The 485,211-nt window shown below is 44.5% G+C and overlaps 6 protein-coding genes across 7 annotated transcripts; 4 read left to right on the top strand and 2 right to left on the bottom strand.

Annotated features, from left to right (window-relative positions):
• Nucleotides 1-18,456: 18,456 nt before the first annotated feature.
• On the top strand, nt 18,457-84,868 carry UBN2 (ubinuclein 2; the record flags this gene model as incomplete). Its single annotated transcript, XM_082661856.1, has 17 exons — nt 18,457-18,933; nt 24,796-24,888; nt 44,281-44,382; nt 49,324-49,461; nt 50,368-50,471; nt 52,497-52,986; nt 57,971-58,041; nt 61,442-61,571; nt 64,211-64,329; nt 64,837-64,950; nt 65,533-65,676; nt 66,406-66,456; nt 68,647-68,689; nt 72,779-74,329; nt 80,519-80,750; nt 81,183-81,272; nt 84,424-84,868. The coding sequence occupies 17 exons, from the start codon at nt 18,457-18,459 to the stop codon at nt 84,471-84,473; spliced, it is 3,999 nt and encodes a 1,332-aa protein (XP_082517982.1). The 3' UTR covers nt 84,474-84,868.
• Nucleotides 84,869-112,642: 27,774 nt separating this feature from the next.
• Nucleotides 112,643-116,406, top strand: FMC1 (formation of mitochondrial complex V assembly factor 1 homolog). Its single transcript, XM_082661954.1, has 2 exons — nt 112,643-112,920; nt 116,112-116,406. Exons 1-2 carry the CDS (start codon nt 112,783-112,785, stop codon nt 116,313-116,315), a joined length of 342 nt encoding a protein of 113 aa, XP_082518080.1. The 5' UTR covers nt 112,643-112,782; the 3' UTR covers nt 116,316-116,406.
• Nucleotides 116,407-125,334: 8,928 nt separating this feature from the next.
• Nucleotides 125,335-183,092, top strand: LOC309827345 (putative RNA-binding protein Luc7-like 2). Its single transcript, XM_082661953.1, is given in 14 exon segments — nt 125,335-125,767; nt 128,704-128,787; nt 138,601-138,671; nt 139,674-139,721; nt 139,724-139,747; nt 140,245-140,339; nt 159,093-159,191; nt 162,210-162,320; nt 166,089-166,232; nt 170,355-170,531; nt 171,966-172,057; nt 174,241-174,270; nt 178,020-178,211; nt 181,844-183,092. Coding segments are annotated over 13 exon segments (1,299 nt in total). The 5' UTR covers nt 125,335-125,767; nt 128,704-128,749; the 3' UTR covers nt 182,022-183,092.
• A 16,548-nt stretch (nt 183,093-199,640) lies between these two features.
• Nucleotides 199,641-215,873, bottom strand: KLRG2 (killer cell lectin like receptor G2; the record flags this gene model as incomplete). The annotated part of the gene is made up of 5 exons (XM_082661434.1): nt 199,641-199,775; nt 200,252-200,355; nt 207,862-208,007; nt 208,736-208,837; nt 215,090-215,873. 5 exons carry the CDS (start codon nt 215,871-215,873, stop codon nt 199,655-199,657), a joined length of 1,257 nt encoding a protein of 418 aa, XP_082517560.1. The 3' UTR covers nt 199,641-199,654.
• A 26,576-nt stretch (nt 215,874-242,449) lies between these two features.
• On the top strand, nt 242,450-261,537 carry CLEC2L (C-type lectin domain family 2 member L; the record flags this gene model as incomplete). Of its 2 annotated transcripts, none has more annotated exons than XR_014297228.1 (6): nt 242,450-242,639; nt 252,028-252,102; nt 254,418-254,584; nt 255,447-257,003; nt 257,135-257,247; nt 260,147-261,537. XR_014297228.1 is itself a non-coding variant. In XM_082662312.1 (6 exons), the coding sequence occupies 5 exons, from the start codon at nt 242,450-242,452 to the stop codon at nt 257,244-257,246; spliced, it is 645 nt and encodes a 214-aa protein (XP_082518438.1). In that variant the 3' UTR covers nt 257,247; nt 260,147-261,537. The 2 variants fall into 2 exon arrangements, 1 of the variants encoding a protein (XP_082518438.1); XM_082662312.1 differs by having other exon boundaries at nt 255,447-255,547.
• Nucleotides 261,538-282,043: 20,506 nt separating this feature from the next.
• On the bottom strand, nt 282,044-469,736 carry HIPK2 (homeodomain interacting protein kinase 2). Its single transcript, XM_082661511.1, has 15 exons — nt 469,587-469,736; nt 404,364-405,447; nt 332,218-332,341; nt 331,805-331,924; nt 329,718-329,804; nt 327,360-327,544; nt 322,205-322,367; nt 318,393-318,600; nt 317,180-317,301; nt 309,848-309,990; nt 306,869-307,048; nt 303,680-303,961; nt 289,364-289,608; nt 284,129-284,262; nt 282,044-283,049 (listed from the first exon to the last, which is right to left on the bottom strand). The coding sequence occupies exons 1-15, from the start codon at nt 469,603-469,605 to the stop codon at nt 282,588-282,590; spliced, it is 3,558 nt and encodes a 1,185-aa protein (XP_082517637.1). The 5' UTR covers nt 469,606-469,736; the 3' UTR covers nt 282,044-282,587.
• Nucleotides 469,737-485,211: the final 15,475 nt, after the last annotated feature.

The following is a 485,211-nucleotide window of genomic DNA, read 5'->3' as shown; positions in this document are numbered from 1 at the left end:
GTCATTAATAGATAATAGGCTTATGGGATTACTCTTTCAGTAGTTGAATTCTTGATGATAATAACACAGTTGCAGTGGAGTAACCTGAATATTGCAGTTTTTTTAAAGGTAAGTACTATGAAAAAAATCTGTGTGGTACATTTGAAGATATTCAAGAAACAGTATAAAAATCTCATCAGGCACTTCCCCACTGTAATTTAGGTAACATTACAGGTTAGGTTTTTCTTCATATATCCTGCTGAATAAACATCAAGTTTTGAAAGTAGGGCTACAAAGATTATTTTATTTCTTAATGTAATGTTAGTAGAATATGGATCGTGTAGAGCCCTTTGAGGGATTTCCTAATGGCTGGACTCTGTCCTAAGTCGTATCCTAGCCCAATGTTTCCGAGCTCTCGCAATATAAACCCATTACACAACTGAGCATTTTTAGGCTCACGACCTATTTTCAGAAGATAGACCTACATGTTTTATGTACCAGATTACCTTTGTTTCTATATTACATAATTTTTTTCTGTTAGTTTAAGGTACAAGTATTACAGGTATAGAAAGTGCAGAGCCATCCCTATCCAGCCTGGGAACTGAAACTCATAATTCCTTGAAGCACTAAAGAAGAATAGTGTCAGTTTTCCCACCTATACCCCCAGCATCCACTGTGGATGAAGAATTCATATATAGAATGGAGATGGGAACATGGCAGGAGTCGGAGCAGCTAAGGAAAGGAGGTCTGTGATGGCAGAGAGCCTTTGCCTTCTGGACAGTTGCAAGGGGTTCTTCCAGCTCTGCTCAGGAAGATGACCAGTTTTCCAGTCTTTTATTTAGACCCAGATCTAATCAGTTCAGAGCACAAATCAAAATAAACTGACCTGGGGCTTCCCTGGTGGTGCAGTGGTTGAGAGTCCGCCTGCCGATGCAGAGGATATGGGTTCGTGCCCCGGTCCGGGAAGATCCCACATGCCGCGGAGCGGCTGGGCCCGTGAGCCATGGCCGCTGAGCCTGCGCGTCCAGAGCCTGTGCTCTGCAACGGGAGAGGCCGCAACAGTGAGAGGCCCACGTACCGCAAAAAATAAATAAATAAACTGACCTGAAAAACTGAATTTTATAAAACAAAGTTATATCATTTTTCATATGCCAAAGCTTCTGTTCCTTATTATGTTGTTTCTGTTTTTTCAAGAATTGGTTCTCAGTATCTAAGTTACAAGGTGGGTCAGATCTGGACAGAACCTGCTATAATCTTTAGAATCCTTGTGATCGTTACCTCACTTAAAGTATTAGGAAACATAATATTAGAAAAAGACACATGAAACTTTTCAGTGGTTCTTTGCAATGAAATTTGTCTTCCAGTTAATTGCTATTATTTTCAAATTTCCTATACTTGGAAAACTTTTCCACTGATGGTGATTTACTTTTAAATGAGTTCTTGTTGAGCTTAACACTCTAGCTTCTCCCTGCCATTTTCCTGTCTTTTGGAAAAAAAAAGATATTCCAAAAAGAGCAATTCCCAGAATTTTAGATTAACTTTTTAAAAAGTTTTTAATCTGTAGAATTGAGACAAAAAAACCATAAAGACTAGTGTAAGAGAGATACTATCCAATTCTGTTACTAAGGATAGCTACTTCTGAAACATCTTGGTGGGCCTCAAGATTGCAGAGTAGTGTTGCATGGAGAGGGGGAGGTCCAGGCTTAGGATGTAGTATAATGTGTACAGTTCATAGCATCAGTGTACTCTTCATAATCTGTAGCAGATATTACTTGCAAATGGAAAAAAATTTTTAAATTATTTTTGTACTTTAAAAGAATTATTATATTCCACTGTAACATATTCAAATTAAAGCTTATTATTTGGTTATTTATAGTTTTCTGTTGAGTGTGAGTGCGGGCCCTGGGTGTGTCATGTGCCTTCTCTCCTTTCTTTCCTGACCCCAGAGTAAAGGGGTAGCACAAAGTTTTGGGCTTCACAAGTTATTCTTTTTGAGGGGAAAGTAGATATCCCCTGAGAAGACTTGTCCGCTAAGGCCTGTGATTCCTGCTCAGTCCTATTAGGTTTGGCTCTTTACTGTGTTACAGCCCATTCCAGAAGTTGTTTGACCAGTGCATGATATAACGCCTCATATGTAGAAAGCTCCCAAATACTTGTTGACTGAATAATTAAACATACAGTAACTGCTAGAGCAGGGGACTTGTGAGACCTGACCTCATGTATTCTGGTTCCCATCTAATTGTTGTTTTATGGTGTGCCAAGCATATCCTAGATGCTAGGGATGCAAAGAGAAATAACGCACAGTCCTGATAGATAACCCAGTCTAACAGAAGTATACACAACTAAACACAGTAAAGTGTGACTGTTTTCTCAATAGGAAGAAGCTATTGAGAGATAAAATAAGGCAATGGGAATGTTTGTATCCATACATATGGGACACCCCCTACCTCATTTTGGAGAAGCAACCAGAATGGATCCTGGAACTCAACGGCTAGCAAGATGTCCAGGCTTCTGCCATGTGAGTAGCACATGCAACATATATCCAAGTACACAGAAGCCAAAGGACTGGTTTCCTTCTTTGTGGCTTGATACACTTAAAAAGTTGCAAGCAAGTGGGCATTAAATCACAAGTTATATTTACTTTCTAATGGCAAAATGAATTAGTGATTTACTAGTTCCTGTACTTATGACTTCCTCAATATGACTTAGGTAAATAGTCATCTCTCTTCTTCATCCTATAAAATACTTATCAGGTTTAAATGTATTTTATGGTAACGTTCAAACAGTCTTCTATTCAGAGATGCTCTCAGAGAAGCAGAGCTAGAGACCTGATGGTTGCCCATAACATACCTCAACTCCGGACTGTAGGAATATGTGAAGATATGAGACGCACACAATAAAACGATAGGTGAATACACTCAGCTGATGTGTGCGTATTGAATGTATAGTATATAGACAAGTTTGCACTCTTTTGCATCAAAACCCTCTCTTTAAATAAAGTCTAGATGCCAAGTTCAATAGGGACTGTCCTGGTGGTCAGGGCAAAGGGAAGCAGACGCAGCACGTCCACCACTCAGGCTGCCCCTCAAGGCAACACAGTTTACAAACCTCAGATACAGGAAGAAGTACCCTGCTAGGTGAACATCAGGGAAGAGGACGGTGGGAAGCGCAGACGTGAGCATCCATACCATAACCTATGGGTGCATTTGATCTAATTCAAGTCACCATTTTTTGTATATTGATTCATGTATTCATGTATTTATTTGGTCAGTTACTTATATTTCACTGTGTTCCAGAAACAATTTGAGGTGAGTTACCAAGTATATGTACAAGAAAACTTAACAGATAGAAGGAAGAGTAAAGTTCATACACAAAAGTACATACCAGAATTACCAAAGATGGGCCAGAAATTCACTTTCAAGCTTCCCACCAACCAAAGCAAAGGGGGAAACAAAACCAGATGGAAAGTTCAGTCCATCTGTGTAAATGAACTCCCTTATGGGGAAAAAAAAACACTGGATTTTCAGGGATCTCTGATTGTTGGCAGGGTTCTGAATTAGGTTTCTGCACCATAACTTAGACATAACCAAATGCTTAATAAAAATTTCAAGGGAATCTTACTGCATCTCTAAGTATGTACAGGTCTTTTCTACTATGTACAGTTAATAATTACACATGTCCTTCTATTTTTAATTTCCTCTATATACATAAAATTATACTCTCCTTTGCCAGTTTTTAACTGAGAAGTAGCTATTAATATGATGAAGCTGAGACATGTTATTCAAGTTTTTAAAATTACAGCTCATGTTAGGATGAAAATGTATGTAACAGTGACATAGAGACTAATTGCAAGGTACTGTAAAAGCAATGAAATTATGGGATAGTATAGCTTATACATTTACTGAGAAAATTCAACAGGGAAAAACATTGTAGAATAGGTCACATAGAAAAGGCTACATGGGGGAAGTGAATCTTAAATGAAACTTGGAGTATAGAATTTAACTATATAGAGAATAAGTCAACGATTATGTCAGATGAAGATAACATAAATGAAGCCTTGAGTAATATTTACAGATGTTTAATCTTAATTTTAATTGTTCCTATTTATCTACTTTCATTTGTTCTTTGAGAAACAGTATGGCCTTTTTTGTAAACTTGTAGTTTCATGCCATGACCCAGCAATTCCACTCTTCAGTATATGTTCAAGAGATACTCATGTCCATGTATACCATGAGATATGGACTCTTGTCCATGTACACCAGGAGATACGTACAAGAATGATCCTCACAGCACTGTGCCCAGGGAAAACCTGGAAACAGCCCAAATACCCATTGACAGGAGAGGAAATCGTGAAATATATATTTATGTTTTTTATAGTTCTATGAGTTTTGGCAAACGTATACAGTCATGTAACAACATATATATGCTATATATATAGATCTATTAATACATATGATTTTTTTGGTATAAAAAAAAGCTATTTTTAAAAAAGAATCCCAGGTTTAAGTTCATGCTCACTCTCTATGGTCGCAACCACTATTTGGAAACTGGAATGAGACCTGGGCATCTGTCCAGCGTGTCAGTGGAACTAAAAAAGGTAATTATAGAAACGTTGGTGACAAAGAGAACTAAAGCTTCTGCTGGGGAAGGTCGGCACAGGTTGCACACAAACATTCAAAAATCAGATCGATAAGTAGCCTTGGACTTCTCAATAGCAACTCTGGAAGCTTTAAAACAATGTTGCAATGCCTTAAGAATTCTGAGGAAAAATTATTTCCAACTAGAAACTGTCATTCAAGTATGTAGTAGAACGAATATCTTTTCAGACATGTATTTAATTTCATAAAATTAGCTCCTGAACTTTGTGCTCCACCAAAAATATGGGAACAAACTAAGGAAAAGAGAAAATGTAGCATATAAGAAAGGGGGCTCCACATTAACAGAGAGAGTGGAGGGAATGCCCGCAGTATGAGTGGGGACGTATTTCAGTACAGCTCTGCTACAGTCTCAGAGATTAACCAATACAGACAAGAGCAGCTCAGAAAGCTTCAGGATGGACTCATTCAAGGCTAAATTGAACACCTCATTTGTTAACGTATTGAAAAGAGAGTTTGGGTGAGAGTTTGGAGATAAGCCTCTAGAAAACAAAGCAAATAATAAGGTGTGCAGGAAAGGAAAAGTAATCATAACATATTTCACGGCTCAGCTGTAAAAAGAGTTTATACGGTCAGAAAACTGTAAGCACTGAACACTGATTCAACCAAAAATTGATCCAATAGTATGGGGAGGGGGCGTGCGGGTGAGAAGTGTCCATGTGCAGGGTATGTGTGAGAAAAAGCTAAATCTTCATATTTCATTGCAAAATGATAAATGAAAAAAAGAGAAAAAGTCTACAGTTTAGTTCTGAGAAGCAGAGGAGGCCAAGCAAACCAAAAGACTGGACAAGCCATATTTGCAGGAAGCACTTTGCCTGTAGCAGTTATGACATCATTGTGAACAGCTCCTTATCAAAGGAGGCGGGGAAGGGACTTCCCTGGTGGCACAGTGGCTAAGAATCTGCCTGCCAACGCAGGGGACACGGGTTCGATCTCTGGTCTGGGAAGATCCCATATGCCGTGGAACAACTAAGCCCGTGCGCCGCAACTACTGAGCCTGTGCTCTAGAGCCCGAGAGCCACAACTACTGAGCCCGCGCACCTAGAGCCCATGCTCCGCAACAAAAGAAGCCACTGCAATGAGAAGCCTGCGCTCACGGCAACTAGAGAAAGCCCGTGCACAGCAACGAAGACCCAATGCAGCCCAAAATATGTAAATTTTAAGAAGGAGGTGGGGAAGAGTAAATGCAAAACCTCGAGTCTTAGGTAAATACCTGCCAGTGGGCACATGGTCCTGGGGTCCCCCGACATGCATACCCACCAAGATAGCTAGTCCAGGAAAACTCATTTTCTTCAAAGATGCATAACCCAAACAGACAACACGGTTAAGGGTCTATAGACAATTAATACAAACGAAAAAAAACAAAGGAAGGAGGGGAGGAAGGGAGGGAGGGAGGAAAGAAGAAAGTCAAATGCTGGACAAAAAAATATCACTAGAATATTGGTGATGTGTTTATGAAAGCTGAAACCAAATATTCTACTGACAGAAAAGTAGAAAATAGTAGTAGTTCACTGATATTTCATCTTTAAGGTATCATTAAAGGTGACAAATCAAGTAGTATGTAAGCTGTATTTTATAATACCAGGTTAAACATAAAGTATACAAAAAGAGAAAAATAGATGAATTTCATCATCAATCATAGTATGGAATTATGACAATATCCAAAGAAATTGAGGATTAAGTTCATTATAAAATTATCCCATTAGGGACTTCCCAGGTGGTCCAGTGGCTAAGACTCTGCACTCCCAATGCAGTAGGCCCGGGTTCGATCCCTGGTCAGGGAACTAGATCCCACATGCCACAACTAAGAGTTCGCATGCCTCAACTAAAATATCCCGCGTGCCGCAACTAAGACCCGGCACAGACAAATAAATAAATAAATATTTTTAAAGTAAATAAATGAAAAAAAATAAAATTTTCCCATTAGAACAAAAATATAAACCTTCTAAATTATCAGAAGTAACATACACAAAACCTCATGGAGGATTTTTTAAAAGGTTTAAAGGAGAAAGCGTGATATAAAATAAGGTGAGAGATCTGGGCTCAAACATACCTTTCATATCAAAATGTAAATGGGCTTAACTCACCTATTAAAAGAAAAAAGATTAACAGATTGGATCACAAAGCAAAACATAACTCTGTGGTGTTTACACATAAATGCTGACAATAAAAAGATGGTCAATAATACGATTAGGCAAATGCAAATAAAAAGAGAGCAGGTGGGGTGGCACAGTGGTTAAGAATCCACCTGCCAGGACAGGAATAAAGACCCAGATGTAGAGAATGGACTTGAGGACACGGGGAGGGGGAAGGGTAAGCTGGGACGAAGTGAGAGACTGGCATGGACTTATATATACTACCAAATGTAAAATAGATAGCTAGTGGGAAGCAGCCGCATAGCACAGGGAGATCAGCTCGGTGCTTTGTGTCCACCTAGAGGGGTGGGACAGGGAGGGTGGGAGGGAGACGCAAGAGGGAGGAGATATGGGTATGTATGTGTACGTATAGCTGATTCTCTTTGTTAGAAAGTGGAAACTAACACACCATTGTAAAGCAATTATACTCCAATAAAGATGTTAAAAAAAAAAAAAAGAAGAAGAATCTGCCTGCCAATGCAGGGGACACGGGTTTGAGCCCTGGTCTGTGAAAGATCCCACATGCCGCGGAGCAACAAAGCCCGTGAGCCACAACTACTGAGCCCACGTGCCACAGCGTGCGACAACTACTGAAGCCCGCGTGCCTAGAGCCCGTGCTCCGCGACAAAAGAAGCCACCACAGTGAGGACCCCGTGCACCACAAGGAAGAGTAGCCCCTGCCAGCTGCAACTAGAGAAAGCTGGCAGACGGCAACGAAGACCCAACGCAGCCAAAAATAAACAAACAAACAAACAAATAAAAAGAGAGCAGGTGTCACAATCAAATAGGGTTGAATTCAGGTCAAAATCATTAAGCAAGTGAAAGAAACACATTTTGAACGATAAAGGGTCCATTTCTCAATGAAGATGTAACAGTTATGAAGAGACAACAAAGAAAATGGCATCAATAATCAAACAGCAAATTCACAGGATAGCAGTAAATCAGTGATTTCACCACAAAGCAACATCCGTATTTCTGCTCTGCCATCTCAGATAGTGGACATCTGGTGGATTGCCTGGTGGACCCCATACCCTTTCTTGGAGCAGCATCCTGCCCTCCGCTCCCAACTCCATCCACCTTATCACAAGTTCCTGGTAGCCATACATTCATCACAATTGTTTGATCTGGGGGTGAGCACCTGACCCAAATAGGTCAATCAGAGAAATTTTCTATGATTTTGGAATTGGGTGTAAAAGTTTCTTGTCTTAGTCTGAGCTGGTCTCTCCAACAAAGATGTTAAAAAAAAATTTGGGAAAGTATAACAAGGCCATATTTTTAATCATGTAACTTGGGGAGCAAAGAAAGCTAGTCCACAGAGAGAGGGGAGCAGAATGAAACAGATTTGAGAGAGAAGCAGCAATGAGACAGAATATTGCCGGGAGTCTGTGTAGCTTTTCTAGTCCCTAATTCTGGTTCCATCTTCTTGGGACCCGACTGCATTCCTTTCCCTGGGATAGGAATGCAGTAATTACTCCTGCATCTGCTTTACAAACTTCTCTGAGTATCCAACTAGCTTATGTTGATTTCTTTTAAGATACTTGAAACCAAAAGTTCTAGTATTATTCAGTTCTAATCCCACTGCCCTTCTTTCAGCCCTGCTGGGGAATGGCAGTTCATTCCATCCTGCCAGGCCACCATACTCCATTTCTAACTCTATGGTCATGCCTTCCCTTGTTCCCCTTATCTGTATCCTTAAGAAGTCTGTCCCTCTTTCCTCCATAAAGTTTTCTTAACTATTCCAAACCTCTTTGATTTCGCCCTCCTCTGTCCCAAATGTCCATGTAACATTTGTATATTAGGAGAAGAGTTGAAAAATGTTTGCCCAGCTATGCCAAATAACACTCAAAGCTTTTTCCATCTCAAGCATCTAACTTTCATACAAAATCTTTTAGTCTTCTAGCTTCTGCTGTGTGAAATTCCCATAGTCTTGCCCCATGGTTACAATCTCATGGAACTGTTCAAGACTAAGTGATTAGTATTTCATTACTTATAGCACAATTTGCAACAAAACAGTTTCTGCTCAAGGGAACTATTCAACATGAACTCCATGACATTTCCCTTGAAATTGGAAAACAGAAAATTATAAGGATAAAAGCTGAATAGTATATAGAATGTCCATTAATAAGATCACTGTATGAACAAATTGTGGTATATTTGTAAGTGGAATACTACACAGCAAGGAAAAAGAATAAACTACTGATAATATGCAATCACATGGATGAGTTTCAAAACCATTATATTGATTAAATGTATAGAAATATTGAATCACTATGTTGAGTATCAGGAACTAACATAATGTTGTAGGTCAATTATACTTCAAAAACAAACAAACTCAAAAAAAGAGATCAGATTTTTGTACCAGAGGTGTGGGGGTGTGGGGCAGGGGGAATTGGATGAAGGCAGTCAAACGGTACGAATTTCCAGTTATAAGAAAAATAAGTGCTAGGAATGTAATGTACAACATGAGAAATAATTTAATTAACACTGCTGTTTGTTATATATGAAAGTTAAGAGTGTAAATCCTAAGAATTCTCATCACAAGGAAAAATTTTTTTCTTTCTTTAATTTTGAATCTATATGAGATGATGGATGTTCACTAAACTTATTGTGATAATAATTTCACGATGTACATCAAATCATTATGCTGAACACCTTAAACTTATACAGTGCTGTATGTCAATTACACCTCAATAAAACTGGAAGAAAAAAATAAGACTTCTGGAGATAGACGTTGGTGGTGGTGATTGCAAAACAATGTGAACATACTTAATGCTGCTAATCTGTACACATTAAAATGGTTAAGATGGTAAATTTCATGCTATGTGTATTTCACCATGAGTAAAAATAATGTTTAACTTTTTTTTTTTTTTTTTTTGGCAGTGCCACACGGCTTACAGGATCTTAGTTCCCTGACCAGGGATTGAACCCTGGTCCTTGGCAGGGGAAGCCGAGTTCTAACCACTGGACCGCCAGGGAATTCCCACTAAAAATAATGTTTTAAAAAATAAACACACACATGGGACTTCCCTGGCGGTCCAGTTGTTAAGACTCTGCACTTCAAATTCAGGGGGCATAGGTTCAATCCCTCGTGGGGAACTAAGATCCCACGTGCTGCGCAATGCGGCCAAAAAAGAAAACACACACACACACAAAACAAACAAGAAAACCCCATTGTGTTGATTGAAAGAAGCCAGACATAATAGTACATAATGAGTACATACCATATCAGTCTGTGTATGTAAGTTTCAAGAACAGGCAAAACTAATCTATGGTGAAAGCAGTCAGAATGGGGGTAACTTCTGTGAGAGTTCTGAGTGGAAAGGAACATGAAAGACCTTTCTGGGGTTAAAGAAACCTTATGTATCTTGAAATGGGTAGTGGTTAAAGGGTTGTATACAAGAAGAAAAATTCATTGTCGTATGCATTTTCCTGTATGTTAAGAATTCCTTAATTTGTATAAAAAATAAATAAAATAAAATTCAAAAGAAAAAAATGATGCCCATAAAAAAAAAGAATTCCTTAATTTAAAAATTAAAAAAAGATGCCAATGTTCAGCTACCAGAGTTGGCTTCAGCTCAAAACAAGCACACCTCGACTATCTCCAGCTGATAGTTAAACCATCTCTGTTTCAAGCCACACAGTGTCCCTCCACAGATCACTTTTCAGTTGCATGTGTCTACATCCAGATATTTTATGTATATATAAATAATAGGGGGGAGGCATGGTTAATCGGCCCTGGTGCTATTTTTCTCATTTCTTCAGAACGGTACCTTTCTGCCAGAAGCCAAACGTATTTCAATATATCAGTCTTTCCTTTCTTACGTTCTTGGTAAGATTATACTAACAAAACATATTTCCCCTTGTACAACTATGTTATATTAAAAAAAGTCTACCTATGGATTTTCATAAAAGAAACATATGCTGTGCATTTTTTCACTTCAGAATAAAGTTTTCTAAAGGGAAAAAAAATACATTATTTCCCCCCTTTAGCACAATGTTTTCTCTTTTTGCACAAATAGTAGTGTACTAAATATTGTTCTGCATGTTGTTTTTTTCACTTAAGTATAGATCTTAGTGATGAAACATTTTTTTGAAGATTGCTTTAAATTCCAGTGAATATATCGACTTATCATAAGAGAAATGTACACTAAAATCATTTAAATAAATATATCAGCTTGGCAAAGATCAAAAAAGCTAATAGGGACTTCCCTGGTGGTCCAGTGGTTAAGACTCCACGCTCCCAATGCAAGGGGCCTGGGTTTGCTCCCTGGTCAGGGAACTAGATCCCGCACGCTGCAACTAAGACCTGGCGCAGCCAAATAAATAAATATTTTAAAAAGGCAGATAACATAATATATTTTCAAGGATATTAGCAAATAGAGACCCTCATGCATTGGTGGTAGAATATAAATTGATACATTCTATGGAGGGTAATTTATCAAATTAGAAATGCACATATTCCTTCATTCAGCAACTGAGTCAGGTTAAGCATATTTCATTCACTTGATAGCCGTTTCTATTTCCTTTCCAGTGAACTATCTGTTCACGTCTTTCCCCATTTTTCTATTAGGTTATTACTGTTGTGTCTCCTTGATCTTTATAGATTAGGGAAATTCACTCTTTGTGAAAGGTGTTGCAATTTTATTCCAGTTTGTCATCTGCCTTTTGACTGATGCTGTTTTTCTTTCATGAAAGTTATTTTATTTTATTATTTTTCAAAATTTTATTTATTTATTTATGTATTTATTGGCTGTGTTGGGTCTTTGTTGCTGTGTGTGGGCTTTCTCTAGCTGAGGCGAGTGGGGCCTATTTTTCCTTGCGGTGCGCAGACTTCTCTTGGCAGTGGCTTTTCTTGTTGCAGAGCATGGGCTCTAGGCTCTCGGGCTTCAGTAGTTGTGGCACATGAGCTCAGTAGTTGTGGCTCGCTGGCTCTAGAGCACAGGCTCAGTAGTTGTGGTGCAGGGGCTTAGTTGCTCCACGGCATGTGGGATCTTCCCGGACCAGGGCTCGAACCCGTGTCCCCTGCATTTGCAGGCAGATTCTTAACCACTGCACCACCAGGGAAGCCCCATGAAATTTATTTTAAATAGTTGCAATTATCAATCATACTTGGAAAGGCCTTTCCTAGTGTGAGTTTTAAAAAAAATCTCACCTGATTTCTTCTAAAGTTTTTATGATTTCTTTTTTTTTAAGTGAAGAAACTACAATTATTTTTATTGAAAAATGTGAAAGTGAAATATTATATTTATTGCATTATTTTTCTTAACATCTTTTGGAGTATAATTGCTTTACAATGGTGTGTTAGTTTCTGCTTTTAACAAAGTGAATCAGCTATATGTATACATATATCACCATATCCCCTCCCTCTTGCTTCTCCCTCCCACCCTCCCTATCCCACTCCTCTACGGGGACACAAAGCACTGAGCTGATCTCCCTGTGCTATGCAGCTTCTTCCCACTAGCTATCTATTTCACATTTGGTAGTGTATATATGTCAGTGCTACTCTCTCACTTCGTCCCAGCTTACCCTTCCCCCTCCCCGTGTCCTCAAGTCCATTCTCTATGTCTGTGTCTTTATTCCTGTCCTGCCCCTAGGTTCATGAGAACCTTTTTTTTTTTTTTTAAGATTCCATATATGTGTGTTAGCATATGGTATTTGTTTTTCTCTTTCTGACTTACTTCACTCTGTATGACAGACTCTAGGTCCATCCACCTCACTACAAATAGTTCAATTTCGTTTCTATTTACGGCTGAGGAATATTCCATTGTATATATGTGCCACATCTTCTTTATCCATTCAACTGTCAGTGAACACTTAGGTTGCTTCCGTGTCCTGGCTATTGTAAATAGAGCTGCAATGAACATTGTGGTACATGTCTCTTCTTCAATTATCGTTTTCTCAGGGTATATGCCCAGTAGTGGGATTGCTGGGTTGTATGGTAGTTCTACTTTTAGTTTTTTAAGGAACCTCCATACTGTTCTCCATAGTGGCCATATCACTTTACATTCCCACCAACAGTGCAAGAGGGTTCCCTTTTCTCCACACCCTCTCCAGCATTTACTGCTTGTAGATTTATTGATGATGGCCATTCTGACCGGTGTGAGGTGATACCTCATTGTAGTTTTGATTTGCATTTCTCTAATGATTAATGATGTTGAGCATTCTTTCATGTGTTTGTTGGCAATCTATGTCTTCTTTGGAGAAATGTCTGTTTAGGTCTTCTGCCCGTTTTTGGATTGGGTTGTTTGTCTTCTGGATATTGAGCTTCATGAGCTGCTTGTATATCTTGGAGATTAATCCTTTGTCAGTTGCTTAATTTGCAAATATTTTCTCCCATTCTGAGGGTTGTCTTTTGGTCTTGTTTATGGTTTCCTTTGCTGTGCAAAAGCTTTGAAGTTTCATTAGGTCCCATTTGTTTATTTTTGTTTTTATTTCCATTTCTCTAGGAGGTGGGTCAAAAAGGATCTTGCTGTGATTTATGTCATAGAGTGTTCTGCCTATGTTTTCCTCTAAGAGTTTGATAGTGTCTGGCCTTACATTTAGGTCTTTAATCCACTTTGGGTTTTTTGTTGTATACAGTGTTAGGGAGTGTTCTAATTTCATTCTTTTACATGTAACTGTCCAGTTTTCCCAGCACCACTTATGGAAGAGGCTGTCTTTTCTCCGTTGTATATTTTTGCCTCCTTTATCAAAGATGACCATATGTGTGTGGGTTTATCTCTGGGCTTTTTATCCTGTTCCACTGATTTTTATTTCTGTTTTTGTGCCAGTACCAACCATACTGTCTTGATTGTGTTTTCATTGTCATTTGTTTCTAGATATTTTTGATTTCCTCTTTGATTTCTTCAGTAATCTCTTGGTTATTTAGTAGCGTATCGTTTAGCCTCCATGTGCTTGTATTTTTTACAGTTTTATTTTCCTGTAATTGATATCTAGTCTCATAGTGCTGTGGTCAGAAAAGATACTTGATACAATTTCAATTTTCTTAAATTTACCAAGGCTTGATTTGTGACCCAAGATATGATCTATCCTGGAGAATGTTCCATGAGCACTTGAGAAGAAAGTGTATTCTGTTGTTTTGGGATTAAACGTCTTATAAATATCAATTAAGTCCATCTTGTTTAATGTGTCATTTAAAGCTTGTGCTTCCTTATATATTTTCATTTTGGATGATCATTGGTGAAAGTGAGGTGTTAACGTCCCCTACTGTGATTGTGTTACTGTTGATTTCCCCTTTTATGGCTGTTAGCATTTGCCTTACGTATTGAGGTGCTCCTATGTTGGATGCATAAATATTTACAATTGTTATATCTTCATCTTGCACTGATCCCTTTATCATTATGTAGTGTCCTTCTTCATCTCTTGTAATAATCTTTATTTTAAAGTCTATTTTGTCTGATATGAGAATTGCTACTCCTGCTTTCTTCTGATTTCCATTTGCATGGAACATCTTTTTCCATCCCCTCATTTTCAGTCTGTATGTGTCCCTAGGTCTGAAGTGGGTCTCTTGTAGACAGCATATACATGGTTCTTGTTTCTATACCCATTCAACCAGTCTATGTCTTTTGATTGGAGCATTTAATTCATTTACTTTTAAAGTAATTATTGACATGTATGTTCCTTTTTCTTCTATTGTGTTTGTTGCCTAGAGAAGTTCCTTTAGCATTTGTTGTAAAGCTCGTTTGGTGGTGCTGAATTCTCTTAATTTGTGCTGTCTGTAAAGGTTTTAATTTCTCCATGGAATCTGAGTGAGATCCTTGCTGGGTAGAGTAATCTTGGTTGTAGGTTTTTCCCTCTCATCACTTTAAATATGTCCAGCCACTCCCTTCTGGCTTGCAGAGTTTCTGCTGAAAGATCAGCTGTTAACCTTATGGGGATCCCCTGGTATGTTATTTGTTGCTTTTCCCTTGCTGCTTTTAATATTTTTTCTTTGTATTTAATTTTTGATAGTTTGATTAATATGTGTCGTGGCATGTTTCTCCTTGGATTTATCCTGTATGGGACTCTCTGTGCTTCCTGGACTTGATTGACTATTTCCTTTCCCATGTTAGGGAAGGGAAGTTTTCAACTATAATCTCTTCAAATATTTTCTCAGACCCTTTCTTTTTCTCTTCTTCTCCTGGGACCCCTAAATTCGAATGTTTGTGTGCTTAATGTTGTCCCAGAGGTCTCTGAGACTGTCCTCAATTCTTTCCATGCTTTTTTCCTTATTCTGCTCTGCGATAGTTATTTCCACTATTTTATCTTCCAGGTCACTTATCCATGCTTCTGCCTCAGTTATTCTGCTATTGATTCCTTCTAGAGAATTTTTAATTTCAGTTGTTGTGTTGTTCATCATTGTTTGTTTGCACTTTAATTCTTCTATGTCCTCGTTAAACGTTTCTTGTATTTCCTCCATTCTATTTCCAAGATTTTGGATCATCTTCACTATCATTACTCTGAATTCTTTTTCAGGTAGACTGACTATTTCCTCTTCATTTGTTTGGTCTGGTGGGTTTTTACTTTGCTCCTTCATCTGCTGCATATTTCTCTGTCTTCTCATTTTGTTTAACTTACTGTGTTTGGGGTCTCTTTTTTGCAGGCTGCAGGTTCATAGTTCCCATTGTTTTTGGTGTCTGCCCCCAGTGCATGAGGCTGGTTCACTGGCTTGTGCAGGCTTCCTGGTGGAGGGGACTGGTGCCTGTGTTCTGGTGGATGGGGCTGGATCTTGTCTTTCTGGTGGGCAGGGCTGCATCCGGTGGTGTGTTTTGGGGTGTCTGAGAACTTAGTATGATTTTAGGCATTCTCTCTGCTAATGGGTGGGGTTGTGTTCCTGTCTTGCTAGTTGATTGGCATGGGGCATCTAGCACTGGAGATTGCTGGCCGTTGGGTGGAGCTGGGTCTTAGCATTGAGATGGAGGTCTCTGGGAGAGCTCTCGCTGATTGACATTACATGGGGCCAGGAGGACTCTGGTGATCCAGAGTCCTGAACTTGGCTCTGCCACCTCAGAGGCTGAGGTCTGACACCCAGCCAGAGCACCACGACCCTGTCAGCCACAGAGCAGTGAGTGTGGCAGTCTCCATTATGAAGTCAGATTATGAGGGTCTACAATAGCCATTCAGCTAGAACAGGCTGACTTGGTAGCAATTTGTCTACGAGGTTGTCTCCAGCAGCCGGTGGCTAAAAGAGTAGGTCTCCGCATGTGCTGCCAGAATGTTAAACGTTTGTATAGCAGTGTTCACTGGGTTCAGTCATGGATTTGGTACAGATCGTCTCAAGAACACCTTACCCTTGTAAGGCTGTGTGCTTGAATCAGCTCCTAAGCCTGAGGGTCTACAAGCTGCAGGAAGACGAGACCACCCGGGGCAGCCTGCAAGCCATGATTCTTGCCACGAACCCTGCTGCTGCCATCGTGGAATCCAGCTTCCCCCGCTGTTGCTGGAAGAAGGCAGGAAAGGCTGCCCCAAGATGGCAGACATGTTGGCACCATGCCTGATTTCACTTTTTACATTTAAAACTTTGATTCATTAGATATTTATCCTTCTGTAAGGTGTGAAATACAATTTTATTCTTGTCTCAGATTTGTCTCCTACATCTTTCCCCATCTTGCTCACTGTGCTCCAGCCACTCTGACCTTTTGGCCAATTCACCAAGTTCACTCCCTACACAGTCTTTTTGCAGTTGCTTTTCTTTTTTTGTGATATTCTGCCTTTGGATCTTCCCAAGACATTCTAGTCTTAAACGTGTCTTCCTCAGAGAGGAATAACATAAAAAGTACTACCATGACATTGAACTGTCTTGAAATCTACCTATTTATGTTAATTCTGTTTGTCTCTGCTATTGTCAATTATGTTTTTCCTATTGCTTAATTCCACAAGGCAGCCATTTTAAGCTTATTGGTAAATTCATTTTGGGTAAAATGGGAGACAGGGATTTGGGGACAATCCTGCTGCTCTGCCTCTAGGATAGAACATTAATGGAAAGGCATTAAAGGATCAGATTGATTTGCCCTTTTTCTATAAATACACTTCTCCATAGGTGCAAGATTACCACACCCTGGATTGAACATTAATCTTCAACATGAGATTTGAGAGTTTGTGAAATTATCAGAATTGAAGATGTTTTAGATACTAATTATTCATAAAAAGGTATGAGTAGCTTGATCTCACAGGATATTTTATATATAACAAAAACTGAATGACTGATCTTACAGCATTACAGTTAGATAGCACGAATATCTTACACATTTTAGGTAATCTAATATTTTAGACAAAGATATTCTGACTTTGCATTGAACAAGAATTGACTTTGACCTATTCCCAGCCTCTTCGAAGGCCCTCACTCCTCCAAAAAAGTATTTAGGATTTTTGTATGAGCAATTGAGAACTGGGAGGGAACATCATACCATCGATTCCAACACCATCTTTATACAAATAGGGAAAGTAATAGGAGGGCAAAAAACCGGAACCCATTCAGAATTCATCTATGACATCATACTGACTCAAAGAGTCATCAGTAGGTGTTAACATTGTTAATCCGGTTAATTGAATTAACAGAAGGTGTGGAAGGCGAGCCCTTAGATTTGTTTTCCATTAAATGGATTAAAATGGATGGTAATCCTCATTCTTTTAAAGGTGAATTTCAATTAGTTTATTACAGGTGTGACTATGAGGCCTTCCCAATTAAGGCTCCTCTCCTACCGGAAATGGGTCATTTAGCATTCCACTTTCAAGAGAGTACGTCCCATAAAATACCATCAAACTCTGTTGAGAAGAGTCTTTTTTTAAAAATTAATTTAAACAGTTTAGACTTTATGAACGAGCCCATGTTCATTTGCGTGTTCAATTTCCCAACTGCAAAACGTTACTGAGCATTTTACGACCGTGTCACACAATCCTCCCTGCAGCTGGGCGAGAAAAACAGGAGTCGGTTTAGGAACGGGAGGCCTGTGGGAGTCAACGTCGCGCTTTGCGCAGGGAAGCCGCAGGGCGAGTCCGGCTGGAGTTAGCCATTTCCTTTCTTCCCCCGATACTTCGGGCTGCGGGGGTGCTGGCCGGGCATACACCGAGGCTGGTCCCTGCGTCCCTCTACCCTTTCCCCGCATCCGCCTTGACTAACCAGCTGACAACCCCAACTCTCTGAAAGCGAGAGCGGGAGGCGACCGGCGCCATAGCCAGATCCGTCCCAGGCACATCTCCGACGCTCGCCTTTGGGCGAGCCCCAAACGCGCCTCTGGTTTCCAGGTGCGAATAGGAAGCTTCTCCGGAAACCCCAGACCCCTCCCCTTTAGGAAGGGCGCAGACGGCGTCTCTGTTTCCAAGGAAACCGGTCTTGCCATGACGTCACTTCCGCTGACCTGTCTGGACTCCAGGCTGTTGGGAGGAAAAGAGGAAAACTGAGCCACAGCCACGACGGTGGATGTGAGCGTCTCCTGTCTGCGCATGCGCCCGCTCAGCGGCCTGCTTCTATTTATGTGGGGGATCCAACATGGCGGCCGCAACGATCCTGGCGATGGCGGTGGAGCCCATCAGAACATAGTGGCGGGGAAGGGGGGACAGTCCGCACTCACGGTGGCGTCGGCGGCGACGGCTGAGGGTGGTGGAGGGAAGAAAAGCGACGGAGAGCAAAAGGAAGGGCAGGCAGGCAAACAACTCGGCGTAGAACCGAGCGCCGGCTCGAGCGAAGGCAGAGGGCCAGAACAGTGGGGATGGCGGAGCCACGCAGAGTAGCGTTTATTAGCCTGTCACCGGTGAGGCGGCGCGAGGCCGAGTTCCCGGGGGCCGAACGCGAGCCCGACTACCCTCGCGAGCCCCCCCGACTGGAGCCGCAGCCGTACCGCGAGCCGGCCCGGGCGGAGCAGTCGGCCCCGCGGGAGGTTGCCCCCCGGTCGGACGCGCAGCCCCCGCCGCGGGAGAAGCCGCTCCCCCAGCGCGAGGTCAGCCGCGCCGAGCCGCCCATGTCGCTGCAGCGCGAGCCCCCTAGGCCCGAGCCGCCGCCGCCGCCGCTCCCGCTCCCGCAGTTGCACTTGCAGCCGCCTCCGCCGCGGGAGTCGGCTTCCCGGGCCGAGCCGCAGCAGAGGCCGTCGAAGGAGACAGTGCGCCTGGAGCTGGTGCTCAAGGATCCCACCGACGAGAGCTGCGTGGAGTTCAGCTACCCGGAGCTGTTGCTGTGCGGAGAACAACGGGTACAGAAGATCCCTCCCTCATCCCCTAGACCCCGGGAGCCTCAGGACCCGTCCGCCTCCCCCAGTGGTTTGCCCCTTCCGAAGCCCACCTTGCGTGTCTCGGGTTGCCCCAGAGGGTGGCTGGAGGGGGCAGGGGCCGAGCGGGTGGACGGGCGGTTGGTGCTGCTTTCCTCTGGTCCCCAGTGTTGGCCGAGGCTCCCACCCGGCTCCACTAACCCCCCCCTCGCCACCGCCATCGTACGCCCGCTCCAAACGCTGTTCCAAGCCGGCTTCCCTCTGCACCTTTCGAAACCTGAGGTTTCCTCTCGGCTTCCCACAAAAAATCTGGGGGCCCTGCACGTTGCGTTGTTGGGTTTTGCTTGCGGAGCTCCAGTTGGGGGACACGCCCCCCAGTCTGAAGCAGAGAGATTGTGTAACCTCTCCAGTATCATCCTTACCTTCATCGCTGTTGTGCTGGGTGCTGAGATGTGCTTCTGAGCGTGGGGTATTTATCTTAATTGAAAGGGGATTTAAAAGTAATCTAAACATTTTCAGAGTAAGGATTCCACTTTAGGATTGGAGGTTACGTGGGTTAGTTATCTGGTTCCTTATTTTTCTCTCTCGTGTTGATATTGGTAAACCTTTTTAGCTTTGTTTTCTCTAGTGTTCATACAATAATTGAATGGGAGGGTGTCTCGTATTTGGTGCCTACCATCATATCCTTGTTTGAGTACATATCATTAGTTTATTGGTCCTACTTGGAGGATATTGCACTTGGCCATTGTAATTTTTGAAGAGTGATAAAAAAAACTTAGCTTTGAATTTCTAAAAACTTTATTGAAAATATATAGGTATGCCTTTGGTGGAACTGGTGAACAATGGAGATAGGAGAGAGGTTCGTTGATAACTAATTTTTATTGTTGGTTGGTGATGTTCAGAAGTAAACTAGAAAGGGAAATGGTAGAGTAACAATAATAAGAGAACAGTTTCCTCTGTTGTTTAGAGACTATGCTCTTTATTAGGTTTTGCTTTAGCACAGGTCTAATGGACTCCAGAAGTCACTTGTTTTATTTTCATCTTCAATTATCTTTATAGTTGAAATGAATACCTTAGTTTAAAAATATCATACTAAACAACGTCACTAGATTTTGTTTATTGTAAGGCCAACTAATCTTTTGATCATTATTTACAAATACTGCTGTGTGGTCAAACCAAAATGAATTGTTAAGGATAGAGATCATTTTGGTCATTTCCACATAACATTTTGTGCTTTAGATTCACTTTAGTGCCCCTGTCATTTATAAAGTGATGCCATTTTTTTCCCCCAAAGATTTTTGCAAATACTGGATTGGAGCATTTTTCAAAAAATTGTACTATGTTTGCTCTTCTAATCTATGTAAACTTGCAGTTTTACTTCCTAATCTACATCATAAGTTACAGGTGATTATATTTGGGAAAAATACATAGTAATGGCTAACATTTACTGATTTCTTACAATGTGCTAGACACAGTTCTAAGCGTAGTACATGGCTTGTGGAATTTAGTCCAGTAGAGCTCCATGAGACAGACACATTTATCCACATTTTGCAAAAGGAGGCTGGTGTACAAAGTGCTCATATGTGTCTTATTAATACTTTTTTCCATGCTAGTACCAATTCTTAGTAAAGCAGAATTCTTACAATTAACTCATATAGTTTAAATTTAGAAAGTCCTGCCGAAATGAACTGAAATAAGAGTTATAGTAGATATACAAAGACCTCTGTTATGACCCTCTTTATGCTGTAATATTGATACTATGATAAACTAATAATAGATACGTATCTTTTAATTATAAGTATAAAGTTAATTTTGATACCCTATCGTATTAACTTGATAATATCAGAATTAATATTTTCATGTAATAGGAGAAAGGTGAATAATTCAGTTTAATTTTTCTGTTTACACTATCAATTTGGGGTATTTTAGTCCAGATTTCTTGTACATTCAGCCATATATCATTTGTCATATTCCACTGAACCAAAAAATCCATTGCTTATACAGTGTACCTTTGCAACAAAGATTTGCCAGATTTTCCTATGGTTACTCCCAGTGAACATATTTATTGCATAAGAAAGTGTAGAAAACACCTTTCTAAATGAAGTTGTCACATTTCCATGAAAGGAAATCCTAGGAAGAGAAACCATCAAAAAGCAAAATGTAAGCAATAGAATTGATCTGCAAAGTGGTGATTCCCAAATTTGCCCTCAGGAGGAGTCCAGTTTATTTTTAGTGATGTTGTAATATTTTCAAAATAGTTTTAATTTTAAGTTATTGTAATTGAACGACGTACTATGTAGCAGGGTTAGAGTAGAAAGGGGAGGAAAAGAGATCTTGTAAAATTAAAAGAAGAAAAGTTTCTAAGATTTTGAAATAGCCATCTATCACCCAATAAGATTTTACTTGATAGGTGTTAAGTATAAAAAAATCTGTTACATGTGAATACCGTCTGTACTAGGGTGAATTTAAATCATCCCCCTTTGTAAATACGAAATGAACAGTAAAACCCCAATTAACCTAATGCAGTTAGAAATTTTTCTAAACTTACTTCTTATTAATACGGAAAAACAATTAAATGAGCGTGTGTTGGCAAAATATGGAAAACAAAACCTCGTCTAGGTTGTCAGGACACAGGTTAGCTAAACCCTTAACCTTGTTATGTATAGAGTATTGATCCTTGATTGAGGCTGAGACATTGCAATCATCTCTATCCTGAAAGATTAATTTGTTCACCATTTCTGGCTAAGGGGAATTGATACACAAGAAATTCTTTTTTAACTCTTAGTAAACCAGAAAATCACTTAACCAGAAAACATCTTCCTATAAACATGGTTAATTGAACATTCAGTATAAAAAGAAAATAAATGATTATAGTGTTAATGTGATTATATTGTTACCAGAGAATTCTATGATATTCCATTGCTTGTCACACTGCATGTTTCGGATAACATATACGAAAGCTCTCCTGAAAATGACGTTAATGAGTTAACATCAAGAGACAGAATCATTGGGTCACTTTTGCCTGTGGGTGGTTGGTAATTTTGATATTTACTAATTGTCAGATCTTTTCACCTGAAAAACGTAAAGCTTACTTAGAGCCTTGATTGTGGATAAGCGTTACTTCTTAACTGTGAAAGAAAGGTGACTCAGTTTTCTTAAGTTTATTTTTATAAACTAGCAAGGGTAAATAAGAGATTTACTTTTGCTGCCTATATAAAGTCTACATAAAATAGTTCAGAATGGTGTATAAGGTGATTCTTATTAAAAATATATACTCGTGTATTTATATTTGCACATATAAAATGGGTCAGACCAGTAGTAAGACCTAGTATTTGGATTTCATAGTGACATGAAGGAAACTGTTTATAATGGCAAGCAAGTCATGGTGGTTGTTTACTCTGCTTAACTTTAGTCTCAAGTTAAGGCTATGCCCTGAATATGCCTAGTACTTCTTATTTCATCACCAGTCTATTTCTGCTAGTTCGTTTCCTTTCAGGTCATATTTATATTTTCCATTGGTAACTCCTATTGGAATAAAAGATTCTATAAATATATTACTTATTATAATAGATAATTTAAAAAATTGATTCAAAAATTCCTTTAAGCTTTAAGATGTATCCTTTAATTCTAATGCCCTAGGTATGATGAATTGTTTTGTATTCATTATGTCCATATTTTTCTGTCATATTTTTAGATTAATCATGTCTCAGACTTAATAGCCAGGATCATGTATCTCAGTTTCAAACTGCAAATCTTCATCCCTTCTGCATTTTTTCTTGCCCTTCAGGGCAAATCTGTATCTAATATTTCAGCTGTGATATATTTTCATTTTTAATTACTGCTTGAAGATGCTACATCAGTAATAGCATCTAGCCTTTTTTTTAAATGGACTTCTTAGTTGTTCATAATTAGATGGAAATAGCATTTTTATCCACATGTAGCTCCTTGTTTTGGGTTTTTTGTATATTGAAATATATATATGTGTGTGTGTGTATATGTATATCTATGAAATGTGTCTGTGAAAATAGTGAAGGATGTGATGTATCTTTTTGTTTGTTTTGGTCAATAGATGGCAAATGTGGGATCCTAGCTCTGTGTCTGTGTTTGTTTTTTTTAATTTATTTTTTATAAATGTATTTATTTTATTTATTTATTTTTGACTGCGTTGGGTCTTCGTTGCAGCGCGCGGTCTTTCTCTAGTTGTGGCGAGCAGGGGCTACTCTTCATTGCGGTGCGTGGGCTTCTCATTGCGGTGGCTTCTCTTGTTGTAGAGCATGGGCTCTAGGTGCATGGGCTTCAGTAGTTGTGGCACACAGGCTCAGTAGTTGTGGCTCGCGGGCTCTAGAGCGCAGGCTCAGGAGTTATGGCGCACGGGCTTAGTTGCTCCACGGCATGTGGGATCTCCCCGGACCAGGGCTTGAACCCGTGTCCCCTGCATTGGCAGGTGGATTCTTAACCACTTTGCCACCAGGGGAGCCTTATTTGTGTGTGTTTTAAACCATGCATTATAGTAGATTTTCACTCTCCTTGCTAGAAAGAAGCTATGATAATATAATCTGTTTGTAGCAATTGAACTTTTGTGCTTCGTTTACAAGTCGTATGTATTTTCCGAATGGATTTTCATTGACAGGATGTAGGTGATACAGAGGTGGTCAATGCTAGGCCTCAGCAAAAAGCTGTAGCAGCTACAGATACTCCAGTGCTAACTCAGGGCAGATGATTAAATGTTGATTGTAATAACCTAGATTCCAATAACCTTTTAGAAGCATTGTCTGACCAAAGTGGTTAATCTTTGTTGGGAAGATCTCAAACTAGAGTTATAGGTGGGATTTTCATGTTTACCTAATTTTCTTGGGTTCTTTGGCCTTTTTATTTTTGATGGGGTAACCATAGATCATTTTGTGGGTGAAGACAGTTTGAATTGTTGAGTTCTTAACCACCAAAAAACTTTAGAATGTGTAAGAGTTCATTAAAACTGCAAATATTTTTGCTATAAACCAACATTTCATTCTATTTCCTTTTTTTTTACTGTTGAATTTTTTGTTTTGTAATTTTAAAAAAATTTAATTTTTTAAATGAAGTGTAGTTGATTTACAGTGTTGTATTAGTTTCCTTTTTAGTGACTTTTTTATTAAAAATTTTTTTTTCAATTTATTTATTTATTTTTGGCTGTGTTGGGTCTTCGTTGCTGCGCGCGGGCTTTCTCTAGTTGCGGCGAGTGGGGACTGCTCTTTGTTGCGGTGTGCAGGCTTCTCATTGCAGTGGCTTCTCTTGTTGCAGAGCACGGGATCTAGGCGTGGGGGCTTCAGTAGTTGTGGCACGCAGGCTCAGTAGTTGTGGCTCACGGGCTCTAGAGCACAGGCTCAGTAATTGTGGCGCACGGGCTTAGTTGCTCCGCAGCATGTGGAATCTTCCCGGATCAGGGCTCGAACCCATGTCGCTTGCATTGGCAGGTGGATTCTTAACCACTGTGCCACCAGGGAAGTCCCTTTTTAGTTACTTTTTTTTTTTTTTTTTTTTTGTGGTACGTGCGCCTCTCACTGCCGTGGCCTCTCCCGTTGCGGAGCACAGGCTCCGGATGCGCAGGCCCAGCGGCCATGGCTCACGGGCCCAGCCGCTCCGCAGCACGTGGGGTCCTCCCGGACCGGGGCACGAACCCGTGTCCCCTGCATCGGCAGGCGGACTCTCAACCACTGCGCCACCAGGGAAGCCCTTTAGTTACTTTTTAATGCTTCTAACTTTGTTAATATTTGGAAAAATTGACTCATGTTTTAAATTTAGATATATTCAACTCTGGTTGAAGTAATACTAATATTTCTATTTCTTTTCCCATTCACTTTGAAGCAGAAGAAGCCCATTTACATGGAAGACCCGTTCAATGATGATCATCAAGAGAGGCAAGAAGTGGAAATGTTGGCTAAGAAGTTTGAAATGAAATATGTAAGTATAATAAACTTTTCACATAGGTAATTTTATCCTGTTGGCCTATTTTTTTTTTCTGTGACAGTTTGGGAGGGCTGATAGCATCCATTGCTCACCTTATCTTGTTCTAACAGATTGAACCCCAATAAATGGTTAGCTGGTCCTATAAAGATTCTGATAGGTTTGTGATGGCTGTAATAGTAGCTGTCATTTATTGTACTCCTTCTAGAGTTCAGGCAGTTTGCTTATCATCAATATCTCCAATCCTTATAACAGCACTCCAAGGTAAGTAATATGGACCACATTTTACAGATGAAGGAACAGGCTCTGAGCTTAAGGTTGAATAACTGATCCAAGGTCACACAATGGCAAGAATGAGGCTGCATGTCCAGGTCTGTCTAGCTCTAATCCTTTGCTCTTTCCACTGCCATTGAGAACACTTTTAATTCCTTTGGTGTAGTAGTTCTCAAGCCTTCCTGCCTCTTAAGAGTTTAAGAGAATGCATGTGTGTACTTCTAGGCCACTGGGTTCAGGATCAATCAGAAGCAGCATGAAATTTCTTTATAAGTATCTTGTCTACCTTAAAATTCATGTGCATTTTATATTCTTTGCCACAGTAGGTTGGTGTTTGTTTTAATATAAAAATAAATTTGAATTACCTGATTGTAAAGTTGCTTAATGTTATTCTCAATTTTTCTAGTATAATTGACTTTGTTGGAAGATTCCCCCCTATCCCCTCCCCATTTTTATCTTATGGCTTTAACTACCCTTTGTCTCTGCTAAAACATGACCCAGGAGAAGCAAGACCTTACCCTTTGTGGTTCCCCTGTGAGCATTGAAAAGTATCTCACAGAGATAGGATATCAGCTCACACTAGCTCTGTCATTCATGTTATCTTCAAAATGCAGCTATGGTCTTGGTGGACACTTGTTGGCTCTTTGCGGTAGTGAAGAAACAGTTTGGGGGATGGAGAAAATACATGAGAATATTTTGAAATGTGGGTCAGGTTCTAGGCCATACTTTGCCAGCTACTAGTTGTGTCCATTGGTGAGGTTATTTAACCTCTTTGGGCCATAGTTTTCTTATCTGTAAATTGAGATGTTCAGGTTTTTCACAGCCCCTTGTGGCTCTGTATTCTGTGGCTGTATAATATCTTTAGGGGTGGACTAATGGGTGTTTCCATGGAAGAAATAGCCAAAGTTGTTACATTTGTAGTGTTAATTATAATACAGTGTTCTCAGAACACTGTTCTCTACAGTGTTATAAATCCTGAAATAACTGTCTAAACTTTTTATACAGATTAATACATTGGTTAAATTTAATGTTTTAACCAGGTAGTACATTTACATGGTTCAAATTCAAAAATGAAAAAAAATATAGAGTGAAAAATCTTCCTTTTATTCTACTGTCCACCCACCTTATTTCACTTCCTAGAGGCAAGTAATATTCTTGGGTGTCCTTCCAGAGATATTTTATGTGTATCTCTCTATATACATTATTCCTCCCCCTACCCCGCACCCCTTTTTACACATGTTACAGAATGCATTACATGGTTCTGCTCTTTGCTTTTTTCATTTACTATATCTTGGAGATTTTTTTTCATATCAGGACAAAGAGAGCTTTCTCTCTCTCATTTTTAAGGCTACATGGTATTCCACTGTATGGACATATCACCGTTTATTTAACTAGTCCCGACATAATTTCAGTTGTTTCCAAAAATTTACCCTTCTAATAGTACTGCAGTAAATTACTTAGTAGCATGCCATTTCATACATTTTCAAGTTTATCTTCAGACCAGATTCCTAGAAGGGGAATTTTTAGGTCAAAAGATTTATGCATTTATAGTTTTGGTATATACAGTATTATCAAATTACCAGTTTCTACTCCCTCCAACACTATATTAGAGTGCCTTTTTTCCCCATGGGTTATAACACCAAGGATTAAATTGCCCTTTGCAAGTGGAAAATTCCTAGCATATCCTGTAAGTAATGTACCTCACGGTTAGCATTAAATCTTATTGGGAAGTTTTGGATAGTTCTTGGCATAGAAAAACCAATGTTCTGAAGAAGTTGGTTGATGTGTAAAGTTGTTTCAAATAACTAGGATATATACAAGCACTGTCATTGTGCAGGGATAAAATGTTATTCTTGTTATAATCCAAATTAATGGGCTGTATTTCTTCTCTAGATTTTTATTTTGGCTACTGACTCTCTTATTTCCATTCTAAGTAGAGATTTAAAATGTCCTACCTCATGAAAGCTTTATGTGCATAAACCTAAAAGCATGCCATGAATATTATATCCATGAATGTTAAATATGCATATTATAACAAATTATTTGGAACGTTTTAAGAAAATCATCAGGCTAAAAGTGACCTGGGAGAAGATATCTTGCCAGCTCTAGGCTCTAGGCTTCACAAAAGATCACTCTTAAACAACAAAGATTTTTATTGGTGTTCAGGCATATCATATACAGACATCTATATGTATATTTATACATGTATGTTGTATATTTATTTATACAAATACTATATATATATTTTTTAAGTAAAAGAAAATCTTTTAGATATTTGCAAAATATTAACCCACCAAAGTTAGATTTCTCTTTTTGCAGATGACAAAAAGATGACTTAGTTCTTTGAGGTTTATAAAACACAGATAAAACTTGTATCCCTAGCTACCTTTTCTTCTTACTTTTTTTCCCTTCATAATATAACTTAGATGTCCTTGTCATTATTTCTTTTTTTTAATTTTATTTACATTTTATTTATTTTTTGGCTGCGTTGGGTCTTCATTGCTGCGTGCGGGTGAGCAGGGGCTACTCTTCATTGTGGTGCGCAGGCTTCTCATTGCGGTGGCTTCTCTTGTTGCCGAGCATGGGCTCTAGGCTCACAGGCTTCAGTAGTTGTGGCACGCGGGCTCTAGAGCACAGGCTCCATAGTTGTGGCGCACGGGCTTAGTTGCTCCATGGCATGTGGGATCTTCCTGGAACAGGGCTCGAACCCATGTCCCCTGCATTGGCAGGCAGATTCTTAACCACTGTGCCACCAGGGAAGCCCCCCTTGTCATTATTTCTGAAAATCGCTTAAGATTACTTCTAGCCCTTTGTTTCTTGGAACGAGAGATGGAGTTATTTGTTAAATTTTGTATATAAATAATAAAACATTTGAGCATTTTTGTTGGACATACAAAGAGACATGGTATTTGCCGCCTCCTGGAGAAACTTTCAAAATCATTGGGAAGACAAAACATACATATGACACACAAATTCAGGGCCAAGCAGTGGCCTATGGAAATGAATGACTCTCCTTTGGGGACCTGAAAGTGAGTAGAAGTCCCATTCTTGAAATTGGAAGGAATTTTGGAGACTTGAATGGATACTTTCAACCTCCTTTCTACCCTTTGTAGGCTAGCAATGGATGAGATGCACCAGCAGCAATATATTGTAGTGGAAGGAGCCCAGGATTATGAGTTAATGCAGCTAGATTCTGATCCTCTCTTTGCCATAACTAGCTAGGTGACCTTAGTGAAGGCTCTTGGTTTTTTTATGCTTTAGTATGTGTGAGGGGAAAATAAGGTCTGCTTAGTCAACTTTATAGCACAAGGGTTTTGTCAAAATAAGATGAAAAATAGATTATTAGTGTTTGAAATATTTAAAGTGCTATCTAAATGTGAAATGCTGTTCAGTCACTTAAATATATCATTCTTTTTTTTCTTTTCTGAAAAATAATTTATTTAAAGAGGTAGCAAGTAACTGATTAATTCTGCAAAAGAATAGACATTAAAACACCTAATATTTTTCTCTCCCTTCCAGGCAGCCAGATGTGTGTGTGTGTGTGTGTGTGTGTGTGTGTGTGTGTTTATGTTTTTTTTTTTAATTAATTAATTTATTTTGGACTGTGTTGGGTCTCTGTTGCTGCACGTGGCCTTTCTCTAGTTGTGGTGATTGGGGGCTAGTCTTCATTGCGGTGCAGGGACTTCTCGTTGCCATGGCTTCTCTTGTGGAGCGTGGGCTCTAAGCGTGTGGGCTTCAGTAGTTGTGGCACGTGGGCTCAGTAGTTGTGGCTCATGGGCTCTAGAGTGCAGGCTCAGTAGTTGTGGCTCATGGGCTTTGTTGCTCTGCGGCATGTGGGATCTTCCTGGACCAGGACTTGAACCCATGTTCCCTGCATTGGCAGGTGGCTTCTTAACCACTGAGCCACCAGCGAAGCCCGGGCAGATATATTAACCAGGCCTCTTGATTATCCCAAGGGCTAGACCAATGCAGTGAATTACTTCATTGCATAAAACAGAAATTAAAACATATCATTCTTGTAGAGAATTGCTTTTATTCTGTACCTGTCATAAATTCTTTTTATGTAAACATCTATGTGGTTTTAACCTCTTTTAATTGATGACTCCACTGATTTTGATCTTTTAGTTCAGGCATTCTATTCCAAGTAGCCTTTATTTTTCGTCCTCCAGTCACTTTTTACATATTCTTAACTATTGTGGTCTTCTTAAAGACTACAACAGATTATTTGGAGCCCTTTAAGAAAATCCTCAGCTGGGACTTCCGTGGTGGTGCAGTGGTTAGGAATCCACCTGCCAATGCAGGGGACATGGGTTCGAGCCCTGATCTGGGAAGATCCCACATGCTGTGGAGCAACTAAGCCCGCGTGCCACAACTACTGAAGCCCACGTGCCTAGAGCCCGTGCTCCACAACAAGAGAAACCACTGCAATGAGAAACCCGTGCACCACAATGAAGAGTAGCCCCTGCTCGCCACAACTAGAGAAAGCCTGTGCGCAGCAGTGAAGACCCAACGCAGCCAAAAAAAAAAGAAAATCATCAGCCAGAAGTCGCCTGGGAGAAGAGACCTTGTCCAATCCTAGGCTCTCACAAAAGATCACTGTTAAGCAACAAATGAAGATATTTACTGACCTATTGTTTACTGTCCTTTAGTTACGTTAGTGCCTGAAATTCAGGAGTAGCAAATTCAGATGTCCCCAGTTTCCCCTGATTAATCAGTGAAGCAAGCCAGATGGACAATAAAGGTGGGGGATTGTTCCAAACAGGGGACAGTGCGTGCTCTAAAGGGGACATTGCTACTCAGTTCCAGCCTGTGTTACTTTGTAGGAATTTGGGCTTAGGGTTGCCAGATCTTTCCATTTCTCAAAAGAAGGCTGAAATCTGGATTTTACTCTGTTATCTCTTACTTTTTTTTTTTTAAATAAATTTATTTATTTATTTTTGGCTGCATTGGGTCTTTGTTGCTGCGCGCGGGCTTTCTCTAGTTGCGGCGAGCGGGGGCTACTCTTCGTTGCGGTGCATGGGCTTCTCTTGTTGCGGAGCATGGGCTCTAGGCTCACGGGCTTCAGTAGTTGTGGCTCATGGACTCTGGAGCACAGGCTCAGTAGTTGTGGCACACGGGCTTAGTTGCTCTGTGGCATGTGGGATCTTCCCAGACCAGGGCTCAAACCCGTGTCCCCTGCATTAGCAGGTGGATTCTTAACCACTGCACCACCAGGGAAATCTGATTATATCTTACTTTTAAATGTGGGCTTCTAACTAAAACACCTACTGGGCCAAACAAAATGTCCCTCTGTGGGTCAGATTCGGCTCTCAAGCTTTTGTTTGAGACCTTTGTGTACTTGCTTCACTATTTGTTTCCTCATATATTTAAGTCATCAGTTCATCTACTTTTACATTCTGCCCTTTCTCGTCTGTGAGCAGAGTGGTTGGTGGTACATGTGGGGGCGTGTACCATTTCCATTGTGGAGGAGCGTGCGTTTGTAGGAAGTTTCAGAGAATGGAGCAAGTTAAACTCAATTGGGGGTTTCCAGATATGGAGAAAAATGGGATGCAACTTGATCTCAGAAAATTGACAAATGTAATAACAGGTCCAGTGACCAAGGAGGTGGAAAGTATAAAATAAATCTTACATGTATAGTTTAAAAAAAAATATTGGATGCATTGAGATGTGGCTGCGTCCAAGAGTGATGTTAGTGATAAATTCTGTGTTTTACTGGAAGGCCTGAGAGGCAAGTTTATGGGCTTTTTGTGGTCTTTAGTATATCTAGCTGTTGCTTGTGCTGGAGAGTTGAGTGAGGGGGAGCAAGCGGCCACCTGAGGGAGAAGGGAAGGCTACTTGTGGAGTATAGGATGTGCCTTATCCTGCAGCAGTTGCTTGTGGAAGAGGATTGAGACAGCTTTGGTGATAGCAGAAATTATGGAGAGTATAGAACCCTGTATTGAATGGTTGGTTTGTGTTTTTTCCCCCATTCTGTCCTATCTTTATTGTCTATGTCATATTTCCTGTTATGTTACTCTTCAGGTAATGTGACACTGTATTCAGCACCAATTGCTAAATGTTCTTTTGGGAACAGAGCAGTATAAGTATTCAGCACTTACTTTTACCTAGAGTATATTAAATTGGTTGTTGTACGTAAATCTTAATAAATAGCTAAGTCCGAGTTTTGACATTTGACATTTGTCTTGTTGGTTACTGTAGGAAGGAAGGAGGTTACAGTTTAAAGAGGCCCCCGTGACTTTCCTCATTCCCAGTTTTAAGGCTCCAAATGTGGAGACTAAATATCCTACTGTCCAGTTCCGTTTTTAGGTGGTTTCTAGGTTGTGTATGTTTTTCCGAGGCCATGTATACGGTAGATCAGGGAATGAGGTTTGGTTTGATGGGTGTAGACTTGTTCTCTAAGCCTTCTAGGGCATAGGATAACCTATGGTGGTTGGCAGATTTCTTTTAGTGATTTTTCTCACTGTGTTACCCCAGCCATCTTGAAAGATCATGCTATCCTAGAATTGGATATAAATTCCATAATCTAAATGAAAGTGCTTAACACAATACCTGATACATCGCAGTTAATACTGCTTGAATCTGAATGACTCTCTAAACAGGAAGACATGTACTTCTGCCAGGCATTTATTAGCATGTATAAAATCACATTATGACTTTAAAATCTGCTTAGTACACCACATAGACTTTGAATACCACCTTTGATAGTACCACCTTTGATGCTTAATTCTTTGTGATTTTGGACTCTCAGAGCCCTAAGTAGCTTCGTATTTATTTTAAAAGGGAGGATAGGGACTTCCCTGGTGGCACAGTGGTTAAGAATGCAGGGGACACGGGTTTGATCCCTGGTCTGGGAAGATCCCACATGCTGTGGAGCAGCTAAGCCCGTGCTCCACAACTACTGAGCCTCTGCTCAAGAGCCTGCGAGCCACAACTACTAAGCCCGTGTGCCGCAGTTACTGAAGCCCGTGTGCCTAGAGGCCGTGCTCTGCAACAAGAGAAGCCACCGCAGTAAGTCCACGCACCACAACGATGAGTACCCCCACTCGCCGCAACTAGAGAAAGCCCACACGCAGCATCGAAGACCCAACCCAGCCAAAATAATAATAATAATAAATAAATAAAAGGGAGGATAAGGGTAGATTTGATGAGTTAAAAGTCATTTTGAGCAGTTTTACAAATAAGGCATTTGATGAAATAGAGTTAACTCTGTTTTTAATCAAAAACAAAGTATATTTATAAAAAGTCTTGATTTTCTTTTGGTATGGCTCTTAAAACTGATTTTGTCTAGTTATTTTTTAAAGGATGGCAATATCTTGGAATAACTGTATAATTTCCAATGAAACTGGCTTCTTCATGATATATACTACTCAACTGAGTGGAAAGGAAAAATATTTTTATACTTAAAATAATTATGAATTGTTTGAAAAGTATCCTCAAATATGAGACTGATATAAGTGGATGTTAGAAAGCATTTATGCACCCTATCTGGGAATTTTAAGAATTCTATCTGTTATTCATATTATTAGATGATCATCCACAGTTGCTGAGGCAGTAGAGCGTCCTTGGGAACTTCCTGGGCTGGTTTTCCTCTCTTTGTTTGAGCATTATGTTAGGTCTGGTCTCTAAGGATCAACTTGGTAGGGCTTTGGGTAAAGCAGTTTGGGCCAACTTGTAAATACCACCACAAAATAAATTCTACTTACAAAGCACAAATACCAGTGTATTTAGGTTCTGTTGGCCGGTAATAGTGTAGTCCTACAAATACAATAAAAATGGGAAATAGTAACCTTTCAAAGCAGTCTGAGGGGTGTGATTTTTTAAAGGGCGAGGGAGACTTCTCCACTCAAATAATTGTTTCTTTAGTGCAGTTATCAATTGTAATTGCTTGCCATGACATGCCCTTTTAAGTCCTTGGCTTCTTTGAGCTAAATAAATTCTCTTCATCTTCCTTCAGTCCCTTAGGAACAGTTGAGAATCAGCAGTTTTAGGGTATTTGGGAGGAAGGTTTTGTATCCGTAAGTGGTGATTATAGAAATCTGTGTATAGTATTTCTGTGCTGTTAAGTCAGCTCTTGACTGTCTTTCCACTGACTTAAATCTCTACCCTTTTCTATTGGTAGGTTAAGAAAATTAGTAAAGGTAGAAGATAAGGTTGTGACAGGGCTGGAACAAACAGGAAGCTTTGTGACCAGCAGATATTTTCTTCTCAGTTATCAGACTAGAGTCTTAGCAGTGTCATGATTCTTCTGTCTTCCACAGGTGATCAATGAAAGCTTGTTATTAGTTAGCTTTCTTATTACCTGAAGGCAATAGGGGGTCCCGTACTAAGAACACTTGTTGTTTGTTTTCCATTTTAGTGTTACAGTGTAAGCGGACTTCATTGGCTTGAAACACTGATTATCAGGTTAAAGCAGGTACTAATGACTCAGTAAGCTAGTTTTTTTCTGAGTCATAGTGTGTGAACTAGTGCCCTAGGGGAGTAGATTTAAAGGGGTTTCTTCATTTTAGATGTAGCAAAATTCAAGGGTTTTTTAAATTTGGAAAATAAAATTTGTATTTCTATAAGATGCATTTATTGTGTAAACTGTAACATCAACAACTGGAGGAGGCCAGAGAATTTATCAAGGCAGACTTTGATGCTACTGCAGAGTGTATTTTTGCCACAGATGCTGAAAAAGACAGCAACTCAACATAGGCCCAGTAGGGAAGACGTGATAATATAGTCCTTTGCCAATCTGTCTTGAGTTCCTTTAGGTGAATTTTAATATTTGTGGATTTAAAAAAAAAAAAGGAATTCCCTGGTTGCCTCGTGGTTAGGATTCCTGGCTTTCACTGCTGTGGTCCTGGGTTCAGTCCCTGCTTGGGGAACTGAGATCCTGTAAGCCGCATGGTGCGGCCAAAAAAAAAAAAAAATTTTTTTTTTTTTGTGGATTAACTGGTTTGTGCCTTTTTGGCAACTGTCAAAAATTTGGCTCCACTTTATATCATTTGCGTATCACTGGATTTCAGCATAATTGGGGAACTAGAGAATTGTAAGCTGGAGAATAGAAAAAGGAAGGTAGGGCAGAGGGCAGGCCGGGGACTTGGAGTTTTCCCAGTAAGGCCAGAAGGTGAAGAAAAGTAATCCGAGGCCAGAAAAACTGTGCTCTGTTGGCCTCTGTGATGCAGGAGGGAACTGGGATGTGCCAACAGTAATGCTTTGGCAGCAAGCCAGTATTTGGTAGAGCAAAGACAATGTAACCCTGGCTAGTGGAGAGGGATTTGAGAAAGAACCACCATGGGCATGGGTGTGTCGCATATAGTTTATCCAAAACTCTCCCTGCAGTGGGCCTGGGAAGCAGAACCGTATAACGAGTCAAACAGTAAATGATGTTGAACATTTGATGGTCCAGACCTAAGAAAAAAAAATTCCTTGAATGGGTAGTACATGCACTTAATAAAAATTTGAAAGATACAAAAGATAAAATAATGAAAAGTAAATCTACCTCCTACCCCTAACTCCCAGCTAATCAGCTCCCTTCTCAGAAATAATCACTGAGTTTCTTGCCCAAGAGATCTATGTATATGTAAGCATTTACATATTTCAAAGATTTTTTTCACTATAAAAGAATATATAAATACAGATAAACAGAGAGGAAAATAAAAATCAGCTAATCATCTCTAAGCCCACTTCCAGGCATAACCACTGTTAATAGTTTGATGTGTACCCTTTTAGGGCTTTTAAAAATGCATATGAGCTTATGTACGTCCTCTCTTGCACTTTTTTTAATCACTTGAGTATTACATGAACACATTCCAGTTATTAAAAACAAATTCAAATATACATATTAAGCCAAAGTCTTCCTTCACCACTGCCTCCAGTTTTATCCCTTCCACACTGGTAATGGTCATGGTTATCTACGTGTTACAATTCTTTGAGCATTATATATATAATATATAGCTGTAGATGTATATTGTTGTGTTTTTCTTAAATGAGATCCTACTATTTGTATGATAGTTGAAAAAGCAGTATCTTGTTATGTTAATGTTGTCTCCACGATTACCAGTTAGGTTGAACACTTTCAGATGCTTAGCGAACATCACTGTTACCTTTTCTGTGAATAGCCTGAACTATACGTAACATCTGGTGAACTGCTTTTGTTGCCCTCTGTGCTATTAAATATTCTTCTACCACACTGTTTTAAAATGGCTGTTAATATTGCATAGATTTGTCATAGTATATATAATTTATACCTTTATCATTGTTACGATGCTTTAATTGATACGATTTTTGGGAAAGCTTATACTTCTAAGATCCTATTTTGAGAGCCTATTTTAGTCAGATTAATACTGTTATAGTTAAGTAAAAGCATTAGCCATTTTGGTTACTGTCATTGACAAGAGTCACATTTACTTATTTAACCATTTTATTGCATATATTAGATATGGACTCAGAACTATTAATAACTGCTATCTTTTCCTGTGGTTAACTACTGGTAGCCTTGCCTAGACTTAAATGTTCCTGAATCTGTCTACTTACGCATAAGTTACTTGGACTTCTGCATGTGTCTTGTTGGGCCCATTAAAACAGAACCCATTTGTTTTTCTAGTTTTCCCTACGTAAATCTTTTTTAGGCAGCTAGTTGTGCCTAGACAAAAAATACGTTAGGAGAGCAGAAAAAGATCATTGTGATTTTGAGTAGAAAACATCCAGGAGAAAAGGTTTACAACTTGGGCTGAGGGACTTTCTTGGTGGCGCAGTGGTTAAGAATCTGCCTGCCAATGCAGGGGACACGGGTTCGAGCCCTGGTCTGCGAAGATCCCACAAGCCACAGAGCAACTAAGCCCGTGCGCCACAACTACTGAGCCTGCGCTCTAGAGCCCGTGAACCACAACTACTGAGCCCGTGTGCCACAACTGCTGAAGCCTACCCACCTAGAACCCGTGCTCCCCAACAAGAGAAGCCACTGCAATGAGAAGCCCGCGTACCCCATTGAAGAGTAGCCCCCGTATGCCGCAACTAGAGAAAGGCTGTGTGCAGCAACGAAGACCCAACGTAGCCTTAAACAAACAAACAAACAAATAAATAAATTAAATTTATTTCAGAAAAAAACCCCAAAACTTGGGCTGAGCAGTAAAGGGTGGGAGAATTCAGAGAGGAATAAGAGATTATTCCCAATAAGGGGGAAGCATGAGGAAAGATAAGCAAGTGTGCTTGGGAGGAGAGTGGATCTATAAACTGAATGGATTGAAGTGTTCAAGTCAGAAAATCCTAAGAAAAAAGTTGGAAGGGTGGTTTGAGCCAACATTTAGAAGGTATTTAATTACTGCCTTATTAAGGGTTTTGGATATATTTTGTAATAGGATGCTTCTGCAGCATTTTGAGCAAGGGAATCAGAGAAATATTAGATATTAGGCAGGATGAATTGAGAATCAATATGAGGAAGGAGAAGCTAATTAAGGCATTCATTACATTTAAGTGAAAAACAATGGCCACGATTATAAGCAACAGCAGTTAGAATGGAGAGGAAGCTGTCGATGTGAATAATCATATGAACAAAGGTTTGTGGGGAGAGAGAGTTGAAGTAGAAATAATAAGGGTTTTTAAAAATCATCATTATTGAAGTATAAATAAATACAGTTCATTCAGGTATATAATTTGGTATATTTTGGTAAATATACATAGTCCTGTACCCACTACCACAATTATGATATAGAAAAATTTCATCACCCCAGAAAGTTCCCTTTTATCTCTCTACAGATAATCCTCTCCCCTTCAGCCCTGGCTCCTGGCAACCTCTGATCTACTTCCTGTTTCTGTAGATTTTTGGTTTTTGTTTTTTCTTTTTCTAGAGTTTCCTATAAATGGAATCTTATAGTCTTTTTGTACATGGCTTCTTTCACTTATTATAATGCTTTTGAAGTGCACCCATGTTTTGCATGTTATCAGTGGTTCCTTCCTTTTTATTGCTGCATAGCGTATGGATGTACCGCAGTCTGTGTATCCACTTACTGGGTGATGGGCACTGGATGGTTTCCAGTTTGTGGGTGCTAAGAGTAAAGCTGCTCTAACGTTGGAACACAAGTGTGTGTGTGAACATATGTCTTCATTTCTCTTGAGGAAATATTAAGAGAGGGATTGTTAGGTCACATGATAAGTGTGTGTTTAACTTTATAAGAAACTGCCGAATTGTTTTCCAGAGTGGGTGTATCATTTTGCAGCAGCATGTAGGAGAGTTTGGATTGTTCCACATCCTTGTTAATGCTTGCTGTCATCAACCTTTGTAATTTTAGTTAATAATGAAGTTTTAAGGCAGAAAAATAGACTTAATAAAATGGAAATGTCAAGTGGGGGAAGCTAATTTGGAGATGATTGACAGCAGGAACACTGGTTTGAGTTTTGGTATTGAGTTTTATGTGTCTCCGAGTGGAAAAATGACCTCAGAAGTTCTATCACTTCTCCTACAGGACTTTTAATACAATGATACTTTGGAGTCAGATGGTCATGAGTTTGAAAATTGGCTCTGTTACTTTCTCTATGAGCTTAGACAAGTTATTAGTTTTTTCCAAGGTTTAGTTTTTCCCATTTGTTAAATGGGAAATAATATATGGTTGTACTTAGAATAGGTGCTAATGCAAAGTCAGCGCTCGGTGGATGGTGGCTGTCATCATCATTATCATGATTGGTAATTAAATATATGTTTTATGCCCCCACTAACTTGTGACTTTCTTGCAAATCTCTGCATTTTTTTCTTTCCTAACTCATCTCCCCAACTGTGTTCATTCCCCACCACAATGGCCAGAGTGATTTTGTTAAAGCACTAATCTTACCAGGTTACTTACCAGTTCCAACACTTTCTGTGGCTTCCACAAGTGATTACTTCCACTCATCCTTGTCTGGGCATAAATATCTCAGGAAAGCCTTGATTAGGTCTTCTGTTAAAAAATCCAGTACCACCTATAATTCCCTTTTTACCATTTATTACTACTATAATTATTTAATCTTTCCCTTCTCCACAATACTATGAATATAAAATCCATGAAGGCTGGCACTTGGTAGGTGCTCAGTTAATTTGTTGAGTAGATTATCTTCTTTTAACTTCCTTTAGGGCAGAGACTTCATATTTAAATCTAAGTTCCTTCTGACATCTAACACAGCGTTCCACACCTTTCTGGCACCAGGGACTGCTGTTTTTCCATGGACACATGGGGGTGGGGTTGGTTCAGGTGGTAACGTGAGCAATGGGGAGCAGCAGATGAAATTTCACTTGCTCACCCACTGCTCATCTCCTTCTGTGTGGCCCGGTTCCTAACAGGCCACTGCCTGTTACCGGTCCCTGGCCTGGAGGTTGGGGACCCCTGATTTAACATATTGCTTTCTTTTTTTTCTTTCTTTTTTTTTTTTTGCAGTATGCGGGCCTCTCTGTCGTGGCCTCTCCGGTTGCGGAGCACAGGCTCCGGACGCGCAGGCTCAGCGGCCATGGCTCACGGGCCTAGCCGCTCTGCGGCGTGTGGGATCTTCCCGGACCGGGGCACGAACCCACGTCCCCTGCATTGGCAGGCGGACTCTCAACCACTGCGCCACCAGGGAAGCCCTCCTTTTTTAAAAAATTAATTTTTATTGGAGTATAGTTGATTTACAATGTTATGTTAGTTTCTGCTGTATAGCAAAGTGAATCAGTTATACATATATTCACTCTTTTAATAAATTTATTTATTTATTTATTTTTGGCTGCGTTGGGTCTTTGTTGTCACTCTTTTAGATTCTGTTCCCATATAGGTCATTACAGAGTATTGAGTAGAGTTCCCTGTATTATACAGCAGATTCTTATTAGTTATCTATTTTATACATAATAGTTTGTATATGTCAATCCCAGTCTCCCAATTTATCCCTCCCCTCTACTTTTCCCCCTTGATAACCGTAAGTTTGTTTCTACATCTGTGACTCTATTTCTGTTCTGTAAATAGGTTCATTTGTACCATTTTTTTAGATTCCAAATATAAGTGAGATCATATGATATTTGTCTTTCTCTGTCTAACTTACTTCACTCAGCATGACACTCTCTAGGTACACCCATGTTACTGCAAATGGCGTTATTTTGTTCTTTTTTATGGCTGAGTAATATTCTTGTATATATGTACCACATCTTCTTTATCCATTCCTCTGTCAGTGGACATTTAGGTTGCTTCCATGTCTTGGCTATTGTAAATAGTGCTGCAGTGAACATTGGGGTGCATGTATCTTTTCAGATTATGGTTTTCTCCAGAGATATGCCCAGGAGTGGGATTGCTAGATCATATTATAGCTCTATTTTTAGTTTTTTAAGGAACCTCCATACTGTTCTCCATGGTGGCTCTACCAATTTACATTCCCACCAACAGTGTAGGAGGGTTCCCTTTTCTCCACAGCCTCTCCAACATTTATTGTTTGTAGATTTTTTGATGATGGCCATTCTGACTGGTGTGAAGTGATGCCTCATTGTAGTTTTGATTTGCATTTCTCTGATAATTAGTGATGTTGAGCATCTTTTCATGTGCCTCTTGGCCATCTGTATGTCTTCTTTGGAGAAATATTTAGATCTTCTGCCAATTTTTTGATTGGGTTGTTTGTTTTTTTTGATATTGAGCTGCATGAGCTGTCTGTATATTTTGGAGATGGATCCTTTGTCAGTTGCTTCATTTGCAAATATTTTCTCCCATTCTGAGGGTTGTCGTTTCATCTTGTTTGTGGTTTCCTTTGCTGTGCAAAAGCTTTTAAGTTTAGTTAGGTCCCATTTGTTTATTTTTGTTTTTATTTTCATTACTCTAGGAGGTGGATCAAAAAGTTTTTGCTGAGATTTATGTCAGAGAGTGTTCAGCCTATGTTTTCCTCTGAGAATTTTATAGTATCCAGTCTTACGTTTGGGTCTTTAATCCATTTTGAGGTTTTTTTTGTGTATTGTGTTAGAAAATGTTCTAATTTCATTCTTTTACATGTAGCTGTCCAGTTTTCTCAGTACCACTTATTGAAAAGACTGTCTTTTCTCCATTCTATATTCTTGCCTCCTTTGTCATAGGTGCATGGGTTTATCTCTGGACTTTCTATCCTGTTCCATTGATCTTTATTTCTGTTTTTGTGCCAGTACCATACTGTTTTTACAACTGCAGCTTTGTCGTACAGTCTGCAGTCAGGGAGCCTGATTCCTCCAGCTCCATTTTTCTCAAGATTGCTTTGGCATTTTGGAGCCTTTTGTGCTTCCATACAAATTGTAAAATTTTTGTTCTAATTTGATAAGGATTGTGTTGAATCTGTAGATTACACATATTGCTTTTTACAGCATACATTTTTTTTTAAAATTTATTTGGCTGGGTGTTAGTTGTGGCATGCAGGATCTTTTAGTTGCAGCATGCGGGCTCTTAGTTGTGGCATGAGGGATCTAGTTCCCTGACCAGGTATCAAACCCAGGCCTCCTGCATTGGGAGCATGGAGACTTAACCACCGGACCACCATGGAAGTCCCTATAGCATACTTTTTTTTTTTTTTTTTTTTTTTTTGCGGTACGCGGGCCTCTCACTGTTGTGGCCTCTCCTGTTGTGGAGCACAGGCTCCGGACGCGCAAGCTCAGCGGCCATGGCTCATGGGCCCAGCTGCTCTGCAGCATGTGGGATCTTCCTGGACCAGGGCACGAACCCGTGTCCCCTGCATTTGCAGGCGGACTCTCAACCACTGCGCCACCAGGGAAGCCCTATAGCATACATTTTTAACAGATACTTTTGAATCGAAGTAGTAGTTCAAAATAAGCTATGTAACTTAGTAGAATTATTGAGTCAAATATGATGAAGAGTTTTAAAACTTATTTTAGTATATTTCCATTTTGGCATTAATACTTCATAGAAATTTTAGAAAACATAGTAGAGACAAAAGAAGAAAATGTAAGCGTATGGCAGAATTTCTTGGCAGATGCTTTCAGATCGCTTTCCAAGGGTTTTATTGGTAACTCTTATCAGCAGTGTTTGAGCAGTCCTATTTCTTCTCCATCTTGCCAGAATTTTAAAAGTTTATAATTTGATAGATGAAATTGGTGTCTTACTTTAATTCCATTTATTTATTTATTGCTTTCCATTGAGCTGTAATGTTGCCTTTTTCATATTAAATTCATTCTTGTATTCCTGTCATATCTATTTTAACTCCTATAACTTTAAATATATTTAATATGTGACAGGGCTAGTCCTCCTCATTAGTTTTTGTCTGTGGATTTTTATATTATTAGAACTCTCTCTCTCTTTTTTGGGTGAAACATTCCCTCGTGTGTTTAACTGCTTGTGTGTTACTTTTTCTTGGTAGAATAACTTCTAACACACAAATATCTTTTTCCTTTACTTACTTCTTATTCTCACTGTCATTCTGTAACCTAGTGTAAGAGTTCCAGCTTGCAGACCTAGCATATGGAAAAAATAAGGACACTTTATTTATGTGTTGCATTTAAGCATATACATGCGTTTTGTGTGTGTGCGCATGTGTGTATGTGTGTGTAGGTATCTTTAAGTTGCCAGTTGGTGTCTCTTGAGAAGCATTGTTCTTATTCTGAGTTATGCCTTCAGTGGTCTTATTTAGCAAAATAAAAGGGTTGCCACCCTGTGTTGGTCTCCAAAATTGTTTTTGGAACTTGTAAAATCTAAAAACATGAGAGCCATTACTTTATCTCACACCAAAATGACCCTCTTGGTGGTGATGGTATAATAGAAGTTTTGGTCATTGAAAAACATAAACTGGAGTCATAGTTATGGGGATTAGGTTTTTTAACATCAGTATGCAATACAAACATAGCATTTAGTCAGAATTACCTTTACAAATTAATTAGAAAGTAAATGGTACCATGTTGGAGACTTTTCTCAGTAAGTCCATCATATTTGTTTTTTTTCACGTAAACACTGGAAAAGATCATTTCTTTACATGGAAATAAGATGAAACAATTTGCTTTCATTTAAGAGACATGTTGCACAAAACTCAGCCATCTTTCACCAATTAGAACCAGTGACACTGCATTGAGAGACATGCACAATGGGAATTGAAACCAAAGGAGAGTCATGTCTTGCAGATTTCACCAGTTTTTGCATACATTCATTTTTTATTTTCTTGTATGTCTATGTGTATAAATAAATCTAGGACATTAAAAAATAATTTTAAGATTAGTTTGGATTTACAGAAAATTTGCAAAGAAAATATAAAGAGTTTCCATATAGTTCTCATCCACTTTCCCCTGTAACATCTTATATTTGTAGAGTAGATTTGTTACAACTAACAAACCAACATTGGTTCATTACTATTAATTAACGCTGCATTTTATTCAAATTTTACTATTTTTCCCCTAATGTCCTTTTTTAGTCCCCGGATCCCAACCAGGATACCAGATGACATTTAGTTATTATGTCTCTTTAGGCTTATCTAGACTATGCCAGTTTTTCAGATTTTTGTTTTTGATAATCTTGACAGCTTTGAGGAACACTGGTCAGTTATTTGTAGAATGTCCCTCAGTTTAGTTTGGTGTTTTTCTTGTTGTTTAGTTTGTCATGATGTTTATCTCATGGTTAGCCTACAATTGAGGTTATAGGCTTTTGAGAGGAAGACCACAAAGGTAAAGTGCCATTTGTGTCTCATCATGTCAAGGGTAATGCTATCAACATGACGTTATCACTGTTGATGTTGACCTTGATCACCTGGCTGAGTAATGTTAGGTTTTTCACTGTAAAGTTACTTTGTCTCCTCCTTGTCATACTGTACTCTTTGGGAGCACGTCCCTAGGTACAACTTACATTCAAGGTGTGAGGGGACTTAAATTCAACCTCCTGAGGGGAATTAATCTGCAGAAATCATTTGGAAATTCTTCTAACAGGTTTTTTGTTGTTCTTAGTTTTATTTATTTATTTATTTTTAACATCTTTATTGGAGTATAATTGCTTTACAACGTTGTGTTAGTTTCTGCTGTATAACAAAGTGAATCAGCTATACGTATACATATATCCCCATATCTCCTCCCTCTTGCGTCTGCCTCCCGCCCTTCTTATCCCACCCCTCTAGGTGGTCACAAAGCACCGAGCTGATCTCCCTGTGCTATGCGGCTGCTTCCCACTAGCTATTTTACATTTGGTAGTGTATATATGCCCATGCCGCTCTCTCACTTCATCCCAACTTACCCTTCCCCTTCCCCGTGTCCTCAAGTCTGTTCTCCTCAGGTCTGTGTCTTTATTCCTGTCCTACCCCTAAGTTCTTCAGAACCATTTTTTTTTTAGATTCCATATATATGTGTTAGCATATGGTGTTTTTCTCTTTCTGACTTACTTCACTCTGTATGACAGACTCTAGGTCCATCCACCTCACTACAAATAGTTCAATTTCATTTCTTTTTATGGCTGAGTAATATTCCGTTGTATATATGTGTCACATCTTCTTTATCCATTCATCTGTCGATGGACACTTGGTTGCTTCCATGTCCTGGCTATTGTAAATAGAGCTGCAATGAACATTGTGGTACATGACTCTTCTTCAGTTATGGTTTTCTCAGGGTATATGCCCAGTAGTGGGATTGCTGGGTCATATGGTAGTTCTATTTTTAGTTTTTTAAGGAACCTCCGTACTGTTCTCCATAGTGGCTGTATCACTTTACATTCCCACCAACAGTGCAAGAGTGTTCCCTTTTCTCCACACCCTCTCCAGCATTTATTGTTTGTAGATTTTTTGATGATGGCCATTCTGACTAGTGTTAGGTGATACCTCATTGTAGTTTTGATTTGCATTTCTCTAATTATTAGTGATGTTGAGCATTCTTTCATGTGTCTGTTCGCAATCTGTATATCTTCTTTGGAGAAATGTCTATTTAGGTCTTCTGCCCATTTTTGGATTGAGTTGTTTGTTTTTTTTGATATTGAGCTGCATGAGCTGCTTGAATATTTTGGAGATGGATCCTTTGTCAGTTGCTTCATTTGCAAATATTTTCTCCCATTCTGAGGGTTGTCTTTTCATCTTGTTTACGGTTTCCTTTGCCGTGCAAAAGCTTTTAAGTTTCATTAGGTCCGATTTGTTTATTTTCTAACAGGTGTTTTTTAATTTTATGGAAACAGCATGAGTACTGAATCAGTCTAACATATCTGTTCTTCACAGGGTGGGAAGCCCCGTAAACACCGGAAGGATCGGCTACAAGATTTAATCGATATAGGCTTTGGCTATGATGAGACAGATCCATTTATTGATAATTCAGAGGCTGTGAGTAATGTATCTTTAATATAGCAGCAATTCTTTATTTGGATAGTAGAATTCAAGGAAAAACTAAATGTTTCAGCAAGTGTTTTTACTAACTAATCCCCTTTCAGTATACATCTAAATTGTTTCCAGTTTTATGTGATTACAAATAGTTGAGCATCTGTATACATTTCTCTTTGTGTACTTGAGTATGTACGTAAGATAATTATAGAGTATAAATATATGTGTAGGGTAAATTTCTAGCAGTGGGATTTATTGATCAAAGGGTATTTACATCTTGAATTTTTATTGATATTCCCAAACTTGGGCAGGTATATTTTTGAAATGACTTCCAGATAAGAACCACGTGATCTTGAAGACTGGAGCTATTGGGTTGAAGTTAATCTGGCACATGTCTTTAAAATGTACTTAATATTTTTATTGCTGCCAAACCTTACTACAGTGGCGGTAATTGAATGCCAGGCCTTATCACTGTCTGTTTTGATCAAGCCCTACAGCTTTTGCACTGGAATCCTCTTTCTCTTATAAAAGGAAGAGGAATTCAGGAGAGCATTTCAGGACTACAGCAGTCCATTGATCACACAGCAAATAAATAAAGGCATGTCTTGTTAGGTGGGTCGGTAAGGTATATGTTCTTACATTCTTCTCAGTGTAGTAGAGTAATCTAATCCCTGGATTATATCCTCTGCAGTGTTCAGTGATTACTTAGGATATACAGAAAGTGACCCTAAGGCCGCTGTTATACTACCTACAAATTAGTACCTCTTTTTCCTGTTACTACAGTGCTTGGTTGTGTAGATGATGACAAGGCATATAGTGGTAGGAGAGTGATAGGAAGGACTTCCAGCATAAGGCGTACAGGATACCCTGTCATACTCCTGTGTTATTTTGGTGTCCTGATATAAGCTGGTTTACAAGCCTAGTCTGTAGAAATAAAATGTTGACAGTGCCTTTGGAGTAGAGAGGATTTCCTGTTACCAAAAATGTTGTCAGCCTTTTTGTAGGTTAGGGCATGGAATGTTTTCAACAGTATTGACCTTGATTTGGCATTCAAGTCAAAAGCCCTAGATTCTAGACCTCACTTGGTTTCTAATTCACTGTGGACCAGGAGCAAGTCTTTTATTTTAGCATCACCCAGTTTTCTCTGTTATGAGTGGCTTGCCCAGCAGAATTTGTACTCTGAGACTCAAGATAATGACATGCTGAAAAGCATAATGCAAGTATAAAGCATTGGTACTGGTGTTAACATTATATGTAAAGTAGATTTTTGAATTCTAAGTAACCCAAGAGGGAACTCAACCATATATAAATGGACATTCCATGTACTCAGGTTTACATAAATAGAATTTTTTAAAAATTAATAAACTTGGGACTTCCTGGTGATCCAGTGGTTAAGACTCTGCACTCCCAATGCAGGGTGCCTGTATTCAATCTCTGGTCAAGGAACTAGGGATCCTGCATGCCGAACTAAAAAAAAGAAAAGATCCCACATGCCACAACTAAGACCCTGTGCAACCAAATAAATAAATAAATAAATGCTTTTAAAAAATTAGTAAAGTTAATTTTTTTAGAGCAGTTTTAGGTTCACAGCAAAATTGAATGGAAGGTGCAGAAATTTCCCATATACTACCTGCCCTCACAACACAGCTTCCATTATCAGCGTTCCCCCACCAGAGTGGTATACTAGTTACAGTCCAAGAACCTACATTGACGCATCATCACCCAAAGTCCATAGTTTACCTTAGGATTTACTCTTGGTGTTGTACATTCTATGGGTTTTAACAAATGTGTAATGACATGTACCCACCATTATACTGTCATACAGCATAGTTTCACAGCCCTAAAAAAGTATGTGCTCTGCCTATTCATCCCTCCCTAACACCTGCAGCCACTAATCTTTTTATTGTCTCCATAGTTTTGTCCTTTCCAGAATGTCATGTAGTTGGAATCATATAGTATGTAACCTTTCATAAATAGCATTTTTAATGTTTTCCTTTGTAGCGTTCCAAATATTTGAATAAAGTGTTTTTCAAACAGATTTTTATAACCCATAATTGGACCTGTGTATCAGTTTAGAGACTGTGGCCAGCATTTTTAAAGAGAATAAAATAGAATAGAATAGGAGCTGTTAACAGTAAACCACTGGTACATTATGTGATTTTTATTATGTGTGTGTGTTTGTACCATGCACTGGCTTTTGATGTGTAGTATATTTTCCACTTGGGTTGTGGTGAAGAAAATTTGAAAGCCACTGCTCTAATAAATAAGGATAAATTTTATAGGTATAAGTTGTATAAGTTATACAATTACTGACATTTATAGGACAAGTTAGGTCCCTGTTTTATACGAGGAAATTGAACTAAAGCACAGGTTGTTTATTGACTTGCAAAATAATTTTGTATCATTGTCCTTAATAGATTATTTGGTTCTCATTATAATTCAGTAATTCAGACATAAAACACTTAGGAGCCAACCAAATAATTCTCTGTTTTTTAAAATGATTGTATTGCCAGTTGGCCATTTTTGGGTTTTTTTTGCTGTGCCACGTGCCTTGTGGCCTTGTGGGATCTTAGTTCCCTAACCAGGGATTGAACCTGGGCCCTCAGCAGTGAAAGTGTGGAGTCCTAACCACTGGACCTCCAGGGAGTTCCCACCAGTAGGCTTTCACTGTTCGTATATTATTCGATAGAGAGTGATAATAATCTGGTTCTAATTAACTTTCAGAATTGTATACTACTTACTACTATAATATCTGAAAATAAATGCTTTTGAATATTATTTTTAGTCTAACACTTATGCTGCCAAATTTTTAAAAGACCGAAAGAAAATGTTTTTGTTATTGAGAAATAATAATAATACCAGACATGAGTAATGCTTTTATTTAGGTTATCTCTTTTAAATTTCACTAGAACTTTCTGAAATAAGTAATATTGTTCCTGTTTTACAACCTTGAAGTATTGATGTTAAGTGATTTATTCTGGGTCACAATAGCTAGTTGTTGGCAAAGGATCTAGTAAATCTGATTCTCAAGTTCAGTGATCCATTGCCTCTTAATACATCGTACTTAAAAGGCTAAATTATACAGAAGTAGAAATATAATGTACATGTGAAACTTATGTAAGGTTATAAACCAATATTACCTCAATAAAAACAAACAAACAAAAAAACCCAGAATATTTCCTGTACCTTACAAACAAAAATGCTTGGCACATTTATAATTCACAGTGCAGTGAAGGCTGTGTATTAATCCTTGCTCTGTCACTTATTGGTTGTGTCACTTTAGTGTGGTTGTCAGATTTAGCAAATAAAACTACAGTCTACCCAGTTAAATTTGAAAAAAAAACAAAAACAAAAACAAAGGCTAAATCAAATATGCATAAAGAGTTTGTTCTCCTGAAAAGTGTTCTGATAGGGAAAGCTCAGCAGAATACTGCAGAAGACAGACATTGAACATCCACATTGCCTGGTAACCTAGTGATGAGTGTGTTTTCCACATGAGATGCTGCTTGGTATAGTGGATGGGCTGGGAAACAGTCAGTGACTCTGCCATAAACTAATAAAAGTACTCTGGCAAGATTCTTAACCTCTCTGAATTTGGTTTTCACTTATAAAATGGGAATATTTATTTTCCTTACCTCAAAAGGGTATCAGGAAGATCAAGTGAAATAATTTATATGAAGAAGCATTGAAAATTATAAAGCAGTATACAAGTATATGTAAGCAAAAAGTACAGGTGTATTTATCTTATCATAATGACACATTTTCAAAATAATTACTACAGAGCCTTTTCACTTTTAATCCTTTACTCCTCACATCACTCCTTTACTTGCAGATAGTACTGGGCCCTTTCTGAAGGTCTTGCCTGTGGGTCTTTGTACAGTAGTAGCCCCTCAAGTGGAGCGACAAGAAAGGAGTTCATTCCTTTTTTCTTTTTCTAACTTCATTCCTTTTTGATTCAATATGATTAAATGTACATTCTTTCTTTTTCCATTTTCCATGTAATTTAAAATGATACAGGTTAAAATCATAACTTTTATACTTAGCCTTAATATTTTTAGAATAACTAATATGTTCTGTATATTTTTTGCCCATGGCAAAGAATTTTCCTTACAAATATGACTTTCTTAAAGACTAATTATGTAATATGAAGAAAACCCTTAAATAGAGTTCTGGGGAACCCGGTAGCAGGTATCTTGCTTTTGTTAGATAAGTAGTTCCTTTTTTTCTCTTCTGCCATGAACATCTTCGTTTAGTTAAGACTGGCCTTCCATTTAATGATTGTTTTTTCTTCATCTTCATCAGGTGAGATAATGATAAACCTTAAAATCTAGGCTTAGAGTACATTCAGACTGATGTAGACAATTTGAGTCTCTTTTTCGAAGCCAAGTGCCTCGCTCACTATGGGCCCTCGGTGTATGCTTACCGAACAGGGCAGTTCTTTTTCTACTTCCCTTTAAAACATATATATATGCTATTTTTCTTTTATATGTTTAAAAAATATTCCCTACTTAAAAGCTTAGAGCTAAGGCAGAAGAAATAACCTTTATTTTTTATAATCTCTTTATGAATAAAATTATATACCAATATGGTAAGAAATGAAGTTCATTTGCTGCCTGGACATTCAGTCATTTGTTTTAACTTGTTTCAGTTTCTCATCAGAATCATTTGTCATTAAGAATAGCAGTGATCCTTCAATTTTTCTCGGCAGATGATACATTTAGAATCTGCTTCAGCATTCCAGAAGTTCATTTCTTAAATATTGAATGATCAGAGCTCATTTCTATTCCAGATAGTAACTTTTTCTTTATTTATTCACAAACATCCTCATTGCAGTTAGTTTTGCAGTTAAGATTTAAGGAAGATTCTGACATGGTGATTGAATTTCTTTGACATATTTATAGAATTAAAGATAAGATATATCTGAAGCCTTTTTTTTAAACCTAGTATGACGAATTAGTTCCTGCTTCTCTAACAACAAAATATGGAGGGTTTTATATCAACACTGGCACTCTCCAGTTTCGCCAAGCTTCAGATACTGAAGAAGAAGATATTACAGACAACCAAAAGCACAAGCCACCCAAAGTGAGTTTATCCAACATTGGAACAGTAATGAGAGCATTCAATTAAAAGGATATATTTTTTGATTTTTACTTGTACTTTACAGCTGTGAATATAAGGAAAAGTAAAATGCTAACCATTGTTTAATGAATTTATAGTTAATTACATGCTTTAAAGTAAAATTATGTAGATACGGGGAAATTTATTTTTATATCATAAAATTCTATTATAATTCTAATATAATACTTTCTTTTAAAACTTCTCTCTCCATATCTAGTCTAATAATCTGTTTCTGGATAAGGTTGAGGTTTTAGGATACGTTAAGACTTGATATGGAAATGACTGTTAATAGCTGTTACTTTTCCTAAGATGTAAAGCAAATTTTATAGAATATATATATTGTATTTGGGAAATTAATAGAATGTCCTCAGATAAGCGTTCCTTGAAGTGTGAGCCAAAGACATATTTGTACCAGAATCACCAAAATGTTTGTTAAAAATGCAGATTAGGGCTTCCCTGGTGGTGCAGTGGTTGAGAGTCCGCCTGCCCGATGCAGGGGACACGGGTTTGTGCCCTGGTCCAAGAAGATCCCACATGACAGGGAGCAACTAAGCCCTTGAGCCATGGCCGCTGAGCCTGCGCGTCTGGAGCCTGTGCTCCGCAACGGGAGAGGCCACAACAGTGAGAGGCCCGCGTACCGCAAAAAAAAAAAAACAAAAAAAAAATACCCAAAAAGCCTCTACCAAACCTTTAACTGAACCAAAACCAGGGGTGGGAGTTCTCATGGACCCAAAGAATCTGCATTTTTAACAAGCAATTCTTATGTGCCCTGAAATTTGAGAAAAACCACTTGCCCTGGATGCTGGATTGATAACATCAGCAAGTAAAGCAGTAATACTTAGGTAAGTTATGCATTTAATCATTTTGTAGATTCCCAAAATGAAAGAAGATGATATTGAGATGAAGAAGCGGAAGCGGAAAGAGGAAGGGGAAAAGGAGAAGAAGCCAAGGAAAAAAGTACCGAAACAACTGGGGTATGTGAAATTAGACATAATGAGGGAACTAGTGTTGTAGCATGACAGACTCTCCTTTTAGAAAGATATATTTAGCATTAATTAGTTCAGTTTAGCTGGGTCTAATTTAATACAGTATTTATAAATGTCAGTGACCTATCAACTTATATTTTAATAATATTTATTAATAAGTAGAAGTCATCTTAGAGATTAAGGTGTTTTAGATCAGATTTACAAATTTGTTAAGTATTTTGCTCATTACAACATTTTATCAACAGGAACCAGTTTGAAGAGATGGTACAAACATTGAACATGTTATTTTAATTTTCTTGTACTAAAACTGAGCTTAGATGCCTGGGGATTGACAATTGGCCGTAGTCTTTGTATAAACGGTTTATGGTCGTTTTAATATTTTTTAAAAAGTCATTGATTTTATTTAGCTATTCTTAACGCTTGTGACTAGGTAATGATATGGCCTCTAAAAAACCAAGTAGAATTTCTCAAAAGCCTTATTAAGTCATAAGAGGGAATTCCCTGGCGGTACAGTGGTTAGGACTCAGCACTTTCACTGCTGGGGCCTGGGTGAAATTCCTGATCCCTGGTGGGGAACCAAGATCCCGCAAGCCGCGAGGCACAACCACGAACAAAAAGAAAGAAAGAAAAAGAAAAGAAAAAAAAGTCCTAAGAATAAATGTTTGTACCTTGCAGTCATAAAGCTACCATTTGTCTCTACTTCTCTATGGCTTTTTTTGTAGAGTCAAGGTAGAGTCAAGGGACAAAAACTTGTGAGAGGCTGGGTTTTCCTCCCCTCCTTAGCAGAGGAGGTACATCTGAATTGGGGGCTGTCAGTATCTCCAGAGTTGATATAGGGAGGTATTTATCCCCTCCTAAACATGAGATTATAGTGATCCCTGAGTCATTAAGAAATTATTAAGAAAAAAAAATATTACTACTGGTTGTTTTAAATATTCATTATTTAGAAGTAAACTTCTTTATGAACAAAAACTGTAAGTAATGCCTTTTATTGAATTTATCATTTTCTCAAATTTGTAAACTGATTTCATTCAGCAAATATTTACTAAGTGCTTACTGTGTACCAGACACTGTCTGGGTTTCGGATATATAACAGTAAATGAAACACTGGCCTACCTGTAAGGCACTTATGATCTTTTAGGTTCTGTAGTGCACGTAGAAGCATATAAGCCATAAAATTTAGAAAAGATTTTTTAGAGAAGGTGATAGCTAAACAGAGACCACCCTTTCCTCTTAGTCCCTATAGGGAGAAAGTTGTCATTGAAAATTACACGTATCTGTCCGAAAGCCTCAGAACGCTGTTCCTAGAATGGAAAGTGAAAAATGATCAGAAGGTAGTAGCAGATAGAATAGGGTCTGGATAGAAGACATGGTAATGAATGAAGGCTCACAGATTGACACAGACATTTTGCATTTCTTTGGCAGTTTGTAGCACAAACCACCTGGGGTACCAGTGTGAAGGTGTATTATGTAGGTTTCTCTGGTTGTAATCAACTCTGTTTTCAGCAAAAGTGCATTTCTTTACTTCGTTAATTCTTTAGGTGCCTACCTTATAGATGTGCTAAAGAATGAACATTCCAAACAGAGTAGTAAGTTTAACTTCGTATACTTTCATTTCCTTTTATTTTTTTTATTTTGGCCACGCTGAGGGGCTTGCGGGATCTTAGATGCACGACCAGGGATTGAACCTGCGTCCTTGGCAGTGAAAATAAGGAGTCCTAACCAATGGACCACCAGGGAATTCCCTAACTTCGTATACTTAATAAACCAGAGCTCTATTCAGTTTTGTTTATTTCTGTTGACGTTATTTCGTTTTCTTCACTCTAATGGCCATTCACCTGCCTTTCATAAGTGACAATCCAGATGATGATGAAGATGCCGTTGTAAAAGTGTAATTTAGTAACAAATTTGCTTCCTCACCTATCAAATGATTATTTTAATTCTGTGCCTGCTTATTGGGGTTTTAACCTTTAAAATCATACATAGCCTAACTGATCACTTTTTTCTTCACAGAGTTGTGGCTCTAAATTCACACAAATCTGAAAAAAAGAAGAAACGTTATAAAGATTCTCTTTCTCTAGCTGCCATGATAAGAAAATTTCAAAAAGAGAAGGATGCATTAAGGAAGGAGTCTAACCCTAAAGTCCCAGTGAACTTCTCGACCTCCTCTCTGCATAAAACCCCCTCTGCTGCTGTGGCATTGGGGAATGATGTCTCGGACTTAAATCTGAATAGTGCTGATCCGGACCTCCCCATTTTTGTTAGCACAAATGAACATGAACTATTTCAGGAAGCTGAAAATGCCCTAGAGATGCTAGATGATTTTGACTTTGACAGATTACTGGATGCTGCTTCTAATGGTAGCCCCCTGTCTGAGTCAGGAGGAGAGAATGGAAACACCACCCAGCCAACCTATGCCTCTCAAGTTATGCCCAAGGTGGTACCTACACTCCCAGAGGGTCTGCCTGTCCTTCTTGAAAAACGTATCGAAGACCTCCGTGTAGTAAGTGTGATAATTTTCTTGTGTTTGCTGCACAAACATAACAATAATTACTTTCAGGCAAAAATAATAACCTATAATCCTAACTACTTAGAAGTAACTTTATTTTCTATATTTCCTTTTAAGCATTGGCTCTATGCATAGTCTTTTTCTTTTAAATATAGTTATAACATGGATAAAAGTTGGTTGTTTTATTATCTCACTTCACTTTATATTTTTCTGCATAGGTTTCGTAAATATATACATAGTCATGTAAAGGAAATAGAAGAAGGGTAGGAACAAATAGTAACAATGCAGAAGTGTACTTGAACTTGGTCCCAACTGTTGTTAACAACTAGTTATTCTGCAATCGATTTTACCAGCTAATCCTTACCAGCTAATCAGCAGCTTTAGTAAGCATACATTGTGTTCTCACTAGACAAACTTTTAAGAGTTGAGATTTTAGCATTTCACAGTAGATTCCTCTCCCGATTGACTTGGGTACATAATCTTTATTTAACTAGCTGCAAATCCAGGTATGTCAGTACACTTCTCCCTTTAATCTCAGGGAAATATAATTTTGACTTAAAATGTTTCAAACCTTGCTTAAAATGCCCTTTTTTAATTACTTTAGCATGTTTGTTTGAACCCATGCCATGTTTTAGTCCTCTTTTTTTTTTCTCCTGATTACAGAAGTTGTACACTCAATATAATTTTTTTTTTTTTTTTTTTGGCTGCACTGGGTCTTCCTTGTGGCTCTCGGCCTTCTCTAGTTGCGGTGCGGGCTTAGTGGCCCCAAGGCCTGTGGGATCTTGGTTCCCTGACTAGGGATCGAACCCTCATCCCCTGCATTGGAAGGCAGATTCTTAACCACTGGACCACCAGGGAAGTCCCAATTATATATATATATATATATATATATATATATATATATATATATATATATATTTTTTTTTTTTTTTTTTTTTTTTTTTTTTTTTTGCGGTACGTGGGCCTCTCACCGCTGTGGCCTCTCCCACCACGGAGCAACAGGCTCCAGACGCGCAGGCTCAGCGGCCATGGCTCACGGGCGCAGCCGCTCCGCGGTACGTGGGATCCTCCCGGACCAGGGCACAAACCTGCATCCCTTGCATCGGCAGGCAGACCCCCAACCACTGCGCCACCAGGGAAGCCCCCGATTGTATTTTATACTTAGGGAAAGATGCCCCATAATCAGACATTCCCCACCCCCAACAGGGATAACGACTATTAAACTAATTTTTCTGGATTTTAATTCATGCATTTGCAAATATGTTGTTATTAAAAATAATTGTTAGTCGAAGTATAATGTGTGGATTATTCTACAAGTTGTGTCTTTCTTCTAGGGTTATAGTAACCATTTAAATCACATTTTAAATTTATTAATCTCTATGTTGTATTTATTTCTCTTAACTCTTTCTGAATTAGGGAAGAGAGAGATTTATCTAATTTTTCCAACAACTGACTCATGGATTCTGTTTATCAGTTCTATTCTTTTTTCTGTTTTTGTTCTTTAGCATTTCTTCTGAGGTTGTGGCTTATTAAATTCTCTTACATTTTTACTTATTTTAAGGTACTTTATTTATTAGTTCAGGACTTAGAGAGTTGTGCTCAAGTATCTCATTGCCAGTGTTTTTTAGGTTATAACTTGTATTTACCATAGTTTTTGCTTTGTTTTCTTTACTTTTTTTGGTAAGATTTTCACTGTCATTTATTTCTAAGTATCTTTTATTTTACTCATGAGCTATTTTTATTTTATTTATTTAATTTTTTTTGGCTGCACTGTGTCTTCGTTGCTGCGCGTGGGCTTTCTCTAGTTGCGGCGAGTGTGGTCTACTCTTCATTGCGGTGTATGGGCTTCTTGTTGCAATGGTTTCTGTTTGTTGCAGAGCACAGGCTCTAGGCATGCGGGCTTCAGTAGTTGTGGCACGCAGGTTTCAGTAGTTGTGGTGCATGGGCTTAGTTGCTCTGTGGCATGAGGGATCTTCCCGGACCAGGGCTCGAACCTGTGTCCCCTGCATTGGCAGGTGGATTCTTAACCACTGTGCCACCAGGGAAGTCCTCTGCTTTGTTTATTTCTATGCTGTATTGTTTGTTGGCCCATAAAATTCTTGATGGCTAGATCTCTGTTGTGATATTTATCACTTGAAGGTGACCCTTTCTGTGCTATTAATGCTTTTCACCTTGAATTCAGTTTTGTCTGATTTTACTGTAGACTCCTTTCTCTTTATTTTTGCATGGTATAGCTTTTCCCATCATTTACCTTCATTTTAGCTCTTTTTTTTTTTTAATTCTTTTATTTTTTGACTTATTTTAGCTCTTTCTCTTATAGACAGCATGTAAATGGAAATTTGTTTATCGACCTCATCTGAGTCTTTTTTAAGATTTTCTCTTTAAGATTTTATCTTACCTACCACTGTTATAATGATAATGATATATAATTCATCTTTATTCTGTCATTTTCCTTTATATTCTGTTTTATTGTTCCCTCCCCCTCCTTTGTTTTTCATTCTTTTGCTATTTTCTGTGCTTATTTTTTGAAAAGTATACAATCATTTTATTAATCAAATAGGTTTTTTATTTACTATTCTTAACCACTTTATGTATGAAGTGTAGGTATTATTTCCTTTTTATGGTTAACAAACTTAAGTGGAGGTAGGTTAAATAGCTTGGTCAGTCCACACAACTAGTAAGTGGTGGAGCCTGAATTTAAACACAGGGGTTCACCTGACTCAATAGTACATGCTTTTTGCTATCCCATGTTGCCCCTAAAATCTTTAGTTTCTTTTATGTTTTAAATAAAAAGTGCTAGGGATGTAATCCAGGTTTTTCAATATATAATTAATAATAACAGCTATTATTTGTTTAGCAAAAACCTATACCTTGTATTGAGTGCAGTGCTCCTGGGACCCACAGCTTCACAAGACATCATTTATTGTTCAGGAGACAGTTCCCTGACTAGGCTTAGAATACTGTATATACTGTGGAGTCTAATCCTCCAACAATTATGTGAGGTAGGTAGTATTCTTCCATTTAAAAGATGAGGAAACTAAGGTTCAGAAAGGTTAAAGCAATTTCCCAAGGCCACATAATTTTTAAATGGGTGAGGCTTGATGCAAAGTCAGCATTTAAAGGCAGGACCATCATGCTTCATAACTTGCACTCCGTCCACTGTGTTGTATGCCATTCATATTCACTTAATAAACAGAATTGATTAGTAATGAGTGTGTTTCAATCTTGTAAGGTGCTGTTATATCTCATATACTAAAAACTCTTTCTGTAGTAGCCATGCTAGGATTAGAACAGCTACTTCCTAACCTCTTAGTAGGAAATTATCAATAAGAAGATTCATTTCACTTATTAGTATCTGTGAATTCTCTGTATTTTTTTCTTTGAAATAGGAGGTGGTATTTTTTTCTTCAGGAGATGAGAATTCATTGTTGCCTAAAATGCTCATATCTGTCTGATAAGGACTTTCTTCTTGTTGCTCTTTTCTCACTTTGTAACATATCTTCCACTGTTCAGCCTCTTGAGTTCTTTTGATTCTCTTTCTTGAAGTTTAGTTTCCATTCTGGCTTTCTTCCTATATTTCTTCTCCCTACACATACCCAGTCTTCATCCTTTCTAAGAAGCACTGAGGCACATCTCAGAAATTGTCCTCCTCTATTTACAGAATGTGATGTTGTCAAACAGTGTAAAATTATCAATCTGCCGACTGACAGAGTCAGCATGTGGCTTGCTCAGGTTATTGGATCAGGCCTCTCGATGTCTTACATCTTGGGCATCTCAAGATAAACTATCTTTTGTTATTTCCCCAGTAAATTTTGCTTATGGTACAGTGTCTTGGTTTGCATACTCTTTGTTTCTGGTAAACTGGCTAAGATGACAAACACAGTGATGAAATTATTCTTATCCTCATTGAATTAATTGTTGCTTATCCCTTGATAATGACTGTGGCTAATTTTTTCATTGTTAGTAATTAGGTAGAACCCAGACTGGCTGCAGTAAGCTGAGTATCTTTGTACAGGGTGACACTGTTGTACAGTTGAGGTCAGAAAGCTTCTGGTCTGAGTCCTGGATTCACCACTTACTAGCGGTGTGATTTGGGGGCATTATCATGTAACTTCTGTAAGATTTAGGTTCCTTGTTTGTAAAATGGGAGCTATAATACCAATGCCACTGGCTGTTATGAAGATTAAACATGGTAATGAGTATAATATATAGAATATCAGACACGTTGGACAGTATTGTCTTGTAGAAAATGAGACATCTGCTTTCTCTTATCTTGGAGATCACAGCAAGAATTGATAAACAAACCTTACAGATACTCAAAATACACAAGACACCCATAGCACCCATAAAAAGTCTTATATGTGTAACTTTTAAAAAATATAAATTTATTTATTTTATTTATTTTTGGCTGCGTTGGGTCTTTGTTGCTGCATGCGGGCTTTCTCTAGTTGCTGCAAGCAGGGGCTACTCTTCGTTGCAGTGCGCAGCCTTCTTATTGCAGTGACTTCTCTTGTTGCGGAGCATGGGCTCTAGGCGTGTGGGCTTCAGTAGTTGTGGCACACGGGCTCAGTAGTTGTGGCTCACGGGATCTAGAGTGCAGGCTCGGTAGTTGTTGGCGCATGGGCTTAGTTGCTCCACGGACCAGGGATCTTCCCGGACCAGGGCTCAAACCCATGTCCCCTGCATTGGCAGGCAGATTCTTAATCACTGTGCCATCAGGGAAGCCCCTGTGTAACTTTTTAAATTTAGGAAAATTCAGAAAAATGAAATACAGACATAACAGGGAAGAATGTTATGTATGCTAAATTTTGTTTCAGCACTGTTTCATTGCCTGCTCATGCCAGGTAATAAGCTGGGACAAAGTGAAGTTAATCATAGCCCCACCCTCAAGGAGCTTATTCTAAGTAAATAGATATGGAAGCGTATAATGTGTAATGTGTTTATTGAGAGTTATATTGACAATCTTGTGTTTCTCTAGGCTGCCAAACTTTTTGATGAAGAAGGAAGGAAAAAATTCTTTACACAGGATATGAATAATATTCTTCTGGAGTAAGTAATTTTCTTCTTTGATTAAGAAACCTTGAAAATTATTTAAACCTTAAGAAGTCATTAAAAAATATAGTAGGCCTTTGAGGTACAGATGCTGAGTGGTTGGCTAGTCTCATGCATTAGCTCTTCCCTTTTGGCCTCACAGCATGTGTGATTAACATTTGTTTCTTAGCAAAACGATGCTTCTACATACATTGGTTCTCCGGGACCCCTTATGATAATCAAAGCTTCCAGTGTTATAACTGCCAGAGCAAGTGACTGCTGTATGGGTTGAATATTATCCTAGATTTAAATGCATTCTTTGTCACGTTATGTGAAAATATCTTTCTGGGACAGTTCTGATTGTTTGTATTAAATTTGGTGTACTTTCCTTCTACTTTGATTCAGATGTGGGGAAAATAATGCCATTAGTATCCAGTGAGGTTTATTATAATTCATACAGACATTTATAGCCAAATGGAAAGTGTGGTTTAATGAAGAATCATTTTTGTGGGGTAGGACGGAGGCAGTGTGGAGAAGACAGATGTTAAGTTGGAAAGGAAAGGGTGAAAGCTGGTTTATGATATAAATTGTATTTAAATTAGTGATAATTTTCAACCTTAGCTAGAGTTTAACATTAATGAAGTTGCACGTTCTAAGACTATGGTCACATAAGCTGTACTTAAAAACCTTATAAGGCTTATAAATTTTGACCATGGTTCCAGAAATTGAGTATATAATTGGCTACAAGCAGAAATGGGCAAAAAGGAAGTGGTCCTGGGAAAAGCAGCAAATTCCTCTCTGATGAAAATAATGTATGCCTACTTTTGGTGGTTCAGTAGCATCATATACAAAGAAACAAGGCAGTGTTTCCAATACGACGATTCCTGTCTTTTAAATATATAATGGAGATAGTTTCTCATGAGATATAAAGGTTGGATTAGCTTATTGGTTTTGATAACTATTTTAATTAATGCAATCTCTCATTCTCCTGAAGTACGTAAAAAATCATTTTGGTCTCCATGGACTCGTAAAACACATAACCTAGTATGCTAGTAGCATGGAGACAGGAATTTCTTGTTCCTATTCTTTATTTTAGCCAGGGGTTTTCAGATTGATTCTGTCTGCCTGCAGGTGCTTCCTGTCTGTTCCACCTCCTTTTACCTAGCTCCCTTTTAAACCTTAGATTCAATGAACAGTGTAACCATTACTCATCAGAGCTGTCCCAGATTCCAAAATCTGGGATCTGACTATCTCCTTTTTTTTTTTTTTTTTTTTAACCTAAGAGCCCTAAGTTTTCTAGATCAGGTCTTTTTCCTGTGACTGAGACAGTCCTTTTTTATTTTACTCTTCTGTAAGGGGACAACTCTTTCTCTTCTGAGAGAATCAAAAAATCATCCTTGGGATATAACATCTCAGAGAAGCATCTCTGTTAATTCCTGCCATGTCTGTCTTAAAACGAATCTTCTAGTTTTCTTGGAGCTCATCTGCTTTTTATTTCACTGAGAGTGTGCCTCTAATTCTACAAGCCCTAGTGTTCAGAGTTGAATTTTTTCCCTTTTAGTGACTACTTTCTTATGCCCCCTTGTCGTCTTTTTTTTTTTTTTTTTTTTTTTTTTGCATTATGTGGGCCTCTCACTGTTGTGGCCTCTCCCGTTGCGGAGCACAGGCTCCGGACGCGCAGGCTCAGTGGCCATGGCTCACGGGGCCCAGCCGCTCCGCAGCATGTGGGATCTTCCCAGACTGGGGCACGAACCCGTGTCCCCTGCATCAGCAGGCAGGCTCTCAACCACTGCACCACCAGGGAAGCCCTATTTTCAGCTTTAACTAAGCTTTTATAATGGGGCAAGCCTAGAATGCCTCCTACCCAGAGTCTTGACTTTTAATAAAGAACTAACCACAATATTTAACCAAGTGTTTGTACACAGGACTCATGACCGGAATGATTGTCTTCCATATGAACCTCTGATTTGACCCTCTGGCTCTAATAGGCCTTAAAGTTCTTTTTATTTATCCTTTTGTTGTATTTGGCTTCTCTAATACCAAGAATTTTCAACTGTCAGTTCTAAGGAGTATAGTTTTCCACATTTCATTGTTTCTGAAATTGCAGTGTATGTTATAAGTGTTGGGTACATTTGATCTGGCAGGGTTTCTTTCCTTCCGCAAAAGCTGTTAATTGAATCTTTGCATGCACCTTATATTTGTGAAAATATTTACGTCTGTTTGCACCTTCTTCTATAGTAAAACATGATGATTTGGACATAGTTTGTTGCCAAGGGCCCCAGTTTGGTCTTGACCTTCAAATTAACATCTGTTCTCATCTTTCTACAGTAGCAACTGCCAGATATACTGTCTTCCATCTGGAAGAAACCTCAATTGTTTATCAGTAGGCTTGTCTTGCTGAGAATATGGTGGCTATTACAAACTCTTCCCTTTTTTTTTTTTGAAGTAACTGTTTGGTTAAATACCCTTTTAGCAGGAACTGGAGAACTGGAATAAATTGAACAAACTATTAAATATCTAGTTCAGTGGAGGCACAATAAGGAAAACAAAGAAGGATAAAACAGTCTGTGCGTGTAGCCAGGAGGGCTTTACCTCTTCTGAATCTGTAATTTTTTCAAACACCTTTAAGGAAAAAATACTCTAAGAATTCACTGAAACTGTGACTCTAGTATAGCAGTTGCAGGGTGGTGAGGGGAAGTATGATGTCTCTTTGAGGAAGTGAGTTTTTGGTTAATAATGGAGTTCCTGTGCTTTACCCAAAAATGTAGACTTTGCCCCTGTCATCAAAAACTTATTTGGGCGGGGTGGGGAAAAAATTAGGAGTTTAGGTTTTTTGTGGGTTTTTTTGGCTGCATCGTGTAGCTTGCAGGATCTTAGTTCCCCGACCAAGGATCGAACCCATGCCCCCTGCAGTGGAAGCGTGGAGTCCTAACCACTGGACCACCAGGGAATTCCCAGGAGTTTAGGATACACACTACTATATATAAAATAGATAAACAACAAGGACCTACCATATAGCACAGGGGTCTATATTAAATATCTCATAATAACCTATAATGGAAAAGAATCTGAAAAAGTAATTATATATATATATATATATATAAAACTGAAACACTTTCCTGAATATGTGAAACTAACACAGTATTGTAAATCAAGTATACCTCAATTAAAAAAAAAAGAAGCAAAAAAATTATTTGCCATCTTGTTGGGGTTATAAATTCTACTCTTAAACTAGATTCATTGAAATTTTTTATAGCATTACGATTTATGGTTTTGTTTGTTTTTTTCCTTGAAAAGTACTGTCTAGGAAATCATGGAAAGGTAAAAGGAGAAAAAAATCACTGCCTCTGCCTCCTTGCTTGTTTGTTACTACCTAAAAGAAATTCTGTACTACTTATTTGTTGTTGTTTTTGGTCAGCATTGAGTTACAGCTGCAGGAACTAGGCCCTGTCATTCGTAGCAGTGTCTACTCCCACCTTGAAGCTTTTGTGCCATGCAATAAAGAAACACTGGTAAAACGTCTAAAGAAGTTACATCTCAATGTCCAGGTAAGAGGAGGAACAATAATACCTGCTTCTGGGGTTTTATAACCTGAAAGGAGACTGATTTCTGTTTGCTGCTTTTGCATACTAATTGCTTTATAATTGTATTGTACATATTTAGTAACCATAGGATGTTCTTTAGTAACCATAGCATGTTGGATCCCCTGGGAAAAAATTGCTTTTCATCAATTGAGAGGTTTAGATGAGACATAATGTTTTCTAATGCTTCTTGGACTAGGTAAATTAACCTCAGTTCCACAACTGACACAACTTTGCCCTCAACAAATAATCTGACATACGTATAATTCAATTTTCTTATTCCTGAAATGGACCTATACAGATATGCTCACACTGACATAAAGACCAATGGAAAGAATCACAGGGTTGCACTTAAACTTAAAGATTATCTAGTGTAACCATCCATGTTCTGCTAGATTCTTCTCGACTACAGTGCCTCTAAGTAATTGTGCAAGTTTGCATGCTTCCAGTGATCAGAAACTTATTTCATTACAATATCAGGAAGTTCTTGCATATGTTGAGTCAAATCCAAGTGCTTTCCATCCCATTGGTCCTAATTCTCCTTTTGCGTTTATTCACAAATTATGTCCCTTTCTTTACTTCATATAAAATGGGCTTCAGTACCTTCACTGTCCTGATTACTCTTCCTTTAATGATTTGTTTGACTATGTATTTTAAAAATATTTACAACTTGCAAGTTATAGAAAAAATAACTTGGATGCAGTTTAAGATAAAAAAAAGAACACTTTTTTTCTATGAATAAAGGTATTTCCTGGAATTAAGGGCAAGAATGCAACCAGGAAGGAATGGGAACTGATAATCTGAATTAACTCTGTTTCTCTTTACCTCTCTTGCCCTATCTCACTTTTATCCTTTTATGTGCATCTGCAGATAAGTTTTCTTTATTTCCAAGGTTTTATATTACAGAAAAGCTACACACAGAGATTGACTGTAGATTTCTCATCCCAATCCATATTCTTGGGGTGAAAACTCTGGTGGTATTATTTTGAGTCAGTCTGAACTTTTCTGGTCGGGGGGTTAGAGTCACAAAGCACAGCATGGTACAGATAGGGGACTGAGTGTGGTGCTCTGGGTCACCGCAGTGGGTGTGATCTGACAGGCATAGAATTCTTTGTTAAAGGTGCTATACTTCTACTAATAAAATAGTTCTTTTGAATTGAGAAACTGTAGTTCTTTCTCAATTCAAAGCAGGTTAATGAACAAATGAAATTTATTTGAGGTCTCAGATTTTGTGCCTATGCCTGGACATTGACTATGGAATGTTGACTATGGAAGAAAGACATTTATCTAACCCTTGCTTTTCTTTATATGGTATAATCATGTACCTTTGTATCCCTAAACATTATATTGTTTGGTTTGACATGTTTTTGAGCTTCGTATAAATGGAGCAATAGTGTCTGTTTTCTTACGCAGCTTGCTTTTTTACACTCACCATTATGCATCTCAGATTTATCTGTCTTTACATGCAGGGGAACTCCATTTTTACTGCTGTGTGTACAGTATTCCATTGTATGAGTATATCTCAGTTATTCATTTTACTGTTGATGTATATTTGGATTGTTCCCAAGCAGATAGTCTCAGCTATGTAATTCTTAAGATGAGATCACCCAGAAACCATGATACTGGATCTTCCGTTTTTTTAAATGGGATTTTATAGCAGACACTGTCATATGTGCAATAATATTTATTAATTGGTATGCATGAAATAAGTAAAATGCTTGTTAGTAATATTTGTATTTTGTTTTTATTAATAAAATTAATGTTATTAATAAAATGTTTTAATTTGTAAAACACACCTGCCATAACATGATAATTGCATTCCTAAAAATCTTCTCCTTACCAAAAATCACATTTTAAACACAGTTGTGTCAGTAAGAAAAGCAAAGTCTTAATATTTCTGCACCTATGACAGTAATAAGAGTATGTTCTAAATAGCTACATATATATTTTGTTACTTGCAAGATGAAATAAATAAATTGATTGATTAAAGCTGTCAGATACAAACCTACTTTTCTTTTTGCCCTGAACCGACATGAATAAGAGTCTCCCATTGTCCTCTTTCACTTTGGCCTTGACCTTGCATTTTTGCTTACAACTTAAGTCACAGTTACTAACAAGAAACAAGAAAACAGGATGCCAACATTCTGTTGGTAGTCACCAAACCAAATTGTGCATTCCGGTCCTCCAAAGCAGGATCTCTTCTTGTGGTACTAGTTCCCCATCATAATGGGGATTAACTGGTAGTAGTCTGCACAGTGTAGATTTTGTTCTCTATTTAATCATTTTATTACAGTTAAAGTGTCCATATAATTTACTGGAGTATTTTTAAGAGTGTAATTGAGCACTATTAATAATTATGCTGAGGCAACAGGCAAAAACTGGGACTCTGCTTGGCTTTCTGGGAAGTAGGGTTATCCTAATTTTATTATATACAGTGTGCATTATGAAAAGTCAGCATTTTAGAAGTAATGTCCGTATTTGAATATGCTAACATTTCAAATGTGTGATCAATATCTAAAACCCAAATTTCATCTTCTGAGGATCTGCTTGCAAAATAAGTTTTGTAAATATGTTTGAAAAAACTTTCAGTGTTTTTTTTTCCTCAGGATGATCGTTTAAGAGAACCTCTGCAAAAACTGAAACTGGCTGTTAGCAATGTCATGCCTGAACAGCTATTTAAATACCAGGAGGACTGCCAGGCTCGTAATCAAGCTAAGTGTGCCAAGTATGTACCTCTTCTATTTGGACTGGCTTTTGCATTTGAGAAATACTTGTAGCTGTTAGAGATTGGTCTTAAGTGGACTTCATCACCAAGTAGAAATCCACATAAACCACTGAAGTGGTATAATTGAATATATTTTCTAAATGGCAGGTCACTTCCCACTCAACTGCTTTGGTGTGAAAGGCAAAAGGTCTTTTGATTTAGTGTATGGATGTGATCAAAGCTAGAGCTGACACTGGTCAGACATTTCACATGTTGACCTACTTGACTGGTTGAAGTTGGATACAAAAGATAAGTGTTCATGCCTTTATATTAGAGTTTGAAGACCTTATTTACCAGAGCGCTTTGTAATGCACTTCAACTTCAAAGTATTATGTGGAAAGGTAGCCTCCTCATTTACCCTGTCTTTTGAGTTAACATTCAATTAAGCAATTCAACAAGTATCTAAGGAGCATATTATAGGCAGTGTTGGGTTGAAACTTTGCTTCATAAAATAGTTTTCATTTTTAGGTTTCAAACAGATGAAGAACGAGAAAAAAATGGATCTGAGGAAGATGATGATGAGAAACCAGGGAAACGTGTCATAGGACCAAGGAAGAAATTCCACTGGGATGACACCATTAGGTAAGATTTAACCAAAACCTTCACTTTTAACCAAATAGCTGATGCAGAAGTAAGGTTTCTCATAAAAAGAATCGATAGTAAATGGAAAACTAGATAGAAGCAACCAAAAGTTAGTGTGTAGGAAAAATTTATTCAAGAGAAAATTAATTTGGTTCTAATATCCTTAGAGTTCTATCACTTTTATTTACCTATAGTACTTTTTATAAGTTAATCTTATTATTGAGTAAGTCATACTGGTTTCAGAGGTGAAGTACTAAATATATTTATATAACCAGTCATCTTTCTTACCAGTATTTCTGTACTCCAAGTGGAGGGTTTAGTTGTAGGACTATCCCTTTTAATCTTTGGTGCCTGGATTAAAGGTATCAAAGGAAATTATCTCATATTGGAAATTTGGCTATAGTACACCGAATGATATATGTTAGAAATTATCTATCTTCATGTCATCTTCTGAATTCTTCAGATAATAGTCTTTATTATTGCTGTCAGATTTGTGTGCTTTTAAAAAATCTGTTTCAAGCTTAATTTTCTACAATTTTGCAGTCAGATTTATATATAAATATATATTTTTAATCTGTTTAGAACTTTGTTATGTAACCTTGTTGAGATCAAATTGGGATGCTATGAGTTAGAGCCAAATAAAAGCCAGTCTGCTGAGGATTATCTTAAATCCTTTATGGAGACAGAGGTGAAACCATTGTGGCCTAAGGGCTGGATGCAGGCAAGGTAAGAAATATGACATCCTAGATTTTATTTTACTTTTTTATTGCTGTTATTAAAGACATATACACACACATATGACATTCATTTTCCTAAGAACCTAGTGTGTTTAACATTCTTTACAGTCATCTCAGATGATGTCTGCTTTGAAAGCTTCACTCACTTAAAAGACAAAACAGTTAGTCACATGGACGTAGAGATACACATAAAGGTGATTTTTTTTTTTTTTTTAACCGACCACTTTTTCTTTTTTGCACGTGAATTTCCTAATAAGAGAAAAGGGGAGGGGGGAAGAAAGTTTTGAACTTTGGAAGGGGAACTTTATATGGGTATCATGAAGATAAGTAACTGAGTACAAGATTTAGAGTGTAGAAAAAGAGGCACAGCCTTAGTGCTATTGAAAATAGTCAATGTAGAGTGGTATCTCTAAAACTAAGTGTAGCCCAGTTTAAAGAGTTAAGTAAAGAATGTTAAAATTAATAGACTTGGCTGTCTCAACCTGTCATCCTGAAGTATTCATCTTAAATCAACAGAAATCTGTTAAAAGATTTAAATAAAGAGGTAATATAACACTTCCCATAAAATAGGTTATTGAATTTACTGTACCATTATAAGTCTTTATTTGGTAAAAAAGCAAATAGTAGCCTATTGAATATTAAATGATTAAAATGACAAAGTGATTATCATGTTATTATCTGCTGTGGAAAAATAATTGTGTCCTTTTAATTTTTCCAGAATGCTTTTTAAGGAAAGTCGGAGTGTACATAATCATCTTACTTCTGCTCCGTGAGTAAATGCAGACTCCAGATTGCTTCATTTATATTTATTCACATTATGATATTTAGTAAACAAAAATATCATTTATTAAATGCTAGGTAAAATAGAACTTAAACATACATTTATACAATCTCTGTCTTACCACTGCTTTTTTGTTTTTAAAAATCGTTTAAACTGTTGACTCTGTAGACCTCAGGACACATTTATCTATTAAAGAACTTCTCAGGCTAGCCTCTAAAAACTTGAATCCATAATGTAACATATTGGCCTGAGATCTGGTAGTGAGAAGCCATGTAAACAGGAAGGCTCTGGTGGTTTCCTTTGTTCCTGGAGGATCTGCCCTCCAGTTGTTTTGTATACTTTTTTCTTTCCCTCTTAATGACCATCTACAAAGGTAATCTGTTATCCTCATGCTTTCCAAGACAGTTCTGTATATATCCTACCTAGCCTTGCCTTGCAGTGTTTTATTCTACAAAATTAACATACTCTTCATGTCCTTCCCTCTGTCCAAAACTGAATCTTTCATTAGTGATGTATTGATAATTACTAAAGAATTAATTAGTGAAAAGGCAAGGGTCTCTAGTGAAAAGGCAAGTTTTTTCTGTGGTTACATTTTTGGGTGAATACTGGTTAATTTGACAAGGATTTTATTTTTACCTACAACTTAAGGCTACTTCTCTATTGCCTAGAAGTGTAGTATTAAGGGTTAATAAAATATAAAATTAGCAAGTCACTGAGAATTTACCGAGCACTGTAGTTCAGTATTCCACTAAGAGATCTGGTTAACATCTGGGTAATGTTACAAAATTCCCCCTCTCCTTGTATACAGTTATAGTAGGTGGAGTTTTCTTTTTTTTTGCGATACGTGGGCCTCTCCTGTTGCGGAGCACAGGCTCCGGACGCGCAGGCTCAGCGGCCATGGCTCACGGGCGTAGCTGCTCCGCGGCATGTGGGATCTTCCCGGACCGGGGCATGAACCCGTGTCCCCTGCATCGGCAGGCGGACTCTCAACCACTGCGCCACCAGGGAAGCCCCCTGTAGGTGGAATTTTTTACAGCTTTTAGGAAGGACACTTTGTTAGTATACCATCAGAGATGTATTGAGTTGGTGTGGTTTTCAGATCTTGCTAGTTTTGTTGTTTTGGGTATAAATTTGGAGTAGTTTGGTTTCATACATTATAGGTTTACTTTGTTGCAGGTGGTTTAGATATCGCGGGGGGGGGGTATGTGTATTTTTTATGCCTTTATATGTATTTGTGTCAATAATATTTCAGGCCTTTAATTTCCCTATAGTTCTAAAATCACGTTACAATTCAAGTATAAATAATTCATTCCTTTAATTCTAAAGCAAGTGTTTACATAGATCCTTTACCTCAGTTTTTTTTTCTTTTTTAGTAGCCTCATTATTATGGCTTTATGTTTCATTTTGTATCAGAAAGTTGGAATCTGTGTGATAATATGGGCCTGAAAGTCATGAATATTACTGTTGCCTTAACGAAGTTGTAGATTTTAATCAAGATACTTGTTAATTTAATTGATGGCATTTTAACTTAGTGAAGTCGAAATATTCTGACATGTGAGGTATTTTAGCTTTTCAACCCTTTTTTAATCTTCAAACATTCTCCACACTGGTTCCCAAAGGTTCCAAGGATCCATGGTATTTTTATTGCCTTTTTTCTGTCATTTGGAAATTTTTTATCTAAATTATTATGTTAAAAATAATTTTCTTTAAAAACTTGAGGATTTTTTGTTTTGTTTTTTAAACAGTATCTCATTTACAACTTCTTAGCATGGTTTAATTTGAGTTTAACGTTCCTTGAAGCTCTTATTCTATAAATAATTACAAATTCTTACCAATTCTTTGAAATAAGTCTCCTTAGGCAGCTTTGTTAGCCTGTTCTGAGTTATTTAACATTTCTTTTTTGGAGTATTTACATTTAAATTTTTAAAAAACTATCATCCACATTTCACATTTTACTAATGGTTTGGCCTTTATTCTAGTTAATTGAAATTGGGGAACATGTTGCTGTATATTCACATATAAACTGAGCACTTATATAACTTATATATAGTTCCTTCAGAGAACTTCCCAAATAGAAGAAATTATTTACCCATATAATTACAAGATTATATGTTACCATTTCCTAATGAGTGACTTAACTGCTCCTGAAATGGACTCCTTTTTAATCTTTTCTCTTAGGGCAAAGAAAAAGGTGATTCCTGCACCTAAACCCAAAGTGAAGGTAAGTAATGAACCAAATCTTTAATTAGTGATAATTGGTGACTGTTGAAATACATCCTTATGATGAAAAGGTTATATGGTATTTCACGTGTATTTTAGGTACCATACTCTTAAGATGGGTGTTTTCAAACATTGTAAAAATCCTAAAACCATTGTATTTGGGAGAAGAGATGACTTTGTGGCAGTGGGAAATTTATATACATTAGTTAAATTGTAAGGCTTATTACTACTTAGAAGTGTTGAATAAAATATGACAAATATCTCTCAGAAGCATCGCTGAGGTTGCAAATATAAATATGTAAGAGAAATTCCTAAGGCTCAAAACAAAGAAGAAGCTGCCAGAGTGTTAATCTGTCACTGAAACTTTAGTTGCCTTTAGGTGCCTTTGCTGATTCCTATCACCTTCTCAGAGCACAGCAGATAAGATTTTCTTAGACTTAAATAGGTTGGGAATTGGAATGAAACTCTCCGTAAACCTGGGACTCTCAAAGGATAACATTTTTAGTAAAAGAAAGAACTGGAAAAGAAGTCCATTCACCAGCAGAAAGACTAAGAAATTTGTGTATCTTGGCCTGGGTTCTGGATTAGGAGAAGAAATCCTCCCTGAAATTTTTCTCTGGATTAGGAGTTTAATTTACACAACCTGCATGAACTGGGAAAACCTCAAGCTACGAAAATAACTTAAAGTTGTTAGATTAGTATTAACCCAGGGCACTGGCAAATCACATTCACTCTTTAATAATGTGCCTTCATCCCAGGCCTCAAAGGCTTATCACATATATACTGTGTCAAACATGAGTTTACAATCTGAAAATACAGAATACGTGAGGAAATAAGTTACTGTGAGTGAGTCAGTGGAAACAGCCAACAGAATTAGATCCCTAAGAAGGGCAAGTGATGGATTTATTAGATTTAGAACATAAAGTAACTTAAGTTTTTTAATATTTAAAAAAGTAGAAGGGGGGACAAAAAATATCCGATCAAAGTAGACAAGGCAGAGTTGAACCAAGCATAACCTCTAGAAGTGAAAACTATAATCATTTGAAATTAAAATTATAATGAAAGCCCACAACTTGTAGGTTTTAGACGTTTCCCATAGCCTTCATCTCTTTAAATAGAGTTTCTTTGCTTGTGAGGTTAGGGCCAGAAGGTCAACATTTGCTACTCCATGGTCTTCTTAATTTATTGTATTAGAGGCTCTTTGAACACAGATTAAAGAGTCTTCTTTTTCTTAGTTAACCTGCTTTGTCTTCTAATCCAAATAATATGGAGCCAGTATTTCATTAAATCTATTGACTTCATGCTTTGTTTTGACATTTGACTTTATTTTTAAACTCCTAATACCCACCATAAAGGGTTGGTTAAATTTTGATACATCTATTTAAACATATGATTAATTTACCAGAATTCTAATAATGGGTATGCTGGGATGGTACAGGGGAATTATGTTTTGTTCCTTTCTTTGTGATTAAATTACCCTTTCCTTTTCCCCAAATGGAAAAACTGTATTGCAGATACGGTTTTTTCCTGCCCTGCTGACCTTTAAATACCTATTTCAGTTATAAAGGTAATATAAGGAAATGCTTGCAGGAGAAAATGCAAACAATACAGAAAAGTAAGAAGGAGGAAAGTAAAAGTATCCAGAAATTTCTGCTCACACAGAATAAAAAGCTCCTAACTTTGTGGTACACATCTGCCCTCCCTTCTTCTGGCTCTGTCCCTGCCTCCCTTCCTTCTTTCCTTCCACCCATTCATCCATCCATCTAACCATCTATCCATCTGCCCATTCAGTCATTCATTTATCCAGATTGAATTAAGATTTTATATAAATGGAATAATCTGCTTTTTCGGCTCAAATATATATCCTGAACAATTTACCAATATAAATCTACACAGTACTCTCTTGGCTGGATTTACTGTTATTTTTGTAAAGAAAAAAATATTAAAGAAAAATTAAAAGAAAGTTACTTAAAATGGCAGTTTTATACTGGTAACACTCCCAATGTTATTTTGATACACTCTCAGTTTCTGTACTTTTTATAGTAATGCAGCTTTCACTAATCATGTGATTGGTTGGCATGTCAGTGCAGTCATGTCTCATCTGCATTAGCTGTTCATCTTAGCAGACAATTTTGATCTTAATGTAGTTACGCTACAGACTTCTAAAAGGTATTGAGGTTTTCAATCACGACTTTTTAGAATAGAAGTTTAGAGAAATTGCTAAGAAAGAGTGTAGTGGCATTCTTAACAGAAATAAGAATTTATTATTCTTATTTACTCTAATGCCTTAGAAAGTAGGTGGTAAAGACCCTTTCTCTCCATGCTTTCCCTACTGTAGTTAGAGGAAGTGCTGTCATGGTGTAAATTAATGTATAATATAAGGGTTTGGGTTTATTTGGATTTGTCTGTTTTTAGGAAACTAATTGAAGAAACTTGGAAAAGATTTTTATGTAGTTTTATTTCTTCTTAATCATAAATATAAAATGAGTCATGTACTTTATATTTTTCTTAAGAGAAGGATACTTTTTTTTTTTTTTTTTTTGCGGTATGCGGGCCTCTCACTGTTGTGGCCTCTCCCGTTGCGGAGCACAGGCTCCGGACACGCAGGCTCAGCGGCCATGGCTCACGGGCCCAGCCGCTCTGCGGCATGCGGGATCCTCGCGGACTGGGGCCCGAACCCGCGTCCCCTGCGTCGGCAGGCGGACTCTCAACCACTGTGCCACCAGGGAAGCCCGAGAAAGATACTTTTTAAATTCTTTTGCTCTTTGAATATTTTAAACTGTGCCCTAATTCTCATATCTCTTCCTTGAATTTTAAGAAAGTTAATTTTTTTTGATAAAACAGAAAATATTCTCTCTTAGGTATTCCAAGTTTTAATTCCTAATGCTCTTGCTTTCTTAGCATAGTGCCTTGCTCATAGTGAATATGTGTGGACTAAATTACAAATGACTTCTACCAAAATGAATAGAAAAGGTAATTTAAGTGTGCTTGAATTGAATCTTCTGCCAGTTTGATGTACCAGTTTCTCCATGCGCTGCCTATGGGTAGCTGTAGGACAGGCATACAAAGAGGCCGAAATGCAAGGAAGCAGAGAGTGAGGGCCAGTATCGTAGCAAACCATACTATACGAGATGGGTAGAATCTTTTTTATATATAATTAATTTATTTTTATTATCATTTTTTTAATTTTTGGCTGCGTTGGGTCTTTTTTGCTGTGCACGGGCTTTCTCTAGTTGGCGGCGAGTGGGGGCTACTCTGCGTGGCAATGCACAGGCTTCTCATTGCAGTGGCTTCTCTTGTTGCAGAGCATGGGCTGTAGGCTTGCGGGCTTCAGTAGTCGTGGCACATGGGCTCAGTAGTTGTGGCTCGTGGGCTCTAGAGCGCAGGCTCAGGAGTTGTGGCTCACGGACTTAGTTGCTCCCTGGCATGTGGGATCCTTCCAGACCAGGGCTCAAACGCATGTCCCCTGCATTGGCAAGCGGATTCCTAACCACTGTGCCACCAGGGAAGTCCCTGGGTAGAATCTTAAGATTCTACCTTAAGATTCTATTTCCCTGGCGGTCCAGCGGTTAAGACTCTGCACTTCCACTGCAGGGGGCTCGGGATCAATCCCTGGTCGAGGAACTAAGATCCTGCATGCTGCACGGTGCGGCCAAAAGATTTAAAAAATACAAATAAAAAAGATAAAGGCAGAAGTTCTCCTAGGTATAAGGAGGATAAAAAGAGAATAGTCTCTGAACAAATGGATTCGGAATAGTATCTGAAGATCTGATAGAGGTGGGTGAGGGGAGAGGAGGTTTCATTAGTAGTAGACCTAGTATATGAATGTTCCTTTGGCTTGGTTTTAAGCCTTCTTAGAATGGCTTACTAAGATGTGGCAGCTGTGTGCAATACATCAGTTACTTTGGCTTTTGAGGACAGTTCAGTTAGGAGCTCTACCCTCTGGAAAATTATTTTGGTTTTTATAGTCTCTAAATAAGATTTCTAGTAGAATTTTAATTATGAGAATTCCTTTGTCCTTTAAAATCTAATACTTTGTAATTTTTGATTAATCGTTTTTGTTTTTCCAACATAATGCTGTTTATGCTAGGAGTGTAGTCCAAAAAAGGACCAGAAAACTCCTGCATCCTTGGTGGCTTCAGTTGGTGGCCCTTCAACGAGCTCTAGCACATCTGCTGTGGCCTCCACCAGTTCTAGCTCTACACCGGCCCAGGAGACGATCTGCCTTGATGACTCACTAGATGAAGAACTTTCTTTTCATCCACCTGCACTGGATCTTGTTTCTGAAGCTTTAGCTGTTATCAACAATGGGAACAAGGGCCCTCCATCTGGCTCAAGGATAAGTATGCCAACTGCAAAACCTCGTCCAGGACTGAGAGAGGAAAAATTAGCAAGTATCATGAGTAAACTGCCACTGGCTACTCCCAAAAAACTAGATTCTACTCAGACCGCACATTCATCAAGTCTTATTGCTGGCCACACAGGGCCAGTACCAAAGAAACCCCAGGATTTAGCTCATACTGGCATCTCTTCAGGCCTTATTGCTGGTTCTTCAATTCAGAACCCTAAAGTTTCCTTAGAACCTTTGCCAGCCAGGCTACTTCAACAAGGACTACAGAGGTCAAGCCAGATTCATGCTTCTTCCTCTTCGCAGACCCATGTCTCCTCTTCTTCCCAAGCCCAAGTTGCTGCCTCCTCTCACGCTCTGGGAACATCAGAGGCCCAAGATGCTTCTTCGTTAACACAAGTAACAAAGGTGCACCAGCATTCAGCTGTCCAACAGAACTATGTGTCTCCATTACAAGCAACTATTAGTAAATCACAGACCAATCCAGTGGTGAAATTAAGTAATAATCCCCAACTTTCCTGTTCATCCCCACTTATTAAGTCTTCAGATAAGCCACTTATGTACCGCCTTCCCTTATCTACTCCCACACCTGGAAATGGTTCTCAAGGGTCCCACTCCCTGGTTTCTAGGACAGTACCTAGCACCACTACCTCCAGTAACTATTTAGCCAAGGCAATGGTGTCACAAATCTCCACGCAGGGTTTCAAATCTCCCTTCTCAATGGCTGCATCCCCAAAACTTGCCGCATCTCCGAAACCTGCCACGTCTCCTAAACCCTTGCCCTCACCTAAGCCTTCTGCCTCACCCAAGCCCTCTCAGTCAGCTAAGCCTTCAGTATCAACTAAACTTATTTCTAAATCCAACCCAACTCCCAAACCTACTGTATCCCCAAGTTCTTCCAGTCCAAATGCACTAGTGGCCCAGAGTAGCCACTCTAGCAGTAACAACCCAGTCCATAAACAGCCCAGTGGAATAAACATCAGCAGACAGTCTCCCACCTTGAATTTATTGCCCTCTAATCGCACTTCAGGCCTTCCATCTACAAAAAATCTTCAGGCCCCTCCAAAGCTAACAAACTCATCATCCACTGGAACTGTCGGCAAGAATAGCTTGAGTGGAATTGCAATGAATGTACCGGCCAGCAGAGGTAGCAACCTTAACTCAAGCGGAGCTAATAGGACTAGTCTATCTGGGGGAACAGGAAGTGGAACACAGGGTGCTACTAAACCGTTGTCTACTCCACATAGACCATCCTCTGCCTCAGGGTCGTCAGTGGTAACAGCCAGTGTGCAGGTATGTATGTTAGATACATTCACGTGATAAAGTGTAAGATGGTGTAATTTCTCTTGTGAGTCAATTTAATGACTTTATTATAATATCATCAGTTGTTTATGATGACTTATAACTTATGGATGTTGACATCACAGTGATGGAGACACCTGGGAATGAAATTTTTGTTGGGATGTGGATTTTTTTTTATTACATGCTTACTTTCAAAATTTTTTAAAAACACAACTAAAATGCATATTTAAAACTGTACCTTATTAAAGTCCAGAACAAAATAGTCATTTATGATTTTAACATACCTTCACATGTCTCTTCTTTTCCCCATCCTAGTCCCCTTTCTCCTGCCAACTTTCATATATATATATATTTTTTGGTGGTACGCGGGCCTCTCCCGTTGCGGAGCACAGGCTCCGGACGCGCAGGCTCAGCGGCCATGGCTCACGGGCCCAGCCGCTCCGTGGCATGTGGGATCTTCCCGGACCGGGGCATGAACCCGTGTCCCCTGCATCGGCAGGCGGACTCTCAACCCCTGCGCCACCAGGGAAGCCCCATAATTTTTTATTTAATAAAATTTAGACATTCATATTATTTTTTTCCTCTAACCATTTGTCTTTTCGAATAAAATTTTTATTTTGCACAAATTTTACAGTTATTCATATATAATTCTCTGTCAAGTTAGTATCGGTAATCCATTTATACCACACTTTTCCCATTTGTGAGTTTTTAATTTAAATTTATCTCTCATTTAGCAGGAGTACCTAATTCAAGGAATCTTTTCAAGAAGGCTAATGTGAAAGCTGTTTTACTTTAGCTCTTGCATACCTGATAATTTCTGTGCTGCCACACTTGAGTTGATAAAGACTCTTGGGTCACTAACTCCAAGTTTTGTAAATACTGCTCCGCTGACCCTTACTTACTAATTAAGGTTATAAAAAAGTATGAGGCAATTCTGACTTTTTGTTCCCTTATAAGTAATGTGTTTTCTCTGCCTAAATGCTAATCACATTTTCTCTTGTTTCTTGAAAATCAAGTGTTCCCAGATAATGGCTAGGTTTATCTAGTTTTCATTAATTGTGTACCTAGAAAAATGGTAACATCTTTCAATCTCAGACCTGCCCATTTTTTCAGCTCAAGAATATTTTGTTCTATTATGTTTTCTGATCCATTGGCCTAGGTTTTTTGAGAACTCTTTAGCACTCATATATTCCATCTCTCTGCCTTTCATATCATCTTCTCTGTTATTGTTTCCATCTATCTGCCACTTCTTTGTATTCTGAGGCTTTTCTCAGATTTGTCTTCACTTTACTGATTTGGTTTCTTTAACTTTTTTCCCTTCCCCTGAAACATAATCCATGTTCGCAGTAGGTAAAATTCAGAAAAAAAGAAAAGAAAAGCCACCCATCATCCCACCAGTGTTGATACTTTCCTGATAACTCTTTTAGACTCTTCAAGAAAGTGGATTTTACATAATATTCTGTTTCATAAGAAGCTTTAAAAAAATATAACATTTATGATGTTATTTCTTAGCTTCTCAGTTATTCTTTGAAAATATGACTTTTATTGATGTCTGAAATTCTGTTGTCTAAGAAAGTGCTCTAACTTTGTACTGCCTCTTATTTATGTGGAATAGGAACATCTAATGAAATACGTTTCCCTTGGTGTCTGTAGAGGGTCTCTGCTACTCAGTACAAGCTAAGTGTTGGTATTCAATATACACTTAAAACCCAAATCATCACTCTGCCTTTACTAAAGTAGGCTTAGGAATGAATGAATTCTAGAATTCTAATATAGAACAAAATTCAATTAACTGATACTTCATTAACTGAAATCTAGGATAAATAGATGTTTTATCTATATGATTTTGCTTTTATCAGAAATTAAAAAAAACCGATTAGGGATTGTATGTTAAAATTTGAGTTATAACTAAGGTCTAGGAGTTAGTCCACATTCCTGTTTTATTATCTTTATTAAAATGTTGACTGTTTTTGAAATCAATCTTTAATTTGATTACAGGAATATGTGAGAGGATTATAACCGAAATGGCAGTTCCGTGCCCCAGATCCTCCTTCCTAGTGCCAACTACTTTTAACTCTCTTAGCTTTTTCTCTTGTGTTTTTTAAAAATTGTGTTTTCAAAAAATAAGAATGAATGGAAGACTATTTATTTTAGTATTATCTTTCAGCTTCTCATTGTGATAAATAAGGCTTTTAGCTCACTTTTACCTTTCCCATTTTCTTCAAAGACTAAAATTACAACTTTTGGTTAAATCTGTGACTATGTAAAATATTGTCTCTGTTGAGCTAAGTGTCATTAACTGTGGTTTCAATTATAAATTTTGGACTTTTTTCCTGTAGTTAAAAATTGCTGTTTTTCCACTTGCTTTGTTTTCTTTGAATTTAAAGTTAAATCTCCCTCTGTCTTTTGTCATCTCCAGAATCTATCAGTTCTTTTTTTTTCCTGGAAACCTTCCTATATTTGATCATTTATCCCTGAAGAACAACTTGGTTTGTTGTTTACCAATTGGTTTGTTGGCAAGGAAACTATGTGGCAAAATTTGTGTTTCTAAAATATAACTACTTCCTCCCTGGTTTTCTTCCTCTCCGAATGGCTTTCTGATTTGGAGACCTTAGTGTTTCTGCCTTCATATCGGATCCTTTTTGTCTTTCTTATTGGTTTGACTGAGGAAAAGATCAGTAATTGAATAAGGTTATTTCTAACTTCTGGTCAACCTAAGGTTCTTTTTTTTAACATAGCATCTCACTGAAGTCTTATCAGCTACCTTGTGGCCTCTAGATCCTATCCTTCTAGCTGGCCAACACTAAAAACAGGTTTCCTATCTATGCCTATAAACTATTCCACTCCTTTCTGAAAGACATCTTTAGCTGTTTGCAGATGTGAACATGACAGGTCCTGAGGTTAGCAAAAGTTAAAGTCTTTCTGGGTTCACATTATTATCTCTACCTGCTTTTTATTAACTTGCCACTCAAGGCTTTCCTGTTCTTTCTTGCCCTTCAGCTTATTGATTTTCTGTGAATCCTGTCTTTGCCACTTTATAATTCCCAAAATAATTCACTAAGCAAATGTTTACTAAGTGTTTAATGTGTGCCAGGCACTCTTCTAGGTGCTGGGGAAATGGGGTGAATCAAGATCCCTCCTCTCATGGGGCGTATATTCTAGGCAGGAAGATAAGCAAAACACAAGTACTTAAAAATACTTTAAGCGCTATAAAAATAAAATAAAACAGTAATATGCTAAAGTGTGGTTGCTACTAACGTGGATCAGGGAGATGGAGAAGGCCTCTTTGACGAGGCAGCATTAGAGCTGAGAATTGAATGAGCAGGAGCCAGCCGTTTGGAGAGAAGAGCGAAGAGCCCAGGCAAGAGGGGGATGGTAGATGTGAAGACGCTGAGATAGGAGAGAGCCTGACGACCTGCAGGCCTGCATGGCTAGACAGCAGGGAAGGATGGGGAGGTGAGGAGATCACAGATCAACTCCAAACCATGTGATGGAGGACCTTGTGGGCTACAGTAAGGGCTTGGGCTTTTACTTCTGTTCAGTGGGAAGCTGTTGGAGGGGAGTGGTATGGTCTGATTTATATTTCAAAAGATCACTCTGGGTGTTGTAGAGAATGGGGGACAGATGTACTCACCAAAATGAAACACGTCGTCAAAAGAAAAATGTAATACCCACCACAGGAAGAGCAAGGTGCCCGTTCATATCTTCCCCTAGGAATGAAATGTGGAGGCCATGGAAACTATTTTTGATTATGGGGCATTATCCCGAACTGATTGCCTACTGCATGTTGACAGCTTCTCCTGTGTGCTTCCAAATGATATCAACAGTGGGATATCCCACTTCTGGAAGGTCTCCACCTTCTATGAGAGAAACTTAGATACTTAGGTAATCTGGTGTTTCACTTTAGCTTTATAAACAAAAGTGGTTATGGAAGGTTTTTAAAAGCACAGAATGTTAGATACTTATGGCGTGGTGCCATTTTTTATTGCTAATACACGTTACTTAATTGTGAAAGTTGCCCTAATTTGCATTTTCTGTCAGTTTAATGCTTCCATTAGCCTCCTCCAGAAAAGCATAGAAGAGTTCTCCTTATTAGCAGTGTTTCATGTTCCTCACTAGGGGGGCTCCACTTGGGGCACATGGCCTTGGAGTGTGTTCCCCATATTATCCTGAGACTAAAATAGAATTAGATTAAAAAGAAAGAACCCTTGTTAATTCTTAAATTGATGCTGGATCCTTTTTTTGCTTCAGAAGCACTGTTGTTTCTAACTTAGTAATTCTTTCCTAAATCACCCATTTTGTATATCATGGTGGGCACAGTAGAGGGGAAAGACCGGCAAGTAAGAAAAATAGTCAAGTCCAAGCGTAAAGTGATAACGATTTGTACTTAAGTGTGGGAGGAAGTTGCGATTAAAAAAACAAAAAAAGTTATGTTGACTGCGAGCTCATCTTGTTCTTCATTTCATGATGCTTAAAAACTAAGGTTTCAAGCCAGAGTGGTGGCAAAGAATGAAACTACTGATCCTAGCGTTTACCATACACGAGAAGGAAGTGATTGTAGCAGATGATGAGTTCAATTCTGGACATGCCAAGTTGGCGAGTGTTAGATAGCCAAGTGGAATTCTTCACTAAACGGTTAGCTAAACAGCATTGAAACTGAGATGAGAGTTCAGAACTATAGGTATAAATCTGAGAGATAAATAAAGGAGATAAGGGAAGGCTATTGGAGAACTAGTGGAAAAACCAGAATAGAAAGCTTTGGGAGGATGTTCTTCATTTTTTTTGTTCAGCAGTGCTGTGGACCATTAAGTGTATAAATATATGATGTAATGTGGCATTTTTGCATGGGAAAATCACCTACCTTGTTCTCATACATTAACTAAGAAATAAAATGATTAGCCCTTAATTAATAATTTACTGGTAGAAATAATGAACATACAAAGTAAAACTGACCATAGCTAATGCTTATTATTGATTAACAAATATTCAGAGAATTCAGTTTTCTTGACCAAATTTAGAACTGTAAAGTTTTTTACCACAGAAATTTTGAGTTGATAAAATAAGGCTACAAAATTGCAGAAACTATAGTAGATAATGTCTGATACTGCGAAATTTTGATTATAATCTTTGTTGATAAGTACACATAAAAAAAGTCAAAATGGGAAAAAATTATTTAATTGCTTTATAGAAAAGTGTTCAAAGAATTAAATTAGCTTACTAGAGTATATTTAAGTAATTTGTCCATGAGAGCTCATGAGTGCTAGTGTATTTCTAAGCACAAACATGGCGTCACAGCCCAGGTCCGGGAGTGTCAAAACACTCTCTAATTTACCTTTTGCCTTGGGAGTCTAAGTTCAAAAAAGTAGTGGAATTGGAAACCTCCTTCAGGGGTTAATGAGAGGCTAGATAATGTGGAAAAAGGAGGCTGTCATTCAGCAAGTTTGATAATAAAAGGAAGATCCATAAGTCAGGTTTTTGCCAGGGGTTGGGGAAGAGCCAGGAATAACAGCGTGGTTGTAAAACAATGTAAGAGGACTCTATATTTGCGAAGGCAGAGGAAATACGGAAAAGGTGCAGTGCTTGACATTTGTCACAGAAAGTTCTGCATGGGTGGGATTCGTGGCATAGGTCAGGTGTTCAGCTTCTGAGGAAGAGGCAGGTAAGGCTAATGGTGAGGAGGACACAGGATGGCTGTTATGATGAAAGTACAGGGTATCAAGTTGGGGGATCTGAGAGAGTAATAGTCTAGAACAACAGCTGCAGGTATTGTGTCGGAAAAGATTGTAAGGCAAACAGTAAAATTACAGAGCATTTTCAGAGACCAAGTTGAAATTATATGGAATAAAGTACCAGTGTCAAATCTAGGGGCTGAGAGCAAACATGGAAATCTAAGGTTAGAAATGAGTTGATTAAGAGAGTGAATGGGTGTTAATATAGGCGTTGCAGTAACAGTTAAGAAATCTAAACTGGTGATGAAGAGCTGAGTAGAAGTATTTCCAAAGCCAGTATTGGTCACTCTTTGAAATGTAATTTATGCTTCAGTCTTCATTTCTGTCTCCCAAAGTTTCTGTTAGAGCAGATGTAAGACATAGTCTCGTGTCCATGAGGATATTAAGTAAAATAAATCAATTCAGGTTAAAGACTTGATTTCTTATGTATTTTGACCCCTGGTTTCTGCAGTCCACAGCAGGAGCATCATTATTGGCTAATGCCTCACCTCTGACTCTCATGACATCACCTTTGTCTGTAACAAATCAAAATGTGACTCCTTTTGGGATGCTGGGTGGCCTTGTTCCAGTGACCATGCCCTTCCAGTTTCCCTTGGAGCTACTTGGCTTTGGAACGGACACAGCTGGAGTGACAGCCACCTCGGGATCTACCTCAGCCGCTTTCCACCATAGCCTAACTCAGAGTAAGTGCGGCTCTTTTATTTACTTGGCTACCTAGTTTGATAGAACAGGAAACTTCACAAATTTATACTAATTGAGAGTAGTCCAGTTGGAGTTAGTGAAAATTATAGAATTTTTAAAAAAGAAATGCAGTTTATTTCATCTATATATATAAAATAAGTCAAATTACTGGACTCTGAAATTTTTTTATAGTTTGTAAGTGAACTGTCTCTTCCACGTTTCTATCTTAATGAAATTTGTAAGAGGGAGTCAGATTTGCTGGGTTATTTGCATACACATTTATATTTATACATGTAAATATTTCTTAACGTATGTGCTCTAGTTTAAGAAGTCAAGGTCTGTGCTTGCATTAGATAAACTATTTTCATTTTTTATCTAAGAGGGCTCAAATCTTAGTTTTAAGAAGATTACTGACAAGTCTGTTTTCCTCTCAGATTTACTAAAGGGTTTACAGCCAGGAGCTCAGCATGCAGCAACACTTTCCCACTCACCTCTGCCTGCACATTTACCGCAAACATTTAATGGTAAGAAAGCCACCTGTTTCTTCCTCTCTTTATTATTTATACAAATTTACAAATATATATTTTAAGTCTTTTCTGAAAACCATGTGAGGGAACGACAAAGATTGGAAAAACTAATTTTCATGTGACTGAGTCCTTATTGGCAACAAACACCTTACAGAAAGGAAATAGGTAAAGGAGATCTTTTATTACACGTGCAGAGAGCCTTTTTGAAGATGTTTGTTATATGGAAATGATGACAAAGAATAGAATTCATAGGACAGTGTACAAAAGTCATGTCCGGTAATTAATCATAGTTGACCTTTATTGAAAGCTTACTAAGTGGACAGTCTTGTGACTACTTACATGTATTAGCTAATTTAACCCTTACAACAAACCTGTGAATGAGATAACAGTCCCCATTTTACAGATCAGGAAACTGAATCAGAGGTAAGCAACTTGCCCAAGATGATAGGGTAGTTAAGTGTTTAATCTGAGATACAAACCCAGGAAGTCTGACTCCATGGCCTGTATTCTTAACTATTAAACTTCTCTGCCTCTTAGCTGTGATTAAATTAACGTGATTTTAAACTGTACACGTTATATATTTGCAGCCCAACTAGATCGCTCTGAAATCTGAAATTGGATAGTGGACACTGGACACAACACTGGCCTCCAGATTCTTGCTCTCACCAGCACTTGACCCCCATAGAACGCTGATACTGTTCTGAAGGCCATTTTCAGGATCTGTGAGCCGCTCAGCTGCTCTCTTAACTTAGGAAGGTTGACTGGGGCCTCACTGTTCTTTTTGGCCACTGCATTTAAAATTATTGTTGAACAAGTTTACAGTTGACCACAATGTGGAAATGGGAGCTTTAGAACAATCTTGAGGCAATAGGTTGTAATTAATCCTCTAAAGCACCTAAGTGGCAAGCTGCCCCAGACTCTCCCTTGAGAGAATGAATACAAAACCACAGTTGTGCAAATGGGGGACCACAAAGTAGGCACAAGTGTCAACAGTCCTGATCTTCCTGGGCTTCTTGATTAGGTTTAAGTGCTTAAGGAAAATTGCCCTGTGACTAAGGCAGTTCCACCCTGGGTATTGATGACAGCTTGGTAGGATGAGTCCGGCTTAGAGCTGTATGTTTGAGGGCAGACCGGTAGAAACCTGCAAGGAATTAGACACCTGGGATTCTTGTGGTTCAACATGACCCCAATAGTCCAAGTGTAGGTACATTATCTTGTTTTCTGGCCAGCACCACTGTTCCAGAGGGAGAAAGGAAATAAGACTGTCGGTATTTTCCAAGTAATTGAAATTTAAAAGTTTGTAATTTTTCATTGTAAAAACATTTTGAAGTATGAGACACTAAATTTGAGAATCAGGCTGGGATTTTTGAATTCGAGGACTGCCGCTTTGAGCAAGTCTAACTTGTTTGACCTTCACTTCCCTTGCTTGTAAACTGAGGACAACAAGATGTTTTTAATAGGCTTCTTATGAGAATTTAACAAAAATATTTATTTAGGGCTTCCCTGGTGGCGCAGGGGTTGAGAGTCCGCCTGCCGATGCAGGGGACACGGGTTCGTGCCCCGGTCCGGGAAGATCCCACATGTCGAGGAGCGGCTAGGCCCATGAGCCATGGCCGCTGAGCCTGTGCGTCCGGAGCCTGTGCTCCGCAGCGGGAGAGGCCACAACAGTGAGAGGCCCGCGTACCGAAAAAAAAAAAAAAAATTAAAGCTTCTAGCATGGTACCTGGTGCATAGTAAGAGCTCAGTTAATGTTCATTTTCTGACCTTATCTAAAGACTGGGGTCAGTAAACTTTTTCTATAAAGCTGCAAATAGTAAATAATTTAGGCTTTGTAGTCCACATAGTCTATCACAACTACTCCACGCTGCCATTGCAGTAGGAAAACAGTCATAGACAATATGTAGCATGAGTGTGGCTGGGTTCCAATAAAACTTTATTCATAAAAAGAGGTGGCATACCAAACCCTGGTCTAAAGAATTTCACATTCCAGTTAATATGAGTATTTTATTTTGGTAATTAACCAAAGCTTCTTTGAGCAAAATCCCACTCTGCCATTTTATGAATTTAATTATGCCTCAAGTCAAATCATTTCTGTCTACAAATGCAAGGGTATAATACCACATTATAAATGGAAAAGTCAGTTCCTTAGATGTTGTCACCAAGTTCATTTTAATAATATTCTGTTTATACAGCTTTTGAAATAATTGTCTTGTTTCATTGATACATCTTTTCTTCAGTGGAGGCAGTTTTTTTGTTTCGCTTATGTTTCACCCGAGTGATTTAGGTTTCACGCGAGTGGACTTAGCATTGTGACTTTTGTGGTCTCCTCCAGCCTTAGGATTGTTACTGAATGCAATAATTTGTTCCTTTACACCTGTGTATTTCTGCCCTTTGTGCCTCCCTCTTTTTCTCTCAGGCCTGGTGGGGGCTTAATTTTCCTTGCTAAGGCAATGAATGATCTATTAGAGATTTTCTCTATATTCTGTTGTCTCTAGAGGTCACTGGGCCCTACTCATGTCCAGTTTAACTTGAGTGATCAGCATTTTCCCAGTAAAAGTTACATAGCCATATGTAAAACTAAGAAACCATTGTTCCCAGTAGCAAACTTTCCTGCCTTTTACAACTTTTGCCAGGTTAGGACTAAAACAAAGACTCAGCTGGAGTTTTCACTACCAGTGTGGTCCAGTCATTTACATAAATAATTGAGAGTTATTAAATGCTGTGTCATGGCAGGAAATTTAATCTCACTTGCAAGAAAATGAAATTGACCTTGTCTTCTAAAGGAATCAAAAAATGTGTTAGGTCCCTTGAAGGAGAGGGATTATGTCTTTTATGTTTCTTTATAATCCTCACAGCATTTGACACAATTGACAGTGAGGGAGATAATAAATACTTGTTGAAATAGTATTTGTAGGACACTGAAAACCAATTAAACCAGTCATTTGAGATAAGAGGATCATTCTTGTTGAGTTTTTATCTCCTTTATGTTCTCAACCTCTATACTGCTATATAACACGTAAGGTACTAAAGGTTATCTTTTTAGCAATGTCATCATCCACATGAAAATTAAAAGTTAATTGTTCTTTTTGCTTTGTTTTTATTTTTTATTACATGCCGACCCATACCAATTAAACATCTCTTTTCTCAGATGGAGGCCAAAGTAAAGGGGACACTAAATTACCACGGAAATCTCAGTGACTTCCAGCAAGCAAAGGAGATGACACACTTGGCTGGCTGATGGAATCTACCTGATGGAAAAGTACTCATGTGGTCATAGGGCTGCTGTTCTGTCGATGTTTACATTCTCTCGTCCCAAGCACTGTGGTGAGGAGGAAAAAGAAAAGAAACCATTACTTGAGTAAAGCCAGGTGCAGGAGGAAGAAATGCTTTCGTGCAAAGTTAGTGACCTTTGGTCTCTTCTAAAGAAAGACAAAGTTACCATATTAACTGACTTGAAAGAGACTCAGTTGTCAAACCCACAGAAATACAAATTTGATTTTTCCCGGGGGAGGAAGAAGGAAATTGAGGATTTGGGTAAACTCCATCCATCCTGGGGGTTGGATCTGAACACGTGTAGACATAATTGCATAATAAAAGACAATATATCTGAAATTAGGCCAGTTTGTCAGGAGTAATGATCATGTCTGGGTGGACTGTGCAGCAAATTTGCCACAAAAACAGTTAATGACCCTGTGTCTGATACAGACAGTAGCTGAGTATAAATCACGTACCCTCAACAATCCTGAACAAACTTGAATCTACTCCAGTGTGTAGCAACTCCTATGTAAGTCAGTGGACTAAAGATGCTTCAGGAAAGTCATTTTAGCACAGTGATATATATTACATTTTTAAGTCAAAAAAATTGAGCCCGTTGCTCTTAACAGACAAAACTTAGATGTTCCCTTTTTGTAAAAGGGTCAATTACATCTTCCATTCAGAAGCAGGTACTTAACTCTCTTCTTCAGGTGATTTGTGCATCTGGTATTGACTGGTTAATTCTTATTTCCATTCTTGATGTTAAAACGTGACTGTGTTCACATTTTCCTCTTGAGAAATGGGGATCTTTGATATAGGGCTGTGGCTTTGGTCCACTTAGCCTTTGCAGGCCTGCCAGTATGAACTTTAAATTTCCCCCAACATCACCTCAGGTTCACAACGTCTTCTGTTCTTTTAGCTAGTGGTATTTCAGGTGATTATTAACTATTGATATAAACAGGTATAAGTGTGCATTACAATGCTTCTTCATTGGTCATTCAAATGGCATATATGTATTTTTTTTTGAATTTTGAAGATGGTATTTTAAAGGGAAGAATTAAATTAGGATCATTATGTGTACAGGGGATTATTTTTATAACAATCATAGTGTATTTTTACTCCCTATATCCAGTGTAGTGAAATTGATTTGGAGCATTTGGGATTTTAAAGCTTTACTAATATTTACTCAGAGTATTGATATGTGAGTAAACCTGCATATAATAAGACTCCGTTATTACAGCTTCCTCATGCAAATAGCATATTCAACAAAGGACGTTAAGGGAGATTTTTTTTTTTTTTTTTTTGCGGTATGTGGGCCTCTCACCGTTGTGGCCCCTCCCGTTGCGGAGCACAGGCTCCTGACGCGGAGGCTCAACGGCCATGGCTCACGGGCCCAGCCGCTCCGCGGCATGTGGGACCCTCCCGGACCGGGGCACGAACCCGTGTCCCCTGCATCGGCAGGCAGACTCTCAACCACTGCACCACGAGGGAAGCCCCAAGGGAGAAATTTATGGTTATGTTTGGATACATTTTGTTTGGGTTTTTTTCACCTCATCATTGTTCTAGTCTCTCTGTTTTCTTCCTGTTTAGGCTTCTGAATGTTTTCAGACTGTACTCAAGAATAGTGTAAGCTTGATCCATTAACAATAACAGACTAACCTAAAAAAACCAGCATCAGATTGGTAGTAGCAAGATTCCTTGCATATGTTTTCATTACAAATCATCCTGTTACATTTACTCAGATAAGGGTATTAACCAGGCCCTTTTTTTACTTTCATGAGCAGAAGTTCCAAATAGCTTTAGGACTGTGAATAAATTAGCACAGATCTCTTTAGATCTGTAAGCCTATATTTTGACTTCAGAGTCACATTGGCTTGGTTATAGCAAAAAAAAAAAAGTTAATAACTGAAAACTTTAGTTCTAAGAACTTGTTACAGTAAGAGGAAAGGATTATTTCAAAGGAATCATTGATATAATTACTTGCCTCTAAGAATTTAGTTTACCGGTAAAGCAAATAAGAATGTTGTATCAACCCTGGTGGATATTTTGGAAGGATATTGGGATGGTGCAGATAGGTTTGACTTGAATTGAGTATGTTTGATTAAAGTTTGTTTGGTTTTTTAACTAGGGAAACGTATCCAATTCTTGAGTTGTTCCTCCAGTGTAGCATACCTCTTGCTTTTATTTAATTTAGAAAAAAGAAGTCTTGCTATTCTATTGGAACTTTCCTTTGGGAAGCTGCCTTTGTTTTACTTCCCGTACCAGGAGAGAAGTCAGAATGCACACTAATCTCTCTTCCTGAGGACAGCTGTGCATGTATTCATCTGCATGTGTATATCTGTACACATATATTTATCTATACGTAAGTTCATTGGGACTTTCGGTTAAGGAGTAACTTTAATTTCTTAAATCCATGAACTGAATCACGCCATGTGAAGATCCCTGATGACTCTGTCCTCATTAGAGAAGAACAGGATTATCAGTTCTTCCCCAGTATCGTTTATAACTAACCGGTAAAAATAACTGAAGGCCCTTGGCTCTGTGGAGTTCTCATACGTGGAGATTCTGTTCTTTTCTCTTCGGTCTTGATTCTGCGTCACTGCACCACATTTTCACTACCTTAATCCACTCCAATCAAGACTACCCTTTTCTGTTGTACAAGTGAAACCAACTTCCTTATATTTCTTAAAAAGTATGATCAAAGAGTTACTACATGTAAATACCTCTTTCTTTTCTAGGCCATAACATTGAAAATGGTGTCCATACTGTACAGTCACCTATTTTTACAGTTTGTCTTACTAAAATCATACATACAAATCGGTTATTTTTTAGCACAGAGGCTTGTGACTCATATTCTATTTTTGCACTTGAAAGTCAAATTATGTTATTTTTTAAAATGATGAGTAATTTGGAAAGGATATAGAGCAATGTGTATTTCTGAAGAGCATTAGCAACACCCCGATGTAAAAGTAATCAGCACACAATTATGTCCCATTTCAGCGGGATTTCTTGATTCAGGAAAAGTAAGCTGTTTTCAACTGTCTTGTATTTTAAATTGCCTTCACTGATGTATAAGCTGTTACTGTACATACAAGTTAATCCTCAGTATTCACGAGCAATAATGAATGGTCAGCAGAGTTGTCTCCAGAGATAGCAGTGCTGAGCCTCCGTTGGAGACTGAGAGCAAAGTGTCAAGCTCATTCAGAGCCTCCACAATAGATGTAAGCAATAATTTAGTTATAAGTCGATTATAATTCTTTCTCATATGCTTCTGAGATCAGTGGGTAAAAGAAATCATGATTTTAAAGCAGCCTGAAGAAATTAAGTTTTGGGGAAAGAAGTGAGGTTAATCTGAAGTCACAAAATCTTGATATTGAGGGAATCAGAGGATTGTGTTAGTACATTCTTTTATGCCTACCACCCCTTTGATGGATGCTGTTAGCCCAAATTACATTTTTTAATATCAGAGAAGCTGAATAGAGTTTATCATATCACCCAGGTAGGAGGAAGAACCGGGCACACACATGTTTGAATGCTGTGGGTTTGACACCTGTTTGAAAACAACTTATCTGAAAAGATTTTTAACCCAGGATTTTTTTTTTCCCAAAGCAGATCTAAATTGTTTACTACCCAGGTTTGGAAAGGGCAGACACCTCTAATCTTTCTCCTCTCATTGCCCTCTACCACACCCCTTTCCACCTCTACTTGGTTCAAGACATTTTCTGAAATGGAATTCTACTGTTATTCAAACTGCCATTGATTATGAGAACGCTGTGTCCCTTGGGATCATCTCTTAGCACTCCAGTTATCTATCAGATTTGCTGCTACATTTGTAAAATGAACTTTGCCTGTAATGGTCAACTTTAATCTAATTTACAGTTCTTTACTTTTAGGAGGTTTTGTCATATAATTTGACCCATGTATAGAATTAGGATACTTTATTTTAGGAGTGTACCATAAAAGCACACTGGTCCCTGTATTCTTTTTATCATCATTTAGGTTTTGAATTTTTGTTTGCTTTTTTTGTTCGTTGATGTTTGTTTTGTCTTGTTTTAAATTAGAAGAGTGAGAGAAATCTGTAATCAGGCCAAAATTGAGAACTTGCCCCATGGTTCAGCACTGTAGTTTCTGCTGACCTTATGTTCTCAAAAGGGCACTTTTACTTTCTATTGTGCATGTATGATTGGTTTTTTGTTTGTTTTTGCTTTTAGGGGGCTTTTGTTTTTGTAATAATGATGTGGAAGAAAAATGCAGTAGTAGGTAAATGACTGATTACAAACATGTTAAACAATTTTATTTTATAAAATTTAAGGGGAAGGGTTTAACTCTGTAGATCTTTTCTTAGCTCTGGTAAAATGGCTTATATTACTCCTCTAAAACATACTCAGTTCAGGCCTTTGTCTTTGTTAAGTGCCTTTTTTTTCTTTCTTTTTTCCCTTCTTTTGAAACTGTTCTCAGATATCCTAAAGTACAGGCTAATACGTCAGGGGATTCAGGAGGAAGAATCTCAAAACTTGCCAAGATCATGTCATGCTGTAATATTCTTCCTTTTCCTTATATGAATATGGATATATGTGTAAGATACATACATACATGCATACATATATATATATCTGTATATATATGTATACATATGTAATATATATACAAAACTAGTAGCTGCTGTACCATTGCATCCTTTCTAAGCACTCCCCTATTAATGCTTGCAAAACTGCCTTGTTTATTCCATTGCTTTTAGTCAATTCAAATGGATAGATTGGGAAATTGTCTTTTCACAAGATACTATTTTCCCCCTTTGAATATCTGTTTGTAGAAGTCAACAGCAACAACAACTATAACTATATATATATATATATATATATAGATATATATATAGATATAGATACATAGATATAGATCTAAATAAAATAAGTCAGTTGTTACAAGTAAAATAAATTTAGTGGACTCACTGACTATTCCTGGATGTAATCCACTACTCTGTGCCCTTCAAACTTGGCGTGCATAATACTAGAGAAAGCATTGGAATAACAAGAATCTTAGAGTCTTTCTGGGTCAAGTTGATAAGGTACACAACGGCAGGCAAGACTAAAGACATGGGAGAGCTAGAGTTAGAACCATGGTATTGTTTCTGAGTTTTGAAGGAAATTAGCAACTTTGTCAATATTAAAAATGCATCATGTATTCTTCTGGGAAATAATTTTTGAAGAATTCATATAGCTGCATATCTGTCAAAAGGTTAATAAACTTAGAAGTAGAAAGACTTCAGATTCTGAGGAAAAGCACTCATACGACCCGTGGCATTCTTGAGAGAGCTTCAGTTTTCTTATTTGCCAAATAATTACATTTGGCTTAATACGATTTAATGGTCATTTATGTTTCTCCCTTGAGCAAAATAACATAATATTCGATAGCTAATATTCATCAGTTTCTTGTTGAAAACAGATGTGACATGTTAAGGGAGACTAAATTGAACCAATCCCCAAAGCCCAGTACAGATATATCTAATAAATGCCCCCTTTTAACTACATTTTAACTGAGGAGACTGGTGGCCAAAAAGGAGAAAGCAGAGGCTCCTGGTGGTGTTACCTGATAGCAAGACTGTTATCAGGTGGCCTCAGTTCAGTCATGTTACTCTTGAATTACTGTGTTTAGGGGGAATATCATTTAACCTTTGTGCCTCAGATTACCCATTAGAAAATTGGGTATAATAATATTCACCTACCTCCCAGGGATATCAGAGACTTTTTCAAAAATATTTTGAGTTTTTCTAAAATGTCCTATATAATTAAAAAAGTATTATCATTTTCCTGCAGAGGCTAAAAAATGTTTCCCTATGATGGGTATAAAAAAGTACCATATGATTTTTAAGTTTAAAAAAAATCACTGGAATTCTAATTTAGATACATATTTGTTATTTAAACATATTATATTTGTGGTTGGATAAAATGCTTAGTTTCAGGTTAATAAGTGGGGAGGGGGTAAATAACACTAAGTTTCTTAATTATAAGTAGATTTTTTTTAGCCATTTATGGTATTATTACACGTGTGATCTTTGCCAAGGTTGTGGAGCTGAAGCTAGCTAAAGCTTGGACGATTGGTTATTGGAGTTGATTAATGATCCCAAACATTTTATCTGCCTCACTTTGCCATATTCTCAGTCTGATTTCCTTATATTCCTTGTTTAGTGATGGATAGCTAAACTTTTAACTTTCTAAGAATGAATGGGAGTCTCCTCCTTCTTGTAAATCGAGATTGTGTACTCTTGCTGTAACTGTAGGTTTATCCAGCTTTGCACTGAAGGGGCAAGCACTACATACAGTCAGCTGGGTGTACTTTTAGCCAGTCTACCTTTGTAATTTATGCTTCTTCAACCGTGAAAGAGTTGGAGCCATCAACTGCTCAGGTGGTAGGAAAATGGGAGAGGGGGGAGGCAGGATTCTTTTCCTATAGCTGGGGAGGGGGCGGGGAGGGCGGGGGTAGAAGGAAACATGTTTTGCTCAACTCCAAAGAGGAAAGGAAGGTCATCTTATCCTACCCTCCACTGGGTATATTAAGCAGTAATACATAGAATTTTCCTTTTATCATTGGAAACAACAACAGGAAAAAATGGATGCCGCCTCTCTGAGCTAATTGCTTAGCAACATTTGTTAGGGGGTGTGTGTAGATTTAAATTGTAGCACGTATTCAGGGTCAGGAAAGAGAATGTAGGGGGATGAGGAACAAATTATCCAGTGTAAGTGAGTCAGCAGAAAGCGCTAGGCCCAAGCAGACAAAGCCTCTGGGTTAATTCCCAGAACTGGCCGAGGCCCATTTAATCTCTAGTGATAGGATGTTTTTCCTTAAAAGTCACTTTTTGGTTTTTTTGTTGCTTTTTCCAGATAAAGCCTTAGTTAGTAGCCTCTAAATATCAACTATGCAGATAAACACACAAATTTTCCACACTTTTTCTTTTCTCCATTCTTTAAATAACAGATGTTAATTAAGACTTCTACCCAAAGAAATAAGGCATAAGGGTTTTGTTGAATGTGTGTTTGTTCCTCTAGGGAAAATTAATGGAAACATAAAAATAGAGATATTTTGTGTGTTCATCTATCCTAAAATGTGAACTTTATATTCAAAAACTAAGTACAGATACTGGTGCAAACTGTAGTTAGAATCATGGAATGTCTTTGGGTTAAGATAAAACCATCCCAGTGTTCAATTCTGAGAAAGTTTTAGATTCTGTGGCACAGTGTTCAGGTTTGTGGAGCTAAACAGATGGTCAGACTATAATTAAAAAGCTTTGAATGTTAATGTCAAATTCTTATTCTTTCTTCATTTTCTTTAGTCTTCATTCTTCTTTCCTCTAGTCTGAGCTCTTCAGTTAACCATTCCATCAACCAATTGCTACACTAGAATATAAGTTGCTAAGAGTCAGGGGAGGAAAGGTTAAACTGTCTTTCACCTCCTTTTCTCACTCACGTTGGCCATCTATGCTGTGTTCCCACTGAATTCAAAAGTATAGACTATAGGCATTTCTAGGAGACGGTTTACATCCCAGCACAGACTCAGACAGGGACTGGTAGGATTTTAATCAGACTGCTTTTGAATAACTTAGTATTAAATTACATTTTTCTCAGATACTCCCAAAGTACCGTTTGCTTGAAAGTAACTATTTGTGATCTTTGTTTAATTTCCTCATACTGTAATACTTCTTTTTTCCAGCCTTTCTTACATATGTACATTTTAGATCGGGTTAGTACTTAAATTTTGGACACTTTTCCGAACTGTTACCCAAACAGGTCAAGAATACTTTTAAAAATCTCAGTAGTAAAATCAAAGGGGTCTATATGTCCAGAACTTAGAGTCATCACTGGTGACCTGAATTACTTTTCTCTTCTTTGCGTTAAAAATAGATTTCTCTACTATATAATGTAGTAGCAGCTACATTGCATGGCTTCCTCAATACTTTTCAAGATTATTCAGAAGAGACACAGACCTTTTTTAGGCCTCTTATTTCACATAATACTCTGCCTTGCTTATTTTCATTACTTCCCCAGGAATAAACCTACTTTGCAGAGGTCTGAGTCAGAGAGGCCATATGAATCCTTAGTACCAATTTTACGTTCCTCAGAAAACTCTCTATACGTTATTTACTCCCATTTGCCAATAATAATATAATTCTATTTTAATCTAGTTTTAAAATATTTTGTAATAAAGCACTAATGGAAACCTAATTGAAATACAAACAAGATGATTATTACCTAAGATAACTTGGAGATACTTCTGTTTTTGAAGTTAACAGCTCCATCTACCCTCTAAGCACATTTTAGGAGTCAGCAGTAACCAAGACCAGCCAAGTGGCATGTTTTTCTATGTGACAACCTGCCCTTTATTTGTCACATCTCAGCTATATTATATTTTCTGTCCTTGCGGCCATAAACTTCCCTCCTTTTTTTGCTTCTCTATTCTGTTTGCAGGGGTAGTCTGCCCTGTGCCCGCATATTGGGTTTTCTTTCCTGTACCTGTGAAATTACCAAGAATTACCCCACTTTTGGCCAGAGGCATTAAAAGAGAAGTTATTCTCAGTTGATAAATGTATTACTGTTTTATATAGGTAGTCGGAAAGTTGACCAAGTTTGGCCAACTTTTAAAATCCTGGCTATGTTACATAATTAATTACATATACTTCTGAGACCTTCAGATAAGCAAGGGGCCCTTTCACCAGTAGAGGTAGGTTTCCAACCTATACGTAATTTCCTGGCCAGCCTCCAGAGAAAGGATTCAAGCTTTGTACTGTTCTTTTGTTGGCTGTCATTGAAAAACTATATTATAGAATGTATCAAAAATATCTAATTGTTCTTAAGAAGAGTATGTAAATCTGGAGCTTGCCCTTGTTTGTTGCTCGCTAAAGATTGTAAAGCTTAAAAGAAAAGGAAAGGAAATCTCTGGCTGGTGAAAATTTTGTGCCCCAAATAATGTGTTAATCAAAGTTATCTACCACGGTAACCAAGTGATGAGTGTTTTCTCTTTTATTACAAGCAAGAAAATTTATTTGCGGTTGTAAAACTTATTGTGGGACTGCAGGCCTATTTACTATAAATGATTGGAAATAAGGATTCTGATTTTTAGTCTGGGTTAAGCACATATTTCCAACCCTTGCGGTATGAATTTTCATAAAGGAAAGACTTTTGTTTGGTAACAGAAGGAAAAACAGGACTTATTTATACAGTGAATGTTCACTCTGTAGAGGAGCTTCCCTCCAGTTACACATCATGTTCTTACTTTAGCCGCCTCCACACTTGATATAGATGCCAATATGTTTTACAACGAGTCTTGAAGGAAGGAGCCTACATAATTGTTGCTCCTCCGGGTGAAAGGCCCTGGTTACTGTACTGCATTTGTTTATAGGGAGGTGTGTTTTTGCTAACTTGAAGGGATATACTGTATTTTAAATAAGTGTGTGACTTAATATTTTGGGATTTTTTTTCCTCCTTTAAAACTGGACCTGAACACAGCTTTGAGTTGATATTTGTAATAATCTCAGGACCTGAAAGATTGTAGCATTTAGTGTGTCTTAAAAATTATGTACTGTACCAGCCATGGATTTTTGTAAATATACCTGTCTCCCTTTTTTGTATTATTTTAGTAAAAAAAATAATAATAAATTTAAATACAATGGGGTGGTGACGACATGTGGACGGGTGTGGGTATGTATGTGTGTGTGTTTGTATAAGGCTCTTTTGAGATGAACTGGTGCTTGTTTAATTTCCGGCTCTAATGAGAGCAGGAATATGGACAAACTGCTGCTACTGAACCCTGCACTGAGCCTAGCTGTTTCCATTGCATTTCCTAGTGATTGACCAGGAAATGACTAAGTTAAATTCTTCTTCCCACTGCCATCTTGCCTTTGAATTCTCAGTTCTACACACTTTTTGAACTTCAGTGGTAAATCTTTCCAAACTTTGGGTGGTTTGCTGGTCTGTAGTTTTTAAAGAGCTCTTGTCACTATTTTCTAAGAAGAAAGAAAGACAGGTAAATTTTTTTAACCAAAAAAAAATCACATTTCATAAAATCCTGATGAATTTTGGACATGTGAGAGGACTTGAACATTCCTAAATGTGGATCTGTGAATTTAGTAAATTGACCCCATTGATATACTCTTTCAGTGCAGGGATTTCTTTTTTTTTTTTTTCGTAACAGCCTTGCTCATATTCCAGGTGTAGCTAAGCAAACCCCTGTTTTAAAGCAGGAGCCTTATTTGATTCAGTGTAGATGTTTTCCTGTCTATCCTTTGTGACAGGGCCTTTTACATGAGTGTTTTTTCTTTTTGTATGTGTTATGTGTTTGTTGTATTAAATAAAGAAGAATGTACATATTATTCTTGTGTCTGTTGTATCATTGGACTAACTTGGATTTTAATATCTCATTCTTTCAGTGGTGGTTGAGTATCTCTTGCCTGTTTCACACTGTGCGCGGTGCTGTGGGATACAGAAGTAAGGGCATAGTCCCCACCCTCCATATATTTACAGTTTGCAATCACATGAGAAGTTAAAAGACAACAGATCAAAATTTATCACAAAGGTGTGGTCCATGGCCATCTGACATTTGAGTTCAGAGCAGGGGAGAGATTGGATTGGAAAGATCTGGGGAGAATTGTCAAGTTGATGGCATTTGAACTGGGCCTCCAAGAATAAGTGGGATTTGGCTGGGAAGGAGGAAAAGGGAGCATCCTGAGCGGAGTCAGGAACAAACAGGAAGGAGGCCAGGCTGGTATGAGGTAGACACAGGGGTGAGTAGGAGAAGCCAGACTGTGGGAGTCTGGAATGCAGGCTTACCAGGTTCTTCCTTCAGGTTATATGGTGTGTGTGTGTGTGAGTGTGCCTCCAGGATCAAGGCTTGCAGTTGTAGATACAGGAATTAGTTGCATAGGTGAGCATCTTTTAGTCTCGTGGAGGACTTCTTTAGGAAAAATATTGTTAAGAGAAAAAATTTAAAATTCAACCTTAGAAATCCAGGTAGAGTGTGGGAAAAGGATGAAAAGACAGAAAGCAACTTGTCAGAGAAATTGAACGGTTTTGTCATTTGTAAGTGTATATGTGCATAGAAGATACAGAAAATAACATAAGCCCCCATATACAAGAGTGGTGGTACTTAAGTGTATTTTCAGTGCATTGTCATCAGGATGAAGAATTTAAAAGGCGTGGTCCTTGTGCAGGGAGGAGGGTAGGCTGTAAGTGCTTTTATGAAAAACCAGTAACATACAAGGACAGTTTTGCAAGTGTGTTCTTGAGAGTAACAAGAAATCTGTAGTTAAATAGTAAGACTACACTTAACTATGTTGTCACCATCTTGTAAATGTGTGTTAACATATTAAAGGTGCCATTGTTAAACCAGATTTTTTAAACCCATAATTTCCTGAGGCTTATTTGACCATGAAATACTTTTTTTCATGTAACTTCAATTAACATTAAATTATATAAGGCATGTGAAGCACTTAGCCCAATGACACATAGTAAGTACTAGGTAAATGTTAGCTTTTATTATCATTCATACTAGTTCTGTTTTATTATTTATTATATAGTATATATATTTTTAAAGTTTTTAAGAAGAAAAAACATGGCCCAAGGAGTTAAGGATTTCAGAATAACCAAGTCAGTTTAGAGAGCCGAGAAGTAAGCAGGTAGAGAAATGCAGCCAGTTCTCTAGAGTTGAATGAAGGACAGGTGTCCAGAAGGGGGGCTGGTTCAAAGGAGTATAGAAAACTCCAAAGCAGGAAGTACGTTTTACACTTGTCTGTGTAGTCAAGAAACCGTCTCAGACCTTAGCTTTGGCACAGAAAAGAGTGTGGCTAGTTACGAAAATCGACAACTGTAGATGGAGCTCGAAGGCGGAAGTTAACAAATTGGTGATGGAGCTACTTTGCTTCTGCAAATTTATTCTAAGGGGAAAATGGCCTTGTACAGAGGTTTCTGTACGAGTGTGTTCATCTGTGTTGCTCATAACAGTAAAAGTTTGAACCAATCTAACGTGCTAGAGGGGATTGGTTAAGCAAATAAAAATACTACTACTAAACAAAATTGTTTTAACAGAAGAAATGATTAAGATGTCCATGTATTAAATAAAAGAGCAGTTATAAGTGTTAATACACATAGATAGGCACAGAAAAAAATATATGGAGGGACATACACACCAAAATATAAAGATTGGTGAAATGAATGCTTTTATCTTTATCATTTTACTTAAATGTATTTTCAATGAACATGGATAACATTAGCAAGTTTTTTGGTTTGGGTTTTTTTTTTAAGAAATAGTAGGTGGACTTAGTTGAGGAAAAGGGGAAAGAAATGGGAAGGAGCCTCTTGCTGTCTCATCACTGGGAGAGGGAAAAGGAAATAATTTATTTCTTCCACTCAGACCCTGCTAGATCCCAGAATTGGATCTGGCTTAGAAGGAAGACACCTGAACTGCTTGATTTAAAGTAAAGATTTTTCTGGAAGATTATGCTTGCACTTAGTTAACAAGAAAAAAAGTACCAAATACATGATTATACAGTGAACGCAAAGCATCTTTCCTACCCATGGCCCCATTTTCCTCCCTCAGACCAACCACTGCTACCAATTTCTCCAGTTAAAAGTATAAATATGCATCTGACCTTTTGCCATAAATTTAGCGTACATATCTGCTCTACCATACCTAGCATTTTTTTCTCTATTATCTTGGAGATTATTCCACACAGTACATAGAGGTCTGTCTTGTACTTTTTGACAGCTCGTAGTATTCCATAGTTATAGTACCATAATTTATTGTATCCGTTAATGGGCAGTTAGGTAACTCTCACAGGTCACATTGTGATATCCTGTAGGTATTTGCGGTCTGTGTACGCATGTCAAACCAACAGTCAAAAGTTCGTTTTGTGATGGATGATAGTGACTAACATTCCAGATCTGAAAGTTCGTGTCTGGAGTCTGTGGCATCGCTTCATATCTATGTAAAGCTTTGAGGAATACTTGAGAAAAGAAATCTTTTCTAAAACAGTTTTGAAAATTGGAAGTAAAAGAACTGCTTCTAGGTGCACGAAGGGTTGCGTTAGCTTGCAGGTGGGATCGTGAGCTTTTCAAAGGACAGTGACAGCCCCTATGATGCAGGTGTCATCTAGTAAGATTGCTCTTCCTCATCAGTATGTGCCTTGACATGGCTTGTTTTCTCTGTCTCTGTGTATAGTTACCTCTTCTGTGTCCCTGTGTCGACCTTTCACTATTTCCCACTATCGTTTTTCTAGTAGGGTGACACGGCATGCAGAATAGGCTGACATTAAACAGACTTGGGTTCTCAGGTCCCCATTATGAAGCTGTGGCACTTTAGACAAGATGTGGATCTCCTTTCAGCCTGTTTCCTCATTTCTGCAGGGATAATTTCCAGTGGTGGGGTTTGTTGTTGAATTAGAGACAAGATATAGAAAGCACCTAGCATAGTGCCTAGCACATAAGAAGAGCTAATGAATGGTGGCTACTATTATTCTGTCTCTTTTCTGCCTTTTTCTTCTTAAATTCATGCTTCCTCTTGCTCTCCTAATTTCCCCAAATATAGAAGTGAAACCAGTGTTTTCAAAAAATCTTAAGAAATATACACATATATATATATTTAAAAGTACAGGAGTGGATAAGTATTAGTTAAAATTCTTTCATTGCAGGTGTCAAACCCCTGGCATAAAAAGTAAAGGGAGACTGCTCTAAAAATGAAGTCTGTTAAACAAAACAGTTAAGGGAATCTTTCGATTCATGTAAGTGAGCCGTCTAGAGGTAAACCTAGTTTAGGTAAAGCTTTATCGACTGATTCAGTGTCACCAAGAGCCAGCCATCTGTCTCTGCCCTGGCATTCGAAGTGTCAGGTTTCACAGGTAGCCCTCTGACAACTACTGCCTCTCCCTTCATAGCCAATTGGCTGCTGCATTTCCAAACTGTATGTTAGTATGTGTTGTATATAGTTTATTTCTGCTTTATTGTACCTCAAATGCAAAGCAATGCACTAATCATGTGCCTCAATCCATAGCACATGGTTTTCATCACTTAATACAAGATCTCATTCCCTCATTTTATTATAAATTACGTTTCTCCTTCCTTCCTTAGTCCCCATTCCCTCTGTCCCAAAGGTACCCACCCTTACTCTTTTAATATGTGCCCCTTGTTATGCATGCTTTCTTCTATAACTTGTAGTGTTATTTTGTGTGTATGCAATTTTAATTTATATAAATGGTCCTGTGCTATAAATTGTGCTGTTTTCTACTTTTCTCACTTATATTGGTCCATGTTGCTCTCTGTACATCCTACGTGTTGCATAGTATTTCATATGATGCGTCCACCACTTTCTGCATATCCGTCCTCCTAGAGGTGGATACCTAGGGTGTCTCCAATTCCTTATTACCATGAGAAAAGCTATAGGTAGTCTGCGAATTGCCTGTTCATCTCTTCTCATTCTATTGCATTTTCATCTTTTTATTGTGATAATAATCTCTTAACAGTTTCAGACATGTCAGATATTTTAGTCTATTACCTGTCTTTTTAACTTTGCCTATGCCATCCATTATTGACCAGAAAACCTTTTTTAATAGTCAGTTTTTGTCTAACTTACGTTTTGAGGGGTTTGTTATGAAATATTTCCCTTCCCCTAGATCACAAAGATATCCTCCTACATTCCTTTGAATATTCGGTTTTTCATTTAGAATCCATCTGTTGTCCATTATACCTTGTATAATGTAGGGGTCCAGCTTTATTTTTCTTCATTTAGTGGGCCAGTTTTTTCCCAGCACCATTTAGTAAGTCAGTATTTCTCCCATTAATTTTTGGTGCCATTTTTATCATATGTCAAATACTCATATATGCAATGGTCTATTCTGAGCTCAGTTCCATTCCATTGTTCTTTTTATTTCCATACCAGTATAGACTTATAGTCTCCCTTAATAATTAGTAGGCAGAGTCTCCCTCTTTGTTCCTCCATGTTCACTCAACTAATCATGAATTGTTATTCTTCTATATAAATTTTAGAATAAAATCTTCAAGTTCCATTCAAAAAATCTAGCTGAAATATTTATTAGGATTGAATTTAATTTGTAGTTTACAAAGAATGGAATCTTTAATGTTAAATTACCTCATTCATGGTATATCCATTTATTTAAATCCTCTTTCATGTCTTCTAGTAAAGCTTTTAAATTTTCTCTGTAAAGGTATTGTTTCTGTATGGATTTCTAGGTACTTTATAGTTGTAGATTTTAAGTATGGTATGTTAATCTCTATTATGTTTTCTAGTGACTTTTGCTAGGATCGGGGAATGCTGTTGATTTTCACAAGTTACGTTTGTATCCAGCAACTTTGCTGTACTCTCTTATTCTAATAACTTGTCTGATTATTTTATTAACTTTTCAACTGAGTTAATCATACACTCTACAAATAATGGCAGTTTAATCTCTCCCAGTTTTTTCACTTTTTATGTCTTATTTTAGAGTATTAGACTCTTTAATAAGTACTATGTCAGACAGTAGTTGTGAAAATGCCATCTTTGTTTCCTTCTTTCTTTTTTTTTTTTTTTGGCCACACTGCACGGCTTGTGAGATCTTAGTTCCCCGACCAGGGATTGAACCTGGGCCCATGGCAGTGAAAGCATTGAGTCCTAACCACTGGACTGCCAGGGAGTTCCCATCTTTGTTTCTTATTTTAACAGGAAAATATCTAAATTTTCTCCATTAAGTATAGCGTTTATTCTATATTTCTGGTTTATAGTTTTTATGAAGTTAAGTAAATTCTATTCCCAATTATCTGGAAATCTTGCTCATAAGTATAATTTGAATTATGTCAAGTGCTTTTCCTATAACACCTATGTACAATCAACCCACTTGCAGAAAATTTCTTAGAAACGTATTCATAATATTTTTTATTCTTATAAACTCTGTTGTATCTGTATTTGTTTTCCTGTCCTCATTCTCTGTTTTGTTTATGTGCATCATCTCCCTTTTTCTTATTCAGTCTTGGCAGAGGTTTGTTCTTATTAGCTTTTCAAGGAACCATGAGTTTTATTGAGTTCATTATGGTTATATCTTTTCTTTTTTTTAAATTGAAATATAGTTGATTTACAATGTTACGTTAGTTTTGGTTATATATATATATTTTTTAACATCTTTATTGGAGTATAATTGCTTTACAATGGTGTGTTAGTTTCTGCTTTATAACAAAGTGAATCAGCTATATGTATACATATATCCCCATATCTTCTTCCTCTTGCGTCTCCCTCCCACCCTCCCTATCCCACCCCTCTAGGTGGTCACAAAGCACCGAGCTGATCTCCCTGTGCTATGCAGCGGCTTCCCACTAGCTAGCTATTTCACATTTGGTAGTGTATATATGTCAGTGCTACTCTCTCACTTCGTCCCAGCTTACCCTTCCCCCTCCCCGTGTCCTCAAGTGCATTCTCTACATCTGCATCTTTATTCCTGTCCTGCCCCTAGGTTCTTCAGAACCACTTTTTTTTTTTTTTTTTTTTTTTTAGATTCCATATATATGTGTTAGCATACGGTATTTGTTTTTCTCTTTCTGACTTAACTTCACTCTGTATGACAGACTCTAGGTCCATCCACCTCACTACAAATAACTCAATTTCGTTTCTTTTTATGGCTGAGTAATATTCCATTGTATATATGTGCCACATCTTCTTTATCCATTCATCTGTCAGTGGACACTTAGGTTGCTTCCCCGTCTTGGCTATTGTAAATAGAGCTGTAATGAACATTGTGGTACATGACTCTTTTTGAATTATGGTTTTCTCAGGGTATATGCCCAGTAGTGGGATTGCTGGGTCGTATGGTAGTTCTATTTTTAGTTATATCTTTCTGATCTATTGTTCTTTTCACCAATATATAATGTCGCTCATTTTTCTTTATGACGTGTTTTTGCCCTAATATTAAATTTAATATTCTAGCTATCTATATCCTGAATAATATTCCATTGTATGAATATATTATATTTTTATTTATCCATTCATTAGTATGGACACTTGGGCTGTTTCCACTTTTTGATTATTATGAATAATGCTGCTATGAACATTTGTGTAAAAGTTTTTGTAGGATATATGTCTTCAGTTCTTTTGGGTGTATACCTAGGAGTGGAATTCCTGGGTCATATGGTAACTCTATGTTTAATTTTTTGAGGAACCACCAAGCTGTTTCCCACAGTAGCTGGATCATTTTACATTTCCACCAACAATGTATAAGAGGTTAAATTTCTCTACATCTTCACCAGCACTTGTTATCTTCCTTTTTTTTTTTCTTGGTTATAGCTATCCTGGTTGGTATAAAGTGGTATCTCATCCTTTAGATTTGCATTTCCGTAATGACTAATGGTTTTGGGCATCTTTTCATATGCTTATTAAGTATGTAGTGTATTAAGTATAATTTACTTATATTAGTATATTAAATATATAAAAGTACTTTTTCCAGGAGAGTTTTCTTTCTTTTTTTATATTTTATATTTTTTATTATTTTTCTTATTGAAGTGTAGTTGATGTACAATATTATATGTTACAGTGTACAATATAGTGATTCATAATTTTTAAAGGTTATACCCCATTTATTACTATTATAAAATACTGACTATATTCCCCATGTTGTACAATATATACTTGTAGCTTATTTTATACCTAATAGTTTGTACCTCTTAATCCCCTACCCCTAATGTTACCTCTCCCCCATTTCCCCTCCCCATTTTTAACCACTAGTTTGTTCTCTATATCTGTGATCTTCTTTTCTATTATATTCACCAGTTTGTTGTATTTTATTTATTTATTTTACATCTTTATTGGAGTATAATTGCTTTACAATGGTGTGTTAGTTTCTGCTTTATAACAAAATAAATCAGTTGTACATATACATATGTTCCCATATCTCTTCCCTCTTGCGTCTCCCTTCCTCCCACCCTCCCTATCCCACCCCTCCAGGTGGTCACAAAGCACCGAGCTGATCTCCCTGTGCTATGCGGCTGCTTCCCACTAGCTATCTACCTTACATTTGGTAGTGTATATATGTCCATGCCTCTCTCTCGCTTTGTCACAGCTCACCCTTCCCCGTCCCCATATCCTCAAGTCCATTCTCTAGTAGGTCTGTGTCTTTATTCCTGTCTTACCCCTAGGTTCTTCAAGACATTTTTTTTTCTTAAATTCCATATATATGTGTTAGCATACAGTATTTGTCTTTCTCTTTCTGACTTACTTCATTCTGTATGACAGACTCTAGGTCTATCCAACTCATTACAAATAGTTCAATTTCGTTTCTTTTTATGGCTGAGTAATATTCCATTGTATATATGTGCCACATCTTCTTTATCCATTCATCCAATGATGGGCACTTAGGTGGCTTCCATGTCCTGGCTATTGTAAATAGAGCTGCAATGAACATTTTGGTACATGACTCTTTTTGAATTATGGTTTTCTCAGGGTATATGCCCAGTAGTGGGATTGCTGGGTCATATGGTAGTTAGTTTGTTGTATTTCTTAGATTCCACATATAAGTGATATTATACAGTATATGTCTTTCTCTGTCTGACTTATTTCACTTAGCAGGAGAGGTTTCGAAGAGACCCTTTGTGCTGTAAACTTTCTAAGGCCTTGTATGTCTGAATGTATCATCTTTCCATCCTTACATTTAAGTAACAGTTTAGCTGGGTATAATATTCTAAGTTATTTTCCTTCATCACTTAGAATATATAACTTCATTGTTTTCTTTGTCTCCAGTGTCTTTTAGGAAGACTAATGTCAATCTAATCCTTATTCTTTTGTGAACTATCTGCTTCTTCTCTCCAGAAGCTTTTAGAGTTTTGTTTTTGTCTTTAATGTTCTTAAATTTCACTGTAATGTGTTGAAGTTTTGGTTTTTCCACATTTATTCCATTTGGTACTCCATGAGATCTTTGAAATGGAGTCCTTTTTATCTTTCATTTTTTTAAAGTTCTTACTTATGATTTCTTTAAATATCTCTTCCCTAAATCCATTTTCTCTCTTACTGTGATTCATATTGTACAGATATTGACATTATTATTATCTCTTAAATGTTCTTTCATATTTTCCATCTCTTTCTAGTACCTTCTAGGAAAATTCCTTGAGCTGATCTAGATTATTATTCACTTTTCAGCTAGCTAGCCATTGTTTTTATCCAGTCTGTTGGGTTTGTTCAGCTATTACATGTTTCATATATATTTCCATTTGGTTCTGTGTAACTGCTTGTTCCTCATTATTAGCCTCTTTGTGAGGATCTTTACTATGCTTATTTTAAGTTCTTGATCTGTGTTGTTCCATTCTGGTTTGTCTATTAGGGTATTTTCCATTAATTGTCTCTTTGTTGTGATTATACTCCTCAAGTATCTCATTATTTTCAGGTGTGAGCCTGTTTTTTCTTGGGTTTAGCAGCTTTCTCGGCTAGTGATATATACGAAGGGGAGAGGCCAAGGTCAGGGCTCTAGCATATGCTTAGTGGGTTGGGAGCATCAGACCCACAAGGTCCCAGGCACCAGAGTCAGACCTTGAACCAAACTGTAGGTCCAATCCTACAGTTTATTGTTTTCCACTAACTTGCTTATACTGGCTTATTTCTGCATGTGTGTGGTGATTTTTTATTATATATCCCTGCACTTTGGCTTTGGGCATTCTTTGAGGCCTTGTTTTAAAGTGTGTTCCTCTAAAAGAGTATTTGAGTTTGCTTCTTCCAGGCTTCTAGGAACATTACCAACCCAGGACCACTTCAAACTAAATGCTCAGCTTAAGGATTTCAAGGACACACAGACAGGAGGACTTTCAGCCACAAATGTATTGGAGTGGTTACTGCTGGTGGTTAAGAATTCTTGTAGAAGGTTCCCTACCCTGCCACCCAACCCTGAGCTGAGGTTGAGACAGATAAGTCTCCTCTTGGTGAGGTCAGGGATATTTTTTTCATTCCCAGCAATAAGGTCAATTGTTGGGGGCTCCATCATTTTGCAAGAGTTTATGATCTGACCTCCTACCATGCTGCTCTGAGGCTTTCTTTCCTTTGGACTGCCTGAGGCAAATTAAAATCTAGACTGTAGGCCACCAGGAGTGAGCAGATATCTTCAGGGCAAATGTTGCTTTTATTGCTCACTTACCTCCTTTTCTCTGACCTCGGTTGTTCTGGCTTCCTTTACTATCAGCTCAGTCAAACTTAAAAAAATGTATTTTTATGTTTGTTAAAATTTCACCCAGGACTTTGTGTTTTATATGGAGAGAGATTTCTCTGCACATCTAATCTTCCATAATGTAAAAAACAAAAGTCTTATATATAGGTTCTATAAAAATAGTTATATCTCTATATAAACACATAATATTAAAATTTAATATAATTAATATAAGATTATACTTAATAATTAATATGTAAATATCAAAAAGTTCTATATTAACTGTACATTCACACAGTCCAGTTCACAAGTCAGACTGTCCCATGCTGCCTGCAGTGCATCAGGTGTCCTGCTGAAAGAGCAGGTGTTCCATAAGGAGGGTTTGACAGTGGTAACTTCATTTACTAAAGTGGGAATCTTTCTGTGTCAGTTTCACCAGAAACCCCAAAGGCTGAGAACAAAACAGTAGGTGCCAAGTCCATCCACATTCTAAAGGGAAAAGGAGCTAGATCACCTGTGCACCACATGCTAAGAGATTGTGAACTAGATACTGGGAAGCACTGGCTCAGTGCTGGGAAGGAAGAGCTCGGCACCCACCTTCAGGCTCTGTGAGAGAATGTGAGAAGATTCCTTTGGAAGCAGCTGTCAGTATGCTGGACGTTTCCATTCCGCTCCCCAAGCAGGAGAGGGTGGAGGTGCTTCCTCTTCACCTCATGCCAAATGAGGAGGCTGCTAGAGGACCATTGGGAGAGCGTGACACATCCTGTGGAGTATGAGGGACACAGAAACTGGTGTCTGCCTCACTCCTAAAAGTCTAAAGACAAATGAGGAGTAGGTGGCTAGCTCCTGGAGAAGACAGAAAAGGAGAGAAGGCTGCAATGGGAATGGTTTACACTCCCAAAGTTTCCGAGTTCCTGTGGGCCTGATGTGGTTCTCAAGAAAGGGAGCCAGATTTGGTCATTTTAAGAAGGAACCCAGCCAAAGGGAACACCTGGATGGATGGAATGACCTCAGTGGAGGGGAGGCTCCTGGAAACTAAGGGGCCGGGGCAGGAATTCTAAGTAACTAGAGAAGGCATGGCCTACAAGGGAACTACAGCTGAGAGATCCCCAGAGAAGGAGAAACTATTGAGAACCTATAAAAAAAGAAGCAACACTGGAATCTGCTGCTCCCGGAGGACACGGACACCAGCTTATCTCTACCAACAAAGTAAGACCTTACCTCTTTCTTCTTTCCCTTGCTGTAACCGGCCCACAGGCCTGGAAGAGCAGCCAGCAAGGGGGCAGGAGGTAGTGAGAAACAGAAATGACACTGATCCTGACCCCCGTTCTCCTTCACATTTCCAGACTGGAGGAGGAGAGAAATGTTAAATTAACTGACATTTGAAGTTTTGATCTGATCCTGGATGAGACTTGTTCATACCTAGAAAAAAGAGACTATTCTTAAAATGATCATGATAACTCTTTAACCTGTTTGTCACCTAAAAGAGTAAAGCTGTAAACTTCATCCAACCATAAGAACAAATCATTACAGCAAGTGTGTAGGGGCGCTCATGAGAAAACAAAGTTGCTTTCTGTTTATACAAGTCTAGCTTGTTCCAGGAAGAGGTTGCCTTTGAAGAGCAGAAGAGTAGGTGGGACGTGTCCTACTGCCCTAACTGCCCATTTTTCACCCTGTGGCAGCCTCAGCTGACAATGGGGAGAGGTCTTAAGCAATGACGCTTGGAGTTTTAATGTTAAACAGACTGGACTTTTTTAAAACCAAAGGAAAAAAAAAAAAGCCAACTGTCCTGTTATTTCCTAGGAAAGCTGTGTGAGCCACCCACGATTTCATGCCGGAGAGGAAGAAATCCACAAGCAGCAGTGGAAGGAGGAATAAATTGCTCTCTGCTTGTATCTAGAAAGTCCAGCTTGCTGGGTAATAGTCACCTCTACTTCTGAGTATTATAATGTACTGCAGTCTATATGCTACAGGATGTTATCAGTAAGGTTAATTTGCTTAAGAGTAAGACATTTAAATGGCAGAAACTACTATGTAATGGGAAGTAAACGACATAAAAATCTGTAAACTACACAGATGGAATGATTATCTTGCTGAAAAGTATTTACAAGAGTTGTCAAACTTAAAAATTACCTATTTTTCTTTTGCAAAAGAGGCAAGTGTTTCTCATTTGCTGTCCTCCTCTGTGATGACAAGAGGGTATGAGGAGTATGCTGCTGTGTGGTCTGCAGTCTGGTTTTTGGCAGCCAGCATTCATTCCCATATCCTTATGTATTACAGGGGCTAGATTTATGGAAACATTCCCAAACTCCTTGCCTTCAAGGTTCTGGATGTGATTTCTTTCTGCTAGATGTATTCATGAGGTATTTTGTAGGTGGGAGGAAAAAGTGATATTTTTTCTTCTGGCAGCACCTAGCAAAACGGGCAGGCCATGGGAGACTTAAAGTTCTGCCGTAGCTCCCAAGTAATCTCCTATCAGCCCCTACGTGAGCACTTGGGGACCAGCTCTGATCAGCAGTGGGGGGACCTGTATTTTTCTGACCTAGGTGATAGCAGCAACCTCCCAATACTCTGAACTGCTGAACGTTAGTGGCAGCTTTCCTTAACTCCTGCAGCTCTTCTAATAGTGCCGTCAAGCGTCTACTGAATTGAATGCCCTGCACTCAGTTCCTTTCTGCTTGAAAAGCCTGCAGTGGTTTCTCTTTTTCTGACTGAGCCCTGATGGATACAGGTGCATAGCTGATCTTCTGAAAGAAATGAACATACTTAATGGGTCCTTTTAAGCTAAAAGTGATATTTTAAAGCTAAGTGAGGCACTGACTGCCTTTTTAAAAGAAACTCACGCAATGAAGAAATTTGAGAATGGATGTTTAGAAATGTTTTATCACTATGTGATTTTGTTGTCCCAAATGATGTGTTAAACCAAGATTTTCAAAATAATAAAACATACTGTATTACATTGCATTTTCAATAAAATAAAGAATAATAATCTTTCTTTACTGAGAGAAATTAGTACTTTTTTACTGTTAATAAATAAAATAAAAATATTTTCAAAATATTGTTTTTCTTTTTTAAAATATACGTTTTATTTCTATTTTGTGCACGTTTTAAATGTATCTACTACATTGAATCAATAGTACATGTATATAATTTAAAAATAAATACAAAGGGGGAGGCACAGGATTTTTACCACAGTGGATACACAATCAAAGAAGTTTAGAAATCACTGCCTTGAGACACGCCATCTCTAGAATCACGATTGATGGAAGCGAGTGCCTACAAACGTCTACTCTCAGATACACCCGCTTTCATTAGTCCTGGCTCTTTCCCACCAAAATTTCCCCCAGATTCCCAGGCTCATGGCCAGGTAGCTAGTCACTGCTATAGTTGCAGTGTTAAGACTGGACCTTCAGGGTCTGTTCCTACAGTTTCACTGGGCATAGAAAACTTGTCCCAGAACTCCTCCTGTACCCTCCCAGAGCTTGAAGGACAGAATAATGGTGGCCTCACAGTGGGTGGAGACTGGAGGTAGGGTCTCTCTACTTAAAGTGTGGGCACTTCCCCACGCCAACACACACACACACACACACACACACACACACACACCCTGAAGATGCAGATTCTGCAGGTCATTTGGGTCTGTGCTCAAACGTCACCTTATCAGTAAGGACCTCCCAGAACGCATTAGCAGGTCTCAATCCCTGGCCCCTGGCTTTCTTTTTCTTTATAGCATTTATCACCATTTGATAAATTTTATGTTTTGCTTGTTTATTTGATTATTGTCTGTCTGCCCCTTTCTAGAATGGAAGCTTCATGAGTAGAACTATTCTACTTGTGCTTTCCCTGGCATCTGGAAATGCCTGCCTCACAGCAGATGCTTAATAAAAATTCATCGAATGACAAAATATTCGCTTTCCCAGCCTCCCCCGAACAACATGGGAACATAACCCAGGCCATGCTAATTAGAAGTACTCAGCCCAGAACTCTGACTCTTAGGTAATGACTTAATCTGTTCTGGCACAAGTGGAAGCAGAGGAGCCAGCTACTGCCAGTGTCCTGGAGCGACAGCTTTGATGCCATTGTCCAGCCCCTGTCCAGTGTCACTGTGTTAGCACTGCAACTGCAGCGACTGTGCCTGCTGGTGTTTTCACTGGACCAGATCTGGGACAGACTTTGAGGTGAGGTTTCTTGCCTGTGTAGCTTCTAAGCCTAGTGTCTAGCCTTACCAGGAAGTTCTGAGAATCACCCAGTACCTTTTTAATAAAAATCCCTTTTCTGCTATAAGTTCTTTTTTAAGTTTAAAAAATAGGCTTTGGAGTTAGATTGCCTGAGGTCAAATACCAGGCTTATCAGTGAGCAGTTAGTAAAGTTGGCTAAACCAAGAAACTGCCCTGAGCTTGTTCCCACATTTCTAAGTAGGTAAAATCCGAGTACTACCTCATAGGATTGTGGTGAGGGTCGCCTGTGAAGTGCCCCAGGACATAGTTTGAACCCTGGCAACCCTAGGTTATATAAGGTCAACAGAAGTGTTTTGTTTGACAGACAGTATTGTTTTTAACTGATTGCTAACACTTAAAGGGGCATTGCATAAAAATTCTGGATTTACAACTTCTCTTGAAAAATCAGCAGCTCTGGCAACACTGTAACCACATTCCTACTTGCAACTAGATAGAGCTGAAAAGTCTCGCTCCTGTGCAGGAGGCAGGAACCCACCTGCCTGATTCACTCTTGTTTACCTGCCTACTCTCTTCTGTAGGGCTTTGGGTATGTAGCCCTGCACTAGGAATATAAAGATTTTCCAAAGTTGCAAAATTATGAAGTTTGGCTAAATTGTCTCTAAGAACTTTTCTAGACTGATTTGGTTTTCTGTTGACACACAGTAATTCTAAAATTTAGTGGAATTTATTCCCAGACAGCCATTTTATTATCTTTAATGTTTCTTTGGGTTGACTGGGTTTAGCTGGGCAGTTCTCTGCTCCATATGACATTGGTTGAGACTGTAGTCATTTGGGGGTGCCACTGGATTGGGACACTCAAGATGGCTCACTGAACATGATAATTCATGCTGTCAGCTGAGAGGTCAGCTTGGCGTATTTCAGGACTCTTCATGGGCCGTGGGGTTTTCACAGCATAGTAGTTAGAAGCAGATTGTGAAAGTTGCCAGTTTTAAGGCCTGGGACTCCAGAGAAGTCCCAGAACATTCTATTTTAGTTAAATCTGGTCACAAAGCCAGCCTAAGCTGGCTTTCAAGTGTGGGAGGGGTGAGTAGGATGAGTAATAAGCTTCACCTCTTGATGTAAGAAGCATCATATGTATGAAAGGGGAAGATCTTGGGGGGCCATCTTTGGTGACTAGTGGCTACATAGAGCTAACATTTTATGATTATCTATTTACTCTTGCTTTAGTGTAAAAATGGAAGAAAAGAGTCTCTCTGCAGTTCAGTAAAAAGGAACTCAGAATTATGTCTTATTGCCCCTTATCATAACGTATCAACAGTTATTGAAAACCTACTTCCAATTAATTCTCCCACTTCCTCAGAGCTGGCTTAAATTTGCTACATCTTAGAAAGTTGGATAAACAAATTTCTACTAAGGGGAAAATAGCTGACAGCATTCTTCTTAACTTCCTGCATATTTGCCTTTTAAATATCAGACACTTGTGAATTACAGGGTGATAAAATGAATATTTTATGAGTGTGACAGGGAGAGATCAATTCATTCACATTAAGTCATACTGGTTTACTCTTGAGTTGATTCTGGAAGTATCAGGATTCCAGCCCACGTGAAAAATTGATCAAAGTTGGCACAGCTAGAGCTGGTGAACCCTGAGACGGACCTATGAAGAGAGCCCCATGAGAATGGGGAGTCCGGAGTCTGTGCAGTTGCATCTTGGCTTGTGAGGAAGATGATGAAGCTGAGACACAGGTGATATAACTCGTAAAAGGTAAGATTACATAGAGAATCTAGAGGAGCCCACAGGAGGTGAAGTGAATCATTTTAACTTTGCCATGCTGACCATAAGGGCCTGGAGAAGTGTCTGACCTAGACTTCCCGAGGAAACTTGAAGCCCAAAAGGTAAATAGGAGTATTAATGCGAATGGTTAAGATTCAGGCAAAGGGAATAACACAAAATGTGGAGAGGGGGGCTTGCCTGGTCCTGGAAGATCCCACATGCTGCAGAGCAACTAAGCCTGTGTGCCACAACTACTGAGCCTGTGCTCTAGAGCCCGCGAGCCACAACTACTGAGCCCGTGTGCCACAACTACTGAGCCTGCACTCTAGACCCCATGAACCACAACTACTGAGCCCGTGTGCCATAACTACTGAGCCTGCACTCTAGAGCCTGCGAGCCACAACTACTGAGCCCACGAGCCACAACTACTGAAGCCCACGCGCCTAGAGCCCGTGCTCCACAAGAAAAGCCACCGCAATGAAAGCCCGCGCACCGCAACGAAGAGTAGCCTCCGCTCGCCGCAACTAGAGAAAGACCGCATGCAGCAACAAAGACGCAATGCAGCCAAAAACAAATAAAATTTATTAAATAAATCTATTTAAAAAATGTGGAGAGGAAGACAGAGAAGTTCGGCTACACTGAGCAGAGGGTGAGAGGAGATGAAGGTTAAGACACAGGCAAGGGTCAATTTAGGTAGGGTCCAGTGGTCTGAAATTTACCTTACGGGCAACGGGGAGCCACTGCGAGATTTTAAGCAAGGGGTTAGTCCGCTGAGACTCAGAAGTGACTTGTCCAATTTATTCAAATAGGAAAAGAAACAGAAAATTAACTCCTAATTGTTTATAATTAACTAATTCCTAGTGAATTAACTAATTCTAATTCCCTGCTATCCCATGTTTACCACTAACCTGCCAATTCAGAAGGCAAGATAACCGTTTCTAACTGGCCACTTGCTCTGCGGAAATGGCCTGTGTTTCAACCGGAAATAAAATGACCGCTACGCACGCCCCCTAATGGCAGGATGCAGCCAAGCCAAGTCCGGAAAGCCGCAACACCGGAAGGGGCCGGCTGTTTCCGGTGAAAACCCAACGAAACACAAGCTCAGCGGGCGAATCTGGGAGATTCGGCTAGCGTGCCCAGTGCACTCGGCTCCGCGACGTCGTATGCGCGCTTTTGCGCAGGCGCAGCAGCTACCGCGTAGGAAACGCGTACGCAAAACCGTGCGCGTGCCCGATCTCCGTCCGGCGCATCGGTGCTGCTTCGAGGGTAAAACCTTTGGAGCTGTGAGGCGGATATTTGTTCTCTTAACTACAACTCCCAGCATGCCTCGCACCTCATTAATGGTACTAAGTGTAGTTTCCTAGGATAGGTTAAAAAGAAGCTGAGATGACGATGACGTACCAAGGAGGAAAAAAATTGAATACGCTGTTTGAGCACATTATTCACCGAAGCCCCAGTGGCCTAATGGATAAGGCATTGGCCTCCTAAGCCAGGGATTGTGGGTTCGAGTCCCATCTGGGGTGACTATACTTTTGCCTTTAAAATAATAAAACTTTTTACCTTTCCTCCTTCTTAAACAATTATAGCGAAAAATACTAACTTAATTTTACTCTTTAAAGATGGAAAATGTATGCGTGGTTTTTCTAGGTGTGAGGCTACAGTTTGCGAGAATCAACATACTCCCATTCCCTTCTTCTGAGCCGTAACCCCATTAAGATTTCTGCTAAGTCAGTACGTTGAATTTTGACATCCCCTCTAGACATAAAATCTTCTCAAAGTTTTCTATTTCAAATTGACACCCACTTCCGACATGCCCTCATTTTCTTCAGAGTCAATGGTCTGTCACCGAATGGCGTCTGAAATGACGCAGTCAGGAAAGGAACTAGGACCTTCTTTTCCCTTGCCCGGCCTGTCTTCAGGCTCTTCAGTTACACTCGGCTTTCGTTTGCTTTTGTCTTAAAACCTTAGGACGCCGCTCGGTGTTCGATTAATAACGCTCCGCAAAGAAGGGAAGTGAGACATTCCACTGTCCTGCAGTCGATAGGGGAAGCCGGCAGTCTGGTTCCGACCGTACCATTAAGCGGCTGAGCAAGGGGGTGGTGAGGGAGTAAGAGGGGAGTAGGGCGCCGTCCCGCGCCAAGCTCGGACGACGGGAAAATGGCGGCCTTGGGGTCACCGCTGCGTACTTGGCGAGGCCTTCTCCGAGAGTTGCGCTACTTGAACGCGGCCACAGGCCGACCCTATCGCCACACCCCGGCCTATCGGTACCTCGTGAAGGCTTTCCGTGCACATCGGGTACGGAAGCCCGTGTCCGGGGGCTCCAGCGTCCCTTTCCCGGGAAGGGAGGGAGAGTCGGGTCTGGGCAGGGTGGAGCGCGCCTGGTCTTAGCCCTCATTTCTGAGGCTCTGGTTCCCTCCAAACAGATCGAGGACCGGCGGGAAGGCAAAGTCATCCTGGGGTGGAGCCGTCCCTGAGGATTTCATTGGCTGTCTTTGGCCTGTGTGGAGGGGAAAGTGAGAAGGAAGTGAAATGGCGGAAATAGAGAGGGACAAGAAAAAAGATGTCCTTGGTGGAGAGTGTAGAGTCCCAGGCCACAGCATCTACCCAACACTCTCCTTCCCGGAGGAGAGCTATTCTGGGAACCGGTTTTTGATGCAGAGAGGAAATATTGGGCGCTTCTTGAAAAGCAGGACTACGCCGCTTCGGGGAATGGTGCCTTGCAGAGCTGAACTAGAAACCTCTAGTGAGGTGGTACTGTGAGTTACAACATTAACGCGATATGTGACCAGACAACAGTTTTTCCGCCTGTAGTAGATAAATATGTACATATGGGAGGCCGTCATTCTTGGAAAATCCCTTTGTGAAATCCGCACTCCTTCTACCCCTTAGGCAAGATCGGATGGAAGATAGTTTCTTTCTTCAAAAGGGGCAACTGAGGCTCGGGGACAGTTGACCTGTACAAGCACATGTATAGGAACAGCTAGGCTCTAGGTTACTCGGTTCCCAAATAAGAGTCTTCCATTTAATTGCTGACTCTAGAGTTCCTGATCTGGCTTGGAAAGACGTTGCAGCCTTTCTCAGAAATATAAATTGGAGAGTCAGCTTGGGCTTTAGCAAAGGAAACTTAGCGTCTTTTGAGCAGTGTGGGAAAGGGGAGAACCGTCATCCTAACTCTTGATTTTCTGAACCATGGAAGTTAGAATGCAAAATGTTAGAACTAAACTTCAACTAATTTTATTTTATTTTTTGCGGTATGCGGGCCTCTCACTGCTGTGGCCCTTCCCGCCGCGGAGCACAGGCCCTGGACGCGCAGGCCCAGCGGCCATGGCTCACGGGCCCAGCCGCTCCGCGGCATGTGGGATCTTCCCGGACCGGGGCAAGAACCCGTAGCCCCTCCATCAGCAGGCGGATTCTCAACCACTGCGCCACCAGGGAAGCCCTCAACTAATTTTTAAAAGGTCACAATATTAGGGACTGTTAGGAACTTGGCTAACAACGACGAATAAGAGCCACATGGGTGCTGTCTTTTAAGAAGCTTACAATCCACCCGAGGAGCCATATAACCAAGGACTTAGAATAAACAAGTGCTAAGGGAGTAAATAGACAACAGGGGTCCTGGCATACAGAAGGGGTAGGCTTTCAGGAGGAAATTCATTAACCAGGGACTTGAAGAATAAATTCGAGTTAGCAAGTAAATGGGGGTTGGGGAAGATGAGGTCCAAGTAAAGAAGGTGCATAACTGAAAGCCCAGAGGTGGAGGAACTGACAGGTGAGAGCTGCTAAGGTTTAGGGTGTGGTGGATGACGTGGAGGAAGATGAGGTAGGTGGTAGGCAGCAATTTAAACTTTATTGGAAATGTAATGGGAAGTCACTCTTAAGATTTTTAAGGTGACATGATTATAGTTGTACCTAATGGAGGCAACATTATTGCCCTTGAGAAGGCCTTGGTAATGGCTCTGAAATTCCTTGGAAATACACCTGAAATTCATGCTAAAAATTCCAGAAACACCACTCTGTGAAATGCATATGAGGATATGGGGAAGGGTTCTATTTCCTGCTGGCTCAGAGCTAACTCAATAATCTATGCCCATTTTCTCTCTCCTCTCCCTAGGCTGAAGGGATTCAGTTAGGGAGGGATCTCCCCTTTCTCCATAGAGAAAATACAATTTTCTATTTCATTAGCTCTCTTGGTCTCTTGTGGTTCATTTACTATGTAATATTGCTGATGCTTCTCTCCTGACTCCTCTGACTCAGGCTGAATCAAGATCAGTTACGTTCTGTCCTATACTAACATAGAATTCCTGTTTCAAATTCTATCAATTTAGACTTATATAATAGAAATGAATGTTACCCTTTGTTGATGCTTGACATTAGTGTTGGTCACTCATAAATTTTTAATTATAAAAAGTTAAATTGATTAAAGCAGATGAATTTTATTTTTGAGCAGCTTATAGGTGCCATTTTCATATATGTGATCTGCAAATCTTAAAGCACACATTCTAGTTTTCAGATTCCAAACCTAGATATTCAAGTAAAGAAAGGTCAAAGAGAGACATGTAGGCAGTGGTGCCCAAAGATTAATCCACACTTGAACAGGGCTCCTTAAGTCATTTGAGGCTATGCACACATCTTTGTCTTACCTTTCCTGCCCCTTTCTCACAGCCTCAGAACATAAAACTAGTCAAGTAAAGTCTGTGTACTAATTTAATCTGGAAGTTAATTATGATGAAGAAAAAACAAAGTTTGTAGTCACTTTGGAATGGATATGACATTTCCAGCTTCTAAAGGTCATCAGAATACAGATTTTTCAGATGAATAAATAAATTGTGAGAGCGAGTATAATTAAGTAGTATGAACATATGCATATTACTTTTATTTATAAAACCTTCATTTTGTTAATGGTGAGGACAAAGCTATTTTTCAGAAAAATAAGTTTTTAATTTTCATTGAAATGAAAGGCATATGCCATATTAACCGAAGTCCACAGTCACATAAAATAAAGCAGCCCTTCATTTGTTTGAAGGGGAGAAAGTTCTGTATTTTATTCCTTAGGTGACGTTAATGATCAGTGACCTGACTATATTCCCCATCTCTGCCATTAACCAACCATAGAGCCTCTCTGGGCTTTAGTTCCCTCATTCGTTAAATGAGGGTGTTGAACCAAGAGATAAACTTTTTTCCAGTATTAAAATTTGAGGACATGATGAAATGCTTCAGTGAAACTCTTTGTAAAATTCCTCTTTGATTAACAGGTGCCAGCTTTCCTAATCATCAACAGTTACAGAGTGCCTCTATATATGTACAGAGTGCCTCTATATATGTACAGAGTGCCTTTATATATGTTATTAAGTATACACAAACACATGTTTGTATGTCCTCTGCATTTACTTTCATTCTAGAGAATGCTTGTTTAATAAAACTTTCTCTGTGGACCTGTATCTGCAGCTGGGCTGTTAATAGAATATCTGACCTTGCTACTTCTCCAGGTCACCAGTGAGAAGTTGTGCAGAGCCCAGCATGAGCTTCATTTCCAAGCTGCCACCTATCTCTGCCTTCTGCGCAGCATCCGAGAACATGTGGCCCTTCACCAGGAATTTCATGGCAAGGGTGAGCGCTCAGTGGAGGAGTCGGCTGGCTTAGTGGGTCTCAAGTTGCCCCAACAGCCTGGAGGGAAGGGCTGGGAGCCATGAAAATGGAGAGATTCCTTGGATGCTGCCTTCATACAAGAATTTAATAATTTCTATCAATATGTATTTATCATTAAATTTTTTTTAAAGTTTAGGGGTTTTCTCTGAAATTTTGTTGACTGAATTTCTCTGAAATTTTGTTGACTGAGGTTTTCTTAGGGAGGTTTCATCTTTACTCTCAGTGAATTTTCTGAAGTTCCTACACTAGGCTGCTTGATGTTCTTGATTTACTTTTAAAACTCTTTAGTTTTCTTTTTAATTTAAAAAGTAATACAGCCTATTAAGGAATTCAAATGGTACAGACATAAAATAAAGCCCTCTTACCTTTTCCCTTGTCCCTCCCTCCCCTCTCCCAACCCCATTACCAGGTGGTAACAATTACTAACAGTTTGGTGGGCATGTTTCTAGATGTTTCCTATGCATAAACAAACAATTATACATATATACCTTTTATCTAAGTACACAAATATGATGTTAAGGTCCTGGTAGGAAACAGATGGCACACTCATACAGGGTTACTGAGGAGAGTTAATGAAGGGATATTTATAAAGATGTGGGTTGAATTAAGGTCAACAAGACAGTGGGGGGCTGTTATCTCCCAAGCCTGACAGAGTTGACCCTTAGGTATAAGAACATGGCCACCACTCATCTGCAGGCTGCAGGAAGGCCAGGGAGAGGGCAATGGAATGAGCACACTGACCGCTCCGCTTCTGCCGTCTACCTTCCATGTCAAATTGCTCTTCCTTCTGAATTCTGTCTCAGGGTGAAGGGCTCCATAATGCACTTGGCTGACCAAGTCAAGAACTTGGGCTTCATTCTGTATTTCTCTTTCTCTTCACTCTCCAGATCCAGTCAGTAAGTTCTGCTTTTGCAAGAACTGTTAGCATCACTGTCTCTGTCCTAGTTGAAGCACTGGAAATCTTTTGGCTGAACTATTAAACTAGACTCATAAGTGGTCCCCTTGCCTCTAAAGCCCTAAATTCCACAAATAAAAATTCTCTGTGAACTACCAATAGTTCTTTATCTGTGCCCCCTTTGTGGTATATGTCAGTTTCTTCTGGTATTATAATTGTAGACGTATAATCTCTTTTTCCCTGGACTGTCAGCTCCTTTAGAGTAAGGATGCTGTCTCATTCATTTTTGTAGTCTATAAAGCGTCTTCCACAGTGACTTACATAGACAATTATTCAGTCAGTGTTTTGAATGCAAGGCTCAGTTCTACTCACTAGGAGAAAAATCTGAACAAAAATACTCCAAGCACTTCAAAACATCATCTCTTCTAAGAGATTAACATTAGAATAATAGTATTAAGAGGTCAAAACAAGCATTTGTTCAATTGAACTGATCAAAAAAATAAAAATGTTTAACATACTATTTCCCCCTATGTTATTGCATGGACATGGGTATATTGTTATCTGAAGATGTTTTACTTTGCTAAGATGAAGAAAGCAAAAGGATTAGGATAGATTGATGTTTTGATTCCTTTAGTTAAAATATTGTGTATATAACAAATAACTTTTTTTCTGGCCGAGCCGAGCAGCTTGTGGGATCTTAGTTCCCCGAATAGGGACTGAACCCAGGCCACAGCAGTGAAAGCGCTGAGTCCTAGCCACTGGACTGCCAGGGAATTCCCATAACGTTTTTAAAGAAAGAGATTTGAGGCAGAACTGCCGAAAAGGGTAAGAAATACTTACGGGCTTGCAGTCATATAGACCTAGGCTTTAATCCCATCTTTATCATTTACCAGCTGTGTGATCTTGGGTAGGTTAGTTGTCCTGAGCTTGTTCCCTCTTCTGTAGAATGAGAATGCCAACAAGGTGGTTGTAATAAGTGAGACTAATGTTTACATAAAACATTTGCACAGTACATAAGTGCCTGACAAAAAAGAAAAACTTGTTTTCTTCTTAAACCACCGCACCCTTATTCTTTCATCATGAACCCTTCCTCTAAGCCCTATTGCCACCAGTCTTCTGAAATACAGACAACTTATTTCCCATGGTTTAAATGATTTGCTCAGGCCATTTCTGTCCTTATATAATAACCTGGACCTCCTATCAATGGTCCTACCACCCAGAATTAGGTGAACTCAATGTTAGAAATAGACGGAATTGACTGTATTAGTGATAAACTCTCTATACTGGGAATGTCCTAAAAGTAGGGACTCCTGAGGTTTTGGCACTGTGTTAACTCACTGTAGTTTTTGATGTGGTATATGCTTTACCACATTCCTTTGCTGTCTCTTCTGACTGTCCTTTAACTTCAGCTGCTTCCTCTCACTGAATTCTATTAGTATTTAAACATGCTCAAGCCTCTTCCATCTAAAAACAACTATAGTTGACCCTTGAGCAATTTGGGGGATTAAGGGCACCAATCCTCCACAGAGTCAAAACTCTGAGTTTAATTTATAGTCTGCCCTCCACGGTTCTGCATCTGCAGATTCAACCAACTGCGGGTCGGGTAGTACTTTGGTATTTATTATTGAAAAAATCCACGTATAAGTGGACCAGCACAGTTCAAACACATGTTGTCCAAGGGTCCGTTGTACTCAGCTTTAACTCAAATATCTTTTCAGCTCCTATCTTCTAACTCATTCCTCTTTGCAAACAAATTGAATGTATTCAATGAATTGAATGAATTTATTCAGTGAATTGAGTGAATTTTCATTTTCTACATTTCTTTTTTAAAGTCTTTATTGAATTTGTTACAATATTGCTTCTGTTTTATGTTTTGGTTTTTTGGCCGCGAGGCATGTGGGACCTTAACTCCCCGACCAGGGATAGAACCCGCACCCCCTTCATTGGAAGGCAAAGTCTTTTTTTTTTTAATGTTTATTTATTTATTTATTTTCTTATTAGTCATCTTGGAAGGCAAAGTCTTAACCACTGGACTGCCAGGGAAGTCCCCACATTTTTTAAACTTATATTGAGGTATAATGTACATATAATAAATATACAGGTGAATGAATAATGACAAATGAATGCATCTGTGTAATAACCACACCAATAAAGCTATAGAACATTTTCATTGCACCCCAAAATTTCCCTTGTGCCCATTTGCAGACAACCCCCCTTCCGCACACCTAGTCCTAGGCAACCACTGACCTGCTTGCTGTAATCATAGATTAGTTTGGCCTGTTCAAGTATTTCCTCCAAATGCAGTCATATAGTATTTACTCTTTTGAGTTGGCTTCTTTTGCTCAGCGTACAGATTTTGAGGTTAATAATCCATGTTGTTTCATGTACCCATTTTCTGCATTTTTCATGACCATTTATTGTTTTTTTTTTTTTTTTTTGTACGCGGGCCTCTCACTGCCGCGGCCTCTCCGGGGCCTCTCCAGTTGCGGAGCACAGGCTCCGGACGCGCAGGCTCAGCGGCCATGGCTCACGGACCCAGCCGCTCCGCGGCATGTGGGATCTTCCCGGACTGGGGCATGAACCCGTGTCCCCTGCATCGGCAGGCGGACTCTCAACCACTGCGCCACCAGGGAAGCCCATGACCATTCATTCTTAATCCACTGCAGTCTGGTTTTTCGCCCTCTATTAGAACTGCCTTGCAAATTTACAAATGACCTTCATGCCACTAAACCCAATGGATCATTCCTTCTCTTGCTGACTTGTAGGGAGTATTTGCCACTGTTAACCTTTCCTTCCTTTTCTCTTGGCTTTCATGATACATTCTCTGCTTTCTTCTTTCATTGTAGCCATTTGTCTTCAGTTTCCTCTTCTGTGTATCGCTTATATGTTGGTGTTCCTCATGTTCAGACCTAGGTCCTTATCTCACACTCTACATGCTTTCCCTGGGTGATCACCTACATTCCAAGGCTTTAATTATCATCAACAGGCTAACTCCAGTCCAGCCCCCCCTGCCAAACTATAGACCCGTCCAGCGGCCAGACACCACCACTTAGGTGACTCAAAGGCATCTCAAATTCAGTGCATCGGGCTTCCCTGGTGGCGCAGTGGTTGGGAGTCTGCCTGCCGATGCGGGGGGCGCGGGTTCGTGCCCCGGTCCGGGAGGGTCCCGCGTGCCGCGGAGCGGCTGGGCCTGCGCGTCTGGAGCCTGTGCTCCGCGGCGGGGGGGCCGCAGCGGTGGGAGGCCCGCGTACCATTAAAAAAAAAAAGAAAAAAAAGAAAATTCAGTGCATCTAAAATGGAAACTTCTTCTTCCCCCATAAAATCCCTGGTGTTCCCTGTTAGTTCATTGACATTCTCACTTAGCCACTTAGAAATCTGAGTTATTCGAGACTGCTTCCTTTTCTTCACATCCTCAGCTAACTAATCGCTAAATTAGATTTTACCTCCTAAGAATCTTGACTCGCTATTGCTGCTACCCTAGCGCAGACCTCTTATCTCCTGCATCTCTTCTCTGAACCACTGCCCTCCCTAATTGCTCTCTTTAAATCCAAATTGTGCTCTTCAATCAATCCATATTCCACTATGTACAGATCTGATCTTGTCTCTCTCCAGCTTACAACCCTTCAAGTTAAACTTTAACAAGGGCCTGCAGGATCTGGCCCTTGCCAAATATCTTGAGCCACATCTCTACTCCCCTTACATTTGACAGTCTAGCCATACCGAAATTTGGTTCTAGGAGCCACGGCTTTCTTTCAACATTCTGCTGCGTGTGGCTTGCGGGATGTTAGTTCCCCGACCAGGGCTCAAACCCACGCCCGCTGCAGTGGAAGTGTGGAGTCCTAACCACAGGACCATAAGGGAAGTCCCCCAGAATTTGAATTTTTTAATCTACATTTAAATTAACAGGAACCATGTTTATAAAATTTGATGTTAGGTATGTACTCATGCCCCAACGATAATTGCAGTATTAAATTTTACTATATAGCCTTTATTTATTTACTATATTAGTTTATAAATTACAGTAAAATGCAGAGTTGTCTGCTCTGGATGGCTAGCAAAATGTATGCTACTTGTACCTATTCTAATTTTTAATTACCTAGTTTCTAGCATGTATAGATTAAGAGTATATACTGTTCTTATAAGTTCCTGTTTCCTTATGAGACCTTATTCCTGAAGGAATGGATATCATTGCTAGAATGTACACAAAGACATATTCACAGAGGTTTTTGTTTTTTCAGATAAGAGTTACTAAATTTTAAAAATTAAAAAAAGTTTACAAACAAAGAGAACAAACTTCTGTTAATGATAGTCTAGGTAATTTGGATTAACCCTTCTGTTGAAGACAGCTAAAAAACGTGGATGAAATTTTTTTTTTAATTCTTAAAATCATTAAAGAGCTATTAAGATAAGTAGGGAAATACTAGGCCAAATCTTAGAACACAAGAACCAAGAAAAGTAAGTGCAGCACACAAAGGCACATTTTTGGCTTCAGGGCATTTGCCAGTTTAGTAGCAATAGCTTCAGTATTGAAACTGACCTGTATTTTTGGTGGGATTATAGGGCTAGTGAGGCAAAAGACAAAGTCCAGGGCCCACCAAGGTGGGCTCACACTCACTTTAAACTAGGACCCTGGAGTTCACCCTCAAGTTTGAACTGGAAATTAAAAAAGCCCTTGCCAGGCTTTCAGACCATATTTGTGCCATTTTGGTGCCAAGGGAAATTAAAGCATTGAATTTGTATCACGGTGATCCTTGACAAGTACTTCAAGTTACTATCAGAGAAAAATAAAAATCCTCTCTGGAGAAAGATAGCATTAAGCCCTACTTAGGGCTTATATTATGCCTACACATAGTTTTTCATATACATGTTCAGCACACAAAGATAACTAGACACAGAAGAAAACAAGACCCCATAAGTGAAAACCAGGAAATAGACAACAGAAACAGAAACACAGAAAACATCAGATATTATAATTAGCAAACTCAGATTACAAAACAATTATGATCACTAGGGTCAAAGAACAGCCAACCTTGGGAATTTCATCAAGGAACCAGAAACTATAAAAAATGACTTAGATTTGAAAAACCAAATACAAATTCTAGAACTGAAAAACTAAAGAATTTAATGGATGGGTTTAACAACAGACTAGACACACTGGAAGGGAGATTAGTGTGAACCATAAATTTGTCAGGAAAAAAGCATCAAGAAGGTAGCTTGGCAAGACAAGGTGGAAAATGTGAAGAGAGTAAAGAGACATAGAGGAAACAGTGAAAACTTTATTTGGAGGTCCAGAAGTTGATGAATGACAGTATTTGAGAATAGCTAAAAACTTCCTGGAATTGATAGATGTCAGTTCACAGATTCTAAAAGCCCAGTGAATCTCAAGCAGAATAAATAAAAATAAATCCACACCCAGATACATCATAGTAAGTTGCAGAAAACCACAGGCAAAAAGAACAAAATTTGAAAGCAGCCAGCTGTCTTCAAAGGAGTGACAGACTGAGAACTGACTTCCCAGGAGCAACGAAGGCTGCAGAATGATAGAATCTATGTGCTGAAAGAAAATAACTTCCAACCTAGAATATCCATCTAGAATTGAGAAAGGCAAAATAAAGGTCTTTTCAGATCAACAACAATGGAAGAGTTCCTTACCAGCAGGCCAACACTAAAGCAAACCCTGAGGCAGGGTAGGCAAACTTCCCTAAAAAGCTAGATAGTAAATATTTTAGTCTTGCAGGCCATAGGGTATGGTATCTGTCACAACCACTCAACTTTGCTGTTGTAGCGCAAAAAAACCACAGACAATAACAAATCAGTAAGCCTGGTGGTATTCCAATGAAACTATTCACAAAAATTGGCAATGGGCTGGATTTGATGGGTCAATCGTATATTGCTGACTCCTGTTCTAAAGTTTAAACATCAGACACAAGGGAAATGACCCCAGATGGAAAGGCAGAGATTCCAGAAAGAAAGCAGAGTGGTAAATAAACAAACATCGATTATATGAAACTTGGTTTTAAAAAACATAAAGAACTGGGAATTCCCTGGCGGTCCAATGGTTAGGACTCTGCACTTTCACTGCCGTGGGCCTGAGTTCCATCCATAGTTGGGGAACTAAGATCCCACAAGCTGCGGGGTGCGGCCAAAAAAACAAAACAGTAAAGAACTAAAACACATGCTTAACAAGAGCATGTATCTTGGGAAGAGGTTAAATGGAGTTAGTTTTCTAGGTTCTCTGTATTATCTCTCTGGGGGAAGTGTAAAGACTTTGATACATTAAAAACGCCCCTTATAACTTCTAGGGTAACTGCTAAAAGAATAAAAACAGACTAAAATTTTCAAACTACTAGAAGGGGAAAAAATGAAATGATTAAAAGGCAGACAAGAAAGGAGAGAAAATTAAACATAAAACAGGTGAGACAAATAGATAAAATAAGAGCTTTAAACTCAAGCACATGTGTAATTACATGAATATGAATGATTAAATGCTTCAATTAAAAGACAGTGAATATCAGACTATTGAAAAAAAAAAACGGTTGTTTTAAAATAAGAGATACATCTAAAATGTAAGCAACCAGAAAGGTAGAAAGTAAGAGAGGGACAAGAACTAAAATCTCTTCACTGACACATAACATTTCAACATTTTAGTGTATTTTCCTCCTAAGGGTATTGTATATGTAATAGGGCATTCCTCTCAGACATATTAATTTGTAAATTTTTCTTTTATTGTAAGTAGTTTTCAAAGGATGATATTCCAAGTATTGGAGTTGTTTGAATTTTCAGTTCTCTGAATAACTGGTGGGAAACTATCTGGTCAGTTACTAAACACTAGGATGATTCTAAGATTTTTGTTGGCCCAGTATGCATTTAAAGGGATCTTGGGGGAATTCCCTGGTGGTCCAGTGGTTAGGACTCGGTGCTTTCACTGGCAGGGCACAGGTGCCATCCCTGGCCAGGGAACTAAGATCCCTCAAACAGCGCAGTGCAGCCAAAAAGAAAAAAAGGATCTTGGTACTATGATTGTTATTTTACGTAAATTTTTTACTGATGTTGATATTAAATTATAAGTTCCAAGACAATGTATATAAAATCTTAATGAAACAAAAAAGTTTACCATTATTTCCTTGCAAAGTACCTATGTCTCATCTTAAGGAATTAATATTTTACAAAAAAAAAGTTAAAACCTCAGGGCAAGGCTCTGGGCTAGGATTTTCTGCTAGCTCATTTAGTCCTCACAACAGTGCTATAAGGTATGTATCTTCATTAGACATGAGATTAAGAAATAAATCGCTGCATGTCCCCACAGTTAGTAATCGGTCGACCTACATCTGGAATGCAGGGTGATGGCAAGCTAAGAACCCACAGGCTTGCTTTTCTGTTGTCAGGGCTGCTGATACACTGAAAAGGCCTTATCCTTCAAATTTAGCTCTCAAGCAGGAAAAAAATTCTCTACAAGATGACCTCCTTTCCTTTGTTAGAATACTGCTTAACTTTTATAGCTTCTAATTTAGACTAACAGCTTCCTGCTATATATATAAGTAACGATGACAAATCCGAATGGGGTAGGTGGCCTGTTTCGTAGTGCAGTAATTTCAGGCGTTATTTCCTGAACCTGATTTATTCTAGTTGGGGGTGCTTAAAGCCTCCTTGCATAGATTAAGGAAGATGACCCAGCTGTCAGATATCCAGGGCTCCTTCTGTAGAGGGTCGGGCAGCAGTGAGAAAGGAGTCGAGGCTACACGATTTTCAGGTGGGCCCTTGAAAACGAGTTAATCGGTCAATGAATATTCGTCAGGAATACGCCCGGATTAGCTCCTAAGACTGCTAACCTCCGTCGAAAGGACGGGTATGGTCTCTACTTACTTTAGACTCGGGCTAACCCTCTGGCACACTAGCTAGCTTGGGCTGGTTAGCCAGCCCAGCGTGCAACGCTGCCCTAGCAGACCTGCAGCCTGGAGCGTTTTCGCGCCCGGGGCGGATCCGGCTCTAGGGTCCGTTGAGGCACCAGAGTCTCGCGAGATCTGGAGGGCTGGGGCGGGAGAGGCCCGCGTGCACGCGCCCGAGAGCCGTTAGGGTGGAACCCCTCCCGCACGGGGCGGGCGGAGCAAATACAGTTGGACGCTAGTTGGTGGAGCCCCCGCGGGAAACGACTAAGCGCGAGGAGCGTGCGCGCTCACGTCGCGGCGACGGTGGCGGCGAGCGGCGTCAGAGCTTGAAGGGGGGGTTGACGTCTTCTGGCGGGTGGCAGTGTTGGAGACGAGAGCTTGGTTAGCCGGTATTGCTTCTGTCCCAGGAACCCGACGGACAGTGAGGGAACGAGGGTCGCTTTCGGGGGCTGCTGCCTTCCACGTACGCGTCGTCGTGAGGAGCGCAGCCCGGACTCTCCTGCAACCCCTCCAGCTCTCTTTTCCGCACGCCTCGAGGCAGCGGCGGCAACCGAGACAGCGTCTCACCTTCCCCCACCCCTTCCCCTTGTCCCCCCGCCCGAGAGAGCCCGGTCTGCGCCCCACCCCCGTCCGTCCGCTCGCTACGCCGCCGCCATGTCGGCGCAGGCCCAGATGCGCGCGATGCTGGACCAGTTGATGGGCACCTCCCGGGACGGTAAGTCTCTGCCAGTGCCCTGGGGGTGGGGGAAGGGATGGGGAAGGCGAGGGAAGGGTCTCCGCGGGCGCACCTGGGCTTGTGTGTGTGGCTGAGTAAGGGGCTCCTAGATTGGTAACACGAGGTCCCGGCTCCCGTCCCATCCAATCAGGGCTGGGCAGGCGGGCCTGGGGGGCGGCGACCGAGCGGATTGGCGGGAACTGCTGCCAATGGGGTCAGGCGGGGCCTGGAGGCCGAAAGGAGAGTTTGAGCCTTGAGTGTTGACTTGGCTGGGACGGGAGAGCCCACGTCTCTTTTGCGTAGGCGGGCGGCCTGTTTTGTCGCTGATTAGGTACCTGCGGACCGCTAAAGCCTCCGCCCCCTGAACTAATTCCTTAACCCAGAGCTTTGGGATCAGTCCTCGTCGCCGCCTTCCAGAGTATCCAGGGAGAACTGGCCCCCATCAACCACCCCCTTACCTGGGTCCGGAGAAAACCTTTACTAGGAATCCAGTCCCAGGGATGAAACAACCATTCTTATGGGAAAATCTGACCCAAACCATGGTTTCTTGAAGCGGGTGTGTTTGGCCCATTTTGTGAAAAGAAGGATGTTACGGCCTGTTTTTTTCCGAGAGACCTCCATTTTGTTAGACAATTTAATAGAGGCTTTGTTCAGTAAATATTGACAAACCTTGCTTGTGCCCCGAATAGAACCATTTTGAAAATGTGGTGCCCAGTGAAGTAGAATTGAGGGGAAACAACGATCCTTTTAGGCGCTTAGGTTAGAGCTTGTATAGAAAACCACTAATGGCTGGATAGCTTTTTGTCATAGAGAATTTCTAGATAAGATGAAATGCTGATGCTTTTTTGGTGGTGATAATTAGTAATGTACTCTTTGATATTCGACTCAAATCCATGCTAATATGGAGGAAGGGTCTAGTTCACTACTTTTTCTCTTAAAGACAAAGCCAATACTTGCTCATTTTTGTATGTTGCTTGTTCAGGCAAATAGTTTCTTAGCCATTAAAGAAATGCTTTTTTTTGACAAGTTATTTAAATTGTTTGATGTAAGAGAAAAGGCACACTCAACTTTTTAGCAGTCGCTATTATAATTTCCTTGAATGCTTTGCAGCAAAATATGTGCGTAAAACATTTTATCGAATTCAAATGTTTTAGCAGTGTATACTTTGCATGGTTTTTCAGTGTTCCTAGTTCAGTTGTAATAAATACCCACATTTGGAACGTATCTTCCTAGAACGTATAGAAAAATAGGTGTAGATCGCAAACCTATTTGTGGTTGTGTAGAGAGGAGGCAGGATTGGGAAGGAAATGAATTTCATTTGTGTAGTAAAGCCTTGAAAGTTAACGTTAATTAAAAATGCCACTGGAGAAACTTATCAGTTACCATTTTTCACTTTTAGATAAGAATGGTTTTTTATAACATATGGTATTGAGAAGGGACTTAATCCAGAATCTTACCTAACAGAATAATCTTTGTAGTAAAATTATAGAAATCATTTCATTTAAGACATACTTTACATGATCCTTTTAATCCTAGATGGGTACCGTTTTGGGTACCTTCTGCATGGATTGAATTTCCTAATTTTACTGGGAGGGTAGTTGGATCAGAGTAACTACTATCACCTGATAAATTTCCAAACTAGGCAGCCAATCTAATATTGCAAAGCTGAATTAAAATGTGTGTGTGTGTATATGTATGCGTATACGTGTATATATATATATATACACACACACACATACACACATATACGTACATATATATATTTTTTCTATTTGTGTAATTAGCAGACACTTGGGTTTCTTAAAAATCCACTCTGCTTTGTATACAAATAAATTTATTTTTATGTGTCTGTTACTGGATTTTTTTTTTTTCTTTTTTTTTGCCTCCAGACTAAGAGGATTTACCAATGAACCCATGTTTACAAGTCCACGATATTATTTAGCTGAAATGACTGGATTTTCACTGCTGTGTTGGGCCAGAAGTAAGAAACATACTACTTTCAAGGAAAAGAACTGAATTTTTTTTAGATACCCAAATTAGTTATTTTATGTATATAAGACAAGAATCAGAGTATTCTTTTCCTTCTTACCAGATAATTAATGAGTTTACATACTTCATCTTATGATTCAGGACCTTTAAATAATTAGGACTTTTTTTTTTAGCATACAGTCAACTTGAAGTTATCCAGGGATAGGGGGACGTGGATACCTTCCTGAATAACTCATGTAATTTGAAACCATATAATGGGAAGCTTTGTATTGGACACAGGAACAGCTTACAGGGAATGCTGTTGGGTGTCTTTGGTACTAAGAGGTGGAAATGGGGATCCAAGAGGTGGGAGAGAGATGGAAAAGGTAGGTAGGAGGGTATTCAAAGCAGCTGTGTCCAATTTTTTTTTTTTTTGAATCCCAGAGACTGACTATAAAGCAACCACTCATTTTGTCAGGGTGGCAGTAACCACCCCCTCAACTCTTAGTGTCCTGTCTGTGAGGGAATCTGAAGTGGCACAGGAGGCCGAGAGTACTTTCTCTTTTACCTTCTTTGCCCCCCAATGAAAGATTTATTTCCTCTTCCCCTCCCCCAAATTAGAATTTTTAATTAGTTTCTTTTTAAACTCCTTGGAGATTTAAGTCTGTTAAATGTAACTTACTTTGAATTACTTAAATCGGTTAATCATGTAGATTACCTAAACTTTACTGAAATTCTCAGAAATAGGAGTTTTAGTAGTGAAATGGAGAGGTAATTTTGGATCCCTGGGCACTCCCAGAAAGGACAGTCCTGGGTGAGTGGTGGAAGTGGGAGGCTTTGGACAACCAGAGGGCAGCATGATGGTGCTGGGAGGCTGGGCAGGGGGATGACCAGGAGGTGGGAGAGGAATGCATAAGGGAGGTGGGAGGGCCAAAGACAAACTTTGCCTTCTTTGCAATTTTGCCTAGGGCCCTGGTGGTGGCAACCGCCTGTGTGCCACTGAAAATCGTGCCGATGCCTGGCATACTGCATAAATGGAAGCAGGGTACCGCGTGAGTTGAAACATTGGTCACACTATATAAAGTTTGTATATGTGAATCAGTGTAACTCATACCCATGTAACTGGGGGTCTGACTGTATTTGGATTTTTCTGATAAGGCATCATGGGCTAAGGAAAAGAGCACTGGGCTGAGACTCAGGAGACCTGGTTTCTAGCCCCAGCTGTACCTCTAATTGTAACTTTGGGTAAGTCACTTAACCTTTTTTGCCTCAAGTTAAATCTATAATTTGTTAAATGAGAAGCCAAGTAATTTCCTATGTTATCCTCAAAAATGTTGAAAAATAAGTATATTTTAAGTTTTTTAAAAGGGAGGAACCGTAACTAGGTATAAATTAGTATCTTATTTTGTCTGAAGTTTAAGATACATTAAATTTTATAATTACCTTTGTTTTAGTTGTTAGCATTAATAGAAGGGAGAGGGGCAAGTTGTCTTCCCGGAACATACTCCATTTGAAAGCAGGGAGGAGCAGCGCAGGAGAAGTCAAGCAGCAGTTCAGCTGAATTGTCTGTGTGATGGTTGGAGGAACCTAGTGTCCTCACACAGACTGTAGTTACTTTTGTTGGGTTGGTTTAATTGGAAGGATGTCCCTTAGCTAAAGCCCTTCTGCCAACAAGTGCAGTTTAGTTATGAGAAGTCTCTGGCCCTGACCCCAGAAAGGCCTTGCAAGGTTCCAGGGATAGGAATTAAACAAAAGTGAGGGTGTGAATTTAGATTATATCCTAAGTTTAGCAACTAAAGAAGTTACAGAAGGTAGTTTTGGGGATTAAATACCTCTTAATTGCTTATAACCCTTAAATGGGAATAGAGACCATCTCGTAAAAGGTTACACCAGGCCAGAAATGGCATCTGCCCTCAAAAACAACCAGTAGACTAATGGAATTCAGATTATAGATTAGAATTTTATAGCATAGTTAGTTGTCCGTTATGGTTAGGGAATGGTTAGGGGAAGTTGAAGCTTTCAGATAATTTTAGCTGTTTTTGATGGTAATCCTTCTGACCATATGATGTTCTTGCTCAGTTAATAGAGTACATTAGTCATAATTTAATATTTTTGCTGATCACGTATATATATGGTAGTTGTAGTTTATGGGATGTAAAATTAAAAGGATATGCATCCTAGGAGATACCCAGGAAAATACAGTTCAGAAAATCATTTACTTGTACCTAGTACCTAGTTTAGTGATATGTAACTGTTGAACCTATAGGACAGTATGACCTCGCTGGCTTTCTGCAAAATAAATTATTGAATCAACGATTGAAGTAGCGTTTTCTTCAGTGGATTTTTTTCGTAAAATCATCTTTACTGTAATCTGTGTTCCTTGACTTGTCATCAACACTGAGAGCATTTTCTTTTCTTTTTCTCTCATTAACATAATGAATCATATTTATTTCTTGGTCAGTTGTAAGTCATTCTTCTATTCCACTTGGATTGTTCATTTTAAGTGAAGGAGGCATAGCCTTTAATGTGCAAATATACATTTTTTTAAATAATTATGGGCTATATCTAACTCTAGAGCTTGTAAATTCTTTAACATTATAAGAAATTTTAGCAAACATAAGGTTAAGTAGTTAAACGTAAACTTAAACAGAGTTTTAGTAAATATTTGATTTTATCGGAAGTCCAGGCATACCAAAACACTGAAAACTCTGTTAACACCCACATAGTGAATCCATTTAAAAAAACTTTAACTCACTTTGAACTCTGAAAGCTATTTGTCTACAGAACAGCCCAGGTGATAATAATATCACCTCTGACAACTCTGCATTGTTCTTGGATTCTCTACAGTTGTTTAGCTCTCCTCAAGTAAATCTATGCTTGTAAGACATTTCTTTTGCTTCGGGTAAAAAAATAAAAGCAAAGAAAAATCATTTTGTCTGTCAGTCCATAAGCTTTATAAGCAGCAAGTAAATACTTTGATTTGGTTTGGGTTAGATGTCATATAAGGATAAATGGTAGTGAGCTACATGTTCAAGATGGGTAGCAAGAAGTCAAGGGCAAGTAGGTTCATGGATGGGGGTGAGGTTTAGTGAGGGTTTCAGTACCAGGTGGTTCATATCAACATTAAAGCTTGATGTCCCTAATGGTTCAGGCAAGTTTGGGGTTGCAAAGATAGGCAGAGGGCTTAAAACAGTAAGTGTGGCCAAGACTAGATAAATGAAGCAGGTACTCCTCAAGAATGGAATTCCAGAAAGGTGCTTGAAATGTTAGTATATTCATTGAGGACACATAATTGATTGTAAACCCAACTTAATAGTCAGTCTACTGAGAAGTTGTAAACTGTGAAGATGAGGAAAGTTAGAACATTTTGGGGAGAAAGAATGAGGGAGTGGGAGGGAGGGTAAGTTTATGACAGGAATCTTATGGATTCAGCACCTGCAAAAAAGTCATTCTGTTCCTTTTCAGTTTAAGATCTCATACACTAGCAGCTGCTGGGATAGAAATTAGAAGGCAAGGCCAAAATAGATCAGTTAATCAGTTTTGTAAGATTACTGAGGATAGAGAGAAAAGTAGTTTGTAAAAACTCTGAAATTGGCTACAGCTTAGTGTTTTTGTTTTAACTGAGTAACTTATGACTGAGAAGTCAAAGCCATTAGAAAGTAACATGTAACTCAATCAGCTGAATAAATGTTATATTTTTCTATTTAACATGGCCTAGAGAAAGGGGTCTTCAAAACTTTTTTCTTAAAATACTCTTACTAGATACTGATCCTTATGTTCTAATTTAGTTGTGAACCATGTGCAATGATGTTGACCTCTGTGATTCAACATGAAAAGAATTTAACCAGCTGCCCTTGCTGAATCTTTTGTTATGTCTCCTGAATGCATGGTAAATTGTTTTTATTTTCTTGAGACCTCAGGTTTCTGCCGACATCAGTTTTCTCTTTCAGAGTTAAACTCTCCAAAGCTTTGCTTTTCAGTAGAATAGGTTGGATATTTATTGGATAGTATCTACAGTATATATACACCTTGCTGTTCAGCTGCTTCTATATTCTGTCCTACTACTATGATATACCATATACACTTTTCAGTTACTTGAGGGTGTGTTTTAGATCAGGGTTGGCACTATGGCCCACCTGCTTTTTGTAAATAAAGTTTTGTTGGAACACAATTATGCCCATTTGTGTATATATTGTCTGTAGCTGCTTTGCCTTACAACAGCAGAGTTGGGTAGTTGCAACAGAGATATATAGCTGGTAAGCTTAAAATATTTGCTATCTGGCCCTTTAAGAAAAAGCTTTTTGGCCATTGTTCTAGATCAGTGTTTATCAAAAATGTGGTGCCCAGATCATCAACCTTAGCATCGCCTGGAAACTTGTTAGAAACACATATTCTTGGACGTACCACCCCAGGCCTACCAAATCAGAAGTTCTGGGGATGGGGGCCAGCAATTTGTGTTTTAAGAAGCCTTTCATGTGACTCTGATGCACATTAAAAGTTTGAGAAACTCTGTTGTGGATAAATGTTTCCCAAATGTAAATCACATATATCACCTGTACTATTTTTTACCCTGTTTTCTTTTTGTTTAATTTTTTATGTCAACTCACTTTCTGAAAATTTAAGCTAATTTTAAAATGAAAGTTTATGTCACCAGAAAAATAAATACAATGAAAACAACATGGTGTTATGAGATAACTAGAGTCTGTTGTCACTTACCCTATGCTAAAAATTAGAACTCATTAGCTGTATTAAGTACGTACTAAGCACCAAGTGGAAACTTTTTTCTTGCCTTAATCATGATAAATAATCACTAGTGATTGAGTGGTGTTTAAAATGTCATGTTGGTGAAATCATATAACATCTAAAATTATTTTTTGTCCAAATCCTGTACTTTAGGAAATACTGTATTAGTTGCTCATATGGAAGGAAAGCTGCTTGAACTGTATATACCTAAGCCACTGGGTAGAAATGACTTTTCCTTAGAAATAGACAGAAATACACACCCATGAGATGGAGAGATATAGAAGTCCCCAGAGAGGTCCATCTAGACTTCTGGGATGAAATTACGTATTTAGCTTCATCTTACCTTTCCATTAATGTTTTGGTCCATGGTGGTCAGCAATTCTGCAGGATTTCACCAACTTCTTCCACGGGATTGTGAAAGGTGCTGGCTGTGAGAAAAGCTGATTATCAAAGAAAACCCCTGGACTAGAAACTGGGGGGAAGTGCTGTGATTCTGCATTATGGACCGGAACCAGCAAGGCATGCTTACTAGAAAAACAGTTGATTCACCTCAGATTTTAGAATTTTGAGAAATTCTGGTATGAAAATAAATCAAATGATTTAATTTGCCTCATAGTATTAGAGGGAATACTTCCCCAGACATGGTGTTCTGATACTGGCCGATGTGTTTTAGGGTGTAGTAATTGATAGGACTAGAACCTGAATATCCCTAGGTTGTTGAGTTGCTTCACTTTTTTTCTTGCTTTCTTTTTCTTAGAGATTATGGACGTACTTGCTTCTGTTGTCGTTTGACTCTGCAATAAAGTAGTGACATAGGACTCTAATTCTCGAGGGACTGAAAGTCCAGTAGGGCGTGAAGATTGCACATGAACAGTTACGTTTATTTTTAAGTGATAAATTCTGTGATACTGATTGCATATAGGTGTCTAATTTTGAAAAAAGTTTTAAAAAACATAAAAGACCACCAAACACCTATAGGAGAACAAGTGTTATTTGTTCATTAAGTAAAGTGTTACAAATGAAGTCGCTCATGTTCTCCTTCAAAGTTTCAGTCCTTTCCCCCAAAGGCAATTCTTGTGACTATGTCACGGTTTTCCACAGTTTTCCTGCTCTGTTGTTTCAATAGTTGTAAGGCTCAGTCTCCTTCATGGTAATCTCTGTTTTTCATTTTAACTTCCTTTATCATTGAGTTGTCTGTTGCCTCTGTCCTTTGATATTCTTATTTATTTTTCCTTTTTATTTCTTCATTAGTTTTAGATTTGGGGAGGCTCTGCTTAGCGTTTATAGCTATCACCAACTATGGAGAACTTGTCTCTAATAGACAAATCAGCCAATTACTTTTTCTTTGGTTCTTTTCAGCTATTTCCTCATAGCCAGAGAGAGCTTTCGTTACTTCTAATTTTGTGTATAAAAAGTTCTGGATGATAGAAGGCACCAGATATCCAGAGTAGGAGTATTATTGTATCAGAATTGCAGTTCTGCAAGTAAGTATCAAAATATGAAATTTAGCAGGCTGCAACTTTTTAATGACTGACTTCCCTTTATGACATATACCATAAAACAAATTGTATATAATCCACTTTTAGGACTAAATTTGTGGGTAACTGTTTATTCAGGCTTTTCTAATGTGTGTCTTAAATCTAAGAGGAGGAATATGTTGATCTCCTAAAGCATATATCCCCCTGGAAGAAATGTGATGGCGTTGAGCCCTGCCAGTGACCAAGATTCTGTGCTTGTATAATGAGGGAAGATAGGGTTGTGGCAGGGGTGGAATAGAGCCCTTGGAATGTAGCTACTTCAGTATTTCTTTCTGCACATTTCCTTCACCATTCTGTTAGCTCTTAAAGACCCTGAGCTTTTCGTCCTGTTACCAAGGCTGTTTCCCAGTCTCATTCCTTATAATTTTTTTATATGGATTTTCATAGACAAGTAGGCTGATAGATTTAAAAAATTATTTTAGCATTATTAATCTTTGGTCATATTCAGCAAGAATGAACTTGTTTTGGAAATTTCTTCTGCAGTGGGCATTGCATTTTTAAAATGTCGGGCTTGTCATGGTGATTATGGTGGGGGTGATATTGGTACCTATTTGTAATGATAAACCTGTAGGACCATATGAAAGAATTAAGAGGGATGGCCTTTCAGTACCCTTATTTTTTGCATTTTCTGGGGGAAAGGAAAACCTCTACTAATACTCAGTATGATTTTATAAGTTCTGTTAGAAAGAATGACTTGATATTACATTTGGAAGGGAGAATGCCTTAATTAGTTTTTCCCGCTGCCATCTTTGGCTGAGTATTTTTTCTTTCCTTTTGTAATAAATGTATTCCTGAAAAGTTTGACATGTATCGAGTCCTATTAAATGTTTCCAGAGCATCAGTAATCATATAATGTTAAGACATGGTAGTGAATCTTTTCATAAAATAAACCCTATACTTTGTACTATATAAATATACAATGAATTAAACTGTATTTATTAACAAGGTAACATGGAGTAATAAGAGTTTTTTCTTTTAAGGTTATTATAAAAGGGTTCTTATAGGTGAGCTTTAGGCTAAATTCTAAAGGAACAACAAAGGTAGGTGGGAGATGTTAGTGGATTTGGTGAGACTATTGGAGGAGTGTGTAAAAATGATCGAATTTGTTCTTTGCTATAATAGTTACAGTGAAGCAGTAGCTTTTATCTTGGTTCCACGTGAAGACATAGGGGTTTACTTGTCCATATGAAGACATGTGTTTTCTGTACAGGACAGGTCTCTTCCTGCTCTGTTACTAGACTAGAAATTGGTCTTTATATAGTTCCCACATTATTATGTGGAGTCCTAGCTTATGTTGTAGGTAATAAGAAGGTGGAACATTTGAAGATTTGAGGGCACAGGGAAATGAGAAGCTTTAGGCTTATTCACCTCTCTTTCTAGCTCTGGCTTTCCTTTCACTGAGAGGGCATGGAATTTATTTCAGAGGGAATGTGCCTGCCCTGTCCCAAGCCAACAGTGACACGTGGCCCCTAACAAGTATGCCTGTGGGGAGGGCTTTGGTTGTCACATTGGAGAATGTGGGAGAGCTTTTCCTCTTCTGGCCCCATTTATAAACTAGGATGCTTCCATTTGCTTTGTGTGCTGTTGAGTTTTCTCTTCTCTGTTTTCTCTAAGCTAAGCTCTTAGCTGATTCTGTACAAAAGAAATACTAGTTGTTTTTATAAATTGCTTGCCATTAATGCCTGATAAAATGCGGTAAAATAAGGATTCTGCATACCATTATATATGTCAAATATTACAAAGTTTAAGGTTCTTTTGAAATTACAATACTAAACTCAGTTCACTTTTGCTTAGCCTTCACAGTTGTTGATCACATAGCATGGTCATCCACTCACAGCTTAAAAAAATACAGGGAGCATCGGAGAGAATGGGTAAAGTAAAATTTTGATGTTTTTAAAATAGCACCTAAATCTATGAAAGTTGATTTGATTTATTGTTTGTATGGGTGGGAGAGGGTGGTTGGCGCTGGAAGGGAGGGGGTGGATATTGGGAAAATAGCATGCACCATGTAAAATGATGTCAGATACCATCTAGGCTAAGATTTTTAAGTGTTGCTACTACAGTTTAAGTCTGTTTCAGAAAGGGCAGGACCATAAAATGGCAGTGTTGGGATTTACAGTGGGTTTATCTTTCCCTCCCTACAGATTGAAGGAGATTTTGAGAATAGCAATATTTGAGTAGTTTGGACAGAAGCCTTCTTTTTAGAGTGGGCTGTCCATATTCCCTGAGTAAAACTGCCTCAGTAGCACCTCATACTCTGTTAACGTGACTGAAAGACCTTGAGAGGAATAATATTTATTCTAGTTTTTATTGTATACCTATGACTCAGGTGTTCTCAAATATAGGTTATGATTCATGAAACTCATGAAGAGGTTGAACAACAGAGGTTAAGAGAGTTGTTACTCTGAAGGTAGTTGCTTGGTAGAAAAAACATTAATAGAAATTTTGATGCTTCCATTCAGATGAAGAACACTTTTCCTTTCAAAGTTCTAAATCAAGTTTTTAATCTCAAATCTCATCATTATAGTTATGTACAAAGCCTAATTATTTAGTATTACGGAGGTCACAGAGAAGAGAGCCTGCCATGTTTTTATGGAGAGGGCATTTTGTTGTTGTGAACTCAAATAACTTGGTCTAACCTCCGCCCCATTATTTTTAAACTTTTTTCTTTGTTTACACATTTAAAATCTGGGTGCAGAAAAAATTAAATCAGATTTTACCCTAAAAATATTATTCTTGCCCCAGCTTTGCTATTCCCCTACATGAAGCCATTTGCCAAAGCCAGATACGACTTACTTATTGTTTCCCAAACCTTCCTGCCTCTATAAGCTTTGTCAAAGGTATTACCGCCAGTTTGGAATGCTCTTCTTTCCCCTTTCCTTTGGTCTAAGTCCTGTCTTTCCTTCAAATAATGGCTTCTACTCATTGCATGAAGCCTTCTCTAAACTCTTCAGTCCTTGGTGGTCATTCTAGTCTTAGAATTCCTGAAGTACTACTATTTGGTAGTATTTCATCCATTACCAACATTCATCTGGCACTTGGATCATGCTTCCTTTTGTATTACTTGTTACTGCATTTAAATATCCTGTTTCTCTAGGAAAATGAGGGGCTCCTTGAGGGTAGAGAGCTTGTCTTAAATGCCTCTTTGTAATCCCATTGCCTAGCACAGAGGATATGTTCAGTATTGGGCTTGATTTTATTATTTGGATCCAATATTAGTGTAACAGAGCAATTGTTCTTTTAACTTAGGTTATTTTTATAATGAATATATACCCAGAAAACCCAAAGATAAAGTACATTGAATTAATAAAGTAATTCCTTGTATTATAAGGAGATTTGGTTCATATTTGTTCCTTATTAATTATAGTTTCCCTCTCCCCCCTCCTTTGTTTTTTAGTGGGTGCTGTTTTACCTAGTTTCTTTTGAAAAACATGGTTTGGGCCAGATATATTGACAGTTTATATTACTAGTATTTTTATTTTAAAATTCTTTGTTGGTTTAGCCAGATTATACTTTCATGGCTTAAGCCCAAATAAAATACATTTATTAAATACTGTATGGTAATATAGTCAAATTATTTTAAAATGTTAACCTTAAAGTCTCTCAAGTAAAATTTAAAAAATATCAGTAAACATATTCAGTTGCTAGTACCTCTCAGGGTATTTCTGTATCTCAAATTATTAGGAATTTTATTTCATTGTTACAAAGATTTCTGTCCTGTACAGGCTGATATTTGATAGCTGTATTTATTGTGTTTGCTGCAGTTATCAAATGTTTATAGAGCAACCATTCGTATGTAGTGAGGAGTTATTTAAAAATACTTTTTGGCATTTATAGAAACTGACACTTAAAGGTCCTCAGGGATGATTTTGCTTAATTCATATTTGGAATTGTTCTCATTTTATCTGATAGCAGTGTCTTCAAGGCACATATGTCTTAATATTAGATTTATGTCGTGATTTCAGAGGAAACGTTTGACTAGTAAAACTTCAGAGAATCTTGATTTTAGTCGAAGGCCTGGCTTGTCATATTCTTGAGCCATTAGTTTGACAAAGCACTGAAACAATACTGCTGTTGCATTACTGAAAAACTTAGAAACTTGTAGCAGGGAGACTTCTAGATACGTAAGTTTTTTTTTCTTCAAAAATTTGTATTATCTTTAAATTTCTTAGCATAATTTGGGTACATGCGAGAAAGCAAAAAGCCTCTAATAAAGCATTGCCATTCTGGTGTGAGCTCATCAGAGTACCATTCTGACATGAGCTTAAGGCCCTCACCAAAGTCTTGATGAAATATACTTTATAAAAAAACATTTTTCAAAACCCCAGTTTGCCCAAGGACCACTTTACAGAGCTCCAGCCTTGGACTTCTACCTGTGATCAGTCATATTCTTCTCTAGGGTTACACTTGTTAAGTCAATATTTTAGAACAAAACAAAACAAAAAACCCTGATTTTGTTCACTTTTGTTTTCATATACAAGAATCTTTACAGTCAACATGTACTTCTAGATGCTATATTGAAATTGCTGGCAGAGTCTATTCTATACAGACTGAACAATCTGGCCCCTTGTTTTATTTGTAAAGGTTCAATGTATCTATGCCTGCCTACTTCAGTCTGCAAGGGAGTGTCAGAAAGGCCCCGCATTCGCCGAGCCGTGAGTTATCACTAACTTTTCAGATGTGTTAATGAATGTGGAACAAAAGCAGTTGTGTTTAAAAGGAAAAAAGGACCATCAAAATAACCTTTATTATAGTAGCAGGCGTGAACACTAAATTAATTATTCCAAATTGTGGTGTCAAAAATAACCTACTTTAACTAGAGACTAGCCTCTAGAAAACCTATTGTTGAACTGCTCTGAAGCTATCATTTTAGCTATAAATTACTATTCTTAAAATTTTATAAACCTGGTTGTAAATGAATATGTTCTTTAAGTCTTTTTAACCAAATTAAAACAATTTGAACAAAATCTTACCCCGCCTAAAAATGATAGTATTTAGTTGACTTTGAGTTAAACTCTTCAAAATAAGACCATGTGAAAGGGGTAAAGTTTTAACCTTTTTTGTTATTCACATGTGAAAAACAAATTAATTTAGATAATTGAATCACTTCCTAGATGAAAGTTTTTAGTTCAGTGCTGTTTAAAGTCTATTTTGGTACCAACAGTTCTCGCTTCAGTAATTCACCAGTAGGTTTTCATTCATCAATGATGATATCAGTTTAAGGCTAAAAATAAAACACGTTCATTTCCTAGGGCTTATCATTTTACTTAGAGGAAATGTCCTTAAGAGTCCCCCCACCCCCCAAAGAGATTCTAAGCAAAAAAAATGTAACTAACGTCTATATTTTGTTAATATAGTTACCTTTCTTTTTCTTAGATTCTTTAAAGTTTTGAGTAGATAGGCATATTTGATTAGGTTGGGTGCTTCTGTTGCTTAGGAGGTGTATTATGTTAAATGAAGACAGAATGAATTTAAATGTACCCGGTTTGGCCATATATAGCACAGACTACATAAAACTTGGAGGTGTGGGACCTTTGGAGGCATTAAAGTTAACATTTCATTTAGGCAGTATGCCTTTGTTTGACTGGTGTGTAAGTCCTTCTTCCAGGTTTGTACGCTCTTAAACACGTTATTCTACCCTCTCTAACTCCTCCCAGCAGCAAAAGGGAGACACTTCAGCTGGAACAAAATAGTGGAAGAAATGGCGTCTGGGGTTCAGTGGGGATTCGCAGTGTGTATGCAATGTTTGCAAGATTACTTTTTATGTTTTTCAATTAATGTAAATAATTAAAATATAAATCAGTGCTTAGTGTCAAGTAGGGAACATTGTATACCAGTAGAAATTCTCCTAGTGGGTCTGCTGCAAGTCACTTAACCTCTTGGGGCCGCAGTTTCCTCATCTGCAGTATGAAGGAGTTGGACTCGATAATCTTTAAGGTCCATTCCTGCTCTACATGCTATGCTTTTCTGAAGTACTCTGTTTAACAGAATGCATTGCTTTCCCACTTTGACTATTTGAATTACATGTGCAGTACACATACTGCAACTGCATGTTGTCTAAAATAGTTTTTCTGTAGGATATTATATAAAAACTAACCCCTCTTGAGCTGATTTATAAATGTGTGTGTGTATAGCCACACATACAAAGCTAGTGATGGTAGGGCTCTCAGAAAACAAATATCTTCCAGTTGTCTAACCTTGAATGTTATTAACTTTCCTCTATTACAGGAGATACTACTCGTCAACGAATCAAATTCAGTGATGACAGAGTATGCAAGAGTCACCTTCTGAATTGTTGCCCCCATGATGTCCTGTCTGGAACTGTACGTGTTTATTAAATCTTTTGTTTTGTTATTGGTATACTACGAAAACAAACTATTTGATAAAGTCTTAATTTCGTGTCACATTATTATTCAGTGATTTTTTTTTTTAAACACTTGTTAGCGCAGCAATTTGCATCCCTTATATTCAGGTTGATAATTTAGATCTGCAATAATTGAATTCCTCACAAAAATGATTGCTGAGTTTTACTTTATAATTTTTTCCATTCTTCAGAGCAAGCTTTTTTTTTTTTTTTTTTTTTTTTTTTTGCGGTACGCGGGCCTCTCACCGTTGTGGCCTCTCCTGTTGCGGAGCACAGGCTCCGGACGCGCAGGCTCAGTGGCCATGGCTCACGGGCCCAGCCGCTCCGCGGCATGTGGGATCTTCCCGGACCGGGGCACGAACCCACGTCCCCTGCATTGGCAGGCGGACTCTCAACCACTGCGCCACCAGGGAAGCCCCAGAGCAAGCTTTTAAAAAGCATTTCTTATTTGAAACATAGAGGCAGTTATTATACAGCAGTTGCACTTTTAGTTTAGAAATAATATAAATGATTTTTTTTGTTGTTGTTGGTACGCGGGCCTCTCGCTGTTGTGGCCTCTGCCGTTGCGGAGCACAGACTCCAGACGCGCAGGCTCAGCGGCCATGGGTCACGGGCCCAGCCGCTCCGCGGCATGTAGGATCTTCCCAGACCGGGGCACGAACCCGTGTCCCTTGCATCAGCAGGCGGACTCTCAACCACTGCGCCACCAGGGAAGCCCTGTAAATGATTTTTTAAATTGTTTACTTCACTGTTGAGCAGAGTAGACTTTCATCCAAAACAGTATACATTTTTATTAAGATTTGTGCACATTTGAATATGGAAATCATTGTGGGGAAAATATACTGGTAAATACTTAAATTTACACAATTTGTGAGTATCGTTGTCGGTTAAAATTCACGTATATTGCTTACTCCTAATGATGTAAAGCTCACTTAATTTAAGTTCTATATCTAGTGATGTTGGTTAATCTTAGAGCATCATTTTAATTTGGTAGATAAATCACATGATGATGGACCTATTTAAATGGGACAGAGGATTTGATTCCCTGGCTTTTGGATTTGATTGAAATGATAACTCACTTTCAAGAGCTTCCATTTACAAGGATAGCAGAGGAGGGCTGGTAGGGCCTAAACATTTAGCTGACTTTGTTATTTGTCTGAAATGAAGAAAAGATTTCAAACTTCCATTTGCAGAAGCAATGAGTTCCCTTAATTAAAGTTGTCTAAATTAGTGGTTTCTTCTTCTTTTTTTTTTTTTTGGCCGTGCCACGTGGCATGTGGGATCTTAGTTCCCTAACCAGGCATGGAACCCGTGCACCCTGAAGTGGAAGCTCAGAGTCTTAAAGAGTGGTTTCTTCCTGATAGGAGGAGTTAAATACCCCAAATACATAAGTATCAAGGCATTTTTGATCAAAAACACCACTTTTTCCAATAGTAAAGACCGTCGAAACTATATTATGTTAAAAGGAATAGAAGAGCTAACATTTAAAAAATATGTAATACTTAAATTTTTTTAAGTATAATATTGAAAGGGAAGACATCCAGTTTCTGAGCACTTGAATTAGGACTGTGACAGATAATTAACCCTCATATCTGCTCTTTAGAATTTCCATAATTAAAGTATTTTCTACTCTGCTATAATACAGTTGAAATCTATAATATTAGTAATTATCTGTAGTATTATTTGATTCTTCACATTTATTATTAAATTTAACATTTAATGATATTTAAGGCTAAATTGTCACTTCAAATGAATTTTGAGGATAAGATTAATTGATAAAATGGCAGAATTTAAATTTTTAGTACTTTAAAACCAGCCATAGCAAGACTTTGACATATTATTATATTCTTCAGGTATGGCATTAATAATAATGAAAAAAATCTGACATCACAATTGTGCTTTTACATTTTATAATGTATACAGTGCAGTCACATTCATTTATTTTTCAAAATAATTCTGTTGGGTGTATGTTCCATAGTTAGCCTTAATGACAGTAAAGTGATTTATTCAAAATTATTTAGTTGTATTGATTTAAGGTAAAACTGGAACCAAACCCAAATTTTCTGAGCTGTAGTTTTATTCAACATGTTTTCTACTCTGTAGGTAATACTTAATCCTTCATCAAGTTAAATAAAAAGGATTAGTGTTGGTCTTGGACTTTCTTTCTTATAAAATTCTTGCTGGATTTGTAAGAAGCACATTTTTTCAAATTTTAATATCTCTGAAATATGCATCTTAAAATTGATGATAGAAAAACACTATTTTAATTTGTAACATTTTTCTTATAGTACAGAATTTAATGATGAGGCTTAAAATTGATGGTGTCTTGGATCACATGAAAAACAGTTAAGGAAAGCCCTTGGAAAGGCACTTGCCAGGGAAACACTGTATGAGAAATATCTCCTTTTTGTCATCTTAATAGGCAAGAGATTGTCATATGTAAGGATGGGGTTAAGTGGTTGTGAACCTCTTAAGCAGAGTTTTAAGGGCTGGCTCTAGGACTTTGTAAGAGTCCAAGGTTGTCACAGTGTGATGTCCTTGAGAACTTGAAATCATCCACAGGGTGACTTTCTCATGATTCTTATTACTAAAAAGGGCTATTTATAACAGTTTATCCTATGTACAAATGGTTTGTAATTATAGAGCTCAGACTTCTTTAGCATCCAGTCTCTGTAGAACACATGCTGTTTTGGCACGGAATCTAATAGTTCACACTTCCGTGTGTTGAAGATGCTTGTTTATTTATTTATTTTTGATGTTAGATCAAGGATGAAAAGAACTAAATTGTAACTTTTTATAATGCTTTTTCTTTGTTATGTAACTGAAGGTTGCCCTTTAGTTTTCCAGACCTTGTTCCTCAGATCTGTCACTTCCAGCAGAATATGACTCATCAATATTCTGGATTATTTAGCAGAATAATACACAGAAATATATTCTTTGGCTTATTATTATTATAAAAAGATTGAACTTTATACTGAGCACTTGGAGATGAAGAGTACCGTTTCTAAAAATGTACTCATAACTGACAGTATGGAATATTTTTGGAATTCAGCTTTTTTTAAAATATATTTATCTTTATTTATTTATGTTTGGCTGCGTTGGGTCTTCATTGCTGCTTGCAGGCTTTCTCTAGTTGCGGTGAGTGGGGGCTACTCTTCATTGTGGTGTGCAGGCTTCTCATTGCAGTGGCTTCTCTTGTTGCAGAGCATGGGCTTTAGGTGTGCAGGCTTCAGTAGTTGTGGCTCACAGGCTCAGCAGTTGTGGCGCACGGGCTTAGTTGCTCTGCGTCATGTGGGATCTTCCCGGACCAGAGATAGAACCCTTGTCCCCTGAATTGGCCGGCGGATTCCCAACCACGTGCCACTAGGGAAGTTCCTGGAATTCAGCTTGATGAAAATGCTCCTGTAACATTTTACCATTCTTTAGTCTGGTACTCTGGTATAACTAACTTTTTTTTTAAAATTTTATATTGGAGTATAGTTGATTTACAATGTGTTAGTTTTAGGTATACAGCAAAATGATTCAGTTATATGTATATCCATTCTTTTTCAGATTCTTTTCCCATGTAGGTTATTCTGCTATAACTGACTCTTAAGCTAACAAATTAATTAGAGGAGGTAAAATGTAGAACAGAGAATCAAAATAATTGTGTGTATATGTATCTTTAGATTATGGTTTTTATAAGAAGCATGAATATTTCTATAATTAGGAAGTTTTTATATTTCAAAGGCATGGATTATTTTCCTGTTCATCCAGAATTTTTTGTTTTAGTCTCACTCTTCTCCTCCTTTGGAACAATTAGTTTTCTCCCTCTTCTATTTACCATGCAGAAAGTAGACAGCATCCCCTTTCAGATTTAGGCAAAACAAAAAACCTAAGTACAGTTGTCCCCTTCCCCCCCCAAAAAATGAACCACATTATTTCTGGCACATTTATTCCCTAAGGAAAGATAAGTATATTGAAGAGCTTAAAAAAAAATCTTTCCATTTAGTTCCTAGTGATCTAGGAAAAGGATATATGATAGTAATAATTTACAGAAGGCATTAAATCTAAAGCAGAAACTTGAGATTAAGATCTGCAGAGATGGAAATATATACTCTCATAATGCATCTATCCTAAATTCAGAAGTGGCCACTACTAATTCTTATAGCCTTCATCATAGTATAATTTTAGTGTTGACAGGCCATCATGTTTTCTAGTGTAAGGCCATCATTTTTTTTTAACATCTTTATTGGAGTATAATTGCTTTACAATGGTGTGTTAGTTTCTGCTTTATAACAAAGTGAATCAGCTATACATATACATACATCCCCATATCTCCTCCCTCTTACGTCTCCCTCCCACCCTCCCTGTCCCATCCCTCTAGGTGGCCACAAAGCACTGAGCCGATCTCCCTGTGCTATGCAGCTGCTTCCCGCTAGCTATATGTTTTACATTTGGTAGTATATTTAAGTCCATGCCACTCTCTCACTTCGTCCCAGCTTACCCTTCCCCCTCCCTGTGTCCTCAAGTCCATTCTCTATGTCTGCGTCTTTTTTGTTTTTGTTTTTGTTTTTTGCGGTACGCGGGCCTCTCACTGTTGTGGCCTCTCCCGTTGCGGAGCACAGGCTCTGGACGCACAGGCTCAGCGGCCATGGCTCATGGGACCAGCCGCTTTGCGGCATGTGGGATCTTCCTGGACCCAGGTACGAACCTGTGTCCCCTGCATTGGCAGGCGGACTCTCAACCACTGCGCCACCAGGGAAGCCCTGGCCATCATTTTATATAGATAGAAAAATTAAGGTTCAGAGAAATTGTCTTTGTCAGATGTCTCACAAAGAATCACAGTATATTATACCACACAGGAATCTTAGGGTTATTTTAATCTGAATACTTTTTAAAATGTTTTTTGTTGTGTTGTTAGTTTTTTTAGATAACACAGTTACCTAAGACAGTGACTTTAAGATGTTTCTGAAATGTCCTTAGAGGTACCTCATTCACTGAGGACCTGGGGACAGGCCAGTCCTTCCTATTTTGACGGGAATTTTTACACATTTTAAATACAGGGATTTTTCCATGACATTTTGTTTTTATAAAGAGAGTCTGCAGCTCTGAAATAGAATTTAAGAAAAGCTGATATTGTGAAATACTTAGGGACAGGAATATAGTAAAATTTTATCTGCCTTTTGAAGTGATTGGATGGGAGTATTTATTGGTTGTCAGAAATCCTGAGTTGATTTTACGGTGTCCCCAGTAGGTTCTGGGTTTTATCCAAAATGAAGTTTATTAATTGAAACTCCTTTATTGCTTCTCTAACGCTTTCTTTTAAGGCCTGGTTATAATCAATTCCTTGGATACCTACAAACCTGAACTTTAAAACTGCTGAAGTCTCTTTGATAGTACAAATTTAAAGGAGCCATGAAAGTTTAGAGAAGCAGAATAAGTGATAAGAACTAAACCTACACAGAATTTTCTCAGCCACTCAGTAGAACATAAGTTTCATAGTAAGGGCAAGGACGTTTTGTTCACTCCTATATCCCCAGCATCTAGAACGGTGTCGCTCCATTGTGTTAAATGAATAATCAATCACCCAGAAGTAGAAAGTGAAATAAATGTTCCAAAAGCTAACTTTGAGTTTCAAAAATTAATGACTGTGGAAAAAGTATTACCTTCTAACAGATAAGGAGCTGGAGGGTATTCTTTTTTTTTTTTTTTTTTTTTTTACGGTACGTGGGCCTCTCACTGTTGTGGCCTCTCCCGTTGCGGAGCACAGGCTCCGGACGTACAGGCTCAGCGGCCGTGGCTCACGCGCCCAGCCGCTCCGCGGCATGTGGGATCCTCCGGACCGGGACACGAACCCGCGTCCCCAGCATCGGCAGGCAGACTCTCAACCACTGCGCCACCAGGGAAGCCCTGTAGAGTATCTTGATATTGAGTTGCGTATCAAAACATGACAGCAGTGGTTTCACATGCAGATGTGAGAAAATTAGTCTATAGACAGTTTAAACTCATAACCTCTTCTCCGGAAAGGGTTTGTTTTGGGATACTTAGGCGTTTTTAAACAAATGTTTTTAACATTAGCCCAGGTGGTCTAGTGGTTAGGATTCGGCACGTTGACTGCTGTGGCCCAGGTTTAATTTAATCCCTATTCAGGGAACTGAGATCCCAGAAGCCGCCATGGCATGGCCGAAATTAAAAAAAAAAGAAAGAAAAGAAAACATTGGCCCAGATGACTGGCTTGAATTTTTTTGTTTTTAAATTTCTATGACCGTCAATTTCTAGAGCTTCCAAATTTGCAAAACTGCCAGATAGCCCAGGTTTTTACCAGATCTGGATTTTGAAGTGTCCTTATATTAATCAGATTTTCTGCTTATATTTTATTCTCGGTTTCTTACAAAAATATGCATTCCTTTAACAAGCAGTAAACCAAAAATACATTTGGTGCTTAGGAAATCAGAGGCGTATTAAGGGCTTCCCAGTGAATAATTAGAGCTTTACTGTTAAACTTTAAAAACCCAGTCCAGTATATAATTTGGAGTATTGTTGGCAAATTGGCACATGAATACCCTGAGCTGTTCAACTTGGGGTACTTCTGTCCTTGGGAAATAACCTTTTTCTGTTATTGAGAATAATCTTGCAGTCATTAATTTCATATTCTTAAAATAAGTTAATATACTTCAGGCTTATGGAAGTGATTTTTTTAAGGGGACCCAGAGACCATGTGTTCTAGTTTAGTCTGTCTCTAATTGAGGTTGGTCAGCATGTTTGTCCGTGACTTGGATTAATGGTTAAATACAAATATACATACATGTAAATAAGATGAACTATTGCGCTGATGTCCAGTCTTTGTAGATCAAATACAAGTTAATTTTACTCTAATTTTTATGCTGTAATATTGAATCAGTTTGAGGAATCTTTTTTTTTTTTTTTTTTTTGCGGTACACGGGCCTCTCACTGTTGTGGCCTCTCCTGTTGCGGAGCACAGGCTCCGGACGCGCAGGCTCAGCGGCCATGGCTCACGGGCCCAGCTGCTCCGCGGCATGTGGGATCTTCCCGGACCGGGGCACGAACCCGTGTCCCCTGCATCGGCAGGTGGACTCTCAACCACTGCGCCACTTAGGGAAGCCTGAGGAGTCTTTTTAAACGTCATTAATAGAAAATTTCAACTATAAGTAAAAGTAGAGTTGTTGTATAATGAACTTTATGTACCTGTATGCCAGCTTCAGTAAATATTTTACACACAGCTACCTTATTTCATTTATAATTACGTATGTCCTCTGTCCTGCTGTTTGTTTTGGCTTTGTTTTTGTTTTTTATTTGTTTTGTTTTGGCTGCATTGGGTCTTTGTTGCTGCACACGGGCTTTCTCTAGTTGTGGCGAGCGGGGGCTACTCTTTGTTGCGGTGTGCGGGCTTTTCATTGCAGTGGCTCTTCTGTTGTTGCAGAGCACAGGCTCTAGGCACGCAGGCTTCAGTAGTTGTGGCTTGCGGGCTCTAGAGCACAGGCTTAGTAGTTGTGGCACACGGGCTTAGTTGCACCACGGCATGTGGGATCTTCCCGGACCAGGGCTTGCAGCCGTCTCCCCTGCATTGGCAGGTGGATTCTTTTTTTTTTTTCCGGTATGTGGGCCTCTCACTGCTGTGGCCTCTCCCGTCTCGGAGCACAGCCTCTGGACGCGCAGGCTCAGCGGCCATGGCTCATGGGCCCAGCTGCTCCGCGGCACGTGGGATCCTCCCGGACTGGGGCACAAACCCGCGTCCCCCGCATCGGCAGGCGGACTCTCAACCACTGCGCCACCAGGGAAGCCCGGCAGGTGGATTCTTAACCACTGTGCCACCAGGGAAACCCCCTGTTGTTTTTTGAAGTGGATCTTAAATCTTGGACCTGTCATTTAGGATGACTCTTGAAACATTACAGAGTAGCAAAGACCAATAATTTCCAAGCAAAGCAGAGTGAGGTCTGGAAGTCATTGTTCAAGCAGGTTGTTTTTCATAGCCTGATACTTTGTCAGCATGTTTCACTGTCACATTTATTTCTCTCTCTTTTTTTTGGCCACGCCATGGCAGCTTGTGGGTTCCCCAACCAGGGATTGAACCTGGGCCCTCGACAGTGAGAGTGCAGAGTCCTAATCACTGGACCGACAGGGAATTCCCACACATTTGTTTTTCTGTACAATGATTCTCAATAAATGCTTATTACCTAAGAACCAGGAATCATCACTTAGTAGTCCCTGAACTCTCCAGATCTTTTTTGGAGATAGGCACAGTTTTATAAACTGCATTTTATGGAGATAGGCACAGTTTTATAAACTGCATTTTAACAAATCTGAAGAAACTAGTGTGTTCTCTGAGGCTGTTCATTGAGAAAGGTGGGATAGAGTTATAAATGCATCATTTGGAAGATGTAGACAATGAACACAGAGCAAACATATGGTAAGAACCAAAAACTTGAAACATATTTTTATTATACAGATGATTAACCACAAACATCAAGCAAAGTCATGGACTGTCTTATCACTGGAAGTATTTTTTTAAATGTGATGCATTCTGTCTTGATGTGCAGGTGGCAAGATCAAATGACTTAGTATAATCCTTTCTGTTGGGTTGGCCAAAAAGTTTGTTTGGGTTTTTCTTTAAGATTGATAGGGTTTTCCAGTAAGATCTTACAGAAAAACCTGAACGAACTTTTTGGCCAATCCAATAATTTGATGATAGTTACTCACGAAGGGATCTTTTTAAAGCATTTGATGTTTACCTATATTGAAAACATCTTGAATATATATTACCCCATAGACGTTTTTGGTCTACAGGGTCAAAAAATATAAGCATATATGTTGATGTATTGGATAATGTAATTTGTAAAATATCCAAATTCAGGTAGGTTTTTATGTGTCCCCCCTTTTTGGTATTTATTATAACAGTGTTTGCAGTAATGAAATTTAGGTAATAATGGAATTAAGCAGAGAAAGAAATAGAAAAGGGCAAGCAAGAGGTATCAGATTAATGAGGGCTAAATGGAAAAAATAAAGAGAATTCACAGTAAAAGTTAAAAAAATTCCCCTTCAAGAAGTGATTTATTTTTTTATCTCTCTGAGAGTGTTGCTAATTGCTGAGATCAGCATTCATTCATTTATTCACTTAAATACTTATTGAGGACCTACTATGTGCCATGTGCAATGCTGGGGATACAGAAGTGGACAGGGGTTTCTGTTTTAGTGATGGGGGCTTACATTCTAATGTTCTTTCACAACCAAGTGTGAAAAGAAATAATGTGATTTCAGGCGTGATGTTAAGTGCTGTGACAAAAATGTGTGGTTAAGTCTGAGACAGTGGGCAAGGGGCTACACTGACAGTGAGTGGAGAAAACTTTTTTTGATGAAATGACATTTGAAGAGATCTAAATGTGAAGAAAAGAAGCCAGTCATTCCTGAGTGGAAATGAATTTATCATATGTTGCCTCCACACAGAAACTTTTGGTGGTTCCCTATTATTTATATGGTCAAAACCTAAAATCTTTAGTAGGTCTCTCTCTCCCTTGAATGAATAAATCAGTTTGGTCCTCTGTTTTGACCAGACTGATTTATTTATTTATCTATTTATTTTGCGTTACGCGGGCCTCTCACTGCTGTGGCCTCTCCCGTTGCGGAGCACAGGCTCCGGACACGCAGGCTCAGCGGCCATGGCTCATGGGCCCAGCCGCTCCGTGGCATGTGGGGTCTTCCTGGACGGGGAACGAACCTGCGTCCCCTGCATCGGCAGGCGGACTCTCAACCACTGCGCCACCAGGGAAGCCCCAGACTGATTTATTCACTGTTGTCTCAGTACTCTCCTTGCCCAGCATGCTCATTTTTGCCTATCTCCGTTTCTCTGCCTGGAATAACCTTTCTGTACAAACTTAAATCCTGCCTGGCTTACTACACACAATTCCTCTGAACCCCTGTGTAGTACCTGCCCTCCATACTACCGAGTGTGCACTTGTTTTCTCTTATTTATATAAGTTCTTCCTCTCCTCAATTAGAATAGTCTTTGTGGGGCAAGGCCATTTGTTTTAATTTTAACTAGCTATCTTTGCATATCTAGGATTAGAAATGGATAAGAAGGTATTTCCTACTATATTCTTCAAAAAAACATACATTAAGAAAAGGTAGAAGAAGAGCTTTATTTTTCTTTATGTACTCAGGAAAAAGTGAACTTGGAGGAAGAACATTCAAGTGAGAATGGGCAGTTAAGAAGTTGGGAAGTAGTAGAAAAGCAGGAACTACTTTGTGCATGCGCAGTGTGCCCCATTCCTCTTCACCCACCACTCATGTTTGACTTGTTAGTTTTGAGTGACAGGATTGGAATTAGGAAAGAAAAACCTTAATTTTTGTTTTAAGACAATAGTGGCATAACTGAAACTCATATCCAGGTTTTGTTATTTCAAGGCTTCTTCCATAGTATACTAGGCTGTCTCTTGTTCTTGAGCTGGGTCTTTATATATATTTATATATATATATATACACACACACACATACATACATACATACATATTTATTTATTTATTTATTTATGTTTGGCTGCGTTGGGTCTTTGTTGCTGCGAGCGGGGGCTACTCTTCCTTGCGGTGCACGGGCTTCTCATTGTGGTGGCTTCTCTTGTTGCAGAGCACGGGCTCTAGGTGCGCCGGCTTCAGTAGTTGTGGCTCGCGGGCTGTAGAGCGCAGGCTCAGTAGTTGTGGCGCACGGGCTTAGTTGCTCCGTGGCATGTGGGATCTTCCCGGACCAGGGCTCAAACCTGTGTGCCCTGCACTGGCAGGTGGATTCTTAACCACTGCACCACCAGGCAAGCTTCTTGAGCTGGGTCTTGAAGCAGGGACTGACCATGGATGGAAGAGAGATTTTATAAATGTGAGGAGGAAGAAAGTGAAGATGTAAGAAGGAAGGTCAAAGTGTAGATGATTTGTTTTATTTTGAAAATAGCATTGGCATTGGAACAGTATATGGACTGGTTCAAATGCTGGGCTAGGGGTTTGTATTTCCTGTGCTCTCTGTCCTGCTGTCATGGTTTTGTTTCACTTTTTCTCCAGCTGGTATATGTATATATTCCTTTTAGTGCTTTACCAATATTGCTGTCTATTCTTACATATTCCTTGCTGTCTGACAAGGATGTTAGTCCAACCAGTAGTGTGGTGTTAATGCTTCTGAAACAGATTTTATCATATCATATTTCTTTCCAAGTAGTCGAGCATTCTTGCATTCTTCTCTTCGTCCAGAGTAAGTTCTGCATGTGTTGATTCACATTCAAAATCTTCTAAAATCTAGTCAGTCTGTAATTTGATCCATATAGCAGTCCTGAAGTACTTGAGAAAAGAGAAGTCCTGAGAGATTAAGTGAATTTCTCAGTTAAATGAATAATGAGAGGTAAAGGGATATTTTCTGAGTTGGTCAGTGCCTATTCTGTCTTACTTTATTATTTTGGCAATATAATCTTCGAGTATAAGGGAAGAAAGCATAAAACATGAATATTTCCGATTATTCATCATCCCCCACCTTCCCAGGACTAAACCCTATTAAGAATTCAATGTACATCTTCCACTGTCCTTTCTGTACATATACAAGTGTGTGTGCATGCATGTGTGTCTGCGTTCTAACAAATGGAATCTTTGAATTTTTCTCACCTGTCTTGGAGAAGCTTGCATATTAGTGGTCTACATTTTTTAAAAATTTATTTTAAAGATATATATATATATTTAATAAATTAATTTATTTGTTTATATTATTTTTGGCTGTGTCGGGTCTTTGGTGCTATGCGCAGGCTTTCTCTAGTTGCGACGAGCTGGGGTTACTCCTCGTTGTGGTGCGCGGGCTTCCCATTGTCGTGGCTTCTCTTGTTGCGGAGCACGGGCTCCAGGCGCACAGGCTTCAGTAGTTGTGGCACGTGGGCTCAGTAGTTGTGGTTTGCAGGCTCTAGAGCCCAGGCTCAGTAGTTGTGGCACATGGGCCCAGCTGCTCCGCAGCAAGTGGGATCCTCCCGGACCAGGGCTCGAACCAGTGTCCCCTGCATTGGTAGGCAGATTCCTAACCACTGCGCCACCAGGGAAGCCCGGTCTACATTTTTTAAATGCCAATGTACTATTTCACAACGTGGGCATTCCCTAAATTACTTACCCAGTGACTATTAATATGTTAATTGGTTTTGGTTTTGGTGTGCAGTATGGCAATGAAATCCTTGTATGTAATCTTTATTTACATTTGTTGCTGTTGCTTTAGTTTAATGTCTTGGTTTTTTTCATTGAGAATATAAATTCCTTGATAGCACAAATTTATATTCTCATACCTTTTTGTAATTCCCTTTAGGATCTAGCTCACAGAACTGAGCAAATGTACTAACATATAACAAAGCAAAAATATTTGCAGATACTTGGAGCTGTTACTGTGTCACATTTCTATCACTGATATATTCATTAACATATTAACTGCCATTAGCTAAGTTAACCCTTTGATTTGCACTACCGTAATATTTTGTTGATTTTGATGTTCAATTTCCACATGCTTCTGTTCCTTAAATTTTTTTCTCCAAAATTGAAGTGGCTTCATTGATTTTTCTGCTTATAAGAATAACATATGTTCATTACATTTAATTCAACCACTGTCAAAAAATTCAAACAAAATCTTCAACCTCACAGCAATATCTGTATCGGAAGTTACAAAAATGGCATTTTATTATATGTCTTTCTTTGCTATCTTCTCTTTTCTCCGCTTAGTATCAAGAACATTGTTTCTAATGGCTACGTAATCTATTATATGGCTATTCCATAATTCATTTAATCAAACCCCTTTTGTTAGGCTCTTAAAATGTTTCTAATTTTAAAAATCAAAAACACCATTTGTTAAACTTTATTGTTCATTTATCTTTGTGTACTTACTTGTTTCCTCAAGTTCCTAGAAGTAGAATTCCTTAGTCAAATTGTCAGGTTTATTTAATGGTTAAGTCATGGGTTGTGCAAACCTGATCTTCTGTGTAGGAGGGAAAAATAAGAGAAATAAACCATTTTCCTCATGATGCTTAGGGTCCATTTGAGGAGATAATAGTCACCTTCGGAACTTCAAAAGAACAGTTAAAAAGTACTTAACAGAGTCAACTTTATTAAGTAGTAAAACATAAAATGTTGGGAGGTTATAAGAGAATTCTGTTATCAGAAGTAGGTATAGTTATTTGGTCAAAACTTCGTGGAGGAAAGGATTTAGGATGGAAAGGACAAAATGCAGAACTGAACTTATCCAATTAAAAATAAGCATTTTTCCAATAATCTAAGAATTTAGGTGTCCATTAATTGAAATACCAAGAATAAATTTGCAGAAAGAATTTGAAGTAAATTACTTGTTAAATTTAAAAGTCTTCCTGTGGCTTTCATCATAAATAGTTACTTTAAGTTAAAATAAATAACCAAACATTTTAATTTGTTCAGTTTGAAGCTCACCTATTTCAAAAGAGAAGCACTAGCAGCAGGAAATATCTGTGCACTTAGTGTTCAAAGCACTATTGCACTATCAGTGGTGAAGTCAGGTTTGATTTGGCTTTTGAGAATTGGTCCATGCTTAGTTATGGTGTGGTTCTATCATGGTTCCCTCTGGTGCCTTTTTAATTAGATGACTAGGGTCACGGAGAGCATTAACATCGGCATACTTTCCCTTCACTCACTTTCACAGTGGCAGGTAATTGTTGAGTTTATTTTGGCTTATTTTTTATTTTAAATACTCTTCACGTGCATGACATGATGCCAGAATAAGTGGTTAGTAATGATGTTATGGACAGAGGAAAATAGATGACTAGTATCTAGGATTCTGAAAGTTTGCCTTGCTACACCTACTGTTCTGCTGGGTCCCTGAAGAAATAAGCACTGAGGCTATTGCGGGGGGCGCGGGGCGGGGGTCTTCGTTATAACTAGGCTCTTCCAGCTCCTACAGCTTTGGCCACCAGATCTACTTTGGTGAGCTAGACGAGACCAAAGCTGCAGAGGCTTATAGCCTAGCACAGTGAAAAGCCCAAGTAAGTTTTCCTCCTGGAGGAGAGGAGCACATAGGAAAAAACAGAGAAGAATAGCTCAAAACACCTTAGAAGGAAAGCAGTTCCAACAAAGAAGATAATCCACGGAGAGGCTAAGAAGACCTTCCCCTCCAGACCTCAGACAAGTTTTGTCCTGGGGTGCGTCTTGACCACCCTTGCTCGTTAAGTCCAGGGCCCCCTGTGCCAGTGTTCTTCTCTGCTCTCTTTTCCTAGTTTGGTTCATTCAACAAATATTAAATATTTATTTAAGCATTCTTGTGTACCTGTATACAGGCCCAGGTACATAGTGGATAAAATAGAAAAAAATCCTTATCCCTTTGGAGCTCATATTTTCCCTTCTGTAAATCCCCCCCAAGGCATATATTACCCCCAGCTCTACTCCTGTCACCAAAATTCCACCTCTGCTACAGGGATATAATTGGGTATTTTTTGGTGTTCATTTTGTTCTTGACCCATGTAGTTGCTGCTTCTTTTGGTTGGTTGTGCGATGTAAATTTAAAGATAGACTGAGGAAAGCCTGGAGTTCCTGCCAAAGGATAATATGGGTGGACAACAGAGATGTTTAGGTTAAACACAGGCAATTTATATGTTTTTGAAAACAGATTGGAAATATAGTTATGGAGAGGATAAAAATAAGGGAGATTACTGAAGGAAAGGCAGTAGATGGCTGCTTTGAATATCTGCTGTGTGCAGAGCTTTTTTAGATGTTACGGGGGATGAATGTCAACTAAAAATATTAAAAGATGAGTTAGTACTGAAATAATTGGAACTAGCATAATAAAGTGGAAGGGGTGTTAGACTAGAAATCTGCTAACCAGATTTCCTAATAAGTACCCTGAAGAAGTCAGCCTTTCTGGCCTTCAGTTCCTTTGTCTGTGGAATGGGAATAAAACTGGATCAGTGAGTGGTTCACAACACTGTACATTAAAAACTTCTGGGAGGCTTTTACAATTCAGTTTTTGGAGGGTTGGGCTTGGGCCTGTTTTCAGAAGCTTCCACTGATATTATTTAAAAGCTCCCTGAGTCTAGGTTGAGAACTGCTACACAGGATCAAAGGCATTTCCAATTATGACGTCTTAACATTTTATGAAATAAGCATAGCATGAACAACTATAGCTGTGGAAATATATGCAAATAGGATTGTTGAAATGATTAATGTTAATTAAGATATTATTATTAAGAAATCAACAGGCTGGTGTAACAAAGGGGGTAGCACCATTCTTTTTGCCATTAACTTCTTTCATTCCTGTCTTATTTTCCTGCATGGTTGTTTGTTGTTTTTTTTTGCGGTACGCGGGCCTCTCACTGCCGCGGCCTCTCCTGTTGCGGAGCACAGGCTTCGGGCGCACAGGCTCAGCGGCCATGGCTCATGAGCCCAGCTACTCCGCGTCGCGTGGGATCCTCCCAGACGGGGGCACAAATCCGTGTCCCCTGCATCGGGAGGCGGACTCTCAACCACTGCACCACCAGGGAAGCCCTCCTGCATGTTTCTTATAAAGAGTGTTAAATGTTTTTCTGCAGTTTTTTCTTAATAAATGTTGCCTAATAAGCAGCTTTGAATTTCCACACAGTTTCAGTTGCTGTTTCTTATCACTGGAAAACTCCTTAGTTTGTTAATCCAGGGACTAATGAATGAGAGTAAGCAATGGGGCCTGGAAAATCTCAGCATCCTCAGCAACACTGACACTTTAGACCATTAGTGTGATGAGGACTTTTATAATGGTGGTGAATATTCCTTATTATTTCCGAAAGGATAACTTTGAGGACATTGTCTATTTATATTTTCCCATTCATTCCTTTACATAATTAAGAACTGAGGTAATATAGTTTTATTAAGAAACTTTTTTTTAAAGATAGTCATAAGATCTCAGAGTTGGAGGAAAGAATAAAAGTTATCTGATGGTTGAATTCTTTATTCACTACCCTAGAGAAATGGTTGTCTAAACTGTATTTGAACCTCTCAGTTATCTGGCAACTAGCTCTCAAGAAAGCTTATTCCATCTTTGGAAAGCTCTGATTATTAGAAGGTTATTTTCTTATGTTGAGAGGACTAAAGTCTAACTCTCTGGAGTCCCTTGGGACCATAATACACTGTGTTTCTGCTTCATGTTGAAAAGTTCTTCAGTTGACTTTTCACATCTTAATTCTTCTCCAGCTAATTACATCCGTTCTCTGGCTGTTTTGTATAGCTTTGTTTTGAGACACTTTATCTTGTTTATTCATATCACTTTTTTTTTTTTTTTTTGCGGTACGTGGCCCTCTCACCATTGTGGCTTCTCCCGTTGTGGAGCGCAGGCTCAGCGGCCATGGCTCACGGGCCCAGCTGCTCCTCAACATGTGGGATCTTCCTGGACTGGGGCACGAACCCGTGTCCCCTGCATCGGCAGGCGGACTCTCAACCACTGCGCCACCAGGGAAGCCCTATTCATACCACTTTTGAAATGTGTTAGCACACAACAGTGTGTGTTTTGGAGGAGAGGGGTTTGCTTTTAAAACCAGCCTTCAATAAGAGATTTCTCAACTTTGCTCATACTGTATTCTGTAAGTTAATTTTGTATCACATAAATTGATCTCAGTCATGCCACACTGTAACCCTTACTTTTGACTAGGAAGTTTTTCAGTTTGTCAGATTTTTTGTTCATAACCTAGTTACTTGTAAATTGGACTTCTTAGATGTAACTGTAGGACTTCATATTTATTTCTTCATACTGAATTTTATCTGGTATATCAATATTTTTGAATCTTAATCCAGTGAATTCACCATCCTTTTAAAAAGCTTGGGATATTGTACAGAATTGATAATCATATCCTTTGTTATACACATGTCCACGTGGTTGGCAACCATGTCAAATAGGCAAAGTCATTTTTAGATAGTATATACAAAGCTAAGGCCCAGACCTATGTGCTGTAGATACTTGAGTCCTGTTCCCTGCTACTAGAAAGTTCCCTCTGAGTAACGCTGGCATATATTTACTTAAAGATCTGCTTTCTAAATCTTCTGTAAACCTCGAACACTCTTTTCTTGGCTTTTCCTAAGGTTAGTGTGCTTCCTCTCACTTTTTAGATCCATTTTAAATGTATCCTCTTCGGAAAGGTCTTCTCTGGCTACTTCATCCCAAGTAGCCTCTCACAGTAATGGGAGCATTACTGTTTTATTAGATCACTTAACTTTGTTCAGCGGCACAAGTATGGTTTATTATTTGCTTCCCCTCTTCTAGAATGTCAGCTCCATGAGGTTGGAGACTGTATCTTTTGTCACTTGGTGCTATGTCCCAAGCACCTGGCATAGTGCTTGGCACAAGTTAGGTACTCAGCTGTCAGTTGAAGGATGACTTTACTGCTGCAATGTTTTGTTGTAGTTTTGTGCATAATTTGTGTAACAAAAACAAAAGGAATATTTACTATACCTTTTTGAATTATTGTATTTACTTTCACCAACTTTCCAGAGATTCTGTGACATTCCAGTGATGGGATAGCATACCTCTAGTTGGAAAATCTCTGCTTTGCTCTGATCACCTTTAATCACATCTGTAATTATCTTTACATCTAGCCCATTTTTTTCTGTTCAGTATGCTTCCAAAAGGATTTCATGAAAGATCTTATCAGTTGCCCAGATACATGTAAAAGTGGACAGAATTTTAGAAATTTTTGTCTCAGATATGAGAAAAGCCTCTAATTGGGTAAATAATATCTAATTGGAATTTCAAGTAGAAGGATCCTAGTAGATTCCTTATTGAAATAAATATCTACTTGGTATTTATTTTATTTCCCTGACATATGCTTATCAAAGTGGGGCTAGATACTTATTCTTTGTGAAGTTATATTGGGTTTTAATAAATTATCTCTTTACTAGTTCACCTGGAGTCTTGTCTGGAATCTGTATCAAGATTACCAGTCTATTGTTTGAGGACTCCATCTTTATTTGAAAATTAGAATGTTATTCAAAGAATATTGACTATAATTCAGCAGTTTGATTTGCTCGTTCTTCTGATTTTATTTTATTTATTTATATTTGGCTGTGTTGGGTCTTTGTTGCTGCGCACAGGCTTTCTCTAGTTGCGACGAGCGGGGGCTGCTCTTCATTGTGGTGCGTGGGCTTCTCACTGTGGTGGCTTCTCTAGTTGTGGAGCACGGGCTCTAGGTGCGGAGGCTTCAGTAGTTGTGGCCCGCAGGCTCAGTAGTTGTGGCTCGCGGGTTCTAGAGCCCAGGGTCAGTAGTTGTGGCACATGGGCTTAGTTGCTCCGTGGCATGTGGGATCATCCCGGACCAGGGGTCGAACCCGTGTCCCCTGCATTGGCAGGCAGATTCTTTACCACTGCACCACCAGGGAAGCTCTACTTTGATTTTAAATTAACTTTGTCTTTCTGTGTTAAAGGGCCAAGTGAAATATGTTTTGAGATAAAAGCTAGAAGTTCTTCTCAGATTCTGACAGGCTTTTCCTTGTCCATGTGTTCTTAAGTACACAAGTGATCATGGTTCCCATCTGTTGGTAGACAGAATTCATGCGGGTTATTCCATGCAGGCACCAAGTTTTATACCTGTCTGTGAAATTTTGTAATTTGAAAGTCCATAAATAAACATCTGTATGACTTAATCATTATTCTGAAGAGAATTGTGGTTGTTAATGAATTTTTGAAAAAGTATATTTTCTGTTTTAATAATATATGTCTTTTTTCTCCCCCCACCCAGAGAATGGATCTTGGAGAATGTCTGAAAGTCCATGACCTGGCTTTAAGAGCAGATTATGAAATTGCATCCAAAGAACAAGATTTTTTCTTTGAACTCGATGTATGTCATTTTGCTTCAAGTTAGATTATCTTTTGCAGTAAAATATTTTGAATATGGATTCATATCTCTTAATGGGAAAAGGCTCTTAGCAAATTATCTTTTTTGTGATTATATGAAGGGTAGTACTAAATTAAGGTTATGTACTTTCTTGACTAACAATAGTTTTTAAAAATAGGTGAAACTGGGTATTTTAAGAAAACGTGTGAAAGTTGTGCACGTCATATATTTCTCTGAAAATTAAGCATATTCTTCCCAATTAAGATGGTTGTGATTAAGGAAATACCATCTTAAGCAAATGTAAACAACTAATTTCTAGTGTATATAAAGCCCTTTAATTACTGAATTTTTATTCGTATTTATTTTTGTATTTGTAAATATATATGTAGAGAGAGGGAGGATATTAAGGACAATGTTGTTTTTTATGTAAAACTAATAGAAGAAATATTAGAGGAAATAGAAGGTACAATTTAGGTATCTAAAGGGCTCAAACTCTTGACTTTTTTTTTTTATACAAACCTGAGAATAACTGGGACTTTTTTTTTAATAGAAAACGTACCAATCAGCATTACGTAAAACAATACCGATGACCATAAACCTTTTATGTTTTATCAGTGAGGTAGTAGATGTTTCATTTGGTTTGGGAGATAAAGTAGTAAGTAGGGCCCCCCCGCCCCCCGATCTACTTTTTTGAACTTCCAGGAATTTCTGCTAATGGAAATGAAGTCATCAATGTAAACATAATTTAATATGGGGCTGGAGCAGTCAGGGAAACACCTTAAAGTGACTGTGTTATGATTTAATCTACACTGGGCATAAAATACAGCAGAAATTCACCATGTAGATGTAGGGGTATGGTGTTTTCAATCTTTTTCTCTTATGGTATGGTAATACATTGTTTTTACATATCAAGTATCTACAGATTAAATTTCTAGAAACAGAATAACTGAGTCAAAGGCCAGTTTTGCCTGGTTGCCCTCCATGAGAATTATCAATTTATACTCCCACCAGTATGTATGAAATTATCTATTTCCCATAGGCCACATAGTGTGCTGTCAAGATTTCTATGTAGCTTTGATAGATGAAATGTGAAATATAGTGTAATTTTAATTGGCATTTCTCTTATGAGTGAGTTTGAAAAAATTTTATAGATTTAAGATCTGTTTTTATTTCCCTTTCATTGAACTGTCAGTGTACATTTTGCAGGGGGTGGGTGCTATTTGCTAATCTTGGATGTTAGTATTTTTCTAATTGATTTGCACTGACTCTTTACAGATAACGAAAATTAGTCCCTTTTATCAGATAATACATTGCAATTTTTTCCTATTTCTTTTTTGGTAGTTGTGAGTCTTGCAAAATGTTTGTATAGTTGTCCAACTTATTAATCTTTTAAAAATCTATTCCATTAATTCAAAAGGCCTTCCCTATCCTGATGTGATGAGAATTCTATCTCATGATTTCTTCTGGAATTTTTATGGCTTTGTTTTATATATTTAAATCTGTGATCCAACTTAAATTTACTCTGTTATAAGGAATTGAGGTATAGATCTCCCTCTTTCCAGATAGCTGCTTAGTTGACCCAGCACTATTTATGGATTAGTTCATCTTTTTTTAAAGATAAAATTTAAACTAAAAGAATTAAATAGCTGTTTGTTTCTCATCACAGATAAAAGGTTTTATTTTGCATTTTCATGAAATTCATGGGTTAATCAACCATTTTTAGAATTTGATATGTGTTGAATAAATTTTTATTTTTAAACATTTGTGTTTTGAATTAGTTGTATTTCTCTACAGTAAGATATGAAAGTCTAAATCGGTTGGTTTGGGAATAAATCTTTAAAGTTTACTTTTAAATGAATTATTTAATTATAGATATATTAATATATGCCCAATGAGTGTCTTTTATATAAATATTGACCTGGATTTTTGCAGTGTAGACACTTCTAAAATTCTCAGTGGTTTATTCTTTGAGAAAAGGGCAAGTTTTTCTGATTGTAACATTTTCATTGTGAAAAATTTGAAAAGCACATGAAAACAGATTATTAAAAATTATCCGTATATTCAGAAATAATTACTGTTAACATTTAATGTATGCTCTTCCATTTGTTCTATGCTACTTTATTTTACAAAAATGAGATCTTGTTGCATTTAACGTTTTGTAACTTTTTATTTACAAATAAATCATGACCATTTTCTTATATCCTTAACGTGTTCTACTAACACCTTTTTTAAATGGCTGAGGATTAAATTTTCCAAGTGTTACCTGGATATTTAGGGTATTTACAACTTTTCACCATTAAAAATAACACTGTGAAGAACATCTTTGAATATTAATTCCTCCATATACCTCTGATAACTTTCTTTTTTTTTTAAATTTTATTTATTTATTTATATTTATTTATGGCTGTGTTGGGTCTTCGTTTCTGTGCGAGGGCTTTCTCTAGTTGTGGCAAGCGGGGGCCACTCTTCATTGCAGTGCGCGGGCCTCTCACTATCGCGGCCTCTCCCGTTGCGGAGCACAGGCTCCGGACGCGCAGGCTCAGCGGCCATGGCTCACGGGGCTAGTTGCTCCGTGGCATGTGGGATCCTCCCAGACCAGGGCTCCAACCCGTGTCCCCTGCATTGGCAGGCAGATTCTCAACCACTGCGCCACCAGGGAAGCCCTGATTACTTTCTTTAAAACAGATTTCTAGAAGTAAAATTACTAAGTCAGGGGTCATTTTTAAAGCTTTTGATAACGATTACCATGGTGCCTTTTTATAAAGGCTGTGCTAGTTTGTGCTTCCTTCAGCAGAGCGTGAGAGTGGCAGTTTCCTTACAGCCTTACCTTTCCTGGGAATTATTTATGTCTATTCTTTGTCAATTTGATAGATGATGAATAGGTTTTCAATTTGTAACTGAACCCAGTTTTATTTTTTTATTCCCATGGTGGCATTTTAAATAATAGTGTAATTTGTGAGTAAAGATATTCATGAATAAGATGATTTCTCTTGCAGTAATTGTCTTTTAATTAAACTGTAGGCTATGGATCATCTGCAGTCATTCATTGCAGACTGTGATCGAAGAACAGAAGTGGCTAAGAAACGATTAGCAGAAACTCAGGAAGAGATCAGTGCTGAAGTTGCAGCAAAGGTAAGATTTTCAATCATTTCATTAATACAAAGTATAGTTCTACCTCACTACTTTTGTTTTAACTTTTTATTTTGAAATAATTACATCCATAGGAGATTGCAAAGACATATATAGGGAAATTTTACATACTCTTCCTTTAGCCTCCCCTAGGTTAACATCTTACACAACTACAGTACAGTATCATAAGCCAATAAATTGGTATTGGGCCAATCCTTACATTTAATTCAGATTTCACCAGTTAGGCATATGTGTGTTTAGCTCTGTGCAGATTCATCACGTGTTCCTTGGGTAACTACCACCATAATTAAGTTACTTAACTGTGTAGCATCACCACATACTCCCTTGTGTTACCCCTTTAGAGCCACACCCATTCCCCACTAGGCCCTGGCCACCACTAATGTATTTTCCATCTCTATAATTATGTAATATCATTGAATATTATGTAAGTGGAATCATGGAGTATGTATCCTTTTGAGACTGGCTTTTTTCACTCAACACAACTTCCTTACTATTCATACAGGTTGTTCATCAGTAGTTCATTCCTTTTTATTTTCGAGTATTCCATGGTATGTATATATACCACAGGTTAACCATTCATATATTGAAGGACATTTGGGAAGGACATTGCGGTTATTGGCTAATACCAATAAAGCTGCAGTAAATCTTTACGTACAGATTTTTGTGTGGACATACGTTTTCATTTCTGTGGGATAAATGCCCAAGGATACAGTTATTGGATCATTTAGAAAATATATTTTTAGTTTTGAAAGCAAGTGCCAAACTGTTTTCTAGAGTGCCTGCACCATTTTACATTGCTGCCAGCAGTGTTAGTGACCCAGCTTCTCCACATCATGCCAGCGTTTGATGGTGTCACTATGTTTCTTTCTTCTCTTTTTTTTTTTTTTTGGCCGTGCGGTGTGGCATGTGGGATTTTAGTTCCCCGACCAGGGATCAGACCTGTGCCCCCTGCATTGGGAGTGTGGAGTCTTAACCACTGGACCGCCAGGGAAGTGCCACTGTGTTTCATTTTAATCATTCTGAAAGGTGTGTGGTGATATCTCACTGCAGTTTCAGTTTGCATTTCCCTAATGACTACTGATACTGAACATTTTTTTCACGTGCTTATTTGCCAACTGTATAACCTCTTTTGTATAACCTCTTCAGTGAAATGTTTGTGTATGTCTTATGCCCATTTTCCAAATGGATTGCTCATATTTTTAATGTTGAGTTTTGAGTATTCTTCAGATGTTCTACTCTACTCACTACCTTTTAAAAATGTTTTGTTGACTACTTATATGCAAAAAGTAAAGTACAGTGAACCCCAATGGATTCGAAGCCATCAGTCTTGTGCTATTGTTTCATTATTTTAAAAGCAAATTCTAGACGTCATATCATTTCACCTCTTAAACATAACCACAAAATTACATCCATAAAGGTAACAATTTTTAAAAATTATCCAATATCCAGAATGTGTTCATTTTTCCTGTGTAGAGTTGGTTTGTTGAATCAGAATTCAAAGTCCACATATTGACTTTTGTTGGTTTGACTTACTACTTTATTCAGTATAGTCTGGCACATTTTATGAAAACGCAGAATGGAGACAAAGTTACTCAGTAGAGTTTAGGTGACGTGATTAAATATAGTGCTCATATATGTGTGTACAAAGGGAAATGGATTCCTTTGTTTGAGGAGAGGGTTACCTTTAACCAACTTTTTCTGGAAAGTTCCCTTAAGATGGGGACTGTACAAGATGGGTATCCTAAAGTACAAGGAATCTCATTTCTCATGGTTGAAAGAGATCCACAGGTGTTGGCTAGACCCCAGCTGTATTGATTTATACAGTATTGTATTGGTTATATATCACCACAAAAATGCTGTTTAACAGACTACCTCAAAACTTAAAACATTAAATATTTATGTAGCCCATGAGTCTATAATCAGTGACTTAGGCTGAACTTGACTGGGTAGTCATTCCTGTCTCAGCTGGGCTCACTCACATGTCTTCCAGTCGGCTGGAGGCTGCTGAACTATGGCCTAGAAGGCTAGCCTGGCCATGTTCCCATGGTGGTAGCAGAGGTGCAAAAGTATCAAGCCCAGTCATACAAGCATTTTTTAAGCCTTCCCCTATGTCATATCTGCTACCGTCCTGTTAACCAAAGCCAGGTACATGGCCAGGTTCAGAGTCAGCGTATGATGGTACTTAGTTACGTAGCAAAGGGCACAGATGCAGGAAGGGTGAAGAGTTTTGGTCGTTAATGCAGTCATTCTGTGGCAGGTATTTACAGAAGATAACATTTTGTTAAAAGTGGTAGGATAATGATAACAGAGTTGGGGATTTCTTTGAGGGACAAATATATTGGATTGAGGTAAATTTAAGAAGGAAAGATTACTGGCACACTACTTTGTTGGGACTGGATGTCCATTTCAAATCAAAACCTTCTTTGCAGAACTTGCCTGGTAGTCCAGTGGTTAAGAATCCTTCTTCCAATGCAGGGGGCACGGGTTTGATCCCTGGTGAGGGAACTAAGATCCCACATGCCATGGGGCAACTAAGCCCACGCGCTGCAATGACTGAGCCCGCACTCCACAACTAAGACCCAGTGCAGCCAAAGGCGGAAACAAAAACTTCTTTACTAATATTATTGGCCACACAGGCTGAGTACTTATTTTGTAGCCAAAGTAAAGACTGTGTTTATGTTATCATATGCTGTTAAAACAATAAGAATGAACTAGATTCCCACGATGATGGTGGTGGTGAGGAGGAGGCATATCAAAACGCAAGGCAAAAAAAAAAAAAAAAAAAAAAAAAACGCAAGGCAAGAATTAATCCTAATGGAAAGACATGGACTAAGAGAGAAGGGTGCCATGCTTGTCTACTGAATATCAGTAATGTGCTGCGTGCATGTACAGGCACATTTTCTCGTTTCTCACAACTTTGTGAGATTATCCGTACTTCTCAGATGAGGAAGTAGATTCAGGTTACGTAATATGGCCAAAATTGCATGGCTGTCAATTGGTTTGGCAGTTGGACTCTAAAGCCATATCTTTGCTTTAAAGAACATCCTCCAGTTCATTTCTTTTACTCATGTTTGAGCGTATGCTATTTCTTGGGCATTGGAAATACAAAAATGGTATATAGATGTCTTTAAAGTGGTGTGATATATATAAAAGTAATGGTCATAGAAGATATAAAGATGCACAAAGGAGGGTATTGCCCTCTCTGCTTAAGTGTCTTAAGTGAGGGTAAGGTGTGGTGATTGATTGTTCACCAGTGCTTCACATAATAGACTCTTGAGTTGAATCTTACTGAATAGACAGACATACACTAGGCAGGTAAGGGAGGTAATAATGGACGACATCGCAGGAAGAGGGAGCAGTACGTGCAAAGTCACAGAGGAAGAAAACAACAGAGTAAGTTTGGGAAACCATAAGTGTAGATTTGTTGTGAAGTTGGAGAACAGAAAGAGATAGTTTGGAAAGGTACAGAGAGCCAAATTGTGTACAAAAATGTATTTTATACTTGGAATGCACTGCCGGAGCAGAGGTTGAGAAGTAATAGTTACATTGAGATCAGTTGTACCCCTGAATTCACTGAAGTAAAGGCAGGCAGGCTCAAAACATCTTGATGTCCCACCAGTTCATTTATGATACGCTCAGAAAGCATTAGTTATACTCATATTGCCTTAGATAATTTATGTCTTTTTATGCAATATTTTGAACTTTGGTACATTCTGCTTTTTATTCATGATCTTTTCTGATTCTCTCCAGGCAGAACGTGTTCATGAGTTAAATGAAGAAATCGGTAAATTGTTGGCTAAGGTGGAACAGCTAGGAGCTGAAGGGAATGTGGAGGAATCCCAGAAAGTAATGGATGAAGTAGAGAAAGCACGGGCAAAGAAAAGAGAAGCAGAGGTAACTAAATTCTTTATGGTAGTTTATAGAGCCTTTGTGTCTGTACTTCTAAAGAACATACATTTGACTAGAAATTATTGAAAAATTTCTACTATTTCTACTATTAAAGGAAATTTAAACCAGTTTAAAAATATTTAACTAGTTTGTATCATACTAATGGGTTGTATATCAAAATTAGTGGTTGTTTTGGAATTTAGAGTCATTGATCCTATTGAAATTTATAACTAGTAAATGAAATTAACTAAACTAGCTAGTCATACACAACAGTCTCACACACAATCCACACACGTGCAGTCTTCATATACATGGTCACTATGATACCCTACCCCCTACTCCATGGCCCATGCAACTATAGTATTCTCCCTTCTTACTTAGTACAGTCTGCTAACACATTGGGAGCCTCCTCTCATTCTTCCTCCACAGCACAGATCAAAATCTGATATCCTGCAGACAAAGTTCTATTTTGTTTGGTCCCCCTGATAGTTTTTAGAAAATCGAATGCCTTTGGATGAAAGTGTACTCTCCTCTTTACCATAGTCTCCATTGTTCCTAACTGTATCACACCTGGGTTTAATTTTTTCTTACTATCTAGCCTTTTAAGGCAGAAGCTCAGATAATTGGTTTATTTTTTAATTTTATTGAAGTATAGTTTATTTAGAATGTGTTAATTTCTGCTCTGTAGCAAAGTGACTCAGTTATACATATGTATTGTTTTCTATTCTGTTTTATCACAGGATATTGAATACAGTTCCCTGTGCTCTACAGTAGGACCTTGTTGTTTATGCATCCTATGTATACTAGTTTGCACCTGCTAATCCCAAGCTCCCAATCCTCCCTCCCCACACCCCTTAGATCATTGATTTTAGACCATTTAATGCTGTAAGTTTTCTTCTAAGCACGATGGTAGCTTAGAAGGTATGAAACAGATTTTCATATATTGTGTTTTTATTTTCATTCATTTCTAAATATTTGCTAATATTGCTTTGTGATTTCTTTTTTAACTTGTGGGTTTTGAAGGCATGTGTTTAGTTTTTACATATTTGGATTTGTTTTTTGTTCTTTTCAGATTTTTTCTGTTAATTTTAATTCAATTCTGTTGTGGTCAGAGAACATGTGTGTGATTTCAGTTTTCTTAAATATGTCAATACTTGTTTTGTGGCCCTGCATATGGTCTGTCTTGGTGAACTTTCCATCTGTACTTGAGAAGAATGATATTCTGCTGTGTTAAATGGAGTGTTCTATAAATGTCAATTGAGTCAAGGTAGTTAATAGATTTTTTCAAGTCTTCTGTATCCTATTGAGTTTTCTGCCTATGAGAGGAGCGTTGAAGTCTCTATAGTTGTGGATTTGTTTATTTATGCTTTTCATTTTGTCAGTTTTTGTTTTATTTTGAAGCTCTGTTATTAGGCTAATAGACATTTAGGAGTGTTGTATCTTTTGATTAATTTAACCCTTCATTATTTTGACATGTCCTTCTCTGTCCCTGTTAATGTCCCTTGTTTTGAAATCTCCTTTATCTTACGTTAATAAAAGACTCTCCAGCTTTCTTCATAAGTTAAGTTGTGTACTATAAACTCTAGAGAAACCACTGGAGGGGAGAAAAGAGTTATAACTAATAGTAGCAATAAAATGGAATCCTAAAAAATACTTAATCCAAAAGAAAGGCAGGAGAAAAGGAACAAACAACAGATTGGACATATAGAAAATAAATAGTGGGATGGTAGACTTAAACCCAGTGTACCAATAATTACATTAAATGTAAATGGTCTCAACAATCCAGTTAAAAAGCAGAGATTGTGAGACTAGATTTAAAACAAAACAAAACAACAACAAAAAACCCCCACAAGACTTAGCTATATACTAGCTACAAGAAACCCACTCTAAATACAAAGACACAGAGTAAAGGTTCTAGGCTGGGAAAAGATATACCAAGTAGCCATTCTAGATAGTTTTAATGTCTTAATATTAGGATTTCTTGAAATGTAGTTAATATCAATCCAGAAAATAAATACTATGAATTTTAAAATACACAAAGTATTTTATAGCTAGTTTATTTCCCCAGAAGACTCTTGGGTAATGAAGCCAGCAATCATTATTACTTTCCTTCCATATTATTGGAGTTTTCATAAAACTTCATATTATATATACTTGGTGATTTACTAGTATTACCCAGCAGCTCAATATTGTTAGCCTGTTATGTATTATCAGTTGATTTTTACTTAGGACAGTGCATTAAAATGTTTACTTTCCTATTATAGATTGTGTTCAACTGTACGTAATAGGAAACTTAACTTACAATGACTGAACCAAAGGAGGGTTTTGTTTTTCTCATTTAATAAATACTTGAGGTTAGGAAGCCTGGGGCTGGTACAGTAGCTCCATGATGCCATCTAGCATACAAGCTACTTCTAACTTTAAGTGCAGCCATCCTTACTATGTGGATTCATCTTTATGCTTATCAGTTTGTGGTAGCACTATGGCCACTAAGCCTAAAGCCTTTCCTCTATGTGTAAGTAGAAAGAGGAGGAATAACAAGGCACAAAAGTTGAGTTGACTCGTCTTGTGTGTTGTGTTTTCAGTTTTCCTTTTTAAAATTTTTTTATTTTGAAATATTTTAAGAAAAGTTAACACATCGTGTGAAGAATTCCCCTATGTCCTTCACCCACACTCTTCAACATTTTACCACATTTGCTTTATCATTTTCTTCCTACATGAGTGTGTGTGTATATTTTAACTGTTTGACAATAAGTTATAAATATGCTGCCTCTTTATCCCTAGATACTTCAATGTGTATTTCTTAAAAACAAGGATATTTTATTATATAACCACAGTACAGTTATCTGAATTAAGAAGTAACATTGATACAGTACTATTAATTAATCTGAAGACTTTGTTCAGTTTTTGCCAGTTGTCCCAATAATGTTCGTTTTGAGAAAAGAAAATTTTTTTTGTTTAAGATCCAGTCCAGGATCACGTATTGCATTTAGTTATGTTTCTCTAGAGTCTAATATAATCTGGTACCTCAGTCTTTGTTTTACATGATCTTGACAGTTTTGAAAAGTATAGGCTAGTTATTCTGTAAAATGTCCTTCACTTTGGATTTGTCTAATATTTCTCTCTCATTAGATTTTTGAGAGGAATACCACTGAAATAATGCTACAGCCTTATCAAAAGGCATGTGTTAGTGGTTGGTTCATTTCTGGTGATGTTACCTATTTTTCCACTGTGAAGTACTGTGTTTCCCTTTTGTAATTAATAAGTGTCTTGGTATTGACATTGTAAGTATTCTGTTTTCCATTGCTTCTTGATCCACAGGTTATAGCAGCTGTTGATGATTTTCGTCTGAATCTGTTGACTCCTTTTTAAAGAACTTTCCTGTAGATTCTGTCAAGCAGTGTCCACTTATATCTCCTTAGCAAAAGCTACATGGAAGCTTGGAAATGTAATGTTTTTAGCTGGCCATGCTGCTGCCTCAAACAAAAATCAGAATCCTGTTAATAAGGAAAAAGAGTAGAGTGGATACGCAAATCCACTAATAATTATTATTTCATTAATGAACTTAATATAAATAAAATGATTTGAGTACAAGACATCTTAATCTCCATAAGACACCTTTCATCTTTGTCTTTAGAGCTACTCTGTTTGATGGGAAGTCTTATCATTTGTACGCCCTGTCTGCATTTACATAGGGGGGAAATGATATGTGGGCAGGAAGGCAGTGGAAGGAAGCTGTAATAGTATGGAAGACATGCAGTCCTTTTCCCAAAGCATGAGCGACTGCTGCTTCCTTGATCCTTCACTGATGTATACTTTTGGGGTTGCTACATCTCATTTTTAACGAAAATTATAGAAAACAGAACATTGAGAAAGCCTTTTAAGAAAGTTGTATCATGTTACTGTTATGGTATTTCTTGACAAAAGAGGCTCTGATCTTTCATTTCCAATGGAGAAGTCCCGAGGACAGAGGATTGGGGTAATGGGGAATCTGTAATATTCATGACAAAATAGTCATGCTTTTGTGTGTTCATTAGAAACATTTTTGGTATAAACATAGTGTATTTTGTGTAATTGTATGATTTTAATGCAGTTTATATGAACATTGTTTCTGTCACTTTTGTTTAGGAAGTTTATCGGAATTCTATGCCAGCTTCCAGTTTCCAGCAGCAGAAACTTCGAGTCTGTGAAGTTTGCTCTGCCTATTTAGGTCTTCATGATAATGACAGACGACTGGCTGATCATTTTGGGGGTAAACTGCACCTGGGATTTATTGAAATAAGAGAGAAGCTTGAAGAATTAAAGGTACATTGGTAAATTAATATCCCTCACTTCATCCAGTATAGCCACTCATTCTTTTGATCTGTGTAAGTTGTCTTTTTGTGTAGTATTCTTGATTGTGATTCAAGACTATTCTTTTTTTTTTTTTCAAGACTATTCTTAACTGTGATTCTGTTAACAATTCATACTGAATAGTGTAGGATTGTAAATGGAAATACCAGCTTGTTTAATGGATGATATCTGAGAAACAGACTTTAAAAATCCTCTTACTCTGGGAGGAAGTACTATTTTGTCTTGGATACGATGTTGAATTAGGGAGGAACCTTGCAAACTGGGTTCTAAAATAATGCCTAAAATTTCCAGTGATACTTTCTTTTTTTAATAAAACGAATAGTAATTTAGTATGATGTTTACTTTAAAGGAAGATTGAAAAAATGATCCAATATTTATTTGAAATATTTTGCAGTTCACTAAATAGCAAACTGGTAGGACCTCTAGTTTTATGCTTTTGCCCCCATTTCAGAAAGGACTTAGAAACCAATTTTTTAAAAAGGACAATCACTGTCGATTAAATATATAGGCTGTTGTGAGAAAGGCAACACAGCTCTTACTCGTCTGCTGAGTTCTGAGAAGATAAGCAAACAAAAAAAAGGTTATTTCTAAAGAGGTGAACATAAGCAGAGTCAATGGAAAGGATCAATTTACTTTTCAACAATCTGATGTGGCTAGTTTTTTAAAAGAATGGTGGCACTGTAGCATTTTGTCATGAACTGAGGACTGTCTGAAAGATGGGAAACACTGGGAAGTGACTTTTTGTGCAGTTATCACTGAAATTAACCCAGGATCCATAGTTTGACATTTAAAATAATGTGGAATCAGAATCACCTAGACACGTCTCCATATTTGTAGTTAACTGTGAGCTCGTCTCAGTATTTGGAGTAGCTAGGATGACCTTGGGTAAAGTTTTTGAAATTACAAAGAGAGTTTCACTATAGCAAATGATTGTTTGGATTGAAGTTAAAACTCAAAAATGGTACCTAATTGGGAACCTTTGCAAATATAGACCTAGCAACAGAACTGTTTAGCATTTCACTGGTACTTTTTAAAAGCAGCAGCCTCAGGATTGTAACTAGAAGTCAACAGAAGACATTTCTATATTGGAAATCTTTAAAGAGTTTAGAATTCAGAAGACGTTAAGAGGAGAAAAATCTCGTGAAAGTGACTTTGAAATATTAAGAAGTCATGGAGAAACATGAAATTTTATATGGAAGGGGGGAAAGAGTTTGGAAACCAGACTTGTAAGCTTAATGATTATACCTGACAAATCTTCAAAATGAATTCTTATTAAAAACTTTTTAATGTTAGATATGGTAAAGTTTAGGATAATGCTCACTAAGAATGGGCCCAGTAAATAATGCTTCTCATTTAGTATTATTTGAACTGTCATTGTTTTTTAAGAGAGTTGTAGCTGAGAAGCAGGAGAAAAGAAACCAGGAACGCCTGAAAAGAAGAGAAGAAAGGGAGAGAGAAGAAAGGGAGAAGCTGAGGAGGTATGGAGTAATTGAGTAGTCCAAGTATCTGAAGTTGAACATCCCTGGTTCTAAAAAGAGATGTGATTATACAAGGTTGTAGATGTTAATAAATCTGGACATGAGAAATTTCTGTTTACTCTTAAAAATATTACCATGTGAAACAATGTTTATTCAAGTATGTTAACTTATGGCTGTTTAAGTTAAGGAGATTTCCTTCAAAATGTATGGAAGAGGGAATAATGATTGCTTCACATCTGTATGTTTAGTAAGATATATAACAAGGCCCTTTTCTAGCCCTCTGATTTTCATAATGGGCTAGCTTTGTACCAGGCTGGCATGGAACTATTTTATGATATATACTTGTTGATAGAAGTTTTGGGTATTTTTTTGTCCGCTTCTTTCATTGATTATTTTACATTGTACTTCGATTCTGTATTTCTTCAGTTTAGGAGCTATAAACTGTTAAAATTTTTATTCGTTTATTAATAGCTAAATGTGCACAGTTCTTTTTATGTTGACATTAGTTGATAAAATCATATTCTTCATATTTAGAATGTTTACATGTTCTGGGTCACTTTTGCACATTGGCAGCAAGTTGTGTGGCATCATGTTTATAAATTCAGCAATTTTCAGATGGGAGGGGTATGCCACAAAACATTTACGTGTAGTTCTAACTTAATAGTGTTCCCTTAATTGTATTACGTATCTCTGAAATTTAAATACCTTCTCTTCAGCAGATGTCCCTAAATTAATTAAAATCTTTGATAATACAGGACTAGGTTATGTCAGCTGCTTTCAAGCTTTGATCCTGTTACACTCAGTCTATTTCAGGACATTTAAACTGACTTCATTTGTGTTACATGGCTTGTAACAGGTAATCTTTTTGCACTGTAATGACAAAACAAAACAAAGCTACATATGGACATGTTCCTGTTTAGAGGAACTGCTGTCATTCTTCCGTTGATATATATGTTCTTCATTTCCTGGTAAATTTTACCTCAGAGCTTTATCTCTGTTCTCTTTTGTGTATACTAAGTTTCTGTGGAAATATTGCCCAGTATTGTAATATTTAAGATAATATGAATGGTATTTGAAATCTCAGTTGAAGCTAAAATTCAACAGAATATAGTGCCACTAGTATAAACTATTGAACTGAGGTGATAGTCAAATGAAAAACAAAATTCTTTGCAGGACTACATTTTCACATATGTAAAGTTAATGAGAAAGTACATCACATCTTACTTCTTTAATGACAAATGGCAAATTGCCTTTAACATTAGTCATAAAATGTTAACACTGTTTCAGAAATGGACCTAAGTATGGAAGATGAGGAAATTACTAGTAAGTAGAAAATGACACACAAAATGGGATTCCACCTATGGTATTGAAAAGGATAATGATAAAAATTACTGTCACTTGATGCTTATGATGTGTCAGCCACTGCACTAAGAATTTACCTATATTCATCTAATACTTGAAAGCCCCCTGTGAAATTGTTATTACTATCCCTCTTTTGCAAATGACAGACTAAGCTGAGGGAAGATACATAATCTGCCCAGGTCACACAGATAGTGAGTGACGGAAACAGTTAAGATTTACATCAGGCTGAATCCGAAGTCATGCTGCAACCATGGTATATATTCTCCACCAAAAACCCCCTGTGACTGACTTCCTAGTAACCGTAACGCTAGCTATTACTGTCTGTTGAGCTTTAATTATGTGCTAGGAAATATGAAGAGTACTTTATATGAGTATTGTGTGTCATACTAAGAAACACTGTATGCTTGAATTGAGTGTTCTAGGGATTATAGTGTGAGGTGATAATTACAAAGGATTGTCTCACAGATCAGAAATTTTATTCTGTTCCCAGAGGGAAAGAAGAAATGACAGAGATAAAAATAACGAATTTTTTCCAGGCTAGGAGGTGGTTTTTGGAGATTTAGTGAGTTGTGTTGTGTTTTAGTCTTCTAGGAGCATATTCTTTTTTTTAGAGCCGGTAGCCTAGGTAAGGGGTATGCCAGAGTGGGGAAGTCTGTAAAGTTTGTGGTGCCTTTTGGAAAAATTTGTGTACATACATACAAGCCTTATATTTATAAAACTAATACAAAAATTAGAAATGAGGATGTAATTTTAACAGTACATTGTACCTTTTCTTCCTTTTTTATAGTTACTTTTCTAAAAATAGATTTTTTTTTTTTTAGGTCTCGATCACATAGCAAGAATCCTAAAAGGTAGGTATTATACAAGATAAGTTGTGAAGCTGTGTTTTCCAAAGGTAGTTTTTATAGATTAAATATCTTTCTTAAAATGAGTAATTAGTACTCTTAATTCTTTCGTAGCTCACATTTGAGCAGTGTCATTTGAGAAGTTGGTCAGAAGATACTCATGAGCTACAATTTAGCTTTATCAGAGTAAAATCACAAAGTGCCCTGGAGTATAGAGAAAGCTAAAAATATTTCAGAGCATTTTATTAAAATCTTTAGAAGCTCAGAGTAAACATGTGACGGGATTTATTTTTAAAAATCACTTTGGGTCGTACATCTAAGAAACACATTCTGAGAGGTTGTACCTGTTCAAAATATAAATAGTTGGATACATTTTGAATGAGGGAATCCACGGTGAGTTAATTAAGGGGGAAACGAAAATGTTTGTTTGCACCCAATCTAGACTTTGAGTTTATTACTTCTCCCCTTGTACAGTGATCCCAAAAAGCTTTGAAGGGGCATTTTTAAAATGCCCCTTTAAATAGAAAGAGGACAAGATAACACTTTGTTTTGACCTTTGGCACTAATACTTGTGGGCTTTGAAGCCTTTTTTTTAAATACAGTTTTTACTAGTTTCTGACAATTTTTCTCTTTCTAAGGTGAGGAAACATGGTGCACTTCATCCTTCTTAGTTCTTCACTTGCTGTTCTCTCATTCCTGTCTTGAGCCTTTTTTTTTTTTTTAATAAATTTATTTTTGGCTGGGTTGGGTCTTTGTTGCTGCGCGCGGGCTACTCTTCGTTGTGGTGTGCGGGCTTCTCATTGTGGTGGCTTCTCTTTGTTGCCGAGCACGGGCTCTAGGCGTGTGGGCTTCAGTAGTTGTGGCATGCGGGCTCAGTAGTTGTGGCTCTTGGGCTCTAGAGCACAGGTTCAGTAGTTTGGGCTCTAGAGCACAGGTTCAGTAGTTGTGGCGCACGGGCTTAGTTGCTCGGCAGCATGTGGGAACTTCCCAGACCAGGGCTCGAACCCGTGTCCCCTGCATTGGCAGGTGGATTCTTAACCACTGCGTCACCAGGGAAGTCCCCTGAGCCTTTCTCAAATGAGTCCATGCCTACGCACAGTGCCCTTTCTCAGTTTTTTCAAATCCTACCATTCCTTATTCAAATCACATCTTCTTTTTTGAAACCTTCTGAGTATTCTTGACTCTGAAGAGTAACTGTTTCTCAAGAACTTTTTCCCTGTAAACTAGAGCATTTGTTGTTATGAAAGAAAAACCTTATGTTTCTATTAGATGTCCTACTACTTTTTAGCATCTTTCAGCGGTATTTCTGCTTTAAAACACGAAAAAACTAAGGCATGAAACAGGACCAGTTGTGTCAACTAACTTATATTGTTGTTGAGTTTTTCAATCCAGGATGAGAAGTAGAAATATTAAATGACAATACTGTTCTTTTTTACCGGTTGGTTAATGCAAGCTTCTCCCTTTGTTGAAGAGAGATTTAAATTCTTTGTACATAGAATATCTTTAGATATTCAGGCCAGAAATTTAATTTCTATTACTCTAGTCCAAGCCACTTCTTACCTCACTATTTACAATAGCCTCTGAAGCAATTTCTTTTTTTTTTTTTTTTTTTTTTTTTTTTGCGGTATGCAGGCCTCTCACTGTTGTGGCCCCTCCCGCTGCGGAGCACAGGCTCCGGACGCGCAGGCCCAGCGGCCATGGCTCACGGGCCCAGCCGCTCCGCGGCATGTGGGATCTTCCCGGACCGGGGCACGAACCCGTGTCCCCTGCATCGGCAGGCGGACTCTCAACCACTGCGCCACCAGGGAAGCCCTGAAGCAATTTCTTAATTTCTGTTTCTGTTGTCCACCTTCCTTCGCCTCAGTCTGTTTTTTACACATCGGCCAGAATGAGTTCTTTAAAAAGTGAAATAAATCATATCAGCCCTGTCTTCAAACCCTCTAAAGGTCTTCCATTTCATTCATAGAAGCTGAAATCCTCGCCATGGCTTTATAGAGTGATCAGTGTGCCCCAGGGTAGTTACAGTTTATCTCTTAGCATATTTATTAATAGCTCCCCCTTTCCCTCTGTATAATTTAATGTTGAGAGCATCCTGGTTTGAGTGACAAAGTACTTGGTCATCCTGCTTGTTAGACTCCTGATATTACTCTGCCTTGCTAATTTCATTGCAGCCAAAAGGGTTTCTTCTATTCTTTTGACATGTTGAACTTTCTCTCACCTTAGGGCCTTTGCACCCATGTTCCCTCTACCTGAAGCAGTCTTCTCTGAGCTGGCTGATGAGCTGATTTCCTTACTTCATTTCATCTTTGCTTAAATGTGATTTTATAAGAAAAGCCTTTCCTGCTTATTCGATACAAAAGATGACCACCTCCTTTTGTTCTACATTTTTACCCTTCATTATTCCCTGACCTATCTTTATTTACTGCCTACGTATCTGTGTAGGCCTCGTTCCAGAGTATAAGCTCCCTGAGGTTAAGGACTGTATTTGCTGCTCAGTCTCCCCAGTTCCTAGAGCAGCGCAGTAGGCACCCAGTAAATGGTGTTACTAGACAACTAGTAAAATGAAATTACGCGCTGGGAGAAATAATTTGTTATAATAGCTCAAAGTGAGTGATAAAAGAAAATATCATTTGATAAAAACTTTGTATGGAATGAATTTTATCTTTTCCCTCTGTTTCTTTTCAGAAATATTTAATTGTGAAAGTACTCTATTTAGCTGTGGTTGTTACATCATCTGAATAATGTGCTTTTGAACTCACTCTTCTCATAATTTGATTAAATACCTCATTCTTTAAAGTGACTTAAAATTTTTAAAAGAGCTTTACTGAGGTTTAATTTACACTCCATACCATAAGTTTACCCATTTAAGTGTGCTGGTTAATGACTTTCAGTAAATTTAAAGTTGTACAGCTGTCACAATCCAGTTTAGAATGTTTCCATCACTTTGAAAGTGGCTGTTAACAAAATTCATACCTTTCTTCCCCGTTGTTTTCCCTTAAATGTTTTACGTCCTCTATATATGCCATCCTCATCCTGGCCGCAGACACAATACACAAGTTAGTTTTGTGACCCAGCGGAGTCTACAGAAGTGTTTTTCCTTCTCTGTACACCTACAAAAAGTAAATACTTTTTTTTTTTGCAGTTAAAGTTCTCTAAAATGATTTATGCATATTAATTTTTTCCTCCCAAATAAATTATATACTACTTGAATAGAGAACTGTCTTAACTGTTTTGATTACACTGACAAGGCACATTGTGGGCATTTAAACTTATTTCAATGGTCATATAACCTTTTCAATTCAGCAAGTTAGTAACTTTATCCTAAACAATATTCTTTATCATGTGTCTCCTTTCTGTCCATGTTCATCAGGTACATACTTTGTTTCTAAAGTGTACTAAAAATCTTAGAAGTTTAAATGAAATTGTCCTTAAAGCATCTAGATAATACAATCCCTGGCATGTAGTAGTGTTACAGATTGTTTCCTTCGTAAAAAATATTACTGATGTAAATTTATATAACACTGATTGACCTCTGAGAACTACTGTTTAATTTTTTTTACTGTTTAATTTTTATTTCAAAATTCTAGTATGTAGTTATTAATATACCAGCCATTCATTTTAGCATAGATTTAGCTGATTTGAAATAGTATTGGCGTTAAATAAGGCTACTGAGGGATAGTTTCTCTTTAAAGAGGAGGCTTTAGTAAATGAGAAATGTAGTGCCAACAAAGCTAAAAACTAACTATCTTTTGTAGATCCAGATCCAGAGAGCATCGCAGACATAGGTCTCGCTCCATGTCACGGGAACGGAAAAGGAGAACTCGATCCAAATCCCGGGAGAAACGCCATCGCCACAGGTCCCGCTCCAGCAGCCGTAGTCGCAGCCGCAGCCACCAGAGAAGTGGGCACAGTTCTAGAGACAGGAGCAGAGAGCGATCCAGGAGGAGGTACTGAGGTCCATAGGAGGATATGGAACTACCTTTACAGTTTAGACTTGGAATACTGGTGGTTTGAACTTGGCATCTGCTAATTTGTACACATTTGTGTGTGAGTGTATAACATTTTTTTTCCTGAATATATGGGTAGTTCAGAAAGAATATACTTATGAGCAAGAGTAAGAAATTGGAACCAATCTGTGCAGAGGTTATTGCTTTTCTCTGCTTAGTGTGTCTTGGGAAAAAGTACTTTATGGGCAAATAATTTTAGGTACCAGTACTGTTAGAGCTTTTCCAGTATGTATTGGTGAATTAGGGACTCTGAGAAGTCCTTTCATTAAGAGTTGTCTGACTTACTGTTTTCTGAACTTCTTTGAGCTGGTGTACTTTTTCAGAGCAGACATTCAGTATATTCTTGTTTATTCTGCACTGTAGATATGCATTGTTATATAGTTAGTTGGGCAGGGCAGGGCAGGTTCAGAATTTTAAAAGAAGTTAGACGTCATTGGCATGAAAATTCAAAACGTGCAAGGAGAGCAGACCCAGGGTGAGGTATGTTTTAAGGACTTGAATATCTAATCAGGACAAAGGATTAGAATGTGGTGGAGCCTTAAGCACTCATGGTCTGTATAGACCAAGCTCCCCAAACTTCTCAGGTCCCATTATGGCCCTTAAGCCAGGTCATTTCTATGGAACAGAAACATTTTTTGAGTGCCTAGTATCTACTAATCTTAAGTTTTCTGTGGATTACTCCACATAAAGTTCGTGATAAATTTTTAACAGCTTTCTGCAGATTTTGTTTTTTTTCCCCCTCAGCTAGCCTTTCCCTGAAACTGCTCACAAACTGCGTTGGATATAATAGGCTCTTTTATTTATTCCTTATATTCTTGCCTTGTTCCAAGTAGGTTCCCTCCCCCACCCCCAGCTTTACTGAGGCATAATTGACAAAGTAAGTTGTAAGACATGGAAAGTGCGCATTGTGGTAATTTGCTCTACATAGACATTGTGAAAGGACTCCTTCCATCTAGTTAATTAACACCTCCATCACCTCACATATATTTTTATTGTTTTTGGTGAGAACATTTAAGTTCCACTCTTAGAAAACCAAGTAGTTCTTCAGGAGACTTTAAATCAGTAATAATTGTATACCTTCTACTGTATTAAAAAATAAGTATAATGTAGTTGAGCAGCTTTAGTCGAGTGAGTTAGTTAGGACACAGGACTAATAACATCTTTGATAATAATGAGCACTGACAAAGTGCTAAACTGGATATCAGAGTAAATAATACAGGAGATTAGGTGAGGGAAGTACCAGAGTAACAACAACAACAAAAAAAACGGCTTCAGGGAATAGCCTAAAACCTAGAGTGGGTATAATCCAATTGATAAAACCAGGTAGGAAAAATATTCTGGGTATTATAGGCAAATGCAGAGAATGAGCAGGGAATTGATGAGGGCAGAGCTCCGCATGGTGTGAATTCTAGGCCACTTATCTCATTCTTAAAACTAGGCACACAGTACAGTGTCCAGAAAAATACATTTAAAACAATTCTTCAGGAATCTTACCTGCACTGTAAATTTTAAGAATCATTTTGCTGGTTGATAGGTCTAGATAATTTCTCTTGTCAGCTTGGCTACCTGTCATTTTTTCTGATGTCTCTGAACTCTTAAATGTCATTTTTGGTGGTAGGGATGGAGAGATGGGCATGAAGTCTCCTCTTCTGGGACCTAGTCCCTAAGGTTTCCTCTGTTAATCAAGACATATAGGAAATTTTTCCACCATACCGCCTGACACCCCTCATCTAGTATTTTCAGCATGTTAATAAAGAGGATTATTTTTGTAAAATTATTCTGTTCCCAAGAGCACTTCTAATCTTGATACTGAAATTACTTTTTCAAAGCAGTATTTTGTTTTTTGCCAAAAATTAGCAGACAATTGCTACTACCATCTACAGTTACTGTATAAAAGAGAATATAAAGTTATTCCTACATAGTAGTTGAGTTTAAATTTCAAGGTAAGCCCCAGTTAAAGGTCTTTTATAACTTGCCGTTCTCCTGCTCCAACTGTGAGATACTGGTCTCCAATATAAGTAGATTCTCCTTGTGGCCTTTCCGGGTAACAGTTACCCTTGGTAAATGAGGACCGTTTGCATTTTTCTGCTGCGTTCAGACACATACAGTGCAGACTTCAGAGTCAGACTACTTGGATGAAAGTGGCCTTGGCCAAATTATCTAATTAGCCCTCCTGTCTTTCCTTATCTACTTAGTAGAAGGGTGCCTGCTTTGTCAGGATTATTGATAGTTTGAGTGAAATACTGAGTGAAAACTGCTTCTGTAATAAGGACACTGTAATCTCTGGCAGAATACTAGTTGATACTTAGTTTGTTCTTATTTCTCTGGGACTTACCAGCAATGCGTGTCCTTATTCTTAGGCATCATCTCAGTCGTCTCTCTTCATATTCCATTCCTACAAAGACATGGATAGGAATGTGCACTGTATGATTTAACACATTATTTTTAAATTAAGTTTATTAAAACCTTAATTAAGTAGAATGCCAGAAATTGACATTTAATTTTGGTTTAATCCTTTTTAACTGTATTTCTAAAACTGGGTAGTAGGGTAGTACTTTTTCCCCTGCCTTAGAAGTTGAAAGTATTACTTAATCAGACCTCAGATCCTAATTCTGAATGTGGGTTAAGTGAGAGAATTATGTAAAAGTACCATGTCACCCGTGAAGAACCAAATAAATGTAATATGTTACTGATTTATTCTAGATGTTGAAGGTATAGAAGATTCCATATTAATTCTGATCCCCTAATGTCCTTTGGGTTTCCTTTTGATTGAATCTCTGGTATGAGCTTATTACCTTTCTTCTTGACTTGGGTATGGGAATGGAAAGGTGGTATTAAACAGTTACAGTTAATCAAGGTTTATTACAGTGTGATCATCTTTCTCTGTATCTTTTTCTGTCGGTGGAATGAGCTAACTCCGCAGGAATAAAGCAGAGTTTTAAATAATAAATGGTTGCTCAAAGCCATATCATTGAGTAGTTCTCTTACCTGAGTGTTGGCAAACTTGCCTGCAGGCCACATGTGGCTCCACAGCCTGTTTTTATACAGCCAGGGAGCTATGGATGATGGTTTTTGTATTAAGGGGTTGACAAAAAGAAAAGGCAGAGTATCCCACACTCACATGACCTGCAACACCTAAAATATTTATCCCTCTGGGCAGACAGCAAAGAGGAAAGGGTTCCTGACCCCTGTCCTAAGACTGATTTCCATCTTGAGTGGGAATCTACATTCTATTGTATATTCTTAAAGCATTGGATAACATCTTTAAGGTATTGTCTATATATTATTTTTATATTAAATATGTTTGCTATGAACTGGAGAAGCTTTAGGGTTGCCTCGAAGATAGATAATGAGAATATCCTGTAAATCATTTTGGCTTATGGTTTTTGACCCTTAGCTATTTGTCTTCATCCATTTCCTTGTTTTAGTACCCTTGTCAAATACAGTAGTGCTCTTTTCTTGGATGCATTCTGTATATCTTCAGCTAATCAGTACCTTAATATTTATCCGATTCTTTCATTTGGATTTTGGGTTTCCCAACACATTTTGCTCCTCAAATTAATATTTTTCAGATCCTCAAAAGAGAGATTCAGAGAACAAGACTTAGCATCACGTGACAGAGACAGGAATTCAAGAGACAGATCACCTCGTGACAGAGATCGAAAAGATAAGAAGCGGTCCTATGAGAGCGCTAATGGCAGATCAGAAGACAGGAGGAGCTCTGAAGAGCGCGAAGCAGGGGAGATATAATTAGCTGTGTACATATCCTCAATCCTTAAGCTTCCTCTGGAGTTACATACTATTGTTTAGTTTACAGCTGTTCAGGGTGACACAGTGAGCAGTTCCAGACACCGATCCAGCTAGGCTAGGTGTATAGCATCTAACTTGATCTGAACTTGTTTTCTTTGATGAAGCCTAAAACTACATCCATAGTTTCTGGTGAACTTGTAATACACTTCTGAAAGTACAGTTTTATATAATAAGTTGCTGATGTCTTTATTCTTTCTAGTAGGAGTGATAGTGAATGAATTGTGTTACTTGCCTTGGGATTTTTTGAACATTTGTAAAATGCTGTCTTCCTTTCTTGTCCAAAAAACAGAAACTTTGGGAATTTCTTTTTAATCCTTCTTCCTTTGACTCTGTATCCCCTGATACCTCTACCCTCTAACTGTAAGAGAAAGGGGTGCAGGGAAGCAATATAACTTCTGTTCTAAGGTTCTATTCCCATTATTAATTACTAGCTGATTACAGTTCAGAACATTTATACTGGAATGTGTGCTGGAGAAATTTAAAGTACCGGGAGTTTTGTTTGTCTAACGGTGCCTATTTTAGAGTGGGAGGTTGAACAGCTGTTGCATTACATGCTTTGCTTTTTTATTGAAATTTTGAAATCAAACATGTCTTGATTTTTCTGTTCTATTGAATAGCTATGTTCAGGATGTTTTGAGATGGGGGTGGGGGCAGGGACTCTTTCATAAGCACTTCTTGTTTTATTTTGTGTGTGTGGAGTATAAAGATTACACCCTTATTGTAAAAAATAATAAAATGAAAATCACCACCACCATTAAACTGTAACTTGTCTAGTAAATTGTCACTAGAACTACTTGCTGTGGCCATTTCTATTCTGTTACTAATAGTGCCTTACTGTGCAAGGCACCAAGGGAAATAAATATATACTTACAGATGCAAGATGAATTGTTGCTCCACCTGGGCCCTTGCTGGCTGTATTCCAGCTACTTCAGGACTGTCTGTAACAACCGCTGTAGAGAAGGACCAGACCTGCAGAAGAAATTGAGTTTATTTGTTTTGTTTTTCTTCACATTGAGCAAATTGAAATAAAAACATGGTGTAACCAGTGTAATGAGACTAACGATTTCTGCATTGAAAAGCTATATACCCACTCGTGTTTAAACAGTAGTTAAAACTTGAGATTCTTGAAAAACAAGAATATAATGAAATAAGGGTCTGTGAGTGAGTATAGTTAAGAGCCTTTCAAGGACTATTTCTATCTTTAGTTCCGTAAGTTTTAACAAATTTGATGTGACAGGAACGTAAGCCTCAGAAACTGAAACTAATCATTTTAAGTGACATCAGATTTACATCTAAAGGGGACAAACCTCACGTTCCCAGCTTACCAAGTTGTGCCTCATTAAATGAGGTTTTCCTGCCATATTTGGTTCCACACATTCAGTTCATACAGTTTTATCGGAGACCCAGCTGCATCAGTACCCATTTATTTTTGGTTGCTCAGAAATTGTTATCTACTTTGTTCCTAGTGGTCTGTGCTGTTCTCTTCAATCCTTAAAAGCACTTTAGACTTAGTACCTTAGGGTGTGGAATGAGGTCCAAAAGGTTAAGCTGGTAGGTGCAAGGAAGACTGTCTGGAACCTGACCCACCATAGTGATATATGTGGAGTTAAATACCATATATATCTAAGTGGCCACCAACAAACAGGTCAGCAATAGCCAGTGAAGGACATCATCATCATCCAGGGGCTGGGCCCATGGCGGGTCACCTCACCTGCATGTTCCTGAACTGAATAACCCTATTTTAGTAGTAGTAGTTTTTTTTTGCGGTACGCGGCCCTCTCACTGTTGAGGCCTCTCCCGCTGCGGAGCACAGGCTCCAGACACGCAGGCTCAGCGGCCATGGCTCACGGGCCCAGCCGCTCCGCGGCATGTGGGATCTTCCCAGACCGGGGCACGAACCCGTGTCCCCTGCATCGGCAGGCGGACTCTCAACCACTGTGCCACCAGGGAAGCCCTGAATAACCCCATTTTAAAAGATCCTTTTAGAACAATTCTGTGGCTTAGATACTGCTAGTATTTGTGTTTGTTTTTAACTTATTTATTTGGCTGCATTGCGTCTTCGATGCTGTGCACGGGCTTTCTCTAGTTGTGGCAAGCAGGGCCTATTCTTCGTTGCAGTGCACAGGCTTCTCATTGCAGTGGCTTCTCTTATTGCAGAGCACAGGCTCTAGGCACGCAGGCTTCAGTAGTTGTGGCTTGTGGGCTCTAGAGCTCAGGAGTTGTGGCGCACGGGCTTAGTTGCTCTGCGGCATGTGGGATATTCCTGGAGCAGGGCTCCAACCCGTGTCCCCTGCACTGGCAGGTGGATTCTTAACCACTGCGCCACCAGGGAAGTCCCACCGCTAGTATTTGGACTTCAGAGTAAATGTACATTTTTGATAGTCATCCTTGAGCCAGGGTAACCATTCTGAGTTAGAATAACCCTAAAGTCTCTCTCATACACAATTTGGTATTTTTTTTGTTATCTTTAGAGTAAGTTTAGTCACATTTACAAGAACACTTGATCCTCTGGGGATGTTATGCTAAGTATTTTCCTTCAATAAGACCCTCATTTTAGGGACTTATGGTGACGCAGTGGATAACAATTGGCCTGCCAATGCAGGGGACACAGGTTTGATTCCTGGTCTGGGAAGATCCCACATGCCGAGGAGCAGCTAAGCCCGTGCGCCACAACTACTGAGCCTGCGTGCCACAACTACTGAGCCCGCCTGCCACAACTACTGAGCCCGCCTGCCACAACTACTGAAGCCCACATGCTTAGAGCCTGTGCACCGCAACAAGAGAAGCCACCACAAGGAGAACCCTGTGCACTGCAACAAAGAATAGCCCCCGCTCTCCAAAACTAGAGGAAGGCTGCATGCAGGAACAAAGACCCAACACAGCCAAAAATTAAAAAAAAAAAAAAAAAATTTAATTTTATTTAAGACCCTCATTTTACTGTCAGCAAGCATTTTCTCCAAAGCTGCATTGCTGAGCCGTATCAACAGTATCAACTCAAGAGAAAAAACCCTCCATTTGTAAGGAGACTTGTTTTTTCCCAGTAAGACTTTCTTACCTTTATGATAAAAAGTTAAACCTTAGTTTTAGGGTTGATTTATCAAGTTCTTGGTATTTTTAGCCTCCAAGTTCAAGAGCCTACTTTCATATACAATTTCATAACAGCTTTCAACATTAGCCCTTTGAGCCAGAGCCCAGCATGCATTACAGTTTTGTCATTCAAGGTAGTAATTTGTCATTCATTGTGGCAAATGTAATTTGTCATTCAGTATGGTACCTTTTCAAAAGGGTAGTGTTAGGTAACAGCCCATCACTGTAAGTTTTTATAAACAAATGTTGGTGATAGTTTAAAATCGTAAGTACTTACAGGGTTTAACATTAAAGATCCAAGTAAATATTACATAACTTAATAAAAGTATGCACATTTAAGGTAGATACTCAACTAAGAACAGGTACAGCTATGCAGATTGTTAAGCCATTGAAACATACCCCTCAGTTGGTAATTAGCTGCTGCCCTGAGCTTCCTGCGTGCCTCCCTTGCCCCCAAACCATCCTCGCATCTCTTAGGTTTAGGTCTGGTGCAGCTGAGAATCTTCAGAACCTTGATCCGGCACAATATGCTATACTGATACTTTGGGGGGAAATTTCTTGTCTGTTTTTCCTATCTGGAAAAAAGCTATTTACATCCATTATTCATTATACCTTGACTACTGGTATTCAGATTTTCCCAGGGCATAAATAATGCAATAAATACTAAGTTGTTCTTTCTTTTCATTACCTGTTGCAATTTGAAAAGAAAAAAATCTCACCTTCAGCAGAGTTGGGAAAGGCAGGAGAGGGCTGAGAACAGGGGTTTGATGGCAGAGGCAGACTGGGGGTGGCTAGGCATGGGACTACCAGTAGAGTGGTGCTGGGGCCACAGGTGAGCAGGGCTCTGTGAGGTACTGGGGGCAGCAGATGTTTCAGAACTGTGAGGTGTACCTACATGTTCTCCAAGTACCAGCAGAAGGCAGGATGTCAGAGGTTTGGGGTCTACAAGCACACCTAGGGTCAGACCAAACTACGTGCCAGCATGGCAGGGTTCCGGCTGAAAGTGAGGCATTCAGACGCACAGAACTGGGCTCTCAGTCAAGGATCCAGCAAGGTGAGGCCACATAGGAAGTGCCGGCACCAGAACCTGCAGACGATGCTCTAGGAGAGGCTCCTAGGGTCCCAAACACAATGCACTCCTTTACCTGGATACTGTTGGGTGCTTGTAACACAAGATCCAACTCAAACAGCCTTACACAAGGAAGGGTCTGTTGGCTCACATGATTGAGTTCCATGTGACACCTTCATTCTCAGGTTAGCACAGAGCCAGATATCCAGATGAAGAGAAACTGTTAGCAAACCAGGTTCATCTTGCCTGACATTCAAGGAACTGAAACGCTGAGATTCCAAGATTTGAGACAAAGAGAGGATGTCTTTGCAAGTTAGCCGAGGTAGGAGATGGGAGAACCGATCTCAAGCCTGCCTCCCCGAAGGCAAGGGGCTCTCAGGGTAGTGATGGGATGATGAATAAAGAAGCAGGGTGGCATGCTCTTGGATTGGGAAAATTAATATTGTTAAAATGGCCATACTACCCAAAGCATTCTGCAGACTTAATGCTATCCCTATCAAATTACCCATAACATCTTCCACAGAACTAGAACAAATAATCCTAAAATTCATATGGAACCATTAAAAGACCAAGAATTGCCAAAGCAATCCTGAAGAAAAAAAAGCAGGAGGTAGGGCTTCCCTGGTGGCGCAGTGGTTGAGAGTCCGCCTGCTGATGCAGGGGACACAGGTTCATGCCCCGGTCCGGGAAGATCCCACATGCCGCGGAGTGGCTGGGTCCGTGAGCCATGGCCGCTGAACCTGCGTGTCCGGAGCCTGTGCTCTGCAATGGGAGAGGCCCGTGTACCACCAAAAAAAAAAAGCAGGAGGCATAACCCTCCCAGACTTCAGACACTACTACAAAGCTACAGTAATCAAAACAGTGTGGTATTGGCGCAAAAGCAGACATGGATCAATGGAACAGAATAGAGCCCAGAAATAAACCCAAACACCTACGGTCAATTAATCTTCGACAAAGGAGGCAAGAATATACAATGGGAAGAAGACAGTCTCCTCAGCAAGTGGTGTTAGGAAAACTGGACAGCCACATGTAAATCAATGAGGTTAGAACACACCCTCTCACCATTACACAAAAATAAACTCAAAATGGCTTAATGACTTAAACAAGACATGACACCATAAAACGCCTAGAAGAGAACATAGGCAAAATATTCTCTGACATAAACCCTACCAGTATTTTTTTAGGTCTCCCAAGGCAATAGCAATAAAACCGAGAATAAAGGAATAGGACCTACTCAAACTTACAAGCTTTTGCACAGCAAAGGAAACCATAAACAAAACGAAAAGACAACCTACAGAATGAGAGAAAATACTTGCAAACAATGTGACCGACAAGGGTTTAATTTCCAAAATACACAAACAAGTCATACAACTCAACAGCAAACAACCCAATTGAAAAATGGGCAGAAAACCTAAATAGACATTTATCCAAAAGAGACATACAGATGGCTAACAGGCACGTGAAAAGATTCTCAACATTGCTAATTATTAGAGAAATACAAATCAAAACTATAATGAGGTATCACCTCACACCAGTCAGAATATCCGTCATTAAAAAGTCGACAAATAACAAATGCTGCAGAAAGTGTGGAGAAAAGAAAAGCCTCCTACACTGTTGGTGGGAATGTAAGCTGTTGCAGCCACTGTGCAAAACAGTATGGAGGTTTCTTAGAAAAATAAAAATAAAATTACCATATGATCCAGCAATCCCACTCCTGGGCATATATCCAGACAAAACTATAATTCAAAAACTACATGCACCCCTATGTTCATAGCAGCACTGTTCACAATAGCCAAGACATGGAAACAACCTAAGTGTCCATGAATGGATAAAGAAGATGTGGTACATACACATACAATGGAATATTACTCAGCCATAAAAAAGAATGAAATAATGCCAATTGCAGTAACATGGATGCAACTAGAGATTATCATACTAAGAGAAGTCAGAGAAAGATGAATACCATCTATCACTTATGTGTGGAATCTAAAATATGACACAAATGAACCTATTTATGAAACAGAAGCACGGACGTAGAACACACTTGTGGTTGCCGGGGTGAGGGCGTTGGGGGAGGGATGGAGTGGGAGGTTGGGGTGAGGAGATGTGAGCTTTCTGTTTGGTTTTTCTTTTTGGTTGTGCTGCATGGCTTTTGGGATCTTGGTTCCCCGACCAGGGATCGAACCCAGGCCCCCTGCAGTGGAAGCACCGAGTCCCAACCACTGGACCTCCAGGGAGTTCCCCGTAAGCTTTTATATAGAGAATGAATAAACAACAAGGTCCTACTCTATAGCACAGAGGACTATATTCAATATTGGATGATAAACCATAATGGAAAAGAATATAAAAAATGTACGTGTATAACTTAATCACTGTGCTGTACCGCAGTAATTAACACAACATTGTAAAATCAACTATACTTCAATAAATAAAAGGGGGCGGCTTGAGGTGTGTGGCGTGTGGGGAAAGGTGATTGGGAGAAGGCGCGGGAATCATTCTGCACAGGCGTAACTAAGCTATAAGCCTCTGTAGTTTGGGAAAGTCACCGAGCCGGCACCCACGCATGCTCAGCTGGAGGGTGGGTGGTCCTAACCAGCCTTAACCGGCTCAGCTGCAGTAGATGCAGTTGAGAGTCCAAGTTCCTGGGAAATAACTCACGCACACATCTTACTGTTCAGGCTACGGGCCTTAGAAAATATGCAAGTATTAAAACAACCTTGATCAGTGAAGGCAGGTGAAGTGGATTTGATTAATCCTCATGCACCGTTTCGGTCCCCCAAATCTTTTGATCATTCCTCAATCTTTTTTTATAACTTAAAAAAAAATAAAGCATTAAAAAATTTTTAATTTTAATTTTTATTGGCCGCACTGAGTGTGTGGGATCTTAGTTCCCCAAACAGGGATCGAACCCTCGCCCCCAGCAGTGGAATCGCATTTTCTTAACCACTGGACCACCCGGCAAGTCCCTCATTCCTCAATCTTGAGGGAAGAATGGCAATGCCCGCCCTGGATACTTCCTGCTGATAAGGCGTGTAGACCTAACAAGGACTTGAGTAATGAAACTGTTTAGTGCTCATTTGAAAATATTCTCTTGCTCCTGATCAAGTTAACATTTTGATCCCAATAAGCAAATGGCACCTATGTGGCAGCTGTCACAGCATTCATAGGCCCGAGGTTGGTAATCAAAACCAAAAAGATGTACCTTCGCAGGGGTGGGGAGCACACAGAATGCCAGACATATTGATAAACTTCCCACGTCAAGCCAGGGATCTGTGACCTACCTTTACCTATTAGACTGTCTTGATCGTTACCAGTTGGGCTGAAACACTTCGATATTAAATATGGAAGGGACATGGGCTGGGAAAAGTAAGTACGATTGCTACAATATCCTGACCAAGTGGACTCTTGCAGGGGGAAGACACCCAGGATGGTTTTATCTGAGGACACGAGGAGAGGACCAAATTTCAGCTAAGTCAAAAAACAGAGGACGGGAAATTCTGTTGATTAGCCTAACCTGATGCTACATCTGAGGGCTTTTTATCCTAAGAATCAGTGAAGGTAGGGGGTGGTTGAAAAATTGATGACAGGCATAACCAAGGGGTCAGCAGGGTCAAATACAAAAAAAGGTTTTGGGTGACATAGGCAACAGGTAGAGAGGTTACCTGCTTTTGCCAGTCTGAGAAAGCCTAATCATTGAATTGTCCTTCCAAGCCTGGGAGGTCAAAATACCGAGGAGACAAAAGAAATCATTCTGGTAACCTAACACGTTATTTAAGTAACTTGCCTTCTGAAGAATTTTACTTAACCAAAGCCAACACTGCAGCAGTCCTGTTCACCTTATTTTCTTTCTCACAGCTTAAGCTCTGCTAGGGGTTCACTTGCCCACTCGGAGAAGTCAGTGTCGGGAGTCTGGAACCAGCTGAGGTTTGGATGAGGATCCGGGGTGCGGCTTCCCTTCTGCAGCACAGTCTCTATTTCCCGTCACGTCCCTCAGGAGGTCCCGTCCATTGAGGACTGAGCTGGTCCACCGGATGTTTATCCTCTCAAGATTTCAGTCTAGAGGTTCATCGTCTCCTCCTTTAAGAGCTCCCTAAAGGGGTTTTGCTACGAGTCCAAAGTTGGGGATCCAAATGCAGCAGAACCCAGACACTCCCAGGAGTCCTGTAATTAAATTGTCTCCTGGTAGTAGGAGCTGCAACCCTGGCTGCAGCTTCCCTTCCATCAGGGAGCAAGGCTCTCTGTCCACGTGAGAGTTCAAAACCCAGATGTTTAACAGAGGGCTGAGAAGTCTATGCCTTTTTCTTGGACACCTTATAGCCTCGTTCGACCAACAAGTTCATAGCCAAAACCGTATTTTGGTCTGAGATGTCCTTTGTCTTACTAGCAATCAAAGATCGTCCACATACTGGAGCAGGGCTCCCTCGTTTAGTTGAAGTTCCCTCAACTCTTTTGCCCGGATTTCTCCAAATATTGTGGGCAAATTTTTAAATCACCTTCTGCAGTGTCCCTTTGGGAACGGCTGTAGGCTATCCTTTTGGGGGTTGGAACAATAAAGCCTGCAACGTGCAAGCCTGCTCTGGTGGTACTTTCATGTCCATTTGTCCAGGTGCAAAGATAACCCTGGTATTTAGTAAGTCTCGTATAGAAAGCTGCCTCAGGAAATTCCCTGGTGGTCCAGAGGTTAGGTCCTTGGCGCTTTCACTGCCAAGGGCCAGGGTTCACTCCCTGATTGGGGAACTAAGATCCTGCAAACCATGCGACCAAAACAACAACAACAACATAGAAAGCTGCTTCAGATGAGGCTTCCCCATCTGACAGTCTAGCAGCTGGAGACCAGGCTTTTTCAAGTTTTCTCCAGACACCTCACTTAAAAACACAGTCTCAAAAGAAAGTTTAGAAAGCTGGATATTTAAAACAGAGTAAGTGGGGGACTTCCCTGGTGGCACAGTGGTTAAGAATCCACCTGCCAATACAGGGGACATGGGTTCGATCCCTGGTCCGGGAAGATCCCACGTGTTGCACAGCAACTAAGCCCCTGTGCCACAACTACTGAGCCTGCGCTCTAGGGCCCACGTGCTGCAACTGCTGAGCCCCTGTGCTGCAACTACCGAAGCCCACGCGCCTAGAGCCCGTGCTCCGCAGCAAGAGAAGCCACCGCAATGAGAAGCCCGCGCACCGCAACGAAGAGTAGCCCCGGCTCACCACATCTAGAGAAAGCCCACGCACAGCAATGAAGACCCCATGCAGCCAAATATAATAGTAAAACAGTAAGTGACCCCCGTATTGATCAGAAAGTCCACAAGTTGATTTCTTACTGTCCTAGTCATGGGGGGTTCTCTATGCGAGATACTGATGGACTTGGCAGGATTAAGAGGAGCCCCTGGGTCCCTATTGTTCTCAGCTCAGCCATCTGATGTGCCACTTGTTTACCTTCTTCCAGAATCTTCCTTAGGATGGCACAGTCTCTCTTCCAGGGTCCCTCCTGTTTGCAGTATTCACGGTGGCAGAAATCCCACTACTGATTGCCCAGTTCGAGTAGAAGCTCGGGGCCTCCTACCTTTTGCCAAGTCCCTCGTAGGGTCCTCAGCTTGGTCCGGCTCTTCCCTGTGTAAGGCAGCCGCCAGCAGAGTGGCCTGTTGTTTCATTCTCTTGTTCCCTTTTCTCCTGAGCCTGGTCCCTGCCGTTGGAAACTGAAGGCAATCTCAACAGGTTGAGACTCGGCATTCCAAGAGCACCTTCTGTTTCTTCTGTATATGGCGGGGCGGGGGGAACCTGACCAATAAAAGTCATATTAACCATATTTAAATTCTCTGGGGCCTCAGAGTCTGTATCTGTATAATGCCGCTAAGCTTTAGAGACCCTTACTAGAAACTCTGAAAGAGCCTCATCTGGGTTGCCTTTTACCTCTTGTACTTTATTAAAGCTGCTTTGGGCATCCCTCTTTGAAATCCCGCAAGAATACAATCTCAATCATACTCGAGTTTTGGCCTATGCCCGACATTCACATCCCAATGAGGATCCCCTGTTGATAGAGCCACGCTCCCAGCATCCCCTACCGCCTGCCAGGGGCGTCTACATGAAGCACATCTGCCTCCTCCCGAGCTTTATCCAGCACCATTCTATGTTCTTCTGAAGTGAGAAGGGTATTTAATAAATTTTGAACATCTGCCCAGGTCAGGTTTGGAGTTTAAAAAAAAAAAGGATGAGAAAAGGTACCTCCATTCTCTTCGGGTCATCTCTGTAAGTTAGCATAGTGTTCTTACAATTAAATAAATCTGAAGTTGAAAGTGGGAGTGGACCCAGATCAACCCCATCGGCTGCCCGGTCTCAGCATTCACACCCCCAGTGGGCACTTGCCTTGCTGGATGTTGCCCCACCGGAGTCTGGGCAGCTCCCTGGCCAAATCCAGCAGCAGGTGTGAGAAGGGGGAGCTCACTCCTATTTCTCGACCCTCAGAGACCAGAGGGGCCCAAGCCGGAGGCTGTGGCTCAGACAGTGGAAACGAAAGGGCAACAGCCCCCATGACATAGGGTCAATGGCAAATCATCCTCCTTTGAAATAGCATGAAGCAAAACAGGTTTCCTTCCTTCCCTTCCTGTTGGACCATAACCTTACATCTTCTTTGCGTAGGTTTATTCTGATACAAACATTGTATCTAAAGGTACTTCATCCCATGTTTTTTCTCATTTACAAAATGAATCTAGTTGCAGAATTATATTGTAAATTCAGGATCCACTTACAGGCCATTTTGCTCAGGAGACTAAGGATATTATGGCCATGCAGTGTTACCAAAAAAAATACCATCACTTTCTTTTCCATGGATTCATAACTGAACGTCTCCCAATTTTGGAAAATACAGCCTAGAGGGCTGCAAGGGGGAACTGAATTAACCTTTCCCATTTTGAAGGGGCTTTGCTTCCAGGTGGTCACAATAATGAAGTCTTTCTAAGGGTCCTTGCCACCATCACCAAGCTCAATCCCCAGCAGTCAAAGTTTAACAACGGAAACAATCAGACACAGAGGGACACAAACAAGACCAACGACAAAAACCCCGGGCCTCTAACCCAGGTAGAGTAACTCAGCACCTGTAACCTTTTATATTGTCGGCCAGAATCCCTCCAGGTAGGCAGGCCCCCAGCCCACGATCTGGTCAGGATTATCGGACAATTTAAGCACAGTTGGATTTCTTTAACGTAGTTACTCACCCACAAGATGTCTTCCAAACCCAAAACCGTCTGCTTCAAAATGAAATGTCGGTGGCACCTGGCAGGGGAAATTTGGGGACGGTCGTGGAACAAATGGACCAGGCAGCTGCTTGGACCTTTCCACGTGCTCTCTGTACCAGCAAGGGGCCAAAAAGCCCCAAGCAAAAGGTCCATCTGAACTTCCCCTCCTGCCCGGCTCGCCGAATTTTACCCAACCAGGTTTATCGTGCCCGTCGCACAGCAAACCAAACGCTGAGACGCCGAAGTTTGGGGCAAAGAGTGGGTTTATTCCAGCCGAGAGGGGAGAGAGAGAGAGAGGAGAAAGAGAGAGAGAAGAGAGAGAGAGAGAGAGTGGGGGGGGGGAGAGGGGGAGAGAGAGAGAGAGGGGAGAGAGAGACAGAGAAAGAGTGGGGAGAGAGGGAGCGAGAGAGAGAGAGAAGAGAGAGAGGAGAGAGAGAGAGAGAAGAGGGGAGAGAGAGAGAGAGAAGAGGGGAGAGAGGGAAGGGGAGAGAGAGAGAGAAGAGGGGAGAGAGGGGAGGGGAGAGAGAGAAGAGGGGAGGAGAGAGAAGAGGAGAGAGAGAGAGAAGAGGGGAGCGAGGGGAGCGAGGGGAGAACAAACCTCAGATGCCGAATCCGCCTCTGGGAAAGCGAGCGGCTCAGGTATTTATAGGACGGCAAATAAAGCAGCAGGGCGCGTGAGGGGTGGGGCTTGTGGGGAAAGGTGATTGGAAAAAGGTGCAGGAATCATCCTTCTGCGCAGGCGTAACTACGCTACAGGCTTCTGCACGTGTGAAAGGTCACAGAGCTGACATCCATGTGTGACCCCTGGAGGGTGGGTGATCCTATCCAGCCTTAACCGGCTCATCTGAGACTCCAAGTTCCTGGACAGTAACTCAGGCAAAACATCTTCATGTTCAGGCTACGTGCTGTTTGGGGGACAGGCAAGTGTTAAAACGACCTCAATTACCTCCATTACCGGAGGCAGGTGGAATGGATTTGACCCATCATCACGCACCGTTTCAATACCATCGCATCCTGTGTCTGTAAAGAGCATGGCAAGCTTTTCTCACATCCGGGGCCCGGTTGGGGTGTGTTCCCATTTGGAACAGAGTGAGTGACATCCCTGATTGGCTTAGGCCTGGGCTCCAGAACCAAACAATGGCCAGGGGACTGGGACTGTGCCACCAGCATGTGTGGCTTAGATGTGTCAGGTCTGCCTCCCAAGTTATCCCTGCTCACCTCCACCCCCAAACTGGGGTCACTGTCAGACCACACGGCTGCTCCACAGTCAGCGCAGGAAGTCGGAGCAGACAAGGGAGAACCCCCAATATCCCCAGTGACTCCTTTGCCTGAACACACACCCCCGTGCTGGCAGCCAGGCCAAGTGCTGGGAATGGATCTTGTTCTCTGCATCCTCCCACAAACCCGGCGCAGAAACAACTGATGTTCAACGAACGTGGAGTGAATTCTTGACATACATTGACCCACCTGATCTCACTTGATTTGCGCATCACTGTGGTACTGGTGGGAGCTGTATCCTATCACGCCCACTTTACGGAGGGAACAGAGCAAAGCCAAGGTCACCCAAGGTCACGACAAAGTTGCCCAACATCTCTTTGCTCCTGAGCCTGAGGCTGTTCCTGGCATAACATTGTGAACGGTATGTCCCAGGAGGGAACAACAAAGGTGCAAATGAACTGTATCATTTCTAAAACCTTTTTATGTAGCCTTATTTTACTTTTATACTATCTCTAAAGCTGAGAATAACAGAGGAAACGCCCAAATTTATCCAAATTTGGATATATGAGTTACATGTTTTAGCTCCCTGAATTTTTTCTTTTTGAGAAAATTTGGTGCAAATTACTTGAAATCAATGTTAAGCTCTATCAGGTGATGAAATGTGAATCACAAACTACTCCTGTCAAAGATGTTTATATTGTAAAAAAGAATGTGTGTATATACATGTATAATTGAATCACTTTGCTGTACAGCAGAAATTAACACAACATTTTAAGTCAACTATACTTCAACAACAGCAAAAATAGTTTTTTTCAATGTTTATATTGAGTCGAAGCCTCATTTCAGTTTACAGGAAATGAGACACATTCGAGATATTAGTCACTCTACAAGACTGGCCTGGTCTTTTCAAAAAGTCCATGTTACAGGGAAGAAGTTCCAGGTTGAAAGAGACTCAAGTGATAACCCCTAACAGTGCTTAAACCCTGACTGGACCTTTGCTTAAATTAATGGAGCAACTAGGGAAGTTGGAGCACAGATTGAATATGAACTTAACTTCATTAAGTGTAATGGTAGACCTGCAACTATGTCGAAGAGTATTCTTACTTTTAGGAGACGTGTGCTGAAGTATTTAGGGGTGAGGCGTCTTCATGCTGCAACTCATTTTCAAATGGTTTGACAGTTTTGTACATACAGACAGAGAGTAAATGTGGCAAAATGTTAACAGTTGTTAGATCTAGGTAGAGAGCAGCTGGGTGTTTGTCATGTCATTTTTTTCAACTCTGTATTTTGAAAATTTTCACAAAGTTGGGGGGAGATCTTAGATTTTTCCATTTGTATCATCACTTTTCGAATGCTCTGTCCTGGTGGGCATATGCGTCTTTTAGCCAGGGTTCTCCAAATATGGGCTCTGGACCATCAGTATGAGAATCACAAAAGAAAATATACGAATGGCCACGAGCACCTGAAAAGAAGTTAACATCGGTCGTCAAGAAAGTGCAAATGAGGGCTTCCCTGGTGGCGCAGTGGTTGAGAGTCTGCCTGCTAATGCAGGAGACACGGGTTCGAGCCCTGGTCTGGGAGGATCCCGCATGCCGCGGAGCGGCTGGGCCCGTGAGCCACAGCAACTGAGCCTGCACGTCTGGAGCCTGTGCTCCGCAATAGGAGAGGCCGCGATAGTGAGAGGCCCGCGCACCACGATGAAGAGTGGCCCCCGCTTGCCACAACTAGAGAAAGCCCTCGCACAGAAACGAAGACCCAACACAGCTAAAATAAATAAATAATTAAAAAAAAAAAAAAAGAAAGTGCAAATGCAAACCACACTGAGATACCACTACACATCCACGAGAATGTCTAAACGTGAAAAGGCTGGCAACACTGAATGCTGGTGATGTGGAGCTACCGGAACTCTGGTATGTCACTGGCGGGTCTGTAAAATGGCGCAGCGACTTTGGAAGACACGTTGGCAGTTTCTTACAAATTAAACACATCCTTACCACACACCCCAGTAATCCTACTCCGAGGCGCTCAAGAAAATTGACAGCCTACGTCCACACACAGACTGATAATCCGAATGTCCACAGCATTGTATTCATAAAAGCTCCAAACTGGAGACAACCGCAGTATCACCCACTAGAGAGAAGAGAAACAGGTTGTGATCTGTCCCTACAAAGAAAGGAGCTATTACCGATACCTGGGGCAACCTGAACGAGTCTTTAAAACCTGGTGCTAAGCTAAAGAAGCAGACACAAGAGTACGTTTAATGACTATTCTGTGAAATCCTAGAACAAGCTGAAGTTAATCTGCAGACACAGAATGCAAATTTGCCTGGGGTTGGAGATTAGGGAGAAGAGAACATTGACCACAAAGGGACACGAGGGAACTATCTGGAGTGTTGGAACTACTCCACATCTTGATTGGCGGTGGTTACACGGGTGCCAACAGTTGTCAAAAGGTACTCCTGAGATGGGTGCATTTTCTTACCTCAGTGAAGTTGACAAAATATCTACACACTATTTTTTTTTCCCCCTGGGGGCAATACGGGCTCTTTTAGACAGCGTTTCTCAAAATGTGGTTTGCAGACTGTCTGCATCAGAATTACCAGAAAAGCTGGTAAAAACCTGGCTTGGGGGTCGCTCCCTGTGCCCAATCTCAGGATGAGGTGTGTGCTCCACACAGGTGACTCTGTCCATAGCTGTAACCTCGGAGGCCGCTGTGAGCTGCTGGGCCAGCCTGTGTCAGAGGCAGTTCTCCAAAGCTCCATAAAACAAACCGGTACTGGGGGCAACGTTATGAGTGTGGATTTCAGACAACAGCCGTTGGCAGTGCCTGGTGGGAAAAGAAACTAGAAAAATTACGCAGAGGAATTCCACGCAGCCCAGCCTGCTGTGGAACCCTTCCAGCTTCCATTTAGTAGAAAGGGAAAGACATGCTCGGAAGGTGAGGCGAGGCTGCAACTTGTGAAAATGTACCTCGGTGAAAGAAATAATGACAGGTTATAAGAAAAGGCAGTCACAGGAATGCTCTCTGAAGCTCATCGTTCTCAAACCAGGCTGCACGTCAGAATCTTTTGGACCTTGCAAAAAATATAATTTCTCTTTTTATCAAAGTAGTACATGAATATGGGTATTTAAAAAAAGTGAATATGGTTTTATGTTAATAGTTCTAAAGGTGGTATATTAAGAAAAAGAAGAAAAACCTCACTACTCCTGTAACCTCGCTCCTGTTCCTTGGAGACAGGCATTTAAGTGTTTTAACCTTAGGTATATAGCTTGATGAATTTTTACGTATGTACCCAGCTCCACCCAGATCAAGATCTACAGCATTCCAGCACCCCTGAATATTCCCTGGTCCCCCTGCCCAGTTAATACTCCTGCCCCCAGACCAAGACAACTACTGTCCTGACTTCTATCGGCATCAGATTAGTTTTAAGGCAACCACTTTAAATGATTTTTGCCATCTCTTCTAGTATTTGTCTCCACATTTCTAAATAATAAGTGCACACTGCTATTCCTTCGTTTGCCAACTTTGGACAGTAACTAGGAGCTTCCTACTACGGCAGGTCAAAGGTCACTCTCTTACTCCCCTTCCCCACCAACTGAAGCTGAAAAACTCTCTGATTTCCAGGCCCCAGCATCACACCACCCACGCTGGGCACCTGGATCTTTTAAGCTCCACAGGCGATTCTAAACAGCGCCGAGCCCAGAGGGCCCCAAGCCGGTGGCCCTGAAGCTGACATTAAACCAGCCTGACACCACCAGACACGGACGTTCGCCGAGAAGGGCTTTGAAGCGAGTTCAACCTGAACATGTCATCAAGCTCTGGGGTTAATCTGTAGTTGAAATTAGAAGAAAGCCATGAGAAACACCAGAGTGCGTCTAAGATTTTTATTGCCTGTCAGGTGTGCTCTTAGCACTCTCCATCCCTTTCTCTCGGGCAGCCCCGCACTCTGTACAAGCTCTTAGTTCAAATGGACCAGTAAAGGTTTCTTTGAGGAGCTCGGACACCTGGTCTGCCCTTAAAGAGGAAGGCTGGTTTGCACATGACTGGCACCACGACCAGAGGCCGGTACAGTCAGCCTCCTGTCCTCTGAGGAAGTCTCTCCAGGCTGAAGGCTAAGCAAACCCTCCCCCCACCTTGCTGCCACTCCCTCCAGGCCGGAGGCCCTTCACTGAACCTCAGTGGGAGACACCTTCAGGCTGGGGTCCTCACAGTTGTGGCAGGAAGAGCAGCCTCACGCCTCCCCACATTTCTGATTTCCTTTCTCCCTCGGACCCCAAGCTTTGTGGTGGCTTCGCCGGCCAAGAGGGGGTGTGTCCTCTCTGCGTCCTCCCAGCCTTGTGCATCAGCTGGCCGGACGCCCCGCCAGTCCCACACGCCAGTCACCGCAAAGAACCTTACTCGCTGCCAACCCCGGGGTGGGGACAGGACCCTCCTTCGTCTCTCCTCCGGGGTGGCCACGTCTCGCGCGCTGCCCTCTGGATGCTGTCGGCGTGCGTGGCCGCCTGGAAGTGGCCTTTGTAGCAATAATGTCATCGCTGCCAAATCCCAAGGCCACGAAATGGGAGACTCACTTCCTGGGCTCGATAAGAAGCCAGATTGGGATCACCTGTGACCGTTCATCCTTTTTGTCTCTCTAGGCCTGAAAGGGTGCACACCTGTGACTAGGCAGGTAAGTGGGAGAATGAGAAGTGGCCGTTTTAATGAGGGAGAAACTGAGGCTCAGAAGGAAAAACCCAAAACCAAAAAAACCCACAAGGTCACAGAACAAATCCGTTTCAGCAGCTGGACACTCAAATGGGCGCTCAGCCGCGGGGCCGCAGAACGTCTCCTTCCCCGCGGATGCGACCTCCCTGCGCCAGGAGTCCGGGCCACTGAGCAGAGCGGGGAGACCTGGAGGCCTGGGTCCGGGGAGGAGGCTGCCCCGGCTCTCAGCCTGGCCTCCCCCAGCAGGCTCAGGGCGGGCAGAACCCAAGTCACTTGGTCCCCCTGGCGCAGACCCAGGGTCTGGGGGAGGCACAGTCCGAAGCCACGAACTTGCCTCCCTCCAGGCCCCCGCAGTTGAGATCCGGTTCTTGCTGGTCTTCCTCCGGGAGTCTGGGAAAGGGCGAGAGGAAGGGAAGGTACTCAGGCTGACGGGCCCTCCCAGCCCTTGTGCCCGCTGCCTGGGTACCGCTGGGATCGCTGCATGGAGCCCGGGGGGTCTGGAAAGAGCTCTGAGGCAGGAGTTATGATGATGTGCCCCGCCTCTTGCCCCAGGGAGTCAGCTGTGTGGCCCTGGGCAAACCACCAAACCTCTCTGAGCAGCACTCCCCTTATCCATAGAACATGGTGACAGTCCTTCTTGGGTGAATGCGTGGGACCCAAACAAGGGATGGGGTGATGAGGACTAAATGAAACCAAGGGACATCCTAGGCTGGGGGTGGTGCAGGGGGGTGAACCTGGCGACACGTGGAGGGGAAGGCCTCCAGCCCCTTTGGCGCCTGCTGTGGTATCACGTGGGTCACCCTGGGGGCCCAATGCTAGCGTGTTGGGGACAGAGGGGCCGCCCACCCAGGCCCACGGTCACTCACAGCTGGGGTGGCAGAGGGGTCCCATCGATCCAGTGCCAGCCCTGGGGGCCTCGTCGGGCCCCCACCCAGGAGTACTTGGTGACTGGGTATCTGCTCAGGAAGTCCTGAGAGAGAGAAAAGCAGCTCGTCATTCTTCTCGGGCCACTGATACGGCTCACCTGGGGCTTCCGTCCCCCTACCCCATCCCCCATCCCAGGTTTCTGCAAGTTCCCAGTTCCACAAGCTAGAGAAGCGACTCATCCCTCCCCAAACACCAGGAATTGGGAAGCTGTATTAGGTGCTTGCTGGTTGACAGGCACTGTGCTCAGGACTGAGGACCAGAAATGGGGGCAATCCCATCTCAGCCCTCCCCAAGGGGAGACAGGACGTGATCGCCCATCCCCACGAGCAATGCATGATGGGTACTGAGTGGACAGAGAAACGAGGCAGCTCAGAGAAGAGGGGGTGAAGGGCATGAGCAAAGCTGGGAGCCTACAAAGCAATCCAGGTGACAAACAGCAAGTAGCCTCACTGGGCAGGAGAAGAGCGCTAGGGTTGATTAGGCTGCAGAGACGGCCAGGGAGCAGATGGTCAACAATGCAGTCGCCAGCAAGAGCATAAACTACATTGCATTCATTCTGGAAGTATTATGAAGACCATTCAAAATAAGGGTAAGTATGAAGTCCCTGGGGCAACATGGGGAAAAGTCATAGTACATGAAGGGTTATAGTAAGTGAAAAAGCTGAAGTAAAGTTGTGGCATGGACTTCCCTGGTGGCGCAGTGGTTAAGAATCCGCCTGCCAATGCAGGAGACACGGGTTCGATCCCTGGCCTGGGAAGATCCCACATGCCACGGAGCAACTAAGCCCGTGCGCCACAACTACTGAGCCTGCGCTCTAGAGCCCGTGAGCCACAATTATTGAGCCCGTGTGCCACAGCTACTGAAGCCCACGCACCTAGAGCCTGTGCCCCACAACAAGAGAAGCCACTGCAATGAGAAGCCCGCGCACCACAATGAAGAGGAGTCCCCGCTCGCCGCAACTAGAGAAAGCCCGCGCGCAGCAACGAAGACCCAACGCAGCCAAAAATAAATAAAAATAAAATAAATAAATTTATTTAAAAAAATAAATAAATAAAAATAAAGTTGTGGCATGATTATAAGAATGAAAAAATGTGTACGCACATGGGCGCAGACACACGAGGAACAACAAAAAGCAAAACAAGTATGTTAGAGAGCTAGCGGAGATGCTTTTTTCTTTTAAATAATTGTCCCCAGCGTCATGTTATTTTTAGTAATGAATTAAAGCAAAAAATTGTATTTAAAAAGTTTCAACTTGGAAAAAGATGTTTCAATATTGTAAGTCCTGGTGCAGGGGACTGGTGGATAGAGGTGGGGACAGTGGTCCACACCAGCCCAGTCTTTCCAGAACATAATCTGTGCTACAAAAAAAGAGTGGCAACACAGTTCCTATTGCTTGGACGGGTAATTCCACTTTGGGGAAGAAATCCAAGTACATAAAGGGGAGAAAATGAACTTTCGCAAAATTATCACACTGTTCTTTGTAAAGAAAAAATGGAAACCACCCAAATGCTCTGCAGTCAGGAAATAACTAGGCAGATTCTGGGACATCAACATGATGGAAACTCACAGAGCTGTTAAAGATGGTGAGCACACGGAAGATGCAGTTACGCAAGGAAACGTAGATACAAAACCACGCCGAGTGGAAAAAAGCAGACCATGCCAGCGAGCCCAGGCCGAGCAGCACACATTCGCGTTAGTGACGAGAAGCGACATAAATCTGATGTATGTTCAGTTCTTCCCTAGGAAAGTGTTTATGTTGACAGAGACAAAACCTCTATACTTAACCCTGGGGATGAGAAAGCAAGCACCACGTGATGCCCATCCCCTTGGTGACACTCCTATTTGTCCTTGAGGTCTCAGTTTAAAGGTCACTTCCTGTAGGGACACCATTCTGACCCCCTCCCCTGGGCTGCCACAACCTTCACAGTTTAGAGCATGGTGTGTGGCATTTGGCTGGCTGGCTTCCTTGTCAGTTTTCTGTATCAGACAGTGAACTTGGTGAGCGCCGGGTGCCTGCCCTATTCACCACTGACCACGACAGCCCAGCACATAGTAGACCAGCTCAACAAAACTGGCCCCCCTCCCCTGTGTCACTGCCAATAACCAGCAAGGGCCACAGGTAACAATCGGGCTGTCAGGCCAGCCCTGCTCCCAGAGGTGTTGGTGCAGACGTTCAAGAGAACATCAGCTGGTCAACAGCTGGGAGAAGAGCCAGAAGGAACTTCCAGACTGAAGGGTGCCAACCTTACCCCTTCTGAAATCCCAAAGGCCAGACTGCATCAGGCGCACGTACAGCCTCTCCTGGGCTGGTCGTTTCCTCTCTGGCTGGACTCCACAGGCTGGGGCCCTTGGGCAGGGTTGGGTGGGAGCTTTGGAAGGGATGAGAAGGAACCTGGGCTGGGTTTGAGCTGCGAGTCAGAGGGCACAGCAGCTCCAAGCATCTCACTGCCGTGGCTGCAGCAGACTCGGGGCTCCTGCTGGCCAGCCCCGACCTCCTGGCAGCAATCAGCTGCCTGATCGGGAAGACACACCAGAGCTTGGAGCTCCTCCCAGGGCCGAGAAGGGGGCTATCACTGCAGAGTAGAGCTTTGGGGCTAGGCCACCCCATATTCAAATTCTGGTCCTGTGACTTGCAAGCTAAGTGACCCTAGTTAAGTTACCCGATCTTTCAGAGCTTCAGCGTGGTCCTCTGTAAAACGGGGAGATGTTTTGTGCACACAGCCAAGGGCATGTAGTACACACTCACTAAATGAGGCGCCTCCAGTCCGTTGGATGGTGTACAAAGCTTCGTGTCCGACTCCAACATATGTGACCTCATTTGATGCCTTGGCATTGCCAAGGTGATCCTTCCCTTCTCTCTGTCCTAGCCCCAGGCCATGCGGCTCTCCCTCTGGGCCTCCTGGTGACAGGAGCCATGGCCTGTCCCCACCCAGCTCCACCCACTCCATTCCGTCTTTTTCCTTGCAGCTCAGACACCATTAACCTGTTCCCATTGTTAGCAAAAATTATGGTGTGGGAAAAGCATTGCCTGGAGATATAAGTAAATTCTAGAAACTTCTGTGTAATTTATGGCTCAAAGGACTGCTCCGTAATGGCACAGGTATCTGGGGCCTCCATCTACTCCAGCTGGTGCATCTCCAACTTTGCCACCAACGTGGGGGGAGGGGAATGTGATCCTGAGCAGAATTTACCTGAACTCTCATATTTTACGTATTAAAATTAAGGTAAATTGTTTTCCATCCTTTCATACATTTCTTTTTAAAAAACTGTGGTAGGGCTTCCCTGGTGGCGCAGTGGTTGAGAGTCCACCTGCCGATGCAGGGGACACGGGTTCATGCCCCAGTCTGGGAAGATCCCACATGCCGCGGAGCGGCTGGGCCCGTGAGCCATGGCCGCTGAGCCTGCGCGTCCGGAGCCTGTGCTCCGCAACGGGAGAGGCCACAACAGTGAGAGGCCCGCGTACCGCAAAAAAAAAAAAAAAAAAAAAGTAAAAAACTGTGGTAAAATATATGTATAAAGTTTACCATTTCAACCATTTTTAAGTGTATAATTCAGTGGCGCTAGGTTCATTCGCACTGTTGTGGGACTATCGCCCACCCCCATCTCCAAAACTTTTTCATCTTCCCCAACTGAAACTTTGCACCCACTATACAACTCCCATTTCCCCCTCCCCTTGGCAACCACCATTCTACTTTCTGCCTTCAAACATTTCTGCTTTAATATTTAAATGTTTTAAACTACTTAATTTTCTGAATCCTATGATATTTATTCGTGTTTTCATCTTTCTGCACTCAAAACGTGGCTTACAGTCAATGTGTACATTTCAGGAAGCTTCTTCCTTCCCCGACCCTGCAAAACAAAGCTGACCTTAAAGCAATGGCCAGTGAGTCTAATGACTGACGGCACAGAGGCACTGAAACTCACTCCTTTCCTCTAACCTCTGGGGAGGACGAGACATGTCTATCCTGGGGCTGCGTGTCCTACTGGCGCCTTGGCGTGTCCCTGGGGTCTCGCATCCCAGCTCGTGGAGCCTGGCCTCTGCCAGCGGCCCAGCCCCTCTGCCAGCGGCCAGCCTGTCCTCCGCTGCTCTTCCCCATACCTGCCTTGGTGCCTCCTGCAGCTTCTGGCCCTTGTCCAGAACTCAGCAGGACTCCAGAGCTCCACAGTCATCATATTCTGGATTTCAACTGCCTGAGACCCAAATCTTCACTTTGGTCTTTTTGCAAGGGGCTTTTTGGAAGCTCCTTTTTGGAAAAAGCTTATCCAAACTTTGTGATATATTTTCTGAATATATACTTGTGTTACAAATGATTGATCCTGTTTGCTTAGTTTTAAAAGAATTCAAGCTCCGTTTGCGAGGTGGGTAGTTCGGCTCATCTCCCCTCTTTGAGGACCCCCAGCCACAGGGAGGCCATTTGTTCAGCCGATGTCCGAGGTCATGGTGGACTGAACCTGTCTGATGAGAGGCCCGAGGGCAGGGAACTTTTACTTCACCAGTTTTCTGATGACACTTGCTGTGCTCAGTGGGTCTGACTCAGGAGATGGGCCGCTAAGTCCCTGCCCAGCTCGCCCCCCTCGTCGGGTCCAGGCAGAGACTCTCTAGGGACTCACCAAGTTCCCACTGGCCTTCATTTTGTAGATGCAACCAGGCTGGGTTGGGCAGAAAACATTATATTCTGATCTCTTGCCTCCATGGGCTACCATTACTCTAGTATTTCCCCCTAATCATAGTGCATACTATTTGTAGGACATTTAGACAATTTAAAAAAGCTTTAAAGAAGAAGGAAAATAATCGCTCGTAATCTTGACTCCAGTGATAACCGCTATTAATATACTTCCTTTCAGTATGTTTTCTTTGCATATATATTTACCATATTGGGATCACACGTGACTTTTTTCAATCTACATTGTATCTTTTTCATTTCCCCATGTTTTTTGGAAAAATGTGTTATTCCTGGTAATAAAATAATCCATGTTCATGTAAAACATTTTCTCCAGCAGATTTTTATATCCACTTCATGAGAACTCTCCCAGAGAAAAGAAAACTACAGAAGCTGCCTTCCCTGCAGTGTGGGGTGGAATACCTTTGATTTTAGGACTGGGCAGGAAATGAAATTTCATATGTGAGAAAATATTAAGTAAAATTATCAACTCAAATACAGAAGTATTTTGGGAAGAAAAAAATCCTGGCTAAATAAACCTTATTACAAGAGGCCAAGCATTTAAAAAAAAATAATAATAACCACAAGATTAAAGGAGGAAACATAAAAGATATTACCATCTTAATGTATGCAAAAAAATCCAATGAAATTAGACTCATTCATGCTTAAAACTCTTAGTAAAACAGGAACAGAAGGGAACTTCCTTAAATAATAACATAAGGGGGAAAAAAGGATATAAGAATGGGAGGAGATAACAGCAGATGAGAAATGTCGACAAAATTTTGGAAGCTGGACAACACTGATTGGCTTAGCAGACCCAAGAAAGCCTAGTGATTTTTCAAGGAAAGGGTGGAGTGGGAGGAAGCTGAGAAACATGCTAATTTGTATTGAGAAGCCCCAAAGTGCTCAAATATTAGAGGCAAGGTATAGGAAAATGCCAAGGCACAGAATAAAAAGCACTTGCATAAAAGCAGAGATAATGCAGGGAGCAGAAGAAAACTTCCAAAACACTATAATTAGTATTTACAGTAAGATAAGAGAAGATGCTTCATCCTTGAAACAGGAACAGGACACCATACAAAAGGAACATTTGAAGAACCAAAAAGAGTTCTTAAAATTACAAATAAGGCAGCAGAAATAAAAATGAAGAAAAAGACCCACAAAGGACTATTATTGTTAAATTTCAGAACACTGAATAAGAACAAAGGTGAAGACCCTGAAAATTTCCAGAGTTTGGGGTAGGGGGGCTGGTAAGAGTCACATACAAAGGGTTGGGAATCAGCGTGAATGAGACTTCTTAGTGGTCGGACTAAAACGTGGAAGGCAATGGAGCAAAATCTGCACAATTCTGGAGGTAAACTATTTCCAACTTAGAAATCTGTACCCAGCCAAGCTATCAATCAAATGAGAGGTTAGAATAAAAGTATCTTTAGACATGAAAGATCTCAAATGTCTTCCAGCAAACTTATACAGGGTGTGCTTTACCAAGAAAAGACATGGAATCTAGGAAACGGGATCTCACACAGGGAAGAGGCAAAGGTATATTGAGGATGAAGGTAAAAAGAAATTCCAAGTCAATAGCTGGGTAGCAGGCCTCGTGAGCAGCCAGTCCAGACTGAAGCAGGAGACAGAGGATTCCAGGAGGCTGTCTGTCCATCTCCTGAACTAGTTTTTAGTTTCCGGTTTTTTTTTTTTTTTCTGGTCCATGCTGCCCTGCCCACCTTGACCTTCAATCACATATTCCTGTCATATATAACCAGAGCATCGTGCACCTTCCCTTCATAGCATAGATCAATATAGTAATTAAACATCTATTTCTATGAGTTCCAGATTACTCTCTGCCTCACTCGCTGCTCTTAGTCACGTGAAGGTGGAGGCTGTGCTCTTGTGGCTCTTCATGGGATCCCCAGTGCCAAACGCAGTGTAGGTGCTCAGTAAATGTTTATTAAGGCACTGACTGAAAGAATGGTGCTTTTTCATGCATATTAGAACAGCTAATATAAATTCTTGGCACCTGCCCTAAGTTAGATAAAATTAAGCCAAGGTTTGGATCCAGTTTATAGGTCCTTTTTTGTAGCCACTCTCAGACCCACTGACTGGATTATTATTCAGCAAATATTCACTCCTCCCCCTCCACCCCCAGGGTGGGAGTGGGGCATGGACTATACTACCCTGTCCCTTTGATGTTGGGCTTGGCCATGTTATTTGCTTTGCCCAACGGAATGTTAGCACATATGACATGAGAAGTTCTCAGTTCTTGCCCTCCTGCCATTTTTCTTACAAAGAGTTTCTCTCAAGAAGAAGGACGAGAGATTCATGGAGCAAACACAAGCCCAATCCATGGGCTCAAGCCAAGTGCAGCCAATCCCGAAGCTGAGCTGTCCTGCCAGACTCAGCCCAAATTAGCCCATCCACGGGCCTCCCACAGACCAGCGATCAAGAGAGAGATGCCTATTGTCTTAAGTCACTGACTTTTGGGGTGATTTGTTACCCAGTATTATTATAGCAATACCTGACTGGAATACCCACTAAATGTAATTTATTTTCCAGACTACCTCTCAGAGGGTACACGTGTGTCTCTCCCACAGACCGGCCAGCACAGACTTGTTCCTGAGCTCACTGTTAAGTGCTTGGTCACCAGGTTGGATGGGAGCATCTCCGCTCCAGCCCTCCCCAGCTCCACTTCCACTTCTTAGAATGAAGAGCAAACTGAACATCTTGGAGACCTGATGTCTGGTCCTCCTGCATGTCACTTTATTTCTCCAGGCCTTGGTGACTTTTTCTATAACATAGAGTTGGACTAGATCTTTGAGGTTCCTTCTAGTACTGAGAATCTAATCTGTAATGATAACCACGCCCCTCTCCTGCCCACCTCCCCCCCTCCTCACCTGGGTGTGTCTCAGCAGGGGGAGGGTAGCATGGTGGGCTGAGCAGAAAGCCTGGCTGGCCTCCCAGGCCTCAGCTTTGGCAGAGAGGTAGTAGCAGTGCTCCATGGACCACATCCAGCCCTGGGGGCATGGCTGGCACCTGGCCCCTGCAGCACAGAGACCACCAGTGAGTGCAGGGTAAACTGTACAGAGCTGAATGTGTGGATGTTCAAAAATCGGGGGGGGCGGGGGCGGACTTCCCTGGTGGCGCAGTGGTTAAGAATCCGCCTGCCAATGCAGGGGACACACGTTCGAGCCCTGGGCCGGAAAGATCCCACATGCCGCGGAGCAACTAAGCCCGTGCGCCACAACTACTGAGCCTGTGCTCTAGAGCCTGCGAGCCACAACTACTGAGCCCACGTGCCACAACTACTGAAGCCCGCTCGCCTAGAGCCCATGCTCCGCAACAAGAGAAGCCACCGCGATGAGAAGCCCGTGCACTGCAACAAAGAGTAGCCCCCGTTCGCCGCAACTAGAGAAAGCCCACGTGCAGCAATGAAGACCCAACGCAGCCAAAAATAAATTAAAAAAAAAAAAATCAGGGGGCAAATCTGGAGGCATGGAACTGGCAAGCCTTGGAGGGGTAAGCAAGGAGAGCAGGCCCTGGGAAGGCTGCACAGCTTGTGCACAAGGCCTCTCCAAGTGCAGGCTGTGTCCACAGAAGGAAGGGGCTCTTCTCCCTTACCTCTGCTCACCGAGCCCTGTGTCTTCACGCTGCATCTGCGTGGGGGGCGTGTCTTTTTCTAATTCTCACAAAGGAGCTAGAAGGACTAGACACCCTGCTGGGGGAGCAGGGGAGGAGAGGGGGAGGAGAGGGGACGGGGAGGTCCCATACCTGCTCTCGAGGCCAGGGCCACAATGGCCACCGTAGACACCGCCAGGAGCACGGCCATGACTGCCAGGGCCCAGCGCAGGGACCTCATGTACATGGGCAGCCCTGCGGGAGGGGAGGGGACAACCAGGAGACACAGGTTAGGAGATGGTCCCAACTCAGGACCATGCTGACTCCTATACCATCAACATGCCCACCTCATCGCCCACCCTCAGGCCCAAGACACCAGGATAATCCACTCAATTTGGGTCCAAACCTCATACCTCGGAGAAAACTGCTAGAAGATATTCCACTTCTTAAATAACTAGAAGACGTAAGATTCTCTTCAAGAAAGAAAGTGGCTAAGAACCATGTATTGAGCATCTGATGTGCATTAGACATAGGGCACAAATAGCTCCAAGGATGGGGCAAGGGCCCCGCACTCAGGGAGCTAACGGGACAGGCAAAGGTAGCAGGAGATCAAACTCCACACAAGAGAGGAACGAAGGCTAGGTTCAGAGTTCGACAGACCCCCAAATTCAAGTTCGAGTCCTGACTCTATGGGCCCCTCAAGTGTTCTTGGTGGTTTTCCTTTTAACATTGGAATCACATCTGCCTCTTCTATCTCTCCAGGTCACTGGAGGCCACTAACGAAGCTTCACACAGAGAGCGCCTTTCGGGCTGCAGAGCGCTAGACAGATGTGAGTTGTCAGCTGCCCAAGGACCCAGGGGACCAGATGGCTGGAACGAGGCTGTGGAGGGGAAAGGAAGACAGGAGGACACTCCAGGTGGGAGGAAGGGTGCAAAGGCTCAGATACAGAACATGTTCAGGGACTTCCCTGGCAGTCCCGAGGTTAGGACTCTGTGCTTCCACTGCTGGGGGCCCAGGTTCGATCCTGGTCGGGGAACCAAGATCCTGCAAGCTGTGCTGCGTGGCCAGAAAAAAAAAAAAGAACACATTCCGATGCCACATCCTGCCCTGTAGATGGAGTAACCAGGGAAGTCAGAGGGGAAAACTCGAGGAGTAGAACATAGTAAATGCTTAATCACAGCCGGAATTATAAGCAGCTTTCCACCTGGAAAGACACACCCATCTGAAGTAACTGAGCACTCAGAACTTGACCTCTGCCACGACTCAGGCGTGAAATCAATCAGAGCAAACACCTCGCTGCAAGGGGCCCAGGACCCACCCAAATCTTGGGGATGAGGGTCAGGAATGCCACATAATCAGTGTGAGGGTCCTAAGAACTCAATCATTATATTTCCCGAAGCCTGAAACAGCAGGCGTTAGTCTGTGGCAAATATTTCATTACTTTGAAAAGAGTAATTCCATTTAAAAGACCATGGACATTGTATATACCCACCACCCGATTTCCTGTTTGTATCTGGGATTGACATCTCCAGGGTCACACCCTCTGCTGCTTTTCTTCACTGCTCATCCCATCGTCATTGTCTACATTTCAACTACCTTTCCCACCCCACAACTGAAACACCTTCTGCTTCCTCCTAGTCAAATCCCATGGCTGGGGTGGAGCCAGGTTTTGTGCGACTTAGTTTATCCAATTGGGGCAGGGGGGCATCTTAAAAAATAAAATACAGGGACTTCCCTGGTGGTGCAGTGGTTAAGAATCCGCCTGCCAATGCAGGGAACACAGGTTTGAGCCCTGGTCCGGGAAAATCCCACGTGCCGCAGAGCAACTAAGCCCGTGCGCCACGACTACTGAGCCTGCACTCTAGAGCCCGTGAGGCACAACTACTGAAGCCCACGTGCCACAACTACTGAGCCTGCACTCTAGAGCCCTCGAGCCATAACTACCAAGCCCCCGTGCCACAACTACTGAGCCTGAGCTCTAGAGCCCGTGAGCCACAGCTACTGGAGCCTGCGTGTCACAACAACTGAAGCCCACACGCCTAGAGCCCGTGCTCCACAACAATAGAAGCCACCGCAATGAGAAGCCCACGCACCGCGACGAAGAGTAGCCCCCGCTCGCTGCAACCAGAGAAAGCCCGCGTGCAGCAACGAAGACCCAACGCAGCCAAAGATAAATAAATATATAAAATAAATTTATTAAAAAAAATAAAATACAAACTTCCAAATACAAAGTTCAGCACAGGGGTTCAAAGGGCTCCTGCCAGTGAGAGGCCTGCTTGTGTCACTGCCTCCAGGTCCATCTACTTCGGCCGGTGGCCTCTGCTCTCCCGGCGGAGCCTGACCATGCTGGACATCACCTCTCCCAGCTCCACTTCCTCCAGGCACTGAGAGCATTCTTCCTCTGAATGTACCCCTCCTGGCACCATCCCAGACTGCCAGGCGCTTTTGTTTTCTCCTGCCCAGACTGAGGACTGCTGGAGGGCAGGGTCAGGATGGCCGTTTCCTCACATCTTCCACACCTGATGTGTTGAGTACAATGTGACAGGCGGCAGCAAGGCTGGACAACCACTGAGATCCAACTGCCGCTCCCCTTCCCCAGACGGGGATGGGACTAAGCGCTTCTGACATGTGCTTACACTCTGAGGTTAGTGCTACTCATTGAGTAACGATTTACAGAGCACTTAAGTGCCAGGTGCTGGAGATTCAGTGAAAGGCTAGACTGTCACCTGCCATGCCCCGTGGGGCTCAGAATCCAGGGGAGCACACTTACAAGAGGGACGCTGGAGCTGGGCAGCACAAGGGCCCGTGGAGCATGGAATAGGGAGGGACACCTGATCTTGCCTTGGGGACCAGAAGAGGTGACTCTGAACCAACACCTAAAGGGGAATAGTCTCCATTTGAGGATCCAGCTCTTCCCCAGTTTTATTTCTTTATTTTTTAAATTAATTATTATTTATTTATTTATTTGGTTGCACCGGGTCTTAGTTGTGGCAGGCGGGCTCCTTAGTTGTGGCATGGGAACTCTCAGTGGCGGCACGCATGTGGGATCTAGTTCCCTGACCAGGGATTGAACCCAGGCCCACTGCACTGGGAGCACAGTCTTAACCAACCGTGCTACCAGGGAAGTCCCTCCCCCCCAGTTTTAGGCTCTCTGCAAAAGCCAATTTCTCTTCTGGGCTGAGGGCTCCCATATAGAACATTCCCTGAGTCCTTGATTCTTCAGTTTACACCTGGACAGCGCCTCTGGGACATCTGCCCCAAAAAGCAAGGGAAGAGACAAAGCAGTGACGTCTCCAACCCTCTCCACAGTGGTCTCCTCCCTCTTGGGTTCACAAGGAGGGGACATGAAACAGCTGGGTGGCAGCATTACCGCACTGGCCTGGGCAAGTCCCTGAGCCTGTGCCCTAGTGTGCCCTCTTCTTGTAACCAGCTTGATCTAGGCGGTAAAGGCCACCACAGGCAGAAACCACAATGCAGAGATCCTCATCCAAGCAGCCTCCCTCAGACCAAGCTTCAGCCAGGAACTTGAAAGTTCTTTAATCCCACACTTCCCAGAGAGGAAGCGCAAAGCATCAAGTGTCTGCATGCACCCTGCAGTATTTCCTGCCCGGCATCTCCCTCCCCTGACGTCATTCCTCTCCACACCCCCGGGTTACCTGCCTCATGTCCAGAGTATTGTTTCCATGTGGCAGCTCTCCCTAACCATCCAGTCCCAAAGTCTGCCTCTCCCCTGGACACTGGACACTGCTGACCACATCTTCCAGAAACTCTCTCCTTTTTCTGCTTCTCTGCATCCTGATTTTCTTCCTACCACCTACATTTTCCTTTCCCAGTCTGTGGCTGGCTCCTCTTCCTTTTTTTTTTTTTCCGGCTGTGCTACACAGCATGGAGGTGTGCAGGGGGTGCAGAGTCTTAACCACTGGACCGCCAGGGAAGCCTGGCTCCTCTCCCTTTAAATGACATCGCTACCTGGAACTCCCAAATGTACCTGCTTATTTCTCCCACGCCTCTTCCCCCATTCTACATTCTGCAAGGATAACCCAATCAATCCATCATTCAGCTACCCAGCTCAGCAACTCGGGAATCATCCCCACTCTTCCTGTTAGCGCATCTTCATCAGGGCAGTGGCCCCACTCTCTAATTCAACCTTTGAACACTCCCTCCCACCTCTGCCATAGATCAAACCTTCATCGGCTCTTGCGGAACTGGTGCTATCACCTCTTAAGGTCTCCCTTCCTTCAATTTCATGCCTGTCCTGACCTTCCTCCACAGTGCTGGCAGAGCTCACTTTCTAGAATAAAAATCCAACCATGTTACCTCCCCACGACTCACTTCCTTGAGTCCTCACTTCCTTATCATCCCACCCTTTTAGTCACAGACTCTCCTATTATTAATCTGATTTAAAAAAAGCTACAAACTTGGGCTTCCCTGGTGGTGCAGTGGTTAAGAATCCGCCTGCCAGTGCAGGGGACATGGGTTCGAGCCCTGGTCCAGGAAGATCCCACATGCCGCAGAGCAACTAAGCCCGTACGCCACAACTACTGAGTCTGCACTCTAGAGCCCGCGAGCCACAACTACTGAAGCCCACGTCACACAACTACTGAAGCCCGCGTGCCTAGAGCCCGTGGTCTGCAACAAGAGAAGCCACCGCAATGAGAAGCCTGCGCACCGCAACAAAGAGTAGCCTCCGCTTACCACAACTAGAGAAAGCCCGCACGCAGCAACGAAGACCAAACACAGCCAAAAGTAAATAAATAAAATAAACAAATTTATTTTTTAAAAAAAGCTACAGACTCATTGTGGTGGACAGAATAATGTCCTCCTAAAGAAGTCCACGTCTTAATCCTTGGAACCTGTGGATATGTTAGGTTACAAGGCACAGAGGAATTAAGGCTGCAGATGGAATTGAGGTTGCTATCTGCTGACCTTGAGATGGGTAGACTATACGGAATTTCTGGGTGGGTCCAATGTCATCACAAGCGTCCTCATAAATGGAAGAGGGAGGCAAAAGGACAGGAGAGCCCCAGAGATGGCAGTGGAAAGGTTCAGCCTGACACTGGCTGGTTTTTCTCTTTTTTATTGGCTGCGTTGGGTCTTCGTTGCCGCACACGGGCTTTCTCTAGTTGCAGCGAACGGGGGCTACTCTTCGTCGTGGTGCGTGGGCTTCTCATTGCGGTGGCTTCTCTTGTTGCGGAGCTCGGGCTCTAGGCGCGCGGCCTTCAGTAGTTGTGGCACGTGGGCTCAGTAGTTGCGGCTTGCAGGCTCAGGAGTTCTGGTGCACGGGCTTATTTGCTCTGCAGCATGTGGGATCTTCCCGGACCAGGGCCCGAACCCGTGTCCCCTGCATTGGCAGGCGGATTCTTAACCACTGCGCCATCAGGGAAGTCCTGGTTGGTTTTGAATATACAGAGGACCATGAGCTAAGGAACTCAATCGCCCTCAGAAGCTAGAAAAGGCAAGGAAACAATCATCTCCTAGGGCCCCCAGCAGGGATCACAGCCCTGCCATCTGGCCTTTAGTCTCTTGAGCCCATATCAGACTTCAGACTTACAGAACTGCAAGATAATAAATTAGTGCCATTTTAAGCCTCTAAGTTTGTGCCAATTTGTTACAGCAGCACCAGAAAACGATACACTTCTCGTGCAGAAAATGTGCTCACACCCAACTTTGCAAAAGTCCCCGCGTGATTAGAGCCCCTGAACTCTACCATGTCTAAGAACCCCTGGCATAGAGGCCCTCGGGGTTTGGAGCCTGTCTAGCTGACCGGTCTCCTCTCAACCGGTCAAGCTTTCAGCAGGTTGTCTGCTGGGGAGGCCTCTAGGCCCTCCAGCCAGAAGGCGCGCTACCACCCCCAACTCCTACTCAGCTTTCAGGACTTTAGCTGCAGGAAGCTTTCCCATGCCCTCAAGTTCACCAGCCACTCCCTTCTGGTTCCTTGTCCAGGATTTTTGTATTTTTCAGGCTCTTTCTTCTTCCCTGCAAGTCGCCACCCGCCACGCGGCAACAAAAAAACTCACACACACCCTAGCACAGTCTGGCCCGAAGTCCCCACGCAGTAGCAGCAGTAGCTGCTGAATGGATGAGTGTTAGGGGTCAACTGGTCCTCAATATACGAGAGGGAAAAAAGGAGTCTGGACCTGCGAGAGATCGGCGAGCCGAAGCAAGGAGTCGGGAGACCGCGGTGCTGCCGGGCCGCCACCGCCGTCACGTGATCCTGAAAGACCTCCCCTCGCCTGGAATTCCTTCCACCTCTACTTCTCAAAGACGCTGCGCACACCAAGAGCGAACGGGAAAGTTCTTGGAGGGTCGGGGAGGGAGAATAGCGGTTTTATTCTTTTACTGCCAACAAGTTGGATTATAACTACGTAGACCAAAAGTTACCGACTCTACGCCAGAGAGGCCGGGTGGGGTTCCTCCGCCGCAGTGGCCCAACGCTGGGTGGGTAGCAGGCGGGCCTCACGTTCGTCGACCCCCACCCGAGAGCGCGGCTCCCGGCGCCCGCTTACCTACGAGCTTTATGACGCGGGACAGCTTCTTGTCGCCGTCCATCTCGGCGTGGAGCACGGCGTCCTCCTTGCAGCGGCAGCGGCACGTGGGGGAGCCCGGGGACTCCGCGCGCCCCTCGGCGGGACCGGCCCAACCCTCGGCGTCGAGGTCGCGCTCCGTCCGGGCTGCGGCCAGCGGCGTGCCACGGCCCCAGGTGCCTCCCGGAGACGGGGTCAGCCGCAGGAGCGGGTGCGCTGGGGAGGCGTGATGGGAGAAGGCCGGCGATTCCGGCACCGGGACGGTGAGGAAGCGCGTGGAGGGCGCCGGCGAGGGCGCGCAGCTGCTGCCGGCCGCGCCCACGGACTTCACGCGCACGTCCACCTGCAGTTCCATGGGGGCCCAGGCGCCCCGAGCCGGCTCACCGGGCGCGGCCCTGAGCATCTGCTCTGCCCCCGGCGTCTCGCCGTCCCGGGGCTGCTCAGCCGCGGCTGGGCCCGGCGACGGCAGCTCCGGGCTGGCCGACTCCTGACGGCGGAAGGCGCTGTAGCCCGGGCTGGATGGCAGCAACCGCAGGGGCGCGGGTCGAGGCGAGGGCAGCTTCTTCCCGCCCGACAGGTCCTGGCCCGCGCCCGCCTCCTCCTTCACTGCGGGAGCCAGACTCGGGCTGCTCTCGGGACTCTCAGGGCGTCTTTCCTCCGCGGGGACCTGGGGCTGCTCCAGCTCCGGGACCCGGCTTCCCAAGGGCTCCATTGGGAACTCGGCTCCGTCTTGGTCTTCCCCCGACGCCGCCCGGGCTCCCTCCATTTTATACGCGGAGCAGCCGAGAGGTGCCGAGCGGGATGCACCCGGGCCCAGGTAGGGAGTTACCTTCGCCTCCCGGGTGGGGACTGGTTCCGACGAGTCGCTCTAAACCGTCAAGCCACGCCCCTCTCCGTCGCCACACCCACTTCCTCCTCCGAGCCAAGGACCCGGCTGGGATTGGCTGTGGCTCGGGTTCTGTTGGCCACGCCCCTTCAGGCCCCGAGCCTCGCCTTTACTTGGCGAAGGAGAAGAGAGGGGCAGAAGGGTCTGGCTGAGGGGTTACCCAGAAAGAGCCGGGAGACGGGTAAGGGGGAGCCCAGAGCGCAGACCCTTCTCTCTTCCTTGTCCCTGGCCCCACCCATTTCCCCCTCCAGCCCTCTGCCATCGTGCTGATTTTTGAGAGTTAGGGAAGGAGCGGCACACCTAGAGGACTCCCCCAAGGCAGAAGTCCCAGAGACATGTACTCTGGAGGCCTGACTCCTACTGGGCTAACTCAATAAAGACTGAGAAATGAATAAGCTTGAAAATGTGTATTTTCACGGCGGGAGAAGCCTGGTCCCCTGCCAGCCTGGTGTGGAGGACAGGGTTCCCAGCCCTGACCAGTAATCTGAATACCATGAAAAAAACACAGATTCCTGGCAGACTCCACCCAGACCTACTGAATCTCATAAGGGGATAAGGCCAATTTTTAACAAGTGCCCCAGGATAGGATTGGCAGATAAAATACAGACCATTCGGTTAAATCTGAATTTCAGATAAATAAATAAATAATAGTGTTTTTGTTTTTTGTATAAGAACGTCCCAAGTGCTCCGTGGGATATACTTATATTTAAAAAGTATTCGTTATCTGAAATTAGAATTTAACCTGCCTCCTGTATTTTTATTTGCCAAATCAGGCAACTCTACCCCAGGGACTTCTGCTGGAGTGATCTTGGTAGCAGCATTTGGAAAGACCACAGACTCGCTACTCCTGAGAGACGGGAAGGAAGCAGGATGTGGAGGGGAAGGATCTTAGGAGGGGAGGTAAACTACTGCAAAGGATGCTCCCTGAAGACAAGCAACTGAGAGAAAAAGTCCAGCAGAAAGAAAGCACTATATGAAAACACTTTATGTTTAATCTCTACCAACCCCAGGCTATGTATTTAATGTGGGGATATATATATATGCCTGAAAATGCATTTAAAAAGATGTGGAAAGATAGATACATACCAAAGTGATAATACGAGTGCATTTTGCTGTAGATTGTCTGGACTGGGGCAGGGGGGAACGTCTAGGAGACTTAACCTTATCTGCAATGTTTCCACTTTCTAGAAACAGAAGGTATTTATGTATATTCTTACATAAAAATTCAATTTTTAAAGAGATGGCATATAGTAAGTTATTTTTTTAGGGCTAATAAAGATTACTAAAAATATGAAAATAGTTCAAAAAGTATATAAAATATAAAGGAAAGGTCTCTTCTGTCCCTCTATTTCACCTCTCAGAGTCAGCCGCTGTCCCTGTTGAGATGGGCTGCTTGTTCATTTCCAGTGTGGACAGGAGCTGAGAGGGGAGCATCCTGACTGGCTTTCCTGCTTAAATATCTTCGCCTGGGATGACGATCATCACATATGTAGTTTATAAAATCAAAGACTTCTTATCTTCCACGTGTTTTGGCTCAGAGCGAGTCTGCGAGGAAAACATGATGTGCGTCACTGTGTCACGGTCCCTAAGAGGGAGACGCCAAGGCCTGGCTCCCCCGGCCACAGCCCACCACCCTGGGCTGGGCTCAGACTCAGAGGCACCCAGGGCCATCTAAATTCCATCTTGAATTTGAACTGTAGACCACAGTGCCTGTGGGAAGTTGGTGGCGCGCACTGCGCTGAGGGGTCACGAGCGGGGAGACCGAGGGCAGCAAGAGAAGTGGGCTCCACATGCTTGTGATACAAAGTTTAAATATTACAGAAAGACACACTGTAGAAAGTGAAAGTGCCCAGGATTTCATGCCCCAGAGACCTCTATTATTAACATTTCAATATACAGTCTTCTGGATGTCTTTTCTATGCATACACTGACCTCGATTGCTATTATACGTACATATATTTTGTTTCCAAAACTCCACTCTTATTAAATGCATATCTATACATGATTTATTTAAGCAGTCTCCTCCTGGTGGACATTTGGGTTGTTTCCTTCTGCGTGACATAGTTCCTGCAGTGCTGCAAATGCTACAGTTATAATTCAGTGACCATCCTTCTACATTGTTTTAAAACATCACTTCTTTGATGATATCTTCAGAATAGATTAATTAAAATGGAACCAAAGTGTGGTCACAATTTCAAATTTGATGGACAGGGCCCAAATGACCCAGATTACCCACAAGAGGCTGGGCAAATGAAGGATGAGAGAGGGTCGTCCACACAGCATCACCAGGACTTGATATTTCCATTCTCCTTAGTCTTTACTAATCTGATGGGTGAAATTTCAACTTGAATTTCTTGAGTTATGAATGAGGTTGGACATACCTTTCTTTTTTTTTTTTGGCTGCATTGGGTCTTCCTTGCGGTGCACAGGCTTCTCCTGTCGTGGAGCACGGGCTCTAGGCACGCGGGCTTCACGAGTTGCAGCACGTGGGCTCAGTAGCTGTGGCATGTGGGCCCTAGAGCACGCGGGCTTCAGTAGTTGTGGTGCGCGGGCTCAGTAGTTGTGGCTCGCGGGCTCTAGAGCGCAGGCTCAGTAGTTGTGGCACACGGGCTTAGTTGCTCCGCGGCATGAGGGATCTTCCCAGACCAGAGATCGAAGCGGTGTCCCCTGCACTGGCAAGCAGATTCTTAACCACTGCGCCACCAGGGAAGCCCCCTGAACATACTTTGTTAATTGTGTTACTGAGAAGTCTCTGCCAGTCTCAGGGCCTGTGAAGAGGGCCATGGAGATTCCTTCTAAGGCCCGTTCCAGATCACCGGTTGGTTCCAGGAAGTGGCTCAGCAGGCACCCTTGTCACGCCCTCCCGGAGTTCACTGCTCCAGGAGGCTGATGGTACCGGGGCCACCTGAGCAAACTGAGGAGTTGTAAGAGCATAAACTGAGCCATGGCTGGCTGCTCCTAGAGAGGAAGCAAACACGCCCAGCCCCGGCTCTTGGCCGATGTCACCCCCTGTGGCATCCTGAGCTCTTCTAGGGTCCTTGGATGCACAGGTGGTGGTGGAGGGAGGTCTCTGCACCGCCAGCTCCCTGGCACGGTCCATCCTCAGCTCACATTCCACCTGCTCAGAGGCTCAGGGGCAGCCAAGCCAGTGTGGCACTCCCACCCCCGGGTCCCTGGTCCCTCACCTGTGACTGTTTTCATAGCACTCGGCACTGTCTTCGGCCAACGTGTTCACATATTTGTTTCATTGTTTACTATTTGTCTCCGGCCCTCTGGCAGCCACTGCTGTAACCCCAGGACAGTACCTGGCAGGCCCATCCCCGGCTCTTGGCCGATGTCACCCTGGTGACATATTATGAATATTTATGAAATAAACATTGCCGAATGGGGCGCTGTGCAGGGTACTTGACATACCTTGTCTCATTTCTTCTTTTTCTCCCCCGATTTTTCTCTGACAAATTTTAAACATTAAGAAAAATAGAAAGCACACACAGCGAACTCTTAAAGACCCTCCACCTGGACTCAACAGTCAGCATTTCATCATATTTGCTTTGTCTTTCTCTCCATGCTAATGTACTTTTTGTTGCCGAACCATTTGAATGTGCTTCAGACCTCGCGAAACTTGTGCCTTAAATACTTCAGCATGTATCGCCCACGAATATAGTGTTCTGCAGAAGTCCGTACCATCCTTACACCAAGAAATGAGCAAGTACTCCATGCTAGATGATATTACAGAGACCGTATTTAAATTCCCCCAATTTTTTTCACACTAGGATCCAATCAAGTTTCACACGGTGCATTCGGCTGTTATGAGTAAATACTCTTCACAATAACTTGGTGAGGAAGACACTAAAATTCCTTCTTTACCGGAAACTGAGAGTGAGAGAGGTTGAGGTACTTGCCAGGGTCACAGAACTCCTAAGTGGAAGACTCACGATGCCGTCATGCATCTGCGACTGCCAAACACGTCTTTTCTCCCCGTTTCCTGCATCTTGTTCCCCTCGTCCTCTGGGCTCTTGGAGGTTTCTTTCCCAGTCTCTGGTCCATGCAAGTCGTGGGCTGGGGCCAAGGAGCAGGAGTTGACCTAGTTACTCAGCAGCCGGGGCCTCGCTTTCAAGTTCCTCCAGCCACCTCCTTACCCCGATCTTATCCCTGTTGTTCTCTGGGACATTAGCTTTCTGCTGGGAGGGACAAGGCATCCTGTTTCTGCCTCAGTTATTTAGTGAAGGATCCGCTTGCAGCTAGAGGAGAGACAAACGTGAATCCAGTGGAGGAACAAACGGTGGCCTTCAGTCAGGTGAGCAGGTAAAGGTAAGGCTGCAACGGGGGTGAGAAAATATTCCACCTGGACGCGTGCAAGCTCATCCAAGGAGACTTGGAAGCCGTAACAGGACAGGAAAACAGCTCCCTGAGTCACCGTCTGCTTGCTCCCGGCATGTCAAAACAAAGATCCTCCCTTGCTGGGAGCGCCATCCCGGAATCTGCTACAATGCAGTGCACTGGGGCTTGTGAGTTACTGACCTGTGTGAATAGACAGCCCTGATGAATAGATAGTAACACTGTCTATTGAGGCACACCCAGCTGCTCTCTCTGGGTCTGGGGCTCAACACCCGGAAAGACCTGGATGGGAGCAGTGCAGGGAACAGGAGACAGGGCCAGAAAGAGATGAGGGGGGACAAAGGGACATGAGTGCAGAAGCAGCACCCACCAGCACCCACCAGGGAAGCCTCACGTCGCTGCTACGCAAAAGACATCATCAGGCTGCGTGGGACCCCTAGAGCCACAGTCTGAGAGCAGCAAAAGGAGAAGACAGCAGCGCCCAGAAGCACCTCGGTGAGCGGCATCCAGATGTGGAGGACCCTCCCCCCCTCTGAGCCAAGTCAGCCCGCCGCAGAGGAGACTTCCTAGCGAGTCCTCGGGCACCGGGATCTCCCAAGTCAAAGCAGGCCTCGCGAACTCTAAACAAATAGAGTATATAACTAGGAAGGCTGACTAAATGTGGATGTTAAGTCTAAGCTAAGATGTTAACAGCTGAAGCATGTGTATTTCAAGACAAAGGTGGTAACTATTTATATAATCAGAAAAAAAAAAAGCCGTTTTCAGGGAAAATGAGGGATGGAGAAAAAAGTGGAACATAAGAAAATGTCTCCCAAATGCAAGAATTTGGCAAGTTTTTCCAGCACTGCTTGATACAGAGACACACCAGACATTCTAGTCCCCTGAGACGCGGGGGACCCTTGCCTGCCCCGTGAGACCCGCCGCCAGTGGTGGTGATAACCTATCACTGGCAGTCCCCACTCCCAAACTGTTAGGGAAACACTGACTGAAACCGCCTGCCCTGGCCGGGCCAAGACAGTAACAATTTGCATGAGTTATCTTACAACAGGAGGTCCTGGTAAGGAACACAGAACTAACAAGCCACCACCAACCAGAAGAATACGGGAAAGGTCAAAAGGAGAGAGGAGACGCCCATCCACATGTCCTACCAACGTCCCAGAATCCTCCTCGCTGGAATCCACCGTGGCTGAGCGGTTGCGCGTGCCACCAGAAAGGACCCTGAGTCAGAGTGACTGGCCAGAGACAACCCGGAAGCTAATCCCATCACCATGAAGCCCGAGACCGTGAGCCACGTGGCAGAGCAGTCCTTCCGGGTTCCCTTACCAGCTCCACCCGGGCGCCCCTTCCCGATAAAGTCTCTTGCTGTGTCAGCACGTGTGTCTCCTCGGACAATGCATTTCCGAGTGTTAGAAAAGAGCCCACTCTCGGGCCTTGGAAAGGGTGCTCCTTCCTGCAACAAAACTGAGGCCCGGAACCGAAGGGCGGGGAGGGCCAGCTGGGAAGGATAAGGGGTCCCTCAACACTACTGTGCAGGTAGCTGGTAAGTTTGGGGCACGTCTCTCATCTCTCATCGGCCTCCCTGTCTAACCCCTTAGTACAGGCTCTTCTGCCTCCCTGGCCTCCTGCCCTGTTTCCCACTGAGACCCTCTGGAGGTCTCAGCCTCATGCTCAAGCTCGGCCCAGCTGTCAGTGCCTTGATGGGTCCTGGCCACCCACCCTCCTCTTATGGACTCAGACAGCTGAGCCCTTTAGCCCATGGTGAAAACTCACCATTGAAAACCATCTCGGGACTTCCCTGGTGGTGCAGTGGGTAAGACTCCATGCTCCCAACGCAGGGGGCCCGAGTTCGATCCCTGGTCAGGGAACTGGATCTCGCATGCCGCAACTAAAAATTCTGCATGCTGCAACAAAGATCCCCCCCACGGCAATGAAGATTCCGCGAGCTGCATCTAAGACCCGGCGCAGCCAAATAAAAACACAAATACATAAATAAATAATAAAAAAGGAAAGACCTTATTAAAAAAGAAAAAGGAAAAGAAAACCATCTCACCGCCACTTAAGACTGGATACTGCCTGGTCTAGAGTTTACTATTCTCTTGTGGTCTGAGTGGCACCGTCACTAGGGCTCCATCATCTATCTTGGTGGCTCCAGCTCCTGTTCTGCCTATTCTTGGCTTCCTCCCTTCAAGGAGCTCCCTGCAGCCAGGAGCGGGGAGCCATGTCCACGGCACCTCCCCCACCATGTGTCAATAGTCTTGAATTCTGGTATATGTGTGATTTGGTGACCACCAGCCTGTTCTTTTTGGTTGTTGTTGTTGTTTTCAAGATGTTGGGGGTAGGAGTTTATTAATTTATTTTTGGCTGTGTTGGGTCTTCGTTTCTGTGTGAGGGCTTTCTCTAGTTGCGGCGAGCGGGGGCCACTCTTCATCGCGGCGCGCGGGCCTCTCACTATCGCGGCCTCTCCTGTTGCGGAGCACAGGCTCCAGACGCGCAGGCTCAGTAGCTGTGGCTCACGGGCCTAGTTGCTCCGCGGCATGTGGGATCTTCCCAGACCAGGGCTCGAACCCGTGTCCCCTGCATTAGCAAGCAGATTCCCAACCACTGCGCCACCAGGGAAGCCCCATCAGCCTGGTTTTTCAGACGAGAGCCCAGAGATCTCCAGGTTCAATCACTGTGTCTGGGGAAACACCATCTGCGATATTGCATTTTATAAGAAATATAGGGGCTTCCCTGATGGCTCAGTGGTTGGGAGTCTGCCTGCCCATGCAGGGGACATGGGTTTGAGCCCTGGCCCTGGAGGATCCCACATGCCGTGGAGCAACTAAGCCCGTGAGCCACAGCTGCTGAAGCCTGTGCGCCTGGAGCCTGTGCTCCACAACAGGAGAGGCCACCACAATGAGAGGCTCACACAGCACAGGGAAGAGTAGCCCCCGCTCGCCGCAACCAGAGAAAACCTGCACGCAGCAGCGAAGACCCAACGCAGCCAAAAATAAAATAAAAATTAAAAAATTTATAAAAGAAAAAAAGAAAAAGAAATATATATTTGGTCTGTGTCCCCATTTCTGGCACGTAGTTCCCAAAACCCTTGGAATTTCTTAAGTGATGGGAGCAACAAAGGTGTCTTTCGTTATGTTTGTAAGGTGACTTGGGCCCCACCAAAGGGTGGGTCTGCTTGGCAGGAGACCCAACCATGTGACTAGAGGGCTGAAACTTTCTTTTCTTTGCTCCTTTTTTTTTTTTTTTAAGAGTTTCAACTTTAAAAAAAACATTTGTTTATTTATTTTGGCTGCGCCAAGTCTTAGCTGCAGCATGCAGGATCATCGTTGCGGCATGCGGGCTCTTTAGTTGCGGCATGTGGGATCTTTTAGTTGTGGAATGAGGGCTCTTAGTGCAGCAGGTGGGATCTAGTTCTCCTACCAGGGATCGAACCCGGGCATGCGGGATCTAGTTCCCCTACCAGGGATCGAACCCGGGCCCCCTGCATTGGGAGCGTAGAGTCTTACCCACTGGACCACCAGGGAAGTCCTGAGGGCTGAAATTTTCAGTACCACCCTTGATCTCCAGGGACAGGAAAAGAGCAGAAGGTTGAATCAGTCACCAATGGGCAATGGTTTAATCAATCATGCCTGTGTAATGAAGCCTGCATCAAAACCCAAAAGGATGGCGTCTGGAGAACTTCTGGGTTGGTGAACATGTGGAGATGCAGGGAGAGTGGTGCCCTTGGAGAGAAGGGCATGGAAGCTCTGCCGCCCCTGCCCACATTCCTTGCCCCATGCATCTCTTCCACCTGGCTGTTCCTGAGTTATATCCTTTTATAATAAACTGGTAATCTAGTAAGTAAACTGGTATCTTGAGTCCTGTGAGCCGCTCTAGCAAATTAATCCAACACAAGGAGGGGGTCATGGGAACCTCTGCTGTATAGCCAGTTGGTTATAAGTACAGGTGACAACCTGGACTTTCAGTTGACACCTGAAGTGGTGGCAGTCTGGTGGGACTCAGTCCTTAATCTGTGGGATCTGACTATCTCCAGGTAGACAGTGTCAGAATTGAGCTAAACTGTAGAATAACCAGCTGGTGTCTGAGAATTGATTGGTTGTGTGGGAATACCCTCCCACATGGGAACTGATACCCAGAATCCTTACCATCCTTGACCTCTGCCTCACAGTCTATAAAATTCCACCCCTCAGGGCTTCCCTGGTGGTCCCGTGGGTAAGACTCCGCACTCCCAATGCAGGGGCCCGGGTTCGATCCCTGGTCAGGGAACTAGATCCCGCATGCATGCCACAACTAAGAGTCCGCATCCCACAACTAATTAGTCCGCATGCTGCAACTAAAGATCCTTGTGCCGTAACGAAGACCCCGCGTGCTGCAACTAAGACCTGGCACAGCCAAAAAAAAAAAAAAATAATAATAATAAATAAATTAAAAAAAAATTCAACCCCTCACCTTAGGTAATAGCTGCAGAGATTAACGACGTGTTAGTTGAATCTTATCAACTTCCTTTCTTATTTCTGCATCACTGTTGTGATGGCAGGGCTCCTAAAGATTCAGAATGGGTAGTGATGTGCTTTTCAACATTCAAGGGCAAGAAATGTCACCTTGCTTTATTTTCCTAAGTCATACGATATCCAATTCAAGCTGCCACTTACGAAGATGCATGAGAACTTCACTCTGAGTCAATTTCCAGGGCTCCCTCTCGCAAGCAGATTAAACAAGGACCCCAGGATTTATTGGTGCCTTGAAAGAGGAGGCCCATTCTTGGGTTTTGGGTCCTGATTGTGCTGCTGCTTCTGCCTGAGACAGATTAGCCTCCAGGTGCTGGTCTTTACCAGGCTTAACCCCACCCCTCGCATGTGGGTGCGGGCAGCTGGGACCTGGGTCTCCTCCCGCCTTCAGACTGGAACTACACCATCAGCTCTAGTGAGTCTCCGGCCTGCCAACTGCAGACCATGAGATTGCTCGGCCTCTATAAGGGGGTGAGTCAGCTCCTAATTATACAGATAGGAAATATAAACATATGAAATATACATACAAACATATCCTTGTTGGTTCTGTTTCTCTGAAGAACCCCGACAAATCCAGCCTTTGTGTTACAGACTCCCTCCTCCCTGGCCAGCCAGCCTCCACATGCATCCACTCATGCCCTCCCCCGGCTGAGGTCCTGCCCCCTCCCTGTCCCTCCAGGGCAGGTCTCTGGCACTGTGGGAACACCTGTCCCCACCCAGTCTCCTCCATCCTTGGGCTGTTTTTGGACTCAGTCCTTGGAGTCTTCCTCTATCCTAAACCTTCTGTGTTATGATTATTTTATGAGTCTAGGCTTTTAAAAATGAAAGCACTCGACTCTCTCCTGGGGCTAGGAACACCTCAATTTCCAGGACAGCAAGTCCAACCGCCCTCTGAAGAGGAAGAAGCAGAAAATACCTCTCTGTTTTGGTAATGAGTCTATAGGAGAGTGAGACGGCTAACCTCGCATCAGACTCTTTGTACACATCAGCTTTGTCTCTTTATGTCAGGAGCAGAGGGGATGAGATGCTCAACTCCAGAGACGCCCAACCTGCTCACGTCAGAGTCCAGAGGAGGGGCGCCCGGGGCTAAGCAGCTCACGGCCTGTGCTGTTGAATGCACACCCTGGTCAAGAGACCCTCTGCTAGACCCTGTGCCCAGGCCCCAGTGGGTGACTGATCACAGAGGAAGATGTGGGGTCTCCCTGTAAGACCCCAACTACCGTCTGTAGGCCTGGCAGTGCAGACCTCAGTGAGGACAAAGAGCCTGGTCTTCCCGGGCAGGTGGGAATGCTAGGCTAGATGCTAGGCTAGATGGTGGTACTGGAGCCAGCAGGCAGCCCAAGGTCGCTCGGGACAAAAGGTCAGACGAAAGGTCTCAGCAACCCCACAACCCATTAGGGATCCCCTGACTGTCTTTCGGGCCCTGGACTTGGCTCTGTCAGGATTGAACGGACCTGGCTACCTCTGCTTGTCAGAGGCATGTGGGGTCGCCTGTCGGAGGCATGGGGTCACCTGCCCTCCTAGGCCCTGGTCCATCTCAGTTCTGTGCTCCGTGCTGGCTCCCTCTCACCTGCCTCCCCTGAGCCCCTTCAGCCACCTTCAGCCCCAGGCGGGCCTGCTTCCTGAGACCTGTCTCAGGCATTGGAAGGGTTCCAACTTTCCATGTGAGAAAGAGGAGGGGTCTCACACAAACACCGTGTGAGACGTCGCGGGGACTCCCACCCTCCTCAAGAGGGAGAATCCAGGGATTCTCCGCACGCTGCCTCCAAGTCCCGGCCTCGCGTCTTCCCTGCCAGCCTGATGCCGGCACCTCATGTCACAGAAATGGGATATGTGAGGCTCTTCCTCGGCCCAGGTTAATAACACTGGTAAAGACCCCAGCCTTGAAGGGAGACCAGGAGCACACGACAGTGTGACTCACTGTCACTAACACCCGTGCAGAAGGCTGGGCTGGGGAGGGGGATCTCACTACGCCTCACTCTTGGTGATGTCATGCAGAAGCTTTCCGAACAGCGAGCGTATTTGTGCAGACCCTACCCAGTCCTGCACGGTAATGAGTGTAACAAGATTGCCAGTCTGTCAAGTACAAGGAGAGGGATGGCCGGATTGAGGTGGTCACAGCACGGAGTGAGGCGGAGATATTCCCAGGTGCTGTCCATGTGCATCGAAACACCCCAGCTTGCTAGAAGACGTTAAAGCAAAAATGCAAGCAAGTAGAGAAAAAGAGGCCTCTTTCCCCAAAATAAAAGCCAAATTCATCAGTTGGTGAAGAACCCCGATGTCGGATGAGGAGGCTACTGAAGATCTCTGGCTGTGAAGGAAATCTATTTAAGAAAATAGTTTAAACAGTTTGCTAAAATTTCTTCTTTTATTTCTGTAAAAGTTGATATTGGGCTTCCCTGGTGGCACGGTGGTTAAGAATCCACCTGCCAGTGCAGGGGACACGGGTTCAAGCCCTGGTCTGGGAAGATCCCACATGCTGCAGAGCAACTGAGCCCGTGCACCACAACTACTGAGCCTGAGCTCTGGAGCCCGCGAGCGACAACTACTGAGCCCACGTGCCACAACTACTGAAGCCCTCGCGCCTAAAGCCTGTGCTCTGCAACAAGAGAAGCTCACCGCAACTAGAGAAAGCCAGTGCGCAGCAACAAAGACCCAACAAAGCCAAAAATAAATAAATAAAATAAATTATTAAAAAAAAAGTTGATATCTGGCTGTCCCTGTTATAATAATTCAGACTGAGAACTTTCCCTACCGTGTACCATGGATGTACATGTATCTATCTAATATCGATCTGTCATCTATTTATTTATCATAGGGTAGAGTGGTGGAGACGGGTTGGACAAATAGAGAGAGAGAGACGGAAAGACAGAGAGAGAGAGGGGGCGCTGGACCAGCTTCTGTCTTAAAAACAAACATCGTGAATCCTCTGGTCAAGTAGAAGTTGTCTGCCACTCAGTTCTGGTTGATGTGAACAAAAACCCTCTAGGGAGGATTTTCTGGGGGAAGGGTCTTACATTCCTAACAATCCTGGGACCCAGTTCATGGACTCCATCAAGGTTCACCCTTCTCCATAAAGGAACAGACACTTCTATTACTGGGGACCCATCAGAGAGCCCAGGCCACAGGGAGCCACATTATATGCCGTTCTGGGACCACAGAACCTAGCCTGCACATTCCCAATTACAGATCCACATGCATAACCTTGACAGGAACTTCAGGGTCCAGACTGGGAGATAACCATTGTCGAGGTTAAAGGTCTTGCTCCCACCATTAACAATTCCTAATTTCATGATGAGCTTCTGTGCTTTAGAAGAAAATTGACTTTACTCATTTACCGTAAAGATGTGGGGGGGATGGGAGTTTTTAGGGCAGTATTTCTTAACTGGTTTATCTATAGATTCCTTTGAATCTTCAGTGAATGCTGGGAACCCTCTCCCTAATAAAGTACATGTGTTGGGGGTCACAGATTCCCTGAAGCCCACCCATGAACAGCAATGTAATGACCCCTGGTCTTCTGGCTGAAGCTCTAGCCAGCTGGCTTATCGATTCCACTGCATGTTTGCCCATGAAGCTTTCACAGGCCATTGGAAGGCTGTTTTCCACCTGTCTCATCAGGGCCCCAAAGTGGGATTATGTGACTGTCATATGTGGCAGATTGAAATACCATGACTCAGGCGGCAGGAGAGCCAGTCTGGCCACAGTGCTCAAGATTTAGACACTGTGATTTTGAGCCAGAACTGTGCCATTTCTGCAAGCAAAATGCAACAACCAAAACAGGCAGTTAAGCTATTGTTAATTTTGAGGAGACCTTCACAGTGATGATTAAGACAATGTATAATTTCAAAAGCCTAACGGGCAACCTCCTGCAAGGACCATGACGGCTCTGGCTGAGCAGGCCAGCCTTCCACAGACCTGTGTTTCTCTGGCCGCTGAGACAGCTCAGGGTCTGTTTGGGCTACCAAAACCTCTCTCTCCTTTGTGGTCTGGAGATGCATAAACATGAGACCGTCTGGCTTGTCTGTCTTAGAGATTTTTTCAGTTACGTGGGGATCAGACAGTCTCCTGATCCCAACCTGACACAGAAAGAAAAGCTTTCTTGTAGCTTTTCTGAGCTGAACTTCCCTGTCCCTCCAGCCTCCCCTCCTCCTGTCACCATGGCAATGTGTAGAAGATGAGGGGTTTAGTGCTATCTTTTGGGGGGATCTTAATGTTATCGGTTGAATTGTGTCCTCCCAAATTCGTATGTTGAATTCCTAACCCCCGGTACCTCAGAGTGTGACTACTGGAAGATAAGGTCCTCGCAGATGTAATTAGTTCAGGTGAGGTCACTAGGGTGAGCCCTAACCCACTGTAAAAAGGGGGGATTTGGACACAGACATGCATGCAGAGAGAACACCATGTGAACATGAAGGCAGACTGGGGTCATGCGGCTACAAGCCAGGGAACACCAAGATGGCCAGCAAACCCCCAGAAGCTAGGAGAAAGGCAACATTCTCCCTGACAGCCCTCAGCAGGAATCCTGCAGATGCCTTGATCTCGACTTCTAGACTCTAGAACTGTGAGACAGTACATTTATGTTTAAGGTACGTTGTTACAGCAGCCCTAGGAAACAAACACACTGACCTGGGCCTTTGACAGGCCACAAGGAAACGCCTCACTGTCCCATTTCAAACATCAAAAAGTGCTAAACTACCCAGATTTTATAGACCAGGTGGCAGAAACATAAACCCACCCTTAGGCCCACCTAAATCTCTGTCCACTGGAACTGTAATGACCTTTCTGTCTATAGAGGTGTGTGTGTGTATCTGAGATATTCTGGGACAAGAGAAATGAAGGTGAGCCATTCACAGGCTGGCTTGAGGAACTAGGCTAGAGTCAGCAGAATGGTGCAAAGACATGTCTTCTGTCTGAAAATCTTATAATCAAATACCAACCCTCTGCAAGAGTAGTATTGCCGTTTCTCCCCAGCAGAGCCCCTTGATGGAGACCGCAGCACTGGAATAGGTTTGCCGCTCCAGCTAATACACTGAGCACCTCGGGGGGAATTTCTACTTGTGGGAGAAGAGAGGTGAGTTGGGGCCCACAGAAGCCAAGGAGTCCTGGGCTGGGGCTCCATGCAGGCGCCTCTTCTCCAAGGAGCGTCACCCAACTCCCCAAAAGCTGCAGCTGGCCCCTATCTGTGAGAATTAGGAAAAGGGGGCCCCTGTAGGCAGGATCACCGAGAGCAGGTAAATTTGAAAAGTGTACCCCTTCCTCCGGGTGGCATGGCTTTGTGATCAGGTAAGAGCTGAATTCCAGATCCTAGTGGCCCCCCCCGGCCAGGCGCCCTTGTGCAGTGAGCAACTTGCACAAACGTATATGGCAACCTATCCACAGGGCTCAGTGAGCGGTGACTACTGAGAACTTTCCCTCTTTCCCCTCTCCCCATCCTCCTCAATATAGGACAAGGAGGGGAGGAGGTCAGCCGCCTTTGGGAGCACAGTGCTTGTGGAGAGAAGCTATTCTCTGAAAGAGTGGGGATGTGGGGTACGGTGCTTTCCCTCCATGAAGCCAAGTTGACAGCTACAAGGAAATCCCTAGTAAAGATACGGGGGTCTCTAAAAAAAGAGGAGACTGGAGTCTCTTTCCACCTGAATGTTTGCTGAGTTGCAGAAGGCACCTGCCCCTTGGGTCTGTTCTGGAGCAAGTGGACATGGCGGGGGTGAGGTAGCTCAGGGCCAGACTGTTCCAGGAACCTGGGAGGTCAGCCCTCTCCCTTCGCCCATCTGCAGAGTCTCTAGCTGGAGGTGTGCTCAGGGAGGGCACGAGGCAGGCCCATCTGGGCTCTCCATCTGGCACCCTTGTCTTCCCGAACACCTTTCCCAGTCCCAACAGAGTGGGGTATCCTAAGCCAGAATTCCTCCAGACAGGTCCTATGCCGAGTGTGGCTCTCAGAGCCGAACTCAGGGGGGCCACTGGCCTCCCCTTTTGAAGAACAAATCACTGTCCACCCGAGGTCGGACTCGACCATTGCCCCAGACCCACCGCCCCCTGCGGAGATGGCCCCGGGCCGCGTGTTGCAGGGCAGGGAAGGTCTACCCCTCATCCGCCCCCAGCAAGGCCTGGAACTGGCTCCAGTCCCCACCACAGAGCTTTCCCGCACTCACCAGAACGTTCCACACTTGGAGCACTCCCTGCCGAAGTTAGAACGTGGTAGTACATCCTTGTTGTCACTAGATGGCGACCCTGTGTAAAGGGAAAGCAAAATGCCGCTGGAAGCCGCCCGCCGCCGGGCTGCCTCTTTCTCTCGAGGCGGGGTCCCTGGAGGGAATCAAAGACAGCAGAGGCCGGATACGGAAGGTGCTTACTTTCGGGTCCGCCCGGGGGCTCGGGAGGCATGGCTCCAGAGGGCAATTCCTCCCCCAGTCCCGGGGTCCTTCCCCAGCAGACGACCCAGGGGCCAGCCCAGCGACCCGGGGCTCCCGGAGCTGTGCGCAGACGCGAAGTGACTCCTCGTTACCGGGTTGGGACCTGTTTTGCCCCCCAAATGCTCTTTTCAGGTGAAGCAGTATCTCAGGGCAAGGACGTGAGCCCTGCGAGATGGGGAGAGAACACTCACCTGCTGAGTGGGGGCCTCCGAGGCACAGCCTCCGGGCTCAAGGCCACCGCGAAGGTGGCGCCCGCTCGCGGAAGCGGCAAAACCAGACACAAAACCAGAGTGGCTCTGTGTGCTCACAGCTGTACACTTTAAACAACCACCACCACCACCACAATAATAATAAAAGTCTGCAGTGTGCTTGGAAGCTTGTGGAGTTGCTCCACAGTCACGCATATCACGGCACCAAAATCGACGCGTTTGAGTTATCGATGAGTCCGTTAAGGTAGAAGAAATGGCCCTTGAGAGCGAATTTTCTGTGGCCCGATTAGACCTCACGCTTGGTGTGAATTCACTCGGCTCTGCGAAAATGCCGAAAATGCTGGGCTCAGGCATCCTAGAACATGCCTGTCCAGGGCTTCAGCCTCGAGGCTCCGCGAGGCCATCGGTGTCACCTGTGGGTAATAAACAAACCGAATGAGGGAGGGGGCGGAGCTTCACAGAAACTTTCACCAGTCGTTTTCAAAGCCAAACCAGGGAACATAAAAATGTTTCAGGGACTTCCCTGGTGGCGCAGTGGTTAAGAATCCGCCTGCCAATGCAAGGGACACGGGTTCGAGCCCTGGTCCGGGAAGATCCCACATGCCGCGGGGCAACTAAACCCGTGCGCCACAACTACTGAGCCTGCGCTCTAGAGCCCGTGAGCCACAACTACTGAGCACGTGTGTCACAACTACTGAAGCCTGCATGCCTAGAGCCCGTGCTCCGCAGCAAGAGAAGCCACCGCAATGAGAAGCCTGCACACCTCAACGAAGAGTAGCCCCCACTCGCTGCAACTAGAGAAAGCCCGCGTGCAGCAACGAAGACTCAGTGCAGCCAAAAATAAATAAATATATTAAAAAAAAAGTTTCAAAGGCTGTATTCTTACCCCACTCAAAATGAAAACAGTTTTAGTATTACAGGAAACAGCATTTTTTTTTTTTACCACTTTGAATCCCTACTTAATTGAATCGTAAAATGTCTGTGAGAAAAACAAACTCTAACCTGCTTTTTAGACCCCAAAATGTTCCTTAATGTCTGGGCGTATTTGAAAAGCCACATACGGAGGCCACTTTCTCATCCTCACCTTTTCCATCAATTCACAATACTGTGGGCTCTGTGTACGTTTCACCTCAGCCCTGAAACAACTCCAGCAGGGAGATGGGGAACTGAGGCTTACAGCAGGGAGGTGACTTACCCATGCCCAGTAGTAAATTAACAGCCCAACTAGCGCTGACATTAGTCTGCGCCATACTACAAGAAGCATTTGCCAAGACCGCTTGTGTGCCAGGCACTGTGTAAGATTCAGGGAACTTGGGGCTAAATATGATGCTTGGTCCCTCACTTCTCTCAGGTTGAAAGTTATTCAATCAGAGAGATGTTGGAGACTTCCCTGCTGGTGCAGTGGTTAAGAATCCGCCTGCCAATGCAGGGGACAGAGGTTCGAGTCCTGGTCTGGGAAGATCCCACATGCTGTGGAGCAACTAAGCCCGTGCGCCACAACTACTGAGCCTATGCTCTAGAGCTTGCAAGCCACAACTACTGAGCCCACGTGCCACGACTACTGAGCCCCGCGTGCCACGACTACTGAGCCCGCGAGCCTAGAGCCTGCTCTCCGCAACGAGAAGCCACCGCAGTGAGAACCCCTTGTGCCACAATGAAGAGTAGCCCCCGCTCGCCGCAACTAGAGAAAGCCCCCGCGCAGCAACGAAGACCCAACACAGCCAAAAGAAAAAAAAAGAGGTTTAGACAGCAAGTATATACAGTGTGAGTTTTGAGTAAGTGAGAAACTGACCTGGAGCTTATTACCTAAGCAGGAAGAGGATCAGGTGCTGTGTGAGGACAGGTGCTGACACCCAAATGCCTCTGGGGTACGCTGTTCTCTCTTCAGAACAGCACTTAGGAGTCTGAGGGCTTCTCATGCGCACATGTGATCCATCCTCTTGTGTGATCAACTGATGCGTTCAGTCCGTGAACAATTCTGATGCTGCCATCAAAACCCTTCACACGTTCCTGTCAGTGGGATCAGGGAGACCCCGGCTCAGGAATCCTGCTCTGCTGACTTCCTGTCCTCACGAGGAAACTGGAACATTTCTGACAAGGCAGCCCAAAGGCACAAAGCATACCCTTGGGCACGCTTTAAATATCACTCTGAATAATTCATCTTGTGCATTATTTAATAACTCTCTGCTCTGCAGAATGTTTACTTACACAGTATTTTCACTTCAAACTCAAGCTGAACCATTTCAGAGAACTTTTGACCCAGTAATTCCACTTCTGGAAACTTCTTCCATAGAAATACTTGTACAGGGACTTCCCTGGTGGCACATTGGCCTACCAATGCAGGGGACATGGGTTCGAGCCCTGATCAGGGAAGATCCCACACGCTGCGGAGCAACTAAGCCCGTGAGCCACAACTACTGAGCCCGTGCTCTAGAGCCCACGAGCTGCAACTACTGAGCCTGCATGCCACAACTACTGAAGCCCACACGCCTAGAGCCCGTGCTCCGCAACAAGAGAAGCCACCGCAATGAGAAGCCCACGCACCGCAACAAAGAGTAGCCCCCGCTCGCCGCAACTAGAGAGGGTCCGTGCACAGCAACGAAGACCCAACACAGCCAAAAAAAAAAAAGAAACACTTGTACAACGGCACAAAAGTAAATATGCTAGAATATTCATTGCAGCATTGCCTGTGCTATTAAAAAATTAGAAACAATTTAAATGTCCATCCCTAGGAGAATAATGAAGTAGTAATAATTATGGTATCTCCAAACTGTGGAATTCTATGTAAGTGTTAAAAAAGAATGCAAGAGAGCTATATGATGTGACATAAGAAGCAAGTTGCAGAATGTATTAACTTTTGTAAAAAAAAAAATCATAAATATTTATTTTACCTATATTAAAAAGTACTCAGAAGCATATGTAGTATACCAAATGCAAGCGAAAGTTTAAAATTAAAAAATTTATATATTGTTTGCATGAAAACAGCTTATGTATTAACTTCATAATTTTAAAAATTTATTTTTGTCATTTTAGAAAAAAAGTACAAAGTCAGATTTGGTGAATACAACAAAGACTTGGTGCAAGTTTTTTGGGTCACTTGCAGGTTCCTGTTACCCTCCAGGGAGAGGGCTAATGCCTGAGACATCATTCTCATTGTGAAGTCAATCTTTTGGCCAGGAACAGTTTTTCTTGCCTGCAGAGGTTGCTTCCATCAGGAAATGCTGAGCACAGTTGCCCTCTCACTCTCAGAGCTGGTAGCCAGTGTGCTCACCAGGCGGCTCAGCTTCCATCCGCTGCTCAGGCTCTCATCATGAAGCTCCGAGGGCCGGGGCTGGGTGTGTCCTTGGCCTCTGTATTCCCAGCACCTAGCAATGTGCCCAGTGTGTATTTGATGCTCAATAATTGTTAAAGAATTTGTTGAAGGAAGAGCTTTTGATCTCTCTTGGCTTGATTTTCAGGTTGGGGAAGTGGGGTGTCTGTGAAGGTGGCTGGCAGTTCCTGGGTCACGAGTCTGGGGGTGTCTCCTGGGCTCCTAATTTTGGAAGGTTGTAAGCAGATGGCCCAGCCACCTGCGCAGCACGTGATGAAGTCTTAACACACAGGGGCAGACGCTGTCCCTGCACTTAGAAACGATACCGCAGAGTTGATTTGACGTTTTAGCAATTTGCAGAATGTTTCTGCTACACGATATCTAGATGTAAACGGTAATCACCTTATATAAATAATGGTAAGTGGGTTCACGGCCAAGGTAAAATCAAGCACTTCTGGGGGCACCTTTGGGGCCAGGGTGCCAAAGAGGGGACTTGTAGCTGCTCTGAGATCCTTCCAAAGATGCTTTGGACCCCAAATCCAGGCCCACCCAGATGCTAGTTTTCTCTTTGTTCCTGAAAAAGGAAGACAGTGCCCAGCTGTGAGCTCTCAGAGCTGAGTCCCAAGCTCCCCTTTCCCTCTGAATGGCTCCCCAGCCGCTACCCCTGACATAGAAAACATGACAGGTGGCTCTGCTTTGCCCAGCTCCTGGCCCAGGGCCCTGGGGCCTCGCTATCCCAGACCCATTGCCCCTCAGTCAAAATCTCAGCCAGGCCACAGATTCCACGGACGCAGTGATCTTCCCCAGTTTCTGTGAGGTAACAATTCTAACACAGATGCTCTGAATACGACTTAAAGGTGGGGCCTGGTAAATTGATATTTAATGAAAATGTACACATATTCAGCTAAAAATTCAGAAGGACAGAAAACAAAAGAAGTCCCATGCCCCCCAGTTCTGCTGTACAGAGGTAAATACCCGTGAACTGTTTCTTGTATATTCTCGCAAAAACCTTCATGCCTGTACAAGCACACACGCGTACGTGAACACATACGCATCTTTTGGTGGCCACAGGTGGACACACACTCTGCTGCTTTTCTGCATCTTGCTTCCTTCTAACTCAGCTTGGAGATTGCTCCAAATCAACAAATACTGATTTACTTTATTCTTTTTAAAGGGCTTTACTATTCCACTGTCTCTATGGCAAACGTTTGCTGTTTTTTCCTGCCTAACAGCCTGTCCCCTTTCTTCCTGTGACAGTAGCATTTTCTTTGTCTCTTCCCCACTCTCAGTCGTGTGATTTGGGTGAGGATGACCCTGACCTCAGCTACAGGCTTGGACATATGACCCAGACCTTACCACAGAGATTGGTTCGGGGTGGACACATGACCTGGGTGCGGGCAAGGTCAGTCAGGGCCAGGACTTTAACTGAATTATTTAGGGAAGAGAAGCTCTCTTTTTCCTGCTGACCTTGCATCTGGGGAGGTGTGGTCCTGGAGCACATTCCATAGTGTGGAGGCAGAATGGATAAGAATGGAACCAAAATATAGAGCTGCTGGCCTTGATGACACAGTGTAAGAGTCTGGCTTAGGTCTACCTGGAGCCCTTTTGGGGCTCACGTGTAACTTTCAGTTACATGTGCCAATGGATTCCTTTTTGGCCTAAGCCAATTGGGCAGGGCTTTCTGTAGCTCACCCTAGGAAGAGTCTTGCTATAGAAACTGGCATCAAGAAGGGGGGTTGGGGGCTTCTCTGGTGGTGCAGTGGTTGAGAGTCCGCCTGCCGATGCAGGGCACACGGGTTCATGCCCCGGTCCGGGAGGATCCCACATACCGCGGAGCGGCTGGGCCCGTGAGCCATGGCCGCTGAGCCTGCGCGTCCGGAGCCTGTGCTCCGCAACGGGAGAGGCCACAACAGTGAGGGGCCCGTGTACAGCAAAAAAAAAAAAAAAAAAAAAAAAAAAAAAAAGAAGGGGGGTTGGCAAGTGACCCTGGAATATGGAATTGGCTGAGTCAAGGAAGGTGGAGAGCCTTCTCTTCTCGGCAGCAAGCTGGCCATTCTCATTACCCAGTAATGAAGCAACTAATTACATTGTGGCCGCTCAGACTAGGTGCACTATTTTACTTATATGAGGTAACTAGACTAGTCAAATTCATAGGGAGAGAGAGTAGAGCAGTGGTTGCCAGGGGCTGGGAGGAGATGGAAACAGAGAGTTGTTTGATGGGTAATGAGCTTCGGTTTTGCAGGATGAAAGGAGTTCAGGAGGTGGATGGTGGTGATGTCTGCACAAAATGAATGTACTGAATGCCACTGAAAAATGGTTAAGATGGTAAATTTTATGTTGCGTGTTTTTTTACTAAAGTTAAAATAAAACATACACAGAAAGAAGAAGATACAGCTTTATCATGAGAGGCCCTTTCTGCCTGTGACCTGCAATCCAATATGGCTGAGAGTCCGGTCAAGCGCTATTGGAAAAGCTGAATTTTCTGCAACAAGCCGAGAGCACAGGGACCACAGGCTGAGAGGCAGAAAACAGCAAGAGAGAAAGTTGGGACTTAGGAGGCGAGTACCGCGAACTGACATTTAGGTGTCTCTCGTACGTGTTCGCCTACATGAACTCATTACTCGTAACAACCCACTGGGGTAGATGCTGATTTTCAGATGAGGAAAACAGAGGCAGGAGGAAGTTAGACAAATAAACCTCGACGAAGTAAGGGACAGAGTCAGGACTGTGAGCTGGGCAGTCAGTGGTTCTGTTCCTACTCCATGGCACTGGGACACAAATAGCCTGGAAGCCCCCTGAAATCCCAAGCGGATCGTGTTGTCAGAGAAACCCACACTAGCTCACAAAGCCTCAGTCCCAGGGTGACCTCCAGGCCCTGCTGCACCAGCGCGGTGCCTCTCTCCCTGGATGCAGAAAAGCCCACGCCGCGGGGATTTCGCAGCTGCTGCCTTGCCTACCCTCCCCTTCACTTTCACGTGCTTTAACTTCTGTGGACTCTCCTCCTTCCAGAGAACAACCTTCGGGAAACCACTGGCCATACAAAATTATTCCGGTGCTTCGAAGATTTACTCACCACAATCCTCTTTTGGTGTGCCCACGTCCAGGAGCTGACGCTCATTTCCTGGGCCACAGTATCATTGTTCAGTGGGTCTCACAGTTGGCTCTGGGATAGGAAAATCTCTTGGCCAAAGTCTTTTGACTACCCTCAGTATTTCTGCTTGAACAATCTGTTTGTGTGCGCTACTTGGGGTCGCCAGCATAGAGAGTGTATTAGGGTTAGGTTGAGGATGAGAAAGATTCAGAGTCATCATCTGGCCTGATGGAAACCAGCGAGGACCTAGGAATCCCCTGGAGGTCCAGTGGTTAGGGTTCCACGCTTTCACCGCCCAGGGGAACTAAGGTCCCGCAAGCTGCGCTGTGCAAGCCAAAACCAAAACAAAACGCAACAAAACAAAACCAAAACCCAGCAGAGGACAAACCACATCATCACATCACTGGGGGCCCTGTGACAAAGAAGGACGGGACAGGGGAGTGGAGACTTATTTCAGCAAGACGAGCCGCGCTCTAGAGAGAAATACACATCAACTTGACAGAGGGGAGGCTCTGCCCCAGTGGAGAGGAACTGCTTCACCAGAAGGATGTCTCCTCTGTGCCACAAAAAGGACAGTGTCTTCCTGAACCCAAGGGAGAAGGACCTTGAAGACCCCATGGCTCCAAGCAGCACAGTGAGTTATACAACAATACTCACACGGACTTGGCAATGAGACTTTGATTGTAGACAGCCAAGAACAGACTCTGCAAAGGAAACTATGCCAAAATACAGCCATGTAATAAAATATATTCTACCACCAGCACTTAGTCTTCTCCTTGTGTTGCTTTCACAATTTTTTCACTTTATTAACTTACGGACAGTAAAGTGAATTATTTATGTTTGTTGTTATAAATGATCTGTTCCTACTCCTCTTACTGCCAAGAGCTAAGACCTTCCTGGTGTCCCACAGTAATAGGCAGTCTGGTTGCAGATCTCAGGTGATTTCATTGATGTATGGGGAGTAGGCGGTGTAATTTCTCAAGCCTACTCCAAAGGAATAAGCAGAGAAACTTACAACCCGTATATAGGTTCAGCCCTCATCCATATGGAAATACCTTTCCTAATATCCTCCGAGTTCAGCACCTGCTCGTAACCATGAGGACCCACACCGTATCCTCACATAATAAGCAGTGAGGAAGTTTCCTTCCAGACGGGGAGACAGGCCAGCAAATGAGGCCCTTGCCTAATTAGGAGGTATTTGTCTTCAGGGGTCTTATCCAGTGACAATTTATCTACGGGTTTGTGATGTCTTGTGCTACGTGGGGTCCCTGACATCAAGTGTATCCTTAAATCAGAGACTGTCAACTGGTAGCCCAGAGGCTGAATCAATCATGTAGATGTGTGTGTGTGTGTGCGCGCGCGTGTGTGTGCACGTGCACTGTGGCTATTATTTTTGGGCTTATACAAGTTTTCTATTAAAATATGAATTATTTGCCAGAATTAAAAATTATGAAGTTTCATATGACAACTCACATTTCCAACTCCTTTGGAAAACACCAAAATGCTGGGAAGCGCTGTTAACAGTGGAGCAGCATGGCCACTTGGCAATAACCCACTGACCTGAGTGAGGGGGTCCCCCACAGCCCCCACTGGTAGGATTTACTCCTTCCTTCCGTCCTTCAAATGTCTGCCCCTGCACATTCGGGTTCGCAACTCTGTGCCCTCCTGGTCTAGTAAACACCAACGTTCCAGAACTGCTCAGTGCATGTGGGGAGGCAGGGCCAACCATGACACTCTGGCAGGTAGCAGGATAACCTATTCTCATGAAATTTTTGTTTGGCTCTCTGCATGTTTCCTAATTGTAAGCAATTCGCCAGGCTTTGCATGTCTTTGCCTTAATAATTGTGGTGGGGCAGACAGCAAGGCAGCCTGAAAATGAAGCTGATCTGTACTAAAAACCTAAGGCCGCGGAAGAGGTGATGGGGTGTCCTGGAGAGAGGGGGCCCTTGGAGAAGCGGTGAGGTGAGGAGGGCGGGCCCCTGCCCGGGAAGGGCAGAGAGGTTTGGGGACTCCTCCAGGGCAGCAGGGTCACTACTACTCCATGAGAGCCTTCTGGCGCCACATGGCTCGGTGGCCAGGACAGGCAGCTCTGGCCCCAGAGCCCCAGCCCCAGCAGAGACTCCGTATCCCAGGAAAGCCAGGAAGCAGGGCCTGCCCGGCTCGGAGGACAGGGCCAGCCAGGGTCTCCTTCATAAGCCTCAGGGACTCTGATACCACCTAGGAAGGACAACAGCCTTCAAAACAGACCGAGATGAAAAGGAATGAAGGACTGACATATGCTATAACACAGATGCCTCTCGAAAACGTGCGAAGTGAAAGAAGCCAGGCACGAAAGGCCACAGAGTGTAGGATTCCAGTCATATGAAATACCCAGGCTAGGCAAATTCATAGAGACAGAAAGCAGGCTCGTGGTTGGCAGGGGCTGGAGGAGAGGGAGATGAGGGGTGACCAGCTTTCTCTTTAGGGTGGTGAGGATGTTCTGGAATTAGATAGTGATGATGGTTGCACTATGTTGTGAATATATTATGAATGTACTCAAAGACACTGAATTGTAGACTTTAGAATGGTTAAAATGGTGAATTTTATCTCAATTTAAAAAATGAGCTGGAATTTGCTACCACCTTAGCGGATGGTGACCGGAAGTTACAATTAAGTTAATTTAAAGGAAAAGGAAAATTTTTCCCCCCAACCTCTGAGTTTGTGGGCAGGACTCATTCCTATTATCTAACCCTAAGACAAGGAGCCTGTATCCGGAGACACAGGAGGACCCAGGTTTACCTGGGATGGAACTCCAGAGACAGGAACACGGAGTGTGTTAGAAGGTGGTAAAAACACTGCCCAAGGGAAGAAGACTGGGTCCTGATGACCTCGGAGCTCAGCCCAGTCCTGGGCTGACCAGCTCCAGACTTCTTTTATTGGACTTTCGAGTCTAAGCCTTTGCTCTTGGGGTCTTCTCTTACAGTCTGCCGAATCGAATCCAAACGAATGTGGCATCCTAGAGGATGTGTGATCTGAAGCATTAGCAGACGTTACGTGGGCAAACTGGTGTGTGAGGGGCTACAGGTTGGGATGAGAAGGACCAAGAGGAAACGTATTTCAGGCAGAGGGGAGAGAATGTTTCCTGGCCTGGAGGAAAGACAGAACACAGTTGGGTGTGTCTGGGGCCAGCAGAGAAGGGGAAGAAGGAGATGAAGCCTGAAAGAGGGGCCTTGTAGCCTTGTAAGAAGTTGGACCAGGGCTTCCCTGGTGGCCCAGTGGTTGAGAGTCCGCCTGCCGATGCAGGGCACACGGGTTCGTGCCCTGGTCTGGGAGGATCCCACATGCCGCGGAGCAGCTGGTCCCGCGAGCCATGGCTGCTGAGCCTGCGCGTCCGGAGCCTATGCTCCGCAACGGGAGAGGTCACAACAGTGAGAGGCCCGCGTACCGCAAAAAAAAAAAAAAAAGAAGAAGTTGGACCAAGCCCACAGGTAGAGGGGGCCCTGAAGGACTGGTGAGGTTCACATTTTAGGAAGATGCCTCTGGTGCTGAGACAGGAGGAAGCAAGAGCCGAGGGAGACCGTAAGGAGACTGAGGCTGCGGCCAGACAGATGAAATGGACTTGTACTTGGCGAGGGGCTGTGAGAAGGGAGCCTCTGAAAGGGACGGTTCACAGGAGTCGGTACTGATTGGATCTGGTGGTGGGGGACAGAGCAGGAAGGCTGAGGATGAGGAATCATGGGCTGAGAGACGACGCAGACGTGGGGCTGGGCGTGGAGCCGGAGGTGGCCCGGGTTCAGCCACGGAAAGAGTGCCCGAGTGAAGACCATCGAGGGAGCCCGGGCCTGGGAGTCAGAAAACCAGCCGACCGTGCGCTCGTGCGGTGCCGTCTTCAGCAATGCCCTTGACCTCTCTAATTCCGGTCCTCATCCTAAACTGGGCGTGTTGTCAGTTCATGTTTGTAAAGCCCCCTGGCACTTACTAGATGCTCAATGTTAACTGAATCTGAAAATGCTGCTCCGTCGGCACTTTGCTCTCTCGTGCTCGCCGATTCTGGCCGAAGACACAGCCCTCACCCCTCTGCTCTGGCTCCAGGGTAGCCCAGAGGAAAGCCCCTCATCTTGCTTGAGCCGCATGAACTTGATTCCCGTTTTAACAGAGGACAAGCAGGAGGCTGCCAGGTGGACCTGGATTAGAAGCCAGGGCTCCCGGCTCCAGGGTCCGCGCTCCCGGCTCCGCAGCATCTGGACTCCTGCCGAGGGGGCGGGAGGCCGGGGGGCGGGGCTGCGGGGTCCCCTCGCGCCCCGAGCCTCCTCCCTCCCTGCGCCCGCCCTGCCGCACCTCCCCGCGCTCCTCCTCCCCCGCCCCGGCTCTGCGCGGAGGCTGCGGCTCAGCGGGGCAGGCGCGGCGCGCGGGGACCCAGGCGGTGGCGGCCGCCGGGCGCAGCGGGTCCGGCGCGGGGAGCCGGGCTCAGCCTCGGCCTGCGCCAGCCCCGACCCTCGCCCACCCGAGGCCGGCCTGGGGGGCCCGCAGGGCGCGCGGAGCGCAGAGTGCGCGTCGGGCCGGGCTCCGCACCTCCGCACAGGAGCGCGGGCGCGGCGCGGCGCCGCGACAGGCATGGAGCCGGCCCAGGAGCCCCCCGCGCGGGCCCGGCCGCCGCCGCCCCCCGCCGTCCGCCCCGCGCCCGCCCCCGCCGCGCCCAGGCTGCGCTCGCCAGCCGAAGCGGAGGGCCGCGGTCCCGAGGGGCTGCTGCGGCGATCGGGGTCGGGCTACGAGGGCAGCACCAGCTGGAAGGCGGCCTTGGAGGGTAAGCGCCTAGCGGCCCTCCATCCCCCGGCCCGGGGACCCGGGAGGCGGGACAGAGTCACCTTGGCCGGTCTCCCGGTGGGGAGAGCGGGGAGCGCGACTCTGGAACCCGGAGGATTGCCAGGGCATCAGATGACACATTGTGGGGCGGTGGGGAACAGGTAACTGGGGACCACCTATAGTTCAACCTTGACCCTGTCTCTGCAGCTAACTCCCTCTTTGACCTTGGGAGCAGGTTTCACGCTCTGAGCCTGTTTCCTTATGAGTGAAGGGGGACAGTTACTGTCCGGCACTCACCCGATAGGCATATTGAGAGAGTGGCTTGACCCTATAGCAGTGAAAGTGCTTTGGGCAAAGTGACAAAAGCTATGGACCCCGACGCGTGCTAATGCCCCGTGAGAAGGGGGTTGGGGGATGGGGCGCTGGTGGTGCCTGGAGGGAGAATCGGCCAGAGGGCCTTCCCTGCAAGTCGGGGGTCCCACCTACCTCTTCCAGTCAGAGGGGCTCACGGCCTGACCCCTGACTGGCCAAGGGGGCGGTCACCAAAGTGGAAGACAGATTTCAAGTTCATGAGTTCAGTTAACTTGTGTGGCCACTTGTGCGTTGTGGGAGGTGCTGGAGCTGCCCGGAGGGCTGGTACTCTGGACACCCGGAGTCCAAAGGCCGAGGACCTGCCTGGATGGCATCAACTAGGGAAGCCCAGGACCTGGATCACCCAACCATTAGGGAAGGAGTGTCAGAAAAGGAGGGCTTCCTGGAGTAGGTGACCTCTTAGGAGGTGTGGAAAGAGAAAGATGGGTGCACCAGGCTCGAGGAGTGACACGTTCAGGGATCAAGTGGCGAGGACTCGCCTGTGCCTTGTGGGGAACTGACCTCCAGAATACCAGGATCGGGGTGGGGCGCGGTGAGAAGAGAGGAGTCTGGAGGGCCCAGACCGTGAGTGGCCACCCAGGCCTTGCCAAAGTGTGTGGACTTTGTCTGAAGCGGCTGTTGAGAGATAGAAGCATAGAATGAGACAGTGGGTGGCCCTTGGAGAAGTGGTGGTGGCCCAGAGGGGTCAGACCAAGGCCAGGTCAGTGAGGAAGGCGGGGCCGTGGTCAGGGGAGGGACATAACCAGTGCCAGCCAGGGCAGGTGCCTGGCCAAGCAGGGAGGCGGGGGACAGTTCTGTCAGCATTTGGCCCAAAGGCTGGTAGGCCAAGGGACACAGATGGCCTGAGGAGGGACTGTGCAGACTCTGAGGGGAAAGCTGGACACCTGGATGGTGATTTGGGACAAAGGAGGCAAAGATGTTGGAACTCAGTGTAGGACAGCCATTGCAGAGGACCTTCGGTCTGGGGAGAGCTGAGCTGAATAAAGGGGGACAGACCCCCTCTTTGTCGTGTACCTTCGGGCTCACTGTTAGATTTGCCTGTGACCCCCTGCTTCCCTCCTGCCCAAGTTATTTCTGGAAGTTGCTCACGCCTCTTGCCTGTATTTCTCCACTCGCTCATGCGGAAGCATTTCTCCAGGGGCTGCCCTGACCTCATTCTAACCCCCAGGGCTTAGGGGCCACTTCAGGGGTGGTGCGGCCTCTTTCAGTGCCTCCGGCTGGCTGGCTCCAGTCTTACCTCCCATCCTGACCTTGGCCCCTTCTGCTTCCCACTCCCAGCCATGGCTGGGCCGACCACCTGCAAGTTAGGCTGAAGAAGCAGCCGCACGCCCGGCAGGAAATGGCCCAGGGGGTCTCTCAGGACACTGGGTCTTCCAGGCCCTGTGGAGTCTAGCCCACTCTGTGCTCAGTGCCCACCTGTGGCCCAGCCTCGTCTCGCCTGTCTGGACATGGCTCCCTGCCTGGCCTGGCTCTGTGTCTCGTGGCACCTCCGGCCCCTGCCCTCGTTCCCGTGGTCCACCAGGAGCAGCCCCACCCTGGTGCCTGTGGACCTTGGGGGCTCAGCATCTGGGGCCTGTGGGCCTTTTCCACAGGAGTTTTAGGATGTGGAGTTTGTGTCCCTGCCAGGGGCCTCCCCTCCACTGGTCCCGAGTATCTCCTCGGTGTTCCCTGTTCCCTGGGCGCCGCGTCTCCTGCGGGGAGAGGGGAACTCTCGGACCACGATGGTGCTCTCCAGGGTCCTGCCGTGTGCTTATCCCCCCACATTCACGCACTCTTCCTCACCTCCCACAAACACTCCTGGAGGCCCCACTGTTCCAGCGCAGCTCTAGGCACTGGGAACATCCCTGCCCTTGCAGAAATCACAGGACAGGGGCTGAGGCAGTCTGCTGCAGTGCAAAGAGCACTGATTCTGGAGCTGGGTAAGCCTGAGCCAGATCCTTCCACTGCCAGCGGGCTGGCAGGTTTTCAAACTTGTCTGAGCCTCAGTTTCTTCATCTGCTAAGCAAGATAAGGATTTCTGCCTCTCGGGGCTACACAGACAAAGGTGCTGGGGTGTAGGCTGTGTGCAGGTGATCCCTTTCCCCAGTCCCTAGAGCCCGGCATCCCTGATGAGGGAACCCAGGGAAAGTGTATGACCAACTGCTCAACTGAAATCCTTTGACTGCTCGTCTGCCTACTGTGAGTCCACTTCCGGCCCCAAACTGAAGTCCTTATAATGAGCCCAGTCCACAGACCCTGAGAAACACCCGTGATGGGATGAGGGGTCTGCCAGGCCTGGGGACCAAGGGGTTTTGCAGCCCTTGCTTAGCCAAGCCTCTGTCTTGAGACTTCTTGATTTGACCAAGCTGAACCCTCAGGGGGCCTGTGCTCCTGTATCACCACGTACCGAATATTTATCAAGTACCTACAAAGCGCGAGCCCCGTGCTGGGGCTTTCACAATAGCTGTCGTGTTTAACCCTCACATCTGCCCTTGCAGGGGCTTGGGGAGTGTTGTACCTATCTTACATATGAGGAAACTGAGACTCAGAGCGGCTAAGTGTCTTGCCCAAGGATGCACGTTGCTCTCTCACTCGTGAAATCCCGTCGGGTTTGCCATGAGGCCCTCTGATGTGAAACCTCTTACTCTGTCCTGAGCTGACCAACATGCGGCTTGGGGAGGCTAATTGGAGAGAATCAAATTGTGCTTCTGACGCATGTAGCCCCCCTCCCCGCGCTCCTGAGACAGCCCTGCCACCTCCGGCAGATGCTTTTTCCTCTTCACAGGTTAAGTGACGTGGAAAACGTCTTAAATTTGAAGCTGGGATGACAGCCCAGGTCTTTAAGACTCTCCTTCGATGAACAGTTAGCTTTATAAATAGGAAGCCAAACAGACATTCTCCTGATTGAGTCCTCTCCCTGTGGATATTAACCTTTCCTTCCACCCTCAGCCTTGGGGGACAGGCTGGGAAGGTGATCCAGAGCTCCCGCCTGGGTTCTGGAAAGACTGGAGGTGATGGGAGACGGGAATATTTCTGGCATTGGGGTAGGGAGGGTGAGGAAAAGCAGCCTGGGGGTACAGGAGTGGGGACAGAGTGATTCTGCAAATCTCAGGCTATAGAGTTTCCAGTGCTCACCAATTCTGAATTTTTAATGTTGAAAGTTTCTTGATAAGACATAAACCCACAACTTCCTGCTCAAAACCACACACACGCATTTAGCAAAGCCTCTTAAAAATGTAAAAATTACCAAACTCTGCATTTGATAGTTTGTGACAGTCAAGAGTATGCTTTCCAGGCCGTGGCCCTGGCAACTTAGAGACGTCAGCTATGATTCTCTTTTGCACTGTGGCTATGAGGGTATTGGGAGATCTGTCTGGGCTTGGGTGCCAGGCTTTTTTCAGTTGTTCCTTCTAACACTAGGCTAAGTCATATACATTTATAACATAAATAAACTGCCCCCTCAAACTCCATCTAATAAGGGCCATTGCATAGAAGGAAGGACTGCTGACTTAGACATTTGTTACGGCTTGAATTGTATCCCCCCCCAAAGAGATATGTTGAAGTCCTAACTCCCCAGCACCTCAGAATCTGCCCTTATTTGGAAATATGGTCATTGCAGTTGTAATTAGTTCAGATGGGGGCATACTGGAGCAGGGTGGGCTCCTAACCCAATATGACTGGTGTCCTTATAAGAGGTGGTCACATGAAGACAAAGAGACACACAGGGAGAAGGATGTGACAACGAAGGCCAAGACTGCAGTGACGCAGCTGCCAGCCAACCAGCATGAACGAGGACAAGGCAAGGCAACCAGCACAAACGAGGACAAGGCAAGGAAGGATTTCCCTACAGGTCTCAGAGGGAGCACAGCCCTGCTGACAACTTGATCGTGGACTTCTAGCCTCCAGAACCGCGAGACAACACACTTCCGGTGTTTGAAGCCCCCTGCTTTGTGGTGCTTTGTTACGTCAACCTAGGAAACTAATACAACATTGTTTTGGCGTGTCAGACTCTAGCGCACCCTCTCTCTGTCCACAGCGCAGCAGCCAGAGCAGTTATCCCCATGAGAGGATGAAGAGAGTCCTCAGTTCTGGCAATGCCGGAGACACAGGCACAGACTCCCCTTTCCCTGAAAGCAGGTGTATATCCGCACGGCCAAGGGCATTGTCATTCAGGGTAGCTAGATTCCCTCTGTGTTCTTTAGTATCAGTGGGTGCTCTGTAACATGCAAGGCAATGACCGAGCCCTGTTATAAGGAACCCAAACGTAAGGAAAGCACTGCCCTCACCCTAGAGAAGCCCATGGTCCGATTACCATCATGATGGTAACTGCTAACACTGAGGGAGAGCTTACCGTGCCAGGCACTGCTCTAAGGCCTATACGTTGAATGCTCATAAAATTCTAAGAGGGAGACACTATTATGACTTCATTTGAAAGACGAGGAAAAGGAAATAAAATAGAAGCTAAGTAGCTTTGCCACTAAAAAGTGGCAGAGCTGGGATTTGAACCCCCGTGAAGTGGCTGACGATGCTATGCTCTTATTGCAGTGCCAGGGTTATAGAAGAGGATTGAGAGGCATTTAAAGAAGGGAAAGGAGGGACTTCCCTGGTGGTCCAGTGGTTAAGACTCTGCACTCCCAATGCAGGGGGCCTGGGTTCGATCCCTGGTCGGGGAACTAAGATCCCACATACCGCAACTAAGCCTGCGCGAGCTGCAACAAAGACCCAGTGCAGCCAAAAAGAATTAAAAAATAAAAAAAATAAAGAAGGGAAAGGCAGGATTCATACGCAGCTCAAGGGGATTAGTCTTACAACAAGCTGCCCCTGAGGACAGCACAGCAGATACAGAAGGAGCCCAGCCCTCGAGGGCAGGCGTGAGCCTGTTTTTACTGTGCCGGAAGGCACCCACCTCTGGACTCCTGGTCACTTGCCAGTATAGACCGTGCTCATAGGAAGGACTCCCGGATGTCTGTTGGACTTGCAAGTAAAGATGGCAGACTGCGTTTATTTTCTTCCTCTTCCAAAGCTCATTAATACAACCGTAAAGGGATTTTTAAAAGGTCACAAGGATAACAAGAACAGGAGACAAAACAATAGCAACGAGGGGCTTCCCTGGTGGCGCAGTGGTTAAGAATCCGCCTGCCAAGGCAGGGGACACGGGTTCGAGCCCTGGTCCAGGAGGATCCCACATGCCCCGGAGCAACTAAGCCCGTGCGCCACAACTACTGAGCCTGTGCGCTAGAGCCTGCAAGCCACAACTACTGAAGCCCGTGCGCCTAGAGCCCGTGCTCCGCAACAAGAGAAGCCACCGCAATGAGAAGCCCGCGCACCGCAATGAAGAGTAGCCCCCACTCGCCACAACTAGAGAAAGCCTGGCGGTGCAATGAAGACCCAACGCAGCCAAACATAAATAAATAAATTTAACAAACAAACAAACACATAGGGATCAACGATGGTGTAACTGACACTGAATCCACTGGCCTGAGAAAGTTCAGGAAGCAGAGGAGCAACCTGAGTCACAAACAGGAACCCCACAGCGCAGAGACCGGGGCACCAGTCAGCACGGCCGTGAATGAAGAGGGAGCTGAAATCAGGAGGGCTGGTTGAACACGTGTTAGGAAGACTTCAAATTCCCCAATCCTCTCCCCACCCTGTGAGCCCATCCCCAGCCCTCTGCCTTGGGGAGAGAGGGCCTCCGGACACCAACACACTTGAGAGCAAGCAGTTAAGGCGACATTTATGTATTGAGGGCTCAGGTTGGCCTCCTAGCCTCTTTTCCCAGCCAAGCCTACACCCTCCAGGAGGGAAAACAGAAGAGCAGTCTCCAGGGACACTGACCCAAGAGGAAAAACCCAAGGAGGTCAACAAACAGCCTTGAGGACCAGCCCGTCACTCTGCCACGACCCTCACAGTTAATAAGCCCCCCTTCCTGTCTCAGAGGTGCCAGTGAAGTCCTATTCCTCCTGCCTTAATCATGAACAAATAACCAAGGATCTCCAGACATCTGAGGAAAGTCTCTGACATGGAAGCTAGAGATCAAAACAAATGAACAGGAAAAAAAAAACAGTTTGGAGAAAACAGAGATTATACAGATTAAACTTTCTGCCCACCGCTCCCCCACCCCCTCTGGAGCCCCCCTCCCCCCCAAAAAAACCCTAAAAAACTATCAGTAATATCCTCAGAGAGATAAGAGAAAATTTTGCATCATTAAAATAAGAACAGGGGGCTTCCCTGGTGGCGCAGTGGTTGAGAGTCCGCCTGTCGATGCAGGGGACACGGGTTCGTGCCCCGGTCCGGGAAGATCCCACATGCTGCGGAGCGGCTGGGCCCGTGAGCCATGGCCGCTGAGCCTGTGCTCCGCAGTGGGAGAGGCCACAACAGTGAGAGGCCCGCGTACCGCAAAAGAAAAAAAAAAAATAGAACAGGATGTTTTAAGAGGGAGTATTCAGGGAACAGCATCAACAAACCCAAAAAAACCTTAGCAGTTAAAAATAATTGTAGAAATAAAAGATTCAGTAGAGAGTGGGAAGATAAAGTTGAAAAAAATCTTCAGGAAATAGCAAAGGCAAAGTGGATATGAGTGCTTCCTCTCTCCTCTCTGGTGGCTCTTCCTTTTCTAATAAGGGCACTAATCCCATCCTGGGGGCCCTCACCAAGAATGGAATCTGCTGGTACCTTGATCTTGGACTTCCTTGCCTCCAGAATTGTGAGAGAGGAGTGTCTGTTGTTTCAGCACCCAGTCTGTGGTTTTTGTTAGCGCAGCCTGTGCAGACTGAGTCAAAGGTGAAGTAGAATTCCTGATTTTGCCTCATCAGCTTAAAGGAGTTTTGAAGTTGAAATAATGATGAGCACACAGAAGTGTAAGCAAAGGAAAATGATTAATTACAGGGAAACAAGAAGTTGTGTAGAAATAGAGATCATAATACACTGCATAGCTTTCCTGGGAGTAGCATTTACATTGCCCTACGAAAAGAACAAACTATGATGTTGAGAGAGCAGGTAGTGTGTGAGTGGTCAGGATGGGGACAGTCATGCAGAGAATTAAATCTTCCTCATTACTGTGGGAAGTTAATAAGTAGTGTCTTAAATAGAAAAGTCAAAAAGTATTGACATACGCAAAGCTTTTAGAGATTTGGAGGTAAATACCAAAAGAATTAGCTAAAAGGGTTGGAAGTAGTTGCCTCTGTGGAAGGGGCAATGTTCTTTGGTTGTTAGTTTGTCTAGTGAAGCTGATAGAATTTCTTAACTTCAGATCTGTTGCTTTTCAGATCTTGATAAAGGACCAGGTTTCTTTTCCCAATTTGTTGTGAAGTACAATACAGACAAATTACTAGAAACAGTATCAGGCACTTGGATGTCACAGCAATGCTGAATTGCTGTAAGTTTCTAGATACTTCCTCTTGATTTTGGTACCTAGCTCGTCATGGGTGAGTAATGGTGGACAGCCCAGCACTGGGCTGTGGAGACACTTCTTTCATCTATACACACATATAACTTTTTTTTTTTTTTTTTGCGGTATGCAGGCCTCTCACTGCTGTGGCCTCTCCCATTGGGGAGCACAGGCTCCGGACGCGCAGGCCCAGGGGCCACGGCTCACGGGCCCAGCCGCTCCACGGCATGTGGGATCTTCCCGGACCAGGGCACGAACCCGGGTCCCCTGCATCGGCAGGCGGACTCTCAACCGCTGCGCCACCAGGGAGGCCCCCACATATAACTTTTAAAAAGTTTTAAAAATGGCTAAAAATAGAAAGGGAGTTCTCACCTACTAGGATGGCTATAACAAACAAAAATGGAAACTAACAAGTGTTGGTGAAGAGATGGAGAAATTAGAACACTTGTGCGTTGGCATTGCTGGTAGGATGCAAAATCGTGCAGCAGCAGTGGAAGACAGTTTGGTGGTTCCTCAAAAAGTTAAATGTAGAATTACTATATGATCCAGCAATTCCACTCCTAGGTATATACCCAAAAGAATTGAAAATAGACTCAAACAGATATTTGCCAATGTTCATAGCAGCATTATTCACAATAACCAAAAGATGGAAATAGCCCAAGTGTCTGTCAATGGATGGATGGATGGATGGATGAACAAAATGTATATAATTATACAATGGAATATTATTCAGCCATGAAAAAGGAATGAAATTCTGATGTGCTACGACATGGATGAACCTTGCAAACATTATGTTAAGTGGAAGAAGTCAGACCCAAAAGGACAGATATTGTATGATTTCACTTACATGAGGTTCCTAGAATAGGTGAATTTATAGAGACAGAAAGCAGATTAGAGGTTACCAGGGGCTGGAAGGAGGTGGGAATGAGGTGTTAATGCTTAATTGGTACAGAGTTTCTGTCTGGGGTAATGAAAACATTTTGCAAATAGACAGTGGAATTTTGCAAATTCACAGTGCACAACCTTGTGAATATAATTAATGCCACAAATTGCACACTTAAAAATGGTTAAGATGGCAACTTTTATGTTATGTATATTTTATCACAAAAAACCTTTCAAAGACCCTGTGTCTGAAGTCTAAAAGGGTTCTTTCATTAAACATCAAATTAAAATTTTAGGTGAGAACAATAAATATAAATTTAAAAGGGAGAAGCCAGAGGATCGGGAAAGCTTTCGTGAAGAGAATGGAGGGTGTGGGGCAGGATTTCAAGAGACTGCAGTGGAGGAGAAGAAATTCGGGAGCAAAGACCCAGCTGAAGGGCTGTGAGGACGGACTCGGGTATTTCAAGGAGTCCGTCTGGCTGAAACCAGGGATGAGGTAGAGAAGCAGCAGGAGATGAAAGATTGGAAAATTCCGACAGCCACAGAAGGAGTTCAAGTGCGTAGCCCCGGAGGGAGGGTTCTTAAGCAGGGGGATCGCAGAATCGGACAGACCCGTGCTTTAGAACGGCACCTCAGACTGCGGCATCAGAGTCCCCTGGAGGGCTTGTTCAAACACAGCCCCAGAGCTTCTCACTATCAGGACTTGGGGCTGGAGGCGGGGATGGGTGGTGGGGATGTGCCAGGTAATAACCCCTTTCTCTCTCCTCAGACACCACCACGCGTCTCCTGCTGGGGGCCATCGCAGTGCTTCTGTTCGCCATCCTGGTGGTGATGAGCATATTGGGTGAGCATAGATGTCAGAGCATTTATGCAATTCAGTTCCTACGCACCTCGTCAAAAGCATGTCTAATTAGGTAAAGAAAGGTTCCAGACATACCGCCAATTCTGTGGGGTCAAAGTAAATAGGAAATAGAGTGTTGGTTCTAGATGAGATTTTAGCCTAAAATAGTACATTCACACATCGACTATACCTGTCCTCTTTGCTAAGCCGTGCAGCGAAAGTGGAGATGTTAACTTAGGTACGTTCACAAAAATGCTTCGGGAATGCAGAACAAACTTGGTGTGTGTTAGTCACATAATGCTTCTTGAAGGAGGCGGTTTGGGGTTAAACGGGCCTTAGAGATCTCATTCACTCACTCAACAAACATTTATTGAGCCCGGCTGTATGTCAGGCCCTGGGCTAAGTGTTGGAGATTTTTTTAAATGTATGACATCAACTTCCCTGCCCAGTGGTAGAGGTGTTACTGCCTGGGGGCTTCCCAGAGGTGGAGAACACATGTGCTAACCCCTGAAGAATGAATAGTTTCCTAGAGAGCAGGAGGTAGAGGGACCAGAGCATTCCAAGGGGGAGAGGCCTGAGAAACACGGAGTGGCAGCTAGGACTGAAAGGGGTGAAGGAGGAATGCAAAAGGGGAAACTGCTACTAAGCAAGGGAGGCGAGGCTATATGACCCTGGGATTTGCTGCATTTAATGGATTCAAGTCAAAGTACGTCATGGCTTCTGAAGGGTTTGCAAAGTGACTTCAAGACCTCTGTCTTTCATCTTCGAGAAGCACCCTAAGACCTCAAAATGGGAGGAAAATCCACTGATAACATGAATTCCTACCAAACCCTCACCTGTAGGGCATGCAGGCTACGCAGGGAGCTGTGAGTGCTTAGCAAGGAATGTGGTGAGCGCTGGGGCGAGCCTGGCTTCACCTCGACTAATTGTTACAAATCAAATTGTTCTATTGCTAGGTTGGGAGGACAGGGCAATGTGTAAACACAGCACATTGAGACTGCGGTAAAACACAACAGAGTCCCTGGAGATCCTCGTGGGAATGCATGGCCAGCAGGTCTAAGTGGGCCTGGAGCTCATCGAGCAGGCATGCCAGAGTTCCCGTTAATTAACTGGTGTTGGTGTGGTGGTAGCTCCCCTGGGGGCTCGAGTACCATGCACTTGTTCTTGCCTCTGTCCTGGTCTACATTTTAGTCAATCTCTTGTATGAGAACAAACAAAAAAATATGCTGACGGAATCTGCAGGTGAAACACCTGAAAGAGGGATGCTCAATATGACAGATGAAAAAGAAATCAAGATTAAAATTTATCTTCAGAAACTCAAATGAGCCAATGTGATTGAGGTGACTGTGGAAGAAGTAAACACAAGATCCTGCATTTGGATTTCAATGTGATTTACACATGTTCTGGACAGGGGAGACCTGGCTTAGGAAGAGATCATAGGAAAATAGTTGGAGAGTATGGCTGAATTCCTTTTGGCAAGGAGGCTTAGAGGATCTCATGGAAGTTCTGGGCCTCCTTCCCAGAAAAGTGCACATAGGCACATATAAGCAGATTCTTCTCACTGGAGCATCTGAAGACTGGAAAACCCACAGCAGCTGGAAGAGGTACGGTGATCACTGCTGGGTGGTGGACCACAGCTGACATGTCCCAGCCTGTTCTGGTGGCAGCATTTCACTGGTGATGTGGGCACACCGTACTGAGCCGGGCAGGATGGAGAAGGCTCTGGAGTCCCTGCAAGGGACTGTGGAAGGGATGGTGTCTGTTCAATCCTGGAAGAGGGGAGGCAGGGGTCCTTCATCAAGTAGGAGGTGGAAGACAGACCAGGTCTGTCCGGGTCACTCCAGAGGCAGATCCTGGACCCACAGGTTCCAGGTCATGGGAAGGCAGGTTGGAACTCAAAAATTGCAAAGGATCTTTCCAGCAATTCAGCAGTGTTAGCTGACGAGGGTGTGGCCAGTGAGAGCAGGCCCATCAGGACGGTTCCCACCCTGGCTGGAGAAAGAGGACGCATGGCCCCCAGGTCCCTTCCAAGTCCAAGTTTCTCGGGTTCCACGCCTCGGGGAGTTCGGAGAGAGAGAGGAGAGCTTAACCCAGGGGCCTAACCTGCTGTCACTTCCCCTCGGGGCGGTGTCCCAAATTCCTCTTCCTTACTCATTTAGCCACCAGCCTTTTACCTGCCAGGGACTGTGACAGGCGCTCCCCCGGGGCACGTGGCTGATGGGCACCAAGGTGGAGGCAGGTGGAGGGAGTGGCGGGGAGCTTGGGGGGCCGCACAGAGGCCCGCTGTGCTGGTGGATACTGACCCCTCTTCCCTGCAGCTTCCAAGGGCTGCATCAAGTGCGAGGCACCCTGCCCGGAGGACTGGCTGCTCTACGGAAGGAAATGCTACTTCTTTTCTGAGGAACCGAGAGACTGGAACACGGGCAGGCAGTACTGTCACGGCCACGAGGCCGCGCTGGCTGTGATCCAGAGCCAGAAGGAGCTGGTGCGTGCTGCTGGGGTGGGGACCTTTGGGGACAGCCCTGCCCCAAGGACCTGGTGTCCCCTGTGACCTGTTTCCAGAGCACAGCCTGGGGTGGGGGGTGCAGGTGGGCTCCATGGGGTCTGAGCAGGTCCACGAGGGGCTCTTGTTTCCACTGCTATTGTCAAGGCCAACTATGTCCACCCGAGGCCGGTTTGCTGAGCTCAACTCAGTATTGAAGCGTGAGCATTACACATTATACCTGCACTTGTGAAATGAAAAATCGCGTTGGCTTCTTTTGCTAGTCCAAATCAGGGCCTGATCTCTTATTTAACACAGTTATATCACTAGAAATGTGTAAGAAACACAATTAGTGGGTCCCTTGGCCATTTTGGGTTTTGAGGGCAACAGTTCATGCAATCCAAATTAGCAGAAAATCTAAGTCGTTTCTGTTTTTCTCTGATACACAGTCTGATAGCTCCTTTCGGCAGAGAAAGGCCCAGGAATATGCGGGTAGAAGGACATCCAGCCCGAGCTTTGAGCTGTGTCCCAGATAACCCATCAAGTAGGCAGTTCCAGGCTTCCTGAAAGTGAGGAACGCAGGCATGCTGGCCCACTGAGCTAGGAGACAAACCCTGTTCCAGGCTTCCTGGCCCAGTGGTGCACTCCCAGAGCCCGGGTCCCTTGGAGGCCATTGCAGGCAGCTCCACGTGAGTGCAGCGTGTCTGTAACCCCAGCTCCTCACCCTTGGGATGCAGTGAGGCGTCACCCTCTCCATGTCTATGCATCTTGGGAGCCAGTCTTCCAAGCTGAGGTTAGTCTGGGGACGTCTGAGCAGTCAGGAGACCGCACCTGACTCTGAGGTTTCCCTCTTTCCTTGGTGCAGGAATTCATGTTCAAGTTCACACGGAGGGAGCCCTGGATTGGTCTGCGCAGAGTGGGGGACGAATTCCACTGGGTCAACGGGGACCCGTTTGACCCAGACACGTGAGCTGAGGCTTCATCTTCTGGCCAAGGAGCTTAGACCGGGGAAGCCATAGCCTCCCGGACGCACCTCCTGAAGAACCTGGTTTCATGCCAGCTGGAGCCACTCACCTCTAGGGTCAGGGGTGTGGGACAGAGACGCAGTCATGATAATGGCTTTACTACTCTCTCCCTGGTAAAGTCCAGCCTGGTTTGGTGGCCCTGCTCCACGTAGGCAACAGAGCTTCCTGCTGCTGGAAAGGGCCCGGGCTCTTTCCATCTTGTGGCTCCCCAGTCCATCTGCACGGCTCAGTGTGGCTCAGGGAAAGGGAGGACATGCCCTGGACATCCCTCTGCATTGGCCAGAACTTAGCTTCACGGCCACACCTGACTGCAAGGGAGGGTGGGAGGTGGGGCTTCTGTTCTGGGCAGCCATGTGTCACCTAAACATTGTCACTGTGGGAGAAATGGGATCTGAACCCTGGGCACCAGGAGGGTTCCCTTAGAGAAAACACCTATTGAGGGTGTTGGTGGTGTGTGCAGTGGTGGTATTATTTGTGTGGCCCACGTGGTATGGCGGGGAGCGTGTGATGGGTTGGTGGGTGTGCAAAGCCAGGGACTGTTTGCGGGGCGATGGTGGCAGGAGTCATGGGTGTAGGGGCAGTTTAGGCTTAGGGAGACGCAGAGCAGCACACACAGGGGAGTAAGAACCTCAGCTTCTGACGTAGACTCTAAGGCTGGAGGACTAGGCCCGAGGAGCCGGGCGGGGGCACAGCTGCTGACGTGACGTGAACTGCGGCCCGTGACAGCTCCTTCCCTGTGCCGGCTTCTCCCTGTCTCCTGCACCTGTCTTTGTCCTCACTGCCTCTTCCTTGTTTTCTTTTTTTTTTTTCCTTCTCTTTCCTTGTCCTGCCCTCATCCCAGATCTGTTCTTAGAGCTGCTGAGAACGTCTTGCCCTTGCTGCTCCCACCTCTCCCCTTCTGGAAGCTTCCTGCTCCCGGAACCCAGGGAGCCCTGGAGGCTGGGGTCCCCAGAGCGCTGACTACCTGACAACCAGCGGGCCTTGGGGCCACGCTTCTCTGACATCGAGGTGGTCCTGGCCCCCCTTCTCCCTCTTGGGGTCCTTCTGATGCCCTCTCTTATGAGACCCCAGCTCCAGCCTTGGCAGGGGGCTCAGGTCAGGGTGACCAAATGAGGTGAAGAAGAAGTGTTGAGATTCAAAAGGGATGATGTTAGGCAGGGAGAACCCCCCCTGTGCTAGACACAGGAGGTGCAGGCAGGGCGCTGTGGGGAAGGTGGGTGTGTGGAGCGTGGTCCTAGACGGGGCCCCGGGTTCCTGGGATGAGTGAGCTGAGCCCGACAGGAATGGCGGAGCCGGATGGAGGAGTGCAGGGTGCGTCCCAGAAGCACCCGTGGGCATCACCGGGGGGCTGGAGCCGTGATGCACTGTCTGGAGGCGACGGGAGCCACGCTAGCAAGGTCTGTGGGGGCCGACTGTCCCGGAAGGCTGCTCCAGAGGGAAGGACAAGTCATAGGGCCTCTGGGGCTGCCCAGTGACAGGCCGCGTCTGCCAGGTCATGAGTGCCTGGTCTCTTCTCTCCCCGCCACAGATTCCCCATCTCGGGCCCGGGGGAGTGCGTCTTCGTGGAGCCCACCAGGCTGGTGTCGACGGAGTGTTTGATGACCCGGCCCTGGGTGTGCAGCAAGATGGCCTACACATGAGGTGGGTCAGGCCAGGGGCGGCCCTCCAGCCAGCCTCCGAGGCCTGCCAGCCCCGGGCTCGTCTCCAAGCGAAGCAGTGAGGAGGTTGCCTTCTGCCCCTGGGCGCTCCCCCAGGCCCCGGAGTCTTGGTCCCTGGTCTCCTTGGCCCCAGGCAGGTCCTGTGGCCCGGTAGTCAAATCCCATGAGTCAGTAGCACAGCAGGCATCTGTCCCCAGCCACACATGCACACTGACACGCTCACGCATGCCCACGAGGGCACACAGCCCCCGCTCAAATTCAGAGTCCACCCTTAGTCACCCCAACAAGTCCCTCCCTGGCCCTACCCTGGAACATTCCCTCCTCCGGAGGCCCTGGTGCTCTGAGGAAGGCTGGGGGCTGACAGGCTGCGGTACTGTCCACACAGACGGGCCCCCTCCCCATGCATCTCTCTCCTGGTTGCTGGGGAGGCCAGAAGGGAAGCCCCCTCGCCTGGGCCCAGCATCCACCGTCCTTGCCTCGCCTGGGGTCTCAGGCAGGCCCCTGCTGTGTCCGTGGTGCTGCCGTGTTGGTCACTGATGGACTAAAGAGACGACTGGCGTCCAGAGAAGTCGGCTGCCATTTGTTCCAGGATCATGGCTTGGGGGAGGGGCATGTCTCTGGGTGCCCGTCCTTGGAGGGACATGACCAAGAGGCACCGGTGTGGCAGGCGGCATGTGTAGCAAGCAAGGCCAAAAACACACTCTGTGGCCTCAGGGCACCGTTTAATGTTGCCAGGCCACTGAGTTATTCTCAGATGTCTGAGGGGTGTGCTCCATCTGGTTCCTTCATTACTATTCAACTCAGCGTGACAAACATTGATCCACACCTACTTCGTGCCAGACACCACACTAGGCATGGGGACCCACAGCTTTATCCCCCAAGGAGCGCACAGGGAGCAGAGGAAACAGCTTGGAAAGCACTAGAACGTTCTGGAACCCAGTTGAAGGATGGCTTATTCTGCCTTAGGGGAAGATGGGGTGAAGAAAGCAGGAGGATGAGCCACAGAGAAGAGATGATGTTCATGTTGGGCCGGTTAAGAGTTTGTGCAGGTGCTGGGGCCACTTCCTGTGCCCCCTTGGTCTGCCTGGAGAGGAAGCAGGGACAGGGGTGTGTGGGGAGGCTGGCGGTTCCCCTGGGCCTACAGGGGCTGCAGGTGCCACCCTCTCCAATGCACACACGTGGAGCCCAGAGCAAGCCGTGGCCGGGTGAGACACAGCCAGCCCGCGTGGGAGCCGCGTGTGTGAATCTGGGTCCCGGCCCATCTTCAGAAAATGGCTCACAGGGAAACAGGTCCTGCTCTGCTCGGCTCAGTCCTTTTACTGTCAGTTTTCAGACAAAACTGTCAGCTTGGGTTCGTTGAGCTTTTTGAAAGCTTTCCAGGTATTTAGTAAAATCTGGGGATTTTGTGGTTTCATATTTTATCTTTACGGGAAAGCCAGCGTGGAACCTGAGTGTGCAATAAAGAAGCTAAGGGAATTCAGTGCGGCCTGTGGAGGGGTGGCGGGAGCCCACCGCCTTCCCAGCCCCTGTGGGGAAGTGTGTTGAGGGGCTGGGATTGAGGAAGCGGTCAGCTGCCGCTACTGCTGCTTGGGTTGGTCAGGGGTCCGGGTGGTAAGTGGGAGGGCGTCTCTCCCTCACGCCAGTTCTCACCAGTATCTTCCCCTCAAAGATGGGCTCATTGCTTTCCACGTGGCACCTCATTTAAGTCTCTCAGAAAGACCCTGAGGCACGTAATGCTGCCACGGGTGACAAAACGTCCTGGACGGGGTGGGCTAGAGCTGTGCTCTCATCCTGTCCTGTGGGTTCCGGCGGGAAGAAGGGCGCCACGACGTGGGTGGGGAGGGAGCAGTGTGGGACGGCAGGGACCGAGGAACCCGGGCCACTGGGATCTTAGTTCTCATTCAATATGCACAGCCTGCTGCCTCAAGGCACACCGGCAGATGAGCTCTCTAGCCTTGGGCTTGCCCTGGGACCGCACAACAATTCTAAGTCCGGTAGAGCTAAGAGGAACTCTGACCCAAGGTCATGGGTGTTTTAAGAGCTCTCTTATCTGTTCCGAGGAGGAAGACCAAAACAAAACACTGGCACGCCAAACTTCAGAAACGTTGAGTATTCTTCCAAAGGTTATACACCAACCAGGCACCCGCACCTCCCCCGTGGGCGGAGCCAGGCTGGGTGGGCGGGGCCGCGGAGTCGGGTGCAGTTGGGGCCAGCGGCCACAGGTGGCAGCACGGAGGCCAGACGCTCTGCCGGTTTCGGAGCTCGAGCTGGCCCCCCCCTCGGTGGAGCGTAGGAGGAGGTGTTAGGGTCAGACCCAAGGGGCCACCCTTACTCCAGCCCCACTCCTCAGCCCCTTTGGAGGATTTGCCCCTGGAGTTGAGAAGGTGCTTGGCTGGGAGCCTGGGCGGCTGCGCCCTGGGTGAATTTGACCCCGCACGGCAGCCCTGTCCTCGGCGTAGCCCCTGGAGCCGGCAGGATGCGGGTAAAAGGCTGGAGCACGCACATCAGGTCACCCTCAGACGTCCTTTGTGAAGATGGAGCGACGGGGTTTTTTTTTTGCAGGAGGACTCACTTGGAGGTAGCGTTTGTTGCTGTGCTGGTGGGTTTCACTAGTGTTTGCTTAGTAAACCCTCCTACAACCTTACAGATGAGGACGCAGGCTCAGGGCGGTTAAGGGACTTGCTGTACTGCTGTACATCACAGGCCTAGGAGGTGGTGGAAGGGGAGGCGGGGTGGAAGGGGCCACCTTGGGAGAGGACGTGGGGTGCCCACAGGCGATTTTTTTCCTGTGCACTTTTATCGTCGTCGTATGGTTTTCAGGTGAATTTCCCATAGGGAGGGGGTAATGCAAATACTGAGTTCCGTCCTTCTCTCCCTTCAAGGTCCAGCTCGAGCTCCCTGGGACTCCTTCCAGGACAGCGGCAGCCCTCAGTGACCACTCCCTCACCCCAGCAACTCCAGCACTTAAGACTGAGCCTCCTCTCACACCTCCGGAGTCTCTCGGAAGTTTTCATCTGTGACTCATCTCTAAAGTCATCTGACCGCTCTTGGCATCTGACTATAAGCCCCTGGATAGCAGGGATTATGTGTCACTGGCCTCTTTGTAGCACACACAGCATGTGCTCAAAAAAAACTGTTGTATATGACAATAAGATTGCCCCCAAATGTCATCTCTGAAACTCTTTGCCACGGTGGGAGACAGCAGTGGCCGGCCATCATAAGAGGCTCGTCTTTTTGGCTTTGGTGGGCGTGGCTTTTTGGCTTTGGTGGGCGTGGCATGGTTTTAGAGGCCCGGCAAGATGCACTCTTTAGTTTGTTTTGCTTCAGTTAAGTTAGCTCGCTCACATTCCCTAAGCACGTAGATACTGGGCGGGCTGAGTGGAGGTGACAGGGAGCATCCAGGCCGTGAGGGAGGGAGAGCTGCCTTCGCCTCCAGAACATCCTCTTTATCACACACACAGCCCCGCTGGCGAGGGCAAGGAGCTGGCTGCGAGTGGAAACCAGGCCCGGGGAGGGTTTCCATCAGTGACTGCGGTTGGTGGCTGAAGATTCCTGTGGTCACCAGGATATTATGCTAACATCACTGTGCTGTTTGTGAAAGACGACCTGGTTTTCAGAAATGCCCACTGTCTGCTGTGTATTTACATCAGGAGGGGGTGGAGGTAGAGGAGGTAACTGCTCTTTCCTTAGTCCGTAAAGAACTCCAAACTGGGAGCAAGTATGAGATTCAAACAGGGGTCATCCAGAAAACCTCCTGCCGTGCCCATCAGAGATCCCACGTCTCAGCCTGGAGTGGACACACACTTTGCCTGACTCAGAAGACCTGCCCGAGTCTAGTCTGGGGCCAGCTCTACCAACAAGCAGATGTGTAGCTCAGGCTGCTGTGCTCAACCTCCCTGACCCCAGGCTTCACCTCTAATATAAAGTAGAAATCGTGCCTGCCCTGCCTACCTCACAGGGTTTTGAGAACTGTAGATGTTAGAATTTCAGGGATTAGAAATTATCGACCCCATTCTCACTATCCATGAGACCACGAGAGGTTAAATAACACGTCCAAGGTCACGCATCTAGCCATGCATCTAGTGGCAGAGCTAGATCTCAGGTCTTCTGGCTCCTCTATTCGTTGTTGATACTATTATTGCACGTATCATGCTTTGTTTGTTTACCTGTCCACCATCCACGCAGAAGTGTAAGCCCCTAGAGGGCAGGGATCCACTCTCACGCCCCTTTTTTCTCTAGCGCCTGGTACATACTAAAGGTGCTCAATAAACGTGTGTTGACCTAAACTGATCTTGATTCCTAGTTCAAGGGCTCCTTCTTCTACACCATGCTGTCTCTGATCTCAGAAACCTGTACTGCCAGTCCAGCTGCCCACAAAAAGTATGCAAACTTGCAGATGTTTTAGAGAAAAAGTTAAGATGCTCAACTGCCTTGCAATGTGCTTTAGGGTCCTGTAGTCTAGAGCACAGATTCCATTTGAATAAAGACATACACATCTAAGACAAAATTGTAGTAACAATGAACACTAGTTAAGAGCTTATTAGGGCCAGCCATTCATACAAAGTGCCTGGCCCATAGTAAGTGCTTAAAAATTATCATCTTGGCTTCCCTGGTGGCGCAGTGGCTAAGAATCCGCCTGCCAATGCAGGTGACACGGGTTCAAGCCCTGGTCCGGGAAAATCCCACATGCCACGGAGCAACTAAGCCGGCGCACCACAACTACTGAGCCTGCGCTCTAGGGCACGCGAGCCACGACTACTGAAGCCCTCGTGCCTAGAGCCCATGCTCCACAACAAGAGAAGCCATCGCAATGAGAAGCCTGCGCACTGAAACAAAAGTAGCCCCCGCTTGTCGCAACTAGAGAAAAGCCCGCATACAGCAACGAAGACCCAACACAGCCAAAAATAAATACATTTATTATATTAAAAAAAATTATCATCTTGTTTCACTACGATGTAAATTGAGTAGGGTCTTAGAGCATGCTAGCTTTTGTAATACCCACATTTCAGAGGCCTACCCAAGAGAAGATCCCTTTCTGGCTTGCACCACAGACTAATGCAGGTCAGTGACAGGGAATAGCATTGCGCCATCCAGGGTCTTTGAACATAGAGGCTCACACAGGATGTGTTTTAGGAAATGTGGTAGATGTGGCCGCTATGCATCGAGAACTTTTCCTTTCCTCTCATTCTAGGTACATGGAAGGATTGTATTTCCTGGTCTGTTTGAAGGTAGGTGTCAGGTGACATCAGAGCTTTAACCACGGAAAAGTGACAGATGTCATTTCCAGGTGGAAACATTTAAGAACCAGTGCATACTCCTCCATATTCTCCCTCCCCCAAGTCGTGATTTTTTGATTTGGAGGCTCCAGAAGACTGAAGCATCCTGGGATGCTAAGTCAGTGTGTGGGGGAGAAGCTTCCTGGAAAACCTCTGAGGTTTTGGGTTTGTTGTGATCATAGCCTATCTTACCCTAGACTAGACAGGGGCCAGGCCTGGAGGTGGCACACATTCCATCCACAGTCCATTGGCCAGGACAGTCATGGAAGGCTGAGAAATAACTTCCAGCTGTATGCTTGGATACCTGAGATTCTTGATTCTAAAAGTTGAGGATTTTCATCAATTTTGGAAGATTCATCACCTTTGTCTCTAAATATTTCACCTGCCCGACTCTTTGCTCTCCTTCCAGGACTCCAGTTAAGGCTGTTTGAGATTGTCACACAGGTCTAATGCTCAAGTTTTTTGTCTTTTGATCAATTTTACAAATCAATTTGATGAACTATGACTTTTTAGCAATTTGACTCTTCCAATCAATGACTGAAATAGCTCTCTCCATTTAACTTTTTAAAAATTTCAGCAACATTTTACAAGTTTTAAGGGTAGAGTTTTTGCATATATTTTGTTAAATTATTTAAATATTTTTAATGCTACTGTAGTAGATGACTTTTTTTAAAATTTCATAGTTTGTTAGTTGCTAGTATAAAGAATGAATATTGTTAAAATGACCACACTGCCCAAGGCAATCTATAGATTTGATGCAGTTGCTATCAAAATACCAATGGTATTTTTCACAGAACTAGAACAAATAACTTCAAAATTTATATGGAAACACGAAAGACCCCAATTAGCCAAAACAACTTTGAGAAGGAAGAACAGAGCTAGAGGGATCATGCTCCCTGACTTCAGACTATACTACAAAGCTACAGTAATCAAAACAGTATGGTACCGGCACAAAAACAGACACACAGATCAATGGAACAGGATAGAGAGCCCAGAAATAAACCTATGCACTTATGGTCATACGGTCAGTTAATCTACGACAAAAGAGGCAAGAATATACAATGGAGAAAAGATAGTCTCTTCAATAAGTGGTGCTGGGAAAACTGGACAGCTGCATGTAAAAGTCTGAAATTAGAACATTCTCTAACACCATGTACAAAAACAAACTCCAAATGGATTAAAGACTTAAATGTAAGACGGGATCCTATAAAACTCCTAGAGGAAAAACATAGGCAGAGCACTCTTTGACATAAATAGCAGCAATATGTTTTTGGATCCGCCTCCTAAAGTAAAGGAAATAAAAAATAAACAACTGAGGTCTAATTAAACTTAAAATATTTTGCACAGCAAAGGAAACTATCAACCAAACAAAAAGATGAGCCACCGAATGGGAGAAAATATGCAAATGATATGACCAATAAGAAATTAATATCCAACATATATAAATAGCTCATAAATATTCAACATATATGAACAGCTCATACAAAACAGCAACATCAAAAAAACCAAACAACCTGATTAAAAAAATGGGCAGAATAACTGAATAGACATTTCTCCGAAGAGTAAATGCAGATGGTCAACAGGCATAGGAAAAGGTGCTTAACATCACTAATCATCAGGGAAATGCAAATCAAAACCACAACGGGATATCACCTCACACCGATCAGAATGGCTATCCTCAAAAAGAACACAAATAACAAATGTTGGCGAGTATGTGGTGAAAAGGGAACCTTCATACACTGTTGGTGAGAATGTAAACTGGTGCAGCTGCTTTGGAAGACAGCATGGAGGTTCCTTAAACTAAAAATAGAGCTACTATATGATCCAGCAATCCCACTGTTAGGTATATATCCAACAAAAACAAAAACACTAATTCGAAAAGATAAATGCACCCCAATGTTCATAGCAGCACTATTTACAATAGCCAAGACATGGAAGCAACCTAAATGTCCATCAACAGATGAATGGGTAAAGAAGATGTGGTATATATACGCAATGGAATATTACATGGCCACAAAAAAGAACGAGATTTTGTCATTTGCAGCAACTTGGATGGACTTGGAGCACATTATCCTAAGTGAAATAAGTCAAACAGAGAAATAAATACTGTGTGATATCACTTATACGTGGAATCTAAATACAACAAACTAGTGAATATAACAAAAAAGAAGCAGACTCACAGATATAGAGAACAAACACTGGTAATGGCTACCAGTGGGGAGAGGAGGGGGAGGGGCACCCTAGGGGTAGGGGAGTGGGAGGTAAAAACTATTGGGTGTAAGATAGGCTACAAGGATGTATGTTACGACACGGGGAAGATAGCCAATATTTTGTAATGACTGTAAATGGAATGTAACCTTTATATATATATATATATATATATATATATACACACACACATAAATAAATTTATTTATTTTTGATTGCGTTGGGTCTTCGTTGCTGCATGCAGACTTTCTTTTTTTTAGTTGCAGCGAGCGGGGGCTACTCTTCGTTGCGCTGCACAGGCCTCTCATTAAGGTGGCTTCTCTTGTTGCAGAGCACGGGCTCTAGGTGCGCAGGCTCAGTAGTTGTGGCACATGGGCTTAGTTGCTCTGCAGCATGTGGGATCTCCCCGGACGAGGGCTCAAACCCGTGTCCCCTGCATTGGCAGGCGGATTCTTAACCACTGCGCCACCAGGGAAGCCCCAGAATGCAACCTTTAAAAATTCTATTAAAGGAAATGGAATCAATTTTTGTACACTGATCTTTTATCCTGTAATCTTACAGATTGGCTTGTTAGTTCTAGATTTTTTGGTAGACTGAACAGGGTTTTTAGTTGCACGTGTATCCAATGTTTTTATTAAAGCATAACATGGGCCACCATGATTCCAGCGCCTGAAATCAATTTCCTTATTTCTCTGTCCAGCTGCTAAACCAATGCCATGTATTTTTTTTTTGCGGTACGCGGGCCTCTCACTGTTGTGGCCTCTCCCGTTGCGGAGCACAGGCTCTGGACGCACAGGCTCAGCGGCCATGGATCACAGGCCTAGCTGCTCCACAGCATGTGGGATCTTCCTGGACCGAGGCACAAACCTGTGTCCCCTGCATCGGCAGGCGGACTCTCAACCACTGTGCCACCAGGGAAGCCCGCCATGTATTTTATTTTAGCTGTTTGCTACAGCCGTACCTCACTTTCAGGAACTAATGTCTATATTAGTCAGGGTAGGTTAATTGCTGTATAAAAAATCCTAAAATTTCAGTGGCTTAAATATAATAAAAAGAGTTCTTTCTTACTTTTTGTGGTTTTGTCCAAAGTGGTTTTATTAGGAGGTCATTAAATCATCAGTGATCTGGGCTTCTTCATCAGAGTCCTTCATCAGTTCTTCCACATGTGGACAGAAATTTAGGGGAGAGAGTGTGGATCAAAGTATGTGAGTTTTGTTTTAGGGGTCAGGTCTGGCTATATTTAACTGCAAAGAAAGCTAGGACATATAATCTAGTCCTGTACTCAGCAAGAACAGGAAATGGCTACAGGGAATATCCACCCAGTCCTTGCCACATGTGGCATTACCCCCATTTTACAGATAAGAAAACTGAGGCTTGAGAGGTTAAGTGATCTTCCAGCTTTTACAGTCATAAACAACAGAGCCTCGAACTGAACCCCAATATGGCTGACTCCAAAGTCATGCTCTGAATCGCTCTGCTATGGATAATGCTTTCTCTCCTACTGACTCACTGGCCTGTGCAATCTTAAGACCTGTGGCAATCTTTTCCCCCTTAGAAGGGTTTCCTCCAAGCATCCACTTTTTCCTTCTGGTTCTGGCTTTTATTAATGGGTAATTTGTTCGCTTATAAGCATCCTGGTCCACGGGCTTAGTCTTCAGCAGATAAAGAGTCTGAGAGCCATGGCAATAAGCCATAAGAAGACATCGAAACAGAACACAAAGAGACATAGAAGCAGATATCAAGTGGTTTATTGACAGGGTATCTGCCCTCCAGTGTTGTTTTACAAGTATTGTCAAATGCAAAGTGTCTCAGTAGAAGAGACCACATCTATAGATCAGCGCGTGTAAAGAAAGCACTTAAGAATGGGAATTAGGACTTCCCTGGTGGCGCAGTGTATAAGAATCTGCCTGCCAATGCAGGGGACACCGGTTTGATCCCTGGTCTGGGAAGATCTCACGCGCTGTGGAGCAACTAAGCCCGTGCACCACAACTACAGAGCCTGTGCTCTAGAGCCTGCGAGACACAACTACTAAGCCCACGTGCCACGACTACTGAGCCCACACGCCACAACTACTAAAGCCCGGACGCCTAGAGGCCGTGCTCCGCAACAAGAGAAGCCACCGCAGGGAGAAGCCCACGCACCGCAACAAAGAGTAGCCCCCCACCCCCGCTTGCCACAACTAGAGAAAGCCCACGCGCAGCAACGAAGACCAACGCAGCCACAAAAATAAAAAATAAAGTGTATCCAAGCTGCTTTAAAAACAAAAAAAAGAATGGGCATTAGATGGCCTCCTTACCAAACCAGCCTTGTCCTGCTGTCGCACAGCCAGCCAAAACGCTGAGACGCCGAAGTTCACAGCAAAGAGGGTTCTTCGCAAGGCAGCCGAGCAGAGAATATGGGAGAAAAATCTCAGATCTCAAACCTGCCTCCCCAAAGGCGAGGGGCTTGGGGTATTCACGGGATGACGAATAAACAAGCAGGGCGGTGTGAAGCGCGGGCGCACGGGGAAAGGTTATGGGAAAAAGGTGCGGGAATCATGGTTCTGCGCAGGCGTTAACTAAGCTACGGGTCCCTGCAGGTGCCCAGCTGGAGAATCGCCGGTCCTATCCAGTTTTAACTGGTTAAGCTGAACTAGAGGCAGCTGCAGCTCCAAGTTCCTGGAAAACAACTCGGGCAAAGATCTTGCTGTTCGGGCTACGTGCGGCTTGGAGGCCACGCAAGCGTTAAAGCGATCGTGATTAGTGAAGGCAGGTGGAGTGGATTTGACTCATCACGCACCGTTTCAGTCTCACAGAACTGGAGGACTGTCTCGCTCCTGGCTGTTTCTTCCCTATAGAGTGAGGATTAGGGTTGTTGCTGAACAGTGGGTTTTTTCCCACCCTCAAGCAGTGCCAGGCAGTGTAAGGAACATAGATCTTCTAAGGAATATCTATTGGAGGCCGTTTGCATGGACCAAGTTGGACCTAAAGCGTGCCAGGGGGGAGGGGGGAGGGTCCGAGGGTCCGAGGCTCCTTCGTTAAAGCTGAGTACTGGCAGAAGGGTGGGACTGCGCACAGTGAAGAGGTCATGAGGACACCCACCCCACCAGTGTTACATTTACCCTTTGCTCTTACTGTATTCTCTGCTTTTATACTTATATTCGCTTAAGCTTAGCTATTCCAGGAAAGAGTTAGAAAACATGTAAGTCAGACTCTCACAAAAAAAATGTAGTACACCTGGCTGTTTGGAACCGTCTCTTGGGCACGACATCCACTACACAACAACGTGCCCCCAAAGCAAGGGGAGCTTGGTGACGTGGGAGCACCTCCCCCCAAGGCCAAAGCCCCAGTGGGCAGAGTCCCGAGCTGGCTGCCGGGTGAGAGCACCATCTATCTGTGGCTTGGCCCTCCTCCAGGGGCTCCTCGGCTCTGCTGGGAAATAGCACTTGTTATGGGCGTCTAGAACTCTGCTTCCTGTTCATTATCAGTTCAAGGAAAGAATCTGTTTTTTTAATTTCCCCAGTATTGAATGTGCTTGGAGGAACATACTGAGCGCAATACGTTTGTCTTTTCACTTTAGATTCATATAATTTGCTGGAGACGCTGGTGGGTAGATCCTTAGACACAGCTGCACTGCATTCCCCTGTTGACACGCTCTTATCTCACTTGGAATATAGGGTCTGCTTCTCCCTCCATTTCCATGGACTATGATCCCTGGCAGTGCATTTCTAACTTAAAAAAAAGTATGTTGGAAGCATTCTGAATTCTGTCACAATCTTTGGCATGGGTTTTTATGGAACTTGAATTTTGGTTGAGTTGCATTTAACCTTGGCTGCATTTAGGGTTTATTAGTATTACCTGAATTCTGGGAGACACGGAATTTGGAGGGTGGGAAGGTGGGTGGATTGGACAATAACACGGGCTGAGTAGTTTATTTATCCAAATATTTCTTGACTTCCTACTCTGCCCGGCAGGGTAACAGATGCCCTAGAAATAGAGATGAAAGACAAATCCTTACCTGCAAGGATTTTGTGGTTCCATGGGGAAGGAAAATCAGGAAAGAAAGGGTGACAGTATGGCATAATGAGAATTACGCACAAGGGGTTGGGAACCTGGGCGAGGGACACCCACCTCATCAGGAGCCTGAGGATAAGCTTCCCAGAAAAATGACTCAGGCTGGTTCTTGAAGGGCACAGGTGTGAGAAAAGCAGGAGGATCCCAGGTAGGGGGCGGATGCTTGACAGAAAGAGCTCTGGATACAGGAAGGGATGGGGTGGGCGCAGGGCCTTACTCCTCTGAGGCTGAAGGGAGAAAGAGGTGTGAGGCACAGGTTTGTGGGAAGGGGAGGGGTTGAGAGAGCCCTGCGGTGGCCTGGATTTCTCTGGGTTACTCTGGAGGGTAAGGGTTGGGGGTGGAGAGAGTGGTGGGTTTCCAAGTAGCCACAGATGGAGCGGATGAGCACAGACGCTGGCCCGAGGTTCCCGCAGTTCTGGGAGTCTGGGTGGAGAAGCAGAGCTGTAGATGGTTGAAGTGGGTAGCAGGGAGCTGAGGGTATGGCTGAGAAGATGGGTGGAGTTTAGGCTGGTTGGGGACCTTGTGAAACCAGGAGGCACAGAAAAGGCAGGCCCAGGAGCCTGGCAGTCCTCAGGCCCGAGAACACTGGCCATGGAAGCCAGGATAAGAGGGCTGGGTGAGGATATTGGAGTTGCTGGGAGTGTTAAAATGGTGCAGCCGCTGTGGAAAAGTCTGGCAGTTCCTCAAAAAGTTAAGAATTACCATACAATCCAGCAATTCCACTTGCAGGTGTATGTCTTAAAGAATTGAAAGCTGGGACACAGATGCTTACACACCAGTGTTCAAGCACCATGATTCACAGAAGCCAAAAGGTGGAAACCACTCACTTATCCATCAACAGATGAATGGATAAACAAAATGTGTATACAGACAATGGAATGTTATCAGACTTAAAAAGGAATAAAATTCTGGTATACGCTATAAGATAAATAGATGAACCTTGAAAACACTGTTGAGTAAAATAAGCCATACATAAAAGGGCAAATATTGTACGATTCCACTCAAATGATGTAGCTAGAGAAGGGAAATTCAGAGACAGAAAGTAGAAGGGTGGCTGCCAAACAGAAGGGGAAATGGGGAGTTATGGTTTAATGGGCACAGAGAGTCTGTTTGGGATGATGACATTTCTAGAAAGAGCTAGTGGTGATGTTTGCACAACATTGTTAATTTAATTAATGCCACTAACGGTACACTTTATTTAAAAATTTTTTTAAAAAAATATTTTTTTTATTTTTTATTGAAGTACAGTTTATTTATTTATTTATTTGTCCACGCCCCGTGGCATGCGGGATCTTAGTTCCCTGACCAGGGATGGAACCCGTGTCCCCTGCATTGGGAGCTTGGAGTCTTAACCACTGGATTGCCAGGGAAGTCCCTCTAACAGTACACTTTAAAGTGGGTAAAATGGTAAATTTTATGTTATGTACTGACTTTACCACAATAACAATAATGTTTAAAAAAATGACTGCTGGGGCTTCCCTGGTGGCGCAGTGGTTGAGAGCCCCTCTGCCGATGCAGGGGACGTGAGTTCGTGCCCCGGTCCGGGAGGATCCCACATGCCGTGGGGCGGCTGGGCCTGTGAGCCGTGGCCGCTGAGCCTGCGCGTCCGGAGCCTGTGCTCCGCAACGAGAGAGGCCGCAACAGTGAGAGGCCCGCGTACCGAAAAAAAAACACACACACAAAAACTGTTGGAAGGGTGAGAAGGCCGTCAGAGGGGATGGTGACTCACCGTGGTGGAGCTCCGGTGGGCCGTCCCGGGGAGGACCTGGTGGTGAGGCCGGCGAGCTAGAGGCTGCCTGGCACTGAAGTCTCGCGAGAGGGCAAGGCCCGGGTGCAAAGGATGTCGGCTCCGCACCCAGATCCGGGATGAACTTGGGAAGCTCTTCGGATGGCAGGTGACAGCAACGCCTTAGGCCTCAGGGATGGAGCTGGGGAGCCGTGAGGGTTGGAACGGCTCGGGAGAGTTAGTGGCAGTGAGCATGCTCCCCGCCCTCCGCCCAGCTGCCCGGGAGCAGGTAGTGAAACGACCTCAAAGCCCGCCCTCCACCGCCACACATAGTGGCAAATTTTAAATGCAGTGGTGGGTTGCGAACATGTTCAGAGGTATTGAATACTCTCCGGAGGGCTAAATAACTTACAAAAGATGTGGCTGGTAACGATAACCTCTGTAGCCTCAGAACTGGTCTGGTTCTAGAATAAACAAGCATGCCAGGCTGAGTGTACAGTGATTCCAAACAGTTTAATGTAATTCCAAGACAAAGTGTGATTACATTTCTACACATATACAATATGCATATGTGAGTTTACAAATTTTAATTAATAACTCGCTTCACCTCAGAGACCGAAAAAATGATCAAAAAGAAACTGTAAGTAACAAGCTATAACATAGTTCACCACAACGGGACCCCCCTTTCTCACCCTACAGTTAGTAATATTACAATTAAAATAACTATATTCTTCTATAATTTTTTTCTGTTAAAATCATCTCATAAATTTACAATGCTATTATTAGTTTCCAAGACTAATATAAGTTCACTCCATTTTTCTACAACGAAAATGATCATTAATTTAGAAGCACACGACGTCATGATGAAAAACACAAGCATTTTAGTAGCAAGGACTTGATCAGTTAAGAATTATTTTTCTTGTAAAACATTCTAAAGCCAAGTAAAATATCCATTCTTATACCTATAATATGAGACTAAGGGATAGGTTACATATAGGCCTACAACACATTGGTTTGTCTTTTTAAAAAAGTAGACATTTATAAATAAAAAAAGAAAAGAGGGACAATTCACATAGGAAGAAGAGGTACACGAGAAAATACTGTTGCACGCAATAATTTTCACAAAGATTAACATGGATTAACACTTTTTATTACAGAAACCGTACAGTGAAGGAACACAACAGGCCAGGGCTTCCATAGGGTAATTGAGCTGAGATGACCTGGTAGAGAAAGATCTGGGCGAGATGGCCCTGGGGAGGAACCGCGTTCCTGGGACCGGTGACCAAGCCTCACCGGGCCTCCTCTTCCCTGCTCTCATTCTGGGGAGTGCGGCTTTCTATCCAGGGTGTCCTGAATTTGTGGGCAGTTGAAAGGTAAACATTTCTACAGATCCGTTCTCTTTCCATCCTAATGGATACCATTTTTGGAAACATGATATAATATCAGAGGCTGCAGCTCAATAACATGTGGTCAAAGCAAAACAGGATGGAAAATTCCGGTCATTCTGATGTGCTGCCCCCCTCACTCATCTATGCCCTTGTCGCTAGGGACCCAGAGAGCAGCGGCTCCCCTTTGGGGCCACCTGCCTCCACTGTGGCAGGGTGGTGGCCGGGGCCCGGCGCCCGGCCTCAGGCCACGTGCGAAGGTGCAGCCTGGGCCGCCTCGGGCTCCCCCCATCCACCACCCAACGCTGACTCCGACTTCTAAAAGCTCCTCTCCCCCCTTCATCCGTAAAGCTATACTTTTCCTATCAGAAATTTGGTTTGATATATATATACACAAACATATATATCAGCATCTATATCTATACAGTGATTCTACTAGACTGGAAACTCTGCTGCCCCGAAGTATGACTTCCTGGTCTACTTCATTTGGTTAAAAAAAAACGCACAGAAAGAGGATGAGGAGATGCTTTGGGGGCCAGAAATGATTGTGCCCTGGGAAAGCCACAGAAGAAAGCTTTAAATGAGCAGTAACACAACAGTGAAAGGGTGAAAGGTGACAGGGGGAGTGAGACGGTGGGGAGAAACCATGCGCCGCGGTGGCAGCGAACAGGAATATCTGCAGGAAGGGAGGAGGGTGGGGTGAGGTGGGGACACTTTAGGTTCCATCCATAAGTCACAGAAAGCTACGAAGGATGGGCGTGGTCAAGTCACTTTCCATCTCCCAAGTTCTTCCTGAGCCAAACTATTAAAATAATAATAATAATAATAATAACAATAATAACAATAACAGTAAATCCATTGCCCCTTCAACCAAGCAGGCGAGCATCTAACAGGGAGGCAAGATCACCACTCACAAGTCTAAGTGGGTCCTTCTTCCTGGCTCTTGAGAGCTTCCTGGGAGTCCTGGGTGCCTGGGCACGGGGCTGTGGTGACAGCAGGGCAGAGGCCAAGGTGGCCTCGGGGACAGTGACCCAACACAAGAAGGAGGGAGGGAGTGCCAGGAGGTTCATGTGGAGGCTGGCTGAAAGGCAACCAGAGAGCGAGGGCAGAGTCCTTTTTCAGATACAGCGTATGTACTTAAAAAAAAAAAAAAAAAAAAAAGCCAATTTCTATACCTTTATTTTTAAAAAATATGATTAAGCCCCAAAGACCATGACATAAAATTCATTTGGTTAATTAAATCAAAGGGAAAAAACCAAACGGAGGAAAGCAGAGGATAATTAGGAGGGGCAAGATGAAAAATATTTTACAATGACATTTCTAACCAAAAACCGTGATAAGAGCATACTGTCAACAGAGTTCACAGCGAAAAAGCAAATGCATTAAAAACAACCACCAGTTCGTTCCCTGGTCCCAGGTGTTCAGCAGTTTTCAAGGTGTTATCTGCTAAAGGAATGCCCTTCAGATCACAGCAGGTCCTCTGCACCAAGGTTGTGGCACAAGAGAAAAGAAGAAATGAACCAAAACTCTTAGGGAAACTGGCTCCTGCATCATGGTGATGGGCCCTCTCAATTATGACCTCTACTCGGACGGATCTCACTGCTCCTCCCCCCTACCCCCATTGCCCCTCGGTCCCCAGTCCCCTCCTCCCCCACTCAGCAGCACTTACAATCTCTAGCAAAAAATCTAGATCCCACCTCCTAATGACCTAGGCTTTAAAACGAAGTTTGACAAAGAGTGAAAAGGAAACACAACCTTTTACACTTATTTTGTTTTAAAGGAGAAAAGGAACAAATGACAGCAGATAGATGGAAAACCCAACCAATAAGTATGGGCACAGGGGTGTATGACTCTCCCCTGCAAAACGCCAATCAGAATATTGCTGGGGGCCCAGAAATAGCAGCTGTACCTTCGGGGCCACCTGAATCCCAGTGTCTTCTACTGCCCGGTGACTGGAAGTCAGTGGACCGATGAATAAATTAAACATTCAAATCAAGACAGAATCAACAAACCAGGTATCTGTTCTCTCTGCCTCTTCCAAGATGTCAAAGAGAAGGCCTTGACGACCAGTGTGGATACAACGTGGCACGAGATCTTCGCATCTGGCCCAGGCTGTGGACTCACCCCTTCCCTGCTCGACCTGGAAATCCTTTCACATTCTCTCATGTTCCCATGGAAACCAGTAATATGGAAGGCTACACAACAGTACGGGTAGAACACACCTGCCCTGGGGTGCCTTGGGGGAACGTGGCCTCCAGCTAAAGAGGCGAAATTGCTGGGGTTTGAAGATGTCAGTTATAAACAGAAATTTTCTTTAAAAAGTACCAGTTTACATGTAAACTATAAAACACTTTAACTATAAAACGTAGCCAGAAATATGCTTAAGTATCCAGTCAATTATTTAGTTCACGTGTTTTAAAATGTGACTCTCTTGATATCTTAGAAGCCTAACAGCATTTTACAGTAGCTAAAAACATATATACTTAACATGTGCATTTGAAAATCACATTTGATTACAAAACACAAGGAATAATCTCTTCCTTGGTTCCATTTTTGTTGTAAAGATTACCTATTTTCAGAGTTCACTTAAGCAACAATGACCAGGGTGTGCATTAATCGTTATTTTCAGCCCACACAGAGTTCATAGTCTTTTAAATCCCAAGATCAAGCTGGCTACATGATTTCAAAAAAGGCTATAACCAGGATGAATGCCCACATTTGAGGTAATTATTGCCATCAGGTCACAGTTTGTGTAAGATAATGTATCTAAAACCTTCTTTAAAAAAATCTTTAGGTGTTCTGTCAGAATTCCAGAACACCTATTGAATGAAACCAACCAGGATCTCAAATTCTGATCAGCTGGGTTTGCTTCCAATGGAATTTAAGTTCTAGAAGATTCTAGAACTTGTGTAAACTACCTAAGAATTTAGGCAAACATGCCTGGAGCCAGTCAATAAAGTAGTTTTTAAAGTAAAAAAAGAAACGAAAACCCCACCCCAAACAACTGAGGAGATGTTTCATAACAAATGGTGATAGTTTTCTAAAAAATTAAAAATCTAGTCCTAAAGCATTTCTAAATTCTCGCCACCTTTCAAGCAAAGTAAAAATCTTCTGTGTTACTATTAATCTCATGCCTCGGCAAGAGACTCTCCTTCCTTATCTCCTGAAAGTTGGCTAGCTTTTCTCAGTTTACACAACTGTTGCTTTCCATTTCTTTGAGAAGACTATCTCGAAAGAAAACTTTGTTCCTCTTTCTGAAAGTCATCTTGTCTTTCTCCTTCTTCTTCTTCTTCTTTTTTTTTTTTTTTTTTTTTTTTTTTAAGCACAAAGAAAACAGTTCCTGGACACCAGACCCACATACGGTATTTACAAATTTGGTGTGAATCCCGCATCTGGTTCTACCCAGAGCTGAAGAGTGGATCGATTACAGAGACCAGAGTTGTCATATTTATCAGTGCAGTAAAAAATAGCATTTTGAAAAAAATATATACCTTTAGTATTGCCTTTCTAGAATTAACTATAAGCAAGAAAAAAAATTATTTTCTTTTTTAAAGAAAAGAACACTTTTTTTTTCTTCACTCTTATAAGAGTTTGTTGTAGCAGCACTACTAAAGCTAATTGGTACACTGGAAAGGAATAGAAAATGAACTCTACTATGAATCAAGAAACTCCCCTAAGATTTTCTCTAAAAGTCAAACTAATTCTGCCCCTGCTGTTTGGATCCAATTCAGGACTCTCTCTACACACAGACCTTCTGCTGAGTTCCACGCATGGGGCAGGGGTGGCACGGGGCAACGTTCCTTCGAGACCTTTCTTCGCTCACACACCTAGAAGACAGCCGAGGCTGGTGTCTGCGAGCTCGGTTCTGGAGCTGGGCAGGCCCAGGTTCAGGGCTAGGCTCCCCTACTAGCTGTGTGATCCTAGGCTGGTTACCAGCTCACCAAGCCAGCTACCTCATCTGTAAGGGGACTAGTACTGCAGATTTCATAGGGTCGTTATGAAGACGGAAGGACATGGGATAAACGTGAGCGACTGTCAGAACAGTGTTTGGCACACAATCAATGGGAACATCATTAGATGGTCCATCAGAAACACGAGGCCACTTACTGATGCTAATTCAAGAAGTGAAACAATTCGTATTTTAGTAAAGGTCTGATTAACAAAAAACTTCACTAGGAACTTGGGGATTTGGGGCCACCATGGTATTTTCTTTCCTTTAACGCATGCTGCTTTCTTAGAGGGTCAGCTGTCTCATCAACTCCTTCCTCTGTAAATGGGGGAGGGGGTGTTGTAAATGGCGTGATCTGAGGGCGCCACGAGCTCACACAGGGCTTGGCACGAGCCTGGAGTACTGAAAGCACTCAGCAAATGGTGGCTCTTATTCACTGGAGGAATGTGACAAGTTTTACCAAGAAGAGACAGTCAACATAGCATTCTAATGCAAGGGCCTGTGATTAGGGGCTCTCGAAGGCTTGCAGGAGTCAAGCTGGGGCACCAGGAAGCTCCCTGCTGGTAGAGGTACCCAGAGCAAGCGTGCCCCACAGGAGGGTCGCTTCTCTGTAAATTCTCACTGGGTCTCAAGGGAAGAACTGGCTTGGAGCTGGCTCTCCTGGGCTTCTGGAAGCTGCAGGAAGGATGTGAGCAGCCTTTCCTAGGTTGGGTCACTCTAGTGAGCGAGGGCGCCGAAAGCCTCCAAAAGGTTTCTACTGCGTTTAAATGTCATTTCACCGTCTCCACTTCTCCACTGAGTCCAGTCTGTGGAGATCAGAAGTGAGCGTCCTAAGGCAGCAAAGCACTGACACCCCGAGTCCGGCCCCAGCGTGCACCGGACCCTGATGCGGCCGCACCTCCTGGCAGAAGGTCTGCTCTGGCTGATGCCCGAGGTAACGTGAGGTTAGTTAAGCCCACAGATCCGTGCGGTGCCTCCAGTTTCCCAACAGCAGCAGCATTTAGGGTTACGAACCTCCACTCCTCTTACAAGATGAGCACAGTTTTAAAATAAAAGCAAAAAAAAAAAAAAAAAAAATTCCAAGTCAGGATAGAGACGAAAGAGAGAGACAAATGGGATCGCATCTCTGACAAAGTCATTATTGCCGGGAGAGGAACGCCACTCTGTCCATATCTGGGGTGTCTTTGACAAGGGTTCTTTGGCTAAAGAAAGGAAGACTTTCACTTTCCTTTCCAATTTGGTTAGGACAGCTCGGGCCTGCTCAACTCTGAGGCTTCCCCATCTGAAATCTGTAAGACACACCAGAAGGAAAAGACAGAGGAGAAAAGGGAGGGGAGCATGCATGGCCCTGGCTGGCATATTTCTTGGCAGAATTGCTTGGGCTGGCGTTGAGCGGCACCCGGCGAGGCCCGTGACCTGCGGAAGGAGCCCCGGCCTCTCTGCTGCGCCCTCCCTGCTGCTTGGGGGCACCTCGCTTTCCTCTTCTGTCTGTTCTGTCCCAGCAGCTGCTGAACAGGCCAGCGAGAGCCCCACATCCTACCCCGCCCCAGCGCCAGAGAACCCGGGAGGAAAGCTGGGGCGAGCCCGTCGGCGCACCGCGTTTCATCAACCACAGCCCATCAGCAATAGCTACGTAAGCCTCCTCATATCCTTCCTCCAGTTTCCAAGAAAGTCTGCTCCACTCGCTCACACGCACTCACACAACCCAAATCCTCCACCGCAAGCTTGTTCCAAAATGAGTGTTTGCAACACCAAAGGTCTGGTCAAGGGAAATCCGCCCGTTAGCAGCTGGGCTGATCTCACCTTCCCTTCCTTACATCCCACAATCTGGTGTTTGGGCGGGTTGAGTCTTCCAGGGTGAAGAGGACAAGGCCAGCTGGCTCCCACAGCCCGCCAGCCACCCACCGCCAGTAAGGCCGGAATGCAAATACAGTCCAGGAGACAACCGCTGGTTGACCCCAACCCTTCTCTTCCCTCTGCACTCCATCAACCACATGTTCCACTTCACAGTATTAACCGGCCCCAAGCCTCAGACTCTCGCACCCATCGGCCTGCTCACCCCTCTCCTTGGAAACAGCCAAAACATCACGGAAGAGCCCCTAAGCGCAGAGATACGGGTGCAAATACCCAGAGGGGTCTGCGAGACCCCACCGAGCAGAAGCAAATCGACCTGCGGTTCCTAAGGCTCCAGTTACGAGGTTCTCCTTGCCCGGTCCTTTTCAACCTTCCCTTTTAGCCTTAACCACGTTTCCTCAGTAAAGAGAGATGGAGTCAATTCCACAGCAGATGATGTTCTAAGCTGTCTGTGATCTAAACAAGGACTAGGTCTGCATTCCTCTACATGAGAGCTGGGTCTTAGGGACGGCGGCCTTTTATTCATCCTACTGGCCAGGGCGACTCGGAGCTGGAGGGCAGGATGGGAGCTGGGGCAGATGCTGAGGAAGCCCACGCAGGGGCTGGCCTCTCCCACTGGGGTCTTCTCCTGGGGCTTCGGAACCACAGCTCTGTGCTCGGCTGGAAAAGGAAGGCAGATAGCGACTCGGGGAGGGCGCTAATGTTTGCTGAGCGGCTCTGGGCTGGGCATGGCCTGGTGTCTCCCTTCATTAGCTTCAGTGAAGCCAGCCATTCCAGACCTTCCTTTACCCACCCGGGGCCCGGCAGTTTCTGGGTTTGGTGGGTCGCGTGTAGGCACCTCAAGCTGATTTAAAAAGTCCACGGCACACAGCACCGTGCCCTAAGGGGCACAGTCGGAGCCCCGTGGGCCCGGCTCGAGGCCCCACTGTGCCCCTCCGTCGGCCAACTATTTCAGGGGGGCAGCAGCCTGCAATGTCCAAGGAGCTGCTGGACTTTTGTCAGTGTTCCTCTGGCCTCCTATTAACCCTCCACCTTTTTTTTGGCTCCATAGTTTGTCCCTACAATTGTGTGCTGAGAACATGTACCGGGGTTCGGGGGGCACTGAAGAAGTGGGCAGTGTGGTTAGTGAGAGGAAGGGAGGCTGACGTTTCCCAGGGGAAGGTACCACCTGCCTAGCACTTTCCATCAGCTTGTTTACCTCCAGTGGCTTCTAGGAGGGGTCAGTTATCTCTGCACCGAAGGATGTAAGCCATACTCCTGGTGTGCTGATGGGAAAAGGGGGAGACATTTGGGAAAGGGGCTGAGTCAGCTCTGGGCAGAGTTTTTTTTTTTTTTTTTTTTGCTTGACAGGTCAGTATCAGACACGAGGCATGCCCAGGATCTACTTAGCAGGTTTCAGAAGCACAGGGAACATGGGAGAGGACCACGGCTAAGGGTTCAGCCCATGAGATGCCTCCTCAGATCTCCTCTCAGGCCACTGAGAATCTAGAAGAATACAGCATTGATGGTGACCATGGACCATGTTGTCCAGAGCCCAATCTGACCTGTATAGAGATAAAGGCTTTGATTCTTCCAACTTTTGTTCTGTGGTGGATATTTCTTGACATTTTCCTAATTCCTGGATCTTTCCTTTCCTTCTTTTTGGTCTGACAAAACTAGACATCTGCATGTCCCTCCTGTTTACTCAGATACTCACAGATATAATAAAATAAACTTAAATATTAAAGAGAAAACACAAAGATACGTGGAATAAATGTGCATTTTAAAACCCCAACTAAAGTATCAAAATGATGATTATGATAATAACCAAAATAATTAGTACAATAATATCTTTATGAGCAGCACGAAACTTTCATTCCTGATCTGGAAGAAAAGGAAAGAAAATATCAGGTGAAAGAGCAACTTCCAACTTAAGTAGACAAAATAATTTTCTTTAAAATGGAAGGCTATGTTGTCTTTTCCTATAAAAGATCAGATCTAGAAAGGGCTGGAAGTGAACTGTACAAGGGGGTCCAGGATGCTACCCAATAAGGCAAAAATGCTGGCTCACTGCAGCCAAGACTTCTGTAACTGGGCGCGGGAAGATCGGACGGGGCACTGCTGCCCTCCGGATGCCAAGAGTCCAGAACAGAGATGGTTCCCCAGGCTGGCGCGGCTCTGGGAGCACTCTGGCTCACATGTCCTCCAAAGACTTTCCTCCCCTCACTCTCTCTGGACAGGCCATGTTTCTGTCGTCTCAGAATGACGGCACTTCCCCATGTCCGGATAAAGACGTATTGATCGTGGCACCACGAGGACAGAATCTTGTCCTGTTGCCAATGGCTCCCCGGCGGGCCCGCTGGGTACCTGGGGCTCTGCCCGAGCCTGCCCTGCCTCGAGTGGGACATGGTGTCCTTCCTTCCTTCCTTCCGGCCTAAGGCTGGGACTAGGCTGGTTCCAATCTGGGGACCGATTTCTTTGTAGGATAAGTAGCATTTATGCTTGGAGAGGGGAAATTTCCAGAGTTATTTCACATTTCACAGCTAAGAGCTAAGGTAAGGGCTTGGCTTCGTTACTGAATTAGGTCAGATATCATGATAAAAACACTTTTCACAGTAGATCGATCGTAAAGGGAGACCACAGGATGAGGACAGAAAGTGAGGGAGGGTGAGGACGGACTTCTGTCCGAAACTGAGAGCCATCTCTCTGCACCCTGGAAACTTGGCTTTGGGGTCAGTTAAGCACTCGGCATCAAGAATCAAACAATTAGGACCACGCTTTCAAGTCCCACTGATGACCAGACAGCGTTTCCCAACATTCACGTATTTTAAGAATAATTTGCTATGGACAGAGTGACCCCTCTGCCCTCACCCCCACCAGTGTTCAAAGCCTGAGAAAAATTTCAGAATGTATCAAAGGTGCAAAGAGGGCAAAGGGCAAATTTCCTTGGAAACTGAACTGCCCGTGGGAGTGTTTTCCAAAGTGCAGTACAGGACTACATGGTTACCCTCATAAATGTCCCTCCAGCCTCTGCCCACCAGACTCCTCAAAAACAAAAAACGAAGGCGTTCCTTGGGTAGGCCTGGGTAACTCGAGGAACGATTCAGCAGCAAACGACGGCTGATGGCTGTCTACAGGGGGAAGGACCCGGCAAAATGGTGAGAGCAAAACACAGCTGGTGGAACCAGAGGAGAGGGGGCAGGGCTGCGAGAGTGAAGCGGGGCGGGGTGGGGGGGGGGGCGCGAGTCTGAGAACACGGGGCTGGGCCCGCTACCAGGCCTCCTCTCCATCCCGCGGACAGCAACAGGGAGGCTGTGCCAGGACTGGAGGCTGAAGGCGGCTGCCCGGCAAGGCCAAAATTCCTAAAACAGAGATGGGACCTGCGGTCCCAACGAATGGCAGAGCCCCTGCCCTCCCAACCCTGGGGGCAGAACTGGGTGAGGGTACAGGGTGGGGAGTCTCTCTTGCTCTGTCTCCAAAGTAAAAGTCATCCAAAGCCATCACCATCGTCAGATTCACCCACCACCATCCATCTCGCACCTCTCTCCAGATCCACGGGCTCACCTAGACCCTGCCAGCTGCCTGACACCCCTCTGCTAGCAAACAGTCCAGGAAAGACAACAGATATTAAAATAAAATAGAAATTAAACAAACAAACAAAACAAAACAAAAAGGAAAGACCAGAGTAAAATGTTGCAACAGCACAGAAGAAGGGCTGAGATGATGTGACTCGCCTCAGCCGGCTTCTTGGAGTACCGTGGAAGTAAACCCTCAACCGCGTCCCCGGTCGCTAAGGCACTAGGAGGGAAAGATGTAAAACCAAGTCTGCGAGAGCCGGCGGCGGTGCCGGGGACAGGAGCGCGGCACCGCGGGCACCCGCGCGTGCACCTGGACCACGGCGCGGGTCACGTGCCTAGGTGAGATCGCTCTTCTTGTGCAATTACATTGAGGAAGTCTCTTGGTATCGTTGGGGGTGAACACAAAGTAGCACAGACAGGTGCAGACTGCGACATCTACCAGGGTGTCGGCGACGCCGCGGGCCCTACGCTACGTGACGAGGGATGGACTCAAAAAGAAAAGAAATCTTCAGAAAAGAAAAAAAATCATTAATGACATTTGAGGAATATCATTGCTTAGGGATTTATCCAGAGTGCTCAGAAAGAGAAAACGCGCCCTCCTCTCCCAGGGGTCCTCCTTCAGCCCGGCTGCCCCCATTGCTCCCAGCAAGTGGGCCAGATCGGGGCTTCCCCAGCCCCGGACCCGCCCCCAGATACCAGCCTCCTCCGGCCACGGCCTGACCTTTCTAGACGGTTGCTGACACTTCAGAGTTCTGGAAAAATCCCTAATTCTTACGTTCAATCATTAAAAATCTATTGGATTTTTAATCCAATAGATTAAAACTCGTATCAGGTGTCCCTGACAGCAAATTCTTAAACGCCACTTGCTGCCATATGAAAATAATCTTTGAAAAATTCATAAAGTTCTTCAAACACTGGGCGCCCCCCCCTCCCCCCCCCCAATTTCTGGAATCTTCCGTGGCTCTCTTCTTCTCCTTTCCAGTCTGGTGCAGAATGGGTTCGTGAGCTGTGGTTTTTTGTTACTGACGTTTTCTTTTTTTTTCTTTTTCTTTTTTAAAATAAAAAGCATAGATTCCCCCCCCCTCCTTAAATCCCTTCCTTTTTAAAATGTTCTCTTCTCCGCTCTCAGTCCTCCTACTTCCTAGTTCAAGTTTCATTTGTGTCCCGTCCCTGCCCCCTGCTCCCCTCCCCTGCCCCGTTTGCATTGTTTCTGTGCGGCACCTTCAGTATAAAAAGCCCAGCTCCCCCCTCGTCCCTCCTCCTTTCTCTCCTACCCTCTGGCCATCCTCCCTCCCCTCCCCTCCCCTTCCAGTGTTTATATGTAAGGGTACTGGTTGACCTTGGCGGGGCTCAGTGGGTATCCAGTGTAGACGGTGGAGGCTGGAGAGGCGCTGATGTAGGTCTGGTGGGCGAACTGGGCTGGATACTGACTCGGGTGGATGGTGGGCGAAGGCAGGACCCGGGGGCCCATGCTCACGGGGACCTGGTGGACGATGCTGGCTGGGTAGGCGGCGTGCTGCACGGTGTGACGCGCCGAGCCTTGGGAGGCCACCAGGTGGGCCACGGTGCCAGTGGAGCCCAGGGCGGCGGGCGCCGTGTAGGTGTAGAGGTGGGGCTGGGCGGGGAGGTGGGCGGCGGCGGCCAGGTGCGGGTGCACGGTGCCGTGGCTGGGGCTGTTGTGTGGGAAGGAGTATGGCGCCTGGGCCATCGTGGGGGTGATGTAGGCCTGCTGCCGTCGGTGGCTCCCCGTGCGATCTGCGGTGATGTGCTGCTGAGCCTGGAGGGGGAGAAGCACCAGGAGAGGGCTGCGTCATCAGGGCTGGACACGCGCACGCATGCGCACCCACGGGAGAGGCCGCGAGGGGCGGGGGCGAGGAGGGAGGGGCGGGGAGTGCGGAGGAGAGCAAGGTGGGGAGGAGAGGGCGGGGGGAAGGCGGAGGGAGAGGAGCGGCAGGCGTAACAGAAGACGCCTCCCTCGCGCGCCCGCGAAGTGTCAATTAGCCTGGGCTGAGAAGGAAAGCCGTGCCCAGCCATGCTCCGGGCTGGGTGACACTCAGAGCCAGACGCAAAGGGAACGGGAGCCAGTAGGTCCCCCGAGGGCATCCTGCAGCTGTGAAGTGTCGAAAGGAGCCCCTTTCTCTCTCACCGTGAAGTCCTGCTCCCTAAACTGCAGGCTCTCAGACACTTCGCTGTCTGAGGTCACAGGTACACAGGAAGCAGCCCTCTCTCACCTGGAGAACCTAAGTCATGACACGGACGCGGCCTCGGTTTACAGCCAGGGGCACCGCTTCCGATGAAGGGCTTCTCAACACAAACTCCCCCTTATCTCACCTCTGAGCTGCTAAGGAAGCAGGGCCCGCAGTCCACTTTGCAACTCGGACCTGAGTGACCCTCCACACACAGGCTGAGCGCTGCCCGTGGAGACTCTGTCTTGTTCACATTCCCCCTGAATGTCACCCACCTTCTCCGAATCCTCCGGCTCTTTTCCTGGGTGTGAGGTCCCTGTGGGAGGCCTCCTCCACTGTAATGACTCGCTAGGCCCAGCATGGTCGGACCATGGGACCCAGACGCAGTGTTTTACCCTTTGCTGGGCCGAAATAGCAAGACGTGGGCCAGCCTACTTTTAAGCTCTGGCACCACGTCACTAAGCACTTCGGAGCATCAGACGAGTCATTTTGCTTTGGGCCGGCTCTCTGTGAATCGGGGATCCGCCTCCCCCAAGGGGACCCACAGCAGAACGAGAACACCAGCGGTCACTCGGGGTGCCTCCTGCCGCCACGGGAGGGGCTGAGTCTCCGGGAGGTGGGCAAGGGTCCACCCTGGCGCCCCTGGCGAGCGGCCGTCGGGCGGGCTTACCTGGCTGAGATTGAGAGGTCGCTGCTGCCGGTAGGCAGTGGCTCCAGATGAGCTCCCTGAAGAGAGACCGCTGGTGGAGGTCACGTTGCTGGAGGACTTGGACTTGTAGGAGGACGAGTGGTGACTGGTGGTGACTGTGTTGGGAGGAGGAAAAGGTCACAGGTCCATCACAGGCCCTCAGCTGCCCGGAAGACCCTACTCCTTGGGGGACAACAAGTGGTCTTCCAAGAACCCTTTACCGAGACTGGGTGATCACCATTCAGCAGCACTGCCCCAGACCCAGCGACGATGCCGCCTCTGGGCTGGCACCTGGCCTGCGGCTTGGGAGTAAACCCCGCTGGACTTAAAATTACTATCTGGTGACACCGAAAAGCATAAGGAGAGTCTAAGAGACAGAAGGAGAGCTCTCTGCAGCTCCTCGTGTCCCAGCCAGGGGTGCAGCGGGGGGCCATCTGCCGAGATGCAGAGACACGCTGACAGATGCAGCAGCGTACAGAAAACCGAGTCTCAAAAGAGGGACTACATGTCCCAGGGGGAGAAACAGCCGGAATAAAATGAATAGGGCGAGGAAGTTTATATTAAAGAAACCATTCGCGTCAGTTTCGGTGCTGAGTGGTCTGTGAACACCAGCTCCTGGCAGAGTGGGGCTCGTGTCTCCAGGGGGCACAGGCAGAGGACTGTACGCCCGGGTACAGGATGTGCGGAATCAAGTGCGACTGTTCGCCTGCCTCTCAGTGTCTCTCTTGACGTCAGACGTTTCTGTGCTGAAGCTCTGTCTAGATCAAGAGGAAGTGATCCACAGTGACTGCCAAGAAGCCTTTGGCACAGGGAATCCGGACATCCGCCCAAACCTACGTTGTCCTCCGCAGACTCCCCGACTCTAAAACCACTCACGTGCGAGGGAGCTGCCCAGAGTGGGGAGTTCAAGGGGAGACCCTGGTAGCTGAGGCAGAACCGGCAAGACGTACACAGGACCTCAGAGGCAGGTCTGTTTCTTGTGCTGTTCAGCAGAGAATTCAGATTTCCCGGGGCTGAGCATCGTTGGGAAACACAAAAGCCTAATACGGTATCAGTCAGGCACCCTGGGGTCGCGAGTGTAAAATGGGCAAGTCTGGCAGCTCTTGGGTGTGAAGGATGCTAAGAACGAATGAAGCACACACAGTAAGGATCAGGCCCTTGACGTAACTGGGTTGGGTCAATTCTGCTACGAACCCCAGGGTGATGAGATCAGGGTCAAAGAGGAGCCGCGTGAGGCTGGGGCCGGCAAGAGAGAATGCTGATAATTGTTGATGGAGAGAAAGCTGAAAAGTGAAGGCAAACCAGAAACCGGGGGACAGGAGACCGGGGAGCACGATGAAGTCAAGGGGAGCCTTCTGCTCCCCGAGGCCACAGTCCCCCTCAAGTAAAGGGAGAGCTGCCTCACTGGGAAGGGGGCAGCGCGTCCTAACGGAGACCCCAAATCCAACCGTGGTTTGGGGCCCAGCGGCCCTCCCATCCTACCCACCGAAGCGCACCCCAGTCGGGGGTGCCCAGGAATTCGTATTCTTCACAAGCTTCCCAGGAGAGCAGGAGCCAGCCCGGCCTTGGTGGACACAGCTGACCTGCATTGTGGAATCGGGGGTCTGCTGCTCAGGCCAAGCTTGGTTAGACTCTCAAAGGCCCTCCAAAGCCTGGGGGGGTGGAGGGCGGGGTTCGGAGGACCCACTGTAGGCTGAGGGATGCAAAGCTACAAATGCTGCCTATCAGGAGAACGTTGTGCCCATCGATCAGCCATGGTGCCACCGTGCAGGCATCCAACACTCCCTGCCCTGCAGCGCGTCGCCAGCTGTGTCTGCTGCCTGGGCCCAGCTGTGAGTGGAACCTCTCTGCTCCTACTTCAACTCTCTGGGCATTTTGCGGTAATTACATTTCAGGGAGAAACTCTGAGTGCAAGGGATCCACAGCGTGAGGCTGCAAGTGAAGAGATTAGAGGGCTTCAGATGAAATGGGTGTGACAGAGCCAGGCTACCATCATCACGGGCACAGGAAGTGGGACAGGAACTTGTCAAGTTGCCAGAGCAGGGGACCCCAGAATCAGGGAGGGGGTCCTGAAAGGGACCAAGAGATTAAAATAGTAATTTCCTCCTGCAGAGAAAGTGACCATGGAGCGGAGAAGGCAAGTGCTGAAGGTCAAGTTCCGGAGGCGTATTTCGGAGCTGGGAGGACAGTACAGAGCTCTCTGCTCGAGCCTTGCCTAGCTGCTCTCATAGATCTGCTGCCCGGCAACAGCCCTGGGTTCACGGATGGCCCCTGGTGGCCCTGTCTGTACAAGGCAGGTGGGAGAGTGCTTCAATCCTGGGTGAGCCCTGGAGGGACAGCCGCATGGCCGTGGTGGAGTTAGTTAACCTCTCTGTGCTTCCATTTTCTTATCTGGAGAACTGGGAAAGTAACGGTGACTACATGTAGGGTCCTTGTGGGGATTACGTGAGTTAATGCACGTAGAAGCTTAGTATCTATCTGGCACGTGTTGAGCCCTTAAAGGTGTTAGCTGTGTTAACTACGGTTGATGTCTTTATTAGCGCCCTGTCCCCTGGCCAAAGCGATGCTCAAGGAACAGCTGTCTGCCCCAAGCTGGGACCAGCAAGTTCTGTTTCCTGGGACTGGGAAACTGGAAGCCCGGGGCTCACTGGGTCAGGGTGAAGCAGTGTTCAGAGAGCAGGTGTCGGGCCCCCAGTGGCTCAGACCAAGGAGTTCTGGTTGCTGTCCTGCCTGGGACTTAGTTGTTGAACTTTCTCTCAGCCCTGCACCCTTCCAATAAGTTCCTTATTTGCCTTAAGGCAGTGCAGAGTTCACTCTGTTGCCTCCCAGAAGAACCTTAACTGACCCAAGAGACTCGAGGAGGCTACGTGAGAAATAGGGAATCTTCCTGAGCTGAGACCCCCAGAGGGGATTAGCAATGACAGAAAATGGACCGTCACCTGCACAGCCTCCGTCCTGAACTGGGGGGCTCAGGGAAGCCTGGCAGCCCAGCGGAGGTGGCTGAAACGCTTCTCACCTTGGCCGTAAATGGGCCAGCGGGGCCCAGGAGGCTGAGGAAGGCTGCTTTGCTTGATTTCTCCAAGCCTAGGACGACTGAGCTAATGGAGGATATCAGCGTTGAGGAGGACCACGTTCTGGGGGCGGACAGGCACCAGAATGAAGTTCCTTCCTGCCCCTTGCCTGTCACTAGAAAGACCGTGCAGTGTGTCCTCACAGGGGAACATAAATCTCTCTTTCCATTGGGAAACTATACCATGGGCTTCCCCAGAGACAGTGGCACTAGGTGCCTTACTGAGAATAACCTTCCTTTTTTTTTTTTTGGTTGAAAACATCCCTGAGAGATTCTCAGCCCTTCAGCTGTAGCAGTCCTTGTGGAAATGCAGTGGGGTGAGTGCTCAAAACCGCCACGGGCGGCCCACAGCTCGACGGCTGATGGTGGAAACGGGCAACGGAGCGTGAAAGGCGTGACCTGTGGGCTCCACAGAGCTGCCTCCCCGCCTCTCGCCATCGTGGTTCCCCACAGAAAACTGTTGCGTGATGTGGGACAAAGCTGGCCCTCAGTCCCCTGACCTGTCTTAACTAGGGGGTTGGACTAGTCTTAAAATTTCAGTAGCTCTCAATTTTGTCACCTTCCACATGCTGGCGCCAGCACCCGGGCCGACAAAGTTCCGAGCTGGAAGACGTCTAGCCTGCGATGATCCGGCCGCTGCCTCGTGCGTCCTCCACCGTATTTAAAAGGCCAAGGGAAATTCAGCACCAGCTACCTTTTCCCCCGCCTTTATCAATTCCTAGAGGTCCTGCGTAAGGTCTACCCTGAGCCAATCCTTATAGACCATCGTCCCGAAGTGTAAAGGGACCGTTACTATTACAGAGTTCCCCTGAGATGTCCTGGAACATGGGCATCCTCGACTTACAACACGCATCGTCTCCTCCCGTAGGTCTACAGTCTCTGATCTGAAATCCCTGGTGTCACTTTTTTTTTTTTTTTTTTTGTGCCGCACCGCGTGGCTTGTGGGATTTGAGTTCCCTGACCAGAGATCGAACCCGGGCCCTCGGCAGTGAGAGCGCAGGGTCCGAAGCACTGGACCGCCAGGGAATTCCCTGAAATCCCTGGGGTCGGACACTTTTGAAATCAAGAATTTCCGATTTTAGAAGGTCATGTGGTATATATTCAATATATTAGGTTACCCCCAGTGGAGCCCTGTGCACTACCACGTAATTTAAAAAAAGTGATTATTTCTGCTACAGAATACTGGGACATTTCACCAAGGGGCACAAATATGACTCTGACACAAACAGGAATATGACAAAGGGACTATAAATCGCCTCTAGTTAGTTCAGGTCAGGTTTTACCAACTGACTTTACTGTAAACTTAAAAATCTGGTTTTTGGAGCATTTTGGATTTTAGATTACAGATGAAAAGGAATCTTCCTTCTCCTCCTGTTGGGTAAAAGGGCTGGTCTTGAGGTTTTCAACAACACAGTCTTGAGACCTTCACTGTTATTTAAGCAGGAGAGCCCTTCACACCAAGCTGTGTGCACTTAGGCTGCGATCTTTATACCTGGGGTACGTGTGGGGCTACCTGAGGACCCGAGGGTGCACGGCAAGCAGAGGTTTGAGGGGTCAATGTCCAGAGTCTCACCTTTCAGATGTATCTTTTCCTAAACAGATGCGCCGGCCCTGGGACCCACCAGTTCCCTTACTCGCCTTCTCTCTCATTCACCCTTCTCCCATATTACAAAAGAAAGGCTTCCTTCTCACTCTCTTGAATGTTGAAATGGTGCATTGCCTCCAGGTGTGAGAACCCTAAGGGGCACCCAAATGGGATCATTCCAGAACAAATGGCTCCTGAAGGACAGTCCCGTGAGAGCAAAGACAAGCCCCTCTCAGCAGGAAACACTGAGGGCTGACCAGGCTTGTTTTCTTTCGCTCAGGCGGCCAACTCTTTGCAAACTCCCTACCCCATCCATCCATCCATTCATGAGATACAGCTGAGAAGTGAGGTGGCCATCCCAGGGAGGACTTTTTCTGACAGATGTGAGGTCAGCTCTGGCCTCCTGGGCTGACAACAGGGAGTCTTCTTGAACAGGATCCTTGGGTGAGGACCTACTACCACCCGGGGCTTAGCAGCTCTCCCGTAACAAGATGGCGAACAGCAGGGAACCAGAAAACCAGCCTCCGGAGAGATGCTCCTGGCCGCCCCGGCCCCAAATTACCTGGCCCCAGGCTGTCACACTCCACCAGCGCCTCGCTGGCCTGGGTTTTCAGGGGCGGCACGATGATGGTCCGGGGGTTCCCGGTGCAGTGCGACTCCAGGTTCCCCTTGGTGTCGAAGGTGGCGGCGCTGTGCCCGGAGCGGTGCTGCACGGCGTAGGGGCTGGTGATGCTAGAGGAATCGGAGTAGGGAGAGTCGTGGACCGTGACACAGCTGATGACGTTTTTTCTCTGCTTGGACACAGGGCTGGAGATGGAAGGGGAGAAAGCAGGACTGTGAGAGGCTGGGGAGGGAGACACCAAACTGACGGCGAAGAGCCTCTCTGTGCTCTGGGGCAGGGGCGGGGACAGGCAGAGCCGGAGACGGGGTGGGAATGTGACTTCTGCTCTCCAGAACCCTAGCGGGGAGGCACAAGTGTCACCAGTCTGACCAGTGGGGGTGGGGGAATATGTGAGGACGGGAGAAGGGGCTGGAGGGGGGCTCACAGAAGCTTCTGGAAATGGGGGCAAGAGAAACTTCCGGGCAGGCCTGGGCTGTCCCCTGTGCAGCCGCGCTCAGCTGACCTACCGGGGAGGTGCGTGCAGCACAGAGCTGTGTGGCAGTGCCCTCTGAGCCACCGGAAGGGGACACGAAAGCAAACAGAGAACCCAGCCAGACCCAGGCCACCTGAGGCCCAGGTGTAGGAGAAAAACACCGCCGGGAAGGGAACAACATAAGCTCGGGAGGCTCGGGACCTGGAAGACCCAGCCAATTTAGGCAGGAGGGAACAGGACATCCAGGAGGAACCGGGACGCAGTGAGAGGGACGGGAGAGAGTGAGGCTCTGAGCACGCTGATCCCACACACAGCAGCGACCCAAGACCTCTGAGTCCCCTTCTCAGGAGAGGCCCGGCCCTCCTGCAGCTTCCCCTCTGCCTGGCCGACGACGGGGTGGGGGACCGGCACCGTATCTGGGTGAGGGCAGAGATGCTGAGTCTGTGAGGGCGTGGCTCTGAATCCCTGGTTTTCATCCTATAACTGAGACTTAATACACTGATACCAGGAGGTATCAGGAGGAACTGGCTTTGGATGGCTCTGGGCCAGCACATTTTTTCCGGAGATATTTATGTTTGGTTCCTTTGGGAACCAATTCTGTCTGCCTCCAAGCTAGTGAGAGGCTGGTGCGATGACGAATATGGAATCTGTTGCTTATTGGGAAAGTTTTAAAAATGGATTTTCATCTATTTTTGTATATTGATCGTCTATTTTTAAGAAATATCTATTGCCTAAATAAGACGGTCAGTTTGCAACTACTTTGCTAAGAGAAGAAGCTGGTATTTATAGAGCACCTAATGCAGCCACAACACCCGCTCCAGGTGTCTTGCCCAAGGTCACACAGTCAGCCACAGGCCACATTCCAAGATCAATCCTACCACCACTAAGGGCGGCAGAGAAATGAGGGAACTCGAGCCCCAGGAAGTGGGAGGACAGCAGGGCTGCTAGCCTACAAAAGGCTGAGGGGCTGGGAGTGAGCCCGCAGGGGGCCTGACGCCCTGCTCCCTGGACCCTGCCCTGCTGACATCTGGGCCAGATAATTCTTCTGGGGCTGCATATTCTGTCCTCCCCGGTTCAGGGTAGAAGGGTCCCTCCCTAACTGTGTCTGTGGATAAGGACACACGCCTGGCAGACAGATGTCTAACGTCAGCATGTGCTGGTGGTGTAGCTGTCCAACCTCTGAGCGATTCAGTCTCCTTATCGGTGAGATGTATATTAATAGTACCTATGCCACAGGCTTGTTTTGAGAAGTGAGAAAATACATGCAAAGTGCTTTGGATGGTGCACGACACCATTTATAGTAAGTATACTCTAAAAACTAGCTTCTAGATGAATGGATAAAGAAGATGTGGCACGTATATATAATGGAATATTACTCAGCCATAAAAAGAAATGAAACTGGGTCACTTGTAGAGATGTGGATGGACCTAGAATCTGTCATACAGAGTAAAGTAAGTCAGAAAGAGAAAAACAAATATCGTATATTAACACACATATGTGGAATCTAGAAAAATGGTACAGATGAACCTATTTGCAGGGCAGGAATAGAAAGGCAGACGTAGGGAACAGACGTGTGGACACGGCAGGGAGGGGAGGGTGGGATGAATTGGGAGATTAGGTTTGACATAAATACACTACCATATGTAAAACAGATAGCTAGTGGGAACCTGCCGTATAGCACAGGGAGCTCAGCCTGGTGCTCTGTGATGGCCTAGTTGGGTGGGATGGGGGCGGGGTAGGGGCGGGAGGGAGGTCCAAGAGGGAGGGGATGTATGTATGCGTATGGCTGATTCACTTCGCTGTGTGGCAGAAACTAACACAACATTGTAAAGCAACTATATTCCAATTAAAAAAAAAAGCTAGCTTCTACCATGATTATTATTAGTGTTACTTCATTTAAAAACAGGTGAAAACAGGTTTGCAAAAAACATCTCTAGGCAAAATGAATTCTATGAAGGTACATACTTGCTGGAAAAGTTTCTAGTCTAGGAATAAACCAGAGATTGATACGAAAGAAGTTAAAACTCATCAGTTAGGTATCTTAGAGATCTATGCTAGGTGCTACAGGGAATTTCTGTATAAAGAAATATAATACATGTCTCCGCTCTTGGAGGAGATTAACATCTCAGTGGGGGACTGTATAAAAACATGACAAGTTAAACAGTAAAATCTTTAAAATAATCAGTTAAAGAGAAGGGATGTCATAAAGACTTCCACGATGAACTGTCAAGTGAGCTGTGCAGATGATAATTAAGAACTCAAAAGAAGGTGAGGAATGAACTGATTGCATATATTTATAGTTCTTCATGCTAACTTTGATAAAATGGATATATCTTAATTAATAAAGAACTACACTTCCTACTTATAACAGTTTAAATGCAAAAAGCCCATATGCTTGTTGCTCAAACATAGTTTGAGGTAAACAGTTACCGTATGACCCAGCAATTCTGCTCTAGGTTAAGTACGAAATGGAACTGAAAGCAGAAACTAACAGATACTTGCATGCTAACGTTCACTGCAGCATTATTCACAATAGCCAAAGGTGGAAATAACCTCAGTGCCCATCAGTGGATCAATGGATAAACAAAATGTGATACAGCCACACAATGGAATATTATTCAGCTATAAAAATGAATAAAGTTCTGATATATACTACAATATGGATAAGCCTTGAAAACATTACACTAAGTGAAATAAGCCAGACACAAAAGGACAGACACTGTGTGATTCCACTTATACGATGTTTCTAGAATAGGCACATTCACAGAGACAGATGCAGATCAGAGGTTACAGGGGGCTGAGGGAAGAGGAGTTGGGGAGTTACTGCCTAATGGGTACAGAGTTTCTGTCTGAGGTGAATGAAAAGTTTTGGCAATAGTGGTGATGGCTGCACACACTGTGAATGTATTTAATGTCACTGAATTGTACACTTATAAATGGTTAAAATGGCAAATTTTATTATATATGTAGTACCACAACTTAAAAAATTAATGTAATAGGCCAAAACCCATTTAACTGTACACTTTAAATGGATGAACTGTATGGCACGCAAATTCTATCTCAAGTTTTTAAAAGTCCATATGCTTATTCAGAAACAAGAAAACAGGCTTCCCTGGTGGCGCACTGATTGAGAATCCGCCTGCCAATGCAGGGGACATGGGTTTGAGCCCTGGGCTGGGAAGTTCCCACATGCCGCGGAGCAACTAAGCCCGTGCACCACAACTACTGAGCCTGCGCTCTAGAGCCCGCGAGCCGCAACTACTGAGACTGTGTGCTGCAACTACTGAAGCCCGTGGCTCTAGGGCTCGTGCGCCACAACTACTGAGCCCACGTGCCACAACTACCGAAGTCCGCGTGCCTAGAGCCCGTGCTCCGCAACAAGAGAAGCCACCGCAATGAGGAGCCTGTGCACCGCAACGAAGAGTAGCCCCCACTCTCCACAGTTAGAGAAAGCCCACGCACAGCAATGAAGACCCAACACAGCCAAAAATAGATAAATAAAATAAATTTATATATATATATATATATATATATATATAAAAGGAAGCAAATGGTATCATTGGGGAGGGGACGACTGAGATCTGGCAGAAGAACTAGAAAGTGGGGCGCCAGGGAAAGGCCCCATGCCTGGAAAGTAGGGACAAGGGCCCCAAGGGCAGCAGGAATTGTGGAAAGCTGTGAAACTGGGAGGAACCCTGAGAGGAAGGAGAGCCGCCTTAAAAAGCATAGACACGTCCTGGCTACTGTCAATAGAGCTGCAATGAATGCAGTGAGGTGGATGGACCTAGAGTCTGTCACACAGAGTGAAGTAAGTCAGAAAGAGAAAAACAAATACTGTATGCTAACACATATATATGGAATCTAAGAAAAAAAGAAAAGTCATGAAGAACCTAGGGGTAAGACGGGAATAAAGACACAGACCTACTAGAGCATGGGCTTGAGGACACAGGGAGGGGGAAGAGGTAAGCTGTGACAAAGTGAGAGAGTGGCATGGACATATATACACTACCAAATGTCAAAGAGATAGCTAGTGGGAAGCAGCCGCATAGCACAGGGAGATCAGCTCGGTGCTTTGTGACCACCTAGAGGGGTGGGATAGGGAGGGTGGGAGGGAGACACAAGAGGGAGGGGATATGGGGATATATGTATATGTATAACTGATTCACTTTGTTATAAAGCAGAAACTAACACACCATTGTAAAGCAATTATACCCCAATAAAGATGTTAAAAAAAAAAAGCATAGACAGGTGAAATCTGCAACTGCTTTCTGTGGGCGGGTGACGGAGCTGGTCTGCGAGCCACGCGGTTAAAGGAACGCCCAGCCCTCCACCTCCACCCTCCCAACCCCCCCCCACCGGCACCATCACAAAACGCTCCCCGGACCAGGGTCAGCGCCGGAGGCCATGAGCATGCAGCTCCAAGTGTCCTGCCCTTCACTCTCAGCTTCGGTCACAGCCAGTTCTGCCTGATTAAATGACACACACACACAGTGACTCATCTGGTCATCTCACAGAACGCAGAAATGTTCTGCTGCAGATGCATGGTCTGTGGGTGGCGGACCCCGCGCGAAGAACAGAGGCTGGCTGCTCCCAAATGTGTCCTGGGAGCTCGTGCTCTAGTCCTGGTGCTGCTGTCCATTTATTGGTGTGACCTCGGGCAGTGGCCTGGATATTGGGGTGACCCTGAATGTCCCTCCAGCTCTAACCTGCTATGACATCCGTTAGGGAGGGTGGCCTTAAAGGAGCCATCGTGATGGTCCCTTGAAGATTCATTATTAAAGACACTTAAAATAGGATTCGCTTTACTCCTAATTTGGAGAGAAAATAAATCCTTTTAGTAAGTGTACCTTATATGTTGACCCAGACCCAGACAATTCCTGCTGACTATATATCCTCCTTAGGTTCTGAATAGTTTAGAAAATGAGCAAATTAAACACACACACCCCCCCCCCCACACCACTAAGTTTGGCCAAGCCGCAATAAAATTCAAGTTGGACATATTTGGAATTCTTCAATTGTAGAAATTGTGGAGAAGCTTCAGCTCAATACGAGTACGAATTCTCTGACAACTGGAATTATCTGAACATACAAGGGGCCGCTTAATGAATCAGTGAGCTTCCTGTCACTGAAGGGAAGCTTTCTGGCAAAAGTCTTGTAACAACTGACAGCTTGGTCTAGACGACCCCTCAGAACTGGGGGCCACCTCCCGACAGAAATGTTGAGGAGTTCTGCATGTCAGGATCTTGTCATCTACACCAAGGAGTGTGGGAGAAAACCTCTCCGAACTCCTCATGGGTCCCACGCCTTTTATCTGATCTGGCAGTCCCCGTGCCCAAGGAGCAGAGAGGTACAACACAGTCTAATGCTGATCTACCTATCTCTTTGGATTTACACGTGACAGGTTTGGAAAAGGTGAATTCATTCGATAGCTCTGTTTTTAATCTCTTCTATTGTTAGAAATCTCTGTGCTCTACCTGATGTACTATGCAGATTAGAGAACAAATGAGAAATTGTTAAACGAGTCAGCTTAAAAAATGAGCACACGGGCTTCCCTGGTGGCACAGTAGTTAAGAATCCGCCTGCCAGGGCTTCCCTGGTGGCGCAGTGGTTGAGAGTCCACCTGCTGATGCAGGGGACACGGGTTCGTGCCCCGGTCCGGGAAGGACCCACATGCCACGGAGCGGCTGGGCCCGTGAGCCATGGCTGCTGAGCCTGCGCGTCCGGAGCCTGTGCTCCGCAACGGGAGAGGCCACAACAGTGAGAGGCCCGCGTACCGCAAAAAAAAAAAAAAAGAATTCGCCTGCCAATGCAGGGGATAGGGGTTCGGGCCCGGTTCAGGAAGATCCCACATGCCGCGGACCAACTAAGCCCGTGTGCCACAACTACTGAGCTTGCACTCTAGAGCCACAACTACTGAGCCCACATGCCACAACTACTGAAGTCCCTGCGCCTAGAGCCCGTGCTCCGCAATAAGAGAAGCCACCACAATGAGAAGGCTGTGCACCGCAAGGAAGAGTAGGCCCTGCTCGCCACAACTAGAGAAAGACCGCACGCAGCAATGAAGACCCAACGCAGCCAAAAATAAATTAAAAAAAAAAAAAAGCTAATCACTTAGAAACTATAAAAAAAAATGAGCACATATTTGACATTACTACTATGGGTTCTTTTGGCTCCTACGTGTCTATTCTACTGGGCTTCATCCCACTGTAGTGTCTAATTATTATTGATAGCTTATCAATCCCATTATGAATTGGTTAATGGAAGTGAGAAACAGTGATAGGAGAAGAATGAGAGATACTTGTTTAAGTGGTCTCGACAGAACATCACTTCCGAATAAAAACCAAAGCTGCCAGAGTTCATGACTGCCTTGCGTTGTGATGGCAAGAGATGATTTTCATCATTTTAAAATGATGAAAAGAAATAAGGAGCTAAGTAAAGAAATCAGCCTCAATGGAGAAAACACTGCTGGAAGATCAGACACAAATCTGTGACCCCTTCTCTGTAGGACCCTAACTGGAATGTGCTTCTGATTTCCATTTGCCAATCACCATCAATTCCGTCCTCCAAGACCTGAGTCAAAACTCATCTCCACCAATGAACTTTCCATGACTTATTTCATGCCTCTGATGCCATAATCAATGCTATATGTGAAAAATACTGCTCTTCTGTTACTATGACATTGATTACTAAACACAGGAAACGATTACTGAATGCACAACTACTGTTCAAAGTCCCCTGCATGTTTTATCCCCTCTAATCTTCACAGCAAAACTACGAGGTGAAGAATATTACAACTTTCATTTTAAGAACAACTAACTTCAGATGTGGAGAGCTTAGGTCACTTGGTTGTTCAAGGTCACACAGCTGGTTAGGGGCAAAGTCAGGTTGGAACCAAGAGCTAGAATTCTTCTTCTTTTTCTTTTTGTGACTAAGTGTGGTCTTAGTTTATTTATTTAAAAAATTTTTATTTTATTGTGGTAAGAATATGCAACATGAGATCTACCTTCATAAAATTCTAAGTATACAATACAGTGGTGATGACTATAGCTGTGACGCTGTACAGCAGATCTATAGAGCTTATTCATCTCAACTGAAGTGTATGCCTGTTGGTCAGTGACTCCCCATTTCCCCCTACCCACAGTCCCTGGCAACTGAGATTCCACTCTTTGATTCTGTGAATGTGACTCTTAGAGAGCTCACGTAAGAGGTTTTTTGCATACTGCACATTTTCTTCAAGGCTGAACAGTACTCCACTGTAAGCACATGCTACATTTTCTTTATCCATTCATCTGTCCATTCATCTGATGGACACTTAGGCTGTTTCCACATCTTGGCTATTGTGACTAATGCTGCAATCCACATGGGAGTGGCTACCTCTCTGAGGTCCTGATTTCCATTCTTTTGGATAAATACTCAGAAGTGGTACTGCTAGATCATATGGCAGCTCTATTTTTAATTTTTCTGAGGAACTTCCATACTGTTTTCCATAGCGGCTGCACCAATTTGTATTCCCACCAACGGCGCACAAGAGTTCCAGTGTCTCCACGTCCTCCTCGTCAACACTCGTTATCTTTTCTTTTCGATAATAGCCATCCCGACAGGTGTGAGGTGATATCTCATCGTGGTTTTGGTTTGCATTTCCCTGATCACGAATAACGTGGAGCAGTTTTCATATGGCTGTTGGCCCCGTACGTGTCTTCTGTTAAGAAACGTCGGTCCCAGTCCTTAGCCCACTTTTAAATTAGGTTGTTATTTTTTTCGCTGTTAGGTTGTCCAGAGCCTGCACTCCCTTTTAATCACTAGCTACACAGCCCCCTCCTACCCGCGAGACTGAGAACGTAAGGCAACGGAGACTGTTCCTGCTGCTTCCACCAGGGGCACAGCTGGTGACGGTGGTCTCCTCCAAGCATGGGCCATGGGGTTGTTCGCATGGACAGCTGTCCCAGCCGATGGAGGTGACAGCTCCCAAGCCGGCCACCTGCACAGGCGTGCGCACGGCTCGCTATGCTGTTCCCACTCCCTCTCCGCCCAGCTAGAAATAAATACAAGGCCGACTGCTTTTAACCAGCCCTTCATGTGAAAAGAGGGGCCAGGCGACGATGCCACCAGGCCAGTGTACTTCCGATGTATCATGTGCCTTCCAATTTAAAGTCATTAGTGAGAACCAAAAAACTCTACATTTTAAATTGGGTACATACATTACATTCGCGTTACATTATCCACATGTTTATATCTATGTGTATGTCTCTCGACATACACACACACACATCCGTGTCACCACTACGGTCACTTTTTACATGACTACCTTCTGGAGAAATCTGAAACAGGGCCTAGAAGGAGCGAAGGGTGGCCCCAGTCCTCACACATCATGCACAGCAGCAGGTGTTCACTCTCCCTCCACCTCCTGCGCTCCAGCCTGCGAGTCTCTCCCGATCGCGCTGGGTCCATCCGCTGGGCATGGCTCTGCCCTGTGCTTCCCAGCCGGCTCCTGCCCTCCACCCTCTGCCCGGCAGAAGGCAGGGAGGACACCACGAAGTCGCTACACGTCTGTGAAAGCTTTGTAACGTGCGGCAGTGTTAGGACAGGTGGCTGGGGACAGTCCGGTGCAGTGTCTCCTCTTCAAAACACGGCGTTTTCAGAAAATGCACCCCCTTAACCACTGGGGTGTTTGTTTTTTTTTTTTAATAGATTTATTTATTTATTTATGGCTGCGTTGGGTCTTCGTTGCTGCGCGCAGGCTTTCTCTAGTTGTGGTGAGCGGGGGCTACTCTTCGTTGCGGTGCGCGGGCTTCTCATTGCGGTGGCTTCTCTTGTTGTGGAGCACGGGCTCTAGGCGCGTGGGCTTCAGTAGTTGTGGCTCGTGGGCTCTAGAGAGCAGGCTCAATAGTTGTGGTGCACGGCCTTAGTTGCTCCGCAGCATGTGGGATCATCCCAGACCAGGGCTCGAACCCGTGTCCCCTGCATTGGCAGGCGAATTCTTAACCACTGAGCCACCAGGGAAGCCCCCCACTGGGGTGTTTTGAACGTAACCCTGTAATAAAGATGCAGTAGAGTTCCCTCGACAAAACATCCTCTGTTCATCTGTGGGGTGTAACTCAACACCGCAAAGCAACGGGCCCTCCAGATGGCGCTGCGAGTTGGGTCCTTTGCTTCTTCCCTCGACTTGACTCTGATGCCACTAGCACAGCACAATGTTGGCCTAAGTGGGTGTGTGCGCTTTTCCACTGATAAGTGGATGTTAATTTTTCAGGCTGTCTTTTGAGCAGCAGTACATCAGCTTCCTGACTGTGCCTTTTCTATAGTAATTTCTCTAGATTTTCAATTTAGTGTAAAAAAGAACATTTGGGGTCACATTTTTTTTTGCGTAAACATTTTCAGAGTGATCCCTGTTTAAAATACGTAGCGATCCTGATGAATCAATCTTCTGCCGAAGCTCACATTTTCGTCACATTAACGGTAACACACTCCAAAGTGATGCAGAACATAGCAGTGCCCTGATGACCTACGTCAATGAACCCCGGCTACCAGAAATAGCTAACTGAACGAACAGATGAATGAATGAGTAATGGAGACTGGGCAAAATGATTTCTAACTGATCAGCTGAAATGAGCCACTCCGGTCACACACTTTGGAAGACTGTATGATGCAGCCTCATGGCCTCTAAAAGACAGTTTCAGCACAAGGCAAGGTTGGCAGAAGGGTCTGAATAATAAGACGTGCACCCATAAACTTTCTCCAAGGAAAGTTCAAGGGAGAAAAGATAGCTTATTCAGCACGTGTGGACAGCCAAATGCTCCTCTGATCAAAGTCATTTAAATATATTTAAAATAGGACTGGTCCTACTTCCTAATCCTGGGGGACCCAGAAAAATATCTGTTTGCTATCTTTAGGCAAATTCTCTAGCCATGACCACAGGGCCCCCTCGTCCAACATCGAGAAAGAGGAGGCTGCTGGGTCTTCCTTGGCCTCCTCACTTTTTCAAATCTTCTTAAAGAATGAGAAGAGCTGACTTCTGCCCTGCCTGCTGCTAGAGCCCCAGCACTCTGACCAATCAATGCCTCGCCCCAGTCAGGGCTCAGTGAACGTACCCTGGACTCTCCCACTGCCCTGGCCTGGTGCCCTGCACACGGTGGGTGTGACCATGGGTGTGGGCATGGTGGTGGTCAGAGGAAGCACAGGACACAATTTATAATGTGTTGAATTAATGACTGAAGAGAAATCAATTATTTTTGCCGGTAATAAAGACTGCCATTTCCTCAATGTCACAGAACCTGAATCCTAATTCTGCTACTTAGAACTTTGTCAATCTGGGTGAGTCACCTACCTTTCTTGGGCCTCAGTTTTCTCATCTATCAAATGGGACTACAACTACTGGCCTTGTATATTCCATCGAATGATGCACAGAAAGTGCAGGTGGGAACACCTGGGGAATGTTTGTTACGACTCCCCTCCTCCCTAATTCACTCGCCCCCAGCCTGCCCCTCACGCTCTGGAGTCCTCCTTACAAGAGGAATTGCTGACCGTCCACCTAACCTGGCAACGAACAGTGCCACATACTGGGGGGCAGGAATGATAATTTTGCTTTGGCATTCTTCTGAAAATTCTAGGCAATTATCAGCTGGTCCCAGAGATTTAGTGACAAGCTTCGTCCTAAAAAAGGTGGATTTACCATTATTTGTCTCACGTCGGCTCTAAAAGACGCTGCCATGTGGTCCGTGCTCACCACCCCTGTGAGCATCACCCCCCCCACCCCGCTCTCTGGCTGCTGTGTTGAGGCTGAGTCACGTGATGGGGAGCGATCGGCATTTCAGGCAGAGTTACAGGGCTAGCACTGGGGGTGGGCCGCAAATAGGAAATGCGGTCAGGGACACAGAAGATCAGAATCGAGGTGCTCACAGCTGGGAGAAATCAGGTTTGGGAACAAGAACGGTTAGGGTCTAGGAGGGAAGTCTCCACGGTTCACACTGGAGCACTGACAGGTAGAGAAGCTTCCAGCTGGAGGGCTGCACCTGGGGGCACGTCCTTGTTTTCCCAGGACTGATGCTTTCCCACCAGCTCCTCAGCAGCTCCTCGCAAAGCTGGCCACGCCCACCTAAGGAGAGACCCTCAAATCTCCCTTTCCAATCTGAAGTCCCTTCTTTCCTTGCCTCCCGCTTCTTCTCTCTGATCAGCGGCCCCACGTGCTCTTGATCCCTTCCGCCCACCTCTGAGGCTCCGCCCAACACCTATCTCGCTGGAATTTGCAGTCTCACCTCGTCTACCCACTGTCCACACCCATCAGGACCTTTGACCTTGGAAAGCCTCCTCTCCCCTGCTACTTCCTCAAGCTACTTCCCCCTTGAATCCCCACAGGCCTCTGCTAGTTTCTAGGGGGCTGACATTCTGTTTCATGTTATGATGATTTGCAAGCGTCTTACCGAGCTTATTACCCTGCAAACCTCCTGAGGACAGAGGCTGTCTACCTTATTTATGTAGCACCTGTGGTTCTGACTGTAATATCTTACCAGTGGGGCCAATAGATATTTACTGTGTTAAAGTTTGCCATAATTCTGATATCTAAGAACGAGTAATCGTATTTCCCCGTTTCTTTTCTCATTACAAAATGCAGTCACATTAACGTGGTCACATTACACGGTGGGTTCGCTATGAATAAAATAGCTACTGGTTTCTGTTTGATCCTCCTCAGACTCAAATACACTTTCCTGTCTTCCTGGGTCCTAAAACATTCCTTTAAGGATCATTTGATCCCTCCAGAAAACACTATCATCCCATTCTGTGCGCCTCCCCTCACACCTGTGCGCTGCCGACACCCGTCTCGATTACGCACTGGCCTCAGCCTGCAGCTTCCCCCATTTGGCGGAACCTCTCTGGTGCGTTGCGTTCCCCTGGGCAGGCAGGCCGTCCCCTGCGCTTTCCACTGTATGAAGCTCTGGTACTCAGCAGCCCACTGTCGCTGTCTGTGGTTGTCGCTTACACATGCACCTGGCAGTCAGCTCCTTCCCTGCTCTCCCCTACGTCTTGACTCACTCGTGAAGTCACCAAGGTCCTCACATGCTGTCAAGTACCCCAGTTCTCTTCTTTCTGGGCCCCGGAGCTGCTGCGGAAGCAGCCTGTGCTTTGGCTCGCTTTGCGCTCACGGCCCCGGCAGCGGCCTGACAGGTGGAGAGATGGCTCTCTCATCCTCCTTCTCCTCAGACCCACTATTCAATTCTCTCTGGAGCACAGAGGTCGAGATTCTGTGTCAATTCAAATGTCAAAATGATATTCCAATCTAGTCAGTTGTCGGATTTTAAAATCACCTTTTCCAGTTGTGGCAAAGGGCTGTGGAGGTTTCTGGTCCTTCTCGTGCCTGATGCTACAGATGTGTGCACCAGCTGCTCCAGGCCAGGGGCAGGGCCGGAGCCGGAGCCGGAGCCGGGAGGAGCCTTCCTCTTTGGGAAGGGCCTGCGAGGCACGCGGCACTGGGCAGGATGGGGTATTGACTCAACTTGGGACTGTCCTCCAAAAGGAAACTGAGCCCAGTTCTGGAACAGGCAGCCTGGGAATGGAGCACTGAGCCCCATCCCCCCGGCCCCGTGGCCCCTCTAGCGCCTGGCCCAATGCTAGGACCAGAAATGCTCCGCGATATGCTTCTCTGAGACACACTGAAGCCTAGGCTGGGCCACTAAAGAGGACACTGGAATGAAAGATACACTAGCCCTATCTTGAGAAGATAAGACACTGAGTTCATTATAAAGATGGGAACGGGATGCCCCATGCAGGAAGAAATAGCTGTAGTGAGAATGTCTGAATCAGTCTATCTGCATATCTTGTAATGATTTTAAGTGTAGGAATTTATTATCTAATCAAAAGGATCTGTGATTATAATCAGGGACATTGTATCCAATCAGCAATTAGTAATTCGGGCCTAACTGTGAATGTTAAGCTTCACATCAGGTCATGGGATGTGCGCCGACTGGCAGCGTGGGGCAGGCCTCCCTTCCCAGGTCCTGGGTCCCAAAGGGAGGAGCCAGCAGGTTGGGACTGTGAGACTTTGGATCTACAAGGTCCCGAGGCAAGGGGGTGCTGAAGGCCAGGGGACCGACCGTTCAGAGGGGCAAGTTCCAGGGGACCATCAGACAGCCCAAGCTCACACCGCACTCCGTTGCAGTCTGGCTGGAAAGTGTAGAGAAGAGGCTCTGGCACTAGGGTGAACCGTCTCGCAAATATAATAAATATTTCTTCCCTCTCCCCAGGAAGCATATAGAGAGTGAAATGAGTTCTTACTGCTTTGGAATAAACAGCAATGCTCTCTGGGTGAAGAGCCAACTGGCAGTTCAATAGACGGGGTTAATCAGACACAGGAAACTTTCTGATTAATTGGACAATTACCTCAAATTCTGAGAGAGCCAAGGCAGTGTTAGAGAAACAGCCTGACCAACTAGGAATAAATTCAATAGCCCGAGGCAGAGATTTTTAGCGCACGAGGCTCGAAATACACTGGCACCGTGTGCCTGATTTTTATGGCCTCACGTCCCCCAAGGGTAAAGGGCCTGTGACTATTTTTTAAGACCAAAGTGACTCAAAATCATTTCGGCTTTCAACAATTATGGAAAATCTGTTTGACATTCCCTTGAAATCACCTTAGGGCTCCAGGACACGGCAAAGCCAAAATTCAGGGGCCGGGAGAGAGGGGTCATCACGCTGGACGATGCAAGGTGGTCCAGATCCACCATAACTGTCTCCGTGCGAGACGGAAACGCAACTCCGCTCCCTCCTGGAGTCTGAAGGTGGCACAGCCTCACCTGGCGGGGGCATGCTTCTGCTCCTCCTCTTCATCCGTGTCGCTGCTGATGGTGATGACGCTGACCGTGGGGCTGGGGGTGTCAGGAATGACTATCGTCTGCCGCTGCCGCTCCCTGGTGGTGCTGGAGGCCCCGTCGCCCCAGCCGCACGTGACGGAGGAGCTGCAGGCCGGGCTGCTGTGCACCAGGGCGCAGCGCGGAGGCGTGTTCTCCTTGACACGCTTGGACCGCTGCGGGGAGCTGACGGCCTGAGAGGAGGACACCTCACAGGTGGAGACGTTTCTGGAACGACAAAGCCACACACGCTCACGGAGAGGGTCAGACCCGGCAGCTCCTTCCGAGGGGCTCAACTGTCTAGAAACACCAGCTTTGCCAAGTCTCCATAAAACAGGCAGAGGACCAGGGCACTCAGACCTAATGTGACTGCAGAAGCGGCTGCCTGTGGAGCTCTCTCTTCCAGTTAGCTGCGACACGGACGGGGGCAGCAGCCTGGTCTTCTCTGGGCTCTGGCCTGGCCCCCTGCACCCGCCTCCAGCGGGACAAAGGGAGTAGTCAGGGCTCTCAGGAGAGGGCACAGGGCTGTGACCCACGACTGGGCTGGTCTTGTGGGGGCAGACGTAACGCCCAGGATTTCAGGAGTGTCTGCCCCAATGCGGCCCCCTGTCTTCAGGGTCGAGGCCCAACTCCCTGAGCTCAATCTGGTCATCCTCCCCAATGTATTTAGCTCTTGTTTGAGAGGTGGAAGAAAAGGTATCTGCACAGAAAGCTTTAGTTTCCTTGCTAATGGCTGGTTTACCACTGATTAAACTAAAACACTCACTTCCTAAGAGTTCCTGGATCTAAAGGATCTAATGTTAAAGTTTAGCTTTCCCTTCTTCCTCCTTTTATGGACATGACCATAAAAGTATCTGTGTGGGTATAATTTTTCAAAGAACGATTTTTTTGGATTTTGACACATGGGCATCACAGGAACCTTACCAGTCTGTTTCAATTGCAATGAAAAATCAGGAAAAATGCAAGAGGAAAAGGTATGCTTAAAAAGGGACCTTTTAATCTTGATTTTGATCAACTCAAAATTACTTATCAAATCAGCCAATGTAGTTTCTGGTAACTTTGGAGAAAAAAATACCTTACCTTTTCCCCTCCCCATCAACCCTTGCTGACCTTGGTCATATCTGTACAGTGAGATCAAAGCCAGCCTATGATGAAACTTAAGACTGTGATATGTCCTTAGAGATTCTAGCATCTTCTAGCTAAAGGGATGGCAATAAAGATGAAAATAATTCCATAAAGGCAGATCTATTTAATTTTCTATTTAGCTGATATCAGATATGTTGCTTGTTCCTTCTGGGGGGCTCGTAATAAGAAGTGTTACTGATAAGATTGTTCCATTCTTTGTACTTACCACAGAACTATGTATTTGTTATTACTAATACGTTACAATTTTGAGATTATGTTTTCACTACTCGAGCAGTTAAAATACGGTCCATTTGGTGTTGTTAAAGAAGAGTATGTCTGATGGTACTACCTGACAGGGGAAAGCCTTCTGGTCTTCCCAACTGTTAATGCCTAAGGCACTGGTCTTAAAAATAGGAAAACACCTAATTTTCACTATAGTCATACTGATCTTGAAATGCACTGGCAATGAGCCTTCCTGAAGGCAGCTGGGTGGTGAGGAGGCAAGAAAGAGGGACTTGCCAGCAGGTCAGAGGCCAAGGGTTCTTCCTGCCCCTACCTGGCCAAGGTGAGCTACAAGGAGGCTAAACCCCACCTCCCGGCCAGACCAGGGTTCTGGCGACCACCTACCAGGGCGAGCATGACAGCACGTGAGGATCGAGACAGTGGCTTCTGTTCCCACCCAATCTAACAAAGACACAGGTGTGCTGTCACAGGGCTGCCACGCAAAAGCATTCTGAAAGCCTGCCACTGATCTGACGTGAATTTCCCTAAGTTGTCAGAAACATCCAAATAAGAATCTTGTTCGGGAAGGATGACAACTTAAGGAAGTCAGCTCTTGGATTCGTTTTCAAGTGAAAAAGAATGAAAAAACGTGGGCCTAATTTCTGGCACCTTCCTATACAAGTAGAAAACCAAAATTCACTAGACATTTCCTATACTAGACTTCTCTTGATTAGCCTATTCCAAATAAGCAATTACGTACCTCCCAGCCAGTGCCACTGGAGAGAGATGCAGGAAAAACTCTGCACCCACACAATCTTGATTTTCTTGTTTGTTCGTTTGTTTGGAAATCTCTATTTTTTTTAAAAATTAAAAAAAATTTTTTTTTGGAAATCTCTATTTTTTAAGTCAGGTCTCTTGAGGTATTTACGTACGGTGGAAGACATCTTTTTGAAATGTCTGATGAGTTCTGACAGATATACAGTCAGGTAACCCCCGTCACGATCCAGATATAGAACTCTGTCATCACCTTGAAAAATTCCCTTATGCTCTTTCCTTGTCAATCCTCTCCTCTCCAACCCTAGTCCCTGGCAGCTCCTGATCTGATCTCTGTCCCTATAGTTTAACCTTTTCCAAAATACCTTATCAATGGAATTAAACAGCACATGACCTTTGTCAATCTTGATTTTTAAGAGTTCATGGAGATGAAACTGGATTTAAAGGAAATGGGAAAGATTATTGTTCTGCTGGTTAGTGTCTAGGATTAACCAAAGTTACTGCTTATATTTAAGCAAGCAGCTAAATGAGTTAAATTTCTGACCTTAGATTTCAGAGAAAGCACATTTCTGTACTACCTTTTTTTTTTTTTTTTGGCTGCACCGGAAGCCGGATCTTAGTTCCCGGACCAGGGATTGACAGGGCGGCCATGGCAGTGAAAGCACGAAGTCCTAACCACTGGACTGCCAGGGAATTCCCTCTACTACTTTTAAATAAAGTTATTATGGTTTTGAAAATGCAACTTCAGAGGTCAGCCTGAGCGTTTTCTAGAGAAGTGGAGAACTGCTCAAGGCCCAGACACTGAACACTGTGGTCCCAGGCCCCCAACCTTTGGGTGCTGGCAGGGTCAGCACTCAGACCTCAGAATGAGTGCCTCCTTCAAACCCTAGTGCTCCCCACATGGTCTAGCAAATTCTACCGGCCGCTTCCTGTCCCACTCCAGGGATCCAGGTCTTTAACTTCCAAGCTCCTCGAGGTCTCCTTCCTACAGGGATAGACTCTTTCACCACCTACCTCGCAGAGGACTGGTGCTGCTTACTCTTCCGGGAGGAAGTGGTGCTGGTAGGTTGCTGCCGCATCACGTGGGCCACGCCCACATTTAAGGGTTGAGCTGCTGGAAGGGTCACATGACCAGTCAATAGCGCCGGCTGCTGCATGATGGGATTGTAATGGCTGCCGTGAGCATGCGTGTTCCTAAAAGAAAGATGGGAAAACAGGCTCTTTACTGGTTTTATAGCAACAGAACTCATTTATAAGATAAAGTTCCCTCCCCAATTAAAAGCCAAACTAAAACCGAAAGGTGGGTCTCTCACTACCCGGAGAGTTGTTGAAGGGAGGAGCCACCCCACGTGACTTCAACACGTAAGTTTCCCTGGTGCAGTAACATTTAAGTGGTAGGGACACAACTAGGTGAGTGAGAAAGAGGGCATTTCAAGCGGGGAGAATGCCAAGTAGGCAGACTCAGCTTAAGTTCTGGGGAGAGAAAACAAATATTCCCTCCAGCTTTTCAAGTCCCTGAATAGGTGACCGTGCTGTGTACTTTATTTTAGAATTTACCAAGTGCCTTCAGTGGGTGATTCCACTCTGTGAGGGAGGCAGGATATCTTAGTAATACCACTTTATAAGGGAGGATATTGTAGTTTATGTGAAAAACAAACTTCGAAGACTGGGCGCCGTATGTTTCTGGCGTTCGGAAGTGTTAACACTTTAGAATTTTCTCAGCGGCCAGCACAATGCTCGGGCGTGTAGCAGCTGATTAATGAGTTACACGCTTCCTGAATGAACAATTAGATTAACTGAAGGTTGACTAGACATGCACAGAGTTTGGTACTAAGTGAAAATTACTAACGTCAGGCACATGCTGATAAGAAACACTGCCAGCCATTATCCTGAAAATGGGTTATATGGGATCTGGGTTGTGTGGCACTCAAAGGCTTGTTTTCCCACAGAAATATTAAGAGTAGTGATGAATTAAGAGAATTGCCCATAAAAACCCATTTAATACATAATAAAATGAAAAGGTATAGAATTCATCTGAATTTTTAAAATATTATGAAATTTATCTTTGAAACTTAGGGAGAAAGATGAATAGGAAAAAAAGAAGTAGGGAGACACTTTTGTAGAGATTTTGATAGTCTTTTGGACATTTCCATGAACTTTAGAAACTGATGTTGTAGCTTCTTTACTTTCTTGCTATTTCATCTACAGACATGGCACTCTTTTTCCTCTGATACAGGTCTAGCACTGGTACTTCTCTTTTGTTTATTAGCCATGATCACAGACATTCTTTGGACCACACATGAAATGGAGAAGAGACTGAAAAGAAACTGTGTTGCCTTTAGGTGTCTTCTGTGGTCACCAGATCAGAGATGAGGAGGGATGAGGGATAAGAAAATATGCATGAGTGAGTGAGTATGTGAGTATTGCTGAAATTCAATGAGCTAGAAATGCTGAAAGACAAAGGAAAGAAGGAGTACAGTGTACGTGTGGTCTTTTAGGAGAAGAAGGGGTGAGGAGAAAAACACAACTGGTCAAACAGCTTTCCACTTGATTGCTGTTCCTAATGAGCTGAAGAGGGAAGGTGGTCTTGCTGAGCCTGAACCAGTGGGGATGGGGGAAGGGCAGATAACAGATCTATTTACTGCCTGTCATGTACCAGGCGCTGGTAGGGTAGGTTAAATTCAGTCAAGTGCTTTGTTTCTTTATCTTAAATTTAAACCTCCCAACGATCCGATGAATAGGCGAATATCCCCGCTTTACTGAAGAAGCACCAAGGCCCATACAGGTTAAGTAACTTTTCCCAGGTCCTGCAGGGCCAGACATGACCCCAGTTTTACCTGGTTTGAAAATGCTGCCAATGAGTGGGGGGAGATGTAGGGAGGGTGCTGTCAGTGGGAAGTGAATGGGGCTGTGATAAGCAGCCCGTGTTCCTCTCTTCTTCTTACTAAATTAAATTAGAATTAGTACATTAGTAATTAGAAAATTAACTGGCAGAACAGAGGAAGCTGCAGTTGAGGCTGGACTGGGGGCCTGCCTCTCCACCTCTCGACCTTTTGTCCAGAGCTCTTCGTTCACAGTAGCCTTTCAGGGCAGAAAAGGAGCTGTCAGGAGGCTCCACGGCTGGTATGGAGGCTGGCAAGAGGGTGAGGGGTGCGACCTGCCCTGCTGTTTGGGCTGAAAGAGAGACAGTGCAAGGGGCCACAGGAAGCTGGGGACAACTTGGGGGCTGCCATTTGGTTCTGCACTGGTGCAGCGGGGCATGGTGGTGGTGTTGGCGTGGGGTGGGTGGCAGGTACAAGGAAAAGTGGAAAGCGGCCATAAAAACAACGGGGCGACGTGTCAGTGATGAAGCTGGCGAGCGGGATGGGGTGGGGGGCTCTGGAAACAGATGCAGGGGGTGTGGCATGCTGGTGGCTGTCAGCTGGTTGCCTCTGGGGTCTGTGGAAAGTGCACTTGGATCTCGAAGATATGACTATCAACTGAAGAGACACACTCAGCAAACACACCAGAGTTTACCATCCCAAATAAAGCCCTTTCTGTCAAGCCTCCCCCTGGGAGGTCTGCGATGACTCCAGTGTGCTCGCGTCTCAGAACACCTCGAGAACACTTTCCGGAATTGCATAGGAGCCCCGGGGACTCTCTTCCGCATCCTTTCGCTGGTGACACATCTTTGTTTTCTGGGAGTGGAATTTAATTCTGAGAAACAACCAAAAAATCGCCCCACGCCAAGTCTGGTGAATTACACTGGTGATCAAATAATGGAACTGAATTTTGGGTTGAAAATGACCACTGACCATAATGTAATGAAGCTGATTTTCCGGTGTCCTGGTACACATTTGTTTAAAAATAACCGCTCATTACACTGTAGTCTATTCCACCGAATAATCTTTTTCATTTAAAAAGCAGGGGATTCTGGTACAGGCCAGCCCGGCAGCTCTCTGGGCCAGTGGTAGATGTGCCTCCCATCCCAGACATGCCTGCTGCCTTGCTTACCTCCAGTCCGCCAACTGCTGGGTGCCGGCCATGGTCTCGGGAATCACAGTCGCGTGCTGCACCGACGTGTGCGTGGCCACCCCAGTCAGCTGCTGCCACGCCGGGGGAAGCAGGATCTGCTGGGTCCCACTTGGCCAGGCCTGCTGTAGGACAGAGGACGTTTGCTGTCACCGTGTCTGTTAGTCATAAAATCAATCTGCATGAGTCAAGCACTTACTTTGTGCCCAGAGTTGTGCTCGACCCTGTGATAGGTGTGAAAGTGGAGACCTGCTCTTCGGCCTCAAAATCCAGGGGAGATAAAATCAGCACATGGGATGTCAACAGAAGATAATAAGGATATGGGCAAAGAACTGTATGGAAGCAATTCATTCACATTGAAGAATGATTTATTTATAAATTTGCTCTAATGAACAAAGCTTACAATTTCCAAGAGTTCATTTATTGATTTATTCTGTCACACAATTACGTGCGAGAGATTGAGGTAGTTGAATTGGGCCATACAAGGGTAACTTCTTGCCCTCAAGAAGTTTTCTGTCTAGTATCCTTTATTTAATATTTTGCCTTGTGTTTATCAGCTAGAATCTAGAGGTCCAACTTGTGTTATCTTCTGAATCTAAGTTAACATAATTCTGAGGGATACTTGCCTGCAACTGAGGGCAGGCGAGTGTGACGTACAATCCTTAGCTGGGACCTTAAGCTTACCTGAGAATTACCTTGACTTTTCCTCAAAGCAAAAATGAGACAGTGGGGGAGTTGCAGCTTGATTCTTCGTAAATATTAAGCGTTTTCTAAGAAGTCTAACACGAACTTTCTTGATTCCTCCTTGAACACACTTACACGTGTGCGTGCACGTGCGTGTATTGTGTTTTGAGCTCTCTGCATCTACAGTCACTATTCTGCTTGCCTTTGGTTATTAAATGATTCACAATGAACACAGCTGTCCAAAGCTGGACACTTGAAGGAACACCACTAAGGTAAAATTCCTCTTGGGCAGATCAAGGACTTAAAAGATTTGGGATCTTAGTTATATCTCTCTCTCCATTGGGATGGAGATGACTGACACTGGGTAATTAATATAATGTAGTGCTCCACAAACTGTGCATGTGTTTAATATGTGTGTTTTGGCTCACACGTACAAACAAGCACTTCTGGAAGTGGATTACAAATTTGAGTCAAGGCTTAATAAGCAGTGATGTGTATAAAATGATACAGCCGCAGTTCAGACCTGAGTGGATCGTTCACCAGGTCTATCCTGTCATCTCTGTGGCAGATGAGACCCAGTGAAATCTCTTATACCTTGTCGATATTGCCTGTTTACTTATTGATCTTTTTTGATAGAGGCAGAAAGCTCAGGGACCACAGATAAAACAGTAAATGCTTAATAAATGTCTGTTGATGAAATGAAGGAAGCAGTTCTACCGAGGCAAGTAACTATACTTAACTGTATTTCAGGTTTACTGAATTCAAACACAGCGAGCAGAAAAATAATTTAACTGAAACAGTTATGAGCTCAAAAGCTTAAATGAATAACAGTTTCACTGGCAGTAAGATTTCTACTGATTTTGCCTGGAACTTATTTCAGATCTCATAAAAAGTTTGACTAATGTCATTTTAAAATAATACATCTTGACATCAAGCTAAGGACATTATTTTTTCCCTATTTCCCTAAAATGAATGTTAACATTTTACTTCAAAGGGAGATATTTTTGTACCTCTATCACTGATTGGTGTGTTCAGCTCATTTCAGACAACACTTCATCAGATATTTCTATAATTTATTACTACCTTATAATTTATAAGGTTGGCGCTGATATTTCTGGATGCATACCGTGTGCCAAGCATAGAACTAAGACCATAAATAGATCTTCTGACTTGTTCTTAAGACCAATCCTGTGAGGCAGGGACTGTTTCCCCCTCCCTTTTCTCAAATGAGTAAACTGAAACACAGAGAAGTTAAATAGCTTGCCTGGAAATATGGTAAATTAAACATACATTTACTGCTCTCCCTCTTTAAGCTCAACTAAAATGACAGTGAAGGAATGAAAAAAATATATAGAGCCATAGGACAAAGAGAACAGGAAGTGACAATATCAGTTAACAAAATTTTAGAAGCTGTTAACCAGAAGGGCGATTACTGAGTTCACAGACTGAAGGAATCTAAGGACCAGTCTGTATATTAAACTATGAGATGCCTTCACCCCCAGATCCCTGGTATGTAGAATTATTACCCGGCCTCCCCAGTCTCAAAGCAGGAGCCTGGAGCATTCTCTCTAGGGAAACTGACTATTCCAAGAGAAAAAAGTATAGATACATTTGACGAGAGGGGATCTGCCAATGAAAATGCTGAGCTCACTCCTTACTGGTCTATACAGAAGCCCACATTCAGCTATGGAGAAGTCCACCGCCCTGCCCCTGAAGCTCTCCAGTTATTTCAGTGCTTCAGTCTTAGATATGAATGAACAGCCAGGGATCGCCAGATTTTAAAGGAAGCTTCTAAGATGAAAGACACTAAGACAAAAAAATGAAACTCAGAGGATACAACAACAGTGTAGGAATCAGAAGAAAATTTCAAAAAAATATGTAATTAATGTCCTCATAGAGGTAAAAAAAATCTCTATATATATATCTCCATGAAACAAGATCATGTATAAGAAGATATACCTATATTCAGAGAACGAGAAAGAACTCTTGGAAATGAGACCTATGACAACAGAAATTAACGATTCCATAGAGTTGAGAAAATATTAGGAAGTAGCATCGATCGAATATATAGAGACAAAAAGGTGGGCAGGGTTGGGGGGAGATATGAAAATCATTAGATCACTTCAGAAACACCAGCACCTAATTAATAAGAATTCTGCAAAGAGGGAACAGAGAAAATGGAAGGGAAGAAGTTAACAAAGGCAAAAATAAAAGAAAATTCTCCAGGTAAAAAGGGCAAATAGGTTGTCCAGGACAATGTATTCTAAAAGACTCACAAGGAAACATGCCGTCATGAAATCTCAGACCACTGTAGACAGGGAGAGTCTTAAAAGATTTCAGAAAGAGAGAAACATAACCACCACTGAACTTCTCAATGTGCTCAAACACATCAACACATCAAACACACAAGCCTTTTAGAACTCGGGAAAAGTTTGGGGCTGCATAATAATAGACACAGAGGAAACTAACCCAATGAAAAGATGAGACAATCATTAATTCCAGGAACAACACGCTGTACAGGAAAAGAAATGGAATCATAGTATATTATGAGGCTGAGCTGAAAATAATGATACAATATCGATGATAATAATTAATTAAATTTAAATTCAAAAATAACTTCCCCAAAGTGATACAGCCAGTAAGTGGTGGGGCTGGCACCTGGACACGGGCAGTCAAACTCTAGAGCCCACGCTCTCAGCCAAACTACTACCTCTTTTTATGGAGATGATACATAAAAGTGCTGGCCCTGTTCAGGATCAGGTGTTGGTGGGAACTGCATAAAAGTGGTATGAGAGAGTCTTCCTCATTCATTAACAATATCAGGCACCAAGCAAGACTGACACAGACGGCAAGACAGAATGGCTGGACAGACTGGCTGAAAATAACCAGAGAAGGTTTCAAGAAGCATCGAAGTTTTGTATTTTAACAGTTTAAAGAGTCCAAGCCAGTGGTTTATCCTTAGGGAAACATTTAAGGGGTTCAGGTGATACAAGCTGATTGGCTAGAAGAATGCACAAAAGTTCTTCATGGCAGGGCAGAGTCTACAACGATCTGGCAACCAGAAATCTCCAAATCCTGGGGGCTCTGAAGGGTCAAAGCGGGTCTGGGATCTGCCATTTGAAACGTGAGATAAATTCAATACTGTATCAATCAAGAACTGTACTTCCCATCTCTCTACCTTTACCTACTCATTCATAGTTTCTGATGGTGGTCAAGATGCCAGCTCTAGGCTGGGGCTTGGAAGGACAGAGGTGACAGCTCCTTTTAGGCGGTATCAAAAAAGCGTTACTGGTAAGGCAATCCATGTCACCCTCGTGTCACTGAAATGAGAGGGTGTGATTACACCCTCTTCTTCCATGAACACATCTTTGGGGTGCCCCAGAGAGAGTGTTTCCCTTTGAGGGACATGTGATGCTGCTGGGAGGTGGGGCAGAAAAGGGCAGAGCAAACAAAGCTAACATGAGGGATGGATTTAAAAGACTCTCTAAACTTTCACAGATAAACTCCTGGAAAAAGTGTAACTATTCAGATAAAAAGAAATACGCAGAATTTTGGGATATATTTAAAGTAATAATCTTTGGAGTGCCTTATACCTAGAAATTTATCCCAAGAAAAATGAAGGCGTCAGCTTGTGTGTTTAATTATTGCTTTTTTTCTTTTTTTTTTATAGCTGCCCTACTAGTTTTAGAAGTTAGCTTATTTTCGTCCTTTGAAGGGACCATTAAACAATACCTAGGAGAGGACTTCCCTGGTGGCGCAGTGGTTAAGAATCGCCTGCCAAGGCAGGGGACACGGGTTCGAGCCCTCGTCCGGGAAGATCCCACATGCTGCAGAGCAACTGAGCCCATGCACCACAACTACTGAGCCTGTGCTCTAGAGCCCGCGAGCTACAACTACTGAGCCCGCACGCCTAGAGCCCATGCTCCACAACAAGAGAAGCCACCGCAATGAGAAGCACACGCACTGCAATGAAGAGTAGCCCCCGCTCACTGCAACTAGAGAAAGCCTGTGCGCAGCAAGAGAAAGCTTGTGCGCAGCAACAAAGATCCAACGTAGCCAAAAAAAGAGAAAAAACCCAAAAACCTAGGAAAGCTCGACCTTAATAGGCTCACATATTGGCATGAATTGAGTGACAGAAAAATCAAAAGCAACCAGTAAACAAAAAGACACACAGTGATGCTAGACAGGACAGGACTTTTTTTTTTTTTTTTTAAACTTAATCTCTCTTAGGCGTCTCTGCATGTCAAGGCACTTTGGTCTACCACGTCCTTGACGCGCAGGCTCAGCGACCATGGCTCACGGGCCCAGCCACCCCTACTGCAAACAAAAGGGAGCTATGAGGACCAGAGACAGAGGAAGGAGTAGAAGGTGTGCTTTATACGCTGAAGGTTCTCTGTTTACAAACTTGCAGCAAGACACAGCTTTCTGTGCCATCAGAAGCTGGTGTTAGTGGTCATTTGCAGTCTCAGTTTGGACATAAGAACAAAGAGATGAAGAATGGCTAATATCAATCTCAAACAAGCTGTTCCAGAAAACAGAAGAAGAGGTAATAATATCCAGCATATCTTACGAGATTGGTGTAATCTCAATGCCCAAAGCAGATAAAGATTCTACAAGAAAGAGAAATTCATGCCGCTTCTCACTTATGAACATAGATGCAAAAATACTAGCTATAGTGTTTGCAAACTATCCAGGATTGAAAAGCATACAAACACATCAAGCACATCATGATTAAAGAAAGTTCACCCTGGACATACAGGGATACTTTAACATTACAAAATCTATTAAGTAACTTGGTACATTAACAGATAAAGGAACAAAAACACAGGAGCATTTCAATAGATGAAGAAAGAACATTTGATGCAATTTAATATTAATTCATTAAAAAAATTAGCAAACTTGATGAAGCGTCCCTATCAACTCTTCAGAGTAAACAAAATCCCTAATGGCAAGCAGCTAGAAGAATTTCCTTTAAAGGTAGGTTCAAGTTAAGGATGCTCAATATTAACATTGTTATTAAACGTTGTTTTGGAGGGGCTGTCAGCACAGTGATATAAGAACAATAAATAAAAGTTATAAAGATTGTAAAGGAAGAAACAAAACTGTATCATTTGTAAATGAAAAGATAGTCTACATAGAAAATCCAAGGGAATTCACAGAAACAATCAGAACTAATCAGAGTTTGGAAGGATTGCTAGATAACGAACTCAATAAAGAAAAATCAGTTACATTCCTATGAACCAATGACAAATAATTAGAACATACAGTTAAAAAAGTTATTAATAACAAAACTGTAAAATATTTAGGAATTATTCTAACAAAAGAAAACTTTAGTGAAAGGAATAAAAGGTAATTTATATACAGTTATACCATGTTCAGGGATGACTTAATATTATAAGGATGTCAATTCTCCTAAAAGTAAATATAAATCCAATGCAAGTCCAATAAATACAAACCAGGGTTTTGGGTTTTGTTTTGGCTTGTTTTGGAACCAAAATTCTTATGTAAAGATGATGATAAAATTCACATGGAAAAGCGAAGGGATAAGAAGAGACAGCGAAATTTTGAAGAACAATATAGGAGCAGGGCTTTTCTGACCAGATACCAGACATATATTAAAGTCATAATAGTTAAGACAATAGGATATTGGAGAGGACAATGGAATAGCATAGAGTGAGTCCAAAATAGACCTATGCAATTTGACTATATTAAAATTAAAACCCCAAACCTCTATTCAACAAAAGACACCATAAGTAAGTGTCTTTGGGAACCAACTTTATTTAAAAACAAAAGTGCCTCTAGACCACCGACATTTTGGTCAAGCTGTCCTTGACGCCCAACAGCAGAAACAGTACAGCATGGTGGTAAAAATACAGATGCTGGTGTCTTGGGTTTCTGTTCTGGTTCTGCCACCTAATTGCCGTGTGACTTTGAGCCAGTGCTTGTGCTTCATTTCCCCTATTTGTCAAAAGGAGACAAATACCTTACTATGTTGTGGGGATTAAATCAATAACAACTGTAAAGTGCCTGGCATAATGAGGATATATTTGTTATTAAGGTTCAAGTGACATTAAGGATTGATTACTATTATCATTACACCACTATGGTTACCTAAAATTTCCACAACACTTTACATATTTTCAACCAGTTTCACCTCTGTGATTTCATTCTAAGAATCTGTCAGAGTACCTGTGTGAACAGATAAGGAAGGTTCCATCCCAAAGCTTCTGTGATCCTGGTTTTCAACTATAAAACAAAGAGATAATCTCCAAGGCTCTTTTTGGCTTTAAAAAAATAATTTCAATTTTACAAGGAAGAAATGCTAACTGACTTGCCTTGGGTCACAGAGAGTTAGGATTAAACCCTAGGTCTCCCATATTAATTTGCATTACAAAGATACAATGATAATTTCCCCAGACTCTCCCTGTGTCTAAATTTCTTCTTGTAATTGTAAGCTAGATACTTAGGAAGGTAATTCACCTGGGTATCATTCAGAATATTACTGATATATTCTAATGATTTCAAGCATCTAACTCATTGCCAGGGAGGGAATTAGCGAAGATATAGCTCTTTTGTGAACAACATTAACATGGATCATGGTAATACCAGTAATAATAAAGAAAGAATTACCTGGGCAAGCAGACCTGGTTGGATCTGAAGAGGCTGAGCTCCTGGGGCTTGCGTGACGATGGGAACCGCGTTTTCCATTCTCACAGAGTAGCCAGCATGCTTAGAGGGAGAGGCCTGCAATCCTAGTCCAGACAACGGGCAAGGGGGAAAAGGGCTAAGTGACTGGAAACAGCTGGACGAGGAGAACCTTCCTAGCCCGCTGTGTCAGCTCTCAGCTTCCCTTGGCACTAGGTACCGCCTGGTCCTTTGGAAGTCTCCCCTTTAGTTTCTAACTTAAAAAAAAAAAATTTTTTTTTCTTTTGGCCATGCCACATGGCTTGCGGGATCTTACTTCCCCGACCAGGGACTGAACCCGGGCCCTTGGCAGTGAAAGCGTGGAGTCCTAACCACTGGACCGCCAGGGAATTCCCTCTAACTTAAAATTTAAAAGAACCACGAAAACAGCCTTGAATGTTTTCAAAGACTAGGTCTTTGAAAGATTAAGGAATCTTTAAAGCCAAAAGTGGAACAGTTATGTTGGCAAATTACAGTAGGAAAACAACTGCTTTTGACATGAAGATATATCTGCGTATGTCAAAGCCAGGCCTTGGGGGAGGAGTGAGGCGGCTGGAATTGCACTGATTCAGACTGAACCACGTAGACTTACACCAGGAGGGTTTCAGAGACAAATTCTTGAGCTTTCTGTGTAAACTGTAACCAAGCAGCCAACTCCAGCTTAGAGTCTTCAGGAGAAGAGGCCGGGGTGCATGGCCAAAGGATCACCTGGTGGGCACGTGGTCGGGGAGTGGTGTCCAGGAAATGCTTTCCAGACAGATTTATATTCTTCACAAGAACTGGGACTAGTTGGCTGTTGGAGATCGGCAATTTTTTACAGATAAGCCACACAGGATATTCCATGTGAGGAAACGCAAGAGCTGACATCAGCATAACAATGGGAACACACACAATGCGCTGATTTACAGACAGCAACTGGGCCTGGGCCGAAACCACTGGCAGGTGATGAGAATAACAAGACGCTGACTTGGTGCCGAAACGTAAGTCCCACTGTTTCTAGGCTGGCCGCCGCAGTACGGGGGCCCTCAAGTTCAGTGAAGCCAGGGCTCTCAGCAAAAGAAATGAAGAGGGCTTTAGCAGGACAGAAGAGTTTGGGGGCTGGCGCCCCAGAGGTGGTCCTCTTGGAAGCAGGTGAGAGGCTGTGTCCACTCAGCCTTACCTTGGAAGCCGGGTGGACACACGATGAGCGCTTGCTGGAAGGGGTCGGGCCGGGCACAGATCTGGGCCGCTCCCGTCTGCAGGGGCATGCTCCGCTGGGCCACCGCAGCCATGGATGCCGCTGAGGGCTGGTAGAGTGCAGATTGGTAGTTTAGTATGGAGACTTCAGGATTGGCTAAGGAAAGAGTGGCACTGGTGGAGGTGGGAGCCTAAAGGAATGGTGGGGATTAAACAAAAATAAACACAAATAAAAAATGAGGGAGGTGGCATGTTGGGAGACACGAATCTAAATCAAATAAATGAACTCAAAGAAGAGCAAACAAACAAACGAAAACCAAGAGCAAAAAAGCAAAAACAGAGGGGAGTGGAAATATAGTTGGAAAGTCTCAGGGAAAAGCAGGCACCTGCAGCCCCATGAGACACAGAACCACCTTCGGTGCTTACATCCAGGCCTGTTTCTAACATTTATGGGGCCTGCAAATGCAAGTGGACGCCTGCATATCATGTCTAAATACTGCAAAGTTAAAACTCGGCTAAAGGACTTACGTTCTGCCCTTCCACCTGGACACGTACACGTTCATAACCACCTGGAGGACTGGGTTTGAGTTTGAATCCCTCTTGGATTCCTTGGCTTGGCCACTGGAACGTGGAGCTGAATGCCTGCCTTCCTTCTCTCCCTGTCCCAGCTCTGTCCCACAACTTGAGGGCCTTTGGGTGCATGTATTTGGACTTGGTGGTACAGTCCATACTGGGGAGGATGAAACCAAGCCTGGGGTGCCAGGTACCCAGACCTTGGCATGGAAGCACACATACCTGGGGAGGGCCCAGGCAGGGGGCCCTTTTTCTCAGGTCTAAGGGCAGCACTGTTTACAGATGCCCTGAGATGTTTGCAGAGCACCGTTACTGTAAAGAAATACGCTGCGGAAATAGAGACGGAGAGGGACATGCTGAGACGGGGGTTGCTCGGTGGAATTCGGTGCATTCTCATGCTGGTGTTCAACTACTAAAGCTGGAAGGCAGGGGGAAAAGATGCCAGTGGGTCAAGAGAACTTAAATGGAGATGGGTTAGACAGATACTGAGGTTATGTCCTCTTTCCTTTCTCTTCCAGAAAGAGACAGCATTTGAGATTGAAATTCCCTGTGAAGCAAAGCCACGCACGGAAGGAAAAGAAATTCTAAACTGAGATTTCTCCAGTTTCACCCCATCTTAGTCTTCTTCATGCTGAGCCTTTAGCAAGATAGGTGGAGTTACCTATGGCTTCAGATTCAACCTTTATAAGAGGTTTTGCCACTAGAGGTTACAAGCACTAAAAAAGTAAGGAGGGAAAGAGCCACAAGGATATCGTGGACACATACAAAATCAGGATTTCAAGAAGGGTATGCATGTGTGTCAAATTTGATAAAAAGGATAAAGTCTCATTTTGCATGATTTTTATACTTATATTTGATGCTGAATTTCGGTGCAAAGCAAACGAATTTGAAAGTAATCACTAAATTATTTGGCGCCCATGTTTAGATTTTAAGATATTATTGTAACAATAAGTGTCTGTTTTTGCAGCACCACACAATTGGCCTCCAGCTAGTGTGACTGGGGATGCACGTGTGACACGTGTGGGCCAGCATCTTTTATTGGGTTGGCCAAAAAGTTCGTTTGGGTTTTCCGTAAGATCTTATGAACTTTTTCCATAAGATCTTACGAAGCTGAACGAACTTTTGGGCCAATCTAATTTTTTTATTTTTTATTGAAGTATAGTTCATTTACAATGCTGTGCTAGTTTCTGGTGCACAGCAAAGTGATTCAGTTACATATATATGTGTGTCTCTGTGTGTGTATATTCTTTTTCATATTCTTTTCCATTATAGGTTACTAAAAGGTATTGAATATAGTTCCCTGTGCTATACAGTAGGTCCTTGTTGTTTATCTGTTTTATATACAGTCGTCTGTATTGGGCCAGCATCTGTGTTGCTACTGATGGCACGACTTGTGTTTCCTCTTTGTTCTCTCCATGGCCTCACCTCTCCGGGAGGCTTCCCCACATACACACTTCCCACCACCTGCTTGCACTCTACACACCAGAGACCAGACCCTCCTCACATCTTCCTGCCTCTGAGCTTCCCTCTTCAGGGCACTAGCACCAATCTCCTCCAGTTCCCACGCTGGTGCTCAACTACTCCCCCTTCTGGCCAGTCGCTGGTACTGCTGCTCCTTCCTTCGTTTAATGTCCCCAGAACCCTCTTTTTAATCACTACTTCCTTAGCTGAGGCCTGTCCTGGTGTCTGGGACCTGTAAGGCCCTGACTAGTGATGCTCTGGCCTCTGCTTCCTCTCTTCCAATTCGTTTTGGACACAGACGCTAGAACATTCTTTCCAAAAGACTACTTTGTGCATGTCACCACCCTGCTCAAAAATCTCCAATTGTTGCCTAACGAATACTGTATATGCATCTTGGTCTGGCCCTCCTTCCTCACAGTTAGGCCAACCTTCCCATTGCAACGTATCTTCTACTCTTCCTGCTTACGGCACCAGCAAGACAGTCCACTCACTGTGATGGGGCTCTGGTGATGAAGACCAAAACCACGGTGATATTTTGGCAAGGAGTTCACCCGACTGGCTGTAGCCGCCTTAGCCTGAGGACTGAGCTAGGCACTGGGTGGGAATGTTTATTATTTTGGACTCCAGGCTGTAGAGAACATTAGCTCTTCCCACTAAGGAGAATTGTAAGAACACCAAGGGCCCCCAGGGGGCAGCAGATTCCAGGCAGCCTCTCCTAGAGTTTAGGCAGAAGGAGAGGACAGGCTGGGAAGTAAAGCTGGGCCTTAGCAACACACCATGCCAGGAATGGCCTGGAAAACAGGGTCAATGACTCTTCCGTGGGAGTAGGGGACCTGTCGGAAAAGAGTAGATGGCCCGGCAGAGTATTCACACTTCAGGATTAGAACATATACACTCCTTTCCTATGGGGTGGGGTGTGTGTGTGTACACACACACACACACACACACACACACAGAGGTGTGCTGTTGTCATTAAAGATTGATATTAAGACTGAAAAAAATCTAGGGACATTTATTTGGTGGAACTGGTAAGGCTGGTTGGTGGGAATAAAAGCAAAAGTCTCTTAGATGCCAGAGGCAGCCTGAGTGAGGACTTGGGGATTATTCATTCAGTAACTATTTCCTGGGTGTCATCCATATTTCGAGCAGTGTATTAGGTGTTAGATTCTGCTAATTTTCTGCAAAAGGTTGGAAAGCTGCAGGAAGAAAACCTCAGTTTCCCGGTCCCTTTTTAGTTCTAACTGCTGGAATTCTGGTGACAAGATTGATGAATTGATTCTCCCCAAGAACTGGAAAAGGACAGGTTTTATCTGTCTTGAAAGGAGACCATGTGGACCCAGCAGTGTGGACACCAGGAGCAAGGGCCTGAGCTGGGTGACCGCCAGCATCCCTTCCAGTTCTAGAATTCTTTATCAGGCAGATGTCGGTCATAAAAGGATCACAGCATCTCCTTTACCTTATTCCCACATCAAGACAGGAGAGCAGTAAGAGGTACCATCTCAGAAGTAACTCCCTTAGTGAGTCATTTCTGGGACCTTTCGATGAGCCAGTAGTCAATACAAAGAGTGCCTGGGATTCTCAAAGGAAATAACCTTGGGAACACACACTTTCTTACAGAGTTGAACGTGGCAGCAGAGGGATTTTATCTGTTGTACGTGACATTGGAGGAGTTTTGTCTCCTGACTCGGTTTGGTGGGAAAGTACAATTCCTGTCGCTCACACTCTCAGCCCCGCCTGCCTTCCCCTCCGCTCCCCACTCACCTGGTTGTGGACGGTGTTCAGCTGGTTGTTGAAGGTCATGGTCAGGTTGGTGGATGTGCTGGGGGCCACGTGTGTGATGAAAGGGGTTTTGCTCTGGTTTACCGTGTCGTACATGTTCACCCGACGCTTGCAGATCTCCATGTTCTGGAAACATGATTTGACGCTGTTCACGCAAAAGGCAGAGACAGAGGCATTAGGGAAGGACAAGAAGGTAAGGTGGAATCCAGGGGAGAAAACGGAGAGAGAACAGTTAATCTAATAAACAAAACAACCGGGACACTTCACGGTAGGTCTCAATTTCCTGGATTTCTCATGCAGCGCCTGCATTTGCAAGAGTTGGTGGTACTTAGATGAATCCCCCCATTGTCTCACTACCTCTTCTCCCCATCCTGGTGGGTAAAGGTTCTCCACCAGCACAACAGACCTCTGGGCTCTCACTGCACTTCCTCATGCTGCTGATCTGCCTGCACCTTCACTGCTCATTCTCAGCTTTCAAGGTGGTTTCTGGCGCATAAACAAACGTATAAGTTCTCTGATTGGGAGCGTTGAACAGCAGTTGATGACCTGCCTCCACCTTCCTTGCGCTCACCCTTTCCAGCTAGTCTAGGGCACCAGCGCCATCTAGGGGTCAGCCAAGGAACTAGCCAACCCAGTACCAGGACCTCGTGCCACGCTTGTTCCTCCCTGGATTGTGTATGGAATGAGAACAATGATCTTAATGATTACTGCTAGTGGCTAACTTTACTGACAGTGTGGTAGTTGTTTGCAAGCACTGTCTCATTCAGTCCTACAGCAACCACGAGGGGAAGAGATACGACCGTTGGCCCTATTTTATGAGTAAGGCTGAAGCAGACAGAGGATGGGTAATTTGTCAAGATCAAGAGCTAATCACTGGCAGTCTTCACGTACACATGTACATTCTCTTTACCTTCCTTCATTCTGCCTTTCAGTTTTCTAATTCTTGCCCAGTTACATGAAGTAAACTTTCTCTTCCTCTTTTTCTTCCTCCATTGCATTTGTGAATCAAAACAAAACTCTAATTATGAAAGTCAAGTATAGAAGTGTTGCTGACACCAGCATCAAGGACAAGGAAAGCCACGAGTGGCCCTGACCAAACTTTTGAAAATCCACCATATAGTGTTCTTTAGACTTTATACATTGTTTTTCATTCACTTGTGTCTTCTTCTAATTAAACTTAATTTTCCTCAAATGGTAATATTCAAGACAATGAATATTAAATTTCAATTTAAAATACTTATTTTTAGGTATAAATAGTTTAATAACAATATAAAATTCTACTATTTTAAGATTACAGATGCATACTGTTTCCACATACTATAGGTACGTTATATTCTGGGCCAAGCAGGTGCTTGTGGGCTATCCCAAAACATCCTCTCCATGAAAGATGTTCTGAACTGACTTAGACATTCTTTCTGAGTTAATGACTACTTACATTGGCTACACAATGCACACTAAATAAACATTTACTGACTGACAGCCCTGGAGAGGAAGGAAAACGTATTCTCCAGTAACCAAGAGCTAGAAACACTATTACTAATGCTGGTAAGGCCAACATGTTTTGAGCATCTACGAAGTGTCAAGCCCACTGCTAAGTGCTTTCACATGGAGGCTGAAGGAATCAAACAATAGATTTTGTGTTCTTTTTGGACTGTAGTTAATGCATCAACGGTTTTCTGACAATTCAACACAAAGCTTTTAGACTCAGAACCTTCTAGCTGAAACGGTCTGAGTTTTTAGTTTCAGTTAGAGGAAAGCACTTTCACGTTGGGTTCATTCTGAGAGTGGTTTTTAAGGAAGCTGTGCACTGGAATCCTGGCGTGGAGAAATGAGTGGAGTCTCTTTCACCTGTTAATCTGGATGCTGGGGTAACCCTGGCCGAGCCCCAGAGGTGGGGTCTCTAGCAGGGCGGTGGGGTGGCCTGGAGGTTTCTTCTAGCCCCAGAGTTCTCCACGGTCTGCCCAACAAGTTCTAGGGTTACCTGGGGATCAGGCCTACTCTCGGGTAAGCCTGGGTATGCGCAAAGACCCTTCTTTCCTTCCGAGGCTTATTTTCCGAAATCTAAGTTGTCAGTTCTTCTCTTGGTCTCACACCAAGTTCTGAATTGGAAGCTGATGCCCATGGATTCCACGCTTGGTCTTCATCCCACATAGTGAAGCACCCTATATCTGTTTCCTTACAAAACCCAGGGACAGACAGAACCCTGAGGTCATTCAACCAAGCCCCCAGCTTTATGCAGGGGACTGTCTCACTGACTTGGTGCAGATCGTAACGGGAGCCCCTCCATCTCCTATCTATAGCTGTTTCTCAGTCATCCCACTTCACCCCGAATACGCAAAGACTGATCTTATGGGGCCCCATCCAGTAAATCACCAAGTTTGCCTTTCTTTTGTGGTATAGACTGACACCCCTTGACTTACCCCTACCACACCCAGAAAAAGGACAAATCCCGTAATGAGAGTTTGCAAGGGATGGGTCCAAGTTCCTTCTTTATACAGGAGTTTGGTTGTTTCAAACGTGCTTCTAAATTAGAGGCAATGTCTGGTCGTTGCAATAAAATTTGACTTGCTCAACAACAGCTAGTAAGGAACAGACCTAAAACTGAGGAAGCACCGTCCATGGTAGGTGCCACACCATCCTTCCTCATATGCTGGTTAAGGTCAAATCCAGCCTTAAGCAGCCCGATCTGATTGTGGCCACGGCAGGGCCCACGATGACCTGTAGCTGTCTCTGATCCGCGCCTCTTCCCGTGTATTCCCTCTCCCTCCTGACCCTATCTACAATCTGCTGCTCTCTCGAGCACCCTGCTTCTCCCAGCAGACACCCAGGGAGGTGACTGTTTATTCTTTCACATCCCAAGCACCCCGGGGTCAAGAGGTTGAAGTGCTATCTCTCATTACTCTCTGGTATAGGCTGGACTGTGCTCCCCTAATTCACATTAAGTTAAAGTTCTAATCCCCCCGTACTTAAGAACGTGACTGACTTTGGAGATGGGATCTTTAAAGAGGTAAAACGAGGTCATTAGGGTGGGCCCTAATCCAATTCCTCAGAAGGAGGAGGAAATTAGGACACAGACATGCAAAAAAGGAAGGCCATGTGAAGACACAGGCAGAAGACAGCCATGGGTAAGCCAAGGAGAGAGGCCACGGAAAAAGCCAACTCTGCCAAACACCTAGATCTTGGGCTTCTAAAACGATGAGAAAATAAATGTCTGCTGTTTAAGACACGCAGCCACTCAGCGGTCCTTTGTTATGGTGCCTCCTACTACCCCCTCCCACGCTCAGGCCGCACAACCTCATGTCTTTTCTTTCCTCCTCATTTCGCCGAGGCCTGGGCCACTAGCTCAGTCCTGCCCACCCGGGAGACTTCAGAGGTCACCCTGACTCCTCGTCAGACATCCTGGCTTCTTAGTTCCTTCTCACCTCCAGTGACCTGCGGTCAATTCCAGCCACCCATTCCTTAGACTGTCCAACCGGAAACTGCTTCGCATCCCCCAAATTCAAGCCTAGAAATTCAAGCCTCCCATCCGGTCACATTTTCTACCCATCTGGCTTATTCGACTATTACTATACTAAACGATCTCTGAGCTGATCAGACCACTCAGTCTCTTTGGACCCCTCCCATCTTCCCTTCCTTTCTCTTCTGGCTAAGCCTCCCACAGCCATCACTTTGGATTTCAGTTGCTCCATTGCCAACGCCTATCTCCGTGTCAACCTTTTTCTCTTAGCAGCCCGGCAACACTCCACCTGACGGACCCAGCTACCTCCATCCCTCCACGTCTCTCCATGCCTTCACCTGGGAAGCTCAGTTACAGCCGCGCTATTCATGTCCAACCCCCACGCTCAATGGTTCTGCTCTATTTCTCTGTTCCATTTACTCTGCCACCTCCCACTACCTGAACTTTCGGGAAACATCTTCTGAGCATCCTTTATCTCTAAGCTCTTACTACCAGACACTTCCCATCAGCATCTTAAATTGCTCAAGTCTCTTCCATATGAAAAGAAACCCCACCCTGGGGCCTTCCCTAGTCACCCCTCTATTTTTTCCCTCCCCTTTCCCAGCCTTCCTTCTTGGAAAGGGTACTATCTATTCTTCACCTCTCAATCTTTCAACCTGCTAAACTGGTTTCTGCTTCTACCATCCACTGAAACAGCTCTCACTAGTTACCAACAACTTCCAAGTTGCCAAATCTGATGGGCATTTTTTTCCAAGCTTATTTGACTTGACCAGGCGACAGCAGACAGATCTCTGTTAAACACAACTCTCACCAGCCATTCCTCTGCCATCAAGCCTTTAATGACTTCCCGTTGCTCTTAGAAGAAAGGCTGAAATCTGTAACACGGAAGGCCCGCCCCTGGCTTATCCTGGGGCCTCATCTCTCCCGGTCCTTCAGCTCCAGGGCCGGTCCTGCCCGTGTTGGAGTCTCCATGCGGCAACGCCCCTTCCGCTCTCGCAGGCCCTTCCACCAGGCACCTCCCTCTCCTTTGGCGGTCCTGTCCTCGGGTCTTCCCCGCCATGCCCCAAGCAAGGCCCCCTTGTTACATGCTCTCCCGTCCTATGTGTCCCCTGATAGCATCCTGGATATGTGGGGACCGCTGGTTTAGTACCTTCCTCTCTCCTATAGATTGTAAGCTCCAGCGGGCAGGGGTCCCATCTGCTTTACTCCCCACATACTGCAGCCCCTGGCATAGCACACCGCACAGCGAATGAATGAATGAACGAAAGAACACACCCAGATCCACACTGGACTGAGTCCACTCGTGACCTCTGCCCTCGCACGTGGCTTTGCGTCACAGACGCTGCCATTCTGAGCACCTCGCTTCGTGCACAGACCCCCAGGGTCCGGCCCACCCGGCCTCGTGCCCTCTCACGCCCCACTGTTCCCCCTCTTTGGTGTCAAGAAAACTTCGGCCCAGGGTCCCAATGTGGCCACCACCTGCTTTGATAAATAGTTTTACCGGAACACAGCCTCCCTCATCGGTTTATGTATCGTCTACAACTGCCTTCAGCTCTAATGGCAGCACTGAGCCGCTGTGACAGGGACCGTATGGACGCAAAGCCTCAATTATTTACTATCTGGGGATTTCGGGAAAAAGTCTGCCCAGCCCTGGAATAAAGTGTCGCATGGGACACCTACTGTGTGCTGTGGGGAAAGTCGAGTAAGTGTGTCATGGTGACAAAGGGGTGGTTCAGGGTCTCGATCGGAGTGATTCTCTTATCAGCGTCTATGGTCAGCATCTTCTTCAACAGGTCGATGAACTCCCGCCGGTCCGCCTTTTCCACCAACATGTCACTCCCTTCCAAATCCGTCGTCATGTTCACCTGAAAGCAAGCGGCGACAGGTTACCAAGAGCCCGCGCGGCCTCCCTCCCCCTGACGCCTCTTAGTTTGCGCCCTGCAGCTCCATCCTAATCTCTCGGTCACCCCTTCCCAACCCCCGGAAGGCTGTGTCTGCCCCGTGGGAGGTGCTGCCTCGGGTCATCACTGCCCACCGGACGCGGCTGTTCTCTCTGCAGGAGAGACAGAGGGAGGGCACGCTGGGAAGGGAGAGGCCACTGCCGGCACCTGCAAATGTATAAACGTGCCGGGGGTACCCGGCTCCTGTTCATCACTTAGGCAGAAATACACCTCACATCACGCCTCACTGCAAAGAACCACAGGATGAAGAGAGTCCTGGAGACGGAGTGCGTGACAATGTGAGTGCACGGAATACTACTGAACGGTACACTTACAAATGGTTTAAATGATAAAAGTTATGCTACATGTATTTCCCCACAGTTAAAAAAAACAATAATTACAACCACGCGGTAAAAAATAAGACGCAAAAAGGTTTATTTATTTAACCTTCCGAGGGAGATGCTGGGGCCTCAGCACCCTCTTCCCACCCCTACGGTGTGTCAGTCCTCTTGCAGGTCCTGAACTAGGGCCCGAGTTATTCAAGTCCCTGGGTTCGCTGGGATCACCTCTGGCCAAGGCAGGCAGGACATCTGAACACAGGATTTTTCTTCCAAGAGCAAAAGCTTATACTAGGATGGCCTTTAAAAGCCTTGTTTTGTGGTGCTTTCTATATTTTCCAAGACGTGCGCGGGAAGGCGATTTCGGTTTTCTCGGGCAATCTAAGCTTCTAATCAACTGACAAGTATACTTTACTCAGAATCATGAGTTTTGGTTACACTTCTCTTCCATAAGAGGTGTGCTAAGTCTTTATTGGTCTGTAGCTTTATTTCTCATTGCTTTGAAGAAAAACTCACTTTGGGTTGCCCTGATTTCAGACTAGTTTCTACCCTAAAAATAGCTGACGTTCTAGAATTTTCTCTGGGTACAAAGGTGAGAGGCTGTGGTCCCTCCAGTGAGCTGAGAGAGACTGAGTGCAGTGGGCTGAACTGTGTTCTCGCAGAAGATGTGACTCCTAATCCCCGGTACCTGTGAAATAGGGTCTCTGCAGATGGAACCAAGTTAAAGTCATACTGGAGTAGAGTGGGCCATAAATCCAATGACTGCCGTCTTTATAAGAGAAAGAAGGGAGATTTGGACACAGAGACAAGAGGGAACACAGGGATGAAGACCACATGAAGAAGGAGGCAGAGACTGGCCGGATGCAGATACAAGTCAAGGGAAACGGGGATTGCCAGGGGCCGCCAGAAGCTAGGAGAAAGGCACGGACAGCCTTTTCCTAGAGCCTGCAGAGGGAACATGCGTTGTTGGTACTGTGATTTCAAACTTCCAGCCTCCAGAACTGCGAGAGAATAAATGTTGTTGTCTTAAGTCACCCAGTTTATGGCCCCTTGTTAAGGGAGCCCTAGGGAACTAATCATGGGCATTAAACTCAAATGTACTAATGGGCTTGAATTCTTCTCGTGAAGACATCAGTAAGATTGTCCAGTACTATTTTACAATTGGAAACCAATAAACTGAAGCCATTTTTAAAAAGCTGGTGTAAGGTTTTTTTAATTTTTTTATTTTTGGCTGCGTCGGGTCTTCATTGCTGCACACAGGCTTTGTCTAGTTGTGGTGAGCAGGGGCTACTCTTCATTGCAGTGCGCGGGCTTCTCATGCTTCTCATTGTGGCGGCTTCTCTTGTTGCGGAGCATGGGTTCTAGGCGCGAGGGCTTCAGTAGTTGTGGCACATGGGCTCAGTAGTTGTGGCTCGCGAACTCTAGAGCACAGGCTCAGTAGTTGTGGCGCTGGGCTTAGCTGCTCTGCGGCATGTGGGATCCTCCCAGACCAGGGCTTGAACCCGTGTCCCCTGCATTGGCAGGCGGATTCTCAACCACTGCGCCACCAGGGAAGTCCTGGTGTAAGGTTTTAAAAATGTTCCACAAATCCAATGGTATTCTTCCTAAGGCTGGCATATCATTGTTTAAGGTCAAGGTCAACCACCACAGTTGAGTAATGTGGATTTCTACCCACCATCCTACATTAATTGCTCTCGCAGAAGTCTTGCTGTGCTTGGTTTTTAAAGGGCTAACACTGCATACTCACCCACGGAGCTTACCTGGGCCATATCATCTAAACAGTTGAAAATGTACTTCCTTGCTTCTTTTGACTTAATCCCCGTCTCTGCTTCATGGTCATCTGGTGTCTGGTCAAGAGAGGCAAAAGCCCATTGGTAATATGAATTATTTCCTAGTCACTGTGACTCAAACCTGCCAGCTTCTGCTTCTCCCAGAGGGTCTTTTCCCACCCTTCGGAGAAGGAGACTAGGATTCTTCTTAAAGTGGCCTGCGTACGAATGCCTTCCTCTCTCTAGCCTCCACACTAACTCATCCCTCCTCCTTCCTTCCTTCCTTCCCATGAACACCTGTTGGGGGCCTGCTTTGAGTCAGGTCTGGAGGATCCCCAGACGAGCAAGATATGCCACAACCCTGATAGACCTACATTCTCCCCTAAGTTTAAGGAATAAGGTCAGGTTCCACATGTGGAAAAGCAGAAGCCCTTTTTCCACTTGCTTTAAAATGTTAATTTAATGTATCAAACTCGTATATGTAGAGCTCTCCCTATGTGCCAGGCGCTATTCTAAAGCACGTGAACTCATGTAACGCCCTTCACGACCATCTTAGGGAGGGCGGCTGCCAGCCCATTTTCCAGAGGCAGAAGCAGGAACAGAAAGCTTGAGGGGCCTGCCAAGGTCCCAGGGCCAGTGATGGCAGCTGGCTCCGGAGTCTGTTCTGTGTGTCCCCTCCGCCTGGGCCCGGGGTGCACACACCCAGCTCCCGAACTGGCCTCAGTCTAGGAAGCTGCTGTTTCCAATTACTATGGATTTTGGCACTCATTCATGGATCACAGGTAATTAATCCTTCAGATCTCGCTCAAGGACAGCACACCTGGAGCTGCTACGATCCAGGCTTCGATCTGGGAACAGCTGGCCAAGTGGGCCTGAGGCTCTTAACTAAGACGTAGAAGTGAACCCTGCCCCTGCCCGGCCTCGGCCTCTCCCCACCGGGACTCTTTTTCACCGGACCTGACCTTGAGCTGCTCACACTCACAGGTGCCAAACGCCAGCCTCCCGTCAATAGCCTAGGATCCTTGTTTAGCTTCCAGATCTCTTTTCAAAGTCTTTTGCCACCATTGGCCACACATTATCTTTAAATGTATTAGAATATAGTGTGGTTTCTGTCAAAAAAAAACACCCACCCACTCTTGCAAAAAAAGAAACACCTAAAATGAACACAAAACACATTTAAGACTTGTATTATTTTCTCCTTCCCAGGAAAAAAACATTAATTTTAATTACTAGGCACAGATCAAAGTGAAAGCAAAATACGTTTCTGTTAAAGTCAAAGCACCAGAGTTTACGGTGTGCAATGGTGCGCTCCACCACCTGCCGGCCAGGACCAGCAGACCCCTCCCCGGGGCCTTCGTATGCTGTGTGGCTTAGCCTGCTTCCCTGCCTGGAAGGCCCTCTTCATCCTTCAGGGCCCGGCTCGAATGCTCCTCCCCGACCCTCTGCCACAGCGAGATTAAAGGCTCCCTCCTCCGGCCTCCCACGCTCTGTTCCTGCCGGGAACAGAGCGCTGGTCACGGCGGGGAGGCAGGGCTTGCCACACAGGTTCAGGCTCCCTCTGGACTGGGAGCTCCTTGAGGGCAGGGGGTGGTTCATTTCTCTGTCTAGTAACCAACCAGACAGGTCATTAAGATTCACTGGATTAAATCTCAGGAGTTTAGAGATCAGAGTTTGAGCCGCAAAAGGCAGCAGGTCAAACAAAGTGGTGTTTTTTGGTACACGGGCCTCTCACTGTTGTGGCCTCTCCCGTTGCGGAGCACAGGCTCCGGATGTGCAGGCTCAGCGGCCATGGCTCACGGGCCCAGCCGCTCCGCGGCATGTGGGATCTTCCCGGACCGGGGCACGAACCCGTGTCCCCTGCATCGGCAGGCGGACTCTCAACCACTGCGCCACCAGGGAAGCCCAAGTGGTGCTTTCTGAACATTCAGATTCATCCACACCATGTATCAACCACAGTCGCGCCTCCCCCGTGGCCGAATCACAATCAGGTCCAGGACCAACGCGCCGCTGTCAAAGGCTCCCCACTGATGGGACCTTCTTCCCTGCGTGCTGGGTGTTGGAGGGGACGCTCTTCCTACCTTCAGCCTCCACAGAGGATATGGCGAGTCTGTGTCACGGTTGAAAAACCTAGTTGTCTTTGTTCCTGCGCTTAATAAATATTCTGCTGGCAAACCCTGTGTTTGTGAAATATACCGAATCTGCAAGAAAAGATGAGAACGAGGTCAGGGCTTTTCCCGTCATCGTACATGTGGTACACTGATGGCTCTAGTGTCTTGGAGAAAAACAACAATTTTATAGGGAGAGAGAGAAGTAATCAAAGGAAAAGGGGAAAGAAAGAGGAATAAAGAAAGAAAAGCGAGGCGAAAGGAAGCAAGGTTTGGGAGACAGCGTAACACCGCGTAGCCCCATCTGTACGTCAGGTTATAAATGAGGTGCCAATCCAGAGGAAGAATGAGGGCTTGCTGTGCACACCTGTGCTCTCCGGACCCACCTGGTCGTACTCTGAAGCTCCTGGATACAGCGGCCAGCCCAGGAAGAGCTCTGCAATGACGCAGCCCAGGGACCACATATCAATTGCCTCACAAAATGGTAAACCAAGGATGATCTCAGGGGCCCTGGAAAGGAAGAATGGAAAAAAAATCATCAGCAATTTGGAAATGCAGGCAGGTATTTCTACATGAATTCTACATAAAATCCAGTCTTTCAAACCCAAGGTACCATTATTGACCCCCTGAAGGGCCTGTCATTCTCGAGCTGGACTGAAATGACCCCTCCACCCTTTGACTTGGCCCTGCCCATCAGCAGGGAGCCTGGCTGAATGACTGGCTGGGAAGAAGGGTAGGTCTGTGGCTCTAGACAGACCCCCAGGGAACCACAGCTATTGACTTCATTACCATCACACTCCAGCGAGATGAGCTAAGGATCATTTCAGAGACACTTGGGGAATTATGTTTTGTAGCTGAAAACTCGGGAAACCAACCTTTAGAGTGCCCAGTTTTTACAAAGGAATTCTTAAGTACAGGTATTCTGTTTTCAGTAATATATATAAAACAAGTGGCCTCCACCCAGAATGGGATTACATCCAATATCTGTTTATGCCAACAATCCTTAGGAGTTTGTATCACTTTCCCAAGGAAACACTGTTTTTTTTCATTAGCTTCTAAAAAGTTCTCTACTATGACAATTATAGAACTCTGTTCGCGATACCTAGTTTGGGTATCGATCAGAATTCCATCATAAACCCTTTCCTAACTGTAGAAATTACGTTCCTTCACGTGATAAACCAGGTTACATGCTGGAACTTCTGAAGGAAATCACCTAAACTCAAAGAGAAAATTTCACATGCAGTTGGTAATCAAAACCAAAGACCACAGAGTACCTCTTCTTTTCTAGGAATTGGTCATGATTGCTAAGGGTACATTTTGGAGAAAACCACATTCAGAGTATGAGATACGAACCCAGTTTATGTTTTTTAAAAGAACGTGGCTCGAGGCACTCTGCTGATACATTAGCCCAACTTCTGTTCTCTCTCTCAACTGTCCCTCCCCTTGATTAAGCCATACAGGAAGACGCTACTCTCCACCCTTTCAGCAGCCTGGAGCGGAGTGCAGGGAGCGGGGAGGCCTTTCTCTGCCTGCGTTATCTTCGCCCAGCTAGCACGAGAGGCGGGGGGTGGCAAGGGAGGGGGCGTCAGAGACACCTCCACTTGGAGCTTCAAGCTGAATTTTCCCTGCTTAAAAAGCATCTCCCCACCTGCTCCTTTAAATTTGCTCTCATTGCGAATCTTCTTTTTCTCTACGTCATGGTACTGAAAAAAAAAAACAAAACAAGAACCAAAGTGTCTTGCTACCCAGTCTTTTGACTTTTCAGGTGTAAAAAGGAGTTTCTTCACTTCCTTGGAGCTGGAGAGTCAGCACTGCCGCCAGTGCTTCCAGAGCTCCACAGTCACGATCTGGGAGGCAAGAGTGCCTGTCCTGAAGCCCAAGGCTGGGTCTCCCCAGGCTCGGGAGAAGGGAGTTGCTGCGGAGGGCGGGGGGAGCGAGCTGCTGCTTGACGGGTCTGCCCTGTGCCCATCCCCTCACGGCTGGGCATCTTCAGCTGCCAGGGTTTGCCTGGCACTTGGCCCTGTCTTTGGTCTTTTTCTCCTCCAAGCCTAGTAGCTGACGGTCCGTGTGAATACGGGAGGCTGCTCTCGCCCTCTGGCACTGATGCCCTGGGGACGCTGGGGGTGGTTTTATGACACATCACTGCTGGACTGTCCTGTGTCATGGGGCCTCCGATCCCACAACTGGCCTAGGTCACTGTGTCCAGCGCTGCCGCCCCACACCAGGGCTTCCGGAGCCCCCCGATCATTGTGTGTAACCGACCAAATTATTGCAGGTTGCCTCTGGTAATGCAATCTCTTCAGAGGTGGTTTTGGTTTATTTTAAAAAACACATCTTTTAGGAAAGAAGGGAATATTTGAAAAGAACATTACAGAGAGAACAACGTGCTTTTCCTACATGTGTGTCAGAACCTGCTTTGCTTTCTGCCCCCTCTGTCTAGAGTCAGATGTGTCCACCTGCCTCCTCTCCCTGGGAGAGGCATTCTGGTCTGGTCCTGAGAAGCCCCTCCTGTGGCAGCCGCTGCTGCCTCAGGATCAAGCATCGCGGCACCTCTGGCCCCTCTTCCTGTGACCCGTCCCCTTGCCCTTTGCAGCCTGGACACTCCAGTCTCCAGGTTGGGTCTTAGGAACAGGCAGCTGCTGTTCCATGGGGAATCTCTGGATGTGACCATGGGGCTGCCCTTCTGATCAGGTTAATCAACTGGTCCTCATGCCCCTAAGCAGGTCACTGGGAACCTCTGGAAACCCATCTCCCAGATTCTGTTCCCTGATGCTCTGCCTAGCAGAATCCAACAAGTAAGACTGTCACGCAAAGGGCGCTCCAGCAACGTTCTTTGGAGAGAAACACTAGACGTGGACTCTGTCGGCTGACGTTACACGGACAGGGCCTGTGAAAATTGTTCAGTCCATTCTCCATCGGAAAAGGAAACGGCGGCGATTCGTGGTGCCGTGACGTCTACAGCAGAGGATTTCTCTTGCCGTGACCATAGTGAACAAATGCTTGAGCGTCAGGTAGGGCGGCCGGGAGACAAAAGAAACAGAGGGCGTAGCCCTGTCCATTGGGCCCCAATGCTGGGAAGGCAGCACTAAAGCACACGTCAAATGAGGCCTGCCGATGCAGGGGACGCGGGTTCGTGCCCCGGTCCGGGAGGATCCCACATGCCGCAGAGCGGCTGGGCCCGTGGGCCATGGCCGCTGAGCCTGCACGTCCGGAGCCTGTGCTCCGCAACGGGAGACGCCACAACAGTGAGAGGCCCGCGTACCACAAAAAAAAAAAAAAAAAAAAATCAAGCAGAACGCAAGGACAAAACACACCAAACCCAAAACCAAACCTCTCCTAATCCCTTCAGCTCCCGCAGCTGTTGCCTTAATTCTCTGTTCTCCTTCGAAAGCTGAATCTCTTAAGAGTCATCTCCGGCAGCTTCTACTGCTTTGCCTCACGCATCTTCCCTCCCTCCTCTAACTGAACTTTCCCCTCCGCTCCACTCAATTGCAGAGCTCGCTGAGACCAGCAGGAACCACGTCACGTCCCCTGGTCAGCTTGTAAGCTCTGGAACCCGAGAGCCGCATTTCTTCCACGCAGTTGACCGTTCTGTCTTGTTTTGAAACACGCAGTCTTGGTTTTCACAACACCACGCACTGCCGCATTTGTCCTGCCCCTCTGGCTCATGGCTTGTCTTCCTTTATCCAACTGCTACCTGATGGCAAAGCCGTAGGACCCCTTCTCTTCTCTCTTTTCATTGTTTTTCTAGGTAATTCTTATGGGTTGAATTGTGTCCCCCAAAGACATGTTGAAGTCCTAACCCCTTGCTACCTCAAAATGTGCCCTTCTCTGGGAACGCGGTCGTTACAGATTAGTTAAGATGATGTCATCCCGGGGTAGGGTGGATCCTTAATCCAATGTGACTGGTGTCCTTAGAAGAAGAGGGAAGTTTGGACATAGACGCAGAGGGAAGATGGCCATGTGAAGATGCAGGCAGAGGTTGGAGTGATGATGCTGCAAGCCAAGGAGTGCCAGGAGCCAGCAGAAACTAGAAAAGGCGGGAAGGATCCTCCCCTGGAGGCTTCAGAGGAAGCACAGCCTTGCTGCCACCTCGATTTTGGACTCCTAGCTTCCAGAACTGTGAGAGAATAAATATCTGGTATCCTGAGTCATGCATTTTGTGGTACTTGTTTCTGCAGCGCTAGGAAACTGGGAGAGTCATTGTATCCATTCTTACAGGTTTAAATCCCATTTTGTGTATTTCCAAATGTCTATCTCCATCTTGGACTTTTCTCAGCTCCAGCTTTATATTTCTTTTCTTTCTTTTTTTTTTTTGCAATACGCGGGCCTCTCACTGTCGTGGCCTCTCCCGTTGCGGAGCACAGGCTCCAGACGCGCAGGCTCAGTGGCCATGGCTCACGGGCCCAGCCGCTCCGCGGCATGTAGGGTCTTCCCAGACCGGGGCACGAACCCGCGTGCCCTGCATCAGCAGGCAGACTCCCAAGCGGACTCTCAACCATTGCGCCACCGGGGAAGCCCCAGCTTTATGTTTCTGATGGCCTGGCATCTCCACTGGAATATCTCACAATCATCTGAAACTTACTACGTTTGAAAGGGAACTCTTCTCTTCTGCACTCCGCGCCCCCCGCCCCCGCAAATAATTCCTCCCTCTGTCCTTGTTTCACTAAATGGAATTACCACCCCACCCCGCTGTTACTCATGTTGGAAACCTGGAATTGACCTTTGATTCCTCTCTCTCCCTCTCCATCCTCACCACCCAATCCATCAATATGGCAGCTCCGAAGTACCTCTCAAATTGGCCCCTGATTCTCCATTTCCACTGCCACTGCTCTGGCCCTGGCCACCCATCTCACCTGGAGCTTCCTATCTGGTCTTTCCACTTCGTCACCCCTTCCTCCAGTCCAGTCTCTACTGGCTGAACAGGTCACACGTCCCTCGGCCTGAAGCCCTTCAGAGGCTCCCTGCCACACTTAGAATGAGGTCTCCATGCCCTCCAGGCCCATGGAGACCTCCTGGGCCGGGCCCTGCCCAGCTCGGCACTGCCCAAGTTCAATGAGCTCCAGACTAACGAGCTTCGCCTCTCAGTTTCTGGACCCAGAGCCTTCATGCAGTGTCGTCGCTTCTGCCTCAGATGCTCTCTCTCCGCTGGCTCTCAGGTGGTGGCTTCCTTCTCATCCGTCAAACCTCAGCCTAACCGTCACCGCCACAGACAGGCGTCCCTCGGCACCAGTGAGTCTCTGTCTACAGTGCCATAAATGTCACTTTACAGCACTTGCCCAATAACCTGCTTACTGTCTGTCTCCCCTGCTCAGCCCACAAGGGCAGCACAGTGCCTGGTATTCAGTAGCCACTCAATCAGTAAGGATTTGTTGACCGAATAAAGCTTTATTAAATATAAGGAAGTGCTAAATTACATGATTCAGATGGAAAGTTCTAAGGCAGCACAAAACAAAGGAGGATGGAAGGCGCAAACCTTCACAAAGGATGGAAGCCTGGGCACGAGGCTTTCGCCCGGGAAAGAGCGGGCCTCTGTGCGGGCGGGACCTGCAGGAGTGGAGGCCCAGAGATAGGCGTGGGCATGCGGTCCCGCTCAGCCGAGCACGGCATCCACAGCGGGGCTGGCACCGAGGGACAGAGGACCTGTAGGTGGCTCACGAACGAATTACAGCAAAAAAGCCAGCGAAGGTAGTGGGGGGGCCGGAGGTGGCACCAGGAGAATACAGGGTCAGGACCACAGGGCTGCAGAGGCCCATCCCTTCTCACCTTCCTCTTGAAGCCATAACCCTCTCAGCTCCACCGCTGCGGGCTTGCTGCTGCCCCATGCAATCCAGGCCTCCCTTGTAACTCCCTACTGGTCTCCTGCCTTGGATTTCAACCTCTTCCAATTTACCCCGAAACTCCCCCTCATTCAAAGGCTGTGTCCTTTTCTCTGCATGCACGACACATTGGTCATATTTCTGATACAGCCTGTCCCCTCCCCCCCTCCTTCCTCACTCAAACACACCCTGTTTTCTGTGCTGGTGGACCACGTGATGAACATATCGACACGAACCACCAGATCGGCCCAATAAATATTAACTGACCACCTACTATTGTAGATATATGTCCGTGTGTCTGCCCTCTACTAAACCTTCCCAAGGGCAGAGTCTGTGACTCGTGTGTTTTTTTTTTTTTTTTGCGATACGCGGGCCTCTCACTGCTGTGGCCTCTCCCATTGCGGAGCACAGGCTCCGGACGCGCAGGCTCAGCGGCCATGGCTCACGGGCCCAGCCGCTCCACGGCATGTGGGATCTTCCCGGACCGGGGCACGAACCCGCGTCCCCTGCATCGGCAGGCGGACTCTCAACCACTGCGCCACCAGGGAAGCCCTGTCTCGTGTGTTTCGATCCTCAGTCTGGCACACAGCAGTTGCTCCATAATAATCTGCTCAAAGCCAGGCCACCAGCCCTCGGGTAAGGAAGGCCCTTCTCCAGCCCCTCAGTAATCCGTGGGGGAATGAAGACCCTTCTGCTGTGGCCTGGCAGATGCCTGGCCCCTGTTCTGTTGGTCCATAAGGCTCTGAGCTCCTGGATGTTCACAGTCAAGTCTAAAATCTGTTTCTTTTTGTTTAGCACACCTGAAGCACGTTCGATGGTTGCGAAGGTGCGCTTATCCTTCAGTGAAGAAGAAACCATTCTTACCAAGGGTTATTCCATGCCAGAATTTAGCGTCAATCATTCACTCACTTAGCGGAACAATTCAACTGCCGTTTTCCTGAGCACCTACTATATGCCAGGCACCGTGCTGGGTGCTGAAGATCGGAAGCCAGACCCTGTGGCTCCTCTAGGAGTTCACCATCTAGTCAGAGGCAACAGCGGGCCTACGGCTAACACAAAACGCGCGCCCGGCACACGAAAGAGGGGGTACTGCGGGGAGGAGAGGCAAAGCCCAGGGCGCTTCTCAGGAGAAATGGACAGGTGGGGTGGCCTCCAGGTACAGGGCAGGGTGAGTGCACGTCCCTCCCTGGCTTCTCGGCCACGTCGCTGCTGTACCTCCAGCGCCTAGCACAGTGCCTGGGGCACGTCGGTGCTCACAGTACATCTGTAGAAGGGGTGCGTCTTTCTGTCTCAACCCCACACCCTCAGCAGGTGCCAATTTTCCCTGAAGCTGGCGCCTTCTCCTTGGCAACACCTCCTATGACAAAACACAGACTACTTGGCCTTTCCGCTTCAAAGTTTACATGCTTAAAAAAAAAAAAAAAATCACATTCCAGCTTCTTGCACGGGGGTCATTTCTGTTCTCCGTTCGGCTCCGCAGCAGGTAGGATGGCTGGCTTGGGAAATGGCCTTTCCCTCTGGGCCCAGAATCGCCCAGGTCCTGCTCATCCTTCACTCACCAGCCCGTGGAATCATCTTACAGAGGCTCTTCGGTGCTATTTTGGAACATCAAAAATACTTTAAACATACATGAAGTGTCAGACAAAATTTGCACCTAAGAAAGAGAGAGACTGTTCCTTTCCAACATTCCCATAGTAAGACGTGGAAAATTCTACTTTTCTACAGAAAGAGAATGGACAACTGTCATTTGCGACACACCAATGGTTAAGCTTCGATATTTCACTCCATTGGCTCTCCTGACAGTGTACGTGGCTGATAAGGCATTCCCAGATGTCCAGATCCTGTGACCCTATAGGGGAATGACCCCCAACAGAGGTGTGGACACCACCCGAGTTGAGAGGAAACACGCAAGATCCCATGTTCACAGGTAGAATAATCCAGTGCCATTAGGTGTGGCTGTATACCGATCTCCTGACGTTGGTAGGAGGATGAAACGAAACAGCATCACAGGAAGCACCTAGCACAGGGCCTGGCACGGAGCAGGCAATCAACAGATAGCACATCACTTGTCTATAACGTGTCTAAGTCCACGTGACAGCAGTTAAATAAAGAGCATCCCTTTCCCTCATTTTTAAGGTCCATTTCCTCCTTATAAGTTGAGACGTTAGGAAAACTGTTTAAGTATATTGAAGCATACGCATTAAACATTTTTGCTTCATTTATTTATATGAAAAAGGTACAAAGATTAATATGGCCAACAACTAAGTCACTACCATTTAGCTCTAGAAAGAAAACTGCCCATCCGCAGCCCACCCCCTTCCTCCTACCGGGAAGCACAGCTCTAAGTCTGCATTGCCTTTCACGGTACAGTCTCTTCCTCACCCAACCTCCCCCCGGCCAAGTCCATGTCTCCATCAACCACACAGCACACTAATAAAACAAGTGCAAGGTTCACGGCCACTCCCAACTTGGGCAATAAATCTGCAACACTAATCAGAGAGCACAGGAAGAACTGTGCGTTTCTGGAAAAATGTTACTCAATTTCTCTGAGTTTTTATTTCACCATCTATAAAACGTGATTATTAATCTTGCCTTTTTTTTTTTCCTTGCCTCTACAACAGCTTGTGAAGATAAATTATGGTCGGTAGAATTATAAGGCAGTGTGAACTCCTTGGAAGCAAGACACTTTGTTAGCCCATGGTATTTTATACTCACTGATATTATAAGGTGTACTTGAACTGAACTGCAGTGAAAAAAGCCTGTTCCCACAAATACATGTAGATTGAAAGTAACCTCGGTATGGCTAGGGCAGAAGCAATCAAAATGTAAAACTGTATTTCAGATGGGTTGTTAAATCTTATGTTTCCACCACAAAAATAAGGAGACTTGGAAATGCTGACATGCTCTCAGAGCCACTATTTGAGCTGGTGACCCGGAGTAGAAGGCAAAGGATTACATCAGAGCAACACAGGACCCGAGAAATGGCAGAAATCTGAGGGCTACGAGGAGGCTATTTTAGAGAAATTGGACCCCAGAGCCCAAAGGATCTGCATGGAAGACAGCATGGGTTCATACCATGTCTGGGGGATCCAGAAAGGTCCAAGTGGAGATCAACATAGCAACAGAGGCCTGGCTAATCTAAGGTCAACCTGGGACTTGATTTTGAAAAAGACACAGCTTCCTTGGTGAACAGGAGATGTGAAAGAAACAGCTCTGTCTTTGGGGTGCTAGAAAGATGAGGTGAAAGACAAAGGGACTCAGAGATGGAGCTCCAGGGACAAAACACAGGGTGTGGTTGACCAGGAGCCCCCTTGTTGTGTGAGCCTGCACTGAGCCAAGGTAATACGGAGACTGTCCTTATTACCAACGGCCTAGCCAAACACTGTGCGCCCTAAGAGCTCCAGACACACCCCACAGAAGAGTATTTCAGCCCTGTAATAAGCTGAGGACGGCATGTCATCTGACGGTACCATGGCTCTGACTCTAGAAGGAGAGCCAGGAAAGACACCCTGCTTGTGCCTGTGGTGGTCCCAGCGTGATGTTACATAGGCAACAAAATTGTTGCAGAGAGGTTCTAGAAGTTCTAGCTTGGGGCCACTGTTGATATCCATAAAACTGTGTGTGAGCTGATGAGGATTCAACACCCTCACTGGTGATTCTGCTGTAACTGAATATCTCCAGCTCTCACCAACAGAAATGCTCAAGACATCAGAACGAAGTATCACATCCATACGGAAAAGGTGATTTTATATATATATATAAATATATAATCAACTTCGGATGACTGTGGGTTTGGCTGTGGTGTTGATGCCATTCTCACGCCACACTGGGACAGCCTCCCAAAGGAAGCGAGCTTCCTTGAGTCAACTGACCATTTTCAGTACAATGTTACACTCAGAGTGGAAGTTTTTTGGATTTGGATTGGCAATGAACATCCTGGCTCGGAAGAAGACTTTCCTGGTGTGCCCTAAAGAAACGTATGTATCTCTCCACTCCCATCGCCCACCCCTGTGCCGACCCTTGGTTCCCAGCACTACTTCAACGCTGCAAAGTGCAGGGCCAAAATTTAACCTTCTTGATTATATACCAGAAAAAAAGGTTGGATCTAGAACTCAAGTGACTAAAATCTCCAAAGGCTTCTAAATGATGCTGGTGTGAGCTGGAAACCAGTTCCCAGGAATCTGGAGGATAAGCTGATGTCAGCCTCTAATTCCTTGTAAACCTCAGTAAGAAATGTTCACAGGAAAAACGACTTGGACTCCACAATGGGTCATTTCAAAGACATGCACACTGCCCTGGCCTTCCTTATCCTCTTGACACGTATCACTGTACTGTGTCTACTCGGCCCATCCCAAGCCCTGTATCTCCCAGTCTGGTCTCTGGGGCGTTTACCACGAAGCCAAGGATTGCTGGAGAAACCTGGATCTTGCTTTCCAACACCCCAAAGGACTATAATGTTATCAGAGGTTTTTTTTGTTTTTTTTTTTTTGCGGTACACGGGCCTCTCACTGTCGTGGCTTCTCCCTTTGCGGAGCACAGGCTCCGGACGCGCAGGCTCAGCGGCCATGGCTCATGGGCCCAGCCGCTCTGCGGCATGTGGGATCTTCCCAGACCGGGGCACGAACCCGCGTCCCCTGCATCGGCAGGCGGACTCTCAACCACTGCGCCACCAGGGAAGCCCTATTATCAGGTTTTATACTCATACTTTTGGCCAAAGAACATGCTCAGTAAATGTCTGTGGAACCACCTGTCAGCCAGGGAAATGGAATCTCAGGTTTCAGCACTATCTACACATAATGATTCATGTTACACATGTCCTGCTCCAGGTTCTTATAACGTTAAAAAAAAAAAAACTTTGATTGTGAAAGATAACACACATACCAAGAAGTGCACAGAGCAAAGACATATAGCTCCATGACTTATCAGAAGGCAACGCCCGGTGTCACTCCCAGCCGGGTAGAGAGACGCGGTTGGCATCACAAAGCCCCTCCCGTACACTGTCCCCTGTCCGCACGCAGTGGTGACGTACATCGAGGTGCAGACCGCACGCCTCCACCGGGCTCTGCCTTCTCCTGGCTTTGCAGTAACGGGCTCAGCACAAAGGCCGGGGGCGGCCGGCTGAGGGAGAGGAAGGAGACAAAACCTCAGACGCTCCTGTTAGTTCCTTTGGTTGACTGTTTCTTCGGTTTTGCTGCTAGTCTGCTGACTGAAGCTGAGGGTTAAAACTGTGCGTTTAGGGCTTCCCTGGGAAGCATGCTGATACCGGGAAGGCCTGACCCATGTTGTCACACTGTCACCCTTGTCTTCCCGAGGCCACTCCTCTTTTCTCTGCGCTAGGAGGGAATCTGGAATTTCAATTCCCCTGGACCAGGTGTAGATGCAGCCACTTTATTCAGAGTGGTGACGTGTCACCCCCAGCGGAGTGAAAGTGGGACATCAGGCCGGGAAGGAAGGCAGGCGGGCCTTCTTCACACCTCTGAGTTAGTGAATTCAAAGCTCACTAAGAAGGTACTATTACTTACCTATGTGCAAATTATCCATTTAAATGTAAAACTTTCCATTGGTTAACATTTAGCTTCGACTGGCTCTGTAGTGAGTACTCAGAAACGTTTGTCGGGGGAAGGGTTGAACCAGCACAAGGCTGGAGAATCAGGATGCTGCCCTCCCGGGGGCCCCTGGGCCTGCCCTGCATAGAGGCCCCTGAGCGCCCAGCTCTCAGCAAGTGAACGGTACCGAAGACAAGGCTCATCCTCAGGTTATTTCCTTTCCTACAGCACCAGCTGGTCCTGTGGCTCGTGGGGCTAAATCATGAGGCGTCTTTATGGCTGATGGATGGGGGTAAGGAAGACAAGGCCTGAAGACAGAAACCTGTTCCTTCTCTGAAAGGGAGATGCATTTGGTGTCACTGACTGGAGAACTACCAATGGAGAGAGCGGGCGCCGAAACCTGAGACAGGAAAAGGAATCCACTGAGTGAAGATGCTGAACACGCGCTGGGGGGTGAATTTCCCCTGCAGCCGCAGGGGTATTCCCATTTCCTAAGAGGAGGCTTCCCTCCCGATACTGCGCTGTTCGTATAGAATTACAGAGAAAGAAGGGCCAAAGCCAGCTAATATGCTACCTAAGCAAGTTTTCGACTAAAGTCAGGGGCCATCCTGGCCGGCTGAGTAGGTTCTGGCCCACAAAGCGCGGGATGCGTCCCGTCTCCAAGCGGACAGGCGTGAGCAGGGGAAGGCGAGGCTGGCTTTGCTCCCTTGGGGACGTGCACACCGTTCTGGCTTTGCCAGGAGACCAGGCGGGCAGAAGAGGACTGAGGACACATCCTTCACCCAATTCTACAGCAGGACATGCTGCAGAGTGGACTTAACCACGGTCTGTTAGGACCCGCCACGGTCAGTTCAAGGAGGCCGCGCCCATGGCAGCTGGTTGTCGGTTCCGGCAGGAGTCAGGACGGGAGAGTTTCGCCAAACAAAGTGGGCATACATCCCAGGTCTCCAACCAAGGGCAGCTGATTTAGGGAAAACCTTCCAATATTCACCTCTTCCTAAAGGAACTGGAAAACAAAACAAAACGAAACTCAAGCTTGCTTTCTTGTGCTTGCTTGTGTCACGGGGGAAAAACGAAGCTGATATCAGGGGCTGCCGCAGAGCAGCGGACACACCCTCTGAGAGGCCTCTGGACCTTCAGCTCCTGCGGGACAGAGGGACAGAGCCCACGGGGGACAGCCCGGGACCTCACGGCGACAGGTCCACAGCACACTGCAGACTAGAGCCTGGAAGACGTTTCTGTCGGTGGAAGGGGAGGCGGCTGTCCTCGCAGACGAGGATACCACTGCTCATCTGCCCAGAAACTGTTTTTCTCATCATAACAAGGAGGCTTCTTTGTAATCCAAGGGATGAGACTCTGGGATCTTGCCTCTGGAATGCAGCAGCCTTCAGCAAAAGAGATGAAAATGTTCACTTTGTTCTCTCGAGCACCGAACCCCACTCCAGCCGAGTGAGCTAACCCGCGTGTGGAATCAGGGCGCTGCACACCAATCAGCTGGGGCTCAAGAGGGGGCGTAAAAGGAAGGGAAGGAAGGACTCGAGAGGGAGGGAGGAACTGACCTGCTGGGAGCACGAGAGGAAACAGGGCAGACCGCCCTGGATGCCCTCAGGCATCCCCCGCCTCCTCCACTGCCACCCCCAGTCTGCCTCCTTGGAAAGCACTCCTCTGGACCGCAAGGTTTCCAACTCGAATCCTGCTTCCTCCAGAGCTCTGCCCTGAGGCTCTCTCCTATTCTGTGTCCCACATCTGTCTCCTGCCGATTCCGGCTTTCACTCATCCCTGCCCTGATAATTATTTCTTAAAACGAGAAAACTCTTTTGGCAGCTTCTCAGCTGGACTGGAGGCATCTTGAGGCAGTGGATTGTTCATTATCCATCCGTACACCTGGCACAGGTGCTGTGGGGTGAGCTCTCCACAGATATGGACAGTCACGCTTCACACTCACAGGCCAGGAGGAGCGCCGGGCTCACTCTTTTCCCTACCACAAGCCCCACGCGAGATGCAGTAAACGCTCAACACACAGATGCGCGCTGAACGGAAGTGATGGTCTGAGAAAGAAGTAAACACGGGGACCTCCTGCTATTTGTTGTTTATGTATTTATGGATGTACGTGTTTATGTTTAAGGAAAGAGAAGGGGTAGGGAACAAGCAAGCTCTTTCTGGTACTTCTCTGACAGTGGGGATTTCCATGGAGAAATCCGAAGAGAAACCTATAAAGCTTTATTTATTTTTAGTGGGAGAAGCTTGACATGGGAAGTTTGTATCCTTAAAAGACACGTCAGCAGAGGAATGGTGGCAGAAAAGGAGAAACTATTTATCTGGAATTGAGGAAAGGAATAGCAAATGGAGATGGGAAGAGAAGAGGCAGCCAGGGAGATTTTAAAAAATACAACTAAAAAAACCACAAGCAATTAAATGGATGTTTGAAAGAACGGCAGTCATCCTTGGTATGAAGAGCTCAGTTTTTTGGGGTTTTTTTTTTGGCCAAAGAATAAAAATTTTGAAAAATCATTTAAAGTAACCGAGCGGCTGCTTGTCACACTCGCCTCTGTAGAGTGTCAGCCGTGTAAGTAGGTTTTTGTACGTACACATTTAGGCTTGTCCTGGATTCCCCCATGAGATCAAAAGTTCCTTGAGAAGAGAGAGCCTATATTTGCCTCCTACGGAAGTGCTGAGCTGCCGTGCAGCCCGGTGGTGCTCTGCACACAGCAGGTGTTCTATCAGTATTAACCAACTAAATGGAACTAACCAAATTCCGTCCCCTCCGGTTTGAAAGCCTCTGACACAGAACTGTCTAGTTCCTTTTCATTCAGCCTCAAAAAGGGTCTGTTTTTCAAGAAACAAAACACCACCAAATACCCCAAAGATTCAACTCTAGATTCAACTTTGAGGCTAAGTGGAACAATTCTGCCTGACTCTTTAACGATGCTTACTTGCGTGAAAATCAAACAGATGTCTTCCTTCCTCTCTCTGCTGGGGTCCCCTGACTTTACAGAGGCTGATAGGCTTCAGATGATCATAGAGCCCAAAGTTACGGGCCACTGCCGGGGACTCACAGTTCAGACCAGGAAATCAATACCAGTGGAGGAAGTGTGGAGTGTACAACACCGAGTATTTCGGGTTGCAGAGAGGAAAGGTTGATGAAAGAAATAATGGCACACATTCCCCAGCCTAGTTATGTTTTTTTTTTCCTCTGCGATTGCCTCAGTAGTTTAGATGAGTCTCATTCCTGCATATGCACCTTAACAACTGGTGAAAATGAGTCTATTCTGCAAGCTGGGGCTTCAGGTGCATCATCGGTTCCATCATCCCTCCTACTGAGAGGCCACGTCCCACACATTTCTCACCGGCCCATCTGCATTATCCCCGAGGGCCACTCGCAGGCCTGTCTTGCTTGGCTGGGGGAGCCAGCTTTGGGAGGGAAAGGCAGGGGGCAGAGGTGGGGAAAGGATGCTGCAGGGGTATTTTTTCCCTGTACACAGTGTTCAGTATGGACAAACACATGTGTAGCCTCTGTATTTATCATTAATACCGGGATGAAGTAGTGACTAGATTTTACTATGGGAAGCTGCAAAGCACGGGGCGGGGCGGGGATGGAGTAGGGGGGACCCGAAGCGGGGGAGGGGGGGGCGGGTCAGGAAAGCAAAACCCCAAATAGAAGAACGCAAACGCTAAAAGCTGGCATCTGAAGGTATTATTCAAAAACAATATGGGAAAAGGCAGAACTGCATTTCCTCTGTTCTTCTAAGGGGAAGTTCAGAAAAAGGTCAGAAAGAGAACAATGCAGGCCATCTATCACAGCAGCCTCTAACCTAGAAAGGTTACTTACCCGCCTGCAGCCTCATTTCTCAATTCTGTAACTACCACCCTGCTTTCCACAGATGGCACGCCATCACGGCCTTATGAATTATGCATGTCATTTCCATTTAGCAGCACCCTTCTCGGTGACCACTGCTAAGGCAGAGTGGATGGGACGGGGCGGGGCGGAGTAGGCCCCTCCCCCAGGTGCGCAGGCAAACGCTGCCCCCTCCACGCCCGAGCCCCGCGCATAGTGCGCACGCGTGGACTCGCCTTGTGCTCCCCTTCAGTTCCTAGCGTAAGGTTTTGTTTATTGAACAAATAAGCACTAGCTACCAGCGGGGATTTTCCTAGGGGAAATCACAGTGGGGCACTTCTCCTTCCCCTGAACATTTGTATTCAGGAGAAATATGGTTAAAATGAGTATTTAGGGTGGTCTTAAAGGAGGCAAAGGCAAGGTGCAGCATGTGTGTGTGTCTATGTTTGGAAGTAGCAGCAGCTCCCACAGAGGAAAGGTGCAGAGAGAGAGACTGTGTGTGTGTGTGCGTGCGTGCGTGCGTGCGTGTGTGTGTGTGTGTGTGTGTTTGGAAGCAGTAGCAGCTCCCACTTGGTCCTGCGGTTGGAGTCGGGGTGGGGAGTTGCACAGGGGGTACCTGAAATAGATCCTGTGGCAGGAACTGAGGTCACCCCTCTCTCTGTCTGACCCTCTGATAACCGGCACCCCTCTCCTACCAATGCAGAGGGCCCCAGGGAATCTCAGGGGGCTATTTGTCTTCACAAATGCTATTAATATATCAAAGAGGGTACTATTCTTTGTTCAGGACACTACTTCTTGGGGATTTTCCTTTCAAATCTTAAAAACACCGTTAGGCTCAGTAGAGAAGTGTCACCTCCGGCAACCGAGAGAACACGAGAACAAGGAAACCCCAACGAAGCAGACAGAGGGAGACAATAATTGAAAGGGCTCCCTTGAAAAGCAAATGGTACACCTGAGTCTATCACTCTAAGAGGTGATACAGGTAGAATTTTTAAATCTACTTTTAAAAAGTGATTTTTGACACATTCAGGGATGACAGTTTTAAGATGGGCTATGAAAATAGGATATTTAATTTCTGAGGTTGATCTCAAGAACACAGTAGTAAATGAGATGAATATTAGGGACAAATCACTAGGACACAAATATTATTCCCTTAGGTTTTTTTGGGAGATCAAACACTACTCTCAGTGTTTGATCATTTGTTTAAAAAGGATTTAATGACTATTGTGAGCACGGCTGTGACAGACAGCTTCCAAGATGGCCCCTAGTGATCCTTACCTCCTGGTATTCAACAGTGAATCCCCTCCCACATGAACAGGGCAGATGTGTGTAACCCACAGAATACTGCAGAAATGATAACATGTGACTTCTGAGACTAGGTTGCAGCTGCCACCTTGCTCCCTCTTGGATCACTCACTCCGGGAGAAGCCAGCGGCCATGTTGTGAGGACGCTCAAGCAGTCTTACGGAGAGACCCACACAGCAAGGAACTGAGGCTTCCTGCCAACCACCAGCACCAGCTTGCCAGCCATGACAAAGAGCCACCGTGGAAGATCCTCCAGCCCAGGCAAGTCCTCAGACGACTGCAGCCCCAGCTGAGAACTGGACTGCAACCTTACGAGAGAACGTGAGCAGAACTGTCCAGCCAAGTTGCTCCCAAATTCCAGGCCTACAGACACTGTGAAATAATACATGTTTATTGTTGTTTTAAGCCAATGAATTGTGAGGTCATGTGTTATGCAGCGGTAAATAACTAACACCCACGTGTGACCACACCTCTAAGAGAGGAGGGAGCACGCAAAAGCAGCTTGAGACTTGTTCATTGGACAAGCCTCAGCTGAGCATCTGCCTGGTGCCCAATGCTGTACCTGACGCTCCACCTGGTCCCTTCCCTGCAGGGACAGACACTCTGGATGTCAATCAACGATCACCCTCTTTTTTTTTTTTTTTTTTTTTGCAGTATGCGGGCCTCTCACTGTTGTGGCCTCTCCCGTTGCGGAGCACAGGCTCCGGACGCGCAGGCTCAGCAGCCATGGCTCACGGGCCCAGCCGCTCCGCGGCATGTGGGATCTTCCCGGACCAGGGCACGAACACGTGTCCCCTGCATCGGCAGGCGGACTCTCAACCACTGCGCCACCAGGGAAGCCCCGATCACCCTCTTAAAAAGGTAGGCGGCACGATGAAAGCGATGCCCAAGAAGGACTTTCAAGTGCCCAAAGGCAGGAAGGCCTGAGGGATAGAGCAAAGGTTGCAAACTGCTATCCCCATAGGAAGCATCTGACACAGACACATAAACTGTTTGGCCTGTAAAGAGTTAAAAATGTTTTTTGGAATTAGTTATTAACATTTAGAAATCGAGTGAAATCTCCTAAAAATTTGGATTTCCAGCTTCTCTTGAAAATCCAAAGCTTTGCCAACTCAGGGCTACATGTCTGTGCTTGGCAGCCATCAGCCTGGGCCAAGTAGCGCTGCCCCCTTAAATGGCGCCCAGGTGTGCCCCCTGCTGCGCCCTCCCTGCTCGCTGACTTTCGCTGACTTTCCCCGCCTGGCCCTACAGGCATGTGGGTTTGCAGCCCTTAAGAAAGAGGCGAGAGGCAAGACAAATGGGGTAGCTAAGCAAGATGATTGTTTTTAGCTATATCCTGGGGACTTTTGAGTGGTAGAAAACTAATTTTCTTTGATTAAACAAAGAAGGTTTAGTCAACAGCTACCCCAGAAGCAAGGGACACTTTAGAACTTCGAAGGAATATAAAACAATTATTACACTTTACACTGAACAGCATGAACTTTAAAAGGATCCCACGTGAAGTGTATACAATGTGTGTTTATGAAAGTCTCCATTATATAAGACCTCAGCTGAGAGGAAGTGTGATGCTGGAGTCTCACTCTGCTGACCTGGCTTTCTACTATAACAATAATTTACAATAACAGAAGAAAGGAAGGCTCTGGCGCCATAACTCAGTGACTATCTGCCGGATTCTTCCCTCCTACAAGATACAATAATATACCCTTTGTTGGCCCTTGCCCAACTCTCCATTTGAAATAGGATTATAATCAGTTTTCAGAGTGGCTTACTCAGGAATTAACTAGCCAACCCCTGGATAACTGATTCTTGAACAATTCTATACAGTCCTTCGCTAATTTACCGGACGAGGAATGCAATGTTAACAACATCGTGCTCTTAAGAATGTCCTTCTTAAATACTCAAGTGCTGGGTGGGAGGACAGGGGCCCTTGGACTGGCTTAGAAAGCTGCTCAGGGTGATTTTATATAAGAGCAAGAGAAAGACACTCTGCCTGCTTCCCCACCCCTACCCCGCCCCACGCTCAGGGAACATTACTGAGTGATTACGTCGTAAATGCAATCATCAGTATTTACTGAGCTCCTAGTGTGTTCCAGACCCTGCTACAAGGTGATACAAAGTCATGGATTCCATTCTCAAGAAGCTTAGCATCTGGTGGACATGTAGAGAAGGATGAATACAGACAGAAGGGATATATGTCAGATGGCCACCAAGTACAGAGAGCAATCACTGTCTTTCACTCAACAAAACTTACTGAGCACCTGCTCTGTCCTGGGCGCTTAGTATTTGTCAATAAACAAAAAAGGTGGTCTCGCCCTCACGGGGCTTACACTCTAGTGGACTTCAGTGACTCACTCCAGGCTGGGCAGGACACAAGAAGGTAGGATTTAACTATGACTGCTAGGGATGGGTAGACTTTCAGCTGACTTTAGAGGGTCCAGAGAAGGCACAGGGCCTGCAGATTGGAAAACTATAAGAGAAGGCGCAGAGGCAGGAGAACACAAGGAATGTCGCAAGAGAACAAGCAAGGGACACGATGGGCTAGGCCGGCATGAGTAACGGGCAAAAGACACCAGGGCAGCAAACACGAACTCTGCCTTTCTGGGGCCCCGGCCCTGAGGTAAGACAATAAGCTATTCTTTGATTCCTTTACTCAGGAAGTACAGACACAAGGGTGTTTGTCTCTAAATATGAGTAACTGGAAAAGGTGGTACTGAGACTTATTGAACGCTGTAAGATGGATGGTGGGATTAGAGATCTGACGGGACTCCCAGGCTCCTAGCACATACCGTAAACGCCTGACACACCGACCTTGGAAGGAGGCCAAGGTCTCCTGTTGGAGATGCCACTGAGAGCTGAGAAGTGACAAAGGAAGTGAGACACGTGGCCTCGGGGCGCACAGCCCAGCACCCCCCGCCCCGCGTGATGCACACTGCCAAGTTTTCTGTCGCGTTAGCGAGGCTCTTCCATCTGGGCAGTGTTTCTTCCCTCTCAAAGGTGGGGAGGGAAGAAGCAAACCACGCTCCCCCCGCCCCAAAGTCCGCGTCTGTAACAACCCGAGATGGTTTTACGCACGTGCGGCCCAGCATGTTGGGTGACAAAGAGGCGAAACGGGGTCCCAACGGCGCAGAGACCTGACGGGGCCCGTGTTCATGTGGGCTTAATGGTACGGGACACAGAAAAGCGGCTGCTGCACGAATGCTGCTCTTCAAGGTAAACATCGTTCGCAACATCTTTGGAGCTGCTTCGCGCATTTAGGAAGGGGTGGGTCTGTTCTGGACTAGGGCTTCATTGAGCCTGTCATCTGGACCCCTCCGCCCCCCACCCCATGACAGCACCAGCACTGTCTCCACGGAGGGCATGGCAGCAAGCGAGACTCCGATTCTTACAAATTCAGCAAAGTTCTGTTTTTGCAAAAAGCACGCCCATCTCGATAATCCTGGTAATATCAACTCTCAAACCACTCCTTGGATCACCCACCCAATATTTATTTTGGGAACAGTTTAAATCAAGAGAAAAGCTATTTATTTAATAAGTTAAACAAAAGCTGTTGAAAGGGTTCCTTGTGAGCGGGAGCTGGGATGGGGTGATTTCTCAAGTCCTCGCCAACATCATGGTTCTAGGATTCAATTCTGCTTTCCTTCTGAACACACGCAGTTACACAGGCACAGGCAACACGGAGCAGTGGAAGATCACGCATTTGCATGAAGGGCTGTATGACTGCGGAGGGAACCCACTCCGATCAGAAAGCGTCCCTGGGAATGAGGGTCTAAGGCTGGAGCTGAGGGCTGTGAGCAAGTGACTGAATTCCAGGTGCCCACAAAGTGCAGAGTCAACGGCAACAACCACGCTTAGTTGAGGGAACACCTTCACGATAAATGCAAACCAGGGAAACAGCGGACGGAAGTACTGAGAAGGCAAGAGCAAATGAAGCAATTTATGATCGAGAAGCAAACGTCAATCTTCCCTTTGGAACAAAGGGAAGATGTACCATCAGTTAAGCTGTAAGCCGCAGTGCAGAGGAGGTTAGCAGAGCTTCGTGGGGAGACGAGGTGGGAGAGGCCTTCCGCTGGAGGTGGCGGCCAGTTCCTGGGCTCCCGGAGATGCAGGAAGGAGGGACCTGCAGAGCCGTCTGTCTCCTGCTGTAGCCACTGCACCTCATCCCAGGCTGCAAAGTTTTTGCTTCGGGTTCAGACGTGCTTGCTCCCTCTTTCTTTTCTCCTTTCCCTTCTCTCCTTCTTCTTTTTTTTTTATTTTTTTACTTTTCGCTTTTGGCCGTGCTGCGACGCATGTGGGATCTTAGTTCCCGGACCAGGGATGGAACCTGCGCCCCCTGCGGTGGAAGCTCGGGGTCTTAACCACTGGACCGCCAGGGAAGTCCCTCCTTCTTTCTTTCTTTTTTTTTTTTTTTTTTTGGTTGTTGTTTTGTTTTGGTTTTTTTTGTGATATGCGGGCCTCTCACTGTTGTGGCCTTTCCTGTTGCGAAGCACAGGCTCCGGACGCGCAGGCTCAGCGGCCATGGCTCACGGGCCCAGCCGCTCCGCGGCATGTGGGATCTTCCCGGACCGGGGCATGAACCCTTGTCCCCTGCATCGGCAGGCGGACTCTCAACCACTGCGCCACCAGGGAAGCCCCCTCCTTCTTTCTTGTTAGCAGTGCTGCCTGCGCCGCCGTCCCTTTCTTCAGCACGTCCCTCTTCTCCCCACTGACCTAGAGCCCACACGACCTTCCTCCTCTGCCCAGGTAACTCACCCATCCAATTTAAGACGTATCATTAGATCTGTAGTTTAGAAACATAACTATTAATAGCTTATGATTAAGATTTTAGAGCAAGCGCATTCTCCTGACAGGCCCCCAGAGAACCAGTCAGCTGAGAAGGCTGGGGGCAGGGAGTCTGGAGCCCGGCAGATAATTTCAGGGGAGGCCCACCCTAAGGAAACTAGGGAGACTGCTCTCATACCAGCCCTGACCTCCCTCTGCGCAGACCCGCTGGCCTTCTCCTCAGTTCCCACCCTTAGCCTCCCCTGTCTTTGATAACAGACCCTGATAACCTTCAACTCTTTCCAAGTCCATTTAGATTTAGAATGTGCTTTGCCGGCTCTCCACGGATTTCTCCCATCGCTCTTCTCTTTCCTTTGCTGCCTCCTCTTCCTTCTCTCTCTTCGTCACTCTGGACCCCCATCCCCTCCTGTGGGACTGGTCCACTGTTGTTCACTGTCAGGCACTGGCCGTCAGACAGGTGCATCCCGGCCCCAACCTCGCGGCCTCTAGGTCCATATTCTCAAAGACAGAAGTATCTCTATTCGGATGCCTCAAACTGAACTATCACCTTCCCCCTTCGAAATGGGGTTCCTTTCCAGACCACCCCATTGATCCCAGTAGAACCATTATTTTTTCATTTCCAAAATTAGGACCCTCAGGTCATCTCTGCCCATGGCATCTTCCCTTAAATCGCAAGTTTCTGCTTTCTTTGTTCCTCAGTCACCTTTTCCTCTTCCTTCTCAGTGCCACGACCCCCGTGGCTTTATCCAGATTTCTGACAGAGTCTCCTGGCTGGTTTGCCTCTAATCTTTCTCCCTTCCAATTCCATCTAAGATGCTGCCAGACTTGTTTTCCCAGAACCGCTTTCATCATACCAACTTCCTTCCCCCAGAACCAATTTGCTTATCACATGCAATCCAAATTCGAATTGCCTCCCAGCCCCTGAGCAGCCATTCCCGTCTCTTTATCCCATCCTGTCTCTCTCTGTTCAATTCATAACTTCTTCTTTCAGGCCAGAATCTTCCCTTCTTACTCCACACTTTTGTGTGTGTTGCCTTCTCCACCTGAAATGCCTTCCCCTCTCCGATTCAAATCTGAAACATCCTTGGGGTTCAGCTCCACCCCCTTTATTGGCCGTCCCTCCAGGCCTCACCCAGGCTCTGCCCCATCAGGAGCCCCAGACTGCTCTCTGCCCCCCTTGCCACGGTCTCTTCACAGGAGGCATTACATCAGCCCCAAGCCTTCTGTTAGACAATGTTTGCTTTGCCATCACAGCTCATGATCACGCTGTTTACAGTGGGTCGAGTTGACCCAAATGTCCCTTCAGACCTCATCTACTCAATTTTTCACTTTACTGGTCCAAACTCTCGGGCCTGACCTCTGTGGAGCTTTCAGACCTCACCTTTAGCTCATCTCTAGATATGACAGGACCTGCACGTTCTGCCTGCACCCAGAGGACCCCTGGCCAGAATGCCCTGCTTGCTAGACCCTCGCTCTTGTTGGTGTATGGTTATGCAGTCTTATCTCTGCCCAAGATTCAGTTTCATTTCTTCCCCCAGGAACTTTTTTGGTGCATTCCAGAACTTTCTTCTTCCCCTTCACTCACCTTCCATTAAACCTAATTGTTTCTAGGTGTGGCAGTTTGATCCCTCCAATTAAGCTGTTAGCTTCTTGATGGGAAACCATGGCATCTTCTTTTCCTGGACACCCACATCAGAGGACCCAGTGTTATATACTAGGTGCTCACCAAGACACAACTGGTTGTCCTATTTTGTCTCACACCATGCACCCGGCCATCATTCTTCTAGATTCCCTTTAAAAGTTCTGGATCAGGGATCGGGAGACCTGGGTTCTACACCCAACTTTGCCATGTACGTACTTTGTTTTCCTGGTTGAGTCTCTTAATTGTTATGAGCCTAAGTTTTCTCAAATGTAAGATGCTAAGAATAATTCCTACCTGGTCACCTTATATATTGGGGTAAAGGTCAACAGAGTGTCAATATGCGTGAAAGACTGTTAATCGTAAGCTTAGTTCACTCACTCACTCAATTATTCAATGGACACCATAGAAATGACAAAGCTGTTATGGGATGATGAGACAAGAATTTTCAATCCCACGAAGTTATTTTCATGGAATAATTTCCATGAGAAAATGGGAAGGCAAAAACAAAATTTTCTTCATAGAAACTAACTAATGGCAACACGACTAGAAACCAATACTAAAAGTTTTGACAGGGGTGAGCCTTTGGAAGCATAGATTTGGTTTACTAATAAAAGACTTCATCTTGGGTAAAGAGAGGGGACAGTTGGGGTTCTGATGGGTACAGCAAAGTTGGGAAATGCTTCAAAGGTGGGTAAGACCTTGTTTTGTACATTCCCAATCCCCAGTGCCCATGAGGCCAGCTGCTTTCTGCAGTCCTCTTTAGGCAGAACCCCAGTAGGTTGCTAAAATACCTGATGGTTTTTTGTTTGTTTGTTTTTTGGCGGTACGAGGGCCTCTCACTGTTGTGGCCTCTCCCGTTGCGGAGCACAGGCTCCGGACGCGCAGGCTCAGCGGCCATGGCTCACGGGCCCAGCCGCTCCGCGGCATGTGGGATCCTCCCGGACCGGGGCACGAACCTGTGTCCCCTGCGTCGGCAGGCGGACTCTCAACCACTGCGCCACCAGGGAAGCCCGAGAAACTGACTCTTTACACACAGTGGATGTCTAGGGCGGCAGGGCTTCATTCTGCCCTGAAGCCCTGGCTGGCGAAGGTGAGATGCCGACCAGTGGATGTTTTTCTCAGTGAGGCCAGCAGCATGTGGTCGACCAAAACCAAGAGGGCCCCTGTTTCTTTGCTGCCACCAAGGGCAAGGGGGCAGGAGGGACTTTCTTTACTCAGGAGCACCGCCTTAAGGAACTCAGTCGATTTTCTATACCCCTGTGTCCACATTTCCCTCGCTGCCCTACGTCTCTCCAGGGAGCATCCCTTTTCCTCACCTTCTCCCTGACTTGCATCACAATCAGGCCATTCAAACCAAACTCTCTACTCTGCACTCAGGTACGCATTTCACTCAGCTGAAGATTTTCACGGGCACAACTGCACGGCATTCGGTTCTTTCTGTACTTATTGCAAGTCTTAAACAATCCTTTTCAAGTCCATCCTTTTGCAAGGTTCTCCAGGCCCTGAGCCCAGGGCTCGGCAGAGCTCCGAGCCCAGGCTGTGGCTTCTCTAAGTCTAGAGTGACGCTCTCCCCTGGGCTCCTAGGGTCCCAGGCCCGGCCTGCGGTTACAATGATCATCAAGTCACCACCTCCTGTCATCCTACAGCTTCTGAAGTAGGAACCCGTAGGAACCCATCTTCTCTTTATTCCCTGTCCTTGGCCTACACCTTTCTAAGGGTGGGTCCCTAGCCTGTAACCTTGTGGTGCTACAGCTGCATTCCATCTCTTTCCTGCCCTTCCTGTCTTGCCTTTATTCCTTTATTCAGTTCTCTCTGACCCCTCTTCACACTCCATCTCCATTCGGGGATACAGCTCATCGTCACTGGTTTTGTCACTTCTAAAACAGACCTCTTTACAGCTTCACAACACATTACTGAATGATAAAAGCAACCCCTATACTTCAACTCCCTTATTTATAATTTTTTTTTTTTGAGGTACGCGGGCCTTTCACTGTTGCGGCCTCTCCTGTTGCAGAGCACAGGCTCCGGACGCGCAGGCTCAGCGGCCATGGCTCACGGACCCAGTCGCTCCGCGGCATGTGGGATCTTCCCGGACCGGGGCACGAACCCGCGTCCCCTGCATCGGCAGGCGGACTCTCAACCACTGCGCCACAAGGGAAGCCCCCTTATTTATAATTTGGATATTGAGATTCAGAGTAGCTTGCTCCACAGCTCAAAAATCACCTTTGCATAGTTTTCTTTGGCAAGAAAACTTTTTATCAAATACAAGCCATTCACTGGCTGGCCATATGAACGTTCCTGGAAGGGCCATCCCCCGTGTACAGCCTAACCATTCCTGGGTGCTACTGTCTGTCTCCTGGGGAACCAATAACGGGCGGGAGTGGGGAGAAGGCAGCATTGGGGGAAAAAGAAAAGCATTGGGGGCTTCAAGTGGGACATCGTAGACATATGAGAAAAGTAAACACAATTTTCTGACTTAGAACTTCAGAACACACTCAAGTAAGTATTATTTGCGTGACCACAGCTGAATTTGCTGTCATGTCTACCACAGGACATGTGCTTTTCCCTTACACACGATTCAGACTTTCTTCAAATCCTTTCTGAAAAAAGAAATAAGAGAAACAGAATTAAAATCATTGTTTGCTCTCTGCCCACAGGCCATGGGGACAGAGGCTGATCTGAGGTCTGCTGTTGCCATATGGCCTCCAGGGCTTTTTACACTGGTGAGTTGGACCTTGCACCTGTGATCACTTGTCCTCCACAGCCCAGGTGTTTCCAAATCCTGTTTCGATGGCTGAACTCATTTGGGACTCACAGTTCTGTAGGCCGGTGCTGAGAACGGAGTCAGGCTGCCTCATGCCCAGGGCTAGCCAGTCTAGATACTTAACAAGGAAAGAATTATTCCAAGAAACAGAAGGTATCTGAGTTTCCCTGGCAGATCCGGTGACAGAGAAACTCCCAGCCCTCAGATCTTGGCAGGAGATAGGAAGTGGCTTGAGCACCAACAAGGGGAGCTGTGTACAATGGAAGGAAACAGAATCTGAAAAGTCCAAAGAACATAAACGTGGACGTTCCCTTCTCCGATTTGCTGTCTCACATTCCACAGGCTCATGGCTTCTAACAGACACTCTTTTTTTTTAATTAAAAAATTTATTTATTTATTTATTTATCTTTGGCTGCGTTAGATCTTTGTTGCTGCTCATGGGGGCTACTCTTCGTTGTGGTGCTTGGGCTTCTCATTGTGGTGGCTTCTCTTGTGGAGCACGGGCTCTAGGCACACGGTTTTCAGTAGTTGTGGCTCGTGGGCTCTAGAGCACGTAGGCTCAGTAGTTGTGGCACATGGGCTCAGTAGTTGTGGCTCTCGGGATCTAGAGTGCAGGCTCAGTAATTGTGGCACATGGCTCAGTAGTTGTGGCTCTCGGGCTCTAGAGTGCAGGCTCAGTAGTTGTGGCGCACAGGCTTAGTTGCTCCGCGGCATGTGGAATCTTCCCGGACCAGGGCTTGAACCCGTGTCCCCTGCGTTGGCAGGCAGATTCTTATCCACTGAGCCACCAGGGAAGCCCCTAACACTCTATTTGGGACAATCCCGGGGTGTGCTGGTACGCTGGCACTGGGTGGGGGTGGAGCAGGTCATCTGTAATATTTGTGGACTTCTGTGGTGTAAAGACTGCCCCCATGGCTGACTTCTAGCCACCAACAGTTGAACTCCTGGCTTGCAAAATTCCTGATTATTTAACCACTAGCCCCTGAAAGCTGGTATAAGCCACCAGCACACCACTGGATAACACATTAGAAACCATGGAGTTTAGACATTAGATACTGGATAACACATTAGACACTGGATAACACATTAGAAACCAATAAGAGTCTCTTCTGCAGAATCCCTGACAACTCTTCAGCAAAGCTCCGTCTAATCCTCCACTGATGAGCTGCTCACTGAGTCCCAATCTGCTCACCCTAGAATCCCCTAGGTGTGCCCAGTGGAAGAGTGCAGGGTAAATCTACCTGTCTGGGGTGGTGTCTTCAACATGGCAGCCCTCTACATATTTAGACAGTTACCATAAACCTGGAGGTGTTTCTCCTCCTTACTAAACAGACACCCTCAGATTCTTCAATCACCACCCTTCACATCAAAAGTAAAACTGGCCCCCCACAATAAAATGAAAAGAAAATGTTCTGTATGTAACATGACCCAAATATGATTCAATGAGAATCATACCCCTATCATCTCCCTTGTTCTAAATACTACGTTTTTCTTACTCTGTCCTAAGGTTGCATTAACTCTTTTGACAGCCATCCTATACCGACGACTCATCCTTACACAACTGTCTTTCCCAAAGCCCCCCAACCTGGCCAACCCTGCATCCCAAAGTCTTTTAATATATTCTACAACTAATTCAGGTTTCTTCCATCAATTGATTTTTAAAAACACCATATGCTATGACTATATTATTCTTACTAAATGTTATATGGTGAGCTTGGCTCGTGCTTCTGTCCTACTGAGATCTTTTCCAATTTTCCAGTAATGTAGTTATTCTTCCACAAGTTGTGTTACCCACAAACTTGATAAACAAGCCTTTTATGTCTTCATCCAATTCACTCACTTTGACAGAATTCTGCAGCAGCTGTAAAAGACCTCCTTCTACACTGAACGATTCTTTAACCCATGATCTTTGAGTGTGTTCCTCCCACCAGCTAAAATCCACCAACTCTACCACTGTCCAGCCCATATTTCTTCATCTTGCTCCCAGAGTTTCAAACACCTGTCAAATGCTGAGCTGAAATCTAGGATGTACTTTCAGCAGAAAAGCACTATATAAAGCTAAGGATTTGCCTATGATCCACCCCACTCCCCTGCAGATCTATCCCTCCAGAAGTGTTACGAAGAAAATAACGGGGACCTTATGATGGTTCCATAGCTGCTTATAAACCACTTGCCAGTTAACCCCTTTTAGAATCTTCCTGGGAATTAACAACAGGTTTACCACCCGGGTTCTCACCCAGGTTCCCACAGATCTCTCTAGCTCACTCTCTTGTGTGTTACAGCCAAACCAAGCTTCCTGAAACGCCACTTTCTTTATGTCGCCCTGTGTTCAAGACGCTCCTGGCCCCGCCACCCCACCCGGCCACCGCCCGCCTTCGGCTCTATGTCTGGTGCCTCTCGTCTGTCCACTGCTGGCTACACTAAGTCCTGCTTCCACCACCCTCAGCCCGTAAACTCTCCCTGCCTTCTGCCCTGCTCATTCCTACCTACTCTTCAAGGTGCACCTCAAGCCCCTTCCTCCATGAAGCTTTCCTCTCAATTCTGTTCCTCACTGACCTTTGCCTTCTTTATATACTATTCATTTGAATGTTTACAGCTGTGGAGTCATAGAATAATGGCCTTTACAACCTGGAAGACTGGACTGGAGACCACCAGGCCGAGCTCTCCCTTTAGATTTAGAAGGGAGTTTACACCCAGAGATGCAGCAGCACGTGTAGCTGGAGGGCCCCAGGACCTGGGCCTGAGTGACTGTGCTGCGTAGGAGCTGGGTGACACACCCCATGGGCTCCTCAACTGCCTGAGGCTCAGATTCCAGACTATACAGCAAGTTCTGCAGAAAGAGCCACACGGCTGTTGGCTGCCGGTGGTATTACTAGTACCCTCAGCTAGAGGGTGAAAACCTTAGAGTTAACTGCATGGAGAGGGGCTTTATTTAGCTTTAAATAGTGCTAGTTATAAGCATTAGGGGCCAAACTTTAAATAACAGCTACAGGTAAAACTGGGTTCATGAGACATTAGAAACAAACGAACAGAAAACATGTGAAAGCTAAATTCAGTTAAGACTCTGGGGTACAATTTGACCTTGAGAGACTAGCACTTTCCACCTTCCAACCCTGAAAACTAGCGGCAGAGTAACTGATAAGAAATAACTAGCCCAGAAACCTCCTACACTCTATCTCCAGCTCCCCTCAAGCCCACCTTTGTTTTGAGCGCGCTCCGTCCAGCAACTGTCACCAGCAGAATGAAGTGGTACCTGGGCCTCCCTCCAAGAGGCTGCTCCCATGGGGACTGTCCCTCCTCACACTTGGTCACTGGCTTCACTGCCACCCCCACTTCATGCCTAAACACCCAGGCTTCTCCTAACTGAAAAAACCCTCACGGTAGTAATCACCCTGCTTTCATCTTCCTTTTTCCCCTGTCATCTGCGTTTTTCTTGTCCTCCTTTCTCAACTACTCCAATAAGTTTTTCCCCTGAAAATTCTCTCCCTCATCCCTACAGCATGGCTTCTGTCTGCGCTGCTGTGTTAGAACATTCCTGCGGAGGCCACGGAGCGTCCCCTCTGGTGGTCTCTGCGGCGGCAGTGATGTGGGTCTGAGGCCACACTACGGCCCTATTTCTCTGCTGGCCCTTTTCCCCTCTCCACCACCGACTTAATCCTCCCCTTGACTTTCAACTGCGTTTTCCTTCTGAGTGCGAACTTGTCCAAAGCACACAAGACTGACAAATCTAATCTCTGCTCCTAACTGCTCCTGAATTCTATACCTTAATTGTCCAAATGAACATTCTACTGATACTGGATGGAGACAACACACCAAACAAGCAGCTCGGAATCCCTCTTCTGTCTTATTATAGGTACTCTGTCCCCAGCCTGTCATCAACACCAACACAACAACGGTTTCCAAATGCTTAAAATTCCTTTCCCTTGGTTACCCTTCCTTCTTCTTATCTCACATTCAATACTTTATGAAACCCAGCAGATTCCTTTTCTGTAAAAGATCTAACGTTGCTGTGTCTTCCCCCATTTTCTCAGCAGACACCCAAGCTATGCAGGCACTGACCCAGCTCTTCTGCCTGGACTCCTGTCTTCAGCCCCTGGCCACATTCATCAATCAATTCACGCCCTAGTCACAATTATTATTCCATTACCCACTTTCCAGAAATCTACAACTGCTCTTTATTCTCACTACGTTACCAAACTCATCCCCTGTTAAATTAGTACCTGGTACTTAACTTTCTCTTACATATATAGTCACCCCAGCTGGGACACCCAGGGCTCAGCTAACCTGACCCTGCTGCTCATCTGAGGATCACCCAGGACTGGGGTTTCAGTGCAAATGCTCATGGTGGGACCTGCTCATTTTGAGCTTTGAGAACGTTCCTCAGTTGTTCTGTTTCCAACGAGACTGTAAGCTCTTTAAAATCAGTAAGTCAGGGCTTCCCTGTTAAAAGTCAAAGGTCAGTCCATGTCATTTTATGGACTGGCAAATATTGTGTTCTTCCTTGAAGTTTTAACTAGACAGATAAGACACTCCAGAAGGAACTGTCCCACTGACTCTCTGGGGGTTGGTAATGGACTCCCAGAAAGTGCAGCCATTCTTTGCGGGCGCCACAAACAGACACAGTCATTTGCTAAATGGCACCATGAGACACCTTATTTTTCATGCTATGACCTGCAGTCATTTTGACTGATCCTTTCAATTCCTCCTTAAAGTGGTACGGAACAAAAACATGCTAGAAAGTGTATTCAACAACCTTGTAACAATATTAAAAAACTACATTAAAAAAAAATCTGGGGGCTTCCCTGGTGGCGCAGTGGTTGAGAGTCCACCTGCTGATGCAGGGGACACGGGTTCGTGACCCGGTCCGGGAAGATCCCATGTGCCGCGGAGCGGCTGGGCCCGTGAGCCATGGCCGCTGAGCCTGTGCGTCCGGAGCCTGTGCTCCGCAACGGGAGAGGCCACAGCAGTGAGAGGCCCGCGTACCGCAAAAAAAAAATAATAATAAAAAAATTAAAAATATGTATTGCCACTCTAACACAAAAGTTTTTCACTTACAATTTTTTATATAGTCGTAATCACAGTCCACGTACAATTTTGCTTTCTTTCGTCACTGATAGTTTGTAATTACTCTTGTATACTTTTGATCTTTATACTTATAACCCAGACTCCACCCAACTATTAATATTCCATTTTCAAACTTTTATTCTTCATTGCTCATTTGCCGATTCTGTTGTCTCTAATATTCAATTTTTAGAAAAAATAGTTGGATAATTATATATATGCATACAGCTTTTAAAAATCAATTATTTGTAATTTTAAGGAATGAGATTATCAGGTGAAAGGATATAAATATATTTACGGCTGCTGTTATAATTTGCCAAGTTGATCTTTAGTAGGATTGTACAAACATATAGTTTTAAATTCAATTTTATAATTTTTGATCTACCTCTTGTGTTGGGTCACTGCTGCAGGGTCCTAAAATAGTGACTGCCATTTCAGAAACGGCACTGACTTGCTGGCTTTTGTAATAAGAAAAACAATAACGAAGGGAAAGCTCTCACACAAAAAGCCATATATCCTGGAAAAAGTCTGTACATTTGTACAATGTACAAAACATATTGGTTAATCTCCTTTACACACAGAACAATCTGTGTTTCATATGTAATAAGTTGTGAATACTTTCTATTTTACCTGGGTTATCTTTTAGGTAAGACAGAAGAGAGCATTTATTTACACATAAATTAAAATTAACACTATCTTATGCGACAACAGTTAGGTAACTATGAACCAAGTAAGTCTGATTAATGCTACCTGTTGTGGGAAACAGACATGATTTACCTTTTATTTAACTGGGTGTCTGGTGAGACATCGCTCACGTCAAGCGCTGGTAAGTGTGCTGTATCACATTTATTTCTTCTGATTGACTCGAAGAAATTACTAAATGAAAGCAATTCTATTAGAGTTTAATGCCATTAATTTTGTGATTAAAATTACAAAGGTTAATTCAGATTTTCTAGGACTGTCTGGCTAACGTTAAAATTGCACATTTGATTGGATATTAGCTGTTCTATTTCGTTGAGACAAAATCCAGCTTTGAATCCAAGTGGTTAAAAACGGTGAAGTATAAAAGGACTGCTGACTGTCTTTTATTCCTCTAAATGTAACTATTTACACTGATTGGCTTTTGTCTATATGCCTTTCAACTGTCAAGATATTTTGAAAATAATGGACCATGGAAGAATTCATGAAGTGGCAGGATCAACTTAACCTGTGCTTTCTAATGCGAGGTGTAGAATTTACAGAAGGGCCAATTCAATTTTCTTATCAAAAACAAAACCAAGAACATGGCCTTAAAATCCCTTCCTTTGGGTTAATTAATCCCTTTAGCTAACAACTACTTTAAAAAATGGAGGTTTATCATTCTGACTAGGGAGTGACCTTTCTGGAAGAATCTCAGAGCCCTCCTCCCACTCAGGAGGCCACCGTCTATCCCCTAGGCCAGTGGGTCACTGTGTACTCAGCCTGCTGTTCAGTCATTTAAAAGGATGAAGCATAAACAGAAGCCCTGATCTCTCACTTTGAGGAGCTGGTGATCTGGCAGGGGGGATAGCTACACTGACTTCACATAATTAAAGACAGCGGTACCATTAATAAGCCCATTTTTTTCTTTTGTAACAGGGAAAGATCTTAAAAATTGTCTTCTTAAATCCAGCTTTTCAAGACTCATTTGTGAATGAGAAAACAAGACTATAAAAGGTTCTCCATAAATCATCTGATGAGTATGGTTCTTACACAGATGATATATGGCAAGTGGAGGGATGACCTGAAACCACGTAAACGCAATGGGAAATTCCTAGGTGTCACCGAATTGTTTCACGAGCAACGATACTACCACAGTCACACACACACAAAAACTAAGTGATGAAGTAGAAAAGCACTAAAGCCTAGGATAACCAAATAGATTATATCTCAAAAAAGACTTCAATAATGTGAAACTACATCAACTAGGATGGAAAAAAATAGTCTACAAACATTATAAATGTGCTAGTGTGGCTTTTAGAGGAAACTGATGAAATATAAAGAGCTACTGACGGCAGTCATACGGCAATGAGGTCAGCACAACAGCTAGGCACAGGCGTGCCTGGCTGAATCTTAAACTGGGATCATTAAGCTTTATTTATGTCTTGCAATGCCCATCATTTTCATCTTCTATTTATGGAGATTCCAAGACAGAGCAAGACGTGGCACCATTAACAGGTTAAATGTATTTTTTACTAGCTCTACTGAAAGATTTGGTTTAAATTACCCTCAAATTGCTTTCAGACATTGGGCAAGTGAGAACTGATACGGTAAATGCTAATTTCAACTCTCATGATGGGTTTGAGAGGCCGGCCTGAGAAGGTTCAGAAGTCATGCAAGAAGCTGTTCTTCCTTCAGTGGACACCTCTCCCCGCACAACCAGTGGAGGGGTGCAGAGTCAAAGGGTCCCCCCAGGTCTGCACCCTGATTAAGATTCTGGACTCAGGTGGCAGGAGGGACACAATGTAATTCCTGATCATTCCCGTAGCCGGCAGTGGAGGGGGAGCTGCACCTCTCACTCCTGATATTCAGATCGGATTGTTTTCAGCCAAGTTTAAGTATCTTCCAGCTTTGATGATAACTTGAAAAGCAACATTCTTAAAACCCACAATTTGAAACAGTGAACCAAAGGAGTAATTTGTGACAGAAAGGACATTAAGGTATTTTCATAATACTTGAAAACGAAGTATTACAACTGGAATTTGGTGAAGTGAAATTGGCACGTCAAACACAATAGAAGACTGTAAGAGTGAAAGGTAGAATAACTAAAAGAAACAGTAATTATACCCAAGACAGGTTTATAGAAAACCACACTGGTTAACTTTGTATTTATAGACTTGAAAAGAACTGCGAATGTGACATTTTCTCTAATATTGTGATTACTCTGCACCCATCTTTATGCCAGTCTCTAAAATTGATACAGCCACTATGGAGAACAGTATGGAGGTTCCTTAAAAAACGAAAAAAGAGAACTACCATACGACCCAGCAGTCCCACTACTGGGCATATACCCTGAGAAAACCATAATTCAAAAAGAGTCATGTACCAAAATGTTCATTGTAGCTCTATTTACAATAGCCAGGACGTGGAAGCAACCTAAGTGTCCATCGACAGATGACTGGATAAAGAAGATGTGGCACATATATACAATGGAATATTACTCAGCCATAAAAAGAAACGAAATTGAGTTATTCGTAGTGAGGTGGATGGACCTAGAGTCTGTCATACAGAGTGAAGTAAGTCAGAAAGAGAAAAAAAAATACTGTATGCCAACACATATATATGGAATCTAAAAAAAAAGGTTCTGAAGAACCTAGGGGCAGGACAGGAATAAAGATGCAGACGTAGAAAATGGACTTGAGGACATGGGGAAGGGGAAGTGTAAGCTGGGACGAAGTGAGAGAGTGGCATGGACATATATACACTACCAAATGTAAAACAGATAGCTAGTGGGAAGCAGCCGCATAGCACAGGGAGATCAGCTCAGTGCTTTGTGACCACCTAGAGGGGTGGGATAGGGAGGGTGGGAGGGAGACGCAAGAGGGAGGAGATATGGGGAGATATGTATATGTATAGCTGATTCACTGTTATAAAGCAGAAACTAACACACCATTGTAAAGCAATTATACTCCAATAAAGATGTTAAAAAAAAAAGTGTTGAATGCAGATCAGAAAGTCAAAGCCGATTGAGAACTATTTATACGATCTGTGTGCCCACATGGATTGGACTCCATTACAGTGCTTTCAGTTGTGAGTAAAGTTGTAATGAAGTGACTTCAATGTATTTATTAGAAACGGGCTTTGCCAGACTCTGAGCTTTGAGTGCTATAGTTCAGATGGGCAACGCAGACTATTTTAATTATTCCCATTTGTTCACTGTAGGCAGACCTCAGAGATATTTCAGGTTTGGTTCCAGAACACAGCAATAAAGTGAGTCACACGAATTTTTCATTTCCCAGTGTATATAAAAGTTATTTTTACATGATACTGTGGGCCTATTGTGCTTAAGAAAAGTACTTTATTGCTAAAAAATGCTAACCATTATCTGACAATGCAGGGTTGTCACAAACCTTCAATTTGTAAAAACTGTAATATCTGTGAAGCGCAATAAATCACGGTATGCTTGTATTTATAGATCTAGTTTAAAATGACACATTTGAATTTTAACATTATAATACCTTGTTCTGGATTTTTGTAAAACAATTTTTATTAATTTCTTATAGTTTGTCTACAGCTCATTCGTTTGTTCATTAATTCGTTCATTCAATATTTAATCTAGTGATCACAATGCATGCTGGGCACTGTTTTAGATGCTAGAGATAATACAGTGAATAAAACAGACACACCCACTGCAAACCTCCCTGCCCTCACGGAATTTACATTTTACCTCATATAACACACGGAATGTTAACAGAGTTGATTAGCTGTTGACTTAGTGATTTGAAAATATGTTACATTTATTTAAGCTGGCATGAAATTATACAATATCTTTGATATGGAAGACTAGTCAGGCTTATAAGAATAACTGGGAAAGTTTTAAATATGTCATATCAACTAGTCAATTACTGGAGAAAGGTCAGTTCAAGTCCTGACTTCAGAACATAAGGACTTAAAAGTAACATTTTTATTAATTCTGGGGTCAATTAAGATCATTAAACCAGAATCATGATTTATTTAGTCATTGTGGGTTGTCCTCCACATGACTACCTCATCTTTAACTCCTATCATAGTTATAAAGAATTTACACTTTTACTATCCTCAGACATGGTATGATTTAGTATTTTATAACGTATTCAGTATCCTCCTTGCAAAAACAATAACGCAAGTTGGAACAAAGCCTAGAAGGCAAAATTACCACCTGCAACAATTAAGACAAATATTTTAACAGCCATAAATCTGTCTAGAACAGAAAGTCCTAGTGGTTAGAACAGTGGTGATTAGAAAAGCAGTGGTTAGAACATTTTTATGGAAAAAAAAAGGAGGGAGAGGGGAGGTTGGGGGAGAGGATGGCCAGTAAATGACATTAGAGACCTACAGAGTCACCCCACCTGCTCCGAGGCCTGGGTAGAGGTGAAGATTGGGCAAAGGATGAGCTGACAACGCCGAGACTGAAAAGAGTGTCAGTCGGGAAGAAACAGAAGGAGCATGTTGGCTGGCAGCAAACGAAGGGAGTGGTGGCAGTCTCCTGACCTTGACAGTGATGTACTCTCGCTCTCATTCATATTCTGTCAGTTCTCTCTCTCCCTCACAGAGGAAAAGTCAGTCAGCCACCAGTGCTCTGAGCACACTGCCAAATCCCCCCTCCCCGAGCAGCAGCCCAGCATTGTCTGCTTCTTTTTATAAGATGAAATGCGGGAGCCCCTGGGGACTGAGGTCTGTGGGGCTACCTGTGTGAGGCTCTGGGCGGGCTGGGGTCGGGTGGAGATGCTGGCCAGGCTGTGGCCCCAGGTGTTTGCATTCGAATTCCCTCTCACTGTTTCAAGTGGGTCTTTGCTGTCCTTCTACCTGCAAGGGCAGTAGGTACCCTAAAGAAGTCTATTTTTAAAATGTTTATCTCCGGCACACTGTCTGGCACCGGGTAAATCCCATTCATAGAGGGTGGTGTTCAAACACCTGCTGTCTTTCGGTTTTGGGATCTTCAGTATAAACGTAGTAAAGAAGCTATATATAGCCAAAAATGACAGTGATGCCGATAACCAAAATGTGTGTGGCTCTTCACAGTTTATAAGGCGTCTTCCCCCACACCCTCTCTTCCGTCCCTCAGAGCTGTGCTGAAGGCGGCTTATGGGTTCAGTGAGGTCAGATTTCACACTATGCAAAGTGAGGGGAGATTTTTGTTTTTCATCTTTTAATCCTCTTCCGTTATCCACATAGAAAGCAGCAAGAAAAATTAAACGAGAAACTGCTTGGTGTTGATTAGGTAAAATGGTGACTTAAACAAAGGAGAGATCCGTAAGGACAAGACAGCCCGAATCCATCCAGGGAGCGAGGTGTGAGCGGAGCCTGAGCAAGGAAGGTGTTGCAGGGAACGCGGTAGAGAGAGGGCCTTCGTCTGGGGATAAAGTAGGAACAGGGGCACAGAGAGGGGAGCCAGACCGGCTCGAACAGAGCAGTAAAAGCAGATCTCAGGCAGACTGGCCTAGTCTGGCCCCGAGTAGCAAACCTGGCATGGACCGAATGCTGCTCCTTTCCACGAGAGGAAGAAAAAGGAACACGGTAATCATACTAAACAATTAGTCTTCTGTTTCCAACCTCAATTACCAGAGCAAATTAATTACTTCATTAAGTAGGAGATTCTCCCTTGATTCCAGTCATTAATGAATATTACTAAGTAAAACTGGATTTGTATGTCTAAAACTTTCGCTTTTCATACCCTTGACAGGGCTTAGGGTCAAGACGAGAAAGAGGTGCTGGATATGAACTTGGGACTCCAGCCCTGGCCATCACCTTCCCTCCGTCCAGCCAGGCTCTTCTCTGTAAGAACCATCGAACTGAACTGTCCTTGGAATCCAGATGCCTTAAGCGTCTGCCTCTATCAGTCTTAAAACTAACCCTGGGTTAAGTGCTCTCACCTTTTCTGTATTTGTGCTGTGTCTAATTTTAGTTTTATCGTACCAAAATGACTGACGTGGGTTTAACTGCTTTCTCAGATGGGTGTTGGTTCATCCGATGGACAGATGCTCGCTCCTACACTTATTAGCCTGGTGCGTTCTGACTAATTTATGGAACGAGGTAGGGTACGTTTTCTCCAGCAACACATCCTGCTCAGTGACTGTATCATCACCAAACATTTCAAAGTGACTGTAGCTATGTTAAAAATACTAGCTAACCACTGAGAGAGGTGTGGCGGGCTGAAGTCCCTGGCCCCAGGGTATGGACAGCTTGTGAGGCGGGACACACACCTACCAACAAACAACACGAAAAGTCAGGGCCTGGCCAGCTGGGTGGGGCTGACTTGAGTTTTTTGGAAGGAGCTTTGAGGTGGACCCTCAAACTAGTGCTAAGAGCTAGGAGAGGGCAAGGGTTTCCAGTCCAGGGACAAAGTGTGACAAGCCAACTCTCTGCTGAGACTCAAAACAACCTACTTCCTTCAATGATGCCTCAACAGATGGCTGCGCTACGCTCCTCCTCGGTGGTTTTCCTACACCCAGTTCCTTCCCCAGTATGAATCACTCCCACAGCAACGTTCCCAAACTACACGTCCCATCAGGTCAGTCCCCTGCTCTGGAGGACCAAGTACAGGCTGTCACCCTAAATTAATATGGTCCTAAGGTAACTGTATTCATCCTGGTTCCTTCGTGTGAGTAGAGGCCAGCAATCTCCTTCTGCAAACGGACAGGTGATAAATAATTCTGGCTCTCAGGCCACACTGTTGCAACTATTCACCTTGGCCGGCCTGGCGTAAGAGTAGCCACAGACACCTGGCAATGAGTGGACGGGGCTGCCTTGTGGGCCGTGGTTTGCTGACCCTTCTGTAGACATCCCAAGGCTGGGCCCAGCCATGCTGAGCCCTTGGCCGTCCCCCTTGGGCCTTCCAGCCAAGAGACCAACCTCCTTCCACGGAGTCCCCTCACACTCATTACTGGCTGTCAACATCCCACACGCTCTTCTGCCTGCCTCAAAGGCCCCTCCACCGTTACACCCGTCTGCTCCCCCAACCAGCCCCTTCAGCAGACATTTGTGGGCCGCCCACTGTGTGCTCAGCGCCAGGTATACAGAGTGGAAGGCTGGTCCCGCATGGGAGCGTTAGAGTCTAGTAGGGGTGACAGACAGGTGAGGATGATCTCAACAGCACGGAGGACCCGGATGAAGCTCCCCTGCCTCTGACCTGCCACGGCACCTGCTCTCTACAACGAAACACCTCGCGCTTCCGCATCTACACCCTGGAGTTGAGGCCCCTCCGGAGAAGACACCTCACATGGTTCCGTGCACACAGTGGGTACTCAAAAAACAGTTAATAAAGTGAATTAAAATTTAAATTAATAGTGCCTCATGTCTACCTGACACATGCATACAAATTTTAGAACTTTAAATAAGAAACTACTGTATAGCACAGGGAACTCTACTCAATATTCTGTAATGACGTATATGGGAAAAGAACCTAAAAAAGAGTGGATATGTGTACATGTATAACTGATTCACTTTGCTGTACAGCAGAAACTAACACAACAGTGTAAATCAACTATACTCCAATAAAGCTTAATTAAAAAAAGGTGTATCGAACCCATTGTGCACCTCAGATTTAAGCAATGCTATACGTCAATTATATCTCAGTAAGGCTGAAAAGAATTTTAATAAATTTTTAAAAAATAATAAAAAATTTTAGAACTTTAATATTTTTCAATAAATATAATACAATGTTAAGGTGAGGGGACCGATTTCCAAAGAACAGGACCATAAAAGAAACCGGAAATAAGTAGGAGCTGGAGGCTGACGTACGTATTTTTTTACGTATGTGTCAAACAACAACAACACAACAGCTCTGTGACCATCCTTCTAGCTGGCGAAGTGACTCTTATTCTGTGGACATGCACTTGCGAAGATTACCCTGAGGAGACGTGGCCACTCCGAGTAGATTAGAGAAGTGGAAATGGGGCTATGGAATCGTATTAGGAATGCCATATGCTTGGAGGGACCACCTTTAAACTAAACCTCCTATCAAAACACCTTCACGGGGCACTGCCAGTTATAAATGTGCTATACTCGACTGGGAGAAAATTCCATGAGAGCTTACAAAACCTCACTAGAAGCATTAAACATTCCTAGCCGTTTCAATATTTGTCATTCAGCAAATGTTAATGTTTCTTTTTGTATTCCTACTGAAGCTTGAAATTAACATGGCTTTTTGTTTATTTCTTCATTTCTGCACTCTTGTCAGCTCATCTCAGGAATGTACTTTGTTAGCCGGCTGCTGCAGAGCCAAAAAAAAAAAAAAAGCCTCAAGACATTCATACCCTGACTAGTAAAAGGCTCTGCGTGAAATTACATTTGTTCTTTAACCTCTCAGAAATAGAACCTTCCCCTTAAAGTAAATATTTAACACCTAGGACGCCTTCATCAAGAAACATTTTGAGACAGACATTAGTCTCTCTCGGTCCCCAAAGCCAGAACCCTGGCGGTGCAAAGTTCTCTGCAGATGATGCCGAGGGACCGTGTGTACAGGGTATGTAGGCTGGAAAGCAGGGGTGAACACAGAATTTTCTAAGGCAAACTGATCTCTGAAAGACACCCCTCCCCCTCCCCAAGACTCTTTAAGTCTCGTATTTTCAAACCACTCTGGATGCAGGTCCCAGGGAAGGTCCTCTCTGCCCCAGGGCTGTTTGTGTTGGATCCAGACTGCTTCCCAAGGACCGACTCCGCAAAGCCTCCTCCCAGCTGGGAACCTGATTTACATCCCAGCTTAGCTGCTGCCCTGACAGCGCTGGTGGGCATGGGGCCTTCAGAAGGAGAGCCCTGACCTGGGGCACTTGGGAGGGAGCAGCCTCTGGCTCAGGTACCCAATATTGAGTTTATGTTGCTGACTTAAAATCCTGCCTCACAGGGTGCCGCCGTGGGTGTTTTGGGGACGCTGCTGTATGAAGGCTTTTGTGGCGGCAAGGGACTGTTTTGAAAAGTACAGACCGTGACAGACGTGGGTACTGAACGCCCCCAGTAACAGAATTATCAGAGTCTGTACCCCAAACTGGCTTGAAGAATGCCTCAAATGTGGCAAACCATTTTTAACTGGATGTTAAGATCGGCCATGAGTCTTCAGAAGACAGAATCTTTCTCACATCCGTGGGTATGTGTATGTTTAAATACGCTTGCTGAACTTCCCAGCCAGGACAGAAGGGCACAGCCCCCCCACCCCCCGGTTCAGAACATGGCACCTGATAAAGCTCGGAGGACAGCCACCGATGGTGGCTCTGCGTGTCCTTTTAAGGCCGTTTCCACGGGCTGTGTCTCCCGCCTGTCACGAGGACCCTGCTTAGACCACAAGGCCCCTGGGTTACACAGCACCCCCTGTCCTGGGGTACCTGCTCGTGAATTTCCCATGGAGAATATCATGATGCTATATTCATCCTTGTCCTGGCTGACGTTGACTCACTATATGATAAAGCCACTCTTCAGTCTCTATTTCGGGTAGACTATGCACTTCGGGGGAGCTGGTAACACACCTCTCCTAATATAAACGTACAGGGAGGCCATTAAGTGCGGGCCTCTGAAGTTTTAACAGGGTCAATATCTTCACTGCCACATCCCATAACCAACTTGCAAACTAAACTTGCGATGTTTTCTCGGACTTTGGCTTTTAATCGTTCTCTTTCTTGGCTTGTTTTGATAACGCAAGCCGGCTGCTATCCGACGTGAGGACCGGGGACAGGATGGGGGCGAATGGGGAGGAGGGAGGTAGAAACCCTGCTTTTTGGGCCCTTCTGAGTTGTCCTTATTAAAAGTTGATTTCAAAAGTTTGTGGTGAATTTTCAGAACGCCAGGTACAACCCCTCTATATAAACAGAAGCACAAACCCACTTCCACAGCCCATGTCTGGATGATCTGCCGTTTTACACACTGAGCCCCAGTGCTCCACCCACCCTCCCATCTCCTCCTCCCTTCAGCCTGGACCATCAAGAGGCGACCATGGAAAATTATCTCCAGCGATTGCTAAACGCCACGTAGGAAAAACGTCACATTTTCTGTGAACCCAAATTAAGCTGTTTGCTCTAAATGAAAATGAAGGATGCCGCAGCCCCCGCCAGGCAGCGCATTTAAAGATTCTCACGTGACATGTCCCGGTACCCCAGGGACAAAAGGTTTCCTTTAAGAAAAGTCTCAGAACGCAGCCTGGACTCTCCGCTGGCCAAGCCGTGTCCACTGCAGCACCCACCGCCCCGGGGGGTGGAAGGCCTCAAGTTCTCCGAGCCAGAATCCCCCATAGGTCTCTGCCCAGTGACCCGGGGCCTTGCTTGCAGGACAGCCTCCCTGTGGAGTGGGAGTTGTGCCAGCCTGGGTGGGCTTTGTTCTTTCTAGCTCAGGAATCACAACTGCATTCTTCAAGTCTCGTTCCTTCCCTTAATTTGCCACGTCTGTTGCTGGCCCACAGCTTGTGCCACTTTTGGTACAGACCCAGGGTGATGCTGGGCTCATGGTAACACACCGATGGGCCACTGCCCCAGCTTCCAACTTTCCTTGGTGCTGCTCATTCCACCCTAGAAGGAAAACATGCTTGACTGCCAATTACTAGCTCAATATTCATGGCATCCCAGCCCCTGATAATTCAGTCCAAGTTACCTTGCCAGTCTCATCAATCACCACCACGTCCATTCACTCACTCCCTTTTTCATCTGTTCATTCATTCATAAAGATCCCCTGAGGCCTACAGCAAGTCAAGCACTGTGCCTGGTACCAGAGACACTAAATAACACGCATCTCGAGCCGAGTTTCCTCAAGAAACTCACACTTGGGCTTCCCTGGTGGCGCAGTGGTTGAGAGTCCGCCTGCCGATGCAGGGGACGCGGGTTCTTGCCCCAGTCCGGGAAGATCCTACATGCCGCGGAGCAGCTGGGCCCGTGAGCCATGGCCGCTGAGCCTGCGCGTCCGGAGCCTGTGCTCCGCAACAGGAGAGGCCACAACAGTGAGAGGCCCGCGTACGGCAAAAAAAAAAAAACCCAAAAAACAAAAAAAAGAAGCTCACACTTGAGTAGCGTGCGTGCATGTGCAGCACAGGGTCCGGACGAAGGAACGTCCATCCAGGCGCCGAGGACGGAGGTGACACTTCTTGGTTCCTTAGGGCCCAGCTTGGATGCCACCTCTGACGGGAAGCTTTCCCTCATCACCCACCCTCCTCTGGGTCCTTCTGGGGCGCAGGGCAGTAATGAATGTGCTCAACCTCGGCCCGCACAGGCATGAACAGTCCTCGATAGGCACCCTGGCTTGTACACGGCGAATGCTCCGTGCATGTCTACGGCTGATTCAAATGTACCTAAGAGTAAATCTTAGGCTCAGGGTGAACAGCAACCTTCCCAAAGTACTGCACCGAGAACCCACATTCCTCCTTCTTCTGATGGAAGGGGCAGAAGCGTGCCAGACGACTGAAGTCAGGAGTCTGCCTGCCGGCCCCAGCTCCCCACTCTGAGTTGTGTGCTTTCCAAAGACTCTCCTCAGACCCCTCTGGTCCTTGTCCCCCATCTGCATCTGCAGGACAGTAGAGGCCCCGGATGGGGAGCAGGTGGGAGGAGAGGTCCAGGCCCCCGGGGGGCAACACAGCAGCAGGACGAGACTTTCTGGTGGTGGATGGAGAACGCACCTCCCCCCTTAGAGACGAAGCATGTTCACCACTCACGCACCATCCCTTCAATCAGGTCACTCGCTAATTACTGAACAAAACCTTGCTGTTCGTGTGATATGGAGCATTTCCCAGGGGGGCCCGGCTTTCAAACGCAGGGTCTGGACAACGACCACTATGAGCACATCATGCTCATGTGTTTCCTATACACGCATATGCTACATGTATCGAGATAAAAATACTGTAAGACACTGCACTGGCTACTGTTGCAGGGTGACAAATCACCACAAAACTCAGTGGCTTAAAATAACAGTCATTATCTCATAGTTTCCATAGGTCAGAGATACAGTAGCGGCTTAGCTGTGTGGTTTGGTTCAGGGTGTCTCATGAGGCTGGGATTAAGATGATCTGCTTCTAAGCTCACCTACATGGCCACTGGCAGGAAGCCTCAGTCACTCTGGCTGTTGGCTGGAGGCCTCGGTTTCTTTCTACAAGGGACTCTACTGGGCTGCTCACAACAAACACAGATAGATTTTTTTTTCCCTCCTGTGATTTTGAAGGCTGTAGATGCTTTAGAGAATGGCTGTGAAAAATAGGCTCAGAATCTGAGGACGGATATCCATCTATCTATCCACACACATAAACATGTATGCATGTATATTTTTTAGTGTAAGGCAAGTGACATTAACTACTTTCACACTGCTGTGCAATCACCATCACCATCCATTTCCAGAACTCTTTTCATCTTGTAAACCTGAAACTCTGTGTCCATTAAATAATAACACCCCACCCTCCCCTTTTCCCTGTCCCTGGCAACCACCATTCTTTCTGTCTGTATGAATTTGCCTACTCTTAGTACCTCATATAAGAGGAATCATACAATATTTGTCCTGGCTTATTACACTTAGTGTAATGTCTTCAAGATTCATCCATGTTGTAGCACGTGTCAAAATTTCTTTCCTTTTTAAGGCTGAATAATATTCCGTTGTATACGTTTATCACATTTTGTTTGTCTATTCATCCGTCTATGGACACTTGGGTTGCTTCCCCCTTTTGGCTATTGTGAATTATACTGCTATGAACATGGGTGCACAAAGATTATTATTATTATTATTTTTGGCCGTGAAGCACAGCTTGCAGGATTCTTAGTTCCCAACCAGGACGCCTGCAGTGAAAGTGCCGAGTCCTGTCCACTGGAGTGCCAGGGAATTCCCTACAAAGATTATTATTATTTTTAAAATTTATTTATTTATTTTTGGCTACATTGGGTCTTCACTGCTGCGTGTGGGCTTTCTCTAGTTGTGGCGAGCAGGGGGCTACTCCTTGTTGCGGTGTGCGGGCTTCTCATCACTGTGGCTTCTCTTGTTGCAGAGCACGGGTTGTAGGCGCACGGGTTTCAGCAGTTGTGGAGCGCAGGCTCAGTAAGTTGTGGCCCACGGGCTTAGTTGCTCTGCGGCATGTGGGATCTTCCTGGATCAGGGCTCGAGCCCGTGTCCCCTGCATTGGCAGGTGGATTCTTAACCACTGAACCACCGGGTAAGTCCACGAAGATTATTTTTAAATGTTTTTAAATATGTAAACGTTGTAAACATTTTCAACCATCCATGTCACTGATACAGTATCATTTCAAGACCTCAGCAGAAAGTATTCTTGTTTCTGAATTAATGCCAAGGTTAGTGGTTGGGAAACTTTAAGGAATGAGGGTAGATCTTCTCTGGACCCGCCCTGGGCTGGGCTCCACCTGGTTCTCCACCTGGTGCAGGCTGGGGCATGGCAACCTGGTGAGTATCAAGAATGACCGTAAAGAAACTCAGGTTTACCTCTATTTAAAAATGTGACACTTTGGCTAACACTTAAAAAAAGAATGTTCTATAGTAAAATATATGTGTTCTTTCAAAATCCAAACAAACAGCCCTCTTGAGACAAGTTTACAACAGATCCTGAGTTAGAGCCTCTGCAAAGGAAATATCAATAATTATAACGCAACTTTGGCTCTTACAAAACTCAGATAATACTACTAAACAGCTGGGGTGGGAAGTTTAAAATTTTAAAATCAATAAATATATAAAGAGATAAGTTCTTCCCTCCTCTCCAGTAGGAAAGCAAACTACGGCCATCTGGCCTATGAAACAATTCCTTTACTAGGCCATGGGTACCCGTCACGAGGTGAAACAGGGCTCCGTGTAAAGGAGGGGGGAAAGAGCCGCTGCCTAAGACAGCTGCTGAGGCCGGAACATCCAAAGCCCTGGGGCCATTCCACAGAAGATGGAGCGGGTGTCTAAAGGCATATCCACTCATCTAGGGTTTAATCAAGTGTCAATGATAAGGATTAAAGATAAGTGGTCAGTGATGGAATTTTATGTATTTTTCAAAACTCTAAATGCCTACCACTTAAAAAAATTAATTTGTAACGTTCGACAACATATTTATTGAATTTTTATAACGTGCCAGGCGTTGTTAGGTGCTTGGGATATGAAGCACACTGGTGAAGAAAACAGACAAATGGGCTGAACACAGAACATCTGACGTTATTTAAGAATTTCGGTTTTAATTTTAACAAAGAGTGTGGGCGCTAAGTTATCTCCAAGCTTTGTCTCAATCCCCCCTTCCGTGTGTCAGGTCCGCCACCAGGCACCCTTGCCAGGACCAGGAGGCCAGCACTGGGGAGGAAATACTAGTTCCTTGGATTCCTAAACTTGCAAACATCAAGCAGTACGGAGTGGGTCTCATTATCAATCCCCCCTGCTCCAAACTAAACAAAATTCTGGCCAAAACAGCCCAGCTTTGTGCTCAATAATATTCTGAGGCAGTTTTGGGGCTGGTGGATGGATGGGTGGATGAGAGAACAATCTAGATACGAGATGAAACAAGATTTCCCACAGAGAGGCAAAGATCTCTGAGAAGAACCCAGCTAGGGCCCTTCCTAGCCATGCTCTGAACAGCCGAGTTTGAGCACACCCGCGGGTAAGTCTGGCCTTGTTCTCTAGCAACACGGGTTCCTGTCAGCCCAACCCACTGCCAGGTGCTGCCAAGGCTGGCAGACAGACACAAACGTCCCACTGGGCCTGCAGGGACAAGTCCAGCGCCCACCACGTGTGCGCACCCGCGCACGCCGCGTCCCTCCCGCTCTCCCTGAAGCCTGACCGGACCCGGCCCGGGGAGGTCTTGCTCCTGCTCGGCCGTGTGGGTCTGGCACGGACGACGCTCATCCTCCGGGTGCTCTCCTGGCTCTACAGGTTCCTCAGACTTCTCCACGTTCATCCTCTCTGGCTCCTCTCTGGCCACTGCCGCCAACTGAAAGTGTCGAGTAAGTGATAACCTGACCTCTGAATGTCAGAAGCAGTGGAGGGCAGCCCGAGACTGGAAGACCCAGGAAGGTCTGGGAGAACTGGCTTCTTACTCTCCCACCGCTAGAGTCTGGGTCAGATGTCAAGAACCACAAGGTGGGAGCTGACGGCTGCCGTCGGGGTCTCTTCCGAGGGCTATTGCTGGGGGGTCTGCTCCCAGCTACAGGTACATATCCCAGAGAGCTGGTCTTCTACTTATTTTCTACTACAGCCTACAATTTTGGCATCAGATGTTTCCCTGAATAATGTGGTACGAGATAATATTTGTCTATCACTTGTATGTCTCCGTTGACTACTATTTTTTTTTTAACATCAGAGATGAATTTCCACGTACAATCATTTTCCCTCTTCTTACCTCCTATCCAACCCAGACCTGGAGAATTAACTTAAAAATATTAACGTTCACTACAAGGTGAGTTCTGCTTATGTGTATATTTAATGTTACCAGTATAGAACCTGGAAAAAAAGTTGGTGAAAAGGACCGTTAACACACAAGACTTTGGGGTACTTTCAGTAGCTTTCGTGTATTAAAATATACTTATACAAGGGCTTCCCTGGTGGTGCAGTGGTTGAGAATCTGCCTGCTAATGCAGGGGACACGGGTTCGAGCCCTGGTCTGGGAGGATCCCACATGCCGCGGAGCAACCAGGCCCGTGAGCCACAACTACTGAGTCTGCACATCTGGAGCCTGTGCTCTGCAACAAGAGAGGCCGCGATAGTGAGAGGCCCGTGCACCGCGATGAAGAGTGGCCCCCGCTTGCCACAACTAGAGAAAGCCCTCGCACAGAAACGAAGACCCAACACAGCAAAAATGAAATTAATTAATTAATAAACTCCTACCCTCAACATCTTCTTTAAAATATATATATATATATACTTATACTTTTGCTTCTAGTTTTATTAAGTTCATGTCTTCAGGTATCATTGCAAGTCAAACCCCAGTATTCGCAAGGCATATGAAGAGAAATTCTCAAAATGAAAAAAACATAATTGCCAGTTGGTGACTCAGAGCAATAGCTAAAGATTAATCCTGTCATAGCCAGGAGGTGCCTTTTGAGTGCCAAATTTGCCCAGGGTGTGAATGCAGCCATGGACCCTGTGGTCTCCTCCCCAAGAGCTGGGGAAATAAGGAACTTCTGTCAGGGAGGCCTGCTCTGCTACGGGTGAACACTGACCAAGTCGGGCCCAGGCAATCAGAGAGAAGTGGTTCAATTTGCTAGTGTTAATGGGGCTGCCTAATCCAATCACCACAGTGAAGTTCATGCACAACCCTGAAGTTCTCATGATTAAGGTTTAGCCAGTACAAGTGCATCACCTTGAAGTTATTTATGTCCCATCTTCTCTTATGAGAAGAATCAACTTGCTATCCATTCTGGAATGAAAATAAATATTGCCTGTGAAACGGTCCCAAATCATTTCCATACAACGTCATTTACATGTATTCGCGGAACTGATGAAAGTGCCCAGTACTCTGCCTGCTACAGGGGAGCTGTTCAGAAACGCTCCCACCTAATGAGCCCAGACTGGAGCTACCCCCCTACAAACCTGCCCATCCCTGCCTGGCCTCCACGTCCTGCTGGTCCAAGGGTGGTCTGAGGGTGATGCCTGACTTCCACTGAACCATGTGGCTCAGAACTCCAATGTCATGGCTTGAACTTTGCTAGAGACTAACTGGGGTCTAGAGGTACCTAACTTGAAATCAAAAAAAGAGGAGGAGGAGGAAAGGGTCAGGACAAATGAGTCAATAACCCTGAGAGACACAGAGCTTCCCTGATGGGGTCAGAGACAAAGGCGGCCCGGGACGCAGGGGCACACGGGGGCCCAATGTCAGGGACCCGAGGACAGGAAGCAGCAGAGACGACAGATTTCAAAGGGGCCGCAGGGCAGTGTTCGGAGGAGGCGTGCCCGGCGGGCCTCTGGAGCACCACAGAGCACATGTTGGCCGGTTAAAGGAGCAGGGACCACACCACCGCGGAAACGCCTGCCTGTGTTTAGTGTCATGAGCACAGGACACGGCGTCGGGGAGCCGGGCTGCGGTCCCACCACGCACTCGGGCCCTTGATGGATGCCGAGCCCCCTCCCAACCCGGGGTCTGATCCCGGCCAAACTCGGCCACGCAGGCCTTCCAGCTACTCCTATTCAGCCCCTGGCCGGGGGCCTGAACCCTAAACCTAAACCTAGTATGTGTTAGACGGAAATGTGCTGAGTGGGACCTACACCGAAGGAGGTGGGATTACATAATCGTCAGATGGCTTTTGGCGCCCCGGTGCTGGGACTCTGTGGGAAAGGTTCTCTTCAGACAAAAGCAAATTCCCCTCCTTGCTATCACCGTCCAGTATTGGATATATATGGGGTGAGCTGCAGAGCCCCTACAGTTCTATAGTTTCTATCGTGCAAACATCTGGCACCGCTGCTGATAAAACTGGGCATCCAGCAACACGGCAGTTGTTGGTCATTTAGCACTCGGATGAGCCCTTTACCATCAGCATTAACAAACGTCAGCGTCCAGGTCTGCGGAGGGAGTGCCAACGAACTTAATGTTCTCCTTTTATAAGACAACACACTGGATACCCAATGTAACTGGGCTTGCTCTTTAGAGATTTATTTCGCCCCTCATAGTAATATGTTGCTTGGAATCATGTAACTCTGACCTGGCACCACTGTATGGAACACAATTTATGCATGAGAAACTGGACTAAAATGAAAGCCTGGGTGTCGGGGGAGCAGGCTGGGGCTGGGGACCGCTGGCTTGCCTCCTTTCTGGCTCTGTGTCCTGGCGCAAGGTAGGTTCTCAGCTTCCACGTGTGTAAGTGGGGATGATGAAACGGAGTTGTTCTGATGAGTAAAGGGAATCGTACACAAGGTCGTGCTCTGTAAAGTATACAATTATATTTATATATTAAAAATAAGCAATAAATTAAGAACTGTGTCCTATAAAAGAAATCCAGATATTCTTTGGAATAGAAATATGTATGTGTTACACTTATTTCTCCTTTCAGGGAAGGTACTGAAACTATCACAACCCGGTTGTATAAAAAGAGAAGTTTCCAGAAAATTCTTTATTCAAAAATAAAACTTAAAGGTAAAAGGTATTTACTGTACCGACATGCATAAAATCTACTTTTTTTAAAAAAAAAATAACTAGTGCTCAAAGCAATGCTAGTCTGATGTAATCTCTAACCATAAAGTATCTGAAACAGTATTTTCTTTTTAGTTGAGATACATAAATGTAGTAACATTTGGAGCTCATGTATTTGGCTTCAACGACGACCTAGAATATAATCCAGAAACTGGAAGTGAACTCCAAAAGGCCTCAGAGCGCCACAGACAGGTGTCCTGGAGTCTACACCTGAGGCTCCTGCGTGCCGCATGGCGAGGGGGTCAGGCCCTCCCCAAGAGCCTGCTTCACACAAACGCCACTGGGCAAGGGCAGAGCCATGGGGCTGGCTCGGTGTCCCCTGCAATGTTCCCCATCCTGGACATGCACAGCAGACCTGCTAAGGGGTACAGGGTGGGTACTCTCCCCGTGGTGGGGACTGTGGCCCCAGACATTAAGGAGAACTCTGTCCTTTTCTGCAAAATGGGGGTGGGGGGGCAGTAAGAGCCACGTGATAGTAATTGTACTTTTCTTACTATCTTCCAACTGAGATAATACAAAATGCCAAAAAGCTACGACAGCCAAGTAATGCTCTTCAATATATTCATCACAAGAACGTCTGTATGCCTCAAAAAAAAAAAAAAGTCCTGTGCACCTGTGCCAAACATAACTACTGAACACACACTATGTGGGGGGAGCATAGAGAGTCCTCCTACATTTGTGACCAAGGCCCAGGCAGGGAAGCAGAAACTATGGGCCTCCAGCTCTGAAATCCCAGGAGTTAATGACTTGCTCAAGGTCACAAGTCCAGCTTTGAGGCCAGAATCCAGGTCCTTTGGTTCCTGCGTCAGTATTTTTTCATTACCTTTAACAAGGTGGCTACTTGACTCTGCAGTCATGAACGGATTAGAACATCACACTGGAAGCGGGGAGGGCTCGGCACACTGACAGCAGTGAGCGGAGATGATTGAACCCTGGGAGCTCTATGGCTCAGTGGTTACACAATCACGGGCAATTTTCTTATCCTCTCTGAGCCTGTTTCCTCATCTATAAAACGGCGATAATAACTAGCTGCAAGAGTTGTGCAGAAAAGAGATAATGTACGTAAAGTTTCCAGCACATAATGGGCACTTAATAAATGGCAGCTCTAGGTATTACCTTAAGAACTCAATGAACATAGCTAACAGGAGCCTTTTAACTCTGGAGCAAAGAGGATGAAACACCTACACAGAATACGTAAGTGCATCTCTGCAGTTGAGCACATTTCATCACATCATAATGACAACCCTGAGGGATCCAGAAAAGGCTCGGCTGGGGGGAGAGCACCCTTTGGTGGGAGGAAGCTGTGTTTGGGAGTCTGACACTCGGTCCCAATCCCAGCAGCCCTAGTCACTAGCCTTGTGACACTGGCCATTGGTTTCCTGAAACTCAATTTTCTCATCTACTAAATGGGGATAATAACGGTTGTCAAGAGAATTAAATGTAGGCCCCTGGCCTTTAGCAGGTGCTTATTCAACGTCAGAGCCTTTCCCCCTTTGTCTTCTACTCCATATCAGATGGCAGTGGGTGCTTTGATGTCTTCTTGTTAGATTTCTGTCCAGAAAAATGAAAACATTTTTAAGTATGGTGTTGAAATGGGTAAGTTTCAGTCACCTGGAAAACTTATACACACAGGATATTCTTTAGTCTTCAGTATTGTGTGACTCGTGTGAGTATTTCTGAAAAAAGTCTACATTCATTAGAGCACTAAAACACAGTATGCAGCATGCAGTAAGCATTTAATGAATACTTGCTGCAAACTGAATACATGAAAGGAGTGATAATCCAACCAAAAAACAAGCAACTTTTATGTGCATAAAAAGTGCAATCTTGGGACTTCCCTGGTGGCGCAGTGGTTAAGAATCTGCCTGCCAGTGCAGGAGACACAGGTTCAAACCCTGGTCCGGGAAGATCCCACATGCCGCGGAGCAACTAAGCCCGTGTGCCACGACTACTGAGCCCGTGTGCCACAACTACTGAAGCCCATGAGCCTAGAGCCCGTGCTCCGCAACAAGAGAAGCCACCACAATAAGCATGCGCACTGCAACGAACAGTAAGTAGCCCACACCCTCCACAACTAGAGAAGGCCCGCGCACACCAACGAAGACCCAACGCAGCCTAAAATAAATAAATTATTTTAAAAAAAAAAGTGCAGTCTTTCCTTGCAATAATTCGTTCTAAACTGAGAAAAAAAAATCTGGAATTGAAAAAGCAGGAACATACTTTTTTTCCTATTCAGTAAATAATCAAGAATGGTTAAGTCTAGGTGCTCTGCACAACTCAGTACTTTGGGTTTCTCAAGTTTCTCTTTTGACCTGGCTGACACAGACTATTTAACTTCGAGTTAGCAGAAATTCACTTCATTTTCCTGACTCATGAAAGAGATGTATTCAGTAAAATCCGTGCCCTCACAACTCTCACACAGTTTGTCCTGCCCAGACACACATGCACTCACAGTGCCACCAGACACCAGATGTAGGGCAAGAGTGAGGTTCTGTCACCCAGCCCAGCGAGCAACACCCTCCTCTCCACCACAGAGATAACGTGGACTGACCGTGACATCCCAGCCACACTCGGCTCGGAGCTCTGTGGGGTGTCCCCCCCCACAGGGCAGGACCAAAGGCACATTCTTCCAGCGCAGAACCACCTCCTGTCTCTGGAGACACGTGGGCACACCGTCCTGGTCTACCTGAGTCTCAAAGGGCCACGGACCAGGGTTCAGCGGTCTGGACAAGACTACCGTCACCTGCCAGCCCGATCACTCCTGTACATTCCAGTGCTGTCCAAGGTCACGCGAGAACAGAGAAAGATGGTGAAACGTGAGGGATGGAGGAAGCAGTGTCTGCTTTGAGTTGGTGGAAGGATGCTGATGAGCGGAGGAAGGTGGGGGAGGAGGGCTGGGAGGAGGGCGATGGTCCCATGTCAACCCGGGGCAAGTGCCTGGGAATCACTTATGGGGCGAGATGCTGCCGCGGCCACATTAGAAATTCCCTGCAAAACTGCTGAACGATGGTACTTTTCTGCCTCAGATGACAGTCACAATATAATGGTGGCGCAGTGGCTGAGAGTCCGCCTGCCGATGCAGGGGACACAGGTTCGTGCCCCGGTCAGGGAGGATCCCACATGCCGTGGAGCGGCTGGGCCCATGAGCCATGGCCGCTGAGCCTGCAGGTCCGGAGCCTGTGCTCCGCAACGGGAGAGGGCACAGCAGTGAGAGGCCCGTGTACCACACACACAAAAAAATTCCCAGGGTCACCCCATTTTAGAAGCCAGCTTCTCCTGGCTAGCTCCTCCTCAACATGCCCTCTTCTGGCCACGACTTCGCCATTTTGTCAAGAAAACAAAATGCCCATCTTCAGCTCAGCACATGGGCTTCCCTCACCAACACCATCTCCACGAAAACCCAAGGAAAAAGTAATAAAAGTGACATACAGTTTATGAATATTCACACTGTCTCCCACTGGTGGGCCAGCAGCCACATGTGTTCTAGCATTAGAGGCGGAGGTCCAGGAACAGCGGTCCTTGTCGTCAAAGGGACCATCACAGTGGGCAGCTCCAGAGCCAAGGGTGAGGCCTAAATATAACTGCACAGCCATCGAGAGGTCAGAAGCCACCTTTCATCACCGGCCAGCTGGGTGGCCTTGGGGGGTTCACCACACCACCTCCTGGGGCCACCCCATCCATGAAATGGGACTGATGACGTCAACCCAGTTACCTGACGTCAGTGCTACCAGGAGGAAAACTTCTGTACGCATGACACAGAAATGGATCTAGCTGAGCATGAGGACGTTAGAAAGTTTTCCAAGGGGGCCAGAGGAAAGCAAAGAACCAGAACAAATCAGAGCTGTTCTACTGGACAATTTACAGGACGGAAAGTTTGTTACAACCAGTACAAACTTCCAAGAGGACAAAGAATGTACACTCAAGAGAAAACTGTAGGGAAGGGAGATGTACAAAGAGTCACTAAGTATCCCCCATAAAAGATGGTTTGGACAAATCACCCCAAATCATGGGGAAGCGTGACTGGGGAATAAAATGGCTGTAAAAATAGAGTTTAATGAAATCTTATCCCACTTAAGACAGCTTAACTTTGATCACAGCGATTTCTAATTTTCCTTGCTGGGTTCTCCTTGCGAGAGGGGTCTACTTCTGATTCATCGTGGCACACTGCCTGGCTTGTGACAGGTATCCTATAAACGTTTCCTGAATGAAGGGGGAACGAAAAGCTCTAAGTCAAGACTTGGAGAAGAGCAGACACATTATGAATGTTTACAACAGTTCTGGGAGAACTGGCCCGAAGGGGAAAGTGCCTTGCAGACCAGCAGACACCAAGGCAAGGAGCAGGTACCTGGAAAGCCGTCGATAAGATCATGTTGGTGGCACTTTGGTTGGTTTTATGGAGAGTAGGGGGAAAAAAGCAAATATGTAAATATACATGTGGTAATATGCAAATTCCTTTTCCACCTAAAGGCCTGTGAGAATAAAATCTAATTATCTATGTGGCAATCCAGGGGTGGGGGAGGGTGAAACGCAGAGTCTTTACTGATTAGGGAAGACAGTTAATGTGAAAACAAAACCCAGGTACTTTGTACAGCCTCTAAATGGCAGGGCCAAGAAAGGGTGTGACACACAACGGGCACAGATGTAAGGAAGGGCAGAAAGGGCCAGGGGGAGGCAAGCATGAAAGAAAAGTACTTGCGTCTCCCTGGGGTCCACACTCCCCAGGGGACTCTCGGCATTTTCTTCTTCAGAGAGCTTGACGCCTCCGCGCACTTCCACGGGCCAGGCCTTGCATGCGTGGATTTCATTTAATCCTCACACTTTTCTAAGACAGTGTTGTTGTCCCAAATGTAGGGATTAGGAAGGTTAAATAAGCTGCCCAAGGACATAGTAAGTTGCAGAACTAGAATTTTATTTCAGGTTTGCCTGCTCTAAACCCAGCAATACCATATACTTTAAGAATACTAAAACTGTCATAAACAAAGGTTTTTTTTTTTTTTTTTTAGACCAAGATTAGTCTCCCTTATAAGACAGAGGGAGAGAGCGAGAGCCACCCCCGGCTCACCATCCTCACTGCACCTGCTCTGTAGGTGAGATCGTGTTCCTCAGAACAGCACCAACCTGCACTTTTGCACACTTGGTGCCTGGGGCCCTCAAAGAGGGTGAAGATAAAGCTCTTCCTTTTCTTCCCGAGTCAAGGAAAAAACAAAACAAAACAAAACGTTCTTTAGTGTTTCAGCCTAGTACCAGGAAAGTAGAAATGACCCTAAAAAATCTGCTTTTGTAAGGATTTTAAAGTCAGCTCCACAGTTACTGCACAGATACAGTTCTCGAAGCTACTCATATTCAAGCTGGCGTTTTTAACAATGCTGGGTCCCAGGTACAAATAAACCAAAAAGGGCCTAAATCTCAGGTCCCAGTAAAATCACATCCCACTCCAACTTTTTAGCCTGAAAAAGTTTTTTTTTTCCTTTTAAAAAGTAATTTATTGAGGTGAAATTCACATAACATAAAATTTACCATTCTGCAGTATTTGGTATATTTACAGTACTGTGTGACCACTACCTCTGCCCATTTCCACAACACTTCCATCACTCCAAAGAAAACCCTCTTGCCCTTTCAGCAGTTTCACCCATTCCTCCCCGCTCCCTGCCCTGTCAACCACCAACCTGCATTATGTCTTTACGGGTTTATCTGTCCTGTTCATATAAAAAGAATCACACAACATGAGGCCTCTTGTGCCTGGCTCCTTGCACTGAGCACGGTGTTTTGGATGTACACCCATGTGGCAGGGTTGTCGGAAGTTCCTTCCTCTTCATAGCTGACTAATATTCCGTCGTAGGGATATACCACATTCATCCACTGCTGGACATCTGGGTGGTTTCCACCTTCGGTTTATTGTGAATAATGCTGCTATGGATGTACAAGTATTTGTCTGAGTACCTGTTTTTAATTCCTTTGGAGTGGAACTGTGAGCATCATCTGGTAATTTTACATTTAAAAATTTGAGGAACCGCCGAACTTTTCCATAGTGGCTGCACCATTTTACATACCCACCAGGAATGTATGAAGGTTCCTGAAAAAGTTCTTTTAAACATATCTAATTTATGAAAAAAAATTCCTGAAATGATTTTTTATTAATGCTGACCTTTGCAGCTCACGAAAGGCTTAGGGGATTTATGTTACAGCTTTCCTTTAACAGTCCTTGTGAAATCTCTAATCCTCAGCACCCCCTCACCCCCCCATCAAGCATGGAGAATATGTTAATCACCAGAACGGACACCCAGGACATTTACAATCTAGCTAGTTGCCCAGGACTAACACTCAGGACACAATTACAAAACAAATCTAAGTCCAGAAGTTCCATCGAATGCAAGGAGGCATCAAATACAGATTTTTAAATGCAACAAGAATTTATAGCAGACGAGGGAGAGATGCACGGAGAGCAAAGTGGCCAAAGAAAGATGAATAGAGAAATGAAGCCTGAGTAAGACCCTGAAGGACGGGTATAATAAATAAGAAACACAATACCCCCTGGCTTCCATCCAATGGCCGCCTTATGGACTGAGGGGTGCTCTGCGCTGTTACTTCAGGGTAGCCTGGGCAGCAAGCGTCCTGAGAAGGAAACGAAGAGCTGGGATCCTCAACCTGCCTCGCCAGCACAGAGCCCTACCTCACTTCCCAAGGGCGGCAGGGACCAAATCTCCTGCAGAAGAACGCCCCTCCCACCTGCTAAGAAAGGCGACGTTGTCGTGTTTCGTTAGAAATGTTCAATTTCTGTGGCAAAACAAACCCAGCAATTCTCACGCTGTGCGGGCAAAACTGTAAGTATTTTAAGTGTGGTGAGTCTGGCTTGCGAGATGGAAGGAGGGATCACATGAGGATGTACAAGGTCCCTCCCCGCTTCCCCCGCAGTGCCTGAACACCTCCACCGCTACTAGGCTGCGTGTGCCTTCCTTCCACAGCAAGAAGTTAAATTTCTGTGCGGAGGGACGCTTCATCGAAGCGCAGGTCAGTGTGACACTCGGGCACACCCTGCCGTGCGAGGGCCGGGCAGGGCCTGGAGTGCGGGTCGCTGCGCCCCACGCCCGGGCGCGGTGCTCCGCAGCGCAGAAGCCCGCAGCACTTGAACTTCAGCGAGCTGACAGATCAACTGCTCTCTACCTGGCACTGCCGTTGTCTGCATCCATCCTGTTTACATTTTGGGGGGTAAGCTCTTGGGCTGAGGCTGACTGGTCCCCGAACGCACCGAGGGGCGAGGTGCGGGGCTGTAGCACGCCCCAGAGGACGCGCGTGCGCACTCTGGCCGCGCGCCTGCCCCATGGGCTCTCCCACCCCGACTCGTTCATTTCCGAGCGGGCGTAGATGCCGTCTGTTTCTTCGAGTCAAGGACACCACCTTTCGCTACCACCGGGACAGGGTGGGAGCAACAAACAAAACCAAGCAGTATGCAAATCCCAGTGTCCATGCGGAACCAAGCACGGACTCCCAACGTGACGGGAAAACGAATCACGGCTCCGCGCCCCCCGCCTCCAGAGGACAGGCCGCCAGTCTGTATGAGGGTGGGGAGGGCAGGAGGGCGGACGGGAGCCTGCTCAGACCAAACACATTCCTGGGCCTGCGTGCGGCCCGGGCCTGTGCACGGGAGCTAGAGGCTGTGCCTCTGCATCTGACGTTGTTCTAGGTGTCTTGGCCCGGGGCCCTCCACCAGGGCAGGAATGGCCTGGACAGAGTGGGACACGCAGGCTGCACTCGTGGGGCTGGTCACTAACACGTGGGTTACTCCCGACAAGACAATGACCGCACAGTGAGACGGGGACAACGTCGCTGCCCGAGCTACCCTCGGAGTTATAATAACGGTCACATAAAGTTCCTGGAACACAGAAAATGCGAGTCACCTTCGTAACCAAAGACCCAGGCAAATACAAACGGTTAATTCCCCCCTCCGACAGGGTCTGCCCCACTCGGCACTTCTGCAGATTTCTTTGGTGGCTTCGTGTTCCTGAGACTTTCGTCAAATGGGTGTGTTCCTAAGAGATGCTCTTTCCGCAAGAGCTGCGGCACATTCCCCAAAGCTGGGGGGGGGGGGGGGCGGCGCGGTACCCACAGCATCTGCAGTGTTATGCACACAGGTATCTGACATCATCACCCGCTGAAGAGAGCTTGTAAAGTAAAGCACCGAGATGAGGATATGGGTCCTTCTATACAAACCATGACACAGAATATTAACAGGAAAAGCTAGAAAAAATATTCTAATGGCTCATTTTCAGAGAAAAATCTATCTTCAATCTTACTGTTTCTGTCTGCACCAGCAGAAACCTCATTTGGGTCCACATGGCCCCAAATTGAGAGCCACACATGAATACATTTCTTGCGGGGGCAGCAAAGCAATTAACTGGCAACCTTCTAAGAACCAAGCTCTCGCTTAACTGTGTTCCTGGAGTCTACGTATGGTGGTGCCTTAGTGCCTGGAGACGTCCCACCACTGCTGTGTCCACCTGGATTAGCGTGGGAGAACTCTGGGGACACAGGTAGAGGAAGAGAAGAAAAAGGAAAAGGCAGGATAGAAGGGAAAGGCTGGGCATGGTTAGAAATAGTAACCTATTTACAGTCTCCGCTATGCCCAAGGCTCGGAGGGGCTACGTGAGGCTAAGTACAGCGGGGCGAACTCACATAGACCATCAAGGTGCCCACGGCCCTGGTGTGTTACGTCACTGGCCCAGCTAAGGAGATGGCACGTCAGGGAGGTTAGGAGATTCACCTGAGTCACATGGTTGGTGGGACACTGAGACCCGGGTCTCTGTCTCCGCGTCACCTCCCTCGACGACGCCAGTGGTGGCTGGTCATTTCAGGTCACTGTAAAGTGGGTTCACAACATCAGCCCTGGTTCTTTCACAGGGTCTAAGAGCCAGACTCTGGCCCCAGGAAGTGCATAACATGCCAGATTATACAACGTCCGAATGTCTCCGGAGGAAGAACCCATTTCTGGCTGTGGCACATCTGGCACTTGGGCTCCACCACAGGAGCCGGACGGGGCTGGGTTCTGGGGCCTGGGTGCAGCGGCAGGCAGGGGAGGCATCCTGGGAACACTGTGGGCTCACACGGGTGCTGAGCGTGAGGCTGGGGCCTTGGAACAGGACTCCGAATTCCGGGCTGGGAACTGGGATGTGGGAGCCAGAGCAGGCAACATGGAATCAAGGAGGGAGCTGGAGGGAGAAGGGGCTGTCTTCCGAGAAGGAAACGGGCACGTGGAAGAGCAAGGAAGGAGGCCCCAGTTCTCCTCGGAACTAATGTAGAGAGCAGCCTGGGTGGCATCACGGGGCACGGGAAACAGGGGTGGGGTGGCCACGAGCTCAGATCTGCAAACGCACGGACCTCATTGCCAGGAGGGTCACAGAAAACCCCCGTCTTCAACCGGCCGCTCTGAGCTGCAGAGGACACCATGCAACGACATTTACATGCTGCGGGCTCGTTTCTTCCAAGGAAACAAGTGAAAAGTTCCTGTCAGTGGGGAGGGAACGGAAAGAACGTGGCTCTGTGCCCAGCATGTGGCCTTGGGTCACGGCCCAGTTACTGGGGTGCGTGGCCCAGGCGGTGCTCTTGGGAACTGGCCTCATCACGCCTGGGATCACTGCTGGGGACAGGAGCCCCTCTCCAAGGCCCATCACTCAGAATGCAGACAACAGAACCCATTGCATCCAAGATGGCACGCAGGTGGCCTCTCTTTCGAGGGGATAAAAGACCTTTCCTACAAAACCAGCCACTTCTCTGTAATAAGCATGAATGTCCCCAAAGATGAGAGGCCTGCCGTTGGGAAAAGCTGGTTTTAGGAAAGCTATTTTATCGAAAACGATGCTGTTTCACACCTGGGTTTGCTGGCCATGGCCATGATAATGTAAGAGCCAAGGGCAGGGCGCTGTAGGCACAGTAAGGCTGGATGACCAAGTTCCACAAAGACTTCATTTTCCTCCCGGACTCCGGCATTTCAGGGGTAACAGTCCCTCACTTCTCTGTTTCTAGCAGTCACTGTCCTTCACTTTTAGAGGGCAAGTCCATGACCTATACATGAAACGGCAGATGTAAAGTAAAGAAACTGTGGGAGAGAAATGCTTCCGTCATCAACAGCTGTTTATTCCCCAGAGTTGTTTTCATAGTTCCCTGGCCCAGCAGTTTCCAGAAATGATTGTTTCCCTGCTGGCCATCCTGTTACAGGATGAACAAAGGTATCTCTTTTACCCAAACACAACACAACAAAAACAGGAAGAAAAACTAGGCAAGATAAAGTTGAAGGGTTTAATATTACCGACAGTTTCTTCGAGATCTTTAAGGGTAAATAGATTCTAAATTTTCACTTGGAATTTTTAAATTTTCGGATGTAAGTTCTATGAGTTTTAGCCTGTTACCACCACGACAGTCAGGACACAGAGCAGTACCATCTCCCGAAGACCTCCCGGCCGCTCGTCGGGGTGAATGTTCACCTTTCACAGTGAGAACATCTGACTCTCAGTGCCAGAGCTGTCTCTGTTCTGGGGGTTCACATTTAGTTTATTTTTATTTGCCAATATAAGTTCTAATTTACAAAGAGAAGAGGAATAGAAAGCCTTCACTGGTGGTCAGTGGATGACAAAGAGGCGGCACCAACAGTTGATCCCTCATGTTCTGGCCAAACAACCTTGATTTTTATAGTCAATAATGACATAAATAAGGTTGTGACTGGAGAGTACACTTCCCCAGTCACACGAAGCAGGATCAGAAGGGGCTCCAAGTATGGGGAACCCTAGGGACCAGCCTACCTGCTGCCACTGAACTCGCACACCCACACTCTCCCCACGGAGCAACATACATCACATATACAATACACACTAACATATATGCCACACATACAAGGCACACACCCCACGTGTACAACACACACAGCCAACACAACCCCCCCAGACACCAACACATCTCACATATACAACACAGACTAACACATTCACACACCCAACACACACACCACACGTATAGTACATACCAACACACATTCATACACACGCATGCACATGCACGCACACCTTCAGGGAGTCCGTGAGCAGAGTCCTGCCCATCACTCCAGTCTTGGCTCCTGGATCCTTCTGATGTCGGCGGAGACGGACAGTGGATATGGGAAGCACGGCAGGTGGCAAATGCGATGTAACCTCCTGAGGCTTCCCGTGCCCGCTCCCCACTGCCGTGAAGCTTGTGTGCCCAGCCCAAGCGCAGGATTCCTAGCTTCACTGCAGGTACACGAGCAGCGGCAGGAGAGTGCCGGGCCCATGCCCTCCAGTCAAGAATGCTGCACCCGTGTCTCCCTCCTGACTCAGGGGAAGAGATGTTGTTCCTCCTCTCCTCAAACGCTAACCCCTTCACCATCGCACTGGACACTGTCCCTTCCTGACACCAGAGGAAACCCACCAAACGTACTCCGTTAGCGCCTACTGGATGTGAAGTACGTGCTGCGCCTCCACGCGTCCACGGAGATGAAAAAGAAACGACACGTGATCCCAAGGAGCTCGGGAATACTGGGGATGTCGATAGCCTACAATGATACCAGGCCAAATAAAATAAAAGCTAAGCCAGAGGCACACACACCGGGAAGGGGGCCCAGGGGAGAGCGTGATGGTTACTTACAGCAGAGGCGAGGTGCACACAGGTGAGCACGCACCACAGCCATCTCGTTTAGTCCTTAGAACAACCTCAGGAACTGCTGTCGTACTTCCCTCATAAGAGAAAGAACAATGAGCCTCAGAGAGGTTTGGGAACTTGCCTGAGGTCACACAGCTATAAAGCAGCAGATCCGGAATTCAAATCCAGATCTCTGCCAATAGAGTGATGACGATAAGAATAATGATAATGATGATAACAGTAGTGGCAGTAAAAGTAATATAGCAGCAAACATGGGCTGAGTGCTTGCCTCGTGCCAGGAACACGCTGAGTCATGTGTCAGGAACTTTATCCTCTGCGGGAGATCTTTGCTCATTCAGTTCCTACGTATGAAGACAAAGTTCCGGGGCACACGACTAGCATGTCCGTAACATCTCAGAAACAGAAAAGCAGATAAGGGGTTAGCGGCCCAGAGGACAGGGCTGTCTCCACACGTGCAAGGTTCCCTAGTCAGGTCTTGCTGGGCTCGGCCCTTTCTTCATACTGGGAAGTCATTTCTAATTTTCTGTCAAGGTGTAATGGGACATGACAGATGTTGGCTGATTTCAGGGAACTAATCTGTTAAAAGCTGAGTCAGCTGTCTTCAGGTTTTAAATTGAAATCTCACAGGTTGACGGAACGAACATTTTTGGTGAGATGTCTGCTCCCCAGAAGGCTGATAAAGGGGGCCCGTATGATCCAGGGTTTGGAGATGCTGGATGCCATGGGCCCGAGGTTTAGGGCAACAGTGAAAGGACTGTAGGAAGGACTACAAGAAGCTGGGCACGTGGGTGTTTCTGCTGTGACAGTGTGAGTTGAGCTATAAACATGAGGCCACTGATACCATCCATCCATCCATCCATCCATCCATCCATCCATCCATCCATCCATCCGTCCATCCGTCCATCCGTTCATCCGTTCATCCATTCATTTGGCCAGTTAGTCACTCGCTCATTCAACAAAGGCGCCTTGGGGAACACACAACAGCTACACGCACCAGCAGAGAGAACGCGGCAGACAGTAACCCGCCTCCACATCGCCCCACGGTTCTGACAAACTCAGGCTTCAGGCACCTCCCCCTGCTCAGGTGTCTCCTATCTCAGACACAACCTCCATCTCCTACCTCTAGTGGGCAGGCTGGCCAGATAAAGAAGGAGAGTGCGGTGGAGGCAAGATTTTTTTTTTTTTTTTTGGCGTTTCATTCAGATCTCCCAACTCTCCCCAAAACCAAAATGTGGAGTTCAACTCTGAATTCTTAGACTGCAATACTTAAACTTGCCTACAAAGGCACTTCCCCTCTATTCCCTTTCCATTTAAAAATGGCACACAGGTCATCGGTGGGGAGGACAGAGCGGATCCCCGAGCACAGGGCTGGTGCTCACACTTTGGGTCCTTCTGGGCTCATGTCACGTTCCCACTGATCTTGGCCACAGTCACATGGTCTGTTCTGCTTCGCAGTCTCCCCTGAGTCTCCTCAAACCCACCCAGTCCTCGAACAAGCTCGGCCCAAACAAAGGCACAGGGGAGTCAATACCCTTGAGGGCCCTCGGTCTCAAAGGGCCCAGAGCCCCAGCCTCCCCGCTCCTGGGGCACAGTCCTTGAGGCCTACAGCAGGAGCCACCCCCTAACTCCTCCCGGTATCCCCCCACCCCATTCCCTTCCTCCTGCTTCCTGAGGTTTTCTCCCAAACAGACATGCTGCACCCAAGCCCTGCCTCAGGCTATGCTTTGGGGACACCTCACCTACGACAACCGCTTCTACAATGTCACCATCTCCATCTCTTTCCAGGAACGAGGGCCACAGCCCAGTACTCGTCACCAAGAGCCCTGCTCCTCCACCTGGCTTTAAGACCCGGGGAGCCAGAGGCCGATGGTGCCAATGACGAAAGGGAACGCCGGGCTCGAGCTGCCCTGGCGAGGCTGTGGCTGGGCGCTCCCTCCTCCTCTGGGGAGCTGGTGAGGCGGTGGGGAAAGGCTGGCCCGATCTGTCCCAGCTGTGATGCAGAGACCCGCAGCCAGGGGAGGCCAAGGGCAGGGGGGAGGGGGCCCCTTCACTGGGGAGGGCACTCAGGACTCGGAACATATAATACAAGCGGCCCAGGGAGACTGGGCAGAGCGATTCAAAGGCAACATGCTCTGCCTTCTTGGCTTAAGGAGAGATGTCTACACCGGGGTAGACGAGGACAGCGGAGCCTGGCACGCCCACCGCTGGCTCCCCAGGGACAGCTCATTCCATGACAGATTCGGGGGCAGAGCTGCATAGCTGAGGGCACTCCTACTCGTTTCTTGAAACCCCAGCACAAAGCACAGTGTCTGGCACATCTTCGGAATTCAAAAAATTACTTGTTCGATGCATAAGTGAGGATTATAGCTCCAAACCCAGCTGTGGCTACAGGGAGAGTTCAGTAGCTACTAAGCAGTAAGTGCTCCGTCGACTGCAAATTATGCAAAAAGTCACGTGTGTTCATGTCTCCTCTGTCCATCTGCTTCCCCTCCCAACCACCCACCTGGCAGTTCACCAGTCCACCCAGTAACCCCTCCTGTCGCATGCACCAGTGATTTTTGGATCTTCACTGTCACCACCATTGAGGCGTAAGGGGTTGGACCACAAGGAATCTAACAACTGGGCCCCACGGCGGGGCTCTCAGCCACCCAGGTGAAAGGGCAACAGCCCCGTGCCAGGTTGCCCACGGCACCCCACTTCTCCCATTTTGACAGGTCAGGTGGCAACCCCCTCTGTGGGGCAACCGACTCTGGGATCCAAGCCACCTCTGGCAACAGTTCTTAACGGACAAAACAATAATTTAAAAACTGTAAATAAATAACTAAAGCAGGAAGAAACTCCTGGAGGCGATGGATCTCTTTAAGGCATAAACTGTGGGGATGGCTTTACCTCCAAACTCACCAAGCTGTACACAGTAAATACGTACAGCTTTCTGTATGTCAATCATACCTCAATACAGTGGCTTAAAAAAAGAGTTCACCCTAGAGCTTGCTTAAATCTGTCATCTGGCTCCACCCCGCAGAGAGCCTGTTCCTTAGATTTCTTTTGCAACCCAGGAATCTCCATTTTTAACAAGCACCTGGGTGATACTTCGGCAGGAGGGTCCTTGGATCACCATTTGAAAACAACTGGTTTATACCTTGAGCTCAAGAGTGGTTCCAGCCCTCCTGTCCTTAGGTCTGGGGACATGTAGATGGCAATTCTGCAGCAAGGCAGGAAACTGGGCCAAGTTTCTGGGGCATCAACACTGCTTCTGCACCTGGGCCCTTGCTCTGGGGTCGCTCTGGTTGGTTCATGTGGTCTGTGAATGTACATGGTTTTTCAATGTCTTTGAACTTGTGTGTGTGTCCCTGCATGTATACGCATGTCTGTTGCGTGTGTCTCCCTCCATGTGGCAGGCATCTATGTACATCAGCATCTTTGCTACAGCTGAGCATTAGCTTCTGTCACCAAGGTGCCTGCAAGCACACCTAGCTGTGCGTATGTCATGCATGGGCTTATACTGTGTTATCTGTGTTTATTCGTGTGACTGTGCACGTGCATGTGTGTAGGCGGGACTGGAACACCAGGGCAGAGATACACTCAAATACACAGAGAGGTTCTCCCTTTAATTATTTCATACTTAAAAAAAAAAATTCGATTTCAAATTATTTCACCACACAACTCAAGGTCCTAGAGACAAGTAAGGGAAAACTAAAGATAACCTAATAGCCCAGATAACTTATTGATTACTTCTCCTCAGAAAAGACACTGCAACTCTAAAAGGTTTTACATATTTATAACCACCTCCCTCATCTGGGTGAATGAGACTGTCAGTGGGTTGAATATTTCACTCAATATTCTCAAGGGTAAACTAGAAGCCTTTCCTGTTGTATCTACTAGTAATAAAACACAAATTAACTTAAAAAGCTAATGCCTGCAATGCAGATGCTTTCAGAGCTCTTCTTTTCAATCAAACCTAACTTCTAGTCAGGAATCTGCACAAGCTATGTAATTTTGGAAACTATTTTTATGACTTTATTAAGTCATGCCCCCCCCTTTTTTTTTTTTTGCGGTACGCGGGCCTCTCACTGTTGTGGCCTCTCCCGTTGCGGAGCACAGGCTCCGGAGGCGCAGGCTCAGCAGCCATGGCTCACCGGCCCAGACGCTCTGCGGCATGTGGGATCCTCCCGGACCGGGGCACGAACCCGTGTCCCCTGCATCGACAGGCGGACTCTCAGCCACTGGGCCACCAGGGAAGCCCTATGCCCCTTTTTTGAAGCGACTTAGCGAAAGATATTTTGGAAGATGCCGTGTTCCCTGCTGATGGGGAGATGATGGAGGGTCCCCAGTTTGAGCCAATGAGGCCAAGGTCAGCCCACAGGAGAGAACACTGTCCCCTGGCCATGGACTGAGCACAGGCCCCGGTCATAATGAGATCCAGATGCGGGGCTGTGGATGCCTCACAGTTGACATTCTACCAATATACTGACTCAGTGGAACACAGTCAGCTGGGGATGGACGGGGCCAGGACTGGAGCTAAGGTCTCTTAACTCTCCTTCCAGAGGCTATTACTTGATACCAGTGGTGAGACTTGAAACCCGGTTCTGGAGGCCAGAGCTTCACAACTGTGCCTTAGGGAAAGCAAAGTCCATAAACAAAAGACGGCAAAACAAACAAACGAACAAAACCTATTCCCTCTTAGCCAACTCTGCAATCACAGTACCAGAATTTAAAAGCATTAAAAGTGTTCACATTTATACTGGCTACTGACGGGGGATGGGGAGAGGATCCCCATTATAATCTAGGGCCTCTTCCCTTTATTTATGAATAACTACTATTGTCTCCTAGCCTCTGGGTGCTCCCCAACTTTTTGCCCCCATTTCAATTGATTAACTTCACTAATATCCTTAACTTCACTGAATTACTCCTTTGTTAAGTCCAAGCCCCTCAAGCCTCCATCAAAATTCTCCACGGTCAGGCCTCCCTCACCTAACCCTTACTTGCCAGCCCAAGCCTTCAACTCCTTGCAGGTGTCACTGTCATCCCCCCTCCCCCCATCTTCCCTTATTAATTCCAATCTCCATGCCTCTCAGGCTCCTCCCACCCCCATCTCACATTTCCTTTAAGATGGACCTCAAGAGTACTTCAATACAGCTTGCTCTCTAAAAACCCTCCCTATTGAGGGAGGGAGACACAAGGGGGAAGAGATATGGGAACATATGTATATGTATAACTGATTCACCTTGTTATAAAGCAGAAACTAACACACCATTGTCAAGCAATTATACTCCAATAAAGATGTAAAAAAAATAAAAAATATAATAAAAACCCTCCCTATTAACCCATCTCGCAAAATCTTTCACTGGCTTTGAATCTCTTTAACTGGTTTTTCTCATCACGGGTTCCCTAGAGTCTCAATGAATATCTGCTGAGTGATCAAACATTTGTAATATCAAAGTATCAGAAATACACTCTAGGCAATTTGTGTCTCTTAATCTCCTCAGAGAAACCATAAACTCCTCCAGATTAGACATCTTGCGCCTTATCTCCTACCCGTCAGTACATCGCAGGACACACAGTAGGCACCCAATGAATGTTTGATGAATTGAACTGAATTAAAATTTATCTCCCCCTCACCTAAAACCACCATGGAATCAATTTGAAGACAGTGTCTGAAACCAAAAGAACCAGACAAAAAAGGTTACATTATTCTGAAAGAGTAGATTACTGGCCTTTTCTTCATGTCCTAAATTTTTATGCACGCCCCACCCTTTTTCTTTGGTCCTGGTAATGGTCTTAAGTGTTTCAAATTAAGTCTAGACAAGAGTATTTTGAATAACCGGAGCAGAAACAAAAAAATCCACACATTTTAATCTCTATCTCCTGCCTGAATGGCATGGCTTTCCGTTTGTTTTTCCTGAGTAGAGCTTAATATTTAGTCTTGTTTTCAGTTTGCTGGTCACACTGACAGCGGAAATACCCCAGCATCAATTTATTGCTTGCTCCAAAAAACTAACTGGCATCAATGTAGAATCAAATGCAGTAGTCCCCCCTTAATCACAGTCAGCCGCGATCCAAAAATATTAAGTGAAAAATTCCAGAAACAAACCATTCTTAAGTTTTAAACTGCCTGCTGTTCTGAGGAGCGTGATAAAGTCTCACAAAGTCCCGTTCTATCCCACGCAGGACGGGACTTTTCCCTTTGGCCGACACGCCCTGCCCATTTGTCTCCTAGTAGCCCGCTCGGTGATCAGACTGACTGTGGCATCGTGGTGCTTGTGTTCGAGTAGCCCTCATTTTACTTAATAATGGCCCCAACTGGCAAGAACACTGATGCTGGCAATTCAGATACTCCAAAGAGAAGCCTGGAAAGTGCTTCCTTTAAGTGAAAAGGTGAAAGTTCTCCATTTAATAAGGAAAGAAAAAGAAAGTATGCTGAGGTTGCTAAGATCTACGGTAAGAATGAATCTTCTATCCGTTAAATTGTGAAGAAGGAAAAAATAAATTCATGCTAGTTTTGCTGTCGCACCTCAAACTGCAAGTTACGGCCACAGTGTGTGATAGGGCTTGGTTAAGATGGAAAAGGCACTGAATTTGTACAATAAGATATTCTGAGAGAGACACCACATTCACATAACTTTTATTACAGTATATTGTTGTAACTGTTCTATTGTATTATTAGTTACCAATGTTAATCTCTTACTGTGTCTAATTTGTAAATTTCCTATGCATATGGGAAAAAACACAGTGTACATAGGGTCCGGTACTATCCTCAGTTTCAGGGACATCCACTGGGGGTCTTGGAACGTAACCTGGAGGATAAGGCAGGGCTGCTGTAGGGAAACGGCAGGGACTTCCAAGGTACGTTCACAGAAGTGCACAGGATCTGCTTCAGTTCCATCCCTTAGGGTGTGAACTCTTCAAAGGAGACACCATTAAGGACCCCTTTCTCTCTCAGTGGGCCTCCAACCACCTGCACAAGCTCACCTCTGATTCCCCGTGGCGAGTCTTGGGGTGTGTGCAGGGCGAGGACTTTCTCCAGGGACACCCCTCTGGAGACCGGGGTGCAGTGGGTCTGGGGCAGGGCCGTGGCGGTAGTATGTTCTTAACACGCTCTCCAAGTGATTCTTATGCACAATAAAGCCTGTGACCAGCGTGGTTGGATGGTTTAACTAGGTTACTGACCTTCAAGTTGGAAGGTCAGGTTGGAAGGAGCTACCCACGCATCAGGGTTAAACAATGAAAAAAGCAGCCTTTGTTTCCTGAAAAACACATGGTCAGGCTTGCTTCACAGGATACCTACGGCAATATGCCCGGCCTCGACCAAGCACGCGCCTAATAGCCGGGGGAAACCATTTGCTCCCCGAGACACATCTACTTTTCCAGGTACATCCCCCCACCCCGGCCCCACGAGGACAGGAACATCTCTTTATATCAGACTGTTTCCACATCACTAGGCGGGGACGACGGTGGGCTGAGACATTTAATACTGTCCACTTAAAAACAGGGCAGGACGTTAAATGTCCTCCTCTTTGAAAGTGAGGTCGCCAGGGGATGACGGCCCAGCTCAGATACAGGGGGCCCGGGGGACCCAGGCCCTGTCGAAGGCTGGGTCCACAGGGTGATGACTCCTCTACTCCAGGTGGCTCAAACACAGAGTCTCTCACGACAACGCAGCTGAAAACACCGACCTTCTCAGATAACAACGGACCACTGAGGAGCCTTCTCCACCCACCTCCTCTGCCCCGTAAGAGGCAACACAATCAGGAAACTCGACTGGACCAATGTGGCCGGGAGCTGGCTGTCCCACAGCAAGGACTGGTGCCGACCGGGCTGGAGGCTGTCCTCAAACCCTCAAACTGCTGTGTGTGGTAGCAAACTACTCTGGGGTTCAGACGAGCCCCGGGGGAGGAACAGGACGCTGTGACCAATTTAGAGATGAAGCATCACTTCAGGCAGAAACACTGGGCTGGTTTCATGTTGACGGTGCCCCTAAAAGCAGAGCTGGGCACAGGGGGGCCACCAGGAGGACCCGAAGGACTCTCGCCTTTTTTGGTCAAAGCGACCACAGGAGGAAGAGGTCCTGCTCAGAAATTTATGCAACAGTCACATGAGGTCTAAAGAAAGGGGTCACATCACAACCAGAGGGAGGGCCTTCCAAGGCAAATGGGGGCACTGGGGCTGCAAGTGGAAGACGGAGAGGGGGGCTAAGGAGAGCCCTGGACTCTCGGCACACGAGCCTTCCATACCCGGTGGAGCGGTTTCTCCTGCCGCCCAGAGCTCCTGCGCTGGGGTCCCCGGTCCCCGGGCACCGGGGCCGACACGAAAGCGCAGGAAGCCTAGAGAGTCTGTCTGCTGCGAGAGGGGTGCCACACGTCACGTGGGCACAGGAAGGTGAGAACGCGAGTGAGGCCAACAGTCCCAAAGTCAGCTTACCCAGTGCATCAAGTTTGGCTATAAGTATGCATTGCCTTTTTTTTCTTTTTTTTTTTTGCGGTACGCGGGTCTCTCACTGCTGTGGCCTCTCCCGTTGCGGAGCACAGGCTCCGGACGTGCAGGCTCAGCGGCCATGGCTCACGGGCCCAGCCGCTCCATGGCATGTGGGATCGTCCCGGACCGGGGCACGAACCCGCGTCCCCTGCATCGGCAGGCGGACTCTCAACCACTGCGCCACCAGGGAAGCCCCTGCATTGCCTTTTAAATAGAATTTTTAAAAGCCTTTTTACAAGTTGCTCGGCTCAAGTTTTAGAAAACATGAATAAAGCTGGTATCGTCCATTAAACGGCATCAAGTTAACAAAATAATAAAAGCCCAAGCAGCCTTGACTTTGCTGCAGTTCACCCTAAATTCAGGCCAAGACCTAGGATGGAGCGGCCTGGCCTGTTGAACTGGCACCCCCAAGTGTAGAGTGACAACGGCGGTGGGGAGCTGGCCAAGGCACTGGCTATCCCTCGGATGGGCTGGTGACCCCAGATGGTACCACCCAGAGCTTGCGTTCAGAGAAGGGCACTTTGTAGAGAGCACGCCTGTTGGTCCAGCCCCTGGCCAGCGTCCTCCTTCACCCTCTCCCGGGGGTCCGCAGGGTCTGCTCCCTCCACCTTCAGGCCCAGGCTCCCCTTCCTCGGTGGCCACAGCCCTGGGCTCACAGCCTCCCCCTCTGCCTGGCTCTGGGGCTGCGGGCCTGACAGCAGACCGCAGGTGTCTAAGAAGCTGGTGAGCGGAGAGGAACCGGGTGGGCAGTACAGATCCACCCCTCCCGGAGCCCAGCAGGGACGCAGATGCGAGGCTCCTCCCTGGATGCTCAGGGCAGGCGGGTAGGGGGAGGACAGCACGGGTGGAGGGGCTAGAGACTTGTGTAATTCGGGACTGAGATGAGGGAGGTGAGGGGGCAGTGTGGACGTGTGGCCTGTGGCCACAGACCTCCCAGGGGAAGGGGTACGAGGTCAAGGACAGAGACCCACGGGCTAAGGGCCGGGCGAGGGCAACTGTGACAAAGCCGGCCGGCCGGAGGGGTGAGCAGATCGGCAAACAAGGCGTGGGGGGGACGGGTGTGCCTCAGAACGTGTGACGGGCCAGCTGTGCTGACGCGGCTCAAGCACAATCCCCGCCTTTCTCCGTGGCCGGGAAGGAGGTGTGGGGAAAGCACGTGCTCACTCGGGGGTCGGGCCAGCAGGGCTCGGTCACGGAGGAGCCGTGGGATCCTGGGTCTACTGCCCACGTGTCAACCTCTTAGATGTGTTGTCAGCCCCATCTTCTCACGGGAGTTTTAGCTTCGTATCTCGCCAACTTCCATTTTCACCAGACCGTTCAACATGCCCTCAGACACAGCCCATCGCCATCTCCCCAGAACAGACTCACTCGCTTACCATTTCCATCCAAGCCCTGTGCACTGACCACACGCCAGATACGGAGCCAAGAACCCAGCTGCGTCCCGGCTCCGCCATCCAACAGCCCCAACACGGCTGCTGCCCGGACTCGCCCAGGTTATGGGTCAGGAACGAAGGGGTTAGAGAAACGAGGCAACCAGCCCAGTCGCACAGCTCAGCGAGTGGAAGGTTGAGGCTCTCCTGACCCCAGAGCCAGTGCTCTCATCTGGGTCCCACCAGAGCCGCGATTCCTAACCCTGGCTGCGCACTGGGAGCCCCAGGAGAGCTGTGACAAACACCCATATAGGACGCCACCCCCAGAGATGTCGATGATTCAGTTTGCGGGGACTGGGACCTAAATCAGGTTATTTTTTAAAGCCCGCTCCACCCACCGGTGCTTTTGACATGGAGCCAGGGTGGGAAGCAGTATGCCACAGACTTTTACAAGTTGCTCAGCTCAAGTTTTAGAAAACATGAATAAAGCCGGTATCGTCCATTAAACGGCATCAAGTTAACAAAATAATAAAAGCCCAAGCAGCCTTGACTTTGCTGCAGTTCACCCTAAATTCAGGCCAAGACCTAGGATGGAGCGGCCTGGCCTGCTGAACTGGCACCCCCAAGTGTAGAGTGACAACGGCGGCGGGGAGCTGGCCAAGGCACTGGCTATCCCTCGGATGGGCTGGTGACCCCAGATGGGCCTTGCCTCTGCCCTCCTGGCTGTGTCCCGGTCCCCAGCGCTGTGCCTGGCTCACGTTAGAAGTGAAATAAATCCTTGTTGAACGAGTGAAGGAATGAAAGCGTCACACTTTCCCACCAAGGGTGCTACAATCCTTCATCTTCCTGAGCCCAAAGTTCTCCCACCACCGGAGCACGCTGACTGGTCCCTAGGCTACAGACCCTCCCTCCTCCCATCCCCTTCCCACACGGGCACAGAGTCATCTTCTCAGAGCATCACTTTCATCCTATCACCCACCCTCTGTCGTTCAAATGTTTCGGCACTTGCTCCACATTTATGGACACAGTTGCAACCCCTTCACCTGGTATCTAAGACCCCAACATCCTGGTCCCAACCTATCCCTGCAATCAGATTTTCCACCACCCACGGATCCTCTGCTCTGCCAGGCGGGCGTCCTCCCGGTCTGCAGTGCGAGTCTTGCGCATTCTTGCCAGAGGGATCATAATGCGTGTCTCTCTCGCTCCTTCACCCATGTCTGGATTCCACCCGTCCGTGACAACCTGACTCCCCGACCATGCCTTTGCTCTTTGCCCACAGCCCCCAGGAATCCCTCCCAACTCTGAACCTCTACGCCAAGAATCTTACTCGGCTCCATTCTTACGTGGCTTCTAATCATCATTTCAATGTGCACATGACCTAATTTCCTGACTAAATCGTGATCACTTGAGGGCAGCAATCTTACCTCCCAGGCAGTGACCAACACTGCACGTGCTCTGGGAATGCCGCTGGGCATTCCGCATCTCCTGTCTCGGGGCGAACGGCCTTACCTGTAATACCTGGACTGCAAGTAGGTGGAGCACACAGCCTTGGACACGTGACTGGCTGAACCAAAGTCGATGACCTTGACTCTGTACGGTTGTCTAGATGGATCCACCAGCATGATGTTTTCTGGTTTGAGGTCCGCATGGATGAGACCTAGGCTTTTTAGCTTCATCAGGGCTGTGGCAACCTGCTGGAGGACCGGGCGAATGTATTTGAGGGGCAAGGGGCTGAACTTGTTCTGCTTCAGAAAGTCATAGAGGTTCTGCTCCAGCATCTCAAAGACCAAGCACGTGTGATTCTTGTGCTGGAAGCACTCGTAGGCACGGACGAAGTTGAAGTCGTCGGCGCTCTCTGTGCTCAGGCGGGCCAGGATGCTCACTTCGATCTGACCTTGGCGGGCGTATGACGGGTGGTTCTTCAGGATCTTGATGGCCACAATCTCATTGGTGCCCCGTTTCCAGCACTTGACCACTTGCCCAAACGTCCCTCGGCCCAGGAACTCTAAGACCTCGTAAGTGTTGGTCATGGAGCACAGCACCTCATGCTGGACCAGCTGATAATCCCCCTCGCTGTTGGAGCCACTGTTTTTGGAAGTGGCAGTCGAGGTGGTGGCAGTGGCTACAGTGGCCCCACTCGCGTTATTCGGAATCATGGGTGGATGCTCTTCGATGATCTGCACGCTGCTCGTGTTCTCGATCTCCTCACTCTTCCGCTTGAGTCCGCATTTTTGGTAGGTATCAAGAAGGCTCACAGTGCTGCGACGCATGAGGTTGTGCGGTCCGCCGAGGACTGGCCCGGTGACGGAAGTGCTACCTGCTGATGTCACGACGATGTGCCCGGTGCTTCCTGGGAAGATGATGGTCTGCTCGTACGGTAGGCTGGGGTTTGGGATGGGCAGGGAGGCGCTGACGGTCGTGGCGGCTGGCTGGGATGGTGGCGCGTTCTTGTTCTGGCCATACACTTTGCTGTGGGAGCCGTACCCGGTCATGTCCCAGTTGGAACTCGGCTCTACTTTCAGTTTCTTCACGCTACAGAAGGCACTTGATTGAAGGGTGTGAGGGGAGAAAACTTGCACATGTGAGGCCATACCTGTGAGAAAGAGAAAGGCAAAAAGAAATATCTTAGTCACCCTTACACGAATGAACGCGACAGAGCCACTGCAGTTCGGACCAGCAGCACGGGTCCTAGAGTATACCGTCTTCTCACTTCGAAACAACGTCGGAAAAGTGAATCTATTCCACCCAGAAGCACCGGCTCGTCACTCAGTCTGTGGGCTCCAGGGGTTCCAGTGTTCTGCCCGCCACCATCAGGAGGGTGGGAGACTTGCAGGGTGGGAATACATTCAAGACTCAGAAACACAATCAGAATACCAGAACTTAGTTCATTATGTCGTTTTTTAAAAATAAATATTGTTTGTGATAGAAACAAATTCTTCCTCAGTTCTCACTGGGCTGCAATCCTATTAAAACTGAAGACTGTATCAGGTGGCCCAGCTGTCACATACTTAGTTGTCTCACGTGGCCAGCTCCCCTCTGTCATAGGCCCTAAGACTGTCAGGCTTACTCACGTGAGGAAACAGCTTCCATACAGGTCCGATCACAGAGCCACTCGTGATCTGCTGGCTTCTGGATGAACCATAATGACCCCCTGGCATCTCAGTCACCTTAAATGATTCTGTAGGGTTGAATCGACCAGCAGTTGGTCTGATGTTTTCATTTAGATAGTCTGAAATCATTTTATCAGCTTTGTTTTGGAGGGGAGGAGTGGGAAGCACAATTCATGGGCTCTGTTCACTCAGCGCTCCTGCTAAATTTATCTATCAATAAATTTATCTAGAAAGTAATACTATTTCATATCAAAACCTCACCCACAATTTAGATAACCTCAGAAATCTGTAAGACCATAACTCTGGAATGCCTGTACAATTCATAATTATGGTGATGGTGGAAACAAACAAAAATTCATAAAAATTAATTAAGGAGAAGTAACAAGGTGATGAGGAAGGATAAGTCCTTACAGGTAAAAGCAGAAACACTGTCCATCTTCTAAGCTGCAGTCGAGAAACATTTCCTATAAAAGCATAAGGAAAGTGGGGTTTCGATCAAGCACCGTTGGTGTTTAGCGATCCCAGTGTTCGTGTCTCTCTGACCCCGTAGCATTACCTAGGGTGGTTATTTAACATTTTCCTTTTCTCCTCGTCACCCATCACCCTAGTCCACCCTCTCTCTCAGCAACAACCCATCTTCCACTTTGTCCAGAAGCCTGAGGCCAGCAGCTTTGCTGTCCACCTTTATTCTCTTCATTTCAAAACACTCCTGAATTTGCATCCATCCTCTCTTCCATCTTTCTGGTCTCAGAGGAAGAGGTGTCTCTCTGTTCCAACACTAAAAGTTCCCCATATTCTCACGATTCAGCCTCTCTCATTTTCTCTTGAATGCTATGCTCCCTCCGCTGTCCACTCTGATGGCTTTCAACTTCTCCCTGTTGATTGGATCCAAGTCCTTAGTAGGTACTTAATAAAGTTTTGTCAGAAGAATCAGTGACAATCTTTCTCTTCTGCCTTCACACCTGCACATGGCAACTTCCAACTTGGAAGGTAAGAGGAGTAACAGCCGTATTCTTCCTTTTTGATACTTCCCTTCTTCTCACCTGTAATCAATGGTTTATGCTCCCTTTTCTTCAAGGCCTCACTCCTTAATCCATCTCCCCACACACATACACACACTACAGGACTCTGTTCTTAAAGGTAAACGACTTCCTAATTGCCTAATCCTATGGTCTTTTTTCAGCCTCTAATCCCTTTGACCTCTCGGCAACTGACCAATCTGATACTGCTGACCACGACTTCCTTCTTGATGCTCTTATCTGTGCTGTGTGAATCTGTAACCTCCCTATCCCGGTCTGACTGCACATTGTGTGCTGGCAGGTTCCTCTTCCTCTTCCTCCTTTAAAATGTGGGCGTCTCCAATGTTTGGACTCTGTTCTCTCTGGATCGAAGCTGTCACCTCTATGCAGGTGACCCCTACACGTTCATCACAGGCGAAATGCTCCCTTGTGCCTTCCAGTGACGTATTTCTGCCTCCTGCTACAAAATCAAGGATGATCTTCCAAAGATGAACTCCTTACCTATTCCTAAAAATCTAGCCATTTCACCCTCCATGATAATGTCTGCATGGCTGTTCATAAAATATTCTTCTAGTCACTTGGTTCCAAACCTTTGAGGATTCTTCTTTGCCTCCATAGACAAGAAGATTTGGAGTCTCATTTCTCTGTCCTTCAAAATGTCTCTTGTAACCGTCTCTTTGTTTCTGTTCTTGCTGCCTCTTCCATAGCTAAAGCATTTATCACTCTCCAGTAGACAAAAGCAAGCACAGACAGCTGGTCTACCTGAGCACGCTTTCTTCCTCTAATTTGCCCACATTCAGCCACCAGATTATCTTCCTAGAACATTTCTAAGCATGTCACGTTTCTGTCCAGAAACTTTCAATGATTCCTTAGTGTCTAGAAGGTAAATTTGAGGACTCTTAACACCTTCACATTTGTACTTCAACTGCTTTGTTGGCTTCACCTCCAACTATTAACCTTCCTGAACCCTCAATTTTAATTAAGCTGTTCTACTCACTGTTTCTAGAATGTCTCTTACAGTTCCCACCTCCATGCTCTTACACAATTCCCCCATCCGACATGCCTTCACCTCTTCTCTCAGCTTATCCAAAGACAATTCAGATGCCTCCTCTTCCCAGACAACTCCAACCTACACTGATATTCCCAACTCTCCATTCCTAAGGCACTTACCATGTGCACTGCCCATTTGCCCACAAACTGCATTTCTGCCTTGCAGAATCTCTTGTCTTGAATTGAATTACTTATCTTCTGTGCTATATAACTTTTTATACGTTTAAGTCATGTTTCCATAACCAGGCTATATTCGGAAGGCGCGAGCTACAGGTTATACTTCTTTTTCCCCCTAGCATTAAGCCGGGTTTGTTACATATGGGAGGCACTCAGTTGATGGAATAAAGCACTCTAGCTGATCAGGCTTCAAGGAGAGCTTAGTTTTCTAGCTATACAGCAATTACCAGTCACAAGCACCTATGGAACCTGGCCTCACTCTGGAGAATAAAGAAAAACCTGCCAATACTTTTCCACCCAAACTAAGGCAGAGTCCAGGCAGCTCCTGTCCTGGGGTCAGCGGTCATGTTCTGTCTATACTTCATCCCGGATGTGCTCTCACTTCCCAGCAGCAACCTCAACCTGTCTAACACCCAGCACCTGCTCTGAACCCTACCTTGACCCTGATCCCATAGATCTGACAGAAGCTTCCTTTCTTGTTTGGTTCCTGAACTCCAATATCTACTTGTGTAACATGACTATACTTCTGTAGACAGCCTTCTGCCTGACAAAGACTATTTTGGCTTGCTCATTCAGAATTCACACTTTACCTGTTTCTTCCTATGGTACTTTTTGTTCAAGTCAATCTCCCCTTAATTCTATAATAACACAGAAAATAGCTTTTCTATATTTATCAGTATTAAATAACCACATTGTTCTAGATATTTTATACAACATAGAAATGACCAATCCCTCAGCTTTTAGTAACGTATCCACTGAAGGGGCAAAGCAATAAGCATTTCCTTTATTCTTTGGTATCGAGCTTGCCCCTCACTGCTCCATCCTCAGTGCTTTGTGGCAGGAGGACAGGGAGGGGGGCAGCGAGGGGTCAGAGGTGGCCGAAGAAATATGCTGATGTTACGTAAAGGAGATGTAGCTCTATTCTCTGTTTTCACTGTTCCAGAAAACTCTTGGTGGCAAGGCCAGGGCGTAGCAGTGGAATTTTACAGAGGGGAAGAGAATGGCTTATGACTTGCTTGCTACTGGGATGACAGCCAAGGGCCATAAAATTGTGGAAATTGTCACTGGGTACCTCTGGTGACATTCGCGGGATCAGAGAGGAGACCTGCATGGCTAGAGACACCCTTCGCCGCACCGCCTGCTGCAGACTCTGGCCTGGCCTGGTGTGGCCACTGCTGCTCCTTTATAAGGTCAGCAGCCACTATTCTAAGAACCAGATTAGCAATTCCCGATACAGCCTTATTTCCCCCTCCAGCTTGACTGAGATATAACACACATAAAATCGTGGCAGTTTAACGTGTACAACGTGATGATTTGATACGAATATATGGTGCAAAACGATGATCATAATAAGGTTAGTTACCACCTCCATCACCTAATTACCTTTTGTGTGTGTGTGTGGTGAGAACATTTAAGATCTACTCTCTTAGCAGCTTTCAAGTACACAATACCCAGTTGTTGACTACAGTCACAGGCTGTACGTTAACATCCCAGAACTTATTTATCTTAGAGCTGGAAGTTTGCCATTACAGTCTTATTACCTTTATTCTGTAGCAGGGGTCATTTTGCTCTGTGAAGCAAACTGCTCAAAGAAAATATAGGTAAAGAAAGTCTTCAATAATAATAAGAGCAATTATTATTATTACTACTACTGTTACTTATTTTTAAATCTCTAAACTATCTTATAAGTGATAAACCGTTGCTGATAGTTGCGTAGCTTAGTCTCAAAACAATCCTACAGGAATAACCAAACTTATTGCCAAACATTTCTCCTTGAGATTATTTTTCTGGAACAAGTACTCCTGATTCGTGGAGAATCCCAGCCCACACCCTTTGCATTCTATTTATTCAGATCCCCAAGGCTGGGGCCGAGGAAGGCAAGGGCCTTTATGTTTTCCACTCTAGGAAGAGCTGTTTCCTCTCATTTCTTTCTGTGTTGACCTTTGTGCTCTTCAAGGCCTGCTGCCCTCCTTATCTGTCAATTTTCTTCTCAGAAAAGGCAGGGGGTTTAACGGGCATTTTCAGTTTGATCCTACGTCACCATTTCAATCACGTTTTAAGTCATCTCTGCCCTTCCTATTTGGTTCTTGGAAGAGGAAGTGAATTTTTCTCCACCTTCCTTGGGAGACTGGGAGGCTCTTACCATATGGGCGTGAGGGCAGGTTTTGAGCCCATGGGGAGTGAGGCACCAGGGAAATCACTGTGAGATAAATCTGCAAAACTCATACCTGCTCCCTAGAGGGGGCCACGAGACCCAGACTGTTCCACAAAAGCCCGAGTAGCCTCCCAAAATAACTCCTGACAGGACTACCGCATTGTCACTCATGTGAAAGCAGTGAGTCACCACAATTTAGAACTAAACTTCCTAAAAGGCACATCGCTGTTACCATCTGTCTCATAAGAAGGTCGAAATTATAAGCATTGAATATTAGATATTCATCAGGGCCCTGCATGCTTTTTAATGTTACTGATACAAGTTTATGCAGATGTTATAAAAGTGACCAGTAAAAAGCATTTAAAAACTAATTTATTAAAATTTAAGTCAACTTGTACTACACAACTGTAATATGTCCTTCCTTGCATATGGCAAATGAAATACAGCCCCTATAAAATAGGCACTAAAATACATCCTATAGTTAGCAGAATTAAACTCCATTACTTGTAAGAAGTCATTTCTTATTACCACAAAGATGAAAGACTGCTTCTTTCATGCCCCAAACAAATCCAGGTCCCAGCTACCTAGGGTGCATTTCTGACACTGCTAAAGGCAGTGAAAGCACTGGATCCTCTTTTAGCCATTTTATTCACATGCTCATTTTGCATTTTTAAAAAGATATGCACGGAATTCTGCATTTCAAAATAATATTTTTAAAACATTTGCCTTCTACTCTTTATTAGAGCTGCCATTTACGTCCATCAAATGCTGTCACACTTGAATTCAAACCCTATTACTCAGGAGTCTCATGATTCTCCAGATTCTAAAATCCTGAGCACCCAGTAAGGACCAGGCTCTGGGCAGGATGTTTTACGAACAGGGTAAACGTGCATCCGACTTTGGGACAGTCCAGAATTACCCTTGTTATTCCAAATGAATTAGTAAGAGCATCCTCTCCACTTTCATTCTTACAAGGGTCCTAGTTTGAAAACTAGGAAGTCAAGTGATGGGTTGAGGCTCCCATAAGAAGTGGAAAAACCAGACCTTGACCCCAGAAGTTCAAATCTGGGTAATTCTATGTGCCACTTTGTCTTAATAGTTTAAAGAGAAATTTATTTTTCTAGGGTTAAGAATAATTTTTTCCACCTTAAAAAAAAAAGGATAGTTAAAAATCTTCATGATCTTCCTGAGCTCTTAAGTCACAAGAATTTTTAAAAGGTCATTTGTTAAAGGATTGGCTCATTTAGTTCATTTTTTCCACGTATTTGCCTAGTTTCTTCATAATTTTATATTTCACAATTAGATGAACTGAAAAGTTGCTTCACATCTGAGTACATTTCCTTTCCATTTCACCACCCCAAAATTATCTACTGGAAGATCAGACTCTGCCTATACTACAGGGATGAGTGAGGGTTCAACTATGATTAAAAAAATAATTAAGCTGAATTCAATTTCACTGGACTCTTATCAAAGCTCGAGAGAAGGAACTATAAGCGAAACAGTGGCACCATTTTTATCAGTATGTAAAGTTTAATTTTGGCGTTGCAGATCACCACTCAGAATCCAGTTATATTATTAAAGAGAACAGAATCATGAACACCTTAGTTTGGGAATTCACTTGGCAGTCCAGTGGTTAGGGCTCCAAGCTTCCATTACTGTGGGCATGGGTTCCATCCCTGGCCGGGGAACTAAGACCCTGGCAAGCTGCACAGTACGACCAAAAAAAGAAAAAGAACACCTTAGTTTAGGAGGTGCCAACTTCCCCACTTCCTGTAGTCCTTTGGCCACACACTTCTACCGAATAGTAAGTATCTGAGAGAAGCTACAGATCTTTCTTTTTTTTGTACCCAGCTGACTGCTAGATCTCTCTTGCATATCACATTATGCACATAAGGTACAGTAACATTACAGAATATTTCAAAAAATACACAAATGTTAGAAATACGCATCTGAATGGACATTAAAAACGCCTAAAAAGGGTTAATCTGTATAATCACTGATTACCATAATTGGATGCCTCAGGGGGTTGAACAGTAATAGAAAAGTTTTCTTCACTGATATACGTAACAACATTCATAAATTTTAATGACAGTAATCCTGCTTGTCAAGTTTATATATTTCACAAGTAGTAACAAAGATAATTTCAGGTTAGCCCATTTCTAAATAATACATTTCCAGAACAGTATATACTAAATGTCTGTGGGGCTTGTCTATCATTTTCCATCAACGTCTATTTACCTGCTAGCTGTGTAAGGTTAAATGAGTAGTACATTCCACCAGAGCAGTTTAGGATCAACCACAAGCTCTACGGCATTCTTTATCAATAACGACAATCACGATACTACTGATCCCATTAAGGGCCCTCTATATAAAAAGACTGGAGCTGGGGACAAAAGGAAGCACAAGACATCTAAGACATCGGCACTGCGCTAAAGGAGCTTAAAATCTCATGGGGGCGCCAAGTTCAGTGCAAAGTAAAAAGGACAACTGGCAATTCTGGGCAACGTAAGCAACTTGCCGAAGTAAATGCAACAGGAGTTCAGAGGCAGGAATCACTATGGGCTGTGGTTAGGCAAAGGTTTACAGGGGAGGTAAGTAAGACTTGAGCTGCGACTAGAAAGATGTTAATATCTTTTGAAGGGCACAAGGACAGTGTTCCAGCTCCTGCTAACTGGGTGTTGGGGGCTTGCAGCCAGCACTGTGGTCTCTGCCCTCAGGAAGCTGAAGCTTTGCTTGGAGACAACAACTTAGGAGCATTTAATACATTAACAAATGCTCACCCCCAACGCAATTACCAGTCTACACTGTGGGCACCAACAGCCTACTTACCCAGAATTGTCCTCTCCTGATAATTTCAATCTTCTAGAAGTAATTTTTAAATACTGAAAAGGCTGGTGTGAAGCCCTACCACTAAAGCCACTCACTTTATACTGACTGTCATCTAACACTCGATTAACAAGTCGTAGAGGGGCTATCGTTACTGGGTTTGCTCTCTGTGTCAGACTCCAGGTGCACACACCCCACAACCGTAAGGTCAGGTGCATTTCCCGTTTTACAGATGGGTAAGTGGAGTGCAGGGAGATGACACAGTTTGTCCAAGCTCACTTTGCTACTACCAGCAGAGCTGGGATTTGAATTAAGGTCTGCCTGACTACCAAATCTGTGCTGTTAACCCTTCTTCTTCATGCTTTAGGGTCTCGGAGTTAAAGCACCAGATAAGGAGACAGGTAGCAAAACAGCCAAGGCAAGATGAAAGCTGGCGTGTGAGAGGAGACTGATCTAAGGTATGGGGCACACCGACCGCACGCCACCTGGTAACACAATGGACCCCACGACAGCACTCCCAAGTCACCTGCATTTCTCTATCCTCTGGTTATTATGACATCTGGGAAATACAACCACTCAAAACTGTTCAAATAAAATAAATTTACCTCCTGAAAGAGGTAAACTTCACCGGTCTTGGGTGAGCTGACCTGGGCTGTCCTAGCAGTCCAGGGGGGAGGTAATGGGGACCTGCACTGAGGACCCTGCCTGAGAAAACAGAAAGGAAGGAGCAGAAACATAAGACGGTGCGGAGAAGAGAGGCAAGACGCACTGACAGACGGGACGGAAGGGCAAAGGCGAGGGAGCAATCGAATATGTCTGGGGGCCTGAAAGGAGCGGGGGTTCCACAGATGGTGACACGGAAGATGGGAGGTGGTCTTAAAGTGTTGTTTCTCTTGGGGGATGGGATAATGGAATGGGTTTTGAACACGATGAATTACAAGCACTGACAAGAGATCCAAGTTGAAACCTTCACTGTTCAGCTATTCATACTGAAACTCTGAGGCGGGGAAGTGCTTAATTTACCAAAGTTACAGTGTCAGGAGCCGCTGGTCATTCACAATCAAGCATCTAGTACCCATTTGCTGAGCTGAATCCTGAATGAAGATAAACCATTTTGAAAAGACAATGGAAATCAATAAGATGGGCTAAGCTTGCACAGGATGAATCAGAGCGGGGAGAGGGCAAGGTGACCCTGGACCAATCCATGCATAAGACCAAGGACAAAGGGGTAAGGTCAAAAATATGGCTAAACAAATACCAGTAGGACAGTGACAAAAATATGGAAAGGAAAAAAGACCGAAATCAAAGGGTCACATCCCAAAGAGACTGGGAAAGGAACGGTGTTGCTGAAGATGAGAGCCAAGTGAGCTGGAAGAGCTCGATTTTTAAAAAATTAATTAATTTATTTATTAACTTATTAACATTTATTTTTGGCTGCGTTGGGTCTTCGTTACTGCACGCGAGCTTTCTCTAGTTGCGGCAAGTGGGGGCTACACTTCGTTGTGCTGTGCGGGCTTCTCATTGCGGTAGCTTCTCTTGTTGCAGAGCACAGGCTCTAGGCGTGTGGGCTTCAGTAGTTGTGGTACGCGGGCTCAGTAGTTGTGGTGCATGGGCTTAGCTGCTCTGCAGCATGTGGGATCTTCCTGGACCAGGGCTCGAACCCGTGTCCCCTGCACTGGCAGGCAGATTCTTAACCACTGCGCCACCAGGGAAGTCCCAAGGAAGAGCTCGATTTTGGAGAGGTTTCACTGAAGGCATTAGTAACAACAGAGAGGAGACGACGTTCTATATGTACCAACAGAAAAACCAGGATGGGAGAATGGGCGAGGGGTCGTTGACCTGAGGGCTGCCAACAACACCTAGATGAAAATGGAATCCATGTGGGTAAAGCTGTTTCCCAGGAGAATTGGTGTAGAAAGTAGAGCAGATGGCAAATAAAATCATCCTTGGGGGCACAGACGTTGTCAAACAGTATGAGGAGGACAGTATGAGTCACAGTGAAGAAGTCAAGTATAAAACGATGAAAAAGCAAAAGCAAAAAAAACCCAAAAAACAATTAAGGGATTGATCCAGGAGAATGAAAACAGAGAAAGCGCTACTGGGCCTGGCTAGGAATAAGCCACCAGCCCCCTTTTCCCACAGGGTCAGGAGGAGAGAAAGAAGTGGCACTCCCCTGGGAAGAGAACCAAGTGCACCATGTTATGCCCCTTGCTTTCCCAAGAAATATGATTCTCTTAAGGACTTTCAAAATCTTTTACGTCATCTTCCTTGAATCTGCAAATTCTACCATAAGCTTTGTTTCTCCAGTTGAGAAAACATCCTTTTCCTACCATTTGCAAATTCTCCACATATCTATCTACCTACTGGCTCATTATTTGTCCAAATCAGCCCTTATCCACGTTCAGACTTACTTTCTCTTTCTGAAAGTCGCTAACTTCACCTATAACAGAGTCAAGCCTCTCTCAAATTCCCCTTCCTGTGACTCTGCCTCGTTGCCTGGGACTAAGCCATAAAGCACTATGGATGTGCCGGCCTTTCACTGCAGTGGGTAAGTAACTGTAGGCTCTATAAATTGATTCTCTAGAGGCCATGTTGCCAAGTGTTCATAAGCAATCTAAACATGACCAATCCAAGATAATTCTGGTGAAAAAAAAGAATGATACCGATAAAACAAACATGCTCTTCAGTTTCTTTCTCCAGGAAACTGGAGAATCAATGAAAGGAAAACAAGTGTATAAAAAAACCCTCAAAAACTCTGTTTTCAAGCAATAATTGCATTAATTAAGAACGTTAATTATTAAAAAAAAATACTTCTCAACATAGGTGTATGTATTTGCTAGGATGGCCATAACACAACACCACAGACTGAGGGGCTTAAACAACAGAAATTCGTTGTCTTGCAGTTCTGGAGGCTGGAAGGGTGTTGGCAGGGATTGGTTCCTTCTGAGGACCCTGAGGGAAAGGATCTGCTCCAGGCCTCTCCATGGTTTGCAGGGGGCTGTCTTCCCTTTGTGCATGTCTCTAGGTCCACATTTCCCCTTTTTAAGGACACCAATCATATAGGATTAGGGCCCACCCTAATGATCTGTAACTTGACTACCTCTGTAAAGACCCTTCCTCAAATAAGGTCACATTCTGAGGTAATGGAGTTAAGAGTTAAACATGTGTTTTTACAGGCAAGGCGGTTAGGGAGACAATTCAACCCTTAACGGAAGGTTTAAGGAAACCAAATGCATTTTACTAACGCATAACCTTCTCAGGATATATTGCCATATTTTAAAAGAACTCTCTCTGTTTTTCCCTCCTTGGAGATAAGACATTCCATGTTGTAATTTCCCTATATCTTGCCTCAATGGACCCAGGAGGGGATTTCAGTTAGTCAAATATGATACAAGCAAAAGCAAAGTGATTATTTCAAATTAAATTCTGCATAAGTTTATGTTACTTATGCAGTGCTTCCGGAAAAGGCCATGCAGGAATGTCTCTGCAATGTATATCGAGGAATAATTGTAGTCATTCTGGTATAAAAGCGAATTGAAAGTCACATATTAATAATACCAAAATGGGAAAGTAAACTAAGTTTCTAGCTCAGATTCTGAGTGCTCCAAACATTTCTGAAGGAGACATGAGTACGCTCAAGAGGCAAATCAGGTGAGGGCTGGGCGAGGACGAGGAACTTTCCTTCTTCAGGGCCACTCTCGCCTTAATAGAGCCTCGGTTGGGTCTTCTCTCAGACACACTCTACTTCCCTTCTGCTACCCATGTTGTCCTTTTAGTCCAAAGGTGGTAGAGGCTTACATTTTTCAACTTTGCATCTTCTTTCCAACTGAGGATCTCAAGAAGAGAACATTTAAACACATCTGGTGGGATGAAAAAGGTAACACACCCACAAACCGGAAAAACAAAATCAGCTATACTTCTGGGTTTAACCCAGAATTTCATTTAAATACACATTTTTCAAAGATCTAGCAGGCTGCTCACATTGTCCCTGAAATGTTCTAAATGAGGCAGTCAAAGTCTCAGCAGCATTAATTTTCAGGTGTTTGAGTCACAACAAATCTTTACAAAAGCACTGTGTCCCCGGACTGAATACCTCAAGAAAGCGGTGAGCTGCGGCGGGGGCAGGTACTGAGGGGTTAGCTACGTGTCTGGCGATGCTAGGGTAAGCCTCAGATTGAATTTTTCTACCCTTCAGAAATGGCTGATAAGGTCCAAATCAAGACTAAAAATCTGGCAGGCTTGTTTTCTCTTTTAGGCAAAAAAGAAGTTGTTATTCTTAAATTCCTCTTACCAAATTATGTGTTTTATTTAACCTTACCCATCCTATGCCCAGCCCACAACTAATTTGTCTTGTGAATTTAATTAGCTTCTCCTTCAGCAATGTTTGGCGCGCTCAGAATCGGAATTGAAAACCTACTTTACTCTTTTCCATTTTGGTGTTCTTATTATTGAGCCACTGTCAACTTTCTTTTACACCAACAAATTATATAAATCTATTACTCTGTTACTCTGGGTAAATTCTATTAAGAAGTGACCCCTCAAGAGGTATGTTGGAGTCCTAACCCCTAGCACCTGTGAATGTGACCTTATTTGGAAATAGAATCTTTGCAGGTGTCATCAAGGTAAGATGAGGCCGTAGTGTGAGTTCTAATCCAATATGACTGGCGTCCTTATAAGAAAAGGAGAAAGGACACAGACACACAGAGAGAATGCCTCATCAGGACAGAGACAGAGCCTGGAGTGATGTAGCTGCAAAAGCCAAGGAACGCTGAGGATGGCTGGGGGTCACCAGAAGCTAGGGAACAGGCGAGGAAGGGTTCTGCCCTGAGTCTCAGCCGGAGCACGGCCCTGCTGACACTTTGGTTTCAGACTTACAGGCTCCCAAACTGAGAGAATAAATATCTGTTGTTTTAGGTCACCCAGTTTGTGGTACTTGATTATAGTAGCCCTAGGAAACTATACTCTCTGGGATGTAATTCAGGATATATTTCATTGAGAAAACATGTTTGTACTCAAGCTACGATAAAGTATTTATAACAACTGCAGAGTCACGCTGGCCGAACAGCAGTCTGCCCTGACAGCCTGTCTTCTCAGCCTCTCGCTTGATAGACAGGAGAAGCATCCTAGCCTTACACGCCCCCATCTGAATTCCGAGGCCCGGAAGGGGGTTGCTAAACACCTCTTCTCTTTATGCAAGTATGTTTGTTCTTCGTGATCAACATGTGACTCCTCTGGAAGGCACAGAAAAGTTCAGTCTGTTCTCACCGGCTATGGCAACAGTTAAGGAGTCCCGGCCAGCACTTCCTTGGACCTGCCCTCTCTAAACCTCAGCTTCTTGCTATTGTACAGACAAACCAGGACAAGAGACCACCATCTGCGTCCCGCCTTCAGTGCAACACCTGTCGCTGCCTCTTGCACTCATGTTTATGTATTTCTTTGAACATTTCTCTCGGGGGCTGCTACCTACCTGCAAAGAAAGCTTTGTGAAGATGTCATACAGACCCAGGGATGCCCATGAGGCCAAGTGCACAGACCTCTTTTTCCTGGGTTCTCTTCAAAGACAATATTCTTTCATCCCTCCTCTTAAAAGCACGGTAATATAATCCTTCCTACTTGATTTAAATGGTGACTGCTGTTTACAACAGTAACTCTACGTTACAGCTCCTTTGCTCCTTGGAGAATTTTTTCATTACTCTCAGTTTGCCTTTAACTGACGTCTGATGAAACTCAACTAGCAATCAATTTGGGAAAAGGTAGAGGAAACGCCGCCCGATGGTGTAAAGGGAGGAAGGGGGGCGGAAAGACATAAAGAAAAACTGGAGGGATGGGGGAAAAGCAGGCTGGGATGCTGGAAGGGAGTAAGGTTGGGGAAGAGGAAAAGGAAAAAGAAATACAAGATGGGAAGGGAGAACACAGAATGCAAGTGAAATGGTACTGTGAGCACATGCAGAATAATAAAGGAACACTGCGATGTGTTTTGTAAACTATCTAGCACAAGAAAAATGCTGCATGGTATTATTCACAATATTTAGGCATGTATCTGTGTGTGGATGTTGCAGATATAAAAACCAGCTGGCACAGGGATCCCTTGGCAGGACAACCAACAGCCCGTTCTAAGCCGCGCAAATTAAAGCGAGCTCTTTGGGCCGCTGCGAGGACATTTTTATGCTGTGAGTCACTGTCATCAAACCAGTCCTGGTGTTGCTGTGACCCAGCAACCCCACAGTGCTGGCCACTGGCACACGGCCTGAGGGGCGGTGCCCACTCTGATGATACCGGGTCTTGCTTCCCACCCCCGGAGCACAGTGAAGGCGTCAGAAAGCTCTCACGTGTCCTGCTCTGGGGCACAGAGGATGGCAGCTGGTGACATAGCTGGTCCCAACTTAACAATGGTTTGTGTTCCAAGGGCTCAATTCAGATCGTTTCTGAGTTCCCAGCCACTGTGTCAGATGTGGGCTCTGCCCCTTGCCAGCTGCGAGTCTCAGCAAGTGATGCAGCCTCGGCACCCCAGCTTCCTCCTCTCTGAAATGGAGACAGTATCTCACAGGGTCCTGGTATGAAGGGAATGAGTCAGTGTCTATCATGCACTTAGAGCAGTGCCTGGTCCAGAGTGAGCTCTACGTAAGTGTCCGGTGACAGAGGGGGAGGGGGAGGGGGAGGTCAGCTGGCTCGCCGAGGCCCATCTAACAAGCAGCACGGCCAACACGCCGGCTGCCTGAGATGAACCAAGTTCACAGGGTACCAGGGGTCCCCTCAGCGCCACGCCTGGCCGGACGAGGGCCTCGGTACCCTATTTCTGAATGACCGGACGAGGAAAGACAGAAAAGACAATGAAATGGGACAAGAGCTCATTTGTCACTTATCTCAAATGCTGTTCCTGGAGGGAAGGCAGGTTTGGCCAGGAGGAAGCAGCTTCCAACGATTCTGAAGAGGAGACCGGGGAGGCTTGGAGGGGTTCAGAAGCTTCAGATACAGACTCTGTAGTTTACCTACTTTACCTTAAAAACGTATGTCCTTCTTTTCTGTGTAACATTTTAATCAAAAGCACAACTCCTGCACTCTACTATATACAAAATGGATAAACAAGGACCTACTGTAGAGCACAGGGAACTATATTCAATATCTTGTAATAACCTACAATGGAAAAGAATCTGAAAAATACATAAATATATATACATATTTTTGTATAACTGAATCACTCTGCTGTACACCTGAAACACTGTAAACCAACTATACTTCAATTTTAAAAAACTAAAAAGAAAAGCACTACTCCTGGTCATAAACAGGACCCAGTTTCTATGCACAGTGTACTCATTGCACATTTGTATCTACTGTATAAACTATGACCTAAGCATTTCTGATCGACAATCAGTAAAAAGACTGAAGACCCTAATACATGTGAGAATTATGTTTAATTAATTATATATGTTCTACTTTACTCTTATGTTTATTAAAAACACAAAAATAGAGAATTTAAAAGGATGAGATAAAATACACATATTCTAATATTTTCTTCTACATCCCAATAAATTGTTCTGAGCCCTGCATTTTGAAAATCCCTGTTATAACTCGAGTGGCTAAAGCCAAGTAACTTGGAATTAGTCTTGGCCATATGGTTAAACTTGGCTAATAAAAAGGAAGTGACAAGTGTCGTCTCTGGGCAGAAGCTTTTTACAGCCAGTGTGCAATTTGCCTATTTGGTCCCACTTCTCCTTGCGAACGTAACCAGAGATGATCCCGGGGTGGGTGGAAGGACTGAATGAGGGTTAGAAGGAGCGGAGACCCCAGCTGACTCAAGGGGGACAGGCAGCAAGATGGTGGAGCAAACCTTTGTTATTTGAAGTCCCTGAAATGTGGGGGGTATTTGCTGCCGCAGTATGACTTAGCCCATCCTAGCCAGCCCTGTAACCTTCCTTAATGCTCCTATCCCTAATGAGCCTGAATTAATGAGGTTGATTGTAATTACCTTTTGACGCTCGTGCGGCATCCTCACCCACCAAAATCAGAGCACACATATTTTAGAGACAACTTAAAATATATTAAATAGTTCAGTTCCTAGCTTCCATATTTTAGCATCACTTCTGGGCTTTGTGAAAATGCTTCCTGAGATCAGTGGGTCAAATGGTGGAACAGCTCTGACCCTCACAGCTATTAGTGACTTCAGGTGTACATGCATTAATCCCCACCCAATAACTTTCCTGAACAAGTGGAAGGTATAAGATCACCCATCACAAATGCTTCTTGTTTGGTTTGGAAACTTTGAGGCAAATGACTCTGCAGTGACCAAAATGGGAAGCTGCTCTCCAAACCCAAACCGGAGTTTGGCACTACAGAATCTAGGCTTACGTGCCCTCGTGGGAGAACCAGCTGATGCCCTGCGCTGCTGTGTTCCCTGGGAAAAATGGACTTTTCACACCCTGTCCCCAGTTGCATGATGCAACGGTTATGTTCCTGGTAAAGAACAGTCAAGTTCTGACGTCATAATAACCATGAGTATTACTCATGGGAAGCTCACAAGCCTGGAAAGGCACAGGCTGTACCCTCTTTATCACTGAAGTCACCAATGGGTTTAAAAATAGCATCTCTCACACACCCAGGGTACCACTGATTCATTAATGGCAGAACAAACACTATTCTGGACTCCTTACTTATATGGGATTTTGGATTGAGCCGCCTAGAATTGAGGCACAGCATCTGTCATTCCCCTAGTAGGGGTGTTACGCTGTACTGTCTTATAAATAGAGATCTGCAGATCCTAAAAGAAGGAATTCTCAAAAATTACAAACCAGGATTTAAGATGCCATCTTATTTGTGACTCAGAAATGATGAACCTAAAATATAAATAACCAGAATATATATAAATTTGGGAACTATGCCAAACACGCCGAACATACCAAAATAAAGAGGGCTGATGTTACAATGATAAGTGATAGCTGTCTCAGCGAAGTCTGTAAAAAAAAGAGTCTGACATTTTTCACTGTTTAGCGGGGAAAGAAGGTATTTGAACCTAGATGCCGGATAGGGGTTCTTTAGAGAGAAATATCCCTGAAGCAGAGAATGTTTTCATAATTTATAGGTATCCATAAAAGCATATAATGCGCTCTGCTCAAGTTCTGTGCTTAGTAAAGCAATCTCTATTTCTAACAGAAAGGAGGAAATGCCCTTGTATACGCATGTCTAGGGTTATCTTTCTTTAAATAATTCAGATTAATCATCTTCCGTAACAGCGGTCCCAACTTGGCACCAGGGTCTGGTTTCGTGGAAGACAATTCTTCCACGGATGCGGGGGGGGGGGGCAGGGGGGGAAGGAGGGGCAGGAGATTGTTTTGGGATGATTCAAGCACCTTACATTTATTGCGCACTTTACTTTTATTATTATTACATTGTAATATGTAATGAAATAATTATGCAACTCACCATAATGCTGACAGGAGGTGGAGCTCAGGCGGAAATGCGAGCGATGGGGAGCGGCTGTAAATACAGATGAAGCTTCGCTCGCCCGCTGCTCACCTCCTGCTGTGCGGCCCAGTTCCTAACAGGTCACAGACCGGTAGCGGTCCATGGCCCAGGGGTTGGGGACCCCTGTTCTATAACATCGGTTAGTAAGAATCCGTCCTTCTCAACGTCATAATCCTTGACGAATTTATGAAGTCACATTGCCCAATCTGCCAAGCTGAGGATTCTAGAGGCTGTGGTGGTCACCCAGAAATACCGGCTGAGAGCCTGCTATGCCCAAGCACCACCCAAAGTGCTGGAGGAAGGCTACAGGCATCGTGAAAAACAGTACCACTGCTTTTCAAGAGACCAACAAGACGAGATGGGTGACATGGGAAAGGATAACTGATCATATAAGGCAGGCGTAACGGTTACCGACTGACTGCAGCGGTCAGAGGGAGAGTGGGGCACAGGAGAGCACCCCAAGAGGAAGAACGGGGCAAATGAAGGCACAGAGGCCAGGGGACACACAGTGCGCTTAGGGAATAAGATGAGACCTGTTTTTTAATTAATTAATTTTTATTTATTTTACTTATTTTTTCTTTATTTTTGGCTGCGTTGGGTCTTCGTTGCTGCGCACGGGCTTTCTCTAGTTGCGGCAAGCGGGGGCTACCCTTCACTGTGGTGCGAGGGCTTCTCATCGCAGTGTCTTGTTGCGGAGCACAGGCTCTAGATGCATGGGCTTCAGTAGTTGTGGCACGTGGGCTCAGTAGTTGTGGCTCATGGGCTCTAGAGCGCAGGTTCAGGAGTTGTGGCGCACGGGCTTAGCTGTTCCGCGGCATGTGGGATTTTCCCGGACCAGGGCTCAAACTCATGTTCCCTGCATTGGCAGGCGGATTCTTAACCACTGCACCACCTGGGAAGCCCGAGACCTGGTTTTATGTAAGTTTTATAAGCCATGTACTCCCCACAGGACCTGGGGTGGTTTGCAGGTACAACATAAAAATAAGATAACTTAAAGCGGGACGGAAGCCGTTTAAAGGGAACACAAGGAAACAGAAAGGGTCTGACTGCAGTGAGGGCTCCTGCAGAGAGACTGCAAATGAACTTGGAAAGACTGGAGTCAGATGCAGAGGGCCTTTGGCGCCAGGCTTCGCCTGTATCCGGGAGGTGGTGAGGAGTCGCAGGGGTGTTTGGTGGGGGCGGGGAGAGGATAGGATTAGCAGGGCTTCTGGATGGAAAATGGACTCGTGGCAGAAGCACAGAGGTAACCTGCTCACCTTGGAGGTGCATCTGGGAGAGAAGATCCTGGAGGAAAGATCCTGGCATCAATGGGAACTAAAGCAAGGTCACAGACAGGAGACGAAGGGGCAACTAAAGACCGGCAACTAAAGGGGAAGTGAGGGCAGGAGAGGAGTCTGGGATATCGTGTAGGTCACGGTGACAGATCAAGGGGAAGGCTGGTCCCTTTCTCGGCGTGGCAGAGGGAGGCATGGCGTGGTGTGCACGGCCAGGCCGGCTGGGCGGTGGGCCCTGGGAACAAAGGGGCTCGCGGGGCACGGCGACTCTGCTGCCAGAAAGAGCTCAGTCAGACACACCAGGGACCGGGTGGCTGCAGTGCTCCCCCGGGGAACCCAGACAGCAGAATGCAAGAGGCACTCACTGGCAAAGACTGCCCCCCTAACCCCCAGCCTGCCCGATTCTCGGTGCGTGGATCTCGCAAGCCAGAGGTGGCCTGAAACTAATCAGCGCTTAGGCTGGGCCTACGAGTTACTGACTTGTGACGCTGGCCTCAGCTGAAGCTGGGAACACTCTCAGAGAACACAGAATCGTAGTCCTTAGGCTTGGGCACCTACGGCCCTGAGTGAGAACACACGGAAACTCTTATAGAAGCCCATGGATCGATCAGAACAACTCAGCCAGTTAGGGCACCTCATATTACACAGAAGATGTGAGTGGAGAGCATCCGAATGTGTGCTCTCCTGCTGATGGCCAGAGGCAGCGGAAGTGCTCTGGCTCCTTCACCAGCATCAAATGCGCCCTGTTTACTCCTCCAAAGGGGCTGAGGGGACCTGGTGCTGCAAGTTCGTTCTAAGGCAGCTCTCAAAAGGCGGCGAAGGGCAGAAACTGCACTGCTCACGCTGCACCTCATGGCCCTCAGCTGACGCCGTGTGGTCTTGGCCCTGCCACTCAAGCCCTTTGCATTCTTTTTTAGTTAAGCAGAAAATGAAGCTTTCAGCTCCATTTCCACTCTCTCTGCATGAATCCATTTCTTCTTTCTTTCTCGGCTCAAGCTATATGGCTCATATAAGATTCCCACCGAGTTCTTCAGTGACTCTTACTTTGCTAAATATTCTTCTAAGAAATGCTGAATCAAAATAAAAGGTGGGAGAAGGTATGAGAATACATTCTAAGGGGCAAACGGAAATATAAGGAAGGCAAAGGAATAAGCCTGTGGATTTCTTGTTTCCCAGCTTTCACTCCCCTCCATATGTCAAGAGTCATGGGGGTAGTGCCCTATGGAAGTGCAGTCAGCAGCCCAGGAATCTGCTTTCCATACTTACCCCTGCAGTAAAATTCCAGGAAGTCACCAGGGATTCCTTGGAGGAAAAGCTCCAGCACCAGTTAGCGCAGAACTAGAAACCACTCTGCAATTTCTTTGTCTTCCCTGCATTTCGTCCAAAGTACGGTTGAAAATCACCACAGTCCATTTTCCCCTGGACTGGAGGAAAGTGAGCTGACAATGGGCCAGGGTTGGTAGCACCTGGGAATGTGGGCTGGGCAGCCCGGGCTGTGACCATCTGGCCTCCACTCCACGAGGAGTCCAGGCAGGAAGGTGCCGCGCCCCATTGGTCCTGGGCCCCGCAAAGCGATTCAGAGCCATGGGATCGCCACTCAGCCACAACACAGAAAATGAAGGGCAAGAAGATGAGCCTTTCTTTGGTTGCAGGCTAAAATTTGGGAAAAGTTATCAGAACAAAGCAAAAGACCGTGGTTGCCGGGGAGGCCGCTTTCCTTCTTCTCACAGGAAATCTTTCCTGCCGCTTTAAGAGCAGAGCCGCACCTGCTCAGATACCAAATGTCAGTGCAGAATAGGGGGTTGAGGTGGGGAGCTGCACCTTGAGTTATTCAGCCAGTGACGAAGACACCAAGTCACTCTTGAGCTAAGGGAACACGAGCCGGCCCCAGCACATGACTTAGAGAAAGGGTTCAAGTTTGCGAAAAGAAGGGCCACAGCGAAGGAACCCCCGACTCAAAGCTTAATCATCTATACATAGTCCACATGCTTCCCCCAAGCACAAGTCAAGCGGATGTGGGCCACAAACAAGACTGAAGACCTCATTCCGAAAGGAATGAGAACATCACTGGGTCACCTGACAAAACTGGAGTACGAACCGCGGGCTACGTGGGAGTTCTGAATCAGGGCTAAGTCCTCCTGAGTCAGGAACTGCATGGCGTCCTGTTCTCAGGACACAGAACACACGTGGGGAGGGCGGGGGAGCCAGTGCTGTCCATTCAAACTCTGCGCGATGCTGGAAATGCCCGTAACTCCTTCTGTCCCACACAGTAGCCACTAACCACAGGCGGCTACTGAACACTTGAAAGTGTGGCTGGTATGACCGAGGAACTGACTTTTACATTTTATTTACTTTTAATTTAAATGGTCCTTTGCGGCTAATGGCTACCGTATTGGATGGTGCAGAAATCAGGGGCCATGACATTTATAACTTACGCTCAAATCACTCAGAAAAAGCAGCATTTATGTATATCTAGATATGTACGTACACACACACGTGCGACAACAGAGTAGAAGTGAGAGGGAGGGAGCACACGAGTGAATGCAAATGATAAAGCAAATGGTGCAAAATGATAACCGGTGAACCTGGGTGAAGGTATGGAGCTATTCTTTGTATTATTTTTATTTTTGCAAATTTTCAGTAAGTTTACAATTATTTCCAAATAAAATGTTTTTTCAGTATAGGAGGGTGAACATTTATTCATTAATCACTGAAATCTAACAGGGTCCAACTGGAACTTATTTTCAGGTAGGGGGCTGGAACCAGGAAGTTCAGGGCATCCCAAAATTCTGAAGAGCTGTTGTGGATCCCAGACGACACTCGCAGTGTCCTCACAGCATGGCTCATCCGCACTCACCACCCGGTGCTTCTCCCCAGCGGCAGGATCAGGGCTTCTCCTCTCTTTGCACGGGGTTCCTAGCCTATACATCTATGTCCACAGAAGACTTGACTGCAGTGACAAGTTCAGAGCAGTGTTTTAAACAACAGCTTTAGTGACCTATAATTCACGTACCATAAAGTCATCCTTTTAAAACATACAGTTCAGCGGTCTGGAGTATATTCAGAGTTGGGCGATCATCATCACTATCGAATCCCAAAACGGTTTCGCCCCCTCAACAGAAATCCTACACGCTTAGCAGTCCCTCCAGTGCCCTCTCCCCCAGTCCCCGCTAGCAGCCAATCTACTTTCTGTCTCCCTGGATTTACCTATCTTGGATAATTCATATAAATAGTATCACACAATATGTGGCCTTTTGTGTCTGGTTTCTCTCTCTTAGCCTAATTTTTAAAAGTTCGTCCATGTTGTAGCATGTATCAGCGTTTCACTCCTTTTTGCTGCCAAATGTTCCACTGAACGGATACAGCACATTCATTTATCCATTCATCAGCTGGTGGACATGTGGGTTGTTTCTACTTTCTGGCTATATTTATGAACAATGCTGCTGAGAACTCAGGTGCAAGAGTCTGTGTGGAGACACATCCACAGTTCTCTTGGGTGTAGACCTGGGAGTGGAACTGCTGGGTCGTGTGGTAACTCCAGGTTTAGCCTTTTGAGGAACTGCCACACTGTTTTCCAAAGTGGACTCCCAAGTCCCCGAGCCTCATGGCGGACAGCGGTCCCGGTGAAAGCCCACGGAAGGCAATTCCACAGACACGGCTGCCCTCTGTCATCCCATGAAACAGCACAGTCTCCATTCAAAGCAGGAGTCCGGGTTTGTTTGATTCGAGGTAAATAAATTAGAGAAGCTGTGACTCGCTCGGTGCCAGCAGCACGCTTAGCCTCGTACCGTCCAGAGGCCAAGCCAGCACCTGGCATGGGAGGCGAGGCTGGCACGTCTCGCGCTGGTGCCAGATGAAGAGGCTCTCTGTGCATAGAGCAGCTGCAGCAGGACGCAAGCTGGCACTCTCTCCGCCAGTCCCCTCACCATGGCGAGGCTGTCTTGCTACCGGTCAAAGCCCAGGGAGAGTGATTTACTGTCGCCCGCAGACTGAGCTCCTAAAACCGCCCACTGAGGAACTGGCAGAGAGAAAGACGTGAAGAGAGCGAGGGCCACGAGGGATCCAGAGAGCAATCAGACGGGGCGGGCGGGGCGGGCGATGTCAAAGAGACAGGGCCTTCGGGACCTGTTAGTCCTGATACATTCCAGGGTGAGGGCTAAGACAGAAGCCCAGGAAAGCAGCCAGGCCCCCACCGATGCAACTGGCGGCTCAGTAACAGGCCTGTGGCCCCCCCAGGCTGGTGGCAGACAAATGCCTCAGCCTCACGTTAGGGCACCGGACTAAATTCCTAGGCAGAGTGCAAATTCCGAAGCCACACCAGCAAGTCTTGAGCCACACCAGCTGCTGAGGTGAGGATGATTTCTGTGGCTCCGTCACAGCTCCGGGGAGCCCTGGGTCCCTTCTGCCATCCTGAACTCCGGGCCCTGCCCCGTCTCATTCTTTTGCAACGTGTCACTTGTCCTTTACCTTTCCCACCTTGGACAAACTTTGTTGCCAAATGTTTTAAATAAATGGTATTCCAAAGGAAAACGGCTACCGAATTTATTTTATTAATTGATTAATTAATTTATTTATTTATTTTGGCTGCGTTGGGTCTTTGTTGCTGTGTGGGCTTTCTCTAGTTGCAGCGAGTGGGGGCTACTCTTCGTCGTGGTGTGCAGGCTTCTCATTGCGGTGGCTTCTCTTGTTGCGGAGCACGGGCTCTAGGTGCGTGGGCTTCAGTAGTTGTGGCGTGCGGGCTTAGCTGCTCTGCGGCATGTGGGATCTTCCCGGACCAGGGCTCGAACCCGTGTCCCCTGCATTGGCCGGCGGATTCTTAACCACTGCGCCACCAGGGAAGTCCCTGCTATCTATTTTAAAAGATACCTCAACCACATTTTTGTGTTGTGGGGATGGAAAAAGGGAAGGCAGGTGGCTTGAGATCCTGAATGGCTCCTACTTGGACAGAGTCTGCCCACCAGGCCCCATGCAATCTACATGTTCTAGTCCACCCCTCCATCAGTTTCCCCTCAATTCCATGAATAGTTAGCAGTTCAATACAGCTCTGAATTTCCATAGGTAATTACTCCTATCCCATGTGCCTTCACTCTTTAAGTCAGCATTCAATAAATATCCATTATGATCACCATTATTAATTTCTTGATGGCTATAATATGCCTAGCCTTTTAAAATCATAGATAAATGGGTCCTACACCTGATCTAAGGAGAAAAGTCTGAGGAAACCAATATGAACACAGACTCGAGCTTTACATTACTATCTCACCTCATCCTCACACCAACCCTGTGAGGCCGTTACCGTTACCCTCTCTTTACAGAAGAAGAAAGAGACTCAGACTCACAGGCTTAGCTGACAAAGGTCATAAGCTAGCAAAAGGACAGAGCCAGGGTTCACATGCATGTCTCTATACCCTAAAGCCTGTGTGCTTTTCATTAATAACATAAGTGACAACGTGTTAAACATCATACACCCCCTTTCGAGCATGACATGGTTACTATTCGTAAAAAGAGCAATGGAGTAGGAGCTAGAAAGGTTGGCTTCAAGTCTGGCTTTGTGTTAACTTTGAGCAAGTCACTTAATATTTCTGAATGCAGGTTTCCTCGTATGTGAACAAGGCAACATTTCCCAAAGTGTGCTTCGTGACCTGGGAACTGTTAATATCTGTTATGAAAAAAAAGAACAAAATTTGAGACCAAAACAGTTTAAGAAAGGCTGGGTTAAATCAAATTAAGCTGTTGTCTTTACTGCAGGACTTCTCAGAGACTTTAATGCACCAGTGCACACTGTGAACCTCCAAGAGGGCCACACAATATGCTCCACAGCCCAAAGTTATTTATCGAAGGGAAACTTTTTCTTTTCCACATAAAGCATTTAATGGTTTTTGGTCAAGATGGGAGATTGGAAAATACTGGATTGGATAATCTCCAAGGAATCTTCTAGCTCTAACAGTCAATAATTATCTGATTTATCTTACCCTTCCAAGTAGATGACACACTTTCTGAGGGTAGGATGTGCTTTTCTGTGACATCAAGAAGATGGCAGCCAGGCAGAGGCAGGTCCAAGTGTTCATCAGAGAAGCAAAAGGAGACAGAGATGGCTGCACAATAATGGACACGCATGTCTGGAGGGACCTCCTACCCTTTAAAAATAAGTAGCCATCATCCAAATGCAACTGGACTGGCTTTGGCCTCCAAAGCAAATTTGCTGGGCATTAAAGAGATTTGAAACTGTCCTGACTGACTTAAGAGGAGGAATCGATAATGTCTGTCCACGACACTTCAAATCCACACTGAAGGAAAGGCTAAGCTGTCAGGGCAGACGTGTGGTTCGGCAGTTTCACAAACTGGTGGCGCTGGCTCTCTAGAGGACAGCCCAGGCCAGACCGCCAACGCCTTCACTCCTCTGGAGGCTCCCTTCCCCCGCTGTGCAGGGAGAAGGGGCCCCAACTATAGAGGCCCCGAGAGGCTTCTGGGAGGGGCAGGAAACCCCCCTGGGCCTTGAGGGATGACCTGGATTTGAACTGGCAGAAAAGGGACGGTTATACATGTCAGGTTGGGGGGATGGAGAGAGAGGATGATGGCTGCAAAGGCAAAGGGGCAGCAAGTACAGGACATGTCTCGGGGATGCTGAGTACAGTTCTCAGAACACAGAATAATTTCCAGGTCCTCTTGGTAGCTTCAAGGGTTCCCCATAAAACTCCCTTCTCCTTAAAATAAACCCATGATTTTCCTTGGGACTTTCTTTTTTTTTAATTTTTTGGCTGCGCTGGGTCTTCGTTGCTGTGTGTGGGCTTTCTCTAGTTGTGGTGAGAGGGGGCTACTCTTCAGTGCAGTGCGCAGGCTTCTCATTGCAGTGGCTTCTCTTGTTGCGGAGCACGGGCTCTAGGCATGCAGCCTTCAGTAGTTGCAACGTGTGGGTTCAGTAGCTGTGGCTCGCGGGCTCTAGAGAGCAGGCTCAGTAGTTGTGGCTCACGGGCTTAGTTGCTCCGGGGCATGTGGGATCTTCCCAGACCAGGGATCAAACTGGTGTCCCCTGCATTGGCAGGTGGATTCTTAACCACTGGGCCACCAGGGACGTCCCGGGACATTTTTATATATGACTTAAAATTGTCAGATCACTCTTGGAAAATACGTTACTCATCGTGGCAGCGGCACTGTGGAAGGAAGAGGATGTTCTCAGGTGTACCTCCATGTGGTCTTCAGCCCCGACATCCAGGTGCCCACAGCATGGGGGCAGGATGGAGGATACCCTGGTGCTGCAGCAGCTAAAAAAGCTGTACAATTACCCCCTAAGTTCTCCATCTAGAGAAAAACCAAGACTTAGAAATAGCCACTGCCCTACAGATTCTGCCAGAGTTCCCTTCCAGACCCTCGCTATCCCTGCTGTTCTAGGTTCCAAATGTGGGCTCTACGATGAGAGCTTTGTGCTTAGAAGAGCTCGTGACAAGACATAAGGGCAGGCATTAGGGCTCAGGATACTGGGCATCCAGTATCTGGGCAGTTAGTTCTCGACGTCACCTAAAAGGTTACAGATTTCTGTGAGAAACCTGGTAGGAGCGATTAACGTTGACGGCGTGCCTATTTATTTTCTTTTATTTATTTATTTTTGCGGTACACAGCCCTCTCACTGTTGTGGCCTCTCCCGTTGCGGAGCACAGGCTCCGGACGCGCAGGCTCAGCGGCCATGGCTCACGGGCCCAGCCACTCCGCGGCATGTAGGATCTTCCCAGACCGGGGCACGAACCCGTGTCCCCTGCATCGGCAGGCAGACTCTCCACCACTGCGCCACCAGGGAAGCCCTGCATGACTATTTAAAAGCCAGGCACAGTATCTAAAATATATTGAGAAGTCTTACAACTCCACAATGAAAAGACAAATAACTCAATTATTTTAACGAGCAAAGAATCTGAGTAGACACTTTTCTAAAGGAGACACACAAATGGCCAAGGAGCTCTTGAACAACGCTCATCATAATGAGTTGTTAGAGAAACGCAAATAGAAACCACAGTGAGATACCTAGAGAAGGGAAAACACATGTCCACACAAAAGCTTGTACACCAGTGTTCACGGCATCACTCATAATAGCCAGGAAGTGGAAACAACCCCATGTCCACCAAGTGATCAATGGACAACCAAAATATGGTGCATCGGCACAATGGACTACTGCTTGGCAATAAAAAGGAGTGAAGTGTTGATACTTGCTACAACGTGAACACAATGTGAAAACATTATGCTAAGCAAAAGAAGGCAGACACAAAAGCCCACATGTTCTAGAACTCCATTCATATGAAATGTCCAGGACGGGCAGATCCACAGAGACAGAAGGCAGATGAGCTGTTGCCAAGGACTAGGGGAAAGGGAGGATGGGGAGCGACTGCTAATGCGTCTGGGATTTCTTTCTGGGGGTGAGGAACATGTTCCGGAATCAGAGAGTAGTGATCAATGCACAAGTCTGTGGATATACTAAGAACTGAGTTGTATTTCAAAAGGATAAGCCTTCCGGTATGTGAATTACATCTCAATAAAGCTGAAAACCACGCACAAGGGTAAATGCCTGACACATACTGACACCCAGTGAAGCTGAAATGTGTGTTATCATTCACTTTTCGCAGGTGAGGAGACTTGAGGACTGGCGAGGAAGAGCTAATTGCCAAGAAGGGCCCAGCCGGCCGGGTGACGGGGTGACGGGGTCTAAACTGGGGTCACTGGCTCCAGAGGCCACATTCTGGCCACCTCATCATGCTGCTTCTTGCCAAGATGATAAGCTAACTGGTAACTGCAGAACGGTTCCTATGGAAAAAATAGCACTCCCCGGACAAAGAATCACTGACCGACATAAAATGCTAGTGCTGGAAGTCACATTACGGGGCATCTTGCCAAGTCCCTTCATTTTACAGATGAATAAGTAGAGCTTCAAGGCAGTCAACTGACCTGCCCAACCAAGGCGGCAAGGCCGGTGGGAACGTTCACCCCTCTCCTTTTACAGAAGACGAGCTGGCGTACTGTTCGCTGCAATTAGCCAGGAATGAAAAGGTAGATGGAGTTCACCCAGTTGGGGCACACAGGTCAACAGGTATTCAGCAACCTTCAAACATGCTGGCCTCACACCCGTATCCCAGCCAGAAGATCACTCAAGCCGGTTATAGCTCAACACTATTCTACGGTTACCCTGAAATTTCTCTCCCAACCCCAGGAGTGCTCTGAAAAGTCGCACTAGGGTGCAACTGTTCCAAGGATCCCTCGGAGCTTTTGAACTACTCAGCAGGGACAGGGAGTTCTGGATTCAGCATTTAATGCGAGGATAAAGCACTGGAGACTTAAGAAACGTCCTCCCCCCTAGTCTGAAGTGACACTCAGGGGAACCACTTGAGAAGGGAAGGGGAGGAAAGCTGAAGCCAAAGGAATCGCCGCTGCAATCATGGGGTCTCGAATACTCTAAGTTGGGGGTCTTTTCAATGCCTGCTTAATGGCTCCATGGGGATGTCCTGTCTCAAAGTTAAAATGTCCCAAATCAAGCTCACAGCCCTATTCTCCATCCCACAAACCTGCTCTTCTTCTGTTTTCCCTTTCTCCCATGACTACACTGTCATCACCATTCTCCCTGTGGCCCAAGCTAAATACGCTGCTTGCCTTTCACACACCCCTGGGGCTTGCCTGGGGTCCCCTGGCTCTACGTCCCCCATCCACTGGGCACTAGAGTCCACCTCCGCCCGCGTGTGCTCACCGCAAGCCCTGTCCCAGACTCAGTAAATGTTCACTGAATTGAGAGGCCAACCCCATCCACAACTAGCTGAGTCCTTCACAGCAAGTGGCGGCCAAGACAACTGAAACACAGAAAAAGAGGAGATGGGTGACCTCACATGAATAGGTCACAGAGAGGTTATTAAATAAAAAACAGAGCCGGGAAGAGCAGAGCAGATGCCACTCTTTGCGTGTATTCTGCTGGAACGGAAAGGCACACCAAGACAGCGGGGCCACTGACTGAACCTGTAAATTATTAACTATTTCAGTGTGGTCCCCCTGAACTCTCCATTTGCTGATGGCTACTACAGTCAAATCATTACATTCAAATGGAAAAACCTGTGACCTATAACTTGCGCCGGCTGGACCAAAGTAGACACCCACTGTCCCCAGCCGAGCCTCGTGCACCACTGCCTGGAGCAACCTGGGCTCCCCGCTGCCCGTCCAAATCAAGGCCATCCTTCAAAGACCAGATCGAATCAAGCATCCCTGGTCGTTTGGGACCTCAGGGTTTTTTCTTTGTGTCTCGCTGACGGTGCTCATCACATCTTACCTTGCATCCCTTGATCTCTTTTGTTGCTTTGTTTAATCTCGTCTGCAATGAGCTGATGAGTTCTTGGCGAAGAGCAAGCGTGTGCTTCGGTGGGCACTGTCACACTGTCTGTGTGCGCGTGAGCCACGACGAGCTATCACTACTTACTGCTGCCCCCAAGCCCCGCAGCATAAGGCCGTGCACATGGTACAAGCTGCCGAATGTGCTGTTGACAAACAGGTTTCCCTCAACCCCGTTTCTCTCCCTAACCTCTTCTCAAACGAAAACCCCTGCCCTCTAAGGCCCAGACATTCCGACTGAATGCCCACCCGCTCACTGCTCAATCAGGAGAGTCCGCCCCTTCCTTCCACGACAGCCCCTACACTGTTAAGAGTCCAGTCTGCTGGAGTGAAGGGGGCAGGGCGAGAGGCAGGCACCATCCTGACATAAAGCGTCTCCGCATGACGCCCCTCCTTTGACTCAGGGTTTAGAAAAATCACAAGACTTGATGAACCATTTGCTTCTCTGTGAAATCAAAATGATAGCTAAGCAGAGTTGGAAAAAGGAGCAATTTTTAAATTATACGGGGCCCCGAGCCAAAGCCAGTGGTGAGCAAGGACAACCGTCATTTGTCCAGGGCTGGCCAACACAGGCGTGGGGACCCGTTCCTGTTCGGTGTGAAACTGCATCTGAGAACGCCCGGCTCTGGTTCCATTTTAGGTTCTGAAACCTCCCACCTGCACTCTCTCCAAACCAGCATCCTCTGGCCACACGCTCCACGCGGCGGCTGTCAGTGCAGACGGGTGGTGAGGGGGGGCTGGGCTCCAGGAGCTCCTCCTGGGCATCTGCACACAGCAAATCGAGCACAAAATACTCCAGGCGCAACCTTCTGCCGTCAGACAAGGTGGTCTAACCTTGTCTTGGCTTCCTAATCTGCGACGATGGGTCCCTCAGGACAGGTCGAGGGTCAGCACACACAACCTGAAAGCAACTTCTCGGCCCGTCTGGACCCCTCCTCTCCTGTTCGTTCATCTGCCCCGCCTCTCTACTGAGTACTGAACCGTCTAAGATGATTTGGGCTCCAAAAAGAAGCCCTGTATTAAGCATCTTTTTAGCAAAGCACCTAGAAACGTCAGCTTGCATTACTTCACTTTTATTGCCACCAGTGCTCCGTCAGCTGAGGACAAGGCCACGCTTGGGGGCACCAGCAAACCCACGGTGACCCGTTAACCCAACCGTCCCCTGAACCTCAGTAAAGAGCCCACACCTCAGTCTTCTCCTCTGGGTCCTTTCCCACTGCTGCCCTTATGTTCTGGATCCGCACCGTCCAACTGTTCACTAGCCACGAGTGGAAACTTAAATTAAAATTTTAAAAATTAAAAATTCAGTTCCTTAGCCACGCTGGCCACATTTCAAGCGCCAAGCAGCTACACGTGCAGCACGTGGCTGCCAGGCTGGACGGTGTGGGTCTGTAACACTATCATCGGTACAGAAAGTTCTTTAGACAAAGTAGTTCTACACAGTGAAATTTAAACTTAGAGGTGGATTTTTTTTAAAACCATCACCTTGTGGTCTTGAAGAAAATATATTTCCAACCCTAATGGACAAATTGCTTTCCTTAAAAAAAAAAACAACCCAGCAAGGCAAAAGGTCACCTCAGAGCAATGTCCCTCATACAACAAACACTCACATTCTTCAGAAGGTGGTCTGCTTGTCTGTGCTTCTCTTCTTTCTACCTCCCGACCTCAGAGCCTTACATCCAGCTCCCACTCTCCGATGGAAACATTAACCAAAGCACGTGAGTGATTCTCATTCCTCTGCTGGAGTTTATAACTCACTATTTCTCCATGGGCCCTGTATTAGCTCGCTAGAGCTGCTGGGACACAGTGCCAGAAACTGGGTGGCTTAAGACAACAGAAATTTATCATCTAGACTACATGTTCAAGATCAAGGTGTCAGCAGGGCTGGTTCCTTCTGAGTCTCTGAGAAAGAATCTGTCCCAGGCCCCCCTCCTAGCTTCTGGTGGTTTCTGGAAACCTTTGGTGTTCCTTGGATTGTACATGCGTCACCCCGATCTCTGCCTTTATGTTCACGCGAAGTACCTGCGTGCAAGTCTGTGTCCAAATCTCCCCCTTTTTACAAGGATACCAGTCATATAGGATTAGGGTCCTTCCGTTCCAGTATGAACTTATATTAATTACATCTGCTGTGATCCTATATCCAAATGAAGTTACATTCTGAGGTACTGGAGGCTAAGACTTCAACATATGAACTTGAAGGCGGACACAATTCAACCCATAATGGGCCCTCAAGCCTCCAAGGAGAAGCACTCCTCCTGGCACACTACCTGTTTTCCATTATTCTATTAACATGAGACAATCCATAAGGAGCTACTTGGCCACTGAGCTTTGTGGGAGCAGGTGGCAACCCAGGCAGAAGCTCATACTACATAACACTGTTTCCATTATCCATCAAGGCAATTCAAGCTCATGATACTAGATTTAATAAGGTCCAAAAGCAAAAACCAAAACCTGGACTTTGCCAGAAGTGCTAGAGGAAAACTGTCACAACTGTCACGGTCCTAAAATCAGTGCTGGGAAGTCCCTCCACGTTCATTCAATCAAGCCACCTCACTGTACAGGTATGATCTCCAGGTAGCATGACAAACACAGATGGAGAAAAATCTCTCCTCCCTCAGACTCCTTAACATAGTGCTCCTTTTCACAATCATCATACAAATCACTGTCTGAGCTTATCAAATGTGATCATAAAGGACAGAAAGTCATCCACCAGCACATGGACCCAGAAAGGCGCTTTGGTTCACAGCCCACACATCTGAGTTACAAGATACAAGAGGGTTATCTACAAATCCGGACAGCCTGGAGCAGAGAAAAACAACAGGCTTTAGTGCTAGAAAACCTGGTTTGAATCCCAGCCTCAATACTTATGAGATGAAAGATCTTGGCCAAGGTAATTACCTCCTTAAGCCTCAGTTTAGCCATCTGTAAAAGGGGGAGCATGAGACCCACCTCATATTATGTTGAGAAAGACCTGCTGATGGCCATCATTCTAATAATGACTTTTACTGAACACAGGCGATGTATTCATGATGCCTCCCAACCGGTCTGTGGGGTAAGGTGCCGCCGTTATCCCCATTTTTGAATGAGCAAACTTAGACTTAAGAGCCTAGAGGTAGGTCTCTCTGATGGCAAAGCCATGCCCCTAACCATTTCATGATAGGTCTGGTACACAGTGGGCGCTCTATAAATGCTCGTTCCTTCTGCATCCCACCCCTACTCTCTTCCGTGGTACTGAACACACTGTGTTAACAATCCATGCCGTGCTGCCATCCACCACTCCTCACACCTGCACAAGGGTAAGAGATCATCAAAGTCAGTTAGAATAAATGTCACCTCTCTCAGGACACAATTATTATCTCATTTGCCACTTCCCCAAACCCTCCCTCCTCTGTAACCTCCTACTCACTACAGAACACTCCTGGCACTTAGGGGTGGTGTCTCTGCACACTCTCCCCGCCCCCCCCCCCGCCACGCACAGCCTGCTTCAGTCTCCCTACTCATTCCCACCCTTCATTCACACACTTGAGATAACAGGATGAGACTGCGTGGTATGGCTCTTGACGTCCCCACTCTTTTTAACTACTCAGCCTGTATACAGATGACACTGACCCTGGGTGAATGGTAGTTTCTTGGTTATAACCTCATGGTTTTAACTGCTTGGCTTCTTCCTTGGGAGTGGTTAAATAAAGATAGATATTAGCACAGTTTTCCACCCAATTATCCTATTTACAAAAATAGAACTCTCCTCCGTGAGTGTTTCAAATAGAATCCTTAATTTCTACAAAAGATGTCAACCTTACAAGGTCGATTCCTAAAGCCTCAATCAGTGAGCTAGAAAACAACATGGTAGGCAATGGAATATAACTTCAAACTATCTCTTCATATATATATATATAGTACTTTATATATGTATACACACACACGTATACATACATACCTATTCATACACGCACACACACACGCACGCACGCGCGCACACACACACACACACACACACACACCAGTTAAAAGAAGTAATGGTTGTAAAGACTGTCTGATGGACATCCAGACCAGCATTTCCACTGGTTGTTTTGGGCACTGCATCACACCACACCGGAAGGCTAGAATTCCACTTGCTGAGTCGCATTCTGATGTTATGCCTCGCACTTCCGAAGAGGACTGACGTGAGAAAGAGCCGTAAGAGCTCAGCTGTCTGTCTGCTGTGGGGATGTGGAACATCCCGATGTGATACCACTCAATTCTTCCCGGATAAAAGTTCACGTGCAAAATTGAGTTTAAAAGACAAAAAACTCTTTGCTTCTCTTGAGGACGTGGTATGTCTTCCTTGTCTGGCAGCAAGAATTACTGAAGTGACCACTTCTCTTTGATCCTATGAAGCTCAGAGACAATGGGAGGCTCAGCTAAAGCAATGCAGGGGTCTCATTGTTGGCACATCTGGGATTCTTTTTTCCTCCTGGCTTTGAACTTCTATATTGATTTGCATTTTTCCTGGTCCTGTTCTTAAATTCTTTTTTGTATTGTATGGGTTATTATAGTCTGTGTTTTTATTATACTATAAAACCAATCAGAATTTACAGATCAAGATGAGGTATAAATAATTAATTGGATAGAATTCAATTGAAATAATTACCATAGTAAGTATAGCCAAATTTAGAGAATGCTTTAGTTAAGAAAAACAAGTGACACAATCAGAACAAAACATTAAAAAAAATTAACATGTTGAAGCAGACACTGTAAGTTGCCTTCCTAACAAGGAAGACACTTCCTAACACTTCCACTTTTTCCTCTGGCAAAGCCCGGATCTGGTTCAGACGTCACCACCCCCATGCCCCCAACTGTCACCACTGCCAACCACCTCCCACTTTCCCCCTCGTGACTCAGAATCCAATCCTGATGAGTCTAAGCTGACCATTTCCTGTGCCTGCCAGTCAGGGATCAGGAACACACCTGGTTCTACCTGTAAGAAGGGAGAGGAGGACAGCTGGGGGCCATGGGGAAGGCTCCTTGTTTGATGAGTGGCTTATCAGTGCGGCTAGAATCACAGACAGATGGATGGACCGGTGAATGGATGAACAAACATGCATTTCTCCTGGGCCAACCACACATACTAATTTTTACCACCACCAAGTGCTGGATACTAAAGCACACCCGCTGGGAGATACCGGAATGAGTGAGAAACGACAAAAGGCTCAAGGAGGTGGACGCCCTAAGGATTGCGACACTCCTGAGGACGCTGCTCCAATCGCAGCTCTCCAGATTCTCCCTGGAACCGCGGGAGCCCTAAAGGGTCACCTCTGATCAGCGCTTTCAGGATCTCTACACAAGCACCAAATTCCCCACCACTAACAGAGGAACGGCTCTCGCTCTTCCACAAAAGGAAAACGGAGGAAAGGGATGGCGGAGGCCAGGGGAACTTAGTACCCCGCTGGGAAGTACACTCTGTGCGTTCTCTGGACCAGGTACCACTGCCCCCACGTTTAAATCAACTGCTCTCAGGTCACCAGTAACGCTGCCTTTTCTATCTTTTCCACACCAGACACCCGTGGGCAACACACACACACGCTCGGAAACATTCCAATATTTTAAATGTTCTCCAACCCACCCACGCGCCCGCCCCCTCCTGCACACAGATGCGTCTTCCTTTGCTTGGGCAGGGGCTGTGTCTCCTTCCTCGCCATCGCCCTGCGTCCTCTGCCCCCAGGTGTCAGTCGCTTCCCACCCTGAGTCTTTGCTCCTCTAGCAGTCCCGAGGATGCCATACTGCTGCCCCAGAGACACCTGAGATGTAGTGCATCACACAGCTCTTCCCCACTCCCCAGATGGCCTTGCACACAGCACAACAAAGTAACATTCCTATATATTCCAGTAATCCAGTAATCCCCACTGCCAGACCCTCCCTGCCCTTCCCCTGGTGTGGAGTCTGCATGTGAATTTCTCACTTCCACACTCACCTCTCTCCCTTCTGCACCAAACCACGTCCACACTGCCCTTCTGAACCACCGAAAAGCCAGAAATCTTCCTGAAGGCACTCAAAGCTAACTCCTTGGGGTCAGGATCACTACATCCAATAGCCCCAGTGCTCACACCTTTAGGCTTTTGCTTTGGAGGAAATGATTCTCCAAAGTCATCTTCTGCAAAGCAAATCCTACTTCTCACTAACCTGTATTTCCTTCCGGCAGAGAAAACCAAAACAAAACAGTAAACTCTGCTGAAACACGTGGGGTACTGGCCACACCTGCTCGGCTGAAATGCGAGGGGTTTTACTTCGCCAGACTTGCCAGGCTGAAAATTACTTAACTTACAACATGAGTCCAATGCCACTGCTACAGGCTGAACGTCCGCACAGCTGATTTAATCACAAGGGGACCTAGGCGACGAACAAGGCAGGGGTGAGTACAGGTTTGTCCCCCACGACCAGGAAGTCAACTCCAAGTCCATGTCCCACAAGAGGGTGTCTCCATCTACGTTACTGGGAGAGCACAGGTGGGCGTCTGCCCCAAGGTTCTTCTGTCCCTCTTCAGGTGACCCAGAAGGTAAGGTGGTGTCTTCCGTTCCCAGCTGAACCACTTAACACAGGACTCTACACCCAGTGGGCCTCAAATGGTGCTGAAAAGTTGACTTCTGAGGGTGAAGTGCTGGCAAATAACTGGCTGCCTTCATGGCACAGAGGGTAGCAAAGCAGTCACCGGCACGCCCTGATAGAAGCCTCTGGTTCAAGCCGAGTGGCAGGTAATAGAAACCAGGTTCCAAAAGAGCTCAGCTGAACAGGGGTCGGCTTGTTAGCTGAACTGGGAATCAGAGAGAACCCAGAGCAACCACAGGAGGCTTCTTCACCTCGTGCTGAGAGCAGCCCCAACTCTCTCGGACGGTGAACGGCGAGTGCAGGACGAGAAAGGGGAGAGACCGGAGAAAGATGCCCAATGTCATGAGTGATAGAGCAAATTCCAACTTGGGACCATGCAGAGAGAAGGGTATCTCTCAGCTCAGCAGAAGGTCTTCCCAGCGAGATACAGAAAGACTTGTGCAACACAGTAGCCAGCCTGCTTTAAAAAAACTTTTTTTTAGGTTGAGCACAATAGGGAAAATGCAAATGCAGGGCTTATCTGTGACTCTTAGCACTCCTGAAAATGACCATTTTGAGGGTGGAAGGATGACGTGTTGGTGCACACGGGCATGTACGCACGGGCAGGCAGGAACACACACATACACACACACACACACACACACGGCCCACAGCAACCCACCCAATCTAGCACAGTACAGGCAGTTAAAAAGGTGAAACTGTTGCTTTAATTGTGCCAATCGTGGGATGGGGAAGGCGCCAGCCGAGAAGGCATTTAAAGCAGATTGCCCCATTTAGGGAGATATGATTCTTGGAAAGGAAGACTGGCACTTTTCCTAGACTAAAGGTTGCACTGAATAACCAAGGAGCAGGAGGGCAGCAGCCCGGGCTGCTGGGCTTCAACTGGACTTCAGAGGCGGGCGCCATGCCGGAGCCAGAACCGCTCAGGGCCGTGCTCCCTGCTCCAGTTCAGGGTCGCGTCCTGGTTATCTCTGCGTCTACACCCTTAGAAAGTGGGGAAGAGCTGCAGGCCAGGCCTGAACTGAGGGCTGGAAAGAGGACACGGCACACCAGGCCCTGTCCTTTCATTTCAGAACCATTTAAAGAGAAATAGTTACTTAATCTAAGTCTCTCCTGATAGAAGGAGCGTGAACGGGCGGTGCTCGGTGCTGTCACCTGGCTTTGGGTCAATGAAACGCCCAGCTGAAGCTTCATGTGCGCAGGTGGAGAAGAGAACCGATGTATCAGGTTTGGTGGAGGTCATGAGAAGAGCTGGACCCACACACTTCAGACACATTCCCTCCTATCAGGAGTGTATACCTTCTCTCTACAGTCCTGTATCTCAGGACTATACCTTCTCTCTCGGAAGGAATTTTAAAGGTCCCCTAGCCCAGCTGTCCATCTTACACTGGATCCTATTCCACAGCAGTTCCATCAAAAGGCGCTCACCTTGAACACCTCCAGCACGAAAGGAGGCTCTGATCCCCAGGACTGTCCGTTTGTAGACAGATCTGGGCATTAAAACGTTCTTCCTGACAGTCTGATTAACTCTGCTCCCTGTAGCTCCTCAAACCACTGGTTCCAGGTGGGTCCACAGCTACCTTTTTTGATCCATCTGCCCTTCAGATCCGGCTTCTATCTCGTACATTTCAATTCTCAATTAGTGCCTTTCAGACGAATCTTTTCTTACAGCAAATGCAGATGCTTTAGAACAATATTCTACCATCCCTGTTCCTCAGGTTCAGGTACTTTAGGAAAATCTATCTAAATGAAGGAATCAGTGAATTTATCAATCTCTCTCTTTCTCCTACCCTCAACCCAAACATGCCTGATAATAATATGAGGGTAATAATCTTGTTAAAAGTCACATCTTTTGAACAAAATTGGAGCAATATAAAAATTCAGTATTGTCAGCCTCTAAACCCTTGGACGGTGATCAAAAGTCTCCTGCAAACACACACACACACACACACACACACACACACACAAGATCTCACCTATTTCTGTAATTAAAATATCTTTCTTCATACACTGACATTAAAGAGAAATAATTTCTTATTCAATCTTATTTTTCTGGCATTAAATTATTTCCCTTTTCCTACAAAATATATGTATTTCAGCTATGCTATTTTTTCAAAATTTTTATTATACTTTATTTTTTACAGCAGTTTTAGGTTCACAGAAAAATTGAGCAGAAAGCATGGAGATTTCCCACATACGCCCTGCCCCCACCCGTGCATCAGCCACGTACTTTTTAATGTTCTTCAAGGCTTGCTTGAGACCCTGATCTTAACTAACACCACTTTTTTCTATTGTTAAATGTGATTTGTGTCCACACAACCACCTTATAAAAGAAATTCTGGAACACAGCCCCCCGGTAAACTTAGGACTTCTTAAATATACCCGAGCTGATCTATCTCACTCAAAACTCCCTGTTCCCAGGCTCAGAACACCTTTACCTAATTTCTCATGTTTATCTTATGTATCTTACCTAGGAGTCTCCAACAACAATAGAATCTAGGGCTTAAAATCATCCTCCTGCAAAGATAATGAATCTCCTAGACATGTTCCAGCAACTGTCAGTCATTCATTCTAATGTAAGAGAAGGTAGCATTGGCCGTCACAAACCATGTATCACACAAAATTGTTTTTACAGGGCTGTTGGATATAACACATGACTTTCTCTCCTAGTGGGAAAAAAAAACCCCACTCTCTAATTATATTCTGCCTATGGTAAAATAATTAATTTATGTGTGCTAAACCACACAGTAATTTTAAAAAGTAGAGGTGGTCTAGAAATATAATAGATCCAATCATTCATTCAATAAGCATCTAGTTGCACCAAATATTTACCAGGCATTATTTAGGCATTGGGGCTTTAGAGCTGAAAGCCCACTCCCTGCCCTCAGGAAGTCTCACTAGAGTGGGTGGCGGCAAAAGCAAACTAAATATTAAAGAAATCAGCAAATCAAAGCCACAATGAGATACCACTTCACATCCACAAGGATGGCTATGATAAAAAAAAGATGGACACAGGCTACAACATGGAAGAACTTGAAAACGTTACGCTAAATGAAAGAAGCCAGTTGCAAAAGACCATGTGTTGTATGATTTCATCTATATGAAATTCCATAACAGAAAGTATTAATACATTAGTGGTCTCCAAGGAATGAGGGGAAGATGGGACTGGGGAATAACTACTAATGGGCACAGAGTTTCTTTTTGGGGTGAGGAAAATGTTATAAAATTAGATAGGGGTGATGACTGCACAATGCTGTGTATATCCTAAAAACCACTGAACTGTACCATTTAAATAGTGAATTACAACTCAATAAGGCTGCTAAAAATATATACGAAAATCAACACTCTTCATACATGCAAACAACAACCAATTAGAAGACAATGAAAAACTATAAGCATAAACTTAAGATATATATAAACTATATAGAGTAAACTTTAACCATTAAAGTACACACACAAAAAAGAACACATGGAAAGAAAACATGATCTTAGATAACACTCAACAAGACTCAACACCTTGTAAAGATGTTAATACCCCCTGAGCAATTTATAAATTTAATGTGATCCCAATGGAAATACCAACAGATTTCTTCTGAAAACAAGACATGCTGATTCCAAAGTTCATATGGAAAAACAAACAGGGGGAATAGCCAGGAAAACTCTGAAAAGAAATAGCAATGAGGGAGAACTAGTCCTTTCAGATATTAAAAGACAATATAAACCTCAATAATTAACAACAGATCGACCAGTGGAAAAATACAGAATCTGGAAACAGACCCCTGGGCCTACAGGAATTTAATATATGATAAAGTAGACATCATGATACTGTGGAAAAAATATAAACTTTTTAATAAATAGTGTCTGGACAACTAAATATTGGAAAAATATAAAGTTGGCACCAAAATCTCAGAACATGCCCAAGTATAAACACCAAATGAACCAAGATGTAAGTGGAAAAATAAAATTACAGAAATACCAGAGGGAACTTAAAACCTGACATAGGACATGTCTTTCTAACTCTGACTCAAAAATATAGAAGCCATAAACAAAAAGGTAAAAGTGATTACATAAAATTAAAAAGACTTTTGAAGGGCAAAAGACACCACCATCAGTGAATCAAAACATATATGACCAAGCAAGAAGAACTACAATCCTGCAGCCTGTGGAACAAAAACCACATTCACAGAAAGACAAGATGAAAAGGCAGAGGGCTATGTACCAGATGAAGGAACAAGACAAAACTCCAGAAAAAAAACTAAATGAAGTGGAGATAGGCAACCTTCCAGAAAAAGAATTCAGAATAATGATAGTGAAGATGATCCAGGACCTCGGAAAAAGAATGGAGGCAAAGATCGAGAATGTGCAAGAAATGTTTAACAAAGACCTAGAAGAATTAAAGAACAAACAAACACAGATGAACAATACAATAATTGAAATGAAAAATACACTAGAAGGGATCAATAGCAGAATAACTGAGGCAGAGAAAGGATAAGTGACCTGGAAGACAGAATGATGGAATTCACTGCTGCAGAACAGAATAAAGAAAAAGAATGAAAAGAAATGAAGAGAGCCTAAGAGACCTCTGGGACAACATTAAACACAACAACATTCACATTATAGGGGTCCTAGAAGAAGAAGAGGGAGAGAAAGGACCCGAGAAAATACTTGAAGAGATTATAGTCGAAAACTTCCCTAACATGGGAAAGGAAATAGCCACTCAAATCCAGGAAGTGCAGAGAGTCCCATACAGGATAAACCCAAGGAGAAACATGCCAAGACACATAGTAATCAAACTGGCAAAAATTAAAGACAAAGAAAAATTATTGAAAGCTGCAAGGGAAAAACAACAAATAACATACAAGGGAACTCCCATAAGGTTAACGGCTGATTTCTCAGCAGAAACTCTACAAGCCAGAAGGGAGTGGCATGATATACTTAAAGTGATGAAAGGGAAGAACCTAAAACCAAGATTGCTCTACCCAGCAAGGATCTCATTCAGATTCGATGGAGAAATCAAAAGCTTTACAGACAAGCAAAAGCTAAGAGAATTCAGCACCACCAAACTAGCTCTACAGCAAATGTTAAAGGAACATCTCTAGGTGGCAAACACAAGAAAAGAAAAAGACCTACAAAAACTAACCCAAAACAATTAAGAAAATGGTCATAGGAACATACATATCAATAATTACCTTAAACGTGAATGGATTAAATGCTCCAACCAAAAGACAGAGGCTTGCTGAATGGATACAAAAACAAGACCCATCTATATGCTGTCTACAAGAGACCCACTTCAGACCTAGGGACGCATACAGACTGAAAATGAGGGGATGGAAAAAGATATTCCATGCAAATGGAAATCAAAAGAAAGCTGGAGTACCAATAATCATAACAGATAAAATAGACTTTAAAATAAAGAATATTACAAGAGACAAGGAAGGACACTACATAATGATCAAGGGACTAATCCAAGAAGATTTAACAATTATAAATATATGTGCACCCAACACAGGAGCACCTCAATACATAAGGCAACTGCTAATAGCTATAAAAGAGGAAATCGACAGTAACACAATAATAGTGGGGAACTTTAACACCTCACTTACACCAATGGACAGATCATCCAAACAGAAAATTAATAAGGAACCACAGCTTTAAATGACATAATAGACCAGATAGATTTAATTGATATTTATAGGACATTCCATCCAAAACCAGTAGATTACACTTTCTTCTCAAGTGCACATGAAACATTCTCCAGGATAGATCACATCTTGGGTCACAAATCAAGCCTCAGTAAATTTAAGAAAACTGAAATCATATCAGGCATCTCTTCTGACCACAACGCTATGAGACAGAAATGAATCACAGGGGAAAAAACGTAAAAAACACAGACACGTGGAGGCTAAACAATACGTTACTAAATAACCAAGAGGTCACTGAAGAAATCGAAGAGGAACTCAAAAAATATCTAGAGACAAATGACAATGAAAACACGATGATCCAAAACCTATGGGATGCAGCAAAAGCAGTTCTAAGAGGGAAGTTTATAGCTATACAAGCCTACCTCAAGAAACAAGAAAAATCTCAAATAAACAACCTAACCTTACAGTTAAAGGAACTAGAGAAAGAAGAACAAACAAAACCCAAAGTTAGCAGAAAGAAAGAAATCATAAAGATCAGAGCAGAAATAGATGAAATAGAAACAAAGAAAACAATAGCAAAGATCAATAAAAACTAAAAGCTGGTTCTTTGAGAAGATAAACAAAATTGATAAACCATTAGGCAGACTCATCAAGAAAAAGAGGGAGAGGACTCAAATCAATAAAATTAGAATTGAAAAAGAAGTTACAGCAGACACCGCAGAAATACAAAGCATCCTAAGAGACTACTACAAGCAACTGTATGCCAATAAAATGGACAACCTGGAAGAAATGGACAAATTCTTAGAAAGGTATAACCTTCCAAGACTCAGTCAGGAAGAAACAGAAAGTATGAACAGACCAATCACAAGTAATGAAATTGAAACTGTGATTAAAAATCTTCCAACAAACAAAAGTCCAGGACCAGATGGCTTCACAGGTGAATTCTATCAAACATTTAGAGAAGAGCTAACAGCCAACCCTCTCAAACTCTTCCAAAAGATTGCAGAGGAAAGAACACTCCCAAACTCATTCTATGAGGCCACCATCACCCTGACACCAAAACCAGACAAAAATACTACAAAAAAAGAAAATTACAGACCAATATCACTGATGAATATAGACACAAAAATCCGCAACAAAATACTAGCAAACAGAATCCAACAACACATTAGAAGGATCATACACCATGATCAAGTGGGATTTAGCCCAGGGATGCAAGGATTCTTCAATATACTCAAATCAATCAATGTGATACACCATACTAACAAACTGAAGAATAAAAACCATATGATCATCTCAATAGATGCAGAAAAAGCTTTCAACAAAATTCAACACCCTTTTATGATAAAAACTCTCCAGAAAGTGGGCATAGAGAGAACCTATCTCAACATAATAAAGGCCATATACGACAAACCCACAGCAAACATCATTCTCAATGGTGAAAAACTGAAAGCATTTCCTCTAATACCAGGAACAAGACAAGGATGTCCACTCTCACCACTATTATTCAACATAGTTTTGGAAGTCCTAGCCACAGCAATCAGAGAAGAAAAAGAAATAAAAGGAATACAAATTGGAAAAGAAGAAGTAAAATTGTCATTGTTTGCAGATGACATGATACTATACATAGAGAATCCTACAGATGCCACCAGAAAACTACTAGAGCTAATCAATGAATCTGGTAAAGTTGCAGGATACAAAATTAATGCACAGAAATCTCTTGCATTCCTATACACTAATGATGAAAAATCTGAAAGAGAAATTAAAGAAACACTACCATTTACCATTGCAACAAAAAGAATAAAATACCTAGGAATATACCTACCTAGGGAGACAAAAGACCTGTATGCAGACAACTATAAGACACTGATGAAAGAAATTAAAGATGATACCAACAGATGGAGAGATATACCATGTTCTTGGACTGGAAGAATCAATACTGTGAAAGTGACTATACTACCCAAAGCAATCTACAGATTCAATGCAATCCCTATCAAAGTACCAATGGCATTTTTTTACGGAACTAGAACAAAAAATCTTAAAATCTGTATGGAGACACAAAAGACCCCGAATAGCCAAAGCTGTCTTGAGGGAAAAAAACGGAGCTGGAGGAACCAGACTCCCTGACTTCAGACTATACTACAAAGCTACAGTAATCAAGACAATATAGTACTGGCAAAAAAACAGAAACATAGATCAATGGAACAAGATAGAAAGCCCAGAGATAAACCCATGCACCTATGGTCAACTAATCTATGACAAAGGAGCCAAGGATATAAAATGGATAAAAGACACTCTCTTCAATAAGTGGTGCTGGGAAAACTGGACAGCTACATGTAAAAGAATGAAGTTAGAACACTCCCTAACACCACACACAAAAATAAACTCAAAATGGATTAGAGCCCTAAATGTAAGACCAGACACTATAAAACTCTTATAGGAAAACATAGGAAGAACACTCTTTGACATAAATCACAGCAAGATCTTTTTTGATCTACCTCCTAGAGTAATGGAAATAAAAACAAAAATAAACAAATGGGACCTAATGAAACTTCAAAGCTTTTGCACAGCAAAGGAAACCATAAACAAGACAAAAAGACAACCCTCAGAATGGGAGAAAATATCTGCAAACGAATCAACAAAGGATTAATCTCCAAAATATATAAACAGCTCATGCAGCTCGATATTAAAAAAACAAACAACCCAATCCAAAAACAGGCAGAAGACCTAAATAGACATTTCTCCAAAGAAGACATACAGATGGCCAAGAAGCACATGAAAAGCTACTCAACATCACTAATTATTAGAGAAATGCAAATCAAAACTACAATGAGGTATCACCTCACACCAGTTAGAATGGACATCATCAGAAAATCTACAAACAACAAATGCTGGAGAGGGTGTGGAGAAAAGGGAACCCTCTTGCACTGCTGGTGGGAATGTAAACTGATACAGCCACTATGTAGAATAGTAAGGAGATTCCTTAAAAAACTAAAAATAGAATTACCATATGATCCAGCAATCCCACTACTGGGCATATACCCAGAGAAAACCATAATTCAAAAAGACACATGCACCACAATGTTCATTGCAGCACTATATACAATAGCCAGGTCATGGAAGCAACCTTAATGCCCATTGACAGACGAACGGATAAAGAAGATGTGGTACATATATACAATGGAATATTACTCAACCATAAAAAGGAACAAAATTGGGTCATTTGTTGAGACGTGGATGGATCTAGACACTTTCATACAGAGTGAAGTAAGTCAGAAAAAGAAAAACAAATATCATATATTAACGCATATATGTGGAACCTAGAAAAATGGTACAGAGGAACCGGTTTGCAGGGCAGAAATTGAGACACAAATGTAGAAAACAAACGTATGGACACCACAGGGGGAAAGCTGTGTGTGTGTGTGTGTGTGTGTGTGTGTGTGATGAATTGGGTGATTGGGATTGACATGTATACACTGATGTGTATAAAACTGATGACTAATAAGAACCTGCTGTATAAATAAATAAATAAAATAAAATTCAAAAATTCAAAATAAATAAATAAATACACACATACAAAAAACATATATGACCAACTGGGAAAAAATATTTGCCACTCATATCACAAAGAATATATAAAGAGTCCTTAGAAATGAAGAAGAAAAAGACCAACAACATAGTAGGAAAACATATAAAGTTCAAAACACAGTTTGCATAAAATAAATATCAAATGACATTTGAACAAATGAAAAGATGCTCAACCCCACTTATAATAAAAGAAATATAAATGAAAACTACTTTGAAATACCATTTCTCACCTACCAGCAAAAATACAAAAGTTTCCCAACAGATTCTATGGGTTCTGCTCTAGGGAAACAGGCACATTCGTAGCATGCTTATTCTAGTGAAACATGGTACAAATCCTAACTGGAGGAATTTGTCAATACCTTTTAAAAGTTACAGATGTATTTACCCTTTGACCATACAATCCCACTTACAGGATTTTATCCTACAGATGCACCTGCATGAGTATGAAATTACATGTTTATAAGGTGACACAACACAGACGGTTTACAAATAGCAGAGGATTGGATACAATCCAAGATTATGTTCATGTTCCATAAACCTGGTATGTCAACAAAATAGGTACTCTGTGGCTGTAAAAAAGCCTGAGGATAATCTCTAAGTACTACTATAGAGAGAGCTCCAGAATATATTGTTAAGAGAAAAAGTTAAGATGTAGAACAATATATAAGGTATGCTACCTTTTGTATAAGTAAGAGTGTACACACACACACACACACACACACACAATTTGAACATGCAAAATGAATGACTCAAAGGGTCAAGACACTAATAAAAATGGCTATCTATGAGGGAACAAAGTAAAGACTTCATTGTGTGTATCTTTCTATATGGTTTAAATTTATAAATTTTTTAAAATTAATTAATTAATTTCTTTTTGGCTGCGTTGGGTCTTCATTGCTGCACGTGGGCTTTCTCTAGTTGTGGCCACGGACTTTCTCTAGCTGCGGCCACGGGCTTTCTCTAGTTGCGGTGAGCGGGGACTACTCTTCATTGCGGTGCGCAGGCTTCTCATTGTGGTGGCTTCTCTTGTTGCAGAGCACGGGCTCTAGGCGCGCGGGCTTCAGTAGTTGTGGCACGCGGGCTCACTAGTTGTGGCTCGTGGACTCTAGAGCGCAGGTTCAGTAGTTGTGGCGCATGAGCTTAGTTGCTCCATGGCATGTGGGATCTTCCTGGACCAGGGCTCAAACCCCTGTCCCCTGCATTGGCAGGCAGATTCTTAACCACTGCGCCACCAGGTAAGTCCCTATATGGTTTAAGGTTAATTATTTTAACTTCCAAACAAAAAAGAAATGTAGAAAGAATAACTTAACAAATTCCCATATACCTGTCATCTATGTTTAACATTGGTGTAGTTTTGACGTTGCGGTCATATAAACGCATCACTTCTCTCAAAAAAAGCTAAATTAAAAAATTTCTTAAACTGAAAAGAAGCTGAAAGATATGAACCTAACCATATGTCAAACTGGTGACACAGTCACCCTGAAGAAGAATTTATTTTTAGAGATTTTAGAATGCAGCTTTTAATTATACAGTTGACCCTTGAACAACACAGGTTTGACCTACGTGGGTCCACTTATACACTGATTTTTTTCAGTGAACATACTGGAATTTTTTTTTTTTTTTAGAGATTTGCAATAATTTGAAAAAACCTGCAGATGAACTGTGTAGCCCTAGAAATACCCACACACAAAAAAAAAAAATCAAGAAAAAGGTACGTCATAAATGCATAAAATATATGCAGATATGCATGTAACATACAAAATGTGTGTTAATCAACTGTTTATATTGTTGGTAAGGCTTCCAGTCAACAGCAGGCTATTAGTAGTTAAGCTCTGGGAAGTCAAAAGCTGTATGTGAATTTGTGACTGTGCAGGGGGTGTAGGCTGGTCCCCCTAACCCCTGCACTGTTCAAGGGTCAACCGTACATCCTTAGTTGGATGCATGCTAAAGAGAAGACATAATTACAAAGATGTGTTAAAGTTTCTTCTGTAGTTTCAGCATCTGTAATAATATAAATGTTGGTGTTTTGAAACTTTATTCTTATATTTATAGGTTATAGAAGAAATAAAGATTTTTTTATAGAAAAGAAAGGAGTTACGATGATAAAATTGAGGAAAGTAAGCGAATGCACAAGGTAATTAAAACTAAACTAAACATGTGTCTGAACTCTTAGTTTTTAACAACATGTACTTTCTAGCTCTGTCCACTGAAACTCTCTAGAAAAAAGTCACCTCTGTAGTAATAACCACCCCTAATGCCCAGATCGTGGTCTCTAACACCATTGTCCAATACCAGTACAAAGTCCAAGATGAGCCTGGGGCCTTTGCACCATTTAGCAAGAAAGCTTTTCACAATTGTGAGGTCCTGTCAAGAGGTCACAGGAGCTAGGTGCGGGGGTCTCACTGCCTAAAGTTGTAACAAAAAGATTAACGATCAAAACATACCAAATCAATAAAAATCCACAACTACTTAATGATAAAAAAGAAAAGGCAGAAAAAACTCATTTCTCACTATTTGAAATGGCTACTATGCAACTCCTTAATTTGAAAATTAATCATTAAAGGGTGAGTATTAGCAAAGATCCTGCTTTTCCAGTAAGAACTATTATTTCGGGGGAACCAGTTGGCCCCAGTTGAAGAGGAAAAGCTCTACTTTATATAAGAATTAGGAAAACATCATTTTACAAAACCTAATGAAATGTATGAGTCCAGGCAAGAATTATCATTTGGTGCTAAAACCATTCAGTACATGGTCTGTATGCCAAAGTTATACCTCACAGATCACCTTTTGGTCTCAAGGGGGAAAATGGAACTGGACAGGGAAGGGTTCGGGCTGCCATAACCCTCATCCAGGGGTCAATCTGAGCTTCACTAATAGTTGGTCCCTGGAAGGTGAAGCAAGCGCCCAGAATCAACTCTGGGGTATTCTAGCCCAAAATGATGAACCTGAATTCACTGAGCCCCTAAGACACAGGAAATAAAGGAGATGAAGAAATCGAGCTCGGCACCACCCTAAGGAAGCAGCCCCACACATCTAGAAGGTGACAGCTTCTATGGGCAACTGGCCTATTTCTTTAGAGAGAGACTGCCAGGTTGGGAGATGAAAAGAAAGTTACAACCAGATGCAGTGTGTGGTCCTTGATTAGATATTGATTTCGACAAACTGGCTTCAAAGGACATTTGAAGGCCAATAATGGAAATCTGAATATGGACAAGGAACTAAAGGAAATAAAGTTGACTGAAATAAAGGCTGTAAATTGTTCACTGAAAAAAGCAGATTACAAAACAGTACTACATCATTTTGGGGTTAAAGAAAAAAGTATGCGTACATATACATGCACAGAAAAAGACCTACAAGGATAACAGTGGTAATCTCTGGAGAAAGGAAAGAGAAAGGGTGTGTGTATGTTTTGCTTGCCTTTATCTTCTAATTTTTGTAATGCACAAGTGGTGTTTCTATAATACATCTCTTGAAAAAATAAAAGTAGTTAAATAAGGCTTTTTCATCACTGCTAATCTACGAAAGACCATCTAAGAAATGATGCATGACCTTCCTAAAATATGCTAAGTGGTCTGTCCACCGAGAGCACGCAGGATTCTTGGGATGTTCTTCAATTTGGAGCTTTGTTACTTGGATGATTCTCTGACAAATCAAAGATTTTCTTCCCCAGATGATGGCAATGCTGTAGGAAAAAACTAATACCAGTTAAGGTCTCAGAGGGATGAGGTGATGGTTTGAGATAAGAAACGAAAGTCAGTTTTTAAAAGGGGTACCTAAATGGCTCCTCAAGCACGCTTCACCTCCACTTCCCTGTGTGAAAAAACGTTACCAGCAAAGTTCAAAAAAATCTTTAGGAGAAAAGGGAGACCAGCAGGACTGAACACAGCACTCAAGTCCCAGGGAGAAAGCCCTGGACTAGGTGGACCTGATGGCAGAATCACCCTCTGACAATAAAGACACATTCACACCCATTTACAAACTCACTTATCAGGATTTCTTTTCTCTTTAATCATCACTCTCAAACTGAGAAGATATACTAGAGGCTCTGAAAGGGTGACTTCTGCAGGTTTCTATATTGCAGCATCATACAAAGATCTGTACGAACAAAACTGTGCTGTACAATCATGTGCTGAGTTAACAAGTCTTGGAAAGTGTCTACAATGCACGTGAAGGTGACACGAGCAGAGAAGACAGAAATGACAGACTCGGCCCATCTTCCCGGAGCCTGCAGTCCAATGGGGCAGGCAGGTGGAAAACAAAGACACGCGAACACACAGGCACCCGAACACTCTAAGTGTCACGAGGGAAAAGAGCGGCGTGCCCTGCGACCAGAACAGGGGCATCTAATTTACAGGAGGAAGTGACATTTCAGTTGTGACTGCAGAGTGAGCAGGTGCTGGCCAGGCAGAGGGCAGACAAGCATTCCAAGCAGGGAGACTGTGTGCAAAGGTGCTGAACAGGAAGCAGCAAGCGCCAGTCACGAAGGGGACAAAGGGGAAGACTGACCTAGAGTGAGACTGCAGAAGTCAGCAGGGGCCGTGCTGTCGCTGTGTTCCTCAGGGTTTGGGATCTTACTAGAAGTGTGATGGAAGGCGGTTGGCCATCTGAAGTAGGAGAGTGATCAGATCTGTTACACTCAAAATCCACATGGAAATCGGCTGGAGGCTCAAGAATGGATGGGGGGCGGGGTGGGGACAGGTCAGGCAGGTAGTGCAGACGAGATACAGAGGTGGGTTAGACTAGGCTGCAAGGGTCCAAACTACAGCCTGAAGGCCGAATTCAGCCCAAAGCCTGTTTGTGTAAGTAAAGCTTTACTGGAACACAGCCCCACCTACTCACTTACGTCTGGTCTACAGCTGCCTTCACTACCACAGCAGAACTGAGTGGCTGTGACAGAGACCATTTGGCCTGCAAAGCCTAAAGTATCTACTGTGTGGCCCTGTACAGAATGCCTGCTGACCGATGGACTAGCGGATGGCAGTGGAGAGAGAAACAGGTTCACCATACGAAGCAGATCGTATTTATTTGTGGATTCCGTATCTGCGAATTCACCACCTTGCTAAAATTTATTTGTAACTTCAAAACCAGTCCTCAGCAGGTGCTTTCACAGTCATCCCTGGGCACGCGCACACTGCCAGGAACAACCTGGGCTGCATGAAGCCTGATGCCTGTGTTCCCAGTTGAGGTCAAAAGAGGTCAGGCTCTGCCTTCTTGCTTCAGCTCTTATACTATAAGCAAGCTTACTTTCCGTGGTCTATTTCGTACCACGTTTTTCACATTTTTGGGTACTTTTTGCTGGGGATTTTTAAATGACCCCCAAGCACAGTGATGAAGGACTGTCTAGTGTTCCTAAGTGCAAGGAAGCTGTGATGTGTCTCATAGAAAAATGCATGTTAGGTAGGCTTCATTCGGGCATGAGTTACAGTGCTGTGGTCTGTGATTCAATGCTCATCAATCAACGATATATATTAAATAAGGTGTCTTTAAACAAAAACACACATGAAACAAGGTTATGTACTGATCAGTTGGTGAAAATATGAGCAGAGGCTGGCAGGAAACTAATCCTAGGAGTGGTGGTCCATCATCCCTAATCCAGCCTCTGCGGTGACTTTATAGAACATAACTAATAGCGAACAACAAGAATGGCTATATTTGGGAAGCAAAAATCAATAAAATTCAGTGATGGATTAAATATGAAGTGAAACGAAGTCGAGGATGACACTCAGGTTTCTGATGTGAACGACTGGGTGGAAGGAGATGCCATTTATGGAAATAAAGATTTCTGGGAGAAGCACATATTTCAGGTGGTTGACCAAGATTTTTTTCTTCGTACAAGTTAAGTTTGAGATGCTTGTGAGACATCCAAATAGAGGTGTCGTGTAGATTGTTGGCTTTATGACTTCGGAGCTCAGAAAAGAAGTCTAGGTAAAGGCACAGCTTTGGGAGTCACTGACATACAGAGACGATGGTGTTTGAAAGCCCTTGGCAATGGTGTGTGCCCCCACCCGAGCCCCGGGCAGGAGGGACTCTGTGCCTTCCTGAATCAACAGGCAGGTGAATTTCAGTCTTTATCTAGGTGGTTTGATTTGTTTAATATAAAAACACTTAGGGGAGGAAACTAATCCAGTGGTCTATAACTAGAACCGGATAAATGTTCATACCCCTTGACCTAGCAATGCTTTTTTGAAGAACCGATCCTAAAATTCAGACACCCCTTAATGTTACACTGAACGACACTGAGAAATGATTCATGATAGAAAAACCAGAAACAACCTTACATTTGGGGAATGCTACACTAATAAAACCACCGGTATTCTCCTCTGCGATTTCTTCAACAGATTCTAAGCTTAGAAATTTCAACCCCTCCAGAGGTTTAATAAATATCCACTTCTGTTTCCTTCAAGCTTTCTTAAAAAACGGATTTTTTAAATCCATTGATAAATTTACCTTTATCCATTAAAATGCAGGCTGCTTCCGGGGAGGGGTGTACATCTGTTTTGTTCACTGCTGCACCTCTGGCACCTAGAACAGTCCCTGGCATACTTAATGTGCTCGGCAGACTTTTGTTGAATTTAACATTTTAATCACATAGAATTTATCTTGGTATAATGTTATGAGGTAATAATACCCGTTGCGATTTTTCAAATTGCTATCACGTGGTCCCATTCCCATTTGTTAAATCAGGTTTTCTTGCCCCACCGCTTCGTGGAGCCTTCTTCATCATCTATTAAATGCTCACAGACAACAGGATCTTAACACTGGCACACCTACTCTGCCCACCGATGGGTCTGTCAAGTTCCGTGCCAAATCTGAACCTTTATGGTTTGCTTTAACACATGGCAGAACTGGCCCTTCCGCTGCTCTTATCTTTCAGACCTGACTGTTCTACGCCGGCCACCTTATCTTTCAAGAATACCAACAGAAATCAGTTTCTCAAATTTTAAAACATTTATTCAGATTCTGATTGAAACAAAGAACATTTTACATTGGGAGCAGAACCAGCGTATTTACCAATTTCACTCTCTTATCAAGGAAGGGGTTGGGAAGACTTTCCCCTTTGCAGCTAGAGCCTGGGTGGGCAGGGGTGGGAGCTCTGGATCCAGGCTGCCGGGGGGCAACCTCAGCTCAGCTGCCTGTGAGCGGCGGAACCTTCCAGTGCCTCCGCAGTGTTAACACTGCTGGGCAGAACCTACCCTGCAGCATTACTACAGGATTCAATGAATTAATATAACTGAAACCTTAGAACAGAACTGGCCATACCAAGGGCTTGATAAGTATTAGCTGTTACCACCTTTTCATAACTTTTTTTCTTCGAGGTCTCAGGAAGATTATTCTCATATTTCTGGTTTAGCTGCTCAAATGGGTTCATGGCGTGGCTGCCCCTTACTATATACCCTCTTACATGCCAGCTCCCGGACTAAGTGCTTTACACTCACCATCTCGTTTGTCCCTAATGGATGGAGAGGAGGCGGATGGGACAGCAGAGCGGGGGTGAGCGTGGGGTGGGAGGATGTGTGTCTGCAACATCAACGCTCCAGCACCACCAACCCCCGCCGTGGCTGCCCTGCTCCGCGAAGGATCCCGGATCCTTCCTACTCGAGTTAATCGTGGCTCTCCGTGCCGCATGTTGCACCGACCACTCCAACTGCCCCGTGCGGAGCTGGAGGGCCGGCAGGCCGGTCAAGACAAGAGCACGCTCTGGCATCAGGAGGGCTCAAGGCCTAGCTTATGAGGCTTTGGACAGGTTCTTTAATATCTCTAAGCCTCGATTTCCTCTTCCGTAAATGGAGACAATCACAGAGCTCTTTATGTTGATTAATAATAATATATTATTACTGTGAGAATGATATCTGCCCATTCTACTCTGAGGCCCCAGTGCCAAACTGGATGAACTACAGACTGGCCGGCTCTGGAGAGAGAACAAGAGAAAGTAGCCCCTGCATGGACGGGCCCTGGAGGAGATGGGGCCTCGTCTCTCCCGGAGCTGAGGCAGAAAGGCTGGAGGCTGGAGGCCGTCTCAGCCGCCAAGAGCAGTACAGCAAATAATACCCTGGCCAGGTCTGCGACTCCCACATGCCCAGGGAAAGTTTTCATCAAAGCACCTACCATCTGATTTTAAATATGCACTGATTTCTCATTCTGAATGCATTCCTCTAAAATAGGGGCTCTCGATTAGAAATGCAAATTCTCAAGCCCCACCCCAGACCTACTGAAACAGAAACTCTGAGCGTGGTGCCCAGCGATTTGTTTTAACAAGCCCTCCTGGTGACTGACGGTTTCCAAAGCTGGAGAAGCACTTCTCCAAAACAGCTCCCTACACAAATACTCCAAAAAGTGAGCCCCAGCGTACCTGCACTTGGACCCTGACACCTACACCTATAACAAGGCAGAGACACAGCCAAGATACACAAAGTCAAACGATCAGCAGGCAGGTAAGAAGCCTGGCTCGCTGTGGGTAGGTGAGTGGGGAATAATAAGTAGGTGGAAGCAGAGAGGTGAGATGATGTCAAGGGAGGACAGAAGTAGGAGAGGCAGTGAATGTCAATGGCTGAAACAGACAAAACGGAAGAGCTGCTGGACTGACTAGGCTCTCTGTCAAGTTTCACTGTGGGAACAACATACTGGTTCCCGAGCTTTCCTTAGGCAGCAACGGGAAATGGGCACTTTCATCAACCACGCTTTATGGAGCAACTGTGAGCGCAACATCAAGGCCGAGGAGGGAAAGAAAGGAGCAGAGCACCCAGTGAAGCAATCACCAGCCATGACTTGTATCAACAGGAAACATTTTGAGTTGCCTTTGTTGCCCAAGTTTGTAGAGCAAGAAGTCCCCTTACCAGCACTGCCCTGAGAACAGGGCAACAGGGTCTCCAGCCCTGAACCCCATACTTTCAAGACCCCAGCCACACCCCTCCCCAAGGGGAGAGGTGTCCCCAGGGTCACCAGCTGGGCCCCTGTCCTTTTCTGGACCATGTTCCGGATCCCTGGGACCCTGGTAATCCCTGTCCAAGAGGCCTCGCACCCACTTGTAGGCCTTCCCCAGGCAGGGCCTGTGGGGTGCACACAGGGGCCGAGCAGGTGGCCAGGAGGCACCCCTAGGTCCGCGGGGAGGTGGAGGTGGTCGTAGATTGGACACACAAACCAGGAACCAGTGGGCTGCAGGCTGCCCTGCACCGTCACCCTGGGATTCAGCAATGTCAAGTCAAGCCATCCCTTCGTGTGAAAGTCTGTGTGTTCAAATACTATGAAGGGTTACTCACTGGGATGGAAGAGCTTCCAAGGGAGGTGGGAGGCGCAAGACGGAAGGGACCCCAACAGGATCCTCTGTGGGGTCAGAATGGCATGCCTGACAACAGGGATGGGGTTCAAGTTTTGGTCACATCAAAGAGAAAGAATGACTCGAAGCTCTACCTTGGGAAATTAGCTTTTTTTTAAATTAATTTTTATTTTTGGCCGTGCAGCGCAGCTTGTGGGATCTTAGTTTTCCAAACAGGGATCGAACCTGGTCCCTCTGCAGTGAAAGCGTGGAGTCTTAACCCCAGGACCGCCAGGGAAGTCCCAGCATTTTTTTTTTTTTAAAGCCACTTAATGACTGAAAAGTGCTCTGAGGTTCTGTGAAATTCATCACAATTGTACCGATTTCTCTTCTGTGATTTTTTTGTTGCTGTTGTTAATAAGTAGTTTGTGGTGACAAGCTGCGAACATTCTCAGAGTAACATAAGGAACAACTTCCTAACAGAAGACTCTTTAAAAACCAGAGCTGACGGCATGTGGCCTTGCTTTGCTCGGGACAGTGGGAAATAGCCCCCCAGGGATGGGCTCGGGGAGGTACCGTGGGCGGCAGGGCACCCAGGAGGACCAGGCCCAGGACCTCCCCCAGGTCTGGGAGAAGGTTCGCGGCTGTGACAGCCTCGTGGGAAGCACACCATGGAGCTCCCGCCGGCAGTGCAGCCCAGTGAAGCCTCACTCAGTGGTCACTGTCCTGGAGTTTCTGCACCCACGGCCGGAGCGACTCTCAAGGCAATGTTGAGGCAGCCTCTTCAGTGCTCTGGGCCTCAGTTTCCTCCAGTGTCAAAGGTTGATACGAGTGTGTGAAGACTGACCCAGTAAGATCCTGAGATACTGTGATCCCAGGGTAGAATAAGAGAGCCTACCAGGAGAAGAGAGTCTCTAGAAAAACAGAATCGGTCGTCCTTTGGTATCTGAGGAGTGCTGGTTCCAGGACCGCTGTGGATACCAAGTGCCTAGTATGCTCAAGCCCTTTACATAAGACGGTGCAGTATTTGCACATAACCTACACGTATCTGCTTGTTTACTGTAAATCATCTCTAGATTACTTGTAATACCTAATACAATGTGAACGCTATGTAGATAGTTGACGGGTGCACAGCAAATTCAAAAAGCTTTGCTTTTTGGAACTTTCTGGATTTTTTCCCCAAATATGTTCAATCTATGGTTGGTTGACTCCATGGATGTGCAAGCTGTGGATACAGTGGGCAGACTCTAAGTATCATGGTGCTGCTAACACCAGCAAGCTTCCCTGGTCCTAGATCACGGCCATGAGGGGTGAGGAGGAAACTGGAAAGGAGCAAATATTTACTGAATGCCCGGATTAGGCATGCGGCTAAGTGCTCTGCCACGCTCTCTTGTGTGACCTCAGCAACAGCCCAGCTCCATCACCACGGGGAGCTCGCCTCCCCCCCGCCCCCCCCCCCCCCGCACCACGTGGCTCACCCTCTGCTGCCTCATCCCCTCTATTACATCCAGGCCAGGAAAAAAATTACCTTGTTCAAGTATCATTTTGATTATATTGGTCCCCTTTTCCACACCACAAAATGTCTCTCGAATTAGAACCCGTTTTAAGCCTTTCAACAACTGATCCCAAACGCTTACTGTTCTCGGCTGCTGGTCTATTTTGTGCTTACCACTCCAGCCAAGCAAAAATGACCTTGCAAATGAATTCCATTATGCACTCTGCTTGTTCACCTGGTTACACCAGCACAAGAGCTTTGACTGTTTCTGCTGTCGCTCTGGATAGGAAAACCTCACTTATCCGACATCTTTGGAAATAGGCCGATCCACAGAATTGATCTATATAAATTAATTTTCCCTCTTCCAGTAACTTAACCCTTTAAGAGGCCTTAAATCCTTTTTGGGGAGTAAGTCATGGTATAATTAAATGAAAGAATTTCTTTATTTTAACCATTTTCTTATGGAAACATTTCTGTAATACATTAGAGAAACTCCCAGTCTCAGTTAACAGAACATAATGAATATTGATTAATCTTTTCCTGATGGCGCAGGTCATCCTTAATGAATAACAGTGATCACAGTGTGCTGGAGCTTCAAATGTACCTGCCTCAGGGGTGTGTGCCCCCGATCCCTGCCCCCATGACGAGTTCCCCTGAAATTCACTTTCCTGCAGAAGCTCCTGCTATCAGCCTGGATTCTGGTTGAGTCGGTGCAGTGACACAGAACTCAGGAGGGTGTAACTTGCTGCCTTTCTGCACAATTTTAAGAACTTACACGCTGCTTTTTGTCAGAGCTCTGTAAATTCTTCATTGGGGAAAGAAGATCAAACTTCCATAACAAGCAATGAACCAGAGTTTTCCAAACTGCCTTACCATGTGACTTTTAAAAGGATTCCAGACACACATATCATTAAAATTTGCTTCCTTAATGTCGTGAAACTAGAAGTTCTATACAGAACTGGCACGATGGATCACTTTTCTTATGATGAGCCCTTGGAAAATCATTTTATATTGTGAATAACCATTCTATAGGTTGAATCAAAAGGGTAATACTGATCTAGAGGAAAATGGTAAAAATATACGGGGAAAAAAACCTTATTTCATCAGAATGCAATCTGTAACTCTGTGAATCCAAAGTGTCATAACCCAATGTTATGGCAGGTTCTACAGTGATCTTTCACTGAGGATGGACAGTACAACCTGGGGGAAATGCTCTTGTCCATTCATATATTAAACTGCATTCTTTCTGTGACAATGAAGGTTTTATAAAGTCTACAGCATTAGCACATGCAAGAGTCAATCAATCTTAATTCTACTTAAACACGGTGGCATTTAATTAATCAGAACCTACTAGAGCAAAATAAGTTAGGCAAGAATTGCTAAAACAGGCCACTTTCAAAAACACTACAAATCTCTTAAATGCTGTGTTTAGAAATAAGTGGCTGTAAAACCACAAAACTATTTTGCAGTTTTACAGGTTTGCTGCTAAGGAAACCATAAACAAGACGAAAAGACAACCCTCAGAATGGGAGAAAATATTTGCAAATGAAGCAACTGACAAAGGATTAATCTCCAAAATTTACAAGCAGCTCATGCAGCTCAATATCAAAAAAAACAACCCAACCCAAAAATGGGCAGAAGACCTAAATAGACATTTCTCCAAAGAAGATATACAGAGTGCCAACAGACACATGAAAGGATGCTCAACATCACTAATCATTAGAGAAATGCAAATCAAAACTACAATGAGGTATCACCTCACACCGGTCAGAATGGCCATCATCAAAAAATCTACAAACAACAAATGCTGGAGAGGGTGTGGAGAAAAGGGAACCCTCTTGCACTGTTGGTGGGAATGTAAATTGATACGGCCACTATGGAGAACAGTATGGAGGTTCCTTAAAAAACTAAAAATAGAACTACCATATGATCCAGCAATCCCACTACTGGGCATATACCCTGAGAAAACCATAATTCAAAAAGAGTCGTGTACCAAAATGTTCATTGCAGCTCTATTTACAATAGCCAGGACGTGGAAGCAACCTAAGTGTCCATTGAAAGATGAATGGATAAAGAAGATGTGACACATATGTACAATGGAATATTACTCAGCCATAAAAAGAAACGAAGTTGAACTATTTGTAGTGAGCTGGATGGACCTAGAGTCTGTCATACAGAGTGAAGTCAGAAAGAGAAAAACAAATACCGTATGCTAACACATATATATGGAATCTAAAAAAAAAATGGTCATGAAGAACCTGGGGGCAAGATGGGAATAAAGACACAGACCAACTAGAGAATGGACTTGAGGATACGGGGAGGGGGAAGGGTAAGCTGGGACAAAGTGAGACAGTGGCATGGACATATATACGCTACCAAATGTAAAATAGACAGCTAGTGGGAAGCAGCCGCATAGCACAGGGAGATGAGCTCGGTGCTTTGTGACCACCTAGAGGGTAGGATAGGGAGGATGGGAGGGAGGGAGACGAAAGAGGGAAGAGATATGGGGACATATGTATATGTGTAACTGATTCACTTTGTTACAAAGCAGAAACTAACACACCATTCATTGTAAAGCAATTATACCCCAATAAAGATGTTAAAAAAAAGGTCTGCTGCTTTTTTTTTTATTGGCAACTATTTCACTAGCTTACTTTTTAATGGCAAAGTTACCCATCAGAAAATCACAAGTTGAATGGCTTTGCCCATCGTATCTTTTGCCTTTTCCATTGGCTCTAGACCAAAGATGGAGGAATACGGCTGCAAGTCTGACTTGTAGCCACTCTCATGAACACCTCACTTACTCGTAGAGAACCTGGAAAAACAGGTATGGCTTTCGCTGACTCAGAACCTCTAAAGAATTTGACTAACTGTCCTTTCTAAACCTGGACGAATTACACCGAATATTACACCAAATCGTCAAGATTCTTCTGTGCACTCTCTCCTCTTCTTTTGAGAGTAGTTCAACTTTTTTTTTTTAATGACTTATGTCAGCTGCATTCTGTTTCTCAGACTAAATTCTCCCAAGGTCCTTTCCTGCTCTGGGCTCCACGCTCCCAACAGGTGGAGCTAGGTTTTCTTTTTCTACAACTTCCTTCCCTGAGGGATCTGCTGAGTGACCACCCGATCTATATCCCCACCAATAAGTACCACAAAACTACCTGGAATTAAAGATCTCAGCCAGGCAGCAAAGCCAGGAATTAATTCTCCGACAGCCACGTAAGATGAATGGGTCCACTGGCAACGGAGCCGGTAACGCCAAATGCCAAAACCAGAAAGTCTCTGAGCAGCATGTGCAAATCAGAAGTGTAATGTGTTTACAAAGATATAAGATGTAAGTAATGAAAGAGGAAGATGGACTCTTCTGCAAATGAGAGATGGTAATATCCAGGGATATTTCTAAGGAAATTTGTAATAGCTATTTTCTACATTCAGAAATACTTTTTTGATTCCAAATAAAGAAAATATTTCAAGAGAAAATAGAGAAGTGGGGTCTTCCCTTTATAACTCAAGAAACATGAGCACGTAAGGATTAAGAACCGATGCGAGGGTGCGTGCACGCACACACACACATTAAAGGCATTCCATCTTGAGTCAGACCACGGTCCGGTGAGCTCATGTTTAGTTTTGACTTTCACTTCCCATGCACCCTGAACTCGAGGACAGGGACCCTGCATAAACGTTTGTGAAATGAATGTTTTAAAGACATGCCCTGCCTGTAAAGTGGGTGTGACAGTGCCTATTTTGTGGCTGTTAGGAGGACAAGCGAGTCAATGTGGGTAGAGCGTATGCCACAAATTAAGTGGGGTCTAAGTCGCAATTACTGCCATTAACTTCAGGCACCTTGGTTTCTTTTAGAGGAAAAAAAAGACCTTTCTATATTCCAGGTTTTCCATTTTCTTTCTCTACCTCCAATCCCTCCCCCACCCCCAATAGGGTACTGCCATACAAAATGGAACTATTATGAGTTTGGGCCTTTCAAGTTCACACTCCATCAGAGGTTATATGACATCTGCTGGCATTATTCTGAACCTCGCCTTTGATAGCAACCCGGAGAGCTTGGATTGTCATCGTAAGACCACCAGAAAGCATCGGCAAATGACATGTTCAGAGAACAATAAAAAATGTTCATGTATCATACCCTCCTGATCGTCACTACTTTGTTCCATATACACCTCAAAGGCGGTTCCTTTAAGATTGGTCTCTACGGGAGGAAGGAAGAGAGAAATAAAGAAACATAAAAAATAAAACACAGGGACCTCCCTGGTGGCGCAGTTGTTAAGAATCTGCCTGCCAATGCAGGGGACACGGGTTCGAGCCCTGGTCCGGGAAGATCCCACATGCCGCAGAGCAACTAAGCCTGTGCGCCACAACTACTGAGCCTGCGCTCTAGAGCCTACGAGCCACAACTACTGAACCCGCGGGCCACAACTACCGAACCTGTGCGCCACAACTACTGAGCCTGAGTTCTAGAGCCTGCATGCCACAGCTACTGAAGCCGGCGCACCTAGAGCCCGCGCTCCGCAACAAGAGAAGCCTCTGCAATGAGAAGCCCGCGCGCAGCAACAAAGAGTAGCCCCCACTCACCGCAACTAGAGAAAGCCCGCGCGCAGCAACGAAGACCCAACGCAGCCAATAAATAAATAAAATAAAATAATAATAATAAATAAATAAAAATAAAATACGAAGAATATGAGCATCTGCAACTTGCATAAAGCACCAAATTTTCTTCTATAGGAAAATTATGTTTGGTGCACTGATCCAGAGCCTGGCTCATGGTGGGGCGGGTGCCTCCCCTCTGAGGAGCCCTTGGTAGGGAAGCCACCTCTGGGCGCTCCCTCTCCTGGGCTGCTGCCTGGGTTACGAATGGATCCTGATTAAGGGCAAAGATTATCTTTCATACTTTGGGATACTTTCCCAGAGGCACAGCTGCAGCCCCTGAAACTCTGTTCTAACGGCTTGTTGCCTCATTTTTAAAGTGGCATAGAATGTGCCACTAGAGAAGAGAAATCCTCTACCTGAAACCAGCAGAAGCTCAGCGGGAATAAAGAATCTAGAAAAGTCACAGAGGGGGTCCAAAAAGGCTCTTTCTTCTGTGGCCATAGGGGGTTTATTGTTGCTGGTGCCCAAACTGGAAAAGGAATAGCAGGAGATCAATAATTGGAATGTTGCTACTATTGGTTTTCTAAACTATTTGTGGGTTATTCTTTCCCTGGAGTCATCATGCCTGTAAGCAGCTCAAAAGCTAGAGGGATTTAACACGCACTGAGAAAATGCCTACTACAGCCAAGCGCTTTACCTGTACTCGCTTCTAATGGAGCCCTGGCACAATCCAACAGGCTTTAAAAAACAAAGCTCAGAGAAGTTAGGTAACACGCCCCAAAGCCATATAGCTAGATTCAAACCCCCAGGTTTCTCTGATTCAAGTATCGTACCACACTGTCCAGGATCAGGGATAAAATTAATGAGCCTTGATTCACTCCTCAAATGTGGCAAGAATGAAAACAATATTTATACTTCCTCATTTTAAAAATATAAAACATAAACACAGGAAAAGATATTTTTGAACAGGTGTCATCAAATTCTTTTAATGGAAGATGATTCAGAATCCACTTCTTGGTAGGTGTCTTCAGGCCCATCTGATGATAGACTTCAGCGCTACAGTTTTGGGAACTCTGACTGATAAGCCAACACTAGTGGACATGGCACAGCCCAGGGACAGTGGAACACAATTAACGTGGGATTTAGGGTCCTCTAATTCAGAACCTATGGCACTATAGACCTTTGTGGTTGGCCTTTGCACTACATATTGGAAAAAGCCTTGCTAAGCAAGTTGATGGAGTAAACATAATTGCAAGGCGAATGTTTAACCTTCTAAAGAAAATAAACCTTTTTAAAGAAGTTTAACTTGATCAGTAACAAGCCACTGAAAACTAATGTGCTATTTATAAACCTATCCTTAAAAGCAAGTCACAGAAGACGGATTATACTTTCCTACCCATTAATTTGTATTATCAAACATACCCTGTTTCCAACAGAGCATTTCTCTCTAAAAACCTGGCAGCTCAGAATGCTCCACTAATGCACTCAGGTCTTCACACCAAATTCCAGCTTGGGGCAACTGCACCCCATTTAAACAAATGAGTACACCCCTGAATTCCAGCTGAAATGCCTCACCTGTCATTATCCTTCTCCTGAGAACCCCATGTTCAATCTTTCAGTAGCTTAAAAACTATTAGAAATCACTCTTCTTGGAGAATTCCACAGGAAAAACCCTGCTCCTTCAGGATACACACAAGGTGTCCATGTGCTCTGATGGGGATACGGTAAAAATCAGGTTCGCTAAATCAAGCAGACGTCACCAAGGAGGGAAAAAGGAGGTCACTGGAGTCTTAGAGGCACTCATAGCAGGACGGAAATGTGGGTTCCGCAATACAATGCCTGATTATAGAGGGCACCTGTCTGTTTTAGAGCATGACCAACAGTCTCTTTCGAAAAAGACCCAGACCTAAGCTTGTGCAGAGTGAAGCTGGGACTGCTTGAGGAGGGGTGAGAAGACTAGAAGAATGACAAAGGTATGCAGAAACTGTCTCAGAATCAAAGGGCACAAAGCACAGGAATAATTAAGAGAGTACACAGACAAGACTGAGGGAAACCCAGGGTGGACAGGGGGGACCAGGCAGGTCACCTGGGACACAGACAGCAGGCTTGCAAATTTAAAAAGTGAGGTCCTGAGACCTTTGAGATCGGTGATGATTCTTACACCACAACATCTTACACACCCAGAGGTCTTTATCTGGTGTCATGCACTAGAAGAGCACTGTTGGAAAAACAGGAGTGCCAAGTCTTGGCCTCAGGGGTATGGCCTACATTCCATATGGATTTAGAATGCAAGGGAGGAGAACAGCACAGTTCCCAGGATGGCTTTCCACAAAGTTGACTAAATACATCCCAACCCACACACCCAGCCCCTTGTGAAAAGGGAAAGCAGCCCTTTACTATAGTTCTCAATTCAATGCCAAGTTCCTTCTCCAGTGCTCACCCGGAGTGTCCAGCAGAGGGAGTCTCAAAAGAGGTACTTAATAAAGAGAAAATTGTTTCATTTTAACACTCCACAGACAGTGGAAGCATTGACTGTAGCCCCCTCCCAGAGACACAGACAAACAATGAACGCCCGACTGGGTCCTCCTAGCGGGTTCACAGAGCCACCGGCTCGCTCTTTTCTGCGTGGTGGAGTGATCAGAAATTTCGTTTTGTTTTGCTGAATGGTTAAATGGACCTTGTGTTCTTCAGAATCAAAGAGGAAAGCCCCTGGAATAACATCTCTCTGTTGCCTTCTAAACAGGCCCCTTTGTTTCTAAGAGAGTCTGAAAAAAAAATATTTACAGTCCATAGGTTATTTACAGCCTCGTTATCCAGGACCTGACTGGTAACTTTATTCCACCCAGAAACCTAATTCATTTGGAGCCCTGGAACTAATAACAGATTTTCTTTTCAGATAAGTTTTTTTTTAATCTGCCTTTATAACAGAGATAAAACTATTAATGCGTTCCCTGTCTCACTCGCCAGGACAGCTCTCCGGATTTACAGAGGATTAAAATCTCCTCGCCCCTCCTCTCTGTTCCCCCACAAACTCCTGCCCCTCTCATTTGCTATTTCATCCACAGAATATCTGAACAAAACCGAAAGAAAGCCGGATGGACTGACGCTAAAAGTATGTAAAGGCTGCTACTTCAGTGATTGCACGAGAAAACATTTTCACGATGAAAATGACTGAAAAAAATCAGGCACCCTTTGGTTCAAAATTCCTCCTACTACAAGCACACAAAAAACACACCGAAGTGTAAAAACTTAGTTGATTTCAGTTTGATTTCTGCCTGGAAGCTGACAGAACTGACTGAAGAGAAACGAAAGAGAGAGGGAGTGCAGGGGAAAACGTAGCGCTCGTGCCCTTCCGTTCCTTTCTTTCTTCCTAAAGACAGATCAGAAAAAGGACCCGACGCCAGGTGAAGGTGCACGACGCAGGTTTACCCAGACCGATCGAGACGAACAGACGTCTTGGCTGCCTCCCCGACTTGAAAACCTAAACTACATTTTCCCCTTACACACGCTAATGCGGGGAGATTTTAGCCTACTGCATTGTTCTGCCTGGGTCTGAAATGGACTTTTCCTCCCGACCCCCTCTCATCACCTAGCCCCGTACATTCCGACCCGACAGCCCCCCAAAATCAGAGGCTCGCGAAGAATAAAGGAGCGTGGGGTGGGAGTGGAGGGAAATGGGAAGGGAGCTGCGAGGACAGAGAGTGGAAAGCACATCCTCTTAAAGGTAATTTTCTTTGGGGGAGGGGGGAGGAGGAAAGCTACACCGTATCACCTTTATTTATTCCAAATAAATAAAGAGCACCGTCATGGGTCTGTCTTTTCCCCGGCGCCCCCTCCTAATTTCTTTTCTTCGGCCAGGAGCCCACCCTTGCACCCACCAACACCCGCCCCCCCCACCGCCTCTTTCTCCACCCTGGAAATAAGATCTGTTCGATTCCGGATCCCGGCCGTTCGCTGGGCGAGGGTGGGGGCGGCGTGGAGGGGGCGGGCAGCCGGTTCGAGCCCCGGGGGTGGGGCGCGGAGGCCGGGCGCCCGGGGGCTGCGGGCCCGGGGGCTGCCCGGCGAGGGGCGGCGGGCAGAACAAAGCTGCGGGGGCCGCGGCGGCTAGGCGGCGCGGGGCGAGCGGGGTCGGCGGGCCGGCGCCGCTTACCTTCGTACACGGGGGCCATCGGGGCCGGGGTGTCCGCGATTCATGGCAACGGAGAAGGGAACGCGGCGCGCGAGCTCGGCCCCCCCAGCCTCAGTCGGAATCTGCCATCTTGAGCCTGTGTCTCCGCTCTCCGCGCAGCCGGGGCCGCCAGCGCCCGCATCACCGCCTCACTTGGCCGGCGCCGGGGGAGGGGGCCGGGCGCCGCCGCCGCCGCCGCCGCCGCGGCCCGGGCCCTGCGCGGGGCTCCGGGGCAGCCGGGCGGACGGGCGCAGCGGCCGAGGCCGAGGGCCGAGCGGCCGCGGCCCCCGAGCGGGTCCGCGGTGGGGCGGGAGCCGGGGCGGGCAGCGCGCGGCCAGTCCCCGGCCGGGGCTCAGCTCAGCATGGCTGTGTGTGGGGGCTTCGGCAAAAGTTGCACGGGAGGCGGAGGAGGGGCGGGAGGAGCCGGGGGAGGGGCGGGGGACGGGGGCGGGAGCGGCTGCCGAGCGCGAGCGAGCGAGCGAGCGAGCCCGGAGAGCGGATTCCGCGCGCAATCGAGCGCCGATGGCACGGATGCGAGGCGGGGAAGGCCGAGCCTAGGGCAGGAGCGGGCGAGGCCAGGGAGGCTCGGCGAGGCCAGGGAGGCTCGGCGCGGTCCGGTGTGCACACGCTTCAGCTCTGATTGGCAAAGGGGAGCCGGTCCGCAGGGGTAGCAGCCAGAACTTTGTGTGTGCGCGCGAGCTGGGCGGGAGGGGGAACAGACCAGAAGGGGAGCCCCGGCCGGCAGCGGCTCGCCCTTCTCGCACCTGGTTGGCGCTCCCTGAGATCGGTGTGCGATGAATGAATGGAGGAGTGGGCGCACGCCGTCCTCGCGGGGAGGATGAGTAAGCGGAGGAGCTTTTGAAATCCAAATGAGGTCAGAGATGCAGAAGCCATTCCGAGCACGCTTAAGAAATGCAGCCCCCGGGTGGTCGCTGGATTCCTGCGGGAATCAGGTTTCCGCCCGGTCCTCACGCCTACGGTGTCCTGAGAGCACCCCCGCAACCCCCATAACCTGGACGGGTGGTTCCCTCCACCTGCCTCAACGCTCTCTCCGAACAGGGCTTCAACTAAACACGCTCCAGACCCTCCCCAGCCCGAAGCCTCGCCAGTTCACTGCTGCAGCTTCTTCTTGGATTCTGTGATGGGATGCCCTGCCGTCGCCCCCAACTTAAGAAGACTGGGGCCTCCTCTTAGTCAGTGACACATAGATTGATCATAAAAGATATTCAGTGGATGGCAAGCAGCTTTTTTAAAAAATGAAGTGTACTAGAATAGAAAAGATTAGACCCATTGCCCTTAGTAAGAGTACCTGTTTATTTCATAAACCTTTTGTTTCAGTTATATATACTGAACAACTGTGGTGGACCAGGATACAAGTTGTATTTCCTGCTGTGGGTCATAGGTCAAAAGTTTGAAATCTGTATTTGGGGAATATAAAATAATGAACAAACCCATTATTTTCCCACTACCTCTTATCCTTTACAACCTCCATACCCTGTCACCACCCCCCCCAAAAAAAAACCCAAAGACAAGCCCTTTCACACACTTACCTAGTTTTGTTAGTAGCACATCATTCCCCCTTTGTCTCAGGATGGCCTTTGACTCTGCTGTCTTCCTTGCCCCTATATTCAGTGCTACACTTTACACGGCTTCTCTTAGCCTAATGTCACTCACATTTGCAGAATCCTAGATTACCATTGCTAAAGGGGGTCTCAGAGATCATGTGGGCCAGCCATGCCCTTTTAGAATTGAAAAGATGAGGCCCAGGGAAATGAAGTATATTGCCCAGTGTTAACACAGTATTAAATCTTAGAGTTCAGTATGGAGATTCCTTAAAAAACTAAAAATAGAACTACCATATGATCCAGCAATCCCACTCCTGGGCATATATCTGGAGAAAGCCATAGTCCAAAAAGATATATGCACCCCAGTGTTCATTGCAGCGCTATTTACGATAGCCAAGACACAGAAGCAACCTAAATGTCCATTGACAGAGGAATGGATAAAGAAGATGCGGTATGTATATACAATGGAATATTACTCAGCCGTAAAAAGGAACGAAATTGGGTCATTTGTAGAGATGTGGATGGACTTAGAGACTGTCATACAGAGTGAAGTAAGAAAGAGGAAAAACAAATATCGTATATTAATGCATATATGTGGAATCTGAAAAAATTGGTGTAGACAATCTTATTTACAAAGCAGAAATAGAGACACAGACATAGAGAACAAACATATGGATACCAAGGGGGAAGGGGTGGGGTGGGATGAATTGGGAGATTGGGATTGACATATATACACTATTGATACTATGTATAAAATAGAAAACGAATGAGAACCTACTGTATAGCACAGTAGGAACTCTGCTCAATGCTCTGCGGTGACCTAAATGGGAAGGAAATGAAAAACGAGGAGATGTATGTATACGTATAGCTGATTCACTTTGCCGTACAGTAGAAACTAACACAACATTGTAAAGCAACTATACTCCAATAAAATTTTTTTTTAAAAGGGAGAAAACAAAAATCAATCAATCAGTCAATCTTAGGGTTAAGCTCTTGGCTCCCACTCTGGTGTTCTTTGCTTCGTACCATTCATTCATTCCCTTTTTTCTATCCCCCTGCCATCCTTTACTGGTCCTCAGCCCAGTTCACCCTGAGCACTTCTACCTTCAAAACATACAGTTTTGACTATGCCAGGCTCCTGCTAACAACCTTCAAGGAGTCAACCTGTGCACATAGGGCTGAGTTTCCTAGCTCCTTGGCTCTGAATCAAGGCAGGCAGGCTCTGACTTACCTTTCTAAGCACATGAGTTCAGCAAGTCCCTGCCTCTCCAGCCAGACTGGTTTACTCGTGGTCCTCTCCCAACCTTGCCCAGCTGTGCCTTTGTGCCTTTGTCCAAGCTGCTGCTTTCCCACCGAGGATGCCTTCTCCATCTTCTCTCTTTAACCAGATTCCACCTGTGCCTGACTCATTTCCTCCACAAAATGGCCTGAGGCAGCATGAGATTAAGACAGACCTGATTCTGATCCCAGCTCTTCCACTTAGTAGCTGTGTGAACTTGATCAAATTATTTAACCTCTCTGATCTTCAGTTTCTGCATCTTGATTATAATGAGAATAGTAATAATAATAATATTCTTCCCTTGTACCTATAAGTCTCTATCATGACCTTTACCATACAGGTATAATCTCTCGTCCCCTTTCCAGCACTATCTAATAGAATTTTATGCAGTGCTGGGAATGTAACCATTTGTGGCTCTGGAGTGCATTAAATGTGGCTGGTATGACTGAGGAACTGAATTTTTCATTTTAATTGATTTTAATAGCCAACATATGGCTAGTGGCTACCTTATTGGATAATGCATCTCTAAAATGTTAAGCTCAGTGGGGGCAGAGACCATCTTGGTTGATGTTGTACCTCCAGCAATGAGCACGCTGCCTGACACATGGTAGGTACTGCAAAAATATTTGTTCGATGAATAAGAGCTATCATTTATAGCATGCTCCCTTGTGTCAAGCACACCACCAAGAACTCGGTGTAACTTATTTCGTACAGTCCCAATCTAACTGATTTTTTATCTTCTCTTTCTCCTGCCCGTTACACACACTCTGCTGGACTCGGCATACTCCAGTCTAGATGGCTGACTCTCCTTTTCTGTATTGGCACCCTGTCCCCACAACTGGGTTGGCAGCATCTTGGGGCAAGGTCCATGGCATACTCGTTTGGATGTCCCTCGGTTCAGGTCTTGCACTGATTCATGTGTAGTAGCTGTCTCTAACTTCGTCCCCGCTGCTGTGTAGCCATGAGTGACTCTAGGCAGTCTCACTCTCTGGAATACCTCCTCTGTCCTCCCAAAATTCATATGTTGAAACCCTAACTGCTGGTACCTCAGAATGTGACTGTATTTGGAGATGGGGCTCTTTAAAGAGGTAATTAATTTAAAAGGAGGTCATTCGGGTGGGCGTTAATCCAATATAGCTGGGGTCCTTATAAAAAGAGAATTAAGACAGAGACACCAGAGGAAAGACCACATGAAGACACAGGGAGAAGGAGGCCCCCTGCAAGCCAAGCAAAGAGGACTTAGAAGAAACCAACCCTGTCTACGCTTGGATCTCAGAGACTCCAGAACTGTGACAAAATTAATTTTGGTTGTAAAGCCACACGGTTTGTGGTACGGCAGCCCAAGCAAACTAATATATCCCACTAGAAGGCAAATTAAAATGAAGAAAGATCATTTGTGTCAACTGAAAACATCTTGAGGGCTTCCCTGGTGGCGCAGTGATTGAGAGTCCGCCTGCCGATGCGGGGTACACGGGTTCGTGCCCCGGTCCGGGAAGATCCCACATGCCACAGAGTGGCTGGGCCCGTGAGCCATGGCTGCTGAGCCTGCGCGTCCGGAGCCTGTGCTCCGCAACGGGAGAGGCCACAACAGTGAGAGGCCCGCGTACCGCAAGAACCGTCTTGGGTGTGGAAATGGAGTCCCATGAAAGAAGAGGAAGATGGAACCCAACAGACAAGCCCCGCCCACCTGCTCTTCAGACCACCGTGCCCAAAGCCGACCCATGTGATGCACAACTTCAGTAGAAAACGTTCAGCTGAGCTAGCACACTTGGCATCGTATAGATGGGAAATGTTATTTAAATGAATTTAGATACGTTTTCATGATTTGACAGATTGAATCTGCTTGCCTGTCTCCCTTCCCTCCAGTGACAGCAGTCAGGTGAGAGGGGGATATAAACCCAACAGCGAAACTCCACTGAGGGAGAGCGGGAGAGCAGGAAGGGAGAGAATCTGAGACGGAGTCCCGGGGGGCACCAGTATTTGAAAGATGGGAAGAGGGAAAAGAACAGGAGAGAGCAGGGAAGGAGGAGGAAAACCTGCACGGATGGTCCCTTGACATCCTAGGGCAGAGACCATTGCAAAGGGAGGTGAGGTCAGCAGGGCTGCGTGCTAATCAGGGGTCACACAAGACGCGGGTGGGGTGCATCCAAAGGACTGAGCAACAAGAGTTACATTAGTGCCTTTAGTGAGACTAATTATGGGGCACATGTAGGGTTCTTAAATTCGGCCTCCAAAGAATGCGTAGTGTTTGACGGGGGGAGATGGGAGGAAGGGAGGAGGGTCAGGGAGACGCCAGAAGAGGGCACTAGAGAGCATACCAGACCCAGAGCACGACCAAAGTCCCGGGGTGAGACATGAGATGGGCCCAGGAGCTAGCCCATTTGGCTTAGAGATAGTATGCATTGTATTTTATTTGTTTAATAAACACATTAGCACCTAGACAGTGTTCTAAGATGTTTACAAATATTAGCTCACTTAACAAATCCAGTATTTTACACTACATAGAGCTCTAGGTTGCCGATAGACCATTTAACTTCGGTATGCTACGAGAAACATAATAAAGGCAAGAGAACTGGAAAGGATTTAGTAACCACCTACAGCAGTTACCTCTTCTAAATCTGCTTTCTACCAAATGGCATGAGTAATATCTTTCTCAGGGATCAGTAGAGTAAACATGGGGGAGCTTGGACCTCGTTTCAAGTTCATTTTGCTCACAGGACAAGTGACAAAGGGTCTTTTCTTCATTTATGCCTGCAGTTGTGAAAATGCACACCATTTTGTTATCCTCAAAGGATATTGTTATCCTCAAAGGATATTGTTATCCTCAAGGCCACAAGATGGAGAGATTTTTCTCTGTGATGTACACATTCAGGTGTGCATGTCTTGTTCTCACTCTCAGGGTGCTCACCGTCTGCAGCCCCTGCAGGTTGCACCTCATTCAGACTTGGTGTGTGTTGCCCTCATTTGCCTTCCTGGGCCTTATTTCTGGGTCGGAGGCTGTGGCTTTGTCTTTGAGGATGTGGCCAGCGGGAGGCAGTTCACTTTTCAGGATTCATCTTTCCAGATCTCACCTCTTTTTTGGCGTTTTGCTTTGTGTGTTTTCCTCTCTCTCTCTCTCTCTTTTTTTTTTTTTTGGTACGCGGGCCTCTCCCTGTTGTGGCCTCTCCCGTTGCGGAGCACAGGCTCGACGCACAGGCTCAGCGGCCATGGCTCATGGGCCTAGCCGCTCCGCGGCATGTGGGATCTTCCCGGACCGGGGCACGAACCCGCGTCCCCTGCATCGGCAGGCGGACTCTCAACCACTGCGCCACCAGGGAAGCCCTCCTCTCTCTTTGACAATGTATCTGTCTCATCTTCTTTTCCTCTGTATCTTTCTACCTCTTCCACACATTATTTCTTCTCTCCTTTCCCCTTTATTATGATTCTGTTTCTTAACAAGTCACAATGCAGGCCTATATTTGTTTTACTTATTCTTAAGAAATTACTTCCTATTTCTGCTTTAAACCTTCGATCGTCTGAAATGATACATTTTGCGTGGAACTGGTGTTTAATAACTACAGGACTCCTTAAACAAAAGCTTCAGGGGCAGGGCATTATACCACAGAGGATGTGAAAGGCTGGACACTGCATTCAAATCAGGAAAAACAGGAGCTATGGCTTTAAGGGCAAAGGGTAGAGTGAGGCTTGGCAGGGTGAAGGGAGTCTGTTTGTGGAAATGGCAGCCTTGGAGGAATTACACCAGCAAAATCAGGGGAATAGGGAAACCATTCATTTTCTGCTTCTGCTCCTAGAAGAAAAATGATCAGACACCTGAACGGGGATACGGGAAAGGTAAAGAGAGGCAGGAATGGCATTCGGCAGAAAAGAGTTATAGAAGAAAACAAACTCACAAAAAACCCCAAACCACAATCAGCCTGTGAATGTAAAACAAGCTGTGATGTAGACACAGAGAAGATAGGGTGATTTTGTTGGAGGTTTCAGGAATGGCAGATTAGGGTGGATCTGCAGGAGAAAAAGAAGCAATCCAGCCCTGCAGGGAAATTTCTGTGATGAGGGAAGATGGGTAATAGCTTGGTTTGCCTGACATGCAGTCCAGGCTGAACTTGGATAAACTAGGCAGACATGGCACAGAGAGAAGCCTCTAGCTCAAGAGTGGATGCAGAAAGGAGGGCAGACACAGGAAGAGCTCTCTGAAAAGCCCGAGGGTCCGGTTAAGCCAAGTTAAACCTAGCTCAGTGATTAATCAGTGGGATTGAGCATTTCTGTGCTGTGCACAGTTTGTATCGTAAAGTCTCCTCCCCCGGCATGAAAGAGCCTGCCCCTATGTGGCAACCCCCAGAGGGAGATTGACTGGAATGGCAGAGGGCTGTCAGGGCTGGCTCTTTGCTCTGATGTTGCCGTGAGCTCTTCGATGCCAAATCCAGTGCCCTTTTCCAGCTCCTCCCCTGGTTGATCTCTAGAAACACATTAGTTAGATGCTGTTAATCCCTTCATTGTTCTTGAATCAATCCCCTCCCTTTTCATAGCAATGCACTTATAAAATTTCCCTTCAATTCTCCTGGTCATTCCTTCTCTCTCCCTTTCTTCCTTCCTTTCTTTCTTTCTTCCTTCATTTCTCTCTCTCTTTCTCTCTCTCTCTCCCTTTAACTCTCTCTCCCTTTCTCTTCCTGTCTTCCTTCCTTCCTTCCTTCCTTTCTTTTTCTTTCTTTCTTTCTTTCTTTCTTTCTTTCTTTCTTTCTTTCTTTCTTTCTTTCCTCCCTTCCTCCCTCCCTCCCTCCCTTTCTTTCTTTCTTTCCCTTTTCTTTCTTTCTTTCCCTTTCTTTCTTTTCACCAAGAAATTCCATTCATCAAATGTTCAGTGATTTCTTACTATGTGTTAGAGTCTTTAGCAGGAGCTGGGAGTAAAAAGGGAATAAGCCACAGAACCCCTTTTCAAGGAGCTCCAGTTCAAAACTACCAGGTAAAGTGTACAATACCGTATGGTGAGTACAACAATTAAAAGATGCACATGGTCAAAAGCTGGCACAGAGAGACAAATGGCAAGGAGTGTGTTTATAGGACGGGGGTAGATGGGCGTCTGTGCCCAGCAGCATGAATTCTGGCTTGAGGACAGTATGTAGAAAGGCATGTGTGTCCAGGATCCGTAAGAAGTCTGAATACTGCTAAACACAAAGAGCAGTGGTCAGGGAGGGATGCCAAGTCAACGAATTTGGGTACATATTCTATATGTGCCAGGTGTGGGGAGAAAATGAGTTCAATTTTGAACTGTTGAGTTTAAGGTTCCTATGAGATATTCAGATAGGAATGCTCAGTTGCCATGTGGGTGTAGGGGGCTGGGGGCTAAAAAAATTTTTGAGTCATCAGTATATCATGGGTGGCTAATCCCATGGGAGCAGGGAGATCACACAGGGAGAGGTTATATATACATGGCGGTGTTTCTCAAAGTGTGGTCCTTGGGTCACCCGCATCAAAACCACACAGGGGCTTTCTAAAGATGCAGATTCCTCGGGGGGAATCCCAAACCTACTGACTCAGGAATCTCTGAGGGTAGTGCCTGGAAATCTGCATTTTAAATTCACCCCCGAGAGAATACAGTTATAACAGGGAAGTTCAACAGCCACTGGTCTGGGGCAGCCACTGGTATGAGAAGCTAAGAGTTTAAAGGATGGAACTCAGAAGGGGAAGACCTAATCCTTCAAGGGGCTGTGTGATTTTCTCTAGGATTAGGTGCTACCCCAGAGTCCTGACATCTTGGAGATGAACTGACTTGGAACCACTAATTTCCAAGCATCTTGTTAAGTGAGAGGAGTGAGGTCTTTTTTTTTTTTTTTTTTTTTGCGGTACGTGGGCCTCTCACTGTGTGGCCTCTCCTGCTGTGGAGCACAGGCTCCGGACGTGCAGGCTAAGCGGCCATGGCTCACGGGCCCAGCCGCTCCGCGGCATGTGGGATCTTCCCGGACCGGGGCATGAACCTGTGTCCCCTGCATCGGCAGGCGGACTCTCAACCACTGCGCCACCAGGGAAGCTCTAGTTTTTTTTTTTGTTTAAAAAAGAAAAAAAGGTTCTTTTGTCATAGAATTCTGAGGACTTTCACTGTACGTGTGAGATAAATTTGAATTTTTAAAGAATTTCTTTTGAAATATGGCAGTATCTTCAGCTCACGTTCTGTTTGCTGTGGGTGATACACTTAATCAACATTCAGAAACTGCTGATCTGCTTATCTTTTCTTGAGGAGACATATACTGCCTGGCTGATTTGAGCTAGCTTGTCTGGTTGAGTTGGATGTTTCAATAGAAGGCAGAACAAAAACGAAAAGTAAGATTTCTTTTTAATATTCTTAAATTTCCTTGTGTTCTTTCAACACTGTTTTGCTGATTCTAACTCCTGAACGTTAAATCCTGTGTTAAATAACCACTGAGAGGGGAAGGTGGTGAGCAGCAGGGAGGGGTCAGAGTTCTTTCTTCAGGAAAATAGGCTGGTGAATAACAAGAATACATCACTGGGCACCTGAGTCTGAACTTTGGGCAAAGCCAGGCCATGCCTGGAGAGCATGTGCTAGAAACGGGCTCAACAGGGCATTAGGTATGAGACCAACCCTGCCCACCTTGTCCCCCAACCCCCGCTGTCCTTCACTGAACCGCATTTCCCTTACCCAGTGTTCTCAAACTTTTTTTTTTTTTTTTTTGCAGTACGCGGGCCTCTCACTGTTGCGGCCTCTCCCGTTGCGGAGCACAGGCTCCAGATGCACAGGCTCAGCGGCCATGGCTCACGGGCCCAGCCGCTCCGCTGCATGTGGGATCTTCCCGGACCGGGGCACGAACCCGTGTCCCCTGCATCGGCAGGCGGACTCTCAACCCCTGCGCCACCAGGGAAGCCCCTTAAACTATTTTGTTCCATGAACTCCCTGGAAGTCTGGTGGAGCCTAGGTACCCCTTCTTAGAGAAATGCCTTTAGATGTATTAAAAAAACACATAAGGTTACAAAAGAATCTAATTACATTGAGATACAATTATTAAATATATGTTTCTTTATTGATACATTAAATAACAAGACCTAACTGAAGGCGCAATAGTTACAAAGTAGTGATGAATATGAAAAATATTTCAAGTTACCCATAACAACTGTCAATATGATATAAAAATACCTGTGGCTTCCATTGGTGACAAAATCACAGCTACTGCAATTACTCCTGTGGTTGGCTGCCTACAGTCAGATTTGAAGATTTAAGGTTCATGAAAATAAAGAAGTTACTTTTTTTCCCCATCTAAGTTCACAGATCCTCTGAATTGTATCCATGAACCCCTTGTGGGTATGGAACTCCAAGATAAGAATCCCTGCCCTTATCCTATTCTGCTATCTTTCTGCAGAGTATTTTTATTACTTTCTAACATATATTATTTACTTATTTTTAAGTTCATTTTTTACTGTCTGATTCTCCTAATTAAAATGTAAACTCCAGGGCTTCCCTGGTGGCGCAGTGGTTGAGAGTCCACCTGCCGATTCAGGGGACACGGGTTCGTGCCCCGGTCCGGGAAGATCCCACATGCCACGGAGCGGCTGAGCCCGTGAGCCATGGCCGCTGAGCCTGCGCGTCCGGAGCCTGTGCTCCGCAACGGGAGAGGCCGCAACAGTGAGAGGCCCGCGTACCGCAAAAAAAAAAAAAAAAAAGTAAACTCTAGGAATTCCCTGGTGGTCCAGTGGTTAAGACTCAGCGCTTTCAGTGCAGTGGCCCAGGTTCAATCCTGGTTGGGGAGCTAAGATCCCACAAGCGGCATGGCGCAGCCAGAAAAATAAGGCAAGTAAACACACAACGGTATGGTGTGATTAATGCTCTGATGGACAAAGGGCAAGAGCTGTAGGAGGGTAACTCATGAGATCCTGAGGCCCATGAAATTCAGTCTTAGAGCCAGAGTCAAGGACAGTCCATTGGCTCCAAGTAATTTCAATTTTTTTTTTTCATTTCTGGAACAGCACAAAGGTGGGTTCAAACTCATAGTGCATGACAAGAATAATTAAATCTCCTTTTATTTTACCCCCAGATTTTATTTTCTTCTCTCAGTCACCCCAGGATTTTGTGGTACAGATTGACAAACTTTTGCCTTCCTTTTGGGGTTGAAGGAAGAAGACAGGGCAGAAATTCCATGGCTGGCAATTTCAGGGTTCTCTTTGGTAGATAATGAAAAAGAGAGGGCTGTGGATGCCCCCTTAGTGGTAATTTTGCCCAGACATTCCAGGGAAGTGATTTGTAAGCCAAACACTGAAGGATGAAGAGGACAGGGGAGTGTTCCCGACAGCATGGGGTCTGGAGAATGAGAGATCATGGCCCCTAGCTGGGGGAATTCAGTCTGCCTAGAACATAAGGGATGAGTAGGAAGCTGGCAAGAGGAAGAGTGATGAGGAAGGTGGAATGGAGGGAGATCAGAGGGGCAGCGGAGCCAAGTCACACAATGCTTTATAAACCTCATCAAGGCATTGGGATGTGTCCAGAGATCATGGGAAGTTAGGGAGTGACAAGATCAGAGTTTTTAAAGCACTTATTGCGTGCAAAGTGGCAATAGATCAGAGGCCGTAAGATTAGGAGGCAAAGAGTGAGGCAGACCTGGGCCATGGTGATGCAACAGTTAGGAGAAATGACTGGTTTTAAGAGACATTCCAGGGCTTCCCTGGTGGCGCAGTTGTTGAGAGTCCGCTTGCCGATGCAGGGGACACAGGTTCGTGCCCCGGTCCGGGAAGATCCCACATGCCGTGGAGTGGCTGGGCCCGCTGAACCTGCGCGTCGGAGCCTGTGCTCCGCAATGGTAGAGGCCACAACAGTGAGAGGCCCGCGTACCGCAAAAAAAAAAAAAAAAAAGAGACATTCCAGAGCTGGAATCTATAGGCCTTAATGACTAGTCGTATGGGGAGGAAGGGGGAGTGTTATGGGTTAAATTGTGTCCCCCACCAAAAAAAAAAGACATACGGAAGTCCTAACCATCAATACCTCAGAATGTGAGCTTATTTGGAAATTGGGCCATTGCAGATGTAATTAGTTCAATTAAGATAAGGTCATAGTGCAGTAGTGTGGGCTCTACTCCAATATAACTAGTGTCCTTAGAAGAAGATGGCCGTGTGAAGGTAGAGACACAGGGAGAAGGCCATGTGGAGACAGCGAATTGGAGGGGTGGATCCATGAGCGAAGGAATGCCGAAGATTGCCAGAGAACCACCGGAAGCTAGGAAAAGGCAAGGAAGTATCCCCTCCAGGTTTCAGAGGGAACACGGCCTGTAGACACCTTGATGTCAGACCTCTTGCTTCTAGAACTATGAGGCAATACATTTCTGGTGTTTAAGCCACGGAGTCTGTGGTACTTTGTTACAGCAGCTAAAGGAGACTCGTACAGGAGGCAGTTAAGCCACACCAGAGCGGGGAACATGCAGGCTACTCTGAACTTTTATTATTACAACCATTACAGAGAAAGAGGAGCTGGAAAATATGAACAGAAATTAAAAGGAAAACCCCAAAATGCTTCACATCAATTCAGAAATGCCTGAAGCCCCACAGCTGCTGCTGGAACTTGGTCTCCTCAGGCCCCGGGCTTGCCTGGTGGTTTAGATGAGGTGATGCGCGTAAAATTGTTTTGTACACATAAAGTGCTCTGGGGGTGTGAAAGATTTGTCTTCACTTTAATTAAATAAAAACACAAGGTCATGTGTTAGAGTTGTCCCCACAAATAGTTCCCACCCACAGGCCTGGTGACATAATTTGTGGAGCCCAGGGCAAGTTGAAAATGTGAGCCCCTGGTTCAGAAATTATTGCGAATTTCAGGACAGTGTCAGCAGAGCATCAAGCCAAGCACATGGTCCTGTGCACCTGCCCTTGGAAAAGGGGCAGCCAGACCTATGGGGGGGGGGCGCCTTAGAATGCTGAGCTGTGCCCAGAGCACCGTAGGATTGGACTGGAGGGAAGAGGAGAAGTGGGGAGAAAAGACTCAGGGTTGAGGATGGAGGGATGAACGTAGTGCATCGAATGGAGAGTGCCCTGCCCAACAGGGGACAGAGGTTAGGCAAGACTGAATACAGCACACATGTAGACAGTTAGATTGGGCCTGCACTGAGGATAGCCTTTAGTGCCAAGCAGAGATGTTCGACTCTATTTCTATAAGCAATGGAGAAGCACTGAATATTTTCCAGCAGGAGTCCAAGTTGGTAGAGAGTGAAAGATGGAAAGGAAGGGCTGGGAAACAAAAGCTATAAGGTTTTGAGTCCAGGTCAATCCTACCTTGTAAACTATTCTCAAAATAAGACTTAACCCCTCTCCTCAGCTCTCTCTGCATGACACCTGCCTATATGCTGAATGGTGGTCCTTGGGGTGAGGGTGTGTCACTCTGACCGGGTTTAGCACACCCACACCCCAGACATACAGACTCACCTTTCGGTCTGCTTTGTAATAATTTGAGAAATTACAGAAAATGCCTATACTTTTAGTATCTCTTTATTAACGAAATGGCCACCCGAGTGACTAGGATTTGATGATCTTTTTACTATGGTCTCAGCTCACTGCATCCTGTAAGAGTATTTTTTTCTAGAGTATTTTTAGGTCTGTATGTGTAGTTCTAGGTCAATTCCTCCTTCGACCGACACTGAGCTTTAACTGTTGCTTCGTAATCTGAACAGTATGGTTAGTTAGGCCCATGGGTGAAATGCCAAGGCATCTGTTTATATGTTCCATCATTTATTTCCTCTTCATCATCAAGTGTACATAACTTCTACAGTAACTTCCCCTTTATCCCACATACCTGTGACCACGTGGCAATCATTCTATCCCAAACAGCTGCATCAAGATCTTAGGCTTACTAAATAATTTGTCTTAGCTACAGAGTCAGTGGAGCTTTAATTTAAAATGCAAGTAGGGACCAGGGAGATCCTTTGGGTTTCACGGTTGAATGAAGTATTCAAACATGCCCCACTTCTACTACTACTACTACCACCAGCAGGCTGATGATTTTTGACAACTGGAACGATTCAAGTCCTGTTAATTTCCTTTCATCCTCCTTTCTTTTTCATCCCCAACTGTTTTCTATTCATCTTTTATCCTACTTTTAAAGCAAGAAAAACTGAAATAATTATTTAGAAAATCTCCCCTCCTGTCAAGACAGCAAAACCTATCGGGCAAGAGCAATTGACAAAAGTGCTCCAAAAGAGAAATGATTCCTTAAACTTCCGGAGAAAAGAAATCAAGTTTGCACTGTGATCAAACTAAACTAAGTTACGTGGTAGTAAGGAAAATCTTTAATGTCAGACCATTTTTCCCCTTGCTCCTGTGCATTCATTCTCATGGATAAGGTGGGAGGTTTAGGTCTCTATATGAAATTTGGATGAGTTAGTGGATGTTAAGAGAATGGGTAACCATGATGGCGCTATTGATTGAGACAGGTTCTGGATTTCATATCTGGTTATTCATTTTAAAAAACCCAAACAAACAACAAACCGAAACCCTAATACGTACAGTGGAAGCCACGGCCTCGGTTCCGTCACACACCTGCTGTAACAGATCAAAGCTAACGATGGTCTAACACAATGGAAGTTGATTTCTCCTAACATCCCAGAGTGGGTGTTCAGCAGGTGACCTTTCGTGCAGTGATGCGGGGACTGAGGCTTCCCCCACTGCTGTGTGGGACCTCAGAGCCCTGTGCTTCCAGCTGGCAGACAGGAGAGAATGGGGGGTCCCAATGGGAGGTTTTCGTGGGCCAGGCCTAGGGGTGGCGTCCCTGTCTTCCATCTTCACTCCAAGGGCTACAACTCAGTCACGTGGCTCTACCTAACAAGAGTGGGCTGGGAAACGGATCTTCTCCAAGAGAAGGAGAGCAAGTTACAGGAAGACCATACAATCCCTGAACCGCCAAGGGCCCAGTTCTGCACTGGGTCATGTTCAAAGAAACATAGGTTCAGCCTCAAGAAATCATCACAGTAAGAAAGGTAAATTTAATCCCTGGCTGCTGTCACTCAAGAAAACTTCAGAAAAGAATTATCTTCTAAACGCACAAACTCTGGAAGTCTTCTTGCGTCTTGACCTTTGCATGTGTGTACCCCGTACACACGGCAGCCACCTCCCAAAGTCCTCTCCTCCCTACTCCAAGCTCCCGAATCCCTTTGCAACTTAGATTGCTCGGACTTTTCCCTCCCTTTCACCTTAACTGTGCCTCACTTAGCCCTCTAGCCTTCGATTGCCCCATCTGTGAAATGAGAAACTTGAACCAGATGACCTTCATGTATTCAACACTCAGTGAATATTTATTAAGTGCCCGCTGGGCTAGGCCAGCTCAGACATTCTCAGGTGCTATGAAAAGGGCAAAATGCTTAAATCAGGGACTTTCCCTCAAAGTGGCAGAAGTCTTATGAGAATCCATACCCCACGGGGTTGTTTAACAGCCCCTTCACGTAATGAGGAAATAGATTTTTCTGATAAAAATAAGGTCCTTCTCTTTGTGTCATTAAGAAATGGTCAATGAAATTCACTGCCATTCATGAAAAACAGCTTATAGAACTGGAACTACCATTTCTTTAAAAAAGGCATTCCCAATTTGGGGAATCCAGTTTACAGAAGCAAAAATATCAGTATCTAACAATACAGGCACAGAAGTATTTAACAATTTATTATTTAATACTTTATTGTAATTGGAGTGGCCAAAGACTAGACTCGACTGAAGCAGGACATTGGGCAAATCTCCCCAAACCAGAGGATATGATGCAGCTACCAAAAGATAACATGTTTGAGTTATATTCAT

Source organism: Grampus griseus (assembly GCF_964374135.1).
Source record: "Grampus griseus genome assembly, chromosome: 9".
Classification (NCBI taxonomy): domain Eukaryota; kingdom Metazoa; phylum Chordata; class Mammalia; order Artiodactyla; family Delphinidae; genus Grampus; species Grampus griseus.
The sequence above is the reverse complement of the archived record's forward strand: the minus strand, read 5'-3'. Positions and strand labels throughout refer to the sequence as shown.

Excerpts from the sequence above, each read along its gene's own strand:
- FMC1 (XM_082661954.1), top strand. The coding sequence starts at position 112,783 with ATGGCGGCCTTGGGGTCACCGCTGCGTACTTGGCGAGGCCTTCTCCGA. Across the intron at positions 112,921-116,111 it reads AGGCTTTCCGTGCACATCGG|GTCACCAGTGAGAAGTTGTG; the intron begins GTACGGAAGCCC and ends CTACTTCTCCAG.
- HIPK2 (XM_082661511.1), bottom strand. Across the intron at positions 331,925-332,217 it reads GAGCTTCAGAGTACGACCAG|ATTCGGTATATTTCACAAAC; the intron begins GTGGGTCCGGAG and ends CTTTTCTTGCAG. Across the intron at positions 318,601-322,204 it reads TGAACACCGTCCACAACCAG|GCTCCCACCTCCACCAGTGC; the intron begins GTGAGTGGGGAG and ends CCATTCCTTTAG.